The 512,303-nt window shown below is 38.3% G+C and overlaps 3 protein-coding genes and 2 long non-coding RNA genes across 6 annotated transcripts; 3 read left to right on the top strand and 2 right to left on the bottom strand.

Annotated features, from left to right (window-relative positions):
* Positions 1-48,300: 48,300 nt before the first annotated feature.
* Grm1 (glutamate metabotropic receptor 1) lies at positions 48,301-353,842 on the bottom strand. The gene is made up of 8 exons (XM_042699808.1): positions 353,122-353,842; positions 266,852-267,101; positions 142,638-142,873; positions 103,513-103,759; positions 98,626-98,794; positions 87,923-88,049; positions 75,529-76,459; positions 48,301-49,342 (listed from the first exon to the last, which is right to left on the bottom strand). The coding sequence occupies exons 1-8, from the start codon at positions 353,819-353,821 to the stop codon at positions 48,403-48,405; spliced, it is 3,600 nt and encodes a 1,199-aa protein (XP_042555742.1). The 5' UTR covers positions 353,822-353,842; the 3' UTR covers positions 48,301-48,402.
* Positions 353,843-404,239: 50,397 nt separating this feature from the next.
* On the top strand, positions 404,240-460,565 carry Shprh (SNF2 histone linker PHD RING helicase). 2 transcript variants are annotated; one of them, XM_042686863.1, is made up of 30 exons: positions 404,240-404,399; positions 411,107-411,766; positions 414,054-414,183; positions 416,863-417,078; positions 418,528-418,606; positions 419,188-419,338; positions 420,853-420,961; positions 421,524-421,780; positions 423,270-423,920; positions 425,095-425,346; positions 426,847-426,925; positions 430,370-430,533; positions 430,642-430,898; positions 431,952-432,073; positions 435,381-435,469; positions 436,578-436,670; positions 437,918-438,025; positions 438,870-439,012; positions 439,837-440,010; positions 440,316-440,378; positions 441,517-441,742; positions 443,181-443,324; positions 444,672-444,773; positions 446,178-446,249; positions 446,901-447,089; positions 452,882-452,974; positions 453,693-453,779; positions 454,556-454,734; positions 457,664-457,744; positions 458,669-460,565. In XM_042686863.1, exons 2-30 carry the CDS (start codon positions 411,137-411,139, stop codon positions 458,766-458,768), a joined length of 5,040 nt encoding a protein of 1,679 aa, XP_042542797.1. In that variant the 5' UTR covers positions 404,240-404,399; positions 411,107-411,136; the 3' UTR covers positions 458,769-460,565. The 2 variants fall into 2 exon arrangements, with proteins under 2 accessions (XP_042542797.1, XP_042542879.1); XM_042686945.1 differs by having other exon boundaries at positions 404,241-404,399; positions 458,672-460,565.
* Positions 460,566-479,584: 19,019 nt separating this feature from the next.
* On the top strand, positions 479,585-480,964 carry LOC122114049. Its single transcript, XR_006148532.1, has 2 exons — positions 479,585-480,212; positions 480,673-480,964. It is a non-coding gene; the product is annotated as an uncharacterized LOC122114049 (long non-coding RNA).
* Positions 480,206-494,249, bottom strand: LOC122113972. The gene is made up of 3 exons (XR_006148502.1): positions 494,076-494,249; positions 488,253-488,329; positions 480,206-480,818 (listed from the first exon to the last, which is right to left on the bottom strand). It is a non-coding gene; the product is annotated as an uncharacterized LOC122113972 (long non-coding RNA).
* Positions 494,250-494,385: 136 nt separating this feature from the next.
* On the top strand, positions 494,386-511,770 carry Fbxo30 (F-box protein 30). The gene is made up of 3 exons (XM_042687061.1): positions 494,386-494,529; positions 504,016-506,071; positions 509,625-511,770. Exons 2-3 carry the CDS (start codon positions 504,032-504,034, stop codon positions 509,826-509,828), a joined length of 2,244 nt encoding a protein of 747 aa, XP_042542995.1. The 5' UTR covers positions 494,386-494,529; positions 504,016-504,031; the 3' UTR covers positions 509,829-511,770.
* The last annotated feature ends 533 nt before the right edge of the window (positions 511,771-512,303 follow it).

Genomic DNA, 512,303 nt, shown 5'->3' with positions numbered 1-512,303 from the left:
CCAAGATATGAAACTAGCCCCAAGCATGTCTGGTCTGATAAACAGATAAAGAAATTCACACACACACACACACACACACACACACACACACACACACAGAAATATTATGCAAGTTTAAAATAAGAGATTCTACCGTTTGCAGTAACATCGATTAGCTTGGTGACATTATGCTAAGTGAAATAAGCCTGACACAATGAAAATATTTCACACTCTTAGTTATATGTAGAATCTTAAAAAAAAGTCAAATATATAAATACAAAATAGAATACTAGTAGTTGCAGAAGGAGTGGGGGCGGGAGGGCAATGTAGGCCAAAAGTCACAAGCTTAAATCATGTGATGAATATATCCAGATATCTAATGTGTAAAATGTTATAGTTAATAATACTATATTCACTCCTAGAAACTTTTTACAAGAGTAGACTTTCAGGGTTCTTACCATTAAAATAGAGCAACTGTAGAAGAATGGATATGTTAACTTGCTTCACCTAAGTGAACAGATACATTTAACTACATACAAATATTTAAATATGTAAAAACATCATGTTGGCAGGTATGGTGATACATACTACAAAGCTAGTACTCAGAAGGCTGAGGCAGGAGGTTCAGGACGCCAGCCTAGGGCACATATATCAAAACAAAACAAAATCATTTATATACTGTGAATGCAAACAATAAAAATGATAAGCACAATTACCTACTAAAAATGACAACTCTTGTATTTAAATGAAGGTGACCCTACTTAATGTTACTAAAAAGAACTAAGGCTTTTTAAGACTTGTGCCAGTAAGATCTAGAGTAGATGTAAAAGCTGTAATGGATTGAAACTTGCTGGATGCTGGTGGCTCACTCCTACAATCCTAGCTACTCAGGAAGCTGAAACCTCCAAGATCTCAGTTTGAAGCTAGCTAGGCAGAATAGTTCCAGACTCTGCTTCCAATTACACAAAGAAAATACAAGACAGGAGGTGTGGCCTAAGTGGTAGAGCACCAGCTGAGTCAATAAATACCAGGTGCCCAAGTTGAAACCCCCTTACTCACAGAAAAGCAAAGACAGTGACAGTATTGTGAAGAAAATGCATGGGGAGTCTTCTGCGTTTATAGAATTGAGGCATATTCCCCAGCCCCTGTCATTTTCTGACTACTTGGAAACACCTGGAGCTGGTGCCCTTTGGTGGCTTCCTCAAATAAATGGTGTCAGCAGCTTACCCTGCCATCTTCAGTGTAACTGACAATCTTTTAAGGTGGTTTCCAGTGGTGGAGGCATTTGAAAAAGTAGCAGTCATGGAGGAAATGGAGGCCTTCCTCAGTGTAGCTGTTGCAAAATTATGGATGCATCTCTAAGAAAGTTCGTGGCCAACCAGCATGAGACCTTCATGTTCACCCTTCCAAGATATCTGCATTTGTGGGAAAGGATAAATCCTCCACTTCTCATCACTGTGTGCCATCTGGTTTCATACAAAGGTGTCTTAGTAAAAATATGTAAAATATTTAAAACTATTCCAAAGTCTCCTGTGTCAAGGACTTGCTTGCTTGTTGATGGGAGACAATTGTGTCGTGTGTGTGTGTGTGTGTGTGTGTGTGTGTATGTGTGTGTACTGAACTGAGGACCTTATGTTCTCGCTTGAATTTTTCACTCATAACCGGTGCTCTCTGCCACTTGAGCCACACCTTCACTTCCAGCTTGGTAATGTTCATTGGAGATAAGAGTCTTCTAGACTTGGCTTCAAGCTATGATCCTCAGATCTCAAACTCCTGAGTAGCTAGGATTCCAGAAATGAGCCAGTACTAAGTTCATAAAGCAATGGGTTACCTCAGCAATGGGTTAACCCACCACTTAATTCACAATTGAATGGACTATTGGTAAGTAGGGCCTGGTTGGAGGAAGTAAGTCACCAGTAAAATGAAGAGTATAACATGTCCCTGGTCATTCCTCAGTCTAGCTCTGTGTTATTTTTTTCTGTTTCCTGTCTACCATGAGGTGGGCAGCTTTCCTGGGCCATGCCCTTCTGCCATGGTATACTGTCTTACCACAGGCCCAGAAACAATGGAGTCAGCCAACACAGTCGGCAACCATGAGTCAAAATGAAACTTTCCTCCTTGAAGTCACTCTGTTCAGGTATTTGTCACAGTGATTAAAAAAGAAAAAAGACTAACAGTCGTACCACAGATTTTACTGGTTTCTTCTCTAACCCTCCTGATTTCCACTGGTTTAGAAATACAGTTGTGGTGCTAAACATCATAGGCTATGAGTTAAAATTAGAAACCGTCTGTGCTAGAAGGCAGGGTAAGGTTTTAGACCACCGATTCTTACATCAGATGCAAGGACGTCTATTGTGTCCCATTGGACTTCAAACTTGTTTTTGTGCCAGTACCAAGCTGATTTTGTTAGTATAGCTCTGTAGTAAAGTGTGAAGTTTGGAATTGTGATCCTAGCATCAGTCTCTCCAACCCCCACAGGACCTGTTTTGCTATTAAAGGCCTTTGGTGATTCCATATGAATTTTTGGATTGTTTTCTCTATTTTAGTGAAGAATGACATTGGAATAGTCGTGGCTATTGGACTCTCCTTGTAGATTGACTTTGGTAGTATTGGAATTTTCATGATGTTAATTCTGCCAATCCAGGAACACAAGAGGTCTTTCTACTTCCTCATATCTTCTTTAATTTCTTTCTTCAAAGTTTTTTTTATAGTTTTGGTGGTAGAGATCCCCCACTTTTCGGTTATTTTTTGAGGTTATTGCAAATGGAGTTGTTTTCTTGATTTCCTTCTCTAGCTGCTCTTTCCCTTCCCTATCAGAAGTATACAGAAAAGCTATGACTTTTATGGGTTGATATTGTATTCTGTTACTTTGCCATAGTTATTTATCAGCTCTAGGAGCTTGTGAGTGGAATCTCTCAGGTCGTGCAGATATAGGATCATGTCATCTGCAAACAGGAATAATTTGACTTCTTTCCTGTTTGCATCTTGTTTATGCCTTTCTCTTGCCTTATTGCTCTGCTAGGAATTCCAATATTCTATTGAAAAGCAATAGAGAGACTGGACATATTTGCCTTGTTGGTGATTTTAGAGCAAATGAGTTCTACTTTTATCACCATGTAGTATGATGTTGGCTGTAGGATTGTCATGAAAAGCCTTTATTATGTTCAGATATGTTCTATTCCTAACTGTTCCAGAGTCAGTCTTGATGCCATGTCTTTTATCTCCCTTTCTTTCTCTAACCTTTAATAGTATTGAGCTTTCAGCTTAAATATCACTTACTCTTTCCAATCTCTGAAGCTTAGTTGGAGTCTTCCCTCTGTGTCTCTCCCATTATTAAGTCAGCACTGCATTTTCTTGTGTATGGAGTAGTCCATGCCCCACTGTACAGTCAGAAGGGGTGGCAGGAACTAAATCCTTCACTATATAATAACATTAAGACTCATTATTTCTATATGAAGTATTCATTCAGTACTGAATGTGAGAATATTCATGAACACTGGACTCTCGTGAGACTGAGATTTATTACTTGGCTCGAATCATTGTAAATCTTTGTAATCGTCAGATAGAAAAGGATTACTGATTTTAGAGAAAGTAGTATTTTAGAGAAAGTAGTCTGATGTCAGTTGGTGGTTCTGCAACTTGTGTGATATCAGAATGTCACAGCCTCTCCCTTCTCTACTCCCACTGGAGATAAAGTGTAATTCTTGCTTACCACACAAAATAATGCATACATCATACACATAAATATGCAGTATGCTTTATAATGCATAAAGCTAGCTAAATATCAATCTCACTTTCAGAAGCTACTGAATACATAATACTTTGACCTTGCCAAGTTTATTGTTGTGCATATATAAATGTGTTTTCGGTGAGAACTTGTATTTTAATTAACAACCCATCATTTTTCATGTGTCCAAAATGGAAAAGTTATTGTATTATTAACATAATTTTAAGTAATTATATATAATTATATATTATATATAAGTATATAAGTTAACATAATTTTAAGTAATTATGAATGTCGTAAGTATTTTAAATATATCAGGCAATATATTTTGCAATTTTTCACAAGTCATATATTCTTTTTAAAATCATTTTATTTTTAGTTCCATGTTTATTTCAAACAATTTACCAATTAATTTAGAATACAATGGTAACATATAAATGGAATTATAGTGGAGCTAGACAACTTTATTGCTTTCTGCTTCTGCAATGTGTTGGATAATTTAATATTTGTAGTTAATACAATGGTAATTTCTTTTTGCAATTTAGGAGAATACATTGTACAGTACACGCTGTTGGTATGTCAAAGTGCTTTTGCACAAACTTGGTTGATCTAAAAAATAATGAATTTTACAATTTATTGCTGTTTGAGATTGGCTGTGCTTCTTGGAATCCATTCAAACCCTTTTTAAAATCAGTTTATTTGTTTTTACCTAGAGTTTGATAATCATATCTGAATTACGCATGGCAGGGTTTGTCAGCTGGGCAGTTCAAAGGGAAATAGAAAAGACGAGAGAAAGAATATTCAACACATGCCTCTTTTCTCTCAGAATCACTCAACAGCCTAATTTGAGAAGATATGGAATATTCACACACTGAAGTTGCCATGTTCTCTGGGAATATCTTCACTTTTTGATGGAGACTTTCATGGAGACTGTATGACTTGGAAGGCATGTTTGATGTGAATTTTAGTCATGTTTTTTACCCATTCAATTTATCCTTTTTGTGTGGGCCAGTCCTGAATTCAGGGCCTGGGTGCTTGAGCATTTTTTTCCCCTCAATCACTTGAGCCATAGCTCCACTTATGGCTCTTTTGGTGGTTAGTTGGAAATAAGAGTCTCATGGATTTTCCTGCCTAGGCTGTCTTTAAACCATGATCCCCAAATCTCAGTCTCCTGAGCAGCTAGGATTACTGGCATGAACTACCAGCAACCAGCCATTTCAAATAGATGTTAAGATGTTAATTGATGAAGTATGGAATTCCTTTAAGAATAGCAACTACTTGTCTCATAATGTCTATAAAAATTTTTTGGCGATAGGGTTTGGAGTTGCTGGAGATACTATCTGGGTACCTTATTTGGACATCTGTGGTGCAGAAAATATTACTTTTTAAGTCCTATACATTTATTAAGACAAGTGAAAAAACATCCCATCAATATTGGCACTTTTATGATCCGTATTTTATGGATGAGAATAAGAAGACCTGTGATAACACAGTCCAGAGGTGGCGGATACCAGACCCTGACTCTGACATCTCATTCCAGGGCGCCTGCTCTTCCTCACAGCAGTGCTCTACAGCGTGGCCTCATCAATCAGTAGCTTAAACGGGGTCAGGAGACTAAATACATACTTATTTCCAGTGAAACAATTTGTGGGCTGGAACCGTTTGGCCTCAAGAGGGCAAGCTTTGCAAAGTCAGTCATGCTGGATGGTGACAGTAATAGTGAGTTCATCGTGGAAAGAAAATGAAGGCAAGAAAGAAACCAAGAAAGGAAGTAAAGGAAGAAAGGGAAAAAGGAAGAAAGAAAAGAAAGAGAGAAGGAGGGAGGGAAGGGAAGGGAGGGGAGGGGAGGGGAGGAGAAGGGGAAGGGGAAGGAGAAGGAAAGACCCACCATGGGTTTTGGGTGTATACATTTTGAGTTAGTTAGACTATCATGTGGGTTTCAAGATTCAGTATTCTTGATTCAAATGTATGTTGAAAATTGCCTTAAAAAAAAACTCTTAAATCGGACAGATGACTCACGTCTGTAATCCTAGCTACTCAGGAGGCTGAGATCTGAGGAATGTGGTTCAAAGCCAGCCAGAGCAGAAAAGTCCCCATGAGACTCTCATCTCCAGTTAACTTAAAATCCAGAAGTGGAGCTGTGGCTCAAAGTGGTAGAGTTCTAGCCTGAAACAAAAGAACTCTGGGTTAGCACCTAGGACCTAAGTTCAAGCTCCATAACTACCACCAACAACAATAAAACAACAACAAAGCAAAAACCTCTTAAATCTGAGACTTCGTATGGATTAATGTAATGAGACATATTACATAGAACATTCATATTCCTAGCCCAGATTCAGTTCTAGTCAATGTCTTTAGGACTCTTAATAATCATAAATAAGTACCAACCTTGCCTTTGTTGAACTTTCTCAGGCTGATGATCTATGAAACAATTTAGTTTTACAAGACTAGATTTGGTTCTTGATATGGATATGATAGTAGGCAAATTAAAAAAAAGAATAAACTATAATTCCTGTTTTCAAAGTTCTCACAATCGAATGGGGTGAGCAGACATGTACATATTAGTGGTAAAACGGTCTAATAGTTAAAGATAAAAAGAGAGAAAAGAAAAAGAAAAGGGAAGGAGAGACTCTCTCTGGAGAAATCTACAAGTTCCCAGGAGGCTGAATGTTGAAGGATCAGAAGTATTTCAGAGGGATAGAATTGTTGGATGGGTGCCTTACGGAGTTGAATGTCTATGCAGAACACGATGCAATAACCCTTAATGTGTCTGGAGTATAATTTGGTATAGATATGGCATTGAAGTAACTGAAAATAATTACACACTTGATTTTTGGTTTCTCTTTCTAGAGTGGCAGGAACTACTTCTCATTCAATTGCATATTTCACACAACCTTCACAGTGCCTTGTACAAGGCAAGCATTGGTGGAATGAATGAAATGAGATGCTTTCTTATTAGACTTAATTTCCCAAATATCCTAAAGGATTTTTTTTTTTAAATTTTTGGCCTTCTCTGCATGACAGGTTATTTGACAGAACTATCCCAATTAATAAGCCTAGGTGTCCCGTTACCAGAGTTATGGAAATAATAATACTATATATTTAAAATTTTTCATTGCAATGCACTTGCCTATAAATAATTCATCTTTCATAGCAGTTTCAGCAAAGCTATGCAATAATTTAGACACCTTTTCAAGCTTTTGATTCTGACTGATAAGGGATAAGACTTAATGGTTGGGGCTTAGAGAAGAATCTACGGACAGAATGGGCCACAGGACGTGGCCAATGGAGAGAGCCCTGACTTTCACAGGAGGAATGAATAAGAGAACTGCAAACAACATCCTTACCAAATGAACTTGAGTGGATGGTTCGGTCTGTCTATCAATAACAGAGGAGGGAAAGACAATGCTAAGTGTTGTCCAGATGAAAACACACCTTAGGTTAGAAGTAGTACTAGAATTAATATTAGAATAACAATCAGAATTAATAATAGGATTAATTCTATTATTAATAGAGTCTTTAAGTTTACTTGTAGTAAATGTTACTTACACAAATAAATAAGTAAAAAAGTAAGTATGAGATTCAAAGAATAATTCAATCCTTACAATGTTTAGTATGTACTATTCATCAACTGTCATGCTGCCAGCAGACATTTTAAAATTTAGTTCACTATCATCAGGATTTTCTTCACTAATGGAAAACATTCTCTGTCATCAAATGATTTCTTTTTTTCTCTTTGTTAGGAAAAAAAAAATGAAAAGAGTCAAGCAACAGTAGCTCAAGCCTGTAATCCTAGCTACTCAGTAGGCTAAGTTCTAAGGATCTTAGCTAAGATTTAAGGATGGTGGTTCAAAGCTAGCCCATTCAGGAAAGTGTTATTTCTAATAAACTACACCTCTCCTTCCCTCACCCAATAAAAGTAGGAAGTAGAGCTCTGGATTAAGTGGTAGAGGACTAGCCTTAAGGAAAAGAAGCTCAGGAACAATGCTTAGGCCTTGAAATCAAGCTCTCTTTTGCACAAGGCTAGCTAGAATTCAACCACTTTGAGCCGCACTACTTCCTCATCTGGTTTTTGAGTGGGTTAATGGGAGAAAAGAGTCTCACAGGAACTTTTCTGCCTGGGATGGCTTGGAATTGTATTCCTCAGATCTTATCCTCCTGAGTAGCTAGGATTACAGGGATGAACCACCAGTGCCTGGCAAGTTTTGATGACTTTAAAACAGATCCATGAGCAAGACACCCTTCACCTCATACAAACCATCATGCTCTGAACGGTTGCAACAACCTCCTGCTGTCACTCATTGTATTTCCTCTCGGTATTAGCCAGAAATCTATTTAAACCATAGATCAGATCAAAGCTTTTCTTGCTTCCAAATTCTTTTCATCTCACTTAGAACAAATCCCAGGCCCTTACCAAAAATCTGTAGGATCGAAGTCCTGTCGTGGCTCTCTCTCTTCCTGCCTTCCTCTTCCCGGAATCCCCTCCACTCATGGTCTTCTTGTTCTTCACCAGTCTACACCATCCATAGCACACAACCTCAGCTCTTGCTGTTTAATGCATTTCCACATTTCAGATCTTGCCTAGACAGTCAGCTAGCTGAGGAGGCCTTCCGTGATCTTGGAAATTAAACAACGTCCATACCTTCCTCAGTTTTTGTCCTTACAATGTTCCACACATGTACTAACGTATATATGATGTACCCCTGGGCCATCTTCTCCCTCAAAAACCTTTGTCTTTGAGAGCTAGAACTTTGTTCTCTTCTGTGCTGTAGCTCCATCTCCTACAGTAGTATCTGGAATATCCACACACTTACACATTTATTGAGTTATCTTCAAGCCAAGAATTCTACGATTGGATACTTTGTAAGCATGTTGATATACTGTGTCTTCTGATAGAGTCTGCATTTATGAGTCAGTTAACTCTAGGTAAGTGAGTCATTTATGACTGTTAGAACTGGCTAGGGGTGTTGGGGTGTCTCAAAGGAACTTGGCAAGGCAAAGTTTACTTCTGCAGAAGAGTGAACCATCAGCCAAAAATCTAGCAGGCTAGCACCCTGAGCAGGCAGACTGCTCCCTTTTTTAAAATCTGTAACAAGCCCTGCCTCTCCGCTCAGATTGGCTGAACTCAGGTTCACAATCTGCTCACGACTGGCTAGTTTGAAGAGGGTAAGATGTATTTACATAAATCGACCCTTGAAAAACTTTGAGATATGATTAACAGTATATCAGCAATCTTCTTAAACAAGATGTGTCTTAATGCTATTTAAGACAAAACCTTGTATTTCAAAAAAGAATCCTGTGTATCCCGAAACATTTCCTCTTTGTCTTTCTCTGCTTTCGGAGATTGAGCAGAATCAACAAGAGCCAAGTTACCAGACCAAAGTAGGAACTTTTAAACAATTCACATTGGTAGAAAAGAAGGCTTTTCACAACCCGCTTTGGCTGCCAGTCCATGTGACCTCATTAACATCCCTTTCTAACCAAATCAGGTGTGAATTTTCAAGTTTAAAAATGAAACATCCCACTTCTTTGTTGTGACTAGTTAGTAGTAGCTGCTAAACTACTAAACAGAAAGCTTGCTGTAAATATGTACTCACAATGCCCCTGGGAGATGTGTGAGTAATTAGCATTCCATGGTTATGGCTACATCAAATTAATCAAGTCCTAATTAGAGATGTGAATAAACGATGAAATGAAGTAAACCATGCAAAAGGGAAATAAATACGTGCACTTTTTTTTTAATTTAATTTAATTTTATTTGTGAGCATACTGTACAGAGGAGTTACAGTTACATGGGCAGGATAATGCGTACATTTCTTACCAAGCATTGCAGCCTCCTTTGTTTACCCTTCACATCCCTTCCCAGCCTCCCCCCTCCCCCCCAATCCCAATCCTTCTCCTTCCCCCCCCTTTCCCCCCTTCCCCCCCCTCCCCCCCCGCACCAACGTTGTAAAGCTCATTTTGGACATGACAACTTGTACTTCTCATTGTTGCAACAGGTCCACCTGTATCCTTAAACAACTGGTTTTTCCCCATCTCCTCCACAAGTTATACTGACATCAAATATAGTGAAAGCAGGGGTTATACTGTGGGGGAGGGACATACAAAGCAACAAAGAGATAATCTTATAAATGTGTTAGAAACACATGCATGAAAGAAAAAAACATTAAAATACACATCTAAGGGTTCATTTTCCTGACATCACATTATCTGACCTTTTCCGCTTGACTCATACATATACTAGATATTACAAATAAGGGAAACCATGGGACCTACGTTTCTTTGTCATTCTTTCTGATGGAGGCATAGAATTCCATTGTGTATTTATACCACATTTTCTTGATCCATTCATCTACTGAGGGGCATCTGGGTTGGTTCCATATCTTAGCTATGGTAAATAATGCTGCAATAAACATAGTTGTGCTGGTAGCTTTAGTGTGGTCTTGTTTGTAAACATTTGGGTAAATGCCCAAAAGTGGGATTGCTGGGTCATAGGGGAGCTCTATGTGAAGTCTTTTGAGGAACCTCCATACTGCTTTCCAAAGTGGTTGAACAAGTTTACATTCCCACCAACAATGAAGTAAGGTTCCTTTCTGTCCACATCCCCTCCAGCATCTGTTGTTGTTAGAGTTCTTGATTTTTGCCGTTCTAACTGGAGTGAGGTGATATCTCAATGTTGTTTTGATTTGCATTTCTTTTATGGCTAGAGATGTTGAACATTTCTTCATGTGTCTATTGGCCATCCTTCTTTCTTCTTCAGAGAAGTTTCTCAAGTCTTTCGCCCACTTATTTATTGGGCAGTTGTTTCTTTGAGGACATTGCCCCATTTGTTAGGAAATGGAAAAACTTGGAAAAAATTATATTAAGTGAAATACGTGCACTTTGAGTCCTAGATAGTGAAGTACCTAGGGCATCGTTGCTAGCTACCTTAGAGACTACAGTGTTTGGGAAATCATGACTTAATTAACCCCTATACAAATATCCTTAGGAAAAAAATAATTTAGGGGTCATTAATATAACAATTTAAACAAAAGACTATGTCTTTGCACCAAGAGCCCGGGCCTCTTATTTAGCTGGTATTATCTGACTTCTTTCCTGAGCCCTAGCCATTGACAAACACTTCAGCATTCATCCTATGAGTTCCTCATTATGTCTGAAATTTTTCCTGTATTTTCCCCGTGCTCAGCCAGCCCTGAGCCCGTAACTCACACAAAGCAAATCCTGTCTGTAAGATCAGGTTCAAATACCACTTTGGTTACTGAATACCTGGGAGGGTTTACTTGCTTTTCCCTCGTTGTTATCCAAAGCATTTGAGTGTGTGTCTTCCCTGATATTCCTCTGCTTCCATTTGCTTGTGATTGCCTCCTACTGCTCTGGGGAAGGACACTTTAATTTTTGTTGTGCCTCCAAAACAAAATCTGATGTCTCTCTCTTACCGTGATGTGTCTTTGTATGAATTGTATCAACACGGAAAATGTACTCTCTGGTGAAATTTAGAAAATGTATAAGCCATGCATTCTACCAAGTGTGATTTAAACTTCCAAAGATGCTAGCATCTATGTGAGGCAAATTGGTTCATATAAAATAGGTGACATCAGAGGAGCTGCTTTTCCTGTCTCTGAGACACAGACTGGGAAAGCATATTTAAAATGTGGATATTCCTAAAGCACCAAGTTTATAAAAGGATGAATAATAGAGCGAGTTTTCATCCCTTTCTCTGCTGAAAATTTCAAGATGTCTCATTGACATGTACTTAATCATCTGGAGACTCTCCCCCAGATAGGAAGAAACAGCTGTTTCCATCTTTTATTCCATCTCAAGTCCCTACAGAGATGGAGCTAAAGCACATGCCAGTAGCCTTATTCAGCTAATCCGTGCAGGGGTAAGCTAGGACATAAATCTTCTATTTCGTTATTTTTCTGTAAGATTCAATTTTTGTTTCCGTATGAATAATTATTTATGTATTTATTTATATTTATTTGCTTGTTTTTTGTGCCAGTTCTGGGGCTTGAATTCAGGGCCTGGGCACTGATGAGCTTTATTGCACACATTTGGTCTTCTACTACTACTGTAGCTACTGATCTGCTTACTGCTTTTTTGGTAGTTAATTGGAGATTAGAATCTCATGAATTTTCTTGCTTGGGTTAGCTTTAAACTGCTTAGATATCAGTCCCTTGAGTAGCGAGGATTACAGGTGTGAGCCACCTGCTCATGGATGTATTTGTTTATTTTTATTATCATCATTTAGTTGTATAATGGGATTTTATTTTAAAAATTCATTTATGGATACAATGCTCCTCCTGTCTGGGTAATATTGGAAGAGTTGAATCCCAAGGCTCAGTGAGTATTCATTTCTTTTTTTCTTGTACAGCTTTCCTAGCTGTAAACAAACTTATCTTGACAAGATTCATCTTCTTTCAAAATTTATTGTGAAATCATTCACCCTGTATTATTTTCCTCTTCCCCTTCCATGTCTCTTCTGAAATGGTCCCTTTGTTAGATTCATATTCTGTATTTTCATATTGTTTATTAACTCCTCTTCAAATGTCTTACAAGAAATCTTCCTTCCGTTTTCCTCCTGATAACAGGGCATGCTTCTTTTTCTTTTTAATGATGACCAAATTTTGCTTTGTGTTACTGTTTTCTTTTACTACCACATTTATAAATCTCTTTATCTCTCTCACTTTATCCTTAGGTGTTATTTGCCTCTGTTTCTGGAAGATGAGTATTTTGTCAGCCCTGGTCTTAAAAGGTGTTCAGTCTTGTGAGTGCTACTTCAAACAGAGACATCTTTGGATTCATTGGAATCTTGATGAATCAGAAATTGCAGACGATTAGCTAGACATGGTGGCACACATTGCGTTTCCCAACTACATGGGAAGCAGAGAGAAGACTACAAATCTGAGACCAGCCAGGGCAAAGATGAGACCCCCCCTCGGAAACAAAATGCAAAACCAGGAAGAGCTAGGATTTAGCTCAACTGGTACAAGTCTGACTGACTTAGCATGAATGAAGTCCTGGATTCAATCCTCAGAACTAAAACTACAGAATACTGAAAGAGAAACCAAAGTCTTATCTTCTCCCTTTATTTCCCATGAAGCACATGCTAAGTACTCCACAGCTACCTCCCCTCCTCCCCGCCCCTCCCCCCCCCCCCCCCAAGCAGGTTAAGATTCAGCAGTAACCATGTGCTTCTACTCCAAGACTTGGTAGATCTGCCTTAGGGGAAGGCAGAATGCTTTGGCTTAGGCCTGTAGTCACAGCCCACAGGGATGCCCGCCCATGCTTCCAGCAGGGAGAGCATGTTACCATTCCTTTTATTTCTATGTTCCTGGATAGAATCTGGGTGTCCATGGTAGCATCTAATTTTAAATTCCTATTGCTTTATTTGACATGCAGGGGAACTCGCCTTTATTATATTTATATAAAAATATGAAATATCAGCTTCTGTGATTTCTCAGCAAAAGATCTTCCAATAACTTCAACAACCTTCCTTTCTGTCCCCTCACTGCAGGTGTCAGATGAGCCCTAGGGCCATGTGTTATGGCCTCTACCTGTTACCTTCTTGTTCTGATCAGAAGAGAGATCATTGCATGGCCTCCCAGGGGTCTTAGGTGTTATATACAGGATCCCACATATCTACTGTGGCACTTGGAAAATAGTGATTGAATGCAATTAGTCATCTCTGTATGCTCTCTTTCCATCTGTTTCTCTGTAGCTTGGGAGCCAAAGGCTGTTCGCTAAATAAAATTGAGCTACTATCTTTTAAATTGATGACTGGAATTCACATTTCTCCTCTAAATTTCTCAAATGCATAATGAGACATGAATTCTGTCTTTACTGTGATCTATATTATAGCATAGGCTGTGTGTGTGTGTGTGTGTGTGTGTGTGTGTGTGTGTGTGTGTGTGTGTATTCCTTTCCCTGAAAATATAGTTTGCCAAGAATTGAAAGCTATTTCTTGGGTCTTATGTCCTATAGTTTCTTTCCAGAACATCTGGATACATTGTGATAAAGTTTTGACTTTCTAACTTTGTCCTTGTCTCCCACAAACAGATAAAACTCTGTGTGGAGCCTCATTCCAAAGTTAGTGTGGTTTGGAGATTAGGGGAAATAAAACGAGTCTTATCTCATCGTCCATACTTCCCCCTGAGAGCCAGGTTACTTTTAAATGGTGAAATTGAACAGAATGTAATGCCATTGTTTGGGACAGGTGTTCTAGACTGAGCAAGAGTTAGTTACTTTTTCTTTTACAGAATCTGGGAGGTCATCAGGGGCTGTGTGGAAAATGGTCACTTCCCACAAGTTCATCTTTTGACACAGTGCTTCCTGAATCTGTGTGTGCCCACCATAATTGTGCTGGTGAAATGAGGCTTCTGAAATGATTTTTAGGTGAGGCTATCAAATTTTACCAGTGATTGATGGCTTTCTGAATTTCTGACTTGATGCTTTGATAGATGAACATCTGCTCATCCTTGGGAAACCGAACACTGATTTAATAATGAATCTTTAATATTTAGGGAAACGTGTGCCTCTCCTTTCCTACACAAAATAACCATCATAATGTTGGATAGGTGATCCATGGAGTGTCATTAGGTGTGGAAGACAAAGGGAGTCTCTGTCAAATTTCAATCTTAGTGCAACGTAAAATGAATAATAAATTCTTGAAGGACATTGTGGCACAGCTGCCACAGTATCCAGAATAGATTTTTGGTTCGTTTCAAAGTGTAAATTGCAATTGGTTTACAGAGCTGGAGAAAGAGTTTAGTTTTCTCATTAAAAAATTCCCAAATTGGAAGTGAAGGTTTGGTTCAAGTGGTAGAATGCCAGCCTTGAATAAGAAAGCCAAGATAAAGCTCAAGGGTCTAAGTTCAAGACCCAGTACCAGCAGAAGAAAATTTAAAAAATAGAAAAATAGAGTAAAATAAATAATAAAGATTAAAAACAAAACAATGACAAAACTATAAAAACAAAAAAGAAATCCCAAGTCAATAGTTCTCACAGTCAATGCTAGTTTTCTGAGATGGGAAACATTGCTCTTTGACATCTCTTTCTGAAATATAGAAGCCAAAGTAACTTTAATAATCTAAATTACATTGTCTCAAAAAATAATCTGGGTAAGAGTCATTTGAATTAGTGCCTTTAGGAGATTTTCTCAATTCAGTTTAAGATGCTAATCATTCAGGAGAATTGCCAGAATAATCCCATGTATTTTGTTGATTTGTTATGTCTGATCAGTGACAGTCGGTGAGCCTCATTTGGAACTTAATTTAGCATTTCCTACTTGGTGTATAATCCAGTGGTACAGCACTTGCCTACTAGGTACAAGGTCCTGGGTTCAAGCATAGCATCATCACCCAGACACACCCAGACACACTCAGACATACACACACTACTACTACTACTACTACCACTACTACTACACACAGGGAACATAAAATAGAAGCTACAGCTTCTCAACTGTCCCTTTGTAATGGAAAGCTGAGGAGCCCATACTCAAGGGCTGGAAAGAACCAATACAGTCCCCGCTTCTCAGAAGATGTGGAGACAATCCCCCAAGCACTGTTTATAATGCAGTTCCTCTGATTTGCTGTTTCTTAAGCATCCTTGTATATGATTAGTTTCAAAGTGTCCAAGGGCTACTTTTTTGGGGACAATCTCTTCAATGTCTTTGCTTCTGACACTGTTCCATTTTGATAGACAACCCAGGAGAAAATGGGGCATGCAAAGGGAGGTTTCTTCTAACAGCTCTTACAGTCATTTCCATCTCTCTTCTTCTGAGATCTCAGTGGCAAACATTCTCCTCCCTCCCTATAGCACTGCTCACTATTTGTCTCAGGAGTCATGTTATTTTCAGTAGCTCAGACAGGAGTTCAGGGAGACAGCTTGAACATATGCTACAATCCCAATCAAGACAACACGAAGTGTCTTAAGCTATGTGGCTTCTGACATGGTGGCAGAGGGACAAGGGAAATTGAAATAGCATCAATGTGTGTGATAGATCCCTGGCCCGGAGGGCTTCTACAGCTCCTGTGTCCCTTTGTCGTGAAGATCTCATACGCATTTATGGCAAGGGCCCCTTTGTCATTTGCTCAGCAGGGTATCTCTTGGGTGATACATGTTTAGAACAGAAAACTCTTCAGCAGAGAGGGTTCTCTTGCACATTTCCCCGATGTGCGGAGGCGGCAGAAGTAGCTTTGTCTTCTAAGCTTCGAATAGTCAGAAGGAATATCAGAGAGCCAGCGGGAAATTTATTCTCCTTCATACTGATGTGTCTTTTCATATAAAAGCATTTCCTCTGGCAACTGATTGGAATCTACCCTAGGGATTCTGCTGAACACTTCTGATCTGGAGTAGAGGCGATGTGAGTTGGGGCAAGGATAACATTGTCTATATCTCTGAGGGAGATAAGCACTGAGGATCTGCAGCCCAAATGTGGGGAAATCCAATATTGTGATACCCAGTGGCTATGGGGGTTTGTTGGGAAAAGGCACTCATGATGCACGGAATCTCAAAACCACCTCAAAGTCACTCTATAATGATACCATAATAACAAATATATAAAATCTCTCTTTTTCTCTGTATATACCTTCACTTTCCTACACATACACACACACACACACACACACACACATGCCAACAATCTCTAAAACAGGATTTTTCTATCTACAAATCTTTTATCTTTAATGGTAAAGAATTGGTGAGTAGTAAACCCCTTGATTAAGAGAAAAATACAGTGAGTTTTCTTGAGCACTTCTCTTTTCTGTCTTTCTGTGTGGAAGACCTGCTTGCCACACAGATTGTCTGAGAGCAATGCCCTTTATCTCCATTGATTGCATCATACCCAATATTGTTTTGCAGAAATCAACTGATATATTATGGTGTTGTGTTGTGTTGCCACAGACACAATTTAATGAAGATGAAGAGTCATCTTTCACTTCATGCATGTTGTGTGGACCAGAAAGATGTCAAGGCCAGTAGCCAACATGGTTTAGTATTTGAATATAAATCATGGAGCCAATATACCCTCCTATCATAAAAACTACTGAGGGTTACAGAAAAAAAAAGATGGTAAAGTATTGATTTGCTCATCTACATCCAATTTTTCTGGTTGTGAAATTCAAGTCAATAAACAAAACAAAAATATTTTTCCCTAGTTGCCATGACTGATGAAATAGAGTTCTGAGCTGAGAGATTACACGCCTCTGTGCATTGCGTGGGTCTTCTGTGCACTGTATTGTGAAGATACACTGGCCATTACCCTACCTTTTAACAAATCAGTTAAGGTGTTTCTAACATCTGGATGAATCCTTTACCATTTTAGCCTGATTTTTTCTCTCACAATACTTCTGTCCGGGGCCTTCACTTCTTTCTTGCCAGAGCTCTTTGTAAAAACCACACAATGGTAATAGCACCATTGCTCTTGATGATTATCTCAGCAGAAAATGGAAAAATGTGTTTCATTAAAACTAGGATATTGATAACTTTTTCCTGTGACATGTTAAATACTGAGGTTAAAAATATCCAGGCACGTCATTGAGGGCACATGGGAATTAGCGAATCAGAGGACTGGTAGGTTGTTTCTTTTAAAATATGGCACAGAATCTAGAGAACTATATTTAAAAGTAAAGTCTCACAAGTTGTGCATGTTCAGGCATGTAGGTGCACACATGCAATTTTAAAACACTTAGCAATCTATTTTGTAGAGTTTCCATTCCACTTAGATAATACGATGATATCCAATTTTAAGACGTGCAGTTGACCATTGATGCAGTTTGGCCATTAATGTTGTCTTTAACCTATATTCATTAGTAATGTGGAAAATATCTGGAAAACATATTTTAAAAATCAATATTTTTCATTTTAGTTAGCATGGGCAAATTCTTTTTTTTGGGGGGGGGAGGTCTGGTCGTGGGGCCTGAACTCTGGGCCTGGGCGCTATCCCTCAGCTCTTCAGCTCAAGGCTAGCGCTCTACCACTTGAGCCACAGCGCCACTTCCAGGTTTTTTTCTCTTTGTTTAGGTGGTGCTGAGGAATCGAACCCAGGGCCTCAGGCATGCAAGGCAAGCGCTCTACCACTGAGCTGCCTTCCCAGCCCTAGCATGAGCACATTCTTAATAGATAAATACTTCTCAAGTTCGTTTTTTGTGTTCTGCCTAGCCAATGAAAGATCAAATGAATGAGGATCTCTGTTGTATGCACATTTGAAAAATGGACTATGAAGAAGAGATTCATTTTACCTACAATGAAACTTCAGAGATAATAAACTCATTATGTAGAACCTTCCGTGTACCTGCAGTTTCCAACTGCTGTGGACACTCCGGAGCTCATACTTGATGAGTCCATCTCTACAGTGCTATCTGATAAAAAGACATTCCATACTCGTAAGACCAAAGTAGGTAAGAGCCAGTTCAAATCCTGGTACTGGAACACACACACACACACACACACACACACACACACACACACACACACACACACGGTAGGTACATTTGTTTTTCATGGAATAGTCCTGAGTCAGAAAGCAGAAAGTTAAGGCATGAAAAATTCTGCCCTTTGTCTTCCCGCAGCCATTCACGGTAAGCAGGCACAGGATGCATCCTCCTTTGAGCCTCCAGCCCTGCCTGGAATGTGTCTTCAGTGGTCAGTTGCAGTCTAAAACATTCTTAGGTGAAAGTCTATTGGCTGTCCCATTTCTTTCTTCTGGTTTTTTTTTTTTTTAGGATCTTTTTTCGTTGTCAAGGTGATATACAGAGGGGATACAGTTACATAAGGAAGATAAGTACATTTCTTGTCACACTTGCTACCCCTTCCCTCATTTTTCTCCTACTTCTCAGTTTTTGTTTCCCGTTTTCTCTCTTTTCTCTAGATCTTTCCTTTAAGTGAATCTAATGCAGAAGAGATGCCATTTCTTTTCTTTTCTGCATTTTGTATTCTTTATGTGAAATCTTAATTTTTTTCCTTTGAGCTTTTCTCACTCTCCATTCCTAAAATAATGCATTCAACTGACTTAGTAAAGACTTTTTATTTTTTATTTATTTATTTATTGCTGAATTTTGATTAAAGCTCCTTTGGTGTTTTTAATTGTAGGTTTTTTTTTTAATTGTGAAAATACTGTACAGAGTGGTTACAATTACATGGGCAAGATAATGAGTACATTTCTTATCAAGCATTGTAGCCTCCTCCTTTGTTTCCCCTTCCCATCCCTTCCCATCCTCCCCCTGCCCCCCCACCCAATCCTCCCCACTCCCCCTCCCCCACCACCAAAAGTTGGAAAGTTCGTTTTCGACATACTGACTTGTACATCTCATTGTTGCAATGGGTCCACCTGTATCCCTAGTTAAACGATTTATTTTTCCCCTTCCCCTCCACAAATTATACCGATATCAAATACAGTGAAAGCAGGGGTTATACTGTGGGGGAGGGACATACAAAGCAACAAAGAAATAATCTTATAAATGTGTTAGAAACAATTGCATGAAAGAAAAAAACATTTGAATACATATCTTAGGGTTCATTTCTCTAACATCACCTTATCTGACCTTTTCTGCTTGACTCAGACATATACTAGATATTGCAAATAAGGGAAACTATGGGACCTATGTTTCTTTGGGCCTGGCTTACTTCACTTAATATAACTTTTTCCAAGTCTTTCCATTTCCTAACCAATGGGGCAATGTCATTCTTTCTGATGGAGGCATAGAATTCCATTGTGAAGACTTTTTAATATCAAAAAAATATAGAGGTTCTTCTTCAATTGCATACCTGGCTGTTCCACTAAGTACTTCACAAATCTTTCATCCCATACTCTTTGAAAACAATCTGATCCTTACTCTGGAAAGTGTGACTTTGTATGTTTGTATACATAATTAGAATTTTTTTCATTTAAAAAAGTTTTTGATTTTGTTAATCCAAATTTAAATGTTATTTTGTTATTCCAAATTGAAATGAGTTTTCCAGGATGTATTCATTCAAATGTTAACCAGAGCGCTGCCTTTTTTATTGCTGTTTTGGATGTTGGTGATGGCTGTCCCACAGCTCTTTCCAGGATTTATTTATTTTTTACTTGTCATTGAAATCAGTATCTTTATGACATGGCAAGAAAAGACCTTATTTTTTTTAAATAGATGAAGTGTATTATCTATTTATAAAATTGTATTAGCACTTTTACATATTTTTAAGCTGTTGACTTTGTCTCTGTCATCAAAAGCCATATTCAGAGAACAATAACACTTGTCATTTTAAACACTAGGTACCTAAATCACTGGCTGTATGCATTGGGCGCTGCCATCTGCTCTGCTAGAGCATTTTGCTTTTTCCCCTTCTACACATATCCCAATGGTGGGGAGGAAGACAATGTCATGTTACTTATTGCTTGTGCTGTGATTTATGCAAAGATGACTCCCGGTGACTCCAAGTAAAATTCCAGAAGGAGAGTAAGTAGTTCTTTCATTAATCGCATCCTTCCCACATACTGTGTTGCTTAAACCAGTAGATTTTAACATAGTGTAAAACTTCTCAATGTGCACGTGCGTACCAGTTTCATTGTACAGACCCCGTTTGTCCCCCACAGTCTTCCTCCTCCTCTACTCTCCCAATCAGATTTAAATAAATTGTGATGCAAAAATCACAGTTACTAACCTGTCTGTGGAAAGGTCATGTGACTGCTCAATAGAAGACTTTTTTTTTCTCCCTCCCAAACTTTTGGAGTAATCCTGTTCAAAATGGAGTCACTTTTTGAAGTTCCTTCTTTCTGAACAAACAGTATACTGGGAACCAAGGACTGCTTAACTCCTGCAATGTTTTGCCAACTCATGGTATGGAGTGGAATGGGTGTCCAAGGATGATGGGTAGGACTGCTATCTTACTATCAGCTCTTCGTCTGAGACATCTGTTCTTTTGTTATCAGTCACTGAAGACAATCACCTGCCATCTAGACACTGAAACAAAAAATAAAGGTTGACTTCACTGCTAAATATCAGAAATTTGAATTATATTTGAGTCAATATTTTTATCAAAGCAGTAGGTTTTTAGATATGAACAATGCATCAGAATTCACAAGGAAAGGAGTGTTAGAAGCCTTCCACATCAGGGGATCTTCTATCATGTGATAAAGATGAGGAGAGCACATCTGGAAGGTGATTTCAGGGGTCACTAGAGACAGAGGAATCTGGCCTGTGGCTGTTCTTGAGTTTGTATATTCCTCTTCTGTCTCTACTTCTTGCATTTGTCACAGACCTTTAACTGGGCTGGGCACTGATAAAACATTGTTCAAATGTATTCATATAGTCATTGAGTAGATTACTAACCCAAAGAATTAAGGGATATTAAATAGGATTAATTTATAGAATTATTTGCAATATAAAAGAACTCCTATAATCTAAAGGGAATTTAAAGAAGGCCTCTTGAAACAGGTGGACTTTGGCTGTAATTTTAGACAACCCATGACACTGTGTGACTATGTAAGTTTTTCCAATAAACAAAATAAAGGCCAAGGATAGCCATGTTTCTTAGTTGGGGAGGGGGTTCCCTGGCTTTCCTTAGTTCTCAATACTTTGAACCCACTGAACTTATGGTCATGCTTTTACAATCCTGCAATCCTCAAAAATTATCTGTTGCTGTTTATAAATCAGGAGAAACAATTTTCCATATTTCTTTCAGACAAGAGATTTCTGGGATGTGGACTACAATAAGAGATTAATAGAACGAGAATGTTGGCAGAAACCACTTTTATCAAATGACCAAATTGGCATAATGGAACTTATTGCCATCATCTCTCTTGGTATAACACAATAAGAAGAAAAAAAAATCTCACTTTTGTGATGTTCTTGTCCAAAATACATTATGTACTTCTCTACAGGGAGAAACATCAGACAAACCCACACTGAATGACTCCTTACTAAATAAATGTCCCGCAGTTCCAGAAATGTCAAGATCATGCCGGCAAGGAGAGGCTGAGAAATTACTGCGGACTGAAGGAAACTAGACAGACGTGACAACTGGGGCACTAGGAACCTGGCACAGGAGCTATTCGTCTTGACGACGAGATGGAAGCAGTTGGCAAAAAGGGGGAAGTAGACATGTACTAATCTTGTTACTTTTCATATGCCAAGCGTGACTTCAATTTCTCAAAAGAAAAATGTCCATTTGAAAAGTGAAAAAAATAGAATATTTCTCCCCCAATTTATAGTTATCTCTGGTTATCTCCACGTTTGTTGCTAGAGAGGCAACTGAGCAGTCTAATAACATGATTCTTGCTTAATTATGTGTCACTCCAAATAGCCATAGGAATTGGAAATGAGTTATTGGGGGAAGACTTCGGAGGTGTGAGAATGACTCAACCACCAATAGGTCAAGAGCGTATTCATTCTAAGAGATTACTACACTCCTGCTTAATTTCACAGCAACCTCAATAGCTAAGTATATTATTACCTCCCTCCTTCTCTCTCTCTTCCTTCTTTCCTTCCCTCCCTCCTCCCTTCCTTCCCCTCTTTTTCTTTCCTCCTTCCCGCCCCTTTTTCTCCCTCTCCTCCCTCCCTTCCTCCCTCCCTTCCTTCCTTCCTTGCTTTCTTCTTTCCTTCCTTCCTTCCTTCCTTCCTTCCTTCTTTCCTTCCTTCCTTCCTTCTTTCCTTCCTTCATTCCTTCTTTCCTTTTTTCTCCTTCTGAAATATTGAGGGTTAAACTCAAGGCCTTTAGTAAGCATTCTATCACTCAATCTATGTCCCTTGGCCTAATTTTTGCCTAGTTCATTTTTCAGATAGAATGTCATTTTTGCTAGAGGCAGGACTCAGACCACAGTCCTCCTACCTCCACCTCCTAAATAGCTGAAAAATACATGAGTAATATCATCCATATATGTGTCATTAGGCCTGGCCCTGTAATGCTTATTATCTAGAAGAAAGACTGCAGTTCAGCAAGGTTAAATAGCTTTTCCAAAGTCACACTTCTCATAAATAATGGAGCAGGAATTTGAACCCAGGCCATTTGGCACTGTTGTTTACACTATTACTTACTTTGATAAAATCACATTCTTAGCAAGTGTCTTAGTTCAGTGTTGGTTTCAACTACTAGAATCCTCAGACTTGGTAATTCATAAATGAGGGAAGTTTGACTTTTGATCTTTGAATTGAGAAGTGCAAGACTGTGTGACCACGTCTGGTGAGGGGGGATCTGAATTGCTTTGTAAAATGGAGGAAGTCAGAATTAGATAACGTATACCCATGGTGAAGAAAAGGGCCAAAGGCTCCCAGTAGCCCATCCTTCCCCAAGAAAACTGTTCTACTCCCATGATTCAGATACCATTCATTTAGGCCTTCCTCTAATACCACTAAATTAATTAAACAATTATAGTTTTTGGCACACAAGCATTTAGGGAACACATATAAACTGTAGCAGAAAGGCTTGTGTTGGAGCTGGTGGACATTAAAGGATTTGATGATGGCTACTTTGGATTTGATCATGTAGATCCTTCATCAGTCAAGCAGAATTAGGGCAGGATACAAAGGTACAAGTCAAACAGGATGGAGGAAGAGGACTCTCAGTTTTTGACAGGTGGATGGACCAGACTAGGTCCACAGCTAAGATCAAATGCAGTGCTAAGAGTACAGAATTTTCTTTCCACTGAACCCAGGTCAATGCTCTAATTGAGAGGTGACCATGTGAAATGTAGGAAGGTGTGGAAGCCAAATAACGATTCCAGAACCCAAGAACTCAATGACTGTACTCAAGTCCACATCTTAGTGGAAAGGAGTGGGGGAAGTTCCTGTGGCATCAAGTCCCTTTCCTAAGATTGGCTCAAGGTTTGAGAGGCCTGAAGCTAGAACCCAGTTGCCTCTGTTGCATGGAGCTAAGGAAAGCAGAGACTGGTAGCTCAATCTACTCTATAGGATGAATATTTTGCTAGTTGCAATATTTACAAATACCTGAGGATAATCAAGACCCTCAATCTTCCTCAAGGACTGTTTTTTTTCCCTTTTGGTCCTTTTATGGCCCCCTGCTTTTGAGAATCCCAGGGAAGCAGCAAAGAATACTTTTGGTTATTTGGGGTTATATAGAACAGGCAACAACTCTCTCAAATGTCTCATTTCCTTTATTTCAAAGAGAATAATCTGAACAGACCAGCAGTATTTAGGGTTTTTCATCCAAGATCTCCATTTCTCTAACTACACAATGATGCTTATCTTCTTTGATAAAATTACCCATGGAAACAAACTAACAATCCTGAGACTAGTTGATACTAGTGTTGAATTCTAGTGTTGTAACTTTGAATACATTTGCCTCACAGATGCATGATTCCCACCATACTGCGTACTTCCCCCGCCCCCCAGATTTTAGATTTAAAGTCAAAAAGAACTCGAAATCTCCCAAAGAGAAAATTCACTGGCGCTCTATAATATGAATACTGTACTTGTTGTTCAATACAATTTCTCCTAGTTCAGGTTAAATAAATGTACATCATATCAGATAATAAGTTAGTAGGCAAAAGTGTAAATCTAACTGAAAGGACTTGTTGTTATGGTTGGCATTTATCTATTTTCTAGATATCTGTGACCAAAATAAAATCTAGACAGACCAGTTTTGTGAAGAATTGAATAATATATATAAAGACTTGTTTAGTTTTAAGGGATAATAGCAAGTCATATAACAATTATAAGTTAAATGCTTGAAAATTCAAATTAATAATGCCTGGAATAGTTTTCAAGAAGAAAAGAAAACTAAAGGTATTAAGGAAAGACATGGAAAGTAAAACAGATGAAACTTTTGCTCACTATCAGGCTTAAATTTTAATTACCTGGACAGATATGACTTAGATATGCCCAATACTTTTACATGGCACAGATAGTATACAGCATGGGAAAGAGGTTCTTTGACATATTCTAGTTTATCTGTCTGTGTTCCCAAACTGTTTTCTGTGGGGTTTTTTGTTGTTGTTTTTGGTTGGTTGTGGGGCTTGAACTCTGAGCTTGGGCACCTGTCCCTGTGCTCTTCAGCTCAAGGCGAGCACTCTACCGCTTGAGCCACAGCGCCACTTTCGGTTTTCAAGTGGTTTATTGGAGATAAGAGTCTCATGGATTTTTCCTGCCCGAGCTGGCTTTGAACCACGATCCTTAGATCTCAGCCTCCTGAGTAGCTAAAATTACAGGCATGAGCTACCAGTGCCTGACCCAACTGTTTTTTGTTCAGAAAAATATCATTCAAAGCTTTTGCATTGCCTCTCTTAGAAAATTCAGCACATATCCATTATTCACAGAACTGCCAGCCACAGTTTCCTTTGTGAAAGATAGCATAGCAAAACTCCCATTTATGAGGGGTAGTCTCCCTCTAAACCATTTAGATCACTTTACTCAATGTTGCAAAATGCATTCAGAAGCGAGTATGCATTTCCTTTAATTAAAAAATAGCTTTGAACAGAAGGATTCATTTAACCATGTGGAACTAAGTTGAGTGACTAGAATGTGTTTATCTCCAGCAAAATAACAACTTGCAAATGAATGCATAATATTTCAGGGCACGGCCAAAGAAAATATCATTTTATGGAATAACATCAGGATTATATTTCACAAATAATATCTATACTGTTAGGCACTTCATTTGCACAGTCCCTATAAAGTTTACTTTAGTTCTTTATCATCTGTATGTATGCCTGAGCAGACAGGCCTGGAGTCTTGCCTAACACAGATCCTTTCATGATGAGCTGAGGGCACTTGGAATTCAGAAGGGTTAGTGATTTTTGAAATGCTAATTCTTGATCTACTTCTAGCTACACAAACCACACAAAAGCTTACCAAATCCGATGATGTTTACAGAATTAAGTAAGAAATAAGAAGATGCTTCTCTCCTTGCTTAGAGACAGAGGCAAACTCTCTCTCTCTCTCTCTCTCTCTCTCACACACACACACACACACACACACACACACACACCAAGTTCATCATCTTCCACATTAGCCTGCCTCCCTGATGATAGGGTACATGCCATCCTTTTGATAGCCAATGATAAAACTGCGGTTACACTCAGAAGAAGGATTCTACTTGTTGACTCTGTCCCATGAATAGCAAGCCTATGAAATCACATTTTATGCATGCTTTTGGAAACATGCCCTGAGAATGAGCTGTCCTGAGCAAAGAGCAAAGGGACCATTTAATGGCTTCAGAATCCCTGTATGAAGCAGTTGCCAAGCTTCGAGAGTCTACAGGTAAGCAGGCCCGGTGTGCTAGGCAGAGCTACTCAGGGGTCAGAGACAGAAGAATTGCAGTTTAAGGCCAGCCCAGGTAAAATATTAGTAAGACCCCATCTTAAAACCAAGCCAGGCATGGTTTGTGTGTGTCTGTTTATGGCTTATTTAGAGACAATAGAAGTTGATAAAGATAAGATTACCTAATTTTTGTCATTAAAGAACATAATAAAAATCACAAACAAGCTAGGGCTGGAGCTCAGTTGTAGAGCGAGTGACTTAGCCTGAAGGAAGCCCTGGGTTGAATCCTCAGCATCAAAACTGGAAAAAAGAAAACACAAAGAAAACAACCATACCCATATATCCTTATTAAAATTCCATAAAGCAAAAAATCATTTTAATACCCAAATATTGAAAAAACCCGATTGGAATAGGAAATATTTCATAGAATGAAGCACATTATTCTGTAGATAGCTTAATTTTAACAATGTCAACTCAATGATACATTTATTGTAGATCTTATATATTAATTATTTTACTTCAGATTCATAGAAACTCTGTGAACCTAAAGAAGACTGTGGGTAGGCAGTTTTGAAGAATTATTCAAAGGGTCCAATGCTTTTCTGTTAGAACTGGATTTACTGATGGAAATACACATCAAATGCATGTTTAGGGGTCTTTTTATTTATCTCATATGCATGCTCTTCTGTTATTATTTGTTTTGGGGCATGCCAATCATGGCCAGTGGTAGCAGATTATCTTCAAAGCATTAAGTACGTGAGGCATGCAACTGAAGCTAGCTTCCGTATGACTGTCCAGAAATGCAAATGAGCAACCATTAATGAAAACTAAATGTGTTCTGAAATAATGTCACTTAATGAGAGAAAGAGAATGAATATATTTATTGAGATACAATTAGTTTTGTGTAGTTCCTCATACTTGCATTCAGAATCCTAAATCACTTGAAGAAATGTAATTGGTTTGGCAACTCTCTCACTAAGCCCTAGTCCATAGTCGCATGACATTTGATTAATTTTCTTATGATTTTGTGCTTTAAACTCAGGGTCCTTGTACTTGCTGTGCAAATGCTATATCACTTGAGCCATGCCTCCAAACTTTCAGATAAAGTTTTATGTTTTCACTCCAGTTGGTCTTGGAGTACAATCTTCCTATTGGATCTCTCATGGAACTGGGATTATAGGCATGTGCCACCATGGCCTGTTCAAATTGGTTTTTGGTAAGTTTTTGCTCAGATTGGCCTTGAGTCGCCATCTTTCTAATTCCTGCCTCTTGAGTAGGTGAGAGTGCAGTTGTGAGTCATAGCACTAGGCCCTAATTAATGTCTTGATGCCGTTCAGTCTGTTAGTCTTCTTGTTATATGATTGCAACACTAATGGCATGCAGTGTAATCTAGAGTCCAAGAATTACTATCTTTCTGTGCCTGTTTAAATGAAACAAATGAAGAGATTAAACGACTCAGAAAAAATACTTTCACAAAACCTCTAACAAAAGTTCTTATACACAGATTTCCATTAGATAGGTGGAAACTTGTACAGAGACAGATAAATATTAATTGCTATAATATAGAATGTCAGTGTCATGGAAGTATATTGGAAATTTTCAAAAAGTGAAATGAGGTCAGACCTCCCAAACAATATATATTTGACATGAACCTCAGCTTTTAAAAATGTTCTTTTTATTGAAAGGACAACATATAAAGTCCTAAGATGTGCATAATAAGGAGTGACAAATGGGACTGATAAAAACATAAGGAGTAGGATAATTGAATAAGGCTTAATGAAAACAACATAACAATTGGTTCCATACCTACACTGCTGTGCACCCTGTTCCTTTCTAGCCAGATGCTATTGAGTAAATACCCAATAATACACAACTATTTACCAGTGAGCCTGTAAAATCACATAGGCTAATTACTGTTTAAAGATCAGTCTTAAAACATCTCAGGTAGAACATATTCACTCACCACCATCCACCTTGGGTTCCACATGAATGATTGCTATTTAATGTCACCAAATAGCACGCGATATTTTTTCATTTTTCCCTCCAACATCAGTCTGTGCCAATTGTTTATATGCATTGGAGCTTAGCCAGCTAAAGGCTTTATTATTGCATAATAGGTAGAGATGATTGAATAGAGTTAAAAAAATCTCAACCACTAATCTAAAGGGAAACTTCAAATGTCAGATAAGCTTTCCACAAGAAAATCAATGTTTCTCTAATTGGGTTAAAAATACGTAATGAACTATAATATCTCATAAAATTAATAGGCATTGTTGCTACAGCTTTCTATGTCAGGTGGCTAAGAGTCGCCATGGGAAAAGCATGTTGACTCATTGCCGCCATATTTTAAAAGGCAATCTAGAATTAAAGTTGAATTTTTATGAGGAAAAACACTGCTAATGCAGATTTCCAGGGAGCCAGTTTCATTTCCCAGCACAATTTCCCTCTTTTGATGAAAGCACTTCAGTTTAGTGGAATGGAATTGAACTATAATGTGAGCCACAACAAAAGAATGTGGTGAAATCTGTTGCTTTGATTCTGTCTACAGCCAATAGTTAAGCTGGCTTCTGCTTATAAACTGTGCCAAGTGTGTCTTCAACCTCAATTGTTTTCCTGGGCTTTGGTTCCCCCTCCAACTTCCCCTCCAGACTTTGTTCTACCATCATGTTAAAATTGGCATAACAAATTTTGAATTTAGTATCTTCAACCCAGATCAGTTTTTCTCTTAATCTGTTGTGTTTCTTTTGTAGAGTTTTCCTTCTGTGGAAATGGAGCTTGAACTTTGAACCTAGTATTCAATCTGTTTTTTAAGAGACCTATGTTACCTTTCAATTACCTATACTCATTACAACCAGGAATATAAGAGCTTTCCGCATTTGACTGAAATGGTTCTTTATTTCTTCTGGGAAAATTTCCACAGTGTCATTGTGTTCTATTTATTGTTATGTTTGTTTGTTTCATTCTTTTCTTATTAATAAGTTTTTTATTGTGAAAATACTGTACACAGGGGTTACAATTACATGAGCAAGGTAATGAGTACATTTCTTATCAAGCATTGTTCCCTCCTCCTTTGTTTTTCCCCTACCATCCCTTCCCTCCCACCTCCACAACTACACTCCCCACCCCTGCCTAAATGGTAAAGTTCGTTTTCAACATAGTGTCTTGTACACATCTCATTGTTACAAAGGGTCAACCTGTGTCCCTATTAAACATTTTGTTTTTTTCCTTCCCCTCCCCAAATTATACTCACATCAAATACAGTGAAAACAGGAGTTTCATTCTTGTTACTAGCAACTTAAAGTATCTAAAAGCTTGTTGGGTACTAGTAGCTCATGTCTGTAATGCTGGCTACTCAGGAGACTGAGATATAAGGATCTCAGGTCAATGCTCAGTTTGAGCAGGAAAGCTGTAAAACTCTTATCCCCAATTAACCACCTAAAAACTGGAAGAACTGTGGCTCAAAGTGGTAGAGTTCTAGCCTTGTGCAAAAAAGCTCAGGAGCAGTGCAGTGTCCAAGCTCTGAGTTCAAGCCCTAGGACCGACAAAGACAAAGAAGGAAGAGGAGGAGGCGGAGGCTGCGGAGGAGGAGCCTCCAGAAAGATCCTCAATCTAACACTTACCTTGTTTTATGGGATTCAGCATCATCTAAAAGTTCACAATAAATCTTTACAAGTCACATTTTCTAAGAGTATCTCTTTGCTTTTTTTTTTTAAAAGTCAACTGTATAGGTGATTATTGTTGCATATTTATTGTTTTTCTTCCTGACTCATTTGATCCTGTTGACCTCTGCCCCAGAATACCTCCCTCTCTCACATGCTACATCTCTCCATACATACCTGCTGTAGTCTTAATTATGTACTTCCCATTTTCCTTACTCTTAGGATATGATCTTCAGTTTGATTGAAACCTCAGGTGGTCCATTCTCCTCCATGAGCACTTGCTGGTTGACTTAAACCAACTAGACTTCCAAGTCTTTGGCTACAAAGATTGGTTGGTGAATAGAGATGCTAGGAAATCCTGGCTGGAGTCCTCTCAGGAAGTGGCTTCACTACTGTGTGGTGCGAGTTAGTTCTCCCTTGGAAATTAGAAAGGAAGAATACAATCCTTCCATACCTGCTACTGCCATCTTGAAACTGTAAGGAATGAAAATTTAAACTTAAGCAGAAAGCAGAAGAAATTAAGAGAAACTGGATCAGGAGTAATACTGTTACCTGACTGATGACTGGCTGATCTACGGCCCTTAGAATTTTGTATTTATGCTCTCAAAGGTTTTCCTCCATCATTTGGACTACTTGAAGTTAGGTTTTGTGTTGCCTCAAACATCAACATTTTCAGGTTTATACCTTTGGCTTTTGTGTTTTATTCCTTCTACGTGTACCATACAAGTTCTTGATTCAAATGTTATGTCATTAATTCTAACTTATGCTGCAGTGATATATGTGTTTATTTCTTATCTGGTCGGAATTTCAGACCTTTTATGCCACCAACAGACTCAATATCTTGGCCAGCTGTCACAGGCACTGTCTCAATAGACTCAATGTCCCTCTGAGAATCAAGCCACTCCCTGTGCTCAGATGCTTTGGGCCTACTTCTGTAGATCCTGGAACCATGCTTCTATGAGTCAGCTTTCTGTTATTGTAAGAAATGCCTGAAATTATCATTTTATAAAGAGAAAAGATAGCTAGGTTTGGTGGTACACACCTTTAATCCCAGCTACTTCAAGAGATAAAAATTATGTGGATCATGATGGTAATTCAAAGACAACCTAAGGAAATAAAATAGCAAGCCACACCTCAATCAATAAGCCAGGCAAGATGGCACCCATCTGTGGTTCCAACTATATAAAAAGATATATAATATATAATATAACACATAGTATATTAATATAATATAATAATATAAGTTAATATAAAATCTAAAATTATATATATATATTATATATAAAGATCATGGTTCATGGTTCAAGGCTAGAAAAATGTGAGAACCTATTTGAAAAGTAAGTCAAGCAAGGGCAATGTCCTGATTTGGCTTACAGTTCTGGATGTTTCCATTCATCATTTAGATGGGACTCATTGATGTTGGATTTGTGGTAAGGTAGCATATCTTGGGTACCTTGTGTGGCAAAACTCCTCACTGCATGGCTGGGATAGGAAGAGAGGAAGGACTTCTAGCATCCAGAACTGTGAAGCTAAAATTTCTGTTGTTGTGGTATTTTTCCTTATAATTTCTTTAGTAGACTTGATAGTTAGATAGATGATCGATAGATAGATGATAAATAATAGATAGGTAACGTATCACACCGGACTCAGCATAGGAATTGAGAGAAGAGCTATCTCACTACAAAAATCCAAGAAACATCACTGATATAAAACTCAGTAGGAATTATGGCCTCTAGACTCAGAGAGCAGCAGTCCTGGATTACAGGAAGAGTTACTGTGAAGTTTGAATTGAGGTTGATAATTTAAGTAAGTTATGAATAGAAATAAAAAAAATAAGATATAAGAAAAGATAAGCATTCCAGGGAGAAGCTACAGCTTGTCAAATGTTGTAGGTAGGTGCACAAAACAAGCGCAGTGTTTGTAATTGACTTCATTCAGGCTGCCTTCTATCATGAGCACAGAAGACATGTGAAGATATTTGTGCTGTGAACATCTGAACTAACCTGATTGACGCATTGCTAAATTTGTAATTCTCTGTCTAATTTTGCTTAAAACAAGACAAAATAAAACAAGACACCTTGTCAAAATCCAACCTCCCTTCTTATCCTCCTGTTTATATAAGTGGCCCTATAAATTGTATTATTTCTTCTGGTGCAATACTTGCAACTTTATTGTGTTACTTTCTACTTTCTACTTGTAGTTAGAATATTGCCTAAGCCTTAAGCAGACTATAATTACTCCTCTTCTGACCCACATTCAGAGACAGTAATTGGTTTAGTTGAGCATTTAAAAATGTAAGTGTTTTGGCAATTAGGGTGAATAATGTTGATGTTTAAGTGGACTGATCAAAGAGAAAATGAGTTCTTGAATTCAAAGTGAGTTTTTAAGCAGTGCAGAGTTTTAAGTGGTTAAATTCAAATGGGAGAATATCAAGAAAGGTGTTTTTCACATACTTTCAGGTATTCTCTTTGCTTCAGGGACATTAAATAGGATTTGGCAAAGAGAAGCATGCAATAGTGCTGTTTTCTCTTTTCTGATATTTTAGCTCATTTTTCTATTTCCACTTAGAAAGTCTTTATTGGTTCTATAAATTTACTTCCTAAATTTGCTCTTCCAATAAAATCATTAAAGAAATTGTTTCTTTTGGGAGGCAATTATAGAGAGATTTATGAGTCTATTTTTTTCCTAGATCAGAATAACAGACATGATATAGAAAGATTGTTTAACTTCTATTAAGTACTCCGTGTTCCAAAGCAGCTTTTATGGAGCTAGTAAGCCAAAATTAGACCCAAACTCCAAAGGGAAATACAAACTTCACTCCAACTCACCTTTTGCTAATGCTCTCAAAATAAATGAACTTGGATCCTGGTTTTATTCCATATGGTCTTCATGCTCACAGAACTGTGGTCTCTGGGCTGTAGACATGAGAATAATTTCTTGCCTGCTGAGAACACAATGTTGGGGAATGTGGAGTATAAATCTATTTAATATTTCCTTCAGGAAAAACAATTTCATTCTGTCCTAGAGTTTGTTCCCCAAAGGTCTAACTCCATAAGCCCAAAACACTGTACAGAAGACAGGATTTTATCTTCACATACAAACTTCTGCTTGCTCACACCTAGAAAGAGATACTGGGATTTACTGGAATGAGAAAGTAGGACATGATAATTTTGATTTTGAGATGCATGTGTATCAGTTTTCTATGGATATCATAACAAAATAACCCACATTTTGTGGCTTAAATAGATACATTTATTTTGTAATAGTTATAGAGTCTAGGAAACTCAAAATGAAGAAAGGTTTCTCTTGAGGAATCTTCTGGGGCTAAACCTAGTTTATTTCTAGCTCATTATAGAGGTTATCAAAGATTAACTCAAATCCAAATCCTATGATGGAAAGATACTAGAACAAGAAGCCTGGATTTTACTTTTCTTTTTGTCATAGATCAGCTCAGCATCTGGATCATTTGTTATTCATTCCTGTGCAAAAGAATTACATTCATTTATTTAATCTCCAGTTATATATAACTTTGGGCACGATTGACATAATTAGAGATTTGCCTCATTCCTTTTGATTTCTCCCAATTGCAGCAAGACGTTCACCATGACATCTGGGTTCCAACCTTAGCAGTTCAGCAACCTCTGCAGAAGTAGAGGTCCAGTCTCTGAATTAGTCAGCTTCATGTTACTAAAATTCACAGAGTCCCTGAATTAGTCACCTTACTATTACTATAATGAAATAACCTGATGAAATCACCTTACAGACAGAAAATGTTTATTGCGGGTCATGATTTTGGATGGATCTATTACTTTGGGCCTCTGGGCAAATGCCAGTTGTGACCTCAAGGATACAGTGTCACTACGTTGTCTGGCATGTATATTTCCTCAGTCATTGACAGTTATTATTAGCATAAATTGATACTGTTATGTTATGCTATCTGAAGATGTTTTCAGCCTAAAGAATTTGATTATTCTATGTTAGGTATTTGAGTAATTAAATCAGTGAAAGAATAAAGTGAACCAGAATCAAAAGCCTAGGGTCATATGCTTAGCATAGGAAAGGCTTCCAAAAATAAGTCAGGAATACTTAAGGGTATTACAAAAGACAAGTGCGTCCATTTTACTAATTTGATTGCAATTATTATTTCATCATAAAGAGAAAAGAACATGTCTTATTTTGTAAGGTATTGGGCTGTTGGAAAGAGATGTATAAAAATGTTACATTATGGGCTGGGAAGGTGGCTCAGTGGTAGAGCGCTTGCCTTGTATGCATGAGGCCCTGAGTTGGATTCCTCAGCACCACATAAGCTGAAAAAGCTGGAAGTGGTGCTATGGCTCAAGTGGTAGAGTGCCAGCCTTGAGCTGAAGAGCTGAGGGACAGTGCCCAGGCCTAGAGTTCAGGCCCCATGACTGGCAAAAAAGATAAGAAAAGAAAATTACATTATTGTGCCTCTATTATTTCATGTAATTCCTATTCTATTGCTGAGTGAATAATATGATAGTATAGAAAGTATAGACTATGCAAATGTTATTATGATTTTCATAAGAGTGAATCGAGAATAATACAGAGTAGTATCTTAATAGAAAACAATAAACTTTTCTTTTATTTGCCCTTTAGAAAAGATGAGTTTTATGCTTCCACTTATTCACGGGCTTGGCAATAGTAAAATAAGTTTTTCTATACTATATTACTTCTGGCTGAACTCCCAGTGTCATTTAATTATTTCCTGATAGAATGTAGACTTAGTCAGCTTAAATAGTAAAAATTACCTTTACAGTTAAATGCTTATTCCTTAAAAATAACTAATATAACTTGTGATTTGCAATGGTTCTTGTTAAATAAGTGAAAGTTAAATTTTAAAGCCTAAGTTTATCTTTACTATTTTGCCTCTAATTCTCCTTAAAATCTGCATTTTAATAAGAAAGTCCTAGTATTATGTATACTTTTGTCAGCATCATAGAAATGCTACTTTTAGAGCTGTACCTTTTTCATTTTAAGTAAAATGTGTTTTCTTCTCTGAAAACATCTTGCTTTCTTGTCCTTAGACCATATTATTTTATTAATTTGGGAAAGAATAAATATTTCAGCTACCTATATGTACCATGTAATCAGTCAGTGTTCTGTACTGGTCTTGGACAACTAGGGAGGCTGAAAATGTACAATGTTCCCATTAGTGATGTTAGTGATGTGCTGATAGACAAACAGCCCATTCCCGCTGCCTTGGTCATCTCACATTATTGCAGAGTGTGAAAAACTAATTGCAATGATCTTCACACTGTTTTCTCTTTTATGAGTATGAACAGATAAAAGAAGTTTCATTAAAAGCATTTGTAAGGTAGAATCACACCCAGCAATTAAGAAGTACCCAAATATCTATAATATTACTCATGTTTCCAAGACAAGGAAAAAAACAAAGTGCAAAGTAAATTAAATCTATGGTCCTATAAGCAGAATATGAAGCTCTATAATTATTAATGAGTAGAGCAGGTCTTGAGCCCTAACAAATTTCCAATAAAAATGAATGACTTTAAAGGAAATTAATAACTCTGAGCTAATTTTTACGGAATGACTTTTGTAAAATCAAAATGTCTCTACATGAAAGTTAAAAAAAAACTAGTATAACGATACCTACTATGCTTATCATCATGCTTGACAATGAGAATTTTCTTAATTTGCTTCTTATTTTGTTTCTTTTTTCCATTTTATTTTAAATAATTTTTATTATGGTTAAGTGATGAGGTCCTGTTATTTATTTAGTTTTGGCTATTTTCATCAGTTTAAATTATTATTACAAGCTAGGGGGATTATTGTGATACTTCCATGCATACATATAGGTTTGCAGGAAGTAGACTTCACCAGACACTGGATTTGCCAGCTTCCGGAAGAAAAATTCATATTTTATTGTTTAAGGTTCCTTGTGTGTTGTTCTGATATAGCGGTCTCAACTGACCAGAATAATAACAATGCCTTTTCATTACTATAAAAAATGAAGATAGCTGGGCGCCGGTGGCTCATGCCTGTAATCCTAGCTACTCAGGAGGCTGAGACCTGAGGATAGTGGTTCAAAGCCAGCCCGGGCAGGAAAGTCCATGAAACTCTTATCTCCAATAAACTACCAGAAAAACAGAAAGTGGAGCTGTAGCTCAAGTGGTAGGGCACTTGCCTTGAGCTGGAGAGCTGAGGGACAGCGCTCAGGCCCAGAGTTAAAGCCCCATGATAGATTTAAAAAAATGAAGAAATCAAGCAATATCCTAATGCTTTTTAAAAAATCTCTTCAAATCTCTAAAAATCAGCCTTTTGAAAATTGGATGAGGTAGCTCACGCCAGTGATCCCAGCAATGATGGGAAGCCAAACATGGACTGACCACAGATTAAACATGCACCCTAGTGGGAATCCAGACAGTATCCTTAAAATAATCAGAGAAAAGGTGTGGTTAAGCAATATTAAGCCTGTCTAGCAAGTGAGGGGGCCTGAGTTCAAACCTCAATCCTGCCCCTCAAAAAACAGAGAGTGAGGACAATCTTGAAATGTGTCCATCATATTTCTTTAAATACTAAGGGCCACAGAAAGTCAATTTTATCATTATGACATTGTAATCTGAGCCATCTGCTCTAACTTTTTATTTCTTCATGCCATGGATGTGTTGAAGATGCACAATTTCCTGCAGAATGTCTTAATGAATGTATCTGTGTGCTTCCTCGTGATTTTTTTTTCTTCTCTGTTTTCCCAAAATTTTGGAAAATTGGGTAAGGCTTGAATAGATTCAAGTATGCTAGTTGCTTCTACAATTAAGTATTTTAAGCATGTTATGTCAGAGAAGGACTTCATGAATGTATTATAGTTTCAACATAAGCCCTGCTTTGGCTCTATGCTTGTCACTTTTTGAATATTCTACTATACATCTTTTTATTAAAAGAAGTCTCTTGTGAATGAACAGAAGGATTTGGACAAGTTTGTTCCACCAGTTCAGGAGCTAGTCGGTGACATAGGGTGACTTTGATGCTCTGAAAGTTCCTTGCCCAATAAATGTCAACCTTACACAGTTGAGCAGTAGGAAGCAAATTTCTAGAAACCTTAAAAGGAAACAATGCTTATTACTACATGTCCAGTTATTTATATCCTGTTCTTTTTATTTGTAAATCTTAACATTTTTAATTCTAGAATTTGCTAAATGAATTTCCTTAGAAAGTGATCTTAAAGCATTTATTCTTTCACTTAGGTAGCTATTCATTAGTAATCATTGAAGAGAACCAGCAGGAGGGAGAGGGAGTAAAGAGGATACTTGGGGTGAGCGTGAATATGATGAAAGTACATAATATGCATTTATGGAAATAGCATAATGAAACCAATTAAAATTTCTTACAAAGGGCTAGGTACGATAGGTGGAAGCAATGTATTTTTAATAAAAATTACCATTGCAAGTTTTCTAATTAGGTGTTCAAGCAAATTGAACTTGTTTTGTATCCCAGCTACTTGAAAAGAGAAATGAGGGTTGGATGCTCTTAGCTTGAGAACAACACAGATAAAATGTGAAACCCATTTTAACATGCTAGGTGTGGTGGTCCATGCCTATAATCCCAGATGTTGGGAAGCATAGGTAAAAGGATTGTTGTCTGCGGCTGGCCCAGGGCACAAAGTAAGATGCTATCTGAAAAATAACCTAAAGCAACTGGGGTTGAAAGTGTGGTTTGAGTGGCAGAGCCCCTACCTAGCAAGTAGGAGTCCCTGAATTCAAATCCCAATACCACCACAATGAATTGTAAAAGACAGAGAGAGAGAGAGAAAGAGAGAGAGAGAGAGAGTGTTAGAAGAGGGAAAAAGAAAAAGTAATAGAAAGGATGGACATTATCCAAGTACATTATATGCATGTAGAGAATATCACAGTTGATCCTACTTTGCCAGGGCTTTGCAGCTGATATAATTCGATAAATACACAGACAAGCACTTTGATTTTATTGTATGACATTAACTGACCCTGACTTTGAAGCATCCCATTGTGGACCTTCTGATCTGGAGCAAGAGATGAGAGATCTACCTTAAATACTCCAAAGGGGAATGCTTATGACTTACCTCACACACTTCCCAGCTGTATAGACATGACCAAATCCATTGACTTCTCTGATCCTCACTTCGGGTGAAATGGGATTGGTAATACTTTAAAGGATGGTTATGAGAAACAGACATGGCTGTGAAAATAAGACTTGGTAATACTACATCTTGGTAACATTTCAGAGAAACTTTTTTTAAGTTTAAGGCCTAGTTGTTTGTTTCTGTGTCTTGAAAAGTTTCCTATGTTGAATTAACTTAAAATCGGTATGGCTTCTTTCCTTTGAGTGCCTTTAGAGTAAAAGACAGTATTTACACAGAGACCAATAATGTGAAAACCTATACTTGACTTATATTTTGACCATGGGAACAGACGTGGAAGGGGTCTGAGGCCTGTTGAGGAAAAGACCTGTTCTTAATGTTAAATGAGGCAAGGCATAGCCTGCTGTCACTCACAGTCCTGGTTCCTACATCATTGAGCCCTGAGTCACTTAGTGAATGTTAAATCCTAAGTTTACACAAGGCATACAAATAAAACCAAGCCTTATAGATCAGATTCTCTAGGGATAGAGCATAAGTACTGGCTTTTTACAAAAGTTTTGCCATGTCTTCAAAACTGCACCTAAGATTGCCAGTCACTGAGTTTAAAGTGTGGTGAACCTGAGAAAAAATCAAAGCCCCTGGTGTTAAGTCCAAATGTCTATCTCCAATGCAGCCTACTCCAGCCGCTGGGGCTGAGCGTCTCTAGTTTCTAACTTGACTTGACTGAGAACACTGGCCACATGTCACTGTTAACATGGGTGCTTTTGCCTTTACACAATTCCTTTTCTAGAGCAATAAAGTAGAAGGCAGTGCTACACAAAAGTTCTCTTTGGGTATTATACCCAATGGAAGCCAATGGCACCAAACTTTCCCTGTTCTAACTAGTTGGGGGACCATTGGGTACATATGGCTGAAAATGTACAATACTTGCAAATCATTAGATTGTAAGGCTCCCATCGTACCCAAGACTCTCAGCTACAAACTATTAAGTATGTACAGTAGTGAGATATTTATCACAGTGGTTATTTATAAAGATCTTAGGAAAGAAAGGATCCAGTCTTGCCTTTGGCTAACTGACAATAGGTAACCCAAAAATGTAGCTCTTGACATTTCTATTTTTTTAAATCTCTCTGTCTCTCTGTCTCTGCCTCTCTGTCTCTGTCTCTGTCTCTGTCTCTCTCTCTCTCTCTCTCCTGCTAGTCCTGGGGCTCGAACTCAGGGCCTGGGCACTGTCCCTGAGCTTCTTTTTGCTCAAGGCTAGCGCTCTACAACTTTAGCTACCACACCACTTCTGGTTTTTTCTGTTTATGTGGTACTGAGGAATCAAGCCCAGGGCTTCATGCATGCATTCTACCACTAAGGCAAGCATTCTACCACTAAGCCACATTCCCAGCCCTTAAAAAACCTCTTAAAGAACCTCCAGCCACTCACTGAGCTGGTTATATGGTCAAATCAATCAAAAGTATACACATAAAGAACCACTTTGTGTGTGTGTGTGTATTTTTTTGTCGGTCCTGAGGCTTGAACTCTGGGGTCTGGGCACACTGTCCCTCAACTCTTCAGCTCAAGAGGAGCGCTCTACCACTTACACCACAGCACCACTTCTGGTTTTCTGGTGGTTAATTGGAGATAAGAGTCTCAGGGACTTTCCTGCCTGGGCTGGCTTTGACCCATGATCCTCAGATCTTAGCCTCCTGAGTAGCTAGGATGACAGGCATGAGCCACCAGCATCAGGCTCACAGTATAGATATATCACAATATCAAATTCACCAATATTTTAGGCTTTTCCAATATCTTAAGTGATCCTATGATTTGTGATTGCCAAATCCAAAAGTTTTGCCCTGAGCTTCCCTTTAATGTTGCCAGTGGGGGAAAACATTTATTTAGCGTGAATAACTTTGGAAAAATAATCAGCTTGAAATGTTATTTTTTTATTTTAAACATACAGAGATGATGTTTTTAGGAGATAAAAAAAACTTATCTCAAATTTCTGTTTCATTGGTGGTTTTATGGAAGAAGAATACTGATGCTTTTGTTTTTAAGGGAACTTGCTCTACATGCAGCCCATGCATTAGCATTGCTTTCATATGCCCCAAAGCCAGTGAGAAGTGAAACTTCTCATTCAACTTCACCTGCGTATGCCAAGAGAGATGGTAAACAGAAAGACGAGAATCAGGAAAACTGAATCTTTCATGAGTGCATATTTTCTCTTTAGCTTGGCCTTTATGTATAAAGCAAATTTAAAACGGGCGAGTAGGAAAAGGAAAAGTGAATAATATTTGCTTCTCTCTGTTTTGAATCTGAAACGTAGAGATTCGAAGCTGGGGGGTAGTGGGGAATCAAGGAGGAAAGCAGAGCCTGCTCAGGCTGTTTCCACAGCAGCTGTATTTCGCCACCTGATACAAGGCATAGAAATCTCTGGACACCCATGCAGCAACCTGGCTAGGGCAATACATCCCAACAGCACTGAAAATCCCACCCTCATCTGTCTTGGAATTAGCAGTGGCAACCTACAGAGGTCATATGGTATTGCTAATGTGGGTGACTGGACAGAGCTCTCATTCTATCTCTGATGCTCAGAGCTTGGACCTCTGAGATTCTCTTCAGCTGAGAGAAGGGGAGAGGGAGAAGGAAAGAGAGGAAGAAGGAGAGGGAGAAGGAGAAGAAGAGGAGAGAGAGGGGGAGAGGAAGAAGGGGGAGGAGAGGGAGAGATGGAAGGAGGGATAGAAAGAGAAGCAGAGGGGAAAGGAGAGGTGGAAGCAGAGGGCAGGGGGAGGGAAACAGAAAGGAGGGGGAGGGGAGTGGGAGAGAGAGAAAACAGGGAGCATGAATAACTTCAATGAGGTTTTCAATCTATCACTTAGCAGTAAGTTATAGGTTTCTGTTTTTAGCTTTTATGGGACGGCTGTAGGAAGGAGGGCCTTGGATTTCCATTGGTGTGCTCCTCTAGCTTGTGGTCTTAGGCAAATGACTTCATTTTTTGGGAGACTCTGTTTTCACATTTCCAAGGTATGTCCTTCCTTAATGGATGTTGTCAGGCGTAAGATGATGTAAAGTGTCCATTGTTTGGCAGAGAATTCATAAGAATTATTAAGCAACCGATGTAACAATTCTAGAAACTAGTCTAGATGAACATGATATACACACACACAGGACTTAGACATTAAATAATTCCTCATGCTGTTTAGAGGATTTGAAAAATAATAATGGATCAAAAAGTGTTTGACAAAAAAAAACCCTACAAAATATCTGAACAGTTTTAAGCTAAGTGGATGGGGTGTTTTTGTGGATGTCAGTAAGAAATGTCTGTCAGTGAGAAATGTCAGTTGAGTGATTTCTAAGCTCCTGCGTGTTACACGGAGAGGTCATAGTGCTTCCCTATTCTGTTGAGACTTAGGGGATACACAGGTATAACTTGCACATCACCCAAGCCCAGCCTTCCTGGTTTCTGCTGCTGCTTTTGGGGTCTGTGTTGGTTGCTGCCTAAAGATCTGCTTACCTTCTTCCTTTGGCTGTTCCCTCCATCTGTCAATCAATTCTTGGTTTGGACTGCTCTGGGAGGCCCCCAACTTACCCTTGACCTCTAATACCTCTCAGATTGCAAGCGCTTGCTATCACCAGTAGCTTCAGTGCCACCTGCTCCTGCCCTAAGCTTGGTTACTACTGTCATGTGCACCATGTCATTCCTGTTACAGGCCAGCACTCTGCTCAGCTGTCCAGCAAACAGGGTCATGACTTCCCCTACCTAATATGCTTTTTTATAGACCAAAAACAATGAGTCTCAGCACTATTTGTGTCTTTTTCTTAATTGGATATATGTTGGGGGCGGGGGGGACACATATCAAGGTCATGGGTACTTCTCAGGTCCAGTCCTTTTGGCCTGATCTGACCAGTTGGCCACTCAGCCCTCTGTATTTCCAAGTACACTGGGTTTAGGGGGGTTTTAAGCCACCTTTCCTGATCATCTAGGCCTTGTGGCTGATTCTCACTTATTCCATTTCCATTTTTTCACACCTTTTTGTTTCTTCTTTCAGACCATCTATTGCTCTGCAACAGTATGGTTTCCTCAGGTTTCTCCATGTGTCAGCTCCAGTGCTGTGTCTTTTGGCTCTCAGTTGGTAACTGGCATAAATTGTTGCCCAAAGCACCCTGGAATTCCACAGGGGTGGGGAACTTGGATAATTTCATAGGAAGGGGATTTCTCAACTCTGATCAAGCGGAAACTCTTTCTGGAAGTCATAATTACTGATAAATTGTTTCACAGAGCAAAAACTCCCCACAATTATAAATGAAATAGGATTCACAACTGTTAAAAGAGAACTTGTATGAATGCCACTTCGGTGAAATATGTTAACTACAATGATCACCTGTGGATTGTGTGACTACAGATTTGATTTTCTTTGGGAACTTTGACATTGTGTTTTAATTAATTGTGTAAAAGCAAAACAAGAAATTTAAGAGTCTACTAACGTGAATATTTAAAACAAATTTTCACTTGAATTCTTTTATGATGTTTCTCTTGCACTGCAGAAATAGGCTCTGTTGTCATTGTAAAAACTTTGGTTCATGTTTGCTTTGTGTTCTTTTCTCACACTTCTCTCTGTACTTGTACCTATGTCTGTAAATACTCCTCTCTTGGTCTCTGTCTCTCTCTTCTCCCTTTTCCTTCTCCTTCTTCCTCATCAATTCCTTCTCTCTTCCATTCTGTTTACCTACCTACCACCTACTGATGCTTGTTCAGAAGCTCATGCATAGAAGATATCATTGCTACCTTACTTATACCTTCTTGGTACTCCTCTTCCTTACACAGGACAACATTAAGGTGTTCAGTAGCTGTATCTGGAACTTGTGCATGAGGCTTTCCCCTGAAGACAGAAGTCCAGCAGTCTGCACACAGAATATCCTGAGAGTACCACCTTCCACAATCATAATCACAAAGTTATCAGAAAAATACCCAGAACCACTGTGTGCCATTCCTCACGTATCCCCCGGAATTTCCAGTACCGAGTCCAGGCTCCCCAGGACTAACCTGTATGGCAATTTTGGTTGCATCCTAACTGGTCCCTTGTTTCCCTCTTCTACTGGAGTTTGTAGGCACGGCTCCTTCAATACCTAACCTACCCTCATCTTTGGGTCTGATTCTGGAAAAAAAAACTAACTGAAGAAAACAATCATATCTGTATCTATTTCCTGCTTCTGTGTGATAGCTGGCTCTGAGCTAAGTGTGAGCTCAAATTATGGCCAGACTACAAAGCAAGAACCAGCATAGGCAGCAGTGCCAGGTTAATCTCCAAAGAGGTGTGATGTATGTGCTTTGTATTGCATCTAGGACTAGACACCCTTTTTCCAATGAACACTCAAAAATTGGGCTATATCTATGGAAGCCTCGTGAAGGGTTAGGAGCCCAGAGAAATCAAAGAAGTAGAACTGCTTGGCTTGAAGAGCAAACTGCAGACAAGTTACAGACACAAATAGACTCAAGTGGCTGCAAGGAAGTTAGAGTACAGCGAAATACATTTGCTCATTCTTCTTGAGAGCAGCAACATGCTGGAGAATTGTTAGAGAAAGGCAACTTTCAGCTCAGAAGAAAAATGAACACATTTTAATTAGTAAAGCCTTCCCTTATTGGATGCAAGATCATGGTTCCTGAGGAGTTTTGCCCAGTAAGTGTCCACAGCTCCCTTGACACTAACCCCAGTGACACACATGACGCTCTGTGAGTCTCACCAGAAGTTCATTTTGCTCACCATCACTTTGCCCTGGAATTTCTTCAGACTCCCTCCCCCTCCCCCCCCCCCCCCCCCCCCCCCGCCCCGCCCCAAGGCACTGTTGAGTGCCTTGGTAGTCTGAGCTTTGCTTTGAGCTCTTCCGCTTCCTGCAGTCCTGCCATTCTCTTCTCCCTGTTCCCTGGCCAGCTTCATGAATTAACGAGTGGCATTGAGCTTGCCCTCCCACTTCTCCCTTCTCCCTTCCCACAGCATTTGCAATTGTACTCCAGCCCGCACCACCCGGGCAGTGGCCCCTCACCGTCTAGCAAGCAGAACAGGACACAGGAGAATGATTCCCAAACAGGACAAGAGCTTATTTTAAATCACTTCCTAGTTTCCTTACAGCTCTCATTTTCTCTCCTTATTTTCATTGTGCAGTTTTTGTTACTCTTGTTCATAAATAAGCTTCCTCGCTTCTGTGAATCTTAAGTCTTCCTTTCCCCAGTAAAACCTTGTGATTCAGCCAGGTTCCAGTTTCTCTAACTGAAGTTATCCTTTCTTTCATTTCCTTTCACTCATAATAACTGGGGTTGGCTTTCATTTTGGCTGAAGATAGCATTTCCAGAAAGAGTGGGAATACCTGGTACTGGTTTCTCTATAGTGACCTATGTGTCCCCTTGTAGCAACTGACATATTAATCTGCTGGTCTCCTGCCTTCCATACAGTACCAGACCTCTGGTAATATTTAGTGGGCACTAAGTATTGCTCCTTTTGCTGTAGGAAAGGGGACCTACTTCCTACAGGACAGACAGCTCGCTCTGATGTCTGAAGGAAAGCTCCTTGCTTCTAATGAAAACATGTGCTGTTCCAGCTAACAAGGTTAGGATCCATAGGTGGAAATATAGAGTCCTGGATGCCATAAAGATCTTGGAATGAACCTTTGGGGAATTGAGCTGGGAAAACTATGGTAATATAACACTTATTTCCTATTATTACTTTCCCAGCAAATCTTTAGTGAATATTTTCTATGCCCTCAGGATTCAGAAACTAGACAGAAAATTGTTCCCAAGCTGAAAGGAACCAAACCCTATATACTTCCTTGAGCTCTCTAGAGGAGCACAAATTGATTTCCAGGTTGTGTACTGGCTTAGGATGGGGAATGAAGCCTTGCTGGCTACTTACTCATTGAGAGACTTGGGCAAGTGTTTCCAGTTCTCTGAAGAATCTGTAAGGCAGCCATGTACACTGAACCTAACAGGGCATTGCAGCAAGTTCATGAAAATGGCAGTTCTCTTCTTTTTGATTACCTCCCAGGGCGTTCTCTGTAGAATTTTGGGGAAAATTTCTTATGAATCATTGCTGAACCCCATGCCAAGTTCTCCAAATCCCTTCATTATTATCCAGGCAAAGCTTTTATGTTCCCTCCAATGGGAGGCTCTTGTGCTCCCCCGCCCATTACCCATGGGTACAGCCTTGACTGCTCCCCCTAACCATTTCCTAGTTTCCCTTTTATTACTTTTCTCCACCTATCTTTTCCTACCCATTGTTTTTTGTTTCTCATTCTCTCTTGGAAGTCTACTCCCTACTCCTACTTCATGCTATCTCTTCTGTTTTCTGTTCACTCTGAAAAAGCCTCCTGGTGTCTCAGCCCGTTTCTGATCATGTCTTCAACATCAGCCTGCCAAGATGGAGCCGTTCTCACCCTCCAAAGGCAGCCCTTACATGAGCATGGCCCTCCTATCCCTCCCCCACCCCCAATCTTGGTAACTGGGAAATATCTCCTTTGAGGGAAGCTCATCAGAAAATGCGAATGCCCCCTTTAAATGGGCAACCTGTGAAGTCTCCATTAAAATGTAGAGGAATTGATCTGGAGGTAAGGAGGATCTCCACAAGAGGAAAAGTAAGTCCCTCCAAAGTGTGTATCAGAAGAGGAAAGGTTTCCAGGGCACAAGTGAAACAAATACCTCTTTCTTCAAAGCCTCATTAAGACCCAGGGGTTTGTCAAATCTGGCATCCTGTATCAAAGACAAGCAGCAATATCTACCGTGGTGTTGGAAATCTGAATTTGGGGTCCCAGTTAAAACTGCTGTAGCTTGACACACCATGTTTCTCATAACCAAATTGTGTTCTTCTTGGTCACCTACCCTTCTGGTAGGTTTTGTTCAGTGTCTCCAACTTTCACATTGAAGTAGGCTGTGAGCAAAATCAAACCACCAGAATTGTTTCTCCCAGTTGTCTGTCTCTGTTTCTGTAATAATTACAAAGTTTAGAGAAGGGATGTACACATTTAATAAATAGAAAATATTTATTATACAGCAATATCAAGATTATTTGACAAAAGTCAGTAACGAGCCAAAGAAAACACTTTTACAAGAAGCAGAACAACTTGTATAAGCACGTACATTAAGGTGAAGACTTTTGTTCCTTTTGGTACAGGGTATGCATTTGTACATCTCTAGTTTTGAACAATTATGACATATGTCCTAATACTCTATTTATTCAGGAAAACTCATAATCATAACAATAGGTATTCAGAGTAATATTGTAATCAGTATTGAATGTGTATACCAAATATCTCAGACCAAAACTTCAGAACAAACTAGCATCTTTACATTTCGTGAAGAGAAGTACATTTTTTTTCTCATACACTCTGACTTTCAGAGAATACACAAGACCCACAATATAAGGATGAATATTGGTGGCCTTAAGATTGATAGACCACATTTTACGAATAAGAGATGGTAAGCTTTCTCATGCTAGTTTGCCTGTAGAAATTCACAAGCACTAGAACCATCTTTTTTTTCTGATTCTGTTTCATCATAATGAAAAGTTGGAACTGAAATTCACATTTTGATCATGAGGTTATGTTTCAGTAAAGATGTTTTAAAATAAATTTTAAAGGGAAGGTAATTCCTTCTTGATATGGAACTAGCTACCCAGGGCTGGAGAATATGGTAAAATACATGAAACTCAACTCTCCAACATTAGAGTTGATGATAAATTCTGAGCAAAGAACGCAGATGATATTTAAAGATTCTAAGATGATTTTTGGCTGAGACATCAGCAGCTTCAACATGAAGGAAGCATATTAAATGTGACGAACAGAAGGCATAAACAAAGATATTTAAAGGGGTAGGATTCATTCCACAAAGAATAAAAGAAATCAAAAGCAGGAAGAAAAAAATTCTTTTATTGGACACAAGAGCAAAAGGTAAAAATGGAATATCCATATACACATGGATATTACCCAGCAGCAAATGAGAGAATTAGAAAGAAAAGTAATGACAGAAAAATACAAGAATGAAAGACATGAAACCAAAAATAAAAAGAAGGCAAAATGTGACTGATGAATTAATAGTTGAGATATTGTGACTGGCTTGGATGATATTGTATGCCAGAAGAACGTAAAGCTCAAGTAGGTGTGGAAAATATTTAAAAAATCTGAAATAACCTGAAATAATCTAAATACTATCTTTTCAATGTTATGTTTTTATAATGATGTTGTGAGTTTATAAAATGTACCTTTTATTGTCACCCACAGTTTTGTAACCATTTAATACACATTTTTCCAAAAGACTTAATTAATAGTATTTCCACATCATAAAACATCTGAAAAATAAGTTCCTTCGTAGAAGAGGAACTACCATCTGAGCTGCATAGGAAAAACAATGGACCACAGTACTCAAACCTTCAGAGTTTCAGTAGATATTGGTGACAATGATCTATCAAACATTACTGGAACATAAAACTATCTACACTATTTCCAAAGGACAATCTTGTAGTTGCAGTTAGGCTGACATTATCACATGACACAAATTTTATAGCCACATGTACACAGGACCCAGGAACGGGTTCACTCTCTAGTTACACAGAAGTAATAACAGGAAAGATGGATCACTTGTCATTTAAACCAGTAACCATTGCTTTGAGTTCACCATCAGGTTGGAAGAAAGATTTGTTTCTGTCGTACATAGGAGAAACAATGGCACCACATTGTACGTATACTGACTCTTGGAAGTCCAACAGCTTAGCTGAATTTGCTACAGTAAATGGAAGGTTACACTTGCCACCCAGTTTGTCCTGTTTAACTTAATGGAAACCGAGAGCCCACTTGGCACAAACAGAAGGTCTCTGCTCACTCTCTCCAAGCAATCTCCCGTTCTCACCTTTCCCCCAAATCATCAAGAAGCCAGTATGAGATACGGGAGTCTGGTTGTGCCCACGGCTTTTGCGGAAAGACCCACGTGGCTGTATCAGCTGGCTGCTCGTTCTTCCTCCCCGCGAAGCACTTTGTGATGGTGATTTTGCTCAGGTTCCTGTTTTCCTAGATAGATGGAAGTCACAGAGCCTCAGGGTGTTTGCGCACCTTTCTCCAAGTGCAACAGCAAGGCTGGTACTGATTGGCAGCCGTGGGTGGAGAGGGCCCCATTCTGCCAAAGTCAGTTCCCCCAGAGTCTCCTGAAAACCAGGAATCTGCAGGCCTAGCAGAGAGAAGAGCGTCATAAATTGGAGCTGACCCAGTCCTGGGCCCTGGATGTCCCATGACTCTGCCTCTCCCTTTTACTCTTCACTGTCTCCACCTGCTAAGACCGCCTCAAGAGGAACTAACTAATGATCAGGCTGGTACATCCACAGGGGCTGTCCCATGTCAAGTTTGGCCGTGTGTGTGTGTGTGTGTGTGTGTGTGTGTGTGTGTGTGTGTGTGTAGGGGAGCATATATATGTATGCACAACCGTGCAGAAGAGATTATTCTCATTGATTTTTTAAAACCATTTACTTATTTATTTGCAGTAAAAGTCACATAGCCTATGGAATTGTGCTTTGTCAAACAAAAAAATCGCCTTTCTTCCTGGAGAAGGCCTTGGAAGTGTTCAAGTCAGCATCTTGCCGCCTGGCCTCGTCTTTCCCTCCCTCCTTCCGTCTGCCTGCAGCCTTCTCTTCCCCTTGGGCCTCCGTTCCAGGCCTCTCCTCCTGGCCTTCAGCCCATCTCTCCGGAGGGGTCAGAGCTCTGCGCCTCTTCTGGCTTCTCCGTGCAGAGGCCCTCTGCCTACAGCGTGGACGAGCTTTGCTTGTAGTCTCTCAGGATGACCGAGGCGTAGCTCACATTGGGAGGGGTGCAGAGCACCGACTCGGACACGGGGGAGCTGGGCACCGAGCTGCCCGAGGCCACAGAGTCTCGGAAAGGTGATGGCGGCGTGAGGGCGGGTGAATCCTCGGGGGTCCCCTTGCTGGCCGCCTGCGGGTCCTCCTCTTCCTCTTCCAGCTCGTCTTCCTCCGTGTTGCCTTCGCGCTCGTACACGTACTCCTGGAGCAGCTTGAACCTCTCGCTGTCCTCCTCCTCCTCGTCGTCCTCCTCGTCCTCGGCGGAGGGCGACGCAGGCTCGTCCCCGAAGGAGCTCAGCTGCAGGGGCAGCATTTGCAGCTGCTGTGGGGGTGGCGGGGGGTACAACGACCGCAGCCCGTTCCCGGGGCCCCCAGGACCCGCCAGCACGGCGGCCTGGAAGTCGGGGATCCCGGGGCCCAAGTTAGTGACCACTCCCTGGATGTGCTCCATCAGGGATTTCTGCTGCTGCTGCTGCTGCTGCTGCTCGTGGAGGGGCGGGGGCAGGCCCTGGGGCACGGCCGGGTCGGCCAGGAAGAGGGGGGTGTCCTCGGCGGTCAGGTGGGGGGGCAGGGGCGGCGTGGCGGCGGCGGCGGGGGGCGCGCGGCGGTGCACCACCATGGAAGGGCTGCTGGGGGCGCTGAAGCCGCCGGGCCCCGCGTCGCCCTCCTCCTCCACGTTGCAAAGGGTCTTGGTGCTGGTATCGGAGAAGGTCAAGCTCTTGCCGGAGCCTTGGTAACTTTTGGTGAGGGGCTTGATGACGGCCGTCTGGTTGCATGCCGTCTCGCTGGTCTTCACGTGCACGGAGAGGCGGTGCCACATGTGCTGTCCCTTGGGCCCCTGCCTTCCTCCCGGCTCACACCACGACACAGACTTGCCATTCGCACTGCGGACAGAAATGCAGACGGGGCGGGGGTTACTTGCAGAGGGAGCACGCGCGCCCCACCGCGCCCGAGTGAGTTCAAGACCACCCCACTCCGCCTGCCCCGCAGGCCTTTCCTCCACACACCGCCCCTGACCACTCCAAACTCCAACTCCACACACGGCCTTGCACAGACTTAGCTCACACCGAGTGAGAAAGTACTGAGCCTCAGAAAAGTGGAGGGAGAAAAGCCAGCCTCTGGGAGGAACAGCTATTCTCCTTTAGGTCTAGAATTGCACCAAGACCCCCTTGCCCCTCCCCCTCACTACCTCCCCCTCAGGCAATAATGATACTAATTAATAATAATAATAATAATAATAAAGTTGTTCTTCAGGTAAGCCTGAGAACCAGTCCCATCCTGAGTGAAGAAAAGGTTCTTTTAAAAAAATAATAAAATCTTAGTTACACAGAGACAAGAGAATCCTATCAACTGTATTCTTTGGGACAAATTAATAGCTGCCCATATAAAGCTATGTTCATTGTCCTGTGAGGCTGGTAAATCATGCTCTCTCTGTCTCTCTGTCTCTGTCTCTGTCTCTCTCTCTTCTTGCTCTCGCTCCTATTCTGATACACAGGTATTTCCCTTTCCACATTCAACAAGGGGAATGTTATGGCCATGGCACCTGAACAGAAGAGGAAAAAAGCAGATGACAGAAAAACCCGGACACATGATTGACCAGAGAATTTCATCACTTTCTATTTTTGTTTGTTGTTTTGAAATATTATCAGCTCATCGTTCCCATGAAAGCCCCAATTCACAGCCTCTAGCTGGCTGTTATCACAGCAGAAGTGCTCAACAAGGTAAGTTTGAAGCACAGCAAATTCTAATGCTCACATCTCTGTGTTCATCCTCCAGGGTAGTTTGATGCAATTGAGACAAAATTAGGACTAGGGTAGAGCAGCAGTCAACGGATGCAAAGATAGATCTTTCCCTGTTGTGCCTTGGCAAAGAAAAATCTTAGGCTACCAGCGTCCTTCATGGCTTATGGATGGTTATGATTTGGCTCTTAACTGTCCTTGTAAAGCTTGTATGTTAGACTTGATCCCCAGCTCAGAAACCATGGGGTCTTTGGGGGAGGGGTAATTGGATAATGAGTACTTTCATCCATTCATGAATTCAGAGTTCGGTGGATATTTGGGGAGGGACTTTGTGATCAAAGTGAGCTGTCTCTTTGTCCACAGGGTGTGAGAAGCTTTGATCTACCACATGCTCCCTGCCATGAAGTTTTGCCTTGCTATAGGCCCCAAAACAAATTTCATCTTCGTGAAACCCTAATAAAACCAGCCAAATGGAAGCTTTCTCTGAAGAAAAACTGAAATTTACTAGGTGCAGATATCACAATTTCTGTTCTGTATATTGCCATATCTCTGATCTTACTTGGGGCTCCGCTTATTTTCCAAATGTCTTTTAGCAGATGGAGATACCTTGGTAGCCTTCTAATAATAAGAATAGTGTTAGTACTTGAGAGTCATCATTTTTCTTCTGTGTATTAGGTGTTTGTTTTTTTTCTCTGTGTTCATAAAAGCAACAGAGAAAGAAGCACAAGAACACGAATGTAAAACTAAATGGAATAAGAAAATTATCGTGCATTATTTTCCTGTGGTGGAGGTATAAAATAGATTCTTCCATATCATTGCCCTTTGTTTGGAAAAGAAGACAGGATCAATACTTAACACAATGGTTTATTTAATCACTTGAGAACTCAAGAATAAATACTTCAAAATTTTTCTGATTGTCACATAACCAACACTCCATCTTTTATAATCCTGAAAACTGAATAGATTTAAGGAGGGAAAGCCTGATGTGGAATACAGAAATTTCTGGATATAAAGGCTCTAAACCAAATGATACAGCTAAAAATTTGATTTGGAGCCAAGGTAGTTCCTCTATAAAACTGACAATCCATTTTTGATTGTGAGTATTTTTAATTGTCTGAGAAAAATATCACCTCTAAACTATTATATCAAAATTAATAATCCTCACAACTCTATAGTTACTGTATTACCTGAGAATGTACAAGCAATTTTAGTGCTGAATTTTTAATTAATCACCTTCCATCTTGCTAGAGTAACTATCTCTTTTCAGAATTAAACAAAAAATTCATGAATGGTAATAGTATGCCTCTGTTATAAAGTCAACCAGCCAGCCAAAAGCACCACAGCCAAAGAGTTCACCATTCCCTGTCTGTGTCTGAAACTCTAGGAAAGCTTACCTTCCACTTTCTTCCTTCTCAATTGTCCATCTGCCACACTGTGCAGATTGCTTCTCTATTTATGCATTCAATATGGGTGTTCCAGAAAACACCATACCTTCTACCTGCATCTAATCATCTTTAAATGTACTTATCATAGGCCTATGCTTTGCATCATTATTAACTGTAATGGGAAAATGTTTTCTTTGTCAGTGCCCACATTTCAATATACATTAATAAAATCACTACACTAAATGCTATCTTGTATCTTCACTTAACTCTGTGTGTGTATGTGTGTGTGTGTTGTAAACAATAACAGATCCCTTAAAGCTAGCCTACCCTTAGTTCAACCATCAAGTCTAGAAGGACTAGTAAAACACTGCCCCAGTCTCTCCATGAATTGTATATTACTCATATATTACTAGAAACTCTCCGATGAATTCATTTATTTCATTCACTCAGTCCACTGGCTGCTTTCTTTACTGCCCAAAGGTTCCATATGGGCTTCTTTCTAAATCCCTCACACCAATAGATTAACACTATTATTGACGATCTTGTAAGCAGGTATAACCACTAAAATTTGGTTCTGTTTCAAATGAACGCAACTTTTATTCTTATGATGGGAAATTTTCACCCTGGCTTTGGAAATCAGCAGCTTTCTTTTCCCTCAGGGTCTTGCTCTAGATTTGCTGCAAAGTCCTGTTTAATTAGGAAACAGATTTCATGCCCCAGGGCATTTATCAGATTACAAAAATTAGACTAACCTTTTTTTTAATTCAAGGACAAAACAAATTGCTTCTTAAAAACCAGTGGTAGTAGAAGAAATGCATCATCACAAAGAAATCGCAGCACAGAGTATGCGAACTTCACAGTATGAAGTTCAACCTTTCAGGATGAGCCATTTCACATCTGAGGTCCACAGGCAGTGGGAATGGTCCATGAATCTATGTATTTATTTTGTATTGTTTTGAGACTCAATATCTATTACATCTTCTTAAACAATGCAGCAATATTTTTTAAAGGAAAATAGGTTCCGCTATGATAAAGTTTGTTGTTAGATACAAGGATACTTAAATTCTGAAAAATGTTTGTTGTGTTCTATATTCAAATGACTGTGAATAAAGGTGATTACTATCAATGATTCGGGTAAAGACTCATGACTGTTTTGGTGTAAAAATGGAATATCCTGTTTGACAAGGAACTGGTTGTTGTGATATCTAGAAGAGAAAACCCTGTAAGGTGGAGCAAAAACAGAGCATTAAACATATTATGAAATGCTATAGTACCAGGCAATATAACTTGTATTTAACCCTAGATAAACTTTAATACCTTCTGCTTCATACATCAGCTTCTTCCTTCCATTGCTTACTTTTACTTAGTTTCTAAGTACTTAGTTTAGAAAACACCACATTGTTACACAACACACAAATCTTGCTTTTACCTTCCAAAGAAAGACCCAAAATAAATATTCAAGGATAAATATAAAATATTTAGAATAAATACCTCAGGTGACTTCACATACTTATTGACATTGAAAGTCAAGGGAAGAAACGGTTGATAGACTAGAAAGAAGTAGAGGTGTTAGGAGGCTGTACATTATCATACACAGAGCTGGTAGCCTAGGGCTGCAATCCCAGCTACAGCAGGTCCATGATCTTGCTTTGATTTTTCTTTCATTCGATGCGTATCACAATCCCACCAAACACAAAACCCAATATTTACAGCACTTTAGAGAAGAGTCTGGCGTGGGTGGTATAAACAGATGAGTGTATCTTTGGCAATCAGAGTGATCCTGTCTGTTTTATTTGTTTCAGTAAGTACTAGTTACATCTGCAGAGTACGAAGCTCCAGAGAGGTCTAAAATTGGGAAGAACAGTAGGTGGGTGTTTGAGATCAGGAGGGACGCATCGGTTCTGCACACACCCCTGAAGGCTGGCTTACACAACACCTGCTCCTCCCATGTTCAATTCACGTCTCCACTGCTAGGCTGAAGAGCTTCACAACAAATAGAAAGAATGTTTCGAGAGAGGCCACAGACAAGCAAGATCTTATGATAAGGAAAGGAGATTCACTCCTTGGGAACCTGAAGAGATTAATACTTGTTTTGTTTTTTTTTCTCAAGTGAAAATAAAAATAGAGTGCAGCATGATGAGAATGGCTCATTGGCTGCCAGCTCTGGGGGAAGCCTATGGTGCCCCCTGCAGGTGCAGCTGGTACCCAAGAAACAGCCCAAAGGATGCTGCAGACCAAACTGTCCAGAGACTCACCTCCATGGGGCTCAGCCAGCAGGTGTCAGAAGGCTATCTGAGGGGCGGTTTTTACAGAGTCTCACCCATAGAAACTATTTGAGTATTCTGTATTCCCAGAAAAACTTATTAGTCTTCCATACTGACTCCAGCTCTACTTCTTGAAAGTTTTGCCAAAAGAAAAATCTGCATATTTACCTTGCTTTCTACAACCTGGGGACCCATCTGAACATAATTAAGATTTCTCACTTTTCTGACTCACTACGATTTGTAAAAAAATCTCTAAGTGTGTTTTTGAAGGCAAATGCTTTCTAGTTATAGGAGAGCTTGATATTTCCTTCTGCTATTATGTCTTGAGTAGCATTGCGAATTTTGTTTTCTACCCCTTTCAATCTAATCTCTGCATTTACAGAAGACTCTCCATTTACCATTCTACAGAGTCAACATATTATGACCCTTCTTTTGTAATTCTTAGAGAATGTCCATTCTATATCTTCAAGCTGTATGACACAGGACAAGAGATGATACAAAGGAAAGCACTTCACCTTTATTAAACCTGTTGCTTTCTTTAATGACCCAGCAGAGGAAAGGACATCCCCAGATGAAATTATCTTATCAAAGTCAGTGAAGAATAGAAGTCTATGGAGTCTTTTCTGGGAAGAGAATCTACTGTCCCAAGAAAACTGCCAAATCAGTTTCAAACTAAAGTTCTGATGGTTAAGTGTTTTCTAAGTCAATTGAAGTTGTCTTTGAAGCGGTGGGGAAAAAAAATTCATGCTGCAGTTTAATTCATGTTGTACCAGAGTACTGTATTAGCAGAGGCGTGTCAGCTATAACTACTTTCTTTTAGGAAATATAGGTAAGCCAAGATGATGTTTCTTTGGAAGGAAGTTCAGCTCAAACATGATAATTTCTTCTATGCTTCCTGCTATCAGACCTATAAAGTTAATTGCCAACTGTACTTCAGCTATTGGTTTTCTAATTGCATTGCTCTGCTGAGATTATTCCACAGGGAAAGGGTAGATCTAGATGGACCATAGTAATCCAGTTTGTTTCCCACACTAGTCCTTTGGCCTTGCTGATCACAAGAATGTCACAGAATGAGCATATGTCTTGCTCTTTTATATTTTGTAGCAACAGGCAAGGTTAAACATATCTAGTCTTAGTCCATGGTGTAGAGCTTTAAAGTCAAGGATATCTTTATAGTCTCTGGATGGAAAGCTTGAATGGTCCCTCTCCTGAAAGTTTTTAATACCAACTTGTTAGCTTTTCTGATGCTTGCCTTATTTGAGGATGCACCTTCTTTGGCTTTTACTTTTGCTTTTAGACACTCACCTTTAAGTCAGGAAATGTCAGTTGGCTTTCCTCTCTCTCTGGCCCTGCTGTCATGACAGGACAATCACATCTACCCATTTCCATCCATCCCTTTTGACAGGCAGCCAGCAAGCTGTCACAATTAACATCTCCTTGCTGTGTCCTTGGTCAGACACCCCATGAAGCAAGAACCACTCTATGACTTTGGACTTGGAAATATTCAGAGTAGGCATCCGAATGTGCTCGAATGGCGCTGTATGGAGAGCTCCCAACCACTTCCTAAAACACACTGACATGCCCGCCATCTCTGGTCTGCTAAGAAGCAGGATGCGTTGGTATAACTACACTTTTTATATTCCAGGTTTTAAAGAGAATAGAAGAAAGGCAGGTGTTAGCCTCCCCAGTGCACTCCAGGGAGTGAAGGGAAGAGACACCATGGCCCCATTCACCAGCCTCCAAGATCAAGTTCAGTAGCAAACATTTGAACAAACTGGGCTCTTCTCATCTGAAGAGCTATTAGAGCCACAGACACCTCATCCGTGGGCGCCCTCCTGCTGCAGGAATGTGTACCTTTGACTCTCCCAGGTGTTTGGAGGGCTGTAAAGGAACAGCTGAGAATAACCACAGACTCCATGCACCATGAATTGAACATGGTCTATGTTCTTTTGTTAACTTAAAGAGACACTGTCAAGATCTAAAGGTCAAAAATTGGACCAAACATGCACAGTTTTTTTTTTTTTTATCAGATGGGGCCATCTGATAAAAAGAAATCACCCTGAAGGTTGGAGAAATAACTACTTTCCCTTTTTTTTAACTCACTTTTTTGTTGGGCTCACAACAATCTTTGTTTTGTGTTCCCCAGGGTGTAGGAGACACCCAGCAAAGCTCATGTTGGCACCCACCCCCGCGATCTGACATTATGGAACTCTTCCATAAATTTAAGCTATGGCTTTTACAATGCAGACAGGATCATTTCAAACATTTGTGCAACAGAAAAAAAAAGAGGCAAGAAAAGAAAAGAAAAAGCTCTGTTTGCCAAGGAGAAGCTGACAAATTTCTGGAGGGGGAAAATTTCACTTTCAAGTTTTTTGAGTAGGAGTCACAAACACAAGCAAATTTCTAGAATTGGCCAAAAAAAAATAAAAGTGCTGCATTGGAACATAAAATAAGCAAAAGGACCAAACTAATCACTTGACAGTGCCCTTTTAAGAACGATGGACAGTCAAATTAAGGTAGTCGTGCAAACCAGGGCACGATGAGTTCCTCCTCCTCGAGGGCATGCACACATCTGTTTCCATGTGAGAAAGTGGAAAAACCCAGGAGAGAGAAAGCAAGGGGCAAAAACACTATATTTTCCATGCAGCTTCTCTTACACATTCACTGCAGTGTGGGGGTTTTCAAAGCTGCACATGTGCCGACGGACATTGGCTGGTGGGCGAGAATTCTGGCTGCCTCTTCCTGAAGATTGAAAAGAAAAAGACACCCAGTGAGTGAGTAGTTATACATGTGGACAGGTATGGTGATGACACCAGTCAAGTCGTGCCTGGTCCTAGGGCAGGGCTGGGCCTGGCCCCTGAATCTTCCTGATCCTGGGAGAGGACTGGGTCTGGCCTCTCAGAGTCTTTTTTCCCTGTCATCTCTGCCTCCATACCCTGTATGTAATCTGTAGTGCCTGATTCGGACTGTCAAGTTCATTTCTAAAAGTTATGTCAATAAAGTACATGACTGTTTTTTTTTTCTCTTGTGGAGCCATCTTTTTTAAGTGGCAGATGCTTTTTCTGCTCTGTGTGTGTGTGTGTGTGTGTGTGTGTGTGTGTCTTCCAGATTGATTCTTTCCCTCCCTTGTTGATCATACTACTCTAAGTAGCCAGAGACTCTTTATCTCCATATACACTGATGTTGACCATCTTTCCATCCAACCCCTCCAAAAAGTTTATCATATCAACGGCTTTATATCTGACACCATGATTTTCAATTGCACTGTTAATTTTCTCCCATATTATTTCATCACAAAAGCATGGCTGTCACTTCATATAAAGTCACATTTGTCTCTTGGCATTCACAAGCTAGAATGTGTCTAAGAGAGGAGAGGAAGAATGGCACGTGATTGGAGGGATCTGCCACCGGGGAGCTATCATCTCATCCTCTGGCTGGATGCCCCCTCAGACAGCACAGAGGGTCATCTGCCCTTGGTGTCACCTTGACAAGAAGAGCAGAGCACTGGCTAGAAAGCGCAAGGCTGACGGAGTAGCCATGAGGAGCTGGCTTTCTCATCATTTGTTGGAACAAGGATAAGTGGTTTCCTGGTGAGTCCAGGAACACTTTGAGAAGTGCTGAGATGAAGTCATCTTGCTGCCATGCCACACGGGAGGGCTGCCTGTCATGGAGAACTTGAGGAAGATGATGCTAAATTGCAGAACTAGTGGTATGGACCGCAGGTGCTGTGGATTTGAGGGTGATTTCTCATGTTAGACAGCCACACAGGGCTGACATTTCTGACAAGGATTCCCAAAGAACTCACAAATGTCTTACAGCATTTGGCCAACCATCTCAAAGTCATTAATGATACTTCTTCAGTGGTGACCATGAAAGTATCAGGGCAGTAAGTCAAAGTTCTTTCTCCTCGCTTCTGTCTCTTTTTCCCTTTCAAAGTAGACAGAGGAATGGAAACTCAGGAGGAGAAGGAGGAGGAGGAGAAGAGACGTTTCTATTACAGACTACTATGGCTTTTCCTGTTCTAAGTCTTTCAGGCTGAGGCCTGACAGGAAATCTCAAAGGAGAACACACTATGATTACATTTTAGTACCTGGAAGCAAGGGAAAGGATCTGAGATTATAAGGTGGGGAAAGATTTTCCACAGCACTGTTGGATATGCCAGAAAATACTGATCCACTCTATCAAGTTTGAGTCACTCAGTAAATGATTTAAAAGTATGTGATATGCTCAACACAATTTGAAATCCTCATCTGAAAATAGTAAAATGAGACACCTTCATGTGACTTTAGTACTACCGTAACAATCCATTTATTGAAGAAATTCGACAGAGGGAATATTTGCTACCAAACCTGCTGACAGAATATATCTTTGACATTCCAATATGCCCATCCAGAATGACAAAGACCATGAAAACAGTGAACACCAGCAAGAAGGTAATGGAGAATGAAAATATGTTTGACTTTATAAATGAAAGTAGCAGGAAAGAGCACTCAACCTGCAAAGTATTATTCAAACAACTTCATTTCTCATTAAAGGAGGAAAAAACGGTTTGCTCAGCACACTTGGCTTTGCCTTGTTAAACTGCTGGATCCTCTTGACTCTTCTAAGTCTACCATTGGGTGGTCTATGCATGGCCACACTGCATGGTCCTGAGGAGCAAGGGCTCTGTCAGAGCTGGTCTTTAGGTGCCCATGGCCGACACAGACAGGCACAGGATCATCCAAAGAGCCTGTCTTTAATGCTTCTGGTTCTATGATCCGCCTCTTAAAATTCAGTTCATTTTATCTTTTAACGTGGGCTCTGTTAGCGATAGCAAATGACCCAATGGAACATATCCCGGGGCATTGGCTCACTGATGGTCCCATATCACACAGCCTCCCTGCCTTCTCTAGAACACTCTTTGGCTCCCCCTCCCCTCTCCCTCCCCCTCCCCCTCCCTGCCCCCCACTGCTACCCTTGGGTCCTAGCTCATCTAGACTCTCACTAACTGCCTCTGATTGAGAATCATCATCACCTTCCACCGATTTCAGAGGCCTCAGGAAGGTTAAGATGTGGATTGTGTGCTCAGTAGAAGCTTGAGAAAGCAAATGACAGAGGCGTTTTTTTTTCCATTGATGGACAAGGCCACTGCTATTTGAAGCATCAGAGCAGAGACCAGACTCTCAATCATTCTTGATCCAAATACTTGAGATGTTCCTGCACTCTCGTTCCAGTCCTTGGGCCAGTTTAGGAAGCACATGGGTGGGCAGGTGACTAATTCAGTTTCCCAAAGGGCCCTGTCCAGTAACTTGCTGGAGAGGAACTTGGCAGGATGTGAACTGTGCATGCACAAGTCATTGAATGAGGACGGCTTTTGCCCTGAGAGTGTCCCTGTACAACGAAGCATGACCCAGAGAGGAGGGTAAAGGGAGAGGGAGGGGGAAGAAGGAGGGGAGAAGGGGAGAAGAGAGGGATGGGAACAGGGAGAAGGAGAGAAAGAATGAGGGAGAGAGGGAGAAAGGGAGAGGGAGAAGGAAGGGCAGAGAGAAAGGATGAAGGCAACAGAAAGGGAGAGGGAGAGGGAGGAGAGAGGGACACACAGAGAGATTATAGAAGAACTAAGAATGTAAAGCTTTATATTATACATTTAACACTTTCTCTGCTTTTCTCCCCAGGTCTTCTGTTTTCATTTTGCACTAGACTTTGCAGGTGATGGATCTGGGAGGGCTGTCTGACAGCATGGGGACTTGATGTATGGGTCTTAATTAGTACAGGTGTGTGGAGGTAGCAGCCTGGGGGCAGTGTCTGAACTTCTAAGGCCACAGGGAGGACCTGGGACAAGAAGCTTGGTGACTGTATCTGGCACTAGCTTTTGGAACTACTGCTGCAGTTACTGGAAGTTCTGTGGTTCCTTTGTGGATGGGGAAGGAGAGAGTTCTACCGTATTGACAGTCAGACTTCATATAGTAGCTAAATAATCCAAAACAACTGCAGGTAAGTATTGATTGTGGGTGCTGAAATGAACAGAACATCTTCTCTACAGTCCCCTTTCTTAGCTTCTGACTTTTCCTTTGCACTGAGGTGAAATATTAATGTTTCACACTATGTAGACTTTGCTCTTCTGAAAGGACTGCTCTTTTAAAGTTTAGAGGCCAACGCTTGAAAACTCCGAGGCCCAAATGACCAGTCTATCAACCACATAAAAATTAAGGAAAGGAGCTTGGCTTTAAGATATTTTTAGCAGTCATAAAACCACATAATCAACCAACCACAGATTCAGCAAGCCCTAGCAAAAGCTTGGAGGGAAAATGCAGCATATGGGGGATTGTCAAATATAAGTCCCAAATCTGTGCTTGAATGCTTTTGGCAGAAACTATGGATTTAAAGAAACCTCAGAAGTTTAGTTAGAAAGATTCTTCTACTTCTTCTGAGAATATTAGGGTCTTTCTCTCACTCTTCTTCCCTCCTTCCTTTCTTTCCTTGTTTTCCTTCCTTTAAATAAAGTCATTGTCATATGGTATGGATTGTGCATACATTTTTCCATCTATTTCTATTGTTCAAACAATATAGCTTGGTGTAATACCCCATTTCTCTTCGAAGGTACATAGCACCATAGGACTCTGTTTTCATGTGTTCTTCAATTTACCTTAGGCTATCCATCCATCAGTTTCTGACAAAACTTACCCTTCATGTGAACTTGAAAAGCTGTTGCAGACAAGTTTGATTAAGTATGATGCTAACAATAATCATGGGACAAGGAGCCAGGAGACCTGGGCACTGTCCAGTTGTACAATCGTCATTTATATCCATACAAGGTGGCTGAAATGGTATGTGTGAATTAGCAAATAGCAAATGCTATTCCAGCTTAAGCCCTCATTATGAATAACCTTCCTCTCAAAGGTGGAGAAACAATAAGACCAACATGAGACCCAAACACTTTACATCTCTGTGGATATTTAGAGGACACGGATTCATAGTATCTCATGAGTTTCAGCCATTTTTCTGGCTCCAGAATTTTAAAACTCCCTAAGTAACAAGTAAACTATATTTTTGCTTTCTCTCTTTTTCAGAATTTCTTCCCACAACCACGTCTCTCTGGAAACATCAATGGTGTGGAGTAGAGGATTCAGGAACAGGTAAAGGTAAGAAACAGAGCCAGGTTAGTTATCTATGTCTGAAGCCAAGTGTCTATGATAGAGTTGGAGGTGCATCTTCTTTTAGGAGAGAAAAAAATGGTCTAGCCAGTTCCAGATGGTCAATCTTAAGAATATATAAATCTCACCAAGCAAATAAAAATAATGTGGCAGCTATCCAGGCAAATCATAAGAATGACAGCAACTACTTAGACCATTTTCGCAGTTATAGATAAATAAGATGATTTATGCTTCTGATTGGATTTCCAAAGCAAAAGGCATGTTTCTATATCTGAATTTTAGTATTTATTTCTTGGCATTTGCTCAGCGGAGAATGTAGCTTTGACTCTGTGTATGGTCCTTCTATAAATACTAATTTTTGTTCCACTTCTTTGAACACACACATACCTAACATAGTATATCAAGGCTCCTTATGCAGACTTTCTATTATCAATATAAAATACTCTTACATTTAAACATTCTAAATTACTACAATGTGTAAGCTAATAAGAAACTAGAGAATGATAAAATAAAAGCCAATTTAATTATCAATACAGATTTGCCAATTATTAGCATTTTGCCTTATTAAAATGCTCCTTCATTGGAAAACATACCATTCTGATACTAATCATCTCCTTTTAAAGGGAAAAATCTGTCATATTTTAGCACTTTTACAATATGCATTAATAAGTAATGCATGGTAATTTTATCATATCATTAAATTTTATACACATGGTATCACCCATTTCTGTTCAGCAAATACATAGATAAATGTAGCTCCAGTTCATTACCGAACTACATTAAATAAATGATATACTATTTAAAAATCCATTTTCCACTAATGTCCATTTATGTTGTTTTGGACAAACATTCTTGAGTAAGTCTCTTTGCACGCTGATGGAAGAGTTTTTCTATGGTATCTAGAAGTAGACTAGACGTGAGTTACTGTGCATGTAAACTCATCTACTGTTACCAACTTGCTCTTAGTGATCACAAGTCTTTAGTGATCACAAGGCAGACTGATTGTTTTACTACAAAAACCACAAAGTGCAATTTCACCATCTTTTCTCTACTTGTCATCTAGATTTGCTTCCTAATGACCTTTCCTTCATCAGCTATTCTGCTTCTCTGGAATAGCATTTAATTGAAATTTATGAGCAGTCTTATTTTTACTTATGATTCTTCTCTGTGTTCCTTTCTTCATCAGGGCATTGTAATCTCTCCCAAGACCCCGAAGCTTCCTATTCCTGAACCCCCCAGCCCCTCTCCTTGCTTTCTTCCTGTTCATCTCTACGCTAAGGGTAGAGTGTTAGTTGTGACATACAATTGGAACTGATAACAATGCACTTTACTTGGTGACTTGAGTGGTGTTCCATTGAGAAGAGTATGAGGTCCAGGTTCTGATTTTGCCACATATATGCAAATCCATCCCATATTGCTTTCCTCCTTTCTTCTCTGCTATAGGTACCCTGGAATTGCCATTTCTTCCTCTACTACTGTTATTTCATGATCACAGCCTTTACAATTTTATAACAACTTAAAAAACACCCAACACGTGTAGATTTTAGCCCTTTAGGCAAGGACCAGATAAGTTTGTTCTAGTGCCTGGCACATAGTAAGGTGCATAAAACTCATTTATTGAATGAATGAGTCATTATTACTTCTCCTTTGACCTACTAGGTAGATCTCTGTCCTTTAATCTATTCTAATTATAGAGTGAAATAAGCCCTAGAATAGCTTTCAGAGTTACATAGTTGAACTTAATAAATACACCTACAGGCAACCCACTAGCTTGCCAATCTATCTATGATTTGATGTGATTTATTTTTCTCCAAGGGTTTATTTGCCAGACCTTTTGGTGCCCATTATGGCAAGGAATAAGAAGCTTTAAGTGCTGAGTGCTGGAGGCTCACACCTGTAATTCTAGATATTCAGGAGGCTGAGATCTGAGAAGCCAAGGCAGAAAATCTGAGCGACTCATCTCCAATGAACTAGCAAAATGTCAGAAGTGGAGCTTTGACTCAAGTGGTGGAGCGCTAGCCTTGAGAAGAAAAGCTAAGAAACAGGGTCTAGGCCCTGAGTTCAAGCTGCAGTGCTAGCACCAAAAAGAAAGCACTTTTAAAAGACATGGTGGAGGGTGATTAGGTCATCAGAGGCAGCCTTTGGTAGGGATAAATGTTTATCTAGGGAGTGAATTAGTTCTGGTTGTCTTTCCATTTCTCTAGAATACTGTGATACATACATTTTATGTAGGGGCCAAACAAAGCCAACCAATCTTCAACACTTTTAGCCTTCAAAGCAGAATTAATAAGCCTTTCTATATAAGCATCAACTTCAGGTCTTTTATTATATCCAACAGAGAAGGACCTATTTTTTTCTTTTTCCTAATATTCTGTTCTCTCTCTTGCCTCTCTGTGTCCTTACAGACCCTCCTCATAGATGACTGTCCTTGGTCCTGTCCGCATGGTAGCTCACTCATTGCTACTCATCTCAATTTTGGGTAGCTAATTGAAAGCATTGTCCATAGCCTTCCCCAGACTTTAAGGTTTGTATTAGAGGCCCATCCTTTGACTTTACCCTGCTACTTTTGCCACTGGACTCTCCACTTCCTACGATGTCCTCTGAGATTAGAGACCATACTATTTTGTTCAGCAATAAATTCCCTACAGTTTGAAAATCGGTAACTATCTTGCTAGTCTCTCTCACGCTCAGAATTATACTGTAAAACTCACCAAACTACCTACTGTTCAGAGTAAAACACCGTCAGAATAAACCAGTGTTCTTTCTTTTCCTCCTTCACTCCTAAACTAGCACCATTGTCACAACTCATATAACTCTGACCATGAAGGTCTACGTAATTTTTTTCTATTAACATTCTTCCTAGTCTTCCCTCTGCACATCTCCAAGCCAATGGATGTAAACATTGCCATATTTGATAAAGAATAAAATGAAATCAATCTCCATGGTGTTCAGAGCATTTATGGGGAGTAGGATAACTGAGTATATATTTTATGGCTAAGAACAATCAAATGTTTCCCATTGTTATTGATTTCTTCCAAGTGGTTCTTTCTTAGTATCTCTAGTAGCATCAACCTAGATAACATGGCTTACTTTAATAGTCAGAGCCAATTCTTGGTATATCTTGAATACAATGTACATAAATGGTATTGTTTGGTGTCTTTAGTTCTAGATTTCTCCATCGCATTGTAATAGAATGGAAGTACACATACTTTGGGATGAAGTTGATGTGAGTATCTACTAATTTTCTTTTTCTATTATCAACAAATATTAACAATAAATGATTTTTATTATTAGCCTGTACCTTATGTGTATTTCAATGAATACTGAAGACAATGTCTTGTTGATGTATTTTTCTTAAAAAACAAGATAAAGCAAAAAAAATGGAAGTATTTCTCTTCTCTTTAGCATCTTTTAGTTTAAAAGTTTTAGCAAGGATTGACTTTACTGTAGCATGGTTAAAGCAGAGAGAAATAGAAAAGAGAAACATTTCCTGCTCCACATGCAGGTGATGGAAGTTAAAATCAGGAATCTATGCAATACAGTAACAAAGATCAGGCCTCAATTTTGGATGTTCTTAACTGAAGTAGTCACACCTTCATAATAACGGTGACATGCATGCAATAAGCTCTCCAACCCTTCATATCAGCGCTTTTCTGGGTGTCATGCAGAAACATGTGTCTAGAGGGAGTTAAGCCTTTCTCTTTGGATATCCGGATATGTAACAACATACAAACTCAGGAACTGGCACTAATCATCACTGCCTGAGAAACAGAGAAAGGAGCTCCAAAATGAAACAATGAAGGCATGCAGAGGAAGGCCATGGGATGGAGACCACATTCATCGACACAAGGAACTCCATTCTTGCTGTGGCCATAAAGCATTCTGAACCTTGTGACTTGAGCTACCTGATATTCTTCCTTACATTCTTTACATTCAGTACTCCACCTGGTTGTGTTCAGGCTAGCTTAAGATGGTGTCTATAACTTGCAGTCAAGCAGTTCTAACTAATGAGCTTGTGGACCGTGTCCACGTGATCGAAAGCTCTGGAGCCCCATAGTACTTCCCCTTTAATTTCTTCATTCTGAGAACTATCAATATTTTTTGTTCTTAGACTGGCTTCACAAACCTACTCAGATGGCCTGAGGCGAGGAAACACCTTATATAGGATGCTAAGGTAAACAGATGGAGTGCAAATGATTTCATCGTTCTTTAGCTGGTGCTAGGTATGCGCAAGGAGCCAAGTTGGGTCTCACAGGGCAAGCTTCTGCACACACATCTCATTCCTGGTTACACACGCATGCTTCTGCCTTCAGCAGATCTAGAGCGTCACCATTCTATGCAGCATGAACTGAATGAGCTGAGCAGTGAGGGAACTCTCTTTACTTGAAGGTGTAATGTAGAGTTTTATGTTCATTTATGAGTTACATAAACCCTCCTATACATTCATAACTGTCACAGCACATGACAACAATGAGTAAGATTTTGTCCTCTACTAGATACTGCAATGCTCTTTTCTATAAATATTCTCATTTTATCTTCTTAACCACTCTGAGATAAGTATAATCATCATTTATTTTTTATAACTAAATACATAGAAGTTAAGCAATATATCTAGAGAGACTAAGTAGCTTAAAAAAACAGGCAACCAATAAATAACAATAGCTCCATTTGCTGTGGACTGAGAACTTACCTTCTGTTGATTTATAGCCTTAATATACTACTATTGGGAGCTAACCAAGATATGAAAATAGAGTCTTACAAATGTGATTAGTGCCCCTTTAAGGGCTTAGTCTCTCTCTCTGGGTTTTCTATCATGTGAGGATATGAGATGACTGGATGTTTGAACCAGAAAGAGGGAATCTCACTGGAGATCAGCCATGCTGGCACCCTAATCTCAGACTTCACAGCCTCTCAAAGTATGAGAAGTAAACTTTTGCTATTTTGAGCCAGTTGTCTATGAATTTTGTGGTATGTGTGAGTGCATGTGTGTGTTAAACTCAGGTCTTTGTACCATTTGGGTAAGCACTCTACCACTGAACACACACATACACACACCCACATAATCTAAATATGTAGCTCAGGCTTGAATTCATGACGATCCTGTCTCAGCCTCCTGAGTACGAGGATTACAGATGTGTGCCACCACTTCCAGCTGTTTATAAAACTAAGACAACATCTGACTCTGGCATTACCTATCTATATGGATAATGGTACACTATTTCTTATTTTATTGTAACAGTATATGGCCTTAACAAACTGTGACTACCTTTAGGGTAGGCTCCATGGTTTATTCATTTTATTTAGTTCACAAATTAACAAATACATTATTGATGGAAATAAATGATTATCTCCTGTTTCTTTCTCTTAAATGAAATCTTCAGCTTTCTAAATCAGTTTCTTTACTTGCAAAGTGATGTTATAAGTATATGCACCTTGAACCATTATGGATAATCATGAGACTGTTTTTAAATTTAGTCTTAAGTATTACACCCAACTGTCCTATAAGCATAAACTGCTATGTTTCAGAACTTGAATAGGTATTGCCTGCACAAATTTCTAACTGAAAAAAAACCACAGCAGAAAAGATGACCCATATTCAAAAGAGATTATGTTCCCTTTGAGGCTATGGAATAATCTGCCTCTGGTCTGAGTTTAGAATTTGAAAATATAAAAAGCCATTCTTTAAAATATCTATTTTGGTGCGATCTGCAAATTAAGTGTGTTAATTAAAAAGTGCATGCGCGCGCAACACACACACACACACACACACACACACACACACACACACACACACACACACACACACACACAAGGAAACAGAGGTGACTGCAGATCCGCTTCCCTTGATGGAGTGCAAGTTCTGTCCATCCTCATTATCCTGAGGTTACTCAACTCCCTGCACCGGTACTTCTCTCATACACCATTCCCAACAACACTAAGTTCGTTCTAAAGCATGGCCAAGGTGCCCTAAGGTGAAGGCAAAAAGTTACCTCATTATGGAGTCAAGGCCTTTTAGTTATTTTCCAGGTATCTCAAACAAAATACCTGAAGTATTCTGACAGCCTGAAGCACCATGGTTGAGGAGGCCTAGAGATCCATGGATTTCTATCACGTTCCAATCTCAGTGGAGATGACACAATTCATCTGTCTTCTTCACTGAACTGGCTGTAGACACACAACCCTCCTTCTCAGATGAGACTCTTCTAGACTACCTATCATTCTCAAGAAACCACACCCTGTGTTCCACATCTGACAGGAGTTTATTACAGTCCTTAACTTTGAAGCCTCATTTTTTTTATTCTGCATTATACACAGCTAGAGGGAACCACACACAACACATTTGAGTTGGTGCTTCATCGCCACCCTTTTCAACAAAATCAAATGGCACTTATTGTATTATATAGTTCTTGATTGGACTCCTGGCCTAAACAATGTGTTTCTCTTTTATGTTGTTGATTATTCTTTTGGATCCTTTATCAGATCATAGAAATGTGTGATGGTCTCCTTTAGTATACTGTTCTTTCCTCTTGCCCAACCTCATAAAAGTACATACTACCTCTCCTAAAGTATGTACTACCTTTTGTGCCAATAATTTCTATAATACTTCATCCTCTTGTTTTTCTCATTAAAAAGTTATGCTTTGTCTAATGTCCTCAGATGTTTCCTTCTTCATCTTGTCTATTAAGCAAAAATAGTTTCTAATATTTTTTCTTCTATTTTCTTGCCATCACTACTCTTTTGATTGCTTTATACATGTTGACAACTAAGCTTCAAAGCTAGCACTTTAGGTGGGACCTGTCTCTTGGGGGCTAGATTTTCATTTCCCATCCTTAACTTAGATCATCATCCAAACCTGATTATCTAATTACCCAGTGGTGACCTCATCTCTCCCCATCTCCAAATACGATCTCATTGAGCACTGGAACTTTGACACATGATTGCAGGGGGTACCCAAATATTCTTTCAGAACACACTGTTTCAACCTCTGAGTACTTGGGCTCTAAGCACACAATATATGCTTCTACTGAGAAGCCTGGCAACATCTTGATCAGTAAGTCTGAGGGAGACCAACATCTCCCTCTATTATTTCTATATCCTGTTTTATTAATTTATTTAAAAAGAATATTTATATTATCTTTAAGAAGTTGCCATTCAACCAAGCAGTTTCTGAACATAACGCATCTTGACCAATGTCACCTCTTTCCACATTCTTAGCTACACCTCGCATGCTACTCCATCCTTCACTTTTCTTAATTTTGAAGGCTATAGATTGAATTTTGGGGCCATAACAAAGCAGTTTATGTGTACAATTCATCTTGATCTGTGTCATTCCTCTCAACATTTTCACCCCTCTTCGATCCACCCCTTCCCTTGCTTTCCTTAATTCTGTGGTATATACAATCAATTCTTGACTGCATTCTTTCCCATTTCTCCTTCTGTCATCTACCTTCTCCCTTTCGCCCCATCCATCCCCTCCCATTACAAGTACCCTTTTCCTGGTACTTATTTTGTTGGGCTTTGACCTAGTTTTTCTAAAAAAATTTATACTAGATGAACTCTCCATAGAGTCTATTACACTCCAGTGAATTCGCTTGTAGCCGCTTGTATGCCGCTCAGTGTGTTTTCCCCAACATCCAGGATCATATCATGCAAGCTATTTTTTTCCCCTCATTCTTTCAGATCCCTTACTTGATATTCCAGTTCTAATGAATTAAACTCTGAAAATGTTTTTACAACGTGCATGCCTTAGACTCAACAATCATTGTACTGTTTTACTCTAAGGCTTTTAAGGTTTAAATTTCAAAGTCTATTCTAATTTTTGTATAATCAACATGTGATTATGAAACTTCCTAAAGTTTTTACTACTTTGTGTGGTTTATTGCAAAAATATCTAAAATTTCATCACAGAAATTGAGTCATCTCTACAGCCTGTCTTCTACGGCCTATTAATCACCCCTACACATTAGTGTGCTCGTTCTTTATATCGGATTCCATGTCTCAGGCCAAGAGCATGGCAGCATTTCTGAATCTCCACTCATTATTTCCTGCGTATGCAATGATGTCATCACCCTGCAGTTATTCATGCTGAAAACAAAAATTCTCTAAGATCAAGTTCAAATGCTATTTTTACTAAAATATTCTTCTAATCCTTCCCCAGATACTACTTCAAAGGAAGACATAATCTCTTCCTTCCTTGGACAATCGAGAAGTTACAATTGCCCTCTAGTATGGCACATAAAACAAAATGTTACTCGTATTTTTGTCTCCTTTTCTATAGTGCAGGATTCACAATCGTCAGGACTTTGCATTCAGATCTTTCTTATCCTGAAGATTATCTAACATCATGCTACGTGGATAAAATAATATCTGATCATATAAATGATTGATTCACAATATCCTCAGTAAATGGTCTTTTAAGTAGTAAAATTCTATGACAAATGCTTCAATAAAATGCCCTTATGTTTACTATAAAATCAAGAAGAATTACAGTCAACTTTTAAAGTCATGGATGATTCAGGGAAAAAGAATTTCAACTGACAGATTTTCTTCTGAGCCCGAGTAGTTATTAGATCAATATTTTGAGAAAACCCATCGGAGAGGCCACTGCTACTTGATTATGGCATCTGTTGGCTCATTTTCAAATTTCCTTTTTAATCAGAGGAGGAAAGATAAAAATGTTTAGCCAGTTAAAAAATGGTGCTACAGACTTGTTTACCTCCACATGTGGACAAACTCTGTCTTTAGTAGGCAGTCATGAGGAAAAATTTCCTTACAGGATCCTTCTCCTTAACACTTCATGTCACTTTTGCACTGAGCAGAAACCATTCAAATGCTTAGGAAACATTTCAACAACTTAATAATATTCTGTTTAAGAACATGCTTTAAAATTGTTTTTTTTTGCAATTTGAAAATACATATGGAATAATAGAAGACCCTTAGCAGGTAGAACAGTGCTGGAGGAATACCAATACCAAACTTCAAACTCTATTACAAAGACATAGTAATAAAAAACAGCTTGGTACTGGCACGAGAACAGATATGAGGACCAATGAAATAGAAGACCTGGAAATAAACTCACAGACTTATAGCCACCTAATATTTGATAAGGGAGCAAAAAACACAGGATGGAAGAAAGACAACCTCTTCACCAAATGATGCTGGCAGAATTGCTATACATATGCAGAAAACAGAAGCTAGACCCTTATATATCACCTTGTACCAGAATCAATGGATCAAAGACCTCAATGTAGGACCAGATACCTTGAAAATATTACAGGAAGGGATAGGGGAGACACTAGGGCTCCTTGGCATGGGTCAAAACTTCCTAAGTAAGAATCACAACAAACTAGATAAATAGGATTGCATCAAACTAAAGAGTTTCTGCATGGCAAAGGACATAGCTATCAGGATAAATAGAAAGCCCACAGAATGGGAAACAATCTTTACTAGCTATGTATCATATAAGGGCCTCATATCTAAAATATACTTAGAACCCAAAAAATTAAAGCTTCTCAAAACAAATCCTTAAAAAAGAAACAACAACACAATTAAGCAATGGGATAAAGACTTAGAGACAACCCAGATGCCTCTCAATGGACAAATGGATCAAGGAAAGGTAACATACATACCCAATATACACCATTTCTTTCCATCAGAAAGAATGATATTGCCCCATTTGTAAGGAAATGAAAAGACTTGGAAAAAATTATATTAAGCAAAGTAAGCCAGACCCAATGAAACCTAGGTTGCTGGCTTCTCTTATTTGTAGAATGTGACTATAAATCTACAAGTAAATATAATGGATAGGAAAAGACAAAAAATTACACATGGACATGCTAAAATAAATAGGATTCTAAACATTCATACAGTGAGACCCAAGGAGAATATTGTTAGGAGAGGATCACAAAGGTGCAATAGCTATGTGCATACAGTCATATAAAGTGATGTTTATTGAAATGAACTCCAAGAAATGGAAATGAGGTTTTTTTTTAAATTTTATATGTATGTGTGTGTGTTGTTTATCCCTTTTGTCACTTTTTTAAAATTTCTGTAACTTTTGTCTTCTATGCAACTTTATCTGTTTTGAGGAAGCTAAGGGGAAATACAGAAATGGTGGGACAAAGGGTGAACTAATTCAGCTTCAGCAGTGATAATCACTAGTCACTAATGTTGAAAATTAACTATACAGTTTGTGGATGGAGGCCGGGAGAGAAAAAACTGTGAGATAATGAGGGAAGAGGTAACACTGTACTCAGTACCCGACACATCCCTCTGTATATCACCTGCGCAATACAAACAAATTCAAAAATTTTAAAAATTCCGCCGGGCGCTGGTGGCTCACGCCTGTAATCCTAGCTACTCAGGAGGCTGAGATCTGAGGATCGCGGTTCAAAGCCAGCCCGGGCAGGAGAGACCGTGAGACTCTTATCTCCAATAAACCACCAGAAAACTGGAAGTGGCGCTGTAGCTCAAGTGGTAGAGCACTCGCCTTGAGCTGAAGAGCTGAGGGACAGCGCCCAGGCCCAGAGTTCAAGCCCCACGACTGACAAAAAAAAAAAAAAAATTGCTTCTTATATCAGCCTAACTTTTGCAGTTGTGATTTAGTTGTGCACATAATTGTGTATACAAAAGCCCAAAGACTACATTGTCACATTTCCGCCCCCTGAACCATCAGTGTTTGACAGACATTAAATTATTTATCCAGAAAATCACTAGAAATGTCAATCTGACATTGTGTCATTAATATCGTGATTTCTTAACTATCCATGCTATGTACATAGTTTTTCATTTGGCTGTATAAGGAAGTGATAATAATTTGGATCAATGTAAGTTGCTCCTCTAAGAAGGTCCATGGATTTCTGTGCATTTGAATGCTAAAGGGGTGAAGATTTCAGTGCCTTTATATTAGTAACCCTAAGTATTTGCCCATATGACTACATTTTTAAGACAGTAAAAGGGCTGTCAAAGGCAATTATACTTAAGTCGATCTTCCTGAGTTGGATTCTGCCTAAAAGGACTTGTGACTATAAATAACTAAAATAACCCAAACACTGTATTGATTGATTGATTGATTGATTGAGCTTCCTCCAAATTATATTCCAGAAGATATAAAGCAAGAACTCATATTTTTAATTTTGTCAGCTACTTGGCTGTGAGTAAAATGTCAAAAAGAAATTCAGTCAACCTTGAGAAAACAGCCATATAATATCATCCCTTCCATCTATCTGAAAACCAGGCTGTCATGGGAATGTTACTGGATCTACAGCCCCTCAGAACAACATTCCAATAGAAAGATCTGTTGAAAACATGTCATGCGAGCATCTCTCCACGTTTATAGCTCCATATACAGACCGCTGAACATGCTCGTGCCCCATAAGCATCAGATTTTCACATCCAGAAGGGCAGTAAACTCATTCTCTAGAGCTTTCCACCCCTTCCTTCAATTGGCAAAACTCTGCTTGATTTTTATTGCTGCAGAAAATAGTAGAGTGTAAGGTTTGTAACTCTGAAGACAAACCAGGAAAAAATAAACTGGGAATGAAATGAGGTAAAACACAGGCACTGAAATTATTGCTACGTTTTAGAATTATAGTCTCATAGAGTCGCACCAGGAGCAATAACAGAAGGAATGAGAAAAATGAGCAAACAAATGATATTTTTTCCACTAAGGTTTAACCTGAAATTACCCTCTAGGGTCAACTGATTTTTATATTGGATAAGCTATAAATTATACTAAGAATACTGCATGTTTATTTAGTTATTTATTAGAGTTAGGTTTATCAACACCTAATAGTTAAAACATTTACTGATATAAACCAGTACTTCTAAGATAACTGATACATTTTTTCAAATGCAAAATCTCAAATGTAATGAGATTTTTAAGTATATGTTAGTAAGAGGAATTTTTCAGATTACAGGAAAAGTAGCCAATATATGGTACGATGATGCAATTGTACAGCAAGGTCTGGTAGTAAGTACCAAGCCTCAATAAGTAATATCTATGCTCCCTCTCATCCCAGCAGGAAGCATCACTCAATACTCATTGACACAATCTCTCAGACGGGTGTCTATCCATCCACACATGTGAGTCTTTTATTTCCATTAAACACCAACAAATGTTAATAAAAACTTAAGGATAATACCCAAGCTCTGAGTTCAAGCCCCAGGCAGGACCAGCACACACACACACACACACACACACACACACACATACACACAGTATTTGCTTTCTAATCCCTCCCCTCTTAGACAAAAATTGCTGTGATGTTACTTTACATCTGTACACTGTGGCTAACAATCTGTGCTGTTCTTTTCCTTCTTCATGTCCTAACATGGCTTCACCTTCATGATTGGTAATAACTCCCTGACAGCAGGTAAGAAAGAAAAATTATGACCAGTGGGTAAAATTTATTAAGAAATGTCTATGATCTGTATCCTATAAAGGATTTGAAATTGATTAGGCAAGAAGGAAGCACAAATTACTGTCTTCACTGTAATACTGACAAAGCCTAGGAGGTTTTTGCTTGAAATAATAATAGCTATGGATCTTAAAAACATATCTTCTCAAACTCTTCCTCTTTCCTTCCTTCCTTCCTCCCTCCCTCCCTCCCTACCTCCCTCCCTCCCTCCCTTCCTTCCTTCCTTCCTTCCTTCCTTCCTTCTTTCCTTCCTTCCTTCCTTCCTTCTTTCCTTCCTTCCTTCCTTCCTTCCTTCTCTCCTTCCTTCCATCCATCAGTACTGGGCAGGGTTTGAATTGGTATTAAGCTCTCACTTAGACTTTTTGCTCAAGGCTTATACTCTAACATTTTGAGCCACAGCTCCACCTCTGGTTTTCTGGATATTAACTGGTGATAAGAGTTATATGAATTTTCCTGCCTAGGGTGGCTTTGAACCATGATCCTCAAATCTCAGCCTCCTGAGTAGATGGGATTACAGGTGTGAGCCACCATGCCAAACTCCCAAATTCTTTCTTATCACTTCCACAAACTATATAACTTTTATAAAAGATGCCTATGTTGGTGCTTGACTTTTCATGCATGTAGATTTTTTTAACATAGGTTAGATTTCATTCCAGTTCTAAAATCTACATCTTAGTTTCTTTGTCTACCTAATGAAGGAAAAATAACATATATTCTGCTGAACTTTCAGACTGACTCAGAAGGATAGCATACTTACAAACTGATGTAAATGTTATAATTATTCTAGTTAGTATTTTCATTTATAAAAAGTTATTATAGAGCCAGGCCCTGGTGGCTTATGCCTGAAATCCTAGCTACTCAGGAAGCTGACATCTGAGGATCCCAGTTCAAAGCCAGCTCAGGCATGAAAATCCATAAGACTCTTATCTCCAGGTAACTGCCAGAAAACCAGACATGGAGCTGTGGCTCAAAGTGTTAGAACAATAGCTTGAGCACAAAAGCTCAGGGACAGTACCCAGGCCCTGACTTCAAGCCCATGATCCTCCCCTCCCCCACCAAAAGAGAAAAATTATTATATGGTAAAATTAATTCTGTTTGTAAAGAAAACTGCCTACATTTTAATTCTATTTCCTTGAGAGCTTCAACTATCTGTGCCATTTCTTTAAATTGCAAATATTACATGCAATTTGTTTTTGTGGGTCTAGGAAAGATGACACATCCAAAATTTGAACACATGATTCTTATTAACTAAAATTAGGAGAAAGATAGCGAAGTGTTTATTGCACAAATTACTCAGAATTACTAGAATACAAATCAATTGGACTTTGATTGTCTACTCACTCTCAAGTTTAAGGCTCATCACCTGTATCTTTTTTTAAATTTATGTTTTGATTTGCAATCACAGTTCATTCTGATCATGACCTTGAAGTAGAGATAGCCCAATTCAAGTGTAGCTCTGTGGAACATCATTATGACAACATGCCTTAAACTTTAATAACTAATAATAAAGCGGTTACTTAAGGGATATTATTTCAGGACACACATGGCACTTGGTTGCAATTCTCTTTTGTGAAGGCCATTTCTCAGGGTGCATAGTTTCTTGCACTCCACTCCAGATTGGTCACAATGTGCTTCCAGAATGATAGAAATCAATCAGAAGCTCTCTCCCACCAGAAGATAAACTATACATGAGAAATACTGTTCGTCTTTGACCCAGAATGCAGAGTTGCATTGATACTCCATAGAGGGAAGGACCCGTGTGAAAACAAACACTGTCAGAGGATCTGCAGTTGGAATCTTCTAGAGACCAAGGAAGGTGCGTGTACTTGGTCCCCTGTTTGCTCTTGCAAAGAAATGAAAGCAAAGAGGACTTTTAAGCTCTATCATCCTACAACAGAATGTGAGATCTGGAAAAGGGGAGGAAAAAAATATATAAACAAAAACTTTGGAGGAAATGGAGCAAACAGTTTAGACAGAGAGAAACATGGATGGAGAGAGACTGAGACAGGAGACAGAAAAGGAGGAGGAGAGAAAGAGGGAGTGGAGGGAGAGGGAGAGAACGAGGCAGAGGAGGATCCAGAAGAAGAAAGGAGGCAGGCAGGACGGGGAGACACAGATCGGATCACTCACTTGGCATTTCCTGCCCCTGGCTTCTTCCTTCGGAAAATGTTGAGGAAGGTGTTGGAGCGGCAGGGCAGCTTGCCATCGCCGACGTGCATGCGGACCACGTCCGAGGTGGTGAAGGCACTGCGGACATTCCTCTCGGGCTTGGCAATGATGATGTACATCTTGGGCGTGAACATGCACCCCAGCGCCACCGTGACGCTGAGACTCACTGCGAAGCAGGTGGTGATGATCTTGTAGTTGCTCCCAAAGTAAATGGGCACGAAAGCTAGCCAGATGATGCAGGTGGTGTACATGGTGAAGGCGATGTACTTGGCCTCGTTGAAGTTGGCGGGCACGTTGCGGGTCTTGAAGGCATAGTAGGTACAGCTCATGATGAGGAGCCCATTGTAGCCCACGGGGGCCACCACCCCCAGGTTGCTGGTATTGCAGATCAGGTAGACTTCCTTGATGCTTGGGTAGGACAGAATGGGCATAGGAGGTTCCATGATGATCAAGGTGACCACCAGGGTGAGCTGCACGCTAATGAGAATGGAAGCAATGATCACCTGGGCCCAGGCGCTCATGAACCTGGGCTTCCTGGTGCAGATTTTCTTCTTGCTGCCTGCCAGGATGCGGGCAATGCGATTGGTTTTGGTCACCAAAGCAGAGTAGCACATGGCGGAGGACAGGCCAACCAGGAGGCGCTGGAGGTAGCAGGATGTGGTCGTTGGTTTGGCAATGAGAGTGAACGGACACACATAACCAAGGAAGATGCCGGCTAAGATGATGTAGCAGAGCTCGCGACTGGAGGATTTGACCACAGGTGTATCCCGGTACAGCACAAAGATGAGAGTCACAAACAGGGTGACGAGGATGCCCAGACAAGAGAAGGCGATGGCGATGATGGATTCGATGTTGCTCCACTCGAGGTAGCGGACAGGAATGGGTTCACAGCCTGTGATGAGAAACAGTTCATTTTCATATGAAATCGGAGATTTCTGCTGACCAATAATGACTGCTTATTAGTTATTCACAACCGAGCTGTCTTTTCTTCCTGGATGATTTCTATGCTTGGCACAAAAGTTGCCAGTGTTACACACAGATTCCTAAACTTAGTCTCATTGCAAGTCTAAGGTGACATGCTTGTGAACCTATAATATTTTTCTTTCAATATTGTCATTATAAATGGATGTCCATCAAAGAAAGGAGAAAAAATGTTTACAGTAAAGGCTAATTAAGGACAACATAAAAGAAAAGCTTAGCCCATGTAATTATAACCCTTCTATATAGTATTTTCACAATAAAAAAAAAGAAAAGCTTAGTAAGAAATAAGTGAACAGGTTGGATGTGGGGCCTCTAATCCCACCTATTGGGGTGGTGGAAATTAGGAAGAATGCGATTTGAGACCAGCTTGAGCCAACTTAGTGAGATGCTCCAACCATGCCAACAAATAAGATGTAGCAATTCACACATGCAATCCCAGAAACATAGTACTTATAGGTAGGAAGATCAAGGTCTAAAGCTGGCCCCAGACAAAAGCATGAGGGCCTGTCTAAATAATAACTAAAACATAAAAGGGTTCGGGTATGACTCAAGTGATAGAGTACCTGTTTAGCAAATGTGAGACCCTGTACTGACTAAATAAACTAGCAAACTTTTTTTTTATTTTATGCAGCCATTGGCCATAGACAAATAGAGCTCACAGGCAAATTTTGGTTTGCAGAATATTTTATATAGAAATTCAATTCAAATGTACAAGAATATGCATGCTTGTGTTTACCACATAATTCTATATTACCTACTTAAAATTCCTTTAGCTATTTATTATTTGTACATGGCAAATGGACAGACCAAAAGAAACTGGATCTCTATTTCCAATGTTCTTAAAAGGAGAGATGTTTTCCTTTGAGACAGGAAATAGAATCTGTTTCATATTTCAGAGTGAGGGAAAAAAATTGTCAGACTCTGGAGACAACCCCTTCACAGGATTTTGTGTTTGGTCTGGGCCAATATTTCCCACATTGTGAGAGTAAAAATACGTTTCCCTAAATTTAGGAAAAGGCTCATTGTTCTAGCAGCAAGAAACCACCAGAAATGGTTTTAGGTCTGTTCAGCCAATCAACACCAACCTACCTCAGTGAACATCTTTTTATTTACCAACCAATGAGTGTTAGCCCTTGATTCTGACAGTCACCCAATTGGGGTGTCACATAAGTATAAGTAATAAATTATAGTTTTGGGTTTTAAAAAAATACATACAATTCTCCGTCAGTGTTCATGGGGAACTACTTCCAGAGCCACCACGGATACCTACCCTTGCTCCAATACCTTCTGGAAAGTTGCAGTTTGCAAATGGTCTACACATATCTTCTTGTATGCTTTAAATAATCTCTAGATTATGCGTAGTTCATCATCCTATGTATAATTATATAAATAGTATGGTTTAGGGACAAGAGACAAGAAAAACATGTCTAAGTGTTGAGCATAGACCAAACCATCATGGTCTGGACTATATAGTTCATGAAAGAAATAAAGGAACTATTTATTCCAGTGGTTCCATCCACAGCTGCGGAAGTAGCTAAGGAAGGATGACTGTCTTTAGTCTTGCCATCTTTTGCATTTCTACAGATTTCATAAAGATCATTTTGAAGACCCTTACTTGGTACTATTCCTGGTTATACTGGGAATATCCGGTTCACTCCCTAGACCCCTAAAGCTCACCCTGTGTTCTTCCCATACACTGTTTGTGGAAGATCACAACAGTGGTCCAGCTCTGGTTAATTTTACTGAGTTGTGTTGTATCTATTTAATTAGGCTAGGACTTGTACTTGTGTAGGACTCTATACATAGGGTCATAAAACTTAAATCTTCGTATAACATCGATCTATCTATCTTTACATTAAGAATTCCAGCCCCTTTTTATGTACATCATCTGGTAAATAAGCCTAAGGTATTTATAAAGTCAACAAACATTTTGTTTTAGTTGTATAATTTGAGAAATATCTTTTTCTTTACTTACTTCTCTGCTACTTTTTTTGCTTTTGTAACCGTTTACCTACTGCATATATAAATCCTTATTTGTTTTTAAGTCTTTAGCCCACTTATTTGTTTTTGTGGTTGTTGTTTGATTTGGTTTGCATTTGAATTGAATTGAGTTGCATTGCTGGTGTTTTGATGAGTATAAAAGGAAGTGGGAAAATGAGATCACTGGAAGACACAGATCCAGGAACTCTCCGGTGCAAGCTGGACCATGTTTGGAGCACTGATAACTAGCTTATAAAAAGTATCTACTCTTTCTGAGTCCTTTAGAAAATCTCTGGAAACTTACTTGTTGGGTTGTCAATGTGTGAAATATCACTTTGTTTAGTGTTGCTTTCCAACATTACTCTTGCTTTGAGAATATGAACTCTCATTCAGGAGCACATACTTAGACTGACCTTAGAAGGAGTAGGCACCAGTGCTCAATAGGAAATGTACTCATTACCTTGCTCATGTAACTGTAACCCCTCTGTACAGTATTTTTACAATAAAAAATACAATAAAAACCTCTTCCTGGAAGAACTTCTGATTTCATTATAAAGTCATATTTTAATTCTACATGTTTCCGGTTTTTTTTTCCCAATGAAGGCTGGGTAGATTCTCTCCAACTTCAGAGAGAGAGGGTGAAATAAATGCTCTCGATTCTTACTAAGTAGAGTCCTACATCACAAATCCATTCTGTTTAATTCAATTAATCGCTTTCTTGTGGGGAAAATATTTTAAAGCAGCAGAATAAAAAAGATATATAAATAAACCACATAAAATGCATTCTACAAGGCATTATCAGAAGCTATACTTTTAATGAAAAGATGTAAAGATGAAAGATAATCTTCCAGAAACGTTCAGATCTATCTAATGTCTTAAGTCCATTAGAGATATTGACATCTAGGAAATCCCTGCTCTTACCACAAAATCTAAATAGAAGGAATATTCCTTCCTTATGTTATTAGAACAACAGATACTTTGTTTACTTTAAAAAATTCCAATAGCAAGAAACAATCTTATGTCCCAATCTACTATTTATACTTTGAGATTGTTATTAGAAAAATATTTCTTCATTCTTTGTGACAAAATCCCACAAATGTAATAGACAGAATGCTTCCAGAGAGTGCATCAAATTATAGATGCTCTAGACATGAAAACACCTACACTTTGCAAAATTTGGGAAATAGCTATTATCACAGAATCCTTTTAAACAAGAGACTCCACAAAATTAAGATTTGGAGCATAGCATGCTAGTTTACAAGCCATTGTAAGTAAGTAGATTTTTGTTAAATTACTAAACCCTATATACCATGCTTTAGGCAGATTAGCAACATGGCACATACAATTAACTGTTGCCCTTTGTGGTAGGAGGATTCTAAGGTAGTCTTCAACTGCTTCTCCTCACTTCTGACCTGTGTGTGCTTATATCCCCTCCTCTTGACTAAGAGAAGGACCTGCAATTTGTGTTTTGTCTATAGAGTATAGCAAAGATGATGAAAAGTCGCTTGCGAGATCAGGTTCCATAAGGAAATGATTGTTTTTATCTTACTAGCAAACTCTGTCTTGCTGGCCTTGACAAAGCTGCATTCCACCTTACTGAAGTCCACGCACACATCAAATATGTTGTATAACCACTACCTAATTCCAAAATTTTCATCACCACTAGCATACACAGTAAGTTCTTATTCCCTGATATTACCTCCCTGTATTTCTGGTCATCACCAATCTGCTTTCTATCTCTATAGTTGTATCCATCCTGAATATCTTACATGAAAATACTATCCCATAATATGTGATAATATGTGAACTTTTGGATCTAGCTTCTAATACTCAGTCTAATGTTTTTAAGAAGTTGTCAGCTTTTTTTGGAACTTACATGAAGATTTGATATTTAATTTCCTTCTCTTTCTTTTATTGGAGGGGGCAGTGGTGGGATTTTAAGTCAGGGCCTCCAGTTTGGCTTTCTCATTCAGGGCTGGTATTCTCCCACTTGAGCTATGCCTCCAACTTTTTGCTGCTTACCTTGGAGTTTTCTGTCTAGGCTAGCTTTGATCTGGGATCCTCCAGGCCTCAGTCTCTTGTGTAGCTAGGATTAAAGGCTTGAGCGATGATGCCCAGCTAGCAATTAATTTGTTTTCATAGCTGAATGTTGTTACATTATATATACTACAAAGCCACATGTCATCTTACTGAAGTCCCTGTGACAAAGAACTGAGGACAGTCCCCACCCAAAAAAAACTGAGGTCCTCAGTGCCACTCCCTGCGAGCACTCTGCCCTGCCAGCAACCATAGAAGTGAAGGGAGACATGCACTCTTCCCCCACCACACCTTTAGAGAAGGCCTCATCCCCAATCTGCCAAAAGATCACAAGAAGAAGAGAGCCCCATTCAGCTCTGCCTAGGTCCCGGACCCACAAACATGTGAAATAATAAATGTGTGTTGCTTTAAGCTACTAGACTTCGTGTAAGTTTTTTTTTATATAGCAGGATAACGAATTGCCCTAGTAAATTCAACTCCTTAATTTAATCAATGCTTAGATTCTAATAGCAAGCGCAGACATAAACTGAATTAGCCCAAACACCTTTAGGTCTTGTACTGTTCTTTATGTCTTATGTTACCAAATGTGATAAATCCTTATTACTCAATGGTCTGGCAGTGTCGGTTACTTAATTAACTAAATTTTGAATTAGTGCTGCTTCTCCTTCCTATTTCCTATCTGCTGATGTGTTACTGGTAATACTGCAACTTTATAAATCGTCTCAAGGAAGGAACATTTCAAGAATGTGCTTATGCGATACAAGAACTGTTTATGCTCAGAGCTGAGTTTTAAATAACCAAGTACTACATCTTAACTTAATATTGCTTCACTATGGATGTTATACTAAAAAGATACTTGTAGGTTTCATATACAAACAGCAGATCAGTTAGTATTATAAAATAGAAGACATCCCAATTTAAATTATTCTAATAATGAAACTATGGCCTTCTCCATGCTATCTCAAACTGCTAAAATAAAAGGAGCAAAAATATACACTAAAAGTTGGAATACTATCAGAATAATTCATTTATTTGACCTTATAAAGAAAAAATATTCTTTTGGCTGGACTGAGGAGCAAACTCAGGACGCAATGCATGTTAGATTAGCATTCTACCATTGAGCATCATTCCCAGAAACTGTTTTTAATGGTCCAAGAATTCTATGAAAAAATCACTAATGTCAATTCCTTGATGTCATAATATTACCAGGAATAATTGCTATCATACTGGTGGGCTCAAACATGAAAGAGTAGGCACCACAAAAATACTTGAGACATTGAAGTCATTTAGAGGTGATAGTGCTAAAGGTGCAGTTTCAATAAAAAGTCATTACCCATGGGTCTCAAATAAAATCACAAAAGTCCTTTAGTAATAAGATATCTATGGAGAAGTATAGGAGCCAAATGGAAATACCCATCCCCCAAAGATCCTAAATAACCTTGTTTGAGATCTATAGATATAATGCCACTATTTGGTATCATCAGTTATACATCCAATGGACACTGAATAAGTTCCTCATGAAAAAAAAAATCTTTCCAGAAGACACACTAATGAGATGACATTTTCAGAATAGCAATGATTCGGTTCACTCATATTTAATTTAAATTAATCTGAACAGGATGAAAAGGTGGGGAAATCAAGTGAAAAACAAATTGCAAACAAATCCTTTGAGTATCTCTTAATGGATGGAAGTTGTTCTGCTTCCTGATTTACAATTACATGCTACTTCAGATAGTATGTTTATTTTCTGCATCGATTGCGTCATTCATCTCAGAAGGCACAACCTTCACAATGGCTAAAATACAATTCCATTTTGTATTTCTTAGCTAAGACGTTCTAACTTACAAAAACAGTGATGTGGAGAAATATTCACTGGAACATTTATTTATTTAAACTTTGACAAAGTTTAAACTATTGTCATCATTTCCTACCCTTTGCAAAATAAAAGAGAATCTTAAAATTGATGAGTATTATACCTTTTAGTGTTTTTTTTTTTAAACTGAGCTTTGACTGAAAGTCTCTGGAAGCAGAGGTCAATGAAAATCAGTTGTTAACTCAAGGACCTAAGGGTAAGCTGGTGACGTTATAACATGTAAGATCCTTTAAGATTATTGAATATATTACTATTTATTTTGCATACTCATTTTTGTTTACTGATTAAAGTTACCTAAATTCAGCTTTCTCTTTCCCTTACTGTGACAGGGATGACCTAGATTTGGCTTAACATTTGTCACTCTAATTCAATAATTTGATTACAACAAGCTATGATTTGTGGAAAGGTAACTTTGGTATAGCAAGATAGTGTTAATTGAATGTATATTCTAGGCACTAACTTGTCCAGTATATTTTCCATATGCAAGATTAAGGAATTCTGATATTTGAGAGGATTCAGAAGACTCAAAGAACATACTCATTCAATGATTTCATTAAAGGTAGAATGTGTGTTGTGGTGAAAGAAGAAATGTAGGTCAGTACCAAGAAATCAAGTGATATCCAGGTGCAAGTTTATATATATATATATATATATATATATATATATATATATATAAATGTGTTTCATCTGAAGATTGAACTATGAGGATCCAAAGGATGGATATTAGATTTGAGACAACTCAAGACAGAAATTCCTACTGGAGTCTTTTTTTCTTCTTCTTTTTAAAATTTTAATTACGATTTTTATTGTGAAAATACTGTTCAAAGGGGTTATAGTTACATGAGCAAGGTAATGAGTACATTTCTTATCCAGCATTGTTGCCTCCTCCTTTGTTTTTCCCCTACCATCCCTTCCCTCCCACCTCCTCAGCTACCCCCCCCCCCCACCTAAATTGTACAGTTTGTTTTTGACATAGCATCTCACTCACAAGACTTGAAGCCAAGTCAGTCAGTTGAATTGTTTGTGTCAAGTGAAATCCATCAGTACTTTGGATTTTGCTGTCCCCTCTGAATTGTCAAACATTATGTATTATAAATCCCAGTTCCCATGACATGGTCAAAAGTCAAAGATAGATAGTAAAGAATCTCCTTAGATGATCATAAAACTTGTCCAGGTCTAACTATACTATAACTCTATCCTTCACAGAGTATGCTATAAAAAATAAAAGAAAAATGTCTTTATGCAGAACAAGATTAAGTACTGTTGACCTGCAACAATAAAAGTTTGTCATGATAAAACCCAGGCACATTAACTTGACCATGATTTTTCTGATATTTTAAATATTTCTTCAATGCCAATCTGGACTGCCCCCCCAAATAAAGAATCACCCAAAGATTAGGAAAGACACTTGCTTAAAGCTTTATTTTTCACTTTATTTTTAAACATCCTACATTTGAGAAGCAGTAGCTTTGCCTTGCTAAAAGAATTAGCCACAATGTACAAGTTGTCCATGCACTTAATGGGATGAGTTTTCAGCTGTTTTAAAGTTGCTGTTTTTTTTTTTTTTTTAAAAAAAAAAGAGCTTTCCAATCCCTGTATGTTTTGAGGTATTTCAAGACTAGTGGAGTTGGGGATAATGAGTAATGTCTCAAGCCTATCTGACCACGGCACTCAAAAGAATGCTTTGTGAGAGTTATGCTTAGTGTACCTGAAGCTCTGAGAACTTGCTGGCTGGGCAGTATCCATGGTTACAGTGATTTCAGAGAAGTAGGACTGTGACCCGTCAGTTCCCTTTAAGCAGACTTGAAAGTACTCAGTAAAATTGCAGAAGTGGTAATAGTTACAATCTAAGGAATAGATTAAAGGTCTCATTTTTGAGTTGAATATGTGGTCACATGTAACATTCAAATGTATTACAGGGGGCTAAAATTTAATATCAGATTTCTTTATTATTAGGTCAAGTTGAATTTAACGTGAATTGAGAAATAAAGGTGACAAGCCATGTACTGGTGGCTTGAACTCCAGCTACACAGGTGGCTGCTATTTGGAGGCTCCATCCTAGTCTGAAGGCAAACAGAGCAGAAAAGTAAGAGACCTTTCATCCCCAAAATAACCAGCAAAAAGCCAGGCTGGAGACATTGCTCAAGTGGCAGAGCACCAGCTGAGCAAGCAAGCTACAATCTCAGTAGAGCCAAAAAATAATAACAGAAAAGAAATAAGAAAAAGAGAGATGAGGAGTAGGAAGGAAAGGAGGAAGATGAAGAGAAGGAAAGAGGAAGAGGAGGAAGGGAAGGAGGGAAGGAAGAAAGAAGAAAGATAGAAAGAAAGAAATAACAAGAAAGAAAGAAAGAGAAAAAGAGAAAGGAAGAAAAAGAAAGAGAAAGGAGGAGGAGGGAGTGATTACTTTACCCAGAATATGGTCTAGCAATTTATAACATTTGAAATACTATTTTATGATTGTATAGGGAAATGCTTCTCTTAACGCTATTTCATTAATATCAATTACCTACAAAGTGAATTTCTAAAAATGTCACAAAATAAATGGTAAGGAATATTGCAGAATCAAATAAATGAGTATTATGAGAACTCATGGTAACTCTTGGATGGAATCAGATAGCTAATGTTAGCTCATTTCTTCAAGATTAATTTCTGATTTTTAATGCGAAAATTCAGAAGAGTCTATCTTTTTGAGAAGTCTTATACAATTTGATATTTTAAAGAAGGTTTATTGGACCGCTTATAATTGTTCTATGAATTATTAAACTACTATCAAGTCATACAGCAAAATAGAAGACAACCCTATTTCAGCCTCATAAAAAATAAAGTGTGAAATATTTGTGTGAAATTTTCCAAGAAGATGAAGTTCCCAAAATATGAAAAATTTAACAGTTCCAAAATATAAGAAATAAGAATATATAACAAGAAAATATAAGAAATACACCACTTTCTTTTAATAACCAAGAAACAACAGATTCTACTGAAAACTGGTATGCGTTTTAATTGATTAATACTGAAATATTGCAGTCTATATGAATGGTTGCTGTCTTGAAGTGATTTTTTTATATCTTCTATAATCTATGTTTTTTTGAAGCCCACATCATTTCTCAAAGAAGGGTTCCTAACTAAAAATCTGTTAGAAAACCCTCCTTATGAAAACAAACCATTCCATAGAGGCAATGCATTTCTTCTCCCAAGTGTTTGACTGGTTTTTGGTGTTCTGTGGCAGTGGTCTTCTTTTCACAACACCTGCTACCATGGCAACCCCAACCTCGCATGGCCATCTACGTCTTGACATGGCACCAAGCAAGTGGAAATGGAGTTTAATTTCCCATTCATGTATGAAAGGAAAAAGAAGGCTGAAACAATGGTGTCATTAGGATCTAAGTATAGATTAGTATGAAAGATGTACGTTCTGAAAGATCCTAAAGGCAGCATTTGCACAATATGTCATCCAAGAGTAGCTGCATGATGGAGATAAAAACAAATGCAACCAGAGCTCTTCATTGGATCAACTCATTTGAATGTTAAAGCGATATTTACACGTAGGACAGATCACAGTAGATTGAATCTCCAGACAGATAATTATTCACCTCATTTTATCAAGACAGAGTCCTAGTGAATGAGAGTATTCATTTATCTTTTGGTTGACAGTATACCCAGAATGGAAGCTCTCCAGGGAACAAAATATATGACTCTGGTTTCTATTATTACAATGTATTAGATCTTTCATATGTAAGATTTATTTTTTATGTTTGAAAAAGAAGTTCGTTTTCATGTAAGAGATAAAGCCTACCTCAAGAAAAGTTTGGGAAAGTTTAAAAGAATGTAGACCAGAGAAAAACTTGTATCTCAAAGCCATTACTTTGGACTTCTAAGAACAACCTGAGCAAAGGATGATTTTTGTCTTTGAGACTCTTTCTGGTCAGCTGTGATCTCAGTCAAAGAGCAGACTGTGTTGCTCAGTGAACTCCAACTCTCTAGTACAATGGTCCCTTTGTAGGACCGGCTTATATAAGAAAGAGAGGCACAGTAGGAACCATATGTTATATAGGAAGACAACGCTTATAAGAGATAAAGTATGAGCAAGAGGGGAGACTGGAGGCCAAAGAGCGGCTGGGGAGTGTTCCCACGCCAGTCCATTGAATGTAGGCTTGAGATAAATAACACCATTAGGCCCAGGGAGACTATTATAGACACACCTGGCAATTTTTCTGTAATCAACTGCATAGATCTAGATGAGCTTGGATGAGTCCTTTCTGTTCTCTAATCCTCTCAATTTAATGACCAGTGATGAGCTATAAGATTTTTTTCAACAGCACCCAAGGAGGCACTGGATCAGGAATGAGTGACTGTCTCTAGTTGGATGACCTTGGGCATATGACCTAGGACTCAATTTCCTCTTGCTAAAGTGAGAAGTTAGCTTACACAGATGACAAAGTCTGTATGTGCTCAAATGACAAAGTTCCTAAGACTCAATGACTTTAAATTTATGCAAAGTATTTGTGAAATACTTCTCCTCAGGGAGCTCATACTAGGGACTGTGGGGGGAAAAAAGGAATTCATGAATATGCATGTGGTTCTCCATCCATCTCAGCCCCATTGATCTTACAGGCAAGTCATCACTGGCATTCATTTTTCCTCTTCATTCCAGCTGCAGCTGCTGTATAGTTCACACCCTTTGAAATGCAATGCAACAGCCTCCTGATTGCTCTGTCTAGTCTAGATGCCACACCGCCGTCACATTCGTGAAAACGGTTGTCATTCACTACTTCAATGTTTCTCCTCTGCTACTAGCCAAGGTCTACCACCAGAGGGGTCATGAAAAAGCATCCCCAACACCGCCAGTTTCCTTCCCAGCATCATCACCTGTCACTTTCCATCTATTCCTTGTGGGTATCAACCAATCCCATGGACTTATTCCTTCATTTCTCCTATGTGAACTTGGCAAACTTTTATCCTGTCTTAAAAGTTTTATAGTATATTGTAAATATCTCCTTTATGTTCATCAATACCGTATAAATTATACCATATCCTATCACAATCTATCATATCTTCATATTTTTCATGTTGTTTCCTCCTGCAGATTTTGAGCAAAGTAAAAGCTAGGATTGTGTTTCATCTAACTTTGTACTTTTAAGGCCTACAATAGTGATTCTTATACAGTTAGATGTTCAAGAAATGGAAGCAAGTATGGATTCTGCTATCTAGAATTGCTTTCCAATGCCATTTTAAAAAAAGGAACACCAGAAAATAAACTCTCTAACAAAATACCATACCACATAGCAATGCACCTGTGTTTAGATTTAGGTGAGCTGTACTTTCTGTGTGTATCATGGAAATTCATAAAAGGCTTGTGCGGCAGGAGCATTACAAAATGTGCTGTGTAAGGTAATGCTGAGAATACATGCTAACTGCCCACCTTAAATGGTAGGCATTGAAAGGACAATTGTCAGGAACAAGGTTGATTCCTGGAGCTGTTCCTACCTGTCAGATCGGCGTTGGGCCACCACCCCAGGTCACAAGCTCTGCAGGTGAACTCGTCTTGCACAAACTCATTCTCTTTGCAGGCTGTGCAGATCCAACAGCAGCTCACTTCTCCTTTCCGTATGACCTGCAATACAGGAATGTTTCACATGCTTTAAAGATGGCTTCCAGGAAAAAGGCTTCCATTTCAGATGGGGACATGTCCTCACATGGGAGAAAGTGTACTAGTCAAAAACTGTTGAAGAGCGGTTTTATATCTGAGCAGGTTAATTTCCCTCTATTTTCAGTTTGATTGGTAAACACTTTCCACAGTGGTACAACACAAACCTCAATGTCAAAACACACAACATTTACAGTGAGTTTCTTGTAGACAGCAGACAGCAGGTCTTGCTTTCATCTGCCGCTGGGAACCTTCTGCCTTTCACGATTTAGTACATTTACATTTACTATAATAATCAAATGACTAGCTATAAGTCAACCATAGCTTCACCTTTTTTTTTCCTGTCTGTCCCATCTGTCTTTTTTCCCTTTCCCTGTTTAATGTTATTGTGTTCATTTGTTTTTGCTTTTGTTTGTTTCCACACTTTCCCATGTCAATCTGAAGAATGGCTTATCAGCTGTATCTCTTATTTTTGTTTTAGTAGTTTTTCTAAAATTAACAACACATAGACGTCACGTTCACAGTCTACATTCACATATACACTATGATTCTATTTGTGGGCAATTCTATAATAGAAGGAACCCCACAGGTATGTTTTACATTTTCCTTTTCCTTTCAGTGCTTGGGTTATTGTTTTAATATATATGTTGCAAGCATATATAATATATGAGGCTTGAATTGAGGGCCTGGGCTCTATCTCTGAGTTTCTTTTACTCAAGGCTAGCACTCTACCACTTGAACCACAGCACCATGTCTGGATTGTTTTTTTGGTAGTTATTTGGAGATTTTCAGGGATTTTCCTGCCTTGGCTACATGAGCCACTGTATATTTTTAAAACACCGTTTAAATTCAGTGAATTATCCTTTCTGATTATTTTATCAAATGAAGTTGACAGTTTCTGTTTCTGTTTTGTTTGCATTTTATGCTCTTCAATGGTCCTTAGGGAAAGAATTCTGAGTTGAAAGGGTGTTTTTTTTTTTTTTTTCATTTTTATTGCTTTAAAGATGTTATTCTTTCCTTTCCTGCCTAACAGATGGTTTTTGATGAGAACTATGATGTCGTTGTCATTATGGTTCCTCTGTATGACTGATTGATTGACAGACTGATGTTTGGGGGATTGGAACTAGGGTCTGGTCCATGTTAGCTTAGTGCTCTAGTTGAGCCGCACCTACAGCCCCTTCACTTTTAGTTTGCTTTTAAAAAATGAGTCTTGCACTTCTGCACTGGCAGGCCTCAGAGCAGGTTCCTCCCACTAAGATCCAGCCTCTGAGCAGCTGGGATTTATAGATATGTTCCACTCCTCCTAGTCATGTGTTCTCTTCCAGGTTGGTCACACATCTAAAACTTTAGACCAAGGGCTGGGAAGTTGGCTCAGTGGTAGAGCGCTTGCCTTGCATGCCTGAGGCCCTGGGTTCGATTCCTCAGCACCACATAAGCAAAAAGAAAAAAAAAAGCCAAAAGTGGCGCTGTGGCTCAAGTGGTAGAGCGCTAGCTTTGAGCTGAAGAGCTGAGGGACAGCGTCCAGGCCCAGAGTTCAGGCCCCACAACTGGACCCCCCCCCCCCAAAAAAAAAATAAATAAATAAATAAAACTTTAGACCAAATACTCAATTATATACATTAATAGCTATTGAATGCTGGCTTCCCCCCCCCCCCCTTTCTGGAAAGCAATCGAGTTCCTTGTAGCTCAGTTTGCTTTTACTTTTTCAGAACCAGTCTAGAATAGTCTCTGTTCTTGGAATTATTTAACCTCTTTATTAAGGTTTGAGCCTTCTGGCATTTTTATTTAATTCTGTGTGCATTCAATAACATTTCTCCACTCTGCTTGATCAGAAACCAGAATAATTCCTTGTTTTATTGACAGCTCTGGGAATTCATCTTCTTAGTCTTATTCTGTATTTGGGTGGTTAGTATTCCACTCTACTAACACACAGATTGATATTCAAGTACTCATGGTACTCCTTAAGCCAATTCCTGGGGCTCATTTTTTGCATAGATCCATCTCCTTCTTTATGCTGCACTGCAATTTCAAGCTGCATTTGATTTTCCCAAACTCCTGATCTTGTCTCCTTCAATTAGCAAGATGGCCAAGCTTTTGTCTTCTCTCTAGCTGAACACTCAGGAAATTGCTTCCAGGCAGAAAGCCTGAGTGATTTTAGGGATTACCTCGCTTGTCTTGTTCACTTCCTTGGTATCAAGGTCACCCATGGTTGGCTAATGTTTGAAAACTGTTGTTTCAGATATTTCATCAATTGTTTATAGCAGAAGGTTCAAATAAGGACCTGTTACTCCTCATGTCTAGGAGCAGAAGTCCGTCCCTCACACCCAGAAAATCACCAAATACTTCCATATGTAAAGTCAGAATTAAACTGCAAATATTGCTATTCTTTAACAGAAACTCGTCTTATTTAGGGAAATAAACTATCATTTTATGGAGAGAATTGACATGACTACTCTTTAGAACTGCATTAAATAATCAAACAATAGAATACTTTTAATCAATGTCATTTTCCTTTTCTTGTTTTATTACCCTATATCTTTAGAAAATAAAATGAAATCAAAGTTTTTTTTAAATATTGTAGTATTCAATAGGCATGGGGAAATTACACCCCAGATGATAATTATTTTCTAAATAATAAGAGAAATTGAATTAATAAAACATGTGCTGTTTCCTTATTTTAATTAAGATAAGCAATACAGTAACAACCAATACAAAATACTGTAGGCAACTTCAAACAGCCTTTTGCTTTTCCCTCCCTATAGAATTAGCACAGCTAATTAGATAAATTCAAAAGATGATGATGCTAAATAGATTTACCAACCCTATCGCTGCCAGTACAGTTAGAGCCTCTCAATTCTCAATCCTCCAGTCAAAGTTTGGAGATCAAAAAAAAGAATATCTGAACAGATTTTAAATCTTAGCACGAAATGGTGATATAATACTTCAATAGTTACTTTATGTATTTGATGGACATGTGGCAATGTTTCCATCATTACAGAATATACAGAGTGATATTACTTTTCCAAGTTTATCTAGCTGATTTCATATAACACATGTTTCATATTCTATCACACTATTAAACCCAATTCTCTTTCTGAAGACATTAAATTGTGATATCAACAGAAGTTTTATAACTGAAGTAGGAACATATTGATGGTCCCATGTTCTCATCTTTGCTGTTGAGTAGAATTTGCTTATCTGGTTTTTATTTTTATTGCTATTTCTGTATAAATCAACACAAAGAATTGCTAGCAAATAGTAGACACACATAGTACATATATATGTATGTGTGTATATATATACACACACATATAAATCTACATATATATTCTTATATTCATTTAATCTATATTATGTTTTGTAGAGTATCAAATTTACCTTCATATTTTTTCTTATTATTATGAAAAATGAGAAGATATTCATTGATTCAGTTTTGCTCAAGAATGGATATCTAAACTTCAACATAATTAATATCTTTCATAAAATATTTCTGGAATTAGACTAATGAAACAGGTAAGTATAAAATTATATGAATAATCTAAAAATGAGAAAATGTGCAGCAGCAGAAGAAAACAAATTAAAGGAGCTAAAGAAATAATTAATGACTCATCTTAAAGAATTATCTTGGAGCTTGGAATGTAGCTTAGTGGTAGGGTGCTTGCCTAGCATGCATGAAGCCCTGGGTTCGATTCCTCAGTACCACATAAACAGAAAAGGCCAGAAGTAGCACTATGGCTCAAGTGGTAGAGTGCTAGCCTTGAGCAGAAGAAACTCAGGGACAGTGCTCAGGCCCTAAGTTTAAGCCCCAGGACTGGCCAAAAAAAAAAAAAAAAAGAATGATCTTGGGTTGCTACAAATGACAAATGCTTTGAAATCTGAAACTTTAACCTTAATTTGCAATCTTGAAAATGCATAATCTAAAAGAAATTAGTTATTTTTTTTATCTTTTTCCCCTTCCTTCTTTCCTTCCTTCCTTCCTTCCTTCCTTCCTTCCTTCCTTCCTTCCTTCCTTCCTTCCTTCCTTCCTTCCTTCCTTCCTTCCTTCCTTCCTTCTTTCCTTCCTTCCTTCTTTCCTTCCTTCATTCCTTCCTTTCTTTTTGCTATTCCTGGAGCTTGAACTCAGGGTCTTGAAGCTTCTTTTGCTCAAGGATAGCACTCTACCACTTGAGGCATAGCACCACTTTTGGCTCTTTCTGTTTATGTGGTTCTGAAGAATCAAGCCCAGAGCTTCATGCATACTAGGAACACACTCTATCACTAAGCCTTATTCCCAGCCAGCTATTTCTTTTTAAGTGCTCTTGTGGCTTGAACTCAGAGACTTGTGCTTGCTAGGAAAAATCCTTATCATTTTGATATGTAAAGATTAAGAGGTCCATACCTTTTGCCTTTTTAAAAATTATTTTTCATAAAAGGTCTGCTGTTGCCATGAGCTGGCCATAGATCATGATCCTGCCTTACTTCTCAGGTAGCTGGAATTCAGGCATGCACCATAGTTTATTTTTCTAAAAATAATGTTCTAATGTTTTTTGCTTTGGCTAACCTTGAACCATGATTCTCTAATCTCTGCCTCTTGAATAGCTGAAATTACAGGAGTGTGACATAATACCCTGTCAACATAATTTTTTTTAAGAAAAAATCAGTTGCCTCTGTTAAAGGTGGCAATGTATATCTGAAAGATCAACATCATCAATCTATTTTTTAGAGAAGGATATTGTTAAAAATTACAAGTTTCCTCCTCTGTCAATTAGGCCATATTACCAACAAGACAATCCAGGGACCAACTTCTCCAATGGTATTACCTCATAGTGCTCATGTAACAGACCTAGGTATACTTACATTTATAGCTAGAGGTAAATATTATTATTAAACATTTATTTCTCTTATAGAAAATGCTATCAAAAATAGGATGCCATTGGTCTTATTTTATGAATGGAAAGAATCCAGTTCTAAACTCTACACATGCAAAGTGTCATTTTACTGCATGAAAATAAGATATGCATGAATAAGAAGCTAATTATAATATGTACCATGTTCACTAGCATGCTGTTACCTGTCTAGGTAAGTACAAAAGGAAGTAGTGATTGTCATCATTCTTATCCTCAAATCATTATCTTGGAGGAAAGAACAAACTTAAGGGACAAACATAAAGACAAACCTAAGAGAAGAAGAAAACAGAAAAAAGAAGAGGAGAGAAGGACAAAAAAAGAGTAGGAGGCCAGTGAAGGCGATTTCTAGGTGTCTGTGTGGGAGGAGGGGGGAAGGTTCTTTTCCTTATTTTTTTCTTCTCCTTTTTTCGTACCCATTCTTTATTCTCTACTAAATTTTTTTCTGCCTGTTTAAATCACATTGTGTCCTTACTTCTGGATTCAGCTCCCTCAGTGCTTTGAAAGTGGATTACTATTTGTATTTTCAGTGTGGACTCTTGAACAACTCAGGCTTTGACAAAGAAATTTGTGTGTGTGGGAAACATGCCACTTCACAGAATGAAAGATAGTTGAACAACATGTGGCTCTGACATGATAAACACTTCTGAGTTGGCCTCCAGCCCAGCTTAGGCACGAAGCTTGAAAGCAAGAGACTCAACTCCTCCAGGTCTCAGATCCATTATCTGTAATGCAGGGACAGTAATACCTGCTTTGTAGGTGTTGCTTCAAGCAGTAGTTGAAGTGATGCATGCAAAGCATCTGTGGCATTTGCACAAGGATGTGTGTGGTAAATGTCAGTCTGTGATCTTCATTTTTTCGCTTCTCTTTCCTTCTTTCTACTTCCCTTTCTTCACCTTCCCACCTGTGCAGGTTCTCCTTCATAAAAAGGAACACAACAGCAGGTTCTCCATGTAAACATGTTGGTCTCCATCTGCTCCAGGCCTTGGTGTCTGGTTTGTACAACACTGACTGGGTTTATGTGTTGTTTCAGATTTGCTGAGCTTCACTTGTTTCTTGGACCTTTGGCTACTAGCTTCAAAAGAGTTCTGGGCACTTGTTTGATTATGCCTTGACCCTGGCTCTGTCATGGTTGCTTTATTTTCTGACATCTGTTGCTGGATCCCCTACTCTGGAAATAGGTACTGGGTTCCACAACTTTCTCTATTGGATTTACCGTAGCAGAAGGCCATAGGAGCCACCCAGGGTTTTACATGTTCCACTGCTTCTAGAATCTTAACAGGAGCCACATAATAAGCCATGGACTCTGGCTTCCTTAGTATACATCTAAAGGGATCAATGACCTAACTCTGAGGATAAACTTTGACCTCAGGAACCTGAGAATTGAATTGTATGGGTGCATTCATTCCTCTTCCTCTTAGTATGAATAAGTGGTCTAGAGGTCCATGTGAGACCCAGGCAATAACTATATCCAGTGAGGCTGAATCCTCCTGCTCAGATGCTTTACTTTGTTGTCTTTATCCCATTCCTTCATCTATCACTGGCCTTTTGGTCTCATTTTGCTTCTCTTGAAGATCCCAAGAATCCATTAGCATTTAAGCCTTGCATAATTTTTAGGGTTCAAGGAAACTTGTGCTGAGACATTGTGAGCTACATTTCCTAGGATCTCTTGCTTACCCTTTTTTTGGATAGGCTTGGGAGACCGAAGAGTCAGAGAAGACAGAGACAGAGTATCTTCTCCAACCCCACTTCAGGGAGCATCTCAGGAAGAGCTTGTGCTCTTTTCCTGTGTTCCTCTAGCTCCAGGGTGGGAATGAGTTGTTCATCTTTGTGTAGCCTCAGCATCCCCTTTCCTTCTAACAGGTTTCCTTTATAAAATGCCTTCTATTGAACCCCATGGCATGGGCTCCCTTCTCCTGATTAATACATCACATAATAATAAAAAATGTAATGTAATTGACCTGTGTTTGTGGTAGGACTGAAATCGCTCTTTACCTTTGTAAGATATAAGATATGTATTTCTAAAAATAAGCATCAAAAGAAAACTGTATTTGTCACTACAAAGGTAACTATTATAACGAAGTTCAAGGGGTTGTTAGGCCATTATTTTAGGAAAGTGAATGGCATCTGATACTTAAAAAGAAGAGACTTACTAAACCCTGTACTTCCAGTTAAAGCTAATGCTTGTCCTCCAATCACCTTGTAAGAGCCTCTCTTGTCTTCATAGTGGCGAGTAAGATCTGGCTCTCTGCATCCTAGGCCTCACAGGTGGCAAATTAGTGGGATTAGAATGTACGTGCTATTATTTACTCAATGAGATTCAGATTTCATTTGCTTCTAAATCTCCCAATGTGCTCTGTGAAACAAATAACCCCCCTCCACTCCCACTTCAGGTACTATTGAGAACCAGCATATTTTCTTCCTGCAGGGCACATAATATTTCTGAAATTGGCCCCCAGGAGATTTGCATTTATCTTGAGTGCTCTGTAATAGCCCAGTAATGATTTCTGGGATCTCCTTCATAACATCAAATGGGTATAACCAAGACTGGGTGCCAGAAATACTTTAGTATCAAGACAGAGCCTTTCCCCTGAACTTGGGGAAGAAAGAGGCTTTTGTTTTTAAAATATTCGGATATACATAGTATGGGAACACCATTCATGGCCTGCCAGCTCTCGGTAACAGGAAGGAATCACATGACAAGGAGCTGGAGAACAGCTAATCCTTGGAACAATCTGTTGTTTCCTAATTCGGTTTCTTGTGCCCAATTTATATCCTTTAAAAAAACCCAACAAAATAACAACAACAACAAAAAAACTTTGTGATTCCATAAGTTACTGATGCACAGCACATTCAATGGGTGAAAGGAGGCCTGAGTCAAGCATGTCAGAGACCCCATGAGCCCAGGACTTCTGTGTTGTGCTTTGTTATTTTCACCATCCAGAAAAGATGATGCAGCCAGAATCCACTGGTCTTATGTCACAACATATATATATGCAACAGTCTAGAAGCAGCTTGGGGCTTCTGTAGTGCAGACGACATACTCCTACATACCACCAGATGGCCTCATGTGAAAGAATTCCATCTGGATAGGAGGAAATGGATGTTTGGGGAGTAGCAAGACAAATGCCTCCAACATACTAATTTGGCTAGAGCTGCTCTTATGACTGAAATCCTGCTGCATAGATTGCAAATGTTTCTAGAGCTTCCCCTAGTCATGGAAGAAAAACAACAACAAAAACTCCTTGGCCATATGTTTCCGTGATCCATGGAATTAGTCCTTTTTCAGTTAATATGACAAAAATACCAGAATTAGGTAACTTACAAAGAAAGGTTTACTTAGATCATAGGTTGGTTGCCTGAAAGTCCCAAGCTTTGGTAGCCCTATGAATCTGGCTACTAGTGAGGGTCACCATGGCTACATCATAGCATGGAAGGGAAATGGAAGGAGACTAGCGGCAGGCAGAAAAGACTCAGCCATGAGATGCCTGAACTGTATAACAACCAACTGTGGCTAAAACTAACTTCATGATCCTGATCTTAATCCTTTTGAAGGTGATACTCCCAATAACCTAATTACCTCCCCTAGGCCTTATCTCTTCAAGGACCCACCACCTCTCACCATTGCCATGCTGGGGATCAAACTTCCAAAGTATAAACCCTTTGGAGACACACTCAAACCATTGTCAAAGCACAGTATCCACAACATCAAGGATGAGCCAGGCCGTAGGTAGAAGACCTTTCGCACCCTGGCATCAGAGCACTAGAAAGGAGAATCATTGGTTTAGGTACTTGTCATGAAAACGATTATTTTAAATAAAACTTTTGCAGAGAAGACACAAGGTATTTAATGGGAGGGGCTTTTTGTATTATATTTAAGTAGTTCTACTAAGGGGTTTCAATTCAAATGAGCTGGTTTATGAGTACCATGCATCTTGATCAATATCACACCTTTCATTATGCTTCATCTTTCCCATCATGACCCATCCCCTCAATTTTCAAACTATGGCAGTTTGTCTCAGACATTTGTTATCTTCTCAAAATAGCTGGAGTCACCCAGAGCTGGTCCACCAGGACATTTGTTCTCAGCTGCTAAAAATGACTACAGGTTTCAAATCCTCCACCAATGTCAGTGAGTAGAGCCTCCCTCCACAACAGAATCTAGACTCCAGCCCTCAGCATTCTTAGGAGTCATAGGACATTTTCCCCCCACATGGGACATTATGCAGCTACCAGGCAAACCTTAAATGGTGTGGAAGCTTAGAGGCATCATGAAGGGACCAGAGCCTTACACGATCTACTCCAGGTCCAGCTGTGCCGTGTGACATTTATGTGACAGGCTGTCGGCTCCCCGAGATGAATCACCGAAAATTAGAGATGAGAAAGACCTATGAGTTCATGTAATCCACGCCCCTGCCAGTTCCCAGTCCAGTCTGCTTTTAAATAGCAACGAGACACAGCTAGAACTGTTCTCATGACTTCTTCACTGAGAATTCTTAGGTCACATCCAGCACATGACTAAGGTTTGGTGTCTATTGACTCTAGTGTTCTAAAGATATGGTTACTCACTTGCGTCACCCCCACCCCGAACCCTGGGATATAAGTAGAAATTGAGAATTCTTTTGGTTAGGAAGAGAAAAAAAAATCTTACTTCAGAAAAATCAAAGGACTTGTAAGAAAAAAAAAAAAAAAGAGAAAGGATGGAGCTTCAGTGTTATCTCATTTCAGCTCTGTTACTTTTGTTACTTGCCTGTTCATCATTGCTTAGCTTTTAGCTTAACAATAGCTAGCATATGACTAAGTGCTACTACTACTACTACCACTACTACTACTACTACTGGTTTTGGTACCACATTTTCTTTGATTTCAAAAATTTTAATTTTAAAATGTTTTATGGATAAAGATTTTAGCTAAGAAGTTGTTCAATGTGAGGTTTTCATATATGTATGCAGTGGGTAATGATGCTCACAATTAAATGAACACATCCTTCACAATCCAGGCCATGCATTAGATCCCCACTATTTTTGTTAGTAACAGCTGGAACTAGAACTAAGTAGCGTTAATTGGTTGGGATTTTTAACCTCTGCTTCAATTTTTTCATTCAATTATTTATCTTGTGGCTACATATATTATATGAAAGTTCTAGCCCATTATTGTAATAAAAACATTGAATGTCCCTCCCCCAGGGTATAACCCCTGTTTTCAGTGTATTTGATGTTGGTATAATTTGTGGAGAGGAAGGGAAAAAACAAATTGTTTAAATAGGGATACAGGGGGAACCATTGCAACAATGAGATGTACAAGTCATTATGTTGAAAAATGAACTTTACAACTTTGGTGGGGTGGGGTGGGAGGAAGATGGGAAGGGATGGGAAGGGGAAACAAAGGAGGAGGTAACAATGCTTGAGAAGAAATGTACTCATTACCTTGCCCATGTAATTGTAACTCCTCTGTACGGTATTTTCACAATAAGAAAAACTTATTAATAAAAAATAAATTCCAATTATCTAAGAGTTTACTTGCTTCATTTTCTCATTTTTGTCTATTAAAATCAACATGCCACACTCTTCTTGTTTAAGAAGAGTACCTGTGGCTCTCTCTATTAAGAACCGGTAGTAGACTTCTTTATAAGTAATATCCAAGAAAACACTGGTGTTTACCTTAATCTGGCCTTTCAAGCAAGGCTCACTGCACACAGAACGCACCATTCCACTTTTGTTCATCTGGATTTTGTAATCATCAATGTTCAACACTCCTTCATGCCAGGTTCCCACATGTACATAGTCATAGCGATTAGCTTCAGTGTACTGAAGATTCATGATGTCGTACCTTCAAAGAAAACAACAAAAGACTCTTTCTTACATGAGGTGGACATTATGTCAAAAAGAAGTTTGGCAAACAGATATTAGCCAAGAGAAGAGGGATAAGCATTAGAATCACGATATATCCCTACACCAGCTACTGTCAAAATTTTAATTTATTTCTGATGTTTCCCCTGATTTTACAGACTGTATCTGAATAGAATCCATATTTTCTAAAGAATGTATTACTCTCATTGTTTTCTTTCTGCTTATCTTTCAAAAATGTATGCTTAGATATTATCTCTTTAAAATAATTGTTCATTAAATTATTCCTTGAATGAAAATTCATGATATTATATCTAAGTTTGATTGCTTTCATTTCAAATTTCCTTTTTACATTCAGTTCATTGTAGTGGGTTGAAAGAAGAGAGGTTTTGCCAATCCTGGAACATTTTATGAGTGCTAATAGAGCAAGAAATCTGAGAAAGACACCTGTAATTAGAAAGGAAGTTGAGAATTTTATGTCCCACACAGTAACATTTAAATTCATCTTTCCTCATTAGGACAAACAGTTTTTGAAAACAAATAAAGGGTGCAAGTTATCTCAATAATTTCTAATGTCAAAATGTACCACAACAGCGAAGACTACAATAATAATGATAACATACATTAAAAAAATACTCTTTACTGTAGACAGTGTGTATTCTGGGGGCCAAATCTCTTCTTTTCCAGGGTAGTCAGAGGGAGACATTTCTTAACGGAAAGAACAGAGGACTTGAAGTTAGAATGTAGGAGACAGAGCCTCTTCTCACATTGTGACAGTGGATTATACTAATGAAGAATGTCACTAAACTCTTTAAGGTTCATGGGTTTGAAGATTTATGGACATAGGCATGTCAATAATTAATTTATTATGGGGACTGGGATGTAGCTCAGTGGCAAAGTACTTGACTTGCAAGTATCATGTCTTGGTTTTGATCCCCAGTACCCAAATAATAAAATAAAAATTAATTTTAATGGAAACAAAACCATAGTTCTTGTGATCTGATGTTTCCATCTACTCAAAATTTCAGTGTTGAGATTCTGCTCTCTCCCCAATTCTCATTCCTGAGTGGTGGTACTTGGAGACAGAGACTTTGGGAGGTGAAAAGGTCATGAGAGCAAGGCCCTTAGGAATGGGATTAGTGCCCTTTACAAAGGCAGCCTGAAAAACTCTCTTGTCCCTTCCAACACATAAGGACAGAAGTAGAAGGTACCATGTATGAATCAGAAAGCGAGTTTGCACCAGATATCAAATCTGCTGGTGCCTTGATCTTGGACTTCCTTACGTCTTGATTTGTGACCCTCAAATTTCCACTGCTTGTAGGCCACACAGCTTACAATGTTTTGTTTAGCAGCCCAAATGGACTATAACAATATAACAAAATGATTTCATTTGTATTTCCATGAATATACTAAAATATTTTGGTTATTTCCATTGCTATAGGAAACTTGAGAAGATACCTAGGTTGGTATAGTCATTTGCCTGTCAGCCATTAAGCATTCTCTGATATATATATGTATATATATAACATCTTCTTGCCATATTACCATTCCCTTCAAACTAACCACTACCAGTCAGGTGGTACTAGGCCCAAACTTTGCCTGTACCTGGTGCTAATTTACTGTCTGGGCAGTGGGATTCTTTATGTCAGGGCTGTGCAATAGGTTTCTTTTCTGTTCACCCTGCTGGGCTATGACGAGTCATGGCTATTTGTTCTTTGTGTTCAACCCAAGTAAATAGAGGGCAATGAACTAGTACATATTCCTCATCGTTAGCTATCATCCTTCCCTTTTCCCCCCCAGGCTCCTGATTAATACATCTTGGAGTTCTTTCTAAGCCGGATTCAGATTCATAAGCTAGCTCAGTGCAGCACCCTGTGAAGCTACTACTCATTAGCCTAAGTTGGCTTTTGCAATCTATTGGCTGTATCTGGCCTAGTTTTTTTTTGTCTAGACAACAAGTATCTGTTTATTGGCTTTTCTGCCTGTTCTTAATGTGCAAATGCATCCTGTCACCCGCAGTGTAACTCTGGGTTTCTCTATATCCACATTGAGCAGCTACAAATAGCTGTCTCCTAGAAGAATAAGGGAGTCAGAAAAATAAGAGAGATTTCTTCTTACCCAATGAGCAAAAGATACTAAGAGGCAAAAGATAGAATAATGCACCTGGAGCTCATTTTTCATTTTTTTTTTTTGGCTCTTCTGGCTTTTGGCTAATAGAGAGTTATCATCGTCCTTGTTCCTGAGTCCTACCAGAATCCTTCAGAGAAGCCCTGTGGTGTCCAGATGGGTATTATCTGTGAGTGGATGGCACACACAAATCTTGTGATGCATGATACTTAGTCTATGGCTATAAAACCTGTTGTGAATATGCAGTGTGAGTTTTCTTTATTCATTTTTGTGAATCTCCGTGTTTTATTCCACATTGGATAAGGCCACTTTCTTACATACTTTCAATGAAGCTGTGCTGTGATGCCAGTTGTGGAATATTCCTTTGTAAAACTCAGTTTCTGGAGACTTTTATCTCCATTTCCTCATCTGTTGCTCTTTCATAAGGGAAATAGTTCACACTTCAGTAGCTTTCAGCAAATGAAATTCACAATATTTTGGTATGAAAACACATTTTTAAAAGTCTAAAGTTTGGTTAAAATATAGAAATTCCAAAAGATACCAAAGGAAAATACTGACTTACTAAAAACAAAACAAGCAAAAACCTCCCCCTCCCAAATTTCCTATTAAGGAATGAACATTACTCTTGTCTTTGATCCCAGGGTTTACATGGCCTGTATTTGAGAATATCCTCCTCCTATAAATTAATCCCCCTCAGCGGGTTAAGTTTTTGTTGTATAATGGCTTACTACAATAATTACAGAAGGAACAAGATCATAAATAACAGGAGTTAGAAGCAGGGGAAGTGGTAGAAACAGCTGAACAGATGAAACTGACCAACCTTAAGAAAATAGCATCCCTGAGAAAGGAGCTAGGAGCAAGACCACAATTTGAAAAATTGCACATGCACACGTGTATCCTGACTAACCAGTAGAAGACGGTGGAAATGTGTATTTATGGAGTATAAAAAATTATTTGGCCCTATGCTAGTTGTATCATATATGTTTACTTGAGAACAAGGGAGAAAGGTTTACAATGCAAATCTGACCTGGTAGTCAGGGAGACTCAGGATTAAAATAGTGGGTTTAGGGTTGTGAGTGGTCCCTGTTCTGAATCTGAGATCCATTTCTTCCTCCTGGTATCATATCCTAAGGTGCTCAGTGCCTTTAAGCTTCTATGCTCTCAAGCTTATCCATTCCATTCACATTCCAATCAAAAATATTCTCCAACCTTACTGACAGCTTGGAAGAAACCTATAAGTTAATTGTGCTAATTGTTGACAAGGACATATCATTCATCCTTCCTAGAGCTGCTGGATTATAACGGAGAGATTCATTTAGCTTCCACAAGAGATCCTCTATATGCAGAATTTGAAGCTTACACAAAAAGAAGAGCTGTGCGGGGAATCACTGAGAGCCATGCAATCCCTTCAAGTGCGGCCTTTCTACCACGATATTAAGAAAGTTTCCAGCGATTTTGGCTAATTTTAGGATTAGCTTAAGAACAGCATGAGGTAGCAAACAATTGTAAGCCCCAGAGTCAGACTGCATTGCCTGTGTGACTTGCTCTCTATCTGATTTCAACTCAGTTTTCAACTTAGTTTCTATGCACTTAGGTTTCTTATATGTAAAGAGAAAGAAGGATTACAATGTATTTAAGCAGTGAGAATTAAATGATTCGTTGCTTCATTTAAACATAACATATGCTTTCCCAGAAAGCTGTAATGCTATAGAATCAGACTGAATGACAATAAGGGCTCTGAGCTTATAGCCCTACCATGCATCAGTCAAACTGAGGACCTCTTTTCTTGCATCGTTTCAATTCTCCTACCATTTTGTTTATCCCTTTCCTGAGAAAATTTGTATGCATGAGCATGACACTTGACACTAAGCTCATCCCCTACCTACATCTGAGCTCATTGATGGCATCAAAATAAGTGTGGTAGAATAGATTATAATGAAAAATGACTTTAGGAGAATTTTACATTTGTACATATAGAGTTAATTTCCTTTTGCTCCTTGTTTGATTTACCCTTTGGAAGTCATAAGATACTGAATTCTATGAAGGAACTAATTGCCTTTCTTTTTCTAGTTGACAGCTTAGCCGAATCACAAACTAGCCTTAGAAATGAGAATGTCTGCCTAAGGCTTAGTTCTCTCAGTAGTAATCAGGTGCACTATGTATTTCATGGCCAGAATAGCATTGTAACCAATCAGAATGATGCCAGCTAGTGTAAGGTAGGTCCTGGGGAAAAAGTCTTACTAGTTAGATTCCCTCTTTAGTATCTTGCAGGGAGATACCAGGCATTCCCAAGGGAAGGGCCAGTTTGTAGCTGAGGATACCAGTAGGATGAAGTGCTGTCAGAATTTACCCAAAGAAGAATTTCTAAAAAGTTTTAAAAAGTTGTATGAGCTTAGTAATGTCTAGCTGAGATAGCCCAGTTCTTTTAGCTGTCTAGCTGAATCTCTTTTTGATACCCCCAAACTATGGGGGTGTGGGGGTGGGAATGAAACCCTAGTTGTCAACTGTCCGACCTGGAAGGATCATGTTTGTTTGTTTGTTTTTTCAGATCAATTATAGAAGGGACTGCTTTACCTTCCTGGAGCATCCCCCTTCTCGTCAAACCACACTTCCTCTCCAGACACGCCGATGAATGAGGACTTGATGAGGAAATCCAGGAGTTTACTGCCATCGATAGGCTTCATAGCATCACAGAGGCCCACGTGGCCAGGGCAGAGGGCATGGTGCATGTTCTGCAGACCATGTGCCATGGCATAGATGGCATTGATGACAAACCCCATCTTACTGTCCTGGACGTAGTTTTCTTCTAAGCTTTCATTGCCTGAAACAATAAGAACGGATCACTGCCAATGCCACAGTCATGAAGAATAGGTCTGCAGGTTTAATTCTCAAGCGCTTCAGGGTTGTTGACAGGAAAGGAAAAGGACACTAAGTTGAAGCCAAGTCCACTTGTGCGAGGTTGGTACCTGGCACCAGCTGTGGCATACACTATGTGAAAATAGATTTGTTGCGTTTCATTTCCTCTAGTCAATAATGGTTTTGTGAGATATAAGACAAATTTCATAAAGGTGAAAATAAGGATTTTTCTCATAGCATGAGGACGTTTTTTAGGAACAATGGGAATAGCTCCTATTCCCTTGTGGTACACTGGTACTTACATCAAAATTTCCATAACTCATTGTTGTGGGAAAGGATTTGTATTTCATTTCCTCTAGAACAATCTATTATTCATGAAATTTCAGTTTGTGATATTTTCTTTTGGTGAATTTACAAATTTTTTAACGCCTTTAATGCCACAGAAACTCAGAGTTGGGAAGAAAAAAATAGGAAGTATAAATCTCTTCTTATATACATGCCTGGAAATGCATTTAAACAGATTTACTCAATATTAGGAATGTATTAAGAAAAGTATTTCTTGATAGAAGAGTTATACAGCACATTAATTTTATTCTTATCTATTACCTGTGAATTTCAAAAGCCCAGTGGATGTTTTATCCATCTACAGATGAATAGAAAATTTCCTGGCTTTCTCCTAGGAACAGTATTGCATTTGATTTAAGCACCATGTTGGAAAGCTAAATTTTAGGACTCATATATGGACCCAACATGTGGAACAAGCTTGGAAATTAGATGTAGTTATACCATTAGCATAATTTAGAGACTTTGAGCTTAGTTTCAGTGACTTGGTGCTCAGTGGTGGGCTTTCCTTTGTCCACTTGACTGATGCTGAGGGGTCTCTGTCATGTGCATTCAAAAAGGCCGGGAAAGTGGGCAAATTCATCCACTTCTGAGATTAAGAGCAAGAGGATCTTTAAGCTCCATGCCAGTTGCCCTCTTTCTCCAGCCTATATGGTTCAATAGACAGCAAAGGGATTTCAAGAAGGTGGAGATAATGGCGTCTTTAGAAGGAATGGTAAAGAATTTGGGCTTTGATGTTGAGCTTGGGATGGAAATAGACATTTCTAAAGAGTTTTATTGAAGGGATGATCTATTTAGATGAAGTCGAAAAATGTGAAAAAGTTATATATACAACCACCCTAAGAATAAGACTCAGAATTATTCAAGCTGGGTCAGAGGGGATAAAGGATTCAAAACCAAATCTGTCTGCCACCATTGCTATACATCATGGTTAAAATTGTAATTTACTGAAGTAATATTTTTCAGGCTGAAAGGAAGTTTTCCAGGATGAAATGAGATATAAAAAGATGAAAATGAGACAAAGTATATTGTAGTCATGTCATACAGAATAAACATAGAAACTTACATAAGACGAAAAGCAAAGATCCAGCAGCTCTTTGCCAAAATTGCAATGTCATTAACACAGGTTAACTTTATGTCTGTCAGGCAGAATCCCTGGCTTCTAATGTTTGTTTCCTTTGCCAACATTTCCATACTTAGTATAATTAAAACAGGTAAATTAGTGCCATCTGTCTCATAAGTTTTAAGCAAGCACAACTATGTGACTCTGTAAGTGCCCAAATACTGCAGATAGATATTAAAGATAGTAGAATTAGAGAAATTTCCAAGGAGGGAAGAAGGGAGAGATGGCTGAGGGAGGAGAAATGAGGAAGGTGAGGAAGAGGAAGAGAGAGGTGGTAGTAGATGGGATATTCTGTTGTGAACCTTTCATTTATATCTTCCTACCTATACTAACACCATCAACTGAAGTTGTAGTAACTATAATCAATAACAGGATCAAGAAAAATAAACACATAATGTTCAGTAACAAATGGAAAATTCCTTGTTAGAGATAAGCCTTATGGCCATGAGTTTTCTGTTCTTGTTCTGATAGCTATTATTTAAGATATTAACAAACAAGAAGTGAAGGTTGGTGTTCCCAGTACCAATGTCTTTGCAGCGGTTGTCTAGTTACCACTTCATTCATCAGCACTAAGGTAGCAATTCTTGTTGGATTTCTGTGAGATTCATGTTTTCTTTTTGATCCTTATTAGGATGATTATGTAACTGAATCACTTTTCAGAGTAAAAGTGATTGATAATAATAAGTATTCCACAACACAGGAGTGAACAGCACCAACTAATACCTGCCTCATGAGCCCTGTACCCTCTATTATCTATAGATGTTATTATGGGCAATTTTCACGTACAGATGCATGCATGCAAATATATGCACACATATGCATGCATGTAAACGAGCAGTAGAAAGTGTTTTTACTGATTTTTCACTGATATTTACTTGATTTTAATAGCAAATATCTTTAATACAAGTAACAGCTAGTATTTGAGAATTAGCTACATATAGCACTGAATAAATGAGATCACAGGCTCACCATTATCCTGCCAAATAGATATTAATCTAACCATTTACCAGCTGAGAGGAGTGTGTCATAAGTAGGATCCAAAATGCCTTCCTGATGCTTGTTCTTTCTGCTGTACACAGTGTCTGCCTAATGCAGAGATAGGAATCTACAGAAGAGGCACTTTCCTGAAGGCAGTAGACAGGGGCATCTTGCTGTGCACTGGTGTCTTTGCCAAGCCTGGTTTTGTGCCTCTCTCTGGGATCATTCCAGATCTGCACAGCTGTCCTTACTAACTAGGAGTACTGGAACCCAATCTATCAACAGAAAACTATGACAAAGAAGACTATCCTCTCAGTATTTGTCTAACAAGGAGCCAAAAGCCTAGGCACATGTTGATAAGGTAATTGATCACATTCTTCCAAAATAAATACAAATAGCTTGAGTGTTTGTGTCAGTCTGAAGTTTCATTTCCTTCTCCCTGGCTCTGCACATATAAAGGCATCAACCCTTCGCAGAACTCTCTCTTCAGCTGCTACACAGTCTCAGCTAGGCTGGCTCATGTTAATGAATTGCCGTTTGGGAATGTTGCAGCTTCCCTTGTCCTCAAAATAGCTTTTATTTTTATGATCGGTGAATAAAGAACTGAAAACCAATGGCATTGTCACTTGGACAAAGGTGGAAACGCTTTGACTCCCTGGGGTTTAGTGACTTTTCATAATACTAGTTTCAAGAGTTATTAGTGAAAGGGGGATTTTGTAATTCTTTTTCTATGGTGCATTTACTATTATGGACCGCTAGGGTATCATTAAACCGTTACCTTTTCTAATATACTAAATGGAATCAAATAATTGAGGTTGACTGTGTTTATTTTACCTCCAAGAGAACACCTGCCTGACTGCTTCACGGTGGATTGTGAAAACAACTACCTCAACTCTAAATAGTAGTCTTGTTTTTGTTACAAAAGCACAACAAGGGCTATAAATTGCTCCCGGAAGGAAGCTGGACACAGCATTTGCATGGAGGTAGGAAAAGGCAGGGACTCCTCTGTGACAGGATCTTCATAGTGGCTGGGAGAAAGATCAGCAATTCCATCCTATGCCATTCACAACTACTCAGTAGAGAGAACTCTGGTCTAACCACCAAGCAGCTGGATCTAGATGTACTTCTGCCTTTGTCTGTCAATGGTCTATTTCCAAAAAGCCATGGATGGAACTTGGACAAGGGTCTTGACCTCTTTGGGCTTCAGTACTAAGAACACAAATAGATCAGATTTTCTTTGGGAAGAACTTATTATCCTTTAATTTTCTGTATGTTGCTCCTCCAATGTCAAATTCTTGGTAGTTGGCACAAGCATTCACACGAATTATCGGTTTCAATCCACATAGGATCATATAGGTTTAATTCTTCTGCTTCCATAATATTAACAAGACCAAAGCACAGAGAACTCAAGCTATAGCTGGAGGAGAAATCTGTCTCTTCACTTCATGATTCTTCCTTAAGGGACTCACTTTGACCACTCTTCTTGTAACTGCTGCTTAAAAACCATTTATTTTATTTTATTTTTATTTTTATTTGCTGAGAAACGTTACTTCCTGGGGCACATCTGAAAGGAAGATGAAAGCTAGGCAGCCATTTTGTATCTCATTCCTTTGCCCAGAACCATTGACTCTTAGAGTCATTTGGTAGCCATCTTGGAATCCAGGAAGGAGTAGATAGGAGATGAGACTATCTGCCAGGAGTCATTCTGAGCAATGGTGAGATCAAGACCCCCTCTGATACCTCCTCTTGCTACATGACCACTTCTGGACACTGATTTGTTTCACTGCATACTCTCAACCCCTGCCCCTCATTCTTTGTCTATTTAAATCTGTAGCTTATGTATGTACACTGGATGATGACTGAAGATGGGCAGAAGGGTTTTCCCATGGCATTCATGTCATTTAATAAACCTCCTTTCTCTGCCTGCCCTTCAACATGTGTCTTCCTGCCTTATGGAACTCCTGGAGCTTGGGTTTGGGATCTGGAAATAACAACATAAACAAAAACTCTGGTTTATTTCTTACCTGATGAGAAAAGACATGATGTGGGTTACTGGTAGATTGAGAGAAAGAAACTGAAAGTGCTCAGCACAACTGTCATTTTTGTTTGGAGGCACGTGCTCAGCACAGTTTCTTGCCTGTAACAAAAGTGAGCTGTACCACTGACGAGACAGGCTTGTCTATCCAGTTTTGTGAGCAAGCATTTCATTGTCATTTGTGGATATGTACCTAACCCTTATCCCCAGCCAATTTAAATGTTGTCACTTTTTCCTAATTTAAAGACTTTTCATTTAGGTTTAATCACTTATAGAACAGTACCAAACATTTTGCTATTGAGTCAATAAAATGTCACACACACACACATATAACTTCATAACTTCCATCAAGGCAGCAGTGATGATATCAAAAGTTTCCAGAAGAAGATGTTCATTAATAATAGCCACCTTAATTTATGTTGGTTTTATATATATATTAACATAAATTATATATATATATATATATATATATATATATATATATATATATATATATATATATATATATATATATATATAGTTGGTTGTAGGGCTTGAACTCTGGGCCTGGGCACTGTCCCTCAGCTCTTCAGCTCAAGGCTAGCACTCTACCACTTGAGCCACAGCGCCACTTCTGGTTTTCTGGTGGTTTATTGGAAATAAGAGTCTCATGGACTTTCCTGCTGGTGCTGGCTTTAAATCATGATCCTCAGATCTCAGCCTTCTGAGTAGCTAGGATTACAGGCATGAGCCACCAGCCCCTGGCTCTTGGTAATATTTTTTAGCTTTGGGGGCACAGACACCAAGTATTTGATTTGTGTGTGTGTGTGTGCTACTATGATTGATGTATTTTGCATTTTTAAAAAAATATCTGTTACACCTCAGGACCAATGGAATAGAATTGAAAACCCAGAAATGAACCTACAGACCTATAGCCATCTAATCTTCGATAAGGGAGCTAAAACAATAGAATGGAAGAAAGACAGCCTCTTCAGTAAATGGTGCTGGCAAAATTGGTTAACTACATGTAGAAAACTAAAGTTAGATCCTTATATATCACCCTGCACCAGAATCAACTCCAAATGGATCAAAGACCTCGAACTCAAAGCAGACACTCTGAAAACATTACAGGATGGAATAGGAGAAACCCTAGGTCTCCTTGGCTTAGGCCAAAATTTTCTGAATAGAGACCCAGAAACACAACAAATCAAAGAAAGGTTGGACAAATGGGATTGCATAAAGTTGCAGAGCTTCTGCAGGACAAATGACATAGCTAGCAAGATCAATAGAAAGCTCACGGATTGGGAGAAGATCTTTACTAGCCATACAACGGACAAGGGTCTCATATCTAAAATATACTTGGAACTCAAAAAATTAAACCCCCCAACAACAAACCCTCAAAGAAACAACTCCCCAATAAATAAGTGGGCGAAAGACTTAAAGAGAAACTTCTCTGAAGAGGAAAGAAGGATGGCCAATAGACACATGAAGAAATGTTCAACATCCCTAGCCATAAAAGAAATGCAAATCAAAACAACATTGAGATATCACCTCACCCCAGTTAGAACGGCAAAAATCAAGAACTCTAACAACAACAGATGCTGGAGGGGATGTGGACAGAAAGGAACTTACTTCATTGTTGGTGGGAATGTAAACTTGTTCAACCGCTTTGGAAAGCAGTATGGAGGTTCCTCAAAAGACTTCACATAGAACTCCCTTATTACCCAGCAATCCCACTTTTGGGCATTTACCCAAATGTTTACAAACAAGACCACACTAAAGCTACCAGCACAACTATATTTATTGCAGCATTATTTACCATAGCTAAGATATGGAACCAACCCCGATGCCCCTCAGTAGATGAATGGATCAAGAAAATGTGGTATATATACACAATGGAATTATATGCCTCCATCAGAAAGAATGACATTTCCCCATTTGTTAGGAAATGGAAAGGCTTGGAAAAAATTATATTAAGTGAAGTAAGCCAGGCCCAAAGAAACATAGGTCCCATGGTTTCCCTTATTTGCAATATCTAGTATATGTATGAGTCAAGCGGAAAAGGTCAGATAATGTGATGTTAGGAAAACGAACCCTTAAATATGTATTTTAATGTTTTTTTCTTTCATGCATGTGTTTCTAACGCATTTATAAGATTATTTCTTGGTTGCTTTGTATGTCCCTCCCCCACAGTGTAACCCCCGCTTTCACTATATTTGATTCAGTATAACTTGTGGAGGAGATGGGGACAAACAAGTCGTTTAAGGATTCAGGTGGACCTGTTGCAACAATGAGAAGTACAAAATGTCATGTCAAAAACGAGCTTTACAAGGTCCGTGTGGGGGGGGGGGAAGGATTGGGTGGGGGGGAGGGGGGAGGCTGGGAAGGGAGGTGAAGGGTAAACAAAGGAGGAGGCTGCAATGCTTGGTAAGAAATGTATGCATTATCCTGCCCATGTAATTGTAACCCCTCTGTACAGTATGTTCTCAAATAAAATAAAATTAAATTAAAAAAAATATCTGTTACCAGCATAGGGAAATTATATTGATATTTGTATGCCAGTCTTATAGCCTGAAAGTTGGCTTAGTTAATTAATTAGATTATATTTTACTAGAGACAAGGTCTTACCATAGAGGCTGTGCTAACCTTAACATCACAAACCTAATGACTCTACCTCCTAAATGCTAAGACTACAGGCATATACCTCCATGCCCAAACTCACTTATAATTTTATTCATGCATGGTTTTGAATGGTCTATGTACATTAACATTAGTAATCAATCTGGTATTTATAGGTGCTTTCTCCCTTCTCTACTTCTTATTTAGGTGCAAGATTGGGAAGGAGGTACATTGACTGGTCCAATAAAATCCCTGTGGTTCTATATTGGAGCTGCTGCAGCTTTCAAGCACAGTGGCAATAATTATGCGTAATTCTTTGCATGCATGCATGACATGCATGCATCAACTTTGTCCAACTGGTAAGGTCCGAGTACAAACATCATCTGAGATTTGTTAGCAAAAATAACCAACTTAACGTTAATACCCTTCATTTTTATATGATATTGTCTCAGTTTGAATGTTCAGATTTCGCAAATAGAGACAATAGATTAAATTAAGGCTTTCTTATTTTCCTATTACAACTCTGTCATTATGGATGTAGGGTCAATGAACTTCAGCTTAAATAAAACATACCAGGTACCAGTTGCTCATGTCTGTAATCCTAGCTACTCAGGAGGCTGAGATCTGAGGATCGCTGTTCAAAGTCAGCACCAGCAGGAAAATCTACAAGATTCATCTCCAATTAACCACCAGAAAACCAGAAGTGGTGCTGTGGCTCAAGTGGGAGAGCACTAGCCTTGAGCTGAAGAGCTGAGGGACAGTGCCCAGGCCCAGAATTCAAGCCCCATGACCAACAAAACACACACACACACACACACACACACACACACACACACACACACACACACACACACATACACACACACACACACACACACACACACACACACACACACACACACACACACACACACACCAAGTATTATTCTATGTCACCATAAAGCAAGAAAGAATAAAGAATTCTGGAAAACACTAAGCTAAGCATGATTGTCCCTGGAGAATATATTTCTTTGATCTGTTGGCATTTATAGCTGTCCTGCTGTCTCATTTATCTGACAGCGTTATATATTTGATACTTAATTTTATAGAATGTCATGCAGATTAAAATAGAAAGGGCTGTAATTATTTTATATTGTTAACATGCCAAGCTAAGAAAATGAAATTTGTATTCTTTTAAATTGCTCAAGTATTAAGATTTATTGAAGGAAGATTAATCAGGTCATTTTTTTTTCATAACTTCCAAGGACAATGCCCACAATTTTGCTTGAAGGCCCAAGCTTCTAAATTCTCTTTATACTTCTCCAGGGTGAATTTGTGATTTGATTCAGAACTGTGTAGGCTCAATCATATTCAGCTCTAGCATCTGTGAAGTTTTTGTTTCCTTCTAACATTACATTTTCCCCTTTCCCTACAGGATTCTCTGGGCTCACATCACAGAAAAATACGAACCTTCCTTTATTTTCTATTCAGTTTATTAAAATGTAAATGAACTCCTGTGTAGGATGAAAGAGAAGAAAGGAAGGATCATTTAATCAAGCCTATGTTATTATCACATTATTAGTTGAATTTCTATTGTTCAATCCCACCTGGTCTTAACATATGTGAACAATTGCAGGCATTTCCTGAGTACAGCATCATAATCTATTGTTAAGAGAAAAATTTACCCTGTTATGTTCACAAAAACAGTAGGCTCCTGCAAATAGATAATGATATATAGGAAGCCACAGTTTCTTGACAATACAATTGCATTTGACTAATTCATATTTCCAGAAATTATGGTGTATGTAAAGCAAATAGGGACCATCACTGTATGTTTATGTGCTCTGAGGATGGGTTGGGAGCAATCAGTTGATCTGTAGGGATCTGTGTTTCTCTAAAGAGAGAAAGCAAGAGCAGCCTGCTGTGGGCCTTTGCTTTTATTACTGGTCTGGCACAAAATTGCATCTTAGAGTTATAAACCACTCTCCCTGGAGTAACTAATCTTTGCCAGTCTGTGGTAAGCATTTGGCAGGTAATTGTTAGAGATGGAGTACATTACAAAGAGCTGGCAGCTTAAGCTGAGTGTGAAGAAAGTTTGTTGTTAAAATTCATCAGGAACCAGCTCCTTAATCAACAACCTGCTGGGTCAGAATCCATTTCAAGACCATTCCTCTTTGGCTTTACTCCCATTTGAAGAGGCAGGTGAATGCCTGCCCTGCCATCTTTATTTTTTATAGGTGATAGGAAGGAAGTGTTCTTCTTACCTATACAAGGAGTTCATGGTTTATTGTTATGATGGTTCTCTGAGCTCTCATTAATGCTCTGTTCTTTTTGGTCTCTCTAGTTTCACGCTTCAGGGACGTAGGCTGAGCTAGTAACAGTGGATTTTATAGAAATGCTGTGTGAGCTACTGGTAAAAAAAATTCTGCTTGTCTTTCACTTAGTTTATTTAAGGTCTAATGTAACAACTCATAACTAGTATAGAGCTGTGTTTGTTATAAAAATGTAATCATAAAAATTTAAATGTTACTAGCATTGTAACACTACTTCTGTGATTGACTTTTTGACATAATACCATATAGTATTTATAACTTCAAAGAATTTTGTACATAAAAATATTACTTTGAAACATAGTACTGGTTTTATATCCCTTTGTCCTTTATCCTGGCGTTAATAATATTCTTTACAGATGAAATGTAAGTATGGACACACTTTGGGGTTTAAATAGAAGCTATATGGTTTATTATATGCCTGTATTACCTAGAAATAATATATTGTAGCTTGGCTATCCATCTTAGATTCCTTTTGCTGGGTAAGTATTTCATGATATTTTGGCTATTCATCTTAGATTCCTTTTGTTGGGTAAGTATTTCATGATATTTTGGCTATTCATCTTAGATTCCTTTTCCTGGGTAAGTATTTCATGATATTTTGCAGTCATCTTGTCGGTGGATTTATCTGCCCTGGTAGGCTACAACACCCCTGTCTTATATCACCAGTGTGGTGATTTTATGAGTGTCATGATATCACTTACTCATGGTCTCCCAACAGCAGTTTTTTTACCGAATCAAACTTGAACATCCTAGGAGAGCTGTAAGAGTCCATGGCTAGTGAGACTATGCTCAATAGCTCTCACAGAAATTCTGAGTGGCTTCTAAGACAAAGGTAGCTAAGAGCATGTAGGCAAGGAACTCTTGGCAGAATTTATTAAGGAAACGTGTAGGGTCTGATCAGTTACTGTCAGCTACTCCACTCAGACCAAGGAGGGAATTTACAGAGACAAGAAAACTAATAATAACTAATAATAACTCTAGAATAAGAAGAATCACCTTGAGGGAGGGTCTCAGAGCTTACTCAAACATATTACACTTAAACTCAGAAGTCTTACATAGGCACTCTAGTAGGTCAAGTTGCTCTGTAATGGGCTTGAGATATCAATTCTGAATTGACAGAAGTTGAGAGATGATGAGGAAAGCAAATATATCAAAAAGCCATGGTATATTCATCTAGAGCTAAAGGCAGCTGTGTTTATGAAGAAATGTTTACATGTGGGCTAGTATGTGTATTTCCTGATTCTATCCACTGAAACCGCAACACTGCAGAACCATAAGCACACCTAACACCCAGATATTAGTTTCTAATAACCTCAGAAAAACAAAACAAAACAATATGCTTTTGAGGAAATGACTAATGAGAGGGCAGGGACAGTACCTGATGATCCTGTTATTTATTTTAGTACCAAAAATTGAAAGATTGGAATTATGTCAAAGGGATATGAAAGTCAAGTGAAAGATTTTGAATGATCAAAGTCAACATGATTTGAGCAACAAACATTTATACATTGGATTATAACCCAATTTATAAAACACATGTCCGCTGGGCACTGGTGGCTCACGCTTATAATCTAGCTACTCAGGAGGCTGAGATCTGAGGATTGCAGTTCAAAGCCAGCCCGGGCAGGAAAGAATGTGAAACTCTTATCTCCAATAAACCACCAGAAAACCAGAAGTGGCACTGTGGCTCAAGTGGTAGAGTGCTATCCTTGAGCTGAAGAGCTGAGGGACAGCGCCTAGGCCCAGAGTTCAAGCCCCATGGCCAACACAAAAACAAACAAGCAAACAAAAAACAAACACACGCCCATAATGATATAAATAAGTGATCAAATAAGAAAGAGTTAGGTCTAAGTAGACAGCTATCTGTATCCGGAGGTGCCAGGGTGCTTTGGTTCACTAACACTCCCACCTGATCCTCTTTCCCAGACCAGATAAACTCATGCAGAAGAACCAGACCAAAATCTGCTCCCAGTTAAGACCCTGAGCAGAGACTCCATCTTGTCTCCCTCCCTCACTGCAGCTCTAACTTTGTTTCCCAACATTAGTACCACCATTATTTACTTTCAAACTACATGCACTAGACATTCTTTCAGACACACCATTATAAATGCTTCAGATCGTAAGCAAGGACTGTGTCTAGCTTTAACCGGAGGCTCCCTTTTACAGGCTTTTGGTGATGAGCCTACTCTTTGCCTACTCTTTCCTTACCCTTTTTTGTCTTTTTGAACCTAACCAGGACAAAGATGAATCTCCTGTACAATTTATTTAGCTACTGTGTCTCAATAGTGAGCACGCACTTGGTGGCTTGCTTTTAGATCATGTAGTATAAGAAAGACCGTGGGAAATGAATTCACAATAAAGAAAGCACCATTTTAACTAGGTGATCAGGGTTAACTCAATCGGCAATAGGCTGACAGTGTGTACTCTATGGAAGCCACCTCTCTGGTATTTCTCCTCCTCATCCCAGTACCAGAAAAATATCAGCTAAACCTAACCAGTACTAGAAACTCTGAAGGGCACCAACCGGGAAAATCTGAGGCTTGTTACAACCCATAGGAATCCCAAAACAGGTTAATAATAACATGTCAATGTCAATATATAATTGTGGCAAATGTTACCTAGCAATAGATAAGGAAGAAGCTTGGCATGGTGGCATACTCCTGTAATCTCAGATACTTGAGAAGCACAGATAGAAAGACTGCAAGTTCACCAGCCAGCCTGGGATATATAAGGAGACCCTCTTTTAAAAACAAAATACAAAGCAAATGGCTAGGGGTGTAGCTCAAGTGGTAGAGTGCTCATTGAGATTGTACAAGATCCCATAGTTTCAATCTTCAGCACAGAAAGGGAAATGGAGAGGAAGAAGAAGAAAAGAGGGAGAGGGAAAAGGAGAGAGTAAGCAAAGGAGAAGAACAGAAGGGAGGAAATGGAGGGAGGGAGGGAAAGAAAGGCAGACTAAGGAAGGAAGGAAGGAAGAAAGGAAGGAAGGAAGGAAAGAAGGAAGGAAGGGAGGGAGGGAGGGAAGGAGGGAGGGAGGCAGAGAGTAAAGGAAGGGAAAGAAAGGAAAGAGAAGGAAGGGCAACGTAGATAAGAACTATGTACACTATTTTTGTAACAATTTTTTGAGAGTTCTAAAACACAAATTTCATTTAGGCCAGAATCAGTAAGAGATAACCTTATCTCATTTTCTCTACACAGCAGAACTTAAGTGGTTTCCATGTACCATCTTATTCCCCTCATGAGGACTAATGGATGAGTGATATTAACTTTCCTCAGATTACTGAGTCTTTCAAATCATTGACTTATCCAAGGTCACCCAGTTGGCTGATTGCCAGATTAATACTTAGCCTGTTGGGCTAGAATGCTAAGTCTTCAGTACTCTGTTTTTGTGTCTCTTGCTTAGTTGTAGCCACATAGTGATGCTACCCTCAGTAGACCAGATGCTGTATTTGTGACTATGTTAATAAATGGTTGTGTGTACAAAGTGAAATTTGCCCCTGGTAGCAGGTCATAGATAATCTATAAAGAGATGTTCTGCAATGTTTTATCACATGATGAGGTTGTCATGATTTATTTCTCATGAATGATGTGCAGAATTATTTTTGGCTCTTTCATATAGATGCTCCATTTATCACTGCATTAGAGAAGGTTAAAATCAAAGACAAGAATCACTAGAAAGGAACTCACCTCTGACTATCAGTATTCTCTATTCTATGACCCATCTGAGTTCTCATACTGCCTCCTGGTCATTCTTTCTACATGCAGTTGTGGATTAGGTTTTGAGGAAGTTTGAAGGGTCCATTCTTTTTTAGGGGGTAGCTACACACAGAAGGCTAACTTAGTGATCAAATTAAACAAATAGCCCTTTAGTAAGTCATAGGGTCATGGCTGTTATTGTGAATGGAGGGTGCACTGGATAAAAAGAAACAATTATAAAGAGGTTCTAGGTTGCCTCAAGGAATCCATTCAAGAAACACCCGCACTCAATGCCTGTAATGAAGGTAACTACATTGTTAGAGGCAAGTCTTTGCCAACTGACCTGGTTCAGAATGATCAAAACATACTCTTCAAAATAATATGGTTTCAGAACATAGGGAATTTACCATCTGTGGGGCACTGTTTCTGTTGACTGTGGAACTTTGGTAGTGTTTGGAGGAAACGTTGCTTTCTTGGGATTCAGTGACTGGAATACTAATTGGTCGTGTCCAGAGTTTTCCTGTTGGCTTCTTGTTTTTCTTAGATCAGCTTGTAAGAAAAACATAAATGTGTCAAAGTGATTCTTTAGCTATTCTTCTCCTTTTTCATTTTAGTGCCCCCATTTTTTTCTAATAAGAAAATTGTTTTCAGCTAGGATTTGGAATTCAAATTACCCACTTCTCTCCAATGTATCTGTTTGTCTCAATAAACAAGGAGCCAATTCTAGAGAGAACATGTAGACCAGAGACGGCAAATAGTCAAGATTCATAATCAAGAAGGCAGGAATGATAAGCATTTTATCACATGATTTGGTTGTCATGATTTATTTTTCATGAGTGATATGGAGATAGATGCTGAGTTACTTTTATGGCTCTTTGATGTAGATGCTGCATTCATTCTGCAGAGAGAAGGTTAATATCGAAGATGAAAGTCAGTCACCTAGAAAGAAATTCACTTCTGAAAAATGGTATTCTCAATTCTATGCCTGACTTTGTTAGTTATGACTATGGCTAGTTTGAAGAAATAAACAGTGGATAACTAAGTTAATATAAAAACTTCACATTGTTGTCATGGATTTAAACCAAACTCCATTATTTGAGGAATTCCTGGCCCTGGGTACAAAATTGGATGATAATACAAATATTGTTTTTAATCATATGTACATATCCTTGCGCATGACTTGAGTTTGAGTAGTCAAGGGGCTATATTACTTAGGGGCTTCTTTGAAGCATTATCTCCGAGAACTTAATACAAGGGAATGTTGATGTGTTTCGACATAGTAACTGAGGTTGGAGGTATGCATTGGCTCCTCTGTCGTGGTTTCTTACACAGCTAGGAACCAAAGAACAGGAACAGAGATGAACTCTACTCTTCTGTATGGACAAGAAAGCAATTGAATTGTCAGGATGCAGAGAAATGAGCACTGGCATCAAGGACTCATTTTCACCCTGTTCATCTTAGAAATATTTGAAAAAAAGAAGAAGCAGATAAACAATTGGTATGTATTTGCCTTCCACATTGATCAAATGTGACACCTGTCTCTAATCAATAGAAAGGCCTTTAACAGCTTCTTCTTTAAGAACATATCTGGCATGGATTTCTGAAACTGTGTACCCTGAAAGTTCACAGAACTCTAAAGTGAAGACAACAATTTCCCTTTGCCATAAAATCTGTTGAATTGCTACATCAGGTATGTCTGCAATTGCTCTCATAAATGAGCAGCATACAAAACTCCTTGGATTTCATTCAAGTTCTATCAGCTGAGAGGAAAGGCCTAGTTGTATGCCAAGGGATAATGTGGTTTAGTGTGAGTTCCTATTGTCCATGGCTTCCTACTGTTCACTGCTTTTGTGATGCCAGTAATAGAGCAGCTTGTGATACAAAAGCAAAGGATGGCTAAGGGCAATTGTACTGCCAGAAATCCATCCCAATACTTTCTCAGATTCCACTGCCAACTGCACAACCACTATCCCAGGACCAGAGTAGACTCTACCTGTGATGCTAAGCATACCTTGCTTGTCTTCCCACAGTAGTGAATGCTGGAAGACAATTGTCTACATGATCACAATTGGGCTCAGAGGTAAAGACTAACAGGATAAATCTAAAAAGGCTTGATTGTTGCTCACAGTGACAATAATAAATTTAACAACATTCACAAGGAAAGCTGATATGATGACGATAAGCTATTGCTGGAGATTATTGAATAAAAATTGCAATATAAAATGAAGTGCCTATTTAATGGGTTAGTCAAATTAGGAGCCCTTAATTGTAGAAGTAAGACAAGGAGTTGTGTAAAGATGGAAGAAAAATTATTTCAGGCTGAAGCAGTAAGAATGTTTTTAAGCCACTTTAAGGGAGAAATTATGTTGTGAACTGAGTGTAGCTGGAAGAGAATTGTTTCATGTTTCATATGTGTTCAGTTCTCTGATGGAATGAGGATATCAGTACATAGAATAATAGGAACTTCTAACAACTTTAAGGGTAAAATTAAAGTGAAACTGCTAGATCATTTGCTGCAGTTATTCAAGAGAAGAAGGAATGTCACACAGCAGCGATTGTAATTCTAGCTTGAGAACTGCCCAGTTGGTCATACATAGAACACAATCCATATGTCTAACTGTGCTGTTTTCATACAATAAAGCGTCAAAATGTGTTTCCATCTATAGGAAAGGAATGTGCCACTCAGCCTCCCAGGTGAGCTTCACGGCAGAGGTTGGATTTAATTTGTTACAAATCAAGAGTGAGGAAAGGGGGAAGAAGCTGAAGGGACTCTTAAGGAGCATGCATATTGAGAGGTACACAACAGAAGAGAGCTAGCCAGTGGAACAGGAAGGAGGTAAGCTTTTGTTGTTGTTGTTACTGCTGATCCAGGTGCTTAAGAGATGCTAGAGAAAAAAGAAAGAAGTTGTCAGTAAACCTGTCTGGGACAACTCAGAGCAGGTTTAAATAAATAAATAAATATATATATTAGGGGAAAAAAAACCCTCAAGGCCTTAGGGCAATCTTTGAGCTCTTTTGGCTTAGGGCTAGCACTCTACTTAAGCTTCTAGATTTTTTTGATGTTAATTGGGGAATAAGTGTCTTATGAATTTTCTGGCATGTGCTGGCTTCAAACCATGATTCTCAGATCTCAGCCTCCTAAGTAGCTAGGATTATAGGCATGAGCCACCGGCTCATTTCTAAAAGCTGAGCTTTTAGAAACAGGGTTAGGAAAGATAATAATAGTAAAAGCCAGTATTTGTTGGACGTTAAGCAGTGAGTGAAAGGGCTTCATATTTGAATTCTTATTGTTCAGGCTCCTTCTTGATTATGATAAACATTATTTTTTAATCCTAGTCCTTTAGGCTGTACCTGGCCTACTATGACTATTAAGAATACGCAGCTGGGCGCTGGTGGCTCACACCTGTAATCCTAGGTACTCAGGAGGCTGAGATCTGAGGATCACGGTTCAAAGCCAGCCCGGGCAGGAAAGACCGTGAGACTCCTATCTCCAATAAACCACCAGAAAACCACTGTAGCTCAAGTGGTAGAGTGCTCGCCCTGAGCTGAAGAGCTGAGGGATAGCGCCCAGGCCCAGAGTTCAAGCCCCACGACCGACAAAAAAAACAATGCCCACGAACTCATAAGTCTTTCTGTAAGCCTCAGATATACACTACTTCTTCCCAAGGAAGACAGATGAACTACAAAAATAAAGTTAACATATTTAGGATTTGGACTCAAATTACATTGAAAGTTGAAACAGGATGGGTGAAGGCACATAAAAAGACTCGTGGGGCCTAAACTTCCTAGACAAAACTAGTTTTAGCCCCATTAGTCTTGCTCATGCTTAGCCAATCCTAGACTTAAGAACCTGTGAATTTGAGTCTGATCATCGTTGAAAAAGAACTATACTTGATGCAGCCCTCCAAAATGAGTCTATTATCTTCCAAAATTGACCTAAATTTGTCCTTTTAGAGGCTAGGACTCTAGTTGAGTTTTTTTCCTTTGTTTGTACACACATTTCTATCCTTGAGTGGCTGATCATCTCCTTGACAAAAAAATTTGTTACCCAGTTATAAATCCCTTGTTGTAAAATTTCTCAATGAAGAGGTTTCTTTAGACTTTTAACGCATATCGAAACATTTTCATCCAGGAAACCAATACCATTCTGATGACTATCAGCTGCAACATTTAAGTGCCCATGTCACCACATTCTGACCCACTCTGGATACTACCATTTTTTTTTAAATAAATATATGCCTCCTCAACAAGGAGTAATCATTATTTTTAAAGGAGTAATCATTTTTTTCTTTCGCACATGGTATAGCCCTGTCTGTTGCCACAACATTGATGGTGATAACATTTATTTTATCAAATTATTTTCAAAGAGCTATTGATGTATCTTTCTACCTTTGGAATTTTGTGGTAAATAAACACAAGGCGTAAGTCTGCTTTACCATGCACATGTTCATGCTGCATCTTTAGAACAGGAAATTCTTGCCAGGGAAGTAGCTGAAAGCAATACCTCTGAATTTCTGCCATAACATACAGACCTCAAAATCTATAGGAGGCCAAGTCGTGTTCAGGCAGCAATCCCAGGAACTAGGAAGCTGCTTAATATACGTGTCCCTTAGTTTCCATATGTGATTTAATGAAGATTGCTAGCTTTGTATCATTAAGATTGTAGAAATGGCTCTCCTCAGTAAAGTCTTTTTATTGAAGCATTAAATTCCTTTATTAGTCAGACATATGAGAACATTTGATGACCTCTTATAATTTTACCATCTTTCTGTCTTAATTAAAGCAGAAAGAGGAGTAGAAATACCAGTACTAGAAAAACATAAAGCAAAAGCTTTTCTAGGAGAGCCATTCTTAGAGAACATGATGATGATGATGATGATGATGATGATGATGATGATGTCATCCTTGGAGTTATGCAACCCAGAAGTCCTTCCTAGAAATAGGGGTAGGGTATGATAAATAAGTTCAACAGGAATAGGAAACCCTGGGTTGGAAGTGGAAACATGTTTTGGAAGGAGGCCAAAGTATGTGTGATGGGGGTGGGGCATAAGAACGGAGGCAGGGAGGGAGGGCAAACTCAGTTAGTATATTCAGGAACACCATGTAAAATTGAACGATGTAACTTGAGGGTAGGGATGGGAGGGGAAGAATAGTGAAAGGGGTGATATTGGTCAATATGCATGGTTCTAATAACCTGACCTATGGAATTGTAACTTCTTTTTCAATTACTTAACAATACAATTTTTGAAAAGAGTCATGAAAAGTTGATGGCCATCAGAGTGGGTAACTTTCCCATAGGAAAGTTCTGGACAAGGAATTTTTCTCTCGGTAAATGATTAGTGAGTAGTTTTCCCAGAGACTGTGGCAACATATAAGTTATTAGTAAAGGAGCCGAGGCATAGAAATGGTATAGAGTCACATACTTGAAGTAGGTTTGAGGTGGGACTATGTCTTAGACAAAGGAGAAGAGTTATTATTCCTGGCCAGAAAAGCCAAGATAAAGGGACAAAAGTTCTTAAGAAAAAGACATGGTAGATACTATTGGAACTCTGCCAGGATCACCTTAACCAGCCAGAATACCCACGGTGTTGTTAATAACTACCCACACCTACCAACTTCTGTCCTCCAGAGAATCCCCCATCTCCAGCAGAGATGTTGCTTAGCTATTTATTCTTCAACGTTATTCTGCTTTTTCTTCCTCTTGAGAGCACCCCTCAATAGATGATTAGCAAAGGAATCTCTGCCATCAGCTCTGCTTCCTGGGAACTCAGCCTGAACAGAATGAATGGCCTGGAATTTCCTACAGATAGTTCATTGGCCTGAAATTCTAACAAATGCTATTTCCAACTTCCCTTCTTTGCACTGGAACTGATCATGAGGCACTTTTCTCAATTACTGTTAACACTGCATACTTTTAAAACTTTTAATACATTAAAAAATTCAGCTTCTTTTGCTCCATTATGGAATGGGGAAAAAATCATTTTTTTCAGGGCCTAGAGCACCCTGGAAGTCTCTTGTACTTTAAAGATCAAGAGTCATGTTCTAGGAGTTGGAGTAGGAAGAAGTTATTGATGGAAATCAAGTGGGTGGGCACACGAAGCAAAAGGGGGCAAAGAAATTGAGATTGACAGCTGAAGAAGAATTGAGGTTCAATGACTCGCTAACACAATGAGATGCAAATGAAATATGCATTTGCATAATGGAAACAACTTTCTCAGGGAGAAATTCAGATCATAAGGTATTATCTAAGGTATTGTGCAGTGTTAGTCCCTGTGCCAATTTATTGATTCTTAGGACTCCTACTTATTAAAGGAGCAGAGTAAAGCCTTCTACTTAACAACTCTTATGCATGTTGTGGATATATAAAAATAACGTGTTAGGTGCTTTAAAACAGTTGCAAGAAAGGATATTACATAAACACAAATGGCATTAATACTCTCCTGGCTGAGTTTCAAAACCACAGTCAAATTTTGAAGTCTTCCAATATTCATGAAGCTATAATGAAGTTCAAGAGGCTGCAGACTTCATTTGCAAAATGTCAGTCCAGGAAAGGGATTTTTCATTGGATTGTTCCTAATGCAGGCCGATAGGATCTACAAGACTTCTGCAAGACTTCTGACTTACCAGTGAGAATGCAGAACGGATATTTTTTCCTCATTAAATTTTAGGTGAATTTCAAAGAGAAAAAGGACTTTCAAATGAAGAGAAATTATTTATATAGGATGTCATGCAAGGATAAGGTCTGGACATATATCATCAGAGCTAGAGAATGTACCTGAGCTAAGAGAAAATGAGCTTGTCAACACAAAAGTCTCAAGCTTATAGTGATTTATTAGTAGGAAACAAATGATGGAAGCACACTAACAGTATGTGAGGATATAGGTAATGATCTACTGGGTGCTTTCTACTGTATAGATTCCCTGATAGAATCATACCCACTCAGCTAATACTGCTCCATACCCACCAGAAACCAGCTGAGAGGAAATGTGTGTGAAGAAAGGACATAAGAGTTTTGTTCTGGCCTCAGCTTCTCCATCTGTATCAAGGAGGGAAATTAATTTTTGTAGACAGTGGATGAGAAATTTTACACATTGTTTGTGTTATATGGCCATACATAAAAAAGTTAGCTTTTCCTGGTCCAGATTCTTTATTTCGTACAATGAGAAATGATGATTTCCAGGACAGATTACATGTCTAGTTCTTAATTCAGCTATTCATGAAGAAGGAATGAGTTCCTCATGATTTTCACGGAGATCTTAGTAAAGATGAGCATAGAGCCCAACCCCTCTGGTAAATGGTTTTTACCTCAGTTCCCCATCCTTATGTCAGCACTGAAAATGAGGAGCAGATAAAACTGCATTTCTCTTCTCTGCGGCTGGCCATTCGCTTCCTGATAGAAATCTTACAATTATCCCAGAATGACTGAAGACAAAGGGAGAAGGAAAAGATCAGCCTAAAGAATAAGGATTTTTCCAATAATCACGGATGACTTCCTTTTCTTCAATTTATTTTTTTAAAAGTTTAAGGAAACTGTATGCTGAAAAAAAAGGAAGAAAAGAAGAATATGACTATTCATTTGAGCAGGGCAAAAACTCAACAGGTGAATGGATAACACAGATGGAAGCATCACTACCTCAGGACTAAGGATTTTGTTTCCTAGTCTACCTCATCTCCATATGAGGTAGAGCCTAACTCAACACATCCTCATTGACAAGAGTGGCCTCTTGTCAGGCAACCTGGGGCTCTTCTCCCAGTCTAGTCCTACCAAAAGATGACAGGTAATTCAGCACCGACATTTTCCAACACTATTATCAGGAAATGAGGCCATCTGTTTGAACATTGTTGGGAGTGTAATATGTTCAGACAAGTATTTAGGTCTAATGCAATATAGACCAGTTAAAAATCACTTTGTAAAATTTTAGTCATCTAGAAAAGAGATCCTATAGCTGAGAAACACAACCGACATGGAGGAAGAAAAGTTAAATAAACCCCACAAAACCAAGCTCATATTTGGACCAAATCAGTGTCTTTTCGGTACCAGTAAGTGCCCTTCTTCCCCAGAGAAGCTACATTTCATGTGTGTCAGATGGCAGGAGTTTCCAAACTGGTTTGTTTCAAAGGACAGCATGCTCTGAAAATAGATAAGGAGTGATAAATAGCTTTTAACTTTTTAAGCAGGAAGAATGACCTCCAACAGAGAGATACATTCTACTCTCTAGAACTTATGAATATTATATGACATGGCAAAGGATCTTTACAGATGAAATTCAGATTAGAGTTCTGAAAATAAGACAATTATTTTAGATTACCCATGTGGACCCAATCGAAACCAGAGGACCCAGGGAAGAAATACAGTTAAGAATCTGAAAAATGTAGCCAGAATCACAGAATGTTGAACCACATAGCGACTCACAAAAGTTAGGGCTCACCTAAGGATCCACATTGTGTAGAAAAGATGGAATTCATTCCACAATCTAATTAAGCTCAGAACAGACTCATGCCTGCAACCATACCCAATGCTAAGTAAGATTTCACTGAACCATACAATCTTGAGACCTAAGACTCACAGAACAGTAAAATAATAATGGAAATCTGTTAAGACAGCAAGAGAAAACCAATATACCTTGCATTGGTTGATATCCATCGCTCATTAGCTCTTGGAATACTACAGAACGTAGATAAAATGATTCCCCATGGAGAATACAATTGGTTTCTACCCTTCATGAAATCTACCACCACACTGACTACATCAGGGAATAAGGGTAATCTCCTCTGAGTGTTTGTGAGATAGAGAAATGCTCACACTAGTGAAATGAAAGTTGGACAGGATGGTGTCTCTATTCTGGTTCCACAATGCTTTCTGATTTCTATGCTGTCATATAGTGTGGAAGTTATTTTTTTTTTCAGCCCATCCATGACCTTAAGGCCATCTATCCTTCAAGTGCAATCTTTGGCTAGAGCACATTGCTTTCACCGACACTAAGCACTTGATCCAAGTTCTCTTAAAAAAATAGGCATGTTTTAGGCTTTCTTTTTGTCCTTTTGAAGAAAATAGGACAAAACTGGCATCTGTTTTTTCTCTGCTTACCTTTCTTCAACACTTACAAGAGGGATAGTGGCTCATGTTACAGATAAAAAAAATTTAGCTTGCTTTTGCTCTGTAACCAGTGAACAGCACCCAAGGAATAAGGCATCAGTTTGTCTAATAAATATGAGGTGTTTGGGTCTTTTTCTGGGTCTGTTCTTGCTTATGACAAGAATTTATCATGAGGATTTTGAATTATATGCCTACATCTCATACACATATTTTATGTATAGATACGTATATATCAATACATGCTTATATATACTTGTATAATAGTAGCACAGGCTCTGTTCTTTGGCTTACATAACAACCTTTCCCACAGTTTCTTAGTTAAGAACCATTTTTTCCTAGCTAGAAAAAAATTAAGGGTAAAACACAGTATTATCTTGTTCTATACAGATTTTTTTCTACCCTAATGCATTTTCTCTGGACTGGTACAAATGCTTAGAGCCATGACCTGAGCAAGAGATCAATCTAAGAGGTACAAAATGATCAACTTTTACCAAAATTTTCAGGACAGTTGGTAGAGTATTTCAAGCAAGTGACTTGAAATCCATTCCCGTCTGAGCCTGAATGTTCTCAGATCCCCTGATCTTCAGAGAACCCTTCACCTATGATCTGAGGTTGCTAGACCCTTTGCACTTTCTCCTCCTACATGAATCTGAACATCACAAGTAACACACATTTTATAGTAGTAGCTTCTTGCCCTATTGGTCTCATGCTCACACTTAACATATTATTTCAACCTATCCTGTTGTGACATATGCTTAGATCACATTAGCTAATTAGTTAATCATGCAAGTATCTCATTGCCTCTACTGGACTCTAAGCTTCTGTGGATGCAGACATCATTTCATTAATTAATGCCTTGCTCCCAGTAGCATATAGCTATATACTCACAGTGCCTGAAACATAACTGTATCAGACAAATATCTGATAGATCTGCATATGTCTAACCCAAATAGTTGATTACTCCTAACTTGTAACAGGATACGTGTATTAAGCTCCCTTACTCCAAGCAAAATATAAGGGATAGTAAATAATTAAGAACTAGAATAAGCAGAATTATAAAAGAAAAGAAGTAACTAGAACACTGAAGAAAATAACAGGCTTGCAATGTGATGTATAGACAGGTAAGAGAAGGGTTATAAAAATAATAGGAAGCGAAAAGTAATTTTAATATAAAATTAAAAACTAAAAAATCTTATTAGATCAATAGTATCATCCTAACATGTTACACTATTACATGAAATGAATGTAACAAGTAAATTATAACATATAGCATGTCAAAAACATCTAGACTATTAGAAGAAGAGCAACAACAAAATTGGGTAAGACGATGGGAGTGGAAATTATCTCATAATTTCTGTTATAATCCTCACTCTAATAGGAAACTCACAATACAAGCTCTTTGAAAGGGCTTTGGTTGTGCCCCACTTCCTATCTATGTCTTCGATCATTGTCTTAAAGGCACCAGCCCCTGGCCATCATCTTCCTGATGCCTTTTCTTCATCGCATCTTACTTCCTGTCAAGAAAGAGCAACATCCTAGGGTCAAAATACCCAACGACGCTAATCCTCCACAAACATGTGAGCCCCACACTCAGAGCCCTGTCCTACTGTGGAAACTGTAGCAGGGCTGAGGCTGCTAATGTGCCTCCTTCCAAGATAGACCTGTATCATCATAGGTACCAGGACTTCTGGGGGCAGTAAGAGATTCAGGTGGAGGAGTCTCTGAGGAAATGTTAAACACCATCTTTCATCCATTCTTTCAACTCAGTGGCACATGTGTGTGTCACACACACACACACACACACACACATACACACACACACTGCCATGGTGCTTGGTGATGAGGGGTTATCAAAACATACCATCCATGCCTAGTTGTAAGGAAATGAACAAGCACAGCAACAGCTTCAAGAAACACAGTACCTCTTCAGAGGGAGTTCAAAGATGCTCAGGTAACAGATGGTAACAGATGGTCCAAGGGTAGAGAGAGATGGGGTGGGGAGAATTCACATAGAAACCACTGACATGACATTTACCGACAGATGGACAGCCGGCCTGCCCCATGCTACTGGCCTACCCTGAACAACTGGGGATGGAGGATAACGTAGGCCCGCAGTACTGACCTCTCAGGGGCGAAGGATAATTTTTCACAGACAAGGAATCAAATAAAGATTGGGACAGAATTTCTAGCACCTAAAAGCCAACAGAAACTCCTCTTGAGTATCCTGGTAGTTTTAATCAAGAAAAAAGGGAAATATCAAGAGAATCTTAAGAAAAACATAAAGAAAGGACACAATGATCTAATTGTGGTATAAAAGATCAGTATAGTACATCATAAATAAAAACAGTTTTAAATATATACATATATCTCTAATTATAAATATATTTATATGGAATAAATATATTTACAAAATATTCATAATAAAAATATATAATACAACTATATACCTTATAAATATATTTATAGAGATAATATCTCTATGGAGGTGGAGAACTTCACTTAGACAATTCTAGTATTTAAATGTAGGGGAAACCAGGCGCTGGTAATCCCAGCTACTCAGGAGGCTGAGATCTGAGGATTGCTCTTCAAAGCCAGCCCAGGCAGGAAAGCCGGTGAAACTCTTATCTCCAATAAACCACCAGAAAACTGGAAGTGGTGTTGTGGCTCAAGTGGTAGAGCTCTTGCCTTGAGCTGAAGAGCTGAAGGACAGTCCCCAGGTCCAGAGTTCAAGCCCCATGACTGACAAAAAAAATGTAGGGGAATAGCACAGAATTTATTTCATTTTATTCTTGCTTTTACTCTTTAATATTAGTATAGTATTCTTGTGTTACAAATGAGGAAACAGACCCAGAGATGATCAAGCATTTTTTCCTAAGTCATAGATGTCCAAGTGTAGAGCTAGAAATTAAATAAGATCTTGATAATCCTTCTGAACATATCTAGGACAGCAATAGGAATTCTGTTAGAGACAGGGCACAACACACACACACACACACACACACACACACACACACACACACACACACACACACACACACACACACACACAGCATGCTCCCTAAGAGTTTTTTTCTCTTACACACAAATACACACAATGTTGTCTACAATGTGTGGATAGGTAACATTTTTAATTGTAGCAGCATGTTCATTAACAGCATGCTTCACAGAGGAATTCTGAATCTAGAAAACAATATGAATAATTGCAACTAAAGAAACCCTATCTGGTTTCATACATATTATACTTTTGGCCACCTTGTACTGCAGACAGATGTGCCCAAAGAAAATAGTACTCCATTTTATGAGCAGTTGCCTCTGGCCAAGACAAACTTTGATGTAGACAAAGACATAGAAGACAGTAGTCCTACAGTCAGTAAGGTGCTCAAATCCTTCACTACTGAGATTCCTTTTTAAAAAATACCTTATTGGGGGCTGGGCAGGTGGCTCAGTGGTAGAGCGCTTGCCTTGCATGCCTGAGGCCCTGGGTTCGATTCCTCAACACCACATAAGCAAAAAGAAAAAAGCCGGAAGTGGCATTGTGGCTCAAGTGGTAGAGCACTAGCCTTGAGCTGAAGAGCTGAAGGACAGCGCCCAGGCCCAGAGTTCAGGCCCCACGACCGGACCCAAAAAATAAAAAATATCTTGTTATCTTTAAGTAGCTATAAAAGGAGTTGCCATTCAACAAAGCAGGTTACAAATACACTGCATCTTGATCCATGTCACCCCTTTCCACTGTCTCACCCACCCCTTCCAACCTACCTCTTTCCTCACTTTTCTGGTGTACATAAACTGCTTTGTTAAATGGCAAAAATTCAATATATATATCCTAAAAATTAGGAAATATGGAAACTCTTCATAGCCCCATTAGCCTCAATAACCAGCATTTTCTAAATGTCACCATGGAGACTGATCCTCAAGTATCTATGTTCAAAAGCCCTTTGCTTGTTTGCATCAAAGGAGGAGGTAGGCAAAAAGCTAGGGTGAGGTGAGGCTACCATGAAAGCAGCCTAGACTTGGCTGGTCTCTAAGGAGGCCTGAGAGAAGCCCTGTAGGAATTTCTATTTAGGTTTCCAGCCACTGACGAAGTTGAATCAGTGCTTGCCTTTGAGTTTGCTTCCACCTCATCCTCATGTGTCTGAAATGATTTAGTCATCTTCATGGTGTCTCACTTCAGAGCAGCTACAGGAGATAGCACAATAAGCCAATTTTTATTCTACATAGAGGTGATATAGTAAATAATTTAAAAGAAATTAAAGTATGTTAGGCACCTGGTGCTAGTCCATAATTAACTGCCTGGAATTCGTATTTCTTGTTCATTCAATGACAAAGAGTCATATTGTTAAGACATTTGTAGACTACCTTAAGTAAAATTTTGGAATCAGCTAAATATGCATATATGCACATATGTATGTATATAGTTGCTGTTGTTAAATAGCAGATATAAAAGAAGATTTAAAGTTTTTTTTAAATGTCATTAGCTCATATGGGTGAAATTACTAGAGACTGTGAAGCAGTGTATTTTCTGTATCTTGAGTCATTTCTTACTTATACTATTATTACTTATTCAGAGTACTTTGTTAAAATGGCAAAACATAGGTAAAACCCTCTAAGCACAATATGGTATTTTTATATATACATATGCACATATGCATATATATATATATATATATATATATATATATATATATATACTCCTTGTCAACAAACTCATTTCTCAATCTCTCTCAATCTCAAATCTCAATCTTTTTGTGACAACTTTTTTCACATATCCTATACCTTTGGAGACCCTTGGTATCTTACAACCTAAATTTGTTCTTAATTTGAAACTTAGTAAATTCTTCATGATATGGATTTAAGCACTCAAAGGCTACACTGAGCTTTTGGTTTAGGAGAAGGGTTTTTTTTAAATTAGTATGTACAGATTTTATAATAAGATTTGGAAAATAAAACCAGAGCTGATTTCAAGAAAAGTCATTCTCCCCGGGAGGTCCAATGGCTCTAGACCTAGTTATTCAGGAGGCTGAGATCTGAGCACCATGGTTCAAAGCCAGTGTGGGAAAGAAAGTCTGTGAGATCTTGTCCTCAATTAGCTACCAAAAAGATGGAAATGGAGCTGTGGCTCAAGTGGTAGAATGCCAGCCTTGAGTGAAAAAGCTAAGAGATGGCACCCAGGCCCTGAATTCAAGCCCCAGTACTGGCACAGAAAAGGGAAGAAGGAAGGAAGGAAGGAAAGAAGGAAGGAAGGAAGGAAGGAAGGAAGAAAGGAAGGAAGGAAGGAAGGAAGGAAGGAAGGCAGGCAGGCAGGCAGGCAAGCAGGCACTCTAATGGAAGATGTAAACCAAAAGAAGTCATAGAAGATAAAAATTTTGTAAAAGCTGAGAAAATATTCAATGATAATCAAAATGATTAAAATTTAAATGAGGCACCAAGTTTCTTGGACTTTAAGAATGCAGAAATGTCTAACAGTAATGTTCCAGGACCCTTGGACAATCTTGCAAAAGAAGCTGGAGCTGAGACAAGGGGATTCTTTGCCATTCACTATACAACAGTGTTTCTTAACTTCTGCACACAGACCTGGGAAAGTGTCATTAGGAGGGCATATTTCAGGCAGGCTGAGACTACCTTATGCCAGGATATAATCTACACAAATCTAAATAAATCCCCTACAGGATGTCCTGCAGTTTTTATCCTGTGTCATTAAAAAAATGCTCATGCTTGTTGTTTTGCCATGTCTGTGCTGAGTGGTTGCTCCTCTTCCTTGTGAGAGAGGATTCTTTTGTTAGTCAGGGTTAGTCAGATTAAACCTGGAAGTGGGGCATCCCACAGACAGGACCGCACTGTGTCAGACTGTGCACAAATCCTTTCTCTCCATCTTTCCCAAGATAGAAATAAGCTCCAGCATGGCTTAACACCTTTAAATCAAGTAAACTTCATTAATGGAAATTTGACCACTGCTTCCTCTTACTTGGTTAGAAAATAAAGGTATTTTCTTGACAAGTCCTCTGACACATAACTGTATGCCTTGGAGCTCTGAATCATTCATTCACTGTGGTTTTTTTGTTTGTTTGTTTTTTGTTTTTGGGTCCAGTCATGGGGCCTGAACTCTGGGCCTGGGTGCTGTCTGTCCCTCAGCTCTTTAGCTCAAGGCTAGCGCTCTACCACTTGAGCCACAGTGCCACTTTCAGCTTTTTTCTTTCTGCTTATGTGGTGCTGAGGAATCAAACCCAGGGCCTCAGGCATGCAAGGCAAGCACTCTACCACTAAGCCACCTTCCCAGCCCTCATGCATTGTTTTAAACAATTTAATGAAACTCAGGTTTTTTTTTTTTTACAAAAGCAGGAAAATGTATCCTTTTCTTTGGTAAAAATTTCCCAAGGCATTTTGACATAGTAATTCTATCAGTTAATATTAAGCTTTAGTTAAGTTTAAAATTCTCAAACTTCTGGGTGGGTTCCAGTGGCTTTTGTCTGTAATCCTAACTACTTAAGAGATAGCCTTTAAATATGAGACCAGCCCAGACAAAAAGTTCCTAAGACTCCCCATCTAAATAAATAGCTGGATGTAGTAAAATGTGCCTGTAGTACCAGCTATGGAGGAGGCTGGAACTGGAAAGATAGTAGCTTTAGGCCAGATTGGGAATAAAGGCACATGTGACCCCATATCAACAGAAAAAGTTGGATATGGTGCTATATACCTGTCATCCCAACCATGGGGTGTAAAATAGGAGGATTGTGATCCAGGCTGACCTTACCAAAAGGCAGGGCAATAGCTCAAACATAACCAGAGGATACAGGGAAAGAGACATGTAAAGTGCCTATCTAGCAATCATGAAGCCCTGAGTTTAAAGTCAAGTACTACCAAAAATAAAAATAAAAAATGCTGTATATGTCTAAGACTTGTTGTATTTTGAATAAAAGATTATCTAGAACCAATCCTGTGCATAGTTGGATAAATTGAATGATATCTTCCAAGAATTTGGTACCTTTTCCCTATCATAGATGAATTCTCTCTCCACTGACACCTGATTGGGTTCTGCATGCTCAATGAAATTTGCAAGTGGGTTGGGAAGGTGGCTCAGTGGTAGAGCGCTTGCCTTGCATGCATGAGGCCCTGGGTTCAGTTCCTCAGCACCACATAAGCAGAAAAAAAAAAGCCAGAAGTGGTGCTACGGCTCAAGTGGTAGAGCGCTAGCCTTGAGCTGAAGAGCTGAGGGACAGCACCCAGGCCCAGAGTTTAGGCACCATGAATGGACCCAAAAACAAACAAAAAACCAACAACAACAACAAAAAGAAATTTGCAAGTAAGTAATGGATACAAATTCTACACCCTGTGCACGTGCTCAGTTCCCTTTGCCACACCATCAATATTCTAGATAGAAACTGTATTCTTGGCTCCCAGAGTACACAGTACACAGAGGAAGCTTCAAAGTTACATATATTGGCTATGAAACACAAAGTAAGAAATTCGTATTTATTGTTGTGAGGCATTGAATTAACAGTCATGTGTTCTTTGTTCTTGTTTGATGCTATAAGGTCATTTCTCCCATCTTATCCTATTACAGAAACTGATACCAAATAGTAGGGGATGCAGAAACAATACAATCAGCAATGAAACACAAACTCTGAGGCCTGTAGAAGCAGGTAGTAGATGGTGTTAGGTCTGCCTGGGAGAACAGCCCCCAGGCTCCCTCATTCCTCTTCGTGAAGGACAGCATGTACCCTTTCCAGAAATCGCCTGCTTGAAACCAGTAATCTCTTGTGACTGCCAATCACCTGACTGCCAGTCACCTGCCTGTGAGCCAGTGAAAGGACTCCAGGCTCTGGGGTCACTTCGCATCCTCTGAGGTCACTTCCTCATTGGCCCTGGTTATGCCTCTTTCAGCCAGTGAGAGTTTCCCCAGGCTCCGAGGTCACTTTCATATCCTCTATGGCCACACCTCCTCCTCACCTTTCCCTATGTAACCTCTCTCTGCCATTCATTTTCTCTCTGCACATCTACATCTGGTGCAGGCTGGCAGTTTGGCTCTCCCAAATAAACTCTCTTCTGCCTGACCCACATGGTGGTCTCCTTTCAGCAACCCTTACAGATGGTACAGAAGCTGTAGCCAGGGTCTAAAAGACACAAATCTATTATCATGCCATGATAAAATACTCAGTAATATTATCACCTGCCATAAATTGATAGTAGATTTTTTTTTTATTCTGTGACTTTGCATGTTTAGGCAAAGAGTCCAGAAAATCAAATGTGCAGAGATGAGATGGAATCAGTTCTCATTTCCAAGTGTTAAAAGACTGATCAAACTCAGAAGGTTTAAGATACCTACAAAATGCCAATGAAAACTCAGAATCATAGCAAAGACCAAGAAAAGACTAATTATTTTGTTAAAATCTTGGAAAGGATTAATTTGACATCCATAAATTTTTCAGATGAAGGAAATGGAAAAAAAAAACAGAAGAAACTAAGACTATGGCTTTCCAATAGATGTCTTTGAGGTCAAATTTACTTAAAATTAAGTCTGTATGGGGAGGTGGGGAGGGAAGGGATGGTAGGAGAAAAACAAAGGAGGAGGTAACAATGCTTAATAAGAAATGGATTCATTACCTTGCTCGTGTAACTGTAACCCCTCTGTACAGTATCTTTACAATTATACACACATATATATATATATATTTATATATATATATATATATATATAATTAAGTCTATAGTGGTAGGCATGGCTACTGGAACATGTTGCAACTGAAAAACTAGATGGAAAGAAAACATGATTTGAAAGGCTTTTGTGAAGAAAAAAATAATTAGATGAGACTAAAAATGATTGCAACCATTGGCGATTAAGAATCCATCAAGAGACCCGAATGTTTCTACTAAGATGCAGAATGAGAGCTACTTGGCCCTTGCAGAAAGTCTCCAATGCTCCCTCATACAAGGCCAAGGAGAATTTGGAGACCTTTCTGAGAGTAAGTTAACTAAAGAGGCACACATTTCCAATTGTTCCCGTACTGTAATGCTTTCAAGACACAATGAAAATGACTTAAAATCTGTTCCCAAAGACCTATCAGCAACTGTCCACAGAAGCAGGGCAACAGCAGAAGTTAAAGAAGCAGATTGTAAAAAGTACTCAATGGTGCCAAAATGCAGCTCAGTGGCCCAGCACTTATCAGGCATGCATGAGGGCCTATGTTCAGCCCTCAGAAACAACACACATGCGTGCACACACACACACACACACGCACGCACACACACACACACACACACACTCACACACACACACACACACACCCCACAAAGGATGTACAGAACCTAATCCTTACTCTAGCTAGATATTTAGTGTGAAATAGACAAATAAGGCCACAAAGAAGGCCATATCCTAAGCTCTGAACTTGTGCATAAGTTAGGCTATATAGTAAGAGACTTTGAAACATGATCAATTAATACTGTTCTGAGAACAGGAGTTTATCCTGGTAATCTAACTGAGCACAATTCCATCCCATGAATATGTGAAAGTCTATGCTCATTATGATCCAAAAAGGCCTGGTTGAGGAAGAAAGGCCAGATGGATGAGATGCAATGTTTAGAGCTTTGGATAAGCAGCAACAAGAGCATGAGTCAATGGATATTATTAGCTTCTAGAAGTTAGAAGAAGCAAGGAGACAGATTCTCACCTAGGCTTTTCATGAAAGAATGTAGACACACTGATATTTTTATGGTAGCCTAGTAAGATTCTTGTCAGACTGAATATAATGTAATAAAGTCATGTTGCTTAAGCTACTGAGTTTGTAGTAATTTTGTTACTGCAACTTTAAAAAATTAATACAACCAGTAATTACCTAAAATCTGGGCTTCATTAAAGCTAGTATTTGGCCATGACCTGCTGGATATTTCAGTGCAAAACTATCCTGCCAATAAACAAATACAAGAAACAGAAGAGATTGTCTCAGTATCAGATGCCTAAACTCTCATCAACTGCTTCAGATACAATAGCCAAAGACAAAATGTTAGCATCAGCTCGACTCAGACAATGATAGATGGTTCCAGTGGTAGAAATTTTTTATGAAGTGATAAATGACTCATAAATTTGAAATAGGAATTTATGCCTGCCTTTAAAACAAATACTTCAGTTAGTATAGTATGGTAAAGGTAAATGCTTTCTGAAAAAGCTTTCCTGACATTTTAATTAGGCTTGATAACTTTGCTCTACAGGACAACTTTATTATTTACAGCATTCCAGGGCTTGAGCTATTCATTTAGACAACTGGATTGTATAATGCTATTAAATTGACTGAAAGATCAGATAGAGCTACCCAAGACAAGTCCAGATGGGTTCAATATGTTGGCATTTCTAACAAATTTTAAATACTTGTCACTGTGTAGTTCCTTTGGATAACCACCAAACTTCTGTAAGGATTTGAGTCATAGCAATGCTGGTGTCTATACCAGCCAGTGACACTCCAGAGAGAGACTAATTAGTAAATAAATTAAGCTGTCAAATCAAATCGTGAGATTGCATCTACACAGACCCAGGTGATTATCATATCATATTCAATACTACTTCACAGCATTCATTGGGGTAGGTTTGACAAGCAGTTCCTTCAAAGGCAGAACAATTCCCCAGGATATTAATAAAGCCTAGTGACACAGGATTTACAGTATAAGTATAACTGATGGGCTAATTATATAAGGCCACACTCCCCTCATTAGACCACAGAAGTGAAACTTGGGAAATGAGGTTTGTTTTCAGAAAAACATCTACGAGAAAATTTGACACTAGAGAATCTACTCAGGAAGCTGTTTAAAGATATAGCAACCTTGATTCTATTATGCTTCATAAAGGATCACAGTTAATAGCTACTGTGACTAAAGACTTGGTTCTTAATATGGCCGAAAAAAAATATTCCTTTACCTTAACTATCACTTCCAAAAGCAGAAATAATAGAATTATGGAAAATACTGTCTAAGATGCAGCTTACAGGTTTCAGTGTGATGGTATATTCTCAGTCACATATCTTGATAGTGAAAAGAACCCAGGAGTGAATAAAAAAATAGCATCAAGGAATTATGTTTCTCAAATAAGTTGTCAGCCATTGTTCTGTGTAAGGATCATGGATATCAAAGCTACAGAGATCGTTTATCAATTAATTATTTACTACCCCAATAAATCTATGTTATAATCCCCTCCCCAGCTCTAAGCTCTACTGGCTTAAAATAACAATTTGAATTTGTTTAGGTCATGAATCTGGGAGTGACCTGGTAAGTTCTGCTGCCCTTGATTGGCCAGCTGCGACTCTTCTCAACTGGGCTTGTTCGTGCATCAGTTGGCTGGGGCCTGGCTGATTCAGGACACCTCCTAAAGAGGTCATTCTGTATTGGATGCACACTGTTTTTCATGTACTGGAGGCTAATTCAGACTTGTCCATACACCTGAAGGAGAATTCCAAGAACAAGAAAGGGAGTGTGACCAGCTTCTAGAGTCCTCAGCTTGGAATTCATGTATTGTAAGGCAATAGAGATTAAAGAGGTAGAGAGCAGGGGTTGGAGATGTGGCTCAATGTGTAGAGCACTAGCATCAAGTATGGAGTTTTAGCCCCAGTCTCAGACCAAAAAGAAAAATAAAAAGAAGAAGAGAACAAATCCTTTCTTTTCATGAAGCTGCAAAGCCGTATTTCAAAGACCTTAGAAACTAAGAATCAGCCCTTTCACAAACTCAAATATTTTCAACATTTTAGCTAACTATAAATAAGAAAATTATAATCCTCAGGCATACAAATTACCATTTGGGCCAAACATCCTGAAGGGGGGAAAATGGGAAGTTATTACTTTAGGGACCGTTGGGCTAAAATAAACTGAGATCTATCTCAGTTTCCAGAGCCTCTTGGTCTGAATCAAACTGTAATGGGCCAGTTTTGTCTGTCTGTACATCATAAACTAGTTCAAAGTGGAATGGCCACAAAGTTTAAAAAATGACAAAACAACTATATTATTATAATCAGTAGTAGTTGAAAAGTTGTTAATACTTGTCTCCAAGCTACTAGGCTAAGATTCCTTTTGCTTATAAGTCTTGAAATTTTATCTTATCATTTATCTTGGTTCATTTTCTATTACTGTGGTAAAATGTTACACAGACAAATTATTACCAATATAAATGTATTTGGCTCCTAGTTCTGGGGGCTAAGAAGTCTAAGATTGAAGGGCTGAACCTGTGATCTTCCTTTGTGTTGGAACAGCCCAAAGTATAGTGTGGGAGGTCAAACTTAGGTCCATATGAAGAGCCCACTCTTATGATAATGAAATTAATCTAATCTTAAGGTTTCTTTTTTATTTCTTTTTTTGGGGGTCCGGTTGTGGGGCCTGAACTCTGGGCCTGGGCACTGTCCCTCAGCTCTTCAGCTCAAGGCTAGCGCTCTACCACTTGAGCCACAGCGCTACTTCCGGCTTTTTTTGTTTTGCTTATGTGGTGCTGAGGAATCGAACCCAGGGCCTCAGGCATGCAAGGCAAGCGCTTTACCACTGAGCCACCTCCTCAGCCTGGTCTAATCTTAAAGTTTCTTAAATGGCCTAGTCAAACTGCATAAATCCTACCTTCAAATATGATCCCAGAGCCTTTAAATACCAGCACGAGTTTTGAGAAAATATTCCAATCACAACATTATACATGATGTCATTATCTTACTATGCGCTATTAGCAAGACACCAACCAAGCTTTTTTTCATTATACATTAGACAATATTCAAATAAAAATGCATACTATCTTTAAGAAATATTGCATCAATTCTGCTTCCTGTTGATAGAATAAGAGGAGGAAACTAAATTATGGTTTTAAATTCACAAACAAACAACAAAAAACCTAATAAGAACACACTGAGCCCCAGTAAGTTGATAATGTTAAATAAACAGCTAGTCACAGCAAATATTTGTAGAGCTATGTTGCAAGAAAATTTCCTAATGTGTTTTTAAGAGTCTTCTAAACTATCATGCTTTTAGACTCGTAATTACATATTTAGAAATCCATTGTACAAGAATGTTCCAAAAATAGTAATAGCACCAACCATGAAAAACCTCTATCCCATATTCACTGTTTTAACAAGGAAAAATGGAAATAACTTTCTGGTTCCACAATATAAGAATGGTTAAATAACAATAGTCTTTCATTGGATGGAACTTAGAAGGGCTATTAAAGTGGTGGTTCTAGAACCATGTCGAATCAGCAGAAACATGAAGCATAATCTTAAGGAAAAAATAAGACCCAGTTACATGTGCACTGTGATTATAACTATGAAAGCAAAATGGGAGGTGGGGGAGAAATGTAGAGTTTCATGCAGTTCTAGTAGGAGGTGCTTTTTGAAACACTTTATTTCAAAGGCTACAGGAATATTCTCAACTTTTGACTGAACTTCTGGAAATTTAACTCAGCTTTTAGAAACAGCTATGGTCTGAATATTTAATGTCTGTGCCTCCACAGGATGTTTGGTGCTCATTTGGTGGTGCTCTTTTGGAAGGGTCTGAAAGTTAGAAGGTGGAGTCTACTAGAGGAAGTAGGGCTCTGGAGGTGTTTCTGTGAAGCTGATACCTGGTCCTAGCCTCTTCTTGTCTCTTTGCTTCCTGTCTGCCATGAGATGAACAACCTCCTCCACCCCATGTGCCTACCACCAAGATGTTCTGTTCAAGAATGTACATGGGACCAAGGCATCATGGATTGAGCTAACTGCAACTGTGAGCCAAAATAATTCCTTCCTCTTGTAAGTTGTTTGTGTTGGGAAACTTATCACTACAGTGAGAAAAATTATCTAAAGGGCAGGGTACCAGTGGTTCATGCCTGTAATCTTAGTTACTCAGGAGGCTTAGATCTGAGGATCACAGTTCAAAGCCAGCCTGGGTAGAAAAAAAAACAAAAATTATCGAAAGGACTTGAGATGTGGCTTAGTGGTATCATGCCAGGCTGGCAAACACAAGACTTTGAATTCAAACCCCAGTACTGCCAAAACCAAAACAAAACAAAAATCTAAAAATGAAAAATAGAGATTAGAAAGGAGAATTTTATTACAGTACTAAAGCAGATTTTATCTTTACTGAAGAAGAATCAAAACCCCCCACATGTGTAGGAAGAATGAAAATAGTTAAATTAGTTGTACTTTTGCTGTAGTCAGAATGACTGTATAGCCCTTAAGAATGTAAATATTTAATAACAGAGAAAAAGTCATAAACTTACAAAAAAGTATTATTCATATTTAAGAAGCAATATACACAATTTAAAATAATACATGGAAAAATATGAAAAAATATGAAATTCTTAAGTGCCCAATTCGACAACAGCCTTTCTTCATCTTTCTTGTGAATTATTACCACAAGCTATATTTACTTATAAAAATCAGAAAACAATAATAAAAACCTATAAACTAAAGAAAGTAAAAGCAAGGATCTACATTGATACATGCTAAAGGACAACTTACTAATGACTTAGTGCTTAGTTTTCCTAGTTTGCACATCCTATGATAATATGATGTTACATTACTAACTTCAAAACCTATACTTCCTTTGCTTTATGCAGAGACATGATTCTAGTATGAAGATTTTATATTTATGTAAGTCCACTTAACCCCCACATCTGGGGAGTCAATCAATTGTGGGTTGGAATTATTTGAAAAATGTATCTGCACTGAATACATATAGTGTTTCTACTTGTCATTATTCCCTAAACAATACAATGTACTGCTACTTACATAGAATTTACATTGTATGATGTATTTATGTAATACGGAGCTTTGAGTGTTTGTATATGTTATACAAATATTACTATGATCATCCTCATATCTTGATATTTGTAGATGGGCAAATATCCTGTAATTAATTCTCAGTGGATACCAAGGAATGATGTATTCAGATTATTATTTCCTTACAAAGTAAGTCACTTGTATTATTTTATTCAATTCTCACAGGGATAAGCTAGGGGCAGATAATTTTTTTTTATTATGTTCAGTTGAGGAAACTGAGACTCAGAAAATAAGTGTGGTCATCCAAGTCGTATGATACATGGATACATGAGCTGGCACTGTACCCACTGGCTACACTTCTAAATCCTATATTCGATCAGCTTCCAGGATATCTTCCTAAGATTTCTCATCAGGAATGATAAAGCACTAGGCCATTGTGACAGTGATATATATCCCTTAAGTAGTTAAGTCATTTACTAAGAGAGGATCTAGGCTTTGCTTTCTACTTACTTTTTCCATGATCTTGAAAATGCTTAAATTTTTAGGAGCTAGGCTTTGGTTGTAGTCAGAGATTTTTCCAACATATCTCCAAGATCCTCAGTGTATCCAACTAATTAAACAGTGATGTGGACTTTGCATGAAGCATTTTTTAATTAACCACAGTGATTTCCAAATTGCTCAGTGTTGGCTAAAGGACCCTTAATATTCAAACTAGGGATCTAGTGCCTGTAAACTCCAGTTAAATATTGATATCTGAAATCAAGTTCAATAAAAGCTTTTGTAGAGATGAAAACCAATATAAACCTTCTCAGAATACTAGAAGTACACTAGGCAGAGCGATGAAACAGTAGTTATCCATAGTCTAGAAAGGATAATTTTACTTCTCTTTAAATTTCATAAATAGTTCAACATTTTCATTGTGAGACTACAGAATTCATTTGGTATGTGAGAATTTCAACTTGATCATAATATACAATGAAAGTTTGTTATTTGCCAATAACATTGATGCTAAAGTTCACAGAAACAAAAAGATAAAAGCAGGAATGCATACATATACACAATACAGATAAAACTACTTAAGACAAAATTCTAGCAGAAAAGAATTAGTATGCTTTGTAATTAGGTCCAAACAGAAATTTTGAAAAGCTTTCTGCCTTCCTTTGAACTCAGGACACAGAGAAGAACTCTCTGAACTTGACACCAGAATGAAATGCAAACACAAACTTGTTTACAAAATGCTGTCATCACTTTTGAAACTTTGTCTGAGATTCAAGCATAATATAAAAACAATGCACAAATATACATGTCAAGGAAGCCAAGCTATAACCTTAACAATTATATATGCTGTGAATATTGAAAACCTCAAATAACAGTTTAGCTCCCAAGGTACTTTCCAAGAAACCCTTACAATAAAGACATCTATCTAGGGATGTTTGGTAGACAGAAGCCAGTCCAATTTCTTGGCACCTGTGTCCCCAAACATCATGCTGGTTGTATGGCTTAAGATGATATTACCTCATTTCCTTCTTAATTGTCTATTAAAGCAGTTGGGGAGGGAGTGTTGAGAAGATAAAACCAAAGTTGCTCATTTACTTCTGTGGCGATTATCTCCTAAGTAAGAAATCAAATAGCCCCACCCACCCCGTTTGAGGGCTAGAAAGCTGACTATTCAGTTTGCTCTTTATTTGGTTATGTTGTCTGTTCTCATTTATTTATTTATTTACTTATATTATCTACTTATTCCACCAGAGACAAAAGCAGTCTTCCCAGAGTACAGGACCATAAATTCAAGAAGTAATGTTTCTTCCCCTTCTTAGTGAATTTGTAAACTAAGAAGAAATTTTGTCTTTGGATCTCTAGCCCTGATGCCTTTTAGTCTCATCTAACCATCTGTAACTGGGCCCAAGGACAACATGACAGTAGCTGTTCAGTATTATTTGGTGAAAATGTGCGTTACCTGTGCAGACTTTTTTGAAGTTGGGATTTTCCAGAAGATGTCCCGGTAGGCGACACTGGAAACGATGTTGCCAGAACTCAGGGAACCAGGGATTTCTTGTATTTGTGTCCAGCCTCAGTTTCAGGAAATAATCATCAAAGGACCTGACCTCTGGAGACTGCAGCTTTATGGTGATTCCTCCGTTGGCTTCCACCTCGTAACCTTCGATGACTTCATCTCTGTCTGCCCATCCATCACTAGAAGTGGCAGGGTATGGGGTGGGGAGAGAAAAAGACAAAAGATCTCACAAATAGATATAGAGGTACATATGAAAGGCTAAAAATCTACTATAACAATCCATGGCTCACTTTTTGGTTAAAAACAAAGAAGAAGAAAGAAAGAAAAAGAAAGGAAAGAAAAATGAAAAGAAAAAGCCGAACATTGTGAAGCTAGAAGATCTCATTTGTTTCTGTTTTACAGTAGAGAACGTGGTGGTGAAGACCATTGTAATAACAGTTGTAATAACTGGCATCCATTAAGCATTCATTAGTCAACAGATTCTGTGCTAGTCACTTGGACTGAGATAGAAAAATGTGTGACAAGTAGGTAAGTCTGGCTGGATCTAGGCAATCCTTAATGCAGTCCTCTTTACCAGTAAATCCTGGAGCTCATCAATTACTCTCCAAAGTGGAAGAACTTAATCCTAGGCCTCAGAGCATGCACAACAAGAGCACAGCATGACTTTAGTATTACAATCAAGACCTTACTAGAATTGAATTAGGTAGACTACAAACTTCTTAAGCTTTGAATCATGCCTTCTACAAGAAATAGCCAGATTTCTTCCCCGCTATTATTCTAAAACAATAGTACTAAACCAACAAGACCGCAATAAAGGCCAAGAAACTGCACCCAAACTGAGAATCCAAGAACCATAGGAAGAACCCAGTTTTCGCAGCCCCCAAGAAGGTAGATAACATGGCAGGAACTCCCAAATACCTCTCAGTCCTATCTCTTAATGTTAACGGACTGAACTCTCCAATTAAGCGACATAGACTGTCTAGTTGGATTAAAAAACAAGACCCTTCTATCTGCTGCCTGCAGGAGTCACATCTTGCCCGTAAAAACAAACACATTTTCAATGTTAAAGGCTGGAACAAAATCTACCAAGAAAACGGCCCCCATAAACAGGCGGGAGTTGCAATCCTATTATCAGATAAAATAGACTTCAAATTAAAATTCGTGAAAAGAGATAAAGAAGGTCGCTACATACAAATTAAAGGATCTCTCCTTCAGGAGGATATTACAATTCTAAATATCTATTCGCCAAACAATGGAGCACCCAAATTTATCAAAGAAACACTACTTTCCCTCAAATCCCATATAGATCCAAAGACATTAATTGTTGGGGATTTTAACACACCACTCTCCCCACTAGATAGATCAACTCGGCAAAAACTCAACAGAGAAACCGCAGATCTAAACAGCTGAATAGATCAACTAGACTTAACAGACATTTACCGAACATTTCACCCAGCAGCATCAGAATACACGTTTTTCTCAGCAGCACATGGAACGTTTTCTAAAATAGACCACATTTTAGGCCACAAAGCAAACTTGTCTAAATTCAGAAACATTGAAGTTATACCTTGCATTCTCTCTGACCACAAGGGAATAAAGTTAGAACTCAACACCAAAAGCCACCAAAGAAAGTCCGGTATCACATGGAGGCTGAACAACACACTGCTGAATCATGAGTGGGTCATGGAAGAGATTAGAAAGGAAATTCAAATGTTCATGCTATTCAACAAAAATGATCACACAAAATACCAGCTCCTCTGGGACACAGCAAAGGCAGTACTCAGAGGCAAGTTTATAGCTCTGAGCTCCTACATCAACAAATTGGAGAGATCTGAAACTAACAATTTAATGACACATCTAAACCTCCTTGAAAAAGAGCAGCAACATAAACCCCAATGCAGTAGACGGAAAGAAATAATCAAAATTAAATCAGAATTAAATGAATTAGAATCCAAAAAAACCATAGAAAGAATCAACAAAACAAAGAGTTGGTTCTTCGAAAAACTTAACAAAATTGACAGACCCTTAGCAAATCTTATCAGAAAAAGAAGAGAACACACCCAAATTAATAAACTCAGAGATGAGAATGGAAACATCACCACGGAAACAACCAAGATTCAGAACATTATAAGGGAATACTTCTCAAAACTTTATGCTAATAAGTTTGAGAACTTGACAGAAATGGACCTCTTCCTAGCAAATATTGACATGCCAAAACTAAACCAAGATGAGGCAAACTATCTTAACAGGCCCATATCAAGCATTGAAATAGAAACAGCAATAAGAGACCTCCCAGCTAAGAAAAGTCCAGGACCAGATGGTTTCACAGCGGAATTTTACAAGGCCTTCAAAGCAGAGCTCACACGAATTCTCCTCCAACTCTTCAATGAAATTGAAAGAGAAAGCTCACTACCGAACACATTCTATGAAGCCATCATAACCCTCATCCCAAAACCAGGCAAGGACTCATCAAAGAAAGAGAACTATAGACCCATTTCTTTGATGAACATTGATGCAAAACTTCTCAACAAAATTTTTGCCAACCGACTTCAACAATTCATCCAAAAAATCATACACCATGATCAAACAGGATTCATTTCAGGGATGCAAAGCTGGTTCAATATACGCAAATCAATTACTATTATTCATCACATCAACAGGAGCAAGAATAAGAACCACATGGTTATCTCAATAGACGCAGAAAAAGCATTCGACAAGATCCAACACCCCTTTATGATGAAGGTTTTGGAAAAATTAGGAATCCATGGAACATTCCTCAATACAATAAAGTCTGTATATGACAAACATACAGCAAGCATTATACTCAATGGTGAAAAACTAAAGCCATTTCCTCTTAACTCGGGAACAAGACAAGGATGCCCACTCTCTCCACTCCTCTTCAATCTAGTATTAGAATGCCTAGCTACAGCAATAAGACAAGATGCAGACATAAAGGGGATCCAAATAGGGAAAGAAGAAATAAAACTCTCCCTCTTTGCAGATGACATGATCTTGTATTTAAAGAATCCCATAGACTCCACTCCCAAATTACTCAAGCTGATTCAAAACTTTGGCAAAGTAGCAGGTTATAAAATTAACCCCCAAAAATCAATGGCTTTTCTGTATGCCAACAATGAGAAAACTGTGGCTGAAATTAGGAAAGCAACTCCATTTGTAATAGCCCCACAAAAAATAAAATACCTAGGAATTAACTTAACTAAAGAAGTGAAGGACCTCTATGATGAAAACTTTAAAATCTTGAAAAAGGAAATCAACACAGAACTTAAAAAATGGCAAAACCTCCCATGCTCCTGGATTGGAAAGATTAACATCGTGAAAATGGCAATACTTCCCAAGGCTATCTACAAATTCAACGCAATACCTATCAAAATTCCACCCTCATTCTTCAAGGAAATAGAAGAGGCAATCCAAAAATTCATATGGAACAATAAAAGACCCCGAATAGCAAAAACGCTCCTCAACGGAAAGAACACTGCTGGAGGAATATCAATACCAAATTTCAAACTCTACTATAAAGCCATAGTAATCAAAACAGCTCGGTATTGGCATAAGAACAGACCTCAGGACCAATGGAATAGAATTGAAAACCCAGAAATGAACCTACAGACCTATAGCCATCTAATCTTCGATAAGGGAGCTAAAACAATAGAATGGAAGACAGACAGCCTCTTCAGTAAATGGTGCCGGCAAAACTGGTTAACTACATGTAGAAAACTAAAGCTAGATCCTTATATATCACCCTGCATCAGAATCAACTCCAAATGGATCAAAGACCTTGAAGTCAAAGCAGACACTCTGAAAACATTACAGGATGGAATAGGAGAAACCCTGGGTCTCCTTGGCTCAGGCCGAAATTTTCTGAATAGAGACCCGGAAACACAACAAATCAAAGAAAGGCTGGACAAATGGGATTGTATAAGGTTGCAGAGCTTCTGCAGGGCAAATGACATAGCTAGCAAGATCAATAGAAAGCCCACGGACTGGGAGAAGATCTTTACTAGTCATACAACGGACAAGGGTCTCATATCTAAAATATACTTGGAACTCAAAAAATTAAACCACCCAACAACAAATCCTCAAAGAAACAACTGCCCAATAAGTAAGTGGGCGAAAGACTTAAAGAGAAGCTTCTCTGAAGAAGAAAGAAGGATGGCCAATAGACACATGAAGAAATGTTCAACATCCCTAGCCATAAAAGAAATGCAAATCAAAACAACATTGAGATATCACCTCACTCCAGTTAGAACAGCAAAAATCAAGAACTCTAACAACAACAGATGCTGGAGGGGATGTGGACAGAAAGGAACCTTACTTCATTGTTGGTGGGAATGTAAACTTGTTCAACCACTTTGGAAAGCAGTATGGAGGTTCCTCAAAAGACTCCACATAGAGCTCCCCAATGACCCAGCAATCCCACTTTTGGGCATTTACCCAAATGATCACAAACAAGGCCACACTAAAGCTACCAGCACAACTATGTTTATTGCAGCATTATTTACCATAGCTAAGACATGGAACCAACCCAGATGCCCCTCAGTAGATGAATGGATCAAGAAGATGTGGTATATATACACAATGGAATTCTATGCCTCCATCAGAAAGAATGACATTTCCCCATTTGTTAGGAAATGGAAAGGCTTGGAAAAAATTATATTAAGTGAAGTAAGCCAGGCCCAAAGAAACATAGGTCCCATGGTTTCCCTTATTTGCAATATCTAGTATAGGTATGAGTCAAGCGGAAAAAGTCAGATAATGTGATGTTAGGAAAACGAAACCTCAAATATGTATTTTAATGTTTTTGTTTCTTTCATGCATGTGTTTCTAACGCATTTATAAGATTATTTCTTGGTTGCTTTGTATGTCCCTCCCCCACAGTGTAACCTCCGCTTTCACTATATTTGATGTCAGTATAACATGTGGAGGAGATGGGGACAAACAAGTCGTTTAAGGATTCAGGTGGACCTGTTGCAACAATGAGAAGTACAAAATGTCATGTCAAAACCAGCTTTACAATGTCGGGGGGGGGGGGGGGTGGGGGGGTATGATTGGGTGGGAGGGAGGGGGGAGGCTGGGAAGGGAGGTGAAGGGTAAACAAAGGAGGAGGCTGCAATGCTTGGTAAGAAATGTATGCATTATCCTGCCCATGTAATTGTAACCCCTCTGTACAGTATGTTCTCAAATAAAATAAAATTAAATTAAAAAAAAAAAAAAAAACAATAGTACTAATAGAAAAAAAATACCTCACTCCTAAATAGAAAAAGAATAATCCTTCTCGGTAAATGTAATCTCACTGACATTTTATTGAATGAGTTAGAAATTTTTCTATAACATTCACATCTACCCTAAGTGATAGAGTACCCATTTAATTCAGGTATACATATGAGCCAGAATTCAGAGGGTATCAATGAAAAACGGAACCAGAGTTAAGCAAAGAAGGTTTTATTCAAGGGGCTAGGAAGGTGGCTCAGTGGTAGAGCGCTTGCCTTGCATGCATGCGGCCCTGGGTTCGATTCCTCAGCACCACATAAGCAAAAAGAAAAAAGCCGGAAGTGGTGCTGTGGCTCAAGTGGTAGAGCGCTAGCCTTGAGCTGAAGAGCTGAGGGACAGCACCCAGGCCCAGAGTTCAGCCCCCACGACCAGACCCCCCCCCCAAAAAAAAGAAGGTTTTATTCAAGACAATGCAATATGTGAGAAATACTGAATTCTATTCATCTGAGGAAAAATAATGGAAGATTTTTAACTGCTAAGGTGAACTAGCCAAAAGTACTATCGGATATTAGTGATGACATTGGTCAAATTGATCAAAATATCATCTTCCCAAAGAAAATAGGAGACAGAGTTTTTTTTCCATCATTCTTGATAATGTTTCAAAGATATGGCTCCTGGGTCTAGGAGAAAGTTGTCCCTGAATTGGCCAAGAATGGGGGAAGAGTTAGATATAGCTCAAGGGGCAGAGAAGGCATTTACAATGAAAAGTTTTCTAGCCAAGGGTTCCGGCTCAGGAAGAATTCTAAAGTTCTAAAGTTCAGTGGGAATGAGAGGGTCAGTAAGACTGTCTTGGTCAGGGAGTACATTTATTCCTCTCCTACAGAGAGAAACCCTGCAGTTAGTAAGACATAATCACAGAGCCTTTGCCAGAGAAAGTATCTTATAGGCTTTTCACAGAGCAGGGAACTGAGCCAAATGCATTTCACTCACCATAGCTCACCTCTTGTTACCTGAGCTCAATAGGGACAAATGTGTTTTCTGCTTAGCTGAGCTAATTGGTTCAGCTTCTGTCCAGAATCTTCCTGGTGAACTAGATTTGAGCTGTATGTACAATAGGTCGAGTCACAGGAAGTAGAGCTGATTTACCATGATCAAAAGTTAGAAGGATTTTTGAGGTACAGTGCAGCCTACACGGAGTGCTCTTTATATGTCTCTAAATTTGCTAGAAGAGATGCTATGATATACAGTTTTCCCCACTTCCTGAACATTCTTCCTACCTTTCTTTCTTCGTTCCTTTTTCCCTCCCTCTCTTCCTCTCTTCCTTCCATATTTACTAAGCAGTCACCAAGATGCTATAAGTGAGAATAAGATATGCTATTATTGCCTGTCTCACGGTGGATGCTACAGACTTGTGGGAAAACAGACACTAAAGGATGATAAATTCTAGGAGATTAAGGAAGAAGCATTCAGGACCGTGGTGAGGGAGGGTTTGGAGTTTAACCTAAGCTGGTGTGTCTCTACGTGTGTGTGTTGGGGTCTATAGCTTCCTGAAGAAAGTGATGGAGACCTGAGATCCAAAGGACACATTAACATTATTCAGGTAAAGAGGAGAGGGTTTAAGTGTGGCATGTTAAGGACTTTGGAGACAGTGCAGGGCAGGTAAAGCACAGAGAAGGTGACAGGAAGTAGGGGTGAGTACCTGGAAACTTCGAGTGTGAGAACTGGGGTTAGTCCCCACAGGGTCCCCAGCCCACTCCTGATCAGGGCCGGCCTGCTGTCCTGTACGCTCTGTGCACCTATTCACACAAGTCTTCCACTCAGTATCAATCAGCGCAATGCCCAGGAAGTTGGTCAGAAAGACCAACACATCTGTCTTTCTGTTTGTTCAATCCTGAGAGGCCCACTTAGTTTAATTTACATTAAAATACACTTCTATTTATAACTTCACTATGACCTCAGCAGTCTGCAGATTTGCACTGAAGCTTGGATCCTGTTTAAAAGGAATGTGAAAGTAAAATTAGTTGGACTTTCACAAACTCCAAAATCTGGCTAGGAGTTTACTATTCAAAATCAAAATGACCTATAGCTTTTGTTTTTTGTTTTTGTAAGAGCTTATCTCAAAAAAAAATCTGTCTGTCTGTCTATCTACTCATCTATCTCTGGATAGTCACAAATATGCTCTGTAACCAGGATGACCTTGAACCCAGGATTCAATTGCCACTACCTTCTATACGCTGAGATTTCAAGTGTTTACTACCATGTCCACATAAGAATTACTTTTGATGTAAATGCAAGATTCAATTTATCTTGCTCTATAAGTTTAATATTCTATGAGATTTTTGTTGGTAATAGGTACAAAACTCTGCAATCTCACAACTTAACAAAAGGATTATAGCATGTGTTCTTAATAATATATTTCTACATTCATTTTTTAAAAATTTCTGAGCCATGCTCAGTTTTGTAAAAACAAATAAAATTATGTGTCAATGCCAGACACAGAAAACTCGACCTTCTGTCCTTGACCCAGCCAACAGAGGTACACAGAGTACAGCTTTGTCTGGAGCCCTGATTCCTCTGTCATTGATGAAAGCCTTTGCCCTCACAAAAGATTTGGTCTCCCTTCCAGAAGTGATAGTGTTAAATACAAGGGATCACAAAGTCATGGAAAAGCAGGGTATGATGGAGAAATTATTCAAGTAGGATTACTCGGTGAATATCTTTTAAAGAGTGAGTCTGAGATGTTACATGAGCTTATGAATCTATCAGAGGTAAGAAGCAAGGGATGGTAATAAAATAGATGCTGAAAAAAATGTCTGCAAAGCAACTCTTCATTTCTATCCCTTAAATAGTTTTCCCTCTCACTCGTAAAGTACGCTTACACAGAAAGAAGGAGGACCTTTTGCTGTTGAGTGGTGTTGGTATTTTCGGTGCGGATTTTATTGCAGTGAATTATCTGTGAACTACACCTTCAAAAGAGGGAGCCAGCAGCTTGCACGATTCCGGGCCCAGGATCTTTCTTAGACGGAGGTGGTGTGGCCTGTGCTTGGCCTGAGATGACTTGGAGTCACCTGGTCACCCCACAAAGCACAGGAGTGGATTCTGCTGAGCTGGGTGGTAACCCGGCCTCAGACAGAGCCACATTCCATGAGGCACATACAAAGCCTCTGGCAGCTTCTGCTGCTCCATCTGTTTCCCAATTATTAGTGTTCCATCTCCTAGCTGGAGTCTGGAAACAAAGCTGCAGATTGTGGAGGTGCAGGGTGACTGTCGAATAGAAAGCAACGCAAGAATCTCCTTCTCAACATTTTTTAGATTGCAGTTCTTCAAAAGACTGTTCAATATTCCCTTCCCTGTATGATTTCACATATACTTGAATAATTATCCATCTCCTCCCTCATAACTTCTAATATTAATAACAAGAAAATTCTACTGCTACTCCCACCAGTAATATTACTTTTGCAGCATCAGTTAAAATAATTTAATTAGCGAATGGATACTAAAAAATAGGAATACAATATTATTATTATTATTGTTGTTGTTGTTGTTGTCAGTTGTGGGGCTTGAACTCTGGGCCTGGGCACTGTCCCTTAGCTCTATCAGCTCAAGGCTAGTGCTCTACTGCTTGAGCCATAGCGCCACTTCCGGTTTTCTAGTGGTGTACTGGAAATGAGTCTTACAGACTTTCTTGCCCTGGCTGGTGCTTTGAACCATGATCCTCAGATCTCAGCCTCCTGAGTAGCTAGGATTACAGGCGTGAGCCACCATCACCTGGCTAATTATTACTTTTTTTTTTTTTTTAAGAACTGGGAACCGAACTCATCAGAGCCTCATGGTAGCTAGGTGCGCACTTGATCAGTGAGGTTTCTGACTCTACCCCCTCCTCTTTTCTTTCTTTCTTGGTTCTTTTTGTGGTAAAGTCTAGGCTCATGGTGGCCTGGTTTGTGATCCTTTAACTTGCGCTTTACCATGTGACTACCATGTCAGAAGTCTCAGAAATCTCTTTATTTCCTGAGATGGTTTTGATCCTTTGATCCAATTCAATCTAGCATGTAACTTGGGTTTTATAGGCTTGAGCCACAGAGACTGTGAGGATTCATATTTTTTAGTTTATTATTTTATGATTTTTATTAGCATACATTGGTTGTACAAGAGGGCTCGTTGTGACATTTCCATGCTCACAGACAATGCATCTAGATCACCCTCATTATCACTCTCCCTGACCCCTATGCCCACTTCTTCAATTTCAACAGGTTTCATTGTCCTAGTTTAATTCATGCATATAAAGTACTTTGACCATATCCACCTCCTTTGCCCTCTATTAGGCCTCCGGACCTCCTATTCTTACCTGCCTCCTCCCCCACTGAACCTGTTTTACATTCCTGCCATTTATGTTTTCAGTCTCTATCAATTGAACCAAATGACAGTTAAGATATGCAGAATCAGAGTAATTGCCTCAATTGCTCTCTCTTTCTCTACTCTTCTAACATCTTATTGAACAACAGCTTCATGGAGATTCCTTATGCCATCTTCATGTGAAATTGCAATGTATTTCAATTTATTTAACTTCATCTTTCTTTCATGTTTCTAGTTCCCTAAATAGTCCTTAGTTAAAATCATATTTTTGTATATATATACATGTATTTATGTATATGTATGGATGTATGTGTCCATAAGTATGTCCTTTAGATCTAACATCCACAATAAGCAAAAACATACAATATTTGGCCTTTCCATACTGGCTTATCTAACTTAACATGCTCTCTAATTCTATCCATTTTCCTTCAAATAATATGATTTTTTTCTTTATGGTTGTATATTATTCCATTTTCAGAAACACAAAATATCCAACACCACCCCAAAGTAAAATTTACAGTGGTGGGCATCCAATAAAAATCTATGTGGCTTGTAAATTTGTATAGAATCATAGGTAAAGAGATACTAAAATGACAATCATAGTAAAGTGTCACATGAGCTCATCCTCACCCCACTGTGCAGAAACCTCAGAGAAATATTCCATATGCTCAACAGAAAACAAAACAAAACAAAAATAGAATCATGCTCTGAGATAATTCCATATAGCCCCAAATCCTATTGGCTCTAGAATTCTACCAGATCTAGATCATAGTTACCCAGTTGAGGCTCCAATTCTGGAAGATTTGAGTAGAATTTGAAGCCTTGGATTTTGGCTTGACTAGGGTCAACACTAGCTCCACTGTGGTCAAAACAGAGATTGTTCAGTGGTCTCCTAACTCACCACTACAATTTCCATTACCATCTACCTACTATTTCAGCAGCCTTTGCCTTAATGAGTCTTAAGACTTGAGAGGAAGACTGTGCTGATACACATTGGACTGGCAGCAAAAGCTATGCATATTTCTGTGAAAGAGAAAAAATATATTCTTTGATAATGGCAGTATACATCCTCACCCTCCGCTGATTTAATGTCACATGTGAGCACAGGACATAAATATAAGTAGAGCAGGAAGATATGTATCACAAAGAATATTGAGAGATGAGTGAGAGATTTATAAAATGAAAAGAGAATAACAAAACCTCTTGTTAGGTACAATTAACAACCACACAAAGGAAAAACATTAAAATAAAAGAGAAAGAATGATTCGTGTCTAGCTGTGAAGAGGTTATTCTTTTCTCCCTTCTTTTCATCCTTCCTTCTCCTCCTCCTACTTTATGTGGGCCTTGCCTGATCTGCCTGCCTGTGATAGAATTCCCATGATAGGACAAGAAGTGCATATCACTGTGTTCAGTTAATCAGTTAGTTGGGATCTCAAAGACTTTTTCTACCTTAACTGTTCTTGAACTGTGATCCAACTTGTACAAGTCCCCAGATAGCTAGGTTGAGTTATTCTTGAGGACTAGATGTGTCTGGACAGTCTTGGGTTGTAGTGTTTGTGATAGCTAAGGTGTAGCTCAACTGAATGCTGCCAGGCAAAAAGAATATTTCTTTAGCACTGTACAGAAGCTAACTTTATGCATTGTGTAATTTGTAGCAGAAAAGAAGGGAGGAAAGATCACAGGGAGGAAGCAAAAGGAAAGAGTGTGCTTTGTTTATGTTGTCAGGAAAGCCAGCCAGATTCAAGGGCAGGGGTAATTTTCTGATGCTACTTTCTTACATTCTGAGATGACAATGGGTTTTCAGGATCTATTGTGGTTCTTTTTTTTTTTTTTTAAGATTTAACTTTCTGACTTGAACAAAAGGTCAAAGCACAGCAATTTGTGGTTTTCTGAAAGTGAATCCAATAGTTTTGTAATGTCATTAATGAATTCCCTTAACAGACCCAACATAAGCCATCTATACTAACTTCCAATTCCTCCATCCAACTGTTTGAAGAAGGAAACTATTTAACTAGCCTATGGTCAATAGAGATATAGTTTATGAATTTGTCCTGAATATCTGAATTATTTCTGATTTTTCTTGCAACTTGGCCAAATAAATTAGCATATACACACAGAGAAGTATAATAGGTAGGTAAAATGGATATATTTAAAATCTTTTTATTAGCTTACATTAGTTATAGGGGAGGAGGGAATCTCACATGTTTACAATGTAAACATCCAATCCATATCACTCACTCATTTAGTATCATAGAAAAAGAAGAGAACATGTTAAAAAGTTTTATGACACCTATAGAAATTTAGGAAAAATAAGTCTAGCTAATAAGCATTTTTAAAAATTTCCCATACAGGGCTGGGAAGGTGGCTCAGTGGTAGAGCGCTTGCCTTGCATGCATGAGGCCCTCAGTTTGATTCCTCAGCACCACATAAGCAGAAAAAGCCAGAAGTGGCACTGTGGCTCAAATGGTAGAGCGCTAGCCTTGAGCTGAAGAGATGAGGGACAGTGCCCAGGCCCAGAGTTCAGGCCCCATGGCAAAAAAAAAAAAAATTCCCATACAACCCATATATCTGAAGCCGTAAAATTTAAATTAGAATTGAAAATAATTCATGTATCTCAAAATACTTAGAGATTAAACTTCTAAGTAAATTCAGGTTTTTGTGAAAGCAGAAATAGTACTAAATGAATATAAATAAAAAATGCTCCATATTAAAAATTATGGGACTCAGCTTAAAGGGGTTCTTTGGAGGACATTTAGTGCCAGAAATGCCTATATCAGAAAAAGAAGAAAGCTAAAATAAGTGAGCTAAATATATAACTTAAGAAGCTATAGCTGGGTATCGTGGCACATGCCTGTAGTCACAGGACTTAGAAGGCTGTTTATGTCCGCCTGGGCTACTCTGTGTAACCCTATCTCAAAAACAAGCCAAGGCTTGAACACGTGGCTTACTTAGCCTTAAAAAGAATCAGTATCTTAGGGTTCATTTTGCTTAGCTCATCTTATGCAGTCATATGTACATAGCTTTTGGCCTTTTCTGTTTGTCTGGAAAGATTATCCTAGACATACACTAGTTATTGCAAATAAGGGAAACCATGGGACCTATGTTTCTTTGGGCCTGGCTTACTTCACTTAATAGAATTTTGTTGCTGTTGTTTTTAAGGTACTATGTGACTTTTTTGGTTTCTTTTGTATGTTCTTCCCCCATGGTATAACCCCTGTAGTCACTGTATTTGATTCTGTTGCCCTGCATCTTGTATATACATTTTTCTAATTTGGGGAGGGGAAAGGAACAAAATGCTGAAATAAGGATGCAGCAATGAGATGTACAAGACACTATGTTGAAAATGAACTTTACAACTTGGGCGGGGGAGGGAGGAGTTGGGAAGTTAAGGAAGGGAAGGGCTCGTAGGCAAAAAACAAAGGAGGGGGTAACAATGCTCTATAGGAAATATACTCTTTACCTTATCTATGTAATCCCTGTAATCCCTCTGTACAGTATCTTTACAACAACAAAAAATTTTTTTTCCTTTCTAAACAGCTGTTTTTTGTTTTATATTAATTTTTTATTGTTAAAACACTGTACAGAGGTTACAATTACATGAGCATGAGTGCATTTCTTTTTTTTTTTAATTTAATTTTATTTGTGAACATACTGTACAGAGGAGTTACAGTTACATGGGCAGGATAATGCGTACATTTCTTACCAAGCATTGCAGCCTCCTCCTTGTTTACCCTTCACATCCCTTCCCAGCCTCCCCCCTCCCCCCCAATCCCAATTCTTCTTCCCTCGCCCCCCCTGCACCAACGTTGTAAAGCTCGTTTTGGACATGACAACTACAACAACAAAAAATTTAAAAAGCATCAATACAGTCTTCTGAGGTCAGATAAAAAATAAAGAAGGCACAAATCAATAAAATTTAGAATAAATTAGAAACTATAAACTAAGTTATATATGAAAAGTAAAGTTTTAATTAAAATAGAAAGTTAAATGATAAGATACAGTCACTGGTGGCTTGTCTGTAATCCTAGCTAGTCAGGAGGCTGAAATGCTTCAGAGCCAGCACCAGCAGGAAACTCATCCTTGAAATTATCCATCTGAAAACCAGAAGTGGCACTGTTCCTTAAGTGGTAGAGTGCTAGCCTTGAGCAAAAGAGCTCATGGACAGTTGCCAAGCCCAGAGTTCAGACCCCATGATGGACAAAACAACAGCAACAAAAATTAAGTGATCAGTACCGTGAAATATTTGGTGTCAATAAGTCTTAACTCTAATAAGAAAAGGCCAATTTCCTAGAGGACTTTCATTAGCAAACCTGACTCACGAAGGACTATAAGATCTGTATGATCATCTATTTAATTAACAATAAACTCATCAGTTTAAAGTACACCCATTATAGATACTCCAGTTCAAGATAGATTTACAAGGCTTCAAAGAACAAATAATCATCCTCTCCTACAAATTCATCTAGAGGTGTTTTAAAGTAAATATTCTCAAATTCAGTAAAAAAAAAAAAAGCTACCAAAAGAATAAATGCAAGAGGATAATACAATGGAACAATATTGGCATAATATATACAAAGATTATTATATCTGGTTGACTTCATTAGAAAATAAAACTTAGAATCTTGTAATCTGCTGAGGCAGATTATTCTAATTTACCCAGAACAAGCATCCTTATTTCCTCTCCTTTCTGAAATCTATTATTATTATTTAAAGTAAAATTTACATCACGTAGATCAACTATTGACAACAAACAATAAAGTGGTATTTAGAACATCAAATATGTTGTATAACCACTACCTAATTCCAAAATTTTCATCACCACTAACATAGATATTAAGTACTTATTCCCTGATATTACCTCCCTGTATTAACAATCTGCTTTCTGTCTCTATAGTTGTATCCATCCTGAATATCTTACTTGAAAATACTATGCCATAATACGTAGACTTTTGGATCTAGCTTCTCATACTTAGTCTAATGGTTTTAAGAAGTTGTCAGGGTTTTTTTCTAGAACTTACATGAAGATTTGATATTTAATTTCCTTCTCTTTTCTTTTTATTGGAGGGGGCAGTGGTGGGATTTTAAGTCAGGGCCTCCAGTTTAGCTTTCTCATTCTGGGCTGGTGTTCTCCTACTTGAGCTATGCCTCCAACTTTTTGCTGCTTACTTTGGAGACAGAATCTCATGGAGAGAATCTCATGGACTTTTCTGTCTGGGCTAGCTTTGATCTGGGATCCTCCAGACCTCAGCCTCTTGTGTGGCTCTGATTAAAGGCTTGAGCGATGAAGCCCAGCTAGCAATTCATTGGCTTTCATAGCTGAATGTTGTTACATTGCATATGCTACAATTCATCTACCCATGTATCTAGTGGTAGACTTTTGTTCTTCCTTGGCCAACAAGCCAATGGCTTCACAATCGAAACGAACTCGTTATTAGAACAAAACTTTCTCTTAAAACCTCTGAAGCTCTTATTTATTTCCCCCGAGACCAATGATTAGATCCTCTCTCTATGCTAATCAAATATAAGGAAAAATTGCCACGCCATGATTTCACTTAATATTTATATAACACTAAAACATTTGATTTCCCCCAGAGGAATGATATGCTTGTCATTAAACACATTAGTATCATTTCAGGTTGTTCATTGTCGTATGAAATTCTATATAAGAGCCTGCCAGTCTTTAGAACTTTTACCCCCAAGACTTTTTAATCATTATGTCTAGCTTAGGTCATCAATGTCAGTTGAGTCAGGATTTTACAAGCTTATATTCAATCCCTTTCAGCAACATACTGTTAACAACTGTGCATATCAATTTTCTAGAGCCTTCCTTGTATCTAAACATGGAGTTCTTTCAGTTAGCACATTCAAAATGTAATCAAAATGTACTTCTCTGCTGACATATTGGTAGCATTGAAAAGAGTCAATTTTGCATACATTGTCACAAAATTCATTCAAGAACTTGAAATCCCTTTTTCATTTAAACAAGGATGTTTTGACTTCATTTAAAGGCAAAATTGTGACATTTCAGCAATCAATCTAACTTCCAAAATAGTAAGCAAGTGGATATGCTATTTTAAAGTAACATACTATTTAAATGCTAAATTCTTTTAAAGTAAAATATAGCTTGGTAAATAAAAAACACATTTATTTAGTTCTTCAATTTGGACCTTTTTGTATTTTGAATTTCCTTAGAAGGGACAATTTTTGGAAATTTAAGGGAAAGGAGAAGGCTACTAATGAATTTTTTAAATAACTCAGATTTTAGAATTTTAAATATGTCAGATACATTAAATTCAATTCAAAAGAGAATTGATGGACTCAATGTTGATAGCCATGTCAAGACAGCAAACATAGATAAAGATACATGTGATTACTTTTAATTACATAGGAAAGTATAATATTTGAATGACTTTGAGGTGTAGTAGTAGCAACATTTAGATTAGCTAAAAGACTGAACTAAACTTTAGATTAAAAAAAAATTCCTACCAACTCAGATGCCCCTCAGTAGATGAATGGATCAAGAAAATGTGATATATATACATAATGGAATTCTATGCCTCCATCAAAAAGAATGACATTGCCCCATTTGTTAGGAAATGAAAAAAATTATATTAAGTGAAGTAAGCCAGGCCCAAAGAAACTTAGGTCCCACGGTTTCCCTTTTGCAATAACTAGTATATGTCTGAGTCAAGCAGAAAAGGTCAGATAAGTTGATGTTAGGGAAATGAACCCTAAGATATGTATTCAAACGTTTTTTTCTTTCAGGTGATTGTTTCTAACACATTTATAAGATTATTTCTTTGTTGTTTGTATGTCCCTCCCCCATGGTATAACCCTTGCTTTTACTGTATTTGAGGTTGGTATAATTTGTGGAGGGGAAGGGAAAAAAACAAATCATTTAAATAGGGATACAGGTGGATCCATTGTAACAATGAGATGAACAAGTCTTTATGTGGAAAAACGAACTTTACAACTTTGGTGGGGGGGGGGAGAGGACTGGGTGGGGGGCAGGGGAGGGATGGGAAGGGGAAACAAAGGAGGAGGCTACAATGCTTGATAAGAAATGTACTCATTATCTTGCCCATGTAATTGTAACCCCTCTGTACAGTATTTTCACAACAAAAAAATTCCTATAGACTATATCTTTATCAGTATAGATTTAATTCCTTATATGTTTAAAGCTGTGAAATAGTCAAGTATCTTTCTATGGACTTTTGAACAAAATAGACAAAGGTCTTGATCTCAAAATTGAACAGAATAGGCATAAAATGAATAATGGCAGCAACAAAATAGCAATGAGACATCTGCTAGACACCATTCTAAGTGATTTGCACAATTCTAAGTGATTTACACTCATTCTACCCTTTAGTTCTTACAGAAACCTAAAGTAGGAATAGGAAGAACGGTCTATAGTGTACTGTGAATACTGTAAAATGAACTATAATTATATAAAGGGCAGAACCAAAGATGCTATTTATTGCTAAGCACAATATGAATCTATAGAAGGCTTTTATGGAAGGGAGTGAAGGTCTGATTAACATTAAGAAAAAATATTCTTCTGACTGCTGTAAGGAAAGATTGAAAGAAGAAAGGAGATGAACCAGAGGATTCATTGGAGGCTTCTGAATCATTCTGCACCACAGGTTGAGATGCTAAAGAGTCTGTGAAAGAAGGACACATGGATTAAAGACTCTGAGGCAGATTTAGAATGATATACAGTGTTATTGATGGGAAGGTCTAGATGTGAAGAATAAGGGAAGCAAGGAAAGAATAATCCATCATTTCCATTTCTATCACAGGTGAATGGCAGTGATATTAACAGAGATGGGAAAAGTCAAGAGTTTGGTCTAAATAGTGAAGCCCCATCAAGAAGAAGCAGGAGGAAGAGGAAGAGAAAGGAGAAGAGGAGGAGGAGGAGGAGGAGAGGAAGAAAAGGAAGAGGGAGAGGAAGAAAGATGATAAGGAGAAGAAGAGGAGGAAGAAGGGAAAGAGGGAAGGGGGAGGAGGAAAGGGGAAGAAGAGGAAGAACAGAGAAGAGGAAGAGATGGAGGAGATATAGAAGGAGAGGAGGAAGAGATTGGTCTGGAACATGGCGACTTTTCTAAGTATACAGAGATGAAGATAGTTATACATAGAAATAATCCATTACTGCACTAGAGGAAATGTATTACTCAAATAGACATTTGTCTCAGTGAAACAGAAGTCTCTTCTTTCAAATTCTATGGTTCTTTAAAGGCGGTCAAGAGCAAAGTGAAATGAACGCCATGTATTGGATTTGTTCTCATGAACAGCCATGAATTGCCTGTGTTCGATCTCATTTGATTCTAAGGACTTAGTAATCACTGAGGAAAAAGCAAAGCAGCTGAATGTAACATTCTCACCATTATATGTCCTGGCATTCGTAGGACTTGATCTTCAAAACCTCTCTGTAGTGCTGCTGCAATCATTTTAGAATCTGGGGCCACAAAAAAGTCAAACCATAGACCTATTTCTTACTATGCACATTTGTAAACAAAAATAGCTGAACTCACTCAAGAGAGAAGGACATCTTTGGATGTGCCATTGTTCATGTTCACTAGTAAATCAGTGTCTTCACATTGATAGTATTATTATTTTAAACCATTATCTCCTAATCTGCTAGTAAGAAGAAGTTAGATGTGGGCCTGTGAACTTCAATGGAATATACCCAGCACCCCAGTCCTGGCAGCCCCAGGTTCTCATCATCTGAGTAGTGATCTTCCTTATTCTTCTGCCTGCAAGAGCAGGCCCTGAACACTGCAAAGGCATAGACTCAGAACACCTCCAAGGAGCAAATGTTGAATTCTCAAAACTGCAGCATATGAAATCAATTTTGAGCTTCTAGGAATTGTGGAAGGAAATAGTATTGAGGAACGAGAAGTCTCTATACCGATCACATGTGCATTATAGATGACTCATGGACCAGAAACACTCCAATTCCCAGTGCTGTGTTTTGGTACAGCTTAGGTGATCTGTACCTAACTTCCAATTTGTAAGAGTAGAAGGCCTGTAGGCCTCATATCTTTGCTGAGCTGTACATGAGCAGTGAGGTCCTGGAAGTGTATCAGTTTCTGTCACACAGACAGAGAACAATACACCATAATGAGCCGGAGAAAAGATATGCACTGTCCTCAGGTGCATTTCCCATTGTGTCCCTCCACTGTCCCAACGTAATGGTTGACCATATTTGAATCTTCTCCGTGCAGGAGTCTACAGTCCCCAGGAGCAGCTTCCACAGTGACTCTCTAAAGATTTCCAAAGGCCTCATCTACACCTCATTACAGGTGTAGTTTTATGTACAGTCCTCTCCTCAAATTGCCATTTCTTTAAAGACATCTTATTAGCTAACTCACTCTCTGTTCCCTTCCCTTGTTCTTGGGAAAGCCTTCCCGTTTCTCAGAAATCTCCACAATTATGTATTAAAAATTAGCATGCTGGGGGAGTTCCGGGAAGATGGCGGAGGAGAAGCTGGAACCTGAACAAGCTCTTGCATAGAAAACAGTTTCAGAGTTCCAGTGAACAGTCCCAAGCCAGAGAATCACACCAAGTGTGCCATCACAGGACAGAGAGTTAGTCAAGAGAGGGGAAGCCAAGCAGACACATCTGAGCACCTGCCAGCAGCTGCTGCTGCGGCGGCAGGGTCGCAGCAGCGACCACTGCCGCCGCAGGGGCACACCTGAGACACAGTCCAGGACGAAGGAGCCAGACGCAGCCGACGAGCGGATTCTACTCAACACCAGCAAGAACCGACAAGGAGCGGACAACTTCATCCTGCACTTTGCAGACCAGAGACGACCCGGGATCCAAGACTCCGCGTGAGTAGAAGCCCCACTTCCTCACTCCTTCTCTGGGAGAAGAGGAGGGAAGGCCACCCCTCCCCCCCAGCACCGGTGATCTCCATCTTGGATACCGACAAAGCTCGGAGGAGCTCGGCTAGCTCCAGCTCAGGCCTTGGAATAAAACGAGTCATTTAGCAGGTCACAAGAACTTAACGGTGAAGTGACCTGCCAGACTCAGCTCCATCCAGGGAAAAGTCACCCAGCTCAGGCACCAGCCATTGGAGTGGCTCTCCTCACAGGGTAACCAGAGCCAGAGGCTGCCCCTCCCTCTAGCAGCCTCCACAATCAACTGAAAAACAGGAACCCTGAGAATGGCTCCAGGCTGGGTGCTGTGAGTTTTTTTTCACAAAATAGCCCCAGGGAAAAGCTACTGTTTGTAGAAAGGCCTCAACTCTACCCAGAACCTAGCCTCATCACTGCATCCCCCTCTTTTGTGATTCTCAAAGCAGATCACCCTCCCAGTAAACTAACCTGGGAGGGGGATCTCAAAATCTTGGGTAAAGCAGAGCATTTTTCTGCCTGTTCGAACAAACTGACTTAAGAAACCAATCAAGCCACAGGACCTCAAGCTGACCAGAGACTCCAACCAGTCTCTGGTTACAGACAAAAGGGAGATACAGGACTCTTCCCACCCCTCCCAAAAAAAAAAAAAAAAAAAAAATCAAAGAACTTTTTTTTTTCTTCTTCTTCTTTTCTTTTTTCTTTTTTTTGTGTTGTTTTTTTTTCTCGTCTTTTGTTACCTTATATATATAAAAAAATTTTTTTTGCTTTTCTAAAACTTTTATTAATCTTTAATTTTTGCCTCTTCTGAAAAAATAATTGTTTTCCATTAACTTTTTTTTTTTTCTTTCTCCTCTTATAATTTTTATTTTAGGAATACGTGAATGTGTGTTTTCCTTTCTTTTCTTGTCTTCTTTCTCTTTTTCTTTCATTCTTAATTATCTTTTTGTTTTTTGTCTAGCTCTACTGAATTTCTGATCTTTTCTTCTCACTTTCCTATCCTTTCCATCTTTTCCTCTTTGTTCTTCTTTATATGACTTAACTCTTGTCCTGCACATCCTCAGATAAACCCGTAGTTAACCAGTAGACCCTATCCCCCATTGTGTACACACTTAATCCACAAACTTATTACTCAATTCAAAACCTCTGAGACTTAAATTCATTAATAGCAGTACTACCTCTTTATACCTATATAATATTTTAAGCATTTTTTTAAAGTTTTTCACATCTCCTCTATGCCCCTCCCTTTCTCTCAACATATTCATATTCCTCTATAAATAGATGGTCTTTTAATCTCTAAAATAACATTAATTTTTACGTTTCTTTTTTTTTCTGGTCTCTTTTCATTCCCCTTTCCCTTTCTTCTTTTTCTCTCTCTCCCTACTTGCATCCTACCCAACCTATTTCCTGCATTGTGATTAGGACATAGTTAACTCTCCCTGTGCCTCCCCACACCAATCTATTCCTATTTTTTACCCACATCTCTCCCTAACCCTAATAATTTCTGGTTTTCCAAATTCTTCTCTGCGGTTCGAAGCCCTTTAACATATAGTTGTTTGATGTGGAATAGATGTATCTGTTGAACTAGATTGTATCTGTAGACTATTGACTGTACAAATGCAAACTTTGGTTGATGGTTGCCTTAAGATAGTGTTCTAGCACAAAACTGGTGCTATCTTCATCTCAAATGGGCAGAGTAAGTCGGAAAAACACAAGAAAAATGGCAAATTCGGGTATCTCAATTCCCAATCTTGATAATCAGGGGTTAGAAGAGATAATGAATAATCCAGAGGAGAGTTCCCAAACAGCTCTACAAACACTGGTGGCAAACATGATAAATGAAAAGTTTGACAACGTACAAAGGACTCTGTATGAGCGTGATAGGGAGAGAGAGGAGGCATCCCAGAAGTTTATACAGGAATATCATAAGCGTGAGGAAGCTACTCAAAAACTGATACAGGATTTGCGTGAACAACTTGAGAATACTCAAAGAGAAAGGGAGGAATGGCATGAGCAGGCTGAGAACACTCAAAGAGATCTGCAGGAATCCCACGAACGGGAGGAAGCTAATCAAAGAGTAATACAGGAATTGAGAGACCAGATAGAGAACACACAAAGATCACTAAAGGCATTCATGGAATCCATTAACAAAGAGCTGAAGGAAGTCAGGGAGACCACAAAGGGAATGCTGAATGGAACCCAACAGAAGGAATGGGAGCCCAAAGAAACCATAACCAATCAACTAAGTGATTTGAGGACAAACACTGAACACCAAATTAAGGAAGTAAAGAAATTCATACAAGACCTAAAACAGAGCTTCAACAAAGAACTTGAAGCCATCAAAGCTGACCAACTAGAAGGAAAAGAGATAAAAAACAAAGTAGAGAGCCTTGACAGCAGGTTAGACCATGCAGAAGATCGAATCTCAGGGATTGAAGACAGTCTAGATATTATAGAGAAAGAACATACAACCATCCAAGACAAGACCAAGAAATATGATAGATCTATCCAACACCTGGAAGACACCATCAGAAGGCCTAATCTAAGGATAATGGGTGTAGAGGAGCACCTAGAAACAGAAGTTAATGGTCTAGGAAATTTGTTTAACAGGATCCTAGCAGAGAACTTCCCAAACATGCAAAAAGATAGGCCTGTCCAGATACAAGAAGCCTTTAGAACCCCAAATAGACCAGACCAGAATAGGACATCCCACCGCCACATTATAATCCACACAGGATCAACTCAGAACAAGGAAAAGATCCTTAAAGCTGTCAGAGAGAAAAGGGTAATCACTTATAAAGGGAAACCAATTAGAATCACCTCAGATTTCTCAGCAGAGACAATCAGAGCAAGAAGAGCCTGGAATGATGTATGCCATGCCCTAAAAACAAACAACTATCAACCAAGAATACTGTACCCAGCTAAACTCTCCTTCATAACTGAAGGCCAAATAAAAACCTTCCATAGCAAAGAAAAATTGAAACAATACATCTCCACCAAACCAGCCCTACAAAAGATTCTTAAAGATGTCCTACACATAGAAAACCAACAAGACCGCAATAAAGGCCAAGAAACTGCACCCAAACTGAGAATCCAAGAACCATAGGAAGAACCCAGTTTTCGCAGCCCCCAAGAAGGTGGATAACATGGCAGGAACTCCCAAATACCTCTCAGTCCTATCTCTTAATGTTAACGGACTGAACTCTCCAATTAAGCGACATAGACTGTCTAGTTGGATTAAAAAACAAGACCCTTCTATCTGCTGCCTGCAGGAGTCACATCTTGCCCGTAAAAACAAACACATTTTCAATGTTAAAGGCTGGAACAAAATCTACCAAGCAAACGGACCGCATAAACAGGTGGGAGTTGCAATCCTAATATCAGATAAAATAGACTTCAAATTAAAATTCGTGAGAAGAGATAAAGAAGGTCGCTACATACTAATTAAAGGATCTCTCCTTCAGGAGGATATTACAATTCTAAATATCTATTCGCCAAACAATGGAGCACCCAAATTTATCAAAGAAACACTACTTTCCCTCAAATCCCATATAGATCCAAAGACATTAATTGTTGGAGATTTTAACACACCACTCTCCCCACTAGATAGATCAACTCGGCAAAAACTCAACAGAGAAACCGCAGATCTAAACAGCTGCATAGATCAACTAGACTTAACAGACATCTACCGAACATTTCACCCAGCAGCATCAGAATACACGTTTTTCTCAGCAGCACATGGAACGTTTTCTAAAATAGACCACATTTTAGGCCACAAAGCAAACTTGTCTAAATTCAGAAACATTGAAGTTATACCTTGCATTCTCTCTGACCACAAGGGAATAAAGTTAGAACTCAACACCAAAAACCACCAAAGAAAGTCCGGTATCACATGGAGGCTGAACAACACACTGCTGAATCATGAGTGGGTCATGGAAGAGATTAGAAAGGAAATTCAAATGTTCATCCTATTCAACAAAAATGAACACACAAAATACCAGCTCCTCTGGGACACAGCAAAGGCAGTACTCAGAGGCAAGTTTATAGCTCTGAGCTCCTACATCAACAAATTGGAGAGATCTGAAACTAACAATTTAATGACACATCTAAAGCTCCTTGAAAAAGAGCAGCAAGATAAACCCCAATCCAGTAGACGGAAAGAAATAATCAAAATTAAATCAGAATTAAATGAATTAGAATCCAAAAAAACTATAGAAAGAATCAACAAAACAAAGAGTTGGTTCTTCGAAAAACTTAACAAAATTGACAGACCCTTAGCAAATCTTATCAGAAAAAGAAGAGAACACACCCAAATTAATAAACTCAGAGATGAGAATGGAAACATCACCACGGAAACAAGCAAGATTCAGAACATTATAAGGGAATACTTCTCAAAACTTTATGCTAATAAGTTTGAGAACTTGACAGAAATGGACCTCTTCCTAGCAAATATTGACATGCCAAAACTAAACCAAGATGAGTTAAACTATCTTAACAGGCCCATATCAAGCATTGAAATAGAAACAGCAATAAGAGACCTCCCAGCTAAGAAAAGTCCAGGACCAGATGGTTTTACAGCGGAATTTTACAAGGCCTTCAAAGCAGAGCTCACACCAATTCTCCTCCAACTCTTCAATGAAATTGGAAGAGAAAGCTCACTACCGAACACATTCTATGAAGCCATCATAACCCTCATCCCAAAACCAGGCAGGGACTCATCAAAGAAAGAGAACTATAGACCCATTTCTTTGATGAACATTGATGCAAAACTTCTCAACAAAATTTTGGCCAACCGACTTCAACAATTCATCCAAAAAATCATACACCACGATCAAACAGGATTCATTTCAGGGATGCAAAGCTGGTTCAATATACGCAAATCAATTACTATTATTCATCACATCAACAGGAGCAAGAATAAGAACCACATGGTTATCTCAATAGACACAGAAAAAGCATTCGACAAGATCCAACACCCCTTTATGATGAAGGTTTTGGAAAAATTAGGAATCCATGGAACATTCCTCAATACAATAAAGGCTGTATATGACAAACCTACAGCCAGCATTATACTCAATGGTGAAAAACTAAAGCCATTTCCTCTTAACTCAGGAACAAGACAAGGATGCCCACTCTCTCCACTTCTCTTCAATCTAGTATTAGAATGCCTAGCTACAGCAATAAGACAAGATGCAGACATAAAGGGGATCCAAATAAGGAAAGAAGAAATAAAACTCTCCCTCTTTGCAGATGACATGATCTTGTATTTAAAGAATCCCATAGACTCCACTCCCAAATTACTCAAGCTGATTCAAAACTTTGGCAAAGTAGCAGGTTATAAAATTAATCCCCAAAAATCAATGGCTTTTCTGTATGCCAACAATGAGAAAAGTGTGGCTGAAATTAGGAAAGCAACTCCATTTGTAATAGCCCCACAAAAAATAAAATACCTAGGAATTAACTTAACCAAAGAAGTGAAGGACCTCTATGATGAAAACTTTAAAATCTTGAAAAAGGAAATCAACACAGAACTTAAAAAATGGCAAAACCTCCCATGCTCCGGGATTGGAAAGATTAACATCGTGAAAATGGCAATACTTCCCAAGGCTATCTACAAATTCAACGCAATACCTATCAAAATTCCACCCTCATTCTTCAAGGAAATAGAAGAGGCAATCCAAAAATTCATATGGAACAATAAAAGACCCCGAATAGCAAAAACGCTCCTCAACGGAAAGAACACTGCTGGAGGAATATCAATACCAAATTTCAAACTCTACTATAAAGCCATAGTAAACAAAACAGGTTGGTATTGGCATAAGAACAGACCTCAGGACCAATGGAATAGAATTGAAAACCCAGAAATGAACCTACAGACCTATAGCCATCTAATCTTCGATAAGGGAGCTAAAACAATAGAATGGAAGACAGACAGCCTCTTCTGTAAATGGTGCTGGCAAAACTGGTTAACTACATGTAGAAAACTAAAGCTAGATCCTTATATATCACCCTGCACCAGAATCAACTCCAAATGGATTAAAGACCTTGAACTCAAAGCAGACACTCTGAAAACATTACAGAATGGAATAGGAGAAACCCTGGGTCTCCTTGGCTCAGGCCGAAATTTTCTGAATAGAGACCCGGAAACACAACAAATCAAAAAAAGGTTGGACAAATGGGATTGTATAAGGTTGCAGAGCTTCTGCAGGGCAAATGACATAGCTAGCAAGATCAATAGAAAGCCCACGGACTGGGAGAAGATCTTTTCTAGCCACACAACGGACAAGGGTCTCATATCTAAAATATACTTGGAACTCAAAAAATTAAACCACCCAACAACAAATCCTCAAAGAAACAACTGCCCAATAAGTAAGTGGGCGAAAGACTTAAAGAGAAGCTTCTCTGAAGAAGAAAGAAGGATGGCCAATAGACACATGAAGAAATGTTCAACATCCCTAGCCATAAAAGAAATGCAAATCAAAACAACATTGAGATATCACCTCACTCCAGTTAGAACAGCAAAAATCAAGAACTCTAACAACAACAGATGCTGGAGGGGATGTGGACAGAAAGGAACCTTACTTCATTGTTGGTGGGAATGTAAACTTGTTCAACTACTTTGGAAAGCAGTATGGAGGTTCCTCAAAAGACTTCACATAGAACTCCCCTATGACCCAGCAATCCCACTTTTGGGCATTTACCCTAATGTTTACAAAAAAGACCACACTAAAGCTACCAGCACAACTATGTTTATTGCAGCATTATTTACCATAGCTAAGATATGGAACCAACCCAGATGCCCCTCAGTAGATGAATGGATCAAGAAAATGTGGTATATATACACAATGGAATTCTATGCCTCCATCAGAAAGAATGACATTGCCCCATTTGTTAGGAAATGGAAAGGCTTGGAAAAAATTATATTAAGTGAAGTAAGCCAAACCCAAAGAAACATAGGTCCCATGGTTTCCCTTATTTGCAATATCTAGTATAGGTATGAGTCAAGCGGAAAAAGTCAGAGAATGTGATGTTAGGAAAACGAACCCTCAAATATGTATTTTAATGTTTTTGTTTCTTTCATGCATGTGTTTCTAACGCATTTATAAGATTATTTCTTGGTTGCTTTGTATGTCCCTCCCCCACAGTGTAACCCCCGCTTTCACTATATTTGATGTCAGTATAACATGTGGAGGAGATGGGGACAAACAAGTCGTTTAAGGATTCAGGTGGACCTGTTGCAACAATGAGAAGTACAAAATGTCATGTCAAAACCAGCTTTACAATGTCGGGGGGGGGGAGGGGGGGTATGATTGGGTGGGGGGGAGGGAGGAGGCTGGGAAGGGAGGTGAAGGGTAAACAAAGGAGGAGGCTGCAATGCTTGGTAAGAAATGTATGCATTATCCTGCCCATGTAATTGTAACCCCTCTGTACAGTATGTTCTCAAATAATATAAAATAAAATTAAAAAAAAATTAGCATGCTGAATATAGTCTAGCTTCCAGGGGTTCAAGGTCAGTGGACAGCCTGGTTAAGCTGCCCATCCCAGCCTCTCTAGGGTATGCTATCACCTTTGAATTTGTTTGCTTCAAATAAATTTTGTTCTGTTAAGACTCTTCAGGTCTGTCTCCTGAATTTTTCCTCCAGGGAGACCAAGAATTTGCCATTTGTCTTCAGTGGTCTTTCTATTATGAATTTATTTGTGAATTGATTTACGTTAGAGAAAGGTAAACAAAAACTGGGTTACATTATGTGGAAGTTGGAATGAAAATTTTAGAGTACTGGTCCTAAGTAATGTCACACTCTCCTTTACATAAGGGTTACCAGAAAAAAATCTGAGATATCCTAAATTTATTGACAAGGGATGGAGGATGGAAGGGAGGAGATAGAATGGAAATGGATCACCTGATAGCTTTGGGTCAAAGATTATTTCTCATTCTTGAATACATAATGAACCCTTGACATCTCCCATCACAGATGACCACCAGCCTCAACTATGCTCTATTTACAGATTAACTTTCCAGGCCACTGATCTCAGCCAGATGCAAGAGGCACTCCCTTATAGATTGCTGTCCTATCTCATTCTTACCCATGAAACATCTTTCCTTCCCCCAATTCTCATGGTTTTTTCCATAGGTGGAATGTGACTTGTAATAACTTCTTCCCGCCTACCAGAAAGCTTTTTGTCTGTGCTAATGTATTTAATAACGATGACACTGACCCCTAACTATTGAGACTGGCCAAAACAATGCAAAGTCTGGCTTTGATTAGAATAAAATGTGTAAGGTGTGGGTGTTACTTTGACTAGCTGAAGTACAACCTACACAGCACATACATCCTAAGTATAACTTGGCTAGCTTTTTAACAATCATTGTATTATTTGTAAGTAATTGGACAAAGGAGTTGCCATTTAACAAAGCAGTTTATGAATCAATGCCACCGCTCTCAACATTCTCATCCATCCTGTCCCTCCCCTCTTTCCTTCAACTCTCCTTAACTTTGTAAGATAAACACTGGATTCTTGACTGAATTCTCTCCCTATCCTCTGCTTTGTTTGTCTACCCCTGAGGTCATCAGATGCCTTTTCTACTGCTACCTGACCTCACTCATGGTAACTATGGGAACCTGTCTGGGGAACAGGTCTTTTTTACTACCTGGCACATGTAATGTTCTATATAACCTTTCATTTCAGAGAACCCTCAGTCTCAAGAGTTTTGATTTAATACTGCCATGACCCAAGACTCTGGTAGATGAATTGATTTTCCTAAAATCACTAGTGCTGAATAAAGAATGAGAACCAATTCATTTGATGCTTATTCTTCCGTTCCTTTCACTGTACTGGTAAAATGACTATCAGCAGCAAATGTAAGAGAGTATTTAAGGCAAGGTTAGGCTGATAACATTAATATAACAAAAATAATTAGAAATAATTGATACTCAGATTTTCTGGATATCTTATGTATAAGGTGAAATTAAAATTCACTTCTATAAACCAAGTCATTCTACCTATCTCTTAGGTGTTTAGAGGTGATATTCTTTGAATGTTCTTAGAAAACAGCTTAAGAAGATTGATTTCTACTGAAAATGGCTCATAATTCTGAACAATACTTATTTCCATGTAATTTGGGAAATACTTTCATGTTAGTGAAATTAAAAATATTCCAATAGAAGAATATAGAATTGTTTTTAAAGGAACACAGTTTATTTGCCATTATTTTCTACAAGTTTTCACTTTCTCAAATGACATCTTGTTGTTGTTCTTATATTTGGTTTCTCTTTAGTTGAGTAGAAAAAAGGAGGCCTCATATGCATATCTTAAGCAACTCAAAGGCTACGTGACACATCCTTATTGTAGTTCCATAAAGTAAGAGAGACTTGATTTGCTCTAACAAGAGAAAGATTGCAGAGACTGACTCTGTAATACATGTTTTATTCCTATGCATCTGTATAGTCCTATATTATTGAAGAACATTTTAACAAAAGAGAAAAGATTGAATTCCATTACCAGGAACACACAACAGACACTGTCAGGGTTCTAACATTCAAATCCAAATGAAGGCAGATTTGTCCATAGTCTCCTCATAATTGCCTTTTCATGCAGCTACTTGTAATAACCCTCTAATAATTATCCATCTGGGAAAAAAGAACAAACTCGAAAAAAAATTGAATCTGCTGCTTTGTACCACTTTGCAGCCTCCTGTAAAAGAGACATTCTGCATTTCCCCTCCATTTATAAAAGAAACCCTTTCTAAGTTTTCATCATAAGAAATCAAAAGAGGGACCATGTGACAAACCATTAAAAATCTACAGAATGGTACATCTAAAGCCCTAGGCAACCCTTCAAGCTTGTAAGAGTGAGAACCAGCTATGTGGGTGTTTTCTCTTCTTTGCCAGCATAGCCAGATTTTAAAGCAGTTATCTGGGGTTTTAGGCACAGGGAACAGTATCCCCTTCTAAAGTTACTTAAAGTATCATCATAGACCCTTTTGTAGTAGTTTTGCTTTATTTTCGAGGCACATCTTCAACAGACATAAATAAATTTCAGAGTTTCTTCCCCTCTTCTGCTAGGCCAGGTCCCTTCATGAGGGCAGGCCCAAGTCTTTGTCCTAACTCAAGTTTCTTCATCCTAGCAAGTCTTTTTGGAGGAAACCTCATACTGTGCTCACAGGCTGCTCAGTCTAGATTTACCAAATGCTTTCACTATTCAAATCTCAGAGGGCCAAATACCTTCTTATATAGATAGCCTGTTTGATTCCTTTAGCTCTAGGCCAAGCTTAACAACTGTTCTATGGGAAGGACCTGCCTTCTGCCCCTGAGGTATTTTGTGTTTTCCTTTCATCTCAAGTAGCAGTGACTCAATGATCCTATCTGATCTCTGTGATAGCCATGCTAGCTTTAAATTGCTGTAAAAAATACTTGAAGTAAATCAACATATGAAAAAGAAAGGCATATTTAGGTTCACAGTTTTGGAAGTTTCAGACCACGATTGGTGGGTCAATTAATTTGGGAATGATAGCCAAAGCTCAAGAGAAGAGTGGGAGAATAGAGTGAAGAAAACTGCTCCTCAATGATGAACTTCCTCCAACCACCCCTCCCTTCTATAGGCTCCATCACCTCCCCAAACTGTCGTAGGCTGGAGACCATGTCAACCCACGGGCCAGGGGAGATTAAGGTATGGGTCTTCAAAGCCTTCAGGATCTTTCTAATGCTTGTCTTAGAATCATGTCCATATTCATTCACAAGGCTTTCATAAGACTCCATTTCCCATCACAAGTGATGTTTCTAATTCTTCTTTCTGAAGGTTTTTTTTTCTCCTCAACAACAATCTTCATAACTCCTTTCTCACAATACAAAGTGCTCTAAGTGCGATCCATCATCTTCTATTAACCTCGTTTTGTTCTTCACTTTGTCAAAATATTTTTTTAATATTCTCGTGGTAACTGAGAAGCTATTGGAGTTATTCATTCATGTATATATTGAATAAATGTTCCTTGGTTCTACCTTTACGAAACTCACTTTCTCACAGTCTAAAAGTTACCCAGAAACAAGGATAACTTTTTGTTTCTCACAAAGTAAATAACTGTTCTCAAACATAAAACATGGATAATGTGTACTGGGTTTGAACCTATAAAATAAAATTCATTTCAAGCTGGAAGTCTATGATATTAATGCAGTAAGGGAAAATTGTATTATTTTACATTTTTGTGCCAGTACAAGAGATTCTTACACTCTTGCTAAGCTTGCTTGGTCAAGTCTGGCACTCCGCCACTTAAGCCGTGCCTCAGCTTTGAACTGGCTGACTAGAGATGGAGTCTAGAAGACTTTTCCGACTCAGCTGGCTTCAAATTGAGATTTGCTGATGTCAGCTTCCTGAGAGGCTTGGTTTATAGGCATGAGCTACCAGTGCCAGTAAGTAATATTTTTTATTTTTAAAGAATGAGCCAAAATTCTCCAGGCACTCTTTGGTGATATGTTTCTAGAAAGATGGACTTTCTTGAACCCTCTCAATGTACAAATATCCAAATACCCAAATGCTACTTTACATATCCATATTTATATATCATTTTCCAAGTGCATCTGAACAAAACTGCAAGAATTCATGAAGTAAGATATTTGTGATAGGGTCTTATTTTGCAGCCTAGACTGTCCTTGAACTTGCTTTTCCTGACTCCCCATCCTGAAGTCTGAAGTGGCAGGCATGTTGTCACAAGTCTGGTTAATACTATCAAACTTTAGACTTCAGAAATCATGCCTTAGTTGTTCCTTGAAGATGCATTCTCTTTACGAATGTTTTAGCCTATCAGTCATAAGATGGTGGTATATGCAGATTGTGACACTCAATTGAGAATTTTCTTTTAGGAGACTATATTTCCACACAGAGAAAATTGGGTGGCTCAGTTTGGGCAGCTGCTCTTCATTCTTTCCTATGAATAAGACAAGCAATTTTCAAGGTGACAAATAGCCTACATTTAGGAAACTGTAATGTTATGCTTACAAAACTTAATGACAGGCAAAACTGTGAGAATTAGAAAATACGTTTGACTGAGACACACGTTCAAAAGACTGCCTGCCTATCAGAAGCCATTCTGAACTCCCAGTAACCCTCCCCATCTCCAGGGTTCCCTGAGTGCCTTCTTTGTCTCCTTTCCCACCAGCTTCCTCCTCTGTTCCCACCCCCAACAGCTTTCCAACAGACTTTTCTGAACCATAGTAAGTCCTTCCGACCTCATTACTCACAGTCTGGTTCTAGGCTGTATGCCAGAGAACCCTGGCATATTCTCAAATGGGTATCACTAGAGTCATTTATTTTATTTAGAAAAAAATAGTGGGTACATATTAAAATCCACCAGTTAGAGGAACTCATAATTCTGTTCTTTTACAAAATAGTGTTCATGAAACAGAGTTGTAAGTTCAATCTTCATGTGGCTTAGGATAATTAAATTTTTCCTGATCTAAGACTATGACCCTTTAGTCCAGGTATTACAAAGCAGATGTTGGAAAGAGAGCCTACAAAAGACCCTAACTTCTGTGCCAGGTTCAGAGAGCAACACATCCTTTACTTGTGCTTTTTTTTTCTGCCATATATTCACCCAAAAATTAATTAGGGAGAAAAGTCATTGGAAAGCCACATTATTTCCAATATTGTTCTTAACGCAGAAGGTTCTTCTGTTTGAGATCATTAAAGTTTCCATGAAGGATTTAAAGATATTGAACCAGGGCTGGTAAGGTGGCTCAGTGGTAGAGTGCTTGCCTTGCATGCATGAGGCCCTGGGTTCGATTCCTCAGCACCACATAAACAGAAAAAGCCGGAAGTGGTGCTGTGGCTCAAGTGGTAGAGCGCTAGCCTTAAGCTGAAGAGCTAAGGGACAGCGCCCCGGCCCAGAGTTCAGGCCTCACAACCAACAAAAAAAAAAAAAAAAAGATATTGACCTGGTAAAATATTGCTAAGGTATCCTGTATTATTTTAGTTTCAGAATATTCTGTGAGGCCATGATCTCATTTTCACAAAGAACATACAAAAAGAAAATATTTAATCCTGACTCTCTTGTTACAAAAAAATTTCAATAACTGCTACTATTCTCCTTCTCTCTCTCTTCCCCCTGCCTCTCTCTCATTTATAATTCTTGAATAGATGCTGTGGTTTAGACGTGAAGTAGCCCTAAGATGGCTTATGCTTGAGGGTTCAGCCCACAGCTGGTGTTTGCAATCACTGCAAGGTTTTTGGACAAGAAGGCCCTGACCTAGTTAATGTATTCATCCACTGATAGATTCAGAATAGGATGGTATTATGAAGAGGTAGCAGGTCAGGTCTAGTTGAAGGAAGTAGTTCCTGGGGTATATACCAGCAACTTTGTTTCTGTGTTTCCTGGCCACCATGAGGTAACTCTGTTCCTGCCATCCAGTTCTGGAACCATGATACTTTTGCTTCACTCAGGCCCATATAAAGCAAGCTAACCATGGTCTAAAGACAGGAGCCAAAATAAATCATTATTGTTGTTAAATACCTTTTTTTTTATGATTGGGAATGAAAATGAAGCATAACTGATAGTCATAGTATTTCTTATCTACCTGTTAATACATTTCAGAATGCTTTTATTACTATCTATATGAGAATGGCTATACAATACAGTTCACAGCCTAGACTGCCTATCTAGAACAACCTTATTTTCCAACTTATTTGCAGCCATTTGTCAGTTGGCTACTTCAGAATGGGTGAACGCTACATTTGTTTGACCACTATAGCTTTACCCTATGTAAAGAATTAACACCTATCTAGAAATGTACTACATTATTAAAAACTTTATGTAGCAGAACCACTGAATTATTTTTGTGAAATAATGCAGCAATATTGGCTAGAAATCATGGACGATAAACTATGTTATGAGCAGCTTGAATTTTAATTGGTATTGGTCAGATGTGTGTGTGTGTGTATATGTGTATACATATACATACATACATATATATATATATATATATATATATATACTTTGAGAGTAAATAAGAAAAATTAATTTAGGGCTGGGAAGGTGACTCAGTGGTAGAGGGCTTGCCTTGCATACATGAAGCCCTAGGTTCAATTCCTCAACACCACATTGGCAAAAAAAGCTAGATGTGGCACTGTGGCTCAAGTGGTAGAGCACTAGCCTTGAGCTAAAGAGCTGAGGGACAGCGCCCAGGCCCAGAGGTCAGGACCCATGATCAACAAAAAACAAAAACAAAAAAAACTTACTTTGGAAAATTATGAAAACTTTTTTCTTCGTTTTTCTTTTTTTATTGTCAAGGTGATATACAGAGGGGTTTCAGTTACATAAGTAAGATAATGAGTATGATTCTTGTCAACCTTGTTGTTGGCACACTGATTCTAGTAGGCAGTATAACCATAATCCCCAATGTTAAAAAGACATTATCTATTTAATGTGTTTAATAAATTATATAATTCAAAAATAAGAAAATTTCATATTTGATCTTGTAAAATAAAATCCTTTATTATTATTGAATGGTAGCTACTATTTGCCAACTCTGTTCTCAGTCCACCTTGATTGAAATCTCAGTTGTTATTTCTTTTTTTTTTTAATTGTGAAAATACTGTACAGAGGAGTTACAATTACCTGGGCAAGGAAATGAGTACATTTCTTATTAAGCATTGTTGCCTCTTCCTTTGTTTCCCCTACCATTCATTCCCATCTCCCCCACCACCACCCACCAACTTCCCACCAAAGTTGTAAAGTTCATTTTTTGACATAACGACTTGTACATCTCATAGTTGCAATTGGTCCACCTGTATCCCAAAAACAATTTGTTTTTGCCCTTGCCCTCCACAAATTATACCAACATCAAATAGAGTATAAGCAGGGGTTATACCATGGGGGAGGGACATACAAAGCAACAAAGAAATCATCTTATAAATATGTTAGAAACAATCGCAAGAAAGGAAAACAATTTGAATACTTATCTTGGGGTTCATTTCACTTAACATCAACTTATCTAACCTTTTCTGCTTGTCTTAGACATATACTAGTTATTGCAAATAAGGGAAACCATGGGACCTATGTTTCTTTGGGCCTGGCTTACTTCACTTAATATAATATTTTTTCCCAGTCTTTCCATTTCCTAACAAATGGGGCAATGTCATTCTTTCTGATGGAGGCATAGAATTCCATTGTGTATATATACCACATTTTCTTCATCCATTCATCTACTGAGGGGCATCTGGATTGGTTCCATATCTTAACCACCTCACCCCAGTTAGAATGGCTATAATCAAGAACTCTAATAACAGCAGATACTGGAGGGAATGTGGACAGAAGGGAACCCTACTACATTGTTGGTGGGAGTGTAAACTTGTTCAACCATTTTGGAAAGCAATTATGGAGGTTCCCCAAAAGACTCCGCATAGAGCTCCCCTATGACCCAGCAATCCCACTTTTGGGCATTTACCCAAATGATCACAAACAAGACCACACTAAAGCTGCCAGCACAACTATGTTTATTGCAGCATTATTTACCATAGCTAAGATATGGTATCAGTTGTTATTTCTTAGCTTGCCTAACCTCTCATGGGTCATTAAGAGATGTAGTTAAAGTACTCACAAAAAAGCATATACTCAATAATGAACTCATTGTTGAATCATAATCTCTATGCTATTCATTTGGAATAATATTGCAAGAAGATGTCTATGTCTATACTCAGGTTATAAAGTATATTCTATGTTTTTGGTAATGTTTCTAGGTGAATCTCAATTTGTTCCACCTCCAAAAGAACATCCTCACTGATTTTTCACTCTGGGTAGTTATTCAATAGAAATGTAAGGGTTGGTTTTTGGTGCTGGGAATAACATATGTTCAGTGTTTCACTGTGATGTGTTTTACCATGTTTGTGCCCATTGAGTATCATTTATTCTTTTTTTATTTTTATTTTTTTGGGTCCAGTCCTGGGGCCTGAACTCTGGGCCTGGGTGCTGTCCTTCAGCTCTTCAGCTCAAGGCTAGTGCTCTACCACTTGAGCCACAACAACACTTCTGGCTTTTTTCTTTTTGCTTATGTGGTGCTGAGGAATCGAACCCAGGGCCTCAAGTATGCAAGGCAAGCGCTCTACCACTGAGCCACCTTCCCAGCCCAAGTATCATTTATTCTTTCAAGTAAACTTACTTAGAACTTAATTCAGAGGTTGTATGCACATCTCACCAAGCTCTGACATTCACAGGCTGTGATGGCTCATGAGGTAAGTTTCCTCAGGTAGGCTGTGTATATCACAGACTCCTGGTAGGTGTTTCTTAGAAAGTTTCCAAATTTAGTTATATATCTTTGATTAAGAATATTTAATGTCAATCCAGATCATTAAGGTAGGTATCAGAAAATCATAAAAAAAACACTTGAAAGTACTCCAGAAATTTTATCTTAGCTACTGTAAATAATAATACCCTTCATTGTACATCCATTAACTAACATTATTCCAGCAGAAAAAAGACAGTTATCTCTTTATGATGTCTTTCTGATCCAATGTTTATGTTCAAAGAAAATATAATGTATGAGTTTGTCCTGTGAATTTATTTTAATGGAATAATTAATCAACCAAAGTCTCACTTCCAGTAGATCTAAAATACATTAAAATTATGAGCTCCATGTTCTCACTATAATCTAACCATGGTATAACAATCAAGTATAGTTAGAATCTGTGAATCTATACTGATACTTTGCTACAGCAGTCCTAAATTGGTACTAAAAATATGAGGATTGTCAGAAACTTAAAGCTGAAGTAGAAGAGAAAACACACACACACTATGCAAATATTGCAACAATCTACATCACAAATTATGAGAAAAATAACCAAAGTTCTGTTGGAGCTCAAGGCATATTCTACCAAGTCAACAGAAGAACAAGTCAATAAAAGGAAGTCACATTTGAGCTGAACCTTGATCACTAGGATGATTTTAACAGAGTCATCTTAATAAATTTCCACAGTGGAATTTTCATTTCTTACCTTTTAGCAAATTCTTATCAGGTATATGGTTGACACTGAGGATAGAAATGTAAGTAAAATGATAGTTCTCAAGGAATGTAAAAGAGATAAGAAAATGTGAGAATACAATGTAGACAGTGGGGGTAGTTGATAATTCTTCCTGTTTGAGAGAAGAAGGCATTGGAATTAAGAAAGCCTTTGAGACAGAAATAATGAACTTCTTAAAGACACATAGATTTACTAGGATTTCAAGTTAAATACCACGGCTGGATAATGGAAAGGTTATTGAAAGCTAACAGGTTACCTTCTTTTTCTATTCCATCATTTTAGAAATGTTTGAAGTTACTTATACCTTACTAAGTAAAATGATGTTGAGTAATACATCCTCAATAACTGTCAGTAATGTTGAGCAATATATGTTGTCAATCTTCCCTGAGAAATGATGGTTTAGTACAGCTGGAAACAAATATCAACATGCCAAAACTAAACCAAGATGAGTTAAACTAACTTAACAGGCCCATATCAAGCATTGAAATAGAAACAGCAATAAGAGACCTCCCAGCTAAGAAAAGCCCAGGACCAGATGGTTTTACAGCAGAATTCTACAAGGCCTTCAAAGCAGAGCTCACACCAATTCTCCTCCAACTCTTCAATGAAATTGAAAGAGAAAGTTCACACTGAACTCATTCTATGAAGCCATCATAACCCTCATCCCAAAACCAGGCAGGGACTCATCAAAGAAAGAGAACTATAGACCCATTTCTTTGATGAACATTGATGCAAAAGTTCTCAACAAAATTTTGGCCAATTGACTTCAACAATTCATCCAAAAACTCATACACCACAATCAAACAGGATTCATTTCAGGGATGCAAAGCTTGTTCAATATATGCAAATCAATTAATATAATTCATCACATCAAAAAGAGCAAGGATAAGAATCACATGGTTATCTCAATAGATGCAGAAAAGGCATTTGACAAGATCCAACACCCCTTTATGATGAAGGTTCTGGAAAAATTAGGAATCCAGGGAACATTCTTCAATACAATAAAGGCTGTATATGACAAACCTACAGCCAGCATTATACTTAATGGTAAAAAACTAAAGCCATTTCCTCTTAACTCAGGAACGAGACAAGGATATCCACTCTCTCCACTTCCCTTCAATTTAGTTAGAATGCCTAGCTACATCAGTAAGACAAGATGCAACCATAAAAGTGATCCAAATAGGGAAAGATGAAGTAAAACTCTCCCTCTAGGCAGATGACATGATCTTGTATTTAAAGAATCCCACAGACTCCACTCCCAAATTACTCAAGCTGATTCAAAACTTTGGCAAAGTAGCAGGGTATAAAATTAACCCTCAAGGGCTGGGAAGGTGGCTCAGTGTTAGAGTGCTTGCCTTGCATGCATGAGGCCCTGGGTTCTATTCCTTAGCACCACATACGCAAAAAGAAAAAAACCGGAAGTGGCGCTGTGGCTCAAGTGGTAGAGTGCTAGCCTTGAGCTGAAGAGCTGAGGGACAGGTACCCAGGCGCAGAGTTCAGGCCCCACGACAGGATCAAAAAAAAAAGAAAAAGAAAAAGAAATGTACTCATTATTTTGCCCTTGTAATTGTAACCCCTCTGTACAGTACTTTCACAATTAAAAATAAAAAATAAATAAAATAAAATATACCTGGAAGTCAAAAAATTAAATCCCCCAACAACAAATCCTTAAAGAAACAACTGCCCAATAAATAAGTGAGCTAAAGACTTAAAGAGTAACTTCTTTGAAGAGGAAAGAAGGATGGCCAATAGACACATGAAGAAATGATCAACCTCCCTGCCATAAAAGATGTAAATCAAAACAACATTGAGATACCATCTCACCCCAGTTAGAATGTCTATCATCAAGAACTCTAATAATAACAGATGCTGGAGGGGATGTGGACAGAAGGGAACCTTACTGCACTGTTGGTAAGAGTGTAAACTTGTTCAACCACTGTGGAAAGTAGTATGGAGGTTCCTCAAAAGACTCCACATAGAGCTCCCCTATGACCCAGCAATCCCACTTTTGGGCATTTACCCAAATGATCACAAACAAGACCATATTAAAGCTACCAGCACAACTATGTTTATTGCAGCATTATTTACCATAGCTAAGGTATGGAACCAATCCAGATGCCCCTCAGTAGATGAATGGATCAAGAAAATGTGGTATATATACACTATATACACAATGGAATTCTATGGCTCCATCAGAAAGAATGACATTGCCCCATTTGTTAGGAAATGGAAAGACTGGGAATAAATTATATTAAGTGAAGTAAGCCAGGCCCAAAGAAACATAGGTCCCATGGTTTCCCTTATTTGCAATAACTAGTATATGTCTGAATCAAGCAGAAAAGGTCAGATAAGTTGGTGTTAGGTGAAATGAACCCCAAGGTAAGTATTCAAATTTTTTTCTTTCTTGCGATTGTTTCTAACATATTTATAAGATGATTTCTTTGTTGCTTTGTATGTCCCTCCCCCATGGTATAACCCCTATTTTCACTATATTTGATGTTGGTATAATTTGTGGAAGGGAAAGGAAAAAACAAATCGCTTAACTAGGGATACAGGTGGACCCATTGCAACAATGAGATGTAGAAGACGTTATGTCGATAAACGAACTTTACAATTTTGGCGGCGGAGGGGTGGGTGGTGTGGGGGTAGAGGGGCAGGGAGATGGGAAGGGATGGGAAGGGGAAGCAAAGGAGGAGGCAACAATGCTTGATAAGAAATGTACTCATTACCTTGCCCATGTAATTGCAACCCCTGTGTACGGTATTTTCACAATTAAAAAACAAATACAGCTGGTGAGCACAGTGTTTAGCAGAAGTGGTCAAAAAGAGATTCGCAAGTCCTGCTATAGAGTTTGCTCTTATCCTAAACAGACAGCTATTCCATACAGGGACTAGAATGGGAAGCCATCAAAGAGGCTTATGGTTTTGTTGTTGTTGTTGTTTTGGCAGTTACTGGAGTTTGAACAAAGGAAATCTTGCTTATTAGGCAAACACTCAACTACTTGAGCCAGACCCCAAGTTTTTTTATTTTAGTGATTTTGTTTAATAATATACTTTTGCCCAAGCCAACATTGGAATGCAGCCTCTGCCTTCCATTTAGGAAGAATAACACATATGAACGTCCCAGGCCCTCATTGCTTTTTGACATAAGGTCTCACTTAACATTTTGTGTATGGCTTTGTTTGTTTGTTTTTTGTCTGCTTTACCAAGAATTTTGTGGGAACTTGAGAATAACCTGCATCCAAACTGACTGACACACTTATACAGTTCTCTTCCACTGTATTCTCAGTCAAACACGCTTTGAAACACTTGCCTGGGCTCAAAGACCTTCAGCCTATCAGTCTACCCTTCTTTTCTCTTTAATTCAGTGTCACTGTCTGCAGCCTCAGCTCCCATGGCAGAGCTCCCACGTCTGTCCCCTGACCACCCCGCTCACTCAAGATGCTCTGGATGGACTGTCTTCTTGGTATCTTATTATGGGCTTCATCTTTAGTCAACAGCAAATCCTTCATGATGTCTACTAGTCAACTCTTCCTCATTTTCTTGATCCTCCAGACACCCAGATTATATTTATTCCAAAGTTTGCTCAATAACACCAGGGATGATCAGCCAGGTTAAGACAATTCCCCTTTACCCATTTCAGTTAATAACTTTCAGTCAATGTCTCTACTTTGGCTTTTACCAAAAAAAAAAAAAAAAAAAACCTTGTGTCTAGATAACTTCAAAATGTAGCTGTGAGCCAGAAAGAAAACATTCCTGTCAAAATGGAGTTAACACACAAGGGAGAAACAGACAAGTTAATTAGGATTTCTATGACTCAATAGTAAAATCCAACCCAATTAGAATATGGACCTGAGGAACTGAAGACATTTTCCTAAGGAATACATAAAAACAAGGCCAAGCACTATACCTCATGCTTATAATCTCAGCTACCTGAGAGATCGAAAACAGGTAGGTTGAGGCTACCCAAGGCAGAAAGTTAGCAAGGTATGCTACTTCACAGCTGTGATCTCAGCAATGTGGGGAAGCATAGGAGAATAGTGGTCCTAAGCATAAAACACCAGACTCTATCTGAAAAAAAGTAATCAAAAGCAAAAGGTTTTGGGAGGCATTACTCAACTGGTAGAACACTTGCCTTATAAGCACAAGTCCTTGAGTATAAACCCCATTGCCATCAAATAAAAAATGATGAAGTCAATAAAATGGCTAAAAATACATCTAAAGGTATTTAATCATCAGAGAAATATAAATTAAAAACCACTTACTATGATGGTTACTTTTTGAAAAAAAAAAAAAAAGCTAAATGCTGGCAAAGATGTAGAGAACTGGAACCCTTGTACACCTGTTCATGGGAGTGTAAAATGGTACCACCACTGCAGAACGGCACGAGGGTTCCTTTGAAATCACAAAGGATCCTGGGAGCCCCCTTAAAAATGGCAAAGAGACATCAATTCCCAAGTTTGTTGCAGCAGTCTTCATCATAAACAAGGCAGGGGAACCATCCAAATGTCTACCTATGATGGACAAATGAATAAAGAAAATGGAAATACATGCAAACATAACATGCAACTTAAAAGAGAAGGAAAGCCTGCTGCCATCTACTATCTCATTGCCCTGAATAAGATGCTGAAGGCTACAAAGCCAAGGAAGGCATTGTAACCTTCGGCTCACAGAGTTCTCTGCTGAAAGTTCTCCCACTTAGTAAAGTTGATGCCAGAGTCACTCTCCCCAGTGATCTCTCTGGTACCTTCCGAGGGCTCCCAGGTACTTCACAGCTGAAGTAGACTTGGTCGAATCTTTGATAGTGAGGCTCCTGAACCCTCTGGCATATAAAATAATAAATAAATAATCATAATGTAATAACTTAGGAAGAAAGGAGGCTGGCTATAAAAGAGACTTAGAAACAAGAAGGAGGAAAGAGAACTGAGATGAGGGAGAAAGCCATACACATTAACCAATTTATGGTAGAGAAAGATAAGGCGGGGTAAAATGCTGTTGTCATTATGGTCTTCCCGAATTAAGTGTTCAGCACTTCAGCATGGTTAGCTTAGTACCTTTGGTTTTCAAGCACACTGGAACTATGTTATGGAATGTCTTAAAGAAAACAAGCAGCACAGGCATTTTTAAAGTGCTTAGAAGCTCTTCTTTTTTTCAGAGAAAATCTTACATCACATTCATTGCTGCCAATAAACCGGATAAATCAAACTGGCATGCCAATAATGAATGCCTTTTTGCTTGGAATTCCCTAGCAAGTTTTAAGACCATCAATCACTTCTCCAAACTGAAAAGCTGAAGAAAATTACTCTACGATCACCACTTGTGGAGTTTCATGAAGAATTTTCTTATTGTTACTTGTTTTTGTGTGTTGTTAGAGATCAAATACAGGGCCTTGTTCATGTTGGGTGAGGCTCTACCACTGAGCTACATCCCTAACTCCCTATTATTGCTATGAAAAACCATAGTCTTCTCCCTGGTGAATAACATTTCAAAAAAAGAAAAAGTCATGTGTTGGTTACTTTTATAAGTTCAGTTGACTGGGATATGTGTTGCCCAGATTAAAAATTACTTCTGGATGCATCTCTGAGAGTGTTTCTAGATGATCCCATCATTTGAACCAGTGGATGTTTGGCCTCCACATTATACGGAGCTGAACTAGGAGTTGCGCGTACTGCATAAATGTTCTACCACTTGAGCGACTCTGCCAGTCTCAGTAAATTATTTAAAAGTTTGGCTAGTATCCCCTTTCTACAGTATCTTGATTTTCTTTTAAGGGATTATTTTCTCTGAATGAATAATCTCAAGGGAGTAGAAATCCCATGTGGAAACTAGAAAGTATTAACTCTACCAAGTGGGTCTGTCCTGGGACTCCAAGTCACGAGCATGTGACACAGGAAGAACAGAAATAGTGCATTGCCTTTCTAAGGGTTGTAGCCACATTATTTTATTTAAAATGTGAGGCCATTACTCTGATTCCTGCTGTTGTCCTTTCTGTTAATTCTCCAGCTTCAAATGAACACTGAATGTCTTTATTTCCTCCTGTTAATCTTTTTTCCTCATTTTTCAAAGTCTATTTTACTGAGAACCAAAGAACCCTGAGGTCATACATATGTGCTATCTCACTGAACTTTGTAATTACCCCCCCTGAGGCGGGTTTTGTTCACTCTTGCTAATGAGCAAGTAAGACTCATAGTAATCTGATGAATTGCTACAGATTATATCACAGGTATGAAATTCAGGGCAGGTTGCTGCCAGTCAATTTTTTTCTCTGCTAATACTCACACTGAGTTGGCAATAGCAGGTAGCCATATGGTTCACATAGAGGATGATTTTTGACAGAGGATTTGTCAGGGAATAATTCTTCCTTTGAATGAATAAAATCAATAGTATGCGTTTTTTTTTTGAAATTTCAGCAGTCTTGCAATTTAACCAAGGCTTTGAGATTGTACATATTGAGTGAAAATGTAGTTTGGAAAATACATCAGTGTGTTTCTGGTATTTTCAGGAAAAAGTGTTCATCATTTTCCAATCAGCCTTTTTCTTATCAACCCTTTTCTAATCAACTGAAGTATTGCAAATCTCAAGACCCAGGAAATGAAAGTGATCAGTTTGAGTTATCTTAAGAAGTACATCAGGGGCTGGGAAGGTGGCTCAGTGGTAGAGTGCTCGCCTTGTATATAGGAGACACTGGGTTCGATTCCTCAGCACCACATAAGCAGAAAAAGCCGGAAGTGGCACTGTGGCTCAAGTGGTAGAGTGCTAGCCTTGAGCTGAAGAGCTGAGGAACAGCACCTAGGCCCAGAGTTTAGTCCCCATGACAGGCAAAAATAAAAAAAAGTACATCAGTGTCAATGAGCAAGTCTATGTAATTCAATGTGACAACCCTATTTTCCATCAAAAGAATTTCAGTTCCTCAATTCCTCCAAATCTTTTCCCAGTACTCACTCTCTGTCCCTCTCCCTCCTTCCCTCCTTCCCTCCCTCCCTCCTCTCTCTCTCTCTCTCTCTCTCTCTCTCTCTCTCACACACACACACACACACACACATACACACACTCATTTAAGTAGATAATGCATATGACTGGAGTTGATTTATTAGCATACAGATTATGTCATTATACACATTACCAAGCCAAATACTGAGACCACAATAGGCAGATCAGGTGTGTTTACTGCCATGCCATGCTGGGAACCACTAGTGCTTTTAGCCTAAGAATGCCCGGATTTTATATATGCATGCACAGACATACACATGCACATATGTACATATATCAAGTCTGTCTCTCACTTCTAATATTTAAATGCTAAGTAAGACCTATTTAAAGGGGGAAATAATGCTGATCTGTTTACCCCACCCAGGGTTTCCCATTTGTGAATATGTCACTAATCTTTGAAAGTTGATTTGGTACCAGGACAAGCATAGATCCTAGAGATAGAAATGTACTATGGAAAGAGTTCTGGGAAGCCAAATTAGAAGTTATTATTTTGGTAGAACTTTAGGAATATATGCCAATAAAGATTCCCATGGGAGACAGGCCGGTTAGTGGGTGTGGATGTGGTATATGGGATACTTGATCATGGGGTGGTTAATAAAAGAAGCAGCAACCTAGGGGGTGAGGGTAGAGGGATGTAACTGAAGAGGTGGGAGGGAAGGGATGGTAGGGGAAAAACAAAGGAGGAGGCAACAATGCTGGATAAGAAATGTACTCATTATCTTGCTCATGTAACTGAAACCCCTCTGTACAGTATTTTCATAATAAAAAACAATTTTGATTTAAGGCCCCCCCCTAAGAAAAAGAAGCAGCACCATGTATTTTTATGGTTTTAATGAGGGCAGTGCTATGTTTGAAACCATTTACATGCTCCTATTTGGAAAGAGATAAGTACTAAAATTATTGCTTAGATGTACCATACATTCTTTCAAGGAACTTATGTATAAAAATTAGAGACACTCAATTCCAGTACTTCATTAATCAAAAGATGGAGTCTGGGCTGAAAAGTAAAATTTCAGAAACCTAAAGTTCTCAAAAACATTCATCTTCCTGAAATAGTCCCATCTGTCGCCACAGAACTGGGGAAAAGCACCGGGAATGATGGGAAATGATGTGCTTTTCCTCACATGCATTCTTAGCTTTACATCGATTCAAACGTTTCTCGAAATACATTCCTTGAATCTATTGGCAGCATAAATATCCTGGCACCGATGCAGAATCCTTAGGGGAGGGTTTTTGAGGGTACATTGGAGTGGGGACTCCGGAACCAGGCTGACAAGTGCTAGGTAGGCCATGCTGTCCCACACACCCTGTGGTGGTGAAGTTGTTTAACTTCTCTGTGACTCAGTTTTCTCTTCTATGAAAAAGATAAAAATAAACTACCTCCTACATTATTATATCAATTAAATAGTAAGGTAAGTAAAAAGCTCCTCCATTATTAGATCAGTTCAATAGTAAAATAAGGCTTAGAACAATAACTAGAGCTTAACTATAGTATTAAATATATAAAAATAATATAGGAAAAGTTTCTGGGTGAAACTAGAATATCTGTGCAAATAGTGACTATATATGTGTGTATATATATACATATATATGCAAGTTCATCGACGTTCAAAATTCTAAGCAATACATAGACGTCTGCATCTTGATCATCTTTATCATTGATCCAGTTTACCTAGCCTGGCAGCAATTGATGCTGCAGTTCTTAATCTTTGCAGCTTCTCTCCTTCAGGATGTCTGTGAGGTTATGGCGCACGAAACTTTTGAGAATGGAGCAACTACACTGATTCAAGGAAGGAAAGGAGAAAATGAATGAAGAGATCAAGAAATGCAGGGGGAAAAAGGAAGGAGTCTTAATTCAGTGAAGAACTCTTGGCTTAAGACTTACTGCTCTACCACAACACACTGTTTTTTGCTCAACTCTTAAGACTGGGAACACAACTGGGAAAACATCCAATATAGTTTCTTTTGTTCTTCATACAACTTTTACTAAGACCAGGGAGGCCCCTGAAATAGGTATATTTTATCATATATAAACATATAATTTTACATTAAATTAATTCATAATCTTATCAAAAATAATATGTAATAAGCTTGTAATTGTTTTGTATCAGTTATGTATATATGGAAAGAAAGAGAGAGAGAATATATTGGTTACACACACAAAAATCAGTGTTAACACTGATTTCTCTATAATATCAAGCTACTAATTCTTAGGTATGTTTCCTTGGCTGTTTTTTGAAAACTGCCTTTCTACCTACATCTGTGTGGCTTGTCACAGCCAGGAAAACCAATAATATTGTCAGATAACTGGACCTACAGGTAGACATTGATCCTAAAATGCAACAAACAGCCTTCCCTTCCCAGAGAATTTAGAATTAAAACTGAAAAGTCAGCCACTCATTGATAGCTCACATTTGAAATTCTAGGTACTCAGCAAGCTGAGATCCAGAGGATTACAGTTTGAGATCTATTGAAGGCAGAAAAGTCCTTAAGACTCCGTCTCCCAAATAATCAGCAAAACAGCAGGACTAGAGGCATGACTCAAGTTAGTGAAGCACCAGTCCAACAAGCAGTTCAAGCAAACACAAGGTCCTGAGTTTAAAAACCTCTGAATCACCAAACAACAAAAAGAACCCAATGCTATTAAGATATGTATTTCTCCATCAAGTGTGCACCATGAAACATCGTGCATTTTCAATGGCAGGTTGCCTTGGGAATAGCAGATGTGAAACAGATAAATGGTGCTGGGTCTCCCCAGTTCTTTCTACGGGTCTGTTCTCGGGGTTGCCATCAATAAGCAATATCTGGCCCTTGGTGCCTCAGCATAATTCCTCCTTTGGTTTCCTGTTTGGTGTTGATTCACACTGCTTCCACCAGACCATTAGCTGAATCCTCATCTATGTCACTGAGGTATCTTTTTTCCTCTGCTAGCCAGTTCCCTTTGATCTGCTCATCTTTGCCATCTTAATGAAGGTTTCCTACCACCTTGCCAACCTAAAGATCTGTCACCAAAGCTCTTGCTGAATGGCTAGAGAGCACTACTTCCATCCAAGCCCGGCAGTGTCACAGAGCTGCGGGTACCCACCCCATGCTGCTAAGCCAGTGAAGGCAAATTGTCATGTAATACTAGAATAGAATTGATGACTGAGAATTCCAGGCTTTATTTGCAAAGAGACTCTTCTGTTCACTTGTGGCAGGCATTGACACTTGTAGACTTGAAAACTATAAGTGTAATGTGTCTGTGTGCTGCAGAAGTTTATTTTTATTTCCAGGATTACGGTTCTATTTTTTCTTTTTATAAGCTTAGATATTAATTGTACACAAAGGTTTCATTGCTATATATCCATACATTTATATAATAAACCTACTGCCCCCTGTATTACTCTCTCTTATTTTTCTCCTGCGTCACACAATTTTAACGGATTTATTCATCCTATTTTCATGCATGCATATAAAGTGCCTGTACCACATGAACTCCACTGTACCCTCCACCCCTTGCCTTCTCCTACTGGTTCCGACTCCCAAACAGTACTCCTCTGATTTTACACTCAGGTCCTTCTTTTAATTTTGTTTAGACCTAGTTTTCATATAACAGAAAGAGCAGACAATATTTGTCTTTCTCAGTCTGGCTTATGTCCATTAAAACAATGATTTCCATTTTCCTGCAAATGACATGATTTCATTCTTCTTTTTTTTTTATTGTGAAAATACTGTACAGAGGGGTTACAATTACATGGGCAAGATAATGAGTACATTTCTTATCAAGCACTGTAGCCTCCTCCTTTGTTTCCCCTTCCCATCCTTCCCCCACCCCGCCACCCAATCCTCCTTCCCCCGCCCCCCCACCAAAGTTGTAAAGTTCTTTTTTCAATACAACGACTTGTACATCTCATTGTTGCAATGGGTTCACCTGTATCCCTATTTAAACGATTTGTTTTTTCCCCTTTTATGCCAAAGTAATACTCCATTGTGAATATATAGCATATATTCCTTAGCCATTCATCAGTTGATGGGTATCAAGGTTGATCCCATAATTTGGCTTTGAACAGTGTTGTCATAAACATGAGTTATCTCTAAAGATACAGACTTAAATTCTGGTGGAGAGATGCCTGGGAGTGGTATTTAGGTTGATTTTAGCTGTGTTTAGAATTAAAGCAGCACATGAAAAGCTACCTATTGAGAAGAAGCCTTGGGATAGGAGACGAGAGCATCAGAATTCATGGGTAGCTTTCAAAGTACAATTTGATGATCTAGTCCCTGTATCTTGTAAGACAAATATCAAACAAATATCCTCTGAAGACTCCAAGGTCATAAATACTTGATAGGTAAAGATGAAAGTTCAGTCAGTCTTAGAAGCTTTATACATTTGGTTTGGAAGGATTAGAAAAGCACTTTATTCCTTAGCACTTTCTCCAATGTATTTTTGACTTTTAATGAAATGACCAATTGTCATACGAAAATGAGTGTAGTCACTACATGTTTGTGACAGCAAAACAGAGGCTTGGAATATCTAAACACTCTGTAATCTTGCTATAATCACCTCTACCTGAATAAAATCAGCTCTGATGTTTTGATGTGAAAAAATCAGCTACTTCAATCCTTGTGTAATTTTTTGATGATGGTATAAATAAATAGTAATTATGATAAATACTTTTAAGCTTATAGAATATCAGTCCTTTTATCAATATGCTTGTCTGTAAAAACCAAGGATTTTAGAAAACATTAATTTTTTATTTAATGTTTCCCTTTCACTCGAGCCACCGGGCCCAGATATCAGGGTGTGTGTGTGTGTGTGTGTGTGTGTGTGTGTGTGTGTGTGTGTGTGTGTAAACTAGTACTGGGGCTTGTACTACAGAGCCTCACACTCTCTATTGGTTAATTTGCTCAGGGTTAGTGTTATACCACTTGAGCAACACCTCTACTTCTGGATTTTGACTGGTCATTTGGAGATAAGAGCCTCACAGAATTTGTTGACCCAGATAGCTTTGAACCATGATTCTCAGAGCTCAGTCTTATGAGTAGTGAGGATTACAGATGTGAGCCAACAGCATCTAGCTTCAGAGATCAGTTTATTTGAACAGCTCAGAAAAGAAAAGTTCAAATATTATTAGGGTTTTTTGTGTGCCATAATTCCTGCTTCTCCCTGTTGTTTTACACCTACCACTTGCATATTTATATTGTCATTCTTGGCATTAGGTACAAACAAATTGATCATCTTTATTTTACACTGCCTTCCTACACAATTAAAATTATATTTTCAGTACTTTGTATTAGTAGTTTGTTTGTACACATTAGGAAATGCTAAAGCCTGAACAGGGCATAAGGGACTGCAATTAACCTTAATAACAAAAGAGTAATTTATCACTTTACCAAACAATGAAATCTCCCCATGTTGTTAATAGTTTATAATAAAGGCAGTAGCTAATATTTAGGGAAGTAAATCAGGTTGAGGAGAGAAAAGGCAAAACAAGCATTGTCATCAAATTTGTAGCAGCTAATTGTTCTGGTCTTCATTATTAGTAGTAGCTGATTTAAGCTAAAGTTTATTGGTGGGCTCACAAAGGAAAATGAGCAGTGAATTCATAGATACATTTCTGGTTCCAGTTCTATCCCCAAACTATGTAAATAAATGGGAACTCACTCTTTGGGACAATGAAGGATGGCTGGGAAATAAAAAATGTGCTGGTGTGGTTTGCTCAGACCTCATAAGAAACATGATCCAAAGTCCTATTCTTACACTGATTAATTAGAACTTAAGAGCCAGGCATTCATGACTCATGTCTATAATCCTACTCAGTACACTGTGATCTAGAGAATCACAGTTCAAACCATCTTGATGGAAACTTTCACTAGTCTCCCTCTCTTAAACAACCAGAGGAAAATCATGGCTGGAGGTATGGCTCAAGTAGAAGTGTGCCAATAGAGCAAGCCCATGGTCCCGAGTTCAAATGTGAGTATCACCAAAATGAAAGTTAGAGTAAATGTCTGTAACAAGTTATTGATGTTAGTCTGAATCTGAGCTACAAAAAAACCCCCTCATCTATCGCCAATAAACTAACTTAAGTAAGAAGAAAGTTAACTGCTGCTAGATGATCTAAGAACTCTTGGGCTCTTTATCCCTTGGGTCTGAGGAACTTGAGGGTAAGCAACAGTAGAGCTTAGCCATTGTTCTGTCCCCTTATTATACCTTGCTTTGGTCCATGTGTGCCTACCTGAGTTGGGTCATTTACAAATAACAGAAGTTCTTTGGCACATGATTCTGGAGGGTGGGAAATCAAAATGGTGCTCAGCACCTGGTGAGGCCTCTGACTGCAGCAGCCCACAGTGGAGGGTGGAAGAGAAATAGAGGACAAGAGCAAGGAGGGAGAGGGGGGTGGGTACAAAGTCAGTCTTATAACCAACTCTTGTGTCTGTGAACCCACTCCTGTAATAACAACATAGAACCATTCATGGGGGCTTTCATTGGCAACCTGGTCTCCTCCAACTCAACAATCAAAGGGCCATATCCAGAGGTGTGAAATTATACTTCATTGGCTACACCCTTGGTTAATTCTCCTTAAGACATTTTTACTCATTTTCTATGGCTGGGTTGAAATTTTCTTCTTAGGGCCTTTTCCCCCTTCCCTCTTCATTATACATATTTCCTTTAAACCATTTTGCTCCACTATCATCTTACTATATGCAATTACTTGTAGCTGTGTAGCTTCTCCCATATTTTGCTTTCTCCAACCAGATATCTGATTGCGTTGCTCTTAAATTCTGACTTCTACAAATCCTAGGACACGAACATAGTTCAGTTCCTTGCAGCTGTGTTAAAAAGAGTGCCTTTCCTCCCATTTCCAGTGTCTTTCTCTTTGGTTCTGTCCAAGACTCCATTGGAATGGCCTTCACTTTCATATTTCTACTAGTATTCTGATCATGAACACTTAAATAATCCCAAAGAATTACCAAACTTTCCTCAGGTTTCTCTTCTTCTGGGGCCTCTACTGAATTGTCCTCAGTGCTCTGTTTATGAAAATTTAGGCTTTTTCCCACCTGTTTCTCTAAGTTCTTCCATTGCCTACCAGTTCTTCAATTCTAAAGCCATTTGTACATTTCCACGAATTTGTTGTAGCAAAACCAGCCTGAACAGGAACGTCCATGAGACTCTGATCTCCCATTAACTACCAGAAAACTGGAAGTGGTGCTGTGGCTCAAGCGGCAGAACACTTGTCTTGAGCTAAAGCGCTCTGGAACAGTGCCCAGGTCCAGAGTTCAAGCCCCATGACTGACCAAAAAAAAAAACCCTAAACTAAACTAAACTAAATGTAGAGCTATACTCCAATCTAGCAAATGCACTCCTGGACATCTATCCAACTGAATACAAACAAGACTACAGTAAAACACCAGCACAGCCATGTTCACCTCAGCACTCTTCACCATAGCCAAAATAGGGAATCAGCCCAGACGATCTTCAATGGATAACTATTTATGAGAAAATGTGGTATGTACACAGGATGAAAATTTACTCATCCATTAGAAAGAATGATATTGTACCATTTGTTAGAAAATGGAAAGAATTATATTGAGAAGCAAGCCAGAACCCAGGGAAACAATCGTTGCAAGGTTTCTCTCATTAGTGGTAACCGGAATGTGCCTATAAATCTATAAGTAAGCATACTGGGTGGTATGCAAGCAGTTGCAAATGAATTGAATAAATTATAATAGGTACTATGGAAAGCTTAAATAGTACAGTTCTTTAGAAAGACCATGTCTAAACCAAATAAAATAAGCACCAAGAAATGGAAACTTGTAAGGGGACTGGAGGGGAAAAGGGTCGACAATGAAGGGAGAGAGGGAGGAGAATGTAGTCAAGAATCCCTTGTATATACCAAAGGTTAAGAAATATAAGGGAAGAGATGGATTGAGGGGGATGAGATTGTTGAAGGGCTGACAGATGAAGATGCATTGTATTCATATACTGCTTTGTTAATGGCATCTCCCTTGTACAACTACTTTAAGATACTTTTAATGAATTATGCTAAACTAGTTGAGAAGGAGCTAGGAATGGAGTGATATACTTTCTGAAAAATTTCATAAATTATGCACTTGAAGATTGCTATCTATGATCTTATGCTCCTCATATCTGCTTCTCAAAGATCCCTGATATCGATCCTCTCTCATCCATCTTATATTACGTAAAAAAACAAAGCAGTGTGCAGGAAACAGCTTGACATTTAGTAGCTAGCTGCTGACCAGGTACCTTGGTTCTCTGTGTGATTAGGATTCCAGTTCAGATAGGTAAGTGATCTGGCAAAATTCCGGACACACAATAGTCATACATATGTGGCACACAGAGGTGCAGCTGTGCACATAACATCCATGTCTGACTCAGAGATATTGCAAAAGATGCTCCTTTAGATGCAATTTCCTATCCCAGCCAGCTCACAATCCAATTGTGATGAGGTCCTTGTTCCCTTAGGGCTAAGGAGCGTTCTATAAGTAAAGTTTTGCAACTTTAAGTTTCCTTGGCAATAAATTCCAACATTCCAGTTATGGAACTGCTTAAAGCCTTCAACACCGGGCATAGTAACATTTGTTGTCTGTAGGTGCTTAGTATGTATTTTATAAAATCACTGAAGGCAATATCTCCATTGTCAGGTATGAGCTGAGATGACAATATTGAATTTGAAATTTATATAAAATTAGTGCCAGTGAAAGTCTCCCTTTGTATTTAAGTAAATAGCATATTTGCTCCCTCAAAACATCTCAATGTTGCAATGAGAAGCAGGTGTTCTTCTCATTTCTTAGATGGATATTTTTTTTTTTTTTTTTTTTTTTTTGTCGGTCGTGGGGCTTGAACTCTGGGCCTGGGCATTGTCCCTCAGCTCTTCAGCTCGAGGCGAGCGCTCTACCACTTGAGCTACAGTGCCACTTCCAGATGGATAAATTTTTAAGAGACAAAGAGGTGAACATACAGCTAAGACAGCTGCTGAGGGAAAGGGAGGGGGGAAGATTTTGGCTTTTCTCAGTGCCTGCTAGTAGATGTCATAGGCTGATTTTCCTCCTGAATCAACAACAAAGAAGCCATGTACTGCTGGGAAGGCTAGATCTCTTCTGCTGGGCACAAATTTAGTAGTCAAGTATAGGGCAGAATTAAATAAATAAACTAATATATATATATATATCCATAAATTTCTGGAAAGAGAAAATCATACCACAAAGACTCAGTCATCCTAGGAAAATTTTTATTCGGTTGTAGTTGTCTCAAAGGAATATAAGCTTTAAAGATGTCATGTAGCAAAAGTATCCAGCAGAAAGTAGAAACACAGGGACTGCCTAGATATTTATTGGTTTCCCTTTCAGAACCTTCTTTGAAGATCTTTCATTATCCTGCTGCGTGCTTCAGGAGAATGACCTTTGGAAATGCTCGCATAGAAGTTTCCCTACCTGACTTACCTAATAGGATCACTAGTGAAAAATCATATTGGGATCACATTCCTTCATGCTAGGTTTGTTTCGTGAACCTTTAATTTGGACATATCTCCTAACATGTAAGCTTGTTCCTTGCAACCACAGACAGTAAACACTGTGACCTTGATTGGGTGGGTCTGACTTGTGGAACCATTCCTTGGTAACTCCTTAAGGACTAGCCACACTAGCCACATGTTTGAAAGAAGTCATTTCGATCAATTGTCTTCATTGATGCTTTTGAGGGACTCATGGGTTTCCTGTAGGGATTCTGATATATATATAAAAACATTACTATATATATATAGTAATGTTTTTTCTCTTCTTGTAAAAAATACCAGAGCTAGAAATATTCCATGGTATTTTTCATGGTCCGAGAAGTTGGGACTTCAATGGATCAGCATTTTATTTCCAAACGTGCTTTTAAGGAAAACTGTTAAGAGTGGGAGGGGTCATTGTCAAATGCCCATTAAGCACAGCGCCACCTATCAGTCCCCTCAACCTCCACATCAGGGCCTCAAGTAAATGCTACCCTCTCCATACAGACAGTAGGAACTGGACATTTCAATCAGATAGACTATGGCTGCCAGGGGACGGGGAGCTGGTCTCTTTCCCATGATCTCACAGTTTTCACTCCTCTGAGGCTGATTTCTATACCATACAGTGTGACTGCTGGCACTATTCAGTAATATCATGGCTCTCCAGCTAAATAAACTAGGGAACTTGAAAGGAAAATTGTCCCAAACTTCACTCTCAACCAGTTAACATGGACCGTGTGATTCAAATGGCAACTAGGATAGAGAACTACTGAACTAAAGACCCTGTAAAGTTTCTACCAGTTCTAAATGCTACAATTTTATTTATTTAATTGGGACTTACTGTAATTTAACACTGTGAGGCTTTTTATTGTAGCATGGTTTTTTTTTCTTCCTTCCAAATTCCAATGAGATATTACTTCTATAGAAAGTGTATGGCACAACCCTGTTATAATATCAGCTCCTCCAGCATTCATTCATCACTTGTGGAGAGCTGCCAGTGAATAGGATCAGGGCACAGTATCATTTTCTACTGTATAATTTAACACTAGCCCTCAAGAAACTGCCATCTAATGGGAAACAGACTTTGAACCAGAAATTTATAATTTAACATGATAAGTGCAGTGACTGAGGTCCACATAATACTTAGGTACACCTTGAAAAACCTTCTGTACAATACTAATGCCATGATCCACGCCCCCTAATCTTAGTAGCAATATCTCAAAGACTTTATAGATACATTTTTCAGAGGAATGGGTCAATTTTATCCACATATGAACATACACAATTCAGCCCATCTGAGCTGTGAATCTAGGTTGCTTGGCAACAGCTTTTTACAGTTGTGTTATTTGTTCTGAAATAAGAGGAGCTGGTACTTTTCTCTTTAAAACAAAAGAATATTAATAACAACAATAATGTTGGTTATTTATAAGTCTGAATAATGTTTTAGTTCATGTCTACTTTGGAGTTAAAGTTAGGAGGATATTGGAGAGGTAAGAAGATTGAGAGACAGTTATTCAACTAACATCAGTAGTAGTGAATTGAACAGTCAGCTAACCTAGTTTTATTAAATCTATGTGAACTTCTTAAGTATATTTTTATGTCCAACCTATTATGTACAAGGGATTTTGCGAAAACTGCTAAGAAACAAGTGTATTTGATAGAGAAGAAACAGAATGCGCTTAACGCATACTCCATGCTTAAGATAATTTATCAAGTCCTAACTCTGTTCATTTGGTTTCAACTTAAAGAAAAAGTATAGATCCCCTCCCAACTACAGCTATCTTAATACAGAAAAAGCAACAGGTAATCATGGTAATAAAATATTCTATTAAGAGAAATAAAGAATATAGAATTCATAATATCTACTTCTAAAAAATAGAGAATTTTTAAACCACTATATCTTAGGAACTGTAAGTAGATAAAACATCTAGTCAAGAGTGAGTACCTCTTTCCTTTACTCATAAAAAAAAAAACCAACTTTTTAGATCAGGAATCAAAATGCCAGCCATACCACATGTCCACATGCCACTGTAAAACTCAGCTCTGAAAAGGGAGACAGATCCTTTATTCCCTAGTAGTTATAAATCACGACAGCTAATTTGTTCCACAGCATTGGAGCCTCTTGAAGAGAGGTAAGTAAATTAAATTGTTTAAATGCCTAATAAATACGAATGCAAACAAATGTCCACTTAAAAATATTGCTCTCATCTTCCAGTTCTCATAAAGATCATCTTGATTTCAAGGTCCTAGCCTATCTTTCATTTGTTTATGTGCTCTAAATGTTAGCATATTAGGAAAACCAAATGGCAGAAAACAATCTTGGATGTCTGAATCATGTTTCTCATGTTGTGTTTCTCATTTTGTTCGTTGCTGAGCAAACAGATGGGATCTGACTTGTCTCAGAAAGCTTGAGAGAAACAACGTAAAACACAAGCACAAAATAATAATGTCAACAAAGCCCAGTGATTATAGTGCCCACTAGTTAGGATTAGTGATTTGTCGCCATGATCATGGCAATAATCCAAACCTGGAGGTGGAAAGCGTCGCATTAACTTTTCCAAATGTTTTTAAGCATAAATATTCATTGCCCCACATAGTTGGCCAAATAAATCTTTAGTACATCGCCTCAGCTCACCACTTCGTAAAACAATAGGACTGCATCAACCCAGTGAAGACATCTACTAGGTGGGATGCTTTCTATGTCAAACAGGTGCAAGAACTACCACTGCCCAACATTACTTTGCTTCTTCGTGAATGTCAATGATCAAACCCCCATTTCTCTAGGTCACAAATAATTGTCTGGGAAGAGCCAGTCCTTCCTTTATCTGGATTTCAGTTCTTCTGGAGAGACAGAATGATGAGAGGGAAAAAAGGATATTTAACAATTAACCATACATTATATTTGATAGCCAGACCAAAATATTTTTCTCACTACAAACCAAAACACAATAAAATAAGACAAGGAATTTTGTAGAAAAATTAGGCCTTATTTTTCTACAATGACTTTCACCAAGGTGCATTGGAGATTTCTACTAGTCCAGAGTTATACTTATCACAAGTAAGCATTACAAATTTCAATTTCCTTTGGAGATTAAGAAAAAAAAAGATGAAACATGCGTCATTTACAACCTTACATAAAGCACACACAAAAGAGAAAGCCTGCAAAATTGCAATGTTTCTTGATTCCATAAATAGCTAGCATCAAAAGTAATGTGAAATCTAATGAAAAAATAAATATGGAGGAGAAACGGTCATTTGCTTTTGAGCACCCAAGGCAGAGGCTAGACATCCAATGGCATTTAAGTCAATGAGAGTAACTCTACCACTACCTATGAACTTGTTAAAGGTGGAATCTGAATTGAGGTGATAACGTATAGCTCTTGGCAAACAAAAATACCAAGGGAGAATCCCACACCTTCAGATTCTTCCCAATACCAACCCCTCCCCGCCCCAAACCTGAGCATAAACCCTGAAAAAAAAAATGTTTCAATTGATCTTGGGAAGATAATTGGCATAAAACAAGGGAACTGGATCTGCCTTCTCTTTCTCTGTGATGGGTAAAATCCTTCAGTTGCTGGGGGAGTGGACAAACTTCACTCTTAAGATACAGGTAATAACTCAATATAGTCGGAGGAAAGAAATAAGAATAATCAAACCTCTAACTTCAGGAGAGAGACAGAAAAATATAGTGGGTTAGACCGTTAAATAGGAGAGAGGTATCATTGAGTAGCTCCAGGCCTGGGGTATAGGCCTGCTGAAGAATGAGGCTACTCTAGAATAGCAGGAGTGTTTCTGTAGCCAGAGTGCCTGTAGTCAGTCACATTTACCAGGTCATAACAGGGCACTCCTAGTAGAGGGTCAAGAGCATAGGAGAAAAATATTGAGGTATCAAGTCACTACCCAAGGTATGGAGATTAAGAGGAAGGTGGGACATAAAAATATCCCTTTTCTTTTGGAAAGTCAAGCTCCACTTTAAACACAAATAATTCTCAAGCCATTGTTGTCTAATACTGTAGTAACAAATGACGTATGACCATGGAGCACTTGAAATGTAGTCAGAACTACGTGTTTAAACAATGACCTTTGTAAAAATATCTTAAATTATATATGCACTAAAATTGAATTCACTTTGCTTTTACTTTTGAAAGGAAGGTTGTTAAAAATATTAAAATTATGTATATGCCATGTATCAGAAAGAACTGCATGCAAGAATTGGAAACCTGAATACTCTGTTCAACTCCCAACTATAATGACAAAACCTATAATAAAGGCTTCACAAAAGAAAAGGGCCTGCTGATTTCAGTGCAAAAAATACTACTTACTTCAGTGGCTACTGTATGCCCAAGAATACCCAGCACTGAACAAAAGAAATGACAAAACTCACAAAAAGGCAAAAGAGAATAATCACAAGAGCCAGGCCCAAATATTAAAGCTATCCAACCAAAATACTGAATACAACTATGATTAAAACACTCAAGTGGAAAAGATCACCAATAGATACAATCAATTAGAAAAGTGCAATGAAAGTGAAGCTATAAAACAATATAAAATGGAAATGGAAGGAACATTTTTTAAGGTAACAGGTGTTGTTTGTAGAGGGTAGAAACTTCTGGAGGTAGGAGCCAGCTAGAAGAAGTGAGACAGTCCTTGGAAGGATCATCTATCACTGGTCCTTTAGATTTTGTCTTTCTGCTTCCTGACTACTACGAGATGAACAGTTTTGCTCTATTCCTGCTCTACACCATCGTGTTCTGTTTCATCTTGGGTCAAAATTAACATAGAACAGTGATTGTGGACTGAAATCTCTGAAATTATGACCCCAAACACAACTTTCCCCTACGCCTTTTGTCACACCTGTAAAAAACAAAAAAACCCTGACAAGCATCACACTAATTAAAAACTAAGTCGCTGTCTTTTGTTATTTCTAACCCTTTCGTTTTTATGTTTTCTTACAGTTTTCATTGCTTGTTGAAAGCTTCTCTCCATATCTTTAGAATAGGAAGAAAGTGAGAGGCGATTCACTTGCCACTTCCTGCTAGTCTTGAAAGTTGTTGACTGAGGAACTTGACTTGGTATTGCTACCAAACCATTACAAGCATGCTCTTCAATCAACTTTGTTATAAATTGTTATAACTGGTGAGCTTAGAGTGATCCATTGTGATCACCTCAAGTCCATCGCTTACCTTAGTTCATACTCAGTGTGGCACAGTCTAGGAGCTCTGGCAAAGACATAATGAGACACATCCATCATTAAACTATCCTATCAAAGAGTTTCATTAGCTTAGCAACCAATGATTAGACGTCAAGAGTATGTTTAGTTTTGTTAGAAACCGATAAACGTTCTTTCAAAATTGCATTTCCACCATGAACAAATGGGCACGCCTGTTGTTCCTGACAGCCCTTTAGAGAATTTGCAGTTGGAAGTTTCCAGTGTCTGGGTCTCCACATTTTAATAGAAGTGTAATGGGATCTCAGTTTTGCATTGATTTACATTTTTCCTGAAGACATATGCGGCAGAGAAACTTTCCATGTGTTTGTTTGCCATCTGCACATAATCTTTGGTGAAGTGTCTGTCAAGACTTTGGGCCCATATTTTAATCAAGCTGCTTTTTAAATTGTTGAACATTGAGAATTCTTTCTATATAGTGGTTATTTATCTCATGTTTTTCTTTAATACTTTCTCCCAGACTCTGTCTTTTCTTATCGCTCTCTTTATTTCATTTTACATTATTTTGTTTTTGTGCATCAAGTTAGCAAGAAAACAATGTATGCAAACAACTAAAAACCATGTATATCAACTACTTTTCAGTCTTGTCATCTCAAGCACTGTTGATTTGATAGACATAGCTCAAAGAGCATCATTTTAAGCATTGTTATAACTTATAACAATGTTATTGTTATAACAGTGAATCAAGTTCATTTATTCCTGAATACATGGATATATTCTCTTGGATTTTTAATGTCTTATCATTAGACAAAAAAGTTAAAAGCAAGTTTGACCTGTATTCAAATCCTACCTCCTACATTCATGCAATCTTGGGAAGAGTATAGAATAGGCTGTGGATATTCAATCAATTTATTCATTAAATATTCATTAAATATTTATATGATATACAATGATATGACTGAATAAGTCATAGTCATTTTAGTAAAAATGTGTGCTATTTTGCATAGATCATAGCCACACAATATTTTGCTTTCCAATATTATTTTAGGAGAAACATAATGCTGAAGAGATTTCTAGTGTAAAATAACAGAATCATTTGTAAATTATATTGAGGAAACAAGTGAGAAAACTGAACATGGCTCTGAGTACTCTTTGAGAAAGTGAGGAGGAAATTCAGCTCAGCAGGAGCTCCTGCTCAGGTCCTCTCCCGTGGTGGTCATCCTTCATCAACAGAAGACTTCTTTGAAGGCCTAGCCAAGGGATATGAAAATCATCACTAGTCACACTTGTACATTTATAAACAAAAAGCACTTCTGCCCAGAAAAGTTAACCTATAGGTCACTTTTGAATCTGAAAGGACTAGAACTTTTTTTCTCCAGAAACCTTTTTATGTGATCTAGAACATATATTTCATGCTTCTTCAAGATGCAGCTTTAACTTTTTATAACTTCATATGGAATGGTCAATTATTAACTTGTCAGAGGTTTGGGTGGTAAATACAACCGGATCTAGTAGATTCACCAAGAAAGCATTTTGTCGAATGTTATTCTGTGGCTCTGATATTAATAAAAAGCTTGTAAAACAAGTTCAAGAAATGGGCTGGAGTCAGGGAAGGCCAGAGAGCTGTCATTCACCAGAACAATCTTTTTTTGACTCAGCTGTCATCATAGTTTATCACTACCCGATGCTAGTCTGTGTGGCACTTCCTTCACAGCTTTTTAGTCTTAAAGGCATCAAACTAACATTTGATCCTGTGCCTACACCAAATTATTAGGGTCAGAGAATAAGAATTTCTGGGCTCTTATAATGGAACACAGAATCCTCTTTCCCCACAAAAGCCACATGAGTGCAAAATGTCTAGTATAAGCACCTCCATTATAAGTTACACTAAATCCAGCCATTACATTAAAACTTCTGCTAGACAGGCTACGCAACTAATTATCAAAGGGTTTGTCCATACATATTAGTATGATACATTTTGTTTTTGTTTTTTGGGTCCGGTCGTGGTGCCTGAACTCTGGGCCTGGGTGCTGTCTCTCAGCTCTTCAGCTCAAGGCTAGCGCTCTACCACTTGAGCCACAGCGCCACTTCCGGCTTTTTTTCTTTTTGGTGATGTGGTGCTGAGGAATCGAACCCAGGGCCTCATGCATGCAAGGCAAGCGCTCTACCACTGAGCCACCTTCCCAGCCCCAGTATGATACATTTTGTGAGTATGAAATATTCTTTAAATTTTCTAGAATGGCAGACAGAGTTGAAGAAGCAGTAAGTAGATCACAATAGAAAAAGGATGGATGTCATGGGTTTGGAGTAAAGATAGTAAAGTTTAAATGCTGTGTTTGTAGATGATAATTGAATAAAGAGACGAATTGAAGAATCTGCAAGAATCATTCATTATTGTGCCTGGTATACTGTCAAATATCAGATATCTCAAGAGAACCTTTGTCAATAAACTTATGATTGAGTTCTATAATAAGTCTAAAATACAATTCACTGGTGTTTCCAGGTGAAGGAGAACTGTTTACTTCAGGATTACAACTTCAGAGTTGTGACTCCAGAGTTACAATAGTACAGTCAGTATTCAAGCCTATGAATGCCCTTCAGTGAACAAATGGACCAAGAAAATGTGCTCTGTCTAAACACACACACACACACACACACACACACACACACACACACACATAAAATGCAACTTTACCTATCCACCAGGAAGAATGATACTATGCTCATTGAAGAGAAATGGATGGACCTAGAAAAAATTGTTAAGTGGAGTAAGGCAGGTCCAGAAAAACAAGGAACACATGCTTTCTCTCATGTGTGGAAGTTAAATCAAATTTATAAATACATATATATGTATATATGTATATATATACACATTCAGAGTCATATGCATATATATTTATATAAAAAGGTGTTATCGAAAATATGGTATATGTAGGGAGAATTACAGTGGTGAAATCCTTTTGAACAACTAGCCTACTGTATAACAAAATAGATACCAGGAAGCTGGAACTGAAATGTCAGGGGAGAGTGGGGTCAACAAGAGGAGTATAAACCAGTGGAGAGAAGAAGAGTGGGAGAATGCAGTCATACTGTTCAATGTATACATGTGAACCTCAAACTCGGAAAACTGACAGGATGGGTATGCATGGTAGAGCCCAAGAGAATGAAGAAAAGGGTGACATTGATCAAGATGCATTTATTCATAAAGTGACATGCAGAAGTGAAAACATTTGTACAACTACTTAATTTTAAAACTAGTAATAAAAATAACCTAAGAATCAAGCTTATGATTCTAACTAGATAGCAGTCCATATCAGCAAAAGTGGACATTGTAAAAATGAAGAAGATTCAAACATTGCCTTTAGGTTTCAGGTAAGAATTGGACCCAGTTACCAGCGGCCCAGGCTTATAATCCTAGCTACTCAGGAGACTAAGTTCTAATGATCTCAGTTTGAACCAGTTAGGTGCAAAAGTCCAAGAGACTCTTATCTCTAATCAACTGCCCAAAAGCCAAAAGTAGATGTGTTCCTAAGTGATAGAGCACCAGTCATGAGTGAAAAAGCCCAGCAAGTGTCCAACCTGGATTTCATTCCCAATTACTATCAAAATAACAACAAAAAGAATTCCTTTATAGCTGTACAGGGAACCTTGAGTTTTTGCACAATTGATCATAGAAACAATCAATGCCACAGAGCATTTTTAGAGTAAGTGTTTCAATTCTTGATCTCATTTGACAACAGCAAAAAGAAAAACATCTAATTAAGAAGTGGAGTTTATTGTAGCCTATTGAGCCCACAAGAATGCCCTATGCCACTGAATACATTGTTTCATTAGAAAAAATAGTCATAAACATGTACTACCCAAAATACCTGAGTGCTTGCAACTTCCTGATGCAATGGCTTCAGTTCAGCTGAGGTAGATCTTCTAGTGTATTTCCTTCTGTGTAAGATGCTTCAGTGCAAGAGCTCCTTGCCTGTAATGGGAGCTGCCCCTGACTGTTAGCCTCCCATCACTTGCCATGCTTTCGGTGGGATCTCTTGTCCTATCCGTTTGTATGATACATTTTATTATTGAACCCCAAATGGAGCAATATAGGTTGGCAATATATTTGGCCCAATAATTTGCCTTATTTGCCTTTTATCGTTCCTCTATTTCATTCTCCTTGTATCCTCACTCCAGCCTTGGAATCATCTTCCATATAAGCTATTAATAACCAAAGTCTTATTGAAGAATGTATTTTTGATAATCTATATGAAAGCATCTCCCTAAGAGAAAGGAAAGAGCATTAACACAGCTTTCTAATCTTATAAAAATCCTTTTTCGTATACATTTTTCTATGTATTTCTAGAAGGGAGGGAGATATTAAGGGGGATGTTTTGTCAACTACTGCTGGAGTGAGGGTTCTCATTATATACTCTATCAACATAAGAATCACACCAATATGCTACCAAGATAAAAGCAAATCTCTTCTTCTTAAAACTTCTCAGACTTCAAGATGTAAGTTTTTTACATGGAGAAGATTCCTTCATGTCTTGATAATACAATCTTGGGTAGAAGATTGACTGTAGTCATCAATGCTGTGGAAGAGCCTAGGAGTGAAGTGATCTAGCCAGAACCTGAATCTAGAGATGAACAGAAAAGGTAGCAATAAGTCACAGAGGTGATTATTTAGCACAACTTCCTCGTAGAGCTTTCTAAACCATGGCTGTGAAGAGGAGGCAGCATGAACAGTCAGCAGTCAAACCAACCACCTGCCGATAAACCATGGAACAAATAAGTGATCAGAATATTAATTCAGAAACCACTTTAATTAAGACAGCCTAGAGTCCCTTGGTGACAATAATGAATACTCAGTTTCAATCCCAGTAGCTAGATTGCTAGTGATACACAGACGACACTCTAATCAGGCATTGCATTATTCTGGATGTTTTCACTGCAAGGCAACAACAACAAAATCCACTAAAATTTCCTACAGGAAAAAAATAGATTTATCACTCGGATAACTGAAGAGTCCAAAGGAAAGGCAGACTTGGTCTAGTTTTATGGTAGCAAATCAAAGACATTACAAAAATTCTCTTTTCTTTTTCTGTTTCATGTTGTATCATTATAACTGGTTTCTTGTGCAATTTTACTGTGACTGCTGAAAACTTTCCAAACTACATTTTCCTTTTTCTTATGTTTAACTGGAGAAGAGTCTGTCTCTCTATCTCTCTGTCTCTGTCTCTCTCTGCCTCTCTGTCCTGGTCTCTCTTTGGAAAACTAGAGGATTCACTTCTTTCTATCCCTAACCCAATCACATAGCTAAGCTTTGCCTTATTAAATGTGTTAAATGAATCAGTCATCTTGCCTTTGGAACTCAGGAAGGAATTGCCACTACATAAATTATTCTTCTAAGGTATTGTAGTAGTAGTAGTAGTAGTAGTAGTAGTAGTAGTGGTAGTAGTAGTAGTAGTAGTAGTGGTAGTAGTAGTAGTAGTAGTATTTTAGAGGCAAGGTTTAGCCATGTAGCTCAGGCTTGAACATTTCACACTCCTGAGTTCTGGGATTACTGGTATATAATTTTCACTAAAGAATATTTACAACATAGTAACCCAAAAAGGCATTTGAGACCAAATAAAGGCACATTCCTCAATATGGCAGGGCACAAGGAAACTTGCATTGGAGTCATCCTAAAACCAATGCAAAAGCAAATTTATTCAGATGTTCTATTTGTCATGCATACTAGCATATTGCTCAGTTTAAAGTTATCTCTTATTCCCTTAATTTTGGGTAAATGTAGCTAACTTTCATTTTATTTTGGTGAAGACCCAAGCCCTCCAAATAATACTACCACTTAAACATGGAGAGCATTCACATATAGAAGTGTGGTGATTACATAGAACCTTAATTCATTTTTATTATTGTTTGTGTTTTAATTTACTAGAATTCATATGCAAGTATTGAAAATGTTAATAGGTACTATTCTTGGATTTCAAAGTGATGAACTGTTTTGTTTTTTATTAACGTTCCAAGATAATGGTGAGATATTCAAATAAAGTATAGCCTATGTAGGATTTCAGTGTAAAAAAAAAAAAAACTAGCTTAGTTATCCTTACCTCTTTCTTCCCCCTCTCCCTCCCTCCGTTTTCCCCTTCTCTCATCTGAAGTTGGATGTGCATGAAGTAGAATTGTCTGAAGAAAGCTGATTATCAGAGGGAGACTTTGGACATTACTATATTATGGCCACCTCCTCTGTCTTCCAGGTCTTTCTCCTAAGTTAGTGAGAGGGCTTTAAAGAAACTAAGGGAGAGCTCAGTACATGTGCATGAATGTTGTTATATGCCATGTCTGAGACGTGGAAAAGGCTGCAGCTGCGTGTCAAAAAGGGCCAAGAGGATGGTTCTCCCCCTCTCCATGAGTCAGACACCAGGAATTACGTGGGCAAGATATGGTACTGCACTGACAGGAAACAAGGCTGGGATTCTCTTAAGTCTTCCCCAAAGTACAACCTAAAGGGCTGAGAAGACCTTAGCAGAAAGACATTCAAAGCATGGAAGTATAACCAGATGCCCAGGCGTAATAGAGAAAAATGGGAAGCCACTTACTGGCCATGCACGTTGGTGAGGGGCTGTCCCTACCTCGTGAGGTAGGGGCTGTCCATACAGCTCATGCAAGTACACGAGAGGAAAATGGTACTGACCTCTGGAGCCATCAGAAGACTGGTGCTAAGTCCCCAGGACCACCAAGACCTCTTTCTTATCCTCCAGACTTATATCTCTCCCTTCTTACCATCTTAAGCAATACTTACAAGTTGAAGAGATACTACTGTCCAAGGGAAAGGGATCTTAACAATCCTCCCATCAGACTGCACTCTCCTAAGCTCTCTTGAAGAGACGGCAAAGGCTGCAAGCTAAATCAAAACTCAGAAACTTGTGTAAGGAAAGCTGAATGTACAACTTTTTAGTATTTAAGTTATAAAACCTACCCTGAACGACAGGGTAGAAGAAAGTGAGTGCTGTTTTTCAGTGCATCTTTTAGAGTTGAGAAGAAAAATAAACCTGTGCTATGATGCACCATCTGAGTTCTTATCTTTAAATGTAAAGGCTACCAGCTCCTTCTGTCACTAAGAAAGGGACGCGTGGGATTTATTTAGTAAGCATTGTGCTTAGCTTTTAAAAGCATCATTAAGATAATTTTTCACTGATACATATTTTCAGAAGTTGTTTGCTACATTTTAAAAAATAGTCAATTTTTATCATTTCAGTTAGTTTTCTCTCCCCCATTCTGGTATTTCACTATGGGCCAATCATATTTAATGAACTTTCTAAAACTATAGTAAAGCATTTGGGAAAGTGTTATCTGTAACCGGCAATTTGGTGACTCAATATTTACTTGTATTAACAAGTTATAATAATAGAGTGGTTGAATTTTAGCTTTTGTTAGGTGATGACATCACATCTAGGCCAATGAGGTTTCTATGGCAACACAGCTGGATTTTTGGCAGGCCAAACTATTCATAAGCAACGAAGACACTTTTTTCTGTCACCTTTAAAACTGGGTGTTAGGAATCTACACTTTATGCCTGGACCCTGAGAAAAAGTGCTAAAACTAAGTAAGAATGGTACATTATGTTCTTCATCTTATGTAAAATACAAAAAAAAACTTGTTCTCTTGGGGCTAGATATGAATTTTAATGGTAAGAGAACATATGAAAGAATCAGAACACGCATGCTACATACAAATATTGTGAATGTAAGCCTATAAACATATGGTTGCATTATGATCTTTGTTACTGCAGTTCATGGACAGTGTCAGAAAGAAATTGTTTAAACAAAGGTAAGGAGGGAATATCAAGACAATAAGATTAATTTGCTTTTCCACTGTACAAATACATTTTATGTACATATAAAATGAATATCCTTTAATATATAAAATATATTTTATGTAGATTATAATGTATATTCTATAATTATATATACATGTATATATATACACACACATACATAAAAATGATATTCTGGGCCAGATTTGCAGGTTGTTTTCAGTGACTTAGTCTTTTATTGTTTTCTATGGTTTAGAAGTTCTAGTTTCCTCATATTGACATGTTTGTGGTTTCCTAATCACATGGCCTGAGACTGACAAATAAGTTAGAGTTTGCAGATGAAAAATCTAAACTACTGACCTGTGGCTGAGTTCAGATCTATCCTACCTACTTCTATTGCCATTCTGATGTGCAGGAAAGATCATGGCTTCTTGCTAGAAGGCCTCCTCCTCAGGACAAAAGGCTCTGAGGCCCAAGGACAAAATGAAGAACACAAAAGATGGCTTTGTCCTAAAGATGAAAACCTCTTATGAATCTCTTCTGATGTAGAGACTAGTTGATATAAGGTAAGGGTGTGTGCAAAGGTTCAGGGAGTCATGGTTTAAGGACAGTACAGCTTCTTGGAGAATTGATCTGCAGCTTCCTGCAACTGGCTCTACTCTGGCCAGATAGTAGAGAGTCACTAAGAGATCCTGGAGTTTCCACATTGCTTTACAGAGAATAGTCTTTTATTCCTGTCTTTCCAATGTTCTCATTTTGTTCCAGAGTCTAATAAGTCTATCCACCCCCAATCGAAAACTACTACAATTGCCTACCTTAGTGGTCTTGAAGTTTTAGTTTAAAGTTGCTCTCCAGAACAATTTTAAGTATGTTCATATATACATACATATTTATGTAAACATATATCAATACATATATATGTTTAGATTATCATTAGTCTCTCATTTACATATGTATATTGTGATATAGATAGGTAGACAGATAGACAGACAGATAGATTCATGTATATGACAGAGGCACACAGTTATTCTACGTGCCCATGGCCATTGGTTCTCTTCTACCTTCTTCGACTACACTCCTGTACTCTTGCATGCATGCATGCGCACACACACGCACACACACGCACACACACACACACACAATAACAACAGCAATGAACTTCATTTTCATAAAAATATTTGCCAACAAAGTTGAACTTACTAAAGTTTTGGCATGGGAAACAAAGAAGTTTGATAAACGCTTCCTTTTGCTTTTCCCCAAAGAAAATCCCATTCCACTGTTAAGTTAGAATTTTCCTTATATTGGAGCATTTTTTATAATTTGGTTTTACCAAAATATATAAGAAATATATTCCCCCACTAGGAACAGACAAATGGAAAACATTTGAACAACAATGAATAATCTTTACTAGATTAACGGGCTAGTATCTCCTGAAAAACAGCATTGGATTTTCACAGCATATTGCCTATGTAATTCTTTCTGTTTTTTAAACCATGGATCACCTAGCATTCATTGATTTTGTGACCCACTAATAGGTTATGTCCTATAGTTTGAAAACTACTGCTCCAGGCTGTCCCTCAGACCAATCATTGCAGCTCCCATTTCATTCATTCTCCACCTTTCCCTGACATGAAATATAGCCAAAAATTCTACCCGAGATTCCAAAGTCTTGATCCCATCCCTAATGGGCTTTGTCAAAGTCTTTTACCAACAGCCTTATGAAAGGTTTCTCACGCCAGCTAAAAAAGTAACATTCTCTTTACCTTCACACATCTAAAATATTCTTATAGGCAGAAACAGTGAATAAAATACCTTCTACATGGGATAGAAACCAACTTCAGACCCATCCACCCAGATCTTGATTTGAATGTTCTATTTCTTAAGCCAGATGTATCTGATCATATCTGATTATATTCTCAAACTGAGAAACAACTGCAAAGAAAATCTAAAAATCTAAAGCTTTTAAAAATAACCAGAACTTGAGCAATCAATAAATTTAGGGAAAAGCAAAAGTCAAAAATAGTTCTTTTTTTTTCTTTTTTTTATTTAATTTTATTTTATTTGTGAACATACTGTACAGAGGGGTTACAATTACATGGGCAGGATAATGCGTACATTTCTTACCAAGCATTGCAGCCTCCTCCTTTGTTTACCCTTCACATCCCTTCCCAGCCTCCCCCCTCCCCCCCAATCAAAAAATATTTCTAAGATATAACATCATTTTCTTTTTTAAAGATGGAGTGAAATCAAGTAAACTTGTGGGTAGATGGTGCCAAATCTTTCCACTAAAGAAATGAGAAAGTGATTTTAACTGTGATACAAAGACAATTTTGTCTTCAGAATATTATTTCTAAAAAGATCCATAACAAGCCACATTTGTGACAGGAAGCATGTCTCCTTTGCTCAGTCTCACTTGTATTAAAGTATTTAACTTCCAATATATAGTATGACTGCAAAAGGAAGCATATTACTTCTGTAAGTGTGGGTGCTTTGGAACCCATGGAGACTTTGTGGCAGGGAAATTCTAGTACTAATGCAATTGAAGCAGGATCTGTATCCTTTCCAGTCCATTCTTTTGATTTATTCGTATGTTTTATTCACCTAGGAACTGAGTTATTTATATCTGTTCTTTTGATACTAACTGACTTTGTCAGAATCTTGCAAGCACCTTGCTGATGTATGCATCATTTATGATTTCACAAAATTGCCTTAGTAAACAAAGACTCAGTTCTTTTGACTCAGGGGCATGGTACTCACACTTGATTACCAATATTTCAAAGGTAGTATACTGTATTCGTTAATAACAGATGCATAAAGAGTTCATGCTAATAATTATGTAAGAAATTCATTCTGAGCATCACAAGAAAGACAGACAGACAGAAAGATAGATGATAGCTAGATGATAGATATACAGATAGATATATATAGATAGATCTAGAAATAGATAGGAATAGATACAGATTAATAGATATATTTGGATACAGATAGATAGATAGATAGATAGATAGATAGATAGATAGATAGATAGATAGATAGATAGATAGATAGGTAGATAGATAGATGAAATATAAAAATTCTCATAACCTCAACATCTTTCCAACACTAAATTCCAATCACTAAGGTCAGAAAATAATGTTAAATTTTCTAACATCCTGGTGTACATTTATCACATTCATAGTGAGAAGCAAATGGCTTCATTTTTTGTTTTTGTTTTTGTTTTGTGGTTGTGGGGCTTGAACTCTGGGCCTTGGTGCTGTCCCTCAGTTCTTCAGCTCAAGACTAGCACTCTGCCACTTGAGCCACAGCGCCACTTCTGGTTTTCTTGTGGTTAATTGGAGATAAGAGTCATGAGGACTTTCCTGCCCAGGCTGGCTTTGAACCTCGATCCTCAGATCTCAGCCTCCTGAATAGCTAGGATTACAGGTGTGAGCCACCAGTGCCAGGCAAATGGTTTAGTTTTTCTGAATAAGAGACCAGGTTGTGAATTGTTTTCTCATCACAAAATGCCACCTTAACCTCTCCATGCCTGGTAATTGTTCCATCTTGAAAATTAAGATGACAATGGTGCCTGGCTCACAGGGTGATTGTAAGAATATGATGCATTGGAAAGAAATAAGAAACAGAACAAAAAACTTTTCAAAATATATAGGATAAAAGAATTGTGCTAGCCAGGTGCCAGTGGCTCATGCCTGTAATCCTAGCTACTCAGGAGGCTGAGATCTGAGGATCGCACTTCAAAGCCAGCCCCGGCAAGAAATCCATGAAACTCTTATCTCCAATAAACCACCAGAAAACCAGAAGTGGCGCTGTAGTTCAAGTGGTAGAGTGCTCGCCTTGAGCTGAAGAGCTGAGGGACAGCGTTCAGGCCCAGAGTTCAAGCCCCACTACCGACAAAAAAAAAAAGAATTGTGCAACTATTGTTAAACAACCTTTCTCCCTTCCAAAATCTATTCTTCCTTCAAAATCAAGCTTTCCAGTTACCTTCTCCAGGAAGAAAGCCTTCATCTTTCAAATGTTCTTCAATTTCCAAAGGCCCCCCAAAAACACTGCCTATGTGTCTATCAAAATACTTCATTCTCCCTTACCCACTGGTGTGTGGCTTACTGCACTCTTTAAATATCTGGAAGTGTGTACAAGGTAATTGCAAATGTTTGTCATTTCAGCTAAAGTAGAGCTCTCTATAAGACTTCTATAATTGTTTTTACCTTATTCATGTTTTATTGTACTTGCTATATGATAATATATTAATCAATCCTCAACAAATGGTTACTATTCCAAGCATTTAGACATTGTGAACACCAAATTGTATCTATTCTATAAGTTATAAAAAAGATGTCTTAGAAAGTCAGACTAAATTGGCCACTTGTCTGGGCAGCAAGGTGACTTCCAGCTCAGAAAGGTGGCCTCCAGCAGGTGGTACTTAGTTGGAAAGGTTCCTTAAGAGATTCCACTGCCAATGAAATGTTCTCAACAATCTCAAGTGATAGCTTGACTTAAGCATGTGAAGCAGATCATGTGAGTACTCAGTGATTCTACTTTAAATGTTTTCCAGTATAGGGAAAGATACGATTTTCATGGTAAATGATATACCTTCAAGCCATACTTACATCTAGTCCTGGTTTCTGTTAAACTGTTAAGTTGCCTTATTAGCTTTAATAAACTTGTCTCAGAGAAGTAGCCAGGTAAAGAATATCTTTCCACTGGAGGCCAGGGAACACTGAACTTGATCAAGCTGTTGACATGGCAACAAGAGCATTCCTCTTCAAAGAAGATGACAACCGAAAGCCATGTGAGACTAAGTGGTGCTTCAGAGATAGTGGTTGCAATGCAGCAGCCTATGATGTTTAATTGCCACTAAATTATCCACTCTACATATTTAACTGGCAAGATATGTTTATTGAAAACCAAATGTAAAATGAAAGCCAAAACCATTAAAATTCTTAATGCTGATAGGCATGCTCATTATTTTCATGCTCTATACTTGTAACACTTGCCTAAAACAAGAGAAAATAATTAAGGCTCAGTGCAATTAGTACATATTTCATATTGTATATATATATAATATTTAATGCACAACAGGGTCAGATTTATAGAACACTACTGGGATAATCTTTTGGCACGTTTTGCTTTTGTTGTGAATTTTTTTAAATTGGAAGGCGTGTGTTTTAAAACTATCCATAACAATAAGTGGTCCTGATTTAAAATAAGATTATACTAGTCATAAGAAAAACCTACTTAGTGTTTACAGTAAGGACACAAAATTAGGGCTATTCTACAACATCAATTACACATCTTTGTTGTTTATTTTGAAGGGTAACTTTTGGGCTTCTGTCTCTAAGTAAGTACAGAGTTACTCCTGGATATCTTCCTAAAGCCTTTACAATCACGAAGAACTGAGGATGACTTCTTGTAAACTCTTGTAAACTCTAGGATATCTCTGTGATACAGCCCACCACAACAGCCATTTCTGGGCAAGACTAATTGCTCCCATCTAGAAGACCTCCTGTATCACGATCTGGACTTTGTGATTGCACTGAAGTATTTTACCATGGAAGGCACACATTTAGGCTTCCTGCATTACAACCAGGATCTGACCTTTGTCCTCTCCTTCCCAATTACTTCCAGAACGTTAGTTCTTCCATTATACTGAAATGACTCACTCCTCTGTCCCCAAATTTGCTTCTAATCCATGTCTGCACTTCTTTACTTATCTAAATTAGAGTCATCAACTTGCTCATGCTCTACCTCTTTCTGAAGCACCCAGATACCAATCTCCAAATCCAGACCACTACCACTAGCCTCTGTCTTAAAATCCATACACTATGTGTAGCACTATATCTCACTTTATTATTTAGCAAAGTTTGAGACTGTTAATCTCAAGGTCACTTCACTGTACCTGACTAAGGTATCTCAAAATCCCTTCAAAGCCAGGCACCGGTCACTCACCCCTGTAATTCTAGCTACTCAGGAGACTGAGATCTGAGGATCATGGTTCAAGTTAGCCTGGGGACGGAAAGTCCATGAAACTTTTATCTCCAATTAACCACCAGAAAACGGAAGTGGCACTGTGGCTCAAGTGGTAAAGCACTGGCCTTGAGCTGAAGAGCTCAGGGACGATGTCCCTGAGTCGAGCCCCATAACTAACCCCCCCCCAAAAAAAACACCAAAATCACTTCAAATCTAAGTGTCTAAAAGTGACTATATCATCACCTATCACAAAGATGCAGCTACTTCTTTCTGTTCCTAGCATCATACCTTAAGAAATAACACTGTATACTCTCTTGTACTACATCCATTTCTCAAATTCATTACATCTCTCCATGATCAATTCCATAACCATGGTTTAGATGCTACTTATATTCCCTGCTTCCTTGTGATACCATGTTAGAGTTAAAAAAAAAAAAAAAAGTACTTTCCAGCCTATATCTCAAATCTCCCACCTCCAACTCATTCCTGCCCTTGAAGGTCATGATCAATTGGCTTCAAGTAAGGAATTATCCTAAATCATTGAGTAGACCTGATTTCATAGTTCAAAATTTCTAAAGGAAAAGCAGACTCATCCTTGATAAAGGAGAAATTTTGCCTGAGGGTAGAAGCATTTTCTCATGCCCAAGATTTCTAGTGTGACCTTGATGGCCTGCCCTATGGATTCTGGAAATCTAGCTAGTCCCTAGTTTTGTAAGCCAATTCTTTACAATGCAGTATTTATAATGCAGTCTGTATCCATACATATATACATGTCTATACTACATATATAGTATATACATTATATAATACACACATACACATTATATAATACACACATAGACATAATATCCTAATGGTTCCATTTCTTTGGTTGAGCCCTGACGGATGCACTGGAAAGATTCTTGGGACTAGGCTAGTCAAATTAGTAAAAATAATCACATGATAAATATTTGAGAAAAATTAAAAACAAATGAAGCTTTTTGTTGCTTGCCATATGAGCTATCAGCTCATAGAAAATAACCTATGGCCATAGATATTTGGGTGATATAATTTGCATTATCTGATGAAAGATTAAGGCTGATTTTATAAAGATAATCTGCATAGGTTTTTGTATGAACCACTTAAAACACAACTCAGCAATTAAACTGAATAGCCACTAGTGGCTATTACTTAATAAAAAAATGATAATGAAATTGATATTACCTCACCATATTTTAATGTGATATCTAACTGTTCCAATCCAGGAGACAAAAGGAAAACTGTTTATATTCAAATATTTAATTTTTTATTTTATAATACAAATTATCCATGTGCTTCAGTAGGTGGCTTTGAAAAACACGTTTCCTTTGCTTTCTTTCTATCATCAGAAATAGAATGTCTCTTCAAGTCTCATCAGACACACACAGGTTATCAAATAGGAATGACCAAATGTCAGATCTATTAAGTTTTGCCAGAGGAATGGCTAAAAAAATCTCCAGATCAGAGACAGACTCAACATTCATTATTTTCCAGGAACTCCATGCTTCAATTCTGAAAAATGCTATTCAAGTCAAACCCTGTGTTTTCCCCCCTCTCCTACATGACTCAAATAGAAAACAACACTGATGGAAGTGTGATGTGTTGATGGAGTTGAAAATGAGGGGCTGATTGTTTTGAGGAAGTTGTAATTACTTCATAGGGAGAAGCTTTCTTCTGAAAGAGTCGCATCAGGAAGGTGGCATGTGTGGGGTGGAGGTGGGGGAGCAGGCATTCCGTTTCACTCCATATGCCCAGCTTTCTGTGAGGTTAAGAGGGTTTCTTCCCTTCCACATTACAAATCTCCATTCTTCGGCACATACATTCCTGCCCCAGGAGTCGCACACATGGTTCTAAATACCACACAAGGAACTCCTGCCATTTGGGAAACTGCTGTGAAATTGCTCCCCTTTATTTTGCAGAACTGACTTTTAGGGGGAAAAAACCGGTAAGCAAATCAGCCCTTTCACTGAATATTTTTCTTAGCATTAGGGTAGGGGGTAGTTCGAGATGCTTGGTAAAAGGAAGTTAACTTCCACAACAGTGCCATTGACAGGCTCCTGGGTCTTTTGCTATATCCTCCCTCTTCCACCCACCATAAACTCCCCTCCTGGCTCCTGCCACACCTACCAATAATCCAGCCACTTCCTAGTGCTACACAAACAAAGGAACTAGAGTTTTCCTGCCAACTCTGATCCTACTGTGGAATTATCTTGGGTTACTACAGTGGAGTGTGATAAAAAAGAAAAAAAGCCAAATGTAGAATTATTTTTTATAATAAACTTATAGCATCTCTCTGTGTGTCTGCTTCATACTGTGGTAAGCACTTAACATCTATTTTCCAGTTTAATAGTATAGGAACTTTATGGATTAGAGTTATTATCCTTATTTTATAGGACTCTTGTGGATATGAAATTAAAGAACACAGATTTAGAAGCAAAGAACTTTTGGAAAAGTTTCTCACTCACTCCTTCCTTTTGTCCTTATTTCTTTTTTATTTTTTCCCCTTTCCCCAAAATTCCAGACTCAATCTTCTCTGACTCACCAAGTAATTCTTAAAGCATAAGAGCCAAAAGAAGTCATACGATTTTGCAACTGAGAATGGAATAGTTTATATATTACAAAATCCTACAGAAAATATAGTATTGTTTTTCATGATTGCATTATGAAAATGACAATATTTCAATCCTCAATATTATTTTCTATTTAAAATGTAACTGTTATGTCCACTACAGAGATGATAGAGTTGCAAGACCCCAATGGCAAAAAGATCTATTTCCTTCCTCCTCCACCATTACCCCTTATATGCAAACACCCTCAAAAGTATTTTGAGGAAAGTATCTGCCACTCCTCAGAATACCAAGGTTAAATGAGTCTTTAAATCCAAGGTACAATGTCAAGCGGAATTATAATGTAAATGAACAAAATCCTATTGTAACGAAACACACATGCCCATTTTTCACATTCTCTTTCAGGAAATGAAATACACCCTTCCATTCCAACCACCACTGTACCTCCTGTCATTTACCTCCAATTCATCTTTCTCCATGAATCTTTTAACCTATTGTTTGAAACCCTGTATAGCAGAATCAAAGGTAGCTCAAGGGTCCGGATCCACAGACGGTCAGCCCTTTTCAGGTGTTCCAGTTCCTCATGGCCCAAAAAGCCAAATAAAGGGAATGAAGTCAGAAGAGAAAAAAAAAAAGTTGGCAAATTTCTACCAACCTTTACCTACTTAATCAAACATGTCCCAGATCTTCAAAGCACTTTGGGACCACATTAATTGCACTCTCTAGGACAAACCATCCCAGGCGGTTGATTTTCTATTCTTGCCTCTCTGACTCTTAACCTAAGATCTGGAACATTTGCTCAATTTTCTAAAAATAAAAATATCTGTTAATTGCAACATAGTCACAGGAAAGTTCATAGGATTTGGATCTAAAGGTATGCAGGCTTGTGTTCTGATTATATCAACTCTGGTCTCATTCTCTTGGGCAAATAAAATGATTTGGGTCTCCTTTTCTCTTCTAACATATCAATAATAACTAGCTGTTGGTTTTCTGTCAGACTGAATTAGAATAACATACATAATGTTGGCAAACTATAAATAATTATAAAGTAATATATAAAATTAATATAAAACCATAAAGTAATTGTAAAAGATTTTGTCCACAAGTGCAAATGTATATAATTATATATATAATTTAATCTTTCAGTCAATAATGAACTATAAATTTCTGTCTTTAAACAATAAATGATGCTATTCCTAATCACTAACACATAATTTAAGAGCTAGAGACCACTCAAAATTGAACAAATATGGGGCTGGGAAGGTGGCTCAGTGGTAGAGTGCTTGCCTTGCATGCATGAGGCAATGGGTTCGATTCCTCAGCACCACATAAGCAAAAAGAAAAAAGCCGGAAGTGGCGCTGTAGCTCAAGTGGTAGAGCACTAGCCTTGAGCTGAAGAGCTGAGGGACAGCGCCCAGGCTCAGAGTTCAGGCCCCATGACCAGACCCAAAAAAAAAAAATTGAACAAATACGACTGATAAACACTGCCAGTAATTCTTCTCAAGAAAAATGTGTATGTGTGTTTGTGTGTTTGTAAAACAAGAATATAAATGTCCTATCATAACTTCCAAGTATACAACAACAGTAAAATGATAGCCATTTGTTACCATAAGATAATCAGAACGAGAGGAGAAATATTGGCAGGATTCAGAAATAATGTTAATATTTATTTACATGATCTATTTATTAACCAGGTGAAAGAAATAAGAAAATATTTAGGAGACATTGGTTATGTGAACACTGCATTTTAGATGACCAACCCATGCTGTGTGCTTATGAATGATTTAAAATTATGAGTTAGTTCTAAAAAGCTGGCTTTTTATTCTGCCAGTCCTGGGGCTTGAACTCAGGGCCTGAGCACTGACCATCTTGAGCCTCTTTGTGCTCAAGGCTAGTGCTCTACCATGAGCCCCAGTGCCACTTGTGGCTCTTCCCAAGTAGCTTTTTGGAGATAAGCATCTTATGGACTTTTCTGCCTTCTAACTACCATCCTTAGATCTCAGCTTCCTGAGTAGCTAGGATTAATGACATAAGCTACCTGTGCCCAGCTCTAAAAAACTGGCATTTTATACTTGTTTGATTGCATATAAAAATCTTCTACTTAACAACACACTGAAATAATTTTTTTCAACAGACTACCTTCTCACTCTAAATAAAAGTTTAAAATCTTTAAGGAATATTTAAAGCAGTTTCTGCTATTAACCTTCTTGGGTGATAAGGAGCATTGCAGATGAAGTCACTTGATGAGTAGGTTGCCTATTAATATACCTGTGTCATCTGAGTCACCCAGGCCCCCAGGAATTAAATCCTTCTACTGTCCTCGGTTTTTAGCTGCCTCCTAGTCTGCAGGCAAAGTCTACTGGCAGCGAGTCAGAAAACATTTAAGAAAACACAGAGGTGGCAAAGGATGGTAGGCAAACTGAGGTGAACAAGAGAAAGAGGAAGTAGGAAGGGGAAATTATCAGAAGGTGATTGGAATAACACTAGTGTCTATGTGCTATCTATGACTTTCACAATAACTCTTTAGGAAAAAATATTGTAAGCTTCATTTTTATAGATAAGAAAATAGTTTCTCATAAATAATAGATAACAAATGGCCACATGGTCCCTAAGAGTTTGTGTTCAGATTCCTGTGCATCTGTTTTCCATCAGAGGCCTTTTTTTTATCTCTATCTAAATAAGAGTAGTTGCCCCTCTATTTTTGAATAGGTAAGATTTCAAAGGTGCACGCAGTGATTGTGGCCAGATGTGATCAGAGAGACAGAGAGAAAGTGTAAGAATGTTTACTAAAATAACTCCAAGAGTCCATAGTACCACTTATCCACCCCCAGGAAGAGAATCATAAAAAGGCATAGCTTTATACCGGTCCACCGATAGGACTGAGATAGCTACAGGAATATCTACAAACCAAGTTAGAGACCAGAAGTGGGTCTGCTTTGGGAAGACAGGGGTAATCATGTGTACACTGTAGGCCTACACTGTGCTACCCTCTAATTTTCAGCCTGTTTCTACAACCACATTCTTCAAACACATCCACTCAATAGCATAAAATGACTCCAACAATAAGCATCCTTTGAGTAATAATCGTCTCTCTCTGTCTCTCTCTCTTTCTCCCCTCTTGCCCTTTCTCTGTCTTCTCTCTTCCCTCCCTGCTCTCAGTACCAAAGTTTGAATTCTAGGCCTCATGTTTACATGGAAAGCAAGCTACCCCTTTGCCACACCCCCAAGCCACACAATAATCCCAGTTTTCTGCCAAGGGTGGCCTTGGACCATGATCTTCCTATCTCTGCCCTCCAAGTAGTTGAGATTACAGACATGAGCCACCACATACAGCCTGGGTTTTTCTTTTCTTCTTAAAATATAGAAAAATGTTCAGACCCAACCTTACAGGTGCTGCATTTCATCTTTAGCTGTGGCGGACATTAATCTCCTCCTGCCCTTGAACTTTTCCTCCTGGATACTAGAGGTCTCTGTTTTCTTTTCTTTTCTTTCTTTTTTTGTGAATATACCATACAGAGGGGTTACAATTACATGAGCAAGGTAATGAGTACATTTCTTATCAAGCATTGTTGCCTCCTCCTTTGTTTTCCCTTCCCATCCCTTCCCATCTCCCCCGTCTTCCATCCCCCATCCCATGCCAAAGTTGTAAAGTTCATTTTTTAACATAACATCTTTTACAATTGTTGCAATGGGTCCACTTGTATCCCTATTTAAACTATTTGTTTTTTTCCCTTCTCTTCCACAAATTATACCAACATCAAATACAGTGAAAACAGGAGTTATACCATGGGGGAGGGACATACAAAGCAACAAAGAAATATCTTATAAATATGTTAGAAACAATCACAAGAAAGAAAAAACATTTGAGTCCTTATCTTGGGGTTCATTTCACCTAACATCAACTTATCTGACCGTTTCTGCTTGTCTCAGACATATACTAGTTATTGCAAATAAGGGAAAACATGGGACCTATGTTTCTTTGGGCCTGGCTTACTTTACTTAATCTAATTTTTTCCAAGTCTTTCCATTTCCTAACAAATGGGACAATGTCATTCTTTCTGACAGAGGCATAGAATTCCATTATGTGTGTGTATATATACATACACACATATATACACACACACATATACACACATACACACACACATATATATCACATTTTCTTGATCCATTCATCTACTGAGGGGCATCTGGGTTGGTTCCATATCTTAGCTATGGTAAATAATGCTGCCATAAACATAGATGTGCTGGTAGCTTTAGTATGGTCATGTTTGTGATCCTTTGGGTAAATGCCCAAAAGTGGGATTTCTGGGTCATAGGGGAGCTCTATGTGGAGTCTTTTGGGGAACCTCCATACTACTTTCCAAAGTGGTTGAACAAGTTTACACTCCCACCAACAATGCAGTAGGGTTCCCTTCTGTCCACATCCCCTCTAGCATCTGTTATTATTAGAGTTCTTGATTCTAGCCATTCTAACTGGGGTGAGGTGGAATCTCAATGTTGTTTTGATTTGCATTTCTTTTATGGCTAGAGAATCTGAGCATTTCTTCATGTGTCTATTGGCCATCCTTCTTTCATCTTCAGAGAAATTTCTCTGTAAATCTTTAGCCCACTTATTTACAGTGAAACACTTGAGAACCAGTAATGTATAAAAGAACGGGGTTGGTTTGGCTCATGGCATTGCAGGCTGAGAGTGTGAGATAATGCAGCTGCATCAGTTCAGCCTCTGCTGAGGGCTCCCTTGGCTACATAACAGCATGGTGGAGAAGTTAGAAGAACAGACATATGCAGAAGAGGGAGGGCATAGGACAACACAGGAAGCCAGCGAGACCCAGGAGCCTGTGCGACTCTGATAACAATAGGCCTTTGCATCTAGCAAAGGTTGCCTGATAATTACATTAATATCCTTCCCAGAGTGATGGCTTTATGAACCTATCTTCCATTAGAATCTTCTCTTTTTTGTCAGTCATGGGGCTTGAACTGTGGGCCTGATCTCTGTCCCTTAGCTCTTCAGTTCAAGGTGAGTGCCCTACCACTTGAGCCACTGCACCACTTCTGGTTTTCCAGTGGTTTATTGCAGATAAGAGTCTCACGGACTTTCCTGCCTGGGCTGGCTTTGAACCATGATCCTTAGAACTCAGCCTCCTGAGTAGCTAAGATGACAGGTGTGAGCCATGGGCACCCAGCTATAATCTTCTTTTTAAGATTCACATCTGAATGGCACTACCACCTTCCAACATCACCACGCTAAAGCTTTGGAAGACATATTCAAATTATACCTGACCCTAGGACCCCACATCCTGTAGAAATCAAACCATACAAATATATTGTCCACATTGGATGTCGACTCCAACTTCTTGAGACAGCATGACCTTGACTTTGCACATGCCAGAATATTTGTGTACAGGTCACAGGGGAGAAGTGGAGACAGATAACTAGCCACACAGTAACTGAGCTAAGATAGGGCTAAGTCTTACCTTAATGCTGATGGTAAGGTCCTCTCAGTTTTTTTATTCAAAGTTCTGTGTTCAGAATAGGACTAATGTAGACAAAGAGCTAGATCTAATTTAAAAGAGTGGAAAAGGAAAGAACTTTTTATTGGGCCTCATCTAAATGCAGTTTGGGGACAGGGTTGGTTCTTTTCAGGGTTTTTGTTGTTGTTGTTTTTCTTTCTGGACTTCGGGAGAAGAATGTACTATAACAGTAAATTAACAATTGGGATTTAGACTGGAAAACAGATTTTCAAATAGTTTCCACCTGAGAGTCAACCAACCTTCTATAGCCCCCTCCAGCTGATGAAGGCTCTGGAGAAATTAGGAATATATGGAACATTCCTCAAAACAAACCTACAGCCAGCATTATAATTAATGGTGAAAAACTAAAGCCATTTCCTCTAAACTCAGGAATGAGACAAGGATGTCCACTCTCCCCACTGCTTTTCAATGTAGTATTAGAATGCCTAGCTACAGCAATAAGACAAGATGCAAACATAAAGGGGATCCAAATAGGGAAAGACGAACTAAAACTCTCCTTCTTTGCAGATGACATGATCTTGTACTTAAAGAATCCCACGGACTCCACTCCCAAATTACTCAAGCTGATTCAAAACTTTGTCAAAGTAGCAGAGTATAAAATTAACCCTCAAAAATCAATGGCTTTTCCATATGCCAACAATGAGAAGAGCGTGCCTGAAATCAGGAAAGCAAATACATTCGTAATAGCCCCACAAAAACTAAAATACCTAGGAATTAACTTAACCAAAGAAGTGAAGGACCTCTATGATGAAAACTTTAAAAACCTGAAAAAGGAAATCAAAACAGAACTTAGAAAGTGGCAAAACCCCCCATGCTCCTGGATTGGAAAGATCAACATCATGAAAATGGCAATACTTCCCAAGGCTATCTACAAATTCAATGTGATACCTATCAATATTCCAACCTCAGTCTTCAAGGAAATACAAGAGGCAATCCAAAAATTTATATGGAACAATAAAAGATCCCTCCGGCTTTCTATTGATTTTCTGTTTTTGAATCTATCACTGACAGATTTACTAGACATTATTCGCTTGCTAAATATTCACACACCTGAAATACACAGGCTGACTTAATCCAAGAAAAGAAAAGAGTGAAAGGCACAACACAGCCTAGTTTCTCATAAAATGAGAAACCTTTTAAAAATAAATGTGTTTTGCGGGGAAAGAATTTAAAACAGGGGCCCAAAAAGGGGGATTAAAAAGCAAATTGGTTTTGTAGAAAAAAAGGCACTATTACCCAGTGATCTCCTTTGCCTTCTATTGGGGAGAGAAGACAGGGTTTCACTATATTAGCCTGTGCTGGCCTTGATGTCATTATATAGTCTAGGCCTCATCCAATTCATGATCCTTCTGTCTCAGCTTCCCAAGAGTTGGGAATACAGGAATGAACTGCCACACCAAGCTTCCTACCAGAATGTTTAATGATTACATTTTGTACTTTATAACATAACCTGAATTGGACCCAGGAGCATCCTAAAGGCATTTTTTGAATGGCTTAAAATTTTATTGGAAGTTATTTAAATGTTCAAAATGGAAATTCTGGGTATTTTTAATGCATAAATTGTTCACAGGCTTACTCATTAATAAAATATGACATAACACCATGAAACCACTTCTGTACTAAGGGCTAGTATGCACAGATAAGAGGATACATCTTTAGGCACTCCGTGGACTTCAGTGTCTCCTAGGTTATGTTCTGGCTCTGTTCTCCTATACCTGATCCAGACATCTGTATACTAGCATCTGGATGGCCTAGCTGTTTGTTATAATGAACATTCCCAAAGCATGCATAACCAAGGCTTCTACATGTCTTCACAGTTTGATTTTGTTTAATGGAATATTTCTCTTATGCACATTTTGGACTTGTTATTTTTCAAATCCTTACAAGAAATGTTGCAATCAAATCTGAATGGTTGCCTAATTATCATAAGATTAATAGAATTTAGTACACAGGTGACATGCTCAATAGGGACCCTCTAGTACCAGCCCTATTCATACCCTATACCATGGCAACCTGGACTGCACCCACACTGATTTCACAAACATGTAGTTACACAAAAACGTAGACAGTAGACCAAAAAAGACTTTATAAATTATTGTAAACACAATCTCAGTTTTCTTATTTTTCCAAGTTAGAAAGGGTAGATTAAGAACATTAAAAGGAAATATATCTAGATATTTTTTCTACTGTTACCTGTACATTTTTTTACTATTGTTGAGAGCTCAGAAAATGAGGGCAGATTTGTAACTGCTTTTATCTATTGAAGTTTCTTTCTCAGAGCTCTGCCTCCTGTTGCCTCATTACAGAGTTTTAAGCAGAGACGGTATATCTCATTTCCCTTTCCTCACTCACATCATCAAGCAACTCCAAAATAAGGAGCTTGTGAAGCGCTTGCAAATCCACCTTATAAATTAACACTAGAGAAGAGACTATCTGCTTGACAGTATCTAGTTAACACTTCTTTGAAAGCTGTAGGTGCATGCAATTAACACTCAATAAGAACATTACATTCAAAAATAACACAAAATCTACATGTGTTGAAGAACAAGGGAAATCATTCTGATTAAAAGTTTGGTGCAAGCAGTGGCTGAGAAAAAAATACTTCCCTTTGGTTTGAAAGGGATATTTACTGTCCACACATCCAAAGGACGAGGAAATTCAAGGGTGGTGGTAATTAATGCTCTTATAGCCAGCAAGTTGGAAACCATTAGAAGATATTCTTTAACAATCTCTTCCAAATTTTTTTATCTTCCTTGTGGAATTTAAATTTAGGACAGATCTCAAGTTTCAGAAAGTAATAAGGACCTTGCTAAATGAAGGCAAAGTTCGAATTAAAAAAAACACATACTCTGATGCAGCCATAGGATCAGATGATCATACTTGGAAGGGAGTTTGGTGTCATCAAGTCCACAGATCCAGGCACCTCACTATGGTAGAGAAAGTTGACTGTCCAAGAAGAAATGAGGATTCCTACATGCATAGAAAACTGTCTAGGACATGACTGTATGACTAACAGACCACATTTCTCATGATCCCAGAGCTCAGATGCCCACTGACTAAATTCTTACTTAATGTCATCTAAGAAAGAGGCATGGGCTACTCTACCTGAACTGCTACATACAGAAGAAACTATCTCCTGGTGAATAACTGAGCAAAAGAACGAGGCAATCCCCATAGAAGAGATCACTGCAGGAATACTGGGAAACTCAGCATCAGTGATATGATCCGAAAGTAAATATGACTCTGTTACCCAACCCCCACCCCCATTCAGGGATTTGTTTTTATAGCAGCTAGTGTTCTTCTAATAAGTAAATGTTGTCAAATAAAATCAGGGAGGTCAAACCTTTAACTATAATTAGAAAGAAAAAAGTCTCCTTACTAAGAGTAGGAGGTTTTTCTTTGTTGCTGTTGTTTTTAATGTACTATGTGATTTTTTGTTGTTGTTTCTTTTGTATGTTCTTCCCCCTATGGTATATCCCCTGTTTTCACTATATTTGATCTTGGTGCCCTGCATCTTGTATATACATTTATCTAATTTTGGGAGGGAAGGGGGAATAACAAGATGCTGTAACAAGGGCACAGGATGATCCATTGCAACAATGATACAAGACACTATGTTGGAAATGAACTTTACAACTTGGGGAGGGGGGAGGGAAGGGATAGAGGAGAAAAAGAAGGAGGGGGTAACAATGTTTGACAAGAAATGTACTCATTACCTTAATCATGTAACTGTAACCCTTGTGTACAGCATCTTCACAATAAAATAATTTTTAAAGAAAGTCTTGATGCGCCTGGAGGCAACTCTGCACCTGTCCATGGTCCTGAACTTGAGAACCAGAAGAACTAGGTGCTTCACAGGGCTGGGGGTGAGGTGGGGACTGACAACAATCACACAACTACCCAATGGGGGAGCTAGAGAGAGCATTGACACCCCTTGATTCTCCAAGCTAAAAAGAATATGGTTAAAGAATGTGTTTGGAGTCAGCTAATATTAACATGCCTCATTTCACAAGTAATCATAAATCCATCTTTGGTTAGGAATTGTAGATAGCATTTAATTCTACTCAACAAATGTTTTCACTCCACATCAATCTGCCAAATCTTCTTTAAGGGCTATCATACAATCTAAGAGTTGTATCCTCTCCTTTATAGATTGTAGCTTTGCATTGTGGTCTGAAGGCTGTGCCTTCCCCTGATTCCTTCCATTTCTCCTCCATAGTCTTTCACCATCCTCTTGTGTCTTCCCCAGTTTTCAGTGGCTGTGATAAAAATTCCTGACATAAACAACTTGAGGGAAAGAAGGAAAGATTCACTTAAGGTCATGATTTCAGTCCACATGATCAGCTGTGTACAGTTGTATTATTTAGTAGATTATAATTTTTTATAGGAGAGATTCCAGTTTCTTGTTTCTTTTGAGGGACTCTTTTTTATAAACATTTTATAAGATAAAGCACCCAGCACAACAGATTCCCAACAAATTCTTCATGGGTCAGTACACAGATTATAACTCAATAACTTCCCACCTTCACTCTCAGTACCTATAAACTACTCTACTGACTCTTAAACAACATGTACAAGTGTCATCTGAGAACAAGATTCAAACCTTCAAGCGATTCTGATTCAGATTGGTATATTTCTAAAGAATTGGTATATTTCTAAAGAATTCTCTACTGACATTGATACTGCTGTTTAAGGAATCATACTTTGAGGGAAATGGAACTAGATCATGGGAAGCAGTACCATTGGTCATCTTTGTGTTTATGAACATATTTCCTCAACAAAGCCTTTTGATATATGACCCTGAGGTGATATTTAACACAAACATTTACCTATCACTTAAAAAAATCACATCCCCTTTTTTACTATCCACTATCATGCACCAAAAATAGCTTAATTTTTCCATGTATCTATGTGACTATGTAATTAACTATCTAAGCCAAGATGCCCTGGTCCAGGGAAATGCTAAACTGAGCAAAATTCTAGGACTACAAGACTGTTCCAAAGAAAACTAGTCATGATCCGTACCGACAGCTTTTCCTCTAAGTGCCTCCTGCCTTTTTCCATTAGACATCAGTGCTACCACTCCACTAGCTTTCCAATGCTAAGAAAATCAAATAAGCCTTCATTCTTGTCTATCAGTCAACTATATTTATTCCTCTGCTCTCTGTTCTCTCAACTCTGTCTCTCTCTCCCTCTCTCATTACATATCTTCCCTGGGAACCGGATGTGTCTGAAAATTTAAGCGCCAAAAATGGCAATCAGATAAGGATCCGAATTTCAGCTTCATTGCTAGACAAATCTATATCATAGAATTTAGTTGACTCAGTGTAGCTTCAGACTAAAATGCAGTTTGGAAAGTGCCGCTTTAGGAAGAGGTACAAATGATGAGACCTTGGAGACTAGGAAGGAAAGTTATTAATTTAATAATTTACTAAAGAATATTGGATATTTTGTATAGCAGAAACTATGTTATATGCTTTAATGTATTACCCTTTGTCATCTCTAGACAACTTGACATAAGAGGAGTCTATACTTTTGTCTAAGGTCAGGGCTCTAGTAAGCTGCAAAGCATTGTAAATCTTAATGTCCCGCCCTGCAATCAAGAATGACATGTTCCCATTATTACTCTGTAAGTTATTTATACTAATATAAAAACTAATATAAAAACCGATACTGGCCCATTTTTCCTATTTCTGTTTACTGTCATATAATTCTTGTATATTTGTTCCAAAATGTTATTATAGTCACATTTCAAAGACTGTAACAAAACATGATTATACAAATTTTCTTTTACTTGATACTGAGGTTTGAACTCCGAATCTCCCACTTACAAGGTAAGATGAGCATTGAACTTTTTTCATGTGTGTGTGTGTGTGTGTGTGTGTGTTTGTGTGTGTGTGTGTATTTGTGCACATGTGCATGCACTCCAGTCCTAGGGCTTGAACTCAAGGCTTGGCACTATCCCTCATCTTTTTTTTTCAAGGCTAGAGCTTTTCCACTTTAGCCACAGCTATACTTCTGGCTGTTTTTGGTAGTAATTGGAAATAAGAAATAATCTCACAGACTTACCTGTCTGGAATGGCTTTAAATCATGATCTTCAGATCTCAGCCTCCCAAGTAGCTGGGCTTTCAGGCATTAGTCACAAATGCCTAGCTTCTTTAGTTTTTTTTTTTTTTTCAGGTAGAATCACACACTTTTATCTCAGAAAAAATCCTCCAACATAGGACTCCTGTGTAGCTGAAGTTATAGGAATATACCACCCCTCACAGCATATTTGTTGAGACAAGGGTCTTCCTACTCGTCTAGGTTGGCCTCAAAATGCAATCCTCTCCTGAGTAACTAGGATTACATGCTTGAACCACTATGCTGCGTCTTATTTTGCACTTACAATATGGTAAAATGTAGAGCAAAACAAGTCTTGTTGATTCTGGAGATTCAACCATCTTAAAGGTGAAAAAGCTAGAAAGTATCCTAAATATTTTCATAGTCTAATTTTAACACAATTTTTAAAAATGCAATAGCTTAATGGTAGAGTATTTGCATCAATAAGGCCCTGGCTTTGATCCTTGGTACTGAAACACACACACACACACATGCAAACACACACATGAACACACAATAAATTGTACATGGACTCTAGTTGTTTCAAATTCTTTTGTTACAAATAATCCTTTCTCCAGTTTGTGTGTTATGGGTGCCTTCTTTCAGTACAGAGAGAAACCATTTTTTTCATCCAATATGAAAGCTTCTCAACATTAATTTGTAAGGGGCCAGGAACTGACCGATGGGAAAGAACAAAGGGGAATGAGTTGTTTTGCATTTCAGCATAAGAGAAAGGAAAGAGAACATGAACTCAACCAAAGAGGTATGAAAAACCCTGAAAACCAAAAGGAATGGAGAAAAGGAAAGACAGATGATGCTGACCCTAAGTATAAGTTAAAAAGAAAGCTTGTAAACAAAGAGAGAGAGAGAGAGAGCAGTGATTAGGTAATAATCATCAAAGTTGGCCCCATGCTGAGGGGCTAGGAGGACAGAAATGTTCCTCTGAAATGGGAACCATTAGAACAAATCTAAAAAAAAAAAAAAAAGAACAAATCTATTTGGAGTGACTGGAGAAAGACAGAGAGGAAGTCTCGGGCAGAAAATTGGAAGTTATAGCAGTGGTGAGATTGAATATTCAGGAGCCATGATGAAAATCATCCTATAGGGGTCTGGGAAGGTGGCTCAGTGGTAGAGCGCTTGCCTTGCATGCATGAGGCAATGGGTTCGATTCCTCAGCACCACATAAGCAAAAAGAAAAAAGCCAGAAGTGGTGCTGTGGCTCAAGTGGTAGAGCGCTAGCCTTGAGCTGAAGATCTGAGGGACAGTGCCCAGGTCCAGAGTTCAGGCCCCATGACCGGACTTCCCTCCCCCCCAAAAAAAGAAAGAAAATCATCCTATAAGTGAGTAATGGCACAAATTCCCTTCCTCGTGTCATGCATTATGCTGAATGCATAAAAATAAATTCAAATAAGGCGTGTTCTTACCTATAGAAACCCAAACTTCTATTGGGACTACATGAATCTACAGACCTCCAGAACAAATTGAGGTACTACCAGTGCAGAGAGCACAGAGAAAGTTATGGAAGGAGATAGGAAGGGGCAGGGATAGGATGGCAGGAAACCTAACCTCAGTTAGGGAGAGGATTCATCAATGGTGCTTCTTAGAGGGAAGACTGACTTAAGCAAAGAGGGTGTGGGGCCCTTTCTAACCAGCAGAAGTGGAAAATGCAAGGGTCTAGGATGAAAAAGAGAAGTCAGGTGCCTAGGGAAGTGGCAGTTGTGTAATTGAAAGCCAACTAGGGGCTAACATGAGGAACTACAATTCTGTGATAAGGAGCTTGAACCCCATTGCAAAGTCTCAAAAGTAACCTGAAACACTTGAACTGTGGAACTGGGCTTTTTTTTAACAGAGCAATGGGAAGAACAAATGAGAATAGAAACAAGATTGGGTGAAATAAAATGGCAACGCTGAAGTCAAGGCAGATGGAACTTGGTAGCAATTATTTGAAGAAGATAGGATAAAGGCTTGAGCAGAGGTAGCAGCCAAGGGCATGGAGAAAAGGACAAAAGAGCAAATGCTTGATGAGATAAAAATGGCAAACCACGGTGAGCAAATGTAGACAGATTTGAGCACACATCCTGCTTCCATGTACGGAGCTCGGATGACAGGGCGGATGGAAGTTCTGATGCCACTTCCTGCGAGTGAGCAGGAGGAGGAGCCTGCAGGGGAGGACTGACAGATGACAGCAAGCTCGGCCTCCAAAGTGAAATTTGGTTGTTGCTTGTGGGATTTCCAGATGTGCATGCTATGGGAGGATGGACACCGCATTCAGGAGAGACTGGAGCATGTGTGGGGCCTACACAGTGAAACAGATGCCAGGGAGATGCATAGAGTCAGAGATCAGCCAGTGAGGATGGAGCCCGTCACATGCCAGTGTTTAAGTGAACTCAAGGAAAAGGAAGGACCAAAGGACTGGAAAGAAACTATTCAAACAAGAAGGGATGGGACAGAGGGAATAACAAGAGGATAGAACAGAATCAGGAGGAAGAGAATATCTAAGGGTTATAAATGATCAGATCTATAAAACACTAGACTTCAAACATCACATGCAACAATGAAAGGAATACCAAGGCAAAGAGTTATGAAAATATAGAGAAATACACATACCCATCCACAAAACTTACATATTCAGATAAACAGATGTGTTCGTATAGGCACACAAGGAGTTGTCCTTCAAAGCCTGTGAAGAATTGGTTCTAGGATTCCCATTCTAGGACCAAACTCCAGATATTCAATTTCTTTGTATTAAATAGTGCCGTATCTTGGGTTGGGAAGGTGGCTCAGTGGTAGAGTGTTTGCCTTGCATGCATGAGGCCCTGGGTTCGATTCCTCATCATCATATAAGCAGAACAAAAAAGCCAGAAGTGGCGCTGTGGCTCAAGTGGTAGAGTGTTAGATGAAGAGCTGAAGAGCTGAGGGACAGCGCCCAGGCCCAGAGTTCAGGCCCCACGACCGGACCCCCCCCCCCAAAAAGTGCAATATCTGTATGTCCTCCAGTATATTTTCAATCACCAAATATTATGGCCCTAGTAGCTCATGTCTTGAACGGTTGATCCTTATCTAGTGGTACTTTTGAGAGCTTATTAGATCATCAAGGCACTCACTAATTGATTAATCCATTGATGATTTCACATTTGAATAGCTATTAGCAGTTGGGCCTCATTGAAGAAAGTATATCACTAGTATATATTTTTGTCTTCAGCCCCTTCCTTTCCCTCTCCTTTCCTCTCTCTCGCCTTCTCTCTCTCCCTCTCTCTCCCTTTCTACCTCTCCCTCTCCATTTCTTTCCTCCTCTTTTTCCCTCTCATTTTCTCCCACTCCCTACCTCTCCCCTTCTCTCTCTTCCTCTCTTTCCTCCCTGCCACACACTCCTACCACAGGAGCCAATTGCTTATGAAGTGAACATTTGAAACTAAAAATAATAAGTAAACATTTCTTCCTTTAAGTTGCTTTTTCTCAGATATTTTGACAAAGCAACAAAAAGTTGACTATTATAGTATACAATCTAGAATATCAAATATAATGCTAATTCTATGCAAAGAATTGTTATACTGTGTCAGTTAGGAATAATGACAAGAAAATGTCAGTACATGTTCAGTACATAAACAACTGTTTTAAAAAACTATTTCAAGGGACTGGGGATTTAGATCAGTGGAAGAGCACTTGCCGAGCAAGTGCAAGGCCTGAGTTTGGTCCTCGGCTATGAAAAACAAAACAGACAAGCAGAAAACTATTTTGATCCATATTTGAATAAAATAACAGATTGGAAATACACAGATACAGAGGTCAAATCTGTGTATGACTCTATAACATTTGTACATATGCATGGCCAGAATTCAATGAAAAATAAAAAATAATATTAGAGCTGCTAAAGTTTACAAAAATTGAGGTAAAATAAATCCCTTCTGGGACCTTCTCTTCAATCTTCCCTTCTTTATCCCTTCTCAGAAAGTTGGGTGCACTTGAACTCTCATTCCAAATATCTACCCATTCATAAATACTGATTAAGACAAAGATCCCATTAAACCTTGGAGTGTGAGCTAGAGGGGTCATTGCATGCATCGGGATGTTCACTCTAATACTCTTTCTCTTCATATTGATCATCACATTCTCATTCTATCCCCAATGTTAACTTCTATTGCATTTTTCCCATCTCATGTTCCTCAGAGTTACATCTTTGGTATTTATATGGGATCATCTCACTGTGAACCTCTCAGCTACATAATTTACTAAATAAACATTTCATACATTTTAGTTGCAGTGACAACTTTCCCCTTCGTTGGCAAGTCTAATTTTGTTCTAATTCAAATCTATAAGTAATTTGGTTGTCTTTCCTTATTCTTTTATGACTCTAAGTGATTATTACTTGGCCTCTTGGTATTTGTTCCATTATTTCACGTTCCAAAAGAGCTATTTCTCCTAAATATGTGTGGGATGATTCCCTAAAGATACAATGTTTCCTTGTGTGTTTTATATACATACATACATACATACATACATACGTATGTATGTGTGTGTGTGCATGTGTGCATGTGCACATGAATGGTTGTGCAAAAGCTCATTTTTAGTGAGATGTTTTCCTTCTAAGATTACTAGGCACCTTGGATTGCATGTTATGTAATTTCTTTTATTCTTTGCTTTTTCAACACTTCTGAGTGTTTACTGGCTCAGAATGTTTTACAATTAAAATTCTGGGCTTGAGGAATCAGCAACACTTGTAAAATATAACTTTAGCCTCTGAATTCAACTGTGTTTCTGGTCTAGGATTTGATTTCTCACTGCAATAGTTTATCCCACTCCCAGAATTACCATGGGTCTGTACCTTGTTCCGTGAAGCAGTGTTCTTCCTCTTTTATTCCATTCCTTATAAAGACCTAGCCTTAGCATGCTGTTCATTCCCATTATTTTAGTTGAATCCAAGAATCACAAATCCTAGTCCCCTAAAGGCTATGCAATAAACTCTTGCCATTAACTCCAAGAAAATATACCCAGAATTACTCTGACAACCTCCCCTTGTCAAAGTAAAATGCTTAAACTTCCCATTTTAGACTTAAATTTCCTTTCCATTCTAAGAGCCCTAGGAATCACTCCTCCTCTACTGAACAGTCAGAATTCACATTAATTGAAATGGATCTCAATTACTACGTGGTTGCAGAATTAAAACTCACATTACCTTGGAGGACAGGCAAATGACTAACCAAGTTTTTTTCAAAGCAAATACAACCTTACTGCAACAGTCAAAATAAGGCTTCTGCAGAGAATGGAATATAATCCTCATTAAGTCCCAAAGAAGAACACTCAGGTTTAAATCCTATCTGTAAAACAAACCATAAAACACCATGCGATCAAACACCATGCCTCACCAGGTTACCTCTGGTGAAATAAAGGAGCTCTGGTTTGTGAACTATCCTAATAATGACAGGAAAGCATATTTTATTTTACTTGGGAGCCTGAGCCAGTTTTCTATGAGGACAGGCTAGGATGTTCAAACTGAAGAGCAGTTTAAAGGAAGAGAGTTTTCAAAATCAGCTCACGTGTTGTGCTCATCTCATATTTAGACAGAAATTAGAAGATTTTCTACAGGAATATGGACAGATGGGAAAGACAGTGGGATATCAAAGTGGCTGTGAGAGGCTCCAAAAGCTAGTGGGAATCCCAGAGAAAGTAGAAAGCAGGACAGGTCACTGAGGAACATGGGAAAATAGTCCACTTGAACAAGAACCCGATCAGGGACCTTAAGGTTGAAGAGACATAAAAAAGCTAATGGAAAACTTTTTTCAATTAAATGAAGCAAGAAAAGCAATGACACAGTGATGCTTAGGGGGAGTGCATCAACAGTTACGAAATGGGTTGAGAATGGTCAGTTTACTGATCATTATCTGGTCGTGACTTTCAGTACTCTCATTTCCATTTTAACCTCAGCACTCATAATGGTCTAGCTCCATTCTCCATTACTAAATTTTGGATTTGCTAAGAGCAGGGAGAGCTAAATGATTTTAAAAAGTTCATATTAAGAAAAACATAGTGTTGAGAATGGGAATGGTGGCTTACATGTATAATCTCAACTATTTGGGAGGCAGAGATCAAGAGAATTGTGATTCAAGCAAAGCCAACTGGCACAAATTTCAACCAGGTTCCATTTTAACTAAGAGCTGAGACTGGTGACATACATCTCTGATCTCAGCTATAGGAAATGTATAATTAAACAGGAAGATCACAGTCCAAGCTTGCCTGTGCATACATTGTGATCCTATCCTAAACGTAACTAATGCAAAAAGAAAAAAAATCCAGGGACATGGATTAAGTAGTAGGTAAAGAAAGCATCCAAGCTCAACGCCCAGTACCACAAAAAAGAAAAGGAAAATGAAAAACCTAGTTAATATCTCTAAGAGTTCCCATCAGAAATACCTAAGAATTTTTTTAAAGTACAGATATGAATTTTGACTCTAATCTGTTAAATTTAGCATATTGGGAGGTAGTCTAGTTTTTATTTTTTATTTTGAAAAAAGTTAACTTTAATAAATACCAAGCTTTGCATTATCCAATTAAGAAGTATAATTGCTGGAGAAATTTTGAAGTTGTTTTTTTAAAAATTTTCTTATGTAGAAATGAGGCAGCAAGTAGCAGCATTAAAAAGAGTGGCATTAGAGAATTAAAAGTTGAAATGCATATTAGATTATGCATGTAATTTACAGAATTTCCTGGAGACAAAGACCATCAACAAGTCCAGGTTAATAAACTAACAACATAGAGTCAAGGATATTGACAGATGGCAATGAGTTTGAAGAAAATAGGTGGTATCTTGTATAGAACGGTCATAATGAAGCTCCAACCTGTACAACAAATGCATGCTACTGAAAATTCATCAAGAAACCACACATTTAAACTGTAAGTATGGACTTTTGTAGACTACTAAAATGCATTTTTGCTTCATGATATCATCTTATTACTTGATAACTGCACTTTTGCACAAATAGAATGCATAGATGCATGAGTTGTAGGGAGGCGGGGGCTTTAATTTTTACAAATAGACTATTATAAATGGAGCATCGCCTGGATTCTTCAGAGAGAATATTTCAGCATGAAGAAGCCTGTGGGCTCACATTGAAAGAGAAAGAATTGCTATTATCTTAGAAGCAAAACAGACATGGTGGGACAAAGGTTGAACAAATACAGCAGTGGTCCTCATTAGACACTATGTTGAAAATGAGCTATACAACTTATGGGTGGGGAGGGGAGGGAAAAATTGGGAGACAGTGAGGGAAAAGGTGATATTGTTTTAAAAGGAATATACTCATGAACTGGCTTATATAACTGCAACCCCTGTGTACATCATTACCTCCATAGTAACAATAAAGTAAACTAATACTTTTTGAAAATACATGAAAAGACAAAGAATGAATTATTTTAAAGTGGATCATTATAAAGACCACGATGAATGTGGAAAGCTGGAACAAGAAATCTAGACTTTTATCTTATACACCATGGGGAACCAAAGCCATGAGTGCCTTGTACTGATATGGGCAAAACAAGTGTTTAGAAAAGATCAATGCAATCATGGAGCTCAGGATGTGTTTGAAAGACATGTCTGGAAGAAAGGAACCAGAGGAGAGGCTGTCTCCCACTCATCACAGTGGTATCCTGACCACAGGGGTTTCTGAGGTTCCAATGGATCCTATGACCCGAAGTGACTGACAGAAAGCCTTAGCCTTTCTGGAAACACTTGGAATGACTGTGGTAATGATGCACAGAGATAAATATGACAAATGAGTTTTACAAAGGAAGAACAGTCTGCATAAGATAGAAAGCTTGCTGCTTTACCAACCTAATATTCTGTTCCAAAAGCTGGGTTTTTATTACTATTATTATTACCATTATTCACAGGAAAATCAAAACCTACATAACAAGAAAATAAAGCATCCCAGTAGATGCCACACGCCGCCACCTTTGCTTTAGAAAATAATTTTCAAAATCTTTTCATTTTTGCTTTTGTATGCCTTGTTTTCTATTTTAAAACAAACTAGCTAATCACATACACCTTTTCTGTCTAGTTATTGCAGGTGTTTTTCTTCTTGTTTCTTAGTGAATATAAATCAGATTTCATTGAGATGTAATTTATAGTAAAATAAAATGTTTTATTATGCTTTATAATAAAATAGAATGTTGTTCAGGAAATATATCTCTGCCTCCCTAGCATTTGGTGCATTATTAGATATCTTGGTTCTTTTAAAAGAACATAGTCTTTTGCCCTGAACAGATTAATAAAAATCTTAAAGCCCTTAAATGGTACCTTTACAAATACATACTTCATGTGTAAGTAACAGGAATAAAGCAAATTCTAGTTGACCAAAGGCTTCATGGTGTGATAGGGGTTAAAAATGTCCTCATTTGGAAAATAAAATGCCTTCTATTCCTAATAGCAAGTAAGTATGCTTAAGGCAGAGTCTTGATTTAGTTTACAATGGATTTATTTTCTTCTTTATTCTGAAATGCAGCAAATATATTTTATTATAGTTAGTTGATTCATATATTCTAGCTTTACAAACATTTGAATTATTTAATCATAGTTATAGGTTACCTGTAAGAAAGACTGCACAGGGCTGGGAAGATGGCTCAGTGGTAGAGTGCTTGCCTTGCATGCATGAGGCCCTGGGTTCGATTCCTCAGCACCACATAAGCAAAAAGAAAAAAGCCGGAAGTGGCATTGTGGCTCAAGTGGTAGAGTGCTAGCCTTGAGCTGAAAAGCTGAGGGACAGCGCCCAGATTTCAGGCCCCATGACCAGACCAAAAAAAAAAAAAAAAAAGACTGCACAGTCAGATAATCAAGCCTTCTAGACTTTAAACCAGTAATTTATTTAGAAAAACTAAAAGGAGTTGGGGTTATGATTAATGTTAATAGTCAATATTTTTGATTATTCTCAGAATACAGTAATATTGCATTTCTTCTCTACTTTAAGTTTCAGGTAACCATGTTCCTTACTGGGGAGATGAGATTTGAATGTCAGTGACATTAGTTATTTCTGGGCCACAGCCTCACAAATGCTCCTCTATCTGCCTGATACCAAAGCAAGTCACTATCATTTGTACTCTTGGGTGAGAATGGTATAATGTAATCCATAAAAGGCATAAGGCGTGTGAACCATGATTCATGGGTTAGAACAATTACTATAATTTTGGGGAGGTTTATTGCCAGAGTATAACCTAGAACTTTAAAAACATATGTAGTCCTTTTGTACAAGAGAGAGTCAGCTATAATGAAATAAGGGTTACACCGTGGTATTGGCTTAGCAGATAGTAGTAAATAGAGAAAGACAGTCATCACTTAAGCAATAGGGACACATCTGCTAAAATTGTCACCTGGCATAACCTGGTAGGAAAGTCAGATTCTTAGTGAACTCTAAACTCTCCGGAAAGAGATTACAGAAAGACTTGATTTACAGGGGGGAAATATCAACTTACTTGCAATCAAAATAAAAAAGAACTCAGAAGTCTCTGAATTCAGGAATGCAGAGCAGAGGCCACGGCTTCCCAACCAAAGCAGCAAGAGATAAAATTTGTAAGATCTAAGCAGAAAAGGCTAAGCAAAACTCAGTTGCACAGATACAGATCAAAGCAAAGACTTCTGAATGGATTAAGGTATTCTGAAGTAAGAACTCACAAAGGCCAGACATCCAGAAATGAACTTAATGCTATTGCTCTCCCAGCCTGATTGGATTAAAGCTTCTACAAAGAGACAAGATTTAGGAATATATAGACAAGAAAGTTAAAGCATATGTTAGTCTTAAGACTCATGTCCTGCAAAAAGGAATGGTGAGTAGAATTGTTAACACAAAGTGACTACAATTAAAGAGATAAGACAACCATGAAGTGTGTGTTTATAGTGTTTTGTTACCATTATAAATCATCAATTTTGGGTCTGGGAATGTGGCTTCGTGATAGAGTGCTTGCCTAACATGCATGAAGCCCTGGGTTCAATTTCTCAGTACCACATACACAAAAAAAGCCAGAAATGGTGCTGTGAATCAAGTGGTAGAGTGCTATCTTTTAGCAAAAGAAGCCTCAGGGACAGTGCCCAACACCTAAATTCAAGCTCCAGGACTGGCAAAAATCAATCAATCAATCAATCAATCAATCAATCAATCAATAAACACTGTGGACCAAAACGGATGCTACTGCTCCAGTCTTAAATCAACCCTTCCGCTGCCAACTACCTATAAAGAGAAAGTGGATTTAGAAAGTGACCCAAACCTGAGAAAAGTCAGATTTTCCAACACTCATTTTTCACAAAGGATGGCAGAAAAGAATCTTCTAGAGGATCTCCAAGCACAATGGGCCAAGGAGCCAGTCTCAGGTAGAAGAATGGGATCTGTCTGAGGAATGTTCTTGATCTCAAGGGAGGTAGCTTTTGTAATCTGAGCTCTACAAAATATCAGCCTTACTTTGAGCCAGTCTGGCCTCTGAAATGTCTTTCACTATTCCTTTCCAACTTGAGATATTTACTCAAATTTTCCTATTCTATTTTGACAAGAGTATATTGGACCATAAGAATAATACAGCATATATGTTTAATTCATGTTCCCCAAATAAAAGGAATACATTCAGACCTAATAGAGCATGCTGTCCATCATCTAAATACTATGGTCTGTGCAATGTATGTTGTCTAATTTGGGATTTTTCCTTTGGGAACAGGTCACTATATTGTACTCATGCAAGAAAAGTAAATCGAACATGTCATTAATGTAACTTGGAGATTGAACTTTTTTGAATTCTTTGCCTCCTTTCATCTGCATGGTATTTAACACTTTCCTTTTATAAAAGGAATTTTACCCTGTGGAAAAAGTGGATGCAAGGTAGAAGACAGAACAGAATTAGGGGGATAGATTGCAGTCAAAAATTCAATGTAGCCATTTGAGCAAATGCCCAGAAGTGGGATTGCTGGATCATAGGGGAGCTCTGTTTAGTCTTTTGAGGGGCCTCCATACTGCTTTCCAGAGTGATTGAACAAGTGTACATTCCCACCAGCAATGCAGTAGGGTTTCCTGTTGGCCACATCCCCTCTAGCATCTGTTGTTATTAGAGTTCATGATTATAGTCATTCTAACTGGGGTGAGGTGGAATCTCAATGTTATTTTGATTTGCATTTCTTCATGTGCCTATTGGCCATTCTTAATGTACTATATGATTCCTTGTTTCTTTTGTATGTTCTTCCCCTGATGGAATATCCCCCATTGTCACTGTATTTGGTTTTGGTACCCTGGTACTGTATATATGTTTATCTGAACCAGGGAAGGGAAGGGGAACAACAGAATGGTGAGACAAAGGACAAGGGGGAACCAATGCCACTGCGATATTCACAAGACAATATGTTGGAAACGATCTGTACAACTCGGGGAGGGGAGTTGGGGGGAGGGAAAGTGGGAGAAAAATGAGGGAAGAGGAAACAAGTTTGACAAGAAATGTACTTATTACCTTACTTATGTAACTGTAACCCCTGTGTACATCACCTCGACAATAAAAACATTTAAAAAATAATAATTCAATGCATATCCTACAAAAGTAATAAGAATGAGGGAAGGTTTGGGTGGGGCGGGATGGGTGAGAGTGTGGAAAGGCATGACACTGATCAAGATGCAGTGTACTCATAAACCGCTTTGCTAAAATGAAACTCCTTTGTACAATTACTTAAAGATAATAACATTAAAAACTGAAAAAAAAAGAAAGCAGCTGCAAGCTTTGTGGTTTTTACAGGGTGCGCATTCTCAAGGGTAGCATTGTAACCGATGTGTCTTATTTTCTTCTTCCATCTTAATCAGATTTTGCATATGACAACGTCCCCATCAGAATAAATCGCTGCATGAAGGCAACAGAAACCAAAGGCAAAACTCCCATGAGGTGAAATAGAACATAAGAAGTAAATATTGTTTTTAAGCCGCCACTAAAGTGTTAGGGTTGATTGGTATTGCAGCATAACAAAAGCTATCTGACAATGAGAGATGTATAGCTACAGGAAATCAGTGGCTTGTTTACTAAAGGACTCAATGAAGAGTTGACTAATAAAGCCGAATGCCAGTAGCTCAGGCCTGTAATACTAGCTACTCGGGAAGCTGAGAACTGAGGATCCCAAGTAGCAAAAGGCCAGAAGTAGAGCTGCAGCTCAAGTGGCAGAGCACCAATCAGCCTGGAGTGAAAAATGTAAGGGACAGTGCCCTGGCCCTGGGTTAAAGCCCTGGTACCAGCACGCGCGTGTGGGCGCGCGCGCGCGCGCACACACACACACACACACACACACACACACATACACGCACATGTGCACATCCCTCCTTCCATACTCCTGCCCCCCCACCCAGTTAATATAACCAAATTCTTACAAACATTTTGGTGTCGACTAACACAATTTAGTAGATTCTCACAGCATTCAATGAGTCTCAATTTAGATATCCACACACAGGTAATTGGAAAATAGGAGATGTATCAGTACATAATTGTAAGAGTTCTTGGTACTGTAAACACTAAACAGTAGACACTATCTGAGAAAGTAATGAATTTTCCCATCAAGCAAAAAAAAAAAAAAAAACAACTAGGATGAACATGTTGAGAAAATTGGAGAGAGTTCTGTTTTGGAAGTAAAGTTGAATGAAATGACCTTTATGTTTTCTTCTGTTTCAAAGGTCTTGTGATCATAATTATCTCTCCTTCTGTCTCTTCTAAAATAATTTAAAACAAGATAGGTAGCAGATAAGTACCTAGACTGAACTCAAGATTTATGATAATCCTGTGGATGTTTTTTTAAAAATCATCTGTCAAATGTTCTCATATGAACAAGGTGACCCATTTTAATATTGAATTCCTGGCTAAATCCAGCACTGTTCCAGGTCCTACATTTACAATGCTTCAAGGTTCTCAGTAGGGAGGAGACCTATTTAATTACCAGCTCCAGCTATGATTTGCAACTGAAGTGGCCTGATTATTGTATACTTCCTGAGCTATAGCTTCTCATGGCTTATCTTCACAGAAACTCACAAACAACTCATCAAAATGTGGGTGTTTAGATGACAGGCAAATGACAGATGTTAGAGCAAAAATGAAACCACTCATATCAAGGGTCAGATTAAGGAGAGAAAAATATTATCCACATAAAATAAATACATATGAGTGGTATGCAAGTGTATACAAATGTGTTAGCCAAAGCGTGATACTTACAAGGTTAAATTCAAATGACTCAATTCTTTAGAAAAACTCCTAGTCCAATAAAATGAAAGTGGCATTTGAAAGGTGTTGGGAGGGGGATTAAGGGGAGAGGGGTATGAATGAAAAGAGGAAGGAGGAGGGAATGCAATCGTAATATTCAATGCATATCAGAGGAAATTAAGATAATTGAGGGGAAAGGTTGTGTTGGGAGGAATGGGGAGAATAAAAGGGATAACATTGACCAACATGCATTGTACTTGCAAACTGACTTGTTGAATGTTAACCCTTGGCATATCTACTTAAAGATAATAAAAAATTAATTTTAGAAAAATGGACTAGATAAAGGACCTCCAAGCAATCAGCCAAAGCACAAAATTTCTAGTGGAGGATCACAAACTTCTTTAGAAAGGCAAAAAGAACAATTTTTTAACTTTTTTTTTGTGACAGGGCCTGGGCACTGTTCTTAAGCTTTTTGGTTCAAGGCTAGCACTCTACCACTTGAGCCACAGATCCACTTCTGGCTTTTTGTTGGTTCATTGGAGATAAGAGTCTCATGGATTTTGCTGCTGGGGCTTGGCTTCAAACTATTATCTTTAGACTCCTCCTGAGTAGCTACGACTTACAGGGGTGAGCCATTGGTGCCCAGTTTCAACAAGAGCAATTTTAAGATGACAACAGAGGCAAAGAAAAGGAGCACAGTGTTTTATCGTTTAGTTTGGGGCCTCTTGGCAATGGATAATAACTATGATATAAAGCTTTCACTAAGAAACTGTGTTCTAATTCCCAAACCAGCCACTCTGATTTTTACTGTGCTAGCATAGCTACTCTCCATTTGGTTTGACCCTCAGGACAACCCTAAGAGCTTGTAAGAAGGGGAAAATAGGGTAGTTGTCTACAAAATCCACTCTCCTCTCACACACATTAAGAGTTTACAGAGACTGTGAACTCAGAAGAAAAGGTAAACATCTTGATCTTTCATTGAGCTAAATGAGTCAGGGTATGTGAGAAATGTATTTGTAGAACATTCATGTATCATGTATCTGGGTTGTTCCATGTTCATTTCATTTCTAAAGTAGTAACCAACTCATACTCCATTTCTCTAGCAAAACAGATACTTGACTATTAATTTTATGAGTAAATATCAATACCCACATTATCTAGGATACTAGGTCACTGGTTAGTGCTTCCCTTATGAAAGAAAAAGAGAGGAGTGAATTATTGATTGAATCTCCAGCATGTATGTCTTGTTTAATAAACCAAACTAAAAAATGTTATTCTACTCCATTAAAAACAATAAAAAAATGACCATGCATATATGCAATGTTAGTGATATCACTTGATGAAGGTAATATAAGAAGACTTTTTTTCTAGGAATAGATTTTACCTGGAAAATCCAAAAGTTTAAGGCATATTCATGCCAGGTTTGCTAAGTAATTTATGTGAAGAGCATCAGGAAAGAGCAAGTAATTTTTACCATCAGAGTTTAGCTGTTCTAATGTGACATGAAGATGAGAGATTTTTGAAGTATATTTTCAATTCAGATAATGTTGAGTGTATAGCTATAATGGACTTGGGGAACTGAGGGATGAAATTAGCTAATTTTTTGCAATCAAGACAAATTCAAAAGAGAATAAGTTTTATCCACTTCTTCTTGGAAGAGAACTCTAGAAACATTTTTATTTTCAGGAAGAAACAAGGCAAAAGCACTATAGTAATCAAACTTCTTGTCTTTTCTGCTTATTAATGAAACAAGTTTGAAAAATCTTATAATTATTATTTTTTTGCCAGTCCTGGGGCTTGAACTCAGAGCCTAGGCACTGTTCCTGAGCTCCTTTTGCTCAAAGTTAGCCACCGCAGCACTTCTGGCTTTTTCTGTGATTAATTGGAGATGAGTCTCACAGACTTTCCTGCCCTGGCTGGCTTCAAACAGTGATCCTCAGATCTCAGCCTCCTAAATAGCTAGGATTACAGGTGTGAGACTGGCTTGAAAACATTAGGTTACAAAATTATCATTTCAAAACAACTTATTTGTTTATTATCTCCAGGTAGTGTACACAGGAGTTGCCATTTAACAAAATTTATGAATACAACGCAACATGATTACTGTCACTCCTTTCAATATTTTCACTAAAGAACTTTTAAGGTGTGTCTTATGAAAATGAGAATTGAGTGAAAGATAAATGTTTATGTTAACAAAGTAGATCAATAATCTTCATGTTATATCCAATCAGTTTGCTTTATTTTCAATAAAATGAAAGACTCCTGGGTAAACTGTTGGAAGGCTTAACATTTCATATTTTCTGTGAATAAAGAGATACCTATTGAATGACCCTTCCATTTTACTGATGTCTGCTTCTGTCATATCTCTATAATTCTTTTACTGTGCATGTCATGAACAATCTTTTATATATTTTACCTAGATTCTTAGCTTCCTGCCTAATTAATAACTCATAATGGTTTTCATTATCAATCATCCTGACCTGAAATTTATCCATGGAGTCTTCTCACCTGTTACTAGGTCTAGAATTTATCCTTAGCCCATTTGATAAAGGAGAAGATGAAAAACTACTATATCTGAGACAATTAGGATACTTGGAGCCAATCTATAAATTTTTTACTGAAGTTTTCCCTTCTAAAGAGACCTTTCAAGAATATACTGAGTGGCTACCACATACCAAGTGCTACAGGTATGGATCCAGAATAAAACTGGAACCATGGCAGAGTGATGAGTTAAACAATATACCCCCTTTTAATTTTCTCTTCTCACTTTCAAACTGCAAGTTATTTTAGCTTTTCTTCTTAATCTTGGGCATGTTCATATGTTAGAATGATGACATAATACATATTTTGTTTAGTGAACTGAAATTATCACAAAGACTTCATTATGCAGTGACTCAAACACTTCATTTCACACCATTACTCTTTGGAGAGTTCGTGGATTTCTGTTTTGTTTTGGAGGGTTTTTTTTCTTTTAAGAGGTGGCAAATTATGTGTGAACATTTCAAGTATCCTCACCCTCTTCTGAGATCATTCTGTATTCACTGCAATCTCTTGCTGAAATGCATTTGTTATCCTTGTGCATTGCACATCTATTTGTGTACCTGAGGTGTGTGATTGCAAATGGTCCTTGTTTGCCTGGTGGATAGTGGAAAGAGTGCCATCCCTTTCTTGACTGCACTCCTCCTTAGCAGATGTTTTATGATCATTATTCATTTCCTGGTGCTATGGGTTTTAAGTGGGTTATCCCCTTGAGATTTGCTATCGTTTGACTATAGTTTATTATCCATCAAAACTCATATCAAGGCTTCATCCTCAATGTAACTGCACTGAAAATTGTGGAGCCTTTAAGATGCATGTAGAGTCCTGCAAATATCTATCTTCAAGAGTGAATGACTATCTTTCTCTGGAGACTGGGTTGCTTCTGTCAGGACTAGATGAGATTGCATGGGAGTGTTTGAGTTCTCATTGCAGGTTTTTATGAAATAAGCCTGCAATCTTCTCTTAGTCTCCCTTGCTCATGTGGCCTTTCTGTGCACCTCAACTTCCCCCTTTCCCTCATCTGCCATGATCTGATCCACAAGATGTGGTCCTCACCAGAAGCTAAGCAGATGCTAACACAGTATTCTTGGACTTCCAGCTGTGAGCTAAATAAACTCCTTATCTTTATAAATTACCTATCCACCAGGACTTTTGTATTGCAACACAAACCAGACTAATACAGGAAACTGAGGCAGAGATGTACTGGAAGGGTATAATAATTGCCCCAGAGATTCCACTAAGCCAATAGCAATGAACGCTTGGAGAAGCACAGAAGTAGGGACCATCACTGCTGGAATCCCAAATCAATAGCACCAATGGTCATGTGAAATGCCAATCTGGAAAAGACAAAGGTGTCAGCCTGCAACTACACACCAAAATAGTAGCCAATGCGGGATGACAGTCAAGACAAGCCATGGGGTGGGAGGAGGGGGTTGTGCGAGGCCTAGGGGACACAACTCTCTCCCCAGTGTGTTCAGGAAGTAGTGTGTGGAGAAAATTATCCCACTTCAGGATTCAATATTAGCATTGCTAGGGTTTGGACCTGTTTTGTGATGGTTATTTCTTTCCTTTTGCCTCTTTCTTGCTTCAAAATAAAAAAGGATACTTTATTCCTCTCTAATCATTACACATTGGAAGTTGATCATTTGGATGGTGGTGGTGGTGTTTAAATTTTATAGGCTTACAGTTAGAAGGAGTTTGTCATGAGTCTAGGATGAGACTTCAGAATTTGGACTTATAAGTTGTTGTTGAAACAAGACTTTTGGGATGAAATGATTGCATCATATCTGTGGCAAGGGCATAAGTATTAGAGACTCGAGTGTAACGCTACAATTATATTATAGTGTGTCACTACCAAAACTCAGGTTGAAGCTCGGTCTCTAGTATAAACAATACCTAGAGGTGGTAGGGCCTTTAATAGTCACTTAGGATCATGGGATCTGCCTTCGTTGATGGCTTAATGTCTTTCTCAAGAATGAGTTAATACTCTTTTTTTAATCTTTGTCAGTGGCACGAGGCTTGAACTAGAGGTTTGGGAATTGTCTCTGAATTCTATTTGCTCAAGGCTAGTTCTATCTTCTCAAGTGAAGACACAGCCCCACTTCTGGTTTTATGGCAGTTACTGAAGGTAAGTCTCACACACTTTCCTGCCTGGGTTGGCTTTGAATCACAATGCTCAGATCTCACCCTGCTGAATAGCTAGGATTATAGGCATGAGTCCGCCAGCTCCTGGCTTGAGTTAGTACTCTTGGGACTAGATGAGTTATTATGGGGCCAGGCTGTTCTAAGGATTCGCCTGACACCCTGCTTTGGTATTCCTTACATGTGATCTCCTTCTGTGCGTGTTCAAATGTTCATTCTCCTTTTCCATCATGCTTTAAAAAAAATAAAGCAGCCTGAGGCTCTCAGCAGAAGCTAAGCAGATAGGCTACAACTATGCACTGGATTACTAGAACAATGGTTAAAATAAACTTCTTTTCTTATAAATTACTCCATCTCAGGGATTTTTTTTTATAACACCTGAACAGGGACTAAGGTAAGTTCATCTTAGGCCAAGATTGTATCTTCTGTTATTATACCTACAGCTAAGCAAAATGGCTTGTTTATCTTTTCTAAATCATGGAAAATGAATTCTTGGAGGGAAAGACAAGAAATGTACTCACTACCTTACTTATGCAACTGTAACCCCTATGTACATCACCTTGACAATAAAATTAAAATTAAAAAAAGAAAATCAGTTTTTATTCAAGATTCTATTTTGTTTCAGTTCATATATTGCAGAGGTATATTAGTTTAAAATATCATTTTAAAACTAGAGTACAGTGTGCTCAACAAACAGTCTTATTGAAGGTAAGTCTCACACACTTCCCTGCCTGGGTTGGATTTGAATCGCAATGCTCAGATCTCTGGGCTGGAAAGAGAAAACCATGAGAAAGTAATAAAAATCTAATGGAGAAAATTAATTTTAGTAAAGTTTGGGTTCATGACATTTAGATGTGATAGTCCTTTTTGTTCAAAGGATTTTAAAGAATGAAAATGATTAAAGATGAAAAAACTATTTAAGACAGTAGCAGAGGAAGAGATTATTAATTCTTTCTTAAATAGAATGGGTAGAAATTCTATCAACTATTATGCTTAAGATTTATAATATATATTTGTATACATTATGTATTTATAGACTATATATTATGTTTTATATATACACTTATATAATATGTAATGTATATATACTATATATCAATGTATAATTTCACATCTATTCCCCTCAGAAGTCTGAGATCTAATTCACCATGTGCATCAGGCAGTAGATGACATACATAACACAAATATAGACTCTTTTTCTGTTGAAGGAGACTGATCATTCTCTAAGTATAACCTCTTGATGTAAGAATTAATTTGGACCACTCTGCCCTCTTGTCTACTTAGCAGAAATAAATTGAAGATGAAAGAATAAAAATCCCAGAAAAAGTATGGGTTCTGAGTTTTGACTGTGGGCATACTTCTGGTTGAACATTTACTGGAGGCCACTCTTCAGTTGTTCCTCTGCAAATAAATAGGCACAGTGTTGAATCTATTGACACTAGACTTACACCAGTCCATTCTTTCCCTAGAGGTTCATCTGAGGTCCAAGGCACCTCTCAAGGTGAACTTTGTCCTCGTTGGAGCACCCAAAGAAGAACAGGCTGGGCTAAAATTAGTCCTATTTCCATCCAGCTTTCAGCTCTGAGACGCATGTGCACGTGAGAATTGATTTTATGTTCTTTCATGATGCTCTTTTGTATCAGTTTTGGCATTTGAGATCACCAGTGGTCTATAGTCTGGCAGTCTATTCCATATCAGAAAAGAGATTATTTCCAGGACAAAGAGTCTACATGTCTGAGTTCTAACACTGTTTCTCACAGGACTCTCTCCCGTGACACTAAATTCAACTTCTACTTCCACTCTTACTCTATTCCAGCTCATATTAGAAAGCATCCTTGGGTAGATTGATGGCTTTGATTGCAGCATTATCTCTTGCCCAACTTTACTTCAAAAGTGCTAGTAGATAATATAAATGAAGCAGCAAGGAAGTTTGAAGTTGGTCTAAGGAAAATAGTCTTAATCATGAGTATACCTTTACATTTGATATCCAAATTAGCCTCTAATGAGCAAATTCCTTTCCAGACTACGCATCACATAGATTATCAAGTCACCATCAGCAGTGATAATAATTATGTTGCAATGATAGGATTAGGTCACTTTACTACTGTGATCTTACTCCTCAAAAATCTATAATTTGTGTCTAATCCTGAGAAAACCTCAGGCAAATCCAAGTAAAGGGACATTTTACAAAATATTTCACCGATAGTACTCAGAACTGTTTAGATCACCTAAAGCAAGGCAAGTCTAGGCCAGGTGCCAGTGGCCCTTGCCTATAATCATAGCTACTCTGAAGGCTGACATCTGAGGAGCATGGTTCAAAGCCAGTCTAGGCAGAAACATCTGTAAGACTCATCCCTATTCATAAAACAAATCAGAAGTGGCGCTGTGGCTCAAGAGGTAGAGCACCAGCCTTGAGCAAAAGAAGCTCAGGTACAGTGTCCAGGCCCTGAGTTCAAGCCACAGGACCAGCATACACACACACACACACACACACACACACACACACACACACACACACACAAAGGTGAGTCTGAAAGCTGTCACAGCCAAGAGGAATCTGAAAAGACAGGATAACTATAAACACTGAGCTATTCTAGAACATAATATGGATGTTCTGATCTGGTTAACTGTAATGAAGAAATCCTACTAAATATAATCATAAAGAAATGTCTGGTATTGAGTGCATGAGAACTATCTGTACTCTATGATCTTAGCAATGTTTCCAAATATAGTACTATAAACATTAAAAATTGTTTCAAAAAGACGTAAAGGTTCTCAAAATAATGGATGCACAAAATGGAAGAGATTCATGGGTCTATGAAAAACAATAAATAATCTCTATAGACCTATTAGGATGACTCTCCATTATGAGATTCCATTACTGTGGTCTGTCACCTTCATTTCACTTAGCTACAACTCTGCTTTATATTATTCAAGCCAAGGACAAGCAATTGTCCAGCTAAAAATGCAAATATATATTTAGTGGGAGGGAAAAAATGTGAAAAATGACAAGGAGAAAAATGAGTGAAAAAACCTCTGTGATGGCAAAGATACCATGTAAAGTGATGATAATCAAGAAAGGAATGACATTCATTTCTTTAAGTGTCACTCATAAGATGTCCAGCTCAAACACATTAAACTAGTTTCATGTGACATAAAAATGGTGAAACTGGGTGCTCGAAATGTTATAACATTCAATATATGAAGAAATATTTGAGCTACATAAAAAGTTGGAAGAGAACCAAAATTTGTAAGCATACACCCCTGTATCCTAGAGAAATGAAGATGAAATTCTAACCCGTGCAAATAATTTTCAGAACGTATCAAGTGGAAATAGGATGAAGGGAATGTAAATGTTTTAGTCTTCAAAATAAAAGGACTCAACCCATCCTCTTGTCTTCGAGTATGCTATGAGTTGTCAAGTAAAAGTCACCCTGAGAATAGATGTCAGCTCTCGTTACTCCACTGGGTTGAGATTAGAAAATCACTTATCAGAACAATGTCTAGAGGTCAAACAGAGGACCTACTTTACTGCTTCCTTACTTTACTGCTTCCTTACTTTCACTTACTTCACTCATGTTCCATTAGGAAAATAGCATTCACATTTGAAGCCAAATGCTAAATGCTTACAGAAAACAAAGAAAATGCAGACTTGAGCCTATATGCTAATATAAGACTAAAACTTCCATATAACATTTATTTTTATGTAACGGCCTACACACACTGTTGACCACTTTAATTATACTATATTCACTAAGGTTAAGGATCCCCAATGGGACAGGCAATAGATGATAACTTGATACTGCCTTATCCAAAGGTAATTCAGTCACAGGTTCAAGCCAGGGATGGGGAAGCTGACACTAGAATCCTGATATTTCTAACTATTTTGGTTGTTAGTCAGAAATGCCCTGCTAGAACAATTATTTAATATTGTCTGTTAGTAATTTAGAAAAATAACTTCGTTGAAAACGAACTTTACAACTTCGGTGGGGGGGGGGGGCGAGGGGAGGAGTTGGGGAGGTGGAGAAAGAAGGGATGGTAGAGAAAAAAACAAAGGAGGAGGAGGCAACAATGCTCAACAGGAAATGCACTCATTACCTTACTCATGTAACTGTAACCCTCTGTACAGCATAGCTACAATGTAAAAAGGTATAAAAAAGGATAAAATATAACTTAGTTATAAATGTAATCAATTCTTCAAAGAGTTTTATGGATTAACTAGATATTTGGGTATACAATAGGTACAACTTCATTGTGTAGAAAATCTAAAAAAAAAACTTATCTGGAAGCAAACTGATAGGTTTTATTCTTTTTTTGGGTGGGGGAGGGAGGCATTTTTGAGCTATTGATTCTTGAGCTTCAAGATCTCTTACAGATTCCTTTACACTCACTGTCCAGAGAAGCCTATAATAGATAACTTACATCTATGGTACTCAAATAGAGTTTGTGGGTTTTTTTAACTAAGCTTTTTTCCAGTGAGTCAGAAGAAGATATTTTAAATTTAGGAGCTGGGTTCTGTATTTGTATAGCCTATTGGTTCATCTATTTCTTCTTTGTTTACAGTCTTGGGTTTTGAACTCAACCATCCCTTTTTGTGTTGGTTATTTTCAAGATAAGGCTTGGCTGCACACAAGGCTTGCCTGGATTCATTCCTTCTGCCATGCTTCCTTTTGTCTCTGGGGTTACAGGCACACACTACTGTGCTTTCCCTTAGACTGGATGACAGTAATGAAATCTCTTGAGCTTTTGTTCTTTGACTGAATTGGTCACAAAACACAATCCCCAGATCTTTACCTCCCAGTAGCTAGGATTATGTAAGTATCCTAAGATTACAAATTGGTAGTGCCACTTGAGGCTTGATCCACCCATTTTAAAATAGAAACTACAATACATTGTGACTTTCTGCTGGGCTACAACTCCAGTTGAGAAATTCTTGCTGACTATTAATAAAATTGAATTTATTTTTGAATGAATAATATAATTGCCATTATTTGTTGGGAATTTTTATGTCAGTTACTTTCCTAGAAACATTATTTCATAGTAACACTATATTGAATACTTTCTTTTCTTTGTGTGTGTGTGTGTGTGTGTGTGTGTGTGTGTGTTGGTCTTGGGGCTTGAACTATCGGCCTGGGCTCTGTCCCTCAGCTCTTCAGCTCAAGGTGACCACTCTACCACTTGAGCCACAGCATCACTTCTGGTTTTCTGGTGGTTTATTGGAGAAAGAGTCTGCCCAGGATGACTTTGACCCGTGATCCTCAGATCTCAGCCTCCTGAGTAGCTAGGATTACAGCGTGAGCCACTGGTGCCCTGTGTATTAAATACTTTCTAAGTGCATTTCATATTAACTGTATATTGAATACTTAGTGGAAGCCACTGTTATAAGAGCTGTAGTCATTTAGAAAGGGGGTAACCAAAGACTTTACCCTTATCATGCTTTTGTTTTATAAAATATCTAAAAAGCATATGAAAGGACTAGAGATTTCGCTCTATAGCAGAACATTCACCTACTACATGCAAGGTCCTGGGTCCTGAACACTACAAGATTCTAACACTATAAGAAAACAAAGCAAAACTGAAAGGAAAAGAAAAGAAAGGAAAGCAAAAGAGAAGCTTATAAGACAGATAATACATTTTTAAAAGAAGAGAAATTTTATAAGTACATCTTTTATCTTCTTTTACAAGTAAGGAAAAAAAGTGAGAGGTTTTTCCCAAACCATAATGCTACTATAATATACAAGTTTAGATAAACCAAGTGTTCAATATAATCTGAGAAATACAGCCAATATATTGTAAAAATCTAATGTATCCTATACCAAATAATATACCTCTCTTATTCCACTAAGACAGATCATTCTTTTCTTGTTTTCTTTACCATAGTCATTGTACATGATATTTGGAAAGCAAAGTTTGTGATTTTTTTGAACTAAGATTTTTTTTCCAGTGAGTCAGAATAGGATATTTTGGGAGCTAGATTCTGCATTTGTATTTATGTATATTATATTCTTATATTTTTTACTAATTACCATTTTGGAGGAAAACTCAGTAAGTCAAACCAAAGTAAAATGTTCTTGTTTTTAACACACTAGTTCTCAAGGTCTTATAGATAACACAATAAATCCATACAGATAGATAAGTCCAGACAAAGGGTGATAGTTTAAGGTGATTGGTAAAGATGATCGATGGCTTTTAGGAGAGTAGAGGCTATGATAAGCATTTACTACAAATCTCAGCCAACTCAAGTGAGAGCACAGACAGATAGCAGTGATATCCTTCATGGCGTCCTTGTAAAACTATCTTCATTAACATAGCAACTTTAAAAAACAGCCACAAAGTGACTGTACGCCAAATTCATTTATCCAAAAAAAGTGAATTACAAATACAAGTACTAGAATAAACATGACCATAGTCATGTGAGCTAAGGTGGCCATTCCCTTGTACAATCTTGTCTTCGTTGAGCTGCTTCGTTGAGCAGTGATCCACTCTGATATACAGAATGAAGGGAAAGTAACGTGGTACCTCCCACAGAGTGAACTTATTAAAAAAACCTCGGACTTGCTCCCATACCACTCCCTGAACTCAGCCGGTTTCATGTGAGTTGCTTCTTAGAGGCACCCTTCTGGCAAGAAATTGATGTCTCCCACAAATGGTAAATAAGAATCTACCACTCAGCAAAAGGAAAATGAATGCAGTGGAGTGAATGCAGAAACAGGCTCTCTCCAGGTCAACTCTGACATGACAGGAGCTGGGATAGATGAGATCTATTTGCAATTCACAAGTTCTTCTCGGCAAGAAAGTCTGCTCAGCAAACACCTTCCTCCCTTTGCAGAAAGCCTTGGGGATCCAAGTGTAAACAAACCTAATTTAATAACCTGAAACCTGACTATTGAACTCTTTGCTATCCTTTGGAGGTTATAAGCTTCATTAAATGACTCTATAATAGTCAATGTAAACTTTTCCAACAAAGGTAGTCACCCAGATCTACACCTTGACTTAATAATGTTCAAGATTCTTCTTTAGCAAAGTATGTCAGCAAGCTACTCTTCTGTACCTGTTTACTAAGACAATTTTTTCCAATTCCAACTTCCGTCTACTTTTAACTAGGATTGCAACCCCCATCCTCACCTACTTAAGTGAATTTTAATAATGATTTTGTATGTTATCTTTGATTAGCAAAAAAAAAAAAGCAAAAGTACAGTTTTTCTAGGAAAAAAATGCCAGTGCCAGAATCCCATTAGATCATACCTCATATCCCTAGTTACTGTGTTGTAGATCCACAAATCCCCAAGGCTGTATCTACATTGGAAGGGAGGGAACAGGATTCCCTATGATAGTTTCCAAGGAATGTATCTGTGCAAAGGGAACATTACTACTAGGGAAAAAATATAACAATTACTAAAATTTAAGCTTCACAGCACTTCTCTTTTTTTTTCATGTGCAGTGGTATTTTAAAAATGTGTAGAGCCAGGCGCTGGTGGCTCACGCCTGTAATCCTAGCTTACTCAGGAGGCTGAGATCTGAGGATTGTGGTTCAAAGCCAGCCCGGGCAGGAGAGACCGTGAGACTCCTATCTCCAATAAACCACCAGAAAACCGGAAGTGGCTCTGTAGCTCAAGCGGTAGAGTGCTCATCTTAAGCTGAAGAGCTGAGGGACAGTGCCCAGGCCCAGAGTTCAAGCCCTATGACCAACAACAAAAAAAAAAATGTGTAGAAACCCAGCTTATCTATAAAGAATGACAAGAAAGTCTCTAAATTCTCCCACATCTGTGACTGTATGTGACCTAGAGTGAGAACTCTAGGTCAGGATCTTGGGGAAAATGAAGATTTCTTTTGTCCAATAATCAATGATTCCACAGCACTGACATAAAACCCTGGGATAATCTACCAACAACAGCAGGTTACTCATTTTTTCCCCTCTAGAAGAGTTAAAGCAATAAGTCTTAACTTTAATTCATGAAAACTAGTTAATCCTCAAAGACAGATGGGCTATAGGCAGGCATACCAAGGGTCAAGGGTTGCCCAGGAGGAAGAATTTTCATAATGGGACATCGCTTTTCTGAACTTTTTCATTCAGCACCAAAAGTCGGTGGATTCTATGACCCTGAGATTTGTGCATTCTTCTAGGTCACAGAAAGCAATGCTGCCTGTTTCAAAATCGAGGCCTCTCAAACGCATTTATCATCTAGTCTCCCCAATGACTTACTGAAGTCTTTCTCTATCCTTCCAAAACCTGTATTGTACTCTGAAAAGTACTGCAATACATTTGCCCAAAGTTTAAGTTCATATAGCACTAAAGTAAATATAATGACACAACAAATTCTCAGAGTATGCCATGCCTTTTCAAATTACAAACTACTAACCTATCTTCTAAGACTAGCATGTTCTCCTTGTGAAAATAAAACAGCCTTACTCCCACTCCTGATCAACTATCACTATGCTAGGACCTTGCATAATTATCTCCTACTTACCACATACAATGTCAAAATTCTTACTCTTTAAAAGTAAAACTGGTCCTGTCTCATCCTACTAATCTCCCTAGTTGCTCTCACCCCTCCACCTGGAGAGACCTTGTCTCATATGCAGTAACTTGCCTGCCCTGATTTTATCTTCTACATGGGACAGTGGCCAGCCTGTGAAGCCTCGCTCCAGTTCTTGGAACCAGTGAACACATTAGGTTGCATGCAAAGGGAAACAAAGGTGGCAGAGCCAATCAAAGCTCCTCATCGCCTGTCTTTAATTAACATATAATTCCAGATTATCCAGGTGGACCCAATAAGAACACAGGAGCTGTAATCAGTAGAGAGTACTAGGAAGATAACAATGTGAGACTCAGGACAATCCTGTTGGCTTTGAAAACATGGATGCAGAAGGTAATGAGCCAAGACTAGGGAGACTCTAGAAGCTGAAAAAGGCCTCTTAAAAAAATCTGTATTTTAACCAAGTGAAACCTGTATCAGACTTCTGACTCCCAAACATTAAAACTGTAATTCTTCATTTTTAAGTCATTAAATAATTTATAATTTATATATAATACTTATACATATAGATATAAATTGAGATGATATATATGAGATTGGGAAAATAAAAGCCAAGAGATGAGCCAAAGTTTCCATGTGACCACCTAATGGTAGGTTCTAGGCTATACAAATGAGAGAGGCAAATATGTCTATACTATATATTATGTAGTATATAAAACCTATCTTTCTATATCTCTGGGTGTCTAATATACTCATATACTATATATACATCTATAAATGTGTCTATACCATATATTATACAGATATAATGTTTTGAACAAAATGGCAAGTCATTTCCAAGGGGAAAAATAATTATCCTTCCAATGAAATGTTCCACAATTGGATGTGCATACAAAAAATAAAACAAAAACAAAAAATTCGGTCAGACCTAGTGGCATACACTTCTAATCCTAACTCTGAGGAGCAGAGCAGGAAGATAGTGAGTTTGAGACCAGTCTGGAGTACATCACCAGATCCTGTCTTAAAATTTTAACCTTTGCTCACAATTTACAGAATAATTAAGTCCAACCAAATTATATATCTAATAAAAAGACAAAAACTATAAAGCTTCTAGAAAACTATGCATATCCTTGGGGCAGATAAACAAAGAGTACAAAGAAGAATGTGTTAGTTACGTATTGTTATAAAAGATTTTGATAGTTTTACATTGTCAGAATCTTCCAAAGATACTATTAACAAAACTTAAAGACACATATGGAGAAAAAATATTTGCTGTGTGTATTAATGACTTCTGTTCAGAAATTTTAAAGAATGCTTACAAACACATAACAAAAAGACAATTTGATAACAAAATGGACATAGATATATGTAACAAGATATTTCATCAAAAAGATAGATATTAAAATGGCAAATACGTACATAAAAGTGCTCAACATTATTAGTCATTAGGAAAATGCAAATGAAAACCACAAAGAAATGCCACTACACACCCACTGGAAAGCTAAAAGTGAAAAGACTGACATTACTATTTTGGTGACAATCTGGAGGATTTAGAACTCTCATACATTTCTTGGTAGAACTGCAAAATTGTGCAGCCAACTTTGGAAAATTGGCAGTTTGTTAAAAAGTAATTTATAAGGTTAAAAAGTATCATACACCAGGTACTGGTGGCTCATGTCTGTACTCCTAGGTAATCAGAAGGCTGAGATGTAAAGATTGCAGTTAGAAGCCAGCCCTGACAGCAAAGTCCATGAGACTCTTACCTCCAATTAACCACCAAAAAGCTGGAAGTGGAGCTGTGGCTCAAATGATAATGCACTAGCCACCAGCACTAGTTCAAGGTCTGTGCCCAGACCCTGAGTTCAAGCCCCAAGACAAAAATATTATCACACATTTATGACATATAATCTCCCTCCTAGATACATTTTAAAATAAGGGGGAAATTATCCACATAAGACTTGTAGGATGTTCAAACAGCATTATTTATAACTAGTCACAGGATAGAAACCATCTCTATGTATATGAAGTAGGTAAATGGAAAAGTAGGTTGGGCATGGTCATGCCATTGGAATACTACTCAGCAATAAAAGGGAAACCATCAATACATACAGCAGCATAGATGAGTCTCCAAAACCTTTTACTAGTTGAGAAACATCATCCATGAAAAGATGATCTTCTATATGATTTCCTCTATATGAAATTCTAAAACAGTTAAAAGTGTCATGATGCCTCTTTCCAGGAATTGGGTGGAAATACTGCAAAGAGGCAATGGAAAACATTTTGCTGTGAAGAAAATGTCCTGTGTTGATACTGTCAGAGCCTTTACATCACTATACAGAGTTGACAGAATTCAACAAATTCTACAGAGAACAGTGACAAATTTCAAAAAAGCAAATTTAGACTGTACACACAAATTCTTCAAATTCTTCAGTCCCTCTCCAGGGATATTGAACTAGCATCTGAAAGAGACTGAGTCCAAAGAGCTACAGTATTTAAAAAACAAAACAAAATGAAACCTCTCTAGCCAGGCACCAGTGACTCATTCCTATAATCCTAGCCATTCAGCGAGCTGAGATCTAAGGATCATGGTTCAAAGTTAGCTAGGGCAGAGAAGACTGAGAGACTCTTAACTCCAATTAAACAGCAAAGTGTCAGGCTAGAGATGTGGCTCAAATGGTAGAACTGAGTTCAAGCCCCAGAGTAGTATAAAAATAAATCTCTAGATTTATGACATATGCAGGCAAGCTCCTATAGACAGAAATCAACTTTAGGAGCCACTCCATTATGAAATAACAATTCTTGTAATTAGGATTAATTACCTCTTCATTGGTGAACCCTAAGAACGTCATGCTCAAAGATGTCAAGAGCTGTGTGTTCACAGGCTTCCTATTCTGCATCTTGATTCGGCTGAAAACTGGAATGTGGTGATCTTTTCAGGGTGGGCCACTAGACCAGTGAGGCCAGCAGATGACTGACCGGCAATAAACAGTGCTACAAATCATGTGTATTACTCCTGTTACCCTATCATCACTAATAGTAACCCATCTACATTTTACATCTTCTTGCTACCTAGATGTCAAGGAATAAAAAAAACAAAAATGGAGGAATGTCAGGCAGTGCTACTAACTGTACTGCTGTATAGTCAAACCTTCATCTTGTTTTCCTTTTCCAACACCTAATAAACAGGTTATTCATCATGAAGGCTTATTAAGTATAAGGCACTGATCTTAGTATCACAGGATAATGATTCTCAAAATAATGCATCCAAGGCTTGAAAATAAGACAATGATCTAAAGTTGCCACCAAGAAATACTACTGAGGGCTTGGGGTGAGGTCTAAAATACGGATATATACAGCTCATTAGAGAAGAAACTTCCAAGGGAGATTCCCTTGGAATACATTCTCTATTATAGTTTTTGATCAGCCTTAAAGACAAAATGGACTGAATCTCTGACTTCCCTTTAAATCTACTGAACTGGGTGAACTGGGTCATGCCTTACAGACACAGAAGGTTCCAAAAGCTTTTCTTTTAGGGTCTCCAAGGCCATGAAGAGAAGTAAAGGCTGCAAATGTAGTTTTTCAACTTTGCGTGTCTTTTATCTGAAGCATAGGATGAGATGCAGGAAGGAAGGAAGGATATTTACTAATTGCAGTGCAAAGTAGATGCTCCAGTTGAAGAAAATGAGTGGTTCTGTGTCTGAGATCTATGCTCAAATAACTTTTGATTCTCCTGAGTACTCTAAGCTAAATCTCTCTAACTCTAGCGTACATTTCTTAGACCTTTTCTAGTAGAACAGCCTTGCACAAAGCTGATACTAATCTGTCTTTAGAACAGGAGTGTCTCAGAAAAGGGTAGCTTCTTAGCAGATTTGGGGTCATTTTCTGCCCAAGGCAGCTGAGTGAAGACCAGACTGTGTATTCATAAGTGATAACCATTACACGGTAGAAAACATGCTCATCAGCTTGGCCATTCTCCTCAATATAATCTGTTTGAGGGATGTCAGACTTCATGGAAAGGTCATATTTACTTTAAAACATTTAACTTCTGAAATTTTGCCCAAAGGCAAAATTTCTTCCCCATCTTTTCCATAAGGGAAAGAAATCAAACCTAAAATAACTCTTTTCTTCACTTTAAAACTGCATGGACACATTATTTTTAAGAACATAGAGTTTTGTATTTAGGTTCTTGGAGAAATTGTGAAGAAAAAAACCATACACGGTGGAAAGATAGTGTTAGAGAACTTAATTCTTTCCAGATAAAGCAACGGCTCCAATCTAATTTATTGAATGTGTGCTTAATATGCTTAAAACTCAAAAGGTGTGGTTTTGTGTGATTTGGGATCAAGTTTTAAATAAAGGCCCTGAAGTGGTGTTTCTCTGTGGTGACAGGAAATGGGAAATTGGTCTCCTGGACAAGAATATCACAAAATGGGAGAGACAATAGACAAAATGAAATAAGAACAGGCTATTTAAATTTAAGGACTATATATTTATAATGTGATTGGCCAGGATGTAGTAAATGAGAAAGGATGAAACAGAAGACACAGATCTTTATTTGATATTCATTTTGGAAAGGGGTGACTTTAGCTGTAGAGTCCAACAAAGGAGATCAGCACACTAACAACTATACCATGTGTACAGTATATCTAATCATAATTCCAAAGAAGGTAAAAATGTAGGTTTCCAAGAAGACCATGGCAGAGAAGGTCTATGACAATGACCATGATAGCCATAGTAAATCCAGGAGCCTCTCACTCATCCTTGAGAAGATTACGTCTATGATTAGCCAAGCAAGCACATTTTGTACTTTAACAAATATAGTCTGAGAGGTCTGTAAATGTTTGATGAGTTTACAGATTCTAGAGGTAAAGCTCAGTGAAGTGTATTAACTGTTACAAAGCTAGGGAAAATGTGCTGAATCAAGAAGATGAAGGGGAAAGGGAGGCTCTGATGAAAATGCATTGTATTCATAAACCACTTGGTCACATGGCACCTCCTTTGTACAACTGCTTAAAGATACTTTAATGAACTGATAAGAAGGTAAAGACAAAATTAAGGGTCATTCAGTGAGGCTGCCTGCTCCCTCTGCTCCTCACCAAGCTTTCTCAAGCAATTACTGGATAGTTTCTGTGCCAAAGCAACATGCTAGCAGAACACAGAAATAAATGATGATGCCCTTTGACCCAAAATGGAAACTATCATTGTCATAAATGCCTTTAAAACATCCATGTTAGCATTCTGTCATGAATTGAAATGCCTGAAATAATCAACTTACACACAGAAAGGGACTATTTATTGTAGGGTTATTAAATTTCATTTTGCTTCGTATGTTGAGATAGCATCTCACTGTGGAGCTCAGACCTGTCTTGAACCTGTGATCCACCTGCCTCTCCCACCCAAGTGTTGGGACACAAAACCAGGAAAAGGTAGAACTTGACTCACAGTTTTGGATGCTCCATCTTCTGCTCATTGGCTCCATGGCTTTGGGCCTGTGCTGAGACAGTACAGTATGGTGGGGGCCAACATGTAGCAAAGCAAAATGCTCACCACATGGCCAAGAAAAAAAAAAGATGATAGGGAAGGAGTCAGAGTCCTACAATCCCCTATGAATCTAAGTACCTCCTCCAAATTACTAACTTCTCCCAATAGTAATACCTTCAACGCATGGGCTTTGGGGGCATATTCCTTTGGGTGGAATTTTCAGGATCTGAATTCACCTACCATGGATCAAGACATAAGACATCATATTTCAGCAACACCATGCACTATTTTGTCTGTATATCATCAGGGTCATTGGTTAACGAGGAGCCGTGGCTTACTGCCACTTTCTATTGAGTGTGAAGACTGGACCTCACAGCATCAGCACAAGTAAACATCAAAATTCAAAGCATGGCTTCCATAGATTGCATATCACTTTGCACTCTGGTCATAAGTCATAAAATCATAAGTCAAACCATTTTTAAGTTGGATGACCATTTCAATATGAAATCTGGTTCATGTTGATGCATATGAACAATTCAGTATTAATATGTGTATGTGATGGTATGATATACTATTAAGAGATGATATACTCTATCATTATTATATATAGCAAATTGTGATAACTGTTTAACTTTCAACCTGTCAAAGCAATATTTCAGAGTATTATTAAGAAAAGGAGATATATATTAAAATCTTCCTACATACTGAGCCCTCAAATCATAGCTACTATTATATGTTCATCCACATAAATGTTTTTACTGTCTTTAAAAATACAGAATCAGAATAAATTTAACTATTCACTAACAGAATTTCAATAATTATGAAGGATTCCAAGGAAACAATACTCATTTATCCCAAATTGGCTTTTTCCTAAGTAAAGCTCCACATATAAAGGATGATATGCAGAAAGAAAGTTATTTTACAAGTAAAGACATGAGTTTTAAAAGAGGTAAAATGTCCCCCTATATGGAATAATCTTATAAAATGTTTACCATGAGAAGAGAAAATAAAAGTATTTAAAGAAATACAGAATAGCTAGAAATGCAAAATCATTTTCTCATGAGATACAGAAACTTCAAGTCATTTCCTCAAAAAAGTATATCTTGATAAAACAATTAAAGCTTGACATATAGTATAAATTGCTAATTATAAGAACGATTATAAAGTCTCATGTCAAGATTCAAATCCTAGCTCTGCCTCTGCCACACTGATAACTTACTTTACTTTGCCATTCATCCAATGGTGAAAATATTAGTACCTATCTCATCATTTGATTATGATAATTAAGATAGCTAACATGCTTAGAATAGTAAGTCCTAAAAAGATGTCCATAAGAATTGTATTGTAGGGACTGGGAATTTGGCTAGTGGTAGAGTGCTTGCCTAGCATACATGAAGCCCTTGGTTTAATTCCTCAGTACCACATAAACAGAAAAAGCCAGAAGTGGCACTGTGGCTCAAGTGGTAGAGTGCTAGCCTTGAGCAAAAGAAGCTCAGGGACAGTGTCCAGGCCCTGAGTTCAAGCTGCAGTACTAGCAAAAAAAAAGAATTGTATTGTAAAATTATTACTGTAGATATGGTGAGCATAATTCTGAGAAGCATCTCAAAAATGTCAATTTTATAGAGCCAAAAGAAATTATTCTTTTACATGATGATAAACTTGATTGATTAATTATTTGGTGAGAATACTATACTAATTTGTCTAAAATCTGATTCCTGGTTTGTATTTTTTGTTTATTTTCTTTTCCATGATCTCAAATTGGTTAGATACAGACTACTTCATTTTCTTTGAGACTTTATTTTTTTCCCCAAATCTATTTTTCTTGGTTACAGCTTAGTAACCATTATGGATAGTCATAAATTTATGATGGTTTGAGTTTTAATTTTCTTTGATTTTATAAAAATGAAAATCTGACATGTTTGGTAGAAACTACACTTTGAATTCAGAATTTAATCTTTTCTCAGGCTTGTAGTATTTGCTACAATAGTCCTTTTGTGAGGTCAAGCAGTAGCAGCAAACACTACTCCTAGGAAGTCATAATATCAAATGTGAAAAAACAAAACACTACAGTACATTTAGTCTTATACCAACAATATTCAGTCACTTAGGTGCGATCAATAGAGTTTTGACATAATATTTATGCTTTCATTGGGACATACTCCATTGTTCTGCCCTGGAATATCTGTTTAAGCAATTCAGTCTTAATGACAGAATGTGGGTTTTTGTGAGGACATTATTATGAAAGAAACTGGAATCCATTTAAAGGTATGGAGCATGAAGAGTAAAGAGTGACATTATCTGACTTAAGTTTTAAAAGATCATTTTTCCTCCGTGTTAAAAAGAAGTGAGAAGTTGATTATGTGGTAACTGTGACAAGCCAAGCATGAAATGATGCTGGCGGGGCCTAGGACAGCCGCAGTAGAATGGTGGTAGGTTGTCACACTCTCAGTATGCTTTGATGGTAGTGCTAAGAAATATTCCTGATGTTCTAAAGGCAAAATAATGATGGAAAATGGAAGTCATGAAAAAAAATTAAAGGACTTATTAGTTGGGTGCAAATACCATCTTAGGGGAGGGGAGAAGGTGCAATGGGATGAAGAAGATTCTGATAGATAGATAGATAGATAGATAGATAGATAGATAGATAGATAGATAGATAGATAGATAGATAGATAGATAGACAGATAGACAGATAGATAGATGACAGATGCACAGAGAGAGAGAGAGAGAGAGAGAGAGAGAGAGAGAGAGGGAACAAAACACACCAGTTTGCAAAGGGGGAAATGTAATAGAGGAGGTGTGCTTGTTCAAAGTACATTGGACATACTCATAGACTCATACTATTAATGTATACTAACAAGAATAAAATTTTAAAAGTGCTTTCTATCTTTAATGAAATACCTCTTATAATCTACACACAGACTTACTTTCACCTATGAAAGAGGTCTGCTTTCACCTATGCAACACTCCTGCGAATCTGGCAGCAGCCAGGGTCATATCATGTGTTATGAGAAAAAAATCAGATGACACCTGACCTTAAAAGTAGTCCATCATTTGGTAGCGGATACTCCTTTGAATAAGGGGGAGACAGACTTGATGGCATTATTTGAAGGGTTGGAAGTTGAAGCTTAAAGCTAACTGTTAAAGGCTCTGGATATGTCTGCTGAAATGGGAAACCAAGTCCACCAAAGGCCACTGGCATGGCTGACAGAGCTGCACTTACAATAGAGCTCATCCCACAAAAAGAGAGAGAATGAATCCCCTTGGAAGGCTAATTCCAAGTACACAGTGTTGCTACTTGACTTTGTACTTGGAAGAGTCCTTGACGTTCTCATATCGGAAGCTTAGAGAAGAAGGAACTATCAGCAAAGAAACGTTTAACATTGTATGATTCACATATAGGGCCATCTGCACGCATACACAAGCAAACCAAGTATGGGGCAGGCAGGAGTGGGTTTCTGTGTAGCAAACCCTTTGAAAATTGGACAGACAAAGCCATGAAATGGATACCAGGAGGTTGAAATACAACCTCTGGAGGTAGGCAGGGAAGGCTGACAAATGGAGAGAGGATTGGGATATATAAGAATGGTAAGACTCTGTGTGCAGATGAGAACTGGCAGTAGAAAATGAGGAGCTAGAAAGGATGCCACATCTGTGGGTGAGAACAATGGAAGGAAGGGCACAAATCAAGATACACTGCACACAAAAAATAGACTTGCTCAATTAAAATCCCTTTGCACAGCTATTGAAGATAATAATATCAAGAGGAAAATAATTGAAAATGGATGTTTTCTTTGACATCCTCTAGGATGTGGAAGCAAAAGCCAACACCACTTTGATAGACCCTCGTGAAATGTAGACCAGACAAACAGACATAGGCTTCCCTTCACTTTTGCCTAGAGTCCAGTTTGAGTGCGTCAAAGTTTTCATGCCATTGGTATGGGTAGCAGTGATTTGGGAAGCTCAAGTATGCATTGTGGCAATAGTTCTTTACAATGTTTACAGAACCCATCACAAATGGACAACAGGAAGAGGAATAAAGGAAATAGGTATGACATGTAACTGCTCTCTTCTTGAGCAAACTCATGTGAAAATTCAGGGATGCTGACATGAGCTCACTTGTCTTCTATTAGCAGATAAGCAAAAATCAGAAAAGCCTAACCTGCCGTTACCATTTTGTCTAGCTTTTAAATAATGATGATGGGATGAATTTACACTCCAATTATGTTGCAACATTTTGTATGATTATGTGTCATAATTAGGGAGTCCACAGACCTCCAAGCTCATCTACTTTGCCACATCTGTTCAAGATCCCTAGGACTAAAGTAGAGATAGCCTTTGAGGATAGTCAAGAGGATAAAATTGACAAATAGATTTTCGTTGTTTTTGATTAATAAACATAAGATTTTTGACAAAAATTCTTTATAAAAAGCAGTCATTTTACAAAAGCAATCGAAAGAACTGAATATCTGTGCACCATCTGTCCTAGTGCATATATTAAGAACACTTCAACAATGTGCTTATATCCTTTTAACTCCTAAGACAGATATTATTTTGTCTTTAAATACTCCTTAAAGAGCTAGCTTTCTCAAGAATATTTCAAGTGGCTTTGTACAACTGCATCATACTGAAGAAGCCAGAACGGTTCTTGGTGGCCGTCTGCCGATGCTACCCAAATCCAAACCTATTCATCATCATCTTGAATTTCACCTTTGCCCTTGCTGCCACACCTCCTCTGGCCCACGGTTTTCTCTATTGGTCTGTATTTCTTTCCCACTGTCTCAAAAGTCTTCAGTGTCTCATGCTGTAATCCAGATGGTGAGGTGAAATTGTGTTAGTCAACGCCACAAGCACAGAATAGAAAGGGTCAGCAATGGAGGCTCTTTGGTGAGTGTGGTGGGACTGTATTCCAGCAGTGGAAGAGATAAAATGGGGCACTGAGATCTGGGGCTGAGTGTGAGAGTGCTGAGCAGTTTTCCTTCTGGTACCAAATATGAGTTTCTCGGAAAACATGCTCAGTTCCTTCACACAGTGTGGGAAGAGGGCAAAGTAAACATGTTACCAGGTAGGCCAAAAATCCTAAGAAAATCAACAATGCAATGGAGAATCTATTTCTGCAGAAATAAATACGATCTAGAGAGTAGAGATTTTAGACCCCACCACCTACCATTCCAAAAATGGCCTGCGGAAAGCATCATGATTATCCAACTCATAAGTGTGCAAGGAGATTATATTATCTCTATCTGAAGTTCACCTGAAAGCCAGGTGACTCATGCCTATAATCACAGTTAATGCCAGAAGGCAGAGATCAGGAAGATCATGGTTCAAGGCCAACTGAGGCAAAAATGAGACTTCATCAGAACCAATAAACTGAGGCATACACTGTGATCCTAGCTATGTGGGAGGGATGGTTAGGAGGTTCCCAGTCCAAGGCCGGCTGGGGATGCAACCTCATAGGAAAAATAATTAGAGCAAAAGACAGTTGGAGGGTGTCTGGGGCAGTAGAATGCTAGGCAAGCATAAGGCCCTAAATTCAAATCCCAGTACTGCCAAAGTAAAAATTAAAGATCAGGGATGGAGGTACGACTCAAAGGGACAGAATTTTGTGGCCAATCCCCATAGGTCCCAAGTTCAAAGCCCAGTACTAGAGATAAATAAAATGTAGATACATGCCTTCACTTGTATTTGGCCAACTAAATTTCAAACTTTTATTAGATATTTTCCATTTCCACTGCTTCCCACCAATCCACCAATTGCTGCTCCTCTGCCCCTGCCCCACCAAGTGCCCCCACTGAGATTTACATGCTTAGGAAGTATGAAGACATACCATTTGCTGGAGGGAGGAGGGCAGGGGAGGGGCGGGAGCTGTATCCATGCAAAGAAATAATTCTCCAGGACAAGACACATTTGGACAAAGGACTTGTGGTCCTTCTGTGGATTACCCTCATTATTTTATTAAGGATTATTCTGTTTTTTTCTCTCTCTTTCTCTCTTTCTTTCTCCTTATTTCCTTCCTTCCTTCCTTCCTTCCTTCCTTCCTTCCTTCCAATAGTCTTCCTCCCAAGGAAGATGCCAATAGTTTTCCTGCCAAGAGACCCAAAACTGATGCTAAACCCAGCGACTGCACAGCTCAGACTACCTGGAATCAGGAAGAAAGAGTAAGTATGTATAAAGTAATTTATAGGTGTGTGTGTGAGAGGGGGGGAGAGGGGGGAGGGAGGGAGGGAGGGAGACGGAGAGGCAGAGCGACTCACCTTCCGATGAGGGAGAACTCGCCCACGACGCCCAGGCGCCTCATGGCACTCAGGAGGCCGCGCACGGTCATGCCCTCGCAGAAGCACACCACCACTCTGGCCTTGGGCAGCCGCTCGCGGAGCTTGCGCAGGAGGCGGTCGAAGCTCTTCTCCCCGGCATTGCTGTAGATCTTGTCCGAGTGGGCGATGCACAGGCCTTCCTGAGCCGCCAGTTCTTTGAAGGCGTCCATTCCACTCTCCCCGTAATTCCCTGCACGGAAATAAAAACATCCAGCATGGGTTGAAGGGAGCAGAGGCAGAGGCGGGGGAGCGGTGCTTACCACGGCTGGAGGCCCTGAGGGACGGGGGCGCATGTGCTCAGGCCCCGGCCTGCCCCATCCTCTGCAGCTGCGGCCCCGGGCCTGAAGGCAAACCTGAGTGAGTACAGACAGACAGTAAGCCAGGTGGAGCCAGCCCAAACACCTCCATGGAAGTCGAGAAGTGATCCGCGCTGGGGCGCTCAGCGTGGAACAAGTTTGGGGAGATAAAGGATGGCGGCCCTACTTGACAGCCAGGGGTGAGCAGGGTTGTCCCAGATTTTAACCAGAGCAGGCTGATCTTGGGGTGGAGAGGTCAGCCGGCCTGTGCTGGCTCCTGGTTTAGAGGTCGATGCTCCTGCTGATAGGAGCCCCCCCCCCCCCCCCCCGAGGCTTCCCTGACCAGCGAACGCACAAAGCAGAGGGAAGGCTAAACAGACCAGGAGCAGAGCTGCAAGGCTGAGTCAAAACCCACTGCCAGGATGAAGAGAAGCCACGAGGAGACACTTGGCCGTAGACTTCAATTTCTGCATTAGATCATTCTTACAACCAAGTGCGCTTCTGAGTAGTCAGAACTCGTAGATCAATGGGATACATACCACTTGGCCATTTCTCTCTTCTTCATTGATGACTCTGGCCCTGGCCTTAAAAGCTCCATATTCCTGGTGTTTCCCAAGTTTAGAGACGTTGATATCAACGTGCATGATACTTGCAATATCCTGTCCTCGTAATTCCTCAACCTCCCGGGCTCCATGGCTATTTCCTGTAACGCGTCTAACAGTCTGTCTACCTCTTGCCATTTAAAAAGTTCCCAAGTTCTACTCCTTTCATCACAGAATTTCCCAAACTTCATACAAATATAAAATCCATTCACTCCCTAGCCTCCATTCTCCCTTCCAGCTCCATCTGGTTTTGACTTGACAGCATAGCTTCAGTCAATCCCTTCCAAACTCCAGAAGCCTCCCATGTCTTCCTGACAAAACCCATTTGCTAATTAAACCCAACGAATCCTCTCCTGTGCTTCTACCCAGGCCAGGCTCGAGCTCAATTCCATACTGACTGGTTTTCTTTAAAATTCATGAGAAATTATACTACATCACTCCTGTAAATATATTTTCTTACCAGCCCTATGATTATTTCACCTGTATGCTTCTCTCTGTCTCTAAAATAAGGGCTCTTCCATCACCTTTTCTCACCTGGGGTTCTCAGCTCCTGGCTCAATAAGGACAGGGAGAGTCCGATAAAAATAAATCATGCCACACACTATAACACGTGTGCGCCTTTCTTCATTGACACTGGAATCCTCTGGTAATTTTTTTGTATTGCAATTTATAAGGGATTAAGTATAAAACTAATCTCTGCTCAAGAACATTGGATTCATCACATTTTGTCTGTTCAAATATTTTATGCAGCAACTACTCCTGCTGTCTTGGATAATCAGCTTATCTCTCCTAATGATGTTGATTTAAAACAAAACTCCTGGGCCCATTACCTCCCTTGAGTTACCATTGGATTCTCTACACTTGCTCTCCCCACACACCCACAATAACAGTTAATGAAGTAAAAAAAAATATATCTGCTTCTTAATATTCCATTCTCTGATTTTTTTGTATTTTTAATTGACTATAGTTGGATGCAAAATTTTGTATACATTCAATGTGCACAATGATCTTAATGAGTTCAGACACCTGGATACACATCTCCTCAGAATCTTCTCTTGTTAAAAATCTTCTGTGGTAGAGCGCTTGAGCTGAAGAGCACAGGGACAGCACCCAGGCTCAGAGTTCAAGCCCCAAGAACGACGAAAAATATCTTCTGTTGTTGAAGCTGCTAACATCTCTGTTGCCATATTCCATGACTGGTTCTTTGCCTTTATTTACCAGCCATTTAGCTATGTTCAATGATGTTTCTTCATTGCAGCACTTCATGATCATAGTTCCTGTGACAGAAGTGCTCTTGCTTTCCTCATGAGCTACTACCCTCTCTAGTCAGTGGGTATGGATAATAGTAATCATCTCATAATAGTAATAGTAATAAGACAACAACTCTAAGCTTCAAACTATCCCTTGGAACAAAAGACACAATATTCATTTGTCTATCTGATATATCCATTTATAAACATCTGAAGTTTTACATATCTGAAATAATCTTTGCTTCTCTTTTTTGTAGACATTTTCTTTCAGATATTTCCTGTTAACAATAATGCCTTTGTAGATCAAGTTACTCAATGAGAAAATTTAAGAACTATTTTAATATCCGTAGTTTTCTTGTATACCTGATCCATTTTTTGTAGACTATAACTCTAGAATATTCCTAATCCATCCTCTCTTCTCTACTTAAACCTCCTGCTACAATAAATCATGGCTTAGACCATGCTGCTTAAAACAAAAGGCTCTTGTTCAAGTTATTTATTGAGAACAAGAAGACGAAAAGAAGCAGGGTAGGATCAGAAGGGAAAGCAAGGCAGGAAAGTTGTCTCAGCCAAAGATTAGCTGCAGGCTGGTCCCAGAAGAAAGTGCTAGAGCACATGATAGCATAGACCCAGTCCTAAAATATTGTACAACAAGGAGAAAGAAAATCAGGCTGACCATTGACAGAATCCTACACACACACACACACACACACACACACACATGCGCACACACCCCATCACCACCACCAACCACCACTACCACCACCACCACCACCTCCCAGTACTTCTCTAGCCAACTAGATTCTTTGCTTCCATTCTCATTCCCAACAATTCATTTCATATCCAGAAACCAGACTATAGTTATAAATTGAATTATGTTATTCAGCTACAGAAAGCTTCCATTGCTTCCCAACATGCTTGGAAGAAACTAAAACTCCTCACCCTAGATTACCATGGGCTGAGATCTCCAACTTCTCCAACTCTCTCTCTCTTCCCACTTCCTTTGCTCATCTTCTCCAGTCCTGTGGCAGTATTATTCTTCCTGGAGTATCCCCAGCTCATCCATGCCTCTGTATTAGCTTTCTCCATCATTACATAAAAGGATGGTATTTTACCAGATGTTCTTGTCAGTCATATCGCTACATAAATTCCCCTTCTCTGAAAAGTCTTCTTAATCAGTTAGCTTGAATTAGCCTCCCACTAAATCCCCAATACATTAGTTGGTTTTTATCTCAATACCTGATAGTTTTGTTTTTATTCTCCCTAGAACATAAGCCCCATGATTACATCTGTTAATGATCTGTTCCAAGATATATGTTCAATACTTAGTATAGCCCCAGATACTTAAATTCACAATAAAAGCGTATTTTTATATAACAGGCCAAAAAAGAAATAAGCAATATGCAATATATAACAAATATATAAAACTCGACAATAAATATACTAATAATTTGACAATTATCTTCACATGTTTAAGGTAAATGTAAGGTAAATACAGCAATAATTTAGTCAAAACACTTGAAAAAGAGTGACATTATCCATAAAAGACTTGGGACTAAAATTTTTCATGAGCATTGTAATGAGATGAGCATCTAATGAGATGTTTCCAGATCTCTCTCTCCATCACCCTCAGTGTCCTGACGGGGTGTAGTGAAGTTCAAATGGAAGCATTAGCACATCACAGATCCCTAGTTCCCTGGACTTTGCAGAGATGTCAGAGCCCAGACAAGAGGCATTGACTGATTATATGGGAGAAAACTGCAGCTGACAAGTGAATGCCTTATTTGTCTTCAGCAGAGATCACAGGAAGGAAGTTAGTTGCCACTTCTTCCCCATAAATGCAGGTTCAGGAATCTGCAAGGTAAGTACACACACACACACACACACACACACACACACACACACACACACACAACCAGCAGATTCTCAACAAAAGTCACTGTTGGTCTGTTAGAACATTGGATTAAAAGAAGAACAACATTATTTCCATGGTGCTAACTCTTAGACTTCAGTCACAAATATTATTTTACTCCTTTATCAAAACACGTGCAGGTTTAATGAGCAAAATGGTCTTTTCATAAGTATAAGAAGTTTCATATGTTGTAAGTCTAGTAAAGGCTATAGACATACTTAGCTCACACCGCTCAGCTTTGACAAGGAAAAAAGATGTGAAAGGCACAGCTGTGGACATGCAGCTTGTTGAAGTTAGAACAACACAGCGTCTACCTGTCCTGACTCTCAGATTCCTGCTCTATTCACTCAGTGCTCTAAGACTACTACTAAATATCTATATTTCCATTATCTAAAATGAAATCTGAGTAGGTTAGTTTGTTCAATGAAATTTAGTCTCAATTTCTGTATTTATAAATTCTTGTTTGGACAACAATTCCTACTTACACAGATAAATAGAAAACTGAGGATTATATGTTGAACTGTATTTACACTATGCATTTCTCTCAGAGTACCCACATATCTTCAAACTCACATGTAAATTTCTGTGAAAGGAGCCATATCTAATAACAACAATAACAATAAATTTTATAAATTTTCATACTTTAAAAAATTGCAGCTGGGCGCTGGTGGCTCACGCCTGTAATCCTAGCTACTCAGGGGACTGAGATGTGAGGATAGCAGTTCAAAGCCAGCCCAGGCTGGAAAGTCCGTTCGTTAGACTCTTATCTCTAATAAACCACTAGAAAACTGGAAGTGGTGCTGTGGCTCAAGTGGTAGAGTGCTAACCTCAAGCTGAAGGAAGAGCTGAGGGACAGCGCCCAGAGTTCAAGTCCCACGACCAACAACAACAAAAAAAGCATTCATGAGCAGTATCACATTTGACTCTTTATATGTAGTGCATCCATTATCAATAGTACTAGATTGAAAAAAAATACAAAATGAGAACAAATCATGCCCCACTGAGGCTAAAGTTGTGCTACTTACATTAACAAGCAACAGAGCTAATAACTAATGAGTCAAGTACAAGTACCTAGAATAAGTTTTGTTGGTTAAGGACCAAGCAAAAGAACATAAAGAAAGTAATATATGTCCCGAGTCTTAAAACACAGTATGTTTTCCATAAATAGAAAGAAAACAAAGGGACTTGTAGTCTTTAACTGCCTGGTAGGTCATGAACAATGTCAGACTGAAGATAATACTCTCAGCTGGGAGTCTACCCTAAGCCTCCTCTCCTCCCTTCATCCTGCCCCTTGGCCTCCTCCTGCCTTTCTAGATATTGAAGGATTTATTTAGACATCGCTCTGGATCTAGTATCTGCTGACCTGAAAAATAAAATGGCAATATGATTATAAATATTTCGGGTGAGTAGGAAGATGTATATTTTCATTCCATTAGCATTTTATTGAACTGTCAACTAAAAAAAAATATGTTTGGGTTCTGTACTTTCAGGGTTACCAAACAATTGAACACTGGTTTTCCCTTCAATTTGATAAATATTTAGTATGTATCCAGGATTAGATGAAGCACCTAAGCATGCCACTTATTCACATAACAATTTCCTTATAAAAACAATAATACTCCACCATGAAGCTCAAAAATGTTACATAAGCCAGGCACCGGTGGCTCACACCTGTAATCCTAGCTACTCAGGAGGCTGAGATCTGAGGATCATGGTTCAAAGCCAGCCTGGGCAGGAAAGTCCGTGAGACTCTTATCTCCAATAAAACCTCTAAGAAAACTGGAAGTGGTGCTGTGGCTCAAGGGGTAGAGCTCTTGTCTTGAGCTGAAGAGCTGAGGGACAGCGCCCAGGCCCAGAGTTTAAGACCCATGACAAAAAAAAAGTTAAATAATTTTCTCAACTTCAGTGCATCCAGGATTTACCATCTAACTCAGAAGTCCTCTCTCACCACAGTCATTTAAATGGTCTACAAGAGTAATGACACAGCACAAGCTCAAGCTCACAGAACACAGCAACACTGAGATGAATTTGCTTCATGAGAAATGAAAATTGCTGCAATGCTAGATTTCGGACTAAAAGTATAGGGATAATTAGATACCACCTCTTGGATAACATCAGAATGAAACAGGTCCAAGGAGAACATGAGTGAAGGGCTGGCATGCAGGTGAATAGCAACAAAATGAAGCCCCACAAGGAACTTTTAGAGACTGGGTAAAGATATCCCACTGGAGCAGACAGTCCATAGTTTATAGAATGAAACTCTGCAACAATTTCTAGTAAGGCATTTGGCATAAGGCTACAGCATAGAAATGTGCTATGTTTCTGCAATATAACAGATTTTCTAACAGACTTTATTCCTGTTACAATGTTGCCTAAAACCTACAGAGTGAGAGAGAAAGGGAAGGGTGGCCCATAAAACAGAAAACTTTACATGTTGACAAATCTTCATTTCCAAATTAGTGACAAGATAAAAAAAGATTTACAGAGAATAAAGCTGGATATTCTAGTAAAATAAGCATCTAAATAACTGGTCGAGATGTTTGTAAGGGGTATACATAAGAATATTTATATTTCCATGAACATGAGGTTTACAAAGAAATATTTTTATGTGTATAACCAAAAAAATTTAAAGTAAGAGGAGTGGACAGTATTAGCAAATAAGTTTAAGGAAGGCACTAGAAAGGGGGTGAACACAGTCATAATATTCAATATACACATGTAAAAATGGAACCAGGTAACTTGAGTGGGAAGGGTGGCGTGGGGAGAGATGAAGAAGGATGCTGATAGAAGTGAGACTGATCAGGACATACTGTACTCAGAAAGTGATATGTCAACTGAAACCCTCTGTGGAATTACTTAAAGGTAAATTTGTAAAGGGGAGGAGAGGGAAGGAGGAGAAGGGTGGGGAAGGGAAGGGGAGGAGAAAGAAAGGGAAAGGGAAGAGGAAGAAGGGAAAGGGGAAAAGGAAAGAGGAGAAGGGGAAAGAGAAAGGGAGGAAGTCAAAGGGAGGAGAGGATGAAAGGGGGAAAAAGGGAAAGGAAGAGAAAGAAAAGAAGCAGAGAGAAAGAGAGGAAGGAAGGAAGGAAGGAAGGAAGGAAGGAAGGAAGGAGCAATTCCTCTAAGTCTAGATTTTCTAAGATAGATATGATTTTTTGAAACAGTGAGATATAATATTCCATATCAATATTCTTAACTTTGCCCTTGAATAGACAATATTGTCCACTTCATTTTTTACTTTAAAACATTTTGTTATCATTCAAATGCTTTATTTAAATTTAAGTGCTGTTGCTGTATCTTTATAAATCAGTATCAAAAATCAATATTCAACATTGCTCATCTCTACATGTTTATTCATAAGTGATATGAGAGGCCAGCAGTGATATCAAGAAATATGCAAACAATTTCACTTGCTTAAAGAAAAAAAAATGGTTTTGTTTTGAAAGAACACAGATCTTATGCCCTAGACATCCTGGCTCTCTGCCTTCATTCATGCATTCCAAGGTCACCTGATAGTGACTCATTTCCTCTTTCTACCCCAAGAAATGGTCCAGCTTAGCTAACAGATTGGCACCTGGGGCATGTCAGACAAATAGGATAATATCCATTTAAAAGAATTCTGATAAGGAAATCATTTTCATAGCATGTTCTAGAAACCTACTATTCAACATCCATCACTATTGGGAAATCCTTCCTTTTGACCTAAATTCTTTACAATAAAAATCCAAATTAATCTCTTTCTTTGATTTTCAGTGGAAACAAGGATTATGTGGTTTCTGAATTTGTCTTCTTTTTTTCTTATAGGGTGTTGGTACAGTCCTGGAAGTCACAATTCAGCTTTTTCTTCTCTTAACAACTTTAACCTTGCCTGGTGACCTTTTTAATTTGTTTGGTTCTCCCAGGTAACTCTTAGAAAACATGATGTCTTCCCACCTCCATCCATGCACCTGCTGAGCCCTCTAACACGTCAGCACTGAGGGCCTGGTCATCAGCTGATATTTAGTCATCGCCTGCCTCTGGATTCCCAGATGGTGCCATGCAAGAAAATTTATACACAAGGTCAGGGAAGGAATGAACTCAGGCACTCACAGAGGACATAAAGGACTCTATTTTACCAGCAACTTCCCAACTCTGAGTACACTAGTGTAGAAAGGTATAGTTTCAGCATCCAAGAAGAAATTCACCACAAAGGAGCTATTTGCTCTCTGCTTGTAGGACTGAAGCCAAATGACGTTCATATTGTGCCCCACGGTCTTCTCTGTTAGGCCCTATTGCTGAATGATTAAGAGGATAAACCTGAAGGCACATCAACTTGGGTGAATCCTGGATCCTGAGGAAGGAGCTAGTTAACTTTAAGGATTTTCTTCTGGAAGCTTGAGTTGTCCACTACATGAAACAGAGGCCATCATATACATCTCAAAAACTTGTGATTACAATGAGATGTACAAGACACTATGCTGAAAAAGAACTTTACAACTTTGAGGGAGCAGGGAGGATTTGGGAGGTGGGGAGGAAAGAGATGGTAGGGGAAAAACAAAGGAGGTAACAATGCTCGATAGGAAATGGACCCATTACCTTTCTCATGTAACTGCAACCCCTCTGTACAGTATCTTTAATATATATATATATAGAGAGAGAGAGAGAGAAGAGAGAGAGAGAGAGAGAGAGAGAGAGAGAGAGAGAGAGAGAGACTTGTGATTATTAAATCCTATGTGAAAAGTAACACAAAAATGTCCATGTTCCCCAATAGTTGTAGAATTTAAATTGGACATAGGTGTTAGCAATGACCCAGGAGCTATGGATTCTTTTATTTTGATCTTATTTATTAAACCTGAGCTTGCAATTGTTAATACAAGGCTTCACTCTCCCCAGGGTCACTTTGGAAGTTCCTTGAATTATTTTTGCAGCTATATTTACACCAAGAAAGTCCTTCTCTTGTTCATTTTTGAGCTTTTGATGTTTACATTTAAACTTTAAGCTTTATGATGATAGATAGCCTCAAACACTCACATTTATTTCCTGACTCCCTTGCAGCTAAAGCAGGAAAGTGAGCCACTTTCAGACAAGGAGATTTAAGCAGATGTTGTCCAGTGAGTCTTATGGGAAAATTATGAGCTTCATATGGCATACATGCATTTTGAAGATCAGTATATAGACCTGAGACTAGGTGAACTATCATATTATAAAGATGAGAGATAAAATATGAAGCTTACGCCCCCCCCACACACACACAGATGAGGAGAGAAGACCGAGCATCTCAGAGACCTGCACTTTCCATCTGTGGATGTCTCATTGCATGAGAAAGCTAAATCACTCTGATAAGTCACCATAAGTCTGATTTTCTCCTATTTGCAGACAAATATATTCTTGATTGTTGTTATGAACCGAAATGTGTGTGTTTTCCAAAATTTACATATTGACGCTCCTATCACAAATGTGGCTGTCTTTGGAAACAAAGCCTATAAGGAGTTAAAGTTAACCCCAGGGCCCTGTCCCAACAAGAACATGGTTTTCCTAAACAGACACTATTCAGCTGTAGTCTTGGACTTTCCAGCAAACACAATTGTGAGAAAAAAACACCACCTGGTTTTTGACCACTTTGTCATAGGAGCAAAGTAGACTAATACAGTATTCTATGTTTGTCCCTCTGTATTCACAGGTTCCACATTGATGGCTCAACAAACTCTAGGTGGAAAATATTTGGGAAAGCTTAGACTTCTTCTTAAGGATTTACAGTATACATACATTTGTATATACTTGCATAACACCTAGTTTATTTACTAATTAGTTTATAAGCTAATTCTAGTTTTCATGTATGTAGGAAAACATGCAACCTTTGTCTCTGTATTCTCACTACTTTTGCTGTCTTTCAAAAAGTGGCATGACAGGGGCTAGGAAGGTGGCTCAGTGGTAGAGTGCTTGCCTTGCATGCATGAGGCCCTGGGTTTGATTCCTCAGCACCACATAAGCAAAAAAAAAAAAAAAAGCCAGAAATGGTACTGTGGCTCAAATGGTAGAGCGCTAGCCTTGAGCTGAAGAGCTGAGGGACAGCGCCCAAGCCCAGAGTTCAGGCCCCACGACTGGACCCCCCCCCCCCCCAAAAAAGTGGCATGACAATCTATAGCCTACAGAATTAAGAAGATGAGAGAAGGAATGAATAGGGGAAGGATGGATGAGAATGTTGAAAGTGGTGACACTGATCAAAATATTGTATTCATTAATTGCTTTGGAAACTCCTTTGTATGACTACTTACAATTTTTAAAAAGTGGCATGAGCCAGACACCACTGGCTTATGACTATAATCCTAGCTACTCAGGAGGCTGAGATATGAGAACTGTGGTTCGAAGCCAGACTGGGCAGGAAAGTCTATGGTGCTCGTATCTCCAATTAAACATCAAAATGCTGGAAGTAGAGCTGTGGATCAAGTGGTAGAGTGCTAGCCTTGAGCTAAAATGTTCAGAGACAGTGCCCTGAGTTCAAACTATAGGACTGGTTCCAAAAAGTGTCATGTGAATGATTGTCCTTTTGCTGAGAATGAACTGAGTTGTTCTTGTCATTATTCCCTAAACAATATAGTATAATAATATAGCATTTACGTTGTATTAGATACTCTGTGTATAGAGAGATGATTGAAAGTTACAGAAAAGTGTACCTAAGCTAGGTACAAACATTGCACCATTATACATTAAAGGACTTAGGCAAATTCTGAGGGATTCCCAGGGCCAACCATACGTGGGTTTCTCACAATAAATTTCCAGGATGGGAGCCAGGAACCTTGACTACTTGTAACTAGTTGTGACCTTGAGCTGTTTTACATTCTGCTTGACTCATGTCGCAAATGGGAGGTTCATACCAGGAGATCCTTCAGTTTCCTTATCACGTAAGCATGTGGAAACTATAGGACACTGTGAATCAGCACTCTTTCATAATCTAGAGCTTCGTGTCAAAACATTTTTTCCTATTCTCAGTACGGAAAGTAGACATCTGCTCAGCTAATTTTTTTCAACAGTTTTCTCCTTGCCCAATCTGATTTCTCTTACAAGTAGATCACTCACTGTTGGAGAAGAGAAGGCATTTATTGTGCAACCATTTAGAATTTATCTTCCCTGAAGACACATTTTTTTAAACCAATACTGCTTTAGGTATGCAGTCACTGAAAAGTACGGAATGAAACACTGCCCTGAGATATAGTTGATACACTAGAATAAGCAGGGCTACTTTAAGAACAAGCTCATTAGACGAACCTGAACTTACAAGAAGACACACTGCCCAGCATCATGGAAATGACATTCACCAAGAGCCAGCTGTTCCCAGTGCCTACTTTTAGCCACATTTTACTCAATGGAATTAAATGCATCCCTGCTACTGAATTCTCGGTCTCCTTCTATTTAACACCACTTTCAATGTGTTTTACATCGTCAGTAAAAAATGCCATTTAACTACATCAGCACAGATTTATCTGTGGGTCAATAGAAATTAGGGTATGGAGGAAAACTTTTATTCACAGGACATGAGAACCTGCTTCAATAAGTGCAGTGCATTAAAATGTCCTAGGTTTTGGCCCTGTGAGACCTAATCAGGGTTTGGTTCGGCCTCATTGTACCTCTGCTTGTATCCAACTGAAGGGATTGGCCTGGGTGATTTCTGAAACCTTTCATTACAAATCTTTAAATTCATCCCTATATCTCTGCATTGTGACAGGAAAAAGTTCACTCTTGTAGCACAAAGCCTTAGTTTGACTTGGATTTCACATGGATTCGGACTATGTAGTTTTCCCATAGCTTTATCAGAACTCTTAGAGTGAATACACCTTACTTTCAAGAGAGACAACGTTGCAAAATAGTGAGAAACAGGAACTCCAGATCCAGAGAGTCCTGGAATCTAATTCTGATTTCCCTGATCATTGTTTCCGGGACATTTGGAAAGTTAATTTCGTTCTGTGCTTTGTTTCCCTTGTCTTGAAATGGATATAATAGTAATCACCTCTTAAAATGGTTGCAAAACTTCAATGATACTAATGAATACAAATATTAGCAGGCATCAAAAATTGGCATTTGTATACATTACTAGTGAACAATAGCTTATTATTCCAAACAAGTAGGACATAGAGCTTATTATTATTTATTGGGTAGCATCTTAAGAGCTCCTTGCTATCAAATGAAGTCCCTTACATCCATTATCTCCTTTCATGTATGGATCAGACCTGAGTGTTGGAAGAATTGTTCAGTGAGAGAGAAGGACCACAGCTCCGCAGTTAGACTTGAGTCCACGTTCTAATTTGATATGCTGTAAGGGGAGTGAGCTGCATGACTATGAGAATGTGGGGGTGAGTCAGACAGGGCAGGGAGATCACAGGAGGCGTGACAGGCAGTATCTGAGTGTGAGGCTGATCAACGCAGAGTCAATGAAGTGCCAAGAACACAACCAAGTAAATGTCACTGGGCATTTCATCTGCTTCTCCAGCCAGTGTGTTCAGAATGAGGCGTCCATGTGATGTAATTAAAAGTGCTGGCAAATGTCTCCCTAACCCAAGGTACCTCCTTGAACTTTATCTGAAATTCCACCGTTAGAAAGATATAATGTCTGTCTTTTGAAAAATAAAATGATCCTGAGAGGAAATTCATTAAAGTCTCACATCCTGAAAAGCTGGAGGCAACATGAGCCTATAGAGTCGGGGTTACAAAGGAGGTTATTTTTGTCAACTTCATAACATAGCTTTCATTTATTATCCTTAGGTCATTTTTTAACTTTTTCTGATGGTGATCAACTGCTTAAATCTATTATTTAAATACATGTAATCGATATTTTATATGTCATAAATATCATATATAACAAATAATAGTCAAGACTGAGAGACTTTAATGATTAGTTTGTCTATAACCCATATTTTATAGCCAGGAGCCACACACAAAAAAAAAATAGATGAATCCCTCCAAGGCTACAAAATAAATCAATGGCAATACCATACTGAAATCCACTGAAAGTAGTCATTTCTACTTTAGGGAGGACCAGCTTTCTAGCATACTGGTGCATTAAAAATTCTAGTTCCCATTCTGAATTCTACACAGAAACAGAAATACAAGAGGAGACAAATGGTCTTGAAATCTGCCTTCAGACAATAACACGCCAGAACAGTCCAGATAAATTATCTTCAGCCACTGTTCAATGAAATAATCAATGGAATGTGTGCCACCCTCCCAGTACCTAAGTCTGCAGATTCATCAGCTGCACACAGTGTTTAAGTGCCTAACTCCTGAGCACCTAGCAATGTTTCACAGCTATTGTAGGGCAACTTTCTTTATTTCCCTAGGAAGAAAAGTAGGTCCTGGTTTGGGGAGGGGAACTTAATCCTAAGAACTTTTCCTTTGTTAGGTGGACCAGAAAAGTAGCAAGAACTTCATCTGTGATTATTGGTAACTAACACGGAATGTGAGCCATCCACAAGATAGATAAATACATGCACACATGTTTATCTGTCTTGAAGAGCAGCTCATCCTACAGTGTCACAACGTAGTTCCTGATATTTGACTGCTCGGACATTAATAGCCTCCTCCCTTAGGATCCTTTCCTAGATTTTTCTTGATAAAATGAACAGTGGCTTCACAGAGAAAATAAGATTCTAAGCCACAAGTAGTAGTACAGCTGACAATCCCAGCATTCAGGAGGCTGAGGCAGGGGAGTTGAGAGTTAGAGATCAATCTGGGCTGTATAATGAAATCTTACAACCAACCAACTAACTAATAACTAAGCAAACAAATGTCTTTTAATTTTACCCTCTAGCAATACTATAGGATGTTATCACTTTTAAATATAGTTAAAAAGTAACTTCAACTCAGGAAAACAAAATAACATACTTTTCCTTAGAATGAGAGCATAGTATTTGTCTCTTCCTATTGTGCCACCTCAAATAATGTTATTACGATCTCTAAAACATAACATCAGACTAGTTAACTAATTCTCAACTACTCACCGTGCATTTTCACTTGGTTCTTGGAAGCCTTCATCTAGGTAAGCAATTTCACTTTATTATTTGCTTTGAGGATTTTACAAGTCAGTGCATTGACTGGTGGACTTCTTCAATTTGTCTTTTACTTTGAAAGAAAAGTAGGGAAGAAGTAAAGAAGGAGAGGGAGGTGGTTTGGGGAGGGGAACTTAATCCTGAAGCCTCAGAAAACAGAAGGAATCAAGTCAAACATTTTTAAACCAAATGTCAAGGTCTTGAAACAGAGCAGAGATTTGGAGCTGTGCTATGGAGGAGGAATCCATGGGTTATAATTGCACTGATCATCTGGTCATATACTTATATATCTGTACTGAGAATTGATGCTGGCAATTTTCCTTCTGATCATTGATCTCCCAAACCCAACCCCTCTGAAACCTTACAGACTGACAGAAACATCTACAAAAAGGGATGTCTGTGCTCTGAGTGATGGTTATGCCCTACATAGAAAAACAAAATCAAAGCAATGAACAAACAAACGACATCTTGTGATGACATGGCCCCTTACTGGCCCCCAACATGGGCTAAGGAAACTTCTGAGCCGATTATCTGAGATCCCTGGGGAAATCAAGCAGCCTCTCCTACACAAATTACAGAGATGGAGCTGAGCCCTGCCTGGGAGGAGATGGAACCTGGAGCACTGCCCACACAGAGCTGCCTGCATTGGAGTGAGCAACCTTTCAACACGTAGTTGTCATCGGAACACGAGCGTTGTCACAAACAGGCATGGAATAACCTGGCTTTCCCAGGAACTCCATGGGAGGTTCAAGGTGTCTAGAGAGGCTACGCATTCTTGCCACCCGCCCAGGTTGTCCTGGGCAGACTTTCTCTAGAACTAGCGTGATTCGTCTAAGGAAGGCCCTGCTTGGTCTTGCCTACAAGCTCTTTACAGTTGGTTTCATGTAGGATAGATGCTGAGTGGTGTTCTTTAAAATAATTGAAATTGATTTCACTGCCATAAACATACTCACAAGCACACAAGGGAATGCTTTGTCTTATTTAATGAAAGCTGGCTCCTCCAGAAGAGGCCATCTATCCTCCATAATAAGACTCGGTGGAACCAGTCTCTTCTTTGGAGGCTGCTTCCTCTGCAGTGCCAGCTCTGGGGATGTGGAGATGTCACCTTCTGTTCTCTTCCCCCTACACTACCCACATATTGCTCTGTGCTAAATATTAATAGACAATACAGAAAAATTCTACTAAAGAGGCCCAAATATTTAACCACCACAATAAATTTAAGAGATCTCTTTGACTCCAAGATTTTCATTCTTTAGGGTTTTTAAAGACCCTAGAAAAGGTTAACATTTATCTGAACACAGGAAGGAGGGATAAAGTCTACATTGATACTTATTCTCTAAAGTCATTGACATTTCTAGAGACCTTATCTGAAAACTCCAGTAACACAAATGAAAGTTGAGCCAGATAATGTCCATAGCTTCTTACATTATTACTGTTCTTGGACTCAATAAAGGAATCACAAAGAGTGGCCAAGGATGCTGGGCTGAGCGAATAGAAAGATCAGAGAATAGAAACAAAAAGATTTTGATAAAATATAAAATACCAAAGTTCCATTTTATCATTATTAGATTGTGCAGCCAACTACATCTACCATATTTGAAATCTGAAATATTAATGTTTCTAAAAATTTCCAATTTTTTTCTCAGAAAGACTTGTTAGTTATGCAAACTTAGAGTTCACAAAAAAAAAAACCAGGTAAATATTCTTGATTAACCCTGAAAACAGTTCTTTAGAGAAAGATTCAGATTAGCACTCTAGGAATATGGGTTTAAATATCAGCTCTACCCTTTACAAGCCCTATTCCCAGTGAAATAAAGACTCTCTAAGCCAATTTCCTCCACCTGAAAAATAGGATAGGATAGTGATACCACACATACACACACACACACACACACACACACACACACACACACACACACACACACACACAAAAGTACTGCAGTGAGAGGTTAAATGAGGTAATACAGGAATGCAAATCTCACACCATTAAGTACTCACACTATTAAGTACTCTTGATAAGTGTGAACTATTGTTATTTTGCAGCAGATTGCATTTACTGCAGATGACTGTACAATGTATCCTTTCCACATGTTCTTCCTACAGTGTGATATTATTTTTCCTTCATGGAAAATGTCTGCGGCTTCTCCCTTTGCTTCATGGTGGTCTTGTTCCAAACTGTCCCTCAGTGATCTTTAAAGCCAAGGTTGTAAATGAGATACAGCTTTGGCCTGGATATCTATGGATTCTAGTCCCTGTCAACTAGCCACTGTGCTATGAAGAGTCAGGCAGTGTATGGAAAAGCTGGGAGTTGGCGTTCCAGGCATCACCTGACGTCCCAGCACATTGCCAGCTGACCACCAGACAGGTGAGTGAGCGAGTGAGCGAGCTCACTCCAATGGAGCTCCAAATCGAGCAGCCAGGCTGCCTACATTGAGCCCTGCCCAACTTGTAGACTCAGGAGAAAAGAAAAGTCATGTGCCAATTTCAAGCCATTGACTTCAGGGGAAGTTTGTTGCATATCCAAAGACACTTGTCACACATCCAAAGCCAGTCAGGTGAAAAATTCCTTATTGACAGTTTACAAATGCAAAAACAACTTCAGGAAGATTAAAATAATGCCAAACACATCTACTAAAAAGTAGCAAGAGGATTTAGACTCAGATGTTCTAGCTACAAATCTTGAACTCCTTCCAAGGATTTTAAATTTGAGAAGTCATCTTAATGAGGAATGCACACTAAACTAAGAAGACTACTGGCTCATGCCACATCGGAAATGTGTCACATCCCAGGTCAGATCTTTTGAGCTAGGTGGTTTCTCTCTGTCTTTTCCCCCACAGCTCAGGAGCAGGCCCCAGCCATGGTAACAACACTTTCATTCCCCACATCCCAGAATGCCTTTCTCCTTACGTTCTTAGCTCCTGGACTGGAGATAAAGGTTTCTGCCCAAGATGTCCTCTCATTTGGCTAAAGTTTCTCACCCCTGCCCTCACGAGCTCCTTCCATGCATAAATACAGTCAGTTCTTCTTATGTGCACTTCTACATTCTCAGACTCAACCAACCACAGATGTAAAACATGAGACCAAAAACTCGTGCATTTCTATTTAACAGTATACCAATTACTTGCATAGAATTTGCCTTGTATTAGATATGATTAGCAGTCTGGATATGATTAGAAATAAATGGGGGTGGGGAAAAACATCATTTTTCTTCAGTCCAAACTATATACACAGAATTTTTTTAATGGATACAGCTTTGTGTTCATTCACGAATATTCCAAAAAGAAGTCCACAGGAAAACAATGTACTAAATGTTACACTAAATATCTCTTGATGATAAGATTAGGGCTTATCCATACAACGGACAAGGGTCTCATATCTAAAATATACTTGGAACTCCAAAAATAAAATCCCCCAACAACAAATCCTCAAAGAAACAACTGCCCAACAAATAAGTGGGCTAAAGACTTAAAGAGAAACTTCTCTGAAGAGGAAATAAGAATGGCCAATAGACACATGAAGAAATGCTCAACCTCTCTTGCCATAAAAGAAATGCAAATCAAAACAACATTGAGATTCCACCTCACCCCAGTTAGAATGACTATAATCAAGAACCCTAATAACAACAGATGCTGGAGGGGATGTGGACAAAAGGGAACCCTACAGCATTGTTGGTGGGAATGTAAACTTGTTCAACCACTTTGGAAAATAGTATGGAGGTTCCTCAAAAGACTCCACATAGACCTCCCCTATGATCCAGCAATCCCACTTTTAGGCATTTACCCATACTAAAGCTACCAGCACAACTATGTTTATTGCAGCATTATTTACCATAGCTAAGATATGGAACCAACCCAGATGCCCCTCAGTATATATATATATATATATATATATATATATATGAATTCTATGCCTCCATCAGAAAGAATGACATTGCCCCATTTGTTAGGAAATGGAAAAGCTTGGAAAAAATTATATTAAGTGAAGTAAGCCAGGTACAAAGAAACATAGGTCCCATGCTTTCCCTTATTTGCAATAACTAGTCTATGTCTGGGACAAGCAGAAAAGGTCAGATAAGATGATGTTAAATGAAACGAACCCCAAGATAGGGATACAAGTGGGTTTTTTTTCTTTTTCTTGTTATTGTTTCTAACATATTTATAATGTACCATGCTATTTTTTTGTTTCTTTGCATGTCCCTCCCCCACAGTATAACCTGTTTACACTGTATTTGATGTTGGTATAATTTGGGGAGGGGAAGGGAAAAAAACAAGTTGTTTAAATAGGGATACAGATTGACCCATTGCAACAATGAGATGTAGAAGACACCATGTTGGAAAACAAACTTTACAATTTAGGTGGCGGGGGGGGGGGGGGGGGAGAGGGAAAGGAAGAGAGGAGTATAGTTGTGGAGGTGGGAGGGAGGAGATGGTAAGAGAAAAATGAAGGAGGAGGCAACAATGCTTGATAAGAAATGTACTCATTACCTTGCTCATGTAACGGTAACCCCTCTGTACAGTATTTTCACAATACAAAAACTTATTTAAAAAGATTAGGACTTACCTTCTTTTTCTTTTCCTCTATGACTGTAGATTTTGTTTATAATCACAAATAAAAGATATACACTCATTGTCAAGAAGGCCTTTTCTGGTGGTCATTCAAATATTCCCTTTTATTTCAAACCTAAGATTAATTTTGTTTATTCCACAATTTGGCTCAATTGGTTATAAGAAACCTTACTAAGCTTCTACACAAAAACCTGAAGCAACAACTTTTACAAATGAAAATTATTTTTCTTTCATGCTGAAGATAACTGGAAATGGGTAGGACTATATTACACCTTCTGAATTTAGAAATATGGATGAAAACACAAAGTATGGTTAGAATAATTGGAATATGTAAGCAACTGTGATAAACAATTTGATCTGTTGAATTACATCATGAATTCTCTTCCAAGCAAGGTTTGTAATTTCCATGGCTTTTAAACATTTTTAGAATAAGTTGCTTCACTCAAGAGCCAGGTAATAAAATAAAAATTTAGCAATCTAATTGAATTAGAAAATTACCACATGCAAGTTAGACAAATGCTCATAAAAATAGCAACTCAGAATGGAGGAAAGGGGGAAAATATGACTGCTTCCTCCAGAAACTACTACAGGTGATAGAGAAAAAGCATTGTCTTAGCTTCAAAGAGATTTAAAATGCAAACACAAATGCTCATTTTATAGAGTATATTTTATAAGAATAAAATGACAGAAAATTTTCTGAGAAAGAAGAAGAAGATGTTAACATTTTGGTGGGGGGAAGAACTAAGGTAAAGATACATTTTGTTAATATATACTTTCATAGAGAATATGGGAACAGACTCTATGATTTGACAAGTGGCAATTACTGAAGAAACTGCAAAGCTAGTGCGGATCATTCTTAAGTCTAAACTAATGCTAAAATATTGTAAAGCATTGGGTCATTTAAGTGATGGCATTAGCAATTAGATATATAATGCAATTTTATTCATCTTACTAACATTTTTCTCTCTTGTTTAAATAACTTTTATTTTTAGTATATTTTTTATTGTAAGATACTATACAAAGGAGTTACAGTTACATGAGTAAGGTAATGAGTAAACTTACTATAGAGCATTGTTACCTCTCCCCCCTCCCCAAGCTGTACAGAATTTTTTATTTCAAGAAACCTAAGCAATTATTCCATCCCAGAGTACTGTGGTTATTAGTGTCAACCTACATAAATGTACCCTTGAAAGTATACATGGCCTAAGACAAGTTGTCAAAGTCACATAGAGACAGTCAAAATTACAAAGTTTTATCTTTATTCATGAATATCATCTTTTAACAATTTGAGCTCCCTCTCCACCAAAAATGTTTATTATAGTATAGTCAATCCTTATGCCAGAGAAAGAGATAATTGTTGATACTTAGGTAATAGAGATCATTGCTGCTAGACGTGATATCGGCATGATTATGCAAAAATAAATGTGATATGTATTGATAGATACACATTTATTAATTTATTATATATTTTTTCCAAAGAGATAAAGAAATGGTCTATAGAATAATATATCTAAAGAAACTAAACATTTAGTGAGTTTAGAGACCATCTCTCCCCAAAACAATGTCAATATTTAATATGCTTTTGGAAATACATGAGAAAAAAATCTTATATAGTGTACAAATCTTTTTTTGTTTTTTGACAGTCCTGGAGCTTGAACTCAGAGCCTGAGCACTGTCCCTGAGCTTTTATATTCCCAGCCACATATTGTGCAAATCTTGATCAAATTATAGAAGCACAAAACTTAATATTTTAAGTTATACTATGAATTCTATGGTTTCCTACATTTACATCTACTTGATCTTAAACATATGATCTTGGAAACTATTACCTTATTTTAAAATTGCTTACTAATTAAAACTTCCCAGGCATCTGTTTTGTAATTTGCAAAATAAGAAGAATTATTGAATTTGCATGTTTTTGGAGATATAGAAAAGTGAAGCAAGCATATGGCCAAATACTCAGCACTCTGTTTCTGAAAATGTTATTCAATGCATAAACAAAAAAGTAAGTTCTGACAAAAAAAAAACAAACCTGTTGATTCCTCAGAAGAAATAAACTTCCACTGCTACTACTAAAAGCTAAGTTTTTCTATTTCATGGTGGATATTTAAGCATATATATTAATCTTTCCTACTACCCATGATGCCATTCAAATAACAAGAAATTTAAAAATAAGAATGCATCCATGGTAGCACAGGGAACCCGGGAAGGGTGCCAAGTTCAGACCAGAACAGTAGAGACATTTCTAGAAGATGTGAGACAGATGGAGCCAGACTGATGGTAAAAATCTACAGGGCTGAGTCTGTACTGCTGAACAGATACTAGTGAAGTCTAGAGAGGGAATGTGCCTCTAAGAATCTGAGAAAAACATCAAAGCCAAGAAGCTAAGGCTGAGCAGAGCACCTGTGGCTCACGCCTAGCTACTCATGAGTCTGAGATCTGAGGACTGGGGTTCAAAGCCAACCCAGGCTGGAAAGTCCCTGAGACTCTTATCTCCAATTAACTGTCAAAAACAGTGGACCTGTGGTTCAAGTGGTAGAGCACTAACCTGGAGCAAAAGAAACTCAGGGACAGCTCCAGGGCCCCGAGTTTAAGCTTAGGACTGGCATTAACGTGCATGCACACACACACACACACACACACACACACACACACACACACACACACACACACATGCACGCACACCAGGGGCTGGAGGCACAAATGTGTGGTCCATGGTAAATTGGAGAATTATTGTACTTCTAGTTGAATTATAGGCCTCAAGGTAAAGATTCAAATCAGGTGTAAATCTGCCATGGTAATTCACAGATTTTATAGGGCCAGGGAGAAGGGGTAGAAAGGAGGAGAGGGGAGAAAGGAAAGAGATGAGGGAGAGAGGGAAGAAGGAAAGAAATAGTACCATAGATAACTTCTAAACCCCTAGTGAATAAGCAGCCTCTGCATCCAAAAGCAAACTCTGGGTAACCTAGAAGAAATAGGGTCTTGGTAACAAATACACACTTTCACAAAACACCTTTGTCAATATAATCCAAATTCATTATCTGAGGAATTGTGTTTGCTTCTGGTAAAGGAAACATCTTTAACTATAGTTACCAAACAATCTCAACTCTCAATTATAAATAAAAGCAAATTTCAAAAAACAAACAAACATGAAAATAGACCAGATCAAGGAAATATTATGTGAGAAAGTAATGTAAGAACTCATAAAACTGGGGATTTGAAAAGATATTATATTCACAAAAAACACTATAAGAAGGCAATCAGAAATTCTAAAGTGAAAAAAATGCTTGAAAAGGAAAAGTTCAAATGGAAAAAATAACTCTTATAGTAAAGTATAATATATACATGTTTTCAATATACCAAGTTTGCTAGCATGTAGATTTTCTGGAATTTTCTTCTTTTAGATCATATAGTTTTTCTTTAGATAATATAAAATTTAAAATGAATTCAAGGAAGAGGAAAAGATGTAAGAAAAAGAATAAGCAAAGAATCTAGTGCTAGCCAGGTACCGGTGGCTCACACCTGTAATCCTAGCTATTCAGGAGACTGAGATCTGAGGAAATGGGTTCAAAGACAGCCCAGGCAGGAAAAGTCTGTGAGACTCTTATCTCCAATTCAAGAAAACCAGAAGTGGCTCTGTGGCTCAAGTAGTAGAGCACTCACCTTGAGCTAAAGAGCTGAGGGACAGCATGCAGGCCCAGAGTTCAAGCCCATGACCCGAAAAAAAAAATCCAGTGCTATGTATAAAAAAGATAAGTAATTGTTGATAAGTAAATACAATTTAATAGAGTCATCTTAAAATGATATATGTATAATCTGAAAAAAGGAAAGTAAGAACCTACAATTGATTCTTAACAAAATCTAAAACAGAGCCAAAGGAAATAAAATTGATGGGCTAAAGTTTCGTGTGTGTGTGTGTGTGTGTGTGTGTGTGTGTGTGTGTGTGTGTAGGTTTATAAAGGTTGTGAATATTGATTAAATTTGGAAACTTATAGGAAAACAAATACTTCATATAAATATATTCATTAGTAGAAGTGAAACATAAAAATACCACATCTATTTGAAGTGGAGAAAAATGTTATTAAACCAACCAAACATGATAAAAGAAACAATAACCAAGAAAACAAAATCATAAAAGAAAATGGCATAAAAATATGTACCCTACAAGTGATCACAATAAAATAAGTAATTAGATATTCTTATTAAACCAGAAACTTCCAACTTGGGTTGGTAAATATCCAGCTGCATACATGTAATAACATTAAACAAAATACACAAACACACAAACATTTAAAAAGTAAATGCTGTAGAAAATTGAGAAATAAAGTTAGACTATGTAAATTTCAACAATAAAAATTTTAAAGTATATAAAAAATGTATTAATAACAAAGTAAGTTATAGCAAAAAGAATTATATGAGTATGAAATTTCTCTCTACCGGATATTCTTCATTTTAAAGGGATACAACTAACATGATTTTTAATTCAAACCAATCTCATTAAAATATTACTAAATGAACATCCCATTCAAGAAAATATAAAAATGAACAGTGAAACCAAGCAAATTAATAAACAGAAAAGCAGAATTAATCATGTCAAAAGCATACAAGAGAAATCTTTTAAAAATAGACAAATGGATCAATCTCTTCTACAGAAAAAGATGAGAGCCGGGCGCTGGTGGCTCACGCCTGTAATCCTAGCTACTCAGGAGGCTGAGATCTGAGGATCGCGGTTCAAAGCCAGCCCGGGCAGGAGAGACCGTGAGACTCCTATCTCCAATAAAACCACCAGAAAACCGGAAGTGGCGCTGTAGCTCAAGTGGTAGAGCGCTCGCCTTGAGCTGAAGAGCTGAGGGACAGCGCCCAGGCCCAGAGTTCAAGCCCCACGACCGACAAAAAAGAAAAAAAGATGAAAGGTATGTAATCCATACTTAAAATAGGATCAAATGCTTAGAAACGTAGCATTGCACAAAGCCAATGCAATGATAAGAAATAAGTAACTCATTCAATATTAGACAGAAGGCAACTAGAGTATTTTTTAGATAATAAATTTGTCTTCTAGTTAATAATGGCTTATAATCCTCAAAATAGACATATATCATCTTAAAATGGTGATACTTTAGTTTAGGAAATTAAGCCATGGAGAAGTGAAGGAACTTAAAGTCATAGAGCCAGTACATTAAAACCTAGGGCTGAGGAAGGAGGCTACTCCATTTTCTCTCTCAAACAGAAATCAAATTTTTTAAATCATAATTGTAATGCTAGCAACCAAAGCACAGAATTTTTTCTGAATCATATGAAGGAATTTTCATATGCTTTATTCCTTAATTAGATATGTAGTTTTAAGGAAAAGTGGAGAACTTAATATACCTTCTGTATGAGTGTATTGGAATAGAAATGACTAACAAATCTGAAGACTAACTTTCTAGTTTGAACATCTTATTATTTATGTGTATTTCTTTAAAATGAGGTTAACATGTGAAATTTGCCAAGATTCAATGAAAATATTAGGTAGTTTATATAGTATGTCTTTTAGATGGATAAATAATTCCATCACCCACACATAACTAATATTATGATCCACATCTCCTCTTTCCTAATCAGCTTGTTAGAATAAAACAATTTGGGATTAAGCCTGTATTTACTAACTGTAAATAGTTGCCACAATGCTTATGGTGCCAGTAAACTGGTTACATGTATTCTATTGACCAGAAGCATACTAACCTCATAAATATTCTACAACTATTGTTCATTTATTTTGGTTACTTTATTTTTTTTTGGGGGGGGGTCCGGTTGTGGGGCCTGAACTCTAGGCCTGGGCACTGTCCCTCAGCTCTTTAGCTCAAGGCTAGCACTCTACCACTTGAGCCATAGTGCCACTTCTGGCTTTTTTCTTTTTGCTTATGTGGTGCTGAGGAATCGAACTCAGGGCCTCAGGCATGCAAGGCAAGTGCTCTACCACTGAGCCACCTTCCCAACCCCTACTTTATTTTTATAATTATAGTAAATCAATGAATTTTCTCATGCATATATTTTTCCCCATACTTCCCATTATATTCTCAGAAAATAGAATACCTGGGAAAATAACATGCACTATTTTATTTTCCAAGGATACAAGAATATCGGTCTCAAACTTATTACATCTTGAAGTATTGATTATTTAAATTTCTCTTGCCAGTTTTAATAGACTTAAGTATTTATTATTATTATACAGAAATCTCCAAACACCATAGTGTTTTTTTAAATAAATGAGATCTTCTTTTCCAAATTCCTGAAATAGAAAAATGGAGCAGAACAGTGGATAGGTTAAAATATTAAATACATAGGCTGGATCTCATTCTTTTTTTTGATTCAACATAATATGAAGAATATAATGATTATTTAAATGAAGTTCATGAGGTCCTTCTCTTATTTTCAAGAATTATTATAGGAAACTGATTTAGGAAGAGTATCTGCCTTGATTTGTGACCTATGACAAGCACTCATGTCTAACACGGTTGTTTCTTAGCCCACAGAAAGACTTGAGAACCATGGCCCATTTCTCTGCATCTGCCCCAACCCAGCTCTCGCTCATTCTTATGATAACTGGAACAGACAAATGAATTGTTTTCTTAAAAAAAATTACCACAATCTGCCTAAGAGAAATAAGTCATTACTTTTACTTTTATAAAACCTTACTCTGAAGCAAAAAATTCTTTGTGGTATCATTTATAAGATTTAATGACAACTTGGAGAGGAAAAGAAAACATCAATATTCTAAACATTAAACCACTGCTCACATCTCACCCTACGACCTTCAGCAAAAGAGCTTCAACGTCTGTGCTACACTCTACAGACCTAAAAGAGAAGAAAGTCAGCATCCTCTACATTCTCCCTTTTGAAATCTTCCATCTTTAAAATAAGGTATGGATTATATATGCTTTCTTTGGGAAAGCCTGAATTACACTACATAGTACAGAGTAGTCAACATAAAGATAAAGCCCTATTCATATTCTAGCCTTTTCTTGCAGCATGTCAACTTTGAGGACATGGAAGTTGTAGTTTAATTACTGTTACAAGTAAGTTATCAAGAGTTTTTAAATTGCAGGAGGGAGCCATTAAACAATTCAAACCCAGTGTCTCAAAACATTTTAATTCCATTCCATGTCTATTGTTGAGGGTCTGTTCAAGGTTTTGCCACAGTGAATATACAGGACTAGGCACAATGTGTCCCCCAAAGAAATTTCCACTTGGGTGGGGACAGAACTTTAAAACATGCTTAAAACAATTAAACCCTCGTTATATCAGAGGAATAAAAGAAATATGGTGCTTGTAGACATAAGATGATGAAAAAGAGAATTTCATGAAATAATGGATTGCTTTAACTTATTGAATTTTCTGTCTCTCTATCTATTGTTTTCCACTTGAGCTAGATGGCTGGAAAACTAACCAGTGTTTTAAAATGAATGTTGAATGAAACTCGGGCTGGTATACCTATTCCTCATGTCAAGATGACCTTCTACAAAAGAGAGAGAGAGGAAGAGAGAGAGAGAGAGATGACAGCATAAAGGGTCACTAATCCAGGGGAGAACTAAATTGGCTCAGGTTTATAGTTGCATAAAACCCAAGAGGCCTCTCTAATTCCGAACAGCAGATGATTTAAAAACCAGCACACGTCCCAGAGTGAGTGATCTGAATGTGAATATACAAATAAAAAAATATTTAAAAAATCTTTCCACTTCTCATGCATAGAAACGGTGACAAATGACTCTTGGGAAGCTGCCATTCAGGAAGAAAACTTTTCAAGGAAGTTTGGATAGAGGGACCTTTATCTTCATCTCTCTTCTGTCAGGAAGAGAAAGAATATATGCTCTAAACCCCAGAGAACATCCAAAGGCAAGAAGAAATGAAGTTTCTAGGTCTAAGTAACAGAATGTATCTCAATAAAGAACTTACTAGTGCTGCTTATTTGAAAAGCAGATGGTGTGGCACATCAAACGAAAATGAACTTTTCTGAAGAAATTGCCTTTCCAAAATGCTAAGTGGATTTTTCATCATTTATATTCATGTTGTTCTTTTTTATTTTGTTTTAATTTGGGGGGAGGGTAATTACACGAATCCATGTTTTCCAAAATGGCAATTAAATATAGATGGAGCTGAGAATTCTGCACACTTACCAACTCCACTGTGTGCCCACTTCTAGTTAGAGAACTCACCAGGCAACCTTATGTGGATAAGGAGGTATGAAATGGGCAGACGCAGGCAGCTCAGCTCAACTACTCAGAATAGTGCAAGTCATCTACTTAGAAAGAGCTGTTGCCAAGTGACACCCCAGGCTGACACCCACATCTAAGAAATCCTATCAAGTTATCTGTGTCACAGCATGCCACATTGTGTAGGGAAGACAATAGTATGACATAGAGCCTCTGCATCTAAGAAGCTTACAATGTCGTTTTAACAATAAACTGTCTACAAGAAAATAGGACAAAAATATGTTAGCATTGAACTCACAAGCATTATATCAATAGTGCTTTTGTTAATCTATTCAGCTCTGTCAACCACAAGAGAGCCTTGTTATGATCTGTACTGGCTTCTTACCGCAATTAAATAAAATCTAAACTTCCTTACCTTTCACTGATTGAAATTGTCTCCTGGCTACCAGAATGACCATAGTACATGCTTGCTATGTCCCAGCCCTGCTGGTCTTCTTTCTGTTCTAATAAGCTAAGTTCTCTCAGAGCTCAATCATTCTGCCTGGACAGAGACAGGTCTTTGCAGGCCTGTGTATATGATATGATGAAAACAGCCAGCAAATCACAGGTAAAGTATTATTCTAAGACCCTCCAGGATCATTCTATACCGTGTGTTGCCTTCTGGCCATCATTGCTTTGTCATCTGATTTCATTTTTAACAATCACTTAACACTTGTGTCTCTTGTCAATCTGTGACGTGTCCTGTTCACCGCTGTGCACACTTGAACCACAGTAGGTGTTCAGCAATAAATTAATAAATCTTCACTTTATAGATAAGCTCTTAGGAGCTTAATGTCATAAACACTGATAAATAACAATCAAGATTTAAACCCAAGTCCAGGGAGGTCCAAGACTTCTATTTTTCCATACTTTTTAAATGTCAGTAATATAGTAATACAAAAAACCTCATAAGTAAACACAAAATAAATAGGAGAAATGCCAGATCATTTTGGAAAAATAATTCTAGATTGGCTGTATCAGTTTTCAAAAAGGAGGTACAAGGTAGGAAAGAATTTGTTGTACACACCACAGAACTGAGAAATATAAGGGTAGGGGTGGGTGGAATTGGGGTGATGTAGAAGCAGGAACACAGATCAAGATGCGTTATACACATCACTGCTTTGTTAAAGAGTAAAAACAATCAAATACATAAGCTAAAAGAGACAAGGGGAGATGGACTCAAAAGTGAGCCTTAGAAAGTGGCCATCTTGTAATTAACTGAGAGAAAGAACACTAATCACAGAGCCAGTGGCAGCTGGCAATGGGTGATGGGAAAGGCAAAAGGAACCTAAAATGGAGGAGGAGTGAACCAAGTCCCAGGAAAAAAAAAGCATTATAATAAACCATTCCAAAGTACAGGTGACCAGTCTGTAGCCCCCCAAGGTCATAAAATGTTGTAAGATTTTTTTGTAGTATTTCACCCATTGAAGGATTAATGATATGCTTCATTTGAGTCAAAGGTGGGCCCACAAATAGTTCTACATCAATAGCTCTGTGACTTACATGCCCAGCCCAGGAGGTCAGACAAGTCAAATGTCAACCTCCCCTATCCAGGTGATTGTGGTTCTGCCCCTTGGGGCTGGTCCCGAGGGAGGATGGGACTTAGTGCTCCTGAGGCATTCCCTGCAGTCCCGAAAGGATACAGAACACCTGACCATTAATGACTCTTACTGTTACAAGGCCTCACCTGACCAATTACCAGCTATCATTTGGACTGTTTGAATCATCCTTCCCATACCCTGCCTCTAATTATCCCTGTTTAATCGAAGGTCACTGTATGTATCTTTGAAGACAGTGGAAAATGGCTGAAGATGAGCTGAAGGCACTTGCTCAGCATGTCTATGCTACTAATCTCTTTGTCTTCCATAGTTCTAGCCTAGTAAACATTCCTATCACTTTTTTCTGTGTTTGAATCTTGCATGAGTTCTTCTCAGGCCAGATGCAAGAACAAAGGGAGATTACCTCCACTAAATTTCCAGTAAAACCAGGCTAAGCTGCATGCTATATCCCGGTGGCAGGGAGGTTGGGCTGGGAAGTGGCGATGGAGGTACATGGGATTTTGAATCACTGCACCCAGATTTCAGCATGCCATTTATCAACTGGGTGACTTTGCATTCACATTGCTTCTCTGACTCTCCATTTCCAAATCTGTAAAACTTCCTCTCTCTATTTCACAGTGTCAAGGTGAAGATTAATGGAAATAGCCACATACACATTTATTTTAAAGTGTTTTGGAAAATGTAAATCTAAGAACACAAAGCCAATGGCATCTCCAGCACAAAATGGAAGGTGAATAAAATCAAAGTGAATTGCAACTAGAGAGCAGAAATCTTATCAAATGCCCATCTACATAAGTGAACAATGCCATAAGTGAGAAGACCCAGGAAGTAGAAAATCATGAGAGACTTCTAAGGAGAGAAAAACTTATGTAAGTTAGTAAAATGGTTAGTTACTCCATCTTGATTTGAAATGAGGTCATCAAATGGGAGAGAAGGTAGAGTTGCTCCCTGACACTATTTCTAGATCTGAAGGATCTATTTTCTCAAAAGCTACTTGTCACAGGCACCAACACCTCTCGTTTGGTGACATCATTGTGATTGAGAGTAATGAGAAGAGAAGTCAACGACCATGGAGAGCAAGTCCTGAGACACCTGCCGTTCCATTTCAGGCTGGAAGGAATAGAGGTTCAGGTGAAAAGAGCAGAACAATCACCTCAGTCCAGGAAGAGGCAATGGCCTGTGCTAAGCCCCATAGCCCCTCTGCCTAGCCAACTTCTGGGGTCGTTTTTTCAGTGTCTGAAAGACTTATAGGTCAGTGTTTTTTTTAACCCTGCAATGTAATGCAGATAATGGCAAATTATGTATTTAAGCAAGAATATGACTACATTTTGCCAAAGTGTTTCTGTTTATTTTAGACACCACTCTCCAATTATATTACTATATATTTTTGTCTCCTATAGAATAGTAACAGGATTCACATAAATATTCATAGACTTCACAATTCACAATTCAAGACTGTGCTCAATGCTTTTGGCTTTCTGAGGAAGAGAATGGCACTGAGAGAGGCACTGAGTGTTGCACTGGAGTTGTAGCAAACATTGTGAAGTCAGCCTCCCGAAGGAAAGGTACATGAGAAGACCACTGAAGCGATAGAAATCCGCTGTGGCCGCATTGCTCAATGATTTCTGGAGGTTCAAAAGCAACTTAGCTACCACTGGTGTTAGAGAAGCAAGTCCACTCTTTAGTAGACTGCATTTGTCTTTGACTAATAGTTATTGAGAACTTACTCTGTGCACTGCATGTTACCATGCTAAGGAGCACATCAGGGCTCACCAAAAGAACTGTCTTACCATCTGCTTTCAAAGCACCTGCAGGGCAGTAAAGGTGTTCATTTTATACGTAAAGAATGATACCACATGGTCAGATAGATTTCAGTGAGGTGAGAGTTAGAAATGGTGAAAGTGGCTCAGTAATGTGAGAAACTAATTTCATTGGCAGCCACTGTATGGAAGGCTAAGGGCTCTCAAGATCGATAGGATCTTGATATAGCTGGATATAGCTGGATGCAGTTATCCTGATGATAGAATCAATGGTTTGAAAAAATGCATGATGATAACTAGATTGGGAAGTGTTGCTTGAGCTTCGAAAGGTAGATCACAAGGGACACTTCTGTGTCAAGGGAGGGCCAGGAAGAATGTGGAGAGGACCAAAGAAATTTGGGAGAGAAGTCAGGTTAAGGACATAGAAGTGTCAGGGAAACACAAAATCAAACAAAGGTCTGGATGGACAAAATGGGGGTGAGAGTCTGGAATTTGAGGAAGAGACAACCACCAGACAGGGTAAACTACTGCATAGACAGACTTCCCTGTAGAGCATGACCTTGCTGGATAAGGAATTGCATGACCTTGTCTGGGATAGCAATATTAGTTACAAAAAGCAAAAGACACTAAGCATTGCCCCCAAAGATTCTGTTACTTATCAATGAACTCAGCCACTGGCATTAGTATTATTACACTGTAACTATTATGGCTAACAGGAACATAGTAATCATGATTAATATTTCATAATAGGGGAAAGTCAACATAAAGACTTTGAAAAGTGGTTCTTGGATTTAATCTTCAGAAGTTCCTCTGGCAGAGAGGACAATCCTATGATGGTCGATGACACAAAATCGCAGTCAATTGAGAAAGGATTGAGAAGTGGGAAAGTATTGAGAAGTGTGAAGGAGAGACTCACACGTGGATAACATGCTTGAATTGTTGGCCATAACGAGAAAGAAAGGAATGAACCCCAAGATGGGGACACAAGTGGTTTTATCTTTCTTGCTGTTGTTTTTAATGTATTTGTAATGTACTAAGTGATTATTTTTGTTTCCTTTGTATGCTCTTCCCCCATGATATAACCCTTGTTTTCACTGTATTTGATTTGGTGCCCTGCATCTGGTATATACATTTTTCTAATTTAGGGAGGGGAAGGGAAATAACTAAATGCTGAAATAAGGATACAGGTTGACCCATTGTAGCAACGAGATGTACAAGACGCTATGTTGAAAACAAACTTTACAACTTCAGGGGGATGGGGAGGGAGGAGTCGAGGATTTGGGGAGGGAAGGGATAGTAGAGGAAAAACAAAGGAGGTGACAATGCTCAATAGGAAATGTACCCCTTACCTTATTCATGTAACTGTAACCCCTCTATACAGTACCTTTACAAAAAAAAAAAAAAACAGAGAAAGAAAGGAGACTAGATAGGGAGCTAACTGAAAATGGGAGAAAATGGGAGGGGCGGGGTAAACACTGTAAATGTACTCATTACCTTACTTCTGTAACTGTAACCCCTCTGTACATCATTTTTATAATAATAAAAAAACTTAAAAATATCTTTGATTTCTGGATCTATACAAGCATTCTATGGTGTGGAGAAGGGGTAAGTGGTGTTAAACAGGAGAATAATATACAGTCATTTAAGGTATCACAGAAATATACTGTAATGGATCAATATGAAGCAAACTATCCATAAAACAAAGCTTGTGTAAGCACAAAATAGAGATATAAGTAATATGCTGTAGGAGCATTTAATTCTCACAAAACTGGATTCAGTGTCCTTTGAAGGAGATAGCTAGATGACCCAGGTTTGGTCTTGACTAAGGCATAAATATGAGTGAGCAGGTTGCTCACTCCAGAGTGAGAATTCTGCAGGAACGCATGCCAAAAGCTCTAGCAACATTCAGGGATCATAAAAATGGCGAAAGCTGAAAGATCGGTTTACTGAAGGAATGTAGATGGCAAAAGTACTAAATAGACAACTTGGAATCTGTCTTAGTCCATATTGTTTTGCCAAATAGTCTTAGTGCTTTTCTTTCACCCAAATAAAATGGTTGGGAGTGGATAGTCTGTAAAGAAGAGAAACTTAGTTGGCTCCTGGCTCTGGAAACTGAGAAGCCCAAGAGCAAGCCACCGGCACCTGCCTCATGCCATGTGGAATGCAGAAAGGCAAGAGATGGCGAATACAAAGGGAGAAGAGTGTGCTGAAATCAAATTTCTAACTTCCTACTCTTACAGTAATTAAGCTACGCTCACACACTGATCTGGGCAAGAGGGCAGAGCCCTTTTAATAAACACTGCCTCCAAACATTGGTGCTTTGAGGTTTGAGTTTCCAACACATGAACTTTACAGGTCATACTCTAATTACAGAAGAATCCATTTTTAAGAAAACAGCCTTAGTTCTTATAATAGCACAATTGGGATAAGCCAGTTCTGACTTGAGACCAAATAATGTCACCTATCACAGTTTTCCAAATAGAATCAGAATGATAATTTTTTATGTAATTCTGTTTAGCAATTATTTTTCACTTGTGCTAGCAAATACCTTCATCCTCATATACGTTTTCTATTCACAGTATTAAAACTGTATTCCAGTAACATTTTCAGAATCATAAAATATCAACAAATCAGAACATAAATTTTAAATAAGGCAACATTATGAAATACAGAGATAAAGCATTTACAAAAAATGCATGTCTGAGATATGTGGACGAGAATAAAATCAAACATCTCATTACACAAAACTCTTCCCAAAACATAGCACATTACCCCACAGATTTTTCTATACTTTAATTCCTGAAGTTTGAGTTTGCAAACTATCAACCTTTTGAACATGTTTCCCATAAGCAGAACCACATTTTTACCCAAGCCATTTATTTCCCTAATTTACTAGCACTAGTTATATAACCTAACAGAGCTGTCATTTCCTGGCATAGTAGAACATGATTTTTTTTAAGTAAGCAACAATCTGTGACAAAAAGTAAATTCACAGAGTGTTTTCAGACCAAATATCATCTGTTTCCTGTACTAAATCCAAATGCATTCCAGCAGATAACATTAAATGCTATTTAACATTATGAAAAAAAGAATCATCCTCTTTCTTTGAGAATCAAAGTTATCTCATAGCTAAAAATTGTGTCATCGATTTTTATTACTCAACCGTGTTCCTGTGATGAATTTCCGATTCTCTTTTTCTTCAAAATATGAACACCCACCAGCGTCCCTTTTCTGTCAGTTTGACAGAAGGCAAATAGTTGTCTGTGTGGTCATGGGTGACATGTGGGCAAATGAACGAGCAAGGGGTGGAGAGAAGGGAGAATTTTTATGCATACAATAAAATTTATGCCATTAATATTGTATTTCAAAAGCACAATACTTCTGTTGCAGCATATGGCATGGCTGCGTATATAAAGTGTGTGCAAGAAGTAGACACCGGGTCTGTAAAGCAAGGGGATGTGTCCTTCCTCCCTGTACGAAGGCGCATGACTTTCAGCAAGTCCGTTTTCCTGGGATCCAATTTGATGCTCAAAAAATTATCATGAGCTATCTCTTCTTTAACTCTCTTTCACCACTCAGAATCCATAAAAGGACATAAAAGTTTTTTTAATGTGCACAGTGTAACAGATGCATGCATATTGTCAGACTGTATACATATGCATTTTTTTGTATACCAATTATATCTCAATAAAGCTGTTTCAAGACTAAAACATACCACTGGTAACAAGATTTCAGCAAAGCAGAATCTGGTCAACTCTAAGCTTTAGATTAAGTCAAACAAGCCACTATATTCAACCTAATTAAATCCAAGTAGCTTTAGAGGAACAGTAATAAGACTCAGTCTTCAGGTCAGAATATTGACACAGGAGAAGCTGCCTGAAATGAAGAGGACTGACTCTGAAGGAGATGAGTTTACTGTTGCTGGGGTGTTCAAAACTAGTCAGGGAGCCTCCTTAGTGGGAGTGGGGTAGAGAAGCTGCAAATTCTATAGGTCAAACACCCTGCAAACTTCGTGTGTAAAAACCACCATAGAAACTGCTAGACCAGATGTAAATCTCATTTACATATCCTCATTTATCCAACAGTATCTCAAAAGATACTATGTCAGAACCCAGTGTCTTATGAGACCCTTCTCAAAACTCTGCATTGCTAAATTTGTACCAGGCATCAAACAGTGGTTTGGAGGATTTGCATACCACTGAAGGGCAAAACAAAAGATGGCAGCTACAGGCAAGTAGTAGTGTGTGGCACAGAAGCACAGATGAGGGAACATTTTTCTAAGGAAGAAGAGAGCACCTCAGTTCTAAAGAGACAGCACGGAACACCAACACTTGTAGAAGAGAGGTGGTGGGAGCAGCAACTGAAGGCAAGCAAGAGGTACAGAGAAAAAGGAAATGGCTTTCAAGACCATTCTTGAAAGCCCGTGCTTTTCACTAAATAGCCCAGAACTCCAAATATGTGGGCAATTCTGGCATAAAAAGCCTTATTTCCCTACTTCCTGCTTCTTGAGGCTGAGCAGACAACATCCAGGGGGATGCACCCTTCTATCAGAGACACTGGACCAAAAGGGTAGTCCACACTGGACATGGAATCTGGATTGTATTTTAGTTAACTTTGGGTTGGACCCACAAAATTAAAACACCACACTCAATGTCAATGGCAAGGGCAAGTTGAATAAGAATGTCCAATTAAAAAAGACATATTTTCCTCTATGAACATTGGCTTGAAATTTTCTTACTGATCCACAGACATTCATGATAGCACTGACCTATCTTCATTCCCATCCCCTTATCAGTAATTGCGTTCTGACCATCAGGATTTGGTAGTCACTCTTTGATTCCCCATGAAGCTTTGCCGTTGGTTCTTTGGCTCTCCTGACAGCTCATATTTGATTTTTGTCTTTTTGCACATCTGTTCAAACAAGTTTGCTTTAGGTTGCCTCTTTATGTATGAAGTTTATAGCACATCTTCTGAGACTTAAGAGTTTGGTCATGAGTCTGTAGATTCTTGATGACATAGCTCAATGAGTATTGATTATTCTTCTACTTCAGAGCAAGTAATTATAGACTGAAATGAGTTTCTGAGTCTTTGCTATGCCTGAGTACTTGTCATTTAGAATAGATTTTTTTCAGCCTTTGACATCCTACCATTAACAATGAAATGATTAATTATGCATATGTGGGATAACATAAGTATCTTGTTTGAAATACAGACCTCTTAATGTTACCAAACTTAAGAAATGATTAATGTAGTATGGGAAATTTAGTGATGCGTCCATAGCAGTCATGTGACAGTAGTACTATGATTGATTTCAGGTACCATAGCATGGAAATGCTGATTAGATTCAAGTATGACAGAAGAGATAGAATTATAAGGCCTCAAGTCTATTTAATGTAGCGACAACCAGAAAGGCTGTGTCAGTGACCTAGATTTCTGGTTGCTTCTTACCTAGAGAAGCAGGGTCCCAGATGAGGACTAGGGACAGTATCTACATGCTCACCACTCCCCAAACCCACACTTCCTCAGTAGTTAAAAGGAACATTTTCTCCAAGTGGTGGTGGTTCATACTTGTAATTTTAGTACATAAGAGGCTGAAATCTGAGGATCACAGTTCAAAGCCAGCCCAGGCAGGAAAGTCGATGAGACTCTTATGTCCAAATTAATCGCCAAAAAGCCAAAAGTAGAGCTGTGGTTTAAGTGGTAGAGCATTAGCCTTGAACAAAAAGAGCTCAGGGAGAGAGCCCAGGCCCTGAGTTCAAGCCTCAAGAATGAAATACACACAAAAAAAACAATGTTCTCATGTTTCACACTGCTTCCAAAATGGTTGTAGACAGCTGGTGTACACTATTTAATATTAATTTAGTAAGATTAATGAATTGTTCTTTTCTGTTAAAGACTTTTCTTCTTCTGTTTTATATGTATGTATCCAAGATTGAATTGCATCCAAGAAAGGCATATGGCTAATAAATAACAGAAAAGCCTGGGTGTTTATTTGTTTGCTCTTTAATTAAAACTATCAAGAGAAGAAAATGCTTGATTTCTAACTCCCTAAACTTCTGCAAAGGTCTTACTGTGGATCCTCAGACTCATTTTCTTATTTTAGAAGGCTTATTATGACATGAACACATGTTCCTTAATACAGATTTAGTATCTGGTCTTCTTATTGTATAAGTATGATAAAATAGTTAAATAAATAAGAATATCTTGAACTACTTCTAAAAACATATTTGTCTCCATCAATAGCCCCTGAGGAGGGTACCTCTTGCTCCCTCACAGTTATTTCTTCAGAAGCCTGGTGGATTTATACATGAATGATTAGGAAGGAGTTTGAAAATGCTGAATCTTGTAGCAAAACGAAGATTAAAATACCAGACTCTCTTAAGTCATTCTAACTGGGGTAAGGTGGAATCTCAGTGTTGTTTTGTTTTGCATTTCTTTTATGGCCAAAAATGTTGAACATGTCTTCATGTATCTATTGGCCACTCTTACTTCCTCTTCAGAGAAGTCTCTCTTTAAGTCTTTAGCACATTTGTTAATGAGGTGATTGTTTCTTTGGGGATTTGTTTTTGGGGAATTTAATCTTTTGAGCTGTAATTATATTTTAGATATGAGGCCCTTGTCTATAGAAGATCTTCTCCAAGTCTGTGAGTTTTCTATTTATCTTGCTAGATATGTCCTTTTCTGTGCAGAAGTTCTGCCATCATCCAACCTCTCTTGAATTTGTTGTGATTCTGGGTCTTTATTAAGGAAGTTTCGATCTGTGCCAAGGAACCCTAGAGTTTGCCCTATTCCTTCCTGTAATGTTTTCAGGGTATCTGCTTTTACCTTGAGGTCTTTGATCCTTTTGGACTAGATTCTGATGCAGGGTGATATGCAAGGATGTTTAGTCAATTCTGCCAGCACCATTTGTTGAAGAAGCTGTCTTTAATGCATCCTAGGGTTTTTTTTTTTTGCTCCCTTATCAAAGATTAGGTGGCCATAAGTCTGCAGGTTCCTTTCTGGGTCTTCAGTTCTATTCCATTGGGCCTCAGGCCTGTTCTTGTGCCAGTACCAAGCTGTTTTTATTACTACAGCTTTGTTATAGAGTTTGAAGTTTGGTATCAATATTCCTCTAGCACGATGTAGAAGAAAAAAGGAGGAGTTCAAGGAGGAATGAAAAACATGTGCAGTATTTCACCAACTTGGGATGGCAATAGGAAACCTCAAAGAGAGCTAACATCAAAGGGCTTTGGTAAACAGGACTGCATAATGCAGCACCTGTCTATGCTGTGAATCTAAGGACCCCTTCCCCTGACTGGCAACCACTTGTAAAACCTCCTGTACTTACCAGTGCTGTCAGTATGTGGATAGCTAACAATTCTTCTCAGAGCCTCCTGTCAGATATCTGCATGCACAGGCAAGATATTACCAGGAGAAGCACATGAAGCAGTCATAGAAGATCATGAGAACAAAATACCCTGGAAACTGACTCCTAGAAATCTTCCCAAGATGAGGAACTGTTTTTGAAACAATCTTACCAAGGGGTTGAGTGACAATCAAGCACACCCATCTGATAGCCTATTTTGTGTCTTTCCAATTGTGTTTCTTTCTATTCCAAAATTCACTGGTGTGAAAACTAAAATGGAGAAATTTACTGCGGATCTTGGATCAGGGAGATTCCAAATTAGAAACAAGAAGCATAGGCCCTCAAACAACTTAAGCAAATAATATTTGGTTAATACAATAGAAGATTCTACTCCTGCTCACTTCATATTCTTTCCCCCCACCAAAGCTGAAGGGCTTATTCTCTGAGCTCTGGGAAGAAGAAGCAGGCTTTGATTGCTGCCTAGTGATGCCTGATGGAAGCCACCTGTCTTCCAGTGAGAAGGAAAATTTAGGGACTTCCCTTGCCTGCAAGTCTTGGCTCTGTTTGGCCACAGTCAGCAGGCACCAGGCATCCCTTACAGTAAACCCTCTCAGTGAGCCTTACACTTCTATACACTTCTATCCATGTTGATTCTCAGCCAGATGTACAGAGAAGAAGAGAGATCGTGCCATGAATCTAATAAGGGAAATAAGACACCAGAATCATAAAAATGTTATGATTGTCAAACATCCAGGTATGAGGTAAGGGGTGCCTGGCAAAAATGTAGATGGGTGGTATTATGGACTACATGTTTGTGTTCCCTAAAAATTAGTAAGCTGAAGCCAAAGAGGAGGGCATGAAGACAGAGCCTTCATGAGGGGATGGATGCCCTGAAAAGAAGAAAAAGAGACTAAAGCCCATTCTTAGGGCTATGTGAGTATTCAAGGACAAACATCCAGCCTTTACCACACACTAGACTTATTGTGTCCTTGATCTTGAACTTTTGAGCTTCTTGTTAGAATGGGTAATTATCTGTCCTCCTTCCCCACTCCTATTTCCATAAAGAAAAGGGGGAACCACATCCCAAGGGAGTTTCTTCTGCTCCTCATCCACATTTGCTTAAGAGGAACAAGCCTAAGAAGAGGAACAAGTTCCTAAGAAGGAACTGAAGTAGTGTAGCTCCTTTCTCTTTTGCAGAGTGCAAAGTCTTCAGGACATATATCCTTTTTTCTCATCCATACCAGGACATGTCTGCCTTGGCAAGGGCTGGTATTATGAATAGATGAGTTCACTTCATCGCTTAGGGGAGCATAGAAAAGAGACAGCCTGTAGCTAGCTATAAGTCAAGTTCAATTCCCAGAAGAGTTCAATTCTCATAGAAGAGAGGTAGTAGGTGGCTGCTTGCAGGGCATTCAAAATTCTCTAATTTATCATTATAAATAAAATTGTATCATTTCCTTATAATCTGTTTGGATTCCTGTCCTGGCATATGTTCATTCATTTATTCGTGATTTTCCCCCCAGATTTAGAAGGAGTGCTATTTTAAGGACCTTTACCAGCTCCAATTTGCCAGCTTTGAGGTCAGAAATGTGGGCAGTGCATACAAAATGAGGAAAGGCCCTTTTGTTGTTGCTGTGTGGCTGATTTCTAATTGCCAAGGGGGTGTGGGACTTAGTCACAATGGTCTGTGTGGTTCTTGGTGGTTGAACATGACCTGACTCAGAGGAGCCACAGCAGTGGCTAAACGCAGGCCATTGAGATGAAGGTACATCACAGGAGACAGTGACCTCCTGATCTCCAGTAAAAGAGGCAGAGTTTTCGTACAAAGGCACTTCAGGCACTTGTGGGCGGTCAACCTTGGCTTATTCTGCCATGTTTCAGAAAACTATTGCTTTCTGAGAGGCTGTTGCAGAAGCTTTGAAGAATCACTCTCCAAACTCGTAGCCTCGAGGAAGCTGTGGTTCATGACTGAAACAACTAGCAAACAGGACCTTTTGTTTCATAGACTTATTATACACTCGCACACAGAAGAGACATGGATGCCGTGAAGAAGAACTGCAAAGGAGCTGAGCTCAGTGCTCAGAGGTGATGATAGAAGGATTGAAGTTTGAGGGCAGCTCAGGCACAAAGCTAGTGAGACACCACTTCAAAGAAGAAGCCAGGCACTGGGGCCTATGGCTGGCATCGTACCAATGCAGGAGGTAGAGGTAGAAGGATTATGAATCTGAGTTGGTCCAGGAAAAAATTTTGAGACCCTATCTGAAAAGAAAGCAAGGCCAAAAACAACAAAGGCTGAAGTAAAGTCTAGCAGCACAAGACTCTGAGTTCAAACCCCAGCATAGCCACAAATAAATACAAACACAATACCATAAGAATCAGAAGAGACTCATAGATGAAGAAAAATAAGTCAGAGCTGGCATGCCTGCACACTCCAAGATTTAAAAAGACATTGAAAATGTCTTTACAATCCACTGTTATTAAGAAAAGAGATGGGGAAAGAAGGATTGATCAAGATGCATTGTACTCGCAGACTATGTGTTGAACTGAAAACTTTTCTTAATAGAATTGAAACCTTTTTGTACAACTACTTAATGACTACTAAAAATAAATAAATAAATATGAATAGGATCCCATTTATGAGGAAGGTAAGGAGGGGTCAGCACCAGTTACTGCACTTCAACCTCAGAGCCAAAATAAAAGAATAATGAAAGAGACTGAGGTATTCCACCTGCTCAAAGCTCAAGAGATTTTCCTTAGATGGGAGGCTCAGCTCTGCGAACAGGTGAGACAGACACTAAAGAAGAGATTTTGAAGGCCAGTCCGAAAAACCAAATAAAAAGAACTTTCATCTAGCTTCTCATAAGCTAGCAGGGAGTCTGCAGAGAAAGCTATAGACCAGAGAGCATTATGAGTCTATTGAAATCTAACCTGGCTATAGAGTCAAGATCTCAGAGAGCAATTTGAAGGGCTTTCCCAAGAAGAGCTATAATATAGGAAACAGTGGAGCACACTCATAGATACAGGTAGAATACAGACAAAACAGGGTTTTTTTGTCTGGACATTCTTCAATGGTTGCAAGAAATCACACAGAAAAATTTCAACAAAACTGGTATGACTATATTAAGCATATTATATAATATATTAAAAATATATTAAGCGTTATCAATTACCATGATGCTTATAATAATGTATATAAATACGGTACAGTATGTATAAATTGGACTACATAACTTGAGGGGAGGCAGGGGAAGGGAGAAGATGGAGGAGAGCAATGAGCGGGGTACTCACTGAACTCAGAACCTGACTTATGAACTGTAACCTCTAAATAACTACTTAATAAAAAATTTTAAAATATATTGAGCATTATGCATACATAACTATCATATAACTGTTAGATGTGTAACTATTATATTTAACTTGTATGGTATTAAGTCATACGATTCATAGTTATTGAAGTGTGTGTTAGAAGGTAAGTGACAGTATTTTGTATCAGGGTAGCTATGATGCTAGAAATGCAGTTGTGGCCTAGGCTCGGACAGGTCCATGCCCAAGAGATACAGGAGATTTAAACAGTTGATGATGACTGAGGGAAGATCAGCCACTACAAAAGGAAGGTGGAGAGGACAGAGACTCAGGTTCAGACATGGTTCTGATGGAAGAATGAAGCATGATTTTCCATGCAGAGTTCCAGTTGGGGACGGGGTGGGGGGAGGTAAGAGGAAGGACAGAACATTAGAAACATCTATATAGACACATGAAAATGCCCCCCAAAGATGAAAAGAAGATACTCCGACCTACAAAATGTTTTATATATAAGAAAGAAGTGGGAGACTTTGCAAACTGTACACCACTTGAAGGAAAAAGTTGAAACAAATAAGAGACCTCGGGATGGAAGATGGAAAGAGCAGTATGAGCAAGCTGTGTATGTATCTGTGTGTGCACACATGTGCGCCCGTGTGCCTGTGTGTGCAAGGAGTTCTCTTCATACAAGTGTGAAACAGAAATAAAATAAAAAAGATAAATGGGAAATGAATGACCACTAATATAATACATGGAATAAATGAGCAATTTTTGTAAGTCTATGCACATTTAGGAAACTGGAATACATAACTGAACTCCATAAGATTAAATATTTGAAAGGAAAGTGGATATGGTCTAATCATCACATGAATATATTATTTGTCTTATTTACTTGGAAATGAAAAATCATTAATTCTGGACTACATGCAATTCAAAGAAATAATCAGATGAGAATGAAGAGGAAACTTTGGCCCAAACCTAAAAAGCCCAGCCAAAATTTGTTGTTTTCTCAATGTATTTTCTGTTAATTAATTGATTAAGTATTCTTGCCATTCCCTGCGCAAATTTGGCAATTTGGGTTTTGCTAGTACCACTGGCTATACATCCTAAAGACTATATATAAAGCTAAACTTCCATTATTCCTAAGTATAAAAAGAAAATTCTAGCTAGAGTAGGAGCCTAAAGTTACAAATAGAAGTAAAGACGATGGAGAAAAAAAAATAATAGACCTTCTTAAGGAAAGCAGGAAATTTAGAAGTTTTCTAATGAAAGCAAACTCATTTAGAAAGACTGTTTTTTATTATTAAAAAAAAGTCCCTAGCTGGGAGCCGGTGGCTCACATCTGTAATCCTAGTTACTCAGGAGGCTGAGATCTGAGGATCATGATTCAAAGCCAGCCCAGACAGGAAAGTCCATGAGACTCTTATCTCCAGTAAACCACTAGAATACTGGAAGTGGCACTGTGGCTCAAGCAGTAGAGTGCTAGCCTTGAGCTGAAGAGCACAGGGAAAGTGCCCAAGCCCAGAATTCAAGCCCCATGACTGACCAAAAAAATAAATAAATAAGTAAATAAAATTAAAAAGTCCTTGTCTGGAAAGGTGGCTCAGTGGTAGAGTGCTTGCTTTGCATGCATGAGGCCCTGGATTTGATTCCTCAGCACCATATAAGCAGAAAAAGCTGGAAGTGGCTCTGTAGCTCAAGTGGTAGAGTGCTAGCCTTAATCTGAAGAGCTGAGGGACAGTGCCCAGGCCCAGAGTTAAGGCCCCTCAACTGGCAAAAAAAAAAAAAAAAAAACTCCTTATTTACCAAATGCAATGAAGAGAAACATTTATGAGTTAAAAAAAATCTTCAATATACAGAATGAAATGTAAGATCTACAATACACAATGATCTACTACAAAAAATGAGATCGGGGGCTGGGAAGGTGGCTCAGTGGTAGACTGTCTGCCTTGCAGGCATGAGGCCCTGTGTTTGATTCCTCAGTACCACATAAGCAGAGAAAGCCAAAAGTGTGCTGTAGCTCAAGGGGTAGAGCATTAGCCTTGAGCAAAAAGAGCTCAGGGACAGCACCAGGCCCTGAGTTCAAAGCACACAACAGACCGCCAAAAAAAAAAAAAAAAAAAAAAAATGAGATCAAGACAGGAAAAAGGAGGGAAGGAAAGAGGGATGGAAGGGATGTAGGGAAGGAAGGAAGGGAGGGAGGAAGGTAGGAGAGAGGGAGAGAAGGGAAGAAAGGAAAGTCTTTTTCTATGTTCCTGCCATCAGAAGGACTCATAAACACCTTTAAAGCGTACCATCAGAGCTCACGCCTCCCGGTCATTACTGGAACCCATAGTGCTTAGCATACGCTTCATCAATGAACTAAGTAACAAATAAAGACATTAAGTTTAATTTGAAATCAGCCCTTCTAGATAAACTCAGATATTTTACCCCTTAAGTAACTCACCAAAAGCTCATATTTCTCAAACCTCCTCTTTCTGCACACTCTCAGCTGCTTCAGGCCACTCACTTCACTTTTTATTAACTTCCGCTGAAAAGAAATTAATGTCCTGTCAATTCTCAATGCTATATGTGCTCAAGATTCTGTAAGTATGCCTTCTTTTTCCTACCTTCAGATACAGAGAGTTGGACCTTCAGCTATTACTAATTCCGCCATGCCAGTGTTCTCATTTTGAATGAGATGTATTTTGTAGAGAGTCAGTAAATCATTGACATGATATAGAACTCTGTACATACTTTATTTGGGAGATAGCTCTCTTTAGTTTTCTTTTTACCTTTATATTTTGAAAGAAGTTCAGACTTAGAGAAGTTCTCTATAACCTTCCCTAGATTCCACCACTTGGCTTCATCATGGCTTTATCATTGCCCTGCACATACCAACCTGAAGGCAACTTTCAGTCAAGATGCCTGGCCATCTTAGGTGCCATAGCTTGTCGATGGCCTTGCTGACGTGGCTGGTATCCTACCTGGTCTTGGTTATACAGTGTCATGGGTGCTACTGCATCTGCATTCTCCTTCACCACTTACAGCAAAGCAGGGGAACTCTTGCTGTCTCTGAACCATACCCCAAACACTTGAGGAACTGCTGTGCCATCCCACTAAGGATTGAGGGACATCCATGCCACGTTTCAGCAGGGCACAGATGCTTCCCTCACCTTTGCTGGAATTCAGAGAAGTCCCTGACAGTGTCAGCCTCATCTACCTGGACAGCATGTCACCGTTTCTACTGTACTACTCCCAAACCACAAGAGGGAACACGAAAGGATCTTCTTCTTGCTTCTATTTCTCTTTATATCCTCAGGTCCTCTTCCCACCAAGAGATATCTTTGAAGTACTGAGGAGCACAGTGTTGGCTCAGGAGAACTGAAGAGAGATCTTCTCAACAGTCTTCAACATCTACCTACCTTGGAACTTTCTACCTTTTCATACCACTTAAGGACCCTCGGTAGGCACAGAAGCAGAGAACTCGCTCTCCTTAGATTGTGTTTAATTCTATCCATTGCTTTCCCCGTACCTCATCTTTGCAAACACAAAACATTAAGACTTTTTTCTTTGTTCTCCTTGCATGACTGCTTCCTTGAGACAATGAACGCACCAGGTCAGACACCCAGAAAAGGGGAGGGGAGGAGAAAGGATAATGGTTAATATCCCAAATAATTGTCACACCACCAATAAGTTAATAATGTACATAAACGTTTTATAGTAACAGTGTTTAAAATGATGAATAAATTTACTACATCGGCCTCAACATGAGCCTCTTTCACGCAGCAACAGAGTAAAAATCATCAAACGCCCCACCCCCCCCCGCCAGTGAAAACTATCAATCTAGCTCTAACCAATAATTTCCTGAACCTTTGTGATTCTTTGGGTCACCAAAATTGCATGTTTAGCAATAGCCAGTGGCAAGCTCGATTTACGTTCATCCCATAGTCACAGGGAAGAATTCTGGGAACCTCACAAGCTACACTGTCACTAAGTGGAATAAAAACATGGTATGAAATTAAATCATGATATTTACTTAGGCCTGAAGCCACCTCTTAGCCAACCCAGGCAATGAAGGTGAAGACCCCAGCAACCTCTGTGGCTCTCAGCTTCAGAAGTTGATATGCCTGGCTTCCATTTGTGATGCTCTGAGTCATCAGTGTTCTAGATCCTCCCAGTTGGGAAGACAAAGCTCTTTTACTGACTGCCTACATAGACCCAGGCCTTTCTGTTCTTTGTGTACCCTTCAACTTGCTTTCCAGGCACCAAATAGACTAGGAAGAGAGACAATGAAAACCTTCATTTTTATTCCTAAAATTAAAACCATGTATGTATATATATAAATATATATATATATATATATATATATATATATATATATATCACCTTTTTGACAATTGGGTCACCATCAATTTTTTTAATAGTAGTGTTTCTTAAGTTTAAAAATGCAAACGCTCTTCACCACTCATCTGCTTCAATCACCGTGATCAACTCAGAAAAGTTGCTTCCTCTTTCCTTTCTTCCCTTTCCTTTCTACCATTTAAATCATAATTTTTCTACTCCATTCACTACTGCAAATTTTCACACATCACGTACTCAAGGCGCTAGACAGAATTTTGCTTTAAAACAAAGAGCCACCTGGGTTGCTGACCAACCGGATTCCCAGCTTAGAGGATTTGTAGGAAGAGCCATGATCATGTCTATGGTTTGGTGTTCTTCAAGTCACAAGGCATACTTATGAAAGAAAATATAAGACCTGGACAGTTAAATTGTTCCAACACTGTTTGACTAACTTCCTACCAAAATGATTATTTTAAATACTACAAAACGTTCTAACTCGAATACTAAATAATTTGGGCCTTACATTAAATCTAGCCATAACTGACTTCACATTCCATGATAAACATATTTGCTTCATCTTCTTTAATATTTCTGGCCTAGCATTTAAGGACTGCCTACCATTCCCAGTAAACAGTGGCCCAGCTAAATACATATTCACATGCTAGTCTTACTTAGAACATGTGCTGAACAGCCAGCATTTTTCTTTCTTTTAATGATGTATTTCCACAGCTGGTTTCTCAAAAGTGAGTTATTCATCTTGAGGTCTTTAGAGCACCATTAAAAAACAACCCATGAAGAGAGCAGTTTTGACACAGAACAGGAAAAGAATTGAACAACAAAATCCCTGTCTTTCATCTTCCCTCACAACAGCAGATCTGCACCTGAATGATAATGAAGACGCTTTAGATGCAGTGTTGCATGGAACACATTCAACATTGCCAGCCTGTGTAGAAATTGTGTTGACGATGCCTCCTCCTCTCGTTAACACAATGGGAAAAAAAGGAATTTCTATCTGTAATAATGTTTATTGGCTTATATTTTGTCCCAGGTGTCAACGAAACTAGCATCTGCTTTGTCAAGGGAGCTGAAGCACAATTCAATGCCACATTTCAATGCGGAACACCTGTGACAGCTGGGTGCTGGTGACTCGTGCCTGTAATCCTAGATACTCAGGAGACTGAGATCCAAGGACCAAGGATCAAAACCAGCCTGCAGAGAAAAGTCCATGAGATTCTTGTCTCCAGTTAACCTGCAAAGAGCAAGAAGTGGAGCTGTGGCTCAAGTGGTATAGAACCAGCCTTGAGTGAAAAAGCCAAGTGAGAACTCAGGGCTCTGAGGTCAAGCCCCAGTATAAGTACAACACACACACACACACACACACACACACACACACACACACACCTATGACAGGCTATCTATATTCCTGTCCCTCTTCTCAGTAGAAGGGTTGCTGTCATTCTGTCAGTTTACCAGCTGCAGATAGAGTCATCTGAGGTATCACAGAAGCTTCTCATTAACACTACCAGGATTTGAACCCTTGGACCAACTCCTTCTACCAAAATGAAGTAGATGATAAGCTCTGTGCTCACATCAGTGCTGGAATGACACAAGAAGTCATTCAAGAAATACTTATGAAAATAAAAATTGAGCTAAATAACATAAGAGGTATTCTAAAAATAAGAAGAGCTCTTCTAAATTGCCTGGCCACTGAGACTAAGTGAGATCCTGGAGAACCCTCTCCCCTCTTCCCTTTCCCTCAATATCTGGACATACCAGTTAATTTCTACTTTTGTAAGCAGTAAATAATTGGATACTATATTTATCCCTTCCAACATCAAGCCGGAATTATAGACATCTCCAATACCCAGTCCAGACAGTACTCTGCTTCTACCTATGTCATTGTGTTGAGGAAAATGTCTGTCTCACTTAGAGACAAGAAGGAACGGCAGGAAGGAACAATGGAAAGGAAGCCACTGAGCAGGAGTCAAGATGTCCTCTTGCTCTTCTCTGACTCTTTTACCCCACGAAAAGCCATGCAATCTGGCAGGAAGAGCTGTCCTGGCTGAATCTGTCTGTTCATGCCTGAGCAACCTAGTGATGGAGAATTCATATTTGTATTGGGAGTACAGTGCTCACCAGTTTTCAGGTCTGAAAATTGAAAAATCGGAAAATTGGACTCCAAATATTCTGTTTGAAATGTGTAGCATTTTTTTGTACAGTAGAGTTTCCATCATTAAACCTGTCACCATTACTTGACAATAAAAACTGTAAATTAATAGCTATTCTTTGTTCATTGAAGCGCCAAAAGAAGAGTAATGATGAGCATGACAAACTGAGGACAACATGGATCAAATTCTTAAAATTCTTTTGTGAAGTTTACAATGAATTCAATAATCTCCATGAGGACATGCACAAAAGAGATTTTAGGTCCAGCTCTGCTAGCATTTATCTATAGTCTTAGCTATAATGGAGACATAGATAGGAGGATCAAGGTTGGAGGCCAGCCTGGCCAAAAGCTAACCAGACTCTCTCTATATACCAGAAATACACACGACTCTTTATGGTTTCTCAATTCCTACCAGACAATTTTCCTTGTTAGAGCCTTTGAACTAGTCATTCCATTCACTTGTGTCTGCATGGCTGGTTATTTCATTTTTCTGAGTTGAATTGTATCACCCACAAAGATATATTGAACTAGTTCTCATTAACAATTACCCAACAAAAAGAAATTAGAGCTGGGCATTGGTGGCTCACGCCTGTAATTCTAGCTACTCAGGAGGCTGAGATCTGAGGATCTCAGTTTGAAGTTAGCAGAAATGTCCTTGAGACTCTTATCTCCCAATTAATTACAGAAAAGGCTAGTGGTGCTGTGGCTCCAGTCGGTCAGGCGCTAGCCTTGAGCAAAAGGAGCTCAGAGACAGCATCCAGGCCTACCGTTTAAGCCCCAGGACTGGCAAAAATAGTAAATAATGTTTTATAATTGCAATAAAATTAATATGAGGTCTCTTTTGCATATCATAATCCAATTTAACTAATATCCTTATAAGAAGAGCAGTGGACACACAGAGAGACATTAATAGAGAAAGTCGTGTGAGGAAAGGGAGCCAGAAATTAGAGTAATGTACCTACAAACCAAAGATGTCAATGGTCTTCTGCAGCCCCCAGAAGCTCAGGAGAGCCTAGAGATAAATGGAACTCAGGTGGAGGACACAAGACAATATTGCTTCAGGGCCTAGTAGATACACTAAGCAAAAATCAATTCATATTTAAGTGACAAAAGATAAAAATAGACATAGAAAGAAAAGGAAATTATAGTTTATGCGAATTAAAATACTGTTATTTGACAGCATGACTTCCACAGCTCTTGATTATGTATAATTTGGGCAGGTATTTTGGACTTCTCTACTTGTCACTGAGCCATGCTTTGAAGGTCATTAAACTGTTAAGTGAAAGTAAATAGACCTTGCCTGTGGGATATTTGTGTCAAGTTTGTTACTTTCAATGATTCAATGAAAATTGTTACTTATCAAAAACAGAAGTCCAAGTAATTCCAGTCAAAAGCAATGGGGCTCCTGGGACTTAAGAAACAAAGCTTGTTGGGCTGTATTACTTGCATACCAGCAACTTGAATCAAGTGACTGTTTACACACAGAGATAGCTAAGGATACCCATGCCAAAAGTGAGCACAACCAAGCACAAAAGAATTGCTCAGGAAATGTCCCACAACTAACTGATTCGTGTCTCAGAAGACTTCTAGAAGTGTAGCTCAAGCATAGAACTTGCTTTATTTGTGTGAGAACGGGGTTGGATTTCCTGTACTGGAAAATAAAAGTACAGGAGGATTTTAATCATAGACTAATGGTCCATAAGTTAAGGGAATCCCAGTAAGGCTGTAGATTCTCACAAAATAAAGTCTTAGCCCTATTCCTGAATCTTCATTCTCAGGAGGACAAAGCAAGGACATGAAGTAAACAGGCCTCAACATCACCTGTACATATATTCTCTGAGATAACCTCCTGGATCTTCTTCTGTTTGTGTATGTGTGTGTGTGTGTGTGTGTGTGTGAGTGTGTGTGTGTGTGTGTGTGTGTGTGTGTATACCCATTTATTGATGGACGTGTAAATTGATTCCACATTTGGCTATTATAAGCATGAGTACATAGACAGGTATTGCTACCACAGTAAACTGATTTTTATCTTTCTGAATATACACACAGCAGTTATAACTGGGTCATATGGGAGTTCTGTTTTTTTAGTTATGTTTTAGGACCCTCCATCTTGATTTCTGTTGTAAGTGGACAGGTTTACATTGATAGTGTCAGTGAATGAAAGTCACTGTCCCGTGCCTGCCCTCCCCTACCAGACCTCCCCAGCATTTGTTGTTTTGTTTTTTGATGCCAGCTATTCTGACTGGGGTGAGATTAAATCTCAGTGTTGTTTTGATTTACATTTTCCCCGATGGCTAAAGATGTTGAGCATTTTTCATGTATTTATTGCCGGGTGTGTTTTGAAAGCATCTGCTCCGTTCATTTTCCCGTTTACTTTTGATGTGGAATCTTGAGGTAAACTTTTGAAAGTAAAAGCAAATACTATCCGTCAATTATTCCTTTGCACATCGTCCGTTTGATATTTTGCAACGATGTAGTGCAGGATATTGCAGAAAACATAACATGACCCTAACTGAGGCAAACCTCCCAGTGCAGACTGCCTCTCTCCAATGAGTAGTCAGTACAGTGCTAGAAAGGCTCCAAACTCTGCTCTAGCTACATAGGACTCTGATAGTTACAAAATCCCAGCTTTGGAGCTCCTTGTCGGATTGACCAAGGCTTTATTTTGCCTAACCCACAACCCCTACTCTATCCTGTTTCCTTCCCTGCTACCCCCATAGGTCAATCTCAAGAACACTCCTAAGAAACTAATATCCATCTTAGAGTGTGCTTCCTAAGGACTCAACATAAGACAATAGGAATGTAATAGACTTATTACATCCTGTAAGAGTATTGCCTCATGCCTCTTAAAACACACACACACACACACACACACACACACACACACACACACACACCCCTGTTACCACTTCCCAAGTTTTGTTTCTTGAGCTCACATCTTTTAGAAGAAATACATTGAAAGAGTAAAAACTGGAACTTGTCAGTGAATAAAGGTATTATAACAATAATTCAACATGAGATACTGTGGCTTTTATAGTTGTATGTATTGTGAGATCTCTCTGCCTTCAAGAATAAGAAAGACATAAGGGGTGACATCGATCAAGATGCATTGTATTCATATCCTGATTTGCTGAAGGGTAACTCTTTTCTACAACTACTTAAAGATAATGAAAAAAATATAATTTTTGGAGTAATATGCAACCAATGAGTAACAGTTCAAATCTGGGCTAAGGGCATCCGAAGAAGAACTTATATGGAAACTGCCCAACAGAAAGTGTATTAAAAGAAGAATCTGATGGAAGTGAATAGACAAAGACTGTACACGTAAATGACCTTTGAATAATAATCACATGGACAGAGCCCAAGAATTTCCTGTCAATGTAATCATAACCTTGATGCAAAGAAGCAGACCCAGGGTAAGAAAAAGGACAGAATGAACAAGACAGTGACTTGCACATTTGGAAAAGAAAATCTAGATAAACCAGAAGCAGTTGATTGCTCAGATCCATAGCTAAATGTTTCAATAGTCCTTAATGACTTAAAAATTTATATCAAACTCTGCTGTAACTGCTTATAACTGCTATGTAGCCACATGCTTAAGTTAAATGTTTACAGTTCAATGAGTTCAATCATTTATAAATAACATTTTTGTTGTAATGTTCCAAACTAATAAATCATTCCTGATAGAGGGATATTTGATCTTCATTGGGTACTAAAAGGCTAGGAAGAGAGGGTTTTGCTGCCAAGAATTGAGGGAATAAGTGAAACAGAAATTTTTAACAGACAGGTGTCAAACTTTAAGTGCGGTCTTTCCTACTTAATACTTTCATACCTTTATAAAATAAAGATTTATAGATTCCATTAATCTATTTAGTTATAATAGTAACACTTTCAGCTCTAGAAATCTGTTACCAACACCAATGGACCTCAGCATAAATGGAAAGGTCTTGGATATCTCCAGTTAAGGTTGAAATACTGGTATTGTGCCTGACAAGTTAGATGACTTAGCCAGATATTTCAGCCTCTATGAGTCTCACGTTTCCCCTTCATACATCTTATATGAAATAAATACTATAAGATGGTTCCAAGGATTAAATGAAATCATGTACACTAAGTACTCATAAAGTACCTATTTTCTTCCTAAGGGATTCTTTCTCTTATGTTCTTTGTATTTTTGGCTTTATGACAGCTTTCTTGGATATATTTAAATAGCATTAAACATTTGGTCTTGTGACCTTTGTTAAAGAATAAACTTGTTAGAGAAAAAAATAACTGTAGGAGAAATGGTGGAAAGATGGGTTTTTCTAAGCTCCTCTTTCAGAGCAGACAAGTCCATTTACCTTGGTTTCCTTGAGGCCAGACAGACAGTCTGGCACATGGCAGATAAACACTTTCTGTTGTTGTTTTGGAGTATTTATTATGGCAGAAGAGCACACAAAATGAAAATGGGCTTTGGCGATGATATACTAAATCCCAGCCTCTTTATGGCTTTCTAAGCCCAGGTGAGCTTAAAGTCTAATGTTCAATTTCTTCCTCCCTTATAAAGTTGTTACAGAAATTAAGTGAGATTGTATTTAAAGCACCTTGTTGTAACACTGAGCACACAGTTTAAAAAAAAAAAAACAGTGGTAGTAGTGTTCTAGAGATAGTGGAGGCAAGGTACAACACAGACTAAACTATAAGGCCAGTAGCTTTATGGGTTTCCCAATAATTTCTCTGACTTTCACAGGCGATGGTAGACATCTTCCATCCTATGAAAATGTTAATTTGACTTTCAATAATACTGCTATTTAAACACAGCTAAAGATAGAAAAAAAAACAGTGGATGGGATTGGAGATTGGTCTCTGGGTCACCTGATCCATTGTGTCATCAATTCCAAACATGATAGAACATTACTAGCATTGGTACAAAAGACTCATAGTGGCACTATTCAAAACACCTCCTCGAGTCAGTCAGTCATAAAAATACATTTTTTACCTAATTTAAAACATCATGAAAACAATTTATCTTTGGCCTTATTCATCAGAAGCTTCCAATATGATGAAAACCAATCTGATACCATGTTCAAAACTAAGCACGAGAGTAAGACATGGCAACATTCTGCTGGTTGTACATTAGGTCTTTATGTCACCAAGACACTTGAGAAACAATATGTTGAAACCCCACTGCGGAATCTGGATTTTCTTCAGGAAGTCAACATTGAGTGCTGGTAATAACTATATTTGCCAATTCAAGGCCACTCTGAGTAATATAACAAGATGGTCACCAAAATGTAAGGAAAGAATTTGAGAGTGAGCCTTCTTTGTTTTTTTTGTTAGTTTGTTTTGTTTTGAGACAGTTTTGTTCTGTATCCTCTCTGGCTTTGAATTACTATGTAGCCTAGAGTGGACCCCCTATTCAACAATCCTCCTACCTCAGCCTACCAATTACTATGATTACTGGTGAGTGCCACCTTATCTGTCAAGAAGATTTATTAAAATAAGGGAAATCCAAATGTAGCCTTTATGCTGTGCTTCGCTGTTATAACAAAATGTGATAGACACACGGGTAAATAACCTATTTTAATAAAATGGTTAAGTAAAATAGTTAAGAATATTATGAATAACTATATTGAAGAGCATCTTGGTTATTTAACTCATTTTATTGCATAATCTTAATAATTATTTTATTAATTTTGTTGGGTCCAAATAGCCAAGTATCCTTATCTTGAAGGCCCTAATCCATTGCTTTAATATATGACCACTCCCACCCTTCCCTCTCTCCTTGACCCGCTGAACACATGCATCCAGTGTCATAGAAAAAAAAAATTCACTGCTTTCCTGGGCACTGGTGGCTCACGTCTACAATCCTGTCTACTCAAGAGACTGAGATCTGAGGATCGCAGTTCAAAGTTAGCCCAAGCAGGAAAATCTGTGGGATTCTAATCCCCAATAAACAACTCAGAAAAAGCCAGAATTGGTTCCATGGCTCAAGAAGCAGAACATTAGCCTTGAGCAAGGGAAGATTTAGGACAGCACCCAGGCCCTGAGTTCAAGCCCCAAGTTCAGTCTCTCTCTCTCTCTCTCTCTCTCTCTCTCTCTCTCTCTCTCTCTCTCTCTCTCTCTCTCACACACACACACACACACACACACACACACACACACACTTCATTGCTGCGATAAACAGATTAGGGCCTTGAGCGGATAACTCTGCCCAGTTTCCTCCCTGTTAGCCCTTTCTGCATCATGATTTCTGTGTCTCTTTTTCAGTTACTCTCTTACCAGTCCTCACCAGGCAGTTCTAGTCTTACACAACCCACCATATAAGCGCTAGCCCCCAAAACAGAGGCAATCTCCAGCCTGCCTAAAAGGTCCCCTCTGAGGCTTTTTCTCCCCAATAAACATGGCTGGTGATGAGCCATTTCTTTGTCTTCTCTCCACACCTTTTTGGTGTTTGACAAATCTGTCTCATCCATTCGAATAAATTTTATACTTTACAAAAAGATTTTGAGGTTTAGTAATTGACTCTCTAAATTTCAAAGTCATTTATATAGAAATTATATGTATGTCTAAGACCATTTCATAATGACATAAGACCATGCCTAAGATGGAGCACAAATTTCATATCATGCCTAATTTCATGGGAGATCAAACGCAAGTGTCATATGAATATACATTTGATTAGTAAATAGAAAAATGACCAAAATTCCACTCCAACTGCTTCTTTCCATAAGGAATCCAGCCATTGTCATTGCTGATGAGAAAGTGTTATTATTTCAATAACATAAAATCAATTTGTCAATCAAATTTTCCAAGTAAAATCCACTAATGCCAGCGTGAGAGATTAAATATCATAACTCATTGATTTTGTGGAAATTGTTCCCTAATTTTAGCTTTGAAACATACCTTATTTCTGGACTCTTCCTGTCTCAATAGACAGGTATTAGCAAGGATTAGAATACATTTAGTTATATACAAAAGACAAACACAAAATCGCATCCAAAGCACAGCCAGAGAGCTCATGGATTGAATTTTCATTAGAAAAAAATGAAAATGTCAACATTTTCTTTAGATATTTGCAAGAGTGGCCATCCTTTAGTCATTATTAGCAGAGCAAGTTCTCAAAACTTGAGATCATTTCCTGAATGTCATGTCTGTAGGAATCATAGGATTAGCTATATGTGCTGTTATCTCTTTATATATAATAATTTTTCTTTTGCAAGTGCTTTTAGACATCTGTTTAAAAGTGAGCCAGTAGCTCACACTGATCTAGCTACTTGGGAAGCTGAGATTTGGAGGATCTAGCTTCCAGTCTAGCTCACAGAGGAAAAGTTTATGAAAAACCTTCTTCTTATCAATGGGCTTAGTTTGAGCACCTGTCACTGATGTCCTATGAGAGGATAAAATTATGAGGATGAAGTTCCAGGCCAGAACCAGCAGAAAAATCTGAGAGATGGACTTCTGTCCAGGTATGAGCCACCAGGGATGCATACCTAGCAAAGAAACAGTGCTGGAGGCATGGCTCCAGTTTAGCAAGGACAAAGCTTTGAATTCAAATCTCAATATTACTATGTATCTATATACATATATGTATGCATGTGTGTATGTGTGTATATAAAGTCTTCTCTAAGCAGCATGCATCTCACTGCCTTGCAACAATGCATTCAATTTCTGCATTTCATTTTGGTTTCTCACCCTTGAATTACAGAACTCTAGTGACCTGTCACTCCTGTCCATATGTCCTACCCTTGGCCCCTGAGACCACACCTGCTTTCACACAGTAGGACTTCTGATAATGATGATTATTACTTCTTTCTTATCCTTTATCATTCCTGGACCATTACCCCATTTGTTCTCTGCTTTTGCTGCCCAACATTCCTTCTACTTCCTCCTGCCTATAAAACTACTTTGGGAATTTTATTCCATGTAGATGAGGAATAATGGACTCTGACTGTCCACTAATTACTCATTGTACTGGACAGACCAAACCCAAGAGAATGAGATAATAAATACCCTCTTTTGCCATATAGTCATTTTGGTGACATTATCTTCCTTACATGAATGGGTAGTATGATGAGAATAAACTCTACAATATCTTATGCTCTGAATACTATCTTTGTTTAACTGTCACTTAATCCAAAAGACAAGTAGGGTAGCTATTTTCATTTTCTAAGTTAGGAAATAGAAGCACAAAGAAGCTAAGGAAGTTGTCCAGAAAGTAACAGCATCACAATGTGGACCAATGGCAGGCTGGCTACAGAAACTATACTCTAACCCTAGCCAGCCCTGCCTGGTGGAGTTAATGACTTTTAGACATAGTGTAGCTGTAAGGTTCACTCCTGGATGGCCAGCAGACTCCACCCTCCTCACAGCAAAGTCTCGGCCCAATACCTGCCTTACCTAGGCAACTGGCACACCTGGAAGAGGTCACATTTGCATCTGCTGAGATCACATCTGAATTTGATGCGGCCACACCTTTCTCCGCCCATACCCTAGATAAGGCTAGCCCAGGCCCAGATGCCCTCTTTTCTAACTCTTTTCTCTCTTTTTCCCAGCCCCCTCTCTTACCCAGCTCTCTCTCTTTCCCAGCCCTCTCTCTCTCCCAGCTCACTTTCCCAGCTTTCTCTCTTTCCCAGCTCTCTCTCCCAGCTCACTTTCCTAGCTCTCTCTCTTTCCCAGCTCTCTCTCTTTCCCAGCTCTCTCTTCTCTTTTCCAGACATTCTTTCTCAGCTCTTTCCCAGCTCTCTTAGCTTTTTCCCAGCTCTCTCTCTTATCCAACTCTCTTTACCAGCTCTCTTTCCCAGGTCTTTCCCATCCGCATGGAGTACCAACCTGGCCTGGTCCCAGCAGGTCCACTGAATAAACCTACCCCTTACCTGAATACCACGTGCGTGGTGCTGTTCTTACTCGGCCACCTCTTTTTAAAAACCTAACAGTAGCTAATTCTGAATGTGGTTCACACGTGGCCTGCTCCCATGCCAGGAGAAACCATTACACTTTCCTCCAAAATCAACACTAAAAATTAATAGAGAATCCAATGATAGAGAACAGTTTTGGTGTTCCTTACAAGGTTTACATTGCACAACTACTTAAAGATAATTTTTTAAAGTTTCTCGTCTCCATTTAAGGAATTATTGGAAGATCAAGAAAGAGTTCCGAACTAAAAGATGCTTTTCCAGAAGATACTGGCTTAAAGAGTGGGGTGGTATTTTTCCCCCAACGTTATGAAAGTTTTGTAAGAAAATTAGAAGAAAAATGTAAATTAAAACCAAAATTAATGGGGGGCGAGGAGGATCGGGGAGTATTGGGTGGGCGGCAGGGGGAGGATAGGAAGGGATGGGAAGGGGAAATAAAGGAGGAGGCTACAATGCTTGATAAGAAATGTACTCATTATCTTGCCCATGTAATTGTAACCCCTCTGTACAGTATTTTCACAATTAAAAAAAAATTAACTGGGCACTGGTGACTCATGCCTGTAATCCTAGCTACTAAGGAGACTGAGATCTGAGGATCACAGTCTGAAGGCAACTGGGGCAGGAAAGACCATGAAACTCTTATCTCCAGATAACCACTGAAAAATTGGAAGTAGAGTTGTAGCTCAAAGTGTTAGAGCACTCGCCTTAAGCAAAAAGAAAAAAGAAAAGCACCATGACCAACAAACGGGGGGAAATGTTACAAGGCTCTTAAGGTTTCTAGCAAGGCAACCATCTTTTTTTTAATTAATAAGTATTTTTTATTGTGAAAAATACCGTACAGAGGGGTTACAATTACGTGAGCAAGGTAATGAGTACATTTCTTATCAAGCATTGTTGCCTCCTCCTTTGTTTCCCCTTCCCATCTCTGCCCTCCCATATCCACCACCCGCCTCCCTCCCCACCCAGCCAAAGTTGTAAAGTTCGTTTTTCAATATAACATCTTGTCGCAATGGTTTAAAACAATTTGTTTTTTCCTTTCCCCTCCACAAAAAACAGGGGTTATATCATGGGGGAGGGACATACAAAGTAACAAAGAAATCATCTTATAAATATGTTAGAAACAATAGCAAGAAAGAAAAACCATTTGAGTCCTTATCTTGGGGTTCATTTCACCTAACATCAACTTATTCTGACCATTTCTGCTTGTCTCAGACACACAGATGCTGGAGGGGATATGGACAGAAGGGAACCCTACTGCATTGTTGGTGGGAGTGTAAACTTGTTCAACCACTTTGAAAAGCAGTATGGAGGTTCCTCAAAAGACTCCACATAGAGCTCCCTTATGACCCAGCAATTCCACTTTGGGGCATTTACCTGAATGATCACAAATAAGACCATACTAAAGCTACCAGCACAGCTATGTTTACTGCAGCATTATTTACCAAAGCTAAGATTCCCCTCAGTAGATGAAAGGATCAAGAAAATGTGGTATGTATACACAATGGAATTCTATGCCTCCATCAGAAAGAATGACATTGCCCCATTTGTTAGGAAATGGAAAGACTTGGAAAAAAATTGTATTAAGTGAAGTAAGCCAGACCCAAAGAAACATAGGTTCCATGGTTTCCCTTAAGGCAAACATCTTTTATAAGAAAACCCATGCATAGATTGCCATGCAGTAGTTAGACAGTGATGGTTTGTTAAGGATTAAGACTTAATAGTAAGATGAAACTTTGTTATTATTAGCATCGATGAATATTCATCATGAATAAGGAAAGATTTACAAAAGGAAATATCTAGTATTTTTTAAGGAACTAGAACTGATACTAAATACTAAGAATCAGGAAAAGCATCAAAAAATTGTGGTATAAATAATAGTAATCCAAATGGACACAAATGTCATATGCGTTCTAAAAATGGAGTTAGTACAGAATTTCAGGGTTTCGTGCTGATTCTCACATTGCCGAATGTATCTATTGACCAAAGTGCTTTGTATTGGACTACATAATCCATAAAAATAGCCTTTAAAGAATTAACATGAAAACCATGTAGTAACTCCATCAGTCAACGTAACACAGTAGGGAAAACACAGCATTAATTCCCATGTTATTCACACCTTCCAGATACTCTGACAAACCTGCATGTGTGCACTCAGACACCCGCATACTCATCATTCTAGGGCTTTTTACAGACAGTTGGAAAAGATGCACTAATTCTTGCCTATTTAATTTATATATATTTTTTCATTTGAAGAGTTGTTTTACATTCTAGACTCTGGAGTGTTATGCTCCTTTTTCTTATTTACTTATTTATTTATATATTTGTCTTCTTGTTTTTTATAGGAGTCAGGGTTATGAACCAACTTGCTACGCTGGGCAATTAGTATGTGTTTGGAGAGCTAAGCTAATTTGCATATAAATTTAGGTGAGCTTGTAATTATGCAAATATGAAGCAAGGAAATAGTCCTAATGCATATGAATCCAAAATAATACGTAAATAGGTTCTGGGTTGCTTTGTAATTCTGTGGCATTGCACCTCTTACTTGGCATAGATAATAGGTTGACTGTACTTGAGTGTGCAATATATTTAAATACCATTAACTCCTCGCCCATTAATGCAGGGTTTACTGTGATTGCAGTGTGGCAGGTCTGACTGCCCTTGACCTAAGTAGCAGAATTACAATAAGGGTCCATCATATTGGCCATGATAAAATGTATTCTGTGAGCTATGATGGCTGTTGTGCTGAAACAGAAGGCTAAATTACAGTTTCCAAATCAGAAATGCCTTTCTCCTGTATGGGGGACTCAATATACAAAAATATGACAAAGGTAGAAAGCCAGACAAAATTCAGCAGGTTCTTTTTTCTTTCCAGCGTTGAAACTGAGTAGTGTTACATAAGCAACAACAAACAGAATGAAAGCAAAAGAAAGGTCCTTTCCTTAAGCCCACATAAAAATGTCAAAGAAAATGTCTTTGTTGAGAAGAAAATTCCTAATAAGTTTGGAAACCAACTAATACAACGGAAATGATCTTCTAGAATGCGACTCTCAGGGCAAGAAGGCTGAATTAGAACGTCGTTTGCATCGCAATCAGAGGAAGACAGGTTACTCATTTCAAAAACAAATTTTTTCCTTTAATTCCAAACAGTCCTTTAACAGCAGAAAGAATAGACTAAATATGGGATGTGATTGTTCTGTCTGTACTTTGCCCTGGAAAATATGGCTTGTGGCTTAAAATCATCCAGCCCTCTGATCTCAGATCTGCCAGAGAAGGTCGCTGGCAGAGGAGCAGACAATGGTGCCTATCAGGAATCTGGGTGGCTGTTGGTCGCCTTGGGTTATCTGACCTGGTCAGACTTAGCTTCACTCAAAGAAAGTGAAGGAAAAATAGCCTGGATCCAGGATAGAACAAAGGAAAAATCTCTCAGAAGGCAACAGAGGTGAAGTGAGCCTCAAAAATAGTTTTTTGAAGAGATGTAAGACAAGTTTAGAAAATACATATATATTTGATGTTTTAAAATGTAGCTGATAAAAAGATACAATTTCTATTAAACAAAAATAGACTGAAAGTAAGCAAGCAGGCCAGGACAAGAACAGCTCATAATCAAATTTTAAAAATTGAGAAACATGCCCCAAATAAAATCACCTTGGATGAAGCAAATCAGGAATTCCAGAAAATTAAATTGGCAGGACAGCGAACAAACTTAAATAAAGGGCCCAAAATAAAAAGGATGGAAATGTAAAACACCGAAGTTAAAAAGGCATGCACAGAACAGAATACAGGGTAACAACCTCTGTCACCAACAAAGATGACACCCTGGAGCTATCACACCAATCACAAACAAAAGCAAAACCTAGGACCGAATGACTTGGAAACTGAGAGGATGATTCACAGTTACACACAAATGAAAAAAAAAGTGAATAAATAAAAATGTTGATCATCAGATACATACTTGTAAGCTTTCCTATTTTAAAGCTATAGTAAATGAAGACAGGTATCATCTTCATTTGAAAGAGTTACGGGTCAATGCTTGTGATGTACACCTACAATTCCAATTACTTGGGAGACAGAGATAAGATCACAGTCTGGTGCTGCCCTGGGCAAAAGTTTGAGGTACAATCTGAACAATAAAAGTAAAAGTAGAACGAGCTGGGGGTGTGGCTTGCGAGAGCCTGGCCCCGCCCATCCTGCTTCCTGGCCTTAAGTAAGAGGTCAGCTCTAGGCACAAAGTCCCCAACACTGGGCACTGGCACCTCTACCAGAAGCCCAAAGTAACAGCCACCCAGTCATGAACCAACACCTCGGAAACTGTGAGCCAAAATAGTGCCTGTCTCTTTCTACGTTAATTCTCTGTGTTATTTTGTGACAGTGATGGAAAGAGGACTCACATACCATGTGCTCTGTTCATTTTCTTCTCATGAAAAACAGTATAGAACAGGGTTTTCCTTATTTGCAATAACTAGTATATGTCTGAGTCAAGCAGAAAAGGTCAGATAAGTTGATGTTAGGGGAATGAACCCCAAGATAAGGATTCAAATTTTTTTTGTTCTTTTTCCTTTCATGCAATTGTTTCTATCATATTTATAAGATGATTTCTGTGTTGCTTTGTATGTCCCTCCCCCACAGTATAACCCACACTTTCACTGTTTTTGATGTCGGTATAATTTGTGGAGGGGAAGGGGAAAAAACAAATCGTTTAACTAGGGATTTAGGTGGACCCATTGCAACAATGAGATGTACAAGTCGTTATGTTGAAAAACGAACTTAGCAACTTTGCTGGGGGGTGGGGGAAGAATCGGATGGGGGGAGGGGAGGAGTATGGGAAGGCATGGGAAGGGGAAACAAAGAGGAGGCAACAATGCTTGATAAGAAATGTACTCGTTATCTTGACCATGTAATTGTAACCCCTCTGTACGGTATTTTCACAATTAAAAAAAAAAAAACATTGTCAATGTATACAGTGTGTACATATATGAGCATTTCCTGCATGGAAACACGTTGGGTGAAACATTCAATGTGGTTTACAAACAATAATAGGTTGAAAAAGAAGCAAAACGTAGAGCAGCTTCTTTACCAGGCTTACTAAGATGTTCGGTGTAGTGTTGTAGTGTTGCGTAGGAATGCGCATGCGCTGGTGATTCCAACCCCAGGAGATTCCAGGGAGATCTCTTCATTCCCCATTCCATAAAATCAACTTGATATCCGCCATGGAGAGAAGAATTTAAACCATGGACGTGAGTCAATGCTGCAAATGATGATTTATTTAATCTTTTTCTCCTTTCTTTCAGCAACAGGAGCTGATATACATTACTGAGTATATTTCAGGTAAAACAAACAAATCAACAATCTGGAATGTTTAACCTGAGAGGAATTTTAGTGAAGCCAGGTTCCAAATATCCTGCTGCCACTTTAAGTCATAAATAGGAGACCAGGTAGATACTGAGGAGGGTGATTGTTAGAAGAAGTAGAAATTGCTAGTGAAAAATGGTAAGGCATCATTGTTTTGTCTGAGACTGGGACTGCAACCCAGAATCTGATGCTTTTGCTCATTGGCTGCTGTTCTACTACCTGAGCCACACCTCCAGCCTGATAACACATTTTCTACATACTTCTATACATGGCATTATAATCTTCCGAAGTCCTTAGAACTAAAACTGACATAGAAATACTGAGTACTTCAGAAAGGGGGAAAAAATGGAAATCAAACACAATTCTTTTTAATGAATAAATCCAAGGAAATATTTTGAACAGCCTTCAGTAAACATCCAAAATCCCTTTTTGCTAACATTCTGAGTTTGGTTCCATGTGCCCAGGGACATAAATAAAATAAGCTGCTGAGGAGGAAAGCCATGGTTTAAAATGGGTGAAGAAGAAATGTAAGAGATCCAAATCCCAGAGAATTCCAGCTGCAGTGTGTCCCCTCCAACAAGCAGCTTTATTCCATATGTACTTCCATCCTTCACATTTGAATGAAGCAGGTGATGGAGTCGCATGGTCTCTCACTGGCATAACAGTGCTTTATGTTTAACGAAGCGTTTTCACATCTAATCGCTTTCTTCTGATACAAGAACATTTTTTTTGTTTATGAGCAATGTTTTTATACATGGTGAATGGAAATTCAGGAAGGTATGCAGTTCTCAAGGTTAGCTCTCTAGTGGAGCGGCAAAGACAGAGGCATTTGAATGGAATGCCTGTGTTGCTCCATTTCACTGGGGATGGTTTCTGATTTTCTGCCTAAGATATTGTAGATGGATATTTGTTTCAAAGACAAAAGCACCTACAATATTTCACTGATCAACAGTTCACAGGGGAAAGTGAGTACAAAGCCAATATATTATTCTTATTTCTGACTCCAAGGAATTATGGAATAGAATAAAAGAAGTTGTGTGATAAACTAAGAAGAAGAAAAACATGGCCAAGCCTTTTTGCATCTTTTTTGCGACTTAGGTTGTATAGATTGAGTCCTGGATGCAGTGAATTGTTCCCCCTGCCTTCATAAGCTATGATGTGGTAATCCAAAAAGAGAGCTTGTTTACTAGGCTCCCATAAGCAAATCTTGTCCCACTAGGAGAGACAGACAAGTAAATGTGACAAGGACACTGTGTTTTCAAGGGCTGCATCTGTTCACAGTTCTTCTGGTGAGAGCTTATTAATATGTTTACTACAGCGGGAGATCGCCAAGTACTGCAAACTCTGCTAACAATTTACTTAGGCCCAGAGACAAGTTGACAGTATTTTCTCTGGTCAGTTTCAACAAATGTTCATAAACAACTCTGGGAGAGGCCAATAGTCGCAGATTTCAAATTGTTGAGGGAACTCACATAGTTCACAGTGAGGAGGAAAATGTTAATGAATGTGAAGACCATATAAAAATCAGAGATATTATCAAGGTGGAAAAAAAATCATGTGGTATTGCACTCAAATTCCTAATGTCAAAAAATGATCAGATTATAGACCAGAGTGACTTAGACCATTAAGAACCTTCCGTATTCAGTGTGGGCTACCAGGCCCGAAAGGTTACCCATACCCTCACCATAGCTGATTACCTGAGACAGTAATGGCAAACCAGCAGCCAGAGCACAAGTAAGCTGTGCCTTAAAAAAATCATTGAATAGAAAATCTAGGGTAAGGGGGTTTGCCTGTGATCCTAGTACTTTAGGAGGCTGAGACAGGAAGATTCTATGTTCGAGTACAGCTGGGCTACACTGTGAGTTCAAGACAGCATGGGCCAAATAACAAGACCTTCCCTCAATGAAGACCTACACATAGTCGTACATACTGAGTTGCTGAAATTTAAGGGTAGAAACTTAACTTTGTTTTGCATGAAATTTTTCTATTTCTTCCTTTTCTTGCCATGAGAAGCTTGACAATAGCATGTCAATATCTCCCCTCCACCACCGCAGCCCCACTGGTGGTGCGGTGCTTGGTTTACTGGGATTTTCCGTGGTCAGCTTCACTTGCCTGACTCTGGTAACTTTGAGCCTGTGCTCCCTGCAGCCTTGCTTGTCCCATACAAAATAGATTTAGAAAGGTAACTATTTACAAAGAGCTAAGTATATGGAAAGTTATAACATTGCAAACCTAACAACTTTCTCATTATGCTTCAATGGTGAGAAACAGAAGTTTGAATCTGACTGCAGTCTGAAAGAAATTGTGTACTAAGAGACACTGAGTTCTGATGAAGGATGAAAATGCTAATACAAAACTCCTGAATCGATGGCAGAGTTTTTCTCACTGATGAGCATCTAACTCCTTTCCTTGAAACCACTTTAGTGATTGACTAAATTCAATTATTTTACTTTTTCATTTAATGAACGGCTGTGTATAAATAAATACAAGTCATGAACACTCACTAAAAAGAGTGGGTATGCACTTCTCTGCCAATCCAGCTTCTATTTCCTCAAATTATTTTATTGAAGTCATGTTGGATTTTCATTGGCAATCATTTCTATTTCAGTTTGTTTACCAATGCAAAACCCAAAGATTTCCAATTCTTCCAGCTGCTGAGGGGAATGATTTACTGCCATACATTCTGCCCACATCCTTTCAGAAAATAAGCACACCTTCCATCTCTCAAATTTGGTCCCCATGAACCTACCACACACCACTCACGGATATAGTCATTATATTTGCACCAAAATTTTAACCAAAGAAGAAAAAAATTAACTTAATACGCTAACAACTACAAATCATTAAACTAGGTTTAAATTTCCATAGTCACTTTTCTTGCTTTAGGAAAAAAAATTTCCAGCTTGTCTCCAATCTTTTCCCATACACTTTTGTATAAAAGCAATTAAAATCTTTGTGACACCTCAAACTCACATTACAGTCTAGAGCCTTATGTGTCAATTATGTGTCAATTATGTGCAAGGCATTGTGCTGTCAAGAAACTCACTCAAACATCACGAATCCTATTTATCAAATCTTCCTCAGAAGCCCTATTTATCAAATCTTCCTCAGAAGCCCTTTCTGCATGATTCTGTAAATAACTATTCAGATAGACATTCATTTAACACAGTTAGGGAAATATCAAATATGAGGGCTGGACTAATGATGCCTACCTGTAATCTCAGCTACTCAGGAGGTGCAGGTAGGATGATCTCAGTCTGAAGCTGCCTCTTAGTGGAAGCAATAGATCCTATCTTAACTAAACTTAAAAAACCAACTTAAACTTAACTAAAACAAAAAAAAAAGGCTAGTGCAGGGCTTAAATATAGAATGCTTGTCTAGCAAGTATGAAGTAAGTTCAAACGTGAACACCAACAAACATGAAATATAAAATAAAATAAATAGCTGTACTAGTTAAAGTGCTGTAGTAGTCACTAGAATACAGCATGGATAACACAATCAAATTCCTGCCTCTGCTGGAAGATTAGGAAGCCCAAGACAGATCTGTTCCAACTGACAACTATCACCTCACTTAACGAGTACTTGGTCCTCCCCTCAAATCCCCACACCCACGATCACTGCCGATCACTCACCTCCACCTTGCCATGACAGCCGAGAAAGACAACTAGCAAGAAAGCTGACATGAACCATGAGCCAGACATTCCCTTCTGGAAATCATTAAACATGGAATTAAAAACCAAGGAAAGAAGAATAGGAGAGGAAAGACCACAGGTGCCAACTTGATGAGGGTTCAATTAATGGTACTTTTGGCCTTAGGATCATGTGAACACAATGCATCATATGTCATGGAAACTCTTGATTGAATTTTGATCTTTTCTAAACTGGCCATCGGGGGCATAGCCCTCTGTGGAGATGGCGGGCAGTGGCAGAGAGCTGTGTGGCCACATGATCATGGAAGGAAGCCATGTCGAAAATGTGCTGTGTGGCTACATTAAGGCGCTTGGAAGAACAGGTGAATTCAATGCATTTTTCAACTCACATAGGAGATTTTGGATTTACCATGGATTTGCTGAGACATAATCTCATGTGAGTTGAGGGTCAGCTATATTTTTTACTTCTGGGTACACCAAGCCAGCATTAGTGAACACCAAACCTCCGTCTCCAAAGCCAGTCCTTAAAGTCTTTCTTTCCTTCTCTTATATGAATAAGACATAAATTTCTATGATTTTTGAAATGAGTCAGATCCAACATTCTGTAGAAAGCACATAGGAAATAGCTACGGAGTCCAATTTTTTTTCCTAAAAATTTCTCCTATGGTGGACAAACACCACAAGACAAAATGTAAGGAACAGAAAGTGATAACTGGTTAGAAAGAGCAGAACTTTCTATGGAAAGAGCTTATGAACATGAACTTTATGGATTACATTTGTTATATAATTATGTCTATTATGTCATTAAGTCTATTACTGCTCAGTCTGAAAAGACGGGCAGAATAAAGTATGTTTCCTCCCATTCCTGCCCAACAGCATCATCCATAGAACATAAATAATGAAAGAATCACCTGGTGGTGATTCCACAATAGTTGAAGAAAATGCTGATGTCCTCATTTAACAGCTAGTCACCCTAATGTACCTTACTAGGTACAAGACTGATTGCCAGCAGCCTGACAAATCATGATTACCTAAAATGCAGGAGGATATCAGAATTCTGCAACATCTTTCCTCCATTTAAACAGGATTTAAAGCGTCTATATTAAGAAGCATATCCTACTCATTTTTTATCCCTCACATTCAATAACTGTTGAATTTAATTAAATGTCAGAAGCAAGCCTTCAGTTTATTGAGATTTAGCTCAAAGACTTATACTGTGCAGCTCAGCAAAAACTAAAGGCTTTTTATTTTGAAAGTCCTATAAAAGGTATTCTCTCTATCTTAGATAGAACATCCTCATCTCTGCATTTCAAGTGAGGAAAATTCATGTATTAATAACACAAGCTATTCAGTGATTTCCCAAACTAACTTTGCAGTAGAATTAACTGGGGGAGAGTACAAACATTTCAGTGCCACAATGCCATGTCTAGCCTATGTAGAAATATTTCAGATGGTTGCAATCATATATATTTGGAATGCTGGTGGGGGTGAAATTTCTAATATCTGTGATATCTAAAGCAATCACACAATCTCAAACACTATTCAAGTTTCCAGTCCTACAAGCATTCATGGAAGATGAACTACTGTCTTCTCTGGTTTTCAATGTCCTCACCTGCAAGATGAGGTCACTATATGGATAACTTGAAATCCATTAGCCTCTAATTCTTGCTTACACTAAAAGCTTTGCACCTTCAGTTGTTAAATATCACTTTATATAAAATAATTTGTATACTTTCTAAGTTTTCTATTGGACCACTTTCAGCAAATATACATTGAAAAACATACATGACTAAGTAATTCACAAGATCCAAGTTCTGGGGACATATGTAAACCTGAGTCTTTTAAGTCTTCAAAGTTTTCAGGTGAATAAACAAAAAACAAGTGGAAAGACGGAATTTGCTTAACCTATTTCAGCCTCAACTTTCTCAACTAAAAAAAAAAAAAAGATACGTACAGAAATTTACTTATAAAACTAGAGATAGACAAAAGGCTTTTTCTTGAGCCTAAGGATTGAGAACTGTCTTACCAGGCCTATGCTACTGAATCCAGAAAAAAAGAGACCACAGTTCTGCTACCAGTGCAAGGTTCATGCTTGCTATCTTGGTTGTAATGCAAAACATTGAGTTTATTCTTTCAAATAGTATCTGGCATACAAGATGCTATGTCGGTAAATGAACTTTACAACTTTGGTGGGGGGGAGGGGGAGCGTAGTCGTGGAGATGGGAGGGCAGGGATGGTAGGGGAAGAACAAAGGAGGAGGCAACAATGCTTGATAAGAAATGTACTCATTACCTTGCTCATGTAATTGTAACCCCTCTGTATGGTATTTTCACAATAAAAAACTTATTAAAAATCATATCTAGCATAAGTCCTTTAGGTGCCAGTGGAAATACTATAGTATTCTAACAAGTAGACTAACAACAGCTATGTAAAGAATTGCATCATTGAGATAATATTGATAGGAGTAAATGACATAAAGTAAGCAAGATGACAAAACAAGATAGGAAGTGAGAGGGAAAGGGTGACATTTTGATACAGAAGGACTTCCTAAGGAAATGACATTTTAACGAAGGCCTGAGTGAACAGAAGCAGCTGACCACAAAGGAAAAAAAAAAAAAAGCTGACCTGAAGGAAATGGATTCCGGCCAAAGCAACCAGTAAATCCCAAGACCAAATGAGAGCGTTCTCAAGGCCAGCAAGGAGACCCTCCACCAATCAGTGAGGACAGGTAGGGTGGGTGACACCGGAGGATACCACAGCAGACTCACCCTTTACATTTGCAACACCAGCTTTGCTTCCCATTCTCTGTCTCTTTCCAACAACTTTTCTCCATGAGAGGACTCCATCAAACTAACTCCCACTTTTGAGGCCAGGCATCTATAGATTCTAAACCTCTCTGGATGATTCTAATGTCCAGCCAGAAGTGAAACTTTTAAGCAGAGGATGAAAACTTAAGGTATAAACTAAAGAAAGGATGAATTTGTGGCCCAGGAAAGTCTAAGGAAGGGGAAATGCAGTAAACCAATATAATGTTGAGAGATGTTCAGATATAAGAGGCAGCCCCAAATCTCTCATTCCTTTCCTATGCCAGAATATCTTTCTGTCCCAGTATCACAACGCTGAAAAGCAATCTCTCCTTTATGATGATCAATTCATCTCACCTAATCTTTTCAGTCTCTTTATAAAGAAATGTGGCAGATGCTTCAGGAATTGAGTAAAAGATATATCTTGCCCTCAAGGAATTTACACCAGGGCTACAAACAGCTAGCTTACATCTAATGATCTTACTGACATAACTCCAACCCACGCACGCCCCATGCTATGCAACTATGTCAAGTGGCAACCTTGTACAGAATAGAAGCCACTGCTTTCTATAAACCAAGATGGTTACATAAGGGTGCTTAGAAACAGTGATGATGATTAAAGATGATCATCTCAGACCTTCAGGAAATGTTATACATGCTCGTTGCTAAAACCAAATAACCTTAAATGTCCTTCAACTGGTCTGTGCAAGCCTGCTCTTCCCTGAAGGAAGCACCCTAAATGTTTATCTGATAACCCTGACATAACTAATAATAGCTTTCAGTGCTACACTTCCCAAAGATATTATCTTTACGAGAGAGCATATGCAATGCATAAACATTTCCCTCCTAATGAAAAACAGTATGGAAGACAATTTTATACAAAGAGGAGCATTTAAATGTCTGTAAGGTTCTATAAGCATTCCTCCAGATGTGCCTTTATCTCCTTCTGCCAATGACTTCTGTACCAAGTGTAGAAGGTCTCAGCCAAAAGTTTGGGGTAAGCGTAGAAACAGGGAGAGCCAGTCATAATTACATCTAACCAAAGTAGAATATGCCACACTAGGCATACCTTTTCATTACCAACTTTGTCAGTCTATATGTGCTTATGTGTTCATATTTCTGGGTTCTCAACACATTTTTCCTTCTGTCCTGCTTTATCATGAGAAACAAGTGCAATTGAAATTCCCAATTTACAGATTAAGTGCAGGAATGCTAAATAGTCACACAGATCATATATGACAGCAATCAGATAAGAATACAGGTCTGTCTGATTCCAGAGGCCTTCCTTTTAGTCACTGACCCCTCCTTCATTCCTCTCCAGGTCTTGTTTTGTATCTACTTGAACTATAACTACAAATGGAGGAACCAGAATTTAAAAGGCTGTTAACCAGTTGTTGGTAGACCCTTCTAGAAGAGATTCGGTCAGCATTACCCTGTTATAAAACCACAGACTCTGTCTCTTGACTCGGAACCATGGGTTTTCAGATCTTTGGGCTTATTGACTCCTCTTAAAGAAAGCAAGACTCCCACAACCCTGTGCCTAATAAAAGCATGCAGAAACACTTAAGAGAGGCTGCCTTGTACCTGACCATTGGAAAAAATCAATCCACAGCGTGTACATCCTACTTTTGAGAATGAGTCAGTCAAGCGCACTGTTTAGCTGCAAAATGTGAAAAAGTCTCCAGTCTGAAAGGTCTACAAGTTGTCAAGGAGAAAATAAAGCTTTCCTTTTCTTTCCCCTACTAAAAAAATCTCTTATTTTAGAAAGATGAGTGTATTTGTTTCTCGTTTTATACTACAGAACTATCTTGGATAAATACTACTTGGTTTTTAATCATCAATTTCTAGTTTCCAAAAAGGATCAAGTGCATCTGAAAACAAATCAATGTGCAGCCATATCTTGCCCTCTGACCGTGCTTTGCCTCCCTCTGCTTCTTGCTCCGAAGTGGAGTGAGCTTTGGAGAGGAACTGCCTTTCCTAGAAACCATGTTTCAGAACATGAAGAAAATTGAATAGAAAGATGAGGAATCCATTCATCTTGTCCTTTTTGAAGCAGTGATAGGCTGGGATATGTGCTCTTCCAAGCTGACATGAGCAAGTGAGTTGAATGCAATGTGACTCCAAGATCTGATATGAAAAATAAACACTTTGCCTGATTTTCAGCAATATGGTCTTTGCACCCACTGTTTACATTTCCTTGTTCATTTAAACAGATATCCAAAATGCTGATAGTATTCACCTTAAAAGACGTATGCCTGTTAATTCTCTGTTAAGTACAGCAAATTAGGTGTGGTTTAGAATGGAACTATTTGGGTTTGAACCCCGGATCTCATTCTTTTTATATGAATTGAGAATCACTTTGATTTGTTTTCAAAATAGTATTCGTATTTATATGTCACAGGCCTATTAAGAGGAGCAAATTGTCATGTCCAAAATACAATCACCACAGTGCCTGGACCACAGTAAGTGTTAACTCGAGACACCTTCATCAGTATTATTATTTAAAGAATAACAATTAGTCTAGCTTTCCCAGAAACAGAAACAAAAGGAGATAGAGAAGCGGATATAGATAGATAGACAGATACATACATACATACATACATACATACATACATACATACATACTTGCATGATAAACAGATACAGATAGATGGATAGATAGATAGATAGATAGATAGATAGATAGATAGATAGATAGATAGATAGATAGATAGATAGATAGACAGACAGACAGATAGATAGATAGATAATTATTTCACATCATCATGATTGTGGAGGCTAAGAAGTACCAAAATAATCTATATGGAAGCTGGAGAGCCTGAGAAGTGAGTAGCGTACTCAGACCAAGTACAAATGCCTCAGAACCAGAGAAAATGATAGCGTAAATTTCACACTGAGGTCAAATGCGTGGGAACCTAAGAGGATGGTATGAGTGTTAGAGTCAAAGGCTGGGAAATCTCTATGATACTGAAGAGCAAGTGAAGGGTACTCTAGCCACAGAAGACAGGGAAAGCAATTCCCCTGCTTTTTTGTTCTCCTGGGGCCCTAGGTGGATTGGATAAATCCTGCTCCATTGGGTGAATGGCAATCTTCCTCATTCTGTCCACTGATCAAATAGCATTCTCTTTGTGATATATACTCGGGAACATCCTAGCAACTCCCACTTTACTAGTTTTCTGGGTATCATTCCACCCTGTTGAGTTGACATCTAAAATTAACCATCTGTAAGAGGCTTCTCAGTTAAGTCATCCTGTATGAGTTGAAGAGTGTTTTGGTGGGGGAAGGGTTGAGGGTAAGTAGCTAACAGTCCACAGGCGATGAACATCAATTGCCTCAGAAAGTCTGTTCTATGTTTTCATGTGCAGGGAGTTCCTAAAACTGACTAGCTCTCACAATGCAATAACTGCAAATCTGTATTAGTTTCCTCCGATTGATATAACAAAATACAGTGCCTTCTGCCAAATAGAAATGTGTCGCCTGATAGTTCTGCAGGCTAAAAATCAAAAATGAAGATGTCAACAGAACTGATTCTATCTGAGGGCTGTGAGGGAAGATATGTTCCAGCCTATCTCTTAGTAGCTCATGATTTGCTAGCAATGTCTGACATTCAATTTCTGTTATGGATACATCATCCCAATGTCTGTCTTCATCTTTAGTGGCTTTCTTCTCTGTGTGTGTGTGTGTGTGTGTGTGTGTGCGCGCGCGCACACACGCGCACATGTGCGTGGTCCTACATCCAAATTTCCCCTTTTTCTAAGGCCACCACTAATGTTGGATTAGTGCCCAAGCTAATGAGTTTGTTTTAATCTGACTCCCCCCCACACCTTTTTTTCCAAACAAGGGCACATTCTGAGATACACTTGGCATTAGAAACACAATGCACCTTTTCTAAGAGACCAAGATTAACCCATAAAAAAAAACAGAGGGCAAAAAAAACAGTTATAGTTGAAATATGTTGTGAAAAGATATACCTCAATGCAGCTTTTTCCACAAACTACCTCAACCTGCAAAGGCAATGCTTTGTAAACTCTTATGCACCACACTTCTTGTGTCATGGCACCATTATTACATCAGTAAGAACCTACATCTCCCTGCCCCCTCTCTGTATCTTTAAGTAGGTACATCTTAGAGAAAGAGTACGCCTGGCAATTCAAACACCCTGGCCAAAGCAAATGCCTATGAGATTACTTAGAACCAGAATTTGATTATTCAGTCAATGAGTTTTAACCAAACACTTTGTGATTTAACACCAGTCAGACCTTACAAAGAAATGGGGAAACCTCATACCAGTACATGCTGTACAGGGTGTTTTACCGTGCTTGTTTGTTTTGTGTTTAGTATTCCATAAAAGTTGATAAGGCATGGTCTCTACTGGATGCACCATGTATGTCCTCAGACTTATTTCCAGGAATCTGCATGCTACAAAGGAGTGGCATAAGGTGTGACTTTGCCATGTCACCTAGAGCGGCACCATGGCTTGGTGTTGGATGGAATTATGCCTGTCGTACATCACCTTTCATATGAAAAAAAAATCCCATTTGCGCCTCAGTGTGATTCCTGGATTTATGACCATATTTCTGGATTAAGATATGGCCCTGCTTGAGTATGGGCAATAATCTTCAATTCAATGATTATTGGACAAAATTCTACCCTTGATAAATACCCACAGAGAAAGACACTGCACCAGGCAGTGAACACACCTCCTCGCGTACAGAAATGAGGCAGAGTTCCCATGCACGAGGCAGAGGGGACGGCAGCTTTGGGTGACAGGTGGCAGGCCTCTCCGCCAAGGAGAAGGCGTTGCTCCTGGCAGGTTTTTTATCTAAAGCATGTGACCTAAGTAGTGGCATTTCACAGCTGAGAAACCAGCTTGTGATATGCCTTTTGCTTCACTGAGAGGCGGGCCACGTGTCCACAGAGGCTGCAGCTTGAGCTACAGAGCATTGCAATAAATTCATCGGCATCCTTCTTACAGTCAAATATTGGTGAGACACTGGATATGTAGACGGATTAATGGCATTTGTCAAGGTAAACTAAGAAGGTAGCTTCCTTGAAAAGGTGTCAGGTGTCCAGCACATGGAGGAAAAAGTGGACCAAGAAAAAAAAAAAGAGTGTCAGGAAAGGTTAAAAATTAGCTTGAGCTACAGAGCATTGCAATAAATTCATCGGCATCCTTCTTACAGTCAAATATTGGTGAGACACTGGATATGTAGACGGATTAATGGCATTTGTCAAGGTAAACTAAGAAGGTAGCTTCCTTGAAAAGGTGTCAGGTGTCCAGCACATGGAGGAAAAAGTGGACCAAGAAAAAAAAAAAGAGTGTCAGGAAAGGTTAAAAATTAGTCTCTATTTATTAGTCTGGTAAAATTGCAAAAGAAAGTCTTCTCTATTTTGATGAACACAGCAAATGAAAGGCCAATCCAAAGTCTGACATCCTTAACACTCAGATATTGAGGTCCACTTGTCTATTCAATTCTTCTGTTAAGTCCTTTAGGTACTTCTTACTCCAGCAAAAGGAAGGAGTGCTCCATGCCCTGTACACCTGTTAGCACTTTGCTCTAAGCACTTGTTCACATGATTTCACTCGAGAGATTCCAATCATCTATAGCACTGCATCTGCAAGCTTCACTAACATCTAGGACCTAGTTCTAATGCCATTTATTTGGAGAGGCCCCCCAGGGAAGGGATCAGAGTAATGAGCCTCTCTCTTTGGGCTCCTTCACCCTCTCACATTAATGATCTTTCTCTCCCCTCCCTTGGTTGACTATAAGCAACAGTATTTATGAACTAATAGAACTAAATGGACTATACAACTTGTGAGTGGGGACAGCAGGGAAAAACTGGGAGAGAGCAAGGTGATGTTGTCCAAACAGAAATGTACTCATTACCTGACTTATGGGACTGTACATCACCTTTTATAGTAACAATTTAAAAATGTAAAAATAGTATTCATGGGTACTATTCATATATAGAATGGTATTTATAAGCCTAGAAACAGATGATATCGCTCTATTATAACAAAATGTATACATAATTGATTACAGATACTTTCCTATGTTACTCAACATTACTGACAATGGCACTTCCGAATTCATTTTTAATGCCTGGTACCTAGCATACTGCCTAAGGTTTAGTAGGAACCGTACTTGTGGAATAAATTGATGAGCTCGTTGGATGATTGGTATGAAGCACAGGCTTGTCCTTTAGCTAACATGCAAAGACTAAGTGCAGAAGAAAATCAGAGAGTAGGGAGAACAAGAGAAGAGAGGAAGACAAATTATCAAAATCAGCAGAAGCTCTAGAAGATGCAGGTGGCAGAAAGTGACCACACAGAAGAACTAAATCTTATGAACTAGCTATGTGCAACCTCAGGGATGTCTCCCCAATATTAAAGCTTCCTTTTCACATCAAAGACTTAGAAATGACTTCTTCCACACAGACGTCTATCATATTTCCATAAGTGCTGAATAGTACTGCTTGCTTGTAACTTTCTGGGAAATAATTAATGCAGGAGACAATTATTAATGAAAATGAGAAACTCCTCATATAAATACTATAGTACAATAGACTGCCCCTAACTGTATTTATTTTTTAAAGTACACAGTTTTAAAAAGACTTCCCTATTGCTCATCTAGTCTTCATAGGAACCTGGAAGAGAGGCATGACTGACAGAACAAAGACTGAAAGCAGTTCACTCACTTGTCCAGATCATGAGGTAACTGAATGAGGAGATGAGATTAAACCCAGACAGAGCGCAAGTAGTAATGCACTTGCCTACTTTGTATGAGCCTGTGAGTTAAGTTCCATCGCTAATACCTGTAAATAAATACACACATAAATAAATACTTCCTGCACCGAATACATTCACTACATAGAACACTAACATTCATACAAAAAGAGAAAATGACAATGACAGAATATCTGATGGCTTCATTGACAGTCAATGTCGTAAAGTTTCCCTAATTGTTAGAAAGGTAAAAGGCAAACAGATTTATTAAGAAGAACCTGTCCCCCCAAACATACAACTGCTTGGATATTTTTCTTCACTATATTTTACTGTTATGAGAAAGAAACAAATAAGTGAACATAATTTGGGAAGAATCTAATAAAACCAAATAGTTCCAAGGCTGTTGGCTCTTGGAATAATTATCTTATTGCATTTTACATTTATATAATGTGAGGCAATGAGCACTGAAGTGTAGCCAAATTCTTCAATTTTTCTAACCCCTCTGGAAAGCAGAAAAGGCATTTGAAACAAAAGCTTTCCCTAATTCCCTTGAACACATGTCGATTCAGTGTCTCCGATGCGGGCAGCCCTGCTCCAGTGTAGGACATATCTCAGTGAAGCTGAGGTCCCACTTTTCAACAGGTCATAGTTGACCAAGAACGATATTCCATCGGTTACTTCAATGCAACATAGAGCAACTATTCAAGTTAGCTAATGCATAGTTGTTTTTTTTTTTTATAAAGGAGTGTAAAGAATGAATAGATCCATGTCTTTAATACGATTTTCTAAGTATGCACATTTAAAGCCATTTCCTGACTAGTTCAAGAGCATAGAACAATTGTCTTTAGACATACAAATGACTGAAGAAAATGATTCATAGTTGTGTGGACGTATATACAATGCACTACCATAAGAAACACATGACCAGAAGCCACTTCCAGAGGTACTGTGGTGTGTTGTCTGTGGGCCAGCAGCATTGCTATCATCAGAGAGCCTGGCAGAGATACACCTCAGGCCCACTCCAGGCCTACCAAGTCACAACCTTCAACCTAACAACAGATTCCCCAGGTGGTTTCTTTGCACACAGAGGTTTGAGAAGATTCTGCTAGTGCATCCTCCTGTAGCTAGAGAGCCTAAAAATAACCCTCTGAAAGGGAATATCTCAACACTTCAAAAATTAATCACTCCCTCATATTTTTTCAAGTTTTAAGAAGTAATTTCTTTGCAAGTAAGATTTTCCTTGTAAAATGGCAGATCAAGGATATTACATGCTGAGCTTTCCATCAGCATTTATTGACATAGAAGAAAAGACTTTTTCCTCTTCAGGTTGGCATCTACCATTACCTAACACATATCCAAGAGATAATTCACCTTCACATGCCAAGGCACAGTGTCTCTTTCTACACCTTGTAATTTAATGGGCACCTATTAACAGAACCAGCAGACATGGGGTCTCTTTTTGGTGTTTCACCCTATATAATATTAAGTCCTCTCATCCTTGGTTTAGAGTAGAACCATGCAAGGGATGGAGCCATGGCTTAAGTAGTAAAGCCTTTAGCCAGAGAGTATAAGATCCTCAGTTCAAACCCCAGTGCCAACATCACCCAAAGCAAGAGAATCACTGAGAAGTTGACATCATAGGCACTATGTAAAATCCTCAGCAAAACCATATGTTCACTAATAAGCAGTTATGTTCTAGAAAGTAAATGAAAATACCAGAAAAGTCAGGAGAAGAGTATTAGCAAGTGCCCTCTTCCCAGTCTTTTTGCAGATTGGTTTTCACTTAAGGATGAGTAGAGAGTTTGGGAAGAAGTCTGCTATAAGATCACATAGTGGCTCAAGGGTTCACAGTGTCTCTCCTCCTTTATTAAGCTATGAGTGTGATATGATCCTGCTTCTAGAAATTATAAAAAAAAAAAAGTATCTCAAGTGGACATTACTCTCTGCTTAAAAACATGCAAAATTTTCTTGTACTAACAGAGGGTCACCTTCATTTAATTAAATATTAATATTCTACCTTCTCCAAAAATGGAGTTAAGATACTTCAAATTTATGAAATGAGTATGAATAATGTTTGCAGAAGTTAATATCTACATGTGCTACCTAGAACATTTGCTGTGGTAAGAATTAGATATATTTTTAGGCTTCCTGACAGGCAAGAAAAAAAAATATAAAACAAAACATTCTCAATTCCAATTAAGAAAACCAAATAACACTAAAGTCCAAAGAGAATTGTTTACCATCCACTTTATACAAGGGAGGTGAAGCAGTGTACTAAGTAATGTCTTCAATAAAAAAATATGAAAATGTATAAGGTGTCATTTAAATTTCCAACTATCCTTTTATAAATAAAATGAAAAATTATTAATATGCAATTTAGAAGAAGCAATTCTTCAGTAAAAGTAAAGTAAGTCAGGTATGTAATATTCTGGAAACCTGAATTTAAGAAGAGGGGCTGATAATAACCCCTAATAATATGAAACGTAAGAAATATTAATACCCTTGTTTGTCTTTCTGATAGGAGCTGAATGAGGGATAATTCTAGGTTATCTCCTCTGGTGATAACCTGGTAGCCTATATAATTAACTGGAGAGAGAGTCTGGTGTTTGGGCCATTGGACCAGCAGGTGGCCAAGTTAATAAACTGCTATGAAATCTGAGACTCCTGTGTTTTATATGGAGAATGTATACTACTCAAGAGAGTAGTCTAAACAGTCTAAACTTACACTACTAGAAACACTTGGTTTGCAATCTTAGTCGAGCTCTCTTAAAATCTATTTGCATTTAACCTGACTCTTTTTCCTTTCCATCCCCCTCATTGAATCATTGAGGAAACAATCTTTCAACCTTTTATTCTTCTATTCCCAATCTTCCCCTCAGAAGTAAGGCATTTATGCAAGTCTGGCCATGTCATGTGTCCCTCCGGCTTTTTCAGCAGCTTTGCTATGTCAAGTGTCTTTGACTTTCCTTTTCCATTCAACCTTCTCCACCAGCCTTTGAGAATATTCTCACCTCTTCTCTACTCTCTTTCCAGGAGCATGTACTTAGGAATTAGCAATGCCTAGAGTGCCTCAAGCTCACATTGTTTCTACATCATTACTTCTCATATTCACCTTTTTGCTTCCTCTAATGGAGTGGGACTCAGAGTGAGAGAGAGAGAAACAAAGAGAGAGAGAAACAGAGACAGAGAGACGCCCAGTGCTCTGTTATTCTCTGTCTCAGAGTAACTATGTGCAACTCCTACAGCTGCATTCAGAAAATAGAATGATAACCACTATATGAACATTTTTTTTGTCGGTCATGGATCCTGAACTCTGGGCCTGAGCACTGTCCCTCAGCTCTTCAGCTCAAGGCTAGTGCTCTACCATTTGAACCAGAGCATCACTTCTGGCTTTTTCTGCTTATGTGGTGTTGAGGACTCAAACCCAGGGCCTCATGCATGCTAGGCAAACATTCTACCACTGAGCCACCTTCCCAGCCCAACGTTTTAGCAGACTTAGATATCTTTGCTCTTTGATTACTATAGCAGAGAAAATTCTTATTAAATATTTATTTAACTTAGAGATGTAATCATGACTTCTTTATCAGCTGAATTGTATTTGTTGACCAAAAAGTGGAAGTAATAGATAGCATGCTTATTGATTCAGGAAAATAATATAAACAATACTTTATTATGATATTACTAAATAATATAAACAATTTGTTCATTGTAAATTTTCTCCACTATTTCAATATCCCTGTAGCACTTTTTTACGGGGAGAAGGGGGGAGGTCAGTTGTGGGACTTGAACTCTGGGCCTGAGTACTGTCCCTCAGCTATTCAGCTCAAAGCTAGCACTCTGCCTTGAGCCACAGCCCCACTTATGATTTTCTGAGTGGTTTATTGGAGATAAGACTCTCACAGACTTTCCTGCCCAGGTTGGCTTTGGACCACGATCCTCAGATCTCAGCCTCCTGAGTAGCTAGGATTACAGGTGTAAGCCACTGGTACCCAACTCCTCGTAGCACTTTTAAAGTCTATTGCAAACACTTTCTAATCTTCAATTTACAAGCAGCAATTTGCTTACTAATCTTTCATTTCTGTACTTTATAACATGCAAATTATAAAATGTAGCCAGGCATGGTATCATATGCCTATAGGCACATACTCAGGAGGCTGAGGCAGAGTAATTTGAGCCCGGGAGATTAAGGCCAGCCTGGCCAGCATAGCAAGACCCCAAGTCAAAAATAAACAAACAAACAAACACAAAAGAGACTACAGATAAAAATGACTCAGATTATCCAGGAATAGCTTTGGAACATGCTATGCAACCAAAAGACTTGCACTTGCAGCCATATGCTGTGAGAGCATGTTTTATAAAGGAGAAGAATATGAAACCATAAATGTGCTGCTTGATGTTAGAAAATCAGCAAGATAGCCAGGCACTGGCAGCTCATGCCTGTAATCCTACCTACTCAGGAGGCTGAGATCTGAGGATCGCAATTCAAAGCCAGCCCCTGCAAGAAAGTCTGTGAGACTCTTATCTCCAATAAACCACTCAGAAAACCAGAAATGGAGCTGTGGCAAGTGATTCCTTACACTTGCCCAGAGTTCATCAGCTGAGAAGAACCTATCTTTTGATGGCAGTTTAACAAAAGCCAGTGAAAAGTAGGTACCATCTTGTTTTTGCCTGAAGAAGGTGATGTAACTGTAAGCATCATTGTTGTTTTGCAAATAAAACCAAGATGCTTATAGTATTTCCCACAGTTCTCTGTGTACTTCTTTTCAAAATGTGATTAAATATGATATGGGGTTCTTGAGGCTAATAGCAGCAGTAGTAATGGTAATAGTTGTTATTATTAATAATACTGTTCTTATTTTAATTTACATGTTCCTGGTATCCCAAAAAAGTATGGAATTTGTAGTATGAACATGTGTTCACATTCATTAGTGAATTGTTAAGTGTTAAAATTCACTAATGAACTTCTTCATTAGAAAATAATGAAGTTACTTGGTAACTAAAGAATTTCTTTTCTCTAAAATCTCAAAAAAATCTCATACTTCATTTGTCAATTAAGGCTTTTATCTAAATTATTTAGGTAATTGGTATGTAGTTATTCACATTGCCTTGGCTATGAAGTGAATGATGAGAAAAGCCTTAAGATTGGTAAGTGAGTATTTGTGACCCCCTCAAGTTTCTGTTTGAATCAATAAATTATCTACATTAAATACTAGTTTTATACGTGACACTTAGTGTCATCAGGTTAAGAAATTAATTTTCCTGTAAAATGGAAAAACCACAAGAATTACCATTTTTCATGTAAGTTGAGCTTTAAAATGTAGACATTCCCAGAGAATTATTAGGTATTAGAGAGAAGTAAATATTTCTACACAAATTCAGACTAATAACGACTCTTCCTTTGATGGATAAGACAGTGATCCTCCTGACAAGGTTTTATATCTTTCCTTGAATATGATTTTCAATTACAGTTTCTGTGAAAAACTGACAACCTTCTCTGACTGTGATGTTGCTCTTAACCTAATATCAGAACAGCATGTGCTGCTAGTTGTTTTTCTGTGGTTGCAGATGCTCATTAAAGTAGTGTGTCCTCAAGTCTGGTTCCTCAACCCTCTGCAGTCTTCATAGAGCACATGGCTGCAGCCAAATACTAGTGTACATGGCTCTCACGATTATCCTTACAGTCACTTCCCAGCAAGTAATCAAAACGCTGTAAAGCAGTTGTTGTATATATGAGGTACAGATAGCACTCAAAGAAAAGTATCATGTCTTAAGAAGAATGACAATGCCAAGAACAAGATAAGAACACAAAATAAAAGTTGCAGCCACCACCAACCCTGTATGTGCATGTGATCATATAAAATAATGTTTTGTGAAATGAACTCCAGGAAAAGGAAACACAGATGTTTTTTAGTTGCTGTTATTGCTGTTTCTGTTTACTTTTCCTTGTGTCTTGTTTGTTAGTTTGTTAGTATTTGGGAGAGTAAGGAGGGGCACAGAAAAAAGTGGAACAAAGGGTGAACAAATACAGTAGTGGTACTAGACACTGTGTGCAAAATGAATTGTGCATCTTGTGGGTGGGGATGGGAGGGAAAAACTATGAGAGAGAAAGGGAAGCAGAGAAATGGTTCAACAAGAATTGTTCTCATTACCTGACTCATGTAACTTTAACCCCTCCATATATCACCTCTACAATAGTAATAAAAAATAAAATACGTTAAATTCAAGACAACAAATACAGGCACAAATAATGGTATGTCAGGAGAATCATAAAGAGTGCAAGTCTTTTTAGAAAATCACAAATTGAGTACCTCATAACTATCCTTGACTTTTTACTTTTCCCACTCCCTCTATTTCGGTGACAAATTTTGTCTAGAGCAAAGTTCATATCAAATTGCACATATTAAATCTAAGTGTGTTCTGTTTAAACTGAAAGAATCATTGGCTTCAAATACTTATCACAAGATTGTTGATTATTTTTTAATACACTGTGTGTCTTACATTATAAAACTGAAGAAACCTCTGAGTTCTTTCTCCATGTCTCTAACTCTTCACTGTAATAAATCTCCCAAATAGTATTCATCAGCACATATTTTCTATTACTTGTCAATTATCTTTACATTAAGTAAATAGAATTACACAATAACTAAATTTTCACTGTTGGTCCCCCTACCCTCATATCCAGTGGATCTCCAATTATATTTGAGAAAATAATTCTCTCTACCTTTGACATGACAAGCTGTGCTTTAATATACATTTTTGAAATCATAGCTGTTTTGTCATGCTTCAAGATTATGGATTATGAGCTGGGTGCAGGTGGTTCATGCCTGAAATCCTAGGTACTCAAGAAACTAAGATCTGAAGATCACAGCTCTAAGCCAACCCAGGCAGGAAAGTCTGTGAGACTCTTATTTTCAATAAAGTATTCAGGAAAAGCTGGAAGTGGAGCTATGGCTCAAGTAGTAGAGCATTAGCCTTCAGCAAAAGTGGCTCAAGGATAGCACCTAGGCCTAGAGTTCAAACTCTAAGGACTGGCAAAAAAAAAAAATCACATATTACTTGTCTTTCATGTCCACAAAAACTCATGGAATCACAGGTCCGAAACACATACACACACACACACACACACACACACACACACACACACACACACACACACACACACACACAGAGTCCTTATTTTTTCATGGTCCAGACTCTATTCCAGCTAAATTGATGAGCTTATGTTTCTTGCCATGAAGACACTTTTAGTACTACTTCTTCTTTTACAAATTTTGTAGTTCCAAATAAAACAATAACCATAATTCTCTTTTTAACTTTTCTCTAAATAATTATATCACCTACAATTTATTTTAGAGTTTCATAAACATGCATCAATCCATGTTTCCAAATGTCTATAGTGTGGTGACTCATTTTAACTTATTTTCTTATTTTACATGTATTCAAATTAAACTCTCTCTTTAGAGTGTCAAACACTTAGTAACTGAGGTTCAGTCTTTGAGTTTCATATGTGCAGTTTCTCTGCAGTTGATATTCCATTAAAGTTGAATGCCTATTGCGATGGCTTTTCATCTAAACTCCTTTAGTTGTTTATATATCTACAGGGTGGGATAATTGGCAATGGAAAGCCTACTGTCAAGAGAATTGCTAGCAGGCTTAGTGTGAACTGAAGGTCACCAGGAAATAGTTTACTGTTGGAAAAGTATAGAACTTTATATCTGTCCCTGTTTTACTCAGATCCTACTGTATACAAAGTGAAAGCACAAAGACATGATGCTGACATGCTAAGATAAATTCATAGATAAGAAAGGCAAGGTTAAGCAAATAATTTTGTATTCAAAATAAAAATGTAAAATTTCTCTTCCTGGCTGTAATACTATAAATGATAATCCCAATATTTTTAGGTACCCAAGGTTAAAAAGAAGCAACTGTGACGTAATGGTAGTATATAATTTTAAAGACTTGGAGATATTTAATGTTTACTTAAAATCAGCTATGGCTGTGAGGGAATCAAAAAGCAGAACATTTGAGCAAAGGAACTGACAAGGGATGGTATAAAAAGGACAGGATTCCTTGACGTCAAATGTCTCCTGTAGCAGAGGAATCAGAACTGTTTTGATGGCTCCTGGTAGTTGAGAGAGAACTAATGGAAACTTGAGGGACAGTTTGAGCTACACAGAAGACTCACTAAGAGTCATGTGAAATTTTGCCTCAAAATTTAACTGCTAAATTCTCCACTCTCATTAGAATCTCTGGACATGATCAGAACACTTAGATCAACCTTATGAAATGATCAGCTTGAGTTTTGATGGGGAACCTGCATCTTATCAGAAAAAAATGAAATTAATGCCCTTGGAAAAGATAATCTTCTCAACGTGCCTAGATTTGTCCCTTATGCTTAGCATATTGAAAGTCACACATTGCAGGTTAGCAACTTATTTCAAAGCACAGTCAAATTTCATTTGTAGATGAGGCTCTATTGCTTCCATAGCCTTCTCCCTTGTCAGATCCCCTCAACCTTTATTTCAGAAAACAACTATGAACTATTTCTAGAACCTTCTGTAGAAACTTTGTGTGCAATCATTCTCATGTCAGGTAAACTGCGAGGCATGTGGTCAAAGAAAAGACAGGAGTGTCACAGATGATGAGACAGAGGACCGTTAATTCCAAAGAATATAATGATAAAATTTTGTTGGTTTATAAAAGCAGAAACTATCTCAAAGCTTACTTCGATGTAAAAGAGAATGATAAGACCATATAAAATGATTAAGATGTTCAAAGAATAGATGCTCATCTATGACTTTAAAGTCACCTCAAATTAACAACAGAAATGAGGGTACAATAACTCATTTTTTTATATCAACTACACTAGGTTGGTTTCTACATAAAGAAACGGTGGTGGCAAATAGACTAGGGAGTGGCTGCTTTGGAAAGGTGAGGTGAAGGTCACTGGAGGTGGCAGAGTTCTTATGCTTCAAATTGCCAATTTTCAGACAAACTGTCTTCCTGTCTGAGGAGGGCCCAGATGGTAGTGACAACATTGATATGTGCTCTGAGCTGCTATTTGACAGGAAACTGTCAACAGTAGGTGACCCCATCAGTTTGAAGGCAGGAAAATTACTAAGTGATCCAAGAGAGGGCCTGTAGGCCACTATACCAGGATTCCCTGAGAAGCTGAGAGCAGAAATTTCAAAAAAATAAATAAATTTTTGGTTGGAACTTACACAAAATTCCTTTGCAGATAGAAAGAAGGAAAAGCAACTTAGTTTTCACAGATAATGTGTTAACTAAGAGTAGGAACTAATTGACTTTAAAAAAAGAAACAAGATAACAGATATAAATGGCAGAGTGAATGATGCAATCTCCTGTGATAAGATAAAACCAAGAATAGCTAGGATGCTATTCTATAAACACAATCCAATCTGGGATTCATTGATGGAGTAGTATAGGGACACTGTCTCTGCTATACACCAGTTAGAAGACAGAAAAGAAAGTAATCCAAGCATTTACACACACACACACACACACACACACACACACACACGCATGCATGTGTGTGTGTGTGCTTCTGTAGTATAATCAGTAAGCCCAAGCATAATTAAACTTTCAAATATATTATTCTATTGTCAGAAAACCATCCCTATTATCAATTGTGGTTAGCACAGGGATACAATTGACAAACAAATTTGAGAGAAGACTCTTCTATTCCTTCCATTCCTGCAAATAAAATGCCCTACAATAGAACATAGATGATGAGTATTATATTAAAATAAAGAATGTATACATCCAATATCAATAATACCTAGATAAATAAGGGAAGAAATATGACATAGTTAAGTAAGCTATATTAAACCCAGATCTTTCCAATTCCATTTCAAGATCTCTGTTGAGTGTTGGTTTTTCATACACTTTGACTTGTGCTTTCAGAGTGTTTCAGCCAAGTACTAGAAGAAACTATATTAAATATTAAAATGTAGCAAATTAACATTAAACATTAAAATGTAAAGAACTATATTTGTGTCTTAAAAATAATGAGTTTGTTTTTAGAAAGAAGTATCCAAATCATAACTGAAATTCAAGATTCAGAAACAAGAGTCTGGTGGTGAAAGTCACAATATTGCATTAAAAGGATTTTTGTTACTCAAAAGCAAAGACTTGAATTATAATGTATAATTCTATATTGCTTGTGTTCATTTTGAAAACTCTGTTCTCTTTATATGTGAAATAATGATAACCATCTAATCACTTCAGTAAAAAAATGTTTCTTAATTTTTTTTATAATCAGGCCTCATAGAATACTGTTTAAACAGTTTTAAATGACCCCATGTCTATGACCTTTCAATAAGTCGATTAAAAAAAAACAACATGAATGTAGCAATACCCCCAGGATTGTCTTCCACATGTAAGTGTGCATTATCCAAGATGTTCATTTGCAACCAAGATCTCGGTTTCCTTAAAAACCTGCTAGGGAAGTTAAAAATAAATGAACTCAAATATCTCATTTATCTAAAAATGCATATAGGCTAAGGTGAAGAGATAAAGCAAACCCTTATGTAAGAAATTCTTTGAGACTTCACATCTGTAATAATCTTGAGGGGGAAAAAAAAAATCAAAGCTTTTAATCTTGGGTCAATCTGCTACTTCTTTTTTTAAAGCCATTTTAAACTTGACATTCGATATCTTCTATTGGTCATTTATAATTGGTCTCACTTGGAATTCTGAACAGTCAACACACACACACACACCCACACACAGACTCAAATCAAAGAGGTCCTCAGTGCCATTTCCATAAAGCAGGAAAATTTGGGAAGAACTGAGAAAATCTGGATAGTCTTAACATATAAACTGAGAAAAAATAGGGTAAATTATTTCCTTTGTTTCTAAGGCACCCTAAAATTAAAAATAAGTGTCTGTCCTTCTGCTGGAGATGACACCAATCCCATATTCCTAGGGAAGTTTACATGTGCAACAAGGGGCACTAGAGGGCAAAAAACACACCTCCCATGTTCAGGACAAAGTAAAGTTTTCAAGTTCACATTTCACGTACATATTAGAACCAGTGATTTTTTTTTGTTTCTTCTTTTAATCACTCAACCTGGATTAGCAAGTTAAACTTGGATCTTCCTGACCAGTCCCTGAGGGGAAATATAATAGTTTGAGCCAATGAACCTACAACACAAACTCAGAATATGAGGGAAAGCATTATGACAGTTCAATCTACAGCCGGACACCAGGCAAGGAGATTTTCGGCTCCTCCCAGAAATACCAGATTTCCTAACCAACCATTATAAGGGAATGAGCATTAAAAAGGCAATGCCTGGGTGGGTACGTACGGACGAGGATAGAAAGACTTGTACCCCCGCGAGGCTAGGAATGAACAGAAACTCTATTACTATGATCTCAGAAGTACACCATGCAAGGCCCTGGCTTCCTGGGTACTTTTCTTTTCCCAATTACAATGCCTACCTTCCGTGTGGACTGCAGAGACATAGGTCCAATTGTAACGCTTGACTATGTCAAGCATCGCCCTGGCCTGTAAAGTGTCGGAAGGGACAACCCTCAGGAAGTATTTGTACAAAGTTTTGTCACTCAGGTCGATGCTAGTGGCGGAATACGCGATCTGGGGGATGTCGAACAGTTGGAGAAGATTCTGGACTTGGATGGCTACGGAGCTGGAGCCTGGGCCGATCACTCCTGCAATAGGTTTCTTAGTCCTGCCCGGGGGAAGGGTCTGACCATCAGGCAGGCAGCGGTTGAGTCCATCCTTCTCATCTCTAATGGAAATCAGAGAATCTCTGATGAACTCAATGCTCTGCTCCAGAGCCACGGAAGAGTGCCAGCAGGAGTCCCGGATCTCACTCCCCAGGGTGATGTTGGGCAGGAGGACAGGGTCCGCGTTGATCTTATCCAACGTGTGGAACATAGCTTCCACCCGCTGAATGCCATATTGCTCCCTGATCTCTCCACACTTCCTTTCAGGCACCTTGTCTGCAGGAGGCTGGTGATGGACAGAGAAGAGGGCTCCGATGATGACATCGCCATCCATCCTGGCCACAGAGCGCTGAGAGGAGGCACCCGCCAGCAACACTTTCTTCTCGGGGCTTCTGGGGAAAAGAGTCATCTCTAACAGGATAGCTGGGAAGAAAAGCAGGAGGAGCCGGACCATTGTGGTGAGGACGAGTTCGCAGCCTGCGCTGGTCTCACACCACCAAGATGCACAAGGATGCTGCCTCTTGAAACTTGATCTCCTTCCCTCCTCTTTTCCCTCCTCCACCTCCTCCTCCTGGTCCTCCACCACGGTTCTCAAGCCCTGGGTGTGGAGGGGCGGCTTTTTTCTTTTAAGAGGAATTCAAGCCCTGGTTCTTCAAGGATGCATCAAAGTAGATTGACCAAGTGTACCATGGAAGTCGTGTGTTGGCTGCAGGGAGCTGGATGTTGTTGATTAAAAAAAAAAAAAAAAAGAGTGAGAAAAACAAACCTGGTCATCACACAACCTGTGCTTAAACTATGCTAAGTGTGGTTCTGTGCATTTCACTTCAATACATCAGCGATCAGGGAGGAAACAGGGGAACTACCGCTCTGGTCCGTGAGGAAAGTAGGGGTGAGCCACTCGTGTGGCCAGCGCTCTCTTGGGTTTTGCCTTGCGGGGCAAAGCCAGGCAGCGACCCGCTCCCTCCTCCACCCTCCAATCTCTCTCCAGTCTTGCCAAGCTCTCTGATTTGGGGGAGGGGGAGGGAGGAAGAACAGAGGAGAGGAGGAGCTAAATCCTTCAACCTTAAGACAACTTTCCGGATCAACTCCCCTTCTCTCCCCTCTCCCCCAGAAGACAACTTGGAAACTCAGTTGTAATGGTTGTGAGGAAGCAGCACTTTAAAAATGAACAAAGACAAAAGACATGTACCATTTACTTTAACTTTGAGAGTCTAAGGAGACCCTGACATACAAGTAGTAAATATAAATCTTCCAGCTTGTGAAAAATCCATATTAGTTACTAAGGCAACGCCTGTTTTTGTTTTTTTGTTGTTGTTGTTTTAATCTCCGTGTGCTGGAGTTTGTTCTATTTGCCCCTCTAAGAAGTCAGATGACTTGCTGTAAGGATTCAAGGAGAAGAGGTGAAAATAAGATAACTTGTTCCTGAGGGGGCGGGGGTGGAGATGGGTTTCTCCCAAATTCGTCTGTATTAGGGGAAGTCTTTCCGTCTTGCCCAGTTGCTGGGAAGGGAACAGAGGGTAGCTCTGGGGTAGCTCTCACGGATTGCAGCCTGGGGCACGCGGCTCTCAGGACCCTGGACAGCGCTCCGTCCAGGCGGTCAAGACACCCCGCGGGGCCTGCCCGAGATGCTTTCACCAGAGTATTGCAATTCCGAGACCACCTCCTCCGCTCCACTTCTTCACCATTTTCTCTTGCAACCTTCCTCATTCTCGTTCTTTACACGCACACACACACGTGGAAATGCATTATACACACACACACACACACACACACAGCCTCCCCTCCCCTTCCCACCTCTTTCTCTCCCCACTTACTCTCTCTGCCTGGCAGCTCATCTGCAGGAATGTATTCCAACACAATCGCTTCTAGAGCACGGGCGCTAAGTGTTAGCCTCCCCCCTGGGCTGAAGTTGCCTCCTTCTCCCGCCCCTCCCCAGATTCCTTTCTCAAGGTGAGAATCAAGGCAAGGAAGAGGTTCCCCGGGAGCAGGCAGCCAGTCAGAGCCCCAGAGTCCAGGAAAGAAAGACAAGGAAGTCAACTCGGGCAACCCACCGCTCCTAAGGCTTCCTAGGCATGCAGGTTTAAATAAATAAATAAAGGAATAAATAAGCAAAGATGCACCCTGGTCCAGGAGAGAAAAAATATTCCCAGGGATTAGCACCGTGTGCTATGGAGAGTAGGTTTTGTAGCGGGAAGGTGTCGGCTCACCTGAGTTGGGAGGGATGGCGCTGAGACCTACCTGAGTCCGGGGGAGACTGGAGCTGTGGTTCCCAGGTCAGAGGACTGCAGCCGCCTTCAGTTCGCAGGCAGACAGTGCAAGGATGCGATCTGGGCTGTGCACTAGTGCCCTCTTTCTTCAGCACTTTTCTACCGCAAGGGAAAAAGAAGGGGGGAGGGAGGCATGGAAGGGGGAAAAAAATTATAAAACAGGTCACCCCAGGCTCGTCTTATTATCTCATGCAGAAAAATTAGTTGTTTGATAGAGAGAGAGGAGAGAGAAAACCAGAAGGATATGGGGACTGTTCTTTCCTATATGGCTTGCTGGAGAATTCTTAAAGATGTAAGGCTTTGAATAATCAATCCTCTCAGGCCAAGAGACTGAAAGGTCGCTTAGGCTGCTTTGGAGTGCATATCTTTCTATTTATTTCAAGCACTCAAAGACATTTTCCTCCCTGGAAGTAAAGTCCATATCCCAGAAATCAGGATGTGAATAGACATCTAGTGAAAGTCTCTATTAGGCTGCAAGGAAGAGGAAGCCGAGGCTGCATGGAGTAGGAGCAGAGGACGGAGAGAAGAGCTCATGAACAAGGTAAGCTCAAGAAAGAGAGACAACCCACAGCAGCCGTTTTCCAGGTCAAGATGTAACTAAACGGAGAATGCAAGTCAGGTCGCATGAGAACACTGGAATGAGAATCACATATCCAAATTCCTCCCAGGCTGCCAGCGCCTTCACCACAGTTCTTGCCTACAGTGTTGCTTCTTACTACAAGGGAAGTAGAGGATAAATCACATTCTTTTAGAAGCATCATGGCCAAACAGCCTGTAGCTTGGCTTTCTCAGAGGGGACAGACAGATGACAGCACTCCTTTCCACTCTTGCTTAAAGCTCTCCAGTCATGTCATCTGTGGAGCAGACATTGGCCTGTGTAAAGCCCATGGTCATTGGCTGTTCGGGTCCTTGTGACTCCATGGAATGGTGTGGGGATCGGCCATATCCGGTAGTTTCACACACCTTTCAGTGTGTTCTGTGAAACTTGGAGAGGGAAACTATGCCTCTCATCAAGAACAAAAGTAATCTTCTAGATCTTATCTTCTCTCAAGTGACAAATATTTCTGAATTTAGCGACCTAAAGAGCGTAGGCTTGTTTTATTTTTTCCACAAAAAATATGCTCTGAACCAGGTAAGTTTGTATCTGGATATACAGGGAAATCCATCATCTCTTTTGCCCAAGAAAAATGTTTGTTGTAAGAAGAACAAACCACCAAGCATTCATATGTATATGCTAGATGTAAAAAGACCATTACCTTCAGTCTAAGAAAGATGTCTGCCTCCTTAAATGTAGCCATCTTTTATGTCTATCATCCACATATAGAAGAAAACACATGATCTTTGTCTTCCAGACCTAATTTTCCTTAATATGGAGATTTTAGATCCATCCATTTCCCAGTAAATTCCATAATTTCACTCTTCTTTAAGGGCTGGGTAACAGAGAGAGAGAGAGAGCTCTCATTTGCTTGCTCCAGCCATCATTTGTAGGCATCCAGGCTGTTTCCAAGGCTTAGCTGTTTCCAAGACTTAGCTGTTGTGAATAGCACTGCAATAAACATGAGTATATAAATGCCTTTATTGTATTCTGGTTTACATTTCTTCAAATGTGTGCTTAAGAATGGTATCACTGGATATATTATGGTTCTTGTTTTAGTTTTTAAGGGACCTTCATACTGATTTCATCTAAGTCTATGCAGCACGTTCATTATTGTGGACTAAATGTAGAAAATAAAAGAGAATGTTAGTGAGTGAACAAGGATGAAATACATTGCATCTGGGAAGGAAGACAGAGAAATGAAACTCACTGAGAGCTGTTGAATAATTGGGAGTAGTGGTGATGGAGAACATGCGAGTGAAGACAGAGGTCAATCTTTTGGAAGTACTGTATATGCGTGTGTGAAATTAACATACACTAAAAATATAACAAACGACAAGAAGGTCAAACAGACCCTGTTAGGATATGGGTACTAGTGGAAAGTGTTGGATAAACAGAGAGGGTAAAGAAAAGTGAATGTTTTCAAATACTTTATGTACATGTACATGTATGAAAGTGAAACAATAAAACTTAATGATATTGGTTGGGAAAGGGAAGGACATTGTATTTCAAAATGACATCCCCTTGTCCAACTGATTAATGGTACTAACAATATAGGGGGAAGAAAGCCAGCAAGTTTTAATGTATCACATTGTTATAATTTAAAAACAACTATACTGGGGCTGGGAAGGTGGCTCAGTGGTAGAGCGCTTGCCTTGCATGCTTGAGGCCCTGGGTTCGATTCCCCAGCACCACATAAGCAAAAAGAAAAAAGCCGGAAGTGGCGCTGTGGCTCAAGTGGAAGAGCACTAGCCTTGAGCTGAAGAGCTGAGGGACAGTGCCCAGGCCCAGAGTTCAGGCCCCACGACCGGACCCAAAAAAAAAAAACAACTATACTACTTAAGGAATAATTAACATTCACATTCTTAAATTCATGTTATAATCTAAGTAAAAGTTCAACATTCAAGCTACCAAAATCAATTATTTTAAAGACAATTAATTTAGGGATCTAAACATGCTAGAGGTATGCAGATGCACAAATCATATTACAGGGATTAAAGACAAATTATTTTCAAATGTATAAACTTGAAATTAATATTAAAATTGTGTTCAATTATTTATGACTGAACTTCAGAAGGCACTAAATGAAAAGAAGGAAACACCCAAAACAGGATAAGAAGAGATCAATAAAATATCCATTGTCTTTCGGTAAAATATCCTTTCTCTCTCTGTAAAATACCCTTTCTTTCTCTGTAAAATAAAAATCCTTTTTCTTTTCTTGCAGACATCCAAGGGATTGAGCTATTAGGTAGATTATTAGAAGGACTGTTAGAGTGAAAGAATGACTTATATATTAACAAAGCCAAGTTAAAGCACTGAGTTCAGGAAATGTTGAAGAGGTATGCATTCAGAAGTACTGTCAGTATAGTTTTTCAGAACTGATAGGCTAGGACATTACACTCATATGTGATTTTTAGTAGAGTACCAAGTATTATCAGTATTTTCATTTAAGAAGCCTATTTATTATAAAATGTAGTGGAAATTAAGCAAAAGAATATCTGATATGCTATCTCTATACAAAACCTTCATATGATATTCTCACAGTAAGTGCAACATAATGCTCATCATGTGGGTGTGGTAATGAAGCATTTGTTGTCCATAAACAAAATTATTATCTCTATTTTTATGCATATGTACACAAATTTTTCTTATTTGCTCTCCATCCTAAAGAATGGCATAGAGGAATGAGTCCTGGATATGAATGAGGAAAGAATATCATTTTCTACATAAAACAAACTGGAATTTCAAATCCTTTCAACAAGAAAGGTAGGCATAAGAAAAAGAAAAAGTGGATGAATTAAGCATGTATTTCAAATTATAGTGTACTCTAGTGGGTATTTTGAAAATTAAAGTTTACACAGCCATTGAAATATGGAAGTGAAGTATCCACAAGAGATAATAAACTCATTACTAAAGAGGTACCGTGGACTGAAAATAGAAATGGGATCAAGGAAGGTCTTTGTAGAAAATTGATTTGTGAAAATTGATATGTAAAGTATTACTTAAGGGAATATAATTGATCTTCAAGGTAGATCAATGTCGCCTAGAGTGAATATCACACTTGCCTATGAACTACCATGCTTCACAGACAATAGACTTAATCAGGTACAACATTTCTTACATTCCTGCACTTATTTCATGTGTTGAGCAAGATAGTTCAATACCCAGTAAAATTTTTCAGCTTGTTTATCTGTTAGCTATCTACATTGCTTAAATCAAGAGGGAAAGTATAATATTATCACTGGACTTCATGCTCTGAACCAAAAGCAATAAGAGTACAAGATGAGATTGTGATAGTGTAACTCCTTTGAGCAACTAATTTACAGCTTAACAAAATGAATCCCAGGAAGCCAAAACCTGCGCTATCTGGGAGGTCGAAGTGATGGAGGTGGAGAGCCGACGAATGAAGAGAAGAGTGGGTGAGTGTGGTAATGATATTGAATGTACATATGTAAAAATGGAACTGGTTAATTTGTATCATATGTACTTTCATATATATTATCATATATATATGATAAAACCCCATACATTCAGCATCTGAAAATATTCTTATAAATCCTAGCTGATTAACAAGGTAATATTTTTACAAATAAATTTGAAGATAAGAGCTAATAAGAAGCCCCATTTCTATAGATGAATATATATATATATTAGTCTACTGTCATTGTTTTATTGATGTGATTAATTAGACAAGGAAAAGAGCTAGAGACAGGACCAAAAGCATCAGCTTCTCTGAACAACTAGGATTAACAGCACTGCAGACTCATGCAAGTGGGCTGGCATGTGGTCATATATTGTTCTTCTGAAACACTCCAAATACTTACTTTCTAAGCATCACAGTATAATTGAGACAAATAAGGGAAGCACAATTATTCCAGAAGCAAATGAAAAAGACTGCAATTACTGTCTGTTTCATTCCCTGCTATAGTCTATAGTCCCATGGCCTCCAACAATGTGACTCATGATGGATGGGTGCCCAAATAATAATTGAATACATAAAAGGATATATTCTCAAAAATCTCAAAATACCATCTGTGTTAGTGCCTTTCCTGAAGAAGATCAGGGCCAGCATAGGAAGAGGAATTTTTGCCTGGTTTTTTTTAGTATAAATAGCTAGTACAATAAACTATGTTGATGTATGATTGTACCACAAAGTTTTAATACATTTGAATACTGAAATGTGTATCATATTCAATGAAAACATTTTGTTTGTACTGCATATGTTAACCTTTAACAAGTGAAGTTTAGAGACTCCATAAAGGTAAAAAAGAAAAAAAAAAAACACTGAAAAGCAATAGATAAATGGAAAGTAGCCCTAATCTAATGTAAAATCTAATTGAAAGTGGCCATTTGAATTCTTCATGTAGCCCTGGAAATGGGAAACTTGAAACACCATGGATCTGTTCCTTATGTGAGCTCAAAGAGCAAATTAGAAGCAGCATCACATGGTTCTACTTTCATTCCAGATTCATAAGTAGAAAGTAATAAAAACTAGCCATAAGTATTGCCTGTTTTCATATTTTCCTGAAGCTTGGAACTGATTATCTTTTCTCAGACAAAGCTTAAGTAATAAAGAAAATGAATTTAAATTTCTTTCCTTTGGGCCTTCCATGTGTTGAGGGCACAAACATTACAGGTGATTGTTCCATTTGCTTAAAATAGCCATCTTTTATAACAGTTCTAATAAAGGCAGTAACCTACTTGCACAGTCTTACAACCACTTTTGAACAATTAAGCAAGAAATGTCTACATTTCAAATCTAATTTTTGAAAAAGCCTTCATTATAAAAGGCTTTACCTTACTATAACTTAATCTACACAACCATTTAAATTGTTGTGCCTGCTTAAATCACAATATATTGTATCGCTACTATATTGTAATAAAACATATACAATGTAGTTGTTATTCATCCCACACACCACTAAAATATTGAGCTACCTAAAATAGGGTATTTATTTTTTCTCTTCAATTAAATCCCTCCAAACCTGCAATAGACCCCAGTTGTCCATTTCTCTTCTTCTCTAAAATATGTATCATAAATATATATTAATTTGTTAAAATGTTACAGTGTAAGAGAAAGAAACATCTTCTATTAGCAGTGATAGATTCATCAAAGATTATCAGGTCATATATGCTACCCTATCCACCACTGGAATCCAGTAAGACACATTAGTTCACAGCCCATTACAGAAAGGTTCACAACCATTGAACCACATTATTGGTGCGTAACTACTATAGAATAGTGTGGTAACTGCCACAGTAGGGGAAAGCCCAGAGCACAGTAGGACCATGTAGGAGGGGTCAACTTTCTTCAAATGCCTGGAATAGCTTCCTAGGAAAAGTGCCAATAAAACCAAAACTGAGAGGCAAGGGTTGCCTAGAGAAAGAGGGAAACAAGTGGATGAACAGATAGTCTAGTTTCTACCAGAATCTGTATTCATCCACAAGTTTAAAAAAAAAAAATAATGTGATGCACTATGAGTAATTTGACAATGAATCTCCAGACTAGCCCTGGATGGAGGTAGACATGAGGAATTTCCTTTCAGACAGATGAATTGAGGAAGGGCCTTGTAAACCACATGAAGGCATATAGAAAGTTAGTAGCAATCACTAAAAAGGCTGAATTTGGTGGTAGGAAAATAATTGGCATTGTTATTTTTCAGATTTTCAAAAATGAACTGACAACATTGAAGAGTATATTTTAACATCATGAGAGGTAAGAACAGTTAATAAGCATTTGGACTATAAAGCTTTTAAGGAGAAAAAAAACCAGAAAAGTAGCATTGTGTCCTTGAAATATGAAAAGATATAAGGACACAAAAAATAATAACCACAAAAGAAAAAAAGGGGAGATCAAGTGGACTTTGTAGAAATTAAAAGCTTCTGTCCTTCAAAAAGGTATCACTGAGAAAATGAAAATGTGAACAGCACACATTTTCAATGTGTGACTGATATTGTCCTAAGGTTGTACATGATAAAGGGCTGTACGGAGACTCCTTGTGACTCTACCACAAATTAGAGATAAACTAACTCATAGCCCAGTTCTTCTCCATGTTAAAAGGCTTAAACAGCCACTTTATTAAAAAGGAGATACACAGAAAGTCCATATATGAAATGATGTTCAAGAAGACTGAGTATCAATAAAACACAAAGCAAAACAACAATGAGATGTCACTTGACACACATTGAACATGGTAAAATTATGAAGATTTCAAAGATTGAAAACTAGGTAGTGATAAGGATACGAGGAAAACGTCATAAATTACTGAAAGAAGTATTAAATGGCCCAAAAACTTAAGAAAAATCTCTGGCCATTTCTCATAAATTGAAATATATACCTGTGCTACAATCAAACAATTTCCCTCCTACTGAAAGGAAAACATATGTCCATACAAAAGCATTGTCTTAGAAAATTCATAGCTAATTCATAATTAACAATTGAAAACAACTCCAATATTTATCACCATAAGAATGGGTACACAAATTGCAGTGTTTCCATAGAGTAGACCAATACTTCACAGTAAAATTTACAAATAAAAATAACCTAAATAAATGACATAAACATTCTTTTGAGTGCTCGATTTCATTTATATAAATCAAGGAGAGTAACACCTGTCTGCACAAATAGAAACTGGAAGAATGATTGTTTTGGGGTGAAATTGGGAAGATCAACTGCAAAGATTTTTTTTTCAGTGATAGAAATCTTCCCCACTTTGCTTGAAGTATTATCCATTTTTTTTCAAAATTCTGGGAATTGTATGCTTAAGTTAGTATATTTTACAACATGCAAATTACAACTTTAAAAAATTAATTGAAAACAAATTGAAAGCAGCCAAAGAAGGAGACAATGAACTAAAGTGAAGCATTCCCAGTGAGAACAGATCATCATGTAAAAGCTGGGGGGACAGCAAGGGCAACTAGAGGTGGTGAAAATCAAACCAGAAAAGGCAGTTTAAGGGGGCTGGGAAGGTGGCTCAGTGGTAGAGCGCTTGCCTTGTATGCATGAGGGCCCTGGGTTTCTATTCCTCAGCACCACATAAGCAGAAAAAGCCAGAAGTGGCTCTGTGGCTCAAGTGGTAGGGTGCTAGCCTTGAGCTGAAGAGCTGAGGGATAGCACCCTGGCTCAGAGTTCAGGCCCATGACTGACCAAAAAAAAGAAAAAAAAGAAAAGGCAGTTTAAAATGCAGTCCCACTTTGGAGTGTTCGACAATTTATCAGAGATTGGTGCTGTATACTGAAATACAAAACATGGGCAGAGGAAGAGTTTCAAGGTAGGGGAAAATAATAAATTTCACTTGAGATTTATTAAAATATTTTTGAGAGAGTCCACATGCAGTTTGCATGCATATTGGGGATTACAAATAAGATGTCTACATATCAAAGAAATTACTGTGAGGAACTTGAGAACAAATTATATTACAAAAGCTGATGAGACCTAGGGAATATTCTGAATAAGAAAAAAATCCCACATATGATAAAAGCAGGGAGCAACAGAAATAAAAATGAAAATTAATAAGTGCAAGGCCAAAGAGCAAATGGGAAAGAGTTCCTCAAGAGGGCAAAGTGACTAAGTATAGCCAGAGTTGAAAGGAGCAGTAAGAAAGCAAGGGATTAAAAATAGTTTATTGGTTTTATTAAAAAATAAATAAAAACTAAGCCGGGCACTGGTGGCTCAATCCTGTAATCCTAGCTGCTCAGGAGGCTGAGATCTGAGGATCACAGTACAAAGCCAGCCTGGGCAGGAAAGTCCATAAGACTCTTATCTCCAATTAACCACCAGAAAACCAGAACTGGCACTGTGGCTCAAGTGGTAGAGCACTAGGCTTGAGCTGAAGAGATGAGGGACAGCACCCAGGCCCAGAGTTCAAGCTCCATGACCGGCAAAATAAATAAATAAATACTAAACTAGCTCAGTAGTGACATTATCAAAGAAGTTGTAAATGATTTGCTAAATAAGACACATCACAGGGAATAAGAAAATAGGTTTCTGAAAGTCTGAGTACCTGTATGCTTATTTACCAATCTAGGTACTATCACAAGAATTACTTCACATACATACACAACCACATGCACAAACCTGAGTACACATGAACACCGCATGCAAATTGGTCAAGATTTAGAATTCTTTTTTTTTAGGGGGGGGGGTGTCCTGTTGTGGGGTCTGAACTCTGGGCCTGGGCATTGTCCCTCAGCTCTTCAGCTCAAAGCTAGCGCTCTACCACTTGAGCCACAGCACCACTTCCGGCTTTTTTCTTTTTGCTTATGTGGTGCTGAGGAATCGAACCCAGGGCTTCATGCGCTCTACCACTGAGCCACCTTCCCAGCCCCAAGATTTAGAATTCTTTTAAATAAAGAATTTTATTCTCAGAAAAAATGTACTAGTATTATTTATAGCATGAAAAATGTAGATCCTCTTCAAACTGCAAAATTAAGGACAAACTACAAATATGAAATTCAGAAAGGGAAACAAGCAAACAACTTGTTTGTTATATGAGTACAGATATATTTCACACATCTTTATGACAGAAATACTTAGCCAAGTAAGTCTGATAGATTTTGTTTTGTTTTATTTTGTTCCAGTATGGTTTTTTGCTTTTGTTTTTGTTTTTGTTTTGTGGTGCTAGGGGTAGTTTTGTGCTCATTGTGTTCATTTGTTTTGATCCAGAGTTTTCTACATAATACCAAAGTGCATAAGTATAATATATAGGTCTATCTTTGGAGTAGAGTAACAGGTCATTAGAGAATATGGCCCACTTCCTCTCCCCAATTTCTATTTCTATTAATTGACTCAAGATCTCAAATATCATGGGATATTCATTTTAAGTTTGGGTATAATTACCTTAAACTGACCTTACTTTTCTTGAAGTCTGTTGCTGTTTCCCCTCAATTTTCCCTGGCAGTTTTTCCCCTGTGAAAAAGATCAACTCTTCTCACACAGCAGACCAATTCTTCCCACAAGCCTTAGATAAGAATTCCTTAAATCATAACAAATGTCATTTCTCTATATCCTGGGATTTATATAAATGTGTGATAATGAGATTTGAAAGTTTTGGTAGGCCATGACTTCTAACTCATTCCCTGCAAATCCCAGGATTTCTTTAACTACCATTAGATATTATGGAAGAAAAATGTATAGGAAATTCCTCAATCCATAGATTAATCTATCAATTGATAGTCCCACAAAGAGACAATTATTGGATAAAAATTAAACATTAGGTAAGTAAATAATCTGTGTTAGGAGATTGACTTCACATTTACTAAAGTATATTCCAACTTGTAAAATGAAGCTGGGCCTGGCACTCATGGCTCATGCCTGTAATCCTAGGTACTCAGGAGCCTGAGATCTGAGGGTTTCAGTTTGAAGCCAGCCTGGGCAGGAAAGTCCATGAGACTCTTATCTCCAATTAATCACCAGAAAACAAGAAGTAGAGCTGAGGTTTAAAGTGGTAGACTGCTAGCCTTGAGCAAAAAGACTCAGGGACAGTACCCGGGGCCCAAAATCAAGTCCTATTACCAAAACAAAACAAAAAGCTGAACAGGGTGCCTTAGGCTTATAATCCCAGCTACCCAAGAAGTAAAGGCATGAAGATTAAGAGTTTGAAGCCAGGCCAGGCAAAGTTAGTGAAAACTTGTCTCAGAAACAAAATTTAACAAATGGGATCAAAGGTAGGCAATACTTCAAGTGATAGAATGCTTTCAATGTGTGTGCAAAGCCTTGGGTTCAATACTTCAACCACACACACACACACACACACACACACACACACACAAATGAGATTTCCAGTCCAATGTAGTATGTGATTATCTTATTCCTACCTGCAAGGTAGACTTTCCATAGAATGAATCCATGCACAAATATAAGTAGACCTAATAATTTCTTCCCCAAATCATATAAACCTAGGGCTTAGATTTCATAAGGAGATTTTGCATTTCAAAGAATCATGAAGTTCTTTCAACTAATAAAGGGTTTAATCTTTCTATAACCAATGGTACAAATCCCAAAACCTAATAGAATCTTAACAAAAATGTGCTGTACTGCAAAAAGTAAAAGAACACTCTGAGAACAGCATAAAGTTTCCTTGCATTTCAAACAAATTATGGTTGTTGTTTTTTAAGAGCTTCCCAACTTAAGGGGTTTTTGTAGCCTTTTTTTTTTTTCCAGGGCTGAGGACCGAACCCAGGGCCTTGTGCGTGCCGGGCGGGTGCCCTTCCGTTGGGCTAAACCCCCAACCCCCTTAAGGGGTTTTTTAATAAAGATTCTTAATTCCTTACACAGTAACACTCTCTATTTCTGCCTCCATTTCTACTGATGGTTTTACTTTTATCCTTGATTCTGTAACTGTACCATTTCTATTTTCTTATCTCCTTATGGGGAGAATTACCTTACAAGTGATTTGATGAGTCAGTTTTAATAACACTTGGACAAATGGCCTATATAAAGGTGCATCTTCATTGATACAAATAATCCATAAATAATGTTTCGTTCACTTATAACTTGCTTTCCTAACATGGATACACAGGTGCCAGTAATTTCAGTTCACTGCATTTCATCACAACAGGTATATTAAAAGCAGACAAAAATATTAAAACATGAAAACACATGTTAATTTCAACTCTGTATAAAAGGAAACTAATTTCAGACTCAATAACAAAATAGATCATTTAAGCACATTACAGTTGAGCTTGCTTTGTTTCTAATAAATTATAAGTATTTGATATGCATCTTTTTTTTGTCATTTGTAAGGCTTGAACTCTGAGCCTGGGATCTGTCCCTCAGCTCTTCAGCTGAAGGAGAGTGCTCTACCACTTGAGTCACAGTGCCACTTCTGGTTTTCTGGTGGTTAATTGGAGATGAGTCTTACAAACTTTCCTGCCTGAGCTGGCTTTGAACTGTGATCCTCATATCTCAGCCTCCTGAGTAGCTAGGATTACAGGCATGAGCCACCAGTGCCTGCCTAACATCTATTTTTGAAGTATCAATATGGATACTTCAAATGACTAATAACTACTAGATTCATTATCAAGGAATAAGAGCTAAACAGTAAACCCACAAAATGTGTTTACTGTAGAAAAGTATCAATAAAAATTCATTCACACATCTCAGTGGTATTGCTTCTAGTCTTGCATAACAATAAAGGAAAGGAAAGAAATACTTAAAGCCTTGAGAAACATATGCAGAAGTAGAAGGGTAATTGATTTCCCTGAAAACTCTACAAGATATTATTCCCCATATGCAATCTCAAAAAAAAAAAAAAAGACATTGATGTGAAAGAAGTCATTCAGACAAAATAATATATGTATAATGTTTTGTAGTTGGGAAAGTTCTACAGTAAGCATGGGACTAAGTTAAAGTATATTGTATAGCAAAGATGAGCCAGAAAAAGGTCAAAGCAAAATGCACTCTAGCTTATAAGTGAAGAAATCCAGTAAAGAATGCTAACACACTGACTCTAGGCAATGCTTGCTAGATCACCTCATCCTGTGCTGTCATTCGTTCATTCAATATACAAAAATACCCTCCTGTGCTCAAGATACCATGTGCTACATGGGAAGGTAAAATTAAATACTGGACAAGTGGAAAGCTTTTAGAGAAGGTAAACGTTTGATGAAGATTAAAATAATACCAAATAAGAATGAGCAAGCAATTTAATATAATCTGTCATACATTGACATTTAAGCTGGACTTTTTAGAAGGTTCTTTTCCTAGAGCCACCATAACAAATTACTATGAGCTCAGTATTGAAAACAATAGAAATTTTTCTCTCACCATTCTAAAGGCAAGTCTATTCTCTGTCTGACTCTCCGTTTCTGATGGGTGCAGCTTGTAGATGCACCATTTCAATCTCTACCTCTGTTTTACATCATCCTCTCTCCTGACCACTGAATTCAGGGACTAACTAAACTAAAATTTCACCTCAGGTTCCTTACTTTGGGGAAAGGCTCTTTCCCCAAACACCACCATACCCACTGCTTCTAGGCAGGTCTATCTTTCAAATAGAGGAACCTGCATCATTCAACCCACTCTTAAGACAAACGTGATTTCATGGATAGTCAAAAAGAAAATTCTAACAAATATCAGCGAACACCAACACATAAACTTTCCTGAAAGAATATACCACTTAAAAACTTACACTAGCAAGAGGAAGATGGTGGAGGAGAAGCTGGAGGTTAAACAAGCTCTCGCATAGAAAGCAGTTTTAGTGTTCCAGTGAACAGTCATAGGCTAGAGAATCACACCAAGTGTGCCATCACAGTGCAGGGAGTTTGGCCAGAGAGGAAAAATCCAGGCAGCTTAGTCAAGGAGACAAATCTGAGCACTTGCTGGTGTCTGCAGCAAGAGTGGCGGCTGCTGTCATGGCTGCCATATCAACAGAGAGAGCCCAGGACAAAGGCGCCAGACGCAGTGTGCAAGCGGATTCTACTCACCACCAGCAAGAACTGACAAGGAGCAGAAATCTTCATCTTGCTGATCACTGACCAGGGACGGCCAGAAACCAAGAGGCTAGCATGAGTACACCCAAGACACCCTCACTCCTTCTCACCCCTCCCCCACCACAGGAGAAGAACTCCATCTTTGATACTGACAAAGGCGAGTCAGAGCAGCTAGCTCCAACTCAGGCCTTGGAAGAAAACAATAGGAGTCATTCCACAGGTCACAGGAACCTGACCTGACCTGCTGGCTCAGCTCCACCCAGGGGAAATTGGCCTTTCCTAGGCAGAGGTACCTCCACCCCTGGAGGAGTGACTTTCTTCACGGGTAAACAGAGCCAGATGCTGCCCCTCTCCACTGCAGCCTGGACAGCAGGAGGGGTAAAAGACAAACTGAAACTCAGTAAACAAAAATCCTGAGAATGGCTCCAGGCTGGGCTCTGTGAGTGTCTCAGGAGCTAGCCCCTCAGGGAAAAGCTAATGAGTGCTGATAGGCCTCAACCCTACCCAGAACCTAGCCTCATCACAGCAACTCAAAGCTAGAGGAAACAACTATCTCCCTCTTTCGTGATACTCAAAGCAGATCTCCCTCCCACTGAACTAGCCTGGGAGGTGGATCACAAACTCCTGGGTAAAGCAGGAGCATTTTTCTGCCTGCTCAAACAATCTGACTTAAGAAGCCAATCAAGCCACAGGAACACCAAACACCACAAACAAACCAGAGATTCCACCAAGAGACTAATTACGGAGACAGGGGAGATAAAAGATCTCCCTCCCCCCAAGAAAAAAATCAAATAAATCTTTTTTCTACATATTTAAAAAAAATTTTAATTGTTTTCTATTTTTTTCTTTCATAATTTCTATTTTAGGTGTGTGTGTGTGTGTGTGTGTGTGTGTGTGTATTTATCTCTTTTAACCTTTTGGTCTTTTTTGGCATAACTTAATTGCTATTGTGCTCATTCCCAGATATATATATATACCTGTTGTCAATTATTAGACCTTACCTTCATTGTGTACATACACATCCCTCTAATCCTATTTTTTCTTGCAATTCTCCCTAAACCTATTAATTTCTGGTCTGCTGAATCCTTCTTTGATGATCTTAGCCCATTAATCCATAGCTGTTTGATGTTGAATAGATTGTATCTGTTGAATTAGATTGTATCTGCAGCCATTTTGACTGTGCAATTACAGGACTCTGGTTGATACTTGCCTTAAAATAGTGTTCTAGAGCAAAATTGGTGTTACTTTCATACCAAATGGGCAGAACAAGCTGGAGAAACACAAGAAAAATGGCAAGTCCAGGTATCTCAACTCCCACTCATGATAATCAGGTGACAGAACATTAATGAATAATCCAGATGAGAGTTCCAAAAAGCTCTACAAACACTACTGGTAAATATTGTGAATAAAGAGATTGAAAGCCTGCAAAGGACTCAGTGTGAGCATGATAGGGAGCGAGACCAGGCTAACCAAAGATTAATACAGGAACTGCACGAGCATGATAAGGCTAACCAAAAATTAATACAGGAGTCTCATGAGCATAAGGAAGCTAATCAAAGATTAATACAGGAATTGTATGAGCAGGCTGAGAATAGTCAAAGAGAAATACAGGAATTGCGTGAGCATGAGGAAGCTAATCAAAGAATAATACAGGAATTGCATGAACAGGATGAGAATAGAAAAAGATCAATAGAGGTATTCATGGAATCCATAAACAGGCAGCTGAAGGAACCCAGGGAGACTACAAAGGGAATGCTGAATGGAGCCTGTCAGAAGGAAAGGGAGTCCAAGGAAACCATAACCAATCAACTAAGTGATTTGAGAATAAACAGTGAACAACAAATTAAGGAAGTAAGGAAGTCCATACAAGACCTAAAATAAAGCTCCAACAAAAATTTGAAGCCATCAAAGCCAACCAATTAGAAGGAAAGGAAATAAAAAAACAAAGTAGAAAGTTTTGACAGTAGGTTAGACGTGCAGAAGATCAAATCTCTGGGATTTGAAGATAGCCTATATATTAAAGAAAAAGAACATACAACTACCCAAGACAAATCCAAGAAATATGATAGATCTATTCAACATTTACAAGACACCATCAGAAGGATAATTGGTGTAGAGGAGCACCTAGAGACAGAAGATAATAGTCTAGGAAATTTATTTAACACCATCCTAGGAGAGAACTTCCCAAACATGCAAAACGATGGGCCTATTCAGATGCAAGAAGCTTTTAGAACCCCAAATAGAGCAGACCAAAACAGGACATCCCACTGTCACATTATAATCCACACAGGTTTAATTCACACCAAGGAAGGGATTCTTAAAGATGTCAAGGAGAAAAGATGAATCATACATAAAGGGAAACCAATTAGAATAACCTCATTTCTCAGGAGAGACAATTAAAGCAAGAAGAGGCTGGAATGATGTATGCCACTCCCTAAAGACAAACAACAACTATCAACCAAGAATACTGTACCCAGCTAAACTCTTCTTCACAAGGGAAGGCCAAATAAAAACCTTCCATAGCAAAGAAAAACTAAAACAATATTATCTCCACCAAACCAGCCATACAAAAGATACTTAAAGATGTCCTATGCATAGAAAACCAACAAGAGCACAAAAAAGGCCAGGAAACTGCACCCAAACTGAGGATCCAAGAATCATAGAAAGAACCCTGGGGTTGGGAAGGTGGCTCAGTGGTAGAACGCTTGCCTTGCATGCATGAGGCCCTGGGTTCGATTCCTCAGCACCACATAAACAAAAAGAAAAAAAGCCGGAAGTGGCACTGTAGTCAAGTGGTAGAGCACAAGCCTTGAGCTGAAGAGTGGAGGAACAGCGCCCAGGCCCAGAGTTCAGGCCCCATGACTGGACCCAAAAACAAAAAACAAAACAAAACAAAACAAAAACGAAAGAACCCAGTTGTCACAACCCCAAGAAGGTGGATAACATGGTGGGAACTACCAAACACCCCTCATTCCACCCTTCATGAAGGGTGTTTGGTAGTTCCTCAACATAATTAAGCAACATAGACTGTTTAGTTGGATTAAACAGCAAGATCCTTCTATCTGCTGCCTTCAAGAGTCACACCTTGCCCATAAAAACAAACATGTTCTGAAAGTGAAAGGCTGAAATAAAATCCACCAAGCAAACAGCCTCCATAAACAGGGAGGAGTTACAATCCTAATATCAGATAGACTTCAAATTAAAATTAGTGAGAAGAGATAAAGAAGATTGCTTCATACTAATTAAGGGATCTCTCCTTCAGGAGGATATTGCAATTCTAAATATCTATTCACCAAACTACAGAGCACCCAAATTTATTCAAGAAACACTACTTTCCCTCAAATCTCACATCAAGCTAAAGACATTAATTCTTGGGCACTTTAACACACAACTATCCCCACTAGATAGATCAACTTGGCAAAAACTCGAGATACCACAGATCTAAACAACTGCATAGTCAACTAGATTTAACAGACATCTACTGAATATTTTACCCAGAAGCATCAGAATACACGTTCTTCTCAGCAGCACATGGAACATTTTCCAAAACAGACCACATTTTAGGTCACAAACCAAACTTGTCCAAATTCATAAATATTGAAGTTATGCCCTGCATTCTCTCAGACCACAAGGGAATAAAATTAGACCAAACACCAAAAGCCACCAAAGAAAGACCTGTAACACATGGAGGCTGAACAACACACTGTTGAATCACCAGTGGGTCATGGAAGAGATTAGAAACGAAATTCAAATGTTCATGATATTCAACAAAAATGAATACACAAATTACCAGTTTTTCTCTGGGACACAGCAAAGGCAGTACTCAGAGACAAGTTTATAGCTCTGAGCTCCTACATCAACAAATTGGAGAGATCTGAAACCAACAATTTAATGAGGCATCTGAACCTCCTTGAAAAAGAGCAGCAAGCTAAACCCCAGTCCAGTTGATAGAAATAATTAAAATTAAATCAGAATTAAACAAATTAGAATTTTAAAAAGAATAGAAAGAATCAACAAAACAAAGAGTTGGTTCTTCAAAAAAATTAACAAAATTGACAGACTCTTAGCAAATCTTATCAGAAAAAGAAGAGAACACATCCAATAAACAAACTCAGAGATGAGAATAGAAACATCACCAGAGAAACAACCAAGATTCAGAACATTATAAGAGAATACTTCTCAAACCTTATATTAATACATTTGAGAATCTGGAAGAAATGGATGATTTCCTAGCAAATATTGACATGCCGAAACTAAACCAAGATGAGTTAAATGAACTTAACAGACCATATCAAGCATCGAAATAGAAACAGCAATAAGAGACCTCCCATCTAAGAAAAGCCCAGGACCAGATGGTTTTACAGCAGAATTCTACAGGGTCATCAAAGCAGAACTCACACCAATACTCCTTCAACTCTTCAATGAAAGTTCATTACTGTACTCATTCTTTGAAGCCATCATAACCATCCCAAAACCAGGAAGGGACTCATCAAACAAAGAGAACTATAGACCCATCTCTTTGATGAATATCAGTGCAAAACTTCTCAACAAAATTTTGACCAATCCACTTCAACAATTCATCCAAAAAAATCATACACCACGATCAAACAGGATTCATTTCAGGGATGCAAAGCTGGTTCAATATACACAAATCAATTAATATAATTCATCACATCAATGAGAGCAAGGATAAGAACCATAAGGTTATCTAAATAGATGCAGAAAAAGCATTTGACAAGATCCAACACCCCTTTATGATGAATGCTCTGGAAAACTAGGAATCCAGGGAACATTCCTCAATACAATAAAAGCTGTATATGACAAAGCTATAGCCAGCATTATACTTAATGGTAAAAAAAAAACTAAAGCCATTTCCTCTTAACTCAGGAATGAGACAAGGATGTCCACTCTCTCCACTTCTCTTCAATTTAGTATTAGAATGCCTCGCTAAGCCGGGCGCTGGTGGCTCATGCCTGTAATCCTAGCTACACAGGAGGCTGAGATCTGAGGATAACGGTTCAAAGCCAGCCCGGGCAGGAGAGACCGTGAGACTCCTATCTCCAATAAACCACCAGAAAACCGGAAGTGGCATTGTAGCTCAAGTGGTAGAGCGCTCGCCTTGAGCTGAAGAGCTGAGGGACAGCGCCCAGGCCCAGAGTTCAAGCCCCAAGACCGACAAAAAAAAAAAAAAAGAATGCCTCGCTACAAAAATAAGACAAGATGTAAACATAAAAGGGATACAAATATGGAAAGATGAAGGAAAACTCTCCCTCTTTGCAGATGACATGATTTTGTCTTTAAAGAATCCCCTGGACTCCACTCCCAAATTACTCAAGCTGATTTGAAACTGGCAAAGTAGCAAGGTATAAAATTAACCCTCAAGAATCAATGGCTTTTCTGTATACCAACAATGAGAAAAATGTGGCTGAAATCAGGAAAGCAACTCCACTTGTAATAGCCCCACAAAAAATAAAATACCTAGGAATTAACCAAGGAAGTGAAGGACTTCTACAATGAAAACTTTAAAAACCTGAAAATGGAAATCAAAGAGAACTTAGGAAGTGGGAAAACCTCCCATGCTCCTGGGATTGAAAGGATCAACTTCATGAAAATGGCTATACTTCCCAAGGCTATCTACAAATTCAATGCGATACCTATCAATATTCCAACCGCAATAGAAATAGAAGAAGCAATCCAAAAATTCATATGGAACAATAAAAGACCCCGAATAGCAATATGATCCTTAACAGAAAGAATAGTGCTGGAGGAATATCAATACCAAATTTTTCAAACTCTACTACAAAGCCCTAGTAATCAAAACAGCTTGTTACTGGCACAAGAACAGACCTGAGGACCAAGAGAATAGAATTGAAAACCCAGAAATGAACCCACAGACCTACAGCCACCTACTCTTCAAAAAGGGAGCTAAAAAAATAGAATGGAAGAAAGACAGCCTCTTCAGTAAATGGTGCTGGCAAAATTGGTTAATCACCTACAGAAAACTAAAGCTAGATCCTTATATATCATCCTGCACCAGAATCAACTCCAAATGGATCAAAGACCTCGAAGTCAAACCAGACACCCTGAAAACATTACAGGACGGAAGAGGAGAAACCCTAGGTCTCCTTAGCACAGGCCATAATTTTCTTAATACAAATCCAGAAACACAACAAATCAAAGAAAGGTTGGACAAATGGGATTGCATGAAGTTGCATAGCTTCTGCATGGCAAAGGACATAGCTAGCAAGATCAACAGAAAGCCCACGGATTGGGAGAAGATCTTCACTGGCCATACAACGGACAAGGGTCTCATATCTAAAATATACCTGGAACTCAAAAAATAAAATCCCCCAACAAATCCTCAAAGAAACAACTGCCCAACAAATAAGTGGGCTAAAGACTTAAAGAGAAACTTCTCTGAAGAGAAAATAAGAATGGCCAATGGACATGAAGAAATGCTCAACCTCTCTAGCCATAGAAGAAATGCAAATCAAAACAACATTGAGATTCCACTTCACCCCAGTTAGAATGGCTATAATCAAGAACTCTAATAACAACAGATGCTGGAGGGGATGTGGCCAGAAGGGAACCCTACTGCATTGTTGGTGGGAGTGTAAACTTGTTCAACCACTTTGGAAAGCAGTATGGAGGTTCCTCAAAAGGCTCCGCATAGACCTCCTCTATGACCCAGCAATTCCACTTTTGGGCATTTATCCAAATGATCACACACAAGACCATACTAAATCTACCAGCACAACTATGTTTATTGCAGCATTATTTACCATAGGTAAGATATGTAACCAACCCAGATGCCCCTCAGTAGATGAGTGGATCAAGAAAATGTGATTGATATATATACCTCTGATGGAGGTAGGTAGATAGGGAAGTGGCACTGTATCGCAAGTGGTAGAGTGCTCACTTTGAGCTGAAGAGCTGAGGGACAGCGCTCAGGCCCAAGTTCAAGCCCCATGACCGACAAAATAATAAAACAAAACAAAAACAAAAAACTGTCACCTGAGGTAAATAGATAGATAGATAGATAGATATTCCATTATATAGATATTCTATTATATATATAGATATATAATGGAATTCTATACCTCCATCAGAAAGAATGACATCGCCCCATTTGTTAGGAAATGGAAAGATGGAAAAAATTAGACTAAGTGAAGTAAGCCAGGTCCAAAGAAACATAGGTCCCACGGGTTCCCTTATTTGCAATAATTAGTATGTGTCTGGGACAAGCAGAAAAGGTCAAAAGCTATGTACATATGACAAGATAAGATGATGTTAAGCAAAATGAACCCCAACATAGGGACACAAGTGGTTTTTTTTCTTTCTTGCTATTGTTTGTAACATATTTATAATGTAGCATGTGATCTTTTTGTTTCTTTGTATGTTCCTCCCCCATGGTATAACCCCTGTTTTCACTATATTTGATGTCGGTGCCCTGAATCTTCTATATACATTTCTCTAATTTGAGGAGGGGAAGGGAAAAAACAAAATGCTTAAATAGGGATACAGGTTGACCCATTGTAACAATGAAATGTACAAGACACTGTTGAAAAATGAGCTTTACAATTTAGTCTGGTGAGGATAGGAGGGGGATGTAGTTGTCGAGGTGGGAGGGAAGGGATGGTAGGAGAAAAACAAAGGAGGAGGTAACAATGCTTGATAGAAAATGTACTCATTACCTTGCTCATGTACTCATGTAACTGTAACCCCTCTGTACAGTCTTTTTACAATACAAAAGTATTAATGAATAAAATAAACTAACACTAAAACATAGGAATTAATCTTTATAGCTTGAGATTTCACAATGGATTCTTAGAACTGACACCAAAGACATGAACAAAAGCATAAAAATAAGTAAATTTTTATTAAATCATAACCTACAGAACAGAAAACACTGGCAAAATCATGTATCATTGAGCACCTAATATCAAAAAAAAGTTTAACTAAAGAATTTTGTAACGCAGCAACAAAAGAAACAGGTAACCAACTTTAAAGTGTGCAATAATCTTTAAAAAATCCCCAAAGATACACAAAAGGTCACATCTCATGAAAAGATGCTGAAAACAATTAGTCATTAGTAAAATCCAAAATCTACACTGCAAGCGACCACTTCACACCCAGGAAAATGATATTTTAAAAATAGAAAACAACAAATGTGGGTGAAGGTAGGGCAAAATTCCTCCATTTCTAGTAGTAACATAAAATGATAACAGCAGCTATGAAAAACACCCTGGCAGTTACTCAAGAAACTGAATATAATATTACCATGTCACCCAACAATTCCACTACTAGGAATATTTCCAAAGGAATTGAAAAATAGGAACTCAAACAAAAACAAGTACACGAGTATTTATAGTAGCACCATTTACAATAGCAGTTTCTCTTCCCTCCTATCTTCACCTTGCAAACTTCATCCAGAGCTAAAAATAACCCTAATGTCCATCAATAGGTGGCTAGGCAAGTAAAATGGGATGTATAAATAAAATGGAATAATATTCTGTCATAAAAAGAAGTGGAGAGAGTGCAATATGTTTGAACCTCCAAAAGCAATGCTAGCTGAAACCACCAGACATAAAAGGTCAAGTAGTATTCTATTTATATGAAATAGTCAGAGTACGTAAATCCATAGAGAGAGAAAACATAGTGATGTTTGCCAAGTGGTGGAGAGAAGGTGGTTAGGAGTGAACGCTTCAGTGGACAAGCAATTTTCTTTAGAAAATGTTAGAAAATGATATAGGTGCTGACTCCACTACATTTCAGCAACTGAAATGTATACCTTAAAATTCTTTTTTGTTGTTGTTGAAACAAGGTTTCACCCTGCAGCCTAGCCTTGATTTAAAATAAATTGGGGCATTATTTTAGTACATCACCACACATTAACAGGCAGCTGGTTGTATTTCAACCCTGGGCTGTAGGTTATTGTCCCATATTTTAAGAGGTCTCTGAAATATGATATATAATAGTGACATTATAATTGTTTATAGCTGGTTTGCAAATTTCATGAGCCCTATCAAGATAAGGTTCACATTTGTTTTTATTATATATTCATTATATTTCTTCATATGAGCTAATGATTATTTACCTGAGAAACAAGTTAGAAGGTCTTTCCCACCATGCATAACATAGAAAGCAGTGAAAGCAGTGTAGAGTCCTTGGAGAAATAAGTGATTAATTCTCTGGAAAATGTTTAAAAAAAAGTGTGTGTGTGTGTGTGTGTGTGTGTGTGTGTGTGTGTGTGTGTGTGTGTGTAGCAAAATACAGATCTGCACAGTAAAGAAAGGTCTTGGTTAGATACATGGGTATGGACTAAAATTAGTTAATATATATGAAATTAACTAATGCTACTAAGTATCAGTCTCCAACTTCAGCCAGTCCCTTGATAGTGATCAATATTATTTTTGTTTGGCTCCAAATGGTCTCCTACTTTCAAAACTAAAAACTAAGATTTACAACTATGTGTGGAATCATTTATAATCCATAGCATGCTTTCAATCTCAGTTGACTTTGGTCCACAATGATATAAATATTACCAAAGAGGAAAATGATCATATTACTCATTCACTTACAAATTTGTTTGTTTACCCTTTTTATTTTTCTCAAAGGTATATTATATCACTCTTCTACTTAAAGATGACTTTTCCCCTATATCCTAGATTGTGACTCCTTTTCCTCCAAAATTCTTGTACAAATTGTACCTTCTCTCATCTTGACAGGCAGTTCCTTAGCACATGCATGCTTTGGTGTCCTCCTTTCTCTGTCTCTCTCCTCCAATCTAAATTCCAGAATTGACAACAGCCAACATTTTATCCTATTCTTCTTGTTACTGCATATTAATTGTACAAAATGATGGGTCTCATTATTTTTCACACATGTATATAACGGACTTTGGTCATAGTCACCCCCATTGCTCTCTATCAACCTTATTTTGACATAGAGGAAGATAAGGGAAGAGAATTAAATGTCAGAGGAGAAAAACTGATGGGAGAGTGCACAAGAAGATATGGGATCAGGGAGAAGAATATGATATGGTATTCTGAAACCAAGGATGGCAAATAAAAGGCGCTTGTCCTAGTTCTGATCAACTACAAGCCAGCATTAAACTTAAAATATTGTGAGGTTAAAGCCTTAATTCCTAACAGAATGTTTGGGAGGTACTGGCAAAGTAGGGCACAAGTAAGTCAAAATATTAGTGAGAAAGAAAGGCAGCTGGATAGGGAAACTTTGAAGCACGATGAAAATTCAGTTGAGAGTGGAATTTATAAAATTTGTGACACTAATCCATCTGTTTTTTCATCATTTGTCTACAATCCAAGTTAAGGTACTGAAAAGAAAATGTTAAGAAAGGCCGCTGGAACCAGACAAAATATAAAACAGGTGCAGGAATAGGCTTAGTCGGGTACTTTTGAAGCCATCCAGGGTGACTGAGATCTCACAGAAAAATAGAAATGAATGCTTAGCAAAGATGAAAAGGTTAAGCACATGCAAATCATTATGTAATATGATTACTTATACACCTAAAGCTTAAAAATTAGGAGAAAAGACCTTAAAAAGAAATCAAACTCTGTTAAAAATTTGATGTGGAAAAGATATCACTTCTACAGCTTAGATATACATATAGCACCTAAGTCTGAGGCTAATCCAGGAGAATTGAAATGACATGTTACTAGCATGAGCCTTATATCATGTAACAAGAAACAATAGAGTGACCATGGAGAGAGAAGCATCTCTAGTGAGATTAGTATAGTTTGCCTGAAAGCTGAGTGTGTAGCAGAAACAGAGGAAAAGGCTCCCTTACTTCAAGCTTTACATTAATCACAAGGCAATCACAATAATTAATCAATTAATTAGATAATAGTTAATCACATTCATTACAAGCAATCCTCATTAACTAATGGGAAGGCTAGAGAGGGTGTCCTACTAACTGGAGTGACAATGAAACCCAAATTTGCTTCCATGCTGAATATACTACTGCAGCTTCTGTTGGTAGAAAAATAAGTAGTCAATGTTGTCAGACAACTTGTATTCATACACTGTTTTGTAGAATGAGAACTTCTTTGTATAACTACTTAAAGATAATAATAATAAAAATGTTTAAAAAATAAGTACTCCTACTTCTGGGTACTTCAGTCTATCAGTGTTTTATACATAGTATCATATATTCAATTAAAAAATTTCTAAGCGTACACAAAATGCAAGGAAAACAATTATTCAATGTCTAGTGAAAAGCCAGATAGCATCTTAAGATTCAGAGGTATCTCATATATAAAAACAAGTACACAAATAATTTATTGTAACAACGATTAGCATATAAAAGGATCTTGTCAAAAGATTGGAAAAATACATATGGAAAGATAGGAAAGTTCAGCAGAGAGAATGGAATATTCAGTTTTTAGTGAAAAATCCAGAAAGGAAAATATTCAAAGTTCCTTTCTATGCTTACCACAGACTGGACAGAACAACACAAAATCTAACAACAATCTTGAAAATGAATCAATGAAAGTAGCCAAAGTCCTAACTGAAACACAGGAAAAAATGGAGAAAAATATAACATAGCATCCTAATGCTCTGAGACAATATCAAAATATCCTGCACAGATGCAACCTAAGAAAAAGTGAGAGAATGGAGCCAGAAATATACTTGAAGTGATACTGACCCAGTATTATAAATTAATTAAAATCAACAAATAGTCCCCCAAAGCTCAAGGAACACAAAGAATAAACACAAATAATAGTATATTTATGCACATTGAAGCCAGAGGTAAACAGAAAAATCTTAATGGTAACCAAAGGACAGACAAATGATAACGTTTTCCAAAAAATATGGAAGCCAAAAGTTAGTGAACATCTCTGAAGCAAAAGAAATAAATAAATAAGATAATGTCAAACTAAAATTCTTGACAAGGAAAAATATCTTGCAAAATGAAGGCAGAGATCAAGATTTTTCACATAAAAAAGCTGAGATAATTCACCTCAACAGACATTCATGACAAATGGGGTTTACAAAAACTCTTCAGGTAGACAACATGACACTAGATGGAAATGTGGATCAATGCTAAGTAATAAAAGCTTTCATAAATGGTAAAAGTCTACACAAGTCAAAAGACATTTATTCATGTTTTGATATCTTTAAAAGAAAATTTCTGATAAATAGGACTGTAAACATCTACACAGAGAGACTAAAGGAGGATATTCTTTTTTAATACGTTTTTATTGTGAATAAAAATTGTATAGAGGGGTTACAATTACATGAGCAAGGTAATTAGTACATTTCTTACCAAGCATTGTTGCGTCCTCCTTTGTTTTTCCCCTACCCCTCTTCCCTCCCATCTCCACAACTACACTTCCTCCCCCCACCTAAATTGCAAAGTTCATTTTTCAATATAGCATCTTGTACATCTCATTGTTGCAATGGGTCCACTTGTATCCCTATTTAAACAATTTGTTTTTTCCTTTCCCCTCCCCAAATTATACCAACATCATATACAGTGAAAACAGGGGTTATACTATGGAGGAGGAACATACAAGAAACAAAAATCACGTGGTACATTATAAATGCGTTAGAAATGATAGCAAGATAGAAAAAACCACTTGTGTCCTTATCTTGGGGTTCATTTCACTTAAGATCATCTTTTCTGACCTTTTCTGTTTGTCTCAGACATATACTAATTATTGCAAATAAGGGAAACCATGGGACCTATGTTTCTTTGGGCCTGGCTTACTTCACTTAATATAATTTTTTCCAAGTCTTTCCAATTCCTAACAAATGGGGTGAGGTCATTCTTTCTGATGGAGGCATGGAATTCCATTGTGTATATATATATCATTTTGTATATCATTGGGTATGTAGATCATTTTCTTGATCTATTCATCTACTGAGGGGCATCTGGATTGGTTCCATATCTTAGCTATGGTAAATAATGCTGCAATAAACATAGTTGTGCTGGTAGGTTTAGTATGGTTTGTTTGTGATAATTTGGGTAAATACCTAAAACTGGGATTGCTAGGTCATAGGGGAGCTCTATGTGGAGTCTTTTAAGGAACCTTAAAGGAGGATATTCTTAGGAGAGGATCAGAAGGGCTCAATAGCTATGGGCATATGACCTTATAAAATGATGCTTATCAACATAAACTCCAGGAAATGGAAACAAGAGGTTTTTTTTATTGTACTGTTGGTGAGGTTTTTTTATTTTTATTTTACCCCTTTGGTCAGTGTGCTTTATTTCTGTACCCTTTGTCTTGTACGAAAGTTTATCTGATTTGGGGAGAGGAAGGGGAAGCACAGAAACAGTGGGACAAAGGATGAACTAAATCAGCAGTGATACTCACTAGATACTATATTGTATACGACTCAGGGTGGGGGTGGTAGGTCAGGAGGGAAGAAGCTGGGATAAAATAGGAGAGAGGCGGACACTGTTCAAAAAGAAATGGACTCATTCCCTGACTTATGTAACTGTAACTCCTCTGTACATCACCTTTGCAACAAAAAAATTGTTAAGATAATTTCTGAAATACAAATAGAGTCATGTACTGTGTAATTTAAAACAAATGTACAAGTTAAATATATGGCAACAAGATAAAAAATGGGAGTGAGGAAAATGGAAATAAACATGAGAGAATGTTTTGGTAAAGTCCTTATACTCTATCTGTAGAGCTCCAAACATAATCTAAAGGTAGATTGGTATGTTATATACATGCTCTATAAAAGTTATAGCAATTATCAACAAATATAAAAAGAACAATTAATATGCCAAAAATGAATCCTTTTTTAAAATCACACACAAAAATTAATCCAAAGGAAAACATTAAAAATCACTCCATATACCAAACACAGTTAAATTATACAAGAGCTGGAAAAGTTCATTTTTAAATAAAGACCCATTTCTGAATAATAATCATTTGATAGAACCCAATAACTTGAGAGTAAGTGTGGTCAGAATAGATGGGAAGGAGAATAATGGAAGGAGTGATGTTGCTCAAGATGCATTGTACTAATGAATTGATATGATGAATTGAACCCTCATTGTACAACTATTTAAGGATAGTTAAAAAGTAATGCCTGGATGAGAGAAATAAATGTAAAGTTAGCATAACAAGTGAGCACTAGTTATTGGTAGAGTAAGGAGATATGTTCTTGTGTTGTTAGTTCAAAAACCAGGAACTTATTGCGGAACCGAACTGCAGTGCTTCTAAAATTATAGACTGGAATCTCCAAAATCATAAGTCAACATGAACCTTTTCTATTTCAATTTCTCTTTCTCTTATCTATTATTTTACTAGTAATGGGAAGTGAATATAGAAGTTTCCTGTTAAAAAATGAGTAACATTTTTTGGTTGTTGTTTTTGTTTTTTTTTTTTGTCGGTTGTGGGGCTTGAACTCTGAGCTTGGGCGCTGTCCCTGCGCTCTTCAGCTCAAGGCGAGCGCTCTACCGCTTGAGCCACAGTGCCACTTCCAACATTTTCTATTTCAAACATAAAAATTTCAGAAAGATTTTTTTTGTCAGTCATGGGGCTTGAACTCTGGGCCTGGGTGCTGTACCTCAGCTCTTCAGCTCATGACAAGTGCTTTACCACTTGAGCCACAGCACCACTTCTGGTTTTCTGGTGATTACGCGGAGATTAGAGTCTCATAGTCGTTCCTGCCAGGGCTGGCTTTGAACTGCGATTCTCAGATTTCAGCCTCCTGAGTAGCTAGGATTACAGGCATCAACCACCAACATTCAGCTAGAAAGAACTTTTTAAAACTGAAAAATAACATCCCACAAATAATGTTTCATGAAACTTCTAAGAACTGAGCGAAAAAAGTCAATTAGAGACTATTTGGGAATGAAGGAAAAAGGAATATGAATTAGCAAAAAAATATGAGAAAGATTATAAACAGGGAAATTTTATAGATGAGGGCAAAACAGGCCTCAGAGGGGTGAGAAATATGATGATCTTGGAAGGAAAGGACGCACATTGAGACTATCTAGAATTGACATGTAACCTGGGATCCTCATTTGTAATGTTTACTGTTTACCCAAACATCCATCTCTAAAACAGCATGATCATGCTTTGTCTGTTCTTTGTTTGATTGCTTATTTTTATGATTTTGAAGTCAGAAATTTTACCAAGACTTGATATCCTGCTTCAAGAGCTGTAAAGCAAACAAAGAGAGTAAAAGTCTTTAAGAGAAAGGAATTCAGACTGGCTGACTATTTTCTTTGTGCTGTAATTTTGTTCTGCTTTGTTTTTGCCAATTACAGATTTCAACATAGAAACAACTTGCTAAAGAAATGAGCCTCTGGATATATATTCTTCTTAATGACTAGCTACTAAGTATTTTCAGGTCTTAATTTGGGGTTAGGTCCTTATTGTAATTGTTGATTTCACGATGAAGCTTAAACCTAAGAGTTGCTATTCACTCACATCTCTCTGCTGCATCTACGTTAATGAAAAATGTGCTATTTGATAAACCACTTTAAGCAGTGTTTTAATATTAGTCTGTTTTAATCAGAAGATCTCAAATTCTGTTTCAGACATAATAAGGTATAATAAGAGAAAATTAAGGCATCAGTTCATTGAATGAGTAAAGTTATACTCTCTCCCATATGTTTATTCATCAAATATTTATTCATGGGACTGGGAAGGTGGCTCAGTGGTAGAGCGCTTGCCTTGCATGCATGAGGCCCTGGGTTCAATTCCTCAGCACCACATAAGCAAAAAGAAAAAAGCCGGAAGTGGTGCTGTGGCTCAAGTGGTAGAGCACCATCCTTGAGCTGAAGAGCTGAGGGACAGCGCCCAAGCCCAGAGTTCAGGCCCCACGACCGGACCCCCCCCAAAAAATTTATTCATTAAAGGCCCCCATTTTATGTATATAATACGTGATGTAATACATATAATATGTTGTATTTAACATATATATATATACATACATAAAATCAATGGCTACCAAGCCATATGTTTTCTTTTAGTCAGTTGAACTTTAAGAACTAGAAATAACAAAAAAGTTAGCCTTTAACTTTAAATAAATGCCACTTAATCTGTATTCCTTTTTTAATTCGATTACACAATATTTAAACAGTACATATTATTTCCCTTCAAGAGAAGAAATTGTAATGGAAAGATGTCAGTTCACTTGTGATTTCATTAATTTCAAATGATCCTGACATTCAAATACAGAATTACAAGCCATAAAAAATAATCACATAGGATTCCTTTGCCTCCAACCAAATAGCACAGTATTTGACTTAGCCAGTACATTTGTTTTGTAGTCTAAAAAGTTGTCATTATTACATTTCATAAAATTTTTTATTTCATTATTCTGCCTTAGGAAACTCATTGCTAGCTCCTCACCAAAAGAATAATGATGAGAGTATTGTTGTTTATAATATGCAATTTATTTGGAGACACTCGGGGGACATCTCTTTCTAGTCATGTTACTAGCAATGAACACAATTTCTTTTAGCCAATGCATTGACACTTGGAATCCCATCTCAAAGCTATGCTTCTATTTTGTATTAACTGCCAGAGAACTCAAATCTAAAGCTGTGATTAACGCATAACAAAGAGAATGAATAACAGTTATTCTAGGAGTAATTATATTGGAGTTTTTCATAACTATTGACAACTACTAACAGCACCAGTTATTGCCACATGTATATTTTCTCGACTTTTACTATTAGCATCCCCTTATTTTACTAAGGTGCTGTCTTTTAATATCAGTTTTCCATTTTAGATTTTGAATGTATAACCAATAATTAATTTATACATACCCATTATTGGTATAAGCATACATGACATAAACATGGTATAAACATGGTATACATGGTATAAACATTCATGACAGATATGACAACCATTTCCTTGACATAGAATTAACACAATAATCACACCTATGATGAGGACTTATTGGGGAATTCATTGAGTAACAAACATAAAATAGATTTTTTTCCCATAAACTGTACTAAATTTCTTCCATTTACCATTTCCCTTTGAGGAACTACTATTTTTCTATCACATATATAGTAATGTATATGTAATAATATTACATATTATACATGTAATAATATATAATGCTAGGCCATTTTTTAGCTACTCTAATAGATTGTTTCCATTTTGTTAAACACTTACTAATTTAAATTTTTTCTTTTTTTTTTTTTTAGTCCGGTCATGGGGCCTGAACTCTGGGCCTGGGCACTGTCCCTCAGCTCTTCAGCTCAAGGCTAGCGCTCTATCATTTGAGCCACAGCGCCACTTCTGGCTTTTTTTTTCTTTTTGCTTATGTGGTGCTGAGGAATTGAACCCAGGGCCTCATACATGCAAGGCAAGCGCTCTACCACTAAGCCACCTTCCCAGCCCCTAAATTTTTTATTTCTTTGATGGGTTCAAAGACCTTTTTATATCCTCATTCTAACTGAAACTAGGAGTGTAGGTGTAGAGTCAGAGATAATTCATTATGATATTCATTCTTCTCTTGGATTTCTCTCTTTATTGATTCTTGCATTATTAGGAATGTTTGAAAAAATCTGAATAATAGAGGCAGATCTCTGTTTAGGTTCTCTATTTAGGACTTGAGTCTAACAGGCATGACCCAAGTCTATGTTACCAGCAGGTTATTGGAATCTTACATGAGAATTGATAATGTAGTTCTTACATTCCTACTCAGGCATTGTTAATTAGATGCATGATTTGTGTAGAAACCTTACAAAGAGGAAAAGATATTTCTATATTCCTTTATCCTGACTGAAAAAAATATCAAACTAATACCAAAAGATTAATAAAATGACATCATATTGTATCACTACTAACATGCCTCACATAACTATTTGAAATTATTGGGCACAAGAAACAGTAGACCCTTACCATATCAAAAGTATCTATGCTGATGCCAGGCATCAGTGGCTCATGCCTCTAATCCTGTTTACTCAGGAAGCTGAGGTCTTACAATCTCAGTTCAAAGCCAACCTTGGTAAGAAAAAGTTTGTGAAACTCTTATCTCCAATTAACAACCAAAATTCCTGAAGTAGAACTGTGGCTCAAGTGGTAACATGTTAGCCTTAAGCAAAACAAAAGCTCAAGACAGTGTCTAGGCTCTGAGTTCAAATGCCAGGACAAGCACAAAAAAAAAAAAAAAACAGAAAGAGAGAGAGACAGAGACAGAGATCTATTCTGAAAAAAGCAGAGAAGTTTATCATATAAAAGTCATTTCTATGCAATCAAAACAACATTTAGATTCCACCTCACCACATTTAGCCATTATCAAGAAAACAAACAACAACAGATAATAGCAGGGATGTGCCCAGAAGGGAACTCTACTACACTGTTGGTGAGAATGGAAACTTGTTCAACCACTCTGGAAAGCAGTACAGATGTTCTTCAAAAGACTAAACATAGAGCTTCCCTATGACCCAGAAATTCCACTCCTGGGTATTTATCCAATAGCCTACAAACAAGGCCACACTAAAGCTACCAGCACAGCCATGTTGATTGAAGCATTGTTTACTAGAGCCAAGAGATGGAATCAATCAGATGCCTCTCAGCAGTCAAATAGATCAAGAAAAATGCGGTATATGTACATTTGTATATATACAAAATGCTTCCATCAGAAAGAATGCTATTGTAGTATTCATAAGGAAATGAAAAGATTTGGAAAAAATTATATTAAGCAAAGTAAGCCAGACCTAGAGAAAAATAAGTTGCATGGTTTCCCTCATTTGCTGTAACTAGAAAGTACCTATAAATCTAGAAGTAAACACACTGGATGGTAAAAGGCAAAAAAAAATATGCTTGGGCATAATAAATTATACAGGACTCTAGACATTCACACTGTGAAACCCAAGGAAGATATTTTTAGGAGAGGATCACAAAGGCTCAATAGCTATGGGCATATGTTTATATAAAATGATGTTTGTTGAAATAAACTCCAAGAAATGGAAGCAGGAAGTTTTATGTTTGGTTTTTTTTTCAATTCTATCACTGTTTTTGCTTCTGTACCTTTTGTATGTAAATTCATCTGTTTGGGGGAGGGTAAGGGAACACAGAAATGGTAAGACAAAGAATGAACAAATGCCATAGTGATACTCACTAGACACTATGTTGAAAATAAACCTCACAACTTGGGGTGAGGGGAATTGGGAGGGAAAAATTGGGGGAAAATGAGGGAGAGGTGACACTGTTCAATAAGAAATGTACTCATTGCCTTATGTAACTGTAATCCCTCTGTAAATCACCTTTACAATAACAATTTTAAAAAGTCATTTCTATGAGTTCAGCATATCATTTGCCTTTGCATCTTTGGTAGGACAAAGAACCCAAGAACTCAAAGACTGTAAGTAGTTAGAAAAAAACTAATTGCCAATGCTCAAACAGTACGATCTTCAAGTTCTTCTCTGAGGCGTTCCTCTAGCATTGAACTTGAAGATAGGAAGGAGCAACGTTTCTTCAAAAACTCTAAATCCCTTTTCCTACTCAAATAATGACCATGCGTGAGTAGGAAGTGATATTAGAGTTTCTTCTCTAAATGGTATCCCTCAGCGAGCCCTACAGGACAATGGTCAGCCCCAACTGTGGGTGAGTATTCCAATGTAATACATGAAATGCAATTTGTTTTGGCTGACATCTTTGGGTCTTACCCATAATTCTAGGACAAGAAAACCATATTGTTTTATCAAGCCTCTAATCAAGATTCTCTAACAGATCTCCATTGTACTGTGTAACTACCTAAGAGTCTACTAGCACTAGAGAATGACTCAGAATTGATAAAAATGAATCCAAGAAATCTCAGTTAGTCAATCAACCTCTAACAATCAATGAGACTTAAGGCAAAAAGCAGTTTTAATTTTAAGTTTGTTCCATGATAACATGCAAGGAAAACAAATTGTGGTTTACCCATTCTTTTCTTCTTGGAATAATGTTGTGTGGTCTTTCTGTTTAGAACTGGTGTTATAAAGAAAAGGTCAAGGAAAAGTTGAAAGTGAAACAAACAAAATAATATGGTCCAGTTGCTATGGTTCTTGCCATTATTATTAAAACCAAAACTCATCAGGAATTCTATTAATTACATATAAACCTTTTCTAGGTAGGAAATAATGTTCTTTATATTTTACTGTTCATTTATTAATTACCATGTCTCTTTCACTTAAAAATTGTACTTACTGCCACATAATTCCCTCTTAAGTTTTAGGACATAAGAAAAATACCCCAACTTCTACCATTGTGAGAGACTAACTATGCTTTTAAGTATTGGTGTTTGTTTTGAGTAGTTGTGACTTCAAGGAATTGAAAATAAATTTTTAAAAACTATTTTTCTTTTGAAATAACTAGCTTGTTATTTTGAATACCTAGTTTCTATGGTTTTGGATAGGGATTAAAATTTTTAAATAAAGTGAAGGGTGCTAGATACAAAACAATTGGAGCTAAATTGAACTTTAGAGTTAGAGCTGAAAGAAACATTTTTTTTAATCTTATCAGTTAAACATCTGTCTCTACAAAGGTACTTATAGTTAAAGTTGGGAAAACTGCTCCATTTCTCTAACTCCTACTTTTTAACATTTGCTGAACAGGTAATTACAATAAAGTCTCTTCGAATAGCTTTTAAGAACAGTTTTATATCATGCATATTTTTGAAGGAAAAGTGTTTTAAAAATTAAATTTAGTCTAGTATAATTTTTAGAAGAACAAGTAAGTTATTAATTCATTATTTTAATGACATATTTTCAGCTTATGTCATTTCCAATATTCCAATTGAATATTTAAATATATAATTAATATGTTTCTAGAAAACTTCACACCTTCTCTATCTAGATTTACTGTGTAGAAAAATGAAGTAGAATATTCCTCTACCTTGAATTCTTGTCTTTTATATTTAGTCTTCTGTCCATAATACAAACTTAAGTTACAAAACCAGATTTTATTTTCTATTTATGGAACTTCTTACATATGATCAATAACCACAGACAGAATTTATAAAACACAATATTCCCCTCTTTTTGGTCCATGAGAGCAATCCCAGCTATCTAGTTGCTTCATAATCTAGTGATTGCAGTTGAAAGTAAATGGTTATTCTCTGGTTGGAAATTTTATCCTTCAGGGGAGAAATAAAATATCTGTTGATGCTAGTTCAAGCAACTTCATTTCCCATAAGTATTTAGAGACAGATATTTTCAATGCTATTGTTCTTAGGCTAAATGTGCCAGTATTTCAAAAGTATAATTGGTTTGCAATTTTCTCCTAGTTGCCACTAAGGAACCATGAGGTTATATATCACAGATCAAATGAGTCCCTGAAAAAAAACAAAAGCACCAATCTTCCAGCATATCCATTACCATTTATTGTTATTCTCAAGTTGTTTATGCATCATTGTTTTCCTTTTGTATGCTAAACATGGAAGCCACATATATTTAAATCCAGACATGACTTAAAACTGTAAACTAATTTTTCTGTTTCTTAACTGGCATCTTAACCAACCAGACACACTATTCTCTAGTTATAATGTCACAGATATAGGTGTAACTGTGAATTAGACCATGTTCAGTTTCACTGACTTCTTTACATTACCTCCTGAACCACTCTTTCTATTTTCTCTAGCTTTGACTAGCAAATGCTCAATCCAACTGCCTGCTTTCACATGGAGATGAGTGTGTTGGATATTTGCAAGGTCATTTTTTAAAATCCAATGCAGATTCCTCTACCCCAGCCCCTTGGACTCCGGTCTTCCTGATAACTATCCTAGTACTGATATTGATACACTGATATTGATCTTACTGAGTAAGCCTACCCCAGTCATTTCCATATTTACTACAACCTCTTAAAAATAATAGATTTTTTAACTCTAAATAACTACACAAATATAAGTAGTGGGTGATATTGTGGGTGTTGATTATCATTAATAAAATAACAATATTTTCTGAGTATGTCTTTATGTGCCAGGCATTTTTCTAAGGAAGTGGAATATGTCAATAAACTAGACAAAAATCTCTGGTTTCTTTCCATCAGGCAGAATAACAGAAAACACTGGAGATAAGAAGAAAGTAAACTATAAAATACGTTGCAAGGGCCCTTGGGGAAATCATAATGGCAAGCTAGAAAGAGAAGCATAAGGTAGAGGCTGGAGAGTAGGATGGAGCTTCAAATAAATAGGCTCTGTTGAGAGAGACACACAGGAATGAAGACTTGAAGGAGGGGAGGGAAAATGTGTGTGAAGAGCATTCCATGCAGGGGAAACACACAGTGAAGTTCAAGAGTACTGAGTGTAACCAAACATGCACCAGGGCATCGCTTGTGTATGGAACATAGTGAGGGAAGAGAGTAGTTGAGGATGAGAAGAACTAAAATGGGAATCTAGTTTGTATAGAGTCATGTAGGACGATGGAAATATGAAATAAAGCATTGCTGAGCAGGAAAATGACTGGAACTATTGAGTTTCATGTTAAGTGGGATGAATCAAATCCAGAAAGATAAGTATTGTGTTTATTCACATACACACAAACTAAAATTGTAATAATATGATGGGATTATGAAAAGGGGATTGTGGGAGGAGGGACCAGTGGGGGAGAGGAGGGGAGAAGTGGATGAGGAGGTTAATATGATCAAAGCACACACACACACACACACACACACTATATATATATATATATATATGTATATATATATATATATATATGCAGGGTAGGAGGGAAGAAGGTTAAGAAAGTAATATAAACCAGGGTGAATTTAATCAAAGTACATTATATGACTTTATATAAATGTCACAATGAAACACTTGTGCAATTAATTTATACTAATAATTTTCAAAGAGCTACTGAATGGTTTTGCACAGCAGACACACAGATCTGATTTCTGACTGAGAGACAACTGCAGCTGCTTTAAGGATTCAGTCATGGAAGCAGTGATGCTAGTTAAGAGTCTGTGGCATAACCTAGACAAAGCAGAACCGGGTGGCATTAGACCAGGTAGCACCAAAGACAATGAAAAAGGCTCACTATCTGGATGTGCATTATGAGTAGAGACAACAGGGTTTTCTGAAGAAATGAATGTGGAGTTAAGTTGTAAGAAATAATGACAAGGATGACTTCAACATTTTGGGGTTGGCAGGAAATATTCGAAAGAATGTAGTCGTCATCACCTAGAACCATCAGTAAACAGATTTTTAACTCTTTTTCTTGAGCTTGCTTCTCATTTTGAACAGCATAAGAACGCAGAAGTTATATTTTGCACACATGAAAAGGTAACTTATGTGGCACAATGTCCCTGATACTAGAAGATTCAAAGCTCTCCCCAATCTGCCATCTGCTGTTTGTATCTGGAATCTAAATTGTTAGAATTTTTCTTAAAGGTTTTGAATATTATTACAATACAAATGATTCTGAAAGCAGATGATATTTAAGCTATATGAGTCAGCAAATTTGCTAATAGTTTATTATGTTTATAGTTTAGTATTTCTGTACTTTAAAAATAAGTGAGTTTAATCTGGATATGTGGCTTATAGGTATGGAAATGTCACAGTAAAATCCCCTTTGGACTCTTCCTAGAGTCAATCTCCAGATTTTCTTACAATGAAAGCAGATCAATTCTTTATCAATTCCTCAACTCTTACTGCATTTTTCACTACCACTCACTACCAACTCCTAGAAAGAAGACTCCCCACTAGATAAAGTGTTTTTATCCACCAGTTATTCACTCCCTCAACCTACTAGAAGCAGGTTTCTCTATTCTTAAACTTCTCAAATAAGTCATCAGTGATCCCCCTAAAGGATTCATTGATTTTTAGTTTGTGTGCACTTGATTGACTCCTGTCATTAATATTCATCCCCGCTTGATTCTGTGACTCCATTCGTCCTGGATTTTCTGTCCTACTACTCAAGCCACATTTCCTCCATGTCTTCCTCTTCAACTCTTTCTCTTTAAATAATGGTATTCTTTATCTTCATATCTTCCTGCTTCACAGGCTGGTTTGGGTTTTTTTTCTTCTTCTTCTTGACTTCAGGTATCAACAATATGCTGGGAGTACGTTCATCTCAAGCCCAGAGATCCTTCCTGGACCAGTTCTCATTTCAGCTTCTCTAAATCAAATGTCCCTTGTGTTTGTGATATTCTGAAGGCCCTGAGCCTGGACATGGCCAGATGAAATCATCTTTGTCTCCACAATGTACCTATTGAAGTATCCTCATCTCTATGAATGGTACTACCTAATGCTCAGGTTGTTCCCAGACTGACCCAGACCATTCCTGAAGGTGCTTCAGTCTCATTACTTCCCCTCGCTGAGCTCACCAGCTGCAATGCTGTCCCAATGGTCTCTCCATCTGCACAGTAATCTCATCTATTCCATTTCCCATAAATGACTAGAATTATCTAAGATACAGATCTGAGCATATCTTCTGTTGGCTGAAATTTTTATGTCCCCCATATTGATAATGGAATAAATTCCCGATGGCTTCTCATGGTATGTTTCCTATACTTGAAGCTTTAGTGACGCTCCCATTTGTTTCACTTCCTACGCAAATCCCACCGCTCTTCATATTCATTCTTCATCCCACCTGGGTCCAACAGCCTGCAATTTCCTCAAACAATGCAGTCAGCTTTACACTTCCAGACCCTTCCATTCCAGACATTCTTATCTAGGATACCTTAGCTTCCTTCTACCCAGAACAACCCTAGCAATCCTTCGGCTCCAATTAGCATTTCATCTATGAAACAATTGCTAAACATCTTTTCTACTCTTCTTTTTAACCTCACCATATTCTGCACTTCCATCATAGCAAATAAAAAGTTCATTACAGTTTAAAAAGTATTTTTTTTCCTTCCTCACTACAGAAAATTGACAAGAATCCTACCTTATTCCATCAATTTTTAGTGTCTGACATATCTTTCTGTAAAATACTTACTGAGCAGAATGTGTCATGTGGTAAGTAAAAAAATGTGCACATATGATATCTCAATTCAAGTAAAAACATAATGCTATATTTTCAAACAGTAAGGCCTATGAGGGATTTTTCAGAGGTGAGATGCAGATTTTATTCCTTAAATTACTGTCAAATTACTGGTGCCCCTGTTATGTCTGCCTGTGCAGCTGCTGATGGAGATTTCAGATTTTTTTTTTCTTGGCATTATATTAATGACCAAGCAGCAGAGAGATCAGCTCTGCACAAGATTTGGTCTTTAGATGTGCTTGTATTCTATTCATTACTTAAAACCTCATTCCAACAAAGCCTAATGTAATTTTCAGGCAGGGTCTTCTTACTAAGCCACATTTGTTTCCAAAATACGGGAGAATTTTCCCATGAGAATTGATCTCACGATAGCAAGTCATCCATGTTTCTCCATGAAAATGAAAATATTATAGATACAAGCTTAAGATTAAGTTAGGAAACCTGTCTACATTGATATTTCAGTATGTGTTACAAATGATTTTAATATTACCATGTTTTTTAAAAATCATTGAAATAGCAAGGAGAATGCTAAGATAGAGGTCTTAGCAATAAAATTTTTTTGTTACTTTCATGTAATTTAACTTATCACTAATGAAAAAATAAAAATAAAACATATGGTTCAGAGGATCTAAGAGCAACATTTATTTACAGATATAAACATAAGGACATTTTTTACAACATCCACTTCAAATATTTTATTTTTTTAATGCTTTTTATAGCCGGTTGTTACTATGGAAATATTCTATTTTTGTCTTCTTTATACTTGCATCATAAAAGAAATAAAATAATGAAAAAGTTAATAACCACACCTGAGCATTTATGACAGAAAAAGTTAAATCTATCTAAAATGTTTCCGAAATGAATGAAAACACACATTTATAAATATTCTCTCTTACATTAGGAAATGCTTCCTTTGTAATCAGTGTAATTATCACCAAAGATCTGGATTTACTTTAGTTGATTAAATATTTCATTTCTGCCAATATATCCACTATGAATTATCCCCAGTAATGAGATAAATTTATGCTTTGCAGATTGATTTTAATATAACACATTCAAGCGGAAAAGAAATTGAATAACTATTCTACACAGGAGAAAATGGGCATTAAACAAATCCATTACTGGTAAAATAGGAAAGACATTACCTCCCCTTTAAAAAAGGAAACAGAAATTTTCTATCTGTTCAAATATTTGGAAGAGGCAAAATACTCAGATTCTTTTTATATTGTTTGGCTAAGAAGTTCTCCTGCATAGTTAATTTCTTTTCAAAGTATCAAAGTCTAGTAAGATATATATGATAGCTGTTTGGCTGCACCAATTGTTTTGGGGAATGTTTGATGAAGTTTGTGCAAACTGTAAAAACACTTTCTACACTAATAATCTGTATTTGGGGGAGGCTTTATCTAGTCATTGGAAACCCAGAAAAATAACTATGTGTAAGGTTTGGAAGAGAAATTCCTCTGAGGATCCTTTAAAAAATTGGATAACCTTCTGCTTTGAGTCTCAGCACTCTCTGAGTGACCCATACCTTCAGGTCCCATTGATAACAACAACATTCCTCTGCCCTTTGAGAAGTATTGATAGGAGTTACAAAAAAAAAAATCAACCTTTAAAATCTGACTAACACTCAGAAAAATGCAAGTGGCGCTGTGGCTCAAGTGGTAGGGCACTAGCCTTGAGCTGAAGAGCTGAGGGACAGTGCCCAGGCCTAGAGTTCAAGCCCTGACTGATAAAAAATAAAAAATTTGGTTAAAACATATATCCACTCCCCCCCCCCCCACACACACACCCCATTTGAGGACAACAAAATTTGGACTCAAGACCCTATACTTGCTTAGGAGGCATTCTGTCACTGAGCAACAGCTCCAGTCCTTTTGGCCCTTGTTATTTTTAGAAAGAGTCTTGTTTCATGTGCAGGTATGGGTGTAGATGGAAATTCACCTAGTCTAAGTGAGACTCACCTTTTTGATTGCTGTAACTGGGATGACAGCAAAGACTACCACACCCAATTTCTACCCTTGGAGATAAAAATCTCATGGACTTTTATGCCTGAGTTGTCTTAGAATTGTGTTCTTTTCACTCTCTGTCTGTTGTATCGCTGGGATGACAGAGGTGAGCCAACATGCCCAGATACTGAAAAAGTATCTCACAAACTTTTCAGACTGAGCTGGCCTCAAACCACGATCCCTCCATTTTCAGGCTCACAAGTAGGTAGGATTACAATTACAAATGTGAACAGTGTTGGGCTGCCTATCTCCCCACACTTTTCTATTAAGTTAATATATTCTGTTTTCACTCTGGGACAGCTATTCTCCTAAGTAAATTTTAATACTGTTAAGAGCCCTACAGAATAGATATTTTAATTCTAGGAAACCGAAGTTCAGAGAAGCTAAGCAATTTGACCAAGGCTATAACAACCATTGAGTGTGTCCACTCAATATTATTATTCCATGTAGTAAATGAATGGTTCCTAACTGTAAAGAAAGTGTTCCTGAAATGTTAGAAAGGTATTCCCAAGACAACTAGTGAAAAAGCTGAAATCTTTGATCACAGATTGCTGAATCTATGGAGACACGGATATCTTCACATACTGATAGCTGGAGAATTAACAAAGTTACATTACATCAGTAACGGTAAGGAGAGTTATCTAGTCATATCTTAGTATCTACCCTGAAGGATCACCTGTAAACAATTACAAGAACACCACTACATACAAGAATGTGCAGTGTGGCAAAAACCAGAAGTAATCTGAAGTAATCTAAACATCCTTTAGCAATAAAAAGGCTAAGTAAACTACCCTATATCCACATATGAAAGATGACATAACATTGAGCTGCAATCTCCATCACCTTTTTCTTTACTTTAGTTTTTCTGTAGGGTCTTGTGGGGATTTTTTCCTCATGGCCAGCCTCAAACTGAAATCCCCCTATCCTTCTCTGCCTCTCATTTAGCTGGAGTTATAGTTATGCACCACCACTCCCAGCACCTCATTAGTGACTTTTACAGTAATACTATATTACAATGACAATTTAGAGTACTCAACCATGCTACAAATATTTGGGATACCCCTTTGAGGATTCAAGTTAACACTACCTATGTTCTGAATATATTCAGATTCTTCATATTGTTTTAAAATGTTTCAGTCTGAATAAACTCTCATACTTTCTTCTCTGCCAATGTGAAAATTAATTTAAGCAAAAAGCATCTCCTATTTAATTATCTGAGACCTTTCATAAACTTCCAAGTTTATAAATGCTTCAGAGCAAGACAAAATTAAAATAAGTTATAAAAAGAAAATGTATAGATAAGGTCATATCATGCAAGGAAATTACATCAAATCTAATATACTATATTGATTATTGTGAGCTTTGGCTGGGATAAAGAAAGTGACTCATCATGGCATTTGTCATATACTTCAGTCAGTAAATATGAAACAGTAAAAAACACGCAAGAAGTTTATAAAAGATGACATAATCTCATTTATCAAGTATATTATTCATATCCTTCTCTTTACAAAAAAATCAAGTACAAGATCAACAAATTTAATTTAAATGAAGAGTATATATTCTTTCCAGAGATGAGAGGTTGAAAATGCATATGGCTTTCAGTGCTATTATTAATTAGTTTACATAAACCCAGTTGCAATGCTTAAATTATCACAAATAATTATTAAACCTTGGTAAAAACCAAGGTTCAGAGATACAATATCTAGCTCAGTCTTGCTCTTTCAGAGGTGATTTTGTGACTCAGGATATTTGGTCATATGTGAGGACATTTTTTGATTGCCCTGAATATGGTGGAGAGATGTCACTGACATTTTCTTTGTAGAGACCAGAGATAATTCTAAATAGTCTACAATGCACAGGACACCTTAAAACAAACTACCTGATCTTAAATGTCAATGACAGCTATGTCTTATGAGGTCAAAGAATGCATTCCAGGACAAAATACCCTCAAGACAGGTGTCTGTATTTCTATTATACTTTTGACACTGTGATTCAGAGATAAATGGTTTTGCATGGAATTTTAAAAGTCAACAACTAATATAGCAATGTCATGACATATGGACACAACTATTCATCACACACTACGATTTTCTATCAGTTGAGAGTCTTAAGTATTCAATTTTTATTTAAAAGAACTAACAACAGTCAGGAAATTCAACAGGGTTGAAGGAAAATGGTGCTCATATCTGATTTTGCTATTGTTCCAAGAACTGACCTAAACAAGGGACCAGTGCTGAAGCGTGTATAGTGCTGTCCTTCTAGAGAATGCAAACCTCATCCTTCCACAGGATGGAAGCCTTGGAAACAATCCATCCTTCCCTGGCAAGCCTCAATCAATTCTAACACTACTGTAATTAAGCTTCTTGAAGGAGGTAGATTCATAACAAAAGTGTAATGTCCCTATAGTTTAACTTAAGCATATTATTTAACGTGTAAGTCTCAACATTGTATAATAAATATTACTCAAAATCCTAAATATCAAAAGATTCATCTATGAAATTCTTATGTCTTAAAGCCCTGATGCCATATGGACAAAAATGGATGAAAAAAATAACTACTCTTTATGAGGAAAAGTATTATCTGGGTTAGAAGAATGAGAATGGATGGAGGGGAACATTACAGAGCTTTTTACCTTGATTAATGAGCACTGAATATAATTTCTTTCTTTCTACAGCACACTTACCTCAATTTTCTCCTACCTTCCACATGCGCCATAAATTCTTGTCCAGTGCAGCATTTTGTGCATAGGTTACAAATTTTATTTCACGAATGATGAAAGGCAGAAGGGTCACAGCTTAGTTCTCAGGGTGTAGGTTGAACTTGTACCAAGGGAGATAGAACAAACTTTGTTCTATCTTTGAAATAAATCAAACATGAAAAATCACCAAGAAAAAATAAAATAAAATTGAAAGTTAATAGTTAAGCTTATCCTGGGCTTGCATGAGGAAAAACTGTGAAAAATTACATATGATGATTGGTATTCAGACTTTATACCTTTTGCCCCATAATAGATCATATTCATAATTCTACAAATGACTTCTGACCCCATTTACTACTTTTGTTGTTTGTTTGACCTGGTAAGAGTTGTTTCAGCAAAGCTGATAACCCCTGCTGGCATCAGTTTTCTAAATTCATATTTCCTAATCACACTCTATGGTAGCACTACACACATTTTAACAGTGGACTTTGACATTGTAATTCATTCTGGAACAGTCACTCTGACTCTAATATCCTCTTTCTTCTTTTTCTTTTCTTTTCCTTTTTTAAAAATTGGTGGTGGTGGTTGTAGGGCTTGAACTCAGGACCTGGGCACTGTCCCTGAGTTTTTTTTTTTGCTCAAGGCTAGTGATCTACCATTTTGAGCCTCAGCTTCAATTCCAGCTTGTTGGTTAATTGAAGATAGGAGTTTCCCCACTTTTCCTGCCCAGATTGGCTTTGAACAGTGATCCTCAGATCTCAGCCTCCTGGGTAGGTAAGGTTACAAGCATGAGCCACTAGCACCCTGCTAATATCTTCATTTTTACTGGGAGATGGAAAAGCAATCCCAAGACAGCATGGCTTCAAGGGAATCAAAAATAAGGCGCCATTTTTTTTTCTGTATCAGTTGTGGGGCCTGAACTCTGGGCCTAGGGTCTGTCCCTGAGCTCTTCAGCTCAAGGCTAGTGCTCTACCACTTGAGCCATGGTACCACTTCTGCCTTTTTCTGCTTATGTGGGTCCTGAGGAATCAAACCCAGGGCCTCATGCATACAAAGCCAGCACTCTACCACAGACCCACCTTCCAAGCCCCAAGGTGTCATCTTTGACAAGTTTCCATCGGTATAATTGAAAGCAGAGAGAAAGCAATGGAAGGGTAACATAGAATTGATTTTTTTTCAGATAACTTGTTAATTACCTTTCTGATGAGGAGAAAAGAATGTTGGCCCTGAACTGTCATTTTAAATGCACAACCCTAGGTCATTGTAATAGCTATGCTTTTGGTTTTCATTTTCCCATTGTAACCCAGTCAAGTCTAATGACAAAATTGTCTATTATTATGTGATGAACAACATGATTTAATAAGAGAAAACAAACTAGAGAAGTCAACAGTGACAGATCTTTGTGTCCTCTTAGATCCAAACTGTTGCAAGTTTATCAAGTTTCTTTCAGTCTCAGATTGTCTCTATACAATAACCTAAACCATATTTCACACAAGTAGGAGTCAAATGGAGAAACAGATACAAAGGCACCTTGCAAAATATCATGCTCTTTGTTGATAAATAATGGTATCTTATTCTTGTCCTCAAAAATAATTATATTTGAATTAATTTTTCTACTTTCCCTTAAACAATCTTTCTTCTTGAGAACTATTTACATACATGTCCTAAGTAAGGGAAATATCAAAAAGAAAGCTATCGTGCTCAGAAATTTCTCTATAGCAAGTTTTAGCTAATAAACACACAGAACAGAGCAAATGCTCTCACACATACAAATGTGTGCCTCTTCTTACTGAATCTCACTTTGCTGTGCTTCACAGATTTTTTTTTTTTAGCAAAATTGCTTGTGGGTAATCTTTTATCCAGCAAGTCTATTGGCACCACTTTTCTAGAAGCACATGTTTGCTTTGTGTTCCTGTATCCTATTTTGGTCCTCCTTATATAATTCCAAACTTTTTCATTAATTTCATTATTATTATTATTATGGTAATATGATCTTCCACACTACTATAGTAATTCTGAAGGCCAACACATACTTCAATCATTTATGAAAGTTAATTTAGTAAATGTGAGTGTTCTGCTTCCCCACGTACCAACAAGCTGCTCCTCGTGTTTCTCCCTCTCCCTTGCTCTATTACCTGAACAATACAGAAATAAAGTCAATTAATAATTTACAATGGTCTCTAAGTGTCCAAGCAGAAGGAAATGTTTCATGCCTCTCACTTTGAATCAGATGCTAGAAAAAAAGTGAGCACAGTGACAAAGGTATTTTGAAAACTGAAATATGCTAAAATGTAAGCTTCTTGCATTGTCAAATGACTAGCACAAAGAAAAACTTCTTACTAATCTGTACAATGCATATATGCTAATAATGTTAGTAAAACATTTTTAAATAAAGCAAAAGTTATTGAAGAAAATTAAAAGTACTACCACCAGTGAGCACAAGGATTATTAGAAAAAGAAACTTATTGCTGATATAGAGAAAGTTCTAGTGATCTTGATGGAAGGCCAAACCAACTACCATATGCCCTTAAGCAAATGCCTAATAAGAGCAGGTTCCCCAGCTCTTTTCCACTCTATGAAGGCTAAGAGAGGCAAGATACCTACAGAAACATTTGAAGTTAGCAAGGTTGGTTCATGAAATTTAAGATAAGGGATTCTTTTCAAGACAAAGCAGCAAATACTGATACAGAAGCTAGAGCACCTTACCTAGAACATCTGGATCATCTGATCATTGACAGTCAATGACAGTGGCTACATGAAATGAAATACTTGCAGTGTAGTCTCAATAAGCTTTGCTTAGAAGAAGCTGTGACTTTCATAGCAGGTGAAGAGAAGTAAATGCGTGGTTTCAAAACTTCAAAGGACAGGCTGACTCTGCTTTAGAGGATAATGAAGTTGATACTGACACCTTTAGGTTAAAGCTAAATATACATTTATTTCAAGGTAGTCCCAGTTCCTTTAAAGATTACATTAAGTCATTTCTACCTATTTGATAAAAATGGAAAAATAAAGCCTTGAATGATAAAATACCTTTTTGCAACATGAATTTCTCTCCTATTCCTTTTATTCTTTTTGCCTTGGGGACTGAACTCAAGATTTCACATTTATTAAACAAGAATCTACTGCTTGATCAGCCAGTCCTTTTTGCTTTCAGTTTTCTTTTCATATAAGATTTTCTACTAACTTCACCTGTTCTGGTAATCTTCCTTTCTTTGCTACTTATCACTACACCGAGACCATTATTGAGATCAAGAAAAGAAGATACCTTTCAAAATATTATTGTTCATTAATAATAAACCTGGTCATCCAAGAAGCCTAATGAGATTAATGCTATTTTGATGCATAGTAACACCACACTTAACCATCCCAAAGATCAAGTGTAATTTTAACTTTCAAGTCTTATTTAAGAAATATATTTTAAATAGCTATATCTGCCATAGAAAATGATTTCTGGGCAAATCTTTGGGGAAGGATGCAGGTGAGATTTGCATGTGAAAATCTTTTGGAAAGGACTCTGTATGCCATTAAGAACATTTATGATTTGTGGGAGAGACCAAAATAACAACATTTATAGGAGTTCAAAAGAACCTTTATGGATAACTTCAGGCTGGCACTAAAGTTCAAGACTTCAGTGAAGGAAGTAATTGCAAATGTGATGAACATATTAAGAGAATTGGAATTAGAAATGGAGCCTGAAGATGTGATTAAATTGTGGGAAGGAATCTAATAATAAAACTTTAATGGATAAGAATTGCTTCTTATGGATTTGTGAGGAATCATTTCTTGGAATAGAATCAACCCCTGGGAAGATGCTATGAACACTGTATAAATCACAACAAAAGAGTTAGAATGTCATAAATTTAGCAGATAAAGCAATGGCAGGATTTGAGACAAGTGACTAAATTTTAAAAGAATTTCTTCTGAAAGTAAAATGCTATGAAATAACATTGTATGATACAGAAAAATCTTTCATGAAGAGTCAATTGATGTGGCAAATTTTATGTTATCTTAAGAAATGATAACACAAAATTCAGCAACCACAAACATAACCAGTCAGCAGCCATCAGTATCAAGGTAAAATCTTTCACCAGGCAAAAGATTATGATGTCCTAAAGATCCAAAATGATCATTACTATTTTAAAAAAATAAACTGTTCTCAAATTGAGGTATTTACATAGCTTTTAAGACACAATGCTATTGAACACTTAATGGACTATATTGTAGTATCAACATAATTTTTATATGAATGAGAAACCAAAAAATGTGAACCACTTTATTGCAATATTCATTTTATTGGTGTCATCTGGAACCAAACCCAGAAAGATATGAAGTATGCCTAAATTGTTTGAAGAAGAAGCAGTTGAATTGCCTGAACACTAAAGAGTCAATTACTTGTATCCAATTACCTTGCATATATGTAATGTCAGTAAATCACTAGTATCTGACAAATAGATGAACCCAATGTTGTCAGGGGTAATCAGGGGTGAGTTTACAGTTAGGGACTAGGCAGTCAAGTTATTAAAGAAATCCATTTTTATGGAACAATTCTGATGATTCCAATATTGAAAAACAGTACTCCATAAAGAATATTTTCCAAGAGTATACAAGGTGTTTTTGAAAAACAGGATTGACTACACCCCTGGAAAATTCAAAAGAGAGAATTTTGTTTAATTGTTTCCTAAACACTGAATGTTTAGAACTCCACCTCCGCAGTTGAAATTACCTCTCCACCAAGCTTACAACTCGATCTGTATCTTAATACCTTGCAAAGAATTACTATGAAATTACTAAAAATTACTCCAGTCAACACTAACAAAGATGAGAGGGTGTTGTGCTTACTGGTAAATATCTTCACCTGGCACCAAATGGACTCAGCAAAACTCTGAACTCCATTTCCTGCTTCAATATTAAGAGCCAAGGTAAAACTGTCAAAGATAGCTTTTCCGCCACAGTGCTGAGTTTCAAATCATACCAGAACAAAATTGCTATGGTGTCCTACATTTGACAAAAAAGGATAGGTTCTCCGATGAGAAAATCTATCTGCTCCAGCTCAGAAGTACTTTCCCAAGCAGTCTCATAAAATGTTGGATAAGCAGTTCATTTCCTCTTGGCTTTCATGCTGTCGGAAGGCAGCTCTGTGATACGGTTTGTACTAAGTAGAATATGCACTACTCTTGACAACCTCAACAGCAATGACATTTTCTTACGCAGCAATGCAATCACACACTAGACACCTGCCCACAACATAAATTCTGAATCCCTATTACCGACAGCCCACTATTTCCAGGCTCATGGCCTTTCAGTGTCTCCGTTATTCTCAAGTTAACTAAGTGTAAGCTTACTTCTCTGAGAGGAGTAGAGGAGGAAACCAGCCTGAGATACTGACACACCACACCTGTACCTTTTCCCTTAGCATAAAATATTTACTGACATTCTCCTTTAAAACTTTGACTTGTTTGAGGGAGAGCGCCTCATTTGTACTTCATTATTGGCTAATTTCTGGAAGCAATGAAAACGGATGGTTTTGGAGAAAGGTCTTGTCTACCTTTTCACGAAAGCCATACTTTGCTCCCTTCCAGGGGAGCCTTGCCCGGGGTAGCCCCTCCCGCTCGTGTGGGAGGTCACGTCCATAGGCTTGTTGTGTGTCCCGCCTCCTCCAGAATTTCAGCCAATTCTGTCTTTGCTTGTATGGGGCGAGCCTCGCCCCGGGTAGCCCCGCCCTCTCGCGTAGGAGGTCACGCCCATAGACTTGTTTAGTGTCCCGCCTCTTCCAGAGTTTCAGCCAATCCCGTCTTTGCTAGTATGGGGCGTGAGAAGCCCAGCTATCGCGAGATTCCTAAGGTAGTCTAGGCTGGGCTTCCGCCGAAGGGACTTGCGCCGAGGCGCCTCGCGAAACCCTCACGGAGAAGATGGGTGGGGCTACCTTGCGTGCGCGTTCACGGTGACCCCACGCTCAGGCGCGCACCCGGACGCTGGGCGCTGTGGTTTCTGGACACCCCGGGAAACCCAGCGCAACCTGCCCCAGGCGCGCGTGCCCACCTCAGACGGACGTTCGGACGGCGGCAAGTTCCTGCTCAGGCTTTGCAGGGGCTTAAGAGAGACTCGAACCCGCCAGGTAGGCGTTTGGGTGATGGGGAGGTCGGAGGTCAAAGGTTGGGGAAGGAAGATGTCTCTGGCCTCCCCAAGACCCCGGCGAGGGGACTTGACTCTTCCGGGAGCCCAGGAACCCCAAGTATGACAGCGAGTGCCCCGGACAGGCTCCCCAGCTCCGCCGTGCGGGCCTCTGGGGTGCCGCGGCTCTCCGGGGAGCAGGCGTGCGCGGGGCGGGGTGGGGGGCGTCGGCCGTGGGAGGGAGGGCCGAGGACCCCCTCCCCGCACGCACCCCGTCCGCGGGGCCTGGCGCCTGCGGAGCCGCCAGTGCGGCCCTCGGGGAGGCGGGCCTGTGTGCCCGGCCCGCCTCCGACTCCTGGGATTGTTCTGGAATTATTCCGCGGAGAGACCCCCCCCCCCCCCCCCCCCGGTTCCTGGTGCGCGGGATGAGAAGCAGTGTGAAAAGGTGGAGACTTCTACATTCGTCCCCGGGAAGTCGCCGTTACCTTTGTGGTCTGATGAATTACGTGCGCATTCAGATCCACCCTGCCTGGTTGTGTGTGTGCATCTTAACTCTGCGGTCATTGCTGGGTTCATGGATGTGAAGACGTGCTTTTATCCGAGGATTAGCGCTCCCTCCACCGCTGCAGATGATAATCATGTTTACCAAGTGATAGCCACTAAGCTTGTGCCTTTTTTTTTAATCAAGAGGCTTGACATTAGCAAGTAGGATTTCTAAATGTTTGATGTTTTACTACTTGTACTTAAATATGCTTGAGGCTTACACTGAACAAAAAGAACATAATTTTAAAGTCATAACTGCTATTTTTAATCTTCCCAGTAGGCGATAGCAGAAATGATGATACTCTCTGGAATAGAAAGTATCCTAATATCTGTTCTGTCATCAGAAAGACTGGTTTATGATCCCTAACACTGCACTCCTAGAACAATCGTCCATGATTGTGTCTGGACTTATAACCCACACTTCCTGTTACTTTGAAAGACCCAGTTAAGGGATAGCTAAAAATAAAATAGTTAACTTTTAGAGAATGCTGTTTTGTCCAGCCCAAAAGAACTGTACATGGCTAGAAAGATTTGGGGGAAACAGTAAACAGTCTACTGTTTCAAGTTTATATAATCTATTTTGAAGTTAATAAAAGAAAACACTTCACTTTGCTGGAGTTGTCTCTATAGGAAGGTCATTATGAGTCTTTCAGTCCCTGGTAATGACCAGATTTGTTTAGATGTGCAGATGTGTACTCCTGGTTTGGCATTAAGTTGTCATTTTTTTTTTTTTTTTTTTTTGGTCCGGTCGTGGGGCCTGAACTCTGGGTCTGGGCGCTGTCCCTCAGCTCTTCAGCTCAAGGCTAGCGCTCTACCACTTGAGCCACAGCGCCACTTCCGGCTTTTTTTCTATGTGGTGCTGAGAAATCGAACCCAGGGCCTCAGGCATGCAAGGCAAGCACTCTACCACTGAGCCACCTTCCCAGCCCTGAGGACTTGAGTAGATCTTTTCATAAAGAGACAATAATTTAGGATATGTCCATCAGCTTTTCATCATTATGGCAAAATGCTTGAGGAAAACCATTTAAAAGGAAGTAAAGTTTATTTGGATCATGATTTTAGAGGTTTCGGTTCGTAGTTGCCTGGCTTCACTGTTTTTTGGGATTGTGTTGAGGCAGAACATTATAGTGCCAGAGCATGTCACAGAGGATGCTGCTCTCATGGCATCTAGGAAACAAAACTATAGATAATGAACAAGATGTGTCCTTTCAGGGCCTGACACCAATGGCTTGTTTCTTCCAGTTAGTTCCTAACTGTTAACGTTCCCATCACCCTTCAATAATACCATTACATTTTTAATTCACCATTGGTGAAATCAGGGGCCTCATAATTCAGTCACCTACTAAGAGCTTTACCTCTGAACAGCAGCTTTCAGCACATGAGTTTTGATGGGACCATTCAGCTCCAAAGTGTAGCAGGAAAAAAAGCTGAATTTTAATAGATATTCATGTGTTGTGTTCTTTTAATAGCTTCACGTTTCATATTTACTTTTCTAACAATCTGTAATCATTTTCCGTTGAAGATAGAATTTGTTCAGATTTTTTTCTTCATTCTGAGTCAGCCATAGTAAAGGATATTTTCCTATTTTTTAGTCTAGTAGAATGTGGGTAAAAGACTTCCACAAAAAGAAATGTGAGTAAAAAGCATTCTTAAGCTGAGAGGAGATAGGGAGTTAGAGATCTTTGTTTCACCTTGTTTTGCATCTCATTTATTTACATCATGCCACTGACCTGACTTCGGGAGTACAATACTAAATAGGGTACTATTCCTCCTACAGTATTCTCATTCAGCTTTCAGACTGTCCTGAGTTAACAGCTGTAGCAGTTGGGATCAAGGTGGAAATAGTCCTTAAATGAACCGACCAGTGTGTCATGGAAGATTTTTTCAATGAAGATTGGGAAACGTGACTGGCAGATGTGTGAAAAGGCACTTCACAGCAAAGAGCCTTCTGTATTGAAATGCGGGACAGTGGAAGTATGGTCTATGTAGAAAACTTCATATCGTATCATTTCATCCAAACAATGAAATACTAAAGGAGAAAGAAATAGTACCATCAAAGGGATTCATAGATACAAAGACATGGGGGTTATGTTGTATCAATTGCCAATGTTTGAGAGGTTATTCCTGGGTCAAGATCCCTTAGGGAAAGAGTCAACCAGATTTTTTTTTTTCTGCTCAATTGAAAAGTGGACAAAGAGAAAGCCCTGATAGAAATCCTAGTATTTACTTTTGTCTAACATACTTCTATTGACAAATACCTGGAGGCTCTAATACAGGAATTGAGGTGGAAAGCAAGCATCAGAAAAGACGTGCAAATTATAGAGGCATACACAATTTAAAAGACACTGTGTAGGTTTTACTAAGCATAAAGAGTGGAAGGAATGTGTACTAGTGTCTGTTAAATTTTTATACCCAGAAATGTGGTATTTATTACTTGGACTCACATTTCATTGGCTGGAACTGTATTAAAGCAGTATTCCACACTGGGGAAGAAAAACAGATTTTTAGTAGGAAACTGATTTTCTTCAATAAGGTTTCTGCAATTTGGCATTGTGTTGGAATATTTTAGGAAGCCTGAAAAGTAATTGATATATTGCTAGTCCACTCCAGACATTCTGATTTAATTTGCTAGGGGTGACCTAGACATTGGGATTTTTGAATGTTCTCCTAATGTGCAGGTAAGTTTAGGAAGCACCAATCAGTGGTACAGCCTGCCACATTGAAGGTTGGTTATTGTATAGAGTATAGTTGGGATGATAATGATTATAATTGCCACTTAATTGCTGTTGAACTTAGTTATTAATTTCTGACCACAGTCCTGCTGTCATCCCCATTTGAGAGATGAGAAGACTGACAGAGATGAGGTCAATAACTACTTCAGTGCCAGGTAGACCCTTAAGATTTTTGAAGCCTACATTATCTCTGACAAGCCATGTTGCTTTGCACGTGTCAGATTATGGTTTTTCCAGTTTTCAGTTATTGTTGGTGTAGTAAATTTTGTAATTGGCACAGTTCCACCAAGCCTTAACTTGTATTTACACTCTACTATGTGCAGTATTCTCAGTTTAAAAAGGAAGTGTGGCCTATTTCCCTATCTCTGTGCTTCTATTTTACTTGTTTCTTTCATGGAACTTAGTGATTTTAATGTACCAAGAACTTTGAAAAGAACTTGTATGATTGGATTTGAACTCTTTAATTCCTCAACCATTGTCATAAGAGCATATCCAGGATACATTTTCCATTCCTAGGCAAAAGAAATAAGAATAAGCAGAGCTACCATAGAGCCTACGTCAGCCATCTCTGAGGAGTCTTCAGACCTATGAGAAAAAAAGTTCGTTGTCTGAAAGCATTTAGCTTTAATGTAGCCCGTTACACAGCATGTTTGTGGCAGTAATGAACAGATATGCTGATGTAACCTAACTTTTTAAAGTTCCAGCAAAGTGCCTCAATTCCAGTATTTGAACATGTGCTCTGAGAAAAACTGGATAAAGATGAACACTTAATAGAGGCTTTCTATATTTAATTTCTCCAAGATAAGATAGTTAAAAAGTAGTACACCTGCTGGGTGCTGGTGGCTCATTCCTGTAATCCTAGCTACATAGGAGGCTGAGATCTGAGGATCTTGGTTCAAAGCCAAACTGGGCAGGAAAGTCCATAAGACTCCTATCTCCAGTTAGCTTGTCAAAAAGCCAGAAGTAAAGCAGTAGCACAAGTGGTAGAAAGCTAGCCTTTAGCAAAAAGCTTGGGGACAATGCCCAGGCCCTGAATTCAAGCCGCAGCACCGGTTCCCTCTCCCTCCCCCAAATAGTAATGAACCCTTGACTTAGGGAATGGAATTCTCATGATTGACTTAGACCTGCATGTTTGAAGTACATTTTGCTATTTTCGAAATGGTCTAGACTTACTCACCAGCAGCTCTATGTGTCCTCTAGTCATATGGTAGGGAATAGGCACTTGACTAGTGAGACCGTGGAGCTGAGTTTTCAGTGATATCTAATTTTATTTATCCGAAGTTAAATGTCCACATGCAGTTTGTGACTACCTTACTGGATTTGGTTTGACCAGTAGTAGAAATTACTTCCTTTTAGGTCCTCCTTTTAGGTCTAGTCTACTATTTTCTAAGTTCTGTCTCCAAGGAAGGGAGAGAGGTTTTAGTTTGCTAAGTTATTAGGCTATTCAGATTTTCTATTTCTTAGACCAGTGTTGTTTAGAAATTCTCTATTTTAATCTAGATTTTTCAACTTTATGAGAATATCACTTATATATTCTCTTAAGCCCTTCTTGCATCTAGTCTTTATCTAATTAAATCAACTGTATTAAGATATAACATATTTAATAGAATATATATGTTATATTTAAAATAAGTTATGTTTAATAGAATTCAGCAATCTTAAATGTACTTGGATGAGTTTTGACAGTGTATAGTGTGCAGTTACATAAGCACCATGTGTAGACATTCTTGTAATCCCAAATCTTTCCTTCCCACTCTTCGGCTGCCAGTCACCTCTTTGCACTTATTGGCCTCTTTTACAAATCTACATTCTATCATTGGATTTTCCCTTTTTCAGAATTGCATGGAAATGGAATCCTATGGTATATGTTCTTTCATATCTAGCTTCCTTCACTTTCATAATGCTTAAAAATTCACCTGTTTCCTTGTATGAATCAAGTTTGTATCTCTTTAATAGTATTTCATTGGATGCATATACCACAATATGTTTATCTACTCAACAGTTGAAGATATTTGGGGCCTTCGATTTTATTAGAAACTGACACATTTTCTAAAGTGACTATGAAAGCAAGTTTGAGTGTTCCGATCCAGATGCTATACACCCTCAATGTTTAAAATTTTAACTATTAATGTGTACATGTATAATGGCATTTTGTAATTTGTGGGTTGATTTTTTTCATTGTTATGACTGATGAGGATATTCTCATGTGTGTATTTGCCACTCAGATCAATTTTGATAAAAATATATTCATAATTTTTGCTCAATTTTAAAATAAGGTTATCTGTCTTACTAAAAGCTTTTATTGAAAGTTCTTTATATATTCTGTAAACAAATTCTTTATTAGATAATTTGTTTTGCTAATATTATCCATCTGTGGCTTTCCTTCTTATATCTATAACAGTATTGTATCTGATAAGTCAAAAGTATTTAATTTTTATAAAGTTTCATTTCTCATTTTCTTTTTCTCTAGTTCCCCAGTTTTGTATCTTGTTTTACAATTTTACATTCCCTCTTCTAATCCAAATGTCACTCAAATTTTGACTCTCTGTTTTCTTTTAGAATTTAGATTTTATATTTTACTTTATGATTTATTTTGAAGGTTTTTTTGTTGGTGGTGGTGTGTGTGTGTGTGTGTGTGTGTGTGCGCACATGTGCGTGCTGGTCCTGGAGCTTAAACTCAGCGCCTAGGCTCTGTCCTTGAGTTTTTTTGCTCAAGGCTAATGCTTTATCACTTGAACCACAGCTTCACTTCTGGCTTTTTGGTGGTCAGTTGGAGATTACAATCTCACGGACTTTCCTGCCCAGGCTGCTTTGAACCTTGATCTTCAGATCTCAGCCGCTTGAATAGCTACGATTACAGATGTTGAGCCACTGGCACCTGACTCTCAAAGTAATTCTTACCCATGTTAAGAAGTAAAACTCAAGATTTCACTTTTTGTATATGGGTATCCATTTATTGAAAAGGGTCTATGTAGTTTTTCCTGCCCTGGAAGTTCTTTCAAAAGTCAGTTGACTAGGTCTGTGATGTAGCTAAGTGGTAAACACTTGTCTGCCATGCAAAGGCCTGCTGAGCTTCATTCTCCAACATGGAAAGAAAGTCAATTGGCTGTACATGTGTGAGGCTGTTGCTGGACACAACCTTTCTCCATTAGTCCATAAGTCTATCATTGCACTGTTGCCACATAGTTTTGTTTATTATTGACAGTAGTCACATAAGTCTTAGAATTGTATAATCCATTCATCTTTTTTTCTGAAATTGTTATGAGTCTTCTAAATCATGGGCTTCTAAATTCAGAACTAGCTTGTCAGTTTCTAAAAAAAAAAACAAAAACCTGTGTGTTTTTTTTTCTGCTGTATCTCTTCTGTAAACATGCTTACATACTAAAACTTTCTCTTGCTCTCAGTGCCCACTATCAAATACCCATTTGTCTTCTAGCATTACATTTACCAAGTAAGAAAGGTGAAGATGAGCAGCCGACGGAAACGTGCTCCTCCTGTGAAGGTAGATGAAGAGAGGCAGCAACAACTTCGTTGGAACATGCTTGAGGACCGAAGGAATGAACCACTCACTGACGATGAGCAGCCTTGCCTAGCTGCTGACTCCTCTCCTGCCCTGAGCATCAGCCTAGATGACAGTCCCTTGGAAGAAACAGCTCACAGAGAGAAGAGGAGATGTTCAGAGGTGGTGAGCTCAGTATCAACTGAGAAAGAAGAAATTGTTGATACTGTTTCTTCCTTGTCTGTAAAATTGAATATTGTAATTTCTCCTTATCACTGCGATAATTCTTGGAAGGCCCTTTTGGGAGAATTAACTCTTCAGCTTCTTCCTGGACATAGTTTAATGGAAAATTTTTCCGGAAGGAGTTTCACATTGATGAGTTCTGAGTCAGTCAATCAATTCCTGATTTATGTTCATTCAGAATGTGAAGATGTAGAGAAGCAAGAAAAGGAACTTAAAGAATCAATCAATTTTTGTGACAAGGGAATTCCAGTGGAATCATCCCTTAGTAGTGAGATGTTAGAAGATTTAGGATGGCTGCAAAAGAAGAGAAGAATAAAACTTTACCAAACACCGGAAGGAAATCACATGATCAAGGTAGTTAATTTCTGTGGTGTCTTAGGGTTCTCTACTAGCAGTTCATTTTGAAAGTAGCTGAGAAGGAAAATCTGAAAACCTAGCAGTAAGCCTCTCCTCGTTAAGCTAAAAATACACTTTATTTTGGGCTTTCAAAACTAAAAACTATGTATTATAGCTAGGCTTCCTTTCTGTCTCTACTCTCCATGACTTGTTTTGGTCTTTATCATCTCTTCCTCTTATTGTGAGTCATTTGTCCTTTTCTATTTGTCCTTTTCAAATTCCTTAGCTGTTCTGTTTCAGAAATGATACAATATGAACGCAACTGTTTTCTCCCCCAGAGAAGTAATGGAATCTTTCTAATCTGACATACTAGCCCCTCCTTTGATGAATTCTGGAAACTCCTTTTGTTACTTCGTGTTATGTCCCAGGAAGTCTACATTAATCTATCTTCTGCACATATCCTGCTGTCTTTCTGCTTCTTTGCATTGGCTCTCACAGTTCTCTCTGCTTGGACGCCTCTCCTCCTTTCCCATACTGCCTCCTGGCCATTTTTTAACATTCTGTTCAGAGATTATTTGTTCCATGGAGACATTTTACTAAACCCGCTGGCTCAGATCCTTACCAGAATACCTAAGGAATATTTTTATTTTTGTTTTGGTCACTTAAAAGTACATTTATAGCTGGGCACCTGTGGATTACACCTGTAATCCTAGCTACCCAGGAGTCTGAGATCTGAGAATCACTGTTCAAAGCCAGCCCAGGCAGGAAAGTCTGTGAGCATCTTATCTCCAATTAACCACCAGTAAACCAGAAGTGATACTGTGGCTCTCAGTGGTAGAGCACTTGCCTTGAGCTGAAGTTCTCAGGGTAGTGCCCAGGTCCAGAGTTCAACCCCTACAACCGACAAAAAAAAAAAAAAAGAATACATTTACATTTCAGATGTTTCTCCCTTTTAAACCGCAACCAATACTGCCTCTTTAGAGGAGTGCTGTATCCAAAAGATTTTTAGTAAATGAATAGATAGATTTGTAATTTTTTTTAGGTTCTGCCATTTATTACCTACCAGCCATGTTGCAAATCTTGTGTTAAACTTTGTTTAAATTTTTTCTACCATGTCAAATTGTAATACCTGTTCTTTTCTTATAGAATTGTATTTTAAAATGAAATAGTGTAATAGGTGAACTTCGTAGTGAGATTAATATACCTTCATACTAACCTTACAAGAATACAGAATTTAAAACATCAGATAATCTTTTTTCTTGCTAGTTTTAAAGAGAGTTACTCAGTAAGCTTATAGTTTCAGAACTGACCAGAGCAAAGGAGAAAATTTAGAGACATTAGATTGCCATTAATTTTTCATAGACAATGATACTGTATAACCAAGTAATGCCCTGTATTTATTGAGTATAAGTGCCAAAATTGTGACTTGGTGACACAGAGTTGCAAGAATCCATAGCTTGTGTATATGTTGTCACCTCCTTTGAAAACCCAGGATTTCTATAAATATTTAAACATTTATTGTCACTGTACTAAGCTATCTCCAACTAAACACAAGACAAATACAAATAATAATTAAATGCAATCTTTGTCACAGATTCCTGTGGGTGCTGGTAGGTTCTAGTTTTTTTACTGAAAGAGTAGAGAATCTCAGTGATTTGGGAATCAGACTCAGAATAGTGTGGAGGGATGAAAAAAATTTAACACTGTCCACCACTAAAAACTTCTACAGTTACATAGGCTCTCTCATATGCACTGCTTTCTATTTTATAAGGTAGCATTTGAGTCTAAATAAATGTTTTATTTTGCAAGTTTATTTAGCTCCTAAAAATGACTGCCAGTATTCAAATTAGGTATTTCAACTGCTTAATTTCATATGCATTGTTTCACTTGTTCAGGTACTTAATACAATTCTCTCTATGTTAGTATTTGTCTACTCATAAGGGTTCTAAAACCTAATTAGCCATAAGAATCCTGTATGTGCATTAACATCCTTCCAGGAAATCTGCATTTTAACAGGCTTCTCTGATTAGTCTGATATTTGTCAGGTTTAGAAATTATTGATTAGGTATGGAAAATTGGATGTTTGGTTCTAGTGAGGGATGTATATTTCCCAATAATTTCAATGATACTTCACATATAGTAAACACATGCATTTTCAGATGAGTTTATTACTGAAAGTGAAATTATGTGACAAAGACATTGTGTATACCTTTAAAAAACGATCTTACCAAAAGACATTTTTCTTATGTCCTCATAAATAATGGTATATTCCAATTGAAACTGTTGTTATGTTGATTCCTTGTAGATTGGAATTTACATCATGGAAGCTGGTCTAGCAAAATTAGATTTTTTCAGTGATGCAAATTCACGAATGAAAAAGTTCAATCAACTCATGAAAAGAGTGATGGAAAAGTTATATCATTTTATTATCCCAGGTAATTTTTAAGGTAAACTTTAAAATTGTTATTTGGACTTGTGAGTGTTCTTTTAACTCTTACAGCATAAGTGGAAAAAAAACAGGTAATTAAAATGATAAATTTAAAAGGAATCAATCACCTTATGAAAAAAATTTTACTTGTCTAAATATTATTATTATATTTCCTTATTTTATTTTCTTAGTTTGTAGTGAACATTCAAGAAATATCATCAGAGAAAATATATCCGTTAAAAGGCAGTCAAGCCAGGTACCAGTGTAATCGTAGCTACTCAGGAGATGGAATTGAGCAATTTGATTTTTTTTTTTTTTTAATTTTTTGTTCGTTGTGGGGCTTGAACTTGGCCTTGGCACTGTCCTTAAGCTGTTTTTGCTCGAGGCCAGTGCTCTACCACTTTAAACACAGTACCACATCTTGTATTCTGGTGGTTAAATGGAGGTAAGAGTCTCATAGACATTCCTACCTGGGTTGGGTCTCAAGACTCTTGAGTGACTAGGATTATTAAGCATGAGCCACCAGTACTGGAGTATTTTTGTTTTGTTTTGTTGTTGTTTTAAAAAAAAAAAACTCCTATGTAAAATTTCCTCAGTCAGGTCTGGCCTTTGTTCCATCTATCCTTTCCAGTCTGACAGATGGCCTTCAAAGCCTGGTTTCTATAAAGACCAAATAGCTCTATGTCTTGGCAAGACTTTGCATCCTCGGTTAGATCTTTTAGAATTCTCAGCCACTGGTGTCCAAAGGAGTATGGATGGCTTGGTACGGCCAGCAAACTACTGGGAAAACAGTTCAAATTCTCTTAACTTCTAGCTGAGAGTTATTTCAGATTCAGTCTATACAAAATATTTTGGAAGTCAGTTTCTAAGCATAGTTGTTGACATTTTTTGCACATTATTATTTCATATTTCATATTACTACTAAAAATTATTTTGTATGTTAGAGCTAGTAGGAAAACCTTGAGTTTCAGAATGAAGAATCAATCTTCTCAAATACATGCAGTTGTTTTTTTTTTAAGTTTTAATGCAAATTCCATCATTCTGTCTTTTAAAAAACAATTCAGAAAGGGTTAGGAACATGGCTTAAGTGGTAGACAAATGCTTAGCAAGCTGAGGCCTGATGAAGCCTTGATGCTAAGCAATAATAATAATAACAAAATTAGATGAATACTGAATTTGAATTTTAAAAACATGATTTCTAAGAAAACTTTAAATTAAAATGTTAACACTAAATTGCCTATTATAATGGTATGAAATAATAAAGTATATAATTATACATTAATTGTGTGATTTTAAAAATCACTTATGGCATTTTGTAATAGAAAGATTTGGGGACTTTTTGGTGTAATCCCTCAGTTCTACAACACATTGGGTTTGTTGTCTTAAACTCTTTGAAAGCAGTTCAGAAATGGCTCACTTCTTCCCTTTGAGAGTGATCTTTTTAACAAAGAATCAGCTTAAGCAGATTATAGATATGAGATTTTTAATATTCTTACAAAATAATTAAAGGACTGTTGCTTTCTTTTTTGGGGGGAGGGGGTCCGGTCGTGGGGCCTGAACTCTGGACCTGGGCACTGTCCCTCAGCTCTTCAGGTCAAGGCTAGCGCTCTACTACTTGAGCCACAGTGCCACTTCCGGCTTTTTTTCTTTTTTGCTTATGTGGTGCTGAGGAATCGAACCCAGGGCCTCATGCATGCAAAGCAAGCACTCTACCACTGAGCCACTTTCCAAGCCCCTTAAAGGACTCTTCTACTTAACCAATGTTATTACTAGAAGCCTTTTTTAAGTAGAAGAAATAGATATGAAAAATTCTATCTGGATAGGCATAGTGGCTTATATGTTTAAGAGGCTAAGGCAAGAAATTCTAAGCCAGTCTGACTAAATTACTAAGTCCCATCTCAGGAAACTAATACACACACACACACACACACACACACACACACACACACACACACACACACACACACACACACACACACACACACACACACACACTTTTCTATGTTGAGATGTAAAAGTGAAGTTATCTTTGAGTTTCTTGAATGATTATCAATACCCACAAAGGGCCAGATGTGCATCATCTTGATGCACATTTAAGCTTGACACAAAAACCCACCTTTTTTGCCTTCAGTGGGCAAGTGATTGCAATACCAAGTAGATTGCGGGGGTCTGCTAAATTTAAGTATAGAAGCATTGTATGAACACAAAGAACATTAATTCTAGCTTTAGAAAAAGTGAGAGAAAAATTTCCAAACATTGAAAACAACACCAATTGAAAAATAGCACTTGAACTATCTTATGGAACCACTAGGTAGATTTTTTTTTTTTTGATAGATAACAATTTCCAGTCATGAAACACTGAGTAATACCCAAGAGTTGAGTGAATACACAGTACTTTCTTAGGATAAGAATTGCTTGTGTCTAGGGCTGGGAAGGTGGCTCAGTGGTAGAGTGCTTGCCTTACATGCATGAGGCCCTGAGTTCGATTCCTCAGCACCACATAAGCAAAAAGAAAAAAAAGCCGGAAGTGGCACTGTGGCTCAAGTGGTAGAGCACTAGCCTTGAGCTGAAGAGCTGAGGGCCAGCGCCCAGGCCCAAGTTCAGGCCCCACGACCTGACCCCAAAGAATTGCTAGTGTCTATACATGGTAGATCAAGTTGTGAGTACATTGTTGTTGAATATGCAGATACACTAGAAGATGAGGAAGATGAAGAGAGTGAACCAGAGGGACAAGATATTGATGAACTCTATCATTTTGTGAAGCAAACACATAAACAAGAGACACAACCTATCCAAATGGATGTCCAGCATCCTGCATTGACCCCTGTTTTGAGACCCTACCAGAGAGATGCTGTCAACTGGATGCTTCAGCGAGAGCACCTCGCAAACACACCTGCTGGTGGCAAGTACAGTGCTTAGAGAAAGACACATGGGTTAGAGGGCTTACGTGAGAGAGAGCTGGGGGAGGATAGGGGATAGAATAATCATTAAACAAAACATCTTGAAGAATGGATAGAATGGAAGTTTCTGTGAGCAAAATTGTCTTCTACGAAATCCAAATTTGATATCTGAAATAATTTATCTAATATTAGTTTGGGTTAGTTTTTCCCAAGTTTTGGCCTTGATTAGAATTTTTGAAAACTAAGGCATTTGTTTACAAGTTTCACTGGTCTCAATCCAATGTCAGCTGGACCCATTGTTTTAGACCTAGGGCTAGTCAAATATGACAGCATGAGAGTAGGCTTGTGGAGGAAACAGTGACCCGAGGACGTGCCTGAAGATACTCCCTTCAAATAGATTCCACCTTCATCAACTTGGAGATTCTGTCACCTCCCAATAGTCCATCAAACTCTGAACCCAACAATGGATTAATCCATTATTATGCAGTCACTTCCCAAAAGATCCTTCAGGAACATCACTGATCACTCCTTCACCGTGAGCCTTTGGGGGATATTTTAGATATGAATCATAATGCCTCATTAACACAGAGATTGTCCCAAATATGACTCTCCAAGTTGACATGTGCTCTGAGTTTGACGTATACACAAGATTCCAGACAGTACCATGAAAAAATATAAAGTATCTAAATAATTTTAAAATTGATTGTAGATAGAAAAAAAATGTATACTTCTTGTACACAGTGCTGGTGTGAAGTACTCTTCCCATCCTAAAAAGTTCCCTTGTGGCAGGGACAGTTTTCTTACTGTAACTCCTAAGAGACACACTTCTCATTTGGCAGATTTTAGTATTAGTGGTTCTGGTTGAGGCAGGTTCAACACTTGTGTGTTATGATTTGAGACACTGTCATCCTCGGTTAAGACCTGCTTTCCAACCTATGTAAGAAATCAGTGATTTGAGTAATGTTCTAGCCTGGTCTAATACTGCTAGTAATATACAAGCATATATCTGTTGGGTTATTTTAAATTTTCATGCAGTCTCTTGGATGATTTATATAAGATCATTTTATTGAGTACCAGTTGGTTATAGTTTTTTTTAATATATATATGTAAACATATGTAGAGATATATATATATGTAGATATATATCTACTTTTTTCTTTGTTAACCTTCCACTATTTGTTGTGCTTTGCTCTTCTGTCTTATTACTTGTTTGTGTGGATTCATACCTAAGTCAGAAAAAGCTGAAGAACCATATTAGAAGAAAATATTTGAAGAGATTCTTAGCTATTTACTCATGTGTTAAGTCAATGGCATGCATTTTCCCAATTGAGACTACTCAAGGATATGAATTAAGATCCCAGGAATCCTGTCTAATTTTATCTGAATGTGGCTATTTGACAGGAAAAGGAAAACATGTAAAATCTTATTGTTATGGTTATATTTTGCTTTAGAAAATTCCCTGCACTTTTTATGGCGAGAAATTGTTACATCTGAGGGGCTGAAACTCTACTATAATCCATATACAGGCTGGTAAGGCAAAATTTTATTTGTGATTGATGTAAAAAATAAATATAATGAAATACTATATGGCATTATAACTGTTGATCTTAATTTTTGTAGTATCTTGAAATAGAATAATAAATTATTCTTATTAAACACATATGCTAGGACAAACAGAACTAATAGCACTTGTTTTTCAGTAAATAAAAGCATCATAATGACATAAGGAGTTTAGTTAAGATTTACAGGCAGACTTAAAAAGTTATCTTGTTTCTTAGTGGCCAGTTTTTATACTTTTGTAATTAAATTTGACAATTTGTTTAACAAGGAGTTTTAGGAATTGTTAAACATAAAATAATCATTTGTTATCTCTCTCAGTGTCTTTTTTTCACAGATGTATAAAGATTCTTTTAAGAAGATTCATAATTTTTTATGTGTCAAAAAGAAAAAAGATGACAAATATTTACCAGTCCATTTATGGTTCTGCAGACTTAATTGTCCACTCAAGCAGTTATTAATGATCAGATTTCAATTGGTTCATTCTAAGACATAGTATAAGATTTTTATACTCCTGTTATGTGTTTTTCTTGTTTGTTTTGTTTTTCCTTTAGCATCATCCGTGAATACCCACATTCCGGACCCCACTTGCTTGGTGGGATCTTAGCAGATGAAATGGGTCTTGGAAAGACAGTGGAGGTTTTGGCTCTGATTCTAACACATACTCGACAAGATGTCAAACAAGATGCTCTCACTCTTCCTGAGGTAGGGAGTAGTACTGTGGTGTTCAGGAAAGCAGGGCACATATGTTCCCAGAAAGCATCCTGTCAAGAACATTTGCTTGGCACACAAACCTTCACTTTCTATTCGCTCTGGCTGATGATCTGTGTGAATTGGATGGCTAACTTCAAGCGAGCCCCCAGAATTGGATATTTATGACCTGGCAGAGTCTTCTCTGATGATATTGGCTAAGGAGGAAAGGTATACGCATTCAGATCCCACTGTTGGCAGAGGAGAAACCACTTCACAAAAGTTCTGTTGACTTCATATATTTGGTCACCACTGAAAACCTCTATATTACCACTTTTTTTTTTTTTTTTTTGTCAATCATGGTTGTGGAGCTTAAACTCAGAACATGGGCACTGTCCCTGTGCTTTTTTTTTTTCCTTCAAAGCTAATGCTCTGCCACTTTGAGCCACAGTTCCACTTCCAGTTTAGGAGTAGTTAGTTAATTGGAGATAAGACTCACAGACGTTCCTGCCCAGGCTGGCTTCAAGCCAAGATCCTCAGATCTCACCCTCCTGATTAGCTAGGATTACAGGTGTGAGCCACCAGCTCCCGGCTCTCTTTTTTTTAAGAACTATTTTTTAAAGTTATACAAATATTAAGTATAAGTCTTAGAATCTAAAATGAAGCCTATGTTTAAAGAACAGGTAGCTTAGTAGATTGTTAGATTAAAAACAGGCTCTTAGGTATTCTTCATGAAATACATGTGTTTACAAATAGAAATTTTAGACAACTTCACTGGGGCAAATGTTGCTGTAGATGATATGTTCCAGTGATGAAATGTGAAGACAGCACATTACATACTGCTCAAATGAGACCACTAAACAAGGTTAATGCTAATTCTCTTCAGGGCCCACCAGGCATACACAGCTTTAGTTAGTTATTTATAGTGTGGTAATGTGATCCTATTTGAAAAATTAGCCAATCATATCAGACTAGTAATGAGAAAAAAAAACTATTTCTTTTGTAGAAAAACAGCTCAGTATGTTGTTTTAAATATTAATAACCTTGTTCTGGAACTTTCTACACATTAACTTATTTTAATTCCTAACTTAATTTAATTCCAACTTATATTATTGTTATATTATTATTATATTTTATTATTATTATATTATTCCAAGTTATATTATTATTATAAACTCAATATGTTAACTCTTTTAAAATATGCCCTAAAAGCTAATGTTAGCAATTCCATACAACAGTTAGGTAATTTAAGATAAAAGTTTTAAAAGGTAAATTCAGTTGTGAGCTCTGAAATTATTATTTTAAATAAATTATTAAATTAAATAAATTATTAAATAAAAATTAAATAAATTATTAAATTAAATAAATTATTATTTTAAATAAAGTTTGTATGTGGGAAAGGCATGATAGCCCTTTCATAATTGTATAAAACTGTTCTGTATTTCCTTAGTGGAAGGGTGATTAATGTTAATAAAAACACTTGAGAATACCGAAAGCAAACACATGACTATGGAATGTTGTTATATTAGGGGAAAGTGGTGAATTATTTCATCCCATCAAATTGTTTTGGAGGAAAAGCAAAAGAGACAAAAATGCGGAATGTAGAATTTGAACCTAAGGAAAAAGTTCATTGCCCTCGTAAGTATGAAGACTTTTAAAGGAAATACCTCCTTACAGTGATCTTTCTGGTCGTTTTCTCAATCCTTAGAGATATCTTGTAATCATTATGAATAATTGTTCTTATAATTTATCCTTTGTATAAATTTTCTTATCTATAATTCATAATACCTTCACTTAAAAATAGTAATTTTTTTGTTGGACTTGGCCCAAGCACTTCTTGTTAGGTCTATTGACTTTAAGCTTACAGTTGAAATCCAATTTTATTTTTGCCCTTACTAATAGTAGTAGCATATACTAAGGATAATTGCTAGGGCTTTTTTAAAATTTTTGAATAATTTTTTTATATATGACTAACAAATTAGCTTGAATAATTCTTCTCTGAATTATTTTTGTTCTGGTAATTTTTCTTAATATGTTGAGATAAATTTTACTGTCTCTTCTTCAAATTGTACTATACTTCAATAAATCTTTTAATTATTTTTCCTTAACCTAATTCTCAATGCAAGTTAAGATTAACTGAGTTTTAGTTCCATTTCATGCTAATCATTTTGACTGAGTTGGCCTACCCTTTTGCATTTAGCAACACGTGTGATGATCCTGACAGCTGTGAAAGAAATGAATGGAAAAAAAGGAGTTTCTATCCTTTCCATCTACAAGTATGTCAGTTCTATGTATAGATACGATGTGCAGCGGAACAGAAGTCTTCTCAAGCGGATGCTGAAATGTTTAATTCTCGAAGGTCTAGTGAAACAGATCAAAGGCCACGGTTTCTCTGGGACTTTTACATTGGGGAAGAACTATAAGGAAGAGGATATATGTGATAAAACGAAAAAGCAGGTACCAGAGCACTTGCAGACTACATTTACCTATAAGTGATGCCTTCTGTAAGTTGACACACCCTGCCTTGACATGTAAGCTTACAGACTGATTTTTTTTTTTTTAAATACTAGTTAGGAAAAGCACTTACAGAAATGACTGCCTTCTACTTTCTAAATACAAGATCCAGGGAAGTAGAAACTTAATTTTGGTTAACATTAGACCCATAGAAAAGTATATGGCACATAAGTAGGTCTCTGTTTGGTGAATTGTAAAATTAATTGGTTAAACATTATAGATTTCAAGGTAACTTCTTTATTCTCATCTTGTGCTGTTAACAGTTAAGAAGTTACATCCACATTTTAGAAATATTAAGAATACCCTTAAGTTTACATAATACTTTATATCCATTTTTAACCTTTTATATAAAATTCTCATTTTCCCAGTGTCAATGCTTATAAAATTTTTGCATATTATTATAATTTCCACTTTTTTTTTACTCAAAGTTAGTACTCTACTATTTGAGCCGTAGCTCCACTTTCTGTATATTGTTATTAAACAGCTTCCATTTGGTCCAGTAATTTGTTTGCTTTTAGGAAAATAAACATAGAATTTACAAATAAAAATCCAGAAAAGATTAATGGCAATAAGTCAAATAATGAAGCTACAAGCTTCACAGGACAAAGAAAAAGAGCAGCAGAAAATAATTCAATTTCTTAGAATAAGGGTTCTCCAACATTGTCTCCTGACACCACATGAAACTACAAAGAACTTGTGTGCTTTTAGTAATCCTGCTTCCACTAGGCAAAGCAAATCTAAATTAATGCCTTTGGTTCTGTGTCCTTACTCTTCTGCTCAACTTCATCTTGACAGCTTTTGGTAGAAACTATTTCTGTTACCTACTTGCTCATCACACTCCCACATGTAGTATGTACTCCTGTTAGCATCCTTTTACTTAGTATTCTTTGAGATCTCTTGTAACCAGGAGTCAAATATTGCTCATATGCATAACCCCAGCCTCTTAATTATTCAAAATGCAATTGAATGAGAGACAGAAGGCACATACACAGAAAAGGAAAGGATAGGGAAAATGTATTTGCTAATCTCAGGCCACAGTATATTAACTTACGTTTATTTTTTAGTACTTGGTACTTTTGTTATAGCCTTAGTTTGTATGTTGATACACTGTAATCATGTAGTCTTCCTTGATTTAAACAGACTATAAATAATTAACAAATTAGTACCAAAATGTCAATAACATCCTTTTTCTAATCTTTCCTCTCCAGATCATACTTGTATAGAGTAGAATCTTCCTTTGGTTTCTGTAGATTAGAGAGTTCTGACAGAGGCTGGATTAGATGCTTTCTGTCAGAAGTGAGTCTCCTTAGGGTAAAGGGAGCAAAGACTAGCTACAGGAGTTTATGTAAAGCATGTGCAAAAAGTTAGGAGTTGAGTTTCAGAAATACAACTATGTTGAAAAAAGTAAATTAAGTCTGATTTTTTTCCACAGGTAGTAGGAAGCCCAAGGAGAATTCAGAAAGATTCCAGAAAATTAGGGAACAAGGACACAGATTCTGAATACTTGCCCTCAAACACTTCGGATGATGATGATGATCCTTACTGCTATTACTATAAGGCCAGGAGAAACCGTAGTAAACCAAGGAAAAAGCTATTAACAAACAAAGGAAAAAGTCAGCTTGTTACCAGTCCTGATTCACAAGGTCACTGTCCAGCTACAAATGACTCTGGGATTGCTGATGTTACTATGTCTGAGAGTACATGTGTACCTGACGTTAAACAAGAGCAGGAATCAAAGGACCATGCTCAGCCTCTGAACGCTGCTGGTAATGAGGTACCACATTCTCCTCCTGAGACTCCCTTCAATGCCCCTGACTATCGCTTTGAGTGCATATGTGGTGAAGTTGGGATAGACCCTAAGCCTCGGGTTCAGTGCCTGAAATGCCATCTGTGGCAACATGCCAAGTGTGTGAACTATGAAGAGAAGAATCTGAAGATTAAACCTTTCTACTGCCCCCACTGCCTTGTTGCAATGGAGCCGGTGTCAACAAGAGCCACTCTGATCATCTCTCCAAGTTCCATCTGTCACCAGTGGGTGGATGAGATCAACAGGCACGTCAAGTCCTCATCTCTTCGAGTCTTGGTAAAGGCACTGGGGGCTTAAAGAGGGATAGAAACATAGAAAGTTTTTGTTTCAAGAGTTATTATAATCTAATATACTTTTTGTTTTATCATCCACCTAAATTAAATTACTGACTGAATACTAACATTGTATCAGAGCCTGAAGAGAAAATTAAAATTAAGAAATGGAACAGTAGAATTCATTCTTTTCTGATTTTAGAGGGTTGAAAGTACTTTTGAGTAGAAAGATGTGAAAGCTTTTTCAACAATCATTGGTCATGCCAATGGGAAAGAACTGTTTTTAAGCACTGGTTCTTTTAGAGAGAATACCAGCCAAAGGCAACATTGTATAATTTAGCTGTCCCTGACTTGTCACCTCTGAGCTCCAGATTTTTTTCTCTTAAGTGCCAGCTACCTTGTTAGTGAAATAAGAATTTACTCAAATCAACAGGTATTTATGTATTTATTGAGCACCTATTATGTGCCATACCTGGGCTAAAGTCTATGAATAATATCCTGCTATGAAGATTAAATGGAAGTGCTGTCCCACTAAGTGGTCAGTGTTACTGTTTACTGCCTGTGTTCTTTTTTTTAATCTGAGAAATTATTGTTGTAGGTTTTTCTAATTTCAGCCACTATCATAGTCATGGAAACCACAGTAATAGAACACAGCTATTGCCTGGGAAGGGCTCTAGTTTGAATCTTAGTTCTTTCAGTTTTGGGCAAGCTACCTGATACTTACATGAAGGATAGAAACATTGCCCACTCATTGAATTCTAAAGATAATGCTTAGCACATGGAAACTGTTTCTTGAATGATAACCCTTATGCTACTTTTGCATGCCATTGTGCTCTAACCAAGCTATTGGGTCCGTTGACCTGTCATCCTTTTCCTTTCTTTCCCACCTGTGTAACTCCTATGTTGTCACAGGCATACCTCACATTTTAAACTCCTGAATTCTCCTCAGGCATGGAATTGATCTTTCTACCATGATGCCATCACATATACTTTCCTTCCAGGTCCTTGTTATTTGTCTTTCACAATTAAAACAAGTGTTCCTCTAGCCAGGTGTGGCTCTCATAGCATATATGGTGTCCTGAGCCAAGGTGAAGGGCTCAATAAGGGGGTAAATGTAGGCTTGCCTTGTCTTTGACAAGACTGTCTGTAATAACTCTGTCGATACTCATTACTTCTAGGTATATCAAGGAGTGAAGAAAGATGGCTTCTTACAGCCTCATTTTTTGGCAGAACAGGACATAGTTATCATTACCTATGATGTCCTCCGTTCCGAACTGAACTATGTCGATATCCCACATAGCAATAGTGAGGATGGGCGTCGTCTGCGGAACCAGAAGCGCTATATGGCCATTCCCAGCCCTCTAGTTGCTGTGGAATGGTGGAGGATCTGCCTTGATGAAGCTCAGATGGTTGAGTGTCCAACAGTGAAGGTTAGTCTGAAAAATCTCAGAGTAGGGAAGGAAGAGGGAATATCAATGGTTTAATCCTTGAAGAATAGTTTTCTCACACTATTAATAAAAGCTTATTGTTAAACACTACATTTCTTTTTCTCCTAAGCTATGAATTTAATAGCCCATTGGAATTACTTTGATACTCTGAATCATTGCTCTGTATTTGGTGCTCAGATACTCTTGGATAAGATGTCAAGATGTGTGTGATACAGATCAAAGCAAATTAGGACTTTTATAAGAACTTCTGCTAACTGGAAAGCTCATTGTGTAGGCTCTGGTACCTTTGAGGAAAACTTGACTTTAGTAGTAGTTTGTTCTCTCTGACAGATAATGATGGTGACAGAAAATGCAGTTACAGAGGACAAAATTATGACTAGCCTTCTTTGTCTAGTCTATAACATAAGCTGAATTCATGAATTAAATCTACTAATACAGGTTTACATTACTTGTATGAAGTGGTGTTGGAAATGTTTTAGTGGTACAGGGGGATTTTTCACTCTCTGTGTGTTTGAACTACCTTATCATTTCAGAGTAGCACAGGCAGCATCCTCATAGTGAGAGCTCTTGTAATGGGAAATGCTGAATGTGATATTCATCAATGAATGTAGAACTATTAAAGCAGGATAAGATAGCGCGTTTGAAGTATAGAGATTCATAGACTGTTTTCATAAGTAAACATATGCCTCACTTATGCACTCTTCCAGTGACTTTTTAACTTTTTTGGCAGTACTGGAGTTTGAACTCAGGGCCTAGTGCTTGCTTAAGCAAACTCTGTACTTCTTAAGCCATACTTTCAGCTCTGTGTTGTGCTATGTTATTGTTGGTTTGAAGATAAGGATGATGGTAGGAATGACGTTGATCAAGATGCATTATACTTATAATCTGAATTGAAACCCCTTTTTACAACTACTTAAAGATAATTTTAAAAATAAAAATAAAAGGTAAAATTTCACCAACTTCACTGCCTAGACTGGCCTCAGATCATGATCCTTCAGTTCTCAGCCTCCTATGTAGTTAGTGTAAGGTATATTAAATAGGTTTCATTAGGTAGAGAACATCATGGGCTATTCAGGCAGGAAAAGAAGTTTATTTACCAAACTGCTGCCCCCTCCCCCCCACCATGCATGGTAGAGAAGGAAGGCTGAAAAAGGAAGGAGGGATCCACCCCTGGGCCAGGACTTAGCTAGGCCAGGGACAGGAAGAGGTGTGGCCAGGTGGGGGAAAGGTGTGGCCACACTGGACCCATGATGTGACCTCAGAGTCTGGGACCCTCCTCAGGTCAGATGGGAGGCATGTGACCAGAGGCAGCCCAGGATGTGACCTAGCAGCAGGGGAAGGTGACTGCTTCCAGGTCTGCCAGTCACCTAGGTAACAGATACTGGGCAGAAACTTAGCCAAGAGGTAGGGAGGTGTCCCTGTGCAGACCTTACAGCTAGGATTCCAGGTGATAACTTTGACTTCTTGTTTCTCTCTCATTAGGCTGCAGAAATGGCTCAGCGACTGACTGGGATTAATCGGTGGTGCATCAGTGGCACTCCAGTACAGCGAGGACTGGAGGGTAATGTAGGCTTTCTGAACATATGAAATGTATTTCAAAAGCCTATTATTTTGGAGAAAATAACATGATATGTTACTGTGTATTAAACAATTAACAAAATCCTTACTCATGTGAATGTGTGTGTATAGTACACTCTTAATAGTTTTAAGCACTTGTCTTTTTTTCCTGCTAGTACTGGGCCAGAACTCAAAGCCTTGCACCTGCTCATCTTGTTTGCTTGACTAGCAACTCTACCACTTGAGTCATACCTCCAGGCCAGTGTTTTGTTGATTTTCTTGAAGATAAAATCTCATAGACTTTTTCTGCCCAGGCTGGCTTTGAACCATAATCATCAGCTTTGTGAGTAGATGGGATTACAGGCTTGAGTCACTACAGTCCAGCTAGCTTTTATTTTTTAAATGAACTTGTTTGGGCTTTTTAGTATTTGAAGATTAGATATCCAGTGAGTAGAAGCATTATCTTAAATAATTATTGTACCTACTAAACAGTATAGATACAGATAAAAATTGAACTCTATTTCAAAATGATTGAAAACAGAAAAAAAGAGCCTGACAGAGAGAGATGGAAAGAGAGGAAGAGGGAAATGGAAGGATGAAGACAGGAAAGAGAGGACAAGGAAAAGAGCAAGAAGGAAGGGAGGAAAGAAAATTAATTTCAATTGGATGTGAGTAATTATTAAAATAGGGACCATAGTTTTCTTTGAATCCATGTAGGACCACGCTTTTGCTAATTCTAAAAGTTACAAAGTTATTAGTAGCTTTATAGTGTCGCATAATAGCATATTTGGTATCCTTAAAACCATTCCTCTGGTTGAGTTTTTATATCTAGTCCACCTCTTTCCTCCCTCTCCCGTGCACACACTGATGTTTCCATGTTAATCTTTTGTTACTTGCTTTGTCCTTGGAAAAGATACTGCATTTTTAACACATCTATTCAAGTTGCAGATACTTAAAAGTTTAAAAAAATGCTGTTTCACATAAAAAAAATTTACAGAAAAACAATTACTAAAATAAAGTTAGGTTGAAAAATTTAAGCATATTTGGAGTACATTAGTTTTTGAGGCATCTTCAATACTTACCTGTCTGAAAATTTTAAGTTTTCATACATTACCTTTGAGTTTAGATTATCCTGCTAAAATTAAAACATCAGCGTCCATACCTGAAAATAAGAGGTTTCTCAATGGTTAATTTTAAGAGAAAAATTTTCTAGGCAAAGAAATCTATATTGAAATACATAATTTAAATGGTTCATGAAGATACTCAATAGAACAATAAGTCAGATTTAGTGATCTGCCTTCACATTTGAAAACTGAAAAATTACATGTAGTTATTAATAAATCTCATTCAGCTCAAAAGTTAGCAGGAAGTTGAGGATATAAGTAGTAGGGTTGAGAGAGATGGGAGAGAAGGATAGAAGGGGTGAGAAGATACATTATATGATAAACCGACATGTTGAGTTAAAACCCCTTTGTATGCAGTTACTTAAAGATAATTTATGAAAAGCAGAAGGGTAGAGACAATAGAAATAATTGTCAGTTGCTTTCTCTCGTTTCAGTGTTTAAAAACATGAATAATCCTTCCTCACTTCCCCGGTAGTTTATTTTACATATGTTGGCAAGACTTTTGAGCACTTGTTACCATTACAAAATCACCGAGTGATTTTTTTTTTTTACATTGTTATTGAGCTGTTTGAGCTTCTTGAAGGTGTAACTGCCATATAATAAAACTGTAACTACTTAAAGTGAGAAATTTAAGAAGTTTTGGCATCTTTGTATATCTATGAATGTATTTCCACAGTAAAATGGCTTAAAGATTACTCACGCTCCAGATCTCCTGAAAAAAAAATAGCTTTTTCCAAACTTTCTAGAATTTTAATAGTGACAAGCATAAAGAAAATTACACTTACCTATAGAATGTTTAAAGATAAAACCTCACCTTGATGGGGGTATGGCTTGTGATAACATGCCTGACTAGCAAATGTACCCTGAGTGAACCCCAGTACTGAAAAAAAAAATGCCAAAAAATATACTTTCTATAGAAATATTTTACAGCCCACTTGTGTGCGTAATTTGATAATTTGGGGAAGTATATCAACAGTTTTCTTTTTTTCTTTTTTTTTTTTGGTCAGTTGTGGGGCCTGAACTCTGGGCCTGGGTGCTGTCCCTGAGCTCTTCAGCTCAAGGCTAGTGCCTACCATTTGAGCCACAGCGCCACTTGCAGCTTTTTCTGCTTATATGATGCTGAGGAATTGATTGAACCCAGGGCCTCATGCATGCAAGGCAAGCACTCTACCACTGAGCCACCTTCCCAGCCCTCAGCGGTTTTCTTTATGTTAAGAAATGCATCACAAATAATTATATAGGGAAAACTGTCTTAGATATATTGAGAGGAAAAAAAAATGGAATATAAAATTGAGTGTCCAAGAAATATATAGAGAGCACCATGCTCCAAAGCTGATAATGGGAGATTTGCTGGATCAGAAAAGAAAACTAGTACTGACAGAATACCATACTTTCTTTTTTGAGTCATTTTTATCCTATATATTGTTATGAGTAACAATGTGGGTAAATCTTACCTGTATTTTTATGTTTTTTTAGAATTAGAATTAATAAATTAAAAGTCATGAGGAAGACTGGATCAGACAATGTCATCAGTGATTCTCCATAACATTTCTGTTATTAGAAATTTTTTTCTGGTTCGATAAATATCACATTGATGTATGATATATAGATATAAGGATACATATATATTATCTAATTTTTTTTGCCAGGCCTGGAGCCTGAACTCAGGGTGTATGCAGTGTCTCTGCACCTATTTTTTGTTCAAGGCTGGCATTCTACCACTTGAGCCACAGTGCCATTTCCGGCTTTTTCTGTGTATATGGTATTGAGGAATCAAAACACAGGGCTTCATGCATGCTAGGCAAGCACTCTGCCACTTGAGCCACAGAGCCACTTCCAGTTTTAGGGGTGGTTAATTGAAGATAAGATTCTCACAGACTTCCCTACCTGGACTGGCTTCAAACTGCAATCTGCAGATCTCAGCCTCCTGAGTAGCTAGGATTACTGGCCTGAGCCACCAGTGCCCAGCTGATATATGTTATTTCTTATTTCTTATGTATCCTTTAGTCAAGCATACTCAAGTACTTTTTCTAGGTTTTCTCTCTGGTGGCAACTTTACAGATTTTTCATTAATTACAAGTTTAGTTTAACTGTTCTATAAGCTTTCCATTTTAGTATTTAGAAAAAATGTAAAGCAAAGTAGATTCTCAATAAATGTAAATTGCACTGAAATTAAATTTCAGATTAAAGACACTAAATCTACATTTTAATTCATGGACAGTACTTTGCGCTTTATTATATCTGTGAAAGTGCTTATTCAAAATAATAACTAAGAAGTACAGAAACAGTTACTCTCCGTGTCTGGTGACCTTTTGTCTTTTCAGATCTTTTTGGCCTTGTGGTGTTTCTTGGCATTGAACCTTACTGTATTAGACATTGGTGGGTTCGACTTCTCTATCGCCCTTACTGCAAGAGGAACCCTCAGCTCCTGTACAGTTTTATTGCCAAGATACTGTGGAGGTCTGCAAAGAAAGATGTGATTGACCAAGTCAGTATGCTAAATTTTATTAAGGATATTATAAGAAGAAAGGAAATTGGGATGAAAAGCAGAATTGCCAAGTGAAAGAAATCTTTATTTCCAAACCCTCTAATACAGATCCAGATACCACCTCAGACTGAAGAAACCCACTGGCTCCACTTTTCTCCAGTGGAGAGACATTTCTATCACCGTCAGCACGAGGTCTGCTGCCAGGATGCAGTGGTGAAGCTCAGGAAGATTTCTGACTGGGCTCTGAAGCTCAGTAGCCTGGACCGAAGGACCGTCACCTCCATCCTTTATCCACTGCTGAGGCTTAGGCAGGCCTGTTGCCACCCACAGGCTGTTCGCGGGGAGTTCTTGCCACTCCAGAAGAGGTTTGTACAGTTTCCTTACCCTGTTCTTGAGAGAACCTGGTACCTAGACAGTATTTAAGCAGTTACCTTTGGGCCCATAGTTCCATTCAGGGACTTAAAACTGGGTGTCAATTGTTTCAGTGATGTGTTTTAATCTTTGTATGGAATCTCATTTGTGGAAGACAGTCATATCAAAAAAAAATTTGTTTTGAACATCTCCTTTAAAGTGAGGACTATTGTCCTAATTTTATTGTGGTGTGTTTGGTTGCCTTTTTGGTTTGGGAAAATTTTCTTGGCTGTGCTTTAGATTTGAAAGGCCTTTGTTACGTTTCTTGATTCTTAGGGAGTTAGATGACCTCTAAAGATTTTTTTTGTAATTATGTTAGCCATATTTTGGCTTTGCCTTCCAAAAAAATCTTAGGGAATATTTGTCCATAATACTCTTATCCCAGAATTTTTTTGTGAATCAGACTATAACTCAAAAACTGGCCTACTTTTGAAACTTGGTATTAAAAGCAGAATTTAGGTTCCATAAAAAAATATCAAGAAGATTAGATTTTTACTTTTGCCTTTCAGTAGATTATAGACAAATAGGAGAAAAAAAGTGAGAAGTTGTAGCTCAAGTGGTAGAGTACCAGACTTGAGCAGAAAAGCTAAAGGACACCACCAAGACCCCCACTTCAAGCCCCAGTACTGCCCCCCCATACACACACACACACACAAAAGGGTCTTGTGCTCTTTATTTTGTGTAGTACAGCATTCCTATTGTTATTTATGGATTTTCTTTTTTTTTTTTTTGCGGGGATGGAGGGGCACATGGCAGGGTGGCATGTCAGTCATGGGCTTGAACTCTGGGTCTGGGCACTGTCCCTCAGCTCTTCAACTCAAGGCTAGTGCACTTGAGCCACAGCACCACTTCCAGCTTTTTTTTGTGTGTTTGTTTTGTTTTTATGTGGTGCTGAGGAATCGAACCCAGGGCCTCATGCATGTGAGACAAGCACTCTACTATTGAGCCACTTTCCCAGCCCCTATGGATTTTCTTTCTAGACTTAAATAGTTTCCCTTTACTTTCAGCACTATGACAATGGAGGAACTGCTGACATCTTTGCAGAAGAAATGTGGAACTGAATGTGAAGAAGCACATCGACAACTGGTGTGTGCCCTCAATGGCTTAGCGGGCATCCACATCATTAAAGGTAGAAGGTGATTGCTTTGATATCTCTGAATCTTCATAGAGGCTTTGAAGAAGGCTAATCGTAGTCAAAATTGGCGTACTCCAAAAAAGATGTGATCACTCACTGCTGCTTGTTGTTAAAGTAGAGAGCTCAGTGCAGAGCACCACAAAATCTTCCTGGTTACGTGTGCTTTGTCCCATTCTTTGCCAATTTGGGAAATGTGTTTGGGTTATTAAGTAAAATTAGATATGAATAAAGACATACTTTGACGATGCCAGCCTTGGTCCTTTCATAGTGAACAACAACCACCATGTGTACATTAGAAGAACAGTTAAATGTTGACACGCAGAAATTTGCATTTTCAGTAGATCACAAGGTAATGTTCCCAGCCATTTGATTTGCCTATTAGTTATTACTTCTTCACCAGAGCCGCTAAAACTAGAAAGTGGCTCAGAGTCCTTTGTATTGGGGTGGAATTAGAAGCAATCTCAAAACTGAATACCAGCAGCACTAGACAAGAACTAGAAAAGATGAGCCGTCTTAACCTGCTGAAGATGTCACTCTGGAACTTGAATATATTCATGATTTCTGGATTACAGTTTCTTCAGTAAAATATAAATAATGCATGTGCTTTATCTTCCCCAAAGAATACTATTTTTTTGTTGTTGGTCACAGGGCTTGAACACAGGGTTTGGACCCTGTCCCTGAGCTAGTTTTGCTCAAGGCTTACTTTCTACCACTTTGAACTACAGCTCCACTTCCTGGTGGTTTTCTGCTGGTTAATTGGATATAAGAGTCTTAGTGGACTTTCCTGCCTAGGCTGGCTTTAAACCATGATCTTCCCATCTCAACCTCCTGAGTAGCTGGATTACATATAGGCACCTGTGCCCAGCAAAAATGTTATTCTTAACATGAAACTTGGAAACATACTTTTTAGAAACATTATAGATGAAGATGTTGTTATATTAAGTGATATCAGATGGTAACAACTTTCACCTTGCTGCAATGCAGATTTTATTATTAATAACTAAAGTAGGAGAAAAGAGACATACGTATTTTGGACAAATTAGGCAGATATAGCACCTACAACTTTGTGAGAAAATCTTCCCTTTCAGACATTACATAGAAAATCCTCAATTTGGCCAACAATTTGCAAGTTTGTACTTTCTCTAATAATTTTTATCCTTACCGTCATCATTTCGGTTGTTGAGGATATCCTGTGGCTATGTAGGCATCAAGCTGTAATTATTTGTACCTTACAACATATAGAAAAAGAATAATAAGGCAATTCTAAGAATTTTTGTTTGGAGCCAAGAATGGTGGTTCATGCTTATAATCTCAGGAATACTGGAAGCAGAGATGTGTAGAATTTCCCTTGAGTCTAACCAGGACAAAAAGTTAGAGAAGCAAACCTCTTTCTCCTATGTTCCAGTCTCAACAAACAAGCTGAGCATACTAGGGTGACTTGTAATCCAGCTACATGGGAAACATAAGTAGGTAGACCTCCATCCAAGGCTGGGATAGACAAAAAAAGAAAAGAAATGAGACTGTCTAAAAAAGTAACATGAACAGAAAGGTCATGTGGCTGAAGTGGAAGAGCACATGAATTCAAATGCCAGTGCTGAGTTCATCCCCTACTACTGGCAAAACAAACAAACAAACAAAAAGTAGAAAATTAAACTTTCAGCAGTGTAACGAGGTAAAAAAAATGTGCCATTTCTGATACCAGTTTTTTTAATAGTAATTGAGTAGGCTAACTTTATCATTACAGTGTATAGATTGCATGAGTATCACAAGTTGAGAAGGACATGTCCTTGCCCCTGAACATATATGACAACTAGATGTACTACTGGAAACATAATATTATACTTGCCTGAGATGGCTTTTTGTTTTTTTGTTTTTGAGAGAGAGGTCTCACTTTGCAACTAATGCTGAACATTGAAATTCCTTGACATTGCTATGTTGCTCTCTATCCCTGGCCTGACTGAATACCAGGATTGCAGCCATATGTGACCATGCCCAGCTAGAAATGTTCATTTTTATAGATTATATCTTATGTATTCACATTTGTTTTATATCTATTTTGTTTTCATAATTGTCCTTTGATTGCGGTGTTATTCCCATTTTACTGAAGGAAACAAGTTAAGTTGCTTTCTCAAGATTATAGCTAGGAAGTGACAGAATGTACCCTGAATCATTTGATTTCTAATCAAGTTTTTTAAAATATTTTTATTATGCTGTGACTGCTTTACAAAACAGACATTTATAAACCTTATTATGTGATCTGCAGTGGGTGGAAAACTCAGACAGTTTTCTAAAATCTGATTGATAGAATAGTTGTAGATTGTCGTAAGAAAACTAAATTTCAGCTTTTTCATCTTGATTTTAAAATTTCATTCCACATTTTATTGTAGGTAATTATAACTCAACAGTTTTGGCAGTGAGTGAATTTCCTTTCTTGGTCTTTCCTTTGTCTTCTTTGCAGATGTATTGTTGCCTTTCCCTGCAGTGGATTTAGGTGTGGGAAAGGAAGGTTCCTAATCTGATTATTTCCAAATACTGTCAGCCCAGCAGCGTCAGCATGTGGTGGACGATATACATTGCAGAAGCACCCACTGCTCTTTCCAGATGTTTGCCCCTGCAGTCCCATTGTGCTGCCTGCTCTCTGTGCATGGAATTCTAGCAAACTAGAACTAGTTATTATGAGAATCCCTGTCAGAAAGTTTATTTTTCAATATAAGTTTTTAAAGATCATATATATATATATAATTTATTTTGGGGGGGGGGGGGTCTGGACATGGGGCCTGAACTCTGGGCCTGGGCACTGTCCCTCAGCTCTTCAGCTCAAGGTTAGCACTCTACCACTTGAGCCACAGCGCCACTTCCGGCTTTTTTCTTTTTGTTTATGTGGTGCTGAGGAATCGAACCAGGGCCTCAGGCATGCAAGGCAAGCTCTCTATCACTGAGCCACCTTCCCAGCCCCCTAAATATATTTTTTATAAATATGTCTTTCTAGTTGGAAAATATAGCTACAATAAACAATGGTAGATTAGGTAAAGGTACAAAAAGAACTGTGTAATCAGATTCTTTAAGTTTAAACTGAGACACTCATAAACTGAAACAACTAGGTTAAATCCCTTCAAAAAGTCCGTGAACTAAAGGGGTAGGTTCATAGGCCAGGAGTAAATTGCTTGGACACTCAACATCCATCCCTAAAAATAGTTATAATCATGAAGTTACATAATAGGGCCTTTTAGATTATAGATAAGTAGATGACTGTGTGGAATAGGATCATGATTCAAGTGTTTCAAACACCTATATCCTCCAGGTGAGCACACCTTAGCGGCAGAGCTATACAGGGAAGTACTGCGCTCATCTGAGGAGCACAAGGAGAAACTCAAAACTGATTCACTTCAGGTGAGTAATAGCTAACATGTTTCAGTTTTGTATTTTTTTTCAACAAAATAATGTTTCTAAGTGTTTAAGACAATAAAGGGTGATGGATAGACCTAAGTCATGATCACTCCTTGTAGCCAGGTTTTATTCTTTTTACTAAGCACCGAAAAAAAGATTTGTGTGTATAATAAAATTTAAGAATTACTATTTCCATCTGCTCAGATCAGTTTGGGCCAGGACTTATAACAAAGTAAATTTACAATATACATCAGAAATACAGCTCTCTAGTTAATTGTGATTCAAAGAGTAGAGCTAGTTTTATCACTTTTACATCTGAACATAACATTCTTCACATGGTTTTTACCAAAAACAAGAAAAGATTAGTTTTACTCGGCAATGTAACCAACAAAAATAAAACCTATCTAATGATCCTTTAATTTAACTTTAGGGTTTTGGGTCTTTTTGAAATTTCCGTTTTAACACCAGATCATGTACAAGCTCTTTTAGCCTAATGGAACATAGCGGCCACCTTATTAACCTTGGCAAGTTTTGGTGAGTTGACTTTTTTTTTTTTTGCCAGTGCTGGGGCTTGAACTCAGGGCCTGGATATTGTCTCTGAGCTTCTTTTGCTCAAGGCTAGCACTCTACTACTTAAGCCACCACACCAACTTCCTGTTTTTCTGAGTAGTTTTTTTTTGAGATAATAATCTCATGGATTTTCCTTCCCCAGGCTGGCTTTGAACCACAGTCTTCAGACCTTAGCCTCCTGAGTAGCGTGAGCCACCAGTGCTTTGCTGAGTAGACTTTTTACCATCCAGAATAAAAATGACGGGACTTACATGATCACTTGGGTATTTGGAGAAAATATGTGGGAGCAGAGAGGGGAGGGTAATATAACATAAAATGTAGGGTTTGTTTTTTTTCTCTTTCTCTAAAGTCTTCAGTTCCAGCTCATTCCCTTTGCAACGTTCAGGCTCAACATGCCCCAAGTAACCTTTATAGAGGCAAAGCATTTGGTGATATAATTTTAATGATGGAATTAAATGCTCCCTGCACCATACAAATCATACATTTTCTTCAGAGTCTACTGCACTACCTATCATAGGTTTTATCTTTTGTGTATTGGTAGAGACTTCATGCTACACATAACTTGATGGAACTGTTAATGGCCAAACACCCAGGGATACCTCCTACCTTACGAGATGGCAGGCTTGAGGAAGAGGTAATTATTCTCTTTTCATTCTGTTTGTAAAAGTTTGCTTTTTTTCAAGCATTATACCCTACATAGTTGATATTTCAACTATAGGGCATGCAACATTTAAATCAGTGCAACCATGCTTTGGTGTCCCAAACATTGCTATAGTAATTTTGGATGTAGAGACTAGCCTACTCCATATTATGGCCTACTCCATATTATTTTCCTTGTCAGAGCATCTGCTTATAGGCATAGTATCTGGTAATTATTACACATCTGGCAATAATAACAAATTAAACAACTTTGTTGATCTCAAGGCAAATCTACAAGAGATACAATTTAGTAAATATACAAAGAGTTGTAGTTTCTCCACATTCTACTTATTATTTAAGCTAGTAAATAAACTCAAATTTTCTCAAGTATTTCTTTTAAAACCTTTTCTCTATAATAAGTGTTTTGTATTGAGTTATTATGAATTATTCCACTGTACATTATTAATTATAGTTCTTTTCCAGAGATTTCTGCCTTTTTTGAAGATTATAGGAGAGCAAAGCTACAATTAAAAGAGTAGATATGGTTGAAATATATTACCTGGAAGTAGAGCCTTATTTGAATCAGCAAGTTAAACTATGAATGCATAAGTATGCACAACTTTTGACTGCACTATTTTTAAATCAACTATTTATTTTAATTGGTAAAAGCGCATATGTTTATGGTATACAACATGATTTGTTTTTTGAGTTAGTCTTACTGTGTAGTACCAGTTGACCTTGAAATTGTTATTATGTAGCCCAGGGTGATCTTGACCTCAGGATACTTCCTGCCTGCCAGGTGTGTCCAAATACAACTGGTTACAACATATTTTGATAAAGATAAACATGGAATGGCTAAATCAGACTAAATAATGTATCCCTATTACCTCACATAGTTGATTTTTTAGTATGAATACCTAAAATATATTCTCAGCAATAAATTGTTAGTAAGCATATGATGATAAAATTGTATCCGTTGACTCATATCTTCAGTCTCTCCAGCTCCTGACAACCATTCTGTTCTATTTCTGTGACTTTTTTAGATTCCACATATTAGTGAGATCATACAATATTTGTCTTTCTGTGCTTGGTTTGTTTTATTTAGTATGAAGCCTTCAAGGCTCACTTATATTATTGAAAGTATTTAATTCAAATAACTTTAAATATCTGCAGTGATCACATTGTTCTTCACCCATCTAGACCTGGAGCAGAAGTTGATCTTTATTTTCTATCTCAACACAGGCCAAACAGCTTCGAGAGCACTACATGACCAAGTGCAATACAGAAGTTGCCGAAGCCCAGCAAGCCTTACAGCCTGTGCAGCAGACCATCCGGGAGCTCCAAAGAAAGGTACTTCTCAAGATACTTCTCAAGAGACACAGCCACTGTGATTCATACTTACCTAGTCCACTGCCTCTCACTCAGCACATGATTATTTATAATAAGTAATGCTTATTGGTGAAGGATCAGATTCATAGATTGATCACTGTGTTGTGGTTCTGTTTCATTTCTGTTATGCTATGGTGGGTGTGTTCTTCCCTTGGTTATATAACTGGTTGCTTTCTGGAGAGTGTAAAGACTTCTATAACCTGTTGTCTTAAACATATATTGTTCCAAAATCTTTTAAGATGTTAGAACATTAGTGGACTGTGTGCCATTCATACTCCTTTCTTAAGTTTCTGTGTGTGTTATAACGTCAGTAGAAAAAATCCAAAGAAAAGACTACACAGTATGATTTTACTTTTAAATGTTTATCAATTTTCCACATTTTTGTCTCCCACGTTTATTAATTTAAATATTGGGCACAGAATTTTATTTATTCATTTAATGGAATCTAATTCCATTGTCTTGGGTTTTCTTTTTCCTTCTGAAAAAAACCTGTGACCTTACCACAATCAGAGTGAGTAGCTAATCATCATTTTTGTGACCTATGTTTTTAATACAGCTTTCCTCTGCCATTACATAAATTCTCATTCATGCAGTATTGCAAAAAAAAATTACTATCTTTAATTATGTATGTAAATGAGTATTTTATCAGTTTATGTAGATTCTGTGTACTATCTACCCTGTTTTATAATTCTTTGGAGAATAGCATTTATTGGTTATTTTGTATTTTTTACATCACTTCTCCCAGTTACGGGATCATAGTGAATACTGAAACAAAATAATCACTAAAAAACTACTTTCCTTATAGATTCGTTCTAATTCTCCCTGGTGGCTGAATGTAATCCACAGAGCAACAGAATTTTCCCTGGATGAAGAACTTGTACAACGAGTGCGTAATGAAATAACCAGCAACTACAAACAGCAAACTGACAAGCTTTCTATGTCAGAAAAGTAAGAAAACAGTTCAAAATATAAAAACCTAGATGAGTAATCATGCCCATGTTCAGGTCATTTGGTACTAGAAGGTCCCATTTACAATTAGAACATACTATAGTTTTAGGCATCAGGGTATTCAATTTCAGTATATAACAAATCATCTTCATAATTTCTAGTTTTTCATTTTTCATAGTTTCCTTGATAAGCCATTAATACGTATCTGTAACTTTTTCCTCAAACCAAATTTGAGCACAACTCCTAACTCTGCCTCATAACTCATACTTTTTGATCTGTGAATCTTAATTTGTTATACTTTATTTCTTAAGTACGATAGCAATTGAAACTTTACAAGATACATGCTTGGCAAAGTACTTGGCATATAATAAATTCTCAATTGAAATTTATTATTCATATTAGTTCTTTATAACAAGAAATATGACTCGACCATTTCTCCTCTCAGTGTTCTGTTTTTATGTTCAGTCCTGTAGTTATCTCTCCATATACAACAAGAATGTCAGAGGAACAATCTGTGGTCATTCAGCCTTATAAAGAAAGATTCTTCAACAATAATTTAAACAGAGAGATATTCTGTTTTCTAACTCTTTTAGTTCCTGAACATAGAACTATCATGCATTTTTGGTATCTAATAATCAGCTGAGTTTTTCTATACCTTTACTACTAGTAGTCATTGGCTCCACTCTGAAGGAAAGCTCACCCAAATGTAAACTTTGGGTGAATGTAGCACATAGTTTCAATTTTTGGTTGGCAATCATTTTCTGAATTTGAGGAATTGACCTTATAATTCTCCTCTTGTGTATGGTGCTGGTGATGGGAATCAGGTTCCGAGACTGCAGAGGTCTTCAGTTCCTACTTGCAACACAAATGGAAGAGCTAAATAAATTCCAGAAGCTTGTAAGGGAAGCTGTAAAAAACCTAGAGAAACCTCCGTCTCGTGATGTTATTGAGTCTGCAACAGTCTGCCACCTGCGACCAGCCAGACTTCCTCTCAACTGGTAGGTAAATGAAGAAACCAAGCAGTGAAGTGACATCATCCCGTTGAGCTAACACTTACCTGAGAAAAGGAATAACGGCTCATAAGATAAAAGCATTTTTTATTTTCAGTACTGGAGTAGAAGGAGATATATTAGTAAAAATAACACAATTCAAGGACCTTCTGTTTGGAAACCATGTAATTCTTTTTTTCTAAAATAGCATATCTATTATAAAGAAAAAAAATGAAGGACAAAACACAAAGCCTTTTTTAGAAATCATAAGTTGCTTTATGTTTATGAATATTTTTGTGACATCTCTTTTTCAGCTGTGTCTTTTGCAAAGCAGATGAATTGTTCACAGAGTATGAATCAAAGCTATTTGCTAACACGTAAGTTCCCTATTTGATTATTTCCCACCAGGAAAATTTTATAAGACTTCGTGTTTGATCTTAAGACTATATTGCCCACTGTAGTGATTCTTTTAATTTTTTCTTTTATTCAATTCAATAAACCTTTGGCATTTGATCTTTTAACACAGTTAGGTTTCTCATGCAGAAGTAACCTCTTAAGTATTCTTTGAGAGTCATTTGAGAACGATAAGGTTCCAAATCCAGGAGTCTGATGAATTTTAGCTCAAATCCCTGCCCACTGATATAAGTAAATTAAATTACCTGTCTAACAATTCTTCCCTCATTGAGATTTTAACCAATATTAAATAAATAAATATACATAGCTGTTTACAAAGAACTTAAAATATAATATCGTATAAAAGGGGCTGGGAAGATGGCTCAGTTTGAGCGCTTGCCTTGCATGCCTGAGGCCTTGGGTTCGATTCCTCAGCACCACATAAGCAAAAAGAAAAAAGCCGGAAGTGGTGCTGTGGCTCAAGTGGTAGAGTGCTAGCCTTGAGCTGAAGAGCTGAGGGACAGCGCCCAGACCCCCCACTACCGGACCCCTCCCCCCCCAAAAATAATAATAATATCCTATAAAAAGAGCTACCCCTTATTCCTTGTTATTAATACTCTTTCTTGAACCTTTGTTCATCCTTTTATTGAGATTAATGTAGTCAGTGTGTGCACATAACCACAACCTTAGCAGAACTTTCCTTGATGAACAGACATGGAAATGAAGATCAGCCTAAGTTCCAATTGCCCCAAAAGGAGGAGGGATTGACAGTGTATGACAAATGTACAACTTTTAAATTAGACTGTTGATCTTTTGCTTTTCTTCTTTTTTATCATGGTTAGTGATAGTGGCAGTTATATTTTAATTCTCAGGTTGAGACTTATAGTCTGGAATTTATAGGCATTTCATTATCTCAGGTTACTCTCAAGGAACATTGGACAAATTTATTTGTCCATTTTTATATTTGCTGTTACCTTTCCAAAGTACCACATCCATGATCGTATAGTCATGACATTGAAAGTTGTGTTGACCTTGCTTTTGTATTTGTTCAGACAGATCACTCACTCCCTGTGCTTGCTACCCAATGACACTAGTACCTGTTTTGTTCTGGTATGTTTTCAGGGTCAAAGGTCAGACTGCCATATTCGAGGAAATGATAGAAGATGAAGAAGGACTAGTAGATGATCGAGCCCCTACTACCACACGGGGCCTGTGGGCTGTTAGTGAGACAGAGCGTTCCATGAAAGCAATACTGTCATTTGCAAGATCCCACAGGTTTGATGTTGAATTCGTTGATGAAGGAAGTGCTGCAATGGATCTGTTTGAAGCATGGAAGAAGGAATATAAGGTAGACTATTTTAAGCCTCCCAATACTAAAAGTTCTCCTTTATATTAATTTTAATTGCTACTTCCTTTTTTTTTCTCCTGTTTTTCTAAATCTTCTTTAGAGATTTGAAAGGGTTATAATTTCTTTTTCCCTTAACTGTATTTCTTGTAGCAAAGACTTCTAGTAAATATAATAGTATTTAACGAATTCTATTTGTTTAGTAAAAGATAATCATTAAACTGGTACTTAACATGAAAGCTGTTGGTTAGTTGTGTGCTTCATTCAGTTCTTGCTTGATCTTACCCTGCTATTTTATGAAATTAGACTAGAGTTGTGGTTGTGTTTGTGTTCTTTTTATATTCTCATAAATAACCAAGTAGCAACATCAAACTTGAAGATTAGAGAACAAATGACTGGTACGGTATTTCATACCTGTAAACCCAGTACACCGAAGCTGAGGCAGAAAGACTGGGGTTTTGTTGCCACCTTGGACTACGGAGTGAGTTTGTGGCCAGTCCAGGCTAAATAGACAAATAAACAAATAGATTGAGGAGCATAATGCAGACATCTCAAGCAGCAAGGCTGAAAACCATTTCCATATATCGAGGACAAGTTAGCCTTTTATTTTTACACTCAATGATCCAGTTGTAGTATAACTCTTCATTTGATGTGGTATTTCTGAATTTATTAATTTTGAATTCTTCTTTATCTTGAATTTCTTATCTGACTTTTCAGGTAAGATAGTTTAGAGAAAGGGAAAGTGTTTTGTTTTATGTTATATTTCCATATATTCTTTTTTTAATCTGAAATTTTTGCTGTTCAAAGCAGGTTAACAATTTTTTTCCAAACAAGATATTATCTGAAATATCAGTTGACACACCAGCCAGGATCTATCTCAAAATGTGATGTATATGAAGCAAGCATATCAAAAAATTTAAGCTCCAAACTTTATATGACCAAATTATTAAAGATACTTATCTTTATTCTCTCGTGAAAAGTCTGGAAGAATAAATAAAGGGTTGTGATTTACTCCATTTTTGGCATTGCAGGAAGAATATAGAAGGACAGTAAATGATGTAATTAAAGCTTTCCAGGGAATTCCTACTGATCTCTTTTTTAAACTACGTGGTAGGCACTCCGTTGCATGTTTCAGCATCTTCGTTATATTTTATATTTTGTTTTTAATACTTTTAATATGTGAAATGCTAAAAATATTTTCTAAACAGTTAATTTATGGCCTCACTAAGAAATCTTTGGATATTCTCTTCTGAGAATCTGAAGAGGATGTATCCGATGGAGATGATTCACTCACTCTTCCTTAGCCTAAATATGCTCTGAAGAATTGCTTATTTGTTAGACATTTAATGGAGAGCTTATTGAGGCTGTTGCTCATTATAATCTTACTCGTTTGAACAGTTTCAATCTTGTGCTCCACCACTGCCTTTTTCTGTTCCCTCAGTTGCTTCATGAATATTGGATGACACTAAGGAACCGGGTATCTGCTGTTGATGAACTTGCAATGGCTACAGAACGACTGAGAGTGCGGCATCCCAAGGAGCCAAAGCCAAATCCACCCGTTCATCACATCATTGAACCCTATGAGGTAGATCTCCATCTACAGAAGATGCAGAGCTAGGGCTCTGTAAAGCTCTGTTCATGGGCTGAGCCATTATTTTTGTTTGTTAAAATGGTCAAAAATAAACAATTTCATATTTAATGTATGCTTGCTTTCAGCTGTTTTGGTGTATTTTGTTTCACAGTTGTACATTCATCTGTTTTTGAGTACATCTGTGTACAGAGATTATTGATATATACTGTGTGTGTATATACATAGATAAGATAGAGACATATATCTGTGTGTGCATATATCATATATATATATATCGAGACTTTGCCTTGGTCAGCTCACCACTGTGACATACCTGCCTGGGTATGTGTCTGGGCTACAATTCTCTCTCTCTCTCTCTCTTTTAACTTCCCTCAGTAGCTGGAATGTACATGAACCACGATACCCAGCCTCTTCTGTTGAGGTAAAATCTCACAGGCCTTTCTGCCCAGGCTGGCCTGAAATCATGATCTTCCTGATCTTAAACTACCAAGTAGCTAGAATTATAAGTATTCCTACCCAATTTTAATTTTGTGTTCTACCACAAAATTTATTTCTTTCTACAGAGCTTGGAGACTATAATTTAGAAAAAAATTAAGGTATCATTTGATGCCCTTTCACTTAGATATGAATGTTCAGTAAGTTTTTTGTTTTAAAAATAAATTTCATGCCAGGCACCAGTGGCTCACGCCTGTAATTCTAGCTACTCAGGAGGCTGAGATCTGAGGATCACGGTTCAAGCCAGCCTGGGAGACTTATCTCCAATAAGCCATTAGAAAACCAGAAGTGGCACTCTAGCTCAAGCAGTAGAGCACTTGCTTGAGCTGAAGAGTGAGGGATAGTGCCCAAGCCCAGAGTTCAAGACCCACGACTGATAGAAAAATAAAATTAAATAAATAAATTTCATGGTTAATCCCCAGCAAGGTGCCCTGGAAATCTTCTAATTGAATTCCTTTTGCATGTTCTAATTAGAAGGGAAAGAGGGTAAAGACATTGTTCTTTGAGCTTCCTAAAATCACCGACCAAAGGACCCTATCATTTAGTTTTTCTATATATCATGAATATATTACTGTAAAATGGCACATAAATAGAATTTGGGTTGATTTTGTCTGATTTCAGTTATGTAGGGATATTTTCTTCAAAACAAAAAAAAATCTACATTGAATTTTATCTTCTATAAAGCAAAAAGAAGTCCTACAAAAGTATATTATCTAATAGCAATTTACGAGCTTGAGTTTAATGTATAAGTGGTTTTCTTAAAACAAGACATTGTGTATGTGTAATATAGTTGACCATCTGTCTAAGAGAGAATTAAAAAAATGTCTTTTTGCTGTTTGCTTTTAGGTGGAGCAAAATCGTATAAAACTATTAAATGATAAAGCTGTTGCTACATCACAGCTTCAGAAAAAACTTGGACAGCTTCTTTATCTAACTAATTTGGAGAAGGTACTGTGTTTCATACTATTATCATAAACTAATAACTTCTTCCATTGAAAATATCAACCCTGCAATTCATAGTTTAATAGTACACATATTTTGGTTGTGTTAGTTATATAAGCCAAATCACTAGCCATGTCTACAGTAGCTACAAAGATCACAAAAGATAATAATCTGCAGAACTTATAACTTACACAGGTGATTTTAAAGACACACAGTAAAGTAACTATGTTAATAGACTACTTCAAAGCACTGAGTAAAATGTATTATAATACACCTTCAAATGAAAATTGCATCACATACCATATACATATACCCTTATTTATACAGAATATATCTTTAAATTTGCTATTAGAAATTAAAATATTTGTAAAGCTAATAAATGAGAATCAGAAGATTTGACAATAAAGCTTGAAATTATACACTGTAAAGAACTGCATTTTCGGAATTGTGATTAATATGTTGTCTCAAACATTAGTAAATTAATCGATTATTGGCGAAGATTATTCCATTTTAGTAAGGAATTTGTATTTCATCAGTTGACAGATCACTGTATTAGAACTAGTTAAAGAAAAAGAAAAAAACACCTACATAAAAATATTTTCAAGTACAGGGCTGGGAGGGTGGCTCAGTGGTAGAGCTCTTGCCTTGCATGCATGAGGCCCTGGGTTCGATTCCTCAGCACCACATAAGCAAAAAAAAAAAGCCAGAAGTGGCGCTGTGGCTCAAGTGGTAGAGCGCTAGCCTTGAGCTGAAGAGCTGAGGGACAGCACCCAGGCCCAGAGTTCAGGCCCCACCACTGGACCAAAAAAAAAAAAAAATATTTTCAAGTAAAATAAAATATTTCCAGATAAAAACTCAAAGAATTCATCCTTGCAAAGAATTCATACTACAAAAAACATTAAAGGAAATTCTTTGGACTAAAGAAAATTTATCCCAGATTGAAGGATGGAACTAAAACACAGAATTAAAGGAATTAAATGAAGATTAATTATATAGGTAAATAAAAAGGAATATTAATTGTTTAAAGCAACAGTACTGTTGAATGGCATATACAACATATACAGAACTAAATTTGTGATAGCAGCATGAAGGAGATGAGCAGAGGTGAACTTTTATAGGATTCTTTCATACTTCAGAAAAATAGCCAAATTATCACACATTAAAAAACATGACCTAATTAAACAGACACCTAACTACAGCAGAGTATCTCTTTTTATCTGTATGCAAAAGACATTTACTAAAATCAGTTTATGCTTTTCTAGGTTTTTTTCATATCTTGAATAAATTCCTTTGGAGTTAATAGTATTAGGTACATATAAAGTATATGTCATATCATTCATTAGATTATTTAAATAGCAACTACCAACAGTTATTTTCATTAATATGTTTTTGTATTCTATTTTTTCCTAGTCTCAAGACAAAACGTCAGGAGGTATTAATCCAGAACCATGCCCAATATGTGCTCGACAGCTGGGAAAGCAGGTGAGTCTCTCTCTCTCTCTCTCTCTCTCCCTCTCTCTCTCTCTCTCTCTCTCTCTCTCTCGCTTTCACTCTGGTTCCTTTCTTTCTTTCTACTGACCTCTCTCCCTGCCTTTACTTTGCTCATAACTTGCATGAAAACCAAGTATTACCTTCTATCTTAAAGGGAGAACTGGAGACCAAATGCCTGTCATCCTAGCTATTTGGCATAGATCAGGAGGATCATAGTTCTCAGCCAGCCTGATACTTTATCACAACCAATAAACTGGGCATGATATTGTATGTCTGTAATCCAGTCTGCATAGAAAAGCATAAGTAGGATCCTGGTCCAGACCTTTATCCAACAAAAACACAAGACCCTTTCTGAACAATAACCAAAAAGCAAAAGGAGCTGGGGCTGGGGCTTAGGTTCTTGTGTAATTGGTGGGAAAGAATGTGCAGAATGACTCTGTCTTTTTCATTAGAGAGGAATAATTTTGAACATATTTACAAGGACAAATTTGTGTTCAAGTAACTTTTGAAAAGTAACATAATTGTAGAAATATAATGCAGCGCACAGGTTTACTGAAGTAGTAAGATTGAGTCATTTCCCCCTTGTTACTGTGCTAGTCTTGAAGGCACTTAATGAAGCTCTCTCTCCGTTTTCTTTTTTAGTGGGCAGTGCTGAGCTGTGGACACTGCTTCTGTAATGAATGCACCTCTATCATTATTGAGCAGTACAGCGTGGGGTCTCACAAAAGCTCCATCAAGTGTGCCATCTGCCGCCAGACCACATCGCACAAAGAGGTCTCCTACGTCTTCACCTCAGAGAGAGCAAGCCAGGAGGAGGACATCCCAGTGAAGGTAACACGGATCCACCATGAGTGCACTGCAAAAGGCACATAGTAGAATCAGAACAGAATTGGCACCATGAATCTGGAGAGACCACCACCAGGGTTTAGAAATATGTTGACACTTCAGCTTCAGCTTTGCTATTGGCTTTGTGGGAGGAGCCCAGCAGTGCTTTGTACTGGGTGGCCGGAGCTAGCCACGTCCACTAGGTGAAAGGAATTTCCCTGTCAGCTCTTCTGTTCAAATTAGATTCTGGGTAAATTGGACATTTACTCAAAGAAAGCTTTCATTCAAACTTGGATTTCAAGGGGAAAAAGATGTTTCCAATAAAACTGAAGGAAAAAAAAATAGCTAATTGCTGACATTAATAAAGACTGCTAAAAGAAATACTATAGACTGAGAGTTCAGAGTAATATTTCAGAGTTTATTTACTTTATTTTTCCCTTGCTTCAGTCAAAATCCTAAAGAAATCTCTTAATTGAAAATATAAACACGATCCACAATTGGACCTTCTATCCAAGAATATTAATTTAATGAAAAATCTTTACTAGCCAATTTTTTTCTAGCTTTAAAAAAATATATTTCTGAATTTTTTCTTATCAGATTTACAAAGGTCAAATCAGAATAGTATAATGATGATTATGGCCTAAAGGATTCATTTCATTTGGAGAGGTTTAAGTGGTAGAGCCCTGCCTAGCCCATGTATGACCTCAGTTGAACCCTAGTAACACACACACACACACACACACACACACACACACACACACACACACACACACACACACACACACACACACACACACACACACACACACACACACACACACACACACACACACGGAATAATTTAGAGAATGGTAGTACTCACTCTCTAGCAAGGAGAATCTTCTTCATGAATCCCTTTTTCTTCTGAGTTTTGGTAGTTTTGATGGTCACCACTACCCTGTCCCCCTTCCACTTGCTTCCTAATCCTGTAGTTCTCTCTTTCCTTTCCCAAGAATATTGTCCTCTTAGTTCTCCTATCTCTTCTATCTCTTCCTCTAGCTGCAGGCAGCCCAGAAGCCACAAGTAGCATTCATTGCTAGGAAGAGGGAGCTCAGCCTTAAATGGTGAAAGCATTCTTCACAGTACAAGGAACCAGCAATGAGGCAGAACTGCCGTGTCAGACTTCAGGCAGTGAGGTTGAGGAAGGGATTATGCTAGCTAGCTCCTAGTAAACAGCACAGTCTCTGTGAAACTGAGTCATTGAGCCCGTGACACCCAAACACCTGCTCATTTTATGGCAGTTTTCCTAGACACACAGGACAGTTACAAGCACTGCCCTGTTGGGACAGGGATGTCAGTATTGAAACATTTTTTATTTTGCTCTCCTTCTTGCCTGTCATGGCTATTGATAAACACATAAGTGACTTGAAGCATCTTATTTAAAAATTTTTAAGATTATAGACTTTGCTGAAGTTACAAATTTCTTTTTGCTACAGATGGATTTGTTACATTTCCTATTTGTTATACATTTGACAGAATGTTTCACCCATTTCCCAAACAAGTGTTATCACTCTTCCTCGGAATTTTCTCATGCTTCCTCTCACATTGCTACTTCTGCCTCTTATTACCTGTTACCTCTTCTGACTTCTGTCACATTTCTGCCCACTGTCTGTTTGTTACTTTCTTCTTAAAGCATCTTCTCATTTCAGACTTCAGCTCACTTTTTGGTTTTTGGTTTTTGGTTTTGTTTTTTTTGGGGGGAGGGGGGTCCGGTCGTGGGGCCTGAACTCTGGGCCTGGGCGCTGTCCCTCAGCTCTTCAGCTCAAGACTAGCACTCTACCACTTGAGCCACAGCACCACTTCTGGCTTTTTTTTTCTGCTTATGTGGTGCTGAGGAATCGAACCCAGGGCCTCAGGCATGCAAGGCAAATGCTCTACCACTGAGCCACTTTCCCAGCCCACTTCAGCTCACTTTTATGAGTGGAACTTCTCCATTACATGGTTCTGTCACCTATGTTAGCATGGAGAAAGAAGTGATCATATAGGAAATAAAGATGAATCTATATAAATGACTGAGGTGTTACTTCCAAATTTTAGAGATACTGGTTTCCACAATTCTTAACCTTTTCACATTGTTGCTGATTGTCAAATCCTTGACACTTAGTAGTTTATATTGAGAAGTAATTTTTTGTTTTTATTTGAAATGTTCATGTTGTATTTCTGTCAAAATTCTATTCATTGGCCAGGCACTGGTGGCTCATGCCTAGCTATTTAGGAGGCTGAGATCTAAAGATCATGGTTCAAAGCCCCCCTGGGAAGGAAAGCCATGAGGTTCTTATCTCCAGTTAACCATAAAAAGCCAGATGAAGAGCTGTGGCTCTAGTGGTAGAGTGCTAGCTTACAGCACAAAAATTCAGAGGCATTGCCCAGGCCCAGAGTTCAAGTCCCAGGACAACAACAACAAAAGATTCTTACATATTGCAGATAATCATATAACTAGAGTTAAATAAAAGCTATTTGAAGAATATGCTATTAAGTATTCTTTGGTGGCTTTTGCTAGTGGTGTTGTAGAAGTTAGATAGAAATTTCATGATGTAAGGAATCCTACTGATTGATTGTAGAAATTAAAAAACATCCCTTTGGTAAATCCACTTAAAGATCAGATCTTCCCCTAATGGTATGACAGTGTTTCTAAGTGAACTTTGGAACTTACTGAGCATTTCATAGAGTAAACAAAATTCCCCTTGCAAGTCCTGACAACTGCCAAGCATTTTGGATGAACTAGGTCTCCTGGCAGAACACAGGCCCCACGTGGCATGTTCCCTCTGTCTTGTGTCTCACAAGATTTCATCAAGAGCGTTTTTGACAGTAGAGAGGCTGGTGCAACAGTGGACAAGATTCTTATGTCTAAGAACTTTCTGTCCAGGACAAACGCTCTACATAGCTACAGCTATCAAAACAGCCCTTTTCCTCCCCACCACCAAAGCACCAGAAGAAGGCTTTGAGTGTCTCATAAGCAATTGGCTTGCTTTTCAGGCACATTTCCATGAATTTATCATTGTATGTAAGGTATGATCCAAGAACCTATTTTCAACAAACAAGCCTACTGACGGTAGAGATGTCTGCATAAGATATTCTCACACAAATGTGAGAGGAAGCAATGGGAAAAATTAGAAGAGGGATAAGACTTGTTTGGGAAATGGGTGAAACATTTAGTGAAATATGAATACTTTCAGAAAAACATAAAACTTTGATTAAAGTAGGCATAAAATAATTTAGTAGATCTAAAAGTGATTGTATCTAAACATATAAAATATAAATTAAATTTTGTATATGAGATGTACATAAACATTAACTAGTAAATTTAGAATGCAGTGTATGCTGTTTTAATACATCATGACTTCATCTAAGTTATCATTAAAAAAAATAGTTTCTGTTCACTAGCCACATTAGCATTTATATTTCATAACTATTAATAGGCCTTGTACTAAAAGTAACCATGATGTACAATAAATTGAACACACAGTAGAGATTTGCTTTATGAAATTATTGGTAAGAAAAACTTAACCATTTATGAAGTTTAAACTCCTATCTAAATCTGGAGACATTACTCCTGAGACAGGTCTATACTCAGTTTCCTGAACAAGTAAAGCAATGCTTACCATAATCGATACTTAGTACACATTTGAGTGGATGATGAATGGCAAATGATTCAGTAGTGTTTCCATTAAACATCCAAAAACCTTTGGATCCAAACAAATTTGTTATCTAATTGTAGACATATCTTCCATATCCAGAAAAAAGAGGTAGAGTATATGCAGTATAAAAGTAGAAATACCATTTACCATAGATAACTAAGTAGAATGATTGAAGTCCTAGAGAAAGGAATGTAATCCCAGTTCTACCATTTAAGTTTGACCTTTGACAAAACAGTATTTCAAACACTCCAGTCAGTTGGAACTTTTTTTTAGCTAGCCTCATTCCAATGTCACCTTTATTTGGTTGACTTTTCTCTGAAGTTCTTCAAGATTCAGCCACCACTCTACCCCTTCCTTGATTTTATGAATGGAGCTAAGCAAGACCATGGGAATGCCAACTAGTATGTAGTGAAAAGAGTATGTATATATATGTATATATGTGTGTGTGTGTGTGTGTGTGTGTGTGTGTGTGTGTGTGTGTGTGTGTGTGTGTGTGTGTGTGTGTGTGTATATTATATATGTATGTTTTATTTATATATATAAATCACAAGGTGACATAAGAACTAAACTGGAGACAAAGGAATACAACGTGCAACACACTCTTGGTTCCATTTCATGGATTGGCATACCTTCTTTCAAATTGTGTCCCAGTATTCACTATTATTGAGAAGTCACCAAAGAAAATATAAAACCATGATACCTTTCTAGTCTTTGAGTACTACTTTTGTTTCTATAGAAGGCAAGTAGCCCTTTGATGCTGCTGGAAGGAGATCTCCAATCTGTCCTCCCCTTTTGCTTTCTTGGCTAGACAGAGGATCTCAGCAGACAGGATTGCATGTGACAGAAATAAGGTGAAGCCAGCGCATCTTTCTACACCATACACCCCCAATAAAACTACTTCAGGGAATAAAATACATCGCCCTATTCTACCATTGCATTAGTAAAATAGTTTTATTGTGAAAGGGAGAGAATTATCAAATATAAATCAGATACTTAATTGTATTATCACTAAAATTTTTTTAGTATGCTAAATATATGAGGCAGTAGAGGTTTTCTGTCCTTTAAGCGCATTCAACAATTTGCTAACTCAGAGTTTAGGTTCTTAGAATTTTGCAACAAAAACCTGCATCTGCAGATCACATTGTTCCTTTCAGACTTAACTCTGTGATGAAATCAGTTGTACCTATGAGAGAAAATAAGAACCTACATAGCTTTTCTGACCTTGAATTACCTACTAGATAACTTCTGAACCAAATGTTTTAAGAAATATCTTTTGTTAGCCTTTGGTGCTGATGAGTCTTTATCATCTTCTCTATTTTTCAAATACTTTCTTGTGTTCATAATCTTGTAGCAGAATGTTTATGAGAGATGAATACAAACACCATTCTTTGAAGTGGTTAGCATTGTGTGAACCTGCCTTGGTGTAAGTGGACATCATTTGTACTGTTGTTATTCTTGGTCATGCCATTGCAAGCAGATGTTTTTCCTTGGTTGTATCCTTCACTGTTTGCACAGTGTTCCAAGTTTTGGTTCATTGTATCCTCAGCATTTCTAATTTTATAATATCTGACATAAGCAAGAGTAAGTGGAGGTTTTGTTTTTGTTTTTTTGGTGGGGGGATTCTGGTCATGGGGCCTGAACTCTGGGCCTGGGTGCTGTCCCTCAGCTCCTCAGCTCAAGGCTAGCACTCTACCACTTGAGCCACAGGACCACTTCCAGCTTTCTTTTTTTGCTTATGTGGTGCTGGGGAATCGAACCCAGGGCCTCATGCATGCAAGGCAAGCACTCAACCACTGAGCCACCTTCCCAGCTCTAAGTGGAGGTTTTTGAGTAGACATTCTGCTTCTCTAATATAACAAATTAACTAAACAACTTAACAAAAACATACTTTAATATGTTATGCCATGTGGCTCTTTGGTTTGCTTTCTATTCCATAGCATCTAAAATCAGGGGCTAAAGAAAATTCACAGCAAACAAAGTAAAAAAGTAATATATGTACCTACTACTTGGTTTTAATATAGATTAGTTTTGATGATAAAAAGCGATTTATACTATGGTTTTCTTTCCATTTCTAACTGGTTTTTACTTGATACTGAAGTATTTTTCTCTGTGTGTTCAAAGGGCAGCCATTCTACCAAAGTAGAAGCAGTGATCCGAACTCTGATGAAAATAAAGCTCCGAGACCCAGGAGCCAAAGCACTTGTTTTCTCAACGGTATGAACAATGTTTCTCCCCCACTACTAACTCAGACTGGTTTTCTGTCTAACCAGTTCATAGCTAAAAGCCAGTTTATACTACTTACCATAGTAGTTAAGGTTGAGTATTACTGCTAGGTTTATTTTCCATATCTTTGAGGTAGAATTATTTCTAGAAAAATGAAATGATACTTGACAAATTAACCCCTATAACTTTATTTCCTGATTTTATATTTCACTTAGGCATTTTCTTATCTTCATATTTTAAAAAGCTGGAATCAATAACCGTAAAAGTCTCTTTACAAATAAATTTAATTGTTTAAGAAAAATAAAATCTACAGAATAAAGTATTGAATAAAACTATAGTTTTAAGTGTAGAAAGATGAGAACCACGTCCATTAAACAGAAAATAAGTGTAGAAAGATGAGAACCATGTCCATTAAACAGAAAATAAGTGTAGAAAGATGAGAACCACGTCCATTAAACAGTTTACTCTTTGTTTTCTAATATTTCTCTTAAATCAATTTTTGCTCTTTCAGCCATAATTTGATGCAAAAAGAAAAAATACTATTTCCATAGAGCTAAATGATATTGACAGTTCTGCACATAAAGCTTTTATTTTTGTTTTCATTATTTAACTTAGGTATAAAAATTACTATGATTAGTGTCATCTCAAGTACTCTTTGAACAGAAGCTGTGTTAAATAAAGACAATTTTATTATATTTGTGTGTTCTAGTGGCAGGATGTGTTAGATATTATCTCAAAAGCTCTCACGGACAACAACATGGAATTTGCACAGATTGGCCGGGTTAAGACATTTCAGGTATGTCAAGACTTGGCTTGTGTGGTCTTTTGTCGATTCGCTTGCAAACTACAGCTGCTGTTACTGCCTTACTTAGCATTGGTTGTCTTGTGTCATGAGTCCTGTATGACAGTTTGAGTTCTTTTAGGTATAAAATTAACATCTTAAAGCAAAGTAGGAAAACCAGATGTTTTGGGACTTTTTTTTTAATCTTATCACCAGAGATGCTTCCTTTTCTTTAATATAGAAAGAGATTGCCTTTTTTTTTTTTTTTAAAGGAAGGACTTTTATCTCTGGTATTAAGTTCTGTAACTACATGTAGTTAAAATTTCCTTTACACCAAACTCAGCACAGTGACACATACCCAAGGGGATATATACACACAAGGGGACACACACACACACACACACACACACACACACACACACACACACACACACACACACACACACACACACACACACACACACACACACACACACACACACACTAAACGTAGCATTTTTTTTCTTTTCTCCCTCTAAGCTCATGTAGATTTTCATGCATTACGTACATCTATCTTGTGATTGTATTACTGATTATAAGATCAAGTGAGCTTATGTAATACTTTTCCTAATAATTAAAGATAAGCTTCCAGTTTCCACTTTCTAGAATTGGCAGTTTTGCCTCCAGCTTTCTTCATGGTTCCATGTCCTGCTGACCTTGTTGTTACCTTTGATATCTTTTAAGTGAACTATAATATGCTGTTCCTATTCTAACTGATCTGGCTGAAATCAAAATATGTCTTTGTTTTTTAGGAGAACCTGTCAGCATTTAAATATGATCCCCAAATCAATATTTTGCTGCTGCCCCTGCATACAGGTTCTAATGGATTAACTATCATTGAAGCAACTCACGTTCTCCTGGTGGAGCCCATACTGAACCCTGCCCATGAGCTTCAGGCCATTGGAAGGGTCCACCGGATTGGACAGACCAAGTAAGCAGTGCCATTGGCAATAGTCACTTTGCTCAGGTTTTAGAAACAAATCAGCATTTAACCTCTGGGACCAGCAGTGTTTCAGATTTTAAAACATATGCATAGATAAGATACTTTAGAGATGAAGCCCGTAGAGGCATAGCATTTATTTTAGTTTCACAGTATAAACAGCCTGAAGGTAGTGGTATACATTATTCTTCAGGGCTCCAAGTAAGGTGTAGAAATTACCTAGAACACTGGGTCTTTGTTCAGAACTTTTCAACTTTTTGCATTAGAGCAGCTCAACCCGTACTTTCCTTTTTGGCAGTACTGAGGTTTGAACTCAAGTCCCTAGCAACTTCAGTCCATACTTCCACCCTCAATAAGTTGAATGTTGAAGTGATAATAATTTCAAAGTAGGACTAGAAATAGGTAGCCATAGAGAACATACAATATGCAAGAACACAGGTGATAATAGCTTGAAGTTTCTAGGGACTGTAGGGAGTTTGGATTTGCCAGATAGACTATAAAGAAATAAACAGCCCATGCCCATGTCAGGCTCAGAAATCTGGACTGCTAAGCAGGCAGAACAAATAAAGAATTAAAGCAGAAAAGAGACAAGTTCATCAAACCCCCCTTACCAAAATACAGCAAAGCAGCCTGACTAATAATTCAAGCTTGTTCTGAAGTACCACCAAGTGTCACTTAAAATGCATTTGTGTTTTAGACCCTGTAGCTGTTGCTCACTTGTGTGCTTTCAAGTACTGACTTCTCTGTCTACTAGTGTTTTTTGAAATGGACTCAATCACATTTAAAGCTACAAGTCTAAAAAGCATTTAGCACTGTCCAACAATCTTACTCATTTTTCCTCAATGGGTAATTGTTTTCTCCTCCGTGAAGGGCCTATCTTATGTCTTCTATATCTTTTCTCCGTGGATATAGAGGATAGTGCCTCATCTAACCATCATCACGTTAAACAGTCTACCTACATAAGACCTCATATACTTCATTGAGTAGATTTTTACTGAGATCCTTTACCAGGCACTAGACAGTATCTAGACACTTGAGATGCCCTCAGGAAAGTTATATTCTAGTTAACTAATAAGCAATAAATAGAGTAAGATACGTGATATTAGGAGCTTGAAAGGTAGAACACATTGAGGAGGAAAAAGAATGCAATGTTTGGGCTAGAAGGTCTTATTGAGGTCACATCTGAACAAAGACTTAAAAGAGATTAAAAAAAAAAAAAACTAGTCACGAAGATACCTTGGGAAAGAATGTTAAGCAGACACTGCACTCACTGTGAAGGCTGTAAGTTAGGAACTCACCGGGTATGTTGAGTAATAGCCACAGTTGCTTCAGTAATCAGGAGAGAAGTAAGAAGTGAACCCAAGGGTTTGGGGGAAGGACACTTAAATTGGTCCCAGGAGGCCACCCTGAAGATACTTCATTTGTGAGATAGGGAAGACTGAACAGAGAGAGGAATGTCGCAACCGAGTCTAAGATTTCAAAGAAACATTCCGAGTGTTGTGTTTGTGCCAGGAGTGAAAAAGAGCAAAGGAGAGCGTAAGAAGGAGAGCAGTAGTGAGAGCGGATGACCTGGCTGTGGTGGCACCTGGTTAAAGTGGCCAGGTTCTAGATACCTGTTAGCGATAGAACTGCTGGTGTCTGTGGACATACCTGAAATTACCTGTGAGAAAATCAAAGATAGCACCTGGGCTTTAGACTGGACTAGAAGAGGAAAAGCTTTAGCCAAAGAAAACTATGAGAAAGAGAAGTTGTAAGGAATAGCCAAGGTCTACTTGATATACAAGATTGAGAAGTTTCTATTCTGCACTTTTGTATACAAGTCATGAGTTTAGGAGAGAAGTCTGGGCTAGCAGCACACAGCAGCAATGTGCTGTTTTTAAGTCAGGCATCTGAAGGGGACTACCTAGGACATGAGTCTATATAGAGAAGAAAGCCAGGAATTATACCCAGGGCACAGTAAAGTTTAAAAGGCTCTGAGAGAAAGAAAGAAACCAGCCAAGGTGACTGGTAAAGATCAAGTCAAGGAAAGGGACATGCATAGCATGATCAGCCATGCTGTCTGCTTCAAGATAGTTAAAGAAGATGAGGAATCGTATTGCTGGGTTCTGTCCATAGTGGTAACAGCATGAAGACCAACAGTAGCAACTGCCTATAAGAAAGAATGGAGCTTTATGCGTCTCTAAATAACATGGGTACCTTGGTCACAATCACACAAGTAGGAAAAGAAGTGTTCCTGTACAGATGAGCCAAAGGAAGGGTTTTTTCCCCCCATTTAAATGGGAGAAATAGTGAATGATCCATTAGAAATGATTTGAGAATGGGCAAAAGAAGTGCTGGGACAGTGCTTGTGTGGACAAGAAGATATAGGACCTAGTCCTGAAATGCAGAGGTTGGTTTTTAGGTAGGAGCAGGCCTAGGTCGCCTTTAATAATAGATAGGAAGGCTTCTACCTTCACAGCAGCTGGAGAGATTTCAGAAGCAGTGTTAGATCAAGTGAGTCATTCATTAACCCCTGAGTGTTTTCCATTATAACCATAATAAAATCCTGTTCCTGGGGGTGTCTGTCTCGCCTGCCTCTCCAGCCTCATTTTCACCTCTGTCCCTCTTTTGCCAGCACATTCTCTTCCCAACTGCATGCACATATATGCTGTTTTTTTTTCTTTTGGATGCTGGTCCTACTATTCCTTCACTTATTGATCACATTCCCATTTCTTCTGTTTTGGCTCCTCATGGCCTTATCACTACATGAAACTGATTTCTGTCTTCCCTCCTGAGGTTAGTTCATGGAGATCAGTAGTTTTATTCACTGCTAAACTGTCCCTCCACACATCCATGCACCACCACAAGTGGGCACCAGCTGATCTGTGAATGTGTGAGTTCAGTTTCTACTTATTTCACACTTAAAACTCTTACGTTCTAGACCTACAATTGTACACAGATTCTTAATTAAAGCCACAATAGAAGAGCGAATGCAGACAATGCTGAAAACGGCAGAGAGGAGGTAGGTAATGCTCTACTCCCATGGGTTTGAGTACATGTTTGAAGTTTCTTCACTTAGATGACAAAAAAATAGGATAAACACATACTTTTTTTTTAACATAAGAAGTAACATGTTGCCCCATTAATGCTTTGAACAATCTGTGTTTAACTTTATTAATAGGTTGTACTGTGTAAGAATATTCTAGCTCTCTGACCCTTCCTTTTTTACTTAAATACCACATAAATTATGCTTTACCTAAGCTTAAGCCTGATGTGTAAAATTGAACTTCTGTTACCTCACACTTGTTAGTCATGTGCAGATAGGAATATCTGAATAATAACACTTTTCTGATGATTGTGATGGCAGAGATAAGGACAGAACAGAAGCAGGGACCAGGGAGTCTTAACTTTAAAAGTGTGTATGACTGGAAGACACCTGGAAGAGGTGATTGTTGCCTATTAGAAGGGATTGGGTTCCAGTGCTGGCAGGGATGCCGTGGAAAACAGAAAGTTCCTTCCACGGGTGGCGTATGGAAAGGAAAAGTGGTAACTGCCCTCGCTTTCCACCTAAACAGAACACAAAAGCATTGTGTTCTTGTTGCCACTTGTAAGAGACCTCTGCACAAATGAAATTTCAGAAAAGCTGTCGTACTTCTCTTTAGCCTTTAGCCTTAGATGGATTGTAAAGTTAGAGCCTTCACAGTAGGTGTCCAGCACTCTTTTCTTTTTCCTTTTTTTCTTTAATTGTTAAGACAAAAGGCATTTTATGACAAGACCTAAGTCTTCTAGGTTTGATGAAAAGTAATAGTCTTAATCAGCTGCTTTCTTCTGGAGTTTCTTATGGCCCAATTACAATAAATAGTAAGAGCAAATATGTATCTTGTCTTTTAATATAATCACTGACTCCTTGGCATTTCTTTCTGATGCGGCCGCTTGGAAAACCCTGCAGTCACACTAACTCATCAGGGAAGCATTCTGAGGCCTCTGTGCTGACTGTGGCCGATCTGGCAGACCTGTTTTCCAGAGACTCCGAAGAGCTTGAGTGAACGCCGTGTGAATCATGCTGCAGACATTGATGTAGTACTGACTTGCATAACTGTATAGCAAAGCTACAGGTTTAAATAAAAAAATCCCATAAACACTATCCCTTTTTTTGGTTATACACTGGCCTAGTGCTTACTGAGCCCTTCTCTATATACTATTTTCAAAAGATCTATAATAATTTCTAACCTACACTCCTAGTAAAACATTTATTTTCATTCCAAAGAACATCTATCTGATGAGGCAAGAGAATGAAAAGAGGGCATGGGTCTTTGGATACTCTTCTTTTGATAAAATTACTTGTAAAGAGTTGGAATGAGAAAAAAAAAATAAAGTAGTTTTATATGACCTTCTTTACTCAACAAATATAAATCTCATTGTGGAAGGACCATTAGTATCTCTAACAGATAACACACAATATCATGTCAGTAATATTTTAAGTAAATGGTGAACTGTAATTAACTCCTATTTGTTTGCATAAAGCCAAACCACCATGCATAGTAACTTTGCAATAATACAGCTGCTAACATGAAGTAAATGTTAGTCATGTTTATTCTCTCTGCATCCTACTACTAAAAATAGAGACACTGAAACTTTTTACTTTTCTCTTATGCATTAAGTAAGTTAGCTTGAAATAGCATTTTAAAGTGTATTGACATGTAACCCAGTTATCTAACTGCTCACAATTTTACTGTTTTATATGATTTAAGGTTGATATAATTGTAAATATTGAAATTTTTATGCTTTTGGTCTTAGACATATGGCAGGAGGTTGATTTATCATTATTGTACTAGTGTCTTGGATTATATACTATTGCACATTCTGTGTAGCTAGACATTTCACCACCAATACCCATATTTATGATAGGTTGTTGGTTCATTTCAGTCAGTCCTTGCTTAAGGACTAGTATTTGATATTTAGCACAAGAGAAAGTTGTGTTTTATGGGCAAAGGATTATAAAAGGTCTTTTAAAAATCAATTATTTGTTCTTCTGTGAAGAATGAATGCACTTTGAAATTGCCAATGAAGTAGCTGGTGTATCCTGTGTGATGTAGTACAGATGATCTTATTTCCTATGAGCTTTCAGAGTTTTAAATAATCCTCAGGACTCATTAGCGCCTATTTACATGCCCAGAAAACTGTAATTGGTTTGGCCCTTGGACCGCCTCCATCCAAGAGGCTTTGGTGCTTAGCTAAGGTGCATTTTCTTACCTTTCTTCCAGGTTTATAGGTGATATAATTCGACTGAAGGAAACACAGTGTTTGGTGCTTATTCTTCAGTTGATAGTATGCATTGTTTTATATGAATTAAATGTAATTATTTTTATAGCTCTTTACATGCTATAAAGAGCTTTCCTGTACATCCATGTGTTTGATTTTCCCCACAATCCTGTGAGGTACAGGTAATTACTATCATTCCTGTTAAGATAAAGAACTAAGATTCAGAAGGTCTGAAAAACTTGTATTGACATGTAGCAAATAAACAATGGAGCCCAGGCCCCTGACTCCAAATCTCACGTACTTCCAATAAGTCACATGCCAGGCCGGAAGGCCCGTAGCTCTCATTTGGTATGACATGGCCTCAGCATTTCTTTTTAGTTCCTACTCTTCCTTTTTGTGCTATGCTTTCCAGAAAACAAGTTTGGTATACTTCAATTTTGTAAAATAAATATATATAGAGAGAGAGAGAACATGTAATTACCTGTATACTTACCTGATACTTACCTGTACTTACTCTTATAATTACTTTTATTTATTTCTGTAAGATAGCAATGAAATAAATATTTTAGTGACAGTTGAAATTGTGGTAGTATTTATAAGGATAGATGATATGAATTGTTTTGCTTGTTTGTTGTTTCTCAACTGGTGTCATCATCCCTGTTAGAAGTCCAAATTTCACATACATTTCTTATTCAAAACAGGTGTAACAGTTCTTCTAATTGCTCAAAACCAATGCACATCTAATCTTCTGTAACTTGGCAACAGGATTTTTTATTTTCCTCCATTACTTTATCTTCTGTAGAATACCACTCTACTTATAAGTTATTAAATGGACATTATACTAATGAACCACTGAGAAAAAGTTAAGATAATCCCAACCCTTAGAATATCCCTAATCCTTAGAACTTAAATGTGTTTCTCTGTTAAATATCTCCAGAAGGATTTGACACCAGACCTCAGGCCCAAAACCAGGAGCCTACATAACAGGTCCAGCCACTCACCCTTATACAACAAATGAGACATGGTGATGGGAAGACAAAGGAAATTCCAATGACAGCCATGGAACAATGGCATTTCAGTACATCTTCACTTACCATGGTACGGACATGAGCTTCATGTTTTATAGACAATGAATGGGGAAGGGATGGAGATAGCCATCTTATGGAACAGTGCTGCTTGCAAAGTGACTGCAGAGAGAAGACAAACCTAAAATGGAGCAATAAGTATGTCAAGCTTTTCCCCACTTGTAGTTAATTTGTGGGCCCAGTAAAAGCAGCTTTCCAAAAGCACCTCTTATAAGTTCATTGGAATGGGAAAGATTGGTTTGTATGATTTATAACATACATATTACATAACCCCATCATCTTTTAAGGCCAGATAGCTTTACTGTGTTCATTGCAACTTCAGCTCTTCCTTTTGTATGTCATCTTAGCATAATAAGCCATGTGTTTATTTTTAGAAACTGGTCCCTTTGGGAGTTACAGGAACGACCCAGTGGTAGAGTATGTTAGCATGAACTATTTCCTGAATTCAGTCCCTAGCACCTAAAAGGGAAAGAATCATTTGTAACAACAAACAAAACCTTACTAATAAGGTTCAATATATAACAATGAACACATTGAAAATAACAATAGGTAGGTAGGCCAATGTAAAAAGAAATCTACCCACACACCAGCAAGTTTGGTGGACTTGGCATAAGGAGTTCCACTTAATTTTGTAGTTAGGTCTTTGGGGGGGAGGGGGGATGTAAAGAGGTTGATTTTGCATAGAACAGCTTTTGAAATCAAAGCCTGTCTTGAGGATGATGTCAAGTAGTAATGTTTTGTGTTTACACAAGTTAATTGCCACTGTGATAGTTGGGGTTTTCTTGCTGGCCCTAAACTCAAGCCAGAGTGCTGTCTCTAAGCTCCTTTAGGCTCACAGCCCAGTGCTCTAGCACTTATGCCACAACTCCACTTGTGACTTTCTCTGAGTAGTTTACTGGAGACCATGGACTTTCCTGCCCATTCTGTCTTTGAACCGATCTCAGTCTCCTGAGTACCTAGGCTTGTCATGGTCAGTTTTGTGTTTATTGACCAGGATATGGTTCTAGTTTTGTGAAATCATTTTACATCTGATTAAAGTCCATAATCAGCCTATTTACATAAAAAGCTAATGCTAGATTACCTGGGTGGACTTGACTCATTCCATTGAAATGCCACCCATGATACCAGCTTCAGCTCATGCATGTGAGGTCCAGCCTGCCATTCCTGATTAGTGTTATAAACATTTACATACAGATTTATATTTGAACATATGTTTTCATTTGTATCGGTTGCTGTTCCCTGGTAATTTCATTATTTTTATCAGCATCAGAACATGGAATCTTTATAGGAATATCTTAAGGTTAGTATACCGCTAGTTAGTAAAATCTGCAGTACAGACTGATGCATTCAGATGCATGGGAATACTACACTGGCTCCTCATGTCCCTTGGACACGTGACTGCTAAGTAAATGGGAATAAGAGTCTGCCTTTATTCCCATTGATCTGCAAATTAGATAGGAGGCAGCTTAATTTCTGTCTTTGAATAATTCCCAATTCGATATAAGTTCTGGTATTTTCTTGGTATAGTTCAGCGATGCTGATGCCTGCATATATGCCACACTTGAGGCCACTGATGGAAATCAGTGACCATCATGTCAGGAGCTACCTCCATCTACACAACCTTTATACATTGAAGGTCATTTCTGTAAAAATGTAGGTGTGTTTTCTTAGAGATATTAGTACTCTTTAAAAGAGTGCCTCATAAACCATATCACCAATTTGCTAAGCAAAATCCTACTGTTTGGGTAACGTGTGTTATTCATTTGGAAATTTGTCCCTAAAAATGGTGTATCATAGTTTGGCCAGAGAAACAGAAGGAGTAGCAGATAAATATTAAGAGATTTATTGCAAGAACTTTATGCAATTATAGGGACTAACCAGCCAAGTCCAAAATCTGGTAGGCTAGGTAGTTGTGAGTATACTAAAAAACACTGACTTGTACACTAACTGGCTGGGTTCTATGGAGCATGAGTTATATTTCCATTACAAAGATATTTTGGAAGTCTTTTTAATGTAGCTCAAAGCTTTTTATAAAAATTCATCAGGCATGCAAACATTTTGACTCGGCCAATTGTCAATGAAAAGGAGACAGATGGTCTTCAAAATAGGAGGCACATATTGCAGAGAATCTTGTACCCAGAGTCTGTGAGCCCTAGTGATATCTGGAGGCACAGTTGAAATAAGTGTCCCATCTGGAATTGCTGACTGTAATTGACACTTCACTGAACAGTTTGCCGTAGGTTGGCAATAAGCAAGCAATGCATAGATGATGTACTTAGATATAAAGCAAAGTTAGCTCTAACCAAATGTACAAAGGAGTTGCCATTCACCAAAGCAGTTTATGAATACAGTGCATCTTGATCGATGTCACCCCTTTCAACATTCTTACCCACCCTTTTCCTTATCCTAATTTTAGGTTATGTATTGAATTTTTTGCCACTTAACAAAGCAGTTTGTGCGCACAATGCATCTTGATCTGTGTCATCCCTTCAACATTTTTGCCCCGCTTCAACCCACCCCTTGTATTTCTCAGTTCTCAGTTCTGAGGTGGCTATTATCTTTTCAACCCTCTGTGATTAACCCTCAATATTTAGGTAAACCCCTAATCTGCAGCTCATTTCCCAATATCTAGTAAAATACTGTTAGTTGAGTCAGAAAGCTCATAGTAGAACTAAAGACCTACAGAAGTGTTCTTCTAAAGTTCTACTACAGCATCAGAAAATAAAGATATTAATAAAACATAACTGCTATTGTTTGTAGATAACATAATCTATATTTTATGTTATATTTTATGTTATATATAAAACATACATTGTATATGTATTATGTTATATATATAACATACATATTATATATATATATCCGTAAGCAGAAATAAGTGAAATTACAGTAGGTTTCAAAGCTTTTATTCAAGTGGAAAATACAAGGAGTTTTTCTTTAATATATGCTTGGCTGAAATCCATACATGGGCATCTTTTTCCTGGTTAGACATTCCACACTGAAAGAGCAGCATTCTCTCAGATGGTAGTCTGTCACCTTAACGGTGGATCCATGACAGCCTCTCAAGATTCAAAACTGTTCTGGCCCACCAGCTACAAACACTGATTTTAAAAATTGAAGTTTAAAAAGAAAACACAGATAAGCTAATGGCTGGTAAGCAGATAACACATATACCATCTCAATATAAATCAACTAAATTATCCATTTGCCTTTTGGATTTGAAGATTTTTAATTAACCTGTGGAAAATAAAGAGGAGAAGAGAATTGCCCTCTTTTTAAAAGTTGTAAGTAGCATAATGATCAACTTTTGGATATATAATTACTACCTGAGGGCTGGGAAGTTGGCTCAATGGTAGAGCGCTTGCCTTGCATGCCTGAGGCCCTGGGTTTTATTCCTCAGCACCACATAAGCAAAAAGAAAAAAGCCAGAAGTGGCGCTGTGGCTCAAGTGGTAGAGTGCTAGCCTTGAGCTGAAGAGCTGAGGGACAGCGCCCAGGCCCAGAGTTCAGGCCCTACGACCGGAACCAAAAAATAATAATTACTACCCAAAACAACCTCTTCTCAAGCAAAGTTACAGAAAACTCAGTTGTTAAGATAGAGCATCATATTCTTTTGAGAGAACCTGATTATTTAACCATTTGCGTAGCTCTTTGGGAATACTGCACTCTTATGATAATTATACTGTATAGCAAACAGTCAGTTCTCTGGTAAGAATATATCAACAGTTGCTGTCAAAGTACTGCACTGGAGGAAAAACTTTTCTATTTTCTAGTCATAGCCCAACATTTAATATAAAAGAATTATGCAGCCAACTTAAAACACAAGGATGTTTCATGGTAGGTATTAAGAATACATTGAAATAGAATTATTATTAATATTATACCTGATCTGAATTCAAATCACTATTAGTGACTTTAAGAACAATCATTTGTGTCTCATGATTTTTGTAGGCCAGACATTTGGTAGTGACTCTAATGAAGTTGTGGTCAACTGGTGTGTACTCTGTGTTTAATTTTTGTCACATAATTGTTTATTTCATATTTGTCTTGCCTCATCAAAACTGAAAATTTCATAGAAGCAAGGATTTTTCTAAGCTGTACTTTGTTATATATTCTTTTCCCAAAATTTAGAACAATACTTGTCAGATAGAAAATCTTCAGTAAATACTTGTTCTTCAATAAATATCTGTTCAATGAAGGAAGTTATGTTTGGAAATTCTCATAAAAAAGCAGCATTTTAGAACTTGGTCAATTTTTTGTTGATTAAAAAAAAAAGATGTCTTGGGGGCTGGGAAGGTGGCTCAGAGGTAGAGCGCTTGCCTTGCATGCATAAGGCCCTGGGCTTGATTCCTCAGCACCACATAAGAAAAAAGCCGGAAGTGGTGCTGTGGCTCAAGTGGTAGAACGCCAGCCTTGAGCTGAAGAGCTGAGGGACAGTGCCCAGGCCCAGAGTTCAGACCCCACAACCAGACCCCCCCCCAAAAAAAAAAAAGTTCTAAGAGTGTTACAGTATAACAGACTTCTTTTTAATGACTGACTAATGAGGTTATACCTCACTCAGTGTCAGGTTAGATTCACTGAACAGAAACCAGAGAGGGTTGGGATGTGGCTCAGTGGTAGAGTGCTTGACTAGCATGTGCAAGGCCATGGGTTCTACTCCCAGCACTGAGAAAAATAAGGAAAGAAGAAACTGTGAAGAAGCTGGATTATTCAAGTATAATGCTAATTTAGGATATATATATATATATATACATATATACATACATACATGTGTATACACACACACACACACATATATTCTAAACCAAAAGACTGCTGTCCTTATAAGAAGAGATTAGGACATGGGTGCAGAGGGAAGACCATGTGAATACACAAAGAGAGCAAAACCCTGCCACGCTTCTTTCTCAGAAAAGATCAACCCTACTGACCTTGATCTCATGCTGGAGCTCTACCTGGAGTCAGCCCTTTCTGCATTGGTTATTTTTGAGATAAGATCTTATTTTATTCCACTGTCTACACTGCACCTCTTTGTCCTTCCCTGTGTAACTGGGGTGACAGTTGTTTACCACTGCACTCAGCCCTTGTGCTTGCTTTGTAGCTAGGATGACAGCCATTGCTTGAGATGGAATCTAATGCAGTTTTCACCGAGGCTGGCCTTTAAACTGTGGTCAGTTTGAGCCACTTCACTCAGCTAACATCTCTATTTGATTCTGTATCTGCTCTGAAAAATTACAATGAACTTGGGTGGCTGAAAACTAATTCTATGAAAACTCTCTGTCAAATTTGTGAAATCAATTTCACTTGATTGAATCAAGGGGCTGCCTCAATCCTTCCATAAATTCTAGGGAAAATGTCTTTTCCTTGTCTTCTTCTAGCCAATATTCCTGCTTTTGACCCTCCCACTCCAATTTACCCCTGTCTTCGTAGTGTCTTCTCTCTCCTATCCATTTCAAATCTCACAATCATCTGTCTGTATCCATCTCTCAATCACAGTGGCAGCTGCCATTGCACTGAAGGCTTACCAAATTAATCCAGGATAATCTCTCAGGTCAAGATCTTTCACTTAGCTGGGTGCCGGTGGCTCACGCCTGTAATCCTAGCTACTCAGGAGGCTGAGATCTGAGGATCACAGTTCAAAGCCAACCTAGGCCCGTGAGACTCTTATCTCCAATAAACCACTAGAAAACCGGAAGTGGCACTGTGGCTCAACAGGTAGAGTGCTTGCCTTGAGCTGAAGAGCACAGGAACAGCGCCCAGGCCCAGAGTTCAAGCCCCATGACCGACAAAAGAAAAAAGAAAAAAAAAGATCTTTCCCCTAGCTGGATGCTGGTGGCTCACACCTGTAATGCTAGCCACTCAGGAGGCTGAGATCTAAGGATCAAAGGTTCAAAGGTAGGGCAAGAAAGTCTGAGAATCTTATCTTCAATTAATCATGGAAAAAGCCAGAAGTGGAGCTGTGGCTCAATTAGTAGAGTAAAAAAAAAGATCCTTCACTTAGTCCTTTTTTTAAAGGCCTTCTTCCATAGAAGATAACATTTACAAGTTCCATGATAATAAACTGGCAATAGCTTGGATCTGGAGTTTTATCCAAACGTATATGTGAAAGGTTCAATTCTGACTTTGGTTCTGTTGAAAAACATTGGAATCTTTAAGAAATGGGGCTGAGTCAGCAGGTCTTAGATCACTGGGAGCTTTAGCTTAGAGTAGATGGTAAAATCCAGTCTCTTCCTCTCTCTGTTTTTGCTGCCTGACAGACATGAGGTGAACAGTTGGCTCTGCCATGCCATGTTTCTCCAAATGTGCTGCCTCATCACAGGCCCAAGAACAATGCGGCCAACCAGCCATGAACTGAAATCTCCAAAACTGTGAGCCAAGATATACCTCTTCTCCTCACACGATTATTTACCTCAGTTATTTGTCATAGGAGGGGCAAGCTGCTGTCACAGAGCTGATATCTCTGGTCCTGGTTTTCATTGCTACACTGTGGTGGATGGATGCATCTTACTGATTTTGCTTAAGTTGCCTTCCTGTAAACATTCAATTAGTTTTCTGTTTTTTCAGTTTGACAGGGGGGAAAGCTGAAGGGTAGAAAAGTTACAGTGAGCATGCAAAGATTGTGAAAAGCTTTCATAGAAGGCTTGAGTAGTGATATTAATTTTGAGCTCCAGCTTCCATTTTAAAATACACATTTGGGCAGGGTGGGCGACTGTAACCCAATGGCAGATCACTTGTCTAACATGTTTGAGGTCTTTCCCTAATGGAAAAGAAAGGAAGGAAGAAGGGAGGAAGGAAGGAGGGAAATTTAAGCTTTATATTGTGGAACTAAAGTAAACCTTTTAAATATAGAAGAATACAGATTCAAACAATGTGGATTCACAAGTTTTGAAGTGTCTGACAAACCTTTGTATTACAAACCTGTAATATTTTTCTTAGCATAAATTGTACTCTCCACCCACCTGTCTACTCTGCCATCTTGGCACAAGTAACAGGATGACAGATTGGGAATTGTATGTGAGACAAGCTAAGTTTTGTGTGGAGAAAGCACTTTGACCTCTGAATCCCTAGAGGCTCAGAGCCTAGGTAGCAAGAAGCATCATGTGGAGTTTCCTTTAACCTCTCTCTTCCACAGGGGCCAGCTCACTGGAGCTGTAAACTGTAAACCATGGCCCAGAGGCCATGTCCCCATTCTCCTAGCAGGTGACTTCTGCACCTTTGCCTCCTCTCATGCTACCTAAGATGAACCCTCTGGCTTCGCTCAAAAAGATGCAGAGGTTGCTGGTTACTATACTGCCTATAATGTTTGATGTTAGTAACAACAGTCCTGGCAAGACTACTTTAAAAAAAAAAAAGCACTTGTAGTAGAAATAGAAAAGTTCATAGGACATATTTAAATCCTTTAAAAAAAATCAGCCCAGTTAATTTTATCACCTGTAAGCCTAAAAATTAAGGAAGGGAAGAAGGTGAGAGGGTCATGAACCCCATTTCTAAGGAAGGAAGTTGAGTGCCAAAAGACAAGTTTCAGGAAAAAAGTAAAAGTAGACTTTTATACAGATACAAAAATGAACACACAGCTGGGCACCAGTGGTTCATGCCTGTAATCCTAGTTACTTAGGAGGCTGAGATCTGAGGATAATGGTTCAAAGCCAGCCCAGGCAGGAAAGTCCGTGAGACTCATATCTCCAATAAACCACTCAGAAAACTGGAAGTGGAGCTGTGGCTCAAGTGGTAGACTGCTTGAGCTGAAGAGCTGAGGGACAGAGCCCAAGCCCAGAGTTCAAGCCCCATGACTAAATAAATAAATAATGAACACACAATGAGTTTGTTTAACTCATTCCATGAGAGAACCAAAGAGACAACATAATAGTTTCAAAAAAAAGTCAAGAAGTATGAATTGATAGGATGCGAATCAATGTTAAAATTAATGGTGTATGGAGGTATAATTGTTTTTCACATCAGAAAGGAAGTGGGAGAATGGATGTCAACAGAGTTTATAACAGACAGGACAAGATTTGTCCTGGGATATCAGGAGCTGCATAATCTGAGAAAGGTTTATCTAGACATTGCATAGATTTCCATAGAAGGCTTGGATATGAACCTAAGACTTTCTAGCACCAAACTACCACTCCACCACGTTCAATATCCTAGCTTCTGAATTAGGTCCTCCTTTGTCAAACTAAATCAATAGAGTTACAAGGATAAAATAATGAAAATATAAAAGTGAACTGCTATTCAAGTCCTGCTTTATCTTGAAATTCTCCCCGAAACAGATAGGAAAATAAGATATAGCTGAACTGAACTCCAATATGAAGCCAACCTCAGATCTTGCTCAAATGCACCTGGCTTCTCCCTGTGGGACAGCTTGAATCAGAAAGAAAGGTGAGGGCTGGGAAGGTGGCTCAGCGATAGAGCGCTTGCCTTGCATGCCTGAGGCCCTAGGTTCAATTCCTCAGCACCAAATAAGAAAAAAGCCAGAAATGGCGCTGTGGCTCAAGTGGTAGAGCGCTAGCCTTGAGCTGAAGAGCTGAGGGACAGTGCCCAGGCCGAGAGTTCAGGCCCCATGACCGGACCCAAAAAAAAAAAGAAAAAGAAATGAAGGAAGGAAGGGAGGGAGGGAGGGAGGGTGGGAAGGTGGGAGAGAACCTACTTCTAAATCCCTACAGGAATCATATCAGTGGGCTCAAAAGGCACCTGACACAGCTCAGGCTGCCACAACAAAATGCCACAGACTGTGGAGAACTTCAGCAATAACAAGTTGCTTTCTTGTACTCTAAAGGTTAGATGTCCAGACTCAACATGGTTGAGTTCTGGTGAGAGATCTTTGTCTGGCTTGTAGATTGATACCTTCTCACTGTGTCTTCAATGAGAACGTCCTTTGATATCTCTTAGAAGAGCTCTAATGCCATCTTGATAGCTCCACCTTCATGATCTCCTCCAAACCAAATTATCTCAAACCTCCTTCCTCCCCCGCTGCTATCTCCAGATACCAGCCATTGGGTTCAGGCTGTAAGCTATGAATTTTGAGGAGACACAATTCAGTCTACATCAGTGCCAATTATGAACTCAAATGAGCACCTAAACCAGGGACCTGAGATGGTCACAATTATTGTTAAGAAAACAGTAAGTCAGAATGAGATTATAACAGTTTACAAAAATGTGACAATTTATGGTGTGTGTATTCTGTACTAGAAATAAATAGGCACCACATTTTCAATATATGTGCACTTTAAGTTTTATTTAATAGTTTGGGTTTACTGGGCTGAACAAATGGCATTAAAAAGAGACATGAACAAATCTAGCTACCACAATGACCTGAAACTGTGGCAATTCAAAGAAACAAATCATCCTTCAGGTAGGATGGCCTAGAAATCTAGGACATCATCAAGTCTTGGTCCCTGAGGGCTTTTCACTTGGAAAGACTGCAGTGTCCTTCTTTCTTTGTTGTTTTTTTTTAACTTGCTATTTTTCTCCAAACCTTTTATAAGTTTGCTCATGAGGTGTATCTTATTCATAAGCTTTAAACTAAAACCACTCCTAGCTTCATACCATACTATTAAACACCATCTTAAAAAAAACTTTACCATTTATTTTGTTTTGCTATTGTTGTTTTCATTTTATCTTCCATTTCATTTTCAGAACCTTTTTCAGTTTTAAAGATGTTTGGCACAAATAAGAATAGTAGAGTCTGGGAATGTGGCACGAGTGGCAGCACACTTGCCTAGTAAAAGTGAGATGCTAGCGCCATCAATAAATGAAACAACAATGGGAAAAAGTAGTGGGATCTTTCTGTAATAGACATGAACAATGGAAACAAATGTTTGACCCCCCAAATCAGGGCCTACATCATGTGAAAAGAGGAAAGAAATGAGGAGATGAGCTAAAAAGAAAGGAACCCTACAAGATTTGTCCGTTTAGTTGAAACCTTTTTATTTTTCCTTTACCAGGATATCTAACTAAAGGTTAAATGCTAAGCAAAATTTACTGGGAGAGAATATTAATCTTGTTACATATTCGTTCACACTCCTTAATGTCCCTTCTTTACGTAACTGTTTATTTTGGCTGGTTGACTGACAGCGGCCCAGCCTTCCCTTGTGCCGGCTGCAGCAATGAATGCCGGAAAGTACATTTGCCACTATTCCAGGTTGGGTAGGGAAGAAGGGTAGGGTAGGAACTGCTATTGTTACCTACTGAAGCCCCAAGTTTGGAGGATCTGTGAGTATCATTGCTTCCATTCTTGAAGTTCCATCAGAGGAGGCGGTATCACAACTTCAGCCCCTCTGCTCTCGTGGAAACCACAGGGCTGTCCACCAAGCCGAATGTGATCTGACAGCCACCGTCCTGGCCATCAATCACAATGCTTTGAAGGCCTCACTGCTGCTCAGGTTGATTTTCTTTCCGCTGCAGAAACTGCCACAGCTGTCATCACAGGTATGAACCTGGGGCTTCTTCATGTTCTGGAAGCCAACACTTTAAGAGCTTCCATTAGAGAAGACTCTGCTTCAGTCATGACCACTGCAGACACCTGGGAGGAAGCACGGAGACATCATTTCTGCCATGGCGCCTTCCAGTGACCTCAGGTGACCCTGACCATAGCTGCTCCAGAGGCCCCTACCAACATTGCAGATATCCTCAGAAAGGTCAGCAAGGAGCTGCCTCCCCACCCATGACAACTGGCATAGGCATGCCAAGGATGCCTGTGTAAAATGGCACAGCTAAGCAAGACAAAGAGGCTACACCCATGTTGACTGGTTATATACACAGCCCTCCTCACCTCCCATCAGGTCTAAGAGTTTGCTCCTGTGCACAATTCCCTCTTGCTCCACGATAAGCCCAAATAAAGCTTTGTCATCTTTTATCAGGGATGGGTAGATGAGTTGGTTTCATGAAAAGCAGACAGCACACCAAGTTCTGTTAGCCATGAGTATACCCGGCAACTAGAAGGTGGTGGAAAAATCGCACAGTAGCAAGAAACAGAAATGTGGAAAGATCTGTGCACCAGTAGCTCACACCTGTAATCCTAACTACTCAGGAGGCTGAGATCTGAGGATCAAGGTTCAAAGCCAGCATGGGCAGCAAAGTGGCAGCAAAGTCGGTAAGACTCTTATTTCCAATTAACCACTAGAAAACCAGAAGTGTTACTGTGGCTCACAGTGGTAGAGTGCTAGCCTTGAGCTGAAGAGCTCAAGGACAGCACCCAAGCTCTGAGTTCAGGCCCCACAACCAACCAAAAAATAAATGTAGAAAGCTGGGACTACAGAAGGCAAAGATCTACAGAAGGTGAGAACTGAAAAACACAAGAACTATAGAGAGCTGAGACCAAAGGAGCACTGCAGCCTTGGCCAGTAGAGAAGTTCCAGAGGATAGTCAAGAACTACCAGCTCCACCTGCTGAAGAGCCACCAAAAATGGCTGGGTGCTGAGCTGCTGGCATTCAGGCATTCTACATCACTAAGAGCAGAGGGCCACTGACACCAAAGCTCAGAACGTCTATCACTAAAGGAATTGCATTTTGCTATTCATTATTTCTATCTCAATATAGCAAAAGAACTCTCAGCTGGTAGAAAATTAAGTTAAACAATAAAGAGAAGAGGCCATCTACTCGATCAACAAAATGGAAGAATAAAATGCTCGCATACAGATATGCATACAAAGAAGAAAATCTTATCAAATTGTTGGCATTTATTTCTCTTAGGTCTCAGCACAAGTGTTATCTTGTCTCCTTTACTTGGGTTTATTCCATAGATTTTGTTTGGACTTTGTTTACAAAACTTACAATGGGGTATCATAATCTATTTGCAAATTTTTCTGGATAGAGATTCAAAACTAAGAAAGGGCCTCATTTATAATTGTTGGACAAATCTAACACCATCAAACTCCAGTCTAATGAAATTAACACTATTAATATACAGTTTATCTTTATTTGCTCAGTGGTTCACCCAACTGAAATTACCCAAGCATCTACTATGTAACCAAGCATTAACAAGGCTCAGGAAAAAGAAGTAAACTTACACCTTGATGGCAGGTGACAAAGGATTTCCTAAAACACAGAAATGAATGCTTGGATAGAAAAATAAAGAAGCAGTATGGATCTGCAGTTCTCAATTAGTCTGATAATGCCTACCTCACTTGTATGAAAATACTGTTTCAGAAAGGAAGACAGTACCTTCTATATATTCAGAATAGACTTACTTGTCTTTGTTTTGGTTCTGAGACACTCTCCCTGTGTAGCCCAGGCTCAACTCAAACTCAGTTCCTCTGTTTCAGCATCTAGAATGCTAGGATTACAACAGGTATACAACTCAGAACACAGTGTGATTACTGAAATAGAAATGTTATTGTTCAGCACCTACTATGATACTGCCAAGCTCTGGGCAAAGTGGTACTGTGAAAAGTGGTATAATTAAAAAATGTAGTATTTTCCATGAAGAACTTATTTGCTTATTTATTTTTTGCAGTGCTAGGATTGAACTCAGGAACTTGTGCTTGTCAGACACCTAGCCATTGGTTGAGATGGAGTCTCAAGAACTTTTACAACTAGGTTGGCTTCCAACCCAGTTCCCTGATTGCTTCCTTCCAAGTAGCTAATATTACAGGCTTGGGCCACTGTGCCTGGCCAGGAACACTTTTTTTTGTCAGTGTGGAGCTTGAACTCTGGGCCTGGGTGCTGTCCCTCAGCTCTTCAGCTCAAGGCTAGCACTCTACCACTTGAGCCACAGAGCCACTAAGAACACTTTTTTTTATTGTATGTTGTATATTATCACAATTTCATTACCCATCATCTCCAAGAGTTTCTGTACTTTTTTTTTGTTGTTGTACAGTAGATTTCAGAATTTACACATCCTGTGTAACTGAAATCCTGTACCCCTTCCACTAACAACACCCCATTCTTCCCACTTTACAACCCCCAACAACAACCATCCTGCCCTATTTTCACATGTTAGATAATCTTAGATTTTGTGTGCAAGTAAAATCATGTTGTCCTTTTCTCCAGCTATCTGGCTTATTGTTTAGCATAATGACCTCTAGGTTTATCCCTATGGTCACTATAAAAAGGTATTTCTCATTATTCCAGCATATGGTATTTTGGCTAATAAGGTGAGCAGTCCTGGACACACATTGTTCTCGTGCATAGCATGTGTTTTACTGTGACTAAGAAGGTGCACCCATCCTCCCTCAGGGGACAACAGAAGGTAACTACCCATGACCTGACAATACAAACTTGTCTTTAACATTGCGGTAAGCAGCTGATTTCCCTTCTGAAATCTGTCTGCTAAAAGATTTGCAAAGAGAAAAATAAAATCAAAGAATACCACACAATTCAGTGCTGTGTACATTGAAGAATAAGGCGATTGTGTATTTACAAATTCCAGCGCCATCCATCTCTGTATAAAAACAATGCACTCTATAAACCGCTTCACCAGCTGTGTGGGAATACTGTTAATTGCTTTCTGGCAACACTGCCACTTGAGGGATGACAACAATGACAATAATCTGTGGACTGAGTGCCTACAGTGTGAGAGAGTAATTTATACATATAAAGCCAACTCGACCTAGCATTTCCTTCCAGATTTGTGTCATATGGTATCCATTTGACAGGAAAAAAGCTGATTAATAATAATAGTAATTAATACCAAAGCATGTATTATCTGCTAGACAAAATTGTATTTATTTATTTTTTGGTGGTGGAACTTGAACTCTGGGATTGGGTGCTGTCCCTCAACTCTTCAGCTCAAGGCTAGAGCTCTACCACTAGAGCCACAGCACCACTTCCAGTTTTCTGAGTGGTTTATTGGGAGGTAAGAGTCTCATGGACTTTCCTGCCCGGGCTGGCTTTGAATCATGATCCTCAGATCTCAGCCTCCTAAGTAGCTAGGATTACAGGCGTGAGCCACTGGCGCCCAGCTTGTAATTCTGAATGATAATTCTTAACATCGATTTACAAATAGGATCTTTATATATAATAGATCAATGGGGAAATGCTAGTGCTATATTCATCTTACAACTGGAATAAAAAGCGTAAGAGACTAAGAGGGCCGTGTGTAGTCACATATCCTTGCATGCTGGAACTGGGTTGTATTCAGATGTGACACTCATCTTTGAAATTTTCCTTTTGGCATGTGTTCCTATACCAAGTAAAACTGAGTGTTTTCTCTTTGAGTTACCTTGCCAGGGTTCTTAGGTCTCTGTACAAAGCTAAATTGTGGAGATCCATTCAACTGTGTCCGGTAGGAAGATCTAGGATGAGCCAGGCAACAGTGGCTCACACCTGCACTTGTAGCTACTTAGGAGGCTGAGATCTGGAGGACTGTTTTCAGGCTTGCACATGAAAGTTTGCTAGATTCCATCTCCAGAATAACCAGGGGGGAAAAAAACCCACACCTGAAAACAGCAAAAAATAAAAAACAAAAAAATCCCACATGACTGGAAGCATGGCTCAAGTGAAGAACTCCTGCCTGGCAAGCGTGCAGCCCATGAGAATGCTCCCGTTGGGGCTTCCCTGTCGTCAGGTGGTTGGGAAGAACGCTGGTGGCAGGTCTTGCCTTGACTTTCACTCTGCACCTCACAGGCTCCTCTAAGCCACAGGCTTCCACACCCTTCAGCACCACCCATTAGGAAGCTCATCCCTCACTCTTATAGGATTTAAGTCTTAGGTTGGTTCTTTAGGGGGTTGTAGGCAGAAATAAAACGTGACTCATTTGCCATAATTAGGATCTTGGTACTTTTGTTTCTATTTTTAATGGGATTAGATCCAGAGAATTCAAGTTATTAATGACAAACCTCATGGGTAAGTTAACCAAATAAGAATGACAAACCAAAATTTCCCTGGAGCAAAGTTGCACAAAAACTTGGCAAGGTTGGGAGCAAAGTTTGTACAACAGTTGAATAATGTGGTGAACCAGCTGTCTTCTCTCTCCAAATGAGCAACCAGTCCCTGGATGAGACATATGCTGAGCTAAATTGGGACATAATAGGCATTTAAGTGACATAAGATTAATACCTGGACTTGGACAGGATCTTTCAATTTATTGTTCATTTACCCAAGAATCTTTCTTCAGTTAGATAAAATAATGTCTATGACACTGAAAGTCAGTATGTGCTGATAACAGGATTCTTGAATTTTGGTCAGGTAAAGTCAATGGTTTTGTTTTCCCAATTTTTTTTAGGTGCTTTTTAGTTGGGAACTAGTTACTATTGGAAATAATGAGTGACAAAAATAATTTAAAAATCAGGTCCATATATTCACAACTCTATTGAGATTTTCATAGTGACCATATTCTGTAGCATAATCCAAAATATTACAATGATGTTAGGCAAACAGATGAAATAAATTTCTTCTCTAGAGAAAGTCTGGGGCACAAAAATGAATATAAATCACATCTTCTCTTAGAAAAACTATGACTGTGTGATAGTGTATTTCAATGGGAGATTAATGGGTATATTAGAAATGTCGGCAAGTTAAGACTATGGGCCTATAATCACCTTAAGCAAACAAACATGAGAGAATCACCTTAAGAAACTGGATGATGCCTTCCTAGTGAGGCAGGAACAGATGGAGAAGAATATCCAGTGCCATCCGACTGTCCTCTCCATCTCCTAATTTGCCCTCCAACCTTGGGCTTTCTAAGTCCTGGCAAAGATGGTGCCTAGACACTCCAGACACCATTACCCTTCTGCTTACAGATTCCAATGGAAACAAATACCACCATCAGTCGTCAACCAGGCTTAACCTATGGTCTATCCTGGATCACTCTTACAGAAGAATAATGGAAGTGAGAAAGGAAAAAAAAAAAAAAAGAGAGACTCAAACGTCCTGCTACTGATCTAAATAAGAGAATGTTTATTTACCTCAGAAAATTGTCTGGGCAGTTTCTGGAATTAGGAACTATAAAACATTTTCTTAAATCTTACTTGAAAGGAGATGAAAGCATGTGTCACCTCCAGAATGTACTTCCTGCTGTACTGAGGTATTACTGTAGGTAACCCAGAGGGCAGCGGGGGTGGGATGGTGACCAGAGAGCAACTGTCTGGGTTCTCTAGGGACCAGAATATCTGAACCCCAAATAGAAACTCCTACTCTGGCATATAGTCTGACAAGGATACAGAATATTTTAAGTAGCAACTTAAAACCTACTCTCCCAGAAAACTTCCCCAGCTTGTTTTTCTAACAGAGACATTTCTAGGCATGTCAGTACATTTACAAGAGAAAGCTTGATTCTTATACACCTTATTTCCCTTTAAATGCAAAACTTTATCCTGAGAGTCAATGTTCTTGGTAAAACAGATCTGATTCTGGAAATCAGAACCAAAAATACCACTGAAACGAGCTATTTCTATTTTATTTCTGGTGGCAAATAATTATTTCCATTGTTTTGCTTCTTAGAGTTTAGATCAGTGAAATAAACGAAAGTTATTTGTCATTATTTCATGTTGTGATAATGAAAATGTTCTCAATAAAGATTCTTATTTATTCCTTCATGAAGACTAAGTACCAGTTTGTGGGCCAGGCTAAAGATGCTGAGAGGAGTTAAGATACAGCTTCTAGTCTACAGTTCCTGTTCTCATTGGGAATGTAGGAAGTGCTGTGATTTCAATGTTTTGCCTGCTATGATTCAGGGTGAAACTTAATCTCAATGCAACAGTTGTAAGAGGTGTGGTCTTTAGGACATGAGGACTCGGCCTGCCTCCATGGGATTGTCTCCTTTGTAAAAAGGGTAGAGAGGGAGCTCACCGTTTTTGTGCCCCTTTCATCCCTTCCACCATGTAGGGGTTTAATTGTCCGTCCTTCCTGAGGGTACATCAGCAAGGTACCCTTTCTCTAGAATCCAACCCTGTCATGCCTTGATGGTGAAATTCCCACCCTTCACAACTATGCACAAATTAATTTATTGGTTCTTATAAATTACCCCATCTGTGGTGTTTCGCTATAGCTTTGCACATGTCCTGAGACAGGATAAAACAAGTAATACAGGTGCTTTGAAAACAGAAGACACAAAGACAGACCAAGGACAGAGGGATGAAGGTAATAGTCCCAGTCAAGAAGAATGTGAGTCCTCAACTTGTCTAGCATGTGTCCTGTAATAGTTCCAGCCTTCCTTGGGTCCACTGCTACTCTCAGAACTAGATGTCTTGTCCTGAGCTAAAGAATTTCACTTCTTGGCTTCCTGTCATAGATCACAGGCATCAGACTCAGCATACTGAGTCCAGTGAAGCCTGAGACAGGAATGCCTTGCACAAGTCGAACTAGACATGAGAACAAGAGCAGCTGATGTGGAGTCACTGAAGGGTGATCTGGAACACATTGCCCAGCAATAGCTTAAGGGGAATTTTATACAGTGCTTTTACTGCATTTCCACTGGGGCCCATCACATGAGATAAAGTGTGGACCTTTGCACTAATGCCAGCACTCAGAAAGTTTCTGATTTTAGAGCATTTCAGATTTTGCATTTTTTTGGTTACCAGTGATTGACCTGAATGTGTTGATATGGTGTTTGCACTTTACGCCGATGTCCTGCAACAATGTCATGAGGCAGATGCTGTTGTTCCACAGGTTACCTAAAAAGGAGCTGTGAAGAAAGGCTGAGAGGCACCCGACTAAGCTGTAGCGCTAAGAAGAGGATCTGAGGCTGCCTGACCCAACACTGTGTTCTCTCCCCTCTACTCACAAGGGCACCAGACTTTCTGTTGATTAGATACAGACAGAGATAACACTACGTGCAAAATGCAAGTTATCAAGTCCCTACACCTCCAGCAACCATTATTTAGGTTCAGTTTTTGCCCCAACAGGAGAGCAAACATTTTGGGTTTGAGGTCCTTAACAAATGTTTGCCATTTTGTACTTCAAATGAGAAAGTTTAAATGTCTATACATCAGGTCTTTGCAGCAAAGCTGATTTTAAGTAAAAGTGAGAGGCAGATCCATTCTGTCTTTGTACAAATATTAGCTGTGGGATTGATGAGGGTGTGAGGCACAAGCTTTCCTAAGAAAGAAAGGCTATGCTCCAGGTTCTCCATGGTAAGGCTTAAAAGCAAAATGGCACACCAAAGAGTCTTGCAGGAAACTGACAGAGGCCCAACTGAAAATGGAAAAGAATTTGTTATGTCGTAAAACCTAGAAGGGATTAAGATCTAAACCATGTGATAGGCAAATACTCAGGTCTTAAGAAACAACTGGAGGTGGGAGGATTAGGGGACTCCTCAGTGGAAGAACACTTACCTGGAAAGTGCAAGGCCCTAAGTCAGTCCTCAGTTCTGCAGAAAATAAAAATAAAAACAAGAAAGAAAGAAAAAGCCAGGCGCTGGTGGCTCACATCTGTAATTTTGGCTACTCAGGAGGCTGAGGTCTGAGGATTGCAGTTCAAAGCCAGCTTGGGCAGGAAAGTCCCAAGAGACTCTTATCTCCAATAAACCACCAGAAAATCATAAGTTACGCTATGGCTCAAAGTGGTAGAGCACTAAGAGCTCAGGGACAGCACTGAGAGCTCAGGGACAAGCCTCGAGTTCCAGCCCCATGACCACCACCAACAATAACAACGAAGAAATGACTGGGATGTGGGTACTAGTGGAATTGGGGGGAGGAGGGTGAATAAGGTCAAAATCTGTGATGTATAGAGTCATGAAGCTTGTCATGTGTGAAAATGGAACTGTGAAGTTTGTTGGGATTGCTTGGGAGTGGGGGCGGGGGTGAAGTAGAGTGAGAACAGTATACACAGACGACATGTCAGAATTAAATCCCTTAGTACAACTAATTGATGCTAATTTAGGAAAAAACAAAGAACTGACAATTCCAGTATTAGCAGGAAGTCAATGCAGTTATCTACCTGTGTCCAACAAGACAAGAATTCAGGCAAGTTTCCACACACAGTGAACATGGTAGAAAAGAAATATGGCAGAGGAAAGTGATTTTTATGTGGCTGATACCATAGGAAAATGGTGTCCCAGTTCATCTTTGGTCATCTTCCAGGTACACATGAGTGTTGGGTTTAAATCGAGGCAGGCAAAGGCATGGTTCCAGTTACCAGAGTGATTTGATCAGTCACCACCTCAGTTCTGGTTCTCCCGGTGCTAATGCTGTCACCTCTTGAGGGAGTAAGTAATCTGTTCCCCTGGAGATGACTCCGCTGGCTCCAGGATGCAGTCTGATCACTACAGGTAATGGTTCTCATCTGGGGCATCTGTTCAAGGCTTTGTTCTTCCGTAGGGGTAGCTTCAGTCTCTTGTCATAAAGATATTACCAGTCAGTCCTGTCCTTCCTGGAGCCCAAAAAGGACTTAGAACAATGACAAACACAAAACAAAGGCAGGGATTCCAGACAGTTGTAAGTATCAGTGTGCTTTTCACAGACTGGAAGTGGGCTGTCTCTACAATGGGAACCACACATTAGCCTCTGAGGTCTGAGATTGCCTAGGTCCAGTCTACAGGACTGAGGTCGCCTGTGACTCGAGAAGTCTAAGCACAATATTTTCTCTCAAAGATCTTGTGAGCTCTTCGGTTTAGGTTCCCTCTGCATTTTCCCATTATGGCTAGCTGCCGCCTATCATCAGAAACCTGGATGGTGTAAGCTCTTTCTCTTTTTCTCTCTCTTGGTTGCTCTCTCTTTGCTCTGTGCCAGTTTTTCTCACACTGAGCCAGCCTTTTCCCAGGTGGCAGAAATATGATCACTGATATCTCAAGCTTTACATCTCAATCCCTTCATAAGATGAGACTTCCTCACATGCTGTACACTACTCTCCAACCAGTGAACGAACCAAAGAATACCTGTGGATACAGCGATCAGAACAGTTGGGTTTGGTTACCCATCTGTGGAGTACTCTACCCTTTCTTGTAATTTTAATGAACAGAAGAAAGGTTTCAGAAAAATGAATAGCTTTCTTCAGAAAGAATAATAAATATCTCCCACATTATTGCTTTGGCTCAGTCTCTTTTTTAAAAAGTAGACATTCATTGTTCTACACAATAGACTATTTATTTCGTTGGTGGATTAAAAATTATTAATATCTTTTCCTAAAAGATTTCAGATCATTAAAGGGAATCATAAATATAATTATAAGCTGCTAATGAAATATTCCAATAAATCAAAAACTACAGATAGCCTAAGAATAAAAAAGGGAAAAAAAGTAAAAGGGAGAGGGGCAAAAATGAGACATAGAGCTGAGTGTGATGGTAATACTTACAATCCTAGCCCTTAGGAAGTTGAACTTAGATGATAATGAATTTGAGGGCAGCCTGGTCTATACAGTAAGACCCTTTACCCTCCAAAAACAAAACCAAACAAAATAAAAACTGGATGTTGGAATTAGTTAAATGAAAAATTAAGTCATTTGAACTATGAATTTTATGACAGAGAATACGAAAATTGAAATCTAGTTGGTAATTAAAATCTATGATTTTAAAAAAGTATCAATTACTCAATATAAGCAACTTACTTCTTGACTATCATGAGAAGGGAAACACTGTGTAACTTCTTCATCAAGAATGTGGAATATAATGACATGAATTCCATAGGGTGATACAGAGAGCAATGACTGGATAAGCCCTAGTATTACACCAAACACAGTTTGGGCCCTACTCCTGTAGGGCCCAAAAAGCAATAGATGTTCAAAGTATATTTTAGCTTCTAGCAGATTTAACAATTCATTAATTAACTCAATGAACAATTTCTAAGTGGTATCACCAGACATAGCGTGAACAATATATAAAGGAATGAACAAAGTACACGTCTTCTGAAATCACTGTTGGCCATTGTTGTCCTTAATTGAGCTTTTAATAGATACTTGAGTGACAAAAAAGGCAAGAAGGTCCTTACTGGCAAGCAAGAAGCAGTATGTCTATTTGGCCAACTAAGGAAACAGTTACATGGTTCCTGCTGGGATGGGTAATTTGTGAAAAGTTAGAACATGTGAAAGTCTTCCTGAAACCATCCTATTATCTTCCTGGAGTTAAATGAGGGGATTTTCACAGGCAGAATTTCAACCTTAAAGCATTGTCAAAATGTATCTGGCTAAGTGAATGAGGGCTATGCTATGCCAATGTGGTTCCATTGGTATGACCTCAGAACAAAGGCACTTATAGGACAATAAAAGACTACAAGGCCAATTCCTGGGATGACCTATTCTCTATTTTGGTTTGGGAGGTGAGTTCAAGACTGTACATGTTAGTTGAAAACTAGAACTCTACAGGGTGGACTGAGCACTAAGTGAATTATAGTTTCATTTCTAAGAGACAAATTTAGGACACACATCCATTATTATAACATGGGTCATTTGTTTCTGATTTCAAAACAACTTTGAAAAATTATATATAGCAATTGGGAATATATGAATGTTGACTTGATGTCTGACAGTAAGTTGTTATTTTCAAATAATTGTGATTAGTATTATGAATATACTTATAGAAATAGTCTATACCTTCTAGTGGTGCATAGGGAAATGATATATACCTAGAATTGGCTTCTAAATTATATAATAGATAGTCCAGGGTATTCATTTGAAGCAAGATTGCCAATGAGGTCTTAGTTACCGAGGTTGAGGGATGAGTACTGAAGAGTCTGACACACTAATTTCGACTCCCTAATGTGTTTGAGATTCTCTCTAACATTTTTTTGAATCAAAGCACAGGTGGTCATGCTCCCCGTAAGCCTAGCTAGCCTAGAGACTGAGGTCTGAGAATTATAGTTCAAAGCCAGCTGAAAGTAGAGGTATGACTCAAGTAGCAGAGTGCCAACTTGAGCAAAAAGCCAAGTAAAACCAGGTACCAGTGGCTTGTGCCTGTAATCCTAGCTACGTAGGTGGCTAAGATATGAGGATGACAGCTCAAAGCCAGTCAAGGCAGGAAAGTCCATGAGATTCTTTATCTCCAATTAACTACCTTAAAAAAAAGCCAGAAATGGAGCTGTGGCTCAAGTGGTAAAGTACTGGCCTTGAGCAAAAAAACCTCAGGAACAGTAAGCACCCAAGCCCTGAGGTTCAAGCCCCGGGACCAGTAGAAAAAAAGTTGTTTTGAATGTGTGGTGGCGCTATAAAAACAAACCTCCTTCATTTTATGAAAAAAAAAATGACAAAAAAATACAGAAAACACACCTGATCAGAGGAACCAATACAAACATGAAAACTCACAGTAGAGATGTCTGTTCAATTGCAGGAGGACTTGGGGCACATCTACTGCTATGGTGGTTGGAAATTCATCAGGACTAGAACCACTTCATAGTTGCTCAACCACTAAGCTGCTTCTGGGCCATTGTTAACTTGAATTCAACATAATAACAACAACAACAAAATAAATCTAATACTAATCTAAAAAGTCTGGTCTAATCATTGATACAAACAATAGACATGTGTAAACTTCTATCACTTCTTTTCTGATATGTGTATTTGTTGTGTGAATTTTATTTTATGCCACCTTGCTCTGTACCTTTCAAAACGCTAATCTATTTGAAGGGGAAGATAACAGACAGCTATATAGGATGTCATTTTGGATCATATAATAATTGTATGCTTTAATATTCAATTAGATGGCCACTTTGATCTGTTAAAAATAATCATCCTCTAGGTATATATGGTCTTTGGCATCCTAATATGCCTCTGTCCTTCATTCCCAAGAAAGCCAGGGCTGGGAAGCAGAGGGTCAGGACTGTCACAGTGGATCAGCGCCAGCCTGGCTCAGACCACAATGGAAGACAGCCAGCAGCACCAAGCCAAAAAGAGCTGGGACAGGAACATGGGTCACACAGCCAGAAACAAACAGGCTGGGAGAGGTCAAAGCAGAGTGAGTCTACAGGACAGAAGGTTTATCCCTTCTGTTCCTTGTGACTTGAAATACTTTGTGTGTGTGTGGTTGCACACATGCACGCACATGCCAGTCCCGGGGCTTGAACTCAAGGCCTTGAGTGCTTTCCTTGATATTTTGTGCTTGATATTTTTTTGTGAATCTAATGTTCATATACATTAATCAAGTAATGAATAGTTGGACAAATATGACATCTTGAAGTGACTGATGTCTGTAGGAGACATGGATTGGTTGACTGAGTGACTGATCTTGTCAGTTGTGGGGATTGAACTCAGGGCCTGTGTGCTGTCCCTGAGCCTCTTTGTGCTGAAGGCTAGCGCTCTACTACTTGAGCCACAGCATCACTTCTGGTTTTTGAGTGGTTAATTGGGAATAAGAGTCTCACAGGGACTTTTCTTCCAGGGCTGGCTTTGTACAATGATCCTTAGATCTCGGCCTACTGAATAGCTAGGATTACAGGTGTGAGCCACCAGTGTTTCATGAATTTGAGGGGGGGAGTGGGGAGAGGGCTTTAAAAAAATCTGTATTTTTGTTATTGTTATTGTTGTCTTTTCATTTTTGGTACTGGGGATCAATCCCAGGATATTGTACATACTAGGCAAGTGCTTTGCCACTGGGCTACATCCCAGTCCAACATGGATGTTTTTGTGTTATTTCCAAATATGATCTCAAAATCATATCTTGTATTAAAATGTTTCATTTTCATGCAGTTTATAATAGAACCTTATTGTAGCATGGTTCATTATTTATAATTTGTAAATAAGATGAGACCCTATAAGGTGGTTGCTCCCTAAACCATAAATCTAGCAAAACAATTTGAGAATAAAGATGAGATTTAGAGGTTCATTTCAATATAATATTAGAAATAACCTTTCAAATCCTCCACTGTGAGTACTAGAAACATGTGAACAATGTCTTGTTTGTTGTCTCTCAGATCTACTTATTCCCACCAGTCATTGCAGGTATCTCTCCCATTTCACTGAACTCTTTGTCTTGGCCCACAAATCCCAGCCCTAGTTCTTACCCTCTTCAAAACCAAAATCTCCTTTAACTAAAGTGGTCCATTCGTTTTTTCTACTCTCCCTGTCCAGAGACAGTTTTAAATGATTTCATTACCTGCCAGAGAGTGTAGAATTTTACTATCATCCTTGTTTATTAGTTTCCATCTTATGTGTGGCAACAATACAGAAACAGGCCATATGGGGGTTTACAAATGAGCTACCCAATTTCAGAAGGTAAGTATTTTTTTTTTTGTCAGTCGTGGGGCTTGAACTCTGGGCCTGAGCGCTGTCCCTCAGCTCTTCAGCTCGAGGCTAGTGTTCTACCACTTGAGCCACAGTGCCACTACCAGTTTTCTGAGCGGTTTATTGGAGATAAGAGTTTCACGGACTTTCCTGCCTGGGCTGGCTTTAAACTGAGACCCTCAGATCTCAGCTGCCTGAGTAGCTAGGATTACAGGAGTGAGCCACCGGCGCCTGGCTTCAGAAGGTAAGTATTCCTAACACACAAGTACTCGGAAAAGTTATCAAGAGCCGAGCATGGCACACTTTTCAGTGGAAGGTCAGTCATTTGCCTCACTCCCAGGTGTTCTGTTGTTGCCAAGGATTAATACCATGGCCGTAAAGAGGCATTTGATGCCAATGTTCATAAAATATTGGGGTTAATGATCTATGAGGTCCAATATATTTGCCAGAGTTTTGTTGTTTTAGCACTCAGTACTGAACAATCAGGAGATCCTAGCTCCACCTCATGTTCTCTACTGTGAGACTCTGGATTTCTCACATATTCCTCACTTTGTGAGAAACCACAAATATTCCCAAGGCTAAGATGTAATAACTTGAGTAACTCTCCAAAAATGATAGTGAACTTTCAAAATAGATTCACATGACTTATGGGGGAAGTATTTGCATGACTGTGAAAACAGCAAAGGAGAAGAATAAGATCACCTGTGATCTTTCACAAGTGAACATAGAAAAAACCGTCCAAACTAGGCACATGGTTCCAGCCAGTCTTTCTGCTCTTGCTGAAATAAAATTGGGGGAGGCTGGACATTATTGAGGGCACTCTCAGACATGTTTATGCCTGGGATAAGTCATAAAAGGGCTCCCCAAGACAATGAAGAAGATTCTCACCCAGATGATCACCCCTCCCATCATCCCAGAAGATCCATAACTTCTCAGATATCCTAGAATATCTCTGATGTTGCTGCTCATATTATACCAAGTCAGGGTTCTCTAAACCATTAGCTTTCACAATAATTAAATCAGATACAATAATTAGTTATGAAGATAGTCTGAAGTAATTTGATGTACTTTGCCAGATCTGCAAAGTACTATCTGCCTTCTGTTTCTTTTGGAAGCCTTCTTTCCTCTATTTCACAAAAGCTCATGTTCTGTTGTAAACACTGCAAGCATGTAACCAAATGTGAGAGGAAGCTGGAGTTACCCTAGTGTGTGGGCATCCTTTCCTCTTATTTTTCCAAGGAAAAGACTGTGTGACCTGTACGAGGAGAGGAAGAAATACAAGCATATGTTGTTTATACTATTTCTCCATGTAATACCTACTGACAAGTGGGTGGGCAGACACAGGGTGTGGCCAGCTCGCTCCACTCTGATGAGAAACTTGGAGACAGATTAAAGCAGCCAAAGATGACAGGGCATTTAGGTTGTGTGGCATAGCTTTCCTGAATAATTCACATAGGCTTGCTTTAGAGCTTTCCATTTGGAGTTGGAAATTAAACATCTGATAAGTGTACTGCAAGTCAATTTAGGGTTAATCTAATTTGTGTCTGAGTGTGCTTGTTTTCAGTATCTTGTTAGATAAATCACATTATGTGCGCCTAATAGGTCTTAGACTCTGCGTCTGACACAAAAATGGCTATTATAGCTCTTCCTGTTTGCAAATTATGGATGATATGAACAGTCACAGTGCTGCAAGGGTGCATAAAATGCCCAAGAAGCTGGCTCAGGACTTCTGGGAAAGGAAGGACAAGTACTTCAGTTTTCCCTTTGGGCCAATGACTTAATGAACATTCTACACAGTATCAAAGCAAATATAGGATAATACTAGGGTTTCCCATGAAGGTTTGATTACATCAACATTTTAATTTATAATTCACTCAGAAAGAAAAGACAGATATAGACTCAGAACTCTTGGTGGAACACCTGCATGTGTCACTCCCGGTGACCCTAAAAGTTCCACTCCCATGCTTCAGATCCTCTTCCAACAAAGGCCCATATTCTTCTAAATGAAATACTGTCCTTTTATAACATTGTCTGTCTAAACAGGTGAGTCAACAGTATGTCATCAAGAAACAAAGTGATAATGTGGTACATTACTCAGAGGAGTTGACCTTCAGACCTCTGGGAGACTTCGGACTTTTTTTTTTTGGGTCCGGTTGTGGGGCCTGAACTCTGGGCCTGGGCGCTGTCCCTCAGTTCTTCAGCTTAAGGCTAGCGCTCTACCACTTGAGCCACAGAGCCACTTCTGGCTTTTTTCTTTTTTTGCTTATTGTGCTGAGGAATTGAACCCAGGGCCGCATGCATGCAAGGCAAGCGCTCTACCACTGAGCTACCTTCCCAGTCCCTGACTTCAGACTTCTTGACTTTGAGGAAGACAAAAAGACAACTATCAGCCCCAAGGCTTTCCCTCAAAGGAATGCCAATCCCACAAGAATCAGGGGGCATTTGCCAGGTACCAGATTCAGCTTTTAAGCTGCTCTGAATGGAGATCATGCTCATTCTTTACCTTTCACATTTGGAAGGACCAAATTAGAAAAGCCCTTAATTTCTTTCTAGGTCTTACCACTCTTACCAGTAGAAGATATCTAATTATTCTTTTGATGGGAAAAGTCCCCCAAAGCCTACATTTTCAAGACTTATGTGCTAATTCTATTTTACTACAATGAGTGGTCATTAATATCAACTCATAATTATTGACTACTTACACACATTTTTTTCTCTCTCCAGCCCTGCCTTCCATACTTCGAATATATTCTGAGTCATTTGTAGAAATCAAGAGATGAAGGGTTAAAGTTTTGAGGCAGTTGCTTGTTTAAACTAAACCTAAGATCAGCAAATTCTGTCTAGCAGAGCAACACGTGGTGGTAATCCACGTGTTTATAAACGTGCCTTTATAAACCCTGCAAATCTTTAGCTCGGGGCTCTCCACCTAGGCTCCACTGTGTCGGAGTGTAGGACGAGGCCCGAGCTGCAGCCTGTCTAAATAAAACCTTAAAACAGCTGTAAAGTCTGACTCCCGGTGGTCTTCTTGGTGGGGGTCCTGCGATCTGGGCACAAGTAAGACATAATGCTAGTTGATTCATTAGTTAAAGAATTCGTCTATTTTAGAAAGACAAATTAATGTATCACCTTTGATATTTCCATGGACAGAAAACAATTCACTGACCTTGAGGATTCGCTTGAAATGTGCCAAGATAGCTGTGGACAGGTGAGCTTCTAAATGATACTATGTATCTTCTTTCCCTTGTCATAAAGTAAGAACAAGAAAAAAGTTCATTTAAAAGTATGTTACCATCTCAAATTATGATGTAATAACAATTTATAATTACTGGTGAAACACATATGCCATTTAACCAACATTTATTTAACAAAAACTATTTTATAGTAGGTTCTGGGAATGTAAGAATAAACTAGAAAGACAATGGTCAATAGCTCTGCCAATGGGGTGGTCAGATTTGAACTGTAAGGCTTAACCCAGGTTTCTGCTACAAATCCACTGGGAGTAAACACTGCCCCAGAGGATCACTGCGCACACGAACTCAGTTGTTCTTGGTTTTCCCAAAAGTTTTCCACAGGTGTTCAAGAATAAACCCACTGAAGCTCTTATGTTCCAGCTTCTTCTTTATCTCTCAGTCCACTGAGCATGGGGCCAAGTGTTGGCCCTATGCTGACAGGCCTGCCTGGCTTCTGTAGCTGCTTCTGTAGCCTAGTCAGACTGCAGTAAAGCTGCTCTGTGGTAGGAGTCCATGGGAAAGCACTTCCCCAGGCCTGGATGATGTCACACAATGCATCACTTGGGCTTGAAGGAGTCCTGGACTACTCTTCTTTCCTTCTGTCTACCATCCTTCCTTGTTAAGATGTCTGACTTCTCTAGGATCTGTTGAAGAAAAAGATATCCAACATGTGCCAGACATTTGCTAACACTTTATTTGGTATTAACTCATTAATCCTTAAAACAGCCAAAGTAGGAGTGTGGACTGAGAGTACTTTTGTTTCCTACGTAGGCAAGGTATAGTGTATTAATTCTCCTAAGTTTAAAGTGACAGACATTCACTCTTGTCACGTTTCCCAGGGACCAGAGCATAATGGAGGGCCTTACCATTGGAGGTCTCTCTGTGAAACTGATGGTCTGATTAGGGATGGGGTCTTATCTAAAGGATAAACCATGAAAGGATCAGCTTTCATATTATGCACACGGTGGTCACTGGTGGCATTTTGCTCCTTTGGATGTTGCACTCACAGACTACATTTCTAGCTGGCTGTTTGTAGTTTAGGAGCAGCTGTCAGTTTCAGGTCACATGGACTTCCCTAATGTAACAATTTGTTTCATAAAAGTCAGCAAGGAGGAAGTCTGCTAGCAACACAGTCATAATCTTGTAATCATGAGAATAATATCCTAGTACCTTTGAAATATTCTATTGGTTAGAAGCAAGTTGAAGCTTCTGTCCATGTAAGGGGAAAAGATAAATGTATAAATAGAAGAAATAAATAGACCTCAGGTTCCTGAGGTCATCTTGGAGCCTGTTACCCACAGTGTGGGGAACTGACCAATGATTAGGAACTAATTGGCAAGTAAACCAGCATTTTAGTGCAAGAAATCTACCTCCTGAGGAAAATGAGACACAATTTATTTAGGAACTGATTTACCTAGAGAAATCACAAATCTATTTTTAAAGATATGAGAGAGATATCTTTGTGGTGACTGATTTTTCTACCTACACATTTAATTTTTGAAAATATTAAGACATCATGTCAGACACCTCTGGCTCATGCCTGTAATCCTAGCTACTCAGAAGGCTGAGATCTGAGAATCACAGTTCAAAGCCAACCCAGCCAGGAAAGTATATGAGACATTTATCTCCATTTATCTCCTCCCGACCCACTCCTACCAAAAAACAAAAAACTGAAGTGGAGGGGTAGGGTGCTAGGCTGGGAAGGTGGCTCAGTGGCAGAGCACTTGCCTTGCATGCATGAGGCCCTGGGTTCGATTCCTCAGGACCACATAAGCAAAAAGCAAAAAGCCGGAAGTGGCCCTGTGGCTCAAGTGGTAGAGCACTGGCCTTGAGCTGAAGAACTGAGGGACGGCACCCAGGCCCAGAGTTCAGGCCCCACGACAGGACCCAAAAAATAAATAAATAAGAGGTAGAGTGCTAACCTTGAACAAAACATCTCATGCTTGAAATTCAAGCCCCAGGACCAGCACAAAACAACAAAACCCTAAGGCTTTCATATAATTGTTTGGATTTCCAGGAGCTTTTAGAAAAACTAATCAGAAGACATGGTGCTACTGTTTCCTCTCTTGTCATGTGGACAGCTGTTAACTATAACAAAATTAACAACATAGTAACAGTCTGCTTGTCTGCTGCCCACAGCTCCCTCTGAGCCCACTTCTTCCTAGCATGGCACTAACTGGTGGCATTTGCCTGTGCTACCACCGCAATAGTCAGTAGGGCTGAGAACTAAAATGAGACCATCTATAGGGTAAAACTGGTTTCTAAGGATGGAGGTGTGGTTTAAGGCCAAGTTCAAACTCCAGTACCAAACACACACACACACAATCCTAGGTAGTGTGTAGGAAATTTATCTCAATAATCCTACACAGAAACTAAACATTTGCCCACTCACTTCTATAGTGCTGTTTAACAAAGTTACATGCCTAGTTGTCCAATGTTGACTGAAGCCAGGCACTAGTGGGTCACACCTGAAATCCTAGCTACTCAGAAGGCTGAGATCTGAGAATCACAGTTCAAAGCCAGTCCAGGAAGAAAGGCCCACAAGACTCTCAATTAGACATATGCACACACAGAGAGACAGAATTGGAGCTGTGGCTGAAGTGGTAGAGTGCCAGCTTTGAATGAAAAGGCTAAGGGACAGCACCCAGACCCTCAGTTCAAATCCAAGTACTGGTACGTGTACACACACACACACGCGTGCGTGCACCCACACCCCCACACGTGCGCGCGCGCACACACACACACACACACACACACACACACACAGGCTGAAAGGCCTTCTCTGCTCATTTTTAAACTGGTATCTAACACCTCAACCTTACCACCTGAAATACATACAAATGCCACATCTTCAAGCACTACTTTCAGGAGATGGAGGTATTTGTTCATTCTTTGTGCTGAGTTCTGTATTAATAAATGTAACTTTAGTAACTTGAATTGGGAAACACAGAAATGCACTGACAAGTAATTTCAACATCTCTTGTCAGGTCTGCTGTATACAGGATCAAAACCAGGTCTTGCACTTTTCTACTATTCTAGGCTGTCTTGGCTCAAATCCTTTCTTTATATAAAACTGCAAGACTAACCTGAGGTTATAAACATTATCCTATGTCACTGTCTTCAAATTATCATATAATTATGTATTAATCGTCATATCCTTTATACTGCAAATGAACTTGCATAGGAAATATAATTATAGCTATTAGATCCTAGACCCTGGCTAGTAGGTGGTTCAAACAGCCTTTCTCCCTTGCAAGTTCTTAGGATCAGAAGATAAAAGAGAAAATTGTGTTTCCCACAGCCATCCCAGATAGTAATTCTCACTGTCTCATGACTTCACAGCTGCAAATCAGTCCCCACCTACTCACATTTGTCTCTGGCCCGTGATGCCTTCCTTAATTAGTACATGACTTAACCTCGTCCTGACTTATCAGGAGCTTAGCAGCCCCTGGACAACCTAAGTACAAGCTGGTCTAATTGGGAAAGAAAATCTACTTGAGCACAGATGTTATTTGTCCCTGATATTGTATAAAAGGAAGAAAAATTTAATTTGGTTGTTGAATTTGTTTTTAGTATCAACTGAATTGGTTGTAATCTAGTTATATCTAGGTTTTTTACATGTGGTGCTAGTTTTATTTCTATGGTTCTTATATATTCACTAAAATGGGAATGACCACTCAAAAATTTCTAGAGGATCTAGATTCTGTTCACTAGGATCCATATTTTCTCTGTAGGATGCAATTTGAGAAACAGGAAAAACTCTGTTAAGGAGTATGCAGATCAAACATGGTACTGCTTCTTTTTTATTATTACTATTATTGTTTTTTTTTTTTTTTTGGGTCCGGTCCTGGGGCCTGAACTCTGGGCCTGGGTGCTGTCCCTCAGCTCTTCAGCTTAAGGCTAGTGCTCTACCATTTGAGCCACAGCACCACTTCCGGCTTTTTTCTTTTTGCTTATGTCGTGCTGAGGAATCGAATCCAGGGCCTCATGCATGTAAGGCAAGCTCTCTACCACTGAGCCACCTTCCCAGCCCCTTATTACTATTATTACTTGCCTCAAATTGCCTTAGTCTCTGTTACTTCCCTTGGTGGCTAAACCACAGATGATAGCTTTGCTCTAGAATCCTATACAAATAATCCATGTAGATAAGAAAGATGTGATACTGGACATTCTCTTCAGTTGCCATTGGTTAGAGCTAAATGCTCCTATGGAGGCACCGACTGAAGTTTTTCTGAGGATGTAAAATAAAATATGATAGAAAATGAAAACAAGATGAAGTGAGAGTAAAGTTTAATTTATGTGACAAGGATACATTTAGCACTACAGTGTACATGACAGCATGTTAAGATACTTGAGGGAGATATAAAAGCACCACAAAACCTGCTTCCCTGGGTTTGGGAGATAATCTATGACCTGAAACAGACTTATGAAATAGATAACGGTGAACTTTTCGCACACCAAGTGCTGATAATAGATTACAGATGCTACAGCAGCCTCTTGCACAGGCTGTGCAACTGGAGCTGAAGATGGGCGCCAAGTCAGCTCATTTATATGAACAAGGTGGTCTGTGCACAGAGAAAAGAAGGAACTTAAACAGTCTACACTACACCAGGCACTTTGAGGAACAAAGGAGTTTTTCTACTGAGCACTATATAGGCATTGCAGATGCCTAAACAAAAGAAAGAAATGGGTGCCCTGAGATTTGTGGTTTTCTTAAAGTAGGTTTGAGGGAGAAAACACTAGGGAAAGAAGACTGGTTAGCCAACAGCAGGAACCTAAATTTCTGAATCTGCTTAAGACAATAATTGGGGATGAGACAAAACAAGAAAGATTTGCTTGTTTATTTATTTTTTATTCAGACTGAGAGTTAGGGGAAGATTGGACTGAAAAATTATTCAGATGGGTAAAACTGACCCAAGGTGTCTAGCCTGAATGACCCAGCTTGAGGTGGAACAAGGTGCGTCAAGGAAAAACACCCCCGAATCTCAGGAAGTGCAATCATGGAACTGGGAAGGACCCTGAAAAGCTGAAAACAACCCCGACCCCTTCATTTCAGAGCCGGCCGATGAGGCCATGAAGCCCGTGGTGCCTCGGTCAGGAGAGCCAGCCCAGTCTCCAGGGCCTGCTTCACCCCCCCCTTCCCATAGGCAGATGGGGTGGGCCATCTGCAGCCAAGTTCGATTTCTTTTAAGTTGATTCAAACAACAACGCCCCTCCCCCCCATTTTTTTCTTTTTTCACTTTAAGAACTGACGTTTGCGCTGCTGCGACCGCCCTAACCCAGTCCCCCCTTTCAGATTCACTGGTCTTTAAGACCGGTCATCCCACTGCAGGACGCGAACGAGGTGCGAGCCGCACAACCTCGGGGAGGGACCCCCCCCCCCAGGCCTGTGGGGGCAGGCGGAGCGGGCAGCAGGGGTTCACTAGATGAGGGGGTCCCCACCACAGGACGGCTGCCCCGGGGCAGGGTCCGTGGGGCAGCGGTGGAGGGGGGGCGCGGACACCCTTCGTTAACGAAGCCACGTGCCGTGCGCGGAGTCCCCGCCCCGAGATCTCCGGCCAGGGCGGCGCCCCCTCCCCCGGCCCGGCCCGGCCCGCGGGGACCCGAGGCACCCAGCGAGGGCGGGCCGGCGGGAAGGCCGCGCGGGCGCCGGGGCTCGGCGGGCGCTGACCCCGTCCCGGAGCCGAGGCCGCGGACGCGCGGACCCGCGGCGGCCACCGCAGCCCTCCCCGCCCCCCTCTACACGAGCCTGTTACCACGACTGGAAAACTGAAGGTCCAGGATTCCTTCCAAGAAAGCAAGGTTCTAAAATCGAACAGGGCCTGCGCGGCACCGAACCCCGAGAGCCGCGGGGCGTCCCGGGCGCCCAGCCGCGAGAGCCAGGCGTCTGCGCTCCCAGCCCCCATGGGCGCCGGCGAGTGAGAGCAGGGTCAGAGCGCGGCGTGCGCGTCCCCGCCGAGCCCGGCGTGCGCGCCTCCCGCCGCCTGCTCCTGCGTGCGCGCCGCCGGTGGGCGGGGCCGAGCGGGGCGGGGCGCGCGGAGAGGGCGGCCGCCTTTGGAGGAGGCCGTGGAAGAGAGAAAAGGCGGCGGCCGGGTTGTGGAGAGCGGCGCGGAGGAGGAGGCGGACCGGTCCCGAGCGTGGGGCGCGGAGCTTCGGGGTACGGCGGCCACGGCAAGCGGGGCCAGGGCCGCGGTTCGGCCGCAGCGGCCGGTGAGTGTCCGGGAGGCCCCGCCCGCGGGGAGGCCGGCGCGGGCCGCGGAGAGCGCCGGGCACCGCGGCTGCGGCCGAGCGGGGCGCGGACCTGGGCTCCGGGGCCGCGGCGGGACCCGGGCGGAGCGGAGTCGGCGCGGCTCGGGGGCCGGGGCCGCCGTGCGGGCGCGCGGGGCCGGGGCCGTCCGCCCCCGGGGTCCGCGCCCCGCCGCCTGCGTGGCCAGCGGTTGAGGCGGTCAGCAAATGGCGACCCGAACCCCGGGGCCGCCGACCCCCCCCCCCGGGTCACCCTGGTTTGGGGGTGCGTGCGCGCGCGCAGGTCGAGGAGGGGTTGTCAAACTTTTAGGGAACCCCGTGCCTTTGGGGGGCGTCGAGCAAGTTGGGATTCTTTGGGGACAAACGGGTTAAAGTGAGGACTTGGGGCGGCCTGGAAACTCTCTCGGCGGGATGAGCGGAGTTGGTAACTTTTCCATTCATGGAAGCGAGACGGCCCGGCTCAGCCTCAGACCTTGTGAAAGGCGAACTCCTGCCCCGCGCTGCAGACCTGCGGGGCGGGCACACAGATCGCGGGGTGCAGCCCCAGGATCTGCGGGGGGGGGGTGTTCCACGTGACTGAGCTGTCTGGGTAAACCCTGCTCCCCACCCCCCACCCCCACCCCCGGCCCGTCTCTGCTTTTAACTTCCAGCCCCGGTTGTAAATCCTGAATTAAAGATGCTTGGGGAAGCAAACTGACCTTTTTCTTTCTCGCGATTACTTTGTTGTTGTTGACGACTCCGAGCCAAGATGAAGTTATTTATGGGCATCTTGATACCAATGTAGGTTAAGTTAGAACTCTGAACGCAGCCTCCCCGCCCCACCCCCCAGCCAACTCTCTAGGTGGTGAACCTGTTCTCTGCTGCCCAGTAAATGACCGTGCCCTACCTTGGTGCGTAGTAAAGTTTTCCAAAACAGTTGAGTGGTTCACCGGGCCGAAGGCAGGACACCATAAAATTCGCCTTTAGGATTCTCCCCTCCCTCCCCCCTCCGCCCAGGGGTAGATTTCAGTCTGTGGTTTTCGTTGAATCCCTCTTCTTGATGCTTAGTCACTGTTTCTCACTGTGGAAGTTTAATTGGGGACAGCGTGGTGTTTTGCAAACTCCTTAAATTGCCAGTTTGTTTTTTACCCAGGACTTTAATTAACATAAAGCTTTATTTCGTGGGTGATTCTAGAAATGGAACCGGAGTTTGCCTGTGTGTTCCAAGTTTACTAAAATGTTTAGGTTGAACCCAGTGTTTCTAAGTTGCTAGCATTGGGAGACTTGCTTAAAAAAACAACAACTAAGTATTCATATAAAATGTAACATTAAAATGCAGTACTGCATAAATAATTGCTAACGTTTTTTGACAATGTATGTAGTCGGAGAGCTATTTGAAAGTCACCAAAATAGGTATTGGTTAATGAGTTTAGTATTTGGTCTCTAAGCCAGATCTAAAACATATGACTATTGTGATATTTTAAGTGATCTGCTGAGACTATTTTGATGAAGGGAGTTGGTGAACACTGGTCATTGTATTATAGAATGGCACTGTGTTTGTAGAAAACTTGTTTTGACTCAAAAAAGACTAAGTATTACTTAATTTCATATTCATTGCAATGAAATAGGTGAGATTGAGCTTGAATAAATTGCTTGTAGGTCAGTTTAGGGAGGTGTTACATGAGCATACATCAAATTTCCTTCTAACAAAGTATGTCTTTCAAAGAGAAATGTTAGCACTAGATACAGTAGTTCCTCATATCACTGCATTTAATGAGCTTCTTAAGTTTAAGCAGATATAAAAACAATTGTACATGAAGTTGTGTGTATAAATGTGGCTGTTTTCTAAGAACTGCATGTTCATGTCTTATTGGACACAATTATAACCAACCTTTCCAAAGATCTACATTGATTTCAGAGTACAGAAACTGCCTCGAGCCCAAAAGCTGAGAGTCGTTGGCAGGCCACTCACTGCCAGCCTGGTGGAACGCTTTGAACTGAGCATCAGTTCACACAGGTTCTTATCTTAGTATTAACGTTTACTAATATTGCTTTCCTTTCTGATAAAAAGCTGTGATACTTTAATTTGTTTAATGGAGAACATTTCAACTCACCACTTTGAAACCAATCTGTCACCATGACCATGTTTAGAAGTACAAGTTGTATATTTTCTATTATATCACATCGGGAATGATATATACTTGAGTTTTTTTCTCATGTAATTCATCTTAAAACCAGGAACAAAAGTTTAATAAAACAATTACATACTGTAACTCATTGAGCCATTTTGGACCAGGACATGTGCTGTATGGGTTGGGAATCCAGTGATAGAGTCTTGTCTAGCCACCTTGACACCCTCCTTTTTAATTTTTTAACTTTTTATTATGTTTATTTTCAGTGCTGAGGATATCCTAGGCTCTTAGATATTCTAGACAAGGGCTGTACCACTAAGCTATACCTCCAGATCCCCACCCTACATACTTTTTAAAGCTAAGACAACCTGGGTGCCAGTGGCTTATGCCTATAATCCTAGCTACTCAGGAGGCTGAGATCTGAGGATCATGGTTCGAAGCCAGTCTCTAAATAACCAACAAAATGCCAGAAGTGAAACTGTGGCTCAAGTGGTCGAGGGTCAACCGTGACCAAAAGAGCTTGGGGACGGTGCCCAGGCCCTGAACTTAAACCCAAGGACACACACACACACACACACACACACACACACACACACACACACACACACACACACACACACACACACACACACACACACACACACACACACACACACACACACACACACACACACACGACAAAATGTCCAACCAAAGTATCGTTTTATTATGATAATTAAAATGAAATGCATCCGAGCAGTAGTCAATCTATGTTTGCATTTACCATATACACACTGGTAACTTTGACTATATGAAGGATATTTGCCCTGAGATGCTTCTGGCAACATTGCACTAATGGACTTATTTGTAATAATGGTTAATCATTTAAACAGGTCTGTCTAGTTCCACATCACCCGTACTTTGGGACAACATGTTATTATTTTAAGTAGAATTCTATTTTGTCTAATACCATGCTAATTTTAATATTAAGGCCGTAGATTAGTGCCACTCCCTATTTCAAGCCCCTCCTCATCTTATATCCTTCAGTGTCTGTACAAGTCTAAACACCAAACCTTGTCTTTTTTTTTAAATTAGTGCCTCTTCATTTAGTTTTTCTTATTAACTAGCCTCCAGAGTTGATTAGCAATAAAATAATGGAGCAACATGTTTCCTCCTTTTTTTAATCAATGTTAGTTTTTAAAGATTTTTTTAAACAATGGAAGATTGACATTTCCTTTCTTTGATTTACCTTTCCCATTGATTTACTTTTTAAAAGATGATAGAGCTATCTCTAATCCATATGTAATACCACCTGTTAGCACACCAGCTAGGTGCTCCATATGTGAACACCACTGGCTTTTTTTTTTTATCTGAGACTGGAAATCAAACTATGTATCTGATACTTTGACTCATTGGCAGTGTTTTACCAACTGAGCCACATCTCCAACCCCTTCCCCCCACCCCCACCATTGACTTTCAAGCCACGGTAAGGCTGTAACTTTGACTCAGATTCGTTGTCTAATGGCAGAGCTGTAAATCTATCTTTTTTCATGGGCTATGTTTTTGACATCAAGAATCTCAGTTGTTTGGAATCCATGTTGTTGTTTTATTGCATGCCTTGTTGTTTTTATTCACATATTTACACAAATGAATCTGTTTAGGGCAGAATTTGAATGCAGGGAACACAGTCATGAGTGAGATAGAGATGGCTTTGACCTTTGTGGAGCTTGAAGATGTCCTGTGGGTAGATATTAGAATCATGATTTACTTTGAGTTTTTAGTACTAACAGGGGAAATGTACTAGTTGATAAATATACATCAGAACCTTTGTTTTGAGGTACACGGAAAAGTAGCATTTAAGCTAAGGCTAAAGAGTTGGAGTGGCATGTTAAGGTAAGGAAAGATGTGCGTCTTTTAATAGAAGGAACAATCCTCACTCAACAATCTGTTTTGCATACATTCGGTGACTTTTCTTGACATGTTATGAAATCATGCTGGTTTGTTATCTCCCTTTGTGTTTCCGTGATTTTGGAAAAATATTTGAGGGCACTATCTCTTTGCCTTAAATGACAAGATCTCATTTCATTGTATGGGAAAATGCCATGTCTTAAAACTATTTTTAAGAATTGCTTGTCAGCCACAGAGTGTGTTTGGCAAGGCACTTCTGTAGAGAAAATTGAAACTACTGTAAAGTTTTTAATAAAACTTTTTCCAGAAATCCATATTAAAGTGTAAATTAACACAGATGTTATTTGCCATGCTAACTCTTTTTTAATTTTTAATTTTACTTTCCTATAAAGATGTACAGAGGTTTACAGTTATATCAGTAAGGTGATGAGTACATTTCTTGTCCAGCATTGTTACTCCCTCCTTTGTTTTTCTGCTGCTATCTCTTCCCTCCCTCATCTACCCCAAGTTGTAAAGTTCATATTAAGTGTAGTAAACCAGACCCAAAGAAATAGAGGTCCCATGATTTCTCTTGAAATAACTAGTATATGTCTAGGATTATCTTACCAGATGAGCAGAAAAGCTCAAAAGCTATGTACATATGACCACATAAGATGATGCTAAGCAAAATGAACCCCAACATATGGCACAAGAGATTTTTCTTTGTTTTTGTTGTTTTTAATGTACTATGTGATTTTTTTTGTTTCTTTTGTATATTCTTCCTCCTATGGTATATCCCTGGTGTCACTGTATTTGATTTTGGACCTTGCATCTTGTATGTACATTTATCTAATTTGGGGAGGGGAAGAGGAATAACAAAATGCTGAAACAAGGACACAGGATGACCCATTGCAACAATGATATTCACAAGACACTATGTTGGAAATGCTATGCTAACTCTTTAACTCTGCTTCAACAGAGTTAAAAGAAACATTGAGTTTTAAATTTAAGCACATCTTGATTGAAGCCTCAATTGTAGCTACTTGTTTTCTACCAGACCTTCTGTGTCATTGTTCAACAGATAAAATTAGGGCTGTGCAGTTTAAAATCTATTTCACAAAATTTATGAGTAGCTGTGGATAGCTTTATTAAAGCATTTTAAATTTGCTAATTATGATGTTAGAGGTTACATCTGGGAGCGTTTTAAATTGTGAAAAGCTGAGGATTCGCTCTCCCCAAAACACACTCCAAAATGACTGCTACATTTTCTTATCTCTTTACATATGAACTGTCAAATGGGATTGAACTTGATTCTTCTTTTTTGTGGCTATTTTGAGAATTGGTAAATATATCATATACCTTATGTTTATGTTGGGCATTATTGGTCAGATTATTTAGAAGACATTTTAAACAGGTATCTTCATAGTAAAGTAATATGTTCTTATAATTAGAAAGGAGCAAAAAGACTTTCTTGACCACAAGGGCGATTAAGGGTTGGAATAAACTACAAGCAAAGTTGTGTAATCTCCATTCCCCAAATAACATCTTAAAATTGAGTCACCAGTTACTGAAGAGCTGCCTTATTTTCTTGAACTTCAGTAAGCAACCATGTCTGCTACTCTCTTTTTATATTGGTCAGATACAGAGTTAAGTCCTACTTTTGCCAGTTAGTAGGTAGATGATTCTCAGCAAGTTATTTAACCATTTCTGAACCTCAGATTTCTCTGGGTTCTTATAAGGATGTAAATGATTTAATATATTTTAAGGATAAAATAAGTATAGAATTAATGTTCTCTTTTTCTTCAGTCAACTTCAATAAAGAATAGGAATTCTGGATAAGTTGGTACAAGTTTCATTGTTTTTGTTTTTAAACATTCAGAGGAAGGATGATATGGTCTCAGCTCTTTATTTAGAATCCTTGAGAACTCATTTCTTTCCTTTTGCCTTTAAAAGTATTCTCTCTTTTTGCATTTAACTTAGAATTGTAAGTTATTATTATTTTGCTAGTCCTAGGCTTGAACTCTGGCCCTGGGCTCTGTCCCTGAGCTTTTTTTTTTTTTGGCTCAAGGTTAGAACTCTACCACTTGAGCCACAGCACCACTTACGGATTTTTTCTTTTTTGAGTAGTTTTATTGGCGATAAGAGTCATGTATTTTCCTGCCCCAGCTGGTTTTGAATTTCTATCCTCAGATCTCAGCCTCCTAAGTAGCTAGTATTATAGGCAGAGCCATAGGTGCTGGCAATAGTTACTATTTTTAACACTTCAGGAAGCCAGTGTTTTTTTTTTGTTGTTGTTTGTTTTTAATTGGCTTACATTAACTATAAGGGGGAGGGGATTCATTTGTTTACAATATAGTCAGTCTCACCCTATCACTCATCCTCTATCCCAAAACAATTTCAACGGGTTTCATATTCCATTTTCATAGTTGAAATCCATCTGTTCTGATTGCATTCACTGCTTTGACTTCTTTCATTCTCCTTGTTAGTCCAACTCCCTCCTTCTAGTTCCTTCCCCCAATAACAGAGCCTGTTTCTCCTTCCCTAGGGGGCCCTGTAACCCCCTGTTGATCAACAGCCTTCACTGAGGTTCTTTATACTGTTTTCGTATATGCTTGCAATATATTTCCAAAATATTTACCCTTTTTCTTTTTTTTCTTTCCCCATTCTCCTTTTTTTTTTTTTTTACTTTTGAAAACCAAGTATGCTTTAATAATTAAATTTAACTTACATCTGGAATACTTAACTTTTTACACAAACTTTAAAATAGCAGCTATTTCACATACAAAAACCCCATTCTCCTTTTAGTGATGTTTCTAAGATGTGTTCTGCCTGGTGGTCATGTGATGGAATATGTGGTAACATAAAATGTCCCTAACAAGTTCTAAAAGCAGTGGTCACTCCTGTTGAAATCGCTTGTTTTTTAGGTTTCTGTCTTAGCAACAGACAGGCTTGTAATCTTTAGCATGTGAGATAAACTTGTATAGTAGCTGCAAAATAAGAAAGCTACAGCTCTTTATACAGTCTAATCAACCGTTAAGCTTTGTCTCAATTCTTCTTGACGTATCTTTTTGAACATCTGCTTAAATTACGAATGTTTGTCACTATTCATCTGTCATTTCTTCTACTATGAAGAATGTTTTTAATTTGGAAGTTGTATACTTGTTTATGAAATTTGAAAGAAAATATAAAGGCACCTTATTTTATTATTAAGCACAATTTAAAATTAGAATTTTGATGTTGAATGTGTGTCTCCTCTCCTTAGCATAATTCAACATTGTATAGAACTTCTTACCTAATTAAGTAAAGCTCTGTTAATGATGACTAGATAGGTTTTTATTATTGTAGTTCGAGGAAAATCATGCTTTAATGGAAGAAAATAAGAAAGCAATTTGATAAGTGATTACTTTTTCTGGTCCAAGATAGAGTTTAGAGGAAAATATGTAAAAGAGCCAATTATCTTTTATGTACTGAATTTAGAAAACAGGCCAAGAATATGCTTCTTAGCTAGAAAATTATATACTGCAGTATAACAAGTTGGAAAACACTTGAGTTACAAGTGAAAACATACAAAGTTGTTACAGAGGTATGGAGTCTGCAAGAGGGATCTGGGCAGGATGCTTTTATAGCTGAGATTTCAGTATATAGGTGGTATTGAAACTTTTGAAGAACACCCAAGGAGAATGTATAGAATAAACCAGAAATGACACGTTCTCTGATAAAAAGCTAATTTTAGATAAAGGAATAACCAAAGAGGTAACAGTAGGAGAATTTGAGAAGTGTGGAAACAACATGAAAAATAAAGGAAAACAACAGTCCAAAAAGGAAAGGTTAGTCATCATAATGAAATACGGCCAAAGGAGATGGCATCTGAAAAAACAAGTAAATACCCTTTGGATTTAGAAAACCTCACTAAGAACAGATTGAGACAGTAAAGTGAGGGTAGAGTTGGTGAGTGTATTAGAGATTAGATTTTTGTTGTTGTTACTTTTTGGTTTTCTAAAATCTTGACTGAGTAGTAAATAAGAATGATATAAAAGGTCAGTATTAGTTTAAGTTTTTGATGCTGATAGGAACAAACCAACGACATGGTTGAAATGATTTAAAAATGCATCAAATAGATTCAAATTATAGTTAGGCCAGTATATCTTGCTTATACTTTCTTTTATTTGATGCTAAAAAAGTTAAAATGTTAGTTGTAATGCAGGAAAGATCATGAGGTGTCTGTAATCTCTTCATCTTTTCTAGACCCTGTTTCTCAAAATTCTCTAGAGCTTTCACTTACTAAAAGTGAATTCTTTAGAGCAACATATAACACTTACCAGGGGATTTGCTTCATTTCTGTTGGGTCTCACTTTTCAGAGCTATCTTATATTTCACCCTGATCCAGCAATCATAGGAAGATTGAGTAGGTGTTATCAGTGAATGTGTTTCTGCATTTTCATGTGCTGAATGCCTTTTTTCTTACCAGTTTACGGTCTCATACTTCTTATCCTTCATGGCTACTATGCATTATCTACCCTCTTAACATACTGATTAGCTTTTCTTTTTTCTTTTTTTTTTTTTTAACTGTATTTTTTTGTCTTTTCTTTTTTGGTACTGGGGATCGAACCCAGGACCTTGCACTTGCTAGGCAAGCGCTTTGCCACTGAGCTACATCCCAGCCCTGATTAGCTTTTCTATATTACCATTTTATTTTCTTTATCTTGATCACGAGGGTGATGGGGTTTTTACTGTCTGCAGGCTCCTGTTCTAGCTCCTTAGGAGAACGTGTCACACAGAATACTACCTGGTACATAGTAGTTTAATGAAAGAAACTCTCTCCAGAGAGCCACAGCTACATAGCTTGGGCTAAACTTTTATTTTCTAGATAAATTTCTTATATACTTTGATTAAGCTTGTTGATTTATTGTAGACCTTAATAGGTTTATATAGAAGAAGAGATGAGTTAATATATTCAGAAGGAATAAAAAATTAGTAAAAAAGTTTTGATTATGTGCCTTTATGTAATAGATTATTCTGTTAGAAATATGAAGTCTCTGCAATGTGAGATAAACCAAAATCAGTTTAATTGAAATTAAATGATAAACTGTAGCATTCTCTGAAATCTAGAAATTGAAGGTACACAGTAACTTATTATCACTAATTGATTTAGTACACAATATTCGTTTTAAGTATTATATTTTGAAAGGTATAATATGCCTTTGATATACTGGTAATTTGGTACATAAAAAAGAAACTTTATGACATTTTAAAGTACTGAGTTGTTACTTAAAGTGATTAACTTCCTTCAAGATGATTTATTGATCGTATGTAAAATGAACTAGTTGAATATGTTCATATGTTTATTCTTATTTCTGAAGAATAAAGTGGTTTATATTATTAATTTTTTCAAAAATTGACCACTTTTTGGCTAACTTGCTTTCTTTTTTTTTTCTTTCTTTCTTTTTCTTTTTTTTTCTATTTCAAAAACTAGAGCTGGATTGGCCACTATGGAGGAGGAGCTGCAGCATTCACACTGTGTGAATTGTGTCAGTAGGCGCTGTATGACCAGACCTGACCCTGGGGTTTCCTGTGACTTGATTGGTTGTCCATTGGTTTGTGGAGCAGTTTTCCACTCTTGTAAAGCTGATGAGCATCGACTTTTATGTCCTTTTGAGCGCGTGCCTTGTTTAAATAGTGACTTTGGATGTCCATTTACGCTGGCTCGAAATAAAGTTGCTGAACATCTAGAAATGTGTCCTGCAAGTGTGGTGTGCTGTACTATGGAATGGAACCGATGGCCAGTTAGTTATGCAGACCGGAAATCATATGAAAATCTAAGCAGAGATGTTGATGAAGTGGCACAACTTGATATGGCCTTGGCTCTTCAAGATCAAAGGATGCTCTTAGAATCACTCAAAGTAGCCACCATGATGTCAAAAGCAACTGATAAAGTATCTGAACCTAGAGAGCAAATCTCTGTTAAATCAAGTGTCCAAGAAATTCCACATGCTAATGGTTTGGTGTCTGTTGATGAAGAATCTTATGGTGCACTTTATCAAGCTACTGTAGAGACAACCCGAAGTTTGGCTGCTGCTTTAGATATCCTGAACACTGCCACAAGAGACATTGGCATGTTAAATACAAGTCCCCATGCTACCACAAATGAAATGGATGAAGGACAAAATGCCAGGGAAAGCCAACAAGATAGAAACTTAAAAGACCAGGATCATCTTCATGAGGATGAGATAGGGGCAGTAGGTGGAATCGACTATAATGGCACAAGTCAGAATGCCCAGTCTGAACAAAATGGTTCAAGTGATTTACTATGTGACCTGAATTCAGGTTGTTATGGCACTTCTACTCTTTGTAATGGCTTTCCTTTGGAAAACATACGTACACAGGTCAAAGATGATGATCAGAATTTTCATGATGACTCATTACAAAGTAACTTAACAAATGGAGAATGCATAGCATCAGATGGTACTTCAGAACCTTCCAATTCGCTTTTAGTAGGAGCACAACTTAGGGAAATACTTCCATCCAGCGCTTTGCCTAATGGCACAGTTCAGCATATCCTCATGCCAGATGGTGAAGATGAAGGAGAATTGTATTGGAAAAAAGTAGACTTAGGAGACTTGAGGAATATGGATGTTTTATCTTTAAATCATACTCCTTCATTCAAATTTCTCTCTAACTCATGTTGGTCTAAACCAAAGGAAGATAAAGCTGTAGATACATCCGACTTGGAAGTTGGAGAAGATCCCATGGGCCTCCAAGGAATAGATCTGATTACAGCAGCGTTACTCTTTTGTCTAGGAGACTCTCCAGGAGGAAGGGGTATATCTGATAGTCGCATGGTAGATGTGTATCACGTTGACTTTGGGACACAGACCTTTTCACTTCCATCTGCAATATTAGCTACAAATACAATGGTTGGGGAAATAGCTTCAGCTTCAGCTTGTGATCATGCCAATCCACAACTTTCAAATCCCAGCCCTTTTCAGACACTTGGGCTGGATTTAGTATTAGAATGTGTTGCTAGATACCAACCTAAGCAACGTTCAATGTTTACCTTTGTGTGTGGACAGTTATTTAGGAGAAAGGAATTTTCTTCACATTTTAAGAATGTGCATGGTGACATTCACGCTGGACTCAACGGATGGATGGAACAGAGGTGTCCTTTAGCTTACTATGGTTGTACCTATTCCCAGCGTAGGTTTTGTCCATCAACACTAGGAGCAAAGATTATACATGACCGCCATTTGAGGTCATTTGGAGTTCAGCCATGTGTGTCTACGGTATTAGCAGAGCCTTCTAGAAACTGTGTACTGGGATTACATAGTGACCATCTAAGTAGTCTTCCATTTGAGGTCCTGCAACATATTGCAGGCTTTCTTGATGGCTTCAGTTTATGCCAGCTCTCCTGTGTATCCAGACTAATGAGGGATGTATGTGGCAGTCTGCTTCAGTCTCGAGGAATGGTTATATTGCAGTGGGGGAAAAAGAAGTATCCAGAAGGAAATTCATCATGGCAGATTAAGGAAAAGGTTAGTTCAATCTTCACCAAATCTACTTATTTAAAGAGTAGGCAATAATGCTGCAGCATTAATACAGTGAATACCTTGCTGAGAAATTGATTATCCTGTAAAGCTAATATCATGATGCATTTTTTTAAAATGTCAGCGGAGAACTAGAATAGAGTTGTTTGCCATAATCACAAATTTATTGTAGATTTCCCAGATCTAGACTCACATGACAAAGGGCATTTGTTTTACACTTCCTTAATTCTCTGTTAACAGCTTCCTTTACATCCGTGTTGCAGTCTTCTGATTTCTGAAACAGTTTCCCCATATGACAATGGAGAAAGAAGACCATCTTGCTTACAGTTACCTTTATTCTTATCAGATTTTTTGGGGGGCGGGGTTGGGGGAGAATGGAGGGTCAGTTGTGGGGCTTGAACTCTGAGCCTGGGTGCTGTCCCTCAGCTCTTCAGCTCAAGGCTAGCACTCTACCACATTGTCACAGCGCCACTTCCAGTTTTCTGATGATTAATTGGAGATAAGAGTCTCACAGATTTTTCTGCCCAGACTGGCTGTGAACTGCGATTCTCAGATCGCAGCCTTCTGAATAGTTAGGATTACAGGCGTGAGCCACCAGTGCCCGGCTTAGTCTTGCCAGTTTTTTTTTTTTTTTTTTTTGGTCCGGACGTGGGGCCTGAACTCTGGGCCTTGGCGCTGTCCCTCAGCTCTTCAGCTCAAGGCTAGCGCTCTACCACTTGAGCCACAGCGCCACTCCGGCTTTTTTCTTTTTGCTTATGTGGTGCTGAGGAATCGAACCCAGGGCCTCAGGCATGCAAGGCAAGCGCTCTACCACTGAGCCATCTTCCCAGCAGTCTTGCCAGTTTTATATGTCAGAATTATATTGTGGATAGCTAGCCTTACTACAGTACAAAGGAGTGACGCCTATAATAAATCTAGCAGACCTGGCTCTACCATTTCCCTCCTGTGATATGCTTAGCTTCTATTAGAAGCCCTATGCAGTGAAAAGTAAAAGGGATTGTAGCCAGGTACCAAGTGGCTTATGCCTATAATCCTAGCTACTCAAGAGGCTGAAATCTGAGTATTGCAGTTCAAAGCTAGTTCAGGCAAGAAAGTCCATGAGACTTTCTTCTCCAGTTAGCCTCTAAACTGGCAGAAGCAGAGCTGTGGCTCAAGTGGTAGAGCACTAGCATTGAGCAAAAACAGCTTAGGGAGAGTAGCCGGGCCCTGCGTTCAGGCCCCATAACTAGCACAAAAGGATTGCAGAGATCTGTGATTACAGGTAGTTTTCATTTTAGAATATGTAGAAAATTTTACATTTTCTTATGTGTAGGCAGTTTTGATAAGCTGAACATTTGGTTGCAAAGTATTCAGAATTCTGATTATTCTTGATAACCTTAGGTTTTATCTTTTATTGTTCTCTCTTCGAGGCCTTGATCAATGAATGAACACACAAGTTATTTTATGAATTTCTTTCCCCAAAAGGGCATCTGGTGGCAGAAATTTCGTTTTGCAAGATGGTTAGTTTTTCCCTTTTTGGGATGACACACTATGAACTCAGTTCTTATTCACTAGTATTAACTTGGAATGAAATATTTTCAGGGAATTTTTAATAATCTCACCTAGCCTCCAAGTTTAAATTAACATCACATATAAATTAGTTAGAACGACCCCTATACTGTGGTCATTTTCTGTACAAAATAGACAAGCATTTACTGGATATCTCTAGTTGGTTATATAATAGTTTCCTCAATCTCAAAATGTCCAATTTACTCCTCTACCCACTTAATCTCAGGAAGGGCTGTTATTGTCTAACAAGCTGTCTACACCAGCGGTCTGTGATTGTTTTTTGCTCACTTTATTTCTATATCTAGGTAATTAAGTCCTTTTCATTCTTGCTGTTTTCATATCTGCCAGGTTTTCATTTGTCTCCCTACCCTTTTCCTAGTTCACTCTCATCTTTGATTCTCTTCTGGAGCACTACTACAGCTTCCTTCTGAGTCTCTACTTCCAGTGGACTTCTCTCCAACTCTATACAAGAATTTAGAATTATATATATAATGTTTCTTAGACACGGTTCTTACGCTATCAGTTAATGTTTATAGCTTTGTTAGTATTCCTCCATCGACCTTTTGGATTAGAGGCTGTCTTTTTAACAGAAGTGTGTTCAACTTTTTATAATCTTATTCATACTTAACCTTCTGCCGTTTTTTCCTTTTACTTTATATCCCTGCCACACTGACTTGTTTTTCTCATGTTTTCTTTCTTCTTGCAAGGTTTTCTTAGTACCCACATTTGAACACCTATAGCATACCAGTGTATCTTAGCACCAATCCTCCTTGGATACCAAGGGATGATAATATTCAGTGTTCTCTATCTAGACATCATTCTATTAGCTGGGATGTGTAGGTTTTTCTTGCCCTGTTCATAATTGTTACCTAGGGCTTTCTTAGTCTTCATTCATGCTTGTTATGTATGTCTAGGAAGCATTATGTTTCCATTCATAAAGATGATAAGGGGCCATATACCATTGATGGACTAGGGAGATAGTGTTTCAGGAGTTGCTGACTCAGCGAGGGGAAATAGCTCACATGTTTCCAGTAGACACATGAACAGGGATGACAGATGAGTCCTTTATCTTAAAAGCAATTGCATAGCCTACAATAAGATCCATTTTTGCATAATCTTACTCTTTAATTGTAAACTTTTAGGGACATTTTGAATAAATTGAAGCAACTGGTTTTTAAAAAATATTTTTAGTAGCTTCAGTACTTGTGAGTTGTGTTTGAATAAGCTTAAGTATTTTTTAGAATACTTTGTATGGAGTAACAGGTATTAATGAAAACTCTAGGGAGAAAAAATATTTGTCAGTATCTCCAGGTTATGAATAGCTTAACATAGGTACTTTCACATAAAAATAATTGTATACAGTATATGTTATTTTAGAAAGTAGCTCTGCATTCATGAAGTTACATTTGTTTTATGTTTAATAAGCCACATTGGGTATGAGTTTTTAATGTTGGCTTTTACTTGTTGTATGTGTGTGTGTGTGTGTGTGTGTGTGTGTGTGTGTGTGTGTGTGTGTGTGTGTGTGTGTGTGTGTGTGTGTGTGTGTGTTAGTCGTGGGGCTTGAACTCTGGGCCCAAGCGCGGTCCCTCAGTTCTTCAGCTCAAAGTGAGCGCTCTACCATTTGAGCCACAGTGCCACTTCTGGTTTTCTGGTGGTTTATTGGACATAAGAGTCTCATGGGCTTTCCTGCCCAGGCTGGCTTTGAATCATGATCCTCAGCTCTCAGCCTCCTAAGTAGCTAGGATTACAGGTGTGAGCCACTGGCGCCTGGCTTACTTATTTTTTTATGTATTAGATTTATTTATTGTAATCACTATCCCATAGAAGTGTCAATTTGACCAAGACTTACATCCAGATTTTCAAGTAGCTAACTACTTGAAATACTAGGTGTTCTTCTTAACAGTAGAAAAATATATGTATAATTAGAGCCAGAAGTGTGTTTTGGTTTTCTGTAAATTGACTTGTTTAATTCTGAAGTGGAATTTTCTTCTAGGTATGGCGATTCAGTACTGCATTTTGTTCTGTTGATGAGTGGAAATTTGCTGACATCCTGAGCATGGCTGACCACTTGAAGAAATGCAGTTACAATGTGGTAGAGAAACGGGAGGAAGCAATCCCATTGCCCTGTATGTGTGTGACTCGAGAGCTCACTAAAGAAGGACGTTCACTACGCTCAGTTTTAAAACCTGTACTGTAAGAACTGTACCTTCATGTGCACATACACACATCCAGGCACCTAATTTCTTTGTAATATGTGACACTTTTATTAATGTATTAAAGATTACAACTAGCAAAATTTATTGTCACTGTGTATATAAATGTTTTGAAGTGACATATATTTTTATAAAGTACTGTTTAGTTTGAAAAAAAGTTGCCTTAACGTTTGAAATGTGTGAAATTTTTGGAACTTGCTGGACAGGGTGATCTAATCTTTACATAAATTTCAGAATTAGTTTTTTTTAATTGTGTGCATATTTTGGTTCTTAAACTTTTTGCTTCTTAAACTAACAAGATCCTGACCAAACAACTTATTCCACATATTTTCTATGGGTTGAAGCACAGGTTAATCGAAAAGCAAAATTTTGATTAAAATCTGTGGCAGAAGAATAACTTTCAATTGCTTAAGCGTAAGATCATTACATAGTTTTTATTTTCCAGATTTCTCCTTTGACAATCAGTGATGCATAGGGATCTCTATTATACTGAAATATGCTTAAAATCATGACTAATGTTTGGCAAATGTTTTGAAATGGTCATATTTAAAATAATCCACAAAGGTGTTTTCATCTTAGGCTCTTACAACTCCTACAAGGAAAGTGATTCATACGCAGCTTTTTATTAGATATCATATCCAAAGACTCTTGGCAGTGTTTTACACAATCTTTCTTTTTGCTTTAACCCATATATGTATATGGGAGGTAAAAGCAAAAACAAAAAACAAGCCTGTAAATTTAATTTGAAACTCTTCATGGTATTATGTATTTGCTAGATAATTTTAATGCTTGAAAAAATATGCCTAAGTTTGAATTGGGCGTATATGAATACATTTTAAATATTCAGAATGCAAAGGGCTCAACTAGTTTGTTCATGAGCATTTGGCAAGTTTGGCTTTTGATGCTTATAAAAATATAACTACATTATTTTAAGACATTTTAAAATGGGAAGTTTAATAGCTTCTTTATAATGTAACAATCAAACAGGTACATGTCTTGGTTGACAATCTCTTTGAGACATTTCCAAGCTAATTTCTGATATATTTCTAGTGGAAAGTAAGAGTTTTATCTTTGTATGAAGATCATGGTATAATGGAAGAATATTCACAGGCCTATTCTTGGAAGCTTTCAAAATGATTTGTCTATAATTAACTTGATGTAGTGACCTTTAAAAAATGAATGTACATGTTATATCAGTATTTAGAAATAAGTTGCAAAGAGGAGAATTTATACCTAAATAATTGGTCCTCGGTAAATTCTGGCATTTGGTAATATAAAGTGATGACAAACTACATTGTTTTTGAATGTCAGAGCTCAATTGTTATCCTTCCTTTCTACATTGTTCCTGAGGGTTTATAGTTCCTGGTTTATGATTCCCATATATGGCAATCAGGCTGAGCAGAGACGTTCCTTGGGCATTAGAAAATTCTGAACTGCTTAAGATTTGTTTTGGTTGGATCAGTCCTTACTACAGTTGAAAAATGTAGCAGTAAAGACTAATCAATTGTTTTGCCTCATTTGTCATTTTCCTTTTAGAATACTGATTTGTCAATGCTTAAGCTTTCTTTTCAATTGTGAGATTAATTTAATTTGAAAAAAATCCATTGCTGTTAAGAAGCCAAAAATAAGATCTCAGATACTTTAGAATAGAACTCTGCCTTACAGTTTTGCTGAAGAACGTGTCCATAATTAGGATAGCACAGTGTTTATGTTTGTTTTATGGCTGTGGTTTTCAAGTCCATGAGTTCTAAATTTAGGCTTCTTGTTTCCACACCAGATCATGAGATATTTAACATTGTTTTTCACATCATATTTCTTTTGCACATCTTTCACTGTTTTTTTGTTATGCCACCATACTGTTTTGTTAGAATGTGTTCATTTTGCAACATGTGTTCAAGTTCTAATAAAATTGATGTTTTTCCTTTATATGGCTCATTAACTTACAAAGGAAAACTTTCATTTAAATAAAATCATAATACTTGTTTAACAAATTCCAGATGCACTCATATTGTTTCTTTAATTTTGACCTGTGTATTCCAGGAGTAGCTGGTTGATGTTGATCATTTCTCACTTTGTTTTTACTGTTGAACTGTTTTTCTTTAAGTATGAAAAGCTTAGTTTTCATACTTAGTTTTCTCTGCTTCCTCGGTGTCTTAGTATTTCCATCTAGAGGTATTGAAGGACTAGAGACTTCCTGGCATGATTATTTCTTTAAAACCTGTAATGAGAACCTTGTGTTTGCCCTCTTAAGCACGAAAAGGTTTGTATGTTGGCCTGGTAGATTGTAAATTGAGAAGTCTGTTGATCTCTTAATCTTTGTCAAACAGCAAGATAAAGGGCAAGCTTCAGAATGGAGCACAAGATATTCTCTCATTCTCTGTCTCTCCTTCCCATTCCCCCTCAGCTCTTTGTATTTGAGATGGGAACAAGCAATCTATTTTAACAAGTTATCTAGCGAT

The sequence above is a fragment of the Dipodomys spectabilis genome, unplaced genomic scaffold (assembly GCF_019054845.1).
Source record: "Dipodomys spectabilis isolate Male_0828 unplaced genomic scaffold, ASM1905484v1 ptg000001l, whole genome shotgun sequence".
Classification (NCBI taxonomy): domain Eukaryota; kingdom Metazoa; phylum Chordata; class Mammalia; order Rodentia; family Heteromyidae; genus Dipodomys; species Dipodomys spectabilis.
Note: the sequence above shows the minus strand (reverse complement) of the source record. Positions and strands in the feature narration are given on the sequence as shown.

Bases quoted from the DNA above. Each gene is read 5' to 3' on its own strand.
- Grm1 (XM_042699808.1), bottom strand. From the start codon at position 353,821: ATGGTCCGGCTCCTCCTGCTTTTCTTCCCAGCTATCCTGTTAGAGATG. The intron at 88,050-98,625 runs GTAAACACCAGT...CCTGTATTGCAG, and splicing joins GCTTGAAAGGCCAGATTAAG to GTCATACGGAAAGGAGAAGT. The intron at 49,343-75,528 runs GTGAGTGATCCG...TTCTGTCCGCAG, and splicing joins CCAGGGGCAGGAAATGCCAA to TGCGAATGGCAAGTCTGTGT.
- Shprh (XM_042686863.1), top strand. From the start codon at position 411,137: ATGAGCAGCCGACGGAAACGTGCTCCTCCTGTGAAGGTAGATGAAGAG. The intron at 440,379-441,516 runs GTAAGTTCCCTA...GTATGTTTTCAG, and splicing joins TCAAAGCTATTTGCTAACAC to GGTCAAAGGTCAGACTGCCA. The intron at 453,780-454,555 runs GTATGTCAAGAC...TTTGTTTTTTAG, and splicing joins GCCGGGTTAAGACATTTCAG to GAGAACCTGTCAGCATTTAA.
- Fbxo30 (XM_042687061.1), top strand. From the start codon at position 504,032: ATGGAGGAGGAGCTGCAGCATTCACACTGTGTGAATTGTGTCAGTAGG. The intron at 506,072-509,624 runs GTTAGTTCAATC...ATTTTCTTCTAG, and splicing joins CATGGCAGATTAAGGAAAAG to GTATGGCGATTCAGTACTGC.